The sequence below is a fragment of the Hemicordylus capensis genome, chromosome 3, assembly GCF_027244095.1.
Source record: "Hemicordylus capensis ecotype Gifberg chromosome 3, rHemCap1.1.pri, whole genome shotgun sequence".
In the NCBI taxonomy this organism is placed as follows: domain Eukaryota; kingdom Metazoa; phylum Chordata; class Lepidosauria; order Squamata; family Cordylidae; genus Hemicordylus; species Hemicordylus capensis.
In genome coordinates this window covers 352,305,810-352,878,785 of record NC_069659.1, presented here as the reverse complement: position 1 = coordinate 352,878,785, position 572,976 = coordinate 352,305,810, and the positions used below count along the sequence as shown (strand labels likewise).

Sequence of the window (572,976 nt, the reverse complement as noted above, 5' to 3'; positions counted from 1 at the left end):
CAGACACATTCACAAGGTAATGTCTGACCACTTTCCAAGCCTCTGGGGCGTAAATGTTTTGTGAATGGATTCATCAAAGCGAGGGTGAAGAAGTGTGTAATTTCAGAAAATGCCTGCATGTGTACATTTTATGTTATGAATGTATCTCCTTCCTTTCCACTAAAAATAGCATACTTGTGCAATCCAATGAGAGCCCTTAAGAAGTCAAGCCTTACCTCGGTGCTGGGAGGATAAGCTGATTAGCTGGTGGTGAGAAGACAACCCCTGCAGGCCCCCTCCCCAAGTCAACCCCAGCACTTTTGAACTTGACTCAGTCGATGGAAGGAAGCGAGCTTTCCATATTTTTGCTCTGTTGCAGCTTGGACCCATTAGAGCCTCTGCACTTCAAGGGTAGCCCTCAGCACAGTGGGTTATGGTAGTCCAGCTCAGAGGTTACCTGTGCATGCATGATTAGGGAGGCAGGTCCTGAAACTCCAGGAAAGGTGTCTGGCCACGGCATGATGCTGCAAGCACTTCTCCCTGGGAGAGAGCCCTCAGCTGCATATCTAGGGCAGGTAGCCAGCGACTCAAGGATGCTGTAGCAGTTGCCTGCTCTGAGCAGTGGGTTGGACTAAAGGAGGACCTTCAGGGCCCCTTCCTATGCTGTACTATGAATCCAGAAGTGTCTTCTGGCAGCTCGGAGCAAGTGCTGTGGACACTTGCAGGTTATTGACACAGGAATAGACAAGGCCAGCATTTTCATGTTAAAGTCCAGACGTCTCTTTATGCGGATCCTAGGAGGTAAATCAGACCTCGGCCTCCTGCACCTCGCTGGCCTGTCCTTTGTGAGCAAAGGCCCTTTTCTACCTGGGCTGTTGGAAGAGCGCGGACGTGCCTGTCTTTCGAGGAATCCACCCAAGGCTGGCTTCGGGAAGGAGCGCACTGACCTTTTCACAGCCTCGCTGGCTGCCGGCTCATGAATCTTTCATGGGCGATGCTGGGTTACCTGGGGTAGGAGTCGCTGAGAGAAGGCAAGGGCTGCGGAGGAAAGGCAGAGCGGCTGGGCCAGGGCGGAGGCAGCCCGCTTCCCTGGGGAAGGCTTCTCCTGTTCTGCAGTAGGCTTTAGGGCTGCTGGGGTCTGTCAGGGGCCTTTTCTCATCACCGGTGGCCTCTGCCTTTTAACGGAAGAGGTCCAGTAGTGACCCTGGGACCCTCTGCATGCCAACTAGGTGTTCTAGGCTGAGCTTTGGGGCATCTGCTATTGCTCAGCTCACATAACAGTGTGCCAAGATGGGGAGTTTTGGGGGGGGGAGGTGTGCGCGCACGCACAAACTGCTAGAACTGGAAACTCTGTCTACACACCACTAGACAAAGAGGCACCTTTAAACTGGTGTTATATTCACCGGGGAAGAGCAACGGACCCTATCCAACCCCAGCACAGCGTCCTTCCAGTGGCTGTTGTTGCTGGTGTGAAGCACCTTTTAATGTGTTGGTTATGGAAGGAAGGGTTAGGACTTAGAGCCAGCGTGGTGTAGTGGTTAGAGTGCTGGACTAGGACTGGGGAGACCCGAGTTCAAATCCCTATTCAGCCATGATACTAGCTGGGTGACTCTGGGCCAGTCACTTCTCTCTCAGCCTAACCTACTTCACAGGGTTGTTGTGAGGAGAGCCTCAAGTATGTAGTACACCGCTCTGGGCTCCTCGGAGGAAGAGCGGGATATAAATGTAAATAATAATAATAATCACTGTGGCCCATAGAGAAGGTGGGGCCATTCAATAGATTAAACGGAGTATAGACCTTTTGCTTGATGATGTTTATGTCAGAGAGAACTAGGGTGTAGGTCTTTGAAAGCTATTCGGGGTCATGGGGGGAGACCTCTGTTATGAAAATGTACCCTAGAAGCTCTGTCAAGATTATCTGTGACATCTAAGAAAAGCGCACACAGGTTTTCAATTTTGTTTTTTCCACCACGATGAGAAATATCAAGTTAAAAGAACTTAAAAGTTAAAAGAAGTTAAAAGCCTCAAATCAAGCCTCAGATTATGCACATTTAGCAATTACAGTCAGATTTGGTATCCAGTGCTGACTTCTAATCAAAACCACCCACAATGTTTTATTTTTCACCATGCATCAAAGAGGACTAGCAACTTGATCTTAAAAATTAGTTCATAACATCAAATCAAAGCTCAGGATCTCTGGGGTGCTGTTTGATAGATGTTCAGTTTGACGTCAGAGGTGCATTGGCTTCTTCATGTTTCTCTTAGGGTTCTGCTTGAATCCAGGACATTCCAGATTTTTAGACTTTTCTGTTTTTCCGTCTTTGGTAGCTTTGGTGAGCAAAGAGACTGCCTGACTCTGCCTCAACAGGCCCTGTGATTTCTGCCTGAAAGAGGCATTGGTGGTGTGTGGATTTCTCACTGGGAATCGGAGTCTGGCTTCTGCAATCACGTCCCACGCGCTCAGATCTCCTTCACCTCAGCCTGTGCTATTCCCTGCCACTGCCCGCCACCCCTCCTCAAGGGGCTTTGGCAGCGAAGAATAGCAAGCAGCTTTGAGCACCTGCTGGAAGGCAGGCAGAGGGAGTTCACCGCACCAGCCGGCTCTCTTGGCCCAGGTGGCTTTTCGGAACTGTCCTTCTTCAGCAGCCAGCTGAATGCCGTAGCAGATAAGGCTGCTTTGGGTGAGGCCTCAGCAGCACTGGGACCTGTTCAGAATGCGGGGCCTTTGCTTTGGAGCACGTACAGAGTGCCTGCCGGTGGCATACTGCCCCTCTCCTCCTCCACTCTGGAAGAAGGGCTTCCTTGGCGAAAGAGGCGACTTCAGACAGGCTTCAGCTTCCATCCACTTCAATTAATAAATGTGAAGAGGTTTGGGTGGGAGTTCAAACATGGCACAGCGGACGGTGTGTGTGTGTGTCTTTCAAGCTTCTTGTTCCCCTTCTGCTTACATTTTAGCCCTCATTAGGTTTGTACCCACCTGAAGCCTTGAGGATAGGAGTGGCAAAGAACAAACTTTTAAACTTTGAGAGGGAGTGGTTTGCCCTCAACGTGGCACCTGGGCTGAATTTTGAACCCAGGGCTGGGCTCATGGAGCAGGTGGGCACAAAGAAGTCTCTGCTGCTTTTAATGTTTGACCAATCTGGGTGACTAGATACCTTGCCCTTGGGATATGCAGCAGTTTTTAAAACATATTACCTTTGCCGGCGTTGCCAATGGTGGGTCCCCAAATGTTGTTGGAATACAACTCCCATCATCCCCAGCCACACTGGCCTGGGGATGATGAAAGTGTAGTCCAAAATCACATGGGGACCAACACTGGAAACCCAATATAAAAGTAAGGGGTCCTTCCTGAAATCCACAAACCCCACCCCCAGCCCTGCCCAACTATGCTCTGCCTTCTCATCTTCCATAGCATGGGTGCACAACTCTGGCCCTCCGTCAGATGTTGTACTACAACGCCCATCACCCCCTGCTAATGGAGCAAAGAGGCACAATTTTAAAGTGGTGGTTACCTTCATTTAGTAGGGGGAGAGCAACTGGCCCTATCCATCCCTAGCACAGTATCCCTCCAGTGTCTGTTGCCAGTGTCTTATGTTTCTTTTTTTAAGATTGTGAGTCCTTTGGGGTCAGGGAGCCATCTTTATTTATTTATATCTCTGTGAACCGCTTTGGGAACTATTGTTGAAAAGTGGTATATAAACATTAGTACCACCCTGACTCTTGGCCACTGTGGCTGGGGATGATGGGAGTTGTAGTCCAACAACAGCTGGAGGGCCGAGGTTCTGCAACCCTGTTCTAAACCCAAAATGGGCTGTTCTTCTCTGCCCCACGACTGAGAGGCGCACAAAATTATGGCCAACCTCACGTGGTTGGTGCACTTATAAACAGAGGGTGTTCTCTCCTTGACTCCAGCTCCACCCACTGAACTGACAGCCCCATTCCAGGACAAATTGTCCGGGGAGGTGGGGAGGCCGGACAAGGCATTCTTCTGCCATGCAGGCTGGCAACTCCTTGCCTGCAAAAGGGAGCTGGTGTTGCACATGGAAATGGAGAACGATGTGCGTGTTGTTTTTAACGGGGATGGGAGTGCCTTCCTCCCTTTCATGCTCCGGTTTTCAAGTAGATGGGAGCGCACTTCAAAGGCCTGCAGTGATGTCTATGCATGTGTGTCAGGTGGGTGGCACAAGGAAGCAGCAAGAATACAGGCCTGAGCTGCTGCAGCTGAAATTATCAAGCGGTGTGTTGAGAAGTGGGTGCAACAGAAGATGGGGGTGTGCAAACAGGCTCGAAACTGAGCCGGTTCGATGTTGAGCCAGTTTGGTTCAAAGGTTCGAGGTCGAACCGAACCCCCCCCCCCAGTTTGGCTCAACCCCGAACCAAAACACACACACACCAGTTTGGGGGTTCAATGAGCCTTTTAAAATATATATATATTTTTAGTCTTATTCCCTCTGGGAGGCTTCTCTAAGTTGGCGGGGTGGGTGGGCCTGCAGAGGTTCCCCCGGGTCATGACCCAGGCCACACAGGGTCCCACTGTGCAGGCGTGGTGGCTTCCAACATGCCCACCGTGCCAGGGAATAGGCCCGGAAAGGGCCGAAGGTGCCCGAACCAGGTGAATTTTAAAGGAAGGAAGGCCCGTGTGGGGAGGGCGAACCTCCGCGGACACCCCTGCCGGCCACCTTGGAGAAGCCCCCCGGAAGGAATAAGTTTTGGGGGAGAGTTTTAAAGGCTCGTTGAACTCCCCACCCGCCACCATACCAAACCGGGTGTGGGGTTTTGAATGGGGCCAAAACCAAACTGGCCTGGTGCGGTTGGAGTTTGGCTCGAACTCAAACTGAGTCGGGCCAAGTGGTTTTGTGCACATCCCTAGCAGAAGGGCCATTCTGGCCACTTCAGCTGCAGCGGTGAGCAGAAGTGGAGCATTCATAGGGAGCTGGCTGACTCCAAGTCAGACCGCTGATCCACCTAGCTATGGGTTGTCTGCACTGCCTGGCAGCAGCTCTCCAAAGTTTCAGGCAGGCGTCTTTTGCTGCCCTGCCAGGGATGGAACCTGGGACCTTCTGCATGCAATTTGCAGATGATCTCCCACGGAGCTACGGCCTCAGGTCCCTGCCCCCTCCCCTTCCACTGTCCTTCCTTGCAGCTGCTAAGGTTGCCAACTTTTCCTCCAGCCAGGCACTTTTGCCGTTAACAGCTGTGTGCAGCAAGCAGGATGAAACGTTTCTGGGATGCAGCCATTGTGATGAGAAAACGTGCTGAAAGCCACAGGAGCCTGGCCAGAAAGGACATTGGCAGCCCTGGCAGGATGGGAGAAGAAGGTGCAGAGAGGAGGCGGCTGGGCTCGGCTCAGCTCTGTGTCAGAGCACATGCTTTGCCATTGGAGGATCCCAGGGTTTTCTGGGGCAAATAGGAGGCCCTAATGTATAATAATAACAACAACAACATCAAGAACCTGGAAGAGAAAGAACATTACAAATACTTGGGCATTCTCCAGGCTGATAACATTGCACACACTGAAGTTAAAAGAAAAATGTGAAGTGTATACATCAGGAGAGTTAGAAAAATCCTCAAGTCCAAACTCAATGGCGGGAACACCATACAAGCCATCAACACCTGGGCTATACCTGTTATCAGATACACTGCAGGAATAATAGACTGGACCCAGGCAGAGCTAGAGACGCTAGATCGTAAGACCAGGAAAATCATGACCATCAATCATGCTCTGCACCCCCCGCAGTGATGTAGATAGGCTCTACCTCCCTTGCAGCTCAGGTGGAAGAGGAATGCTGCAAGTCCATCAAACAGTAGAGGAGGAGAAAAGAGGCCGTGAAGAATATATCAAGGACAGTGAAGAAGATGCACTTCAAATGGTCAATAATGAGAAACTATTCAACACCAATGAAACAAAGCAGGCCTACAAGAAAGAACAAGTCAAGAACTGAGCAGAAAAATGGAAAAATAAGCCACTGCATGGTCCATATTTGCACAATATAAGTGGAAAATCAGACATCACAAAGACCTGGCAATTCATTAAGAATGGCAACTTGAAGAAAGAAACAGAGGGTTTAATACTGGCTGCACAAGAGCAGGCACTAAGAACAAATACAATAAGAGCAAAAGTCGAAAAATCCACAACAAACAGCAAGTGCCGCCTTTGTAAAGAAGCAGATGAAACAGTGGACCACCTGATCAGCTGTTGTAAGAAGATTGCACAGACTCACTACAAACAAAGGCATGACAAGGGAAAAGGGATGATACACTGGAACATCTGCAAAAAATACAAGCTACCTGTAGCCAAGAATTGGTGGAACCATAAAATTGAAAAAGTTGAAGTAAAAATATTATGGGACTTCCGACTACAAACAGACAAACATCTGCCACACAATACACCAGATATAACTGTAGTCGAGAAGAAAGAAAAACAAGTCAAAATAATCGACATAGCAATACCAGAGGATAGCAGAATAGAAGGAAAAGAAATGGAAAAAACAACAAAATACAAAGATCTACAGACTGAAATTGAAAGGCTGTGGCAGAAAAAGACCCAAATAATCCCAGTGGTAATTGGCGTCCTGGGTGCAGTCCCAAAAGACCTTGAAGAGCACCTCAACACCAGAGGGGCCACAGAAATCACCATCAGCCAATTACAAAAAGCAGCTTTACTGGGAACAGCCTATATTCTGCGACGATATCTATAACAGCAGCAACAACATTGATGATAAAATTCAGCCATCCCAGGTCCTTGGGAAGGACTCGATGTCTGGATAAAACAAACCAGTCAATAACACCTGTCTGACTGTGTAAACAAGAAATAATAATGTCATGCACATTATTTAAAATTATACAGTAAAATAAAAGTCAAGCCTTTCCTCAGAAATCTAGGGCAGGAGAGCTAGTCTTATGGTAACTGTCCCTTTTGCTAAGCAATGCCTGGCTTGGTTTGCATTTGGATGAGTGACTACACGTGAATGCTGTGTAAGATATTCTCCTTAGGGCAGGGCTGCTTGATTTCGGCCTCCTGCAGATGTTGGAACATAAGAACAGCCCTGCTGGAATCAAGCCCAAGGAGGCCCATCTAGTCCAGCATCCTGTTTCCCACAGTGGCCCACCAGATGCCTCCGAGAAACCCATAGGCAAGAGGGGAGGGCCTGCCCTTTCTCCTGCTGTTACTCCCCCGCAACTGGTATTGAGAGGTATCGTGCCTCTGAGGCTGGAGATGGCCCACAGCCACCAGACTAGTAGCCATTGATAGACCTGTCCTCCATGAATCTGTCTCACGTTGGCCAGCAGCTCCCATAATCCCTGGCTATTGGCCACTATGGCTGGGGATTATGGGAGTTGTAGTCCAGAAACAGCTGGGGGGGGGCTAAGTTGAGCAGGCTTGCCTTTGTGGAGAAAGGCATCTTCTTGAATTGGAATGCAAGTTTCCCCAGGCCTACATTCTGTCCAATTCAGTTCCCCTGCTAACTGAGCGAAGAGGCACCTTTTTAAAAGTGGTGGTTCTCTTGATCAAGCAGTGGGGGGAGCAACTGGCCTTCTCCATCCCCAGCACAGCATCCCTCCAGTGGCTGTTGCTGGTGTCTGTCTTAACGTTTCTTTTTTTAGATGGTGAGCCCTTTGGGGACAGGGAGCCAGAGGTGTAGCTATAATTGAGCCGATGAGTTGAAAGAACCCAGGCCCCCCCCCCAGCTCCGGAGGGGCCCCCCAGCTCCACCCCTCCCCATTTTCTTCATTATCTCCCTCACTCCAAGGGGCCACCAGGGAGAGGGGTGAACATGGGCCCCCTCTCCCCTAACTGCACCACTGCAGGAAGCCATCTTGATGTGTTTTTCTTTCTCTGTGTAAACTGCTTTGGGAACTTTTGTTGACAAGCGGTATATAAATATTTGTAGTAGTGGTTTACTACTTGACTCCCAGCCATTACAGTCTTCCCTGCCTGTATTCTGCCCTCATGAACACATGTAGACAAACCTGTTGGGAAATAGTGCAGACCCCATGTTCTCTTTAATTTGCTTATTAAAACAATTATTTTATTTTTTACTTCTAAACCAACATTTGGAGCTCAGATTAAGACTCCATGATTTCGGGCAACCGATCGACAGAGAGCAAACTGCTCCATCACAGGGTCTCTATTCTGCCCTCCTCCTTCTGGACCTCTCTGCTGCTTTCGATTTCGTGGATCACTCTCTCTTGCTTGACTCCCTCTGTGCCACTCAGAGACCCTGTCCTCAAATGACCCCTTGCTTGTCTAGTGGCTCCTTCAAGGTTTCCACGGAGAGGGAAGGGATGGGGGCCGTTAGCTCCATGGTAAAGTATCTGCTTTGCATGCAGATGGGTCCCAGGCTGAATCCCTGGCAGCATCTCGAGGTTGGAAATGCCAGGGATTGAACCTAGGCCCTGAGAGCAGGGAGAGATTCCTGCCTGCAACCTTGGAGAACCGCTGCCAGTCAGTGTACACAATACTGAGCTAGATGGACCAATGCTCTCACTTGGAATAAGGCAGCTTCCTATGTTCCTATGCAGCAATCATGCCATGGTGCTTCTAGGGCAGACTGTAGGAGCAACCAGAGAAGGAAAGGAATCAAGGTTCTAGGTCTCGTGGTGGTTTAGACTGAAAGCAGAAATTCATAGGAACATAGCAAGCTGCAATAGCAACATAGCAAGGAACATAGCAAGCTGAGTCAGACCATTGGTCCATCTAGCTCAGTATTGTCTTCACAGACTGGCAGCGGCTTCTCCAAGGTGGCAGGCAGGAATCTCTCCCAGCCCTCTCTTGGAGATGCTGCCAGGGAGGGAACTTGGAACCTTCTGCTCTTCCCAGAGCGGCTCCATCCCCTAAAGGGAATCTCTTCCAGTGCTCACACTTCTAGTCTCCCATTCATATGCAGCCAGGGCGGACCCTGCTTACCTAAGGGGACAAGTCATGCTTGCAGCTCTCCTCTCTCCTCTTGCCACCCTGTGGCGAAGAAACTGGAATTCCATGCTTAAACAAAAACCAAGCGGTTATGCATGCTGATTAAGTGAGCCTGTGACATGTTTCCAGTCTGCTTCGCTTGTCCTAATCGGAGAATTGAGGATATTTTGTTTTAAATGCAGAACCACAGCCCTTAAACACAGAGTAATGCTGGCAGCATGTAGATCTAACTGCTGGTTGATGTTGGGCCTCACCTGTGAGCTATGAGTGTAATGTGTTAGTTGGAAAGAGATGGCTTGTGCGGGGAGAGGTTTCTCGTAACCCAGGGGTCCTCAGACTTGGGTACCCAGAGTTGGTAGTCTACAGCTCCCATCACCCAAAGGGCCATCTTGGCTGGGGGTGATGGGAGCTGTAGTTCAACAACAGCTGGGGACCCCAGCCTGAGCATCCCTGTTGTAATCCAAGGGATAGATTATCTGCCTAGGTCCAAGATCTGCTCTGGCCGAAGGAAACCAGGGCTGAAGCACAGCAAGCAGAATCCGTGGACTTGGTCCAAGGGGGCTGCTTGGGTTGGGGTGCAAGAGGGGAAACGAGGCTAAATTGTTGCTCACACTTGAGCATGTAAACATTAGACATGGAAAAGCATATGCTCCTGCAGTGTTTAGGAGGAGAGACTATTTCAGGGGATGATTCTTCCCATTCTGTTAAATGCATTTGGAGAATATTCTTCTGCAAGTCCAGACCAGGTCTTCTAAGATCTGCTGTGTGAAACAGAATCAGTGTTGGAAAAGAAGAACAAGCAACGTTGGGAGGAACTCTGAGGTGTTAGACATACGCAGCTTATGGCCTTGTCTGGTTATACATACAAACCAGGCAGGCAGCAATGTAAGGAATATAAACAAAGGGACTTAAAGATTCCAAATGTTGTCCTCTAACTTCTCTTCAGGCCCTTTCTCAGGGGAGCCGGTCTGTATTTAGGGGCAAAATCAGGGGTCAGCCAGCTCTGGCACCAGCCAAGGCACACACCCATCATAGGCAACTGCCTGACCGAGTCAGCCCCTTGGTCCATCTAGCTCAGTATAATTGTCCACTCTGACTGGCAGCCGCTCTCCAGGATTCAGACAGGAATCTCTCCTAGTCCTGCTTGGAGCAGCTGCTGCCGCCAGAGACTGAACCTGGGACCTTCTGCATGGAAAGCAGATGCTAGTCCACTGAGCTTTGGCCCCAGATTGCGCAGCCAGGCCAACCCCTGAAAGTACTAGTTGCTGGGAATTCTCTCTGGTAAGAGATGCCCTTCTATTACAGCAGAGTGCGCAGAGGCAAAACACAGGGGAGTCTGCCTAGGCATGCGTGAAGGCTGAGAGCAAAATAACTTGGAGCCAGTTCATAGTTTCCAATCAATATAAGGAGTCTTTATTGGAGAACTCCATTCTAGATAGGAACGGGGAGAGATAGTATATCTAATCTAGCTAGCTAGCTGGATGCAGACAGATGATGTCGGCATCTCTGTGCACATGGTGCAGGGAGAGAGGAGTGTGGGTGACAGTGTTGCAAGGGAGAAGAAAGGGGAAAAGGAAGTGGCGCAGGCAGGCAGGCAGGAAGTCAGTCCCTAAGAGTAGCAATCTACATATCAAAGCAGGATGCTGTCAGAGCAGTAAAGAAGGGATGACCCATGTCTTGACCCCTCTAGCCCTCTGACTCACTAATCTGTCCCCCCCTGTCACTGAGACATGAGACAGTGCAGAGTCCTTCACTTCCAACACTAGTAACCCCTGAATGTAGTGTCAGTGCTGGTGGTGACAGCTGCAGTGCAAGTCTCTGCTGCTACACCCAACAATGCCATCTACACATGAGTAGGAGACCCTCCCATCACTGTGGGGCCTCTACATCATTGTGCTCCATTTTGCAAATGAGGGGGTCAGGGGGGAGGATTAAATTCAAAACAAGGCATTGGAAATGTGAACAACACCCTGCTGTCCGCTTAGGGACTGCAGTGTCACAATACGGGAAGTGTGGAAGCAGACTTCCGAGATACGACGTGGCCCCATTGCAGGGTCAAATCTGGAAAGTGCCCTGATGAACTGTTGGCATCCAAAGACAGACCCCTCCTGATGATGATGAGTGGAGGGGATCTTCTAGAGCAGTGTTTCTCAAACTTTTTGGAGTCAAGGACCGCTAAATTCTTCGTGCAGAGTTTCAAGGACCGCTACATTCTTCATGCGCAGTTTCCCGGACCAGCAGTTAGTAAAGGGGTTTCAAGTCTGTCTGTCTGTCTGTCTATCTATCTATCTATCTATCTATCTATCTATCTATCTATCAGACTTCTGTACTGCCCAAAACTTGCATCTCTGGGCAGTTTAGAATGAAAATAATATAAGCATTAAAATAATTAAATTTGGAATCTTTTGCAAACATGGAATATTAGGGGTTCTTAACCTTGGGTCCCTCAGTTAAACTCCCATAACCCCCAACAACAATGGCATTTGGCCATTATGGCTGGGGATTATGGGAGTAGAAGTCCACCAACGTCTGGGTACCCAAGGTTGAGAACCCCTGAATCTAAAAGCCTGGGTGAACAAATTTGTCTCCAGTATGTCTGGAGTGGAGGTGCTTGTGATTACTCAATGGAGAGGGGATGTTGGGCCATTAGAAAAATTCAAAAGCTACATGGGGCCAATGAAAACAACATACAAGCAAGCCCCACTGATGCAAGAGGGAAACAGCGTTCCCTCTCAAGGCGCCTCGACCACAACAGGCAGCTGGGTTTCAATCAACCAACCTTTGGCTGCAAACAATGAGCATGCAAGAACCAGCAGCCCTTCAAGTGGCGCCCACTGCCATACTTTTTCCTCCATGCCCCCGCACCGCATACAGTTTGAAGCTGTAAAGATAGGGAATAAGATAGCTATAGGAAGATCTCAGCAGCACGTGGAGGCAAGGCACAAGAAGGGTCCCATGCCTCCGTGATACTCTTCCTCTTCCGTGCCATGTGCAAAACTGAGGAAGTGAGTGCCTTGATTTCAGTTGGGGGGGGTTGACTCCCAGTCAGGGACCGGCACTCAACCCTTCGGGGACCGGCAGCGGTCCAGGGACCGGTGGTTGAGAAACACTGTTCTAGAGAAAGGTGCTCCCTTAGGTAACCTGGACCTAAGCGATTCCGGGCTTTAAAGGTAATAACCAGTACTCTTTACTTTGCCTGGAAACAGATCCACAGCCAGTGCAACTGTTTAAGAAATAGGCAATTGTTTAAGAACAGTTTCCAATGAAGCCATTTGCTCTAAGACTTACACCTTATGATCCTTTGCAACCTTCACAGCAGGGCACACTTTCAAAGCAAGCTGCTTTATACCGAGTCAGACCATTGGTCTATTTAGCTCAGTATTGTCTACACTGACTGGGAGCAGGTATCCAAAGGTTCAGGTAGCAATCTTTCCCAGCCCTACCTGGAGATGCCAGGAATTGAGCTTGGGACCTTCTGTGTGGAAGCAGATGCTGTCCTCATTCCCTAAGGCAAGGGTTCTCAAACTTGGGCACCTAGAGGTTGCCGGACTACAACTTCCATCATGCCCAGCCACAGGCTGTTGTGGCTGGGGATGATGTGAGTTGTAGACCCATAACCTCTGGGGGCCCAAGTTTGAGAACCCTTTCCCTAAGAAAGAGAGATATCTTCCAGCAGACAGCGGTATGTCATCACCCATCCAGCTACGAACCAGAGTGGGCCCTGCAGAGCAAAAGGGACAGTTCATGCTTGCTACTGCAAGACTGGCTCTCAGTTCACCCCATGCTGCTGGCTGGGATGACACAATGACCTGAGGCCAAGACACGGTGCAGAGCACTGAAAGCCCATCACGACTCAGAAACCGTACACCGGCCGAACTTCTGAAATATAACTTGGCATTGCTCAACTGTTTTCAGGTGTAGCTTCGCTGGCACGGGAGATTTTTAGAGCAGGGTTTCTTAACCTTGGGCCCCCGGATGTTTTTGGACTACAACTCCCATCATCCTCAGCCATAAAGGCCATGTCTGGGGGTGACGGGAGTTGTAGTCCACTCCGACAACATCTGGGGGGCCCAGGTTAAGAAACCCTGTTTTAGAGCGAAGGCAGCTGATCTCACCAAGATGCTTCATTTGGGGCTTGATACCTGATCCCGCTCTGGTGTGTGGAGCAGTGTGCCTTGTTTGACATGATCTTCCCTGTTTGTAAGCAAGACCTCCAGCGCCGGCAGTTGCCACAAAGCAGGATCCTCTCTGGGCACACAGAGCGGAAAGCTGAAGCAACCCTGCTTATCGCCAGTGCTGTGGGTTCGCAACACCAAGACGGGGAGGCTTTTAAACAGCTAATGGCTGGAGATGTTCCTCTAATGGGCATCGGTCTCTAGACTATGCAGGCCTTAATGAGTACTGATGGCTTCTGACGGCTGGTGAATACGCCCGACGTGCTTGGCCGGGGCCTGGAGAGACTGCCGGCAGGGCGATCGGAACATACTTCGAGGAGGAGAAAGAAGTCTGGATTCGCAGGTGGCTGGCAAGAAGTGTGTGTGACGGGGAGGGGGGGGGTTCCCAGAGCATGCTGTTTGCTTTGGGGTTCCCACTGGAGAGTCAGAGAGGCTGTGCATACGACCTCCGCCAGGCAGGGCAGGTGGGCTGCGGGAAGGAAGGTGCACCCATACGAGCAACAGCACGGCGGCCAAGGGAAACAGGGACGGGAGGGCTCCCTACATTCCGCAACCCAGGGTGTCCTGGGGCACAAGCGTGGGGGCTGCTCTCATTAGAACAGTTTCCGTGTTAGGTTCAGCTGTCCCTTCCCCTTGGCTTGCTACTGGAAAGAGCAGCAGGCGGGGCGGAGCCATTGCACCTGGCAGTGGTCGATCACCCAGAGGATCGCCAGCCGAGGTTACGCGAACCACAGTTTTGCTTAACCTCGGCTAAACACCCGGTTTAAAAGTCGGGCCTGGTGTGGGTGCAGTGTTGGGATCGACCCTGCTCCCGGTGCTTCAAACACACAGCCTAAGATTCTCTTTATTTAGCAGGGGGAGAGCAACTGGCCCTGTCCATCCCCAGCACAGCATCCCTCCAGTGACTGATGCTGGTGTCTATCGTGTTTCTTTTCTTTTCTTTAATTGTGAGCCCTTTAGGGACAGGGAGCCATTTTATCTATCTGTCTATCTATCTATCTACCCCACTTTGGGGACTTTTGTTGAAAAGCGGTATATAATTATTCACCCTATTTGTAGTCATATTTGTACTATCACCCACATCCAAAAAACTGGAAAGTTTTTATACAGTCCAAGTGCAAGATAATCAGTTCCTACAAAGACACCCTTCACCAAACTCTAAACCCTACACCATAGTAGAAGCAGTCCAGTCTAGATTTATTTATTTATTTTTAGGATCCTCTTGATCCTGGCTGACAGAGAAGGGAGGAAAATGGATTCCCTTGGGGGAAGAATCTATTCCATATCCACACTCCACCTCAAAACAGCAAATTATCAGGCTTGCCTGGCCGGCTACAACTTGTTTCTATGGGAAAAGACGGTTCCTTTCCTGAAGAGAAATATGCCCCAAGAACAGAAAGAGACTGAAGATATTCTCACGATCCGTGAGAAGAGCTTCTGTCGGGTCTGCTGGGAGAGCAGGCTTAGCCGCTTTGGGAGTACCGGGCTCATCTGTGTGCCCTGTGGTTCCCACGATCACTGGGAAGTGGGCTAAGATCGTGGGGATCGCCTCACTGTGTTAGCTGATCACAAAGAAGCTTGTCGACTCTCTAAGGAACCGCTGCACCCTTCTCGAAAGGCCATAGACTGTATGGTGTGTTCCACGTCGGCAGCGGTGACACTGTGTCGTCACACCTGGATGCGTTCCTCTAACCTCGCTCCTGGAACGAGAACGTGGATAGAAAACTTACCTTTTGAAGGCCAGGCTCTTGATGGTGAAAAGACAGATGAGGCAATGGGATGCATTCAAAAAACTGAGCACACTGCAAAGTCTATGATAGCACCGCAATCCTCTTACAAGGTGGCTAAGGGCAATGAATCTCTGCGATCCTCTTCTTTCTGCCCCTCAGTCCACTCATAATCCACAGGCCACTCCTTTCGTCAGTCTTGAACATCTCAGTACCGCAAGTGACAGGACCCCTTCAGAAAAACACAGCACTCTACGCCCAAGTCCTCTGCATATACCAAGTGGTCTTGACTCTTTCGAATTTTGAACACGCTTGAGATGGGTGTGTGTGTGTGTGCTCCCAGTTTTCAAATGTGTGGAAGCAAGGTGGGAGGGAAATCTGGGTAGAAGTGATTGTGTGGAAGCAAGGTAGGAGGAAAACCTGGGTAGCCGTTCCTCCTACCTTGTTACCACACAATCACTTCTACCCAGGTTTTCCTCCCATCTTGCTTCTATACACCTGAAAACTGGGAGCACACACACACCTGAGCACAAACCCAATGGTGTGGTGTTTGATTGTGTGAATGACCTCACGGTCTCTCTTTGTTAGCACTTCAGTGGATGCTTCCTGGGATTCTGTGCTTTCTCCCTTCAATAATCCGCTGTCTGAGGCGGCTTCCTTACTTTGCCTCATGAAAGGGCCGCCCTTGTACTTGAGAGCCCCCTTGTAGATGGGGCTGTGCAGGGCAGAGGGTTTGATAGGCAGCTACCGCTCTATTTGCTGCTAACCCTCACCTCACCAGCACAGTGCCCTCCAACTGAGCTGGCCAGCCAAGCAGCCAGCCCATCGTGAGCACTGGAGGCTCTACATGGAAATCTCCTTTTTCTCTCCTGGGAGGACGCATGCTCCAGTTCTCAGCACAGGCCATCCTGTTCAAAGCCTACTGTATCGGCGGTGTTGCAAATCATGCGCTCCCCACTGAGCTCTGCCCATGCTTGCTGGAAAACGAGAGACCAACACAGCGATGACGAGCATGCAGAGCTGGAGCTGCCTGGGAGATTGTAACTGGGGCAAACCCCCAGCTGAGGCCTGCGAGGGAAATATAGGCCATGTGCGGGCAGGAGCTGCAGAAGGAGTTCGGATTGCAACGGGGAAGTGGTGGCAGCTGGAACAGCAGAGACCTCCAAAGAGACGCCGTTGCTTCTGTTTGTGCAGGCCATGCACGGCGCATCAGGGCGGTTGTGTCTTGAGCAGAGCGGCAGCGGAGTGAGTACGAGTGCAAGTCAAGAAGTGCCCAGAGTGCCAGTCTCACCTTAGCCACAAGCTCACCAGGCACAGAGGCAGTTGGAGGCCTTTGGGCAGAAAACCCAAAGAGTGGCTTGCATGCCACACAACACGCCACGACCTCAGCCGCAAGAGCGCGGCCCGGGCTGCTGGGCATGTGCCCACAGTGCCAAGAGGTCCACCCCAGCGCAAAAGTGTGCAAATGCAATTGTCAGGGCCTGTAGTCGCCCCTCTCCCCAGCAGGCCCTCAGAGTGAGGGAGATAAGGAGGAAGATAGGGAGGGGTGGAGCTGGGGGGACCCCCTCAGGAGCTGGGGTCCCCCCCAGGTTCTTTGGACCCATCCGCTCAATTATAACTACACCCCTGGCAATTGTGTGAGAAAACATCCATTGGAAATAATGTCCGTTCTGTCGCATCATTGTGTTTACACTTGTGGCCAAATTCTGTGCAGTGGCTAATAGAACTGGACAGACGTTAAAGTAGAGTGTGCTGTTGAGTTGGTGTCAACTCCTGATGCCCACAGACCCCTTTGTGGTTGTCTTTGGTAGAATGCAGGAGGGGTTGACCATTGCCATCTCCCGCACAGTATGAGATGATGCCTTTTCAGCATCTTCCTATATCGCTGCAGCTGCCAGATAAAGGTGTTCCCCATAGTCTGGGAAACATACCCATGGGGATTCGAACCGGCAACCCCTGGCTTGCTAGTCAAGTCATTTCCCTGCTGCGCCATGAGGTACATGTTAGCACCTAACTTGAAAGGTATAGTTTAGGATGGATGTTAAATGGCCTTTTATCTGTCTACTTTGGTTTTGCTGGTCAGAGACTGAAATAAAGTTTGAACATTACACCCAAGCAGAGCTGCCCTGGGGTGCAACACCATTTACGAGGTTTACGAGGTAGTGTGGGTTGGCAGGTGAGACTCCAACTGCCCAGCTGGCATTGCATGGTATGCAAGCCAGCGTGGTGTAGTGGTTAGAGTGCTGGACTAGGACCGGGGATACCTGAGTTCAAATCCCCGTTCAGCCATGAGACTAGCTGGGTGACTCTGGGACAGTCACTTCTCTCTCAGCCTAACCTACTTCACAGGGTTGTTGTGAGAAACTTAAGTATGTGGTACACAGCTCTGGGCTCCTTGGAGGAAGAGCGGGATATAAAATGTTAATAATAATAATAATAATAATAATAATAATAATAATAATAATGGCAAAGGTATACGAAGAAATACAATAGTTGAAAACGTGTCCCCCACCACCACCACCACAAAAATTTACTGTCTGCTGTGAACTTTAGGGCCTCAGACCTTCCATCTCCTACCTGTAATATGGGAATTATAAGGCTGGCCAACCTCTCAAGGATGTTGTAAGACAGCACGCAGTTTATAGAGGGGATGGTGGAGGTCTGAAATTAAACTCTTTTGCGTTATAGTGCTACAATGTTGTAGGTCTGTTGCAAAAATAAAGCTGCATTTCCCCGTTGTTGGAGTTCGAGATTCTGGGGGTCGTTTTCAATACGACCCTGCCAAGCCGAATTTCACCCCTGTTGCCGCGGGTCATCTGGAAAGGGCCCTGGCCTCCTGGGACCTGAGCAGTGCTGGATGCCCTGCAGGGGTTCTGCCACTTGGGTCTCTGATACCCTTGAACGACAACGGCCAGGGCGAATGGCTAATGGTAAGAGAGGAAGGCCGTTCCTTCAAGCCCCCTCCTGTGGAAATTCAAACGGTCATCAGGCCAGCATGGCTTTCCACAGAAGATATCAAGTGAAGGGAGGTTCCTCTGTCCCAGAGTGGAAGATTACATGTGGAAACCCAACCGTGATGACCTGGAAATCATCATCGGTCGAATGGTCAAAAGTTGGAATACAAAGCGCAGAGGGAGAGGAGAGGGAGAGAGGGGGGCTATTCACACGATTGTAGAAAATCGGGCTAGCCTCTGCTAGCCTGATTTTCTATAATCGTGAGAACCACCGGGCTCGGCTGCAAGTCCGGTGGTTCTTGAGCAGGTAACCCGCTGAAGTAGTCCGCCCCTTAAACCAGGTTTGCGGAGGTAGCGCTCCGCAAACCCGGTTTTCGGGATCGTGAGTAGTTGCGGCGCAGCTCTGTGCCGTGGTTACTCACGAGTAGACCCCCCGGCGGGAGGCTGAAAAGCAGCCTCCTGGCTTGGGGGTCTCCCCAGTATGCCCTGATCACTCACACAGGGCATAGTGGAGCTTCCAGGGGCCACGCGGTCCCCAGCTCCCACCAGCTCCATCACAGAGCCGGCAGTCGTGTGGGCGGCCAATCCAGCCGCCCAGGGCTCCTGCTCGTGTGCAGGGAGAGTGGGCTTAGCCCGCTCTCCCCGCTTCCCTTCCCAAACCGGGTCTCACTGATCATGAGACCCAGCTCAGAGAGTTTGAACTATCTGTCTTCCAGGTATAGGCCTAACTTACAGTGCTATAACAAGAGGGCAGCCAAGACGATAACCAAGATGATCAGGGGCCTAAAGCACCTTCCGTATGAGATAAGGCTAGGAGCTTTCTAGTTTATAAAACAGGCAACTGAAGGGTGACATGATAAGGGTCTATAAACATTATGCATGGTGTGGAGCAGACAGAGAGACATTTTTCTCCCTCTCTCGTAACACTAGAACCAGGGGTCATCCCATGAAGCCGGCTGCCCTTTAGGACTGACGAAAGGAAGTACTTTTTCACACAATGCGTAATTAACCTATGGAATTCTCTGCCACAAGATGCGGTGACAGCCACTAGCCACTAGGATGGTTTTCAGACAGGCTTAGATAAATTCATGGAGGACAAGTATCGGTGGCTACTAGACTGAGGGCTATAAGGCACCTCCAGCCTTAGAGGCAAAATGCCTCTAAATACAAGTGGCAGGGGAGGCACAGCAAGAGACAAGGGCAGGCCCTCAGCTCTTGCCTGTGGGCTCCCCAGAGGCATCTGCTTGAGCGAAACAGGATGCTGGACTGAATGGGCCCCGGGCCTGATCCAGCAGGGCTGTTCTTATGGCCTTATGTTCTCATACCAAGCATGGCCAACCTGTGGCTCTCCAGCTACTTTGGACTACAACTCCCATCAATTCTGTCCAGGGATGAGGGGAGTTGCAGTTCAAATATAGCCAGAGAGCCTCAGGCTGGTGGCCATCCCTGCACTACACGAATGACTATGTACTATGCACCTCCTTGGGTGCAACGGGCAACATGATGTTGTTGCACCGAACGCGCCTCCCGTCACTGGTTGGCAGCGAGAGCCATTGCTTGAGGCCCTCACTGTGCGCTGTGTGGCTGATGTGTGCATCCTGAAGAAGAGGGGACCGAGTTGAGAGGGAGGCCTGCAGGAGGCAGCTCTGGTTCATCTGCAGTGTCTCATTGCCTTGCCCCAGAGACTCTGATCGGATGAGAACAACAAGGCTGCCCAGGGGGGAGATCCCAGGGAAATGCAGATGGTAGAGAACAAAGGAGCTAGCAAGACCACCCATCGCCTTGCAGGAGGGCCGAAGAAGAATGATCCCAATTAGAGCTGGCGGGGCTGAGCTTCAGCTGGTGTGCATCATGCCAGATCCTCCAGCGTTGGTGGCCCTGAACTGACATGAGAGACCTGCTGGAAACATGTGCATGATATGCACTGGCCCATGATATGCACTGGCCCAAAGTCTCGCAAGAACACACATACACACACACACTGTTTTTTGCAGCCCTGGACAAGCAGCACAAGCAAGAGTCTCAGTGACATCAAGCTAGTAATTTATCCCTGCTGCAGAATTCTCTGGGCACAGAAGTTCGAATTTCATCCACGTTTTCTAGCAGATGGAAAGGTGAGGATCAGGGCTCCTACAGCTTAAACGAGCGGTTCTCAGAGGAGGGGTTCTCCGAGGAGTCCCCTGATGCTGTTGTTGGACGATAACTCACATTTCCGCAGCTTTTGGCCATTGGGGATATTTCAACAACAGAGGTAGCTGCTTTCTACCCAGTCACACCCTTGGTCAGTTCAGTATTGTCTTCACAGACTGGCAGCGGTTTCTCCAAGGTTGCAGGCAGGAATCTCTCTCAGCCCTAACATGGAGATTCTGCCAGGGAGGGAACTGGGAATCTTCTGCTCTTCCCAGAGTGGCTCCCAAAGTCTCCCAAGGGGAAGTATCCCCTTATTCCCCTAAGGGGAATATCTTGCAGTGCTCAAACACTTCTAGTCTCCCATTCATACGCAACCAGAGTAGACCCTGCTTAGCAAAGGAGACAGTTCATGCTTGCTACCACAAGACCAGAAGCCACCTAATGGCACAGCAGGGAATTGACTAGATTCTCAAGCCAGAGGTTGCTGGTTCGTATCCCCGCCAGCATCTTTCCCAGACTATGGGAGACACCTCTATTGGGCAGCAGCGATATAGGAAGATGCTGAAAGGCATATTCTCACACTGCACAGGAGGAGGCAAAGGCAAACCCCTCCTGTATTCTACTGACGACAACCACTAGGGCTCTGTGGTCGCCAGGAGTCGACACACTTGACCTTTACCACAAGACCAGCCCTCTTCCCTGTCTAAAGGTAAAGTGTGCCGTCAAGTCGATTCCAACTCCTGGCGCCCACAGAGCACCAAAACCTAATCAAGGGTCTACTAAATTTCAATAGAACTTCCTTCAGTAAAAAAGTCTGCCCTGGTTGCATATGAATGGGAGACTTGAAGTGTGAGCACTGTAAGATATTCCCCGGATGGAGCCGCTCTGGGAAGAGCAGAAGGTTCCAAGTTCCCTCCCTGGCAGCATTTCCAAGATAGGGCTGAGAGAGATTCCTGCCTGCAGCCTTGGAGAAGCCGCTGCCAGTCTGTGAAGACAACACTGAGCTAGATGGACCAATGGTCTGACTCAGTATATGGCAGCTTCCTATGTTCCTATGTCCAAAGATAGTGACTAACCACTAGACCACACTGGCTCTCTCTTCTCTCTTCTGCAGTTGTAAAATTGGAAACAAGTAGGCCAAATAGAACCTATTTCCTGTTCTTTCCCCTCAACATACAAGTCACATACAAGTCACATTAAGGGTTTAGAGTGTAATCCATTCAATAGCTGGTCTTACAGTATCAATTGTCCCCTTTGCCAAGCAGGGTCTGCCCTGGTTTCCATTTGAATGGGAGACTACATGTATGAGCACTGCAAGATATTTATTTATTTGTTTGTATATTTATTTATTTATTACATTTGTACACCGCCCCAAACTTTCGTCTCTGGGTGGTTAACAATAGTATAAAACAAGTTAAAATATATACAAAAATTTAAAACAATTTAACAATTTAAAAATCACCACAAATTAAAACCTTAAAATTTTAAAGAACAGAAAAAGCTTGGGTGAAGAGGTGGGTTTTCAAATGCTTTCTAAAAATTGCCAGAGATATTCCTCTCAGGGGATGGGGCCGCTCTGGGAAGAGCATCTGCATTCAGAAACTTCCCAGTTCCCTCCCTGGCAGCATCTCCAGACAGGGCTGAGAGAGACTCCTGTCTGCAACTTTGGAGAAGCTGCTGCCAGTCTGTGTAGACAATACTGAGCTAGATGGACCAAGGGTCTGACTCAGTATATGGCAGCTTCCTATGTTCCTATGTATTTGATTGCCATTCTTGAGAAACTGGACTAGTTTCTCTGCTATGTTTTTTTACATACAAATTTGAAGAGGAGGTGCTTTTAATGTGCATGCTGGCCATCTGTTTTCAAGGGGCAGACTGTAATGAAAAGCCCCTCACCAGGATACCCTAGGACCTCTTCCCATGTGCTGTGAATCTGACTTGGACTGGACTATAAACACATGAGTTCTCAAGGGGCAGTGCTCGTAAGCGAAATGGCTGCCCCCGTCTCTTCCCGAGTACTGTGAATTTTGTTTGTTTCATTCTGGTTTCTATCGGATTGGTTTGCATTTTTGTATTTTTTGGATATTTGTATTTTTTGGATACTGATTTGCATCAGAGTGGTTCATATTTTGGTTGTATTTAGACTGGTTTCTATCGAAATGGTTTACATAGGACTAGTTTACATTGGACTATAAACAAATAAGTACAAACAAATACGTTCTAAAGGGATGGTGCTTACACTTTGAGTGCCCACCATCTTGAAACAAGATGGAGGGTCAAAGTAAAAATTCTCCTGTCAGAATCCCTTTGGACCCCTTCTCATATCCTGTAAATTTGGTTTGTATTGGACACGAAAGTTACTAGGGACATGGACACACACACAGATCTCATACGCCTTCTTTTGTTCAGAAAGTGAGCTAAAAGTTTGATGCAACTTCCCATATGCACGACTGGATAAATGCACATCTCCTTCCCATCTTCTGCACCAAGGTGTAAGAGGCTTCTCCCCTTTTGCGTCTGGTCAGCCGACATCTGGCCTGCTGCCCAACATGGCGGAATTCTCTCCACCTGCCATGAATTGGGGCCAGCCAGCTACACAAACAGATTTCTCCAGCCCCTGGTGAGTTGCATGCATTTAGTTTAGTGCTGGGGTTCACCAGCTTAGTTCGCCACATGTTGTTGGACCACAACTGCCAACATAAATTGCAGCAGGGGATGATGGGAATTATAACCCAACAACAGTTGCTGAGCCTCCGGTTGGTCAGCTCTGGGTTAAGGATACAATCCAGCCACCTCAAGCCCACCGACAGCTGACTGGAGAGTGAAGTGCCTCCTGACACAGATATTTCTCACACGGAGTCCCCAGATATTGTTGGACTACAACTCCCATCACCAAGATCCCCAGTGATCAAAGGCTGGGGATGATGGGAGTTGTAGTCCAACAACATCTGTGGACCCAAGGTTGGGAATCTCATCTAGGGGTGTGCACGAGTCAGTTTGGCATTTCCAAAAGGAAGCACCAAGCTGGACTAACCAGTCCAAACAGACCAGCTCGACTGGTGGGGGTGCCTTTAAAAGAGCAGGTAAGGAGCTCCCTACCTGCTCTTTTAAAGGCACCCCACCACCACCCCAGGGAATGCGTGAACTGTTTGTGCACACCCCTAACTCCGTCCTAACATTTGTTTAGTACAGCCAGTGAGTGAAATAATGTACAGTGTACAAAACCAACACAGTAACACAGTCCTTGTCCAGAGCACTTACAATCTTCCCTTTCTTGGAAAATATGCGGTGCTCTGTATTTATTCCAGGTAATTTGTGGCACAAGGTTCCATCCAGTATCAATAAATGACAGAATCCTGCACAATTATGTTAACAAAAAAATCCTAAAAAATTTGGAAAGGAAGGTTCCAGCACTTGTGGGGGCTCAGAAACATCATTAGAAAGCGGAGATTATTTATTTATTTGTTTAATTATTTATTTATTACAAGACCCACTCCCTCTGCACAATGAAAAACCTCCCCTGGTGCCAAGTGGAGGCCCTTGTTGACCTGGGCGATGACCAATCCGGTATAGAATTCGTTTTTCTTGTTCTCACCATGGTTATGGGATTAGGCACATTTAGTCTGGCTTCTCACTCAGCAGAGGCCTGTCTGGTTTGGGTGACCCTCCAGCATAGCCCTCTGCATCCTCGAAGCTCGCAAGCCCCTCCACTTCATCAAGGTAGTGCCCATCAAATTCAGCACACATGCAGGGAGAGAATCAGCAAGGAAGTCTAACACAGACACTTTGAATTTCAGAAGAGGAAACTTCTCCAAAATGAGGGGTATGGTGAAAAGAAAGCTGAAAGGGAAAATCAGGAGAGTCACTTCCCTCCAGAATGCATGGAGTTTACTCAAAACCACAGTACTAGAAGCCCAGTTAGGATGTATACCAAAAAGGAGGAAAGGTACCACTAAGTCCAGGAGGATGCCAGCATGGCTAACAGGTACCGTCAAGGAAGCCATAAAAGGGAAGAAGACTTCCTTCCTAAATTGGAAGGCCTGTCCACATGAGGAGAACAGAAAGGAACACAAACTCTGGCAAAAGAAATGCAAGGTGACAATAAGGGAGGCAAAAAGCGAGTCTGAGGAACATCTAGCTAAAAGTATCAAGGGGGATAACAAAAACTTCTTTAAATACTTCAGAAGCAGGAAACCTGCCAGGGAGGTGGTTGGACCATTAGACAATGAGGGAGTGAAAGAGATTCTTAAGGAGGATATGGAGGTTGCAGAGAAGCTAAATGAGTTCTTTGCATCCGTCTTCACAGCAGAGAATACTGAGCATATACCTGTTCCTGAACCAGCGTTTTTGGGGATGGAGGCTAAAGAACTGAGTCAGATAGAAGTGACAAGAGATGATGTACTAAACTGTCTGGAAAAACTGAAAACTAACAAATTGCCAGGGCAGGATGACATCCATTCAAGAGTCCTCAAAGAACTCAAATGTGAAATTGATGGCCTCCTTGCAAAAATATATACTTTAACGCTACAATCATGCTCTGTACCGGAGGACTGGAAAGAAGCAAATGTAACACTGATTTTCAAAAGGGATCCAGGACGATCCGGGAAATTACAGGCCAGTTAGCTTAATGTCCATTCCAGGCAAATTGATGGAAATCATCCTCAAGGATAAAATTGTAAAGCACATAGAAGAACAGGCCATGCTGGGAGAGAACCAACATGGCTTCTGCAAAGGAAAATCTTGCCTCACAAACCTTTTGGAGTTCTTTGAGTGTGTCAACAAGTGTGTGGATCAAGGTGATCCAGTTGACATAGTCTACCTGGACTTCCAAAAAGCTTTCAACAAAGTTCCTCATCAAAAACTCCTGAGGAAACTTAGCGGTCACCGGATAAGGAGACAAGTACATGTGTGGATTGCTAACTGGTTGAAAGACAGGAAACAGAGGGTAGGTCTAAATGGAGAGTTTTCACAATGGCGGGAAGTAAGAAGTGGGGTCCCCAAGGGATCTATACAGGGACCAGTGATTTTTAATTTATTCATAAATGATTTAGAAGTTGGGGTAAACAGTGAGGTGGCCAAATTTGCAGATGATACCAAACTCTTTCAGGTAGCGAAATCCCGAACAGTTTGTGAGGAGCTCCAAAAGGATCTCTCCAAACTGGGTGAGTGGGCGACAAAATGGCAAATGCGGTTTAGTGTAAGCAATTGTAAAGTGATGCACATTGGGATGAAAACCCCCAACATCAAGTATACGCTGATGGGATCTGAGCTGTCGGTGACTGACCAGGAGAGGGATCTTGGGGTCATGGTAGACAGCTCGTTGATGTCAAGGTCTCGCCAGCTGCTAGGGAAATTCACGAGGCAAGCGGAGCTGCTGAAATCGGATATGGCTTGGCTGAATGCTGTCGACAAGGATGTATGACGAACGTTGATTCTCAGCAGTGAGTAGGAGGCTGGTGATGTGATTTATAGAGCAAGCCGAGAGCTCCCAGCTGGTAGGAATTCAAGGCTGGTCAGCCCTCAGCAAGAGGCGTTTGCTCCTCCTAACAGCCTCTAATTGCGTTCTACATCTCGTGAGCCTGCGCTGTTGTGGAGTCAGTGGTGTCTCATCGCATAGCTCTTCTTCGGATTGGTCCCTCACGCTTTCTGCTGACTCAGGTTGTTGTGCCTGCTCTAAATCATTAGTTGGATCTACCACAGCCGTTTCATGAACGCTGACAGCCGGGCTCTGCCCCTCAGACAGTCCTGAATCGGCTGGAAAGTTGACAGCTTCCCCTTCCTCCTCGCTGTCGGAGATCGAGGGCGTGACAGTTGAAAGTGTCAATTCAATGTGTGGCAGCTGTAAAAAAGGCCAATTCCATGCTAGGGATCATTAGGAGGGGGATTGGAAATAAAACTGCTAATATTAGAAGGGCAACCAAGATGATCAGGGACCTAGAGCACCTTCCTTATGAGGTAAGGCTACAACACCTGGGGCTCTTTAGTTTAGAAAGAAGACGACTGTGGGGAGACATGATAGAGGTCTATAAAATCATGAATGGTGTGGAGAAAGTGGAGAGAGAGAAATTCTTTTCCCTCTCACACAACACTAGAACCAGGGCCCATCCCATGAAATTGATTGCCAGGAAATCTGTAGGACCAACAAACGGAAGGACTTTTTCAAACAACGCATAATGAACTTGTGGAATTCTCTGCCACCAGATGTGCTGACAGCCAACAACCTCGATGGCTTTAAGAGGGGTTTGGATAACTTCATGGAGGAGAGGTCTATCAAGGTCTACTAGTCAAAGGGCTATAGGCCGCCTCCAGCCTCAAAGGCAGGATATCTTTGAGTACCAGTTGCAGGCTAGAGGCTGGGGTTGATGGGAGTTGTAGTCCAATGACATCTGGGGACTCTTGCTTTAATGTTTCCTTCCTTTCAAGCAGCACTTCTGGCTTCTGCATAAGTTGAGAACATAGCAGCCGATCGTCAACTGGAATTAATCCAGATCCTCTGCTGTAAAACTTCAAAGGAAACATAATTCCGTTTGGAAAGAAAAACAAACACCATCCTGATTCCTGTGCACCACAGCAAGAGTTCGCAACCGTGGGTCTCCAGCTTTTGTTGGACTATAATTCCCATCATCCATTGCCACAGTGGCAGTGGATGATGGGAGTTGTAGTCCAACGAAAGCTGGAGACCCAAGATTATAAAACTTCTCCGTGTGCTTTAGAGCAGCACAGATTGCATCAGAGGTTCATACATCCCCCTCTTAAAACAAAGTGAAGAGACAGCCGAAGCTAGCTCAGTACAGTACTATGTAGCCTCTCACTGGAGTAACACAGAGGGTGCCTGCTGTGTGATCTGGGATGGGAGTTGCAGTACTTCAGGCACGTCTTTCTGTGCCTTATTGGCGTGGATTATTTATATTTACAGCTTCACTGGGAATTGAGTTGAATGGAAACGGCAACCAGATTAATGGATAAAGGGAGACCTCTGGTGGCTGAAGGGAGAACTGTTTCAGGACAAGCTCCCATGCAAGATTAAGGTGGCTGCCACTTTAGCTGTTTCCCTTACTATTGATTGATTGGTTGATTAAGTGCCCTCAAGTCAGTGTCGACTCTTAGTGACCACATAGATAGATTTTCTCCAGGATGATCCATCTTCAACTTGGCCTTTCAGGTCTCTCAGTGGTGCATTCATTGCTGTCATCATTGAGTCCATCCACCTTGCTGCTGGTCATCCTCTTCTTCTCTTTCCCTCCACTTTCCCCAACATTGTGGTCTTCTCAAGGGAGCTGGATCTTCGCATAATGTGTCCAAAGTATGACAGTTTGAGCCTGGTCATTTGTGTGTTTTCCTGGCTGTCCACGGTCTCCTCAAAAGTCTTCTCCAGCACCAAAGTTCAAAAGCATCAATACTTTTCATTTCCATTTATTTCTGAGAGTCCATTGCTCTCAGAAAAAAACATTGCTCCAAAAGGGTTGCAATCCTGTTTTTGCTCATGTTCTCCAGCAACATGAGCAAAAATACTTGTCTATGAAATAACTGCATCGCCTTCCTGCCCCACTCCTCATTTTAACTGTCTCCCTGCGTCTAGAAACAGAAATAATCACTTTACTACCCATGGATATGGCACTTTTGAACAGATAACAGCAGGGGGGACCAACCTTGGTTCCCCTGATGTTGTTGGATTACAACTCCCATCATCCCTTGCTACAGTGGCATGGCCAGCATAGCATAGCGGTTAGAGTGCTGGACAAGGACTGGGAAGATCTGAGTTCAAATCCCATTCAACCATGAAACTCACTGGGTGACTCTGGGCCAGGCATGTATCTCTCAGCCTAACCTACCTCACAGGGTTGTTGTGGTGAGAATAAAAATAACCACGTACACCGCTCTGAGCTTCTTGGAGGAAGAGTGGGATATAAGTGTAAAAATAAATAAAATAAATAAACCTTGGAAGTTCTGAATTAATGTTGTGTTGTTTCATAGAGACATGGGAAGTTGCCTTACACTGAGTCAGACCATTGGTCCAGCTAGCTCAGTATTGACTTCACTGACTGGCAGCAGCTCTCCAAGGTTTCAGGTTGGAGAGTCTCTCTCAAGCCCTACTTGGAGATGCAGCCAGGGATCGAACCTGGGACCTCCTGCATGCAAGCAGATGCTCTATCACTGCTCTACCATAATGGGAATATCTTAGAGCAGACAGCGCTCACACGTAGTCACCCATCCAAACACAAACCAGGGCATAGCCTGCTTAGCAAAGGGGGACAATATTGTGTTGCATGATGTTGAGTCCCCCCTTTCCCCAGTGGGGTTCTCGAGCCAGAAGTGGCTTGGGGGAGGTTTGATTGGAAACAGGGTAGAAAAGCCTGGGAACACCAAGATCCAACCCTCCCGGACCACCCCAGTTTTATTTTAAATGGCTCCCTCCAATTGTATAAGGAATCAGCCAGGCCAGAGTTGGGTCCGGCCACTATCATCTTTGGCTGTGCTCCTAGTGACACCTTGCTTGCTCTGGATTGTGGCCACTGGATCCTCTCCCAGCATCAATGGGCCGTTGAGGCAACCCCACCTGGATAGTTTTGCATTAGTTGATAGTTGGGAGAGCAATGGGGGGAAAGGTGTTAACAGATGTCCAACAGGTGCACTTAAAAAATTGTGTTCCAAGGTTGCTTCCACCCTGAAGTCCTTTAGCGATGCTGAGACATTGCAGTTTGTTGTATTCAGCTGTAAGTGGAATTTAGAAGAAAGCTTCAGCCCAACACTTCAAGCAGCATGGAGGAGAGGTCTATCAACGGCTACTAGTCGGAGGGCTACAAGCCACCTCCAGCCTCAAAGGCAGGATGCCTCTCAGTACCAGTTGCAGGGGAGTCACAGCAGGATACATGAGGGCATGTCCTCAACTCATGCCTGTGGGCTCCCCAGCGGCATCTGGTGGGCCACTGTGCCAAACAGGATGCTGGACTAGGTGGGCCTGCTTGGGCCCGATCCAGCAGGGCTGTTCTTATGCACTCTGCCAGCCACACTGGCCTGGGGACGATGAGAGTGTAGTCCAAAATCACCTGGGGACCCACCATTGGAAACCCAATATAAGAGGAAAGTAAGGGGTCCTTCCTGAAATCCACAAACCCCACCCCCAGCTCTGCCCAACTATGCTCTGCCTTCCCATCTTCCATAGCAGGGGTGCACAACTCCGGCCCTCCGTCAGACTGTGGACTACAATTCCCATCATCCCCTGCTAATGGAGCAAAGAGACATCTTTTTGAAGTGGTGATTCACTTTATTTAGCAGGGGGAGAGCAACTGGCCCTATCTAGCCCCAGCACAGCATCCCTCCAGTGGCTGATGCTGGAGTCAGCCGTATGTTTTATTTTAGATTGTGAGCCCTTTGGGGACAGGGGACCATCTTATTTATGTATTATTTATTTGTCTATGTAAACCGCTTTGAGAACTTTGCTTGAAGAGTAGTATATAAATATCCTTAGTAACAGTAGTGGTGTAATAACCAGCAGTGTTCTTCTCCAAGGTCAATATCATTAAAAAGGAAACTGCCGTACAGTAAGTCAGACCCTTGGTCCATCTAGCTCAGTATTGCCTTCACAGACTGGCAGCAGCTTCTCCAAGGTTGCAGGCAGGAATCTCTCTTGGCCCTATCTTGGAGATGCGGCCAAGGAGGGAACTTGAAACCTTCTGTTCTTCCCAGAGCGGCTTCATCCCCTGAGGGGAATATCTTGCAGTGCTCACAGATCAAGTCTTTCATTCATATACCCTGTAAGTGTAATATCCGGCAGGTTCTTTAGTTTTTAATTTTTATTATTCTCAGTTTTTAGCGTTAAGATTTTAATTTGGAATTTTAAAAGCTAATTTTGATTGTGGTTTTAGCTTGGATTTTTAGCTTGTTTAGTTTGGTTAATTCTATTAGTCTGATTTTATATTGTAACTGTTTTATAAATGTTTTGAGCCGCCCTGAGCAGTAATGCACTGGAGGGGCAGGGTATAAACATTCTAAATGAATAAATGAATAAATAAAGAAAATAAGATAAGATACTTACTTATTTATCGTATTTCTATGCTGCCTGATATGTACATCTCTAGGTGGTGTACAAAATTTAAAACATTTAAAAGTCACAGATTAAAATACATGACAATGAAAACAATAGAATAAAATAGTTATTAAAACAAGTTTTTAACATTATTAAAAATCAATTCTAATTAAAAGCCTGCAAAAACAGGAGACTCTTGAGGTCCTTCCTGAAAACAAAGAGAGAAGGAGATGCTCTTATTTCAGCAGGGAGCATATTCCAAAGCCCTGGGGCCACCACAGAGAAAGCCCGGTCCTGAGTCACCACCAGACGAGCTGGTGGTAACCGCAACTGGACCTCTCCAGAAGATCGTAACAGGCGGGCAGGTTCAAGTCAGAGGAGGCGCTCTCTTAAATAGCCTGGTCCCAAGCCGTTAAGGTCTTTATAGGTAAGAACCAGCACTTTGTATTTCACCCGGAAACACATCGGCAAGTAGTGCAGTTCCCATCCAACGCTGGTGACGCTCTCACAGTGCGGAAGTGTTAGGCACCGGCCGCTCACTGAGAGGTGATATGGAGGAAAACAGCAGCACTTTTCAAAGACGTAAGTTTGGGCGGGGTATAAATTTAATAAATAAATAAATAAATAAATGGTCATTGGAACCAACTGAAAAGTCATGATGTAGAGAGCAAGCTTTTGAGTTCATCAGGTCTCTTCTTCAGGACTCTTCTTCTGCTAACTTGGCAAAGAGGCACCTTTTAACGTGGTGATTCTCTTGATTTAGCAGGGGGAGAGTAACTGGCCCTATCCACCCCCAGCACAGTACTTCCAGTGACTGTTGCTGGTGTCTATCTTGTGTTTCTTTTTAGACTGTGAGCCCTTTGGGGACAGGGAGCCATCTTATTTATTTCTTATTTCTCTGTGTAAACTGCCCTGAGCCATTTTTGGAAGGGCGGTATAGAAATTGAATTCATCATCATCATCATCATCATCATCATCATGGTTATGATAACAAAACTGTAGAGAGAGAAATATCTTCTCCGGCCACGATGGCAGTGGAAAAGCACCCAAGTTTGTAACAGTAGTAAAATGGAACAGTGGGTGGCAGGCTTCCCCGCAGCTCAAGGGGCTCCTCTTTCACCCACCCCTCTCCAGAGTTGTGCTGATGCAGGCTGGTCATTCGTCAGGTAGAGTTGTGTGGTTAACCGCTCAGCTCTATCTGAAGAATGACCAGCCTGCGGGCAGCATGGGAAGAGAGCGAGGAGCATCAACCTGAGTGGTCTCCTTTGGTGCCCTCCCCCCCCCGCTCATTAGGCTGAGCCACTAATGAGTTGTGGTGCTAATGGAAGAGACGCCACTTGCATGGATATTGCGCAAAGAGTTCCCTGCTTGCCTATCTATGCGTTTGTGCAAGACGCTGCACGAGAGGCTGCACTAGTGCAAGAACTTGTCTGCCACAGAGATCCTTTTCTTTGTGCAATGAGCTGAGCTATGACCTTATGTGCAAAAGCACGTACACCAGCATAACGATAGTCTGGAATCGAGATGTGAAGGCCCAGGAAAAAAACAGGAAAATCGGGGAAATTTTATGTTTGTTTGTTTATTTGTTTTTCTTGCCCCCCCTCTGCAAAAAAAAATTCCAAGATTTTTTAATGAAAATAAAAAAGGGTGGGGGCAAATAATTTCCCCAATTGGGGGGGGGCCTTCACATCTCTAGTTTGGATGCCACCCATTGATTGGAAGGCATGTGGCTTCCCCTTTGTGGGTGGTGGTGGTGGGGAGCTAACCTAGCCATAACAGTTTGGGGCCTGGATATCTGAAGGACAGCCTGCTCCCAAGGGTTTCTGCCCGCTTGACAAGATCATTGGAGGGGAGGGGCTCTGCTCCACGTGCCAACAGTGAGAGACACATGGGACAGGGCAGGGCCTTCTCAGTCATGGCCCCCAGGCTTTGGAATACTCTCCCAGCTCACCCACTCCTCAGCCTCCATCACAGTTTTTAGAAAACAAGCTAAAGTGTGACTCCTTGCCCTATATGAGAGTACAATTTTTACTGCTGCTGCTTTGTCTTTTTTGTGTGTTACTGTTTTCTATAGGTTTTAAAACTTTTACAGAAATAAATTATATTTATGTTATCTGTACTTTTGTACTCCAATTATGTATTGTTTTAATTATACTGTAGACGGCTTTGAGATCATCTGTAGCTTCGTGTTTCAATTGTGCATTGTCTTAATTATAGTGTAAACCGTTTTTTGAATGAAACGAGAGATATAAATGGAACAATAACTAACTAACTAACTAACTGGGGAGGCCGGTGATTAAAACAGCCAAAGACTTTTTATTTATTCAGAAAGGCAGCCACGTGGAGACCCTGCTATGGATCGGGGCCCTAGTGTGGGAGGGGCTTCCAACTCTCTCCTCCACCACCAGGGCACTGCCTCCCCTGATCCAAACCATCGCCCGCTAGCCATGGAGGGCGAAACCTGCTGGGTTTCCCTTGGAGCCCCGTCAGGAGGGAAGAAAGCAGGCCTGGCGTCTGGCCAGCAGCCACTGGGGGCCCAAGGCGGCCCTCTTCTTCTTCTTCTTCTTCTTCTCGCCCCGTCCTGGGTTCTCTTCCTCCCGGCAGCCGCGCGCATTGATGGAGCTGCCGCAGGATCTCTGCGTTCGGGGGACGGAGGAGGAATTGTGGTGCTGCTGCGCCATCTCGTGGCCATAGAGGGGCGCGGGAGAGAGCTGCTCGCCGCTGGTCCCCTTTGCTAAGCAGCTCTGCCTCGGCTGGCATCTGGGTGGGTGCCTCCAGGGGAGCGTTTGACCACTGAGCGCCACCCCCAATGCCAATCACCCCCCACAGATCCCACACACATCAATGGGGGTCTTCAGTCTGCAGTGGGAGGGGGACATTCGAGGCTCGGGTGGCCCACGGTCCTGCTCCGCCTGAGGCCAGGTGCCAAACGCTGCCTCGCCCCCATGCCCGGGGGCAGGCCAGCCTGCTCTCAGAGCGGACCCTTGCAAGCTTTAGAAGTGGGGCAGAGGGGCGTGGGGGGGGGAGGGTGGCCAGCAGCAGCTTTGCCAGGAGTGTGAGGAGAGGCACTCTGGGCCAAGTTGGCAAAGGTCGGATCCATTCGCAAAGAGCTGATCGGGTGGCATGCTGCCCCTGCTGGGGGCCAGCCCCTTTTCAATGTGATGCCGGAAACAAGCAGAAGGGAAGGTGGACAGCAGCCTCCTCTCCTCTCCCGCATGCATCTTGCATGCTGCTGCTGCTGCTTCCTCTTTTTCTTCTTCTTCCTCTCCTCCTCCTCCTCCTCTTCCTCCTCCTCTCCTCCTCCCCTCCCCCTCCCCCCTCCTCCTCTTCTCCTCCTCCCCCTCCCCCTCCCCCCTCCTCCTCCTCCTCCCAAACTCCTCATGCTTCTCTTGCAAGCTCCTCTTTCTTCTTTTTGCAGAGCTTACCAGGGTCAGATCTGTCCCAAAGGGCTCTTTGGATGGCAGCAGTAGGTGGCATCTTTCCAGCCTCCTAATGCCCCTATAATCTGCCGCCGGAGTTAGCCATCTCGCCTAGCCTCATGAAAGGGCCACCCATGGTGGGGAGAGGAGGAAGGGATCCTATTCCTCCACAAATCTTTGTGGCTGCCAAAGGTCCCCACCCAGTTTGAGATTGACTGGCCTGCTCTAACTGGATGGAGCTCTCTGAGACCTGCAGCAGGAGATGGTGTCCCTAACTCTGTTCCTCTTTGACTGGAGGAGCCAAGGTGTGACCCTCTGGACCTGCGTCGCACATGCCATGCATATATGAGCCCCCCTGCTCCCTCATTGCTAAGGGTGGCATGCCCCACTTTCCCTTGGTATCAGGAGAGCCCCAGAGATCCAAAAGACTGGCTCTGTATCACCACAAGCAATTGCCTGGCCTTGCAAGGGAAGCATCTGGGGGCAGCTGTAGATCAGGGGTTCCCAACCTGGGTTCCCAGATGTTGTACTACAACTCCCACCATCCCCGGTCACCATCGCCTCCCACAATGAAAGTTATAGTCCAAACACATCTGGTTACCCAAGCTTAGGAACCTCTTTCTAGACTGATCGAGATTGGCCATATGTTTTCTTAGGGGGACGTCTTGTGTGACGTCCGTATTATGTATCACTCTGCCTGAGAGAGAGAGAGAGAGAGAGAGAGAGAGAGAGAGAGAGAGAGAGAGAGAGAGAGAGAAGCCTTTCATCCACTTTCATCATACTCAAACTCGGAGTCACCCAGCGGAATGGAGCAGCCACTGATTCAGGACAAGCAGAAGCCTTTCTTCACCCAAGATGCGATATGGTGAGGATCACCTGTTTGGGTGGCTTTTAAAAGGGCCTAGACAAATTCATGGAGCCAGACTGAGCCTCCATGTCCAGATGCAGTCTGCCTTGCAGAGCACTTGCTGTGGAATGGACTGTTGCCTCCAAGCGCAATTTGAGGGGCTTGTGGTAGTAGTGATAGCAAGCATGAACTGTTCCCTTTGCTAACTAGGGATTCCTTCCATGGTGATTTGGAAGGAACCAGAGCTTTTCAGTGGGCGTTCCCTGCCATACATTTTAGTACGTTCCCTAGAGCATCTGCCTGCTTGTATTCAGAAGGTCCCAGATTCCCTCCATGGCATCTCCAGATAGGGCTGAGAGAGACTCCTGTGCCGTGCCCGCAAGCTTGGAGAAGCTGCTGCCAGTCTGTGCAGACAAGACTGAGCTAGATGGACCAGTGGTCTGACTCAGTAGACGGCAGCCTCCTCTGTCCCTCGGTATGTATGTATGTATGTATGTATGTATGTATGTATGTATGTATGTATTTAACATACTTTTATACCGCCCAAAACTTACGTCTCTGGGCTGTTTACAACAGAACAAAATAAATGACAACAAAAAATGAAAACATTAGCTAACACAATAAATGGCAACAAAAATTAAAATGTTCGTTAAAACAAATGACAGCAGAAAATTAAAACATTAGAACAATTTAAAAAAATTAAACAGTTTTTTAAAACAATGTTAAAACCATTAAAACAGTATTTAATTAAAAGCCTGGGTGAACAGATGCATCTTTAAAGATTTTTTTTTAATTGTCAGAGACGGGGAGGCTCTTATTTCACTAGGGAGTGCATTCCCAAGCCTCGGGGCAGCAGCGGAGAAGGCCCGTCCCTGAGTAGCCGCCAGACGAGCCGGTGGCAGCTGCAGATGGACCTCTCCTGATGATCCCAATGGGTGGTGGGGCTCATGACGAAGACGGCGCTCTCCCCAACACCCAGGGGCCAAGCCGCCCAGGGCTTCCGAGGGGTCCTTCGGCTGGCCATGGAGGGATGGTAGGCGATGGATTAGAGGACTCCCCTTTGTCTGGATCCAGCAGGGAAATTCTGACCTTCCACTGGGCCGAATCCTGGGACTGATGGCAGGTTCTGGGGCTGGGTGTGGGTCAGCCTCCGGGTCCAGCCATTTGCCACCCCAGAGGTGCTGGGGCCACTGCCTACCCTTCCCTCCAGTGGCGGCTGCTGCTGCCGCCTCTCCCGGCCAGGGCACCCCGCCGCCTCCCGCGTGCCGCCAAAGGGGCAAGAGTGGCAGGGCAGGGAGGCGGCTGTGCTGTGCCCGCAGGCGGCATTCTTGCCTTTTGTTCAGCACAGCCCTTTGCCTCGTGGATCATTAAATCCATTAGGAGGCACCATTGAGCAGAGATGAGGCGGATCAGGTAGGACAGGCCTGGGCAGGTAGCCAGGCAGCCAGGCAGCTCCTTCCCTGGGCTTTGACCTCTTTTTTAGCTTTTTAAATTTTTTATTGGTTTTTACAATATCTTACATAAGAACATAAGAACAGCCCTGCTGGATCAGGCCCAAGAATGCCCATCTAGTCCAGCATCCCATTTCGCACAGTGGCCCACCAGATGTTGCTGGAAGCCACAGGCAGGAGTTGAAAGGGGCATGCCCTCTTGTATCCTGCTGTGACTCCCCCCGCAACTGGTACCCAGAGGCACCCTGCCCCCAAGGCTGGAGGTGGCCTAGAGCCCTCCAACTAGTAGATCTTAACAATCCTGTTACATCTAATTAAGTAAATATAGACTTCCCGCTCATCAATCTGCGCGATTCATTAACCATACAAGTCAACCATTGCTATAGTAGTTCAAAACATATATCCTACCCACTGCAAACTCGATTTTACTCTACCCAACCTGCTATTATTACTAAATTTCAAACCCTGCTGAAAGGTCCATGTTAGAAAAATAGTTCTTTAAGTATAGTAAGAATGGTTTCCAATCTTCTTTAAAAGATTCCCAGTTTTCATCCCTTATCAGTACTGTAAGTTTTGCCATCTCAGCATATTCCAAAATTTTTTATCAACCCATCTTCTTTTGAGGGCATTTCATTGTCCTTCCATTTCTGCGCATATACTATTCTGGCCGCCGTGGTTGCATACATACAAAATGTTCCGTTTCTTCTGGCCTGAGCTTTGACTTCTGGGAAAGTAGAAAGGAGAGGTTGCTTCTGTGGGCATTGCTTGGAGCGCTCTTCCTGCCAGATGCCAAAGAAAACGAAAACCGCACCAGGAGACGAGGATGCTCGGAGCAGGCAGCAGAGACAGGAGCTCCCGGCGCGGTGGCCCGAGGGACCAAACACAGAGAGAGGGAGGCCCACAGCAAGACACGGGGAAAGCAAGCACAGAGAGCAAGAGCGAGGAGGCCTCAAAGCCGCGCGCCCCCGAGATGGTTTATTGGTACCTGTGGATTGTATCCTATTGAGTCTGTTTGTTTAATCCACACCTTGGTTTGTGAATAAAGAAAATCTCTTTCGTAGAGAAAACAAATATGTCAATGGCCCTGTGCAGTCGGAATCTGCCAGACTCCCCAACCCGCGCTCAGCCCTCCATGCCAGGTGGAGGCAGGTGCGTCCAGCATGATCAGTGGCAAGCAGGCGGCTGTTGCTGTTTCTGGGGCAGGGGCGGGGTGGCGGGGGGGTGGGCTTCTGTACCAGGGCTGGCAGCTGCGCAGGGGCTGCTAGGAGGCTTCGTGAGGGAGCACACAGGATGTGGGGAAGGAGGGTGTCGCTCAGGGGAAGAGTATCTACTGGGCAGCATGCAGAAGGCCCCACGTTCAGTCCCTGGCAGCATCTCCAGATAGGGGTGGGGAAGACTCCTGCCTGAAACCCTGCAGAAGCTGCTGCCAGTCAGAGTAGACGACACTGAGCCAGAGGGACCAGTGATCTGACTCAGTAGAAGGCAGCTTCCTGTTGGGGGATGGGGCCGCCGTAGCTTGGTGGTGGAGCATCTGCAGTGATGGATGCAGAAGGTCCCCGGTTCAACCCCTGCTGCCATCGCCAGGCAGGGCCAGGAAAGGGTTTATCAACCTTTTAAGTAGGGAGCCCCTCAACTTCTGAAAAACTTCAGATGTGCCTTAAGCTTCCAGGGGACTTTGTATTTACAATAATGTGTGCAGAGTATACATTACTTGTCCCCTCAGCTAAGCAGAGGGTTGCCAATGCCAGCTGTCCCTCATTATGCAGGATGTCCCTTATTTGAGGGATGACATGTTGGTCCCTATAGGGATAGCATTTGTCCCTCATTTATTCAATAGCATATAATTCAGTTACATTGAATTATTATAAGCTGGTCTTGTGGTAGCAAGCAGGACTTGTCCCCTTAGCTATGCAGGGTGCACCCTGGTTGCATATAAAAGGGAGACCAGAAGTGTGAGCACCGTCAGATATTCCCCTCAGGGGATGGAGCCACTCAGGGAACAGCAAAAGGTTCCAAGTTCCCCTGCTGGCAGCATCTCCAAGGCAGAGCTGAGAGAGACTCCTGCCTGTAGCCTTGGAGAAGCCGCTGCCAGTCTGTGAAGACAATGCTGAGCTAGATAGACCAAGGGTCTGACTCAGTATATGGCAGCTTCCTATGTTCCTAAGGGCTGTGGATATACAGTCATGAATGACAGATGTCTGATCGAGTGTGGGTAGGGTCAGAGGTGCCCTTAGGTAATTTTGGAGCCTAGACCTAAAGGCCTTTGGAGCCCCTCACCACCACTGGTGGCCCCCTTCCCGCTGCAAGTTAAGTATCATGTCCCTATACACACACACACTCTCTCTCTCTCTCTCTCTCTCTCTCTGTGTGTGGCAAACACAGTGTTTTTTAACACATGGGGTGTGTTTATGCAAATATGTAGTAGCAGAAACATTTCAACATGCAACTTAACATATTCCCATCCCACATCCCACCCCCCTTCTCCCCTCTGTCTCTAAAGCACCCGGCACAGGTCAGAATCAAACTTGGCCACCTGGCACAATGCAGGCCAGAAGCGGCTGCACCGCCCGGGACAGTCTAAAGGGGATTTGGGGGTGCCCAGGTGTATGGAGGGCCTGGACTTTGGCCCCGAAATCCAGGGGTAAAAGCGGACTGGGTAGATTAGCCCTCTTTTACATCAGGGATGCAGAACTCTAGTACATACGGGCTCTAGTACGTGCAAACGGGCTTTCAAAAAGCTTTAGACAAAGTTCATCATCAAAGAAACTTAGCAGTCATGGGATAAGGGGACAAGTAGGTAGGATGCCTCTGAGTACCAGTTGCAGGGGAGTAACAGCAGGAGGGAGGGCATGCCCCTTTCAGCTCCTGCCTGTGGGCTTCCAGCGGCATCTGGTGGGCCACTGTGCGAAACAGGATGCTGGGCTAGATGGGCATTCTTGGGCCTGATCCAGCAGGGCTCTTCTTATGTTCTTAAGTACATGTGTGGATTGCTAACTGATTGAAAGACAGGAAACAGAGGGTAGGTCTAATTGGCGAGTTCTCACAATGGAGGGAAGTAAGAAGTGGGGTCCCCCAGAGATCTGTACTGGGACTGGTGTTTTTTTATTTATTCATAAATTATCTAGAAGCAGGGGTAAGCAGTGAGATGGCCAAATTTGCAATTGATACCAAACTCTTCCGGGTAGTGAAATCCAAAACAGATTGTGAGCAGCTCCAAAAGGATCTCTCCAGACTGGGGGAGTGGGCGACAAAATGGCAAATGTGGTTCAGTGTTAGCAAGTGTAAAGTGATGCACATTGGGATGAAGAACCCCAACTTCAAGTATATGCTGATGGGATCTGGGCTGTCGGTGACGGACCAGGAGAGGGATCTTGGGGTTGTGGTGGAGAGCTCGTTGAAAGTGTCAACTCAATGTGCGGCAGCTGTGAAAAAGGCCAATTCCATGCTAGGGATCATTAGGAAGGGGATTGAAAATAAAATGGCTAACATTATAATGCCCTTATACAAAACTATGGTGAGGCCACACTTGGAGTACTGCGTACAATTCTGGTCACCACATCTTAAAAAGGACATTGTTGAACTAGAAAAGCTACAGAAGAGGGCAACCAAGATGATCAGAGGCTTAGAGCACCTTCCTTATGAGGCAAGGCTACAACACCTGGGGCTTTTTAGTTTAGAAAAAAGACAACTGCGGGGAGACATGACAGAGGTCTGTAAAATCATGCATGGTGTGGAGAAAGTGGAGAGAGAGAAATTCTTCTCCCTTTTACATAACTCTAGAACCAGGGGCCATCCCATGAAATTGATTGCCAGGAATTTTAGGACCAGCAAATGGAGGTACTTTTTCACACAACACATATTCAGCTTGTGGAACTCTCTGCCACAAGATGTGGTGACAGCCAGCAACCTGGATGGCTTTAAGAGGGTTTTGGATAACCATGGAGGAGAGGTCTATCATCGGCTACTAGTCAGAGGGCTACAGGCCATCTCCAGCCTCAAAGGTAGGATGCCTCTGAGTACCAGGTGCAGGGGAGTCACAGCAGGATACAAGAGGGCACACCCTCAACTCCTGCCTGTAGGCTTCCAGTGGCATCTGGTGTCCCACTGTGCGAAACAGGATGCTGGACTAGATGGGCATTCTTGGGCCTGATCCAGCAGGGCTTTAATTAATGCTTTAATTAAATCTTTAATTAATGCTAGTTACTGGAGTTTGTAGCAACAATAGTCGCACTAAAGACTGTGGTTGCCTCCAAAGCCCGGGCAAATAAGCCCTGTTGGCGGAGTGTCTTTCCCCCCCGGTTGCCACAAGGGGGCAGCAGAAACACACCACAGGACCCAGCAACTGGGATCACTGTTGAATGAAGGGGACCCAGGGTTCATCATCATTTTATTGCAGAGTCCAAGGTGAAGCAGTGCCAAGGGAGCAGCAGAGTGGAGTGCGGGTTCATTCGAAGGGCACAGCCACTTCTCTGCAAACGGTTTCAGGGAGGGAGGCAACTGTGGAGGGTAGCTTTAGCAGCCAGGTCCACCACTGACCCTGCCGTCTTTGGAAGGATCGGGAGGAGTGTGCATTCCCCAGACACTGTTGGACTACAACTCCCACCATCCGCAGCTGCACTGGCCTTTGTGGCTGAGGATGATGGGAGTTGTAGTCCAACAGCATGTGAGGAGAGCAGGTCTTGTGGTAGCCAGCAGGAATTGTCCCCTCTGCTAAGCAGGGTCCACCCTGGTTTGCATTTGGATGGGAGACTACATGTGTGAGCACGGCAAGATGTTCCCCTTAAGGGATAGGGCCATAGCTCAGTGGAAGAGCACCTGCAGTCTTGCATGCAGAAGGGTCCAAGTTCCCTCCCTGGCAGCATCTCTGAGATAGGGCTGAGAAAGACTCCTGCCTGCAGCTTTGGAGAAGTCGCTGCCAGTCTGTGAAGACAATACTAAGCTAGATAGACCAAGGGTCTGACTCAGTATATGGCAGCTTCCTATGTTCCTAACCCCTGGTGTAAGGGCACCTTCATGCTTTAGCCTCTGTGAAAGCCAAGAAAAGCTTGCCACCATCATGCAAAACTCCAAAGCATGGGGGAGGAAAGTGTTGGGCAGTGGGGAAATGATGCTTCATCAAATAATAATTTACAGAAAAAGAACGAGAGCAGAGCAGGGAACAGCCTCAATCTACCTAAGCAATACATCCAAATGCTCTCTTTATTATTTCTTATTTTGTCCTGCTTTTCTGCAGAAAGCTATCAAAGTGCTTACACAGAAAAAGCTACCATCAAATATAACGTTGCACAGAATCAAAGCAAGGCAAAACACTATCAAGTAGCAGCACGAGAAATGAACGACAAGGACCCATTTAAAAGCGGTAGACCAGGATATTTCTTAAAACAGCAGATCAATCGGATACACTTGTCAAAATAATAAGAAACTTCAGCAACTGTCTAGAAACAGAAGTGGGGTGTGTATGCATTGCTGATGGAGTATCCAAACATTTCAGTTAGTACAGAATGCATGGCTGGACTGATTTCCAGGGCTGCTCAGAGCTACCAGACCACTCCCAATTTTAGAAGGCTCTACACTGCCTGCGGATTGGTTTATGGGTTTAACTCAAGCTGCTGGTTATTGCATTTAAGATCTACCTATCTTAAGGACTGCCTACTCCAAATATTTCTGTCTACTCAGCAAGATCTGCTGGGGATGGTATATAGGAAGCTGCCATATACTGAGTCAGACCATTGGTCTATCTAGCTCAGTATTGTCTTCACAGACTGGCAGCGGCTTCTCCAAGGTTGCAGGCAGGAATCTCTCTTAGTCCTGTCTTGGAGCTGCCAGGGAGGGAACTTGGAGAGTAGATGCTCTTCCCAAAGCAGCTCCATCCCCTAAGGGGAAGATCTTACAGTGCTCACACTTCTAGTCTCCCATTTATATGCAACCAGGGTGAACCCTGCTTAGCTAATGGGACAAGTCATGCTTGCAACCACCAGACCAGCTCTCCTCTCCTCTCCTCTCCTCTCCTTTGTGCCACAATGCCAGTGGAAACCCCATGGCCATGCACACAAGACAGGGTCTTTTCTGTGCTTGCCCCAAGCAATGGAATCCCCTCTGGGGAAAGATCTGTTCCATCACCTCCCTCTTGGCTTTCTGTAGGCAATGGAAGCCTGAATCATTGAGGCGTGCTTTTGGGGAATGGAGGGAAACATAATGCACGACTTTACGGCCTTCTGGGCTTGTTCATGGGGTTTTAAACGCCATTTTAATTCTCTCTATGTCTTTTAAAGTTAATGTTACTGTTTCTGGTATATGTTGTTTTTAATATAAACCGTTAAATATAAAATTTAGCAAAGATATATATTTACAGTATAAACTCTCTTGAGACTGCATTTGCAAAAACTGAATAGCAAATAATATATTTCACAAACTTGGTGCCATCACAGAGGAGGCCCTGAAGGTGCAGGAGTGGGGACAGAATGGTGTAAGGCATGCTACGTCAACCACTTTGCATTGTCCTGGCAGATAGACAATGTGCCTCTCAGGGGACATGGTGTGGCTTATTCCTTCATGCTTTTTGAGCACCGACCACACATGCACACATCCCGAGCGATTCGAAGGGTGTCCGCATTTTCCCATCCTTGCATTGCATGCTCAAGGGAAGAAGTGGAGAGCCTAGTTTATGGCTGTGCAAATCTGAGAAATCACTTTCAAATGGAACACTGGCCAGCATCCAGACGAAATTACTCCTCCTGAGTGGTGCTATTGAGATTAAGGAGCCCTTTAGAGTAACTCCTGAGTTACACTATCCAGTAAGTTAGTCTTGGTTGATGGAGCCACCATGCAGGGGAAGCGGGGTCCTTTCACATGCAGCATTTTAAAAACACGTCTGAGTGTCCAAAGCATCTTCGTCATCCGTATGACTTTCGGTAAGTCAGCCTTGGTTTCTCCACTGGCAGCACATCTTTGCTGTCCTTCCGGTGACAGGTCAAGGCCCATCTCTTCTTGCAAACTTTCCCAGTGGTGAGTTAATTGAATTTTTATCACCATCTGGATTGATCTGCAGGCAATATCACTTAGTGTTTTAATACATTTAACTTTTTATTGCTTTGACTCCTTTTAGAGTGTTTTTAAAAGTGGGCATGCATGGCCTGGCACAAATCAGCCAGTGTGGGGGCCCCTTCCAGTTAATTCTAATGGAGGTTAAAAGAACAGGGCCCGGGGCGGTCGCCCTGCTTGCCCTGCCCTAAGGACTGAGTGAGTGAGTGCTTGATGGTGTTAAAAGCAAATCAGACTATCAGTGACTCATAGTGGCTAAATCGAGCCTCCAGATTCAGGAGCAGTATGCCTCTGAATACCAGTTGCTGGGAGGCAAAGAGCAGGGCTGGGGAGGGAGCTATTGTCTGCATTCCTGTTTTGGGAGCTTCCCAGAAGAATCGGCTAGCTAATGCTATTGCTTGAAACAGAATCTGGGATTAGAAGCCCTCTGGCTTGATGCAGCAGGGTCATTCTTATGTAATATTCAGTTCTCATCATTGCAAATAGGGGACTGAGGCTGACATAATAAGGGTTCAACCTAAATTTATGGCACAGGCGGGATTTGAACCTGGGACTCCCCAGCTTGTGCTTGCACATCTCCACAATACCAGTTCTTTAACTGGCTGGGTGTGGAAACAGCTCACCAGGGGAGAGCAGAAGGCCAGAGGGCTCCAGCCATGAGGAGGATGGTTGTGAGGCCTTTACTTAAACGTCAATTAACCAACCAGTCAATAGCCAAGTGTCAATTCTCTAGCCCAGAGGCTTCCAACCTTGGATCCCCAGATGTCTTAGGACCGGGATTCCCAACCAGTGGTATTCCAGATGATGCTAAACTACAACTCCCACCATCCCCAGTTTATTGTGGCTGGGGATGATGGGAGTTGTAGTCCCAAAACATCTGGGGACCCAAAGTTACAAACCTCTGTTCTGTTTATTTATTTGATTTATATAGCACCCTTCCAAAATGGCTCAGGGTGGTTTACAACAGAATAAGAACAATTAAAACCAGTCAACAATTAAAATCAAAACTATAAAAAAGCAGAATAAAAACCAATTAAACATTCAAACAGTTAAAAATGCTGGAAAACCAAGGCAAACATTTAAAACAGTTTGCAACAGTTTAAAAACCGTGGAAGGCCAGGCCAAACAGATCGGTTTTAAGGGCTCTCCTGATGGTTCTAGTCCGTTATAATCATGTTTATGCAACATGGGTCTCTGATGGTTTACTTTAAAATCGCACACTAAGCATACCAGGACCCACCTGGGCACCCACTTCCCTACTATTGCTTTCTAATTCTTCTCTGGCATGGCTGTGAGGGCAGCAGCCTCTTTTTAGATTTTGTTTTTACATCTTCCTCTTCCTCCAAGGAGCCCAGAGTGGCAGACTTACAGACGTTTATCCTCACAACAGCCCTGTGAGGTAGGTTAGGCTGAGAGATAAGTGACTGGCCCAGAGACACCCAGTGAGCTTCAGGGCTGAATGGGGATTTGAACTCGGGTCCAGCACCCTAACCACTACACCACACTGGCTCTCTTGGCAAGGTGTTAGCCATGTTCTTTAACAGAAGGTTCTCCTAATGGCGCAGCGGGGAAATGACTTGACTAGCAAACCAGAGGGTGCCGGTTCGAATCCCCGCTGGTATGTTTCCCAGATATCCCTCTGTGACATCAGAGCAGCTAAGCTAATAGCAGCCAATGTGATTCTCAGCGCGCTGTGACATCAGGGCAGACCAGCCAATGCCATCAAGTGGGACAAGGTCGAAGGAAGGGGAAACGGTGCAGGACAGTCTGCTTTCTCTCAATAAAGAGCCAACACAAACCCTACTTGCATGTGCAGAGAGGATGCGTGCGCATGAACAAAGTGGATGTCTGCTCCCGAACCGGGAGAACCACAGAACAGTAGCCACATGGCAGAGCATAAAGTTGCCCTTGGTGGCTGCAGATACAAAACCAGAAGGCTGGTCAGTCTAGACCAGGGTTTCTGAACCTTGGGGCCCCAGATGTTGTTGGACTACAACTCCCAGAATCCCCAGACATGGCCTTTGTGGCTGGGGATTCTGGGAGTTGTAGTCCAACATCATCTGGGGCCCCAAGATTAAGAAACTCTAGTCTAGATAAATTAAACTGCACTAAAAGGGCGTATCCTCAGTCCTAGTCATACATTATATCCAACACTCATATGAGTGTACCGTGTGCACAAGTGCCATTCTGTTCTCTGGTGCAGTTACTCATGTTACGTTACACTCTGGTCTAGGTGTAGGACCCTTCCTTTCTGTTTAGGAACATAGGAAGCTGCCATATACTGAGTCAGACCAGGGGTCTATCTAGCTCAATATTGTCTACACAAACTGGCAGCGGCTTCTCCAAGGTTGCAGGAAGGAATCTCTCTCAGCCCTATCTTGGAGATGCTGCCAGGGAGGGAACTTGGAACCTAGATGCTCTTTCCAGAGCATCTCCATCCCCTGAGGGGAATATTTTACAGTTTCCTGAGTAGGTTCTTAAGTTTGCAACATGCATTATTGGGCGGAGGGGGGCAGTGGCTTTGGGGAGGCCCATCCAAGTAGCCCTCCAGATCCACATTCCCTTCTGCTGCATCGCCCACCCACCTGACAGAAAGGACCGGCCCCTTGGGTCCAAGGGCATCTTTCTCGGAATGGCCAGCCAGACTCCCCAGGGAAGTTCACCAGGAGGGCACACCAGAGACAGCCCTCCTCTCTGTCCCCCCAAGACTTGCTATTTCTGCTGCTTGCCCACAAGCCCAGGCCCACAAGCAGCTGCTCCTGCCCGAACCCCTTATGGGGCTGCTTAGGTGGCAACGGCATGGCAACCAGGCGGGAAGAACGCAGCCCTCGGTGGATGCAAATCCCAAGGGAGGCAGTTTCTATAGGAACCGCCGAGAGCATGAGCATGGCAGAGGGGCAGAGCCAGTCACAGGAAGAAGCCACAGTGGAGGCCATTATCTGGGGCACAGCTGCAGATCGGCCAGGCAAGAGCCGGAGTCCTTTGGGCACAACCCACCACACACAATTGCTGCTAAGCAACACCCCCATTTGCCCCCCCCACACACACACACTTCCTCATTTCAGGCAGGGGTCTTTGAGGAGCAGGCTGCGTCCTGTGAGCATGTCTAAGGCATGGTGCCTCCCCCTTGGCGCCACTGTACATTCCGAGAGCCGCACAAAATTCATGTCTCATTCATCACTCTTAAGGAGAGACCAGAACTGCCTTCGGCACCATCTCAAGAGAAAACTCTTCCTTTTCTTGAACGGGCAGCAGTGACCGATGGCCCTTTAGGTTTCCCATAGAGTGATGCAGAATGCAAGTCACCTTGGTGAGAGGTCCATAGGTTTTCAGTAAGACAGCTTTGGTATCTTCTGGGAAGAGTTGAATTCAAATCACCCCCTACCCAAGTACGATCATGCTCAAAACATGTTGGGCAATGAACGACCGACCGCCTCTTGAGTCATCCTTCTCCTTTGCTCCCATTTTAGTTTAGGCAAAACATGCCTCAGAAACGTGGAGGACAGAGAGAGCCGTTTAGCCCATGTGGGAGTGGGCCAGGGGTGGTGACGGCAGCAGCAGCTGTGCAAACTCTTTGGCAAGGGAGTCAAGACTCCAAAGGCAGGCAGAAGCCAGAGCTGGCCCAAGTGGGCTCCATGCAACGCATGCCCCATTCTTTAGAAGGAGAGAGGAGTCGTTTCCATCATACTTGGATGTTCCCCCAGTGGGGCAGAGCACACCAGTCTTCGAGTGGCAAGGTCTGGTTTCCAGGGCCTGTGTCCGATGGTCCTTCCAGCTGGCCTCAGTTCCCATCCGAGAGATCGAATGTATCTCCCTCACAGACAGAGGTGCACTTAGGTAATTTTGGAGCCGGGGCCTAAAGGGCTTTGGAGGCCTGCCTCCTCACTGCTTGGAGGGCCCCCGCCCCACTGCAAGTTAAGCATCATCCCCCTGCACATGCACACACACACACCCTGTGACACACACAGTATTTTTAACACATGCGCCCTTGAGAGCACAAAGAGCAACTGAACTCACAAGAATGTAATCCTGTAAAACAGGTATGTTTATGCAGATATGCATTAGAAGAAACATTTCAACACACAACTTAACATACTCCCATCCCACATTTTTCTTTCCCCACTCCCCCCTCTGGCTGTAAAGCACCCGGCACAGGTCATAATCACACCCGGCCACCGGGCGCAGGGCAGGCTAGCAGTGACTACACCACCTGGGACAGACGAAAGAGGATTTGGGGGCCCCCAGGGGGTGTGGAGGCCCTGGACCTCTGCCCCGAAGTCCAGGGGTAAGAGCACCACTGCTCACAGAGTTGGGGTCAAAGCAAACAGAAACTGCAGCAGCTCCTGTGTCCTCCCGTCCACCCAAAAAGGACTAGTGAGACCACGTCTGGGGACCCAACCCAGTAGCCGATGGCCAGGGATTCTGCTCCGAGGGTCACCCCACCAACTCCCACCTCCCTACTGCATCTCTCACATTCTCAAAACTATTCTGGGGAAGCAAGAGAGAGCCCCTCTCCCACCCCAAGCAGTGCCTTGGTCTGCAGGTCTAGCTGGCTAACAAGCCCACCCTGCTGTGAAGATTCTGCCAGTGCCCACGGACCAGGGAGGAAAGGAGGAGTTTGGACAAAAAGCGGCTACTTGGATGGTAAGGCTGTTGATGGGTTGAACATGAGCACCTGCCCATCTTCCTGTGAGGCATACATGGAAGCCCATGTGTATTCTGACACGGAGGAATGGCCGTACCAATGTATTTTTTAACCCAATACGTCCTCTGTAAAAGCAGATGTGCACACTGAGTTTCCAATGCATGAACTGGGGCAATGAAGAGGTCACGGAAATGTTACAAGGCAACGTGTCGCTGTACACATGTGGTCCACCTGCCTGAAATCGCAGAATCACAGGGCCAGTTCTCACGTGCAAAATCAAGCCTGTCCCCCCCCAGCACAGAGTGGCACATGAAGGACGTTCAACATGTGATGCTTCGTGACACCAGATGCAAAACGGGAAGTACTTGAGTCCAACTGGGTGGCTTGAAGTCAACTGCAGTTTGATTTATTCATATTAATTATTTCCATATATTTTTCCTACTGTTTCTTTTGAATAACTTCTGTCGTACAGGAGGACCTCGATATCCACAGGTTCGTTATCCGCAGTCAGGTAACAGACATCTGACTGCAGCATATGGGGGAAATGCATTGACCTTGTGTATCCACAGGTCGGGGTGGCCAGAAATGACCCGGGAGGTCATTTCCGGCCGCCATTTTCTGTTACGGAGCTTCAAAATGGCTCCATTTTGGTTTTTTAAAGGAAAAAAATGGTGATTTTTGGCCAATTTGGGGAAATTCTGGGGCACAGCGCGACTCAGGGAAAGCAGCTAAGTGCTGAAGGCGGCTTCCCTCTGCATCCCCCCCCCCCCGTGAAATTCAACATTTCATTCATGCTTTTCCCCAACAGGGACCCTAACCCCCAATTCCCCATCACCACAATGACTCGATATTCGCTGTTTCTGTATCCATGGTTGTACCGTGGAATGGAACCCCCGCGAATATTGAGGTCCTCCTGTATTTGACATACATTGGTTTGACACCTTACTTATTTGAAGGGGCTCATCATCCCCCATGTCCCAACCTCCTCCAAGTAGAGAAAACCCACCTCCTTCATTCGTAGCCTGCATCTCACGTTCGCCACTTTAATGGCTATGGGGCTGCTCCTCTTGGGGTGTGATGCAGGAATCAGCCCTGGGGCCTTCCAATGAAAAGGACAAGCTTCAGATCATAAAATCTCACTTAGATCTTGGATGGTAGGAATGTTTGCTTTTTAATTCAGAAATTTATTTTAATTACATTATGTAATAATATCACAGTCTATTTTACAAGTTAAGAAGTGAAGGTGGGAGGGGATGATGTTTGGGCCAATTACACAGAAATCAGCGATGAAATGAATTCTTTTTTAAATGAGAAAGAAAAAAAGAAAGGAATGGTGATGGGAAGGAGAGAGTTAACTCAACTCATGAAGAACTGAGACAACATACTGCCTGCCAAGAAGGAGAGGCTGGGGTCTAAGATTCAAAAACATACATACAAAGGATTAAAAAAACCTAAACATAATTTACAGTCTTGATCCCTCATGACCATTTGCTTGCAAGAGGCTCCAAGTCCCTCAGCCCGCCCTCCCCCCAGTTCTGAGCAGATGGGGGCCCATCTCACGACTCGGCCTTGTCCAGCCAGGAGGAGGAAACAGAGGACTGGCCAAGGTCACAAGATGCACCGAGCTGGTCCTGGGGTCACAGCCTACAAGGAAGAGTCTTCCGCTGGACAGTTGGTTGGGCGAGGTGGGGATTCTGCACCAGGAACCAGATGAGGGGAAAGAGACTAAACCACACCCCCTGCCCCACCCTGGCCTTCTCTCAAACGTAGAACAGTCTTACTCTGGAAGTGCTTACGAGGAGGTCGTCGTCATAAAACTTGGTTTCTATGATAACGTTGCCGCTGTGGAGGGGAAAAGAGGAAAGCAAAGAGTAAGAGGCCTGCTGCTGGTCTTGACTGCTACATGCTGCTTCCAGGATCGCAGGCAGGATGCCTCTGAATAGCTCACCTAAGTTGACTACAACTCCCAGCATCCTCATCTGCAATGGCTTTTGACTGGGAATTCTGGGAGTTGTAGTCAACAGCATCTGGGAGTCCCTGTTACAGGGAACGCTGCCTCTGAACAGCAGTCCAAGGGCGGCCACAGCGGGAAAGGCCTTGTCTGCACCTCCGGTTTCAGGGCTTCCAGCTGGCCACCATGGGAAATGGGACGCGAGACTCGACAGTCTTGCCGGACCCAGCAGGGCTCTTCTGAAGTGAAAACTGCCACAAAACTTCCCACTCACTGAAGGAGACGCAGCCACGACCAGGCTTCCTGCTGGGGCCACTGCTGCGGTGGGTCTCTCCGAGTTAGGCTCTTCCAGTGGCAGTGGTGGTAGGCAGGACCCACTCAGGAGGAACCAATGAAGTACCTCCTGCCACTTCAGACCAGCAGCCCATTGAGTCCCCTATCGTCTGACTGGATGGGGCTCTCCAGAATCTCAGGCCTGCTAGGTAGAAATGCCAGCGACTAAACCGGGGATTTCCTCCACGTGCAGCATATCCCCTCTATCTAGTACCATCTCCTAGTCTCGCTCTACCTAGTATCTCCGCTGGCTCTCCACAGTTCCAGGCAGTGGTCTGGAGATGCCAGGGACTGAAGCTGGGACCTTCTAGACACAACTGTCCTCTACCACCAAGCTATTCCCCCCTCTCTTCACTACTCACTGAAGTGCTTTCTGAGGCACTACAGTGAGTCCGGGAGAGGAGGAAATAGCTCGGTGGTAGAGGACAGGTGTGTCTAGAATGTCCCAGCTTCAGTCCTTCTGAGGGAGATGCTCAGGTCTGACAGTGGTGTTTCTAAGGGCCAAACTAGATGTGATAGTGGCTGCCTCATTCATATCTAACACAGGGGCAGGGGGCCTGCTGTTTGCTGTAAAGTGGGGAAGATGTGTGAGGGGAGCTGACCCCTCATCTCTCTGTATTCTGTGGCTTCCAGCACTTTTCTCCCCTCATCTCTTCTCCTGTTCCTTGCTGGCTGTATCAAAACTGGCCTGAGAGAAAAGTGTCTGCAGCAATGGAGTATAGCGAGAAGACAGCCCCCCCCCCCACTTTGTTGACAAAAGTGGGTCCTCCACCCACCAAGTTCAGACAGGAATGGGACAGACAATTGAATCTACTAACATGGCTGCCTCCATATCATCATTTAATTTGGCTCTAAGAGGCCCACAGAAGTTTGAATGTGGAGGACATTTTGCTCTCATTGGGCTGTGGATTTCCAGTTACTGTCTTACAAACACACAATGACAGCACACTTGGAATTGGGTTGCCAGATCAGCGACCCACTAAGCAGGAGCTGGTTCCTCCAACTTGATAAACTTTATGGACACTGAAAAAATACTGGTGGGCTTCAGCCAATTTGGAAGTCACTGCAAGTTTATATTTTCTTCCACGTATTTTTAGACTGACACACAGTGCTATAAACTGTGTAATGTGTCACTCTGCTACAGATGATCCGCTTGCTTGTTCAATTAACGTCTCTGCTCCAGTGCAATGCCTGTTTTCTCTCCGTCTGGGGCAATTCCTTAATATTCTGAGTAGACAGGCTGTTCTGATATGAGGGCTCCGAGGAACAACACTGAGCTTCCCGCAAGCGGGATCCATTTCACATGCCTCCATGTGCTTACCAGGCACTGAATTTACCCAACCCCAGGATAATTCAGACCTGCGTGACCCGAGGGAAAGGCAGAAGAGACGATGCCCCGGTGATGGAGCTCTTGCCATCAGACCCAGAGCAGCAACAGCCCAAGATGAGTCTGATTTCTTAAAGAAGCATTTTATCTTTTGTAACTTTTGCTTTGGCATCGACTCATAAGCTGCCTCGAACACAGGGAAGAGGTGTACCTCAGTAGCAGATGTCTCCTGAAGATGCTGCCTGGGAATCAGACTGAAAACTCAGTCTGTTTGAAACTCTGGAGAGGCACTGCCAGTCAGTGTAGACAATACCGACCTCGACTGACCAGTGGTCAAACTCAGAAGTGCATATGTTCACATGCCTTGGCAAAAAGGCGGCATGTAAATGCAGCAAATGAACAGAACAGAGTCACTGATCACTTCCTCACAACACCCCCACCAGAACAAGGTGCAAATGCAGCACAGGGTACTGAGCGCTGAATCCAGCATCCCAAGAAGCTAAGCTGTCCTTTTGCATTCTCAAAAACCGGTGCTGCAGAACGATCCACAGGGTGAGTTATGAAGCACTTGGCTTAAGTTTCATCTGATGAGTGTGAACTCAGCAGGTGGTCTTTAAAAAGCCCCTCCCCTCTCAGCCTCCACTTCTGAGATGGAACAGCTACTTTACTAAATTTACTGTCCGGATTACTGAGATAGTGTATGTGAAGTGGTCTGGACACTCGAAGATGCACTCTGTCAATGCTCTGTATTATTTTTAAAGACACGTTTCTAGACCTTAAGACTGAAGGGGGGGACCCCACACACATCAAGCCTGGAAGTGGGTGAGGAATAAGGGTTGGGCCAGCCAAACGCTGAGCCCCACAGGCAGCCATGCAGAATTTCCGGCAGGCAGAGGAGAGGAGAGACCTGGTGCTCCATCTTCCCCCTCCCTATTATTAGCAGAAGCGTCCAGAACGACTACCTCACCCAAGCCACAGAACTCAGCTGTTCCGAGTCTAATCTTGGCCCTTTAAACCAGAAAATGAATGTGGCCCCAGCACAGGCAGACCTAATAATGCTGACACAGGAGGCAGGGCCCTGCCTCCCACCCCCATCCAGGCCACCCTCAGGCCCACCTCTGTGAGCGATTTCAGATGCGGCAGCAACAACTCACGTTAGAACATTAGCGGGCATCATCTGCGATTCTGGAGCTGCTTCTATCAAGGACTGCCAGGTGTTTGTGGAGTTGGGGATCACGAAGCCAAACTCAAAGAACCACTCTGTGGAGAGAGCAAAGGGGGATATATATTGGGATATATTTAGTTATTTCTTGTTAGGTCCTGTAGAGGTTGTTGTAGATTCTTTCAATCTCGTTGTTCTGTACGGGACAATGACAATAAAGACATCGTATCGGGAGAGGGGGTCAGGTGGCCTGCGCTTCCTTTCCTGCCATTAGCACCCACCTAAGCCATGGGCCAGCCAGCAAGCCTCCTTCAGCATTTAAACACAACACCCTGTGTACAGGCCAGATGGTGCTGAGCAGTTTCCAGGCCCGCACGGCAAGAACCGAGCCCAAGTGAGATATGGTGCTGTGTGCATGCATGCACGGAGGCACTACCCAGGAAAGCTTGTGCTCTACTGCTGAACCATGCCTCCTCCAAACGATGGCCATCACAAAGCAACCAGGGTGCGGGGGCCATTTGTCAATATGGAGACAGTTCCAGCCACCTGTGTGTCACCAACAGCTAACACAGTGGATAAGTAGGATGGGTGGTGGTGGTGGGGGGGGACTCTTTATGGGCTGGGGGCCACAACCCAGTTGCCAGAAGGTCAGTGTCGATCATATCTTTTCATCCGGCAAGCGCCTGCCCTGGGACGACGTCTTGCTGCTTCTTAAGTTCAGTGCGACATCCAAGACCAGGGGTTTGGAGGCTCCCTCTTGCCTCCTCTCCGTCACTGCTTCCCCTCGTGGCTGAAATTGCAACTGCACACTCCTTGAACTCAGGAGAGTTCTGCATTTCCCTTATGTTATTCTGTCAAGTGTCCTGTCCTGTGCAGGACACTGATGGACCTATCCCAGGGGGCCATCTCCTGTCAGAGTGGTCCTTCCTATGGCTCAGTTTCTGAATGCAGAGCCAGTTGTGCGAAGACACTGAAAAGCTCACCTAGACAAAGACAAACGGCTATTTCGACCTAAAGCGTCCCAATGACAGCTCAGACGGGCAGAAACCATCAAACCCATCCGCCCCCACCCCACTCCATTTGCTAGCACTCCCTGCAGTGGAACAGTACCTTCTAGACACTGCCCTTTGAAATACACTTTCTGTTCGAGACGGAATTTCTCCATCTGCTCCGATGAGGAGAAGTTCAGCTCCCGAGACACGGCCTTGCATTTCAGGATTTTCTTAGGAACGCGAGCTGGCAGGGGAAGACCACAGGTTATTACTCCAAGTGCTGCTGTTGCCGAGTATGGGCAAAAACACGCTCCCCGGATTCATGATGAGCAAACACAGACCAAGCTGTAACGCCAAGAACGTGCAGGCAGGTGCCTCAATGGCCAGGCAAGGACTTGGGAAGGGTGGATTGGTGAGGGAGAAGGAAGCGGGCTGATCTTGCAAGTGGTGCTGAGCTGCCTGCTCTTTGCTGAACCAGCAGTAGGTCGCCTTGGCTCTCCAGCGACATCTCCCATCATTCGCAGCCCCAATGCAGCTGGGGAGGTTGGGAGCCAGAGTCCAGCAACAGCAGCGCTACCTGATGAATGGCCAGCCTGCATGCTGCATGGCTCTCATGAATGCCGGGGCAGGAGGGGAGAGAGAGGGGCCAACGGAGCTCCAGGAAGGAGAGGCACTGTAGCTCCTCCGGCACCCGCATCTGCTCCCCCCCACTCCCTGGCTCGCTATGAGGAGCTGCTCCTGCCGCTGCCATAGGCTTTAATGGCATGTTTAGCCTTTCAAGTGAGACATGATTCAGGAGGAATCAAAGCCATTTATGTTCCTAAGTAGGTTAGCACAGCAATTTTCTGCAAAAAGCATGGCATGGGCAAGGCCAAGCGATCTGCAGGCTAAAATGGATCGGGGGTGGGGGGGAGTGCAAAAAAGACAGATTAATGGCTTGTCGGCGCATTTCCTCCATCTGGCTTTGCGATCTCAGCCGTACCCACAGACGTTCCGATGAGGGCATGGAAGGCTAACATGTGCAGCATCACCGGTGGTGCAGAGAGCCCCTGGAGAGCAACGGGCAAATGTGACATCTCTCCAGCATGGAGGAGTGGAGGATGGGCCAAGGAGTTTTGCCTAGTCTGTTACTCTTTTTTAAAAGGTACAAAGCAAAGGGGTAGACTCAAAGTCCCTGAGCAGTTGAGACAGAACTGGTCTTTCTTGTGGTCCTGGGTCCGTAGCTCTTGCCCAAGAACTGAAGAACCGCAGGGCGGAATCAGCTCAGGCCTGCAGCCCAGTTTAGCCAAAGCAGGAGGATGGGAATGGTTTGGATTCAACTCGGTTGTGAATAGGGCTAAGAGCTTTAAAAGTCTAGGCCTAGACAAGAGGCGTGTTCACTACACCTGTAACCTCCTGAGGGCTTGTTTCCTGGTCATGCCCTGCTTGTGGGCTTCCCAGAGCCATCTGGTTGGCCGCCATGGGAAACTTGGTGCTGGCCTAGATGGACATGTGGGGCTGACCTAGCTGGGGTTTTCTTCTGTGTTCTCCAACTCTACCAATCTCAGACATCCCGGTGTCCCCCACTCCCTTCTACACCTCCAGCCTCCCATCCTTGGAACTGTCTCCCAAAACCTCTCTGGGATGGGTGCCAGTGCATTCTCTTCCTTTCCTCTTCTACCCCACCTCTTTCACAAAACCTTGGACTTAACCCTTATTCCTCACCCAAACTTCAGCCTGTGTGAGTCCTCCAAAGTCAAAATTTGGATGGGAACCTGCTTGAGGCCAGGGACCTCTCTCTTTGGGTGGTGTTTTTGTTCATTGCTTATTTTCCTCCATGGGACATCATGCACATTGATGGTGCTGAATAAATTCTGCCACCATGATAGGAAGCAGCTCTGAACCTGGCTAGGATTTCACTTCTCCCACCACCGATTCTTCACCCACCCACCCCGGCCACAGGCCCAGTATTACCTTCATGTTCTACTCCAGGGACAGAGAGGTCTTCTGTTCCTTGCCAGAGAATTTTCCCTGTTTCTGCATCCCGGAGATTCATCCAGTTTCTGTTTGCAAAGCAATTAAGGAAGAGGAGCTGCATCTTTGAGCACCAGCTGCCACACCCTTATTCTAGGGACCAAGATCTCCCAACACCAAGCAGCAACAGCAGATTGGGCCAGATTAAAAATACACCACAATATTCAGCTCATATGGGGTTTTTGGGTTTGTTTGTTTTTAACTTCAAGAGGCCAACTCACCCATAATTGCTGAGTAAAGAAGGCATCACAAAAATAAAGTGGACAGTTACATTCCTTCTTGACTCACATAGTTTTCTTGCAACAGAATTAATCCAGCCAGCCAAATACAGTTCTACTCCGACTTCCTTACTGCCCCTTAGACTTTTTCAAACCGAGATCCTTTCTAACTGGGGATGCCAGGGACCAACTTTGGACCTTTTTCATGCAAACCACTGAGCTACCTCCCTTCCCTTCCTCCAAAGCATTTACAGGAGAGGGAGAAAAAACTTCACGGAATCATCGTATTGTCTCTGAAGAGGATTTATTTATTTAAGCATATTTGTATAGCGCCCACTACCAAAGTCTCTAGGTGGTCTACAACATTAAAACAAGCTGTGATTTACATCACAGAGCTGACTAGAAAGAGCTACTCTTCCTTTAGATAGTAGAAACTTCTACTATATACAATTCTCTTTAGAAGAAGTTTGGCCCCCAAGATGAGAATGGGCAACAGCTACGGCAGGTATTTGCTTTCTGTCGCTGTGGAAGGATACCATATGATACGTTAAGTGTCCTGGAGACAGGAACATGATGTGCAGTTAAGAGTCAACATGCCACGGGCATTACAAGATCTAGAATCCCAACTTCACAGTGAGTCATTATGATACAGTGGAAAGCTCTGGCCACCGTTATCTTTACAAAATTATCTTACTTCGGAGATAAGCCCATGCCCAGAACATCCGAGAAGGCAAAGATTCTCTGGTCTGCAAGACTATACAGATCAGAACTTCCTACAAAAAAGAGAAGCTAGCATAGCAACAACTGTAAAGGGACACCAAGAGATTTGCTAAAGAGGCCCCCAGTCACTCACTGCACCCCACCAGCTGGGGAGCCAACACATGGATCTGAACCAGCCCCAGAAATCTGCAAGGCTCTGTCACCTGGAGACTTGTTATCTCACAGAACCCATGATTATTTTATGATCTCAGATAATGCACTATTATTAAGCGAACAGTATATTATTCTTATCCTCTGGGAGACAGAGAGCAAGTAAGTGATTCCTCTTTCCAGGTTGAGGACTGTTTTCCAAGCAAGGCATGGGAACATGGGGGGGGGGGGCGCACAGAAGTACACTTTAGATGGGGGTAAAGGGGGTAGCCTAAGGGGCAGCCTAAAGCCATGTAGTTATTCCATGCTTGTGGAAGTGGAAATATTGAGACGGTTGGCCATGTGCTTCTGTATTGTTCTTTTTATCGTGAGCTGCGTTCCAAATATATTGCTCCTCTCATTCTTAGATACCCTGACAATTCATATGAACTGTATATAAACTCATTTCTTTCTGATAAACATACTTATGTCTCGCAGTCAGTAGCCAAATTCTGTATGGCTGCGATTAAATTTCACTCATGGTGTGTCAGAAACGGTCCATTTTAATTGTCCCTCTTTCTTTTTAATTTTGTTTTATCCTTTTAAAAAATCCCAATCTTCTATGTAACTGATTCTACATATGTATATGCATGTATGTGTTTATATTGCTATCTACCCTCGGGGTTGGCTTATTTGACCTGGATCATGTATTTGACCAAAGATCGCAATAAACTGAACCGAACCATGCTTGTGGAAGGGTTTCTGTTAGTTCTTTCAAGATGCCAACAACTAATTGGAAGAAGCCCACGTTGCCTCACTGGTGCCGTGAGCTGCTGCAGTGGCACAAAGTTGAAGACAAAAAAGTGTAGGCCAGGTCAGGAGGAGCTCTTCATTCTGAGGTTCTCAGCAAGCAGGGCAGGTCTAGCAGGACTCCGGCCCTCATGCCGCTGGCTGGAGAGCAAACCAGGAGTGCCCCTCTGGTCCTGGAGAGCGGCCTATCTAGGGATGCTGCAAGAGCAAGACAAGCGAGGCAGGTAGCAAGGCGAGTGGTAGATAAACGAAGGACTTCCCCCACACTGAGCCCCTGCTCACGGCTGGTGAGGAAGGGCTACAGAGCGAGCGGGCAGGAAGCCTTGAAATGCTGACCTCCCCGCAGACGATCCGGGCTGCTGGTCTGGGCACAGAGATTGTGCGCCCAGACATGCAGCTTCCCCCTTGGGCAGCGTGGGGAGCTAGAGTGCCTCGCCCTGCCTCCCGGAACTCCCATTACACAATGCACAAGTGTGCGGTACATTACGGGGATCCCTCCGATGCCAGTCGGGAGCCCCACAGTCTCCCAGCCCTGGCCAAGACTATCCTAAAATCGAGGCTAAAGGATTGTTTGCTCCCTTAACCTCATTCTGGAGGCACCGAGTGGTTCTCGCGCACAGGGGAAACCAGGCTGGGCTTTCTTAGCCTCATTCTCTCACTAATAGTGCCTGCTTAGAGATGCCAAGCACCTCTAGGAAGAACATGCGCAAGCTGCCATATACTGAGTCAGACCATTGGTCTATCTAGCTCAGTATTGTCTCTGCACAGACTGGCAGCGGCTTCTCCAAGGTTGCAGGCAGGAGCCTCTCTCAGCCCTATCTTGGAGATGCTGCCAGGGAGGGAACTTGAAACCTTCTGCACTTCCCAGAGCAGCTCCATCCCTTGAAGGGAATAGCTTACAGAGCAACAAATGTTTATATGCTGCTTTTCAACAAACGTTTCCAAAGCAGTTTACGGAGAAAATTAGTTTAAAAAGGGGCCTCTTTGCCCAGTTAGCCAGATTATTGGTTACGCACCCTTAAATCAGCTAAGCCAGGGGTTCTCAAACTAGGGTGCCCAGATGCTGCTGGACCTCATCCCCAGCCACAGAGGCCATGATGGGAGTGGTCTTCCAACCACATCTGCAGACCCACATCTGGGAACCCATGGCCTAGGTGGTTGGATCCTCCAGGAACATTCAGGGTTATAAAGTGGCATGGAGCTTTGTAGATCAGCATCTGAAACTGCCTTATACAAATTCATCTCGCCTAGCATTGTCCATGCTGACTGCCAGCAGCTCTCCAAGGTCTCAAGCAGAGGCATTTCGTAGCTTCGGTACTTGAGGTCTTTTTCACAAGAGAAGCCAGGGATTGAACCAGGGACTTTCCATAAGCAAAACATGGGTGCTACCAGACAGAAAGCATCTGTAAAACTTTGAAGTTCTAGTTCACTTCTAGATCAACCTAATTTACTTTAACAGAGAACCAAAATGTGTATCTCCCCCCACACTTGACAATGCAGAGAACTTTACAGAGATTAGCCTGGTTAGGGATGTGCAAAACATTTCCACAGTGAAATGTTTCGGATTAAATAGGGCCATTGAGAGTGTTTCGGGCTTGAAAGAAAACAACCCCGTTTCAATTGAAACGTTTTGAGCACCATTTTGGAGGCCTGTTTTCCCCTTGCGGATTGGTTTTCTAGCCCTGACTTGAGATCTCTTTGCTTCTTGGTTGGCTTGTTAGAACACAAGTCAAGTGTTGTCATGGGTAACTGTACCCCCATTGGTGGGGGGGGGGCCCACAAACGGAGGGAATTTCAAAATGTATTCAAAAGGGACCGGGAGGCAGAGAGCCCTTATGCCACTCTTGAAGAGAATATATCAGAGAGGAGGCTAGATTTTGTGGTTTTCTTTTCTCAGCACCAAGTATAATGTGCTATCACTGCTGTAACTATCTGGTTTTTCTGGTTCTTAGATTGACAAAGGCAGAACTTGGGTGCCTGCCTTCCCTGAGTTGTGGTTTGTTGTTTGTGAGATAGTGTTGTGGCGAGAAATAGAGAGTGGCAGCTCTCTCCGTTTGTATGTAATATTTCTTGGTGACTGCTGTGATGAGCTCCATGTTCGGCCCTGAGACTAACTTGTGCTTCACTCACTGCTCTGGTCTGCTCTGCAATCTGCATTGCAAGGTATACTTAGTCAGAATGTGGCTGAAATTGCTCTAATTGAGCGTATGACTATGCTTGCTGCTAAATGTGCTGCTGTTGCAATGCTAGGAATGTAAGAAGTCATAATTGTGTGAGAGAGAGCAACTTGTGCCAATGATATAACTGTAGCACAGGCACTGTGGCTGGCAATGGATTCTGGGTCAGTTATTCTTTTTTGGCCATTTTTGGACTGTTTTAGAAATGTGTGTTCTGCGTTGGGAGGGACAGATTCCCTTTTACTGTGTGCTTATCTTCAGTGTTTTTCAAGGCAGGGTTGCACAATGCACTGCAAGTTGTGTGCACTCTAAGAGTGCACTCTTGTTCTAGCCATAGGGAACAATGGGGAAACTCCAAACACCCCCATTACTCTCCATGGGTACCTCCTAGATAAAGTGTGCTGTCAAGTTGATTTAGACTCCTGGCGCCCACAGAGCCCTGTGGTTTTCTTTGGTAGAATACAGGAGGGGTTTGCCATTACCTCGTCCCGTGCAGTATGAGATGATGCCTTTCAGCATCTTCCTATATCACTGCTGCTCGATATAGTAGCAGCAGGGATTAGAACTGGCAACCTTCTGCTTGTTAGTCAAACATTTCCCTGTTACACCACTTTTTAAACAAAATTTTTAACTTTCCCCAGGGGCGTAGCAAGGTTGGAGAGGCCCAGAGACAAGATTTTAAAATGGGCCCCTCGCTGATATACACACACAAACACACTTCACAATATATAGTGCACTCACACTCACATCCCCATTATGAATACGGTGAAAATCTAGTTCACACTGAATCTAGTTTTTTTTACTCTCTGCTCCTGCCGATCTCCAAGAGACTCAACATAATTCATAGGGGGTGCAACATGGGCGGGTGGGGAGTCATGTGATGTGCCTCTGGAGGGGCCCTCAAGGCGGGGGGCCCCAAGACGACTGCCTCCCCTTGCCTAATGGTAGTTACGCCTCTGCTTTCCCCCCAAACCCCCATAGAATCCAAACTTCGCCCGCTTGCCCATTTCTTTTGTGGGCTGGGTGGGAGGTAGTACTAATCATGCCCTACAACACAACCCACTTTGGTATCCTTTGGAGCTACCCATGGGGAACAGTGGGATATTTGGAGTTTCCCCATTGTTCCCTAGGGCTAAAACACTCAAAGTATTTTGAGTTGTTTCACTGAAACAGCCAGCTCGACTGCTGTTTTGACGAAACATTTGACTGTCTTGCGTTGCATTTTGAGCTTGAAACAAAATGCAAAATCCATTTCGTGAACATCTCTAAGCCTGGTCTGGCTGAAGGCTTCAACATCAGCTTCCCAACTTAAAGGATTCCAAAACATGGATAATATCCCAGTTCAGAAATGGGACAATAGAGGCACATGCCACTTGGAGAGTGAAGACAGAGAAGCCTTGAGAGACGGTAGCTACGGAACAGCTTACAAAAGCAGCTGCCACCTAGCAGATCTGGTTAACAGCTTAACTAGGAAGCAGGTCTAGCACTCAAAACATGCCACGTAATTCAGACACTAAGGAGATCTCGAACCAGATCCACATGCAGGGTTACCTCCTAATGTGTTTAATTGGTTTAATGAGGAGGAGAACGGGTTGGTGCTAAAAATAAAATGGTTCTTATCTCTAGAAGAGCAGCAGGGGCCTGTGGGCAGAATGCAGAGGGCATTAAGTCACAGTAGCGATGCTAATATTGGCTTAAACAGGAGTGCGTTATTTGGAAGAAGTCTGTTGCTCAGGTTTGGAGGGGGAGGACAGGACTCAGAAGGGACATGGAGGCAGCCTAGGCCTCTGTGGCCTTCCAGGGAGGAAGAAGCCACAACTGCTCAGCGGGTGGGTGGGTGTCTCTGAGAATAGATATCAGAAAGTCAACTCAACTCCAATCCCTCCACCAGCACAAAGAAGACTGAAACAAAGAGCACAAGGATGGAGGCTGCTCTTGGACCAGTCTGAATTCTCCTTGCTCCTCGGTTAGCAGAGACTTCATCGCAATGCCTTCAGGAGGTGGAGATTTAACTTGTTCAAGAATCCTGTGCACAAAGCAAGTTTCTTCACACACAAACCTACGGATTACTGACAAGTACTACCTTACATTCCAGCCCTCAACCATAAGGATTCATGGGGCAGCCCACACCACAAGTCATCAATAAAACACACAGCAGGTTCCTACGGTAGCCGGTGTGATCCCTCAGGATGTCGAGAGAGTATCCATTAATTGGAGATACTAGGACTGAACCTGGGACCTTCTTCCATGCAAAGCTTGTGTTCTACTCCTGTTAATCATGGCCAGTGTGAATATTTTTCAGCTACAGACACAGTTCCCTAACACAACAGGCTAACGAACTGAGGAACATTTAGAAGTTTCAGCAGAGAGGTTAACAGAATTCCTCCCCCTTCATTCCACCCTACTTGCTATTTCAAGTTTTTAATTCAAGTCAAAAATTAATGTTTAATTTCCTTAAAAGAAAAAGTCACTGGTGTAGAAGTACAGCAAAGGAAGAGCGACTGAAATGGTTTGGCCCAAGGCTTGTTCAATGAAACTGCTGTTCAGAACAATGAGGTGACTGAAGTTCTCAGGAGGCTGGATGTTGCTTCCGAGAGCCCACTACTCCTGTGGAAATCACGGGGTGGGGGGCACACAAAAGCCTAGAGCACAGCTGCAGAGGACAAGTCAAAGTGCCTTTCTAGTGGGCTCAGATCCAGTTTGCATCTTTCTGTGGAGGGTGCGGGGAAAATCCAAAATCACACGTGTCTTCTTCCATTTAAATCTGAAGCATTACATTTTTCCGAAGACCCAGGGCACAGAACTGGGTGGAGGAAGGAGAAAATGTGCTTCTAGCCCATAACCATTTGTATCAAGTTCCCATCCTGAGAAGCAATGTTTGCAGTTGTTATGGGACCACTAACCAAGTATTATTAGACTGCAAGAGGCAGCTGAGCTATCAGTCAGAGCAACCATAAGTGTCGCAACCATCTAGTTGCAGTGGGGAATCTGAACAGCAGCAAATATTTCATATGTCCTTTAAATTACCCATTTTATTCCACTGTGCACGCTGGGACAAAGATCTCCTGCGATAAAGCCACCAAGCACTCTAGCTTGTGGCATACGCCTCCACCACTTTGCATAAAGGCTTCCCTGGCGCTTGGTTTATAAACCCAGGAAAAAGGCACACATCCAACAGGATTCTCACATAGTGCAATTCACCTGGGTTCTGCAAAACATTAGTATTCCAGGTCTCTGCACAAGGGGTACAAAACGCGCCCACAGAATTGCCTTCTACGAGCCTCCTCTCATGTCACTGGGGCTCATTAAAGGGAACAGAGGGGCAGTGCCTGTGAGCTTTTGCCAAGATCATTAGGGGAAATAATATAGCAGTGAACAGGGTGCAAGTACAAAATGGGGCCATTATGCTCTTTCTGAGCAGCCTTCCTCTCGGCACTGCCCATAAGAACCCACAGAGCTGAATCAGGCAGACCACATGAGCCAATTTTCCATATTCTAGATTTATCATCTTTCTTTTTTAAAACTAGCTCCTCATTGTATTTCATTATAATCACTACATCTGCCGCTGCCATTTCCCCAAAGAGCTCAGGGTTGAATACAGAGGGGCAGGGACACAGCAAGGTTGGAGTGGGCCCTGGGACAAAAACTGAAGATGGACCCTCTGCTCCCTGTCCAGTCCTTTTAAGAGAGCTGCTGGGAGACAGCAAAGAGCCTGCTGTTACTGAGCCCGGGGGGGGGGGAGATGTCCCTCTCTCAGGGGCCTAGGGACATTTACTTCCCCCCACTTTTGTTCAATAATAACTATGCCCCTGTTGGGGGTGAGGTCTGTCCCCTTTTGTTCTTGCAGACAACAAAAGAAGAAACAGCAACGTGCCCAAAGCCACTGATCAGCTTTACAGCTGAGCAAAGATTTGAACCCAGGTCTCCTGGGTAGGTCCAAGTCCAAGGTTCTATCAACTATACAAAGGGTCCCCAGAGATTGTTGGACACCTGGCAGGGGATAACAGAAGTTGTAGAGCAACAACATCTGGGGAGACCCAAAGCTGGGAACCCCTGGACTATATCATACTGGCTTGATTTAAACAGATCTGCCAGTTACAAAAAACTTGAAAATAAGTGTCTCTGAGATACAGCAGCAAGCACGAGTTTTCAAACTGAAAACACAAGTTGGCACTTATTAGAAAGCAAAAGACATCTTACTACGTGTAAGAAGCCGGGATGCGAAAAGCTACTTAGGCTCACACAAGCCCAGTGGAAATATATATTTTTAAGCTTTCCCCTTTCCTTCCCCTGAAAATACAACTTTCATGCTATATCAAACTTCTAAAGTGCCCTTGGGTTTCAAAAGCAGTTTTCACAAATCATAGGCAAGGCGGGGGAACTGTTGCGGGGGGAGGAAGAAAAAGAAACCTCCAGGCCCCTTGAGCTCATGGAAATGGCTTCATGGTTCTTGGGATCCTGGCCAGAAGGGTGCCTTTTACACTCAACCAGGTCAAAGTGCCAGCTTCCCAGCCTCACAGCAGCCAGCCTCCTGCTCAGGCACTTTGGAAGCCAACCCAGAGAACCTTGGCACGACTCAAGCAAGATGAATGCAAGGAAAACACAACATTTGTATTAGTGGAAATGGAAAAAATTACATTTCAGATTCCTAAGCAATAGTACAATGCTGTTCTGAACCCAGGTGACCATCTGCTGAGATATATATATTTTAGCCTTGCATATTAGACAGAGCAAAGAGAACATGACATAAGAGGACTAGGGGGGAAAGGTTTCCAATCCTTAGACAGCAGCCTCCATTTTCTGAGCATCAGATTTTTAGACAGAGGTGGAATAAAACACTCAGAAGATTCTGGTTTCTCAGAGCCTGAGAAATTTTTTCCAGCTCTGGCAATGCTTCAAGATCAGCTAAGTCATCATCCTCATTTCCCCGCTAAGAGAGTTCAGCACCATCTCCCAAATAATTCCTTCCATCGTGTATCCACAGACGTGCTCCTCCTATGCCTCTTCAAGAACATGAACTGCAAGGCAGTCAGGCCCAGGCCCAGCTTGCTTTAAGTCCCTCAGCATTTCCTCCCGACAGCGCCAGAGACTTTTTCCAAGACTGCCTCCAAGCCATTTCAAAACTTCCAAGGCTCCTGGCACAGAAGGGCAGACTGAGAGACTTTGGCAGAACTGGGAAGCGGAAAGAGCTGGCTGCAACCAAGAAGAGACAGTTACTCCAGGAAGCTGCAGCAGTTCAGCTGCAAAAATCCAGCTCGATCTCCTCCAGGAGAGCTCAGAGGCCAGAGCAGGTGCAGACTGTTGCCAGAGAGGAAGACACAGGAGGTGCATAGCCGCTTTACAGCATCAGCGCAGAACAAGGAGTGTGATGCTCTTGCCAGGTATGATTCATCTAGATCACGGGTTCTAAGGAGAACCCACGACCTAGATGAACAGATGATGGGTAAGCACAGAGCGCCACACTCCTTGTCCTAGTCCAATGACATCTGGCGATCCGAGATGGAAAAGCTCTGCATCCATCTCTCCTGTTCCGCCCCTCTGACACCACCGGCAGCCAGCAGTTCTGCCGCTTAGCACAGGGAGAGGGAAGGTGAGAAAGCAAAGCCCTTTCCCTCAGCCTGCCTGGCTCAGCTGCACTCTTCCTTCTTGGGACTCTAGCGGTAGCCAGGGTCCGAACTCTCCAGGGGAGAAAGAGGCTCTTCAGCCCGACTTCCCCCAATTCTCCTTCCTCTCTAATGTGCAACACTGTATATTGTAACAAATTAGACCGTTTCTGATTTTTGCACTGGGCATACCAACTACGGGTACTTTATACACAGTCCTATTCAGGGCAGGGACACTATTTTCCAGGCAAGTTGGACATGTACTTTGCCGCCTCCTCCAACCACTTCACAGACAACCCAGTTTTACAGTGGAAGTGGTCACCACCGACAGCTTCAGCGAGGGCTTGAGGCGAAGGTCTGTAACTCAGCAGCAGAGCACCTGCTTTGGATGCAAAAGGTCCCAGGTGCTGTCCCTGGCAGCACCTCCAGGTAGGTTTTTTTTTTGGGGGGGGGGGGAACCCGGCCTGAAACTCTGCAGGGCTGCTGCTGCCACCAGTCAGTGCCGATAATACTGACCTAAATGGACCGAGGGTTTGACGCAACAGAAAGCAGATCCAGAGGTTCTTGGGCTCTGGGCACAACACCCAGAGAGTGACTGAATATCTTCCGATTTGAGAAGGTTTCCCTTGCAAGCTATGGGCCAACTTTTCACCACATGTTAAATCAAGGAATGGCAAGTCCACCAGGGGGCAGATAAAGCTGCCCCAGGTGAGGTACTCGTTGGTCAACCTTGGCCTAAAGAGGCCAGAACAAGAGAGGCCAGTTCCAGGAGTAGCCAAGGCTGTTGCAGCCAACACAGAGGGTCCTGTGGCAACCTCATTCACGATTTAAGATGGCAGAAGGTTTTGTGGACTTGAGTCCTGTTTGCCAGATGTGTGAAGAGCTGCTTCCAGTCTGCAAATCGACATAATAATCTGTACAGTAATCTTTCAGACCCAGTAATCAGTGGGTCTGAAAGGCCACAAAATGTCAGGGGTCACAGCGGGTCTGCGGAGCCCAAATGTATACAGAGTAAGAAGAGAGCGACTCATGCACAACTGCAGCAATAATCAGTAATGCTACGGTGATTAGTAACACTATCAGTAAACATGGTTTATTCCATTCAGGTTTTATCAGGACCATGGGTTTCTTTTGCATGATAGGTGCTGTGCTAGTACAGCAAGGCTACAAAGCCAGTATTATCACCAATTACTTCTGCTGTGAATGGGCAAGTGAGCTTATCTTGTATGCATTTCAACTCTACCAGCTCTTAACAGTTTGTGAACATGCCAAGAAATATCCCGATTGTGTGCCATTTCTTGGTCTGTCTTATATCTGTTCAGGAGGACTCTTGGAGCATCTGCCACAGTGGGCCCTGGTCCCACAAAAGGATATGCCACAATAAGCCTATTGATTCTATCGGAAGTGCCACAAGACGGCACACAAGGGTTTTCCTGTGCCGAATTGTGTTATCTCATAGAGGCACACAAACCGGCCCTGTGCCAAATAAGAGACCAAGTCCCTATCTCCCCCAGAAAGGGCAGATCACCACAAACCAAGCCTGCTCCTCTTGTCTGGCACACATCCACAACTTCGGGGCTCGCAGCAAGTACTCATTAAAAAAACCACAACTCCTCCCCCTACTCCTGATCATCAAAGCAAGTATACAACCCCTGCCCAGCATCCTCCGTCAGCTCACCTGGGAGAGACCGCAAGACAGCAAGCCTGGCTCACCAGGGAGAGCTGCTTGTCGCACTTCACAGTGGCATGTTGCTGCCATGGCAATTGGAGCCAGAGGGTGATCTATGTCATACAACAACAACAAAATCATCCGAGTAAAGACGGGCCACATTTCCAAGTCAAGACTGGTCTTCTCTTGCAAGGCCTGGAAATTCAGCCAAATACTGAAGTAAGTGGTTTTAAGACACCCTGTGAGATCTTGACATCTGGAACTGCTTTCCCCCCTGGAAGTGCCAGAAGAGCCTTCTGGGAGCACAACCAAGGAGCAGCAGGGCTGTGGCAGGAATGCTAATTAGCCCGCAAGGATCCACACGGCGGGAGCCGAGCCTGAGCTACTGCAGCAGGGACAAGGGGAGATCGCAGTGCCTTCCCCCAGCTTGGATGTCTGCCCACAGGTACGGGGCCCTTCCGTTGATGTAATGCAGAGAAGTGGGTCAAGGCGGGGACTCTTCACCATGCTAAGCCAGCGCGTGAAAGAGACAGCTCCAAGGGGCTGGAACTCACATGCATTTAACAAGCACCGCCAGTCAACTCCTCACATAATGCTCGATTCCAGAATTACGGGTTTAATCTTGACGAAATTTCACAGTGGACTCACACCGAGACCTGGCAGTCATGCCGCTGCTGCATCTAATGAGCAAAATAAAAATTCAGATCAGCTAGCAGACTGACGGAGGCAAGCACTCCCTGGAAACGTGTGCCAACAAAGGAAGCGGCTTCTATTCGCTGACAAAGCACCCAGGCAGGACAGGCTGCTTCTCTCAGCATAAGCATCCCTAGCTGAACGGCAACATGGGCAGTTCAGGCAAGCGTCTGTGTCCTTTGCACTTAGACATTCTTAATGCTATCCTGGGGGTAGGCAACCTCAGCTCTCCAGCTGCTGCAGAGCTACAATTCCATTCATCCCCAGCTGCAATTTATTGAGTTGCCATTCAGCAACAGCTGGAGTGCCAAGGTTGCCTGCCGCTCCTCGATGCCAACGTCACTCAAGCTCTGCAGCTTGTAGTAATGAAAGCCTAACACTTCTTCGCTTCTCTTGTACAATGGTTTCTGCTGCTGTTCGTCTGGGGGCAAGAGCTTCGCCCTGGCCACTAAAAACCCAACCCAGCCCCTCCTTCGGCTCCTGGAAAAGTCAAGAGCCCAGTCCACATACTTAAAGCCATCAGTTTTATGCATTTGCTTCTCCCACCAACCACACACCTTTGGGCAGATGCCCAGATTACACAGGATGCCCAGTTCTGTGCCTAGTCACGCCAAACACTGCCGCTGTGCCCAAGCTGCCACAAGATCTCAGAATACACAACACTCCATGGAAAACTCACGGGTAACAACATGCAGGGAGCGGACTCTCAGAACGGAAAGGCTCTCTGGGAAGCTACTCCGAGGCACAGCAGTACAAAGGCCAGAGGAACCTCCTTCCCAACAGTCCCTCTCTCTCCAGTTTAAACCAGCGTATGGATAGCCGAAGCTCCACATTGCCCCGGAAACACTTGCCCCTGTATGAAGATCAACCGAGGCCTTGTTCAGGGTGCCCCAAGCACCACAGGTTTGGTGGAAGTTCACCAGTGACAGGGCCAGGAGCAGAGGAAGCCCCTCATGGCCGTGGGATACGCCCCTACCCCCTTGCCAACTGGGGGGGGGGCACATGCATGCCCTAACTACGCCCTCTGCGTCAACATCAGGCATGGGGGCGTGGCCAGTGGTGGGAAAGGGCACTTAGCCTCTTTCCCCGCCAGTCAGTGCTGCGTTCCAGCCTGACTGAGAGCTCTTTCCTCTTTCCCTTGCAAAGCAGAGGAAAGAGCTCCCAGCCAGGCTGAACACAGCACTGGAACACAGACCGGCATCCGAGGTCTGCTGACTAGCAGGCAATTCCTTTCTCTGCCCCACCTCCTCGGGATCAGATGTCACAGCAGGCCTGGGTTACTCTTGCCAAACCAAGATGCTGGTATCCTTGCATCAGGCCCACTGATGTCACAGCCCCACTAGCTGCCACTGGCAGGAATATAGACCTTCCTTATCAAAAGGAACTAAAAAAAAAAAAGAAGAAGAAGAAGTCAGTTTCCTGCAAACACTGCTGCAATACAGCAGACAAAAGGCAAGCCCAAAGGGAGGCATTGCAACACGCACCTCCCGCCCCCTGAAGGCAACAGACACCCCAGTATAAAATACAGTACACAGCATGCAAATCCATCACCACTATTGCTGCACTTGACTAAAGACACAGAGTCACATAATCCACAGCCAAGGAAGGGAAAGAAACAAGCATGGTGAGACCGATACCTCTCCCATCCCACATTCTATCAGTTGCGGGCTGCAGAACCCCAAATATCCGGGCGAGGAGGCTCAGCAGTCCTGGGACTATGTATTCACGCCCAATTACCAACAGCTGGCACACCTCCCCACATCCCCAGCCCCCATATCTAGATGATCAGAGATGTCATCACTGCCCAGATACAAGTTCTGCTACTGAGATGGATTTCAGTTGTCACAGATCTCTCCACAAAATAGCTTATCTCCCCGCAAAATGGCCACTTTCTGCATACAATAGCGGCACTCAAGCCTTCACCGACCACTGTAGGGAGTCCAATCAATGGTACTTCCTTTCCAGTAGGGAGCTCAGACCTTCAGCAACAGCAAAGAGTAAATCTTTGTCAGTTCAGTTCAAGGTTTATTGCAGTCTATGACCAGCACAACAAGGAAATAGAATAGAACACATAACACCGTTATAAAAACATAATACCACTTATATCACAATACCCTAGGGTATACTACTGAAACCACCAAAAGCCTCCCAATCTTAAGGAGAGAGTGTAAATCTTTGTCCAGCAAGGCATAACAACTTCTTCACCCAGTCAACAGAAGCTCTAGGTGTTTTAAGCAGACTTCTCTTTTCTTTATATCTGCAGTTTACTTCTGGAAAAACATACACTAGGATAGATGGAACAAATGGCACAGAAAAAACTTGAGGAAAGATTATGGCACCTAGAGCCCGATGGCAGCAGCAACCCACTGAAGCCATTTAGACACCCACTTGCAGAAGGGAACTGGTGGTTTTGGACTGTGGGCCCCCCACCCCACCCCCCTTGCTGCCCACAAAGTGCTACGAAGGCCTGCCTCTCTTGACCCCATTTCTCGATCTGCTCCCATGTCTCAGTGGCCTCTGTTTCCCATGCCAGCTAGCCGCTTGGCTCACAGCGGAGTGCCTCTGCTCAGTTCTTTGGAGGAAAGGCAGGGGAGGGAGGCAGGGGCTTATCACCTCACCACCACCACCACCTCCTCCTCTAGCTCTGGTGATGCTGAACTGCAGGCTGGCTCAGGGGGGTTTCTCCAGCAGAGCAGTAATGCTGGGCCATCTCAACAGCCTCTTCCGGCTTTAATGGACCAGGGACGAGGCATTTCAAATGGGTGCCTTGCAGCCTGGAGTTGGTGGGAGGGGAAGAGAGAGGCCAGGCAAAGAGAGAATGGGAGGATGATAACAGATGAGCAGAGAAGCGACAACTGTCAGAACCCCCAGTACCAAAAAAAGGCTCACAAACTCCTTGCTATTCAAACAGCAAAGTGCAGTTGTCAACCCATTTGCCGAACAGACACTTCATAACAGTCGGTCAAGATGATATATGTCGGCTCTCAAACTGTACGTGGCACTAGCCTTGCAGATAACCTTCGTTGGCTTCATACCGTTTCCTTGGTATCCCAGGAGGCCTTTGCAAGATGTCAATGCAGCCCTCTTTTCGCAATCAAGGAAGCCAGCTTATCTTGTCCCTAAACTAATGAGGCGCAGAGACCTGTAGCACTTGCAAATTTAATGCTGCAGGTGTAAGCATTTGTGTGGGGGGGAAACGATACAGCAGCAGCTAGACTGAGCTTCCAAAAGGTGACAGAGCTCGCTAAAGTAATTAACCAGCCGCTGTCAGCTGTTTCTGGTGCCAGGCCAACCCTGCCGCCTTACACATTCCCGAACAGCGAGGCCTTTTGTTCCGTGTACCAGAAGCAGAGAGTTGTGAAGGAAACTAGAGCACTCCAGACAGTCCCCACTGCATTTCCCTGGAGGCAGAAAACCCCCACTTTGCATGATGGAAACTCAGGCCACTTGCCCTAGAGAGGAGTGGTTAAGTCTCAACCCCCCCCCCCCGCCACCCAGCACTCACTGGTTTGCTCCAAGCCCCACCACACAAAGCAAGCTTTGGCATGTAGGAATCACAGCCACAAGTGAGAAGGCAGGTGTGGGCATCATCATCATGATGAACTATATTTATATGCTGCTTTTCCACAGAAAAAGTTCTCAAACCATCTTATTTCTTTTTCATAGGAGGAGGAGGAAGATAGTTGCTAAAAGGCTCATAATCCAGGCAGACACTTGAAAGACACTGTGCTGGGGTAGAACAGAAGAACTGCTCTTCTCCTGCTCAACAGAAGAGAGTCGCCACGCAAAAAGGTGCCTCTTGGCCCAGTTAACTGCATGCAAGAGGGACAGCAGCGCTCACCTGAATGGGCTCACAGGCGCTGTTCTGCTTGCCCCGCGTCCCACAGAGAACCACAAAGGACTCCAATTTGAGCAAGCATTCTTCAGCACGGCCCTCAGCATCATTCATTCTCTCTATGCTGCTTCAGCAGGGATCTTGTTGACAGTATTAGTAACACAGACCGCAAGCATGCCCACTGCAAAGCAGCTTTGAGAAAGGGCATCTACATTTTTACTGCACCACAAGCTTGATCCAATTTGATACTCCTTTGGGAAGTTAGCTCTATATAGCCTACAGCAGTGATCTACACTATTGGGGGGGGGCACTTTGGCAAATAAATCTTCAACATGAGAGCCAGTTCCCACGGTGCTGACCTCCACATAGTGCTGCACTTCTCAGTGCTGCGAGGGCCCTTTAAGAGATATGGCACCCTCTCTGAAGAGCTCGAGGAGGAAAGTCCTGGCAAGGGCTCCATCTCCCAGCCCTCTCTGTAGGCCTTCCATCTCCCTTAAAGGAGCTATCCAGCACTGGGCAAAGCACAGCACAGCGAGAATGGTCAACCAGATGGGACCACACAAAGAGCATAAGAGGATCTGAAACAAAGAATCCAGAACATTACCCAACAGATCCAATGATACAATTGGGGGGAAAGGAGTGAATATATAAATGTAGACTTTTATAGGAGATGCTGCCAGGGAGGGAACCTGGAACCTTCTGCTCTTCCCAGAGCAGCTCCATCCCCTACAAAGGGGAATATCTTACAGTGCTCACACTTCTAGTCTCCCTTTCATATGCAACCAGGGCAGACCTTGCTTAGCTAAGGGGATAGGTCATGCTTGTGACCACAAGACCAGCTCTCCTCTTCAGCACTCGGTGATAAGCTGTTCTGAACTACTTTGTCAAGTGTCCATATGAGTTCATCTTGTCTCCCATGAACGGTGTTCCCTCTAGCAGGGATTTCCAGATGAAGTTGACTTCAGCTCCCAACATCCACAGTGGCATTGGCCTTTGGCTTGGGACAATGGGGGTTGTAGTCAACCACATCAGGGAATCCCTTTTAGAGGGAACACTGCCCATAAATATCAATCAAATCTTCACTGAAACTTAAAGGTCATGTTGGAAAAGACATTTGAAGAAATGAAATAAATCTTCACAAGGAACCTCAAATCTTCTCCTATGATGCAACACACATTTTTCGACAACTTTACTCTTCAAAAGTCTGAGTATCTTATCAATGGGGTGCTGTTGTAACATCTCTTATGGACTACATTGTTCTTTTTTTAATCAAAGGTCATTTAATGCATTTTATGTTTTGTTAGCATTTCTGCCTCGCATAATCCATCATTATCACTATGTTTATATGACTTTATAATTTACAATATAGTTTACATTTATATATTCCTTCCTTATGTCCTTTCCCCCAATTGTATCACTGTATCTGTTGGGTTGTGTTTTGGATTTTCAACTCTGGATGGTGCCAGGGGACTGGAGCTTCACACAGACCCAACATGCAATTAGTCAGGAAGCCACTCAGGGTTGATGGGGGCCTCCACTGCCCCGCCCCCCCCCCCCCGTCTACTGGCCTACAGGATCCACAAGTCAAGTCAAGTGCTAGCCTGTGCACCTCTCTCCCCTTCACCTCGACTCTACACAAGGCAGATTGTACACAAAGCAACCTGAAGCAGATTGCAGGTAAGCAGTGATAGCAGCAAAAGTGTGTTGAAAAAAAGCTAATCCAGCCTTGCAAGTAATCCTTGGAGGGTGGCTGCCCACTGCCCTGCGGCTCTCTACATGTGCTGGAGAAGCACAGGGTGGTGGGTTCTCTGCCATGCCTTGACACCTTCATTTCTGCAACTCAGGGTTAAAGGATCAGAGAAAGGGACGGAGCGGGAGCCAATTATGATGATTATGAGGGAAGGAAGGATCAAATAAAGAACACAGGAAGCTGCCATATACCAAGTCAGACCATTGGTCTATCTAGTTCAGTATTGTCTTCACAGACTGGCAGCGGCTTCTCCAAGGTTGCAGGCAGGAATCTCTCTCAGCCCTCTCTTGGAGATGCTTCCAGGGAGGGAACTTGGAACCTTCTGCTCTTCCCAGAGCGGCTCCATCCCCTGAGGGGGAGATCTTCCAGTGCTCACACTTCTAGTCTCCCATTCAAATGCAGCCAGGGCGGACCCTGCTTAGCTAAGGGGACAGGTCATGCTTTCTACCACAAGACCAGCTCTCCTCTCCTGGCAACAGCAGGAGATGAAGCCCACACTGGGCCCAAATGAAAGGAAGAGGGACTAAGAGAAGCCTACCAAGAGGCAAAGCTCAGAAGCCCCCCAAGTGCTACCCACCCCCACCCCACTCCGGTCACGGAGCCTTTTCTGAAGCCTCCCTGCAGCACTGCACAGAGCACCTCGACTGTGTGGCCTCAGATCTCCTCTTTAGCAGAGCAACTCAAGGGAGCAACTCTGTGCTCAGTCCCAAGGGCAAAGAATCGGCTTAATCCAGTTTTTGCTAATATTTTGGGAAACAGCATTATCTACTTTATTTACCAAGCGTGCACTCATAGCAATCATCAGAAACCTTTCGGCCAGGCACTTTAGTGGACGACTTATGTCAGATTAAAGGCTCAGCTTTGCTGTGAGCTGCTCTTTCGGATGGGCTTGTCTTGAATTCAGCTGCAGAGTGGATCCTCTTCCTCTCAAAAGGAAAAAAAAACACCAATTTGTTCATTTAAAGGGCACAACCCTGCAGAGGTCTGCAAGTCCCCTTGAGCAGTTAGCATAGGAAGCTGCCTTATACTGAGTCAAACCGTCAGTCTATCTAGCTCTGTGTTGTCTTCACAGACTGGCAGCGGCTTCTCCAAGGTAGCAGTCTCTCTCAGCCTTATCTTGGAGATGCTACCCATGGCTCCCTGGAGCCCAGGACTGGTCACTGCTCCACAGTGTCGCGCAAGTTTCGCAAACGTCTGAGAGCTCAGAGATAACCAACACTCTCTGCTGTATCACACTTAGGTGATTGTCAACATTTCCCCATCCACATCCAAAAAGGGAAGGAAACATACATCTGTTCTGGAGATACAACAGACTATTGCAGATATTCACAGAATCCATTCTGAGCCAGTGTCCTAGTGGCCAAGGGCCAAAACAAGCTGGACAGTAGCACAACCCAAACAAGTCCTATCCGGGCTCAGGGAGGATTTAAAGCATATTAAGGATGGGCAGAATGGTGGCCACAAGCCCCTCTCCCCAAAGCCACTCTTCTCTAGCCAGTTTCACCTGCCAGGAGTTACTTCCAGTCTCGGCACACCACCCACCAAGAAAAGCACAGCTGGGGAGAGGGATTTCCAGAGAGAGAGAGCGCAGAGGTGGGCAAAGAGTCATACCCCTTTCCTGCCCACCCATCCTGTGCTTTAAATCCCACCCTCTATCCTTGACTTTGTAGAGATTCAGCAGCAACACGCTGGTCTGCTGCTGTCACATATCCTTTTGCCCTGATGCAGGGATTGGCAAAGTCGCTGGGTCAGGCATTCAGCAAGCCACTCTTGCTGCCTTAGCACTCCCACCCACTCGGCACTGGGAGAGCAGCAGCAGGCCATAGTAGTGACCTACTTTTAAGGGATTGTTGTAAGGATCACAAGATAATGTATGGGCAGTGCTCTGGGCACTCTAAGGCACTCTGTCAATGACAAGCACAAGCAAGTGGTTTTCAAATTTGGGTCCCCAGATGTGGCTGGACTACAACGCCCATCATGGCCTTTGGCCATTGTGGCTGGGGATGATGGGAGTTGAAGTCCAACCACATCTGGGGACCCAAATTTGAAAACCACTGTAGAAGGGACCAGTGTTCCCTCTAACAGGGCTTCGCAGATGTTGTTGACTACAACTCCAGTAATTCCCAGCCAAAGGCCATTGCAGCTGGGAATGCTGGGAGCTGTAGTCAACATCTGGGAAGCCCTGTTAGAGGGAACACTGGAAGTAACGGACGTCCAAAGCGTTCCTCAGTCAAGTCAAAGGGGCTCTGGTGACTTGCAAAGTTAAACTCAAGCATAAGCGGCTGCCTGCCTGGGGCTGCTGGCTGAGCAGCTCCCATTCAACTGCCAGCCTTGCTTATCATCAGTAGCTCACACAGTTTACGACGGCTATATTTCAAAATTACAGACAAGAGTTTCACTTAGGATGGAGCAGAAGCCTTCAGGATGACACGTTTGCAAGCCGACTATGGGCGGACTCCCATCCCATATCCAGGCAACCATCATGGAATACCAGACAGGGTGGGCATCTGTCTGGAAAGGGTTATGCTAGAATGCAAAATCCACCCAGATTTCACAAGGAAGATCTAGAGTAGGAAGAAGCGTAAGGGGCCTAGAGGCCGTTTTATCACACATGGAACCAGGGGTGCAGTAATCTTTTTCTTACCACTTGGGATACAAGTGACTGAGTTTTCCCAGGTGAGAGCACACTCCCCAGGGTAGCAACAAGGCCATCAGTAAGGACTTCTAATAACCTGGTGATGGATTATGCATTCCAATGCAACCTCCTTCATGTGGATTCCTCTAAAAAAGGAGGGGTTCTCAACCTTGGAACTCCAGATGTTGTTGGACTCTTCCTCACGTCATTCCCAGCCACAGGAAGAGATGATGGGAGCCATGTTCCCTCTAACAGGGATTCCTAGATGTTGTTCACTACAACTCCCAGCATCCCCAGGTGCAATGGCCTTTGGCTGGGGATTATGAGAGTTGTAGTCCACAACACTTGCGAATTCCTGTTAGAGGGAACACTGGATCCAAAGGAGAACCCCTGCTCTAAGGAGCCCATAAGCTGCTCTGCTGCAATGCGAAATGCCTTCAGGCTTCATTCTTACAAGGACACATTTCTAGTCCTGAGGGATGTGGGCGATAAGAGAAGATGTGGACAATTCCTACAGAAGCCAGATGGGATTTTGAGGAGCCTCTCACTCATAGGGATGGTGCTGCCATTGTATTTTAGAGAGCTCTTGCTCTCCCTTCTTCTGCTATCATTCTAAGTCAGGCCTTGGCAGATTTGGATTATTATACTCAGTGACAAACATGGTGATGGGGGAAAGAGGGTAAATGGGTTTCTCTTTGTCCTGTTTACAAGCAACATACTTAGAAAAGAAGAAGGGCTGCCTGGGACAAACTGAGTTTTTTAGTAAAATATTCACCTCTGAATATCCTCCTAGTCTAGGAGGAACCACATTTAAATTTCTAGATGCCATGGCTCTCTCGCGCCTGGGATTTGTCAAGCCCTATTTTACATACCTACAGTTTCTATGCCTTTCACTCTATGCTCTCTGTAACGTTAGTCTTTGCCAAAATAATATCAAGCCCCTTAAAAACCTGAATCTATCATTACATTCTAAAATGTATAATTTATTCCAAGAGCCAAATCAAACTTTTCTTAGCAGAGAGCTCATGAGGCTCAGAATATCAAGCTACACCTGTCAGCAATTTAGAAGATTTTAAAAAAAAATCAGGAATCAACAACTTGGTCCATAATTAGGAGGACAATGCTGGATAGAGATCATGACCTGGAGGCCGACTGCTAAAATTATTAATATAAACTAGCTGGGCCAGGCTACCTAGCTATGCCCAACTCTCCTTAAGAGTTCTCTCCAAAGCAAATCCCAACACGTACACACACACACTCACACCCCACTAAAAAAACCAAAACAAAACAAACACCCCAAGAAGTAGATCAGCAGCATCCAGAGCAAACTTGATTGCACACAACTCCTCCAAGAAAACATAGCCAAGGCAGTTGAGTCAAAGGGTGGATGCCCATAGCTATGGCTACATCAAATGTGCCATGAAAGAAATCTTAATGAGCAACATAGAGGGAAACAGAAGCAGTTTAGAGAACATGAGAAGAACTGGTGACTGTGCCGTTCTCTGGCGTTCTCTATACAAACAAGAATTCTGATCATGGTGGAATTCCATAGGAGGCAGGCAAAGCACAGAGATGGGCTCTCTCTGCTGCCACTATCCCATCTTTCCCGAAGCCACTGCCCCCCTCCCTTTGAAAGAGACTCCATTGTTGGAAGAGAGAACAAGCAAGCAGGAATTCTCCTTCGCCCAGCTGAATTGTAAAACAGATTTCCCACATGGAAGCTGGAGGAGAAAGGACAAAACCAAGGCCTGCCAGCACCACTTAATTTCTGGAAAGAAAGATGCCGGGGTCATGCCCATTTGCACCCTGTTATCTGGAAGTGCTTATCACAGATGTGCGACATATGCTTACTTGGTGGGAAAGAAAGTGTACTTTGCTTATGCTCTTCTTAGAGCTTCATATTTCCCAGAAAGGAAATCTGGGAAATGAAAAGGAGAAAAGAAAGCAGGCCCTGTATAAAGACCTAAGTCAAGAAACGAAGGGCAACACACTGTGTGAAGATGCATCTGGCTCCATCCCCACTATGGAACACGGACAGACCCCTGGAATAACCCCAGAGTAGTGGGGGAAATGGTAACCAAAAAAGCAACACAGCACAGAAGTGGAATAAGTGGTGAGCAGCCAGCCCCGGAGGGAATATTTTCAAGGCTGAATTGTTATATCTAATGGGGTATTTCACAGCAGCTTGAGCAGAGCTCCTAATCACTGTTTTAGATGTGCAGTTTGTAAAAATGACCCATCCCATTTTCTAACTAGCCCAGGATGTGTGCATGCATGAAACATTCACACTGTGGGAGGCAGGACTTCCTTTTGCCAAAGAAAGGCATGCTGATTATGTTTCAGCAAGGCTTGTTCTTCTATACGTTGGGCATCATTTACTTCCTCTGTACAACTCTAGCAATATTTCATAGCTCTGCTAAACTACTAATTTTGTCAGAGGGTAATTTTGGGAAGGGGCTGGCACACTGATAGCGCCATTCCACCCCCAAGTTCTTTTGGCACAACTGCCCACCTTCTCAGCCTCTGGGCTGCCATCCAGGGGGTCATGGAATTCTTCAGTGGGGACTGGGTCTGGGCTGGGAGCTGCCAACTGCTGTCCCCTGCTTTACAATATAGTTTGAGTGTAGGAATCAACTGTACAGAACCCAACAGTCAGGTGCTTGACAGATAGTGGAGTAGATGTTTTTTGCAACTCTTCGATGTTCTAATCTGCGATTTGCTCTTTTATTGTTTTTATCTTTGTCTGCCAGTGAGAAAAGGTGGTTTTTCACAACCAGCCTATAAAAGCATATTAAATAACCAATTAAATGTTGGAAGTGAGCAGGGAGGAGATTCAAGAAGTAATGGAACCAACACAAGAGGTTTACTTGATATAAGGTAGGCTAACAAGCACACGCCATGATCTCGTCACCGGAGGTTTAAAAGCTTAAGTATTATTTTTTCCAGTCTTGGCTACCCTATTTGTACAGCAGTAAGTACATGGGGGGTGGGGAGGAGAAACACAGACCATGAAGATGTAAGGAAAAAAGTCTAGAGAAGAGAAAGGTCCCCAACGCATGGAAGAGGCCAACTCCTTTTCTTTGTCAAAAGCCCTATTCTCTCAAGGTAAACCGTGAGAGTATTCAGAATTCACAGCCAAACAGCACAGCTACCTCTAGGCTTTCAGTGATCAAGTTTCCTATCAGAAACAGCTTTGCTGGACAGTTCCATCCAAGCAAGGAGGAGTGAGATGAGCTCACAGCAACAACCAAAACCAGAAACCCCTCAAAGCCCTTCGTCAACAGAGATGGATCTACACCTGGAAACAAGTTGGTATTTGTAGGGCTTTGACCTTAGTGACTCTTCCTACCAGAAGAGGGTGGGGAATGCGTCTTCCAGCCCCCCAAAGGCAGGATGTTTCCTTGCAGCTGCTTACAGTATTCCTGACAAGTTGGCAATGCTATGCACATATTAAACTCTAATCAATTCTTCCACAACAAGACCTCTTTATTACACAAAGATTACACAGACACCAGACGTTACAAATTAAAACAAAACTTGTCAATACACCAAGCAACTGAGGTAAGCAAATGAGGGTGGTGTATTGACACTGAAACCAGTTTTGTTTTAACTTGTAACATCTGGTGGATGGTACTTTATCTTTGTGTAATAAAGAGGTCTTGTTGGTGGAAGAATTGCTTACAGTATTTGCAATCCACACCTTGCTGGCAAAGCCCCCACCGCATCCAAACCCTCAATTCTTGCTTGCACTTAATCAGCTTGATCTATTGCACTTCCCCTTCTCAACCCGGATCTCAAGGCTGTAATCCCCTTTATGGCAGGGAACACCTGAATAGTATCTACAACTCTGCAGGTACTGTCAAAGAAGAGCTGGAAAAATCTGCAGCACCACCACCTCTCACATAAAATCCAGGGCCTTGCAGAATGCATGACTACTGTGTTTGCTTTAAAAAGCGTGTTTCTAGTCCTCATGCTTGGAGGAGAAAACTGATCAGTAATTTCTGCTAAAAGCAAAGGCCAGCTTTACAAATAAATCCAAAGACAATCACATCCAAATATTACTAGTCTACTTGCCCACATATACCCATGTCAATCGCTGAGGGAACATATTCTGTGATGCTTTCCTGCTTCGTTGTCTAGAAGCAATATTAACTCACTACCAGCGAGTGGCTATTAAGAAGCCTGGCTCAAGCCATAATTCAGAAAGTCAGACAGCTGCCTTCATGTGCCCAGCTGACCTTTAACACATCTGCAACTCCCCACACCACAAAAGGAGTCACTTTTGAAATTCGGGGCAATTTCAAGAGCAGTTTGCAATGCAGACATGCTATCACTCCAACAAAATAATGTTAAAATTTTGACCAAGAGCACTCAACACCTGGGTGTGCCTAAAAGAATTATCTGAGTTGTGGTTTCACAGTTTCTGAGCTTCTCACATAGGAAACTGCCATATACCGAGTCAGACCTCTGGTCTATCTAGCTCAGTATTATCTACACCAGTGTTTCTCAACGTTTTTGGAGTCATAGACCGGTACATTATTCATGCACAGTTTCCTGGATCAGCAGTTAGTAAGGGGGTTGCTCCCCTCACAACCACGCCCACCCCCAGGCACCTCCCAAAAAACAGTTTCGGGCAGTTTTCCAGAGTTCATTTCCAGGCAGCCTTCTCCTGGATAATGTTCATTTCAAGGAAGTGAAATGAATGTTATCCAGCAGCAAGGGCTGCCTGGAAATGAGCTCTGGATAGCTCCTGGTGGCCCCCGCCCACCCAAAATTGTTATTTGGGGGGGGGGTTGATTTTTATTATTGATGCCTAACGGACTGGTACACAATGCCTTGTGGGTTGAGAATCCCTGGTCTACACAGACTGGCAGCGGCTTCTCCAAGGTTGCAGGCAGGAATCTCTCTCAGCCCTATCTTGGAGATGATGCCAGGGAGGGAACTTGAAACCTAGATGCTCTTCCCAGAGTGGCCCCATGCCCTCATCCCCTGAGGGGAATATCTTACAGTGCTCACACCTCTAGTCACCCTTTCATATGCAACCAGGGCAGACCCTGCTTAGCTAAGGGAACAAGTCATGCTTGCTATCACAAGACCAGCTCTCCCTACTCACATAATATCTTCATTCAGTAAAGTTGAGAAATAGAAGTATTCCTGTTCCCGCCCTCCTTTTTTCAATCCAGAATATCAAACACAAAGTTTCCAAATGCTAAAAGAAAAAAAAGAGAAAGAGAGGAACTGAACTGTGCAAAAGATCAAGTTGTGCAAAGCATACAGATTATGTCCATTTATACAGCTCATTCCAGGAGCTGTCAAACTGGGCCATCGCAGGCTTTGCCTCAGACAGAAAGAGTGCATTTGTACCTTTCCCCAGTTTAATAAGATAAAATCAAGTTTACTTGTACGAGACGCCCCAGGCTGTCCTAATGTGCATACTCCAAATCAGAAGAGAGAGGCATCTAGCCGATCTCCCCGATTCCTGGCAACAAGCTAGACAGACCAAGGCTTCCATTTGTGTCAGGGGATCCAGAGGTCTCTACTTATAGATGTCCTAATTCTACTCCACAGCACATCCTTCAGCCAGAAATACTCGATTTAAACCACACAGAATACAGTATGTTGTGGCAGTTTTCTGGATTTTTCTTTTGCTTGCTCATTTCAACAAACGATGAGAGGAAGGAAGGGAAAGAAAACAACAGTACTACTAACAGCCCTATCCTACATATGCTTACCCAGAAGTAAAGTTACACTAAGTTTAAGGGGGGTTACTCCCAAGTAAGCATGCCTAGAATTGCAGCCTCAGCCTACCACTGGTCTAGGCCTGCAAGTTTTGGCACTCACTAAGCATCCTCGCTCAGGTAAGAAAAGAGTCCCTCCTGCCCTGGTCAGGCTGGTTACCAATTCCCCCTCCCCAGCGCTCCATTTGCAGCTTGGCCTGTTTGCTCCAGTGGACTGAGGCAGCCAGCAATGCAGGTCTTGCACTGCAATGCACCGATTCCTGCTCTTGGCAGAGGATAGCCTTATTTCTGTGCACTAGTCCAACTGAGGCTCCCACCTGGAGAATCCTGCCACGGGTTTGAGAGGGGGCTGGGCTAGATGACCTCCTGGTTCTTCCCTTCTCCACATTTCTTCCAGCAAACTTGCCAATGTGCACAAGGCACAGAGTCCTTAGAAGGAAGATGCTAGCACATTTCTTGTGCTTGCTGCACACACCTTCTCGCCAAACTAAAGCCAAAGATTGTTTGCCAGAGAGGACACGTCTGCAGGTCCCGAATGCTGCCTGGCACTCACACTGGACACAATAAACAGACACCAGTGGGGCTAGTGTGCAAGCAAAGCACGAGATCTCCCCAGAAAGCTTTCGCACCACTCCAGGATCCCTCTCTGGCCTCACTAACGGAGGAACTTTAAGGATGGGCCCAGCCATTCAATGCATCCAGGGAAGCCAACCGACCACTCCCTGCACAAACAGCACTGCACCGTATTTACTCCAACACACCACACCACTGTTCCCTGTACGAGGGATTCCCAGATGCTGTTGACTACAACTCCCATAATCCACAGCTGCAATGGCCTTCGGCTGGGGACTATGGGAGTTGTAGTCAACAACATCTGGGAATCCCTCTTACAGAGAACACTGCACCGCGCGCGCACCCCATTGATTTGATCTCCCCGCCACGCGCCGACCTCCAACTTGGACCCACCCCATCGCACTGCTGCCTCCCCTGGAAAGATCTGGCCAACCAAGCCTGCCCATACAGCCCTGCCCGCGGTACCCTGCTCCTCCAGCAGCCAGGAGTACCGTATTTCCCCGGGTCGCGCCTCTCCTCCCTTACCGTAGTTCCCCCTCCCAAGGCCGAAGCCATTACCGTATTGCCCCCCGGCTACCGCATTTCCACGCTGATTACCGTATTGCACCCCCCCCCTCCTGGGCTCCCCCCCCCTTCCCCGGCCGGATACAGCTTGAATCCTCTCAGGATCTCCTTGGCCCGCTCCTGTTGGCCCGCCATGGTCCCGCTCCGACGGTCTTGGCTGGGCGGCGGCACCCCCGGCCCGGGCCGGGCTGGCAGGCCTGAGCGGGGCGGGGGGGAGGAGGAGGCGAGAGGGCGCCGGCTCGGACCCCGCTGCGCCCGCCACACTACCCGCCTCAGCGAACCACCCGGGGAGGTCCCAGCGAGCTCGTCCGAGCCAACCAATCAGCATCCCCCGCTCCCGCCTCCGCACGCTAGAGTAGCAGCGACGGCGGCCAATCAGCGGGCGAGGACGACCGCGGCTGGTCGCTAAGGAAGGGACGCCTTCTCTCGCCAACCCAGGAGGCGCGGGATGGGTGTCGCTACAGGACAATCTTCGCCGAAAGCGGAAAGGGTGCGAGGGAGGGGCTTCAGGTTTGCCCGGAGCGGCCGCCGGGGGCGCCGTCAGATCAAAGCAGTGGCGCTTGCGGCTAAGGGCTCCCCCTGGCGGACAGAGAGAGGAAGGTGAAACGGAACTCTTCACTCCGAATTCCCACGATGCGGACAGTAGACACGCGGGATCTCGTCGTTCACACGCGACGCCGAGAACCCCTGTGAAATTTGTGCAAACCTGTGGGACTGACCTTGCTTGCATCCCCTTCGTGAGATGTATAGGGGCTAACCCATGGCAGAGGTCCCTAGATGTTGTTGGACTACTACAATTCCCCTACTGCTACTAAAACGCAGTGTACAACCCCATTGACTGGGGATGATGGGAGTTGTAGTCCAAGAACAATATAAAACAGGTGTATTGATGCAAATATGTGTTCTCAGAAACATTTCAACATGCAGCTTCCCACATATTCCCATCTGACACATTTCTTTCCCCCCTCTGTTTCTAAAGCTGTGGTCACGCTCATGCTCAGTCGCCCGGCGAGCACACCACTCAGGACAGACTAAAGAGGATGGGGTGGGGGATGCAGGTGTGGAGGCCTTGGACTTCGGCCCAGAAGTCCAGGGTAAGATGAGCACCTCTGTTTGAGAGAGCTTCTTCAGAACTCTGCACTTATTTAATAGATGCACATCCTTCCCGTCTGCAACACAGAAGTGCTCCTACAACAGTTCACATTTCAGAGACAAAATGCAAAACACTAAAAGCACCATAAAAACAAAACATACTAGAAGCTGCAACTACACCAAATAAGACCACCAAAAGCCTGGGGAGATAAAAAGACCCTGGCCTGGCACCAGAAGGGCATCAAAATAGGTTCCAGATGAAGAGCCTCTCTAGGAAGAGTCCTCTACAGTTGAGACACCACTACCAAGAAGGCCCTGCTCTCCTCACTCCAGTGGTGGGGGCACCCAGATGAGAGTTTTCGACAATGACCAGAGTGTGAGCAGATGAGGGAGGAGGCCAATTTGCTGAGCAGCCAGCCCCCTTGGGGTTCTCCAGCAGCCAGTATTTAATTACTGCTCCTGAACACAGAGATTCTACTTAGCCATCATGATGGATCAATCTACCAGTCTCCATGGATTTGTCTTGCCTCCCACTTACCCCGAAAGCTAGTGGTCGCCATCACATTTTACGGTGATGGATTTCATACACTAATCTGCATTGCATCAAGAACTCCTTTCTCTTCTCTGTTCTGAATCGGTTGCCTATCCAGTTCATTAGGTGCTAGGGATGTGCACGAACCTGTTCGGAGGCCTCCGAACAGGTTCGAGCACCAGGTTGTTCAAAGTTTGGGGGGGGCGCACTTACCCCTCCCTTCGCTCTTCCCCTGCTGGCGCCCGGTATTTCCCAAGTCATAGGAACATAGGAAGCTGCCATATATAGACCATTGGTCTATCTAGCTCAATATTGTCTTCACAGACTGGCAGCAGCTTCTCCAAGGTTGCAGGCAAGAATCTCTCTAGCCCTGTCTTGGAGATGCTGCCAGGGAGGGGACTTGGAACCTTCTGCTCTTCCCAGAGCAGCTGCATCCCCTGCTGAGGGGAATATCTTGCAGTGCTCACACATCAAGTCTCCCATTCATATGCAACCAGGGCAGACCCTGCTTAGCTAAGGGGACAAGTCATGCTTGCGACTACAAGACCAGCCCTCCTCAGTCCTATGGGGCGGCAGCATACTTCCCTTCCACCCCATTTGCACTTTGGCCGGAAGCAGCTGACACACGCATTGTAATAAATAACATAACATAACATAACATAACATAACATAACATAACATAACATAACATAACATAACATAACACACAAGCAAATCTGACTCAAAAATCCTAGCTGCAGCTTCCAGCAAACACACTCTCACGCAGTGATGTAGTTGCCAATTCAGAAGCTGCACCTCCATGACAGACCCCATGGCCATGTCCAGCCCAACAGCCAGAGAAGCCAAGGAGTACTGTACCGGCGCTCTGTCCCTGCGCGCCCCCCCTATACACCTGCTCGCTCTTGCGCTCGCTCTCGCTCTCGCTCTCGTTCTCTCTCTCTCACACACACACACACACACACACACACAGATCATTCTTGCTCAGTGCTGTAAGAAGTTCCCCATAAGGCTTGTGCACCCCAAACTCCTGAAATGACTCCACATCTGGAGAGTCCCCCAAGGATTTGTCTGGGTCTGGCAGCTCTCACGGGGTCAAGCCTTGGCTGCCTGTCAGCTTCCATCTCAGGGTCACATCCATTTCCCCACATCCCCAAGAGACGCGCCTTCCTCATGTCATGGGGGAGCGCAGACCCCTGGCTTCTCAGCAGTTCCCACATAGCTAAACTCCAGACGTTCCCTCGTTCTTCATTCCCTCACACACTCAGCCAAAAGCTGCGGTAGTTAAACATTCACTTGTTATTGATTGAGACCAAGCAAACATCACTTGCTTTGACATTTTGCTGCTGTTTGTACACAGTCAAGCCAATACTGTGAGAAATGTGTCTTGCCACTTAGCAAAAATGGGCCTTTAGGCTTTTGAGGCCTAGCATGAGATTTCACTAGGCAGCACACATCACCGTTCTATCACGATTGTCACCCCCAAAATAATCATTTATTTATTTACATTTTATATCCCGCTCTTCCTCCAAGGAGACCAGAGCTCCTTCCTTTAATTATTCCTTTATTCAGCACATAACAGATTATGGTTTTATTTTTTATTGGTAGACTGCCATGAGACTTTTGTATGAGGCGGTTTATACATGTAATGAATAAATAATAATGAAGAAATTGTCCTACACACACACACACACACACCACACACACACACACACACACACACACACACACCTTCCCTGAGGGGAGCAAGAAACATGCAGAGAATATAACCTTGAAGGTTTCATTGCAAACTACAAACTTTGGCTTGGATCCAAAGAACTATGAGAGGAAGGAGAAAATGACGTAGTAGCGTTCCATGGATTCTTGCACAAGCGCTATGGGGAACCTTGTGCAGTGCTGAGCCAGAATGTGTCAGGGGATGCATTGCAGTACAAGAAATGTGGCAAACGATACGCGATAGCGCGTAAGAACACAAGTGGGCCCTGAAAAGATGTTGAAAAGAGCTTGTGTGAGAATGTGTGCAAACGAAGGCCAGCTTTATCACACAACACTCCTCTGCTAAATGGGGAGCAGCCCTTCCATGGGTGGAAGGAAGAGGTTCCCAACCTCAGGTCCCCAGCTAGGATTGCCAACCCTGACTGAAGGCAGATCCCGGAGACGTCCCCGTTCCTCCCTCCCCACCCCGGACAGCAATCACCAGCTCTTAGCATCTCCAGAATGGTTTTCCAGCATCTCCTGGAAGGTTGGCATCATTATGCCCAGGAGCCCACCTGGAGATGCTGCCTGGGACAGAACTGGGGACCTTCTGCATACAAAGCAGGTACTCTGCTATCACTGGGTTATGGGCCCTGCCCTTACAGAATAAGGGTAAGCAGTTCGAGAGGTGGTCAAATTTGCAGATGACACCAAACTATTTAGGGTAGGGAAAATCCACAACGGATTGTGAGGAGCTCCAAAAGGATCTCTCCAAACTGGGGGAGTGGGCAACAAAATGGCAAATGCGGTTCAGTGTTGGCAAGTGTACAGTGATGCACATTGGGGCGAAGAACCCCAACTTCAAGTATATGCTGATGGGATCTGAGCTCTCGGTGTCTGATCAAGAGAGGGATCTTGGGTTGTGGTGGACAGCTTGTTGAAAGTGCCGACCCAATGTGCGGCCGCTGCGAAAAAGGCCAATTCCATGCTAAGGATAATTAGGAAGGGGTTGAAAAAAAACTGCTAATATTATAATGCCCTTATACAAAACTATGGTGTGGCCACACTTGGAGTATTGCATACAATACTGGTCACCACATCTAAAGAAGCACATTGTAGAACTGGGAAAGGTTCAGAAAAGGGCAACCAAGATGATCAGGGGCCTAGAGCCCCTTTCTTATGAGGCAAGGCTACAACACCTGGGGCTTTTTAGTTTAGAAAAAATATGTCTGTGGGGAGACATGATAGAGGTCTGTAAAATCATGCATGGAGTGGAGAAAGTGGATAGAGAGAAATTCTTCTCCTTCTCACATTCCACTAGAACCAGGGGTCATCCCATGAAATTGACTGCCAGGAAATTTAGGACCAGCAAACGGAAGTCCTTTTTCACACAATGCATAATCCACTTGTGGAATTCTCTGCCACAAGATGTGGTGACAGCCAACAACCTGGATGGCTTTAAGAGGAGTTTGGATAACTTCATGGAGGAGAGGTCTATCAAAGGCTACTAGTCGGAGGGCGATAGGCCACCTCCAGCCATAAAGGCAGGATGCCTCTGAGTACCAGTTGCAGGGAAGTAACAGCAAGAGAGAGGGCATGCCCTCAACTCCTGCCTGTAGGCTTCCAGCGGCATCTGGTGGGCCACTGTGTGAAACAGGACGCTGGACTAGATGGGCCTTGAGCCTGATCCAGCAGGGCTGTTCTTATGTTCTTAGAGTAGGCTGAGGAGAAGAGTCCTGTTGAGGTGCCAAGGATTCCCATAAATAATACTAATACGATTGCACATGACATGTTTGATCAGGAAACAAGCATTTTGGTAAAATTAGACAGCTACCTTGACAAAGAAGGATGTACCATACAGAAAGCGGCAGTGGTGGAGGAGGTGGAGGCCAGAAGAAAAGAGGTAAACCCTCCCCCACAAAAAAAAACTAGTGGGAAAATTGAGCTTATTTTATTCTATTCCATTCTATATATATAAAACACACAAAACTCACGTCTCTGGGAGGTTCACAATAAAACAAATTAAAACATTAACATAATATAAAAACAATGATTGTTTATTTCTTCATTCATTCATTCAGCATATTTTTATTTAGCGAAATATTTTTATTTGTTTTTTATTTATTTTAGTTAGTTAGGAAGGAGCTAGAAGTTTTAAGAGTATGCCTGCGAGTAGGGGTGTGCATGGAACCGGCTCCCTTCGAGCTGATGGTGGGGTGGGGGTGGCTTTAAGGACAGGGGAGGGTGCACTTATCCCCCCCCCGTGCTTCCCCCTCCGGCCCTCTATGCATAAATAGCCCGGAGGCGCAGCAGTGTACCTCCTTGCCACCCCGTTGTTTCGCTGACCAGAAGTGCCATGTGCGCATGTGTGCGTTGCGGGCGCACACGCAGCACTTCCGGTCACTTCTGGTCAGGGAAAGAACGAGGCGGCAAGGAGGTACACTGCTGACCCGCCGGACTATTTATACACAGAGCCCAGAGAGGGAAGCGTGGCGGAGCGGGGGAGTGCGCCCTCCACCTTCCTTAAAGCCGCCCCCGCCCCCGTGTTTGAACCGGTTCAAACGCGGAGGTTCCAAACCTGTTTGGCGTTCTAAGCACAGAGCACTGAACAGGTTCGTGCGCATCCCTACCAGCGAGTACGTGCTCCTGGCGTGAGCAGCGGCAACATCTTCCACACATTTCCATGTCATTCGGCTCATCAGTTTCCGGTTCTCGAGCAGCACTGCCCTCCTATATTTGAAGTTGGGTGTCGATGCAGGTGGCGGAAGGAAGTGAGGCCTGGGAACCCGGCATTGGCAAGCTCAGACAGCATGGAAACACTGAAGATAATGATCCCTAAACTATGCTGCACTCACTGGTAACCTGTAGTTCAGAAACTTCAGTTAGTTCAAAATGCAGCAGTCAGATTACTCTCCGGGATTTCTCAGAGAGAACATATTATGCCTGTTTTAAAAGAGTTGCACTGGCCGCTGGTATGTTTCTGAGCAAAATACAAAGTGCTGGTGATTACCTTCAAAGCCCTAAAGGGCCTAGGACAGGCCTGCACAACATGAGGCCCGGGGGCTGAACCCAACCCACAGGGACTATCTTACTGGACACCAGGTATCATCCTGCAGCAACACAGGAGCTGGAAACTGCTTACAGCATCATCCTGTGCATGCTTTCTCAGAAATATGTTCCAAGGTGTACCCAGAGAGGCTTACTCCCATGTAAGCATGCCTAGGATTGCAGCCTGAAAGCAACAGTAGTTTAGGGAGAGGAGAGGACTTGGCATTTGTTTGGGGCTGACATGCCCCACTGATTGAGTAGCTACAGGACCTATTTTCTGGCAGCTATACTTGGTTGAAACTATGGTTCCCTTGGCAGGGGGAATAGATCCACAAATAACTTGTAATATTTTTAATTTTAATGTAATGCACTAAAAATTGACCTCGGCCCCTGCACACCAAGTTGGGGATGGTTCCAGCCCACCAGGGCATTTGAGTTCTGCAGCCCTAGCCTAGGACCTGAGAGAGCGCCTTCTTCAGCATGATCCCCACCACACATTAAGGTCATTGAGCGAGGTCCGTCTCTGGCTGCCGCCAGCTGCAACTCAGGGACGGACTTTCTCTGTAGCTGCTCCTGGGCTGTGGAATGCACTCCCGATGGATATTTGAGGCTTAAGCTCTCTACCAGGCCTCAAAAGGATCCTAAAAACACACTTTTTAGACTGGTCTTTTAGTGATGTTTAAATGTTTAAACTTTAATAGTTTTTAATAGGTTATTAATTTTGTTATCATCTGTTTTGTTTATGTGCACCACCTAGAGTAATCTGGGTGAGGTGCAGTGTTCCCTCTAACAGGGATTCCCACATGTTGTTGACTACAACTCCCTGAATCCCCAGCTGCAATGGCTTTTGTTTGGGGGTTATGGGAGTTGTAGTCCACAACATCTGGGATTCCCTGTTAGAGGGAACACTGGTGAGCTGGTATAAAAATGTCATTAAATGATGATGATGATGATGATGATGATGATGATGATGATGATTGATGATGGATGATGATAAATGAGAAGAAGTAGCAGTGAACCACGTTCACTGGAACCTGGCAATGCCAACCACCTTACTTGTGGCTAGTCCTGTGAAGACACCCATTACTCATGTGTGGAAGTTGGATCCCGAGCCAGGACTTGTGGGCCCTGGATTTTTTCACTACCTGGCACACATACACCCCTGCCCAAGCAAGAAAGTGGTTGTAGTACACAGAAACATTTGAGTAAAAACTCAGTATTACAGGATTAAGCCCTGCTAACCCCTGCTAACTGGGCAAAGAGGCACCTTTTTTAAGATGGTGATTCTCTTTATTTAGCAGGTGGAGAGTAACTGGCCCTCTCCACCCCCAGCACAGCATCCCTCCAGTGACTGTTGCTAGTATCTATCTTATGTTCCTTTATAGATTATGAGCCCTTTGGGGACAGGGAGCCATCTTATTTGTTTCCTCATTATTTCTCCATGTAAACATCCTTTGGAAATGTTTGTTGAAGAGCGGTATATAAATATTTGTTGTTGTTAAGCATCTCAGTTTTCAGAGCTTTGAAAAAACCATGCCCTCCTTTCTGTTATAACTGTGTTTTCAGGTTCATCCAAGGAGCAATATAATTCTCTTTCTTTCTTTCTTTCTTTCTTTCTTTCTTTCTTTCTTTCTTTCTTTCTTTCTTTCTTTTTCCCTCCAGAAAACAGTGGTGTGATTAGGCTGTTGGTGAGAATGAAAGGGAGCAGACAGTGGAGAAGTTAAAAGCTGACATTCTGCATATGGGTTTAATTTGTTTGTAAAGGGCTTTGAAATGCACAAACACATATGGCAACAGCATTTGTCAGCAGCTCCTGCTTGGCCTTTCTCTTGATTCATTGTGAATTTGGAAATAAGATACAGTGAGTTGACTTGAACTGTCTCTCTGCCCTTTGTAGCTGTTTGATTGTCTGCATCTCAGACAAGATAACAGATATTTACTGGGCAGTAGTACAGCTGATACCTCACACGACAGCTGTGATGCACCAATAAAAGGTAAGTAACTGACACCTTTGAAAGCCTGCTGGTTTTGGCCCCAAGGTAATTTCTTTTTTTTCCTGGACACATTAGCAGTTATAGCATACTAGTAAGCACTGCATAACTTTATATGCAATATAAAGTTGCACTTTACAAATGCAGGTATTCAAAGGGACTTTTTGCTAATTTCCCACACATACAGCACCTTGTTTCTTAGGTAATGAAGAAATAATAAAATTATTCTAGACATACTAACTGTTATTTTGATCAAAAGGCAGGGCATAGATCTTCTAAATGAATAAAATAAATAATTAAATCAAATGAAAAGACAACAGCATCAAGATAGCGGCTGACATAGATGAAAGAAGCACTGGTGCTACGGGAGAATCACCCATGTAAGACCAGTGCTTTTGAATTTCCAGAATAACATTGCACAGGTGCTGGTTGGCTGGGAAGGGGCCGAATTTCAACAACCTCTCCTCCACCTAGAAGCAATCTGTGCCAACCAGAAATATGTCCCTGAGGGCTGTGCAGCCATCAGGGAAATAATTTTGGGTGTTGCAGAATACTATCGGGGGGAAGGGGAGGTTGTCATAATTTGACCACCTGCTCAAGAGTGGATGTTGTAAACCTGTCAGGCTAATCTAGAGCTATATATCAGCAGACAGAGCGTGAAGTAGGCAAAGGGTCAAAAGAAGAATGTCAGAGCCAAGCAGTAAGCAATTTCCAAACCAAAGCCAGTCTGAGTTGTTACAATATCCAGTCGGTCAAATTAAGTCCAAGTCGAATTCCACAAGCAGAGTCCAAACGGTCTGGAGTCAAAGCACAGTCAAAACAAGCAGGAACACAGCTGGGTAGCTCACCAAAGCATGACGTTGCTACCAGCAATGCGGCTGTGGTGAAGCCATCTTAAATAGGCTGAAGCCATGTGCTCTCAGTCATGGGTCCCTGACTCAGCAGCTCTTCTTGTTAGTTGAGCCATTCTGCGCGTGGGTCTCCTTATCTCCTCCTGTCTCTTTGACTGACGCCTCTCTACAGCTGAGATCGGCTGCGCCTCCTCCACAGAAACTGTCGTACTAGGCTCTATTTCTTTTTCAACATCCCATGAGTCGGTCCCGCTTGCCTCTGCAATTTCTTGCCTTTGAGCAGATCTGATCCACCAACCTAACCAGTGGCAGCCTGGGTTCTGCCAGCCGCAGCGGCCCCCCAGCCCTACCCGCTGGGTCAGACATCAGCATCTGACATCAGACGCAGGGGCCCAAGGTTAGCCATGCCCCCTGCATCTGGATGTCAGGAGTAGTTTAGCTCACAAACAAGGCCATGGGGCCCCATTTGAGAGCAAAATTGGCTAATGCCATGTTCACGGTGGATGCGGCGCTGGCTGGATTAAGCTCACAAATGAGACCATGCAGCTCTGTTTGCAAGCATGACCGGCCAGAATTCACAGCGTTCACAGTGTGGCTGGACGTGGCTCTCGCTGCCTTTTAAAGGCAGAGAGAGCCACTCTGGCTGTGCTGTGAGTGTAGCGCTGGCCAGTTTTTTCCGCAAATGGGGCTGCGGCCCTTTTTGTGAGCTAAGCCACGGACCCCGTGTCTGGCGTCAGACACAAGGGGCATGGCTGGTAGTGATGTGCGGTTCGGTCCGGATCCGGATCGGTTCGTCCCGAACCGGTCCGGATCCGGCGGTTCGATCCCGGACCGAATCGGGCCCTTCTGGGACCGATCCGGACCGAATCCGAGTCGGTTCGGCTCCGAACCGGCTCGGGTTTCCCGAACCGGTTCGGGAGTTCAATTGAGTCTCTGGAGTGTCCCTTTAAAGTTTGAAGTGTGTCCTCCATTTTGTGGCTCATTCCTGAAACTTTTGCTCCTAGCATCCATTTTGTGATGCTATTTTCAGGCATTGTATTGGCTGCGCTATTGATCCTTTGATTGGCCAGAATGAGTCCTTTGGTCTGGTAGGCTGCTTGGCTGTTGCACTGTTGAGAGCTGGCACCCTGTTGGCCGTGGGGGAGTGCAAAGGTGGGGGCTCCCAAAGGAGGGAATTTCAAACCTATATAAACCCAAGCCTCTTCTCTGGAAACTTCTCTTGGCTGCAGTTGTGGGATCATCTCTGAGACCTTGCTTGCTCTTTTGCTGCTGGTGTCTGCTGTGAGTCCCTGCTGACTGTGTGTCACATTAGTGTGTGTCTGTCTCTCTGCTCTCTGTGTGTGTTGTTGTGTGCCACCTTGTCCATCTGCCCTCTGTCTGTCTCTGTCCAAACCTCTTTAATACTTTCCCCTCAACTTTTTCCAACTTTTCCTGTTGTGTGTTTTCTGTTCTCTTCACCCTTTCTCTCTCAACCCTTCTTCCAAAGTTTTGGCTTTCCCTCCTTCCCCCCCCCCCACCCCCCTCTTCTGCATTGCTTTCCTGTTTTTGTGCCTTGCCTGACTTTTGTTCCACTTTTTGAGTTGCATTCAATTATTGCTTCTGTGTAAATTTATATATTTGCTGATTTTGGTTTTTAATTAATAGCTATTGTTATTGCTGGCTGCCTGTCTGAGTTGTGTTTCTGAGGATTTAGTTTATATTATTGCTGCAATTTGATTCCTTGTGTTCTGATTTTGATTGTTAATTTGTTCCCCTCTGGCCCTGCTCCTAGCTTCCCCCCTCCCTCCCTCCCTCCCACCCAGATAAGATTGTTTCCCTCCTGTGCTGCTGCCTGTTGAGCCTTGCATTCTTTGGATTTCTTTGTGGAATTAGGTTCTGGTTTTGGTTTTGCTCCCTGTGTGTGTCACCCACTCCCCCAGTCCCTCCCCCTGGTAGTTGTAAACCCCCCCCCCCCGCCCTGAGACTTTCTGGCTGCCCTTTGGTTTCCTTTTTTTTACTTTGTGTATAGATTGTTTGGATTCAAATTTGATTGTTCCCCTGTGGTCCTGCTCCTAGCTTCCCCCCTCCCTCCCCTCCAGAAACCCACTCCCCCCACTGCCACCTCCTCCTCCACTCCTGCCCTGCCTGCCCCCTCCCACCCAGACTGAGTGTTGTTCCCCATCCTCCCTGGTGCTGCTGCTGCTGCCTGTTGAGTCCTGTCTTAGTTACTTTGGTTTTTTGTGTGAAATCAATTAGCTTCTTTTGGTTCTGGTTTTGCTGTGTGTGTGTCCCATTCCTCCCTGCTGGTTGTTGTTGGTTCCTCTCCCCCCCCCCCAGACTTTCTGCCCATTGTTCCCAGGTGTTGTTTTTTTTTTTTACCCCAGGCCCCCTGCCACAGACTAGCCCCCAACCACACACACCCTCTCTGCTCCCCCCACCCCACCTCTTTTCCTCCTTGCCCCCGACTCTCTCCACTCACCCCAGGCCCCCTGCCACACACTAGCCCCAACCACACACACCCTCTCTGCTCCCCCACCCCACCTCTTTTCCTCCTTGCCCCCGACTCTCTCCACTTACCCCAGGCCCCCTGCCACACACTAGCCCCCAACCACACACACCCTCTCTGCTCCCCCCACCCCACCTCTTTTCCTCCTTGCCCCCGACTCTCTCCACTTACCCCAGGCCCCCTGCCACACACTAGCCCCCAACCACACACACCCTCTCTGCTCCCCCCACCCCACCTCTTTTCCTCCTTGCCCCTGACTCTCTCCACTTACCCCAGGCCCCCTACCACACACTAGCCCCCAACCACACACACCCTCTCTGCTCCCCCCACCCCACCTCTTTTTCTCCTTGCCCCCGACTCTCTCCACTTACCCCAGGCCCCCTGCCACACACTAGCCCCAACCACACACACCCTCTCTGCTCCCCCCACCCCACCTCTTTTCCTCCTTGCCCCCGACTCTCTCCACTTACCCCAGGCCCCCTGCCACACACTAGCCCCAACCACACACACCCTCTCTGCTCCCCCCACCCCACCTCTTTTCCTCCTTGCCCCCGACTCTCTCCACTTACCCCAGGCCCCCTGCCACACACTAGCCCCAACCACACACACCCTCTCTGCTCCCCCCACCTCTTTGGACCGCTGCTACTGCTGTGTCCTCCCCCCACACCTGAATCCCCCCTCCCTGCTGCGCTGCGCTTCTCCTCTCTCCTCTTTCTCTCTATCATCTCTCTTTCTCCTCTCTCTCTCTTTCTTTTCTCTCTCTCTCCTCTCTTTCTCTTTGTCCCTGCCCCCCCTCTCTTTTCTCTCTCTCTTAGTCTTTTCTCTCTCTGCTCCCCTTCACTTTCCACCTCCTCTCCCACAGCTGCAGCCACACACAGTAGCCTACCCACCTGGCGGCTGCCATCGGTTTTTTTTTCTTTTTATAGTTTTTGGTTGATTTTGTCTCTGCTTGGGGGTGAGTTGAGCGACACAAACAGTGTTGTCTCCTCACTTCTGCCCCTCCATCGTTGTTGAACTACCCCGGTTGCCTGTGTGCCTCGTGCGGCCGCCCTGCTGTGTCTCAGCCCAGGGTGGCTGGCTGGCGGCGGCGAATCCGTGACCAGCAGTGAGCAGCAGGAGAAGGACCGGAAGAAGAGGGGTTAGTGCGTGTGCGATTGTGCACCTTTTGTTGCCCCTTTCTCTCCCTAGCTGGCGGTTTTAAATAGGGACACCCCTATTCTGAAATGCATTTGGGTGTGGGGAGGAGGGAGGGAACCTTGGAGAGGAGATGTACTGTTGTAAAACTTGTGTCTTCATGCCCATGCCCAGTAAAGAAATTGCTGCTGTGTGTTGCGTTGCATTGCATGCGTCTTGCAGGTGGTTTTTGAACAGGTGCCTTCCAGAGTGCTTCCTTGCCTCTGGGGCAGTCTGAGTGGGGTCCAGGGTTCTGATGCGATGCTGCCACTGCTGGGCCCATGCCATGCCAGAGTGCTTCCTTGCCTCTGGGGCAGTCTGAGTGGGGTCCTGGCTGGTCTCTGATGCTGCCACTACATGCTGGGCCCATGCCATGCCAGAGTGCTTCCTTGCCTCTGGGGCAGTCTGAGTGGGGTCCTGGCTGGGCTCTGATGCTGCCACTACATGCTGGGCCAATACACACGCATGATGATGATCATGATGTTCAATCCATGAGGCTGCCATCAAGTGTTTGCTGCTGCTTGCTTGCCATGGCATTGGGCAGGCAGAGTCACAGAGTGGGTGGGTTCAACCTCTGTGTTGGTGTGACTGGGTTCTGGTTTTGGTTGTGTGCAATTTAGAGTCACTAAATAGGCTGCATTGAGTTTGAACCACCCCCCAGAACCCACACTTTGTGTTCCAGTTCACTAAATAAGGGTTTCCTCCTTTGATCTGCAGGTTCCCAAGCGTTGACTGCATCCCTCCCCCACCCCCGGTAGGTGCTGTGCCCTCCCCCCATCCACTCCCCCCCCCAAAAAAGCTAAAAACTTGCCACCCACACCACAACTACTCCACCCAACTGCCCGTGCCACCCTCCCACACCGGGGTTCCACCCTTTAACCCCCTATTTTTCTAAAAAAAAACCCTCCCAGACCCATCTCCCCAATTGGCTTGGTGGTTGACTCCCAAATTCAAAAAGGACACCCTCCCCCTCACTTCGATTGGCTTCCCCCCCCCATATCAAAAAGTCTTCCTTTCCCCCCCCATTGGCTTCCTTTTTTCAAAACAAACTTCCCCCCCGCCGCCTCCAAATCAGCTGCCTTTTTTTTGGCCCCTAAGCCCCTCCAAATTATTTTTTTGACCCTGTCTGGCCTTCCTCCTAAAGTCTCCCTCCTTCTGACCTAGCAGCATGTCTGAGCGCCGTGTGGCGGGCAGGGCTCGCTCAAGGCTGGCAGGCAGAGGTGGGAGAGGCCAGGTGCGGGGTGCGCCTGCGGCACGGGGAGGGAGAGGACGCGGGGAGCCTGAGGACACCCCAGTTCTCCCCATTGGAGAATTCTTTGCTCCGGCCCCATCTTTGGTGCGCAGGATTCAGTTCCCCACGCCTGCTGCCGCCAATCGCGGCAGAGGCAGAGGCACTGTTAGGGCTGTGGCGGGTCCCTCCTCGCCGGTGGCACCAGGTGCTGCTGAGCTACCGCCAGTTGTTGAGGTGGAGGAGACTGTGGAGTTGGAAGAGCAGGTAGAGGGCGGTGAGGACCGTGCGGCTGGCAGCGATGCAGCCAGGTTCTCCCTCCCTCTGGGGCCCCTTCCCCCTATCCTTTCGCCGCTCAGTGGGGCCCCCCCTCGTGAAGCCCGACACTCTGGTGGGGAGCGGTCTGGCGAGGTGGTGGAGGAGAGGCCTGCCTCTCCGATGCCAGTTCAGCCGGGCCCTTCCTCCGCTGTGGAGGGCGGAAGGGGCGGGTTGGGTGGCAGCAGTGGGCAGGCAGCGGCGGCCGCCCCCCCCCTAGGACTGCAGCCACCCTGCGAGAAACGGCCTAGGACGGCGCCCAGGGCGCAGGAGGCCAAGGGCAGTGGTGCATGGGTGCATTTTGAGGTTCCTCAAGATGACCCATTCCACGCCCGCTGTGTCCACTGCAGGATGCTTGTCAGCCGTGGAAGGGACCCTGCGCACCTGGGTACGACGCCTATGTGGAGACACCTAGAGCGTCACCACCCAGGTCTCAGGGGACAGGCTGGCAGCGCTAGTGCGCCTTGTGCATCTGCCACTAGGGCGGGCAGCGGCAGTGTGCCAGCCAGCAGGCAGGCTACACTGCCCGTCCAGCGGTGGACGCAGTCCTCGGGCAGCCAGCGTATTGTTCGCGTGGACCATCATCACCTCACCCGCCTCATAGGGGAGATGATTTCCACCGATGACCAGCCGTTTCAGGTGGTCGAGAACAACGGCTTCCGCCGTATTCTCCAATACCTGGCTCCCGAATACGTCATCCCCTCAAGGACGACGTTCAGCCGGAACGTGGTCCCCTCCCTGTACCGCCGGTGCAGGGAGCTCGTGTCGGCCGAGCTGCGTGCAGCTCCGGCCGGGACAAGCGTGCATTTCACGACTGACCTCTGGACCAGTGTCAGTGGGATGCACGCTTCTTTCCTGGCCCTCACTGCCCACTGGTGGGGACCGGAGAGTGAGGGGACCTCCGCGGGCGATGCTTCCGGGTCCGGCGCGGCTCCCGATGCACTACGGCACAGGTGGGCCGTCCTGCACGTGGAGACGATGGACACGAGGCACACCGCGGAGGAGGTGGCGGCCGTACTCGACCGCCAGATAGAGGAGTGGATTGGCGGGTGTCCACACCTCTCCCGCGGCTTCATTGTCACCGACAATGGAGCCAACGTTACCGCCGCTGTCGAGACAGTCATGGACTGTGTGAACATACGGTGTATGGCACACACGCTCCATCTGACCGTCAGGGACGCCCTTGGCCTTAAGGAGCTGAGGGCGTCCCAGGAGAAGGGGGCCCGCCCCATCGCAGGTGCTGTTGCTGCCACGGCCACGCTTGTGGATAAGTCCCGCAAGCTGGCCGCCCACTTCCACCGCAGCGAGAAGTCCAGGAGACTGCTTCGCCAGAAGCAGGATGACCTTGGCCTTCCTCGCCATCTCATCCCTACGGATGTGGAGACGCGGTGGAACTCCACCTTCCTCCTGTTCCAGCGCCTGTTGGAGCAGGAGAGAGCCCTTGTCGCCCTGGCGAGGGACGAGTCCTTGGATGTCTGCGACTTCTCGAACGCAGAGTGGAAGCAGATGTCCGAGGCGGTGTCGGCACTCGAGCCCTTCCAGCTTGCCACGAAGGGCTTGTGTGGCGACACCACTCCCTTGAGCCAGGCGCTGCCCACAGCTGTTGGTCTCGAGAAGCTGATGGGTGGACTCCATATCTCTCTGACCACGCCAGAGGGTCGTGCTCTGGCTGGGAGGCTGAGGTCTGGGGTTGACAAGCGGCTCGTTGATGTGCTGGGAGACAGGGAGGAGTATGTCCTCGCTTGTCTCTGTCACCCAGCCCTCAAGGGCAATGCCGTGAGTGCCGACGACTTGCCCAGGTGGAAGGGCATCCTGGTCGAGAAGGTTAGGGAGGAGGAGGCCGCTAGGGCCCGCAGAGACCAGGGTGTTGGTAGTGGTGCGGGGGCAGCCCTCGCGGCCCAACCCGCACCCAGCAGCAGCATGGGCGGCCAGCCGGCGTCAGCTTCCCCTTCCCCTCCCTCTTCCCAGTCCAGCAGCGCGGCATCCCAGGCGGCGCCATCGCAGCAGCCATTTGCTACCGACTCGAGATCCGCCCAGTGGTTTCAGCGGTTCTGCTATGGCGCCATGCCTGGTATGCGGGAGGCTCGACCTGCCAGGCCCCCCTCCAGTGCTGAGCAATGCGTTGCGCAGTACTTGGAGGAGCCTGTGGAGGGAGACGGCGTGGACTGCGCACAGTTCTGGGCGAGCCGCCGCCAAGTCTGGCCGGACCTGGCGGTGGTGGCTGTGCGCCTCCTCTCCTGCCCCCCAACCAGTGTCCAGAGCGAGCGGGTGTTTTCACGTGCCGGGGACGTGGTGACACCCTCTCGCTCCCGCTTGGACCCTGGTCTGGTGGAGCAGCTGGTCTTCCTTAAGGTGAACCTCCCCTTGTTGGGCTACCCCAAGCTTGAGTTTGAGACGGGCGAGTGATTACCGTGGGTTGCCCCATGGTTGGTCACCTGCCTGGCTCGACCTCTGCTTATCCCTACCCTCCCCCCTTCCACCTCTAGCTGAGCTGACGTGACAGATGCTGAGCCGTGCCAGCCAGTCGCAGCGTGTAGTGTGCCCACACAGAGATGCAGTTGTAGTAGTAGTTGTAGTGCTGCGACTGGCCAGATGTTTACAATGCCCACGCCCACCTAAAAAGAAACCCAATGCTGACCAGCACAGGCCCTTTATCTATCCACCTGTCAGCATTTGGGGACCTGGCGTGGGCACGGCACACCCCCCCAAAGTAGCACAGCCCACGGAGTACTAGACTTAGCGGCAGCGGCGGGTATACGTTCAAAAATGCAGTGTAGATATGTAAATACTGTATGTAAATAAACATGTAAATAATTTTTTCTTTAAAAACCCCATGTCAAAATCAAGCCTCAAAATTATGCAAAAGAAAGAAAAAAAGGTGACAAAGGGAGAACAAAATGATGAATGCCAAATGAATTGATTTTATTGAAAATGTCACCAGAAATCATGTGTGGGGGGCTTGGTTTACATGGAGAAAATGATTGGGTGATTTTTTGAAATGAAACGAATGAATTATTATCATCTTATGTTCATCTTGATTGTGGTCACTGTTGATGTTGGCTGATGGCAAAAAACCCAAAACCATCAGAATAGCAATGAACTGGCTGCCAACACAACATATTGATTGATAACTGTGCAGGGGGGGAATTGGGTCTGTGTGTGTGTGTGTGTGTGGTGCAGGCTCAGTCTGTCTCTTCCTGTTGTGTGTCTGTCTGTCTGTCTGTCTGTGTGAATGGATGCCTAGCACTGTCTCTGTGTGTGGATGCTTTCTGTGTGTAGTGTGGTGTGTGTCTGTCTACATGTTTTTTTCCTCCCCCCTCCAACTCCCTCCATCCTTCCCCTCTCATCCTCTCCCCTTCCTCTTCACCACCTTCCATCCTCCCTCCCTTCCAGCCCACCACCGCCTCAACTGCCCCCAACCCCGGTCTGGCAGATGATGAGAGTCTGGTCTCTCCCACCGAAGCACACACGTGAGCACGTGTGTGCACAAATATGTGGCTGACCAACTCTGAGCCGGACCCTCCCCCCTTCAATCCCCTCTACATCCCTCTCCCCCTCCCCTTTCCTCCCCCCTGCCTCCCAGCCTCCCTCCCTGCCTCCCTCCCCCCTCCTAGCTAGCAGCGCACACATACACACACAAAACACCTGTGGTGGCAAACACCACCAGCACACATGCACTCACACTGGTGCCACCACCTCTGCCTTGGGCCTCTGTGTCCTTGAGCAGATATGTGGTGGTGGACCAGAGAAGCATTTCTTTCCAGCAAGGCAAAAGGCATGCACTCACTGCACACACACACACACACACACACACGAAGAGGTGAAGACGAGAAGAGGCAACTTCTAGAACCAGCAGCAGCAGGTGAGTGTCGTGTAATTGTGTTGCTTCCCAAGGCCACTGCCCATGCTCAATGCTCAGTCTGCTGAAACTAAAGAACTAGCTACAGTCACCCTTCCTCACATGCAGCTCAGCTCAGCTCAGCTCAGCTGCACAGCACACTGACTAACTAGACACTACAGCTGGTGGTAGAAAAAACAGAAGTCTAGATTCTAGAAGATGTCCTGGTGGATTTTAAACTTTCAAATCTGTGCTAGGATTGCCTCGCCCGCCTCCTCCTCCTCCTCCTCCTCCTCCTGCCTGTAATTGTGCCCTCTCCCCTTGCAGTTGCGCCGTCGTGATGGGTTGGTGATGTGCGTGCGCCGTCTACTTGTTAGCTCTCTCCTCCTCATGTTGGCTGGGCTTGCCAGGCACTGGCTGGCAGCAGCTGTTGGCTGTGTGCTAGGCTCAGGCTGTGGCGCGCGTGACTGGACTGGGAATGTTATTGTAGCGGCAACACTGGCTGTGGTGGTAGCAGTAGTAGCTGTTGTTGTTGCTGGGCTGGTGGCTGCTGGCCTGTGCTGACTCTGCGCACTTGGTCTGGTCTGGTCTGGTCATTGGGATGCAGATGTAGGGTGTGTGTGCATCATCCATGGGGAGCATCAGAGCAGAGCAGAGCAGGTTGGCTGGCTTCTGTCTGTCGGGCCTAGTCAGTGGCAGGCACTGAGTGAGGCGGTGGTTCCTTTGGGCATCACGTCACCCATCATGCGGAGCAGCAGGTCTGCTGCTCTGCTGCTCCGCCTCCTGCTTCTTCTCTGTGTGTGCTGCTCTTGTGCTTAGTGTGCTGCTCCGCTGCTGCTGCTGTGCTGGCAGGCAGCACAGCTGTGGCCTTTTTGTTAGATCAGAGAGTGGGTGTTGTCTCTCTGAGTGTCCTCCTCTTACTTGCTTGGATAGGAGTGGTGGTAGTAGGTAGGCATTAAGATGGACTGACTAGGTGTTACGTGTTAGGGCGCCCAGAGAGAGGCGCCAAAAAGATGGGGTGGCAATTGTTGGGTTGCTCCTAGTATTATTGGTGAATTTCTGAAGAAAAATTTTTTTTCCATTGGCTAGAATGGGGGTTCGGGGCTGCCCCAGACCCGCCTCTGTGGGGTGGCAGCACCCCCAAAGTGGGTCCGGGGCCATGGCAAAAATGCCCTCAGTCCCTCCCAGCAATCCCCGTAGAGATAGGAGTGATGGTTCTGTTGTTTTTCTGAGGTGTTCTGAGTGAGTGTGGATTCTGTGATAGCAAATGAGAGTGGATTCATGGTGTCTCATTGGAAATCTCATTAGCTATCATAGAATCTACACTCAGAACACCTCAGAAAAACAACAGAACCATCACTCCTATCTCTACGGGGATTGCTGGGAGGGACTGAGGGCATTTTTGCCATGGCCCCGGACCCACTTTGGGGGTGCTGCCACCCCACAGAGGTGGGTCTGGGGCAGACCCGAACCCCCATTCTAGCCAATGGAAAAAAAATTTTTCTTCAGAAATTCACCAATAATACTAGGAGCCACCAATTGCCTTGGGATTTTTGGGGTGGAGGACACCCATGGGTGGCTACCACCCACCCCAGCTTTTTTGCCCCTAAGGGCTCCACATTGTGAGTTATGGGCAAAAATTTATTTTTTGAAAAAAATTTGTAAAAAATCAGAGGAAGGTCCAATCGACTTGAAATTTGGGTGGCAGGTAGAACACAATGTCCCCTTCAAAACCAGCCACTTTTTGTGATCCGAACCGGTTCGGTTCGGATCCGAACCGGTTCGAAACCGAACCGGACCGGGGGGGTGGTCTGGCAAAACCAAAACCGAACCACCCCGGTCCGGTCCGGACCCGGTTCGGACCCGAACCGAACCGGGAGAACCGGTTTTATGCACATCCCTAATGGCTGGGGCGCGAGGCGTGGCCCCTGAGGGTAGGGGCGGCCTGGGTTCTTTGAACCCGTTCGCGCAATGGTGGCTCCGCTCCTGAACCTAACCTTGGATGGAGGTGGGATCTCACTGCAAGAACAATGGGTGTCCTATAGAAAAATATTCTAAACCTATACCTATTGCACATTGAGTGCTAGGAAAAAGCAGTTGCTGCACATCAGAAGTATGGATGTGCAGGAACGACTACATTTTTGTTGTGCTGCAAGCCAACCTTGCAGTGAAATCTACATTTCCCCAAGAGAGCCCAGTGTAATCCAGCTGGATCACTTGCCTGATGAAGATGTAGGCTCAGCAATGCTGGATGAAGTCAAAAAGGGCGCGCAATACTATAGGGGAAGCCATATGTTGATGTGTGTGTGTGGCAGGGGAGAGGGAGAGGGAGAGATTGAAACTGAGAGAGAGAGAGAGAGAGAGAGAGAGAGAGAGGTGTAAAAGCACATCCATCTGTTGTGCTTTCTTTTTATGGCGCCTTTGCCTCCACTGTCTCTCTGCCTCCCCTCCAGATCTCCAACTACTGTTGGCAAAACCAGCAAGCATTTTTGCTCCCTTAATCCCTTTTTTTATCTTTTAATGGCCCCATTATCCTTTAGCTCACATTATCTCATTGCTTCCTGATGCTCCTATCAGAGTCTAAACGTAAAGGAAATGTAAAGTGTGCTGTGATGAGAGAGCATTTCAAAAACAGAATGAGGGACACATGCCTGTGCCTTTCCTCCATGGTGTTTGTGCATACAAAGGAACAACACACATGTGATAGCCACACACATGACACATCAGTCTATGAGTGGGTTACATGCCAGTTCCTTCAAGGGAAAGATTCTTGTCCTTGTTCTTGTTGGGTGGTTTGGTGGAGAAATTTGGTAAGATTTGAAATGGCTTTATGCAGTGATGTGGTTTTTCCAATAAATGTGGAATTGGAAAATTTCTACAAAAATAGCCAATGTCCCAAATTGACTGGTGGCTAAATTAGCATCTTAATCTGATTTATATTAAACCATTTAAAAACTTTTAAAAACTATACCATGTTAATTTTACAGACTGTATAAAAGTTCAACAGTTTTTCCAAATGTCCACAGCCATAGAACTGAAATTCTTGATTAGGAAAAATAAATTTTGTATGCTTTTCATTTTATATTCAGACAAATCCAAAGTTCTGCTTGGAAATTCTTTTTGTTGGGTTATACTAAATAGTTTAAGACAATTCAGTAACATACACTTTCTCACATTTTTTTATATTTCTGAAAAAAACAAGAAGGCACAGAATTTGGTGGGTGTTGTATCTATTATGCTACATAATAAGATAAGAACATCAGTCCTGCTGGATCAGGCCCAAGAATACCCATCAGGTTAAGAATGCCCATGATCAGGTTAAGAATGCCCATCTAGTCCAGCATCCTGTTTCACACAGAAGCCCACCAGATGCCCCTGGGAAATCTCAGGCAAGAGTTGAGGCATGCCCTTTCTCCTGCTGTTGCTCCCATGAAGACTCAAGGTTGGGAACCCCTGATTTAATTTATAGAGGGTTGCAACAACAGGAGTAATATGGACACCACTGGATTTATCTATTTATCTATTTATTTATTGAATTTCTATACCACCTAGTATAGAAATCTCTAGGCAGTATACAAATTAAAACATAATATAAAAACATTTAAAATTCATAAAAACAAATAAAAATCACAGTAGATAAAAACACACATTAAAATTTAAAATTTCAGTTAAAAGCCTGGAAAAACAGGTACGTCTTCAGGGTCCTCCTAAAAGCTCTTGAGATGAATAAAGACTAGGACAGTAACTTTTGAACCATACGTTTGAAATAGCTGCCTTTTCAACCCTGCCTATGCACTAAAATCCCCATTTACACTATAACACAACATTTCTCAAACTTGGGTCCCCAGATGTTGTTGGTGTTGGAGATCGAGTTCCAGTGCATCGACCTTTTGCATCATCTGTCCTAATGAACACTAGCGGTATTGGGCATTGGGAGCCGAGGTAGCTAGTGAGGGTCTCCTTACCTGTCCCTGCTTGCCTCTGCTCTATAACCCCTGCCTTGACTCCTCAGGTACTCCCTGTAGTGAGTGAGTCCTAGAGAGGAGATGGAAATATCCTCCTAGAAAGAAGATGGAAACATCTCTCTCTCCCTATTCATTATGTAGCTGATAGATAGGATATCTACAGTGATCTCCATGTGTGTTACTGCAACACACTGCATTAGCTGCAACAACTAAACTGTGCACTCTGTAACTGGAGTGGTAGCTTCCTTGGTGCTTTGCTAAATAATCACAAGCCCCAGCAGCTGGACTACAACTCCCATCATCCACAGCCACTGACGATGGTGGGAGTTGTAGTCCAGCCACATTGGGGGACCCAAGTTTGAAAAACTCTGCTATAATAACCCCTGCTAACTTGGCAAAGAGGCACCTTTTAACGTGGTGATTCTCTTTATTTAGCAGACGGAGAGTAACTGGCCCTATCCACCCCCAGCACAGTACCCTCCAGTGACTGTTGCTGGTGTCTAAATTGTGTTTCTTTTTAGAATGTGAGCCCTTTGGGGACAGGGATCCGTCTTATTTCTGTATTATTTCTCTGTGTAAACTGCCCTGAGCCATTTTTGGAATGGCGGTATAGAAATTGAATGAATGAATGAATGAATGAATGAATAATATATTCTGGGTACTTATTCGCTAAAGGTCCTGTTGCAGACATACATTCTAGCCATATGAATCCATCATAATATTAAAAACTGAGTGGAGTATACGTTTTTATTACTAGGAAGTGAAAACAATCCTCCACCCCAGACCTAATTGGCCCATTGTCATCTGTTTGCCTTCTTTCAGGCTGAGGAGGGTCCTCAGCCCACGAACTGATCTGCCTTTATTTGCACCTCTAACCATGGCAACAACTGAACATCACATCCATTGGTTAAATCCTGATTTCTAAAGGTTCGTTAGGAATAAAATCAAAAGGCGATTCATCTCATGTGCAGCCTAACCCAGGCTAAGGCAGTCCAGCATTGCTTAGGCTCTGTGTGTGAGGTCCCTCCCAGTGCTGTCCCCATCCCAAGCCCCACTTCTTCACCTGGCCAAGGTTAATTGGGCCGAGATTCAGCGAACCTCAGGTTCAGAACTGGTGGTTAAACAGCCTCCCCCCGGCCCTTCCGCCATTTCCGGCAGCAAGTTGCGAGGAAGGAGTGTCCATGCTGAGCGCAGCACTTGCTCAAATAGGGTTGCCAACATTTCATCGCCAGAATGAGGGACACAGGTTTGTGGGGGCCGGCTGGGGGTGGGGTGGCTGGGAGGTGTATGTAGTCGTAAAATTGACGCATATGGAATTGAATTATATACTGTTGAATCGATGAGGGACAGATGAGGGACAAATGCTGTCCCTATAAAGCACTACTCAAATGCCCTGGTGGGCCAGAACCATCCACAACTTGGCGTGCAGGGGCCAAAGTCAATTTTAGCATGTTAAATTAAAATTTAAAAAATTATTAGTGCTTGTGGATCTATTCCCCCTGTCAATGGACCCATAGTTTCAACCAGGTATAGTGGCCAGAAAATAGGTCCTGTCCCTGCTCAATCAGTGGGGCCCCTGGAATGCATGTCAGGCCCAAACAGATGCCAAGTCCTCTCCTCTCCCTAAATTGACATTGCTTTCAGGCAATGAGGGATGAGTAATGAGGGACAGTTGGCAACCCTAGGCTCTAATGAGAGCAACCACCATGTTTGTGCCCTGGGGCACCCTGGGATGTGGGGAGACCTCCCACTCCCAGCATGTCCCTTCACCGTGCCACCACCCATGTGAGCACATGGTGTGGCAGAGGGGAGGATGGCAGCCACTTGTCAGGGAAGGCAGGCAAGCCCCTTCCCTCCCCGCAGCCCACCCACGCACCCGCCCTCCCTGGCGAGGTTGTGTGCATGACCTCTCTGTCTCAATGTGTTGGAAATAAAACTTGGTTTACCTTTAGAGCAGTGAGTTAACAAAAGGAAGACTTTCGGTCCCCAGGAGTACAGAAACCTGAACCAAATTGGGTCCGAACCCTGCTGTCCAAAGGTCCTCGCACTAAGACACTATGAGACTGTTTCATAAGTTGTTCTGTTGATTTAATGTCAGAAAACAGCTTCTGTGCCGATGAGTGTTATAGCAAATGGCTGTCCATTTCCTTTTGTTAGGCGTGATATTTCCTCAGTAGGAGCTATTGGGACATATCTGGAAATCAGAGTGTTTGGAATGGGAGAGACATCAGAGCTTGGGGGAGGTGTTTTTCCCCCATCACAAAACTAAAGGCAGGTGTGAGAGTGCATAGAAGCAGCATTCGAATAGCTGGAGAACAGAAAGAAGCCCTGTTCAGACATTATGCTGTACAAGTGTACAGATGTCTGTACACAGATACATGCTTCTGTGTGAATGAGTCTACTTGCATTCATTTACAAAGAGAAGCTGGGTACAAGCCCCTCCAGTGCATGCTGCAGATAGGAAGTGCATGCTGCATGCTGCAGATAGGAGAGCCAGCATGGTGTAGTGGTTAGAGTGCTGGACTTGGACCGGGGAGACCCGAGTTCAAATCCCCGTTCAGCCATGAGACTTGCTGGCTGACTCTGGGCCAGTCACTTCTCTCTCAGCCTAACCTACTTCACAGGGTTGTTGTGAAAGAGAAACTCAAGTATGTAGTACACCGCTCTGGGCTCCTTGGAGGAAGAGCGGGATATAAATGTAAAATAATAATAATAAAATAATAATAAGTGTACTGCTGCACCTGCATTCAACATAACATGTGAATAACTGTACCTGTGTACACTGCACACAGACAGTATGGGTGTTGAACAGCGTAGGGCTAGAGTCAGGGACAGAAGCAGAGAGAGAGCGAGAGCTGTGTGCCGAAAGTGCCTCACGCGGCACAGGGTTCCTCAAGGATCTGAAGTGAGGTAACAGACATTATGAGGTACATATAGAAGTATACAAAGAGGTGTTCTTACCCCTGGACTTCTGGGCCAAAGTCCAGGGCCTCCATTATACTCCCTGGGGGCCCCAAATCCTTTTTTTAGTCTATCCTGGGTAGTGTGGCTGCATTAAAAATGTGTTTAAAATACTGGCGGAGGGACTCCAAAAGCCTTTATGTCCAGGCTCCCAAATTACCTAGGTGCACCTCTCCATTCCTGTTCCTAGGCTAGGGCTTCTAGAGTAAACAGGTTTGGGCTCACCTTGCTCAATAAAAGATGAATGCTTGTTGACCATTGAAATGTCCAAACAAAGGGCATTGATCAGTAAGTCAGAGAAGGGCAAAAAGGGAAACTCAGAACTGCATAATGGTATGTGAGTGCCCACATAACCTGTGCTGCTACACACACCTGTGCACCTGTGCATTGTGCACAGAGCTGCACTGGCTACCAGTTTGTTTCCAGGTCCAATTCAAGGTGCTGGTTTTGACCTTTAAATCCCTTAACGGTTTGGGCCCCGGATACCTGAGGGACTGCCTGCTCCCAAGGGTTGCTGCCCGCTTGACGAGGTCATCTGAGGGGCCTCTGCTCTGGGTGCCGACCATGAGGGAGGCTCGGTTGTCGTGCACGCGGGACAGGGCCTTCTCTGTGGCTGCCCCCAGACTCTGGAATGTTCTCCCGGTGGCTATTCGCTTCTCAGTCTCCATCACAGCTTTTAGGAAGCATGTTAAATCGTGGCTTTTTACCAGGGCTTTTATATTAATGTCTCTGCTGCTGCTCTTTGCACTTTGTATTGCTTTTATGCTTGTGTTTTAAATTTTTAATCAGATTTGTTTTATATTTTTAGCTTAATATTTTAATTGTGTGTTTTTTACAATCTTGTTTTTAAATTTTGCTGTAAACCACCTTGGGATTGTTTTAATGAAAGGTGGTATATAAATTTAACAATAAATAAATAAATATTGTCCCGATCTGGGCACACACACAATGCTGCCTAGAGTCACATTCCATAATGTTTAGAAGCCTACATAAAGTGAACGAAAATCCTCAGAACTGGGAATTTGACAGTAAAAGGGTGCTATGTCCCTTGGTGAAGACTTTGTGGGGAATAACAGTGGAGTCTGCTGCCGGAACCATTTTTGGCAGGGGGCGGAGGAAATGGTGACACCTTGATCAGGGTCTGGGTTCCAGAGGAGCCTGGACTACCCGTTTGACTTTTCTCATCGTTATCAGTCACTTTTTACATCACCTTTTCATGACTTGAATTTTTGAACTGCAATAATGTTATTTTAGAACTGCACTTTTGTTGGTTGGGGCGGGCAGCGGGGGGGGGGACTGCACATTTTGTGACTGATTGCACATTCTTAAAAGCCATGTTTCAGAGACAGAATCGGGTGAAGGACCTATTAGGATGGTCTGCCCAAGAAGGTCATTGGATCCAATAGGATTCCAAGAATTCTTGGAGGGTTTTAAGGTTGGTTCTGCCAGTGATCCTGTTGACTCCCTGGTTCAGACATGGAATAATGAACTATCTGGGGCGGAAGACACAATTGCTCCTAAGTGACCCTCCTGACCAGCTTCTAAATTAGCCCCTTGGTATACAGAAGAACTATGGGGGCTGAAGCAGCGAGGCAGGCGATTAGAGAGCAGGTGGAGAAAGACTCCACTTGAATCCGACAGACTACAGCACAGAACGCAACTGAAGATCTATGCTCAGGCAATGCATGCAGCAACGAAACAGTTCCTTCCTGCATGCATTGCATCCGCAAGCTCTCACGTCCTGCAGAGTTGTCCACTTGCCATCGGTTGAATCAAGCCTCCCTTGAATCAGAATGAAGAGCCACCATTACTCGTGGTGATACCTTTAATACATTTTTTGTGGATAAAATATCTCAGATTCAAGCCAAACTGGATTCCATTCGGGATTCAATTATGGAGGTGTCCAGCAACTCCTCTTGTATAGTTAGGTTGGATCAGTTTCAGTTTGTGACTCCTGAGGACCAGTGGCACACCTAAGTAATTTCGGCACCTGGGCGGCTCCCGCCACAAGCTCTCCCTCCCCCGAAAACTGCTTTTGGGGGTCTCTTGGTGCCACACCGCACCTGCCCCTGCTGCACTGAACCTCCAATTCTTTTACATAATTTTAGCCGCCATGTGTGCAGCCGAGGGGTGGCGGTCAGGGAGTGAGCTGAGCTGGCCTCCCACCCCCGCAGCGGTTCTGGGCAGCAGCTCTTGAGAAATGCAAGGCACTCCAGCGCGCCGGCACAGTTGAAATAGATTGTCTCAAGCCCATGACATCATGGGCATGCGACGCTCTATTTCAACTGTGCAAGCATGCTGGAGAGTTCTCAAGAGCTGTTGGGCCGGACAGACAGACCCAGCGGTCACTCTGTCCGCCACCCCCCCTGCAGTGTAGGCTGCCTCCCCAGCGAACAGCGCCAGTGGGGGAAACACGGGGGTGGGGGGAGAAGAGAACCCTCCCCATGTCACGAGCTCACTCAACGGAAGACACTGGCCAGAAATATATGGCACAATAGCCAGTAGCTCCAGTTTTACTGCTAAATAATCAGGTTTAACAGTCTCACCAAGAATACAGGAGTGAGAAGCCCAAATTCCAAAGTCACCATCTCTCCGACAAAAGCTCCAAGAAGATTTGACGTGTTGTTTCCAGAAGCTTGTTCAAGGCACGGGCTGCCCGATTTATAGTCTGCAGCCACGTGCACTTAATCAACGCTTCTCCACCCCCTCCAGCTGCCATAGATTCAATCCGGCTTCTGTCTTCTCACCAGCCGACTACTCCGTCATAATTCCCTCACCTGCTGCTGATGTTTTTCCTGCCTGCATCCTCGAGGAGATAGTGGCCGTTCAACCTCTGGCTCAGATCCTGACCCTTCTCTCCCAAGATCACCCGGCCCTGCTGGCCCCTCCTGTGTCATGCCCTCACCCATGGAGAGTGAAGACGAGGGGGAAGCTGACAACCCTCCAGCAGAGGAGGCAGCACCCGAAGGGGAGAGCTCCACGGTCAGGCTGCAGGAAGCAGCGGATACAGGCCAAGACGAAGCTTCAGCTCTAGAGGGGTCGTCGGAAGCAGAAGAGATAGGGGGTGAAAAGCCAGACCCTGAGCTGGAAGAGGAACAACCAGTTACCCCTCAAGAGCGAAGGCGTGCCAGACACCGGCACGAAGTCAGCGTCTTTTTAACAGACAAGATAAACACTGAATCTCCCACAGCTGGCTGGAGGAGGAGAGTAATTAGCCAAGCACCATAAATTAGCCAGCAGAAAATGTCCAAGTTGCTGGAAAGCAACGCGTCGCTTGACTCTTGAAATCTGGTGAGCGACCTAGGTACAGGGGAAACAGAGTGAACTTGCTATTCAATAGTGATTTGTTTTTCTTGTGCTTTGTTTCAGACACAGGAGGATCCCTGAGCTACCAGCTTCTCCGACGGTTACCTTGGATCAAGCCTCAGATGGACAAGCTTGTGACATCCTGTGCCAAACACTCATCCTGGCCTGTCTCAATTACCTCCCAATACACATTACCGGCCTGCTCCTCCTCAGGCGCCTCCCCACTCTCTAGTAAATCATCTGCCTCCCACTCCTCTTCAATGTCCTCAAGTGGGAGCATGATACTCCAGTCCTTAAAGTTATCCCCTCTGCCACCTTCGAACTGGCAGTTGCCAGTTCCGTGCACATCCCTACTATCAATATAATAATGACACCCAAATCTATTTTTACATATCAACTTCATCAGGAGATAGCTTAACTTCTCTAAATGCCTGCTTGGAATTGGTAATGGGCTAGATGAGAAAGAACTAACTGAAACGGAATCCAAACAAGATGGAGATACTTGTTGTGGGAGGCTCGAGCTTAGGAAGTGGTTTAGATCTGCCTGTTCTGGATGGGGTTACATTCCCCCTGAAAGATCAGGTATGTAGCGTGGGAGTGCTCCTGGAACCTAAACTCTCTCTGTTTTCTCAGGTTGAGGCAGTGGCCACAAGTACTTTTTATCATCTTTGGCTGATACGCCAGTTACGTCCAATTCTGGGGATTAAAACAGTGGTGCATATGTTGGTAACATCCAGGCTTGACTACTGCAACATGCTCTATGTTGGGCTGCCTTTGTATGTAGTTCAGAATTAAACCTCAACTGGTGCAGAATACGGCAGCCAGGTTGGTCTCCAGGGCCACCCTTAGAGACCACATTACTCATATTTTGAAAGAACTACACTGGCTGCCAATTAGTTTCTGGGCAAAATATAAAGTTCTGGTTATTACCTATACAGTCCTGAATGGCTTGGGCCCTGGATATTTAAGAGTGCCTTCTTCTTCATGAACCCCGCAGCCTATTAAGATAATTGGGGAAGTCCAGTTGTGGTTGCCACCGGCTTGTTTAGTGGTGACCTGAAACTGGGCCTTCTCTAGGGTTGCCCCGAGGCTCTGGAACACACTCCCAAATGAAATCAGAATCTCCCCATCTTTGCTAGTTTTTAAACGATTTTTAAAAACACACTTGTTTTATCAGGCTTTATGATTTATAGTAATTCTAATCAGTTTATGATTTTCAGGTTTTGGTTGTCTGATTAGAGTGTAAACCGCCCTGAGGTTTTATATAGGGCAGAATATAAATGTTACAAACAAACAAGTATTATATATAAGTCTCTCTGCCAATGCTCCCTCAGCTTTTGAAGGCAATCTCCTGTTCACTCATAAGGTGAGTAGGCAAAGACATCAGAGATCAACAGACTGATTTCCTACGAGAGCAGCACAATCCTAACTAGGAAGAAAAAGCTCATCATCTCATTCACTTCGAACTGATCTGAATGGAACCTAATTTATGTATTTTTTTTAAGTTAACATTTTTTATTTGATTTTTTGTTTCAAGTACAAAGCATGGAAATGTTGAGTAATAAGGAAGAGAAAAAATAACGCTGAAGAAAAAGGGAAAAAAAGCACAAATAAAATAGCAATAGAGGAGAGCTGGTCTTGTGGTAGCAAGCATAAATTGTCCCCTTTGCTAAGCAGAGTCTACCTTGGTTTGCATTTGGATGGGAGACTACTTGCATGAGCATGGTAAGATATCCTTTTTAGGGGATGGGGCCACTCTGGGAAGAACAGAAGGGTTCAAGTTCCCTCCCTGGCAGCATCTCCAAGACAGGGATGAGAAAGACTCCTGCCTTGGAGAAGCCGCTGTGTAGTCTGTGTAGACAATCTGAGCTAGATCGACCAATGGATTGACTCAGTATAAGGCAGCTTCCTTTGTTCCTAAAGCGGGAATTCTTATAGGAACATAGGCAGCTGCCATATACTGAGTCAGACCACAGGTCCATCTCACTCAGTATTGTCTACCCAGGCTGGCAGCAGCTTCCTCCCATTCAGATGCAACCAGGGTGGACCCTGCTTAGCTAAGGGGACACATCATGCTTGCTGCCACAAGACCAGCTCTCTTCCTCTCAGATCTGGCTCCCCAGATGTTGATGGACCACAACTCCCATCACCACCACCCCAGTCACAATGACTGAAGTGTGATGGGGGGTGATGGTGGTTGTCGTCCATCAACATCTGGGGACCCCTGTCCTACAATTCATACGTTGCCTAGGGAAGGAAGAAATGACGTTTTCTAGAGGGCCTAATGCAGATCCCCGCAGACGTCTGCTGCAGCAGGCGGTGCAGAACCAGAAAGGACGCCGCCGTGCTGGATATTGGCAGCTGTGTGGGGTGGAGACGGGCTGGCAACCCAGGCTTGGCTGGCTGGCTGGCTGGCTGCTCCAAGGGCGCCTCCCTTCGTCGGGCGCGCGCAGGGGCTCCGTGCCTGCCTCGCTGGAGTCCCCAGACACGGCTGGACTACAACTCCCATCACCCCCCAGGCACAGCGCGGCCTTCAGCGGGGGCTGCAGTCCTCCAGCACGAGCTGGGGCGCCTCAGGGAGCCACAACACGAGCCGCCTTGGCCTGCGGCCTCTGCTGAAGCGGGAGAGCCGTGCGGCGGACTCCCTCCGGTGAGTCTGCCTGCCAGCCAGGCAGAGGCCGCTCCATACACACACGCCCCCCCCTCTAGTCCGCGCTTCTGCGGCAGACGGAACCTTCGCGCGAGGGTCGCAGTTTCCCGCCGGACCAGGCGCGAGGAGGAGCAGCCGGGGTGGTTGTCCGGGCTCCCGCGGTCGCTGTCATGGCGGCCTGAGCAGAGAGGGAGGGAGCGGGCGGCGGTGGCGGCCACCACCGTCAGGTAAGGGCTGGGGTGGGCTCGTGGCTGGGCAGGCAGGGTGGGATGAGATGAGATGGGAGGGAGGGAGGGAGGTGGCTCGACACCCCCCCCCCCGTGGCATCCAAGCGCCCCCCATCATCAGTGGGGTGGAGGCAGGCAGACGACGCCCAGAGATTCGCCCGTCCCCTCCCGGGTCTCGCAGAAGGGGCACTGCCTTTCCTCCTCCCCGCCCCAGACAGGCCCATCCACGCCAAACGCTTAGGAAACAGACACCTTATTTATATGTGTGTGTGTGTGTATAAAATAGGATTTTTATTTATTCGATTTTTATTTATTATCTTCTCTTTCCCCGAGAATGTGCTTCCACTCACCCCAAAGAATGGACCCCTTGGAGCATTTCGCTCTCCCCCCCCCCCCACGCCCCGTTTCCTGCCTTACTTCTCTGGGAGTATCTTCTTTGGGGGGCCTAGGGACGCCCACCCACCCTCAGCCTACCACATGGGATTGATCCCCCCCGCCAAATGTTATTTAGATTTCTCAGAGAACAAAAGCTTGAAAATAATAAATAAATAAATCCTTGGTCTGTTCACATCATTACCGTTTGCATCTCCGGGAAGAAGAGGTGGCTGGCCTGAGGCAATTTATGCAGTGTATTGCAGCCTAAAGGCAATGTATTGCAGCGAGGGATAATGGGAGTTGTAGTCCAAGAACCGCTGGACAGCCTGAGGTTGGCCACCCAGTCCCACCTTTAAATTATAAAAGAAAGGAAGCTGTTCATGTTGTTTGCTTGATTCTGTTTTTTTAACCACCTTTAAGAACATAAGAACAGCCCTGCTGGATCAGGCCCAAGAAGGCCCATATAGTCCAGCATCCTGTTTTGCACAGTGGCCCAACAGATGCCGCTGGAAGCCCACAGGCAGGAGCTTAAAGGGGCATGCCCTTCCTCCTGCTGTTACTCCCCTGCAACTGGTACTCAGAGGCATCCTGCCTTTGAGGCTGGAGGTGGCCTATAGCCCTCCGACTAGTAGCCGTTGATAGACCATGAAGTTATCCAAATCCCTCTTAAAGCCATCCAGGTTGTTGGCTGTCACCACATCTTGTGGCAGAGAATTCCACAAGTGGTTTATGTGTTGTGTGAAAAAGTACTTCCGTTTGTTGGTCCTAGATTTCCCGGCGAAAATAAAGGAGATTTGCCCTTATCCCTTATCTTTTAACAGGTTCGTTAAATACTGTTCGTTAAATTCCTGTCATACTGTGAAGTGGAGTAGTTCTCCTGCTAAGTAAAGAGACACCTTTTAAAAGTGGTGATTCTCTTTATTGAGCAGGGGGAGAGCAACTGGCCCTATCCAGCTCCAGCACAGCATCCCCAGAGTGGCAGCTGTTGTTGTCTATATTATGGTGTGTGTTTTTAGACTGTGAGCCCTTTGGGGACAGCAATCCATCTTTATTTATTTTTATGAATATATGTAAACCTCTTTGGGAACTTTTGTTGAAAAGCAGTATATAAGTATTCTTTGGCGTCCCCAGGTACAATGTATTGTGGATGGGGATGATGTGATTTCAGCAACATCTGGAGGACCACAGGTTGGGAACCTCTGGTTTAGATTATTGTCTGAACTAGACCATAGTCTTGCCAGAGTAATGCAAGCAGTGGCCCTGAATAAACCATGTGCTTCTCTCCAGCCTCCTACAGATGTGTGCAAGGCTGCTGTTTAATGTCAATGTTGTGCTGCCTAGTGGATCAAGAGGCTTTTTATCTCTCCTCTGGGTTACACTTTTCTAAACAAGAGACAAAGCTGAGAGGTTTTGAGCTGAGGTTAGTTTTCCATGCTAACCACCTTCCCCTACTGCTTATAGACAGTGCTTTGAATAGCAATGGAAGGATTAATAATTATTTTCTCTTTCTCTCTGATAGGTTAAATTATCTAGAATGGCAGGGGAACAGAAACCATCATGTAATCTTCTGGAGCAGTTTATTTTATTAGCCAAAAGTACCAGTGGATCAGCTCTGGCTGCTCTCATCAATCAAGTGCTGGAAGCTCCTGGGGTTTATGTTTTCGGAGAGCTGCTGGAATTAACAAATGTGCAAGAGGTGAGTGGAAGGGCTGTCTGAGTTGTCAACTTCCAGCTCTTGCCTTCCAAACAGGGTCTCCCAGGGATGAACGATATGCCAGATGGATTCTCCACTTCAGGGTGAAATGGAGAAATATTTGCTCCTTCTCAGCTTTGCTTTACTTCCCTACTCTTGTCTTGACCTTGATAGCTTAACCAAGCCTGCAAAGGCAGGGCTGGAAGATTCCTGGTGCTCAAAATTGACAGTTTTGTTTCCATCCCTGAGGAGCTGGTGGCCAGCAGGCTGATTTCTCAGAACCTAAAACATGGCCCTCTTTGTGTACTGAGTGTGTTGCCTTGTGGGCAAGTGTGTCATAATGATATGGTGCCATTCTCTAGTGCACACTGCAGCATCTATATAGATGGTTTGTGCTAAGGCAGCGCTGAAGTGGAACAATTAGCACTCTCACATCAATTCTGTGCAGACTGCAGAGGCAACTGCTCACATCACTGGGGGTTTCTCTGTGAAGAAAGTGCCCATGCACACATCCAGCCACACTTTGCCCCAGCCATTGCTGGTCCAGGATGGGGCTCTGCTTCCTGCAAAGGAGGCTCCCTTGTCACAGAAGTGTGCAGTACTGTGCGGCGTGAGCTATCGACATGCTGCTGCTGATGTGCTTCAGGCACTACAGAAGCACAGGCCTAGTATACAGTCTGTCTGTTTCTAGTCTCTCTTGTGTTGGAAAGCAGGCTGCAGCATAAGGTTGGCAAATCAGGCAGGTATCTAGGCCTGATTCTGTGCTGGGTAGCCACGCCCAGCCACAGGTGTTTCTGCCAGATTTATGGTTAAACTCATAAGAACAGCCCTGCCTGGCCCGAGGCCTATCTAGTCCAGCATCCTGTTTCCCACAATGGCTCACCAGATGCCTCTGAGAAGTGTACAGGCAAGAATTAAAAGCGTGCCCTGTCTCTCCTGCTGTTGCTTCTCCGTAACTCGCTTGCTCCCGGAGTCACTTGTAGCCTTCAGCTGTGCTGCTGTTGTGTCCAGTGATGTAGGAAATAAAGCCTCCTGAGCAGGCCTGCACCCATAGGCAGACACCAGAAGTCCAGGTGGGCCCAAATTGAGCCACCTTTTCACTTCTTTCTTCTTCTTTCCTGGTGTTCCTCTCAGCACCAGCGTGGCTGGAGCCACTATTTTAATTTCCCCACAATGCCCTGAGTGACTCTTTGTTGAGAGCACTGTGAGAATAAATGGTGGCTCTAGTTGCCTGGTGCTGAGGGGAGCACTGCTGCTGTTATGTGGGGTTGGGGTCCCCACCCCACTGTTACCAGAGCATTAGAGGGAGGAAGACACTGGAGGCCTGATCTAATTTTGACCTTAATTTATAGAACTTTTATTAGGGCAAGGACTGCACAAAGACAGATGTATTCAGCATTCACAGCAGTGACAAATTATAATGGTAATGGCAAAAATCATAGTAGCAGCAACAAAGATAAAAATCCATACTTCAGTAACAAGACTCAATAATGTATCTCATTCACTCACACATGCATACTTACTCTAACTTTGGAGTTGGCTGGACTCCAAGAATCAGTTTTTGCTTGGGCTTGGTCAGGATGGAGAAGTGTGGTGTGTGCCCATCCTGGTTCCAGATGGAGACTTCTTAGCTGTAGCTTTCCCAAGGGGTCTCCTTGGGGTCTGACTATAGTCAGACTGCAAAGGAGGTGTCTTCCTGGCATCATCTTCTCCTGATCACCCCACTTCTGGAGGTTGAGGCAAAAAGGCATGCTTATTTGGTGTGTTGGAAAGTCCCCCAAGGTTTCCCCTGGGTCAGGTTGGTCCCATGAAGTCAGGCTTTGGCTGCCTGCCAGCTGAGGAGTCTCCTGGGACACACATCGTTCCAGGAGACGAGTTCTCTTGCTTCTTTGGGGTGCAGATCTATGTTGTTCTGCCTTCAGCCAGTAACTTGCTCTTTCCCTGACTATGTCATCTGTACTCTTTCCACACACTCTATTGATCAAGAGTAAAAGTAAACATCGCGCTATTATGGACATCCAAGTTGAACTGTGCCCTGCTTGAGCAAACGGTTGAGGTGGCGTCTGGAAGTCAGCAGAACTCATACTTCTGATTCTTGAGGCCTTAAGCAAATCCTTTCCATGACTGGGGTACAGATTTTCTAACCCCCTCTTTGCACAACAGGGCTTGCCATCATTGATGCCACGTGGCAAGCCCTCCAAGGCCCACCCATGGTGCTTAAAGGAGCGTGGTGGCTGCTGCTGCCTGCCACTGCCTGCTAAGCTCACCAGGGCTCATCCATACAGGGCTCTCCAATGTTGGAGGAGCCCACTAAAGGGCATCCTCCCCGCTCTACTCAAGTCTGGAGCCAGCAGTACTCTTGAATTTCCCTTTGCATGTGGCCAGAGTTGCCACTTGCAACTTTATTGCAGTACTTTTGAGGTCAGTCTGTGGGCGGAGGGAGAGAAGTCTGCAGGGTGGCCTCTTTCCTTGCCCTGGCAATGGTGCCTTGTTTGAACACTCGCTGTTCATCTTGAATCTGGGACAAAATGTTCCATTTCCTCACCCTGGGGTTGCCCTCCTTCTGTGGGAGGCCTCCCCTGCCCTCGCATGGGTCCCATTGAGACTGATGTGCTCCTGTAGGATAATAGCCTTCCCTTCAATAAATCCTGCAGGCAGCGGCTTTTTTGCTTCAGTGCAACGTGGGTTGCTTGGGAGGGTGATCACTTGCAGCAGCAGATGCTGATGACTGCTCTGTGGTCGTCCTCTGCGTGGCATTTTTATAGGGCAAGGAAGGGCTTCCAGTTCTAAACAGCATTGTCCCTCAGCCTCCTGCCATTGATCTCCAGCCACCTGCACTGTCATCTGACTGTTCTTCATGAACGAAGACAGCAGGCCCTGGTGGGTTGCAGCTGAATTTCAGTGGGGACAGTAGCTTTGTTTGATCTCTTAAGGTGCTGCACCAGGGAGGTGCCTCTTGAAAGCAACTCTGGACTTCTGGATGAAAAAGGGCTCTCCCTGTTCAGAGGCTGCTGGCTCCGCAGTTTGGAGGGATCCAGCTGGAAGTAGCCTTGGTAGTATGCTGAGTCTGGAAACACCAGCGTTTAAGCGTGTGCTGGGCCCCTCTAGGGGATTGGAGACCGTTCTTGTCGAAAGCAAAAGTTCTCCCTATGTATATAGCTTGGATCATAGGACAGAGTGCTGAGCTCCCACCTTCCAGGCAAACAGGATGATGTTTGGGAGTGCTTGAGATTATGGGTCCAGTCTAGGGTTTTGTTGTTGTTGATTGCTTTTTTAAAAGCCATCGATAATCACAATGAGTCTCCCCTGCTGGCCCACAAAGCCTTGCTTCTTGTCTTGCCTATTGGCCCTTCTCTCTGGCCAGGGCAACAGAGAAAAGCAGCATCTGCAGCTACCTTTCTTCAGTCTTGGGAAACAGGAACATAGGAAACTGCCATATAGTGAGTCAGACCCTTGGTCCATCTAGCTCAGTATTGCCTTCACAGACTGGCAGCGGCTTCTCCAAGGTTGCAGGCAGGAATCTCTCTCAGCCCTTTCTTGGAGATGCTGCCAGGGAGGGAACTTGGAACCTTCTGCTCTTCCCAGAGCGGCTCCATCCCCTACGAAGGGGAATATCTTGCAGTGCTCACACATCAAGTCTCCCATTCAGATGCAGCCAGGGCAGACCTTGCTTAGCTAAAGGACAAGTCATGCTTGCTACCACCAGACCAGCTCTCCTCTCCCTGAGGACTTGTCTGCAGTGGGGCTGGGGCAGGGCTGGGGACTGCTGCCTCTCTTAAGAGTGCCTGCTTCCCACCAGGGGCACACAGGCAGTCCTTGCTGGCTCCACCCCAGCCTGTACAGCTAGGGAGCGCTTCCCTTAAGGAGCCAGTAAGCAGTTCTTACCTGCTCTGCTACCACCCTGCCATTTTTCCAGGTGTGGCGTGTGCAGCTGCACGGGGCTGTGGCTCTGTTCCCCGCAGCCTGCCTGCACGGTGTTGACACACACATGGTGCCCACGCATGCACTGATGTTGTGCACACAGGCTGCAGGGAACAGTGCCACAGCCCCTTGTAGCCCTTGTTAGGGCCACACCCAGAAAAGCAGCAGGGCAGCTAAGGACCTGCTTACTGGCTCTTCGGGAACCGCTCCTACCCCCACCAAACCGGTTCGTCTGTGGCCATTTGAGCTGGTTTGGCACTTCCCAGAGGAGGTGCCGAACCTGCTTGTGCACAGACCATATGCAGGAATGCACAAAACACAGTACAGCATGGTACCTCTGTTCTTCAAGGGTAATACTTTTCACACTTACAGTTTGGGGCTGAACCTGAAATGCAGGAAGCTCTGGTGCTGAAACAGAACCTTGTGGAAGGTCTGGGGCTGTTTCCTTGACTTAAGCAAGCTTGCCATAATGTGACTTGATAGCCCCCTGGAATAGTCTAATGCTTGATCAGCTGTGGATCAGTGCCACTCTGATGGGTCTCTTCTCTTCTCTTTCCTTTTATCCAGCTTGCCGAAGGCCCTAATGCTGCTTATTTTCAGTTGCTGAATCTCTTTGCCTATGGAACATACCCGGATTATGTCGGTAAGAGGCAACTGAAATTCTGGAGAATGTGTTTAGCCTGCCTAGGAGGATGTACTGGCCCAATTCACTAGGGATGTGCACAGAACCAGGTGGGCCTCCGAACAGGTTCGAACACTGGGGGTTTCAACGTACAAAGGTGGGGGCGTCGCACTTTAAGGGTGGGAAGGGTGCACTTACCCCTCTCTCCGCTTGCCCCCCACCAGCTCTCAGTATTTGCAAAGTCCTATGGGATGGCAGCATACCTCCGGATGTGACCGGAAGCAGCTGGCGCGCATGCCCACCTTCGAACATCAAACCTCCCAGTGTTAGAACCTGTTCAGAGGCCTGTAAAAGGGCCTCTGGACAGGTTTGTACACATCCCTACAGTTCACTACTAAACTGTCATTTAGAGCTATGTGATTGAACCTAAAGGAGTTGTGTACTTGTATGCTCCTCCCTCATGTACATGTGAGGGAGGAAAAGCTTCCACATTTTCAACATGTGAGAGGAACATAGGAAACTGCCATATACTGAGTCAGACCATTGGTCTATCTAGCTCAGTATTGTCTTCACAGACTTGGCTTCTCCAAGGTTACAGGCAGGAATCTCTCTCAGCCCTATCTTGGAGATGCTGCCAGGGAGGGAACTTGGAACCTTCTGGTCTTCCCAGAGCAGCTTCATCCTCTGGGGGAATATCTTGCAGTGCTCACACATCAAGGGCAGGGCAGACCCTGCTTAGCTATGGGGACAAGTCATGTTTGCTACCACAAGACCAGCTCTCCTCTCCTATCAGCTCTCCTCTCCTAGGAAAAGCTTCCACACTCATTTTAAGAACAAACCACAGTTCCTTGTAACATACACGGTTGGGGAACTGTGTTTTGTTAACATAATAGAGTTTGAACAAACCAAGATATCAAACCAATAAGATCCTGGATCAATATTTTAGTTTATTCTAACTCTAGTTTGTTAACAAAGCACAGTTCCCCATGTTCATCCATAACACACGGAACTGAGATTTGTTCTTAAAGTGAAAGTGGAAGCTTCCACTCTCCTCCTCTTGCACACAGAGGAGAAGAGAGGGAGTGCTCCAGGAACCCATGGCAGCTGGAGGCTCATTTTTGTAGCAGGAAACCAGGGTTTAGTCTGCTCCAGTCCGTTGTTGTCCCTAACATCTTGTCCATTTCTTCCTTGGCCAAGGTAGTCGGTTTGTGTGAGACTACAAGTTCAGCAGTGATCACAAAGTATTCCTGTAATTTCCTATTGGTGAAAATTGAACTGTTGGGGTGCAGCTTGCCCCTAAAACACAGAATAGTCTAGCAAAACCAGCACCCCAAGTTGGCTCTGAAGTATTTCATTGTATGTTGCCTGACTTTTCAGGTGCTGTGATGGTGGTGGTGGTTCTCTGCTCTATGGCTTGTACTCAGTAATGTTCAAAATGTGAATTGATGACGCTGCTATATACAGTAGCAACAGGCAAAAGAGAAAGGGTGACACCCAAAGCAGCAGCAAAAGAAAAGGGAGATGAAGTTGCAAGAACAGTGTAGGATGCATTATAAGATTTTCTCTATGTCCACTCTGTGGGGTATAAATCTTGTAATTAATCTGGCACCTTTTTGGTGTTCATCTCCCTTTTTCTTTTTGCTTTATGCAGAGTCAGACTATTGGTTCATCTAGCCTAGTACTGTCTACTCTGACTGGCAGCAACTCTCCGTGGTGTCAGGCAGGGGAACTCTTTTCCATCACTCACTACTTGATCCTTTTTACTGGGAGATGCCAGGAACTGAACCGGAGGTCCTCTGCATGCAAAATATGTGCAGTAGCCCTGGGCTACAGCTCTCTCAGTGTTTAGTTGCAGGTGACTTGTCAATCCAGCTGAGCTACTTTGCTGTGGCATCAACTGGATTCTGGGGCCTGGTGTTACCTGTGCCTTTCAGGTCTCCAGCTCCGTTTCAGGACATTGTAAGGAAGTGGCAATAATGAGGATTTCCGTTGTTCCTATTATAAAATATGTCTTGTTAATAGCTGGTGCGTAAACCCAATCCTGATCTGTGTGAGATTTCTGTGTGAGATCTTTAAAGTCTCCTTATGAAATCTTTTTAAATTCACATTTTATTTTTACTTTTTAAAAAATGTGAATAAAGGAAATCGACCTGCTTGAAATCCTTTGTGGGGTTACTAGTTCTGTAGTCTTCACATGCTGGGACTGAATTCAAGCCATCCACGCCATGTAAGAGGGCGCAACATTTCAGGGCTACCTGACTCGTTGGGCTTCCTGACCAGCAGAGGGTACCACCCTAATGCTGTTTAGTGAGGAAAATGCTTGAACTCTGTGAATGTTGGGTGTTATTGTATGGTCCAAATGGATTTATTGGCAAAGCACAATGCAGAAACCTTGTGATTTATTGGTGAAAGATTGTTACATTCTTTAAATGGCTCCAGCCATTGTGGCTGGGGTTAATGGGAGTTGTAGTCCAACGACATCTGGGGACCCAGGTTTGAGAATCCCTTGCTTTTGGAGAGTGAAAGCCTCTGCCCTCTGTCTCCCCTTTTCATGTACACAGCCATTACATTCTATTCCTTTCCTTTCAGAGGATGCTAACTGTGAACTGTCCCATACTTTCCCCCCTTGTGAATATCTCTGGGGAGATGGATGAGCTCCTCAGTTTGGCAGAGAATAAAACATATGCATGCTGAAATAAACTGAATTGCCCTGCACAATTTGTTTAAGACCATGATCTGAAGATTTTGTTTTAATTCATTCTCTTGGACAGCAAACAAGAATAACCTGCCAGAATTAACAGGGGCCCAGAAGAACAAGTTGAAGCACTTAACAATTGTCAGCTTAGCTTCCAGGATGAAGGTAAAGTGTGAACACTTTGAGCTAAGTAAGACAGCCGTCTTTGCAAGAGGTCCCTTAGAAGAAGGGGGTATGTGGGGATGGGTGAGAGAGTGTACGTGCATGCGCTTGGGAAAGTTGTGCTGGAGGTATACTGCAGGCTTCCGTGGAGAGAAGTTTTGGTACCTTCAAGGAGGCTTTCAGCCATGGAGGGAGTAGATTGAGCAATTGGTTAATTGGATCTTGTGTATTTTAATCCAGGGATTCTCAAATGTGGGTGCCCTGATGTTGGACTACAACTCCCATAATCCTCAGTCACAATGGACAGAGGATGATGGAAGTTGTAGTCCAACGTAATCTGGGCACTCCGGTTTGAGAACCCCTGCCTCAATCATTTTGCCTCTCTTTGTCACTTGGGTTGGGAGTAAATTGCATGCCCTTGTTGCTCACTCCCTACCACTTCTCTCACACCCTAACTCGTTGGCTTCAGAGCCTGCCTCAGCTATGGATTTACTAACTTGCCATGGGCAAACCCTGTATCATCCTCAATCCCTGCAAAATGGGTATAATGATCTTATTCCATTAGGTGGTTCTGTATGAAATAGGGTGGATTTATCTCACTGTAATTTAAATCCTGATTTCAGTCACTAAAAAAGGCTAAATAAATAATCAGTTTGGCCAATGTTTTCCATTTAAATAATTCCTAAATCAAAGTGCATATGAATTAGTTGACTGCTGTTTATGCCATCTGTGTATTTGGCATGCGAATGGCGCAGCAGGGAAATGACTTGACTAGCAAGCCAGAGGTTGCCGGTTCAGATCCCCTCTAGTATGTTTCCCAGACTATGGGAAACATTTATACGGGCAGCAGCGATGTAGGAACATGCTGAAAGGCATCATCTCATACTGCGCAGGAGGAGACAATGGTAAACTCCTCCTGGTTTCTACCACAGACAACCACAGGGCTCTGTGGTTGCCAGGAGTCAACACCGACTTGATGGCACACTTTACTTTTACTTTAGGGAAGGAGAGGGTGGGGTCCTGCCCTGTTGGGATTTGCTGGGTTCCCATATAGCTGTCTGCTGCCGTGTCCAGTGTTTCTCAAGTGTTTTGAACTTGGGTCCTTGTCTGAAAATTTGTCTGTCTGCAAGGAATTGCCCACCCCTTGCTAGATATCCATTGGAGGGAATGAAGATTTTCACACACATGGAGCGTGTGTCCTGCAACACGCAAATGTTTGTGGCTTGGTACAAAATGGTGTTAAGATTATTTTAGTTGGAGGGTTATTGCTTTCCTCTCACCCTGGCCACAGCCCAAATTTCCTTATTATTTTTCTTCTTTATATACTGCTCTTCAACAGAGCAGTTTTCAGACCAGACAAATTAAGATGATCCCCAGTTCCCAAAGGAGTCACAGTCTAAAAAGAAACATAAGGTAGATTCCAGCAATAGCCACTGGAGGGATGCTGGGGTTGGATAGGGCCAGTTGCTCTCCCCCTGCTAAATATAAGAGAATCGCCACTCTTTGCTCAGTTAGCCGGGAACTCTTGCTCGGCAATGGGGCCAATGCTTATCCAAGCATTGACTTGAAGCAAAGCTGCTGAGCATCTCTTTCCTCCAGTTACTGCTTGCAGATTTCCCTCTGAGAGCAAGCAGGTGGTCCTGAAGACTCTGCTGGTCTTTCAGCAGCCGTGGATCGGTCCCAGCAGCAGCAGTGGAGGCATGCATGCACGCACACACACTGTGACATGTGCACAGACCACTGTAGTCCTGAATCAGAAACTGAAATACTTGGTTTTCACATTCCAGTTGTGTGGTATCTTAAGGACTAACAGATTTTAGGAAGCTGACTTACACTGAGTCAGGCCCTTGGTCCATCTAGCTCAGTATTGTCTTCACAGACCGGCAGCGGCTTCTCCAAGGTTGCAGGCAGGAGTCTCTCCCAGCCCTATCCTGGAGATGCTGCCAGGGAGGGAACTTGGAATCTCAGATGCTCTAAGGTATCACTTCATACTGTGCAGGAGATACCAACGGTATACCCCTCCTGTATTCTACCCAAGACAATCACAGGGCTCTGTGGGCGCCAGGAGTCGACACCGATTCAATGGGACAACGTTACTTTACCCAAGGTGGCGCCCTCCCCTAAGGGGAAGATCTTGCAGGGCTCACACATGTAGGCCCCCCATTCAAATGCAAACCAGGGCAGACTCTGCTTGGCAAAGGGGACCGTTCATGCTTGCTACCACCAGGCCAGCTCTCCTCCTCCATATTAGGCAGTTTGTACACGAGTGTGATGGGAGTTTTCATGGATTGGAGTCCACTTCACTGGATGTACATAGACACAATGAAGTGGACTCTCATCCACAAAAGCTTCTGCTGCAATGAACGGGTTAGTCTTCAGCGTGCTGCTCCAAGACCCGCTGTTGTGCTTTCCCTGCAAGCTCTTCATTAGCCGTGGAAGCCGGCCCATCTTCTCCAAAGCAGTGTCCCCGACTGCGTGTTTTTGTTCCAGCAAGGTGACCCTGAGTGAGGGCTTCTCTCCTGCTGTCTCCCTAGTGCATTCCTTACTCGGTGTTACTAAAAGACCTGGACATGCGGAACTTGCGGGAGCTGGAAGATCTGATCATTGAAGCTGTTTACACAGACATCATCCAGGGGAAGCTGGATCAGCGTAACCACGTGCTAGAAGTGGATTTCTGTATCGGCAGGGATATCCAAAGGAAGGACATCAGTACCATTATTAAAACGCTTCAGGAATGGTAAGCTGCCTGGGTCTGGCTGGCCCGTGGATGAGAAGGCTTCTCCCGTGATGCCGGCTTAGACAAAACCACACTTTCCCCACTTCATGGCATCATTCGGGTATTGACTGCACAACTGTTGTGTTCACAGGTGTGACGGGTGTGAAGCCGTTCTGTTAGGAATTGAACAGCAGGTGCTTAGAGCCAACCAGTATAAAGAGAACCACAACCGAACTCAGCAGCAAGTCGAGACCGAGGTGGGTACCCAGGCCCGCTGGACGGCCATGCTTGTTAGAGCAAAACGCAAGCGTCAGTCTTGAGCAAGTCTCTTGGGGCTCCCCCTTGCCCACTTCAGCCAGTTGCCCGGCACCCTGCTCCCCGAAGCCGCCCACTCAGCAGTGGCTCGTCCTAAAGAGGCGGGGCGGGGGACAAATGAGGTGCAGCTGCCCCTGGTTCCCGTTTCTCCCATCCCGTCCGTCCTTGTTAACGAGAGCCAAGCTGCCTGAAGGTCGCGTTCCTGAACGCAGGGTAGGACGAGAGCAATGGGTGCAATAGAGCTGCCAGGAATTGGAGGCAGCTGCACCTAACACCTACCCCCACTCCCGGCTTGTTAGGAGCCAAGGAGTAATTCTTCCTAACATCTTAGCTTGGTATCTGAAATCAGTCTTGAAGTTGGAAGGGGATGCCTTGGTAGACTCGTGGCCTCTAGGGGGCAGCAGCAGGATGTGATTCCAGCCTGGGCTGACTCGACTGGCCCAAGAGATCCAGCTGAGACCCCTGTGAGAGGAGGGGATGGGACTCTTCTCAAGGCTGCTTCTCACAACCATTTGTGCAGCTTTCTCTGTGTTCTATTTTTCATTGTTATGGAAAACAGTCTGTCTCGCTGCTTGCTTAGGGGCTAGTATTGACACTTTATATGCAGAGATTTGTCATTTGAAGCCTTCTCACTGGCCTTCTCCCCTCTGGGAAGACCAGTTCAGGGAGAGGGCCCTTTGGAGGGGAGAAGCCAGGGACCTGGAAAGGATTCGGATCCTCCTCTGCCCTCCGGATTTCCCCTCTTCTTGTGGTTCTTTTGGGGGGGTGAGGGAAATTCACAAATGCCTTCTCAGTTTGACTGTGCGCCTTGCTTGGGAGGTGTGCTGAGGTGCTTTGTGTCCCCTGGCATGGGGTTCTCATTCCCCTTGGTGGCTGGCTAGTTTCCCTCTGAGTTAGGGGAGAAGCTCGTTTGAGGGAGGAGATGCAGGAAGGGGCTGCCAGGGCAAGGACCACCCAGGTCTCGTGCCTTTTCTCAGTCATGCCCAGAGCCGTCCACTGACGGAATCCAAGACCTCCGTCACTGCTGTCCTCGCACGCTGGCTCTGCCCTGTCCTCCTTGCTGAGGAGCCCCCGGTGACCAGCCAGCATTCGGACTTCCACTTCTTTGCGCCCTGTGTTTTCCAGCCCTGGCTGGTGCGAGTCCCCTGCTGGGGTTGCCATTTCCCCCAAGTGGCATATAAACTGCCCCGTGGCTCCTGGCTGTGTGCTTTCAGACTGCTGGCTCCCAGTTCCTCCAGCATCCCAGGACACAATGTGTGCAGCCTGGCCAGATGAAAAGACGCTTCCTGGGCTCGTCCAGCCGGGTTGATGGACCAGGAAGGAGGGGCTGGGGGCAGCTGTTGTGGGGCCACCAAAAACAGCCACTCTGCCCCATGTGGTCACCGTCCTGTCCCTTGCGGCGTGCTGCACAACAAAAGCAGCTCCCCAGAGGATATGGTCGCATTAGGTGAGGGCGCGCTCCTGTCCTCCCCGATGCCCTTGCAAGCCAGAAGCCCGTTCACACTGTATGGGGCTGGAGCTGTTCCCCTGCTGTAACTGAGCAGAGAGGCCCCTTTTCAAAGTGGCGATTCTCTTTATGGAGCAGGGGGAGAGCAACTGGCCTTCTCCATCCCCAGCACAGCATCCCTCCAGTGGCTGTGGCTGGTCTCTGCCTTATGTTTCTTTTTTAGATTGTGAGCCCTCTGGGGGCAGGGAGCCGTCTTCATTGATTCACTTTTATTTCTCTCTGTACTCCGCTTGGGAAGCTTTTCTTGAAAAGCGGTACAGGAGTAGCCGTAGCTGCTGTAGACAAGGAGTCTCTGAGCACCCAGAGGTGCCCTGCCTGCCAGGGATGTCTTCCCAGGTGGCCTCGTCATCAGCGAGGGGGCTGAAAAGGAGGCGGCCAAAGCGCGTGAGCTTTGCAGAGCCTGCCATGCTGGCCCTGGGCAGGCAGCCTCCGTTCTCTGGGCAGCATCTCTGCCTTTGAAGGCTGCCCCTGACGGCAGGAGGTGAGGAGAGGGAGGCCTCAAGCGGGGTTCCTATTTGGTATTGCCCTTGTGGCTGGGGATGCTGGGAGTTGGAGTCCAAAGACATCAAGCTTGGCCACCCCAAGCCAGGACGGGACTGCTTGTGGCCTCCTCCCTCCCAGCAGGGGCTGCCGCCGGGGGGGGCCGGGCATGGGTCCAGACTCCACAGGGCTGCTTCAGAGAGCAGCGTGCTTCACCCATGGGACTTGCTGCCCCATTTTCACAGAGGCTCTCCCTTCTGCCCCTGCCCCCTTCCTTTGCAGGTCACGAATATCAAGAAGACGCTGAAAGCCACGGCTTCCTCCTCGGCACAGGAAATGGAGCAGCAGCTGGCGGAGCGGGAGTGCCCCCCCCACGCAGAGCAGAGGCAGCCCGCCAAGAAGATGTCCAAGGTCAAAGGGCTGGTCTCCAGTCGCCACTAGCGCCCCCGGCAGGAGGAGGAGGCCGCTCAGGCCCCGGAGCCCTCCCAGAAGGAGCCTCCGGCCGCCCCCCCGTCTCCTCCCAGCAGCCAGCCAGCCAGCCAGGGGCAGCACCAGCCTCACCGACACCCCGGATGGCCCTTGTGCAGCCGGCTTTTGATGAGGGGCTGGAGGGCACCGTTCCTTCCCAAGTGGAGGGTGGGGCCCCGCCTCCTCCCTCCCCGCCACCTGCAGGCTCGGCCCCAGGGCCCCAGGCTCAGCAGTGGGCTGGGGGAGGGTCTCCTCAGGGGTCCCCCCTCCGCCCCCTCCCAAAGGGCACGCGACACTCCCGGCCCCGGAGTGGCCCCTCACTGCCATCTCCTTCCCCCCTTCCCCGGCCCCCCCTCGGCGCGGCTCTGAAGGCGCAACTCTCTACCTCATCCTGGGAACACCAGCACTGGGGCCGGGCTGTGTTGACTCAGCACCGCTTTGCCGCTGCCGCCGCCCTCTAAGCCCCGGGACCCACTGCTGGTTTTTGAAGCTCATGTCTTGCAGCTTGGAAGCGGAGGAGGCGCCAGGCGAGGGGTCGGAGCTGGGGGGGCCAAGCTGCTATTTCAGTCCCCTCCTGCTGCTGCTGCTGCTGCTGCTCCTCCCGCCCCCCAGTTATTAAAAGAGGCCGGGTGTGCGGAAGTTGTGTGTTCTCCCTGTGTTCCACGGCGACTCTTCCCCCCGCCTCTAAAACCTGGAAGTGTCGCGTGTTAGAACCTCCCTGGATGAAAGTCTGCGCACGGTGTGGAAGCGATCCGCCTCCCCCCCCCCCCCGGCCCGGCAGCCCAGAACCCGCTGACGGGAACAGCAGAGGTGCCCACGCCTGGCGCCAGCCGGCCTGTCGGAACTTGAACTCCTTTCTGATTGTATTTGGCAACCACACACACACTCACGCCCTTTGATTTTTTGTATATTTGTTGGGAGACTTGAATATTTCAGCCTCTGTGGTTTTTGGTTTTTTCGTTGTTTCTTACAGATACCTTGAAAGTGACATGCGCCTTGGTCAGAAGGGTTGTTTTCTTTTCTGTTAGAACAAAAAGCCGGGCGGGGGGGGGGCGGAGAGGTCTGTACTGATCTTGACAGTGGGTGGGTGGAAAGCCTGCATGTTTAGTGGGATCCAGACCGTGCTCAGACACCAGTGGGTAGCAGGGTGCCTGTGAGGCAGGACCCCTGGGGCTGGGGGTGGGGCCCATGGCACTGGGGCAGGTGTGCTCTCCCCCCAGGAGTGGAATGGCCCGCCCCCAGGCAGTCTGGGTATTAGGAATCCATCGCCCCTTGCCCGTCTCCTAGAAAGGTGCCCTGCTGACAGCATGCCGTCAAGTCTAGAAGAATTACTAGCCCACCAAACGTTTGTTCCAGTCCTGCTTGCATCGAGCTCGTTCTTTGAGGCAGAGTGGTTGCCAAGCTGCCGATCACAGCTGCCGCAGTCACAGCCTGTGCATTTTCACCCAAATGCCACTCCGACTGTGAGGGGCGAGGTCCAGGAGGGGAATGACGGCTCTGGGGCGCGACTAGCGACCTGCTTTTGGCTCTGTAGCCGTAAGCGCTGCTTCGGGCACTAACTTCTGAAGAGTTGAGTCCTGGCCTGGAGAGCGGAAGGCTCAGTGGCTTGCCCATGCAGCCCCATGCCCCTCGGCCGGTTCAGTCCTTGAGGGGGAATTATTAGCAAGTGTGAGCTCTGAGAACAACACTGGAAGCGGATCCTTGGGTCCTCTGCTGGCTGCCCATGAGGTGCTATTCCTCCTCCCCTGGCATCCTGGGAAAAGAGCACCTGCTTTTCTGGCTGGCTGGATTGTCCCCTTTGCTAAGCAGAGTCTGCCCTGGTTGCATTCGAATGGGAGACTACTGTAAGGCAATACTGTGAGCACTGTAAGGTACTCCCCTGAGGGGATAATGGAGCTCTTTTGGGGAAGAGCACCTGCCTGCTTGCATGCAGAAGGGTCCAGGTTCCCTCTTGGCATCTCCAGATAGGGCTGGGAAAGACTCCTGCCTGCAACATAAGAACAGCCCTGCTGGATCAGGCCCAAGGAGGCCCATCTAGTCCAGCATCCTGTTTCACACAGTGGCCCACAAGATGCTGCTGGAAGCCTACAGGTAGGAGTTGAGGGCATGCCTGCTCTCTTGCTGTTACTCCCCTGCAACTGTTACCACTCAGAGGCATCCTGCCTTTAAGGATGGAGGTGGCCTATAGCCCTCCGACTAGTTGCCATTAATAGACCTCTCCTCCATAAAGTTATCTAAACCCCTCTTAAAGCCATTCAGGTTGTTGGCTGTCACCACATCCTGTGGCAGAGAGTTCCACAAGTGGATCATGCGTTGTGTGAAACAATACTTCTGTTTGTTGGTCCTAGACCTCCTGGCAATCAATTTCATGGAGTGACCCCTGGTTCTAGTGTTATGTGAGAGGGAAAAGAATTTCTCTCCACTTTCTCAACTCCATGCATGATTTTATAGACCTCTGTCATGTCTCCCCACAATCTCCTTTTTTTCTAAACTAAAAAGCCCCAGCAGGTGTTGTAGACATGCCTCATAAGAAAAGTGCTCCAGGCCCCAGATCATCTTGGTTGCCCTCTTCTGTACCTTCTCCAGTTCCACAATGTCCTTTTTAAGATGTGGTCGCCAGAATTGTACGCGGTACTCCAAGTGTGGTCGCACCATAGTTTTGTATAAGGGCATTATAGTATTAGGCATTTTATTTTCAATCCCCTTCCTAATGATTCCTAGCATGGAATTTTTCTTTTAACAGCTGCCGCACATTGAGTCGACACTTTCAACAAGCTGTCCACCATGACCCCAAGATCCCTCTCCTGGTCCGTCACCGACAGCTCAGATCCCATCAGTGCATACTTGAAGTTGGGGTTTTTCGTCCCAATGTGCATCACTTTACACTTGCTAACACTGAACCGCATTTGCCATTTTGTTTCTCACTTCCCTAGTCTGGAGAGATCCTTTTGGAGCTCCTCACAATCAGTTTTGGATTTCACTACCCGGAAGAGTTTGGTATCATCTGCAAATTTGGCCACATCGCTGCTTACCCCTGCTTCTAGATCATTTATGAATAAATTAAAAGGCACCAGTCCCAGTACAGATCCCTGGGGGACCCCACTTCTTACTTCCCTCCATTGTGAAAACTCTCCATTTATACCTACCCTCTGTTTCCTGTCTTTCAACCAGTTAGCAATCCACACATGTACTTGTCCCCTTATCCCATGACCACTAAGTTTCCTCAGGAGTCTTTGATGAGGAACTTTGTCAAAAGCTTTTTGGAAATCCAGGTATACTATGTCAACTGGATCACCTTGATCAACACACTTGTTGACACTCTCAAAGAACTCCAAAAGGTTAGTGAGGCAAGATTTACCTTTGCGGAAGCCATGCTGGCTTACTCCCAGGAGAGCCTGTTCTTCTAGGTGCTTTACAATTTTATCCTTGAGGATGCTTTCCATCAATTTGCCTGGAACAGATGTTAAGCTAACCGGCCTGTAATTTCCCAGATCATCCATGGATCCCTTTTGAAAATCAGTGTTACATTTGCTACTTTCCAGTCCTCCGGTACAGAGCATGATTGTAGGGTTAAAGTATATATTTTTGCAAGGAGATCAGCAATTTCACATTTGAGTTCTTTGAGGACTCTTGGATGGATGCCATCCGGCCCTGGTGATTTGCTAGTGTTCAGTTTTTCCAGGCAGTTTAGAACATCATCTCTTGTCACTTCTATCTGACTCAGTTCTTTAGCCTCCATTCCCGAAAAGCCTGGTTCAGGAACAGGTATATGCTCAGTATCCTCTGCTGTGAAGATGGACGCAAATAACTCATTTAGCTTCTCTGCAACCTCCATATCCTCCTTAAGAATCTCTTTCACTCCCTCATTATCTAATGGTCCAACCCACCTCCCTGGCAGGCTTTCTGCTTCTGATGTATTTAAAGAAGTTTTTGTTATTCCCCTTGACGCTGTTAGCTAAATATTCCTCAAACTCTTTTTGCCTCCCTTGTTGTCTCCTTGCATTTCTTTTGCCAGAGTTTGTGTTCTTTTCTGTTCTCTTCATTTGGACAGGCCTTCCAATTTCAGAAGGAAATCTTCCCTTTTATGGCTTCCTTGACGCTACCTGTTAGCCATGCTGGCATCCTCCTGGACTTAGTGGTACCTTTCCTCCTTTTGGGTATACAATTTAACTGGGCTTCTAGTATTGTGGTTTTGAGTAAACTCCATGCACTCTGGAGCAAAGTGACTCTCCTGATTTTTCCTTTCAACTTTCTTTTTCCCATGCTCCTCGTTTTGGAGAAGTTTCCTCTTCTGAAATTCAAAATGTCTGTGTTAGACTTCCTTGGTGATTCTCTCCCCACATGAATGCTGAATTTGATTGTCCTATGGTCACTGTTCGCGAAAGGATGTCAGATGCCACGGACATCACGCACCAGGTCCTGGGTGTCACTCAGGATTAGGTCCAAGGTCGCCTTCTCTCTGGTTGGTTCCAAGACCAACTGTTCTAGGGCACAGTTATTTAGCGTATCTAGAAATCTTACCTCTTTGTCATGACCTGACTGTGAATTTACCCAGTCTATGTGTGGGTAATTGAAGTCATCTGTTATTACAGCCCTGCCTCTCCTTGACACCTCCCTGATTTCCTGCTGCAACTCCCAGTCACTGTCAGTGTTTTGATCCGGAGGGCGATAGCATGTCCCCAGTAGCATGTTTCCTTTCAGGCCCTGTATTTTCACCTACAGGGTTTTTGTGGAGAACTCCAGTCCACCTAAGTTTTGTAGCTTGTTAGATTCTATCCCTTCTTTAACATACAGTGCTACCCCTCCTCCAAGGCGCCCCTCCCTGTCCTTTCTATAGAGTTTATACCCAGGGATGACTGTGTCCCACTGGTTCTCACTATTTCACCAAGTTTCTGTTATGCCCACTAAATCTATTTCTGTGTTAGCAACCAAGCACTCCAGCTCACCCATCTTGGCTCGGAGGCTTCTGGCGTTGGCATATAAGCACCTATACGCTGAATCTCTCCCCTGATGTATGCTATTCTTTTGACTCTTTGACCAGCTGGCAGAGGCTCCCATCTGCTCCTTATGCGGTTCTGCTCTGTCTCCTTCTGTCTTATCTGAATCCTTTGCACCCTCTCACTTTAAAGGATGGCTTTTGCCAAATCGAATACTGCCCAGCTTCTATTGGCTATTCCCCAAGCGTCGGCTGGGGAATCCCAGCCAACCTATCCCCCAACCGTCGGCTATTCCCCAAGCGTTGGCTTTGCAGCTGTTCTGCAGAGTTTTTGATTTTAAGCAGCAGCAGTCTGGTTCCATCTTGGTTCAAGTGCAGCCTGTCCCTTTTGTACAGGCCTTGCTTGCTCCAAAATGTGTCCCAGTGCCTAACAAATCTCAACCCCTCCTCCCAGCACCAACATCTCATCCATGCATTGAAACCCCTCAGCTCTGCCTGTCTCACTGTACCTGCATGTGGAACAGGTAGCATTTCTGAGAATGCTACCTTGGGAGTCCTGGACTTCAATACACTAACTGTCCAGCCTTTCTCAGGAATATGAAGGAGGGATTTGTACTTAACCTTCTCTTCTCCACTGGGCTCCTTGTGATCACAGGGGTTTGTTCCAGGCTCCCCCACAGAGTTCCCGCTAAACTCCTGCAAAACCCTAACGTCCTGTTTGCTATGCTCTGTTCACTGTTCTCTTGGGCCTTCACCTCTTATCTAGAGAGTAGGCTTCAAACTGAGACACAGGATGTGGGTCAAAGGAATGTGGGGCCTCTCACAGCCCTACCTGACTCTATCCCCTCCAGCAAACCTGGGAGAAGCTGCTGCCAATCTGTGAAGACAATACTGAGCTAGATAGACCAATAGTCTGACTCAGGCCCTCCTCTCTATCCTGAGCTGCTTTCCTTTAGAAAACAGAGATGACATTATTAGCTAAATGCTTGGCATGACTGTTCTGCAGTAAAAGGGGAGAAATCAATAGCTAGTCAAACTTTGCATGGCGAAGTTTGCTGCATCAATCATGCAATTAAGCCATTATCTAAATATTGCTGAGTTTCTGTTTCTGAAAGTCATGGGAGTGGGCAAAGGACTAACGTGCTGGCCCCTGTGGCCGCGGGATCTTCTGCTGGCCCATCCCACTTTTAAGCCCCTCTCTGCCATCTTATGGACTGGGAGTGTGCTTGCCTTAAAATAGAAGCTTGGGTTCTCAAGATGCTGAATCGGGTACAAAGTGCATGGTGCAGGCATGGATTTGTGGTGCCGTACATTTGAGCCCAAGATCACAGATAAGCTGGAGTTGACATCTGGAGTGGCAGCAGATGCTTCAATGTGTCTTGATCACCACCGCTGAGAGGGATTCGTGCCGGCAACCTTGGAGAAGCCACTGCCAGTCTGTGAAGACAATACTGAGCTAGATGGACCAATGATCTGACTCAGCAAAAGGCAGCTTCCTATGTTCCTAAGCAAGGCGTGAAGGACATAATGGTATGTTCTCTAGCAGGCATGCCCAATCTGGGGTCTCCAGATGTTGTTGGACTACAGTTTCCACTATCTCCAGCCACAATGGTCATTTAGCCTCTTGTTTAGGAAGCTGGCATCCAACCAGGGAGGGAGGGAGGGAGGTCTTTCCTCCACAAGGCTGCCGAAAGCAGCAGCACTTTGGACCCCTTTCAGGGGTGGCCCCTCACATAGAGCTCCTTGCAGGAGTCTTGCTGGGATGGGACTGGGACACCATTTATTTATTTGTTTTATTCTCTTTCTATCCTGCCTTTCATAAGGCACCCCATGGCTTGATTTGTAACAATGGGAGTGGGGGGCTTTGGCAATTCTCCACCCATGGGGCTGTGTCCATGGCCAAGGAGCAGAGGGCCCCAACCAAGGGACACACACTTGAATACGGTGGCACCAAATGGCCTCTCTTGTGGAAACAAAAAGGGTCCAGCGTGAGGTTACATCACCTCCCTTGGGGGCCTCCGGAGAGGAGCCTTCTCTTGGGAGCCAGGGTTCCTTCTCCCTCTCCTGCCTTGTTGTTCTGCCCTCTCCTGGTGCTGAGGTTCTCTGGTTGGGTTGTCCACCACCTTCGGGACTGGGAGTCTCTTCCCTCCTGCTGGACCACCAACTAGAGATTCTCCCCTTGTTCCACTCCTTGCTGCTCATCCCTCCGTCTTAAAATGCTGTCCAGGTGGCCCCATCCTTCTCCACAGCTGAGGCTGACCTCTTAACTCCTCGCCTCCTTCCCCGTAAAAGCCCACCTGAACGTCCCTCCCTTTCTCTCCCAGCTGGGACTTGAAGGTGGCCCTGTGGCCAGTTTCCATCTGTCTTCCCCTGAGCTTTGTCCCTGGGATTGTGAGCCAGGACTAGAGTCACAGGAGAAAGAGCAGCCACACTGATGGCAGAGGCCCCGACCAGAGCATTCTAGCTCTTTTATTGTGTGCATCACGTCCGACGTCACCATTCCTTTTCCGCGTTCTTGCACGGGGGGAGCTGGCCATTTCTCATCCACCTTTCTACTCGTGAGTTCTGCAAGACCGGTGCCCTGCAGAAGCAAGCATGAGTGGTCTCCCTTGTTAAGCAGGGTTTGCCTTAGTTTGCATTTGGATGGGTGACTGCATGTGAGCATTGGCTGCTGTAAGACATTCCCCTTAAGGGATGGGGCCACAGCTCAGTGGAAGAGTGTCTGCTTGCATGAAGAAGGTCCCAGGCTGAAACCCCGGCAGCATTTCCAAATGCGGCTGAGAGAGACTTCTGCCTGGAACCTTGGAGAGCCGCTGCCAGTCTGTGCAGACAATCCTGAGCTAGAGGGACCAAAGGTCTGACTCAGTATATGGCAGCTTCCTGTGTGCCTATGCATCATGCCATTAGAGTGGCTGCCCTTCCAAATATAAAGCACCTAATTCCTCTTTTATTAGCTTCCCCCATCGCCATCTCGGAAACTAGAAGGCTCCTCTGGGAATCGTCCTTTTGTTCCATACGGCCCACTTCCCTAGGTTGTGGGACAGGGATAGCCAATCGGAGGTCGCTGGGCTACCCGAGTCCACACCTGGGGACCCAAGTTTGTGAACCCCTGCAATAGGGTAGGGGCCCAGAATTAAAGGGGGTAGATTTTGTCTGGGCTTTAAAGACCCATCCTGGGTGGGAGAGACAAAGCACCAGAGGCGGGAGAAGACCAAGGGAATCCCCAGTCCATTGGGAGCCTTTCTCCAGCTGCCGTTCGTTTGGCTTTTGCCACCCACTAGGTCGCTGTGCTGTCAGGGTTGGAGGGCGAGGAGGCCCAGCTGTGCTAATGAGCAGCTGCCCTCCACTTCTAACCCGCATGCTTGGTCTCTCCTCCTTTGCTTCCTGTCGTAGGGACATAGGAAGCTGCCATATACTGAGTCAGACCCTTGGTCCATCAAGCTCAGGATTGTCTTCACAGACTGGCAGCGACTTCTCCAAGGTTGCAGGCAGGAGTCTCTCTCAGCCCTCTCTTGGAGATGCTGCCAGGGAGGGAACCTAGATGCTCTTCCCCGCGTGGCTCCATCCCCTGAGGATCCATCTCCATCTCCCATTCCTATACAACTGGGGAGGACCCTGCTGAGCTAAGGGGACAAGTCATGCTTGCCCCACAGCACAGCATCTCCACGGAGGCAGCTGAGGGAACTGCTCCCAGCCGAAGCCCTCCTCACCCTCACCAGATCACACAGGTGAGGCCACCCCTTGCTCTCTGCTCCCTTAGCAAGGAGGCAGGCGATATCCTTCCCGAGAGCAGAAAGCAGATCAAGCAGGGGAGATGCTTCGTGGCGCTTCTGCCATGCAAGCATTTTGCTTCCGGCCCCATCGGGGCAGCAGGAGGGCAATTTCAATGTGCTGACTTCAACTCTCCTCATCTCACATGGACTGATGGCTGGCGTGATGCGCAGTGCGAGCAGTGAAGGGAGGGTTGTGCAACCGCCGTGCCCATCCATTCTCCCCATGTGGCAGATGGGAGAAACTACAGTCATAGGAAGCTGCCACATACTGAGCCAGACCCCTGGTCCATCTAGCTCAGGATTGTCTACACAGACTGGCAGCAGCTTCTTCAAGGTTGCAGGCAGGAATCTCTCTCAGCTCTATCTTGGAGATGCGGCCAGGGAGGGGACTGGGAACCTAGATGCTCTTCCCCGAGTGGCTCCATCCCCTGAGGGGAATATCTTGCAGTGCTCACACACCAAGTCTCCCTTTCATATGCAACCAGGGAGGGCCCTGCTTAGCTAAGGGGACAAGGCATGCTTGTGACCACCAGACCAGCCCTCCTCTCCAGTCATGCCAATTGTGCAACTGGTGTCCTCCCTAGCGGCACTGCTGCTTCTGAGTCCACAGCAGTGACGCCACAGGACCCTCCCGTCACTGTTAGCACCGGGAACCCTGTCAGCCCGTATTCCATGTGAGAACTGGCCAGTGAAGAAAAGAGCGGGATGGTTATTTTGTGTGATCTGGACAGGATGCCTCTGTTAGCGCAGCCCCAAATTGCATTCGCTTTTTTAGCCGCTACCTCACACGGCTGGCTCATCTGCTCTTGGTGTCCCACGACCGTGTCAGCCCCTGTGTCCAATTCTGGGCACTGCATCTTAAGGAGGACATGGAGAAACCAGAACAGGTTCAGAAGGTGCCGACAATGAGGAACCGTGGGAGGAGCTGCATATTTTTGACCTGGAGAAGACAAGGCTGGGGGGAGATAGGAGAGCTGTCTTCAAATTTCAGAAGGGTGGCTGCATTGGAGGAGGGGGAGCCGGTTGGTCCTCTGTTGCTCCACCGGGCAGGACTGGAACCCCTGGGTTCAAGTGACAAGGAAGCCGATTCAGGCTAGCCCTTAGGAGGACCTCCCTAGCCAAGAGCTGGTCAAATACAGAAGGGTCTGCTTTGGGCACTGGGGGCTCTCCTTTGCTGGATGTTTTGAAACAGAAGCTGGCTGGCCATCTCTCAGAGATGCTATAGCAGTTTCCTTCCCCAAGTGGGAGATGTTGTGATTTCCCCCAGCTGTGGGAACAGCAGAGCTCTGACTTAGATGAGAGTTGCCACCTGCTTTGCAGAGTGGAGGTCCCAAATCTCTAACCAAAATAATCAGGGCTGGAAAAGCCCTTCGCCCGAGACCCAGGAGAGGAGGTGCTGCTGCTGCTGCTGCCTGTCAGAGCAGACAAGACGACGGGGCTATGCTGAGCAATGGCCTGACTCCGCATGAAGCTGCCGCTGCACGAGATTTAGATAGAGGCAGTCGGGAAGGGTCCCTTTGAAAGAAGTGACTGCGGTGCCCCAAGGAATGCATCCGATAAAAGAAAGACAGGTTACACATCACACATGGGATGGTGGTTGGTTGGTTCTTTTTTTCTTCTTCAACATTTTCCAACTATTTAGGATGAAAGAAACGTTACAATGCTAGACTCCTTTTTCATTTAGTTACATAAATAAAATTTTTATAAATATCTCTTTATAAACATATAAATAGCTTTACAACATAAATACATTGATGCGTGACATGAATGTACAAACAACCACCTTCGGGTATACAGCTGGCCTCCTCAGTCTCTGGGAATGGAATGGTCCCTTGTCACGAGGCATTTATTGTGTTTATAGATATAGATATACGTATGTATGTAGGCATATACTGGGTATGATAGAAAGAGAGCTTTGGGGTTTCCGAAGCAAACCCCCCCTCGAAAACAAAAACCCCTCCCCCCTGCAAATCACTGGTTCCGCCTCAAAGTCCTCGTACCAGTCCAATAAACCCAGCAAGACCTCCTGTCTGCTGTGGGCAGCCGGTCACAAGTGATCCTGGATTTCTGTGGGGAGATGTCGGCAAACGTCCATGGGGTGGGGCAGAAGGATGCAGAACGACTGTCAGTTCAAGGACCTGGCAGGAAGGGAGACAGACAACATGTTAGGCTCTTCCCAGTTTGCAAGGTCGGCCATAACATCCTAGAGCATTCGAGTGGGGAGGAAGGGGTCTCGGCAGTCCTGTACTCCAGCCCCTGCTAGATTTGTTGCAGCGGGAGGAGTCCCCAAACCTAGATCCCCAGACCTGGTTGGACGACAACTCCCATCTTCCCCAGTGGCTGCACTAACCCCTGCACATGTGTGGATGATTATTCATTTTAAAAGCAACATGGAGACTGGGCCATCTGACACGCAGTGTGTGTAGGGCTGGATATGGGATATTCTGTAAATAACGAGGCATGTGCCGATCAACAGCCGTGCATATGCTTGCGGAAGAGGGCACGCACTGTCCGGGGATGGCATGTGCGTGGGACTACGCAATTGACAGACATGACTTTTCAGAACTTGGTGCAGGGGTGTCCGTTCACGCGTCCAGGGGCATGGCATGGCGTCTGCGTTGCATGCAGAAGGTCCCCGCTTCACTCCCTGGCAGCATCTCCAGGTAGAGGCTCCTACCTGTCATGCTGGAGAGCCACTGCCAGCCGGTGCAGACAGTACTGAGCCAGATGGACCAAGGGCCTGACTTGGTAGGAGGCAGCTTCCTATGGTCTGGAGCCCGGTCTGCACAGTTTTGTGATCCATGTTTTGTGATCCATCCATGTATGGTCGCTGTTTTACATTTCAGAATTGTATGTAAACTGCCTGAAGATGCTTACATAGGCAGCTGCCATAGACTGAGTCAGGCCCTTGGTCCATCTAGCTCAGTATTGTCTACACTGACTGGCAGCAGCTACTCCAAGGTGCAGGCAGGAGTCTCTCACAGCCCTACCTGGAGATGCTGCCAGGGAGGGGACTTGGAACCTTCTGCTCTTCCCAAAGCAGCCCCATCCCCTAAGGGGGGGGGGATATCTTACAGTGCTCACACATGTAATCCCCCATTCAAATGCAAACCAGGGCAGACCCTGCTTGGCAAAGGGGACCATTCACGCTTACGACCAGCAGACCAGCTCTCCTCCTCCATATTAGGCAGTTTATACACTCCAAATGAACTAAATGAAACTAACATGTGGGGACCCACGTTTCAGCACTCCTGGATTAACCCTTTGCCTGCTAACCAGAGGCCAGTGCTGGTCATGGCCACCACCGCCCACATTACAAAATGCACACAGAGCAAATGTAAAAACACAAGAAGGGAATCTCTCCTATCAGGAGCAATGACAGCTGAGGAGGGGGAGAGGGAGGGAGGGAGGTGGGAGGGGGGATGCAATGGCACCAGCTGCTGTGTTTCTCCTCCTGCCAACGGAGAGCCTTTTGGCCTTCCATCTGCAGCCTTCTAATGAGGCTGTGCCTGGGTGCTTTTCATGGTTTCCTAGTAATCCGGCTGCAAGGCCTGGGAATGCCACGGCAGAAGCGACCTGGCAGCGAAAGGAGCAACTCTGGGAAAGAATCAATGGGACGTTGTTTGCAAGTGATGCTACCCAGCAGAGGTGGCGGGGGGAGGGGGGATTTGGCCCTGCCCTGGGGTTCAAAGAGGTCATGTGAACGGTCCTAGTTGGGAGGGAAATGGCCACTCTTCTGCAAACACGTGGTGGCTTGCTGGCTGTGAAGCACAAAGCAGTGGGTGCTGCTTCTCCCAGGGTGTGTCTGGCCAGCCGCTTCCCATGAGTCTGGTTTATTCTTTCCTAGCAAAAAGCCCGTGGCGATGAGGGGTGGAGTGTGCACAGATGGAGCCCGTACGTGACGAGGAGGACCCCCTGCGAAGAGGGACGTGTGTGGCACCATGGGGAGCTTCTCCCGCAGAGGTACTAGCAGCTGCAAGAGCTGCAATCCAGCTCAAGATCAGGGGAAGAGGATAGAGCCCGTCCCCCCCCGCCCACCTCAAAGTTTCAGCCCTGATTGCAACAACAACACCCCCCTCCGGCTGCTATTGAAGTCTGAAAAGCACTCTGTTCGTCACAATGTTCCGTTTGGTTCCAAGATCTTTCCGGGGTTTTCAGTCTCGGGTACCTAGATATGGCGCAGCTGAGCTGGGGGTGATGGGAGTTTGTCATTCAAGCACATCTGGGGAGCCAGTTGGAAATCGAACTCGGGGCAGAGTGAACACCGCTCCTGTGAGCCGTAGATCCCCCTCAGTGATCTATTGCTCTTTGATCGGGAAGCTTCCGGCAGATTCCGCTGGATCTTCGCCAGGCACTGTTCAGGCAATGCCTGCTGAGCTTTAACAATGGAATGGCACCGTGTGCCTCTGGCCCATTCTCTGGGAGCACAGGATGTGTCCCCAGGAAAAAAACAGGGATGCTTCCCCCTAAATCTCTCCACCCTCACTGTGGGGAGCCACTCCGTTCTGGGCCCAGCCAGCCAACCATGGCTAGGAGACCAGGGTGATAGGCCACCTCCAGCCTCTGAGGCAGGATGCCTCTGGGTCCCAGTTGCAGGGGAGCAATGGCAGGAGAGAGGGCATGCCCTCAACTCCTGCCTGTGGCTTCCAGCAGCATCTGGTGGGCCACTGTGCAAAACAGGATGCTGGACTAGATGGGCCTCCTTGGGCCTGATCCAGCCAAGCTGTTCCTATGTTCTTATGTTAGAGGGGAGGGCACCTGTTCTCAGGGCACTTGAAAGCACTTGGCAGCCACAGCTTGGGAACTCTGCACGTGCTGCCAACTCCCGGCACGTGGCCAGCTGGTCTCAGGCATGCACAGTGTCGGCCATGCGGCTGTAAAGATCCCAGCCTGGCCTGCCAAAAGCTGACTCTAAGAGGCACGACGGGCAAGCCCCAAGCCCTGACTCTCCATACCCACAGGATCCGTCGTTGGAGCAGGGAACTGTGGGTAATTCTGGCCAGGGAATCAGAGTTGTCCAAGGATTAGGAGTCAGGTGATCGGGAAGAGCCAATCCCACTCCAGGGCAGCCATGCAGACAGACTGCCCGCTTTGCTACCAGATTCTTATGCTGTCCATCTGTTACCAGCCATTCCTGCCTCCAAGCTGGTTTCCTGGCCAGGAGCGGCCCTTTCGTGAGGCAAGGCAAGGCAGTTGCCTCAAGCAGCAGATGATTGGGGTGCGGGCAGGACAGCACGTTTCCCTCTGCTGCCGCCACCGCCACCGAAGCAGCTCTTGGGACTGATCTGATCCTTGCAGGCTTTGCAAAGCGCGCAGGGAGAAGAGAGAAGGCTGCCCTCGCCTCCTCACACGCCATGCAAAGCTTGCAAGAAGCATGAGGAGAGGCGAGGAGGCTGCTGGCAACCTCCCTCCTTCCCTGCTCTCCGCGCCAATTTCAAAGCCTTGCAAAGGCTGGTTTTGAAAGGAGGCTGGGGCCCCCAGGGGTGTGGGGCAAGACAGCATTTGGGGCCTTTCCTCAGGCATCCAAGGATCCAGCACTACAAGCACATGCACGCAGTCAACTGACTCCGGGTCAGGCGCTGGCATGTGCAGGAGTGTGCATAGCAACCACACACACACACTTAGGCAGCCTGCATTAATTTTGGTAGGGCTCACGCCAGAGGACTTTATGGCAGACTCTAGTGCCCAAAGTCCGTTCTCTATTCTGCTGAGCATAACGGCAACCAAGGCCCACTGCCTCACGGGGCTCCTTCTGCAAAGAACTGACATTCACTTGCTAACTGGCTTTCTGTCCCCTGCATAAACAACATCCAGGCACTTGCAGGGGGTGCGGCCCACTCCAGGGAGTGGGGGGCCCTGAGACAAAAAGTGGCGATGGGCCTCTAGCCCCGACTCTCCCTCCCTCCAGGGCTCAGGGGCCTTTGTCTCCCCCCCCCCCCGGTGACAGGCTCAAAATGTCACGTGTGAAAAATGTCTTCGGGACGTGCTTCCATCTGTCACTGCTGAGGGTGACTTTTGACACACGCTTCCCATGCTGAAGTCCGTGGGTTATGGCAGGGATGGTGTCCCGCCCCCCCCCCTCTGCCGGTCACACACACCCCCTGAAACATTTCTTTCGGGTAACGTGCTTCAAGCGACATGCCTGTATCCCCTTGAAGCACGCCTGGAAAGCAACACTCCTAGGTGCGGTGGGGAGTGCCCTGCAGCTCCAGCGCCACAGCCATTCAACATGTCACCTGCCCATCCAAAGCCTTTTTGAGTTCTAACACCACTCACTGTTCAGCATGGGCAAAGTTTAGCCATTCCAGCCCCAAACTCTCCTTTCAGACCTTTGTGCTGAGACTGGGCAAACATAAAAGAAAAGAAAAACCACCTGATCCATGTGGCGAACCTTTTGTGCATGATTTTTTTTAAAAAATCATGCAGTAACACAGGAGTTGTCAACCTTGGCTCCCCCCTGATGCATTTGGACTACAACTCCTATCATCCCCTGCCACAATAACCAAAGGCCATTGATCCTTTAGAACAAGCCCAAGATGTTTCATTATATCTCAACTGGGTTCGTCTTGGCTCATTTTAGCCCAGGGGTTCTCACTCTTGGGTCCCCAGATGGACTACAGCTCCCATCATCCCCAGCCAATAACCCCTAGAGTCAAGAGAAGGCCAAGTGTGCCTCCGGGAGAAGGGACTTCTACAGCCTGGGAGCCACAACTGAAAAGGCCCTGTCTTCCATCACTAATCAAGCACATGTCTGAAGGGCATTGTGACTGGGGATGATGGGAGTTGTAGTACAACATTTGGGGACCCAAGTTTGAGTATCTCTGCAGCAACAGTGGCCACAAAGAGCAGTGACCTTGACCTGCTGGCTGTAACAAGTTCATGCAATGTGACCGGCTAACAACATCGGCACAGTAGTCTGGCATGCATATTGGCCTCCCGTCCCCATCTCTGCCCAGCGGACCCTTTCCTGGGGAGCAGGCTGCACGCATGGTGACATAACCTTGACCCGCAAACTGCCAGGGGTCAGGCCTCCGCTCTCCCCTTTTAGCTGTCAGCTCCAAGCAGGTGCCTTCGCTATCTTTGCCAAGGAGCAGAGACGCAGTGGGCGCTCCCGAGACAGAAGCAAACATGCAGGCAGGGGGAAGTCTAAATAAGACCACCAAAACAGCCTTTGCAGTCGGGTCGTTCGAAAGCCAGCCTTGCAAACGATCATTATTAGCACGCGCACATTGAGGAGCAAACAGGTGTGAGCCAAATCTGGGGGCCTTTTTCAGGAAAAACACCACCCTGCCCCCTACACACATGGGCTGGGACAGTTTTGCATGTGCAGCATTTCTCACTGCATGCCCCCCATTCTGGCCCCCAAACAAAAGAGTTATCTGGGGGTGGGGAGCCTGCCTGTCAAATTCCATAAATCTCAGGGAGAAGTTGCCAAAAAAGCACAGCGTTTAAAACAAACAAACAAAAAACTCCCAGATATTCTTCTCCAAATTGCCAATGGTCCAATTCACACCAACCCTCATGCTTCTTACAAATGGAAGTCACAGAAACATTGGACACGGCCATATCCCGAGTCAACCGATTGGCCTACCACTGAGGTACATCCCTAACCCTAATGTCACTCTCTAGGTGGCCTTAAGACAAAGGACTTTTTCTCTCTCAGCCTCCATCTGGAAGATGGGGAGAATAATACCGGCCTACCCTACAAGGTTGTTGTAAACAGAAATCAGGCTTGGGAAGCTCTAAAGCACTATATATATCAATGCCCAGCTGTATTCTTCCCCCTTGATTTATGGTTTCATTGTCTGCAGCAGCTGCTACTAAATTTAACAAAGCATTTCTGGATTTTGAGCTAGTCGACCGTCATGAAGATGTTGACATCTTGTTCACAAGCTGTTAACAGCCTGTCTAGAAAGGCTTGCTGCAGACTAGAAGAGCCTTCTTGTCTGTGGAGGTTAGTCTTTCCTTCTTTATTTGATTGTGTTATCTACAGTACAATATGGTTGTTGTTGTTGTTGTTTGGATCATAGGAAAATAGGGAGATGCCATATACTGAATCAGACTCATGGTCCCTCTAGCTCAGAACTGTCTACACAGACTGGCAGCGGTTGTCAGTCACGGCAGGCAGGAGTGTCTCTCAGCCCTAACTTGGAGATGCTGCCAGGGAGGGAACTTGGACCCTTCTGCATGCAAGCACAGAGGTGCTCTTCCAGTGAGCTTTGGCCTCAAGAGAATATCTTCCAGGGCTCACACATGGAGTCTCCCATTCAAATAAAACCAGGGTGGACCCTGCTTAGCAAAGAGGACCATTCATGTTTGCTACCACAAAGCCGGCTCTCCTGTCTCCAGCCAAAGTTCAGGATCACCTTCAGGACACCCCCCCCCTTTTTTTTTTTGCAGCAGGACGAGAAGAAGGCGCCTGCTTTTAAATCTCTCCGATTGAAATCCGTGGGAAAGTTCTTAATTCTGGCTGGATCCTAATAACAGAGCCCTGCGGTTGTCTTTGGTAGAATACAGGAGGAGTTTATCATTGCCTCCTCCTGTGCAGTGTGAGATGATGCCTTTCAGCATCTTCCTGTATCGCTGCTGCCTGATAGAGGTGTTTCCCATAGTTTGGGAAACATACCAGCAGGGATTTGAACTGGCAACCTCTTGCTCTCAAGTTACTTCCCTGCTGCACTATTTAAAAGACAGTTTCAGGTAGCCAAAACAAACTGGAACACTGGGGTTCCCAACCTGTGCTCCTCTGGATGTTGCCAGACTACAACTCCCATCATCCCCAGTCACAATAAATTGTAACTGGGGATGATGGGAGTTGTAGTTCAGCAACATCCAGAGGAGCACAGGTTGGGCACCCCTGCCAGTAATAATAATAATAATAATTATTATTATTATTATTATTTATACATTTATATCCCGCTCTTCCTACAAGGAGCCCAGAGCGGTGTACTACATACTTGAGTTTCTCCTCACAACAACCCTGTGAAGTAGGTTAGGCTGAGAGAGAAGTGACTGGCCAAGAGTCACCCAGCAAGTCTCATGGCTGAATGGGGATTTGAACTCGGGTCTCCCCGGTTCAAAGTCCAGCACTCTAACCACTACACCATGCTGGCTCTCTCAGTAATGCCACTGCAGTGCTCATGTGCAGAGGATCAAGCCAGCCCTGCTCAAGCAATAGCATCACACAGCTCTCAGGTTCAGGGCTGGCTGGCTGTACTAATACAACAGCACCTCTGCTTGGGGTTTGCTGGAGCCCGGAAAAGGAGTGCTCTAGTCGGCAGCAGCGACATAGGAAGATGATGAAAGGCATCATCTCATACTGCGTGGGAGGAGGCAATGGTAAACCCCTCCTGTATTCTACCAAAAGAAAACCACAGGCAGAAATTCATCAGGGGCATCTCTAGGAAGTGATTAGAGAAGCTGCACCTGTTAAATGTCTGCCTGGATGCATCCCTCCCCAGCCCAATGTCCAACTGAAAGACCAAGGCAAAGCGTGTGAGTGCATGGAGCCTCATTTCTAAAGCCATCATCATATACCAGACTGTACAAGGTCTTCACAGCTTACATGGCGTGGAAGTTAAGACGGGCATCTTAACCTGCATTTCCAGTCTTTTTAGAGTTCGAGTGAAAACGTAAAGCATCTCGACTCTCCTCTTAAACCAAAGGTTTTTGGATTACTGAATACAGTTCAGGGCTGAATCAGTAGCACAACCTCCATGTTGTTGCGGCTTCTCTTATTGTTTTTAAGAAAACTTCTATTAACGCTTTCCAACAAAATTCACATACCTTACATAGCCAAAGGAATGTTTAAAAATGAGAAAAAGATTCTCTCTCCCAAGAGGGCTCACAGCCGCAAAGAACACCAGCAACATCCACTGGGACAGGAGCTGTGCTGGGGCCGGAGAGGGACAGTTGCTCTCCTTCTGCTAAATTATAAGTGAAGCATCACTTCGAAGCAAGAATGCTGAAGTGCTACAGAGTTCAGACCAGGGAACCCCCTACAACTTCTTGTTGTTATTGAGAGCTGGTCTTGTGGTGGTGGGCACGAATTGCCCCCGTTGCTAAGCAGGGTCTGCCCTGGTTTGCATTTGAATGGGAGACACATGTGAGCACTCTAAGATATTCCCCTTAGGGGATGGGTCCACAGCTCAGGGGTAGACCATCTTCAAGCTTGCATGCAGAAGGTTCCAAATTCCCTTCCTGGCATCTCCAGATAGGGCTGGGAGAGATTCTTAACCCCATGAGCTTAGGCTGAGTTACAGCATATCACATTTTCTCTTCACAACAACCCTGCCAGGTAGGTTAAGCTGAGAGAGAATGCCTTGCCAAAGTCTCCCAAAGCCCCGAGTGATCTGCTAAGTGGGGATCTGAACCAGAGCTCCCTCTAGCCAGTTCAGCCCTGGCCATGACATGGCACCTGGGCCCAGACTAGGATTTGCCCTGGCTGGCTTCTACCCACTCATCAGAGCTTTTGCAGAGCTTTTGTGCTGAAGCTTTTGCAAGACAGACCCTACTGGGGGGAAAGTGAATCCGAGCTGAATCCGAGTAAACCCTGAATGAATGAATGAATGAATGAAGCCTGACTGAATAAACAGGCGGTGAAAACCTGTCCCATCCGTAAGGAACTTGCAATGAAAACTGGGACAATGGGATCGAACAACACAAAGGACAGACAGAAAGTTGGATTACTAAGAGAGGGTGACGATGAGCAAATGCACGGACCCCTGCTTCATCTCAAAGACTCGGTGACACTGAAACGATGGGCACTTTGCTACTTTTTAGGGGTGCCACAAATCCATTGCCTGAGGCCATTGTGCCTCCCTGGGCAGCCTGGCCTGGCCTCGCAGCGGGAATATAGCTACATGTTTCCAGCCCAGCAACTAACACGTTTTCTCTCGACATACTGCTGGAGTCTCAGGTGCCAGGTTATGTCTCCCTGCTCACTTGATTGAAATGCAAGCAGGAAAGCGGCTCCCGTTTCTCAGGAGACCAAAGGGCTGGTTCACAAATGCAGCAGCCTTGCTCGATTCCTCTGCGTTGGGTAAGTGGCAATCGAATGTCTGGAACGGAAACCAACCTCACCGAAAAGCAGGTGGTGGAAGTCATAGGAAGGTTCTTCTTCCCATGATGTTAGACCCTGGGATGTCTCATACAACACACACACGCAAGCCGCACCAGGCGGGACAGTCTCACGTGATGGATGGGTGAACTAGCCGAGGACACCTTTCACGGCAATAACCCTCAGCTGATGGCCTTTTCGGGGACCAAGGCAGAGAGGAAGAAGTTTGTTCAAGGCCCCCTCGGGTTCACGCCTGAGCAAAGATTTTAGAAATCAAGCATTGCTGTAGGAAAGGCACTTTGTATGTGGCCAGAGAAAGGCTTTCGCTTTTTAAAAAGGAAAAAGCGAACGGTCAGATCATGAAAGTACTAAGCAATGTCCGCTTCAGAAGCCACTGACTGCAAGAGAGTCGGCTGCAGAGCAAACTGGAGCCCCGAGCCAAGAGGAGCCAGCCCTTCAGTCCTATGCTGCAGTTACTGTGGTAGAAAGGAGCGGGGGGGGGGATCCACGGCACCACAAGGAGAAAAACAAACACAAACCGCGAACGGAATGATCTAGTGGGCAATTAAATAGAAATAAGGTGGAAATACGATTTAATTAATAAAGATACTAAACATGATATAGAATATACCCCAAACCAGTATATATGCAAAAAGTATATGACTGAAATATGCTATACACAAAACCAGCCAGGTAGTAGGCTTACTGTGGTAGCAAGTATGAATTGTCCCCTTTGCTAAGCAGGGTCTGCCCTGGTTGGCATTTGAATGGGAGACTACAGGAGCGGAGCACAGTGGTTAGAGTGTTGGACTAGGACCGGGAAGACCCGAGTTCGAATCCCCATTCAACCATGAAACTCACTGGGTGACTCTGGGCCAGTCATGTATCTCTCAGCCTAACCTACCTCACAGGGTTGTTGTGAGGATAAAAATAACCAAGTACACTCCATGTATGGAGAAAGAGCAGGATATAAATGTAATAAATAAATAAAAATACATGTGAGCACTGTAAGATATTCCCCTTAGGAGATGGGGCCACTCTGGGAAGAGCATGTGCTTGCCTGCAGAAAGTTCCAAGTTCCCTCCCTGGCAGCATCTCCAAGACAGAACTGGGAGAGACTCCTGCCCATAACCTGGAAGAAGCCGCTGCCAGTCTGTGAAGACAATACTGAGCTAGATGGAGCAAGGGTCTGACTCAGTATATGGCAGCTTCCTGTGTTCCTATGTAGTGACTAGAAAGTGGAGGCTGGGTGTGTGCTAAACCAGGATTATTGTTAAACAATAATATTGTCATATAATCTGCCACTTTTCAACAAAAACATTCTCATACGGGGTGGGGGGAGAAAAGAATAAGATGGTTCACTGCCCCCCCCATCTAACAAGAAACATGGGGGAGACACCACTGGGAGGGGCGCTCTTCTGAGCTGAATGAGGACAGTTGCTCTGGGCAGCCAGAGACAGAGGGAGCCGCCAGGTGAAAGGGGGCAGGTGCAAGAAGACCAGGAGTGTCCCGGAGAGAGTGTCGCCCGGTCCCTAGTTTAACTGGAAACCGTCCTAAAGAAGAACCAGTTTGTTGCAGCAGGAGGCCAGCCCCTTTCGTCAGATGCAGCGGCGGCGTCGTATATACACCCAGACCCCGGTAAAGAAGCCAAAAGCCGGGCTGGCCGTGCCATGCAGGCGATACGGACGCCAGTGCGACTCTCCCCCTCGGCCCGTCCCCGGCTGGTCTCCCCCATCCCGCACCGGTGGTGCCAGGTGCGCGCGCACGGGGCTCCCTGCACCTGCCGAAGGGGGCTCTAGTCTACGGAAGCTTCTGCGGCAAGAAATCTGCGAAGAGCCGCCGCCGGGGACACCTCGGAGGGGCCGGGATTCGGGCAGGGGCCGCTGCGCTAGCTACTCACCGCCGCTGGGTGTCGCCCGCTGGCCGCCCTCGACGGCTCAGCAGCCCAGGCCGCTCATGGAGCCGATGCGGTCGAGCTTGAGGCCGAAGCAGCCCTTGGAGAGGCCCTTCTTGGAGAGGCCCTTCAAGCGCCGAGACCCTCCTCCGCCGCCGCCTCCGCCGCCGCCGCCGCCGTGGTGCTCCGGGTGCATCACACGCGACCAGGCTGCCCGCGTTTGCTTGGCGTCGGTGCGCAGGTCCCGCATCAGCCTCGACGACGATGACGAAGAGCCTTTGCCCCGCTGCTGCGACGAGGAGCTGCTGCCGCCCGAGCCCTGCTTGGAGCCGCCGCTACGCGCACCACCCGCCGCGGGCCCCGACGACGCCTCCAGCAGCTCCGCCAGTTCGCGTCCCAGCGCCGCCGCCGCCGCGCTCCCGGAGGGGCTCTGCGGGAAGGAAGCACAGAGGGAGGGGGAGAGACGTCCATCATGCCGGAGGGGGCCAGTGGGACCCCCTCCTCCCCTCTCCTGGCTGGCAGGACTTCCTCGCCGTCCCTCCACTCAACCTGGGCATCACCTCCAGGAACGCCTAAAGCGCAGGGGCGAAGATTGGGGGGGGGGGGCTAGTGGAAATGCAGGCAGAGGGTGTTTACATGGGGGCTTGCATCAGGACGCCCCCCCCCGCCCGCCACCGCTTGCTATCTCCCTGCTCTTGGGAGAGTCTGGAGAAAACACCTGGTGGGCGGGGGTGCAAATGGGGGCTCCCAGCCAGCGCCTTGCTACCCGCCCCTCCTCCCGGGCGACAAATGGGGGTCGAACGTGGGGGAGATACTAGGAAAGAGGAGCAGCCTTTTGTCGGGACCAGACCTCCCCAGAGTAGACCGCAATCAGCCTGAGTCTCGGCAAGGGCGGCTTCAGAGTGGGGCATGGCGGCGGGGGGGGCGGGGGCGGGGGTCGCCTCCCCGGAAAGTGGCTTCCCTGCCTCTCCCCCCCTTCTCTTTCGAGATTCTAATATGTGGGACATACAACTAGCTCGCCCAATGAACGGTGCCTCTCGCCGCTCAGATTTCTTTTGGGGCGCTGCCTCTGGGGGTCTCGCGAGTCACCTCGAGGGAAAGGCGCCCGCTCCTCGCCTTGTCCTCTCTCTTCACCCGCGCACACCCCAAAGCTGCTCGGCAGAGACACCCGGGGCACTCTCCGGGGCAGCCCCTGCAGAAGACCCGGGCTTTGGAGCCGGCCCGCGGAGGACTCGTGGGAAGCCCGCCGGACCGGATCTCCCCGCCGTCTTCTTCCTCCTCCGCTTCTGGGGTCCGAGCGAGCTCCCCGATCCCCTGCTGACGACCCCGCAAGTTTATTCCCCGGGCGCCTAGTGGAGGGTAGAGGAGCCGCTCTAAGCGGCCCTGGAGCCCCGAAGCCGCCCCGTCGTCGGCCCTTCCTTCGCCCTCTCAGCACCACGGGGGGATGGAGAGCAGCCGGCATGAGCAGCTCGTTCCTGGCCCTGGGCTGGAGGAGGCTGGTGGAGACGAGAGGGCCACAGCCAGCGCCACCAGAAGATGCCCAGATGGGGCCGCCGCCGCGTCGGGGCTGGAGTAGGCCGGGCGAGGCTCAGGCGGGAGAAGCGCCCCACCTCTGCATCTACCCAGGCGAGATCGCCCCCCTCGACTGTGATGCATCCGGATTGACGGCCACCTGGGACTCCCTTCTCACAATCGCTAACCCGGAGGAGAATCCCCAACTCTGCCCCTAAACCAACGTACACTCGAGAGGAGCTACAATATCCTTTCAGTAAACTGCCCCGCGCAGTCTGCTCAAAGCGGGGTATTGAATCGGGGTTCAGTGGTGATCTCCGGAGGGTATGTAGGCAAACCTGGCGGCGGCGGCACTGAGTGCCGGTCTCTCCCCCAGCAGCTGCCTCCCTCCTGCCTCTCCCATCCCCTCCGCACCACCCTCCGTCCATCTTTCCCCTCCGGGTCCTGCAGACCCCGACGGGGAGGAGAACAACTCCAGGGAGGGACCCTGCGCGGGGCGTCCGCCCGTCGAGTCTGTCTCCCGACTTACCTTCTGCAGGTTCTGGGGAGCCGGCATCGCCTCCAGCCCCAGGGCGAGCAGGGCGAGGAAGAGTCCGCAAGCCACGACCTGCCAGATGTACATCCTGCGGTGGGGTGCGCCGGGCTGCCCGCGCAAGCGCTGCCTGGGAAAGGAGGGGGAAGACGAGCGCGGCGGCCGCGGCGGCGTCCCGGAGCAGAGCAGTAGGAGAAGCAGCAGCCGCAGACGGCGAGACCCGCTGGGGGCGGGCGGCAGTGCGCCTCGACGGTCGGGACCGGGGACCGAGACTGGAGAGGAGCGCGGCGAGAGGCCCGCGGGCAGACGGGAGGCCAAGAGCGGCGCGGTCTCGCGTCTCCTCCAACCCGAGCTTCGCTTGCTCTCCTCCTTCGACGGCATCGCCCTCGGCTCTTTATAAGCAACCTGCTGGGTGATGTCATCCTCCGTCTCACGGCGGGGCGGGGGGCGGGGGGGGGAAGGAGCCCTGATCCAACACTTGGACTTCGCGCCCCTTGTGACGGGGAGCCCGAGGGCGCGCGCACGCCCCGGTCTCTGTCTGGTCAGTGCCTCGATGGAGACGCGTGTTTGCCCCCTTTGGGGATGGGGCCTTCGCTCAGGGGCAGAGCATCTGCTTTGCATGCAGGAGGCCCCGGGTTCAACCGCTGGGGCAGCATCTCCAGGTTGGGCCGGGAAAGGCTTCTGCCTGCCACCTTGGAGAGCCGCTGCCAGTCAGTGTCGGCAGTACTGAGGGGCAGCTGGCTCAAGGATCTGACTCGGTAGAAGGCATGTTTTTACGTACGTGTGTGTGCGCGCGCGGGCGGGCGCGTATACCTGGTGGACTAGCTGTGCTCGCCGGCCAATGGAAGGCAGAGGCGCCTGGGCAGGCGGTGTGGGACGCGCCTTCTCTTCCGAGGCACCTGTGCGCGCGGGTGCAGGGCGTGTGAGCGGCCAGGAGGCGGCAAGCGCCAACAGCGGCCAGGGGGCTGGGGTCGCCCGGGCTGCTCTGGAATGCCGCCGCGGACTCATGCAAGCCTCCTGGGGGGAAAGGGAGCCAGGTTGCTCCCCGCGGCTTCCGCTCGGTCTGCAGACGGCCTCGCCGCCTCGCTCGCCGCCAGCTGCCCAGATCGCCCGGAGCCGCCTTCTCTCTCCTGCCACCTCGTCCCGGGAGCTGGCACGGGGACGGGGTCTGCGCCCAGGAACCCGCGCAAGAGGGACGGTTGCATCGCCACCACGGGGCACCCGGAGGGTCAGCCAGAAGAGCAACGTCCAGACTTCGGGGGGGGGGAATGGTGCTTCCAGTACTGGGGGGGGGCAAGTACCTCCCCGGACATGAAGTTCCCCCCCTCTTTGTTTCAGAAATCTAGCATCTGGGGCGCAGCTCGCCCACCTAGAAGGCACCCTGCCCCTCCTATGCCCCCTCATCTCAGCCACTGACAGGCTGGGGGGGGGGAGATTGCTTGGGGGAGAGATGGGGCATTTGGCCCGGGGAGGCGTTCCGAGCCACGAGAGGCGAGCGGAGCTCCTCAGCGCGCGAGCCCGCCCTGCCAGCCCCTGGCTGCTGCTGCCCCCACCCCAAGCCCAAGAGCGCTGCGCGTCCAGCAGGATCGTGCCTGTCCGCGGGGCCGCTGACTGGCCGACTTAGCTGCGCTCTTGGTTGTGGGAAGAGCCGCCTCTGGGCCAAACGAAGAGCTGGGCTGACGGCAGCCCGAGGCTCTTCACTCCTCCAAGCAGCCCCACGCTGGCCTCGTGCCAAGGATGGAGGGGGCGGGCGGGAGGCACGAGTTGGCCCTTTTCATCTCAGTGGGACTCCTTGGAGTAGCAGCTTTCCTCCTCCTGTGCAGGCCATGAGAGGGATGTGGCGGAACCTGGCCCTTTGGGAACCTCTTGACACACAACACACAACACCCCCCCCCCCAGTGGGTCTGTCGCCTGTCGGGCTTGAACGCAGAGACTGCTGCGCACCAGCGGGAAGGAAGATGCTGGTTGGCATTTTCCCCTCCGCCCTTTCGCCGCCGAGAATGACCACTTGCCCGGGTTGTCTGGGGGGGGGCGGACTTTCTGCCCCTTATCTGCTTTGGGGAGGGGGCTGCAGGGTGAATGGGTGGGACCTTGCCCTCTCCGCAGGTCAATAACGCCCCCCCCCCCGCCCTTCGCCTCCACGTGCAGCACGCGGTCCTTCTGGCGAAGCGAGGGGGACCCTCAAGGATGCGGCTGGCAGCCTGGCACCCCCTCGCCCCCGCTCCTCGCAGCGATTCCCGAAATCGAGAGCCCTTGAACTGGCTTGCAAGTGGCAGAGGGGCAGAGCAGGCTTTCCTCGAGTGGAAAGAAGCGTGTGTGTGTGTGTGGGGGGGATAAATGTATCTCACCTACCCCAAGGAGTCCCGCTCAGGGCAAGCAGGCCCACGCCCAGGTGAGTGTGCTTCTCGGGCACCCCCTGAGTTGTCCAGGACCTGCCGGATCTCTCGAGGCACACAGCCCCACCACCCCTGCCTAACTCTGCTTATTCCACTTTTCAGGTGGGTCACTTCTTCAGCAAAAAACCTCTCTGGATCCCTTCCCCGTTTGCCTCCACTCTCAGTGTCGCCCAATTCTCTGCCCTGTACCCAGTTCCCCCTTCGCATCATCATCTCCCCACGCCAACCCTGCCTGGCCTAACAGAGACAATTCTCCGGACACGGTTGCTTCCGTGCCCTGAAGTAAAAGGAAGGTGCACCTTCGAGTCGGTGTCGACCCCTGGCGACCACAGAGCCCTGTGCTTGTCTTTGGCAGAATACAGGAGGGTGGACCATTGCCTCCTCCCACGCAGTCTGAGAGGATGCCTTTCAGCACCTTCCCCGAGGTACAGATATGCAAAAATGCTGCATCCTCACTGCCTGATGCAGGGATACAAACTGCTATTCATTGCCTATGAGCTACAGAGACCTGAAATGTGGCCCAGGACACCTTGATTGCCCGGGAAATGTTAAAATGATGTCTCTGCTTCCTTCCCTTAAAATGAGGGCTCAGAGCACTTCCCAAAATGGGGAAGGCACTCAGAAATTCAGTAAGCATGTACTAGCCCAAGACAGCCCAGTGACTTAGAAACGCTTTAAAAGAGGAGACATTTCTACACCTCTCTCTCAAAATGGGGGGCTCAAAGTGAACCCCCACAAGAGTTGAGCTACTCCCAAGTTAGCCAGGAAGCTGAAAATTTATATCCACATAACCCAAGGCATGTTGGTTCCTACAAAAGCTTTTTCTAGAAGCTGGGTCTAATCCTGTGAGGAGACTATAGATGTAAGAATGCCTTCTCGTCTGGAATAAATTTTTGAAAGAGCCGGTATCAGCTGGTGGGTAAGAGGCTGAGTTATGAATCAGACTTGCCTGGTTCAGAACTTGCTTCTGCCATGAGCCCACTGTGTGGCTTTGGACAAGCTGCCCCCTCCCTCTCCGTCTCAGCTGCAATATGGGGGATAATAACCTTCACTTACCTTACAGGGCTGAGAATTACAGTACTGTGACCGTCCGAAAGTGCGGTGCAAATGCTCAGTATTGCAGAAGTATCCCTTGCAAGCCCATTTAATGCAAGACAGGACAGCCAATTGTAAACTGAATCCATTTTTCTAGTGCGTGAGTTTGTCCATTGCAGCAAAAAGCAATGAAGGGTTTTGTGGCACCTTAAAGACAGACAGAATGTTGGTGGCATCAGCTGTCGCAGACTAGAGTCTTCTTTCTCCGCCACATAACCCAGTGCTCATTAGGTTGATAATGCATGTCTTCCATCATCTATCTTTCTGTCTTTGCAGTGCCACAAGGTTCTTTGTATTCTCGAATATGGTGATTCCCAAATGTTTGCCAGGGCATGATGGTATGACTGGAGAGATAATTCCTAGAGTGGCTTAATAAATAAATACACCTAGCAATTAAAGGCATTTGGAAATGCACAGATTTACAGTATGGAGCTCATTCTCCCACACCTTTGGCCTTTGGTGATCTTTCCCAAGATACAAGCTTAAGTATACTTTCTTAGCACTATATCCCCTCGGGACCAATGGATCTTCCTTTTGTGTAAACACAGCAAGGATCAGAAATTTCAGTGCCATTTGATCATGTTTGGGACGCATAGAAAAGAAAAATATCTCCCCGTTTCCTCCCCAACCGGAAAGCAAGGGAATTCCCCCCATGGAGAAAGACAAGCATCACTAAGATCTCTTAAGGGTAAAGGAAAGATCCTAACAAAACAAGAACTGCAGGAAATTCATGAGGGCACCTCGCTGCCTTGATAACAATGCTTACACGATGCCTTTGGCAATCTCTTAAATACCATCCTGTCCCCAAGCAGCAGCTAACATAATTTGAAAAACGAATAACACCACGTTCAGCTGGTCCCAAACATCTCTCTCATTGGTTTTATGGGGTCTCTCACTGAGACTTGACATTGGGGGAAATTTTGAAAGCATGTGCTCAGAGTTTCCAGCCTTAGGTCTCCAGATGTTCTTGGACTACAGCTTTCGTCTTCGTCTCCTTCCCCTTCCCCTTCTCCTTCTTCTGTCATTTCTGGCCGGCCTTTTGCACTGTTCACATATGTGGGATTCTGCCAGTTCAGGATTATTTGGACTAGCAGCCATCAGCATGGAGACTAGCACATCTTTCTCCACCCCATGGCTTGCAGACATCTCAAACACTGCATGCATATACCAGATATGCAACAAACAAACAAACAAACAAACAAACAAACAAACAAACAAAACCCTGCCATTTTTCCCAGCAGTGCCCTTTGAACAAACACAGGGGTTCTTAAAGTTGAGTCCCCAGATGCTGTTGAACTACAGCTCCCAAGGAACATAAACTCTGGCAAAAGAAATGCAAGGAGACAATAAGGGATGGAAAAAGAGAGTTTGAAAAACATATAGCTAAGAGTGTCAAGGGAAATAACAAACATTTCTTTAAAAATATCAGAAGCAGAAAACTTGCCAGGGAGGTGGTTGGACCCTTAAATGATGGGTGTGTGAAAGGGATTATTAAGGAGGATAAGGAAATTGCAGAGAAGCTGAATGAATTCCTTGCATCTTTCTTCACAACGGAGGATACTGACCATATACCCGCTCCGGAACTGAGCTTCTGAGGCTTAGAGGATGAAGAAGTGGGCCAATTTGAGGTGACGAGGGAGGATGTTCTAAACTGTCTTGAAAAACTAAAAATTAACAAATTGCCAGGGTCAGATGGCATCCACCCAAGAGTTCTGAAGGAACTCAAGTGTGAAATTGCTGGTTTCCTAGCAAAAATATGTAACTAGTTCCTACAGTCAGGCTCTATACCAGAGGACTGGAAAGTAGCTAATGTAATAAGGATGTGCATGAACCCAGATTTGAGCACTGATTTGGCACCACGGGGAAGGGAGTGGCGAGTGGGAGCTTTAAGAAAGAGAGCAGGTCCTTTCCTGCTCAAAGCTGCCCCATGCAGCTTTCTGCCGGGGTTGTGCTTGTCCTAAGTACCCATATATGGTGCCAGCACATACATGGCATCCATGCATGCACGGGCACCATTTGTGTGGTCAGCAACATGATACTGACCATGCAAATGGCATCCACACTTGCGCAGATGCCATGTGCGTGCTGGCACCATGCATAGGTATTTGGGACAAGCACTGACCCCGCAGGAAACTGCTCCTCTTAAAGCTCCAGCTGGCTGCTCCCCTCCCCACAGTGCCAAACTGGTTCGGAGTCAAACCAGTGCTCGAACCTCGGTTTGTGCACATTCTTATAATGTAACTCCAATTTTCAAAAAGTTATTCAGGGGGGATCTGGTAAACTAGAGCTTTTGTGCTGGGTAAATTGATGGAAAGCATACTTAAGGTTACATTGTTCAACATTTAGAAGAACAGGCCTTGCTGAAGGAGAACCAGCATGGCTTCTCCAAGGGCAAGTCTTGCCTCACTAACTTTTTGGAGTTCTTTGAGATTGTCAACAGGCATGTGGACAACGGTGATCCAGCTGACATAGTATACTTGGGACTTCCAAAAAGCTTTTGATAAAGTTCCCCACCTAAGGCTCTTGTATAAACTTAGCAGTCATGGGATATGGGGACAGGTCCATGTGTGGATTAGTAACTGGTTGAAGGATAGGAAACGGAAGGTAGGAATAAATGGACAGTTTTCACAATGGAGGGAAGTAAGATGTGTGGTACCCCAGGGATCTGTACTGGGGCCAATGCTTTTTAATTTATTCATAAATTAAATTTAGAAGTTGGGATAAGCAGTTAAGTGGCCAAATGTGCATATGACACAAAACTCTTTCGGGTAGTGAAATCCAAAACAGATTGTGAGGAGCTGCAAAAAGATCTCTCCAAACTGGGTGAGTGGGTGACAAAATGGCAAATGGGGTTCAATGTACCAAGTGTACAATGATGCATACTGGGGCAAAAAATCTCAACTTCACATATACACGAATGGAGTCTGAGCTTTCAGTGAGCTTGTTGTCATGGTAGACAGCTCATTGAAACTGTTAACTCAGTGCACGGCAGCTGTGAAAAAGGCAAATTCCATGCTAGGCAAATTCCATGCTAATCCCCTTAGGAAGGGGATTGAAAATAAAAATGCTAATATTATAATGCCCTTGTTCAAATCTATGGAGCGGCCACATCTGGGGTACTGCATACAGTATTGGTCACCGTATCTTAAGAAGAATACTGTAGAACTGGAAAAGGTGCAGAAGAAGGCAGCCAAGATGATCAGGGGCCTGGAGCACCTTCCTTATGAGGCTAGGCTACAAAACTTGGGACTGTTTAGTTTAGAAACAAGATGACTGTGGGGAGGCATGAGCGAGTTCTATAAAATCATGCATGGTGTGGAGAAAGTGGATAGAGAGAAATTCTTCTCCCTTTCACATAACACTAGAACCCATGAACCCATGGTCATCCCATGAAATTGATTGCTGGGAAATCTAGGACCAACAAACGGAGGTACTTTTTCACATAACGCATAATCCACTTCTGGAATTCTCTGCCATGAGATGTGGTGACAGCCAACAACCTGGATGGCTTTAAGAAGGTTTTGGATAACTTCATGGAGGAGAGGTCTATCAGTGGCTACTAGTTGGTGGCTACTGGCCACCTCCAGCCTCAGAGGCAGGATGCCTCTGAATCCCATTTGCAGGGGTGCAACAGCAGGAGGGAGAGAGGGCATGCCCTCACCTCTTGCCTGTGGGCTTCTCAGAGGCAACTGGTGGGCCACTGTGTGAAACAGGATGCTGGACTAGATAGGCATAGGCCTTGGGCCTGATCTAGCAGGGCTGTTCTTATGTTCTTAACACTCGTCATATGGCAAGGAGGGAGGAGAGGGACAAAGTCTGCTGTTGAAAACAAAAATGTAGAAAGTCCGACTGTGAGGCCCATTATAGAGCTTTGGATCCCAGCCAGAGCTGCAAGCTCAGTTGGAAGAAGGACAAATCCCTCTTTCTGTCTTTGAGTAATTGTTTCTTCTATTTTTGATTGTGTATTTGTAACCTCTCCAGGTAGTGTGTGTTTGTAATACTGTCCAGTTTCTAATACTGTCTGGTATCTCAGCTGGTGGGTTGGAAGGAGAAAAATCTGGCAGACCAAATTCAATTCCTTATCTCATCTCTGCTGTAAACTTAAATCACACAGACCTCCTTTGCAAGATTGTATAAGAATGTATCAAATTCATTCACCAACACAGCGTTGATTAAGATTTCTGTTTCTTAACTCATGCAGATGAATCTTGTGAAACAATAACCAACAAAGAAACATGTGGAATTAGACATACAGGGCAGGCAAAAGAGATTTCTTAAAATCTTTCACTGGTGTCCAATAAATGACATCATCTAATACACTTTGTAACCATTTTTGAGGTCATTTGCAGATTCTGGTAAGCAGAATATGTTGTCAACCTTTCAGGCATATTGAAACACCCAAACAAACCAACAGACAGCCATTAACATTGAAAAGGCTCAGTCTGGGGATTTATACGGCCATATTATTAATTCTGATTAGGACTCAGGCAGACATATTAAACCACCTAGATGAGCTTATTCCCTTCTCAATTTACATGTGTTGGGTAATGTTTTGATCTGATGTGTTAGGCCTTGGCACTTTTGTTGATTTTACTACTACATTTTAAACATGGACATTGCTGTCAGACCCAATTCCTACAGTACTCTGCTAAAGGTAAAGTAAAGTGTGCCGTCGAGTCAATTTCAACTCCTGGCGCCCACAGAGCCCTGTGGTTTTCTTTGGTAGAATACAGGAGGGGCTTTACCATTGCTTCCTCCCACACAGTCTGAGATGATGCCTTTCAGCATTTTCCTATATCGCTGCTGCCCGATATAGTACCAGTGGGGATTTGAACTGGCAACCTTCTGCTTGCTAGTCAAGGATTTCTCCACTGCGCCACTTAAGGTGGTTCTGCTAAAGGACCAACCACCAAACAAGCCCAACATTAAATTTCATATAGAGGGAAGGGAATATCACCTGACGTCCATCTGGCCTACTACCAGTTCCAGGAGGCCTACTTACCTTGGCAGGTGAGGCTTGTAGCAGGAGTGCTCTGCTTTGACATCTCCTGGTGTTGGCACCCTACCTGATACTTCCCAGATCACCAGTTCAAAGTCTACTCAGGGGTCAGGTCTTGATAGTACTACCCACCCATCTTGGGTCTGATATGTTGAAGAACTCTCAAGACCTTAGTCGTTCTCACAGGCGAGAAGGGTGGGCCGGGTTGGGGGGAGACAGGGTTGAACCTACCTTCAACCCATGAGCTCCTCTATTTCACACCATCACACACCCACACGATCTGTGCTGCTCCTGGCAGCATAGATCGCTGGAGGCCGGAAAAATGGCTCCCAGACTCCAGGAAACTCATCATGCACTGCGTGGTGAGCACGGTGCATTGGCGGATTCCCCTGTGAGCCGGGCGCTCTAGGCATCTGACTCTATGTGCACTCATACAGCCTGCTGCCCAAGCACACACACAGGCAGGGGCGTAACTATAATAGGGCAAGGGGAGACAGTTGTCTGGGGGCCCACTGCCTTGGGGCCTCCCCCCCAGAGGCAAGTCACATGACTGACTCCCCCAGCCGCGCACCCACCCGGGCTTCCTTCAGTTGTCTTCATCCTCCGAAATTGATGGGAGTGTTAAGACCTGGATCTACCAGAACAGCAGGTCTTTCTCTAGTCCCATTCAATGACTTGCATGCACACAGGATTCCAAACCTGGGGTTGACAGCACGCGCACACCCTCTAACTCTGGCTAAGGGCCAGGGTTAAGAGTCAGGCTAGCGGGGGCAGATCCACTGGGATTGGGAGCAGTCCTGGTGCTCCTCATGAGCAGCCCAACCTAGGCTGGGCTGCCCTTGTCTGGGTTGGGCTGCTCATGTGAATAGCCTTTGTATGTAGTGTAACCTGGCCCCACATTCTGTGCAAGGTCCATGAAAATGTTCTAGAGTCGGCTGACAAGGCTAGAAGCTTCTTCTAGAGCATCTTCAGGTAAGTGTGTTTTGATCATCCCATCTTCCTTTGAGCTGCACCTGGGAATCCATTGGACCCCGACCCCCACCTGCAAGGAAAATACTGAATTTATCTGACTAGGTTTTTTCCAAGCTCTTTGATGTTAGAAATCAAGGGGTTGTCTTAAATTCAGAGTCCCTTTCGGATAAATGCAGGTATATATTGTATTTAACCTGTATTTTTAAGGGTCATCTTAAATTTAGAGTCATCTTCAATTTGGGTAAATATGGAAGTTGTGGCTTTCCCTTACTCTACCTTGTAACAAACAAAATCATGTAGGGATTAGGAATGCTACGTTTGTTTTAAAAGCACACAATCTATCAGTGTTCAGGAGGAGTGAAGAAGTAAACCTGATTCCCTGGATTAATGATTAAATTGGAGAGTATACCAACCATGCCACTGACCAGCATTTCCCGCCTTCATGAGAAGCTGCAGTGATTACTCCATGACTAAATATGTATGAAAAACAGAATAAATCCAACTCCTTTTAGCTCTTCACCTACCCATTCTGGGTGCAGAAAGGTGAGCGAGGTAGAGGTTCTCAACCTTGGGTCCCCAGATGTTGTTGGACTACAACTCCCATCATCCGCCTTTGACCATTGTTGCTGGGGATGATGGGGGTTGTAGTCCAACAATATCTGGGAACCCAGGGTTGAGAATTCCTGGAGTAAGGGATTGGAAATAGGGCTTTTTTTACTTCTGTCCGTGCTTTGAGCCTCAAATCTCTTTTGCACACACCTGCCTATGGTTATCCTGTCTTTCTCCTCTTCCCACAGGCCCACTCCTATCTCTGCTGCTTCTGCCGTGCCTGGAACCGCCTCCACTCAGCATTCAATGGCTCACTCCGTAAGCAAAATCTTGGCCAAAATACCCTTAGGAACATAGGAAGCTGCCGTTTACTGAGTCAGACCATTGGCCCATCTAGCTCAGTATTGTCTGCACAGACTGGCAGCGGCTTCACCAAGGTGGCAGGCAGGCAGGCAGGAGGCTCTCTCAGCCGGATCTTGCTCTATGCTCCTGTTCCTCCCTGGTGTCACTGCTATGTTTTGTATAGCACCCAGCACATTCTTGGTCTTCAGGAAACATTGTGCAGTCAAGCAAACATTAAAAAGTAGCAATAGCTGTAGCAAGCACAATATGAGTGTGCTGGCAAAAAGGCAGGACATAATTATAATAATTATAAGCAAAGTAAGTAAATATAGTACTGTGGGGCCAGTATTCTCATGGACTCAGCCTCTCCTTCTGGAATGTAGGGATAATAGTACTTGCCTGCCGTATTGTTGTAATTATTAAAATAAGGTAAATGAAAGCTTTGGCCACTCTGAACAAACTCAGTGTTGTTATTGTTATTACATAGGAACACAGGAAGCTGCCATATACTGAGTCAGACCATTGGTCTATCTAGCTCAGTATTGTCTTCACAGACTGGCAGCGGCTTCTCCAAGGTTGCAGGCAGGAATCTCTCTCAGCCCTATCTTGGAAATGATGCCAGGGAGGGAACTTGGAACTTAGGTGCTCTTCCCAGAGTGGATCCATCCCCTGAGGGGAATATCTTGTAGTGCTCACACATCAAGTCTCCTATTTATATGCAACCAGGGCAGACCCTGCTTAGCTAAGGAGACAAGTCATGCTTGCTACCACCAGACCAGCACTTGTGGTTATTATTGACTGACGTGAGGGAAATTACTCAACGTATTCCCATTGATACTGATTTTAATAACAACTGGATTTACTTTGAGTAATTTTTAAAATGTTATTATTCCACTCTTCCTCCAAGGAGTCTAGAGCTGTCTACATGGTTGTGTTTATCCCCACAACAACCCTGCAAGACAGGTTAGGATGAGAGATAAGCGACTGGCCCAGAGTCACCCAGTGAGTTTCATGGCTGAATGGGGATTTGAACTTGGGTCTCCCTGCTCCTAGTCCAGCACTAATGCTTCCTCATTATGTCAGCCATTTTTATTCCTAGTAGTAACAACTTATCATAGTAAAGTAAGTAGTAGCAGCAGCAGTGGTAATGAACAAGTTTAATGAATGAGTCATTTTAATGAGTTTGAAGAGGCTTATTAGCATTTTAAAATTATTTCAGATACCATATTTGCATTCTTTGTAATACCGCTCAACCTATTGCTAATTACGTTTTCTTTTCCGCCTTCCTTGAGTTTCAAAATTCATTACATGCTGGGCAAGAGCGTGAGATGGTAGATTTCCCACATATTGGGCACAAAATCTGCACATATCAACAGCTGGTACACACAGTGAGGGGAGGCAAAATAGATAATCAGGGCTTGTTCTTTGCTGGCATCAGACAAGAGGGAGGAGAGCTGGTTTTATTCAAGTGGAAGTTCCCAACTTTGGGTTCCCAGATGTTGGGGGACTACAGCTCCCATCATCCCCAGCCAAAATGGCCTTGACCATTGTGGCTGGGGATCATAGGAACATAGGAAGCTGCCTTATACTGAGTCAGACCATCGGTCCATCTCGCTCAGTATTGTCTACACTGACTGGCAGGGGCTTCTCCAAGGTTACAGGCAGGAGTCTCTCTCAGCCCTATCTCAGAGATGCTGCCAGGAAGGAACTTGGAACCTTCTTGCTTTTCCCAGAGTGGCCCTATCCCCTAAGGGGAATATCTTACAGTGCTCACATGTTGTCTCCCATTTAATTGCAAACCAAGGCAGGCCCTGCTTAGCAAGCAATTCATGCTTGCTTCCACAAGACCAGAGTTCTACAAGATCCACAAGACTAGAGCTGTAGTCCGTCAACATCTGGGGGTGCGCGCGCTCAGAGTAGGAAATTCCTGTGTTACAGGGATAAGGGTCTACTATAGGCACCGCTCAAATGGAACCTCATTGTACTGCAGCATATGCAAAACAATGGTTTGAGTCCTGAGAATCACCATTAAGCAAGTGGTGAGGGAGGAGAGCTGGTCTTGTGACAGCAAGTGTGAATTCTCCTTGCTAAGCAGGGTCCACCCTGGTTTGCATTTGAATGGGGGACTACCTGGGTGAGCACTGTAAGATATTCCCCTGAGGGGATGGAGCCTCTCTGAGAAGAGCAGAAGGTTCCAAGTTCCCTCCCTGGCAGCATCTCCAAGGGAGGGCTGAGAGAGACTCCTGCCTGCAACCTTGGAGAAGCCGCTGCCAGTCTGTGAAGACAATACTGAGCTAGATGGACCAATGGTCTGACTCAGTATATGGCAGCTCCTTATGTTCCTAAAATGGTTTTAGTCCTGACAATCACAGGCAGATGCCTTCTGCATATAAGCAACCTTGGGCAGTAAGACCCGCTCTGGCTCTTTATTGTAGATGCTAGGCTTTCCTCAACAGGGACAGGGATTTTTCTTTTTTTCTGTTGAATATTCTTATAGAACAAAGCACAATTAACTGAAAGCAACGACTGTTGCAAGGAATTTATAGTCTATATTTCAACTAAAGGCCAAGGAGTGGGCAGGAAGCAGCCCGCAGAGGGGCCCCATTCACACATTACGTTCCACACAGGTAGAGCAGTGCACCTCCTCTCTGTACTCTGCATTTGGCCTGTACTCAGGTTCACTTTCCAAGTGAATGCACAATCAGTCATTCACACAGAGATACACACCTGTGCACAGATATCTGGATGCAGGTACAATGTAATGTCTGAACAGGGCTAGGGAATTGATCTTGTGATTCTTCTTTAGTGGCAGCACCCATCCATATATGGCAAGGTTATTACTTTTTCTAAGCTTCCCCCATCTCTATCTGGGGAGATAAGAGGGGTGTGGGTGTCTCTCCCTAATTATTTTCCCTGCAGTCCAGGAGGCCTGACCATTCTTTGCCCCTTTCGTGATTTTTTTAAGGGCAAACTAGTCAGGCTGCGAGACAAATAACTTATCCTAGGCTACAGCAAAGTTCCAGCTGGTAGTCTGTATCATTTGGCCAAGTGGTATCCTGCCAAGTGATTTCATCGGACATCTGAGGCAGATGTGAGATAAAGTGGTTGTCTGAATCCACACTTAGTCATCTGACTAATCCAATGGAAATCCGTGGATCTAAAGGTCACAGAAGGGCGGGCTGGACTACATGTTACATCAAAGCAGAGCTCCAGATCGCTTTATAAAAAAGCAGCCAGGTGGGGGCCTCGCAGAGAACTGGGGGGCATGACACACTTTCCTCCTGCACCATTTCCCCACTCATATTTGGAACCTCAAGGGGAGGGGAAACAAGGGGCTTTGGAGTAGACATTAAAAAAAACACAACCCCCCCCACACACACAGAGTGGTGGGCATGATGAAGAAAATTGCTCAAAGTAGTCCCACTGAAATTATTCATTCATTCATTCATTCGATTTCTATACCGCCCTTCCAAAAATGGCTCAGGGCGGTTAACACAGAGAAATAATAAATAAATAAGATGGCTCTCTGTCCTCAAAGGGCTCACAATCTAAAAAAAAAAATGAGACCAGCAACAGTCACTGCAGGGATGCTGTGCTGGGGGTGGATAGGGCCAGTTGCTCTCCCCCTGCTAAATAAAGAGAATCACCACGGTAAAAGGTGCCTCTTTGCCAAGTGAGCAGAGGTGGTTAAATGGGTTTACTTGGAGTAATTCCCCTCATCATGCCAGCCAGGATCATTAGGGATCCATTAAATGTGTAATAGAGAAGTTCGTGTCTAACATGAAGTCAGTCCTTTGGCTGCATAGTTAAATGCAGGGACCAGAGTAGGAGCGGGTGGGGGGGATTTAGCTATACCTCCTGCTGGGGTGTTCATTTGTCCCCACCCCCACCCCATCCAACTGCTAGTTAGCCCTACTTATGCTAATGATTTTAAAAGTCCCCATGGGTGCCAATAGCCCCTTTCCAGGCTTTTATAGGGTTGTCTCTACTGCTGCTGCTTTGTATTTTGTATGGTTATGTTGCGCTTGTATTTTAAATCTATTTAGTGGGATCTATGTTTTTTATACTCTAGCATAATATTTTAATGGTGTAATTTTTGTGTTCTTGTTGCCCTCCGCTGTAGCAAGAACGTTTGAGAGCCACCCTTTCTGGAGGCTCTGGATGAAGCCATCAGACTGGCAAGGGGGAATGGGCTCCCACAGAGTTCAGCGTTGGCTGGAAGAGGGAACACCCAGGAGCGGCAACTTCTCTCCTAAGAGGAGAAGAGAGGAGAGCTGGCCTGGTGGTAGCAAGCATGACTTGTCCCCATAGCTAAGCAGGGTCTGCCCTGGTTGCATAGGAATGAGAGACTTGATGTGTGAGCACTGCAAGATATTCCCCTCAGGGGATGAAGCAGCTCTGGGAAGAGCAGAAGGTTTCAAATTCCCTCCCTGGCTTCTCCAAGATAGAGCTGAGAGAGATTCCTGCCTGCAACCTTGGAGAAGCCGCTGCCAGTCTGTGAAAACAATACTGAGCTAGATAGACCAAGGGCCTGACTCAGTATATGGCAGTTTCCTATGTTAGGAGAGGAGAGCTGGTCTTGTGGTAGCAAGCATGACTTGTCCCCATAGCTAAGCAGGGTCTGCCCTGGTTGCATCTGAATGGGAGACTAGAAGGGTGAGCACTGCAAGATATTCCCCTCAGGGGATGAAGCCGCTCTGGGAAGAGCAGAAGGTTCCAAGTTCCCTCCCTGGCAGCATCTCCAAGAGAGGGCTGAGAGAGATTCCTGCCTGCAACCTTGGAGAAGCCGCTGCCAGTTTGTGAAGACAATACTGAGCTAGATAGACCAATGGTCTGACTCAGTATATGGCAGTTTCCTAGGTTCCTATGTTCCTAAGAGGAGGACAACAGCAGGACAAGCTCGGTGTGCCTTGAGTAGGAGGCTGGTGTCCTCCCTCGGTCTTCACCAAGAGCCTGTTTGCACCCACGTTGATTTGCTTGCAGCCCCGTGCAGCTGGCCTTTCCGATGCACGCCTTGTGCGACCCTCCCCAGACCACAACAAGGAACGCACTGCCAAGCAGGCAGGGTGCTGTGCCTTTTGTGGACGGTTGTCCCCAAGGGGGGAAGGGCCCCTGTTGCAGCTCGCCATGCAGAAGGGAAAAGCTGCTCCGTCCCTCCCCAAGTCCCTCTTTTGCATGGCTGTGCAAGGGAAACAGCCCTGCCTTCCTTTCCACCCAGTGGCCGCCTTACAGTCTGGCCCAGCCTGGCCAGAGGCCTCTAAAGCTGACCAAACGGCCCAGGAGTGCCAGGAAGAAGGTGAGAGCCCGGGACGGAGTTATCGGCTCCAGATGCGGCAGCGGCTGCCTGAGCAGCCCCTGGGCGCACTTCCCTCCCGATAAGAGAGATTTGCTCCTTTGGGCTTTGGACGTGCCTGGGAAATGGAGCCGCTGGGATTCCCACCCTTCCAAAGAGCCCTGCGTTGGGGGGACGGCTCAGCGGGGCAGGGGGCTCCGCCTGCCTCTTTGCAGCCCAGGCCTCGGACGTGCTGCATGCCACAGACTTCGGTTTTTGCAGCCAGACGGGACAACAATGGGAAGGAGCCCAGCACGGCACGAGGACAGTGCTTTTCTGAGAAACCTGGTGCATGAACTAACACTGATAAGTGGGACTCGTGCTCCTGGCTTCCCGGAAAGCACACGGCACGACCCAAGCCCTTCCAACTGCAAGTCTGAAGTGATCTGCCTCACGGAGGGTGGCCCACCGGCCCTACAATCCCCGCCGTCTTATTTTCCCTGGCTGCAGGTGCCTGGGCCATGTGGCTCATGCGATGCTCTGAGGAGCCAGATTGCGGAGGTCAGTCTCGGTGCACCAGGCCTCGTGCTGCCAAGTCTGTGTGTTCCCCTGTGCAACGACACGTTGCCAAGTCTGTGTGCTCCCCCTGCAACTTGTCCGTACAGTCTCTGCTGAGCTGAGGGAGGCAGGCAGGCAGGCATGGGGTGGTGGTGGTGGTGGTGGTGGCAGCAGTAGGGTGGCTTGGAAGAGGAAAAGTGCAGGGAAAGGCAACCAAAATGGGAGCCTTTAGTTTAGTTTAGTTTAGTTTAGTGTAGTTTAGTTTAGAACAATTGGGGGAACATGACTGAGGCTTATACACTTTATGGATGGTGTGGATAGAAAGTAGTTTTTCAAGCTCTCTCACAACACTACCAGGGGGTCATCCGATGAAATGGATTCATAGGACGACAAGAAGAAGGACTTCTTCACACAGTGCATTATCTGCGGAATTCACTGCCACAAGATGTGATAACGGCACTTGCTTAAAAGGCTTTAAACGGAGATTACAATCAGCCTGTTAGGATGGCTCTGTGGAACAGGGGGAGACTAGTGACTAGGAAGCCACAGAGGAGAAGGGTCTTGCCTTCACCTCCTACTTGGGGCCTTCCAGGGGCATCTGGTCAGCCACTGTGAGAAGCACGATGGTGGACTAGGCAGGCCTTGGCTCCTCTTAGGTTCTCACCACCTTCTTGCACCACTCCCGGGTTCCATGCTAGACTGGCTAGTTGCTCAGATGCAGCCTGCCCTCCCTTCAGCCTGAATAACAGGCTCAACATCGTATCTCTAGCTTTCTCCCGCCTCTCCCTCATTCTCTTCTCATGACTGGCTGCCTGTTTTTGAGGTGCAGCCCACAATTCCACAAGTCTAACCAAAAGGCTCCACAGCAGATCCCCGGTCTGACCCCTCCCCAACCCCCTCTTTGCGAGAGGCTAGCGAGGTGGTCAGACCACCCCTCCCTTAGCCCGACTGATAGGCACAACAGCCAGACAAGTGCCATCCATAGTCCTTTATTGACACTGATGCCAGGATTCGTTTAGGGCAGGGCCGCTCAACTTTGGCCCTCCTGCAGATGTTGGCCTGATTGATTGATTAAGTGCCGTCAAGTTGGTGTCGACTCTTAGCGACCACATAGATAGATTGTCTCCAGGATGATCCATCTTCAACTTGGCCTTTAAGGTCTCTCAGTGGTGCATTCATTGCTGTCGTCATTGAGTCCATCCACCTTGCTGCTGGTCATCCTCTTCTTCTCTTTCCTTCAACTTTTCCCAGCATTATGGACTTCTCAAGGGAGCTGGGTCTTCACAAAATGTGTCCAAAATATAATCGTTTTGAGCCCTGGCCATTTGTACCTTGAATGAAAATTCTGGATTGATTTGTTCTATGATCCTTTGGTTTGTTTTCCTGGCTGTCCATGGTATCCTCAAAAGTCTTCTCCAGCACCCGAGTTCAAAAGCATCAAGGCTTTTCCTATCTTGCTTCTTCAAAGTCCAGCTTTCACATCCATAGAGTGTCACGGGGAAAACTATTGTCCAAACGATTCTAATCTTTGTAGGTATAGGCACATCACGACATCTAAGTATCCTTTCCAAGGCCTTCATTGCAACCCTTTTATTGTTGACGGTTGATCCTAAAAGGCAGAAGCTATCTACCACTTCAATTTATTTATTTATTTGTTTATTTGTTTGTTTGTTTATTGTTGCATTTCTATACCGCCTTTCGTTAAAAGACAACCCCAAGGCGGTTTACAAAAGTTAAAAACATACAATAAAAAGACAATAAAAACATCAAGCTAAAAATATAAAAACATATTTAAAACATACATAAAAACAATACAAGTAAAAACACATAGAAGCAGCAATAAAACAATTATGTAAAAGCCTGGGTAAAAAGCCAAGTTTTAACAAGCTTTCTAAAAGCCGTGATGGAGTCCGAGGAGTGAATGGCCACTGGGAGAGCATTCCAAAGTCTGGGAGCAGCAGCAGAGAAGGCCCTGTCCTGACAGCCGGGCCTCTCTCATTGTCGGCACCCGGAGCAGGGCCCCCTCAGATGTCCTCGTCAAGCGGGCAGCAACCCTTGGGAGCAGGCGGTCCCTCAAATACCCCGGGCCCAAACCATTAAAGGCTTTAAAGGTCAAAACCAGCACCTTGAATTGGACCCGGAAACGAACCGGCAGCCAGTGCAACTCTTTCAGAATGGGGGTGATGTGCTCCCAACGGGCAGCTTCGGATAACACCCTCACTGCCGCGTTTTGCACTAGCTGCAGTTTCCGGATATTCTTCAAGGGCAGCCCCACGTAGAGCACGTTACAGTAATCCAGCCGCGACGTGACTAAGGCGTGGATAACCGTGGCCAGATCTGCCTTCTTGAGAAAGGGATGCAGCTGGCGCACCAGTTGAAGCCGTGCAAAGGCACCCCTGGCCACCGCCTCCACCTGAGCTTCCAAAAGCAGAGCCGGGTCCAGTAGTACCCCCAAGCTGCGTACTTGCTCCTTCAAGGGGAGTGCAACCCCATCCAGAACTGGTAAAATCTCCTCATCCCGATTGGCTCTCCTACTGACCAACATTACCTCCATCTTATCCAGATTCAACTTCAGTTTGTTAGCCCACATCCAACCCATCACGGCCTCCAGCCCCCGATTCAGGACATCCACTGCCTCCCTAGGATCAGATGACAAGGAGAGATAGAGCTGAGAGTCATCCACATATTGCTGACTACTTAGTCCAAGTCCCCGGATGACCTCTCCCAGCGGCTTCATGTAGATATTAAACAGCATGGGGGACAAGACCAATCCCTGCAGGACCCCACAGGCCAACGGCCACGGGGCTGAGCAGTAGTCCCCCAGCACCACCTTCTGGACCCTCCCCTCAAGAAAGGACCGGAACCACTGCAACACAGTGCCTCCGATTCCCATACTCGAGAGGCGGCCCAGAAGGATACCGTGGTCGATGGTATCGAACGCCGCCGAGAGGTCCAGCAGAACCAACAGGGACGCACTCCCCCTGTCTAGTTCCCGGCGTAGGTCATCCACTAGAGCGACCAAGGCAGTCTCAGTCCCATACCCGGGGCGGAAGCCAGATTGAAAAGGGTCCAGATAATCCGTATCATCCAAGACCCTCTGCAGCTGGGACGCCACCACACGCTCTATCACCTTGCCCAAAAAGGGAAGGTTAGATACAGGTCTATAGTTGTCCAATTTGGAGGGATCAAGGGAGGGCTTTTTTAATAGTGGTCTTACCACCGCCTCCTTGAGGCACGATGGCATCCTGCCCTCCCTTAATGAAGCATTAATGATCACCTCCAACCATCTGCCTGTCCCCTCCCTGGCAGCTTTTATTAGCCATGAAGGGCAAGGGTCAAGAGCGCACGAAGTCGCCCGCACACTGCCCAGGATCTTGTCCACATCCTCAGGCCGCACCAACTGAAAAGAATCCAACACAAAGGGACCAGATGGTACCAGAGGCACGTCTGCCGGAACTGCCAAAACTCTGGAGTCCAGGTCAGCACGAATGCAAGCGACTTTATCTGCAAAGCGACAGGCAAACTGATCACAAAGAGCTGTAGATGACTCCTCCCCCATTGTCCGGGGGGATGTGTGGAGCAAAGTTTTCACCACACGAAACAGCTCTGTTTGTCTGCACTGAGCAGACGCAATGGAGGCGGAGAAAAAGCATTTCTTCGCCGCCCCCACCGCCACGGCGTAGACCCTAAAATGGGCTCTAGCCCGTGTTCGATCGGATTCGAGACGACTGTTCCTCCAGCGTCGTTCCAGCCGTCGCCCGAATTGCTTCATCGCCCTAAGCTCCGAGGAAAACCAAGGAGCAGATCGGGCTCCACCAAGCCAGAGAGAGTGTTTAGGAGCAACTGTGTCAACAGCCCGGGCCATCTCCCTGTTCCAGAGATCAAGCAGGGCCTCGATAGGGTCACCAGCTCTGGACACTGGAAACTCCCCATGGGCCGTCTGGAATCCAAGCGGATCCATAAGCCTCCGGGGGCGGACCATCTTAATCGGCCCACCACCACCATCAATGTCTTCATTATCCATTCTGAGGCTGGTTGTTGTACCCGTTGTCATTAGTTTAGTCTTCTTTACATTTAGTCATAGTCCCATTTTTTCACTGTGCTCCTTGACTTTCACTACTAGAGCTTGCAGATCATCCGCATTCTCAGCTCTCAGAGTGGTGTCATCAGCGTAGCGCAGGTTATTGAGGTTTCTTCCTCCAGCTTTAAAGCCACGCTCATCTTCTTCCAATCCAGCTTCTCTCAGTATATTTTCAGCATATAAATTGGCCTACAGTTCCCATAATCCCTGGCTATTGGTCACTGTTGCTGGGGATTGTGGGAGTTGTAGTTCAAAAACAGCTGGGGAGCCTAAATTTATTTATTTATTTATTTATTTATTTATTCAGAGATTTAATATACCACTCAATCCACACTCAGGGCAGTGTACAGACAAGAACAGCATCCGAGATTTAAAATAAAAAATAAAAAGGAGAGAGAGAGAGAGAGAGAGAGATCTCTAAAGGGCAAATACCTGGCAGAAAAGAAACATCTTCAATAAGATCTTAAAGGCTGAAAGGGAGGAGGCAGAAAGAATCTGGGGGGGGGAGAGAATTCCAAAGTGAAGGGGCAGCAACAGAGAAAGACTTTCCACGGGCCCTAGTACTATGGACCTCTCTGAGACCAGGGACCGAAAGAAGGGAAACCTGAGAAGACCTCACAGGATGGGCAGAACTGGCCGGGAGAGGCAGTCCTGAAGGTAAGCAGGTGCTAAGCCCCGAGGGGTTTTAAAGAGAGAAGAATTCACCAACTCCTGAATGATCTTACATTCCCGCCGGCTACTCTAATCAGCCGGGGGGGGGGATGGTCCAGGCTACAGGTCACAGCACCCATACCAGAGAGAATACTGTCCATGTCCTCGGCCTCAGCAGGCGCAAAGGTATCCCAGATCTCATCACAAGATGATGTCTCCATCATCTCATCGGATCCTGTGCACTTGGAGTCCAATTCCCGCTGAAGGTGAGCGACTTTATCAGCGAAGAATCTAGCAAACACGTCACAGCATCCAGATGGAACCTCCATTGGATCTGCATTCCCAAGCAGGGAATGGGTAATCCGGAATAAGGCTGCTGGACGAGAGTCACCTGATACAATAAGAGCAGAGAAGTGAGCAGACTTCCCTGCCCTTATCACCACGGAATACTCTCAAAGATAAGGGAGTAACCGTGCTCGGTCAGTTTCAGCATTAGTTTTCTTCCAGTGCTGTTCCAGGCATCTCTTAAGGTGTTTCATCTCCCTAAGCTCCTGAGTAAACCAAGCAAGCCAGGATCCACGAATCCTGAGAAGCCGCTTAGGGGCAATCTCACCCAGAGCCCTTGTGGCTTCGATGATCCAGGCCTCAACGAGCTGTGCCCACCAGATTCCTGGGAATATCCCCAAGAGCCCTCTGAAAACCATCAGGATCCATAAGGAGCCTGGGGTGGACCATCAAAGTAGGTCCACTGCCCCTGTGGAGGCAAGGAGCAGCGGTAATCTGCATACAGATCAGGGAGTGATCTGACCATGGCAAGGGAGAGATGGCTATACCCCACCCCCTATTCAAATCACGTCGTCACTGCTCCAAGACAAAGACCAGGTCTAAAATGTATCCGCCCACAAGAGACGGGCCCAAGACCATCTGCGACAAGCCTGTGGTTGCCAGGGAGGCCATGAACTCCTGAGCACACACCGAGGCCCCGCCAAGGGCCAGAAGGTTCAAGTCCCCCAAGACCATAAGTCTAGGGGTCTCAACCATCAGCCCCGCCGCGAGGTCAAGGAGTTCGGAGAGGGCAGAGGCTGAGAAGCAAGGCGGCCAGTACACCAGCAGAAGTCCAATCTTGTCGCGTAGGCCCAGCATCACGAGAAGGCATTCACAAGCAGTCGTCTGCAGGGCAGGACCCCTGATCCATGCAAGATCTTCTTTGAAAATCACCGCCATCCTGCCACCCTGGCCCTGGCCTCGGGACTGATGAAGCACACGGAAACCTGGTGGGCACATCTCAGATAGGGCAACATCCCCATCTGGATCATTAGAAAGGGGGTTGAAAATAAAACGGCTAATATTATAATGCCCTTATACAAAACTACGGTGCGACCACACTTGGAGTACTGCGTACAATTCTGGTCACCACATCTCAAAAAGGACATTGTTGAACTGGAGAAGGTACAGAAGAGGGCAACCAAGATGGTCAGGGGCCTAGAGTACCTTTCCTATGAGGCAAGACTATAACACCTGGGGCTACTTAGTTTAGAAAAAAGACGACTGCGGGGAGACATGATAGAGGTCTATAAAATCATGCATGGTGCGGAGAAAGTGGAGAGAGATAAATTCTTTTTCCTCTCACACAACACTAGAACCAGGGGTCACTCCATGAAATTGATTGCCAGGAGGTCTAGGACCAACAAACGGAAGTACTTTTTCACACAACGCGTGATCCACTTGTGGAACTCTCTGCCACAGGATGTGGTGACAGCCAACAACCTGGATGGCTTGAAGAGGGGTTTGGATGACTTCATGGAGGAGAGGTCTATCAATGGCTACTAGTCGGAGGGCTGTGGGCCACCTCCAGCCTCCAAGGCAGGATGCCTCTGAGTACCAGTTGCAGGGGAGTAACGGCAGGAGAGAGGGCACGCCCTCAACTCCTGCCTGTGGCTTCCAGCGGCATCTGGTGGGCCACTGTGTGAAACAGGATGCTGGACTAGATAGGCCGTGGGCCTGATCCAGCAGGGCTGTTCTTATGTTATGTTCTTATGGGCCCAACCAGGTCTCAGTAATGCAAGCCAGTTCGGCCTGTTCCTCCAATAAATGACTGAAGATGGAGGAGGTCTTCTTGCAGACCAGCCTGGCATTAAACATCAGCATCCTAAGGCCATGATCACCCGCAGTCTGAACACCTGGGCCCAGGAAGGAGGGAGGGGGGAACCCGTTTGCCCAATGGTGGCTCTGCCCCGCCTGTAAATTCTACTCTCCCTACTTTGTATGGTCAGAGACGCTCTCCGTGTCTCATGCACATCTTTAAATTGGACAGAGAATCGTTTTCTCATTCCTTTTGCTATGTTTTGAGACCTTTTTTTGTTGTCAAAACATATAATATAGGAAAGCACAAAGAGTTTTAAAGCCAATGGAACCCACCTTCCCAAATTAAAAAACAACCACAACCTACCAGAGAAGAAACTCCGGGAGCACCCACATATTTATAAAAAAAGAACCCCAGCGACAGGCCTCTCTCCCACTGAGTAATTAGTCTCTTTCCTCCTCCTTACAGCAAGCCTCAACGAACTTCACTTTCCTTGCTGCTCAAGAACAAACTGTGAGAAAATCTTAGCACTGTGGCATATGGGGGAACAAAGGTGGAAACGATTCCAGGAGATACTGGTTGCTCCTTTTGTGAAGAAACGTCAACAGCCGTTCCTGTTAATGAGCCTGAACAAAAGACCTCGAGGAGTTGCTTGATCGGGAATGTCCTGAAACATTCCCAGATATTGATTCAGGGGCCAACCAGACATTTGATGCAGATATATATATTTTAAAGTTTATGTATTCAAATGCTGAGCAGGAAGGAACCTGAGGAGAGCAGGTGGAAGTCACTTGCCTGCCTCTTTTCTCTCTCTCTCTCTCTCTTCTGCTGCTGCTGTCTCTGCTGCGGGGTCGTTGCCCAGTCCTGCCCTCAGCCCCAGATGCCTGGCCCGGTCTCACCTTGCCTTTCCCTTGGCCCCTGCTTCTTCTGTCCCTCTGGCTGAGAGACTCCTCTTGACTCACTCCTTGGCACGGCTTCCTTCTCCTCTGGCACTTGTCTTTCCTTCATACTCCCATGTCCTGTTGTAACATCACAAGCAGGCAGCAGGCAAGGCAGGCTTCTGAGGCAACTGGGGCAATTGGCCCCTGGCCCCTACAAATCACCTCCGCCCCCCCCAAAGACCACCACAACAAAAACACACCTCCTATGTGTACCATTGTTCAACAGAATTCTTGGTACTGTCTTTTGTTTAAAGTTTTCATTTAACCAGAAAAAAGGAAAAAATGGATTATTGAGTATAAGATGATATTGAATTGCAAAATGTAGACCATGACCTGATCATGATAAAGGAAATCTTATACTGTTAGAAGTTGGCGGATTGATCTGAATCAGCTCCTGGAGTTTTGTCCAGCTCAGAGATTCCACTGCAGACGGTTCCTTTCTCTCATAAGGTTAATTAGTAAATATAATCAAGATTTGAATTGCCACATTATTATTATTATTATTACATTTATATCCCGCTCTTCCTCCAAGGAGCCCGGAGCGGTGTACTACATACTTGAGTTTCTCTTTCACAACAACCCTGTGAAGTAGGTTAGGCTGAGAGAGAAGTGGCTGGCCCAGAGTCACCCAGCTAGTCTCATGGCTGAACGGGGATTTGAACTCAGGTCTCCCCGGTCCTAGTCCAGCACTCTAACCACTACACCACGCTGGATCATTGAATGACTGTGGAGAGAATGGAAACACAGGACATGTCCTGGGCACAGTCAGAATGAGTATTTGGAAGCATGTAATTGTAAACCGCCCTGAGCCATTTCGGAAGGGCAGTATAGAAATCAAATAAATAAATGAATGAATGAATGAATGAATGAATGAATGAATGAATGAATGTGCCAAGAAAGTACTACATACGATTCTTGAGGTGAGAAATGCTCACTAGTATTAAATCATCATCAGTTGAATATCTGATGTCTCCCATACTGAGCACTTGGTTTTTATCATTAGATCAGCTCATGAAAAACATGGAATATGGGATGCAGAGGAACAATTTCTGAAAGTGGTGACCCACTTGTCCACCACTTATATAGGATATAGGAAGATGCTGAATAAAGGAGTACGTGTTGTAGAGCAGATAAAGGAAGTACTAGCATAGTGCAAGATAGAGTTACAGAACTGATGAGGCCAAGGATACGATGATGCTTCAAATATGTCTGGAAAATATCAGGGCATGAAAACTAGGATGAAAATCCCCAGGCATTGTTTTCACTCTGCAGTGCATACTCTTTGAGCCTACAGTTGGTGGTGTCCATGCCACGGAGAAGAGCCCTGAAGCAAAACCTATTCCAGAAATGCACAGAAGCTGTACACGGCATTTTGATGCAGCAATGCAAGGTGAAGCAACTTGGGAGATGGGGAATAGCTTGACTTGGTGAAAAATATTTGGGGCGGGGTGGGTGGGAACCCTCCAGGATTAGTTTCAGTAGGAGCTGGCAATCCTTTCCTCCCAGAATGGACCCCACCCGACCCTAAAACCATCCAAACAAGACAGGTGACCTTCCTCCCAGTGGTTTTTAGTGCCTGCTGCAATGCAGTGATATAGGAAGATGCTGAAAGGCATCATCTCATACTATGTGGGAGGAGGCAATGGTACACCCCTCCTGTATTCTACCAAAGAGAACCACAGGGCTCTGTGGGCGGCAGGAGTCGACACCAACTTGACGGCACACGTCGCTTTACTTTGCAACACTGAACCCTACACGCAGGGCCCACCTTACCTTAGAGACTGACTATACCACTTGTTAGAGCCTTTTCTTGTAGTCATAAAGAAGGAAATTAAATTCAGGATTCCTCTTCTTTAGTTTGAAGGTAAAGCCTAACCTGAATCAGATGGTGCAGAGCTTCTTCTCTGGGGGGATCAGGTTGGATGACACACTGGATCTCTGGACACCAGGAAACAACCTCCTGCATCCTCCAAGGAGAACCCTTTCGCCTTCTCCTTGGATTAACTATTGTTTCCTCCTCCAACTGACAGTCTTTTCTCCCCTTTTTTATTGGCTGATCCTGGAAAGTGGGTTCTACTGCAGCCATTTTAAAACTTCTTTTCTCGCCATCCAGATGAAGTCAATCCCTGATCCCCACATGAGGCAATATTTTGTGTTGTAATTTGTTTGTTGTCTGTTATGTGTTTTTGTTGGATTTTTTTTAATGTTGTGTTGTTGTGAGCCACCCAGAGAACAATTTGTTATAGGGAGGCTAACAAATAAAGTTGTTAGTTGTTGTTGTTGTTGTTGTTGTTGTTATCGTCCTCATCACCATCATCAACATTATCATTATCCTCATAAGAGTTTTCATTAAATCACAGTAGGGCAAGACATACTTCTTATTAAACTTCTTAGCATGGAACTGACGCTCTATCTATCTATCTATCTATCTATCTATCTATCTATCTATCTATCTATCTATCATATTTCTATACCACCCAAAATGCAAGTTCTCTGGGCGGTTCACAAGACAATAAAAACAACCAATAAAAAGATCAACACACCTCAACAATTAAAATTTAAAAAGTTAAAACTATTAAAACACCAATTAAAACAATATCTAATTAAAAGCCTGGGTGAACAAATGCTTTAATTTAATGATTTAAGAGAACATAAACATGTTAATTAGCAAGGGACCCCGTGACTAATATCCTGGGATCCAGAACTGGGTCCTCGCAACCCATACTTCAAAAATGGTTGTTCTACACCATTCATACATCTGGCTGCTGCCACCTCCTCCTTCTGTTCTAATCCAGTCCAGTAGAACCACAATTTTTATCACTTTGGTTGTGGTCCCCTCCCTCTTCTGTTTTACACCAGACACCCTGGCTACGTGAATTTTTACACCCCCAAACTTGGCTTTCCTTCTCATAGGCAGTGATGTAGTTGCAAATTCAGAAGCTCAGGGACTCTCCATGACAGACCCATGGCCATGCCCACCCCAACCGCCAGAGAAGCCAAGATGTAGCTTGCACAGCACTCTGTCTCTGCCCCCCCCCCCGCAACTATACCCCTGCTCATAAGTGAGGCTGTGGGTGCTTTCTGTGTTGTCCATAGGACTGCCAAATTTTTAATCTGCCCAGGTTCTTGTGCTGTTAAAAGCAGCTTGATCCGCAGACGTAAGCAAGCAGATAACGATTCTTTCCCGTTTAAGGGGCTGTTAAAGGCAGAAGAACAGGCAGGGCTGTTTTTCTTCTGCTCATGTGGCAACCTGACCAGTTCTTCATATAGATACTGTTATGCTGCCTCAGCCCCCTGCTTCCCTGAACAGGGAGATGTCCCAGTGGTTCGCCTTGGATTCTGGCTTCCCTCGGGAGGAGGGTCACTGCAGGAGGCTGATGGTGCCATGGTAGCATTTGGTTTATTGACACAGATATACAGGCCGGTGGATCTCAGAAGCTTGCAAATGGGGCAGTGAGCAGCCACTGCAAGCAGGCCTGTAACCAGAATCAATAATATTTGGGCAGGGGCATTGCAGAAGTCAGGGGAGGCAGGTTATAAAATGTTCAATTAAAACAGTGAGTGAGGCTGGGGAGGAAAGAGAATTTTTTGGTGTGGTAGGTACACACCATGCCACTAGCTGGCAACGGGCCTGATGATTGCATGCAGTGGCAAACCCGCTACCAGGGACAATGGAGGGGGCAGCAGCAACCAGCCCTCCACGTGTCCAATGCCAACCTAGATGCTGGGCTTGGAGGGTCAGCAGGTGGCTTTGAGCCCAATGGCAGCCCAGCTGTTGAGCTTGTTGAAGGGGCTGTGGGCTGTTGGAGAGGAGAGCTGGTCTTGTGATGGCAAGCATGACTTGTTCCCTTAGCTAAGCAGGGTCCGCCCTGGTTGTATTCAAATGGGAGACTAGAAGTGTGAGCACTGCAAGAGCTTCCCCGCAGGGGATGGAGCCGCCAATCTGGGAAGAGCATCTCGGTTCCAAGTTCCCTCCCTGGCAGCATCTCCAAGATAGGGCTGAGAGAGACTCCTGCCTGCCAGTCTGTGAAGACAGTACTGAGCTAGATAGACCAAGAGTCTGACTCAGTATATGGCAGCTTCCTATGGGTGGGAAATGAACAAACAAACCCCTCCCAGATCTCCCACGTGGCAAGAAGTGATTGCAAAAGGGAGGAAAATTTTAAAACAAAACAAGAACTGTGGGTCATAACATGCCAGCTATAAGAAGGATGTTCTGGTGATTGATGGCTTCAAAAATGGAAGAGAATTTTGATTTGCTCGCATGAAAAGGGTTAATTATCAAAATAGGAGTGGGCAGGGGAGGCTGTGGGCCTGAGTCAAACCCCACAGGCCCCACCCCAGATCTTTTAAGTACCTTGCGATGTCTCTGTTTCTGAGAGCCCGCCCCCCACCAGTGTTCCCTCTAACAGAGATTCCCAGATGTTGTGGACGACAACCCCCATAATCCACAAGCAAAAACCATTGTGGCTGGGGATTCTGCGAGTTGTTGTCAAGAACGTCTGGGAATCCTTGTTAGAGGGAGCACTGGTCCCCACCTCTGCTTTCTTGCCCCACCCAAACATGATAATGTTTGAAATCATAGGTGGGCAATCATAGCCCCATGGGGTACTGATAAAATTGATAAGCACTACACATTGCAAACAAAAAGTGCACCACATTCCGCCCCGTTAGGAGGCCATTTTTACTTCAGGGTACAACCCATCCCCATATCTGGCTGGCAGTGCTCACAAGAAGCTAGCTAACCTGCAAAATCTCTGCCATTATAATGTAAGGTATTTGGCCATTGCAGCTGGGGATGATGGGCTGTAGTTCCACAGCATCTGGGGACCCAATGTTGGGAACTCCTGGTGCAAAGCTAAGGCCAAGTGGGCCTTTTGGGGAAAGGAGTTCCGCAGCCTGGGTGCCACAGCTGAAAAGGCCCTGTCGTGCATCACTAGCAAGCAACTTTCTGAGGGCCAAGAGACATAAAGCTGTCCCCTGCTGATGACCTCAACGGGTGAGCAGGATCATAAGCGAGAAGGTGGTGCTGGAAAGATCCTCATCATGTGCTCTGAAATCTGGGCTCCGGCCCGAAACCTGAGTGCAGGAAGTTTCCCAACATCTTTCAGCATGTTGCAGTAATCCAGCCTGCACAACCAGGTAGGGATGGGAATGACTTTTTCTGCCTGGAACCCCAGAAAGTCACTGCCAGTCTGTGTAGACAATGCTGAGCTAGATGGACCAAGGGTCTGGATCAGAAACACCATTGCTGGTGGTGCCAAGTTTTAGGAGAAGGGTTCTATAGCTCAGTGGAACAGCATCTGTTTTGTGTACCAAAGGCCCCAGGTTCAATCTCAGGCAGCATCTCCAGGTACCCCTGAGAAAGACTCCTGTCCCCTCAGGAGCAGTCCAGCAGCAGTCGATCAGTGTGTCCTGGGAGGGAAACACTGGTCTGAGGGAGGAGAGCTGGTCTTGTGGTAGCAAGCATGACCCCTTAGCTAAGCAGGGTCCGCCCTGGTTGTATATGAATGGAAGACTTGAAGTGTGAACACTGTAAGAGGTTCCCCTTAAGGGATGGAGCCGCTCTGGGAAGAGCAGAAGGTTTCAAGTTCCCTCCCTGGCAGCATCTCCAAGATAGAGCTGAGAGAGATTCCTGCCTGCAACCTTGGAGAAGCTGCTGTCAGTCTGTGAAGACAATACTGAGCTAGATAGGCCAATGGTCTGACTCAGTATTTGGCAGCTTTCTGTGTTCCTCAAATGGTGTCATTGAAGATCTGTCCAAGCTTCCTCCCCCTCACCTAAACACCGGGGATCCCTTTCCTCTGACCGAGCAAACACTTCTTGAAACACACCGGGGAAGAACCAGTTTTGCCCTTGGAGCAGCTGTTGGGGCCACCTGGCAGATATTGCCCTGCCAGAAGCAGGAAAGGGTTCAAACAAGAGAGAAGGGTTTCAGGGGGTGACGTATCCTCTGCACACTTCAGGATGAAGTCCTGGCTCAGGGGGCAGAGCAGGAGTGTGTCTAACGGATGATTGTTGTGATTCTACTGTCCGACAAGCTTAGGCTTGCCATATTCAAGCGTCTCGGATCCGGGTGGCCTGATTTGCAAATTATGCAAATCACATGGCAACTAATTTGCATATTTATTTATTTATTTATTTGACAGATGTGTATACTGCCTGCCACTACCCAAGTCTCTAAGTGGTTTAGAACAATAAAACAAACCAATGATTGCGGAGAAAGTGCGGAGCCCATGGCAGGAGGCAAATCCGCAGAGCCTTCCTGTCTTTCCTCTCCTTCTCTTCCTTCGCACGGGATCCAGAGTAAAATCCAGGCAAACCGGGTGGCGCATCTGAAATCTGGGTAAATCCGGGTGGAATTTAGCAGCCGGGTGGAGGAGCCAAAATCCGGGGGCTACCCTAAATTCTGGGGGACATGGCAAGGCTAGACAAGTGGGAAGTTTCTGTGCCTCCTCCTGTGGAAAGCTCATCCACTTTCTCCGCAATAAGAGAGGGAGCAGTGCCCAGCCAGCAAACATGTGGGAACCAGCTCAGTCCAGCTGTGTACATCCACACAGCCCCTCTCAAAACCACAAGCCAATCACCTTACCATCACTTAACCCTTGCATCAGCAAGGGAGGAGATGAGACCACCACCACCCCACCCCACCCCCGCAGCCAAAAGGGCATATTTGTACAAACAAGGTGCAAGAATCCTTCTAGCGTTGCGGGATGCCAGAATGTCTATGCAGGATCCTGATGGATGAAATCTTGGGCTTGGCAGCAAAGATGACGTTTGCCCCAGCATCTGCCAAGTCCTTGTCAGCTGCAGGGCCTGGGAAGAGGGAGATCCCGGGAACTTTCTCTCCTCCTGGCTTTGTCCCCCTGGAGGCTTTGTCACTGGCAGAGTTCTCTGAAATGATGCAACGGACAGCTTGTGTCCCCAGCTGTGGAGATGGCCAAGCAAAAACTTTTGTTACTCGCCAGCTCAGTTTTGATGAACTGCTGACATTGATATGTATCACGTGCTCTTGGCACTCAAGAGGCCCTCAGCTACAGCATGAATATCCGAGAGAACAGGGATTGTTGCAGTGGGGAAGCAGCGCAGGGAACAAAGGGGCTTGTGGCACCTTCAAGACTGACCTTCCCGGTCCGAGTGATTAGAAAGGGGATGTGTGCGCCTACTGGGACGCTTTGCAGGGAAAATGTTCCGATGGCCTCCTGGAACACCCCTTTATTGCTCTGCACCTATTGGGATGAATAGCAATAGCCCACCCCTATGCAATAAAAGGACGTGCTGGAAAGGCATCGGATCATCTTCCAAGCAAGATGCCTTAACAGGTATGTGTGTCCCCTTTCTAATCACACGGACCAGTAAGGTATCATCCAAACCAGCCCAGAAGCATTTGTGGGCCAGTGTCTGCTTTATCAGAAGTGCTCACCTAGGTTCAGGGCTGGCTCCAGGTACCAGGGGTGGGTGGGAGGGTGGGCTCGGTCAAGTGCCTTTGTGGCCCCAAGTCCTAGTGGGGGCTTATCTGGGGTGGATGTGGGGCAGCCACAGAGCCAACATCACAATTACAGTCCAGAAAAAGTGTCAGAAACAAAAACAAGAATTACTGAGATTGAAAAAGGATCACCCCCCCCAATGTCAATATTTTGTTGAACCACCTTTTGCTTTAATAACAGCCTTGAGTCTGTTGGGATACTTCTCTATCAACCTTGCACATCTAGACGGAGCAATATTTGCCCACTCCTCCATACAGAAATGTTCAGGTTCGGTCACATTGGATGGTAGATGTTGGTGGACTGCTATCTTCAAATCTCCCCACAGATTTTCTATGGGATTTAGGTCTGGGCTCTGACTGGGCCACATGAGGACGTTCACTTTTTTCCCCTTCAGCCACTGTGTGGTCAATTTTGCTGTGTGCTTCGGATCGTTGTCATGTTGAAAGGTGAATCTTCTGCCCATCCTCAACTGTCTGGCAGAGGGTAGCAGGTTTTCTTCCAGAATCTGATGGTATTTTGCCACATCCATTTTTCCTTCTACCCTAACGAGAACCCCAGTCCCTGAGGCAGAGAAACATCCCCACAACAGGATGCTGCCACCTCCATGCTTCACTGTAGGTATGGTGTGTTGTGGAAAAAATGTGGCTTGTTCGGGAGGGTTGCAAGGAGAAAGCCACTTCTCAAGAAAGGCCACATTAAAGCTCGTTTGAGCTTTGCCAGAAGGCACCTTGAAGATTCTGATGCCAAAAGGAAAAAGGTCTTATGGTCAGATGAGACCAAGATTGAACTATTTGGCCTCAACACCAAACAGTACACCTGGCGTAAATCCAACGCAGCTCACCATCCACAACACACCATCCACAACACACTACAGTGAAGCATGGAGGTGGCAGCATCCTGTTGTGGGGGTGTTTCTCTGCCTCAGGGACTGGGGCTCTCGTTAGAGTAGAAGGAAAAATGGATGGGGCAAAATACCGTCAGATTCTGGAAGAAAACCTGCTACCCTCTGCCAGACAGTTGAGGATGGGCAGAAGATTCACCTTTCAACATGACAACGATCCAAAGCACACAGCAAAATTGACCACGCAGTGGCTGAAAGATGAAAAAGTGAACGTCCTCATGTGGCCCAGTCAGAGCCCAGACCTAAATCTCATAGAAAATCTGTGGGGAGATTTGAAGATAGCAGTCCACCAATACCTACCATCCAATGTGACCGAACTTGAACAGTTCTGTATGGAGGAGTGGGCAAATATTGCTCCGTCTAGATGTGCAAGGTTGATAGAGAAGTATCCCAACAGACTCAAGGCTGTTATTAAAGCAAAAGGTGGTTCAACAAAATATTGACATTGGGGAGGTGATCCTTTTTCAATCTCAATAATTCTTGTTTTTTATTTCTGACACTTTTTCTGGACTGTAATTGTGATGTTTTTCAGTTGGGTGTTATAGGTTGCATTGGATAAGTACAGCTGGTGAAGGGAATTTTCTTTGTGTTTTCATTTCAGGATGTAAGGGAACCAGAATTTAAGGTCTATCAAAGGGGGTGATTCTTTTCAATACCCACTCTGTGTGTGTGTGTGTGTGTGTGTGTGTGTGTATTTATATTTTAAGAGTGCCATGCTGCTGTCCTGATGGGTCATCACGGAGGCCATGGGAAAAATCTCCCAAATCTAGATAAGGAGGTGGGCAGCAACAAAGTGACTCTCTCATCCAAGATAATTGTGGTGTTGATGCTCAGAGCACTAGGCAGGTGGGGCAACTGGCTGTAGGCCGTTTGATGGTCCCAGGCCCCAGGCTAGCTCTCAGCTTGATCAACCATTGACTCCACCCCTGCCCAGGTAAGTGGGCACATCTACCATTCAGTACAGAAAAACTCTTTCCCCACAATGCATTTGTTCATCTTTTAGATGCCCCTAGACTCTTGGGCTCAAATCGTAAATACATTTAGAGACAAAGCCTCATACAAAGCCTCTTGCTAACAGAAGCCATCTATTTTGATAAAACTTAACTCAGGGATTCTTTCTTTCTTCCCTGTTATTGGGCAACATTTTATCTTGGATTTGAAATTAATCTGTTGTTTGGGAAATGACTTGATTAGCAAGCCAGAGGTTGCCGGTTTGAATATGGGAAACACATATATCAGGCAGCAGAGATATAGGAAGATGCTGAAAAGGCATCACGCCATACTGCGTGGGAGGAGGCAATGGTCAACCCCTCCTGTATTCTACTAAGACAGCCACAGGGCTCTGTGGGCGCCAGGAGTCGACACCAACTCGACGGCACACTTTACCTTTACCTTTTAGGGTGACTATGTGTGTTTTTAAGAATGTGTTCCTTGCTAAAACTATGTTGCCAGTCTTATTTAGCAGCAGCCATAGGGAAAATCTATTTATTTATTTTTACATTTATATCCCGCTCTTCCTCCAAGGAGCTCAGAGTACATGGAAGTACTCTTGAAGTACATGGTTATTTTTATCCTCATAACAGCCCTGCGAGGTAGGTTAGGCTGAGAGGTACATGACTGGCTCAGAGTCACCCAGTGAGTTTCATGGTTGAATGAGGATTCGAACTCAGGTCTTCCCGGTCCTAGTCCAACACTCTAACCACTATGCTCAAACCGAATGAGGAGCTCCTATTGCTGGACTTGGAGCTTCTTGGTGTTGGTGGGAAGAATTGTTTGGCTTCTGGCAGGCTTTCTATCCTAGCTACTGTATCTGCCCTGCAAATCCTTTGGGAAGATGCTGCCAGCAGCACAGCCAAGTGCTCATCCTTTTGCATTGCTAACTAACCTGCTTCAATGAGCCAGCTGGACAAAGGAGGCTTGGAACCCCTCTGAGCACCAGTTGGGCTGACGGTCCTGGCCTCCTCCAGTCTCAGTATGGCTGGGTTCCTACTGCTTCAGCAGCTGGTGGAAACCTTTAATGGAGATAGACGTTGAGAAGGGGTTCAAGTGCCTCTGGAAGTAAGGCTGGCAGCTAGAATCCAAGTGCCTCGAGGGAGAGAAGACTTGCCCTCAAGACCCCCAACTCTTCTGTATATACAAGGAAATAGGGCTGAGGAGCCCCGCTGAGAAACCTACAGCAGCCTTGCAAGGATCTTTGCAAAGTTCGTAGCCCACAGACATGTGTGCATAGCCTGCTGCTTGCCTATGTATCCTTATATCAATTTCATCTGTGGCCTCAAAGGAAGAGAGGACAGCCCTGAGACCTTGGGTTAGGGCGGTATAAAAATGTGCTAAATAAATAAAATAAATAAATTTTGTTAGTTCCCCATGCTAATTACCTGGAGGCAGCTATTGCTGCCTACTGCCCTTGAGTAAAGCAAGCCTCTACATTTTTGCAGAACTCCTTAACATGCTTCCAAATGTGAGATGATGAATATACTTCTCATTTTTTTTAAAAAAATGTGCTAATTTAAAGGAAATTGCTCAACGCAAAAGCAAACTTGGGGGTGCGGGATCACATTGGAAAGTGGAGGCAGGAGGGCAGATTAAAAAATAAAGAGAAGGATAGTGGTACTGGTGGGGTACTGGTGGGGAACATAGGAAGCTGCCATATACTGTGTGAGACCATTGGTCTATCTAGCCCAGTATTGTCTTCACAGACTGGCAGCGGCTTCTCCAGCGTTGCAGGCAGGAGTCTCTCTCAGCCCTATAGGGAGGGAAGACGCGACCAAGAGGTTCACGTAGATGATACAGTAAATTTCTTCTGGAAAAGTTTGTATGGTTATGTGCAAAAAGACAAGTGTATCTCTTCGAAACAGCAATGGGACAAATTGTGGAAATGTGCCTTGTAATCCCCCCCCCCCGAGTTACAGTACTTCCTACATATACTTTATAACCCTGTGGGTTACCAAATCCTTGTTTGTAAATCTTTGTAGATATATGATGAACAAACAACCACTTTGTATACAATTGTGTTTTGGTAACGTACTGTATGCTTTGGTAGTTTGTTGGTTCAATACAAAAATCTTGTCCTATTTAAAAAAAAATAATAATCTTGTCCTATTTTGGAGAAGCCAGGGAGGGAACTTGAAACCTTCTGCTCTTCCCAGAGCAGCTCCATCCCCCGAGGGGAATCTCTTACAGGGCTCACACATCAAGTCTCCCATTCATCTGCAACCGGGGTGGACCCTGCTTAGCTAAGGGGACAAGTCACGCTTGCTACCACCAGCTCTCCTCCATAGACCAACTCTCCTCCATCTAGGGCTGCCTGGCACCCTATTTGAATTTCTCTTAGAAGTAAAACCCATGTTGATGGCTCTTGCTACTGAGTCAACATGCATAGGATCAGGCTGCAAGGCTGTAATGCCAGGGAGTTCCTATGGACTTAAGCTCCAGTGGCAAATTGGCGGGGGGGGGGGCTTTCACAAGCATGTTTGTCCATTGCTTGATGGCTTAAACATCAAGTGTATTTAGACAAACATCTTCAGCATTGTAACTACTCTGATTTTACTAATAGTCTTATTCTCTGGCAGGGGTTCACAACCTTGGCTCTCCAGACATTGTGGGACTACAACTTCTATCATCCCCTGCCACAGAGGCCAACATCTGGGGACCCTGGTTTGAGAAGCCCTGCTCTTTTCATCTCTGTATGGAATGAGTTTTGTTCTGGGTGGTAGTATCAAGGCAGTGTGTGCGCACCTGCATTCAGAGTGGGGCCTTCCTGATTCGACCCGAGCGGGATCTAAAATGAACTGAGCGGACATCCAAAAACTTGTGAGCGCACACACGTGTGCACGCCTTAGAGGGAATAAGCTGAAATAAAGATGCTACTGCTACTCATTCAACACAAACATGTGCCCATCCATACGGACCCATCTTCATGTGTACAATATAACGTGTGAATAATCTGCCCGTAACTGGGAACCCTGCGTATTGCACTGGAACATGTATTCACTCCATCACTGGTGGCTCAAGACCTCTGTGCACCTGAGGCAGGTGCTAAATGATACACAACCGATTCAGAATACAGGTGTGGAGCCAGCCGAGTGGCAGCCCCACCCGGTGGCACCTCCGACGATGTCCCATGCGTGTGATGTCACATATACAGGGTGTGCCTGGCCCCGAGAGAAATCCCCTCCCCGCCCGCGAGCGAGTGCTTCCCTGTCATTTCAGGCAGCGTTTCAGGCACGTGCAAAGGGAGCATGGCCTCAGGCTCCGAAGAGGGGAATAGATGCTTTCAGGCAGGGTGGGCAAGTGCTGGCTTGGGGCCATTAGCAGCCCAGGTGTGGATGAGGGGAGTTCTTTCGGGGCTCTTCTGGAGCCCAAGCCATCCCCCCCCCCCCGGGCTTCAGCGGCCCCTACCATTGGTGGCCCGGGTTCTTTGAACCTGTTTGCACAATGGTGGCTGCACCCCTGTCAGAACAGCAACTCAGAAAGGAAACAAAACCCAAATTTTTATATTAGCTAATATATATTGAGGTTGTGCACATGAATCCGCCAAGAAGGGAGGGCAGACTGTGGGAGTGGCCGCCATCCTCCCTTCTGTGGCATACGCCTACGAGTGGCGGTGTGGCGAAGGGACATGCTGGGAGTGCAAGGACTTCCGCATCCCAGGGTGCCCTGGGGCATGAGTGTGGCATTAGAGCAGCCATCATGCTCGGCCTGGGTGCTCCTTCCCCGCAGCTAGCTGCTGGAAATGGTGGGGGGCCGCTGGCGATTGCCCGCCAAGGGTAAGCAAACCATAGGTTCACTTAACTGCAGCTAAACACCAGGTTTGAAAGCTGGGTTTGGTACAGGTGCAGCGGTGGGAGCAAACTCACTCCCTGGTGCTTCACAAGCGCAGCCTAACCCAGGCTGGGCTGCCCTAACCTGCACATATGAATGCCCTTATTAATCGATATCTTAACCAAGTTAAGATATCAAGTACACATTCGCTTGAGATCAGTGGCGGCTGATGAGGGTGCTGCTGTGGGGCGGGCGGCAGGAGATCCCTTCAAAACTCAATTAGATAGTGCTTACTGGTGTTACCGCCACACTGTGCAATCCGCACAGAGGCAGCGCTGCTCCGAAACTCACCTGGCCTCTGCACATGTATGGAAGCCATTTGCGTGGTCAACAGGGTGTTGCAGCATGTGCGTCACATGTAACGGGTGGACAACCATATGCGTGTCCGGATCAACAATTGGCGGTATTGGAAGGAGGCTTGGGGAAGGTGCCCTATGATCAAAGATTATGCCTCTGCCAGAACAGTGGAGACTACGGAACATCTGATGCTGAAATGTAGATTTTATATGGAATTAAGGGGAAAGCTTCTCTCCCCTCTATTAATTCATTACAATTCTAATTGCCCTTCTGATGGGGACAAGGCCCTTTTCCTGCTTACTGCTAAGTCAGAGTACGCTTACAGGAGGGTAGCAAAAATTTTTTTCATAGCAAGCAAGATTCGGTTTAGAGTGATTGAGGCACGAGATGCCGGGCTGTGCATTTCAGATTAACCGGTTTCATTTGAATGAAATTAGTCATGTATACGGTATTTGAAGGTATTAATGTTTTATGTATTTTATGTATTTTGTTGTTGTTGTTTCTTTTTCTTGTATTTATGCTGGCCTTGGGCTGAAATAAACAAATACATACATACAGATCAACAATTGGGCACACATGCGAACGCAATGTGTGAAAGAGGCTACTGAGAGAGATTCGACTGAGAGAGGCGCTGCTGTGCGCTCACTCCCCCTACACAAGTCAATCAAGACCTTGTTACAGTCACTAACCAGAACAAAAAAATAATACATACAAATAGCAGCTCACAGAATCGCCACTGGGATCATCTGGAGACATTCACCTGCAGTTGCCACTGGACCCTCTGGTGGCTACACAGGGACCGGCCTTCTCCCGCTCCCTGCTGAAATAAAAGGGGATTCCCCCCCCCATCTCTGACAGCTTTTAAGAAGGCAGTTAGGACACATTTGTTCACCCAGGCTTTTAATTAGATATACAGTTCTTAACAGTTTTTAACATTGTGTTACATTTTAAACCATTTTAAAGTTTTAACTTTTTAATTTTGTTTTACTTTGTATTATTTTATTGGAAACTGCCCAGAGACACAAGTTTTGGGCAGTATATAAAGATGAGCTTGCTTCCCATGACTTGTGCAGGGCTGGGAGTTTAATATAATTTGAATTAGATGTTTCATTTAACGTAATTTGATGTGAACTAGTTCCCCGCTGCTCAAGAAGTTTACAGATTAACTTCTGTTAAATACTATATATTATTATTCTTTTAAAAATTTATTTAACCTATTTAGTCCAGAATGCGGCAGCCAGATTGGTCTCTGGGTAATCTTGGAGAGACCATATCACCTCCATCTTAAAAGATCTACACTGGCTGCCGATAAGTTTCTGGGCAAAGTACAAGGTTTTGGTTATAACCTATAAAGCCCTAAACAGTTTGGGCCCTGGGTATTTAAGAGAACGCCTTCTTTGCTATGAACCACACTGCCCATTGAGATCATCTGGAGAGGTCCGTCTGCAGCTGCCACTAGCTCGTCTGGTGGCCACTCAGGGACAGGCCTTCTCCGTTGCTGCCCGGAGGCTTTAGAACACACTTCCTGCTGAAATAAGAGCCTCTCCATCTCTTACAACTTTCAAAAGGGCAGTCAAGACACATTTGTTCACCCAGACTTTTAATTAGATACTGTTTTAACTGTGTTTTAATAGTTTTAACATTTTAAATTTTAATGTGTTAATCTTTTTATTGGTTTTTATTGTCTTGTAAAACGCCCAGAGAACTCGCGTTTTGGGCGGTATAAAAATGTGATAAATAAAATAAATAAACAAACAAACAAAATAATAATAATAATAATAATAATATACAGTAGATAACAGAAGTTAATCAACACTAACCAAGGGGGGGGGGAACCCTAGACCAAATCAAATTATGTTAAATGAAACGCCTAATTCAAATTATACTAAACTCCTATAGCCCTGCACCACTCGTGGGAAGCGGCCACCACGGCCAGCGTCCAGATGCCTGGCGGGCACGCGCCCAACAGCCCTTGCTTGCAAGCTGCGGGCAGCAGAAGAACAGCCGGCTCATCCGGGCCAAGAGCAGCGCCGGAGAAGCGCGTTGGGCTTCGCGCTCCGAGGCTTTCTGAGACCTGTCGAGGTCCGTAGTAGGCTTACCGCCTGACCCGGATGTAGAGGGCAAGGCGGAAGTGGGGAGTCCGAAGCAGCTCTTGAGGCCGGCAGCAGGGCGTTTGGGCAGGTGAGTGTCCCGGTGGGGTCTGCATTCAGTGGGTTCGCGCTCCCTCCTCCATCCCGGACGGGCCCTCCCCTTTCCACGCCGGCCCCGAGTCCAGATTTCTGGCTCCCACTTCCTCCTTTCCCCTGGCAAATCGGATTCTTTGTTGTGGGGCTCCTTTTTAAAGGGCGCCTTTTTAAATGGGGGGAAGGGTTTGGGGGTTCCTGCTTTTTTTAAAAAAATATTGTTATTGTTCTTTAATTGTTAGTCTGTTTAGTGCATTTTTATGTCGCCCCACATAGACAAATCTCTGGGCGGTTTTCAGTTCCAAAGCACACACACACACTCAAAACATCCCATCAATTAAAACAGCTTAAAGTATTAATTAAAAATAACTTTGGAGCTTTAAAACTTATGGACTAACAGCCTGATTAAACAGGTGTGTGTGTGCAGCTTCTTTTTAATTCACAGACTGTAAGCTGGCCAAGAGACCCACTGCGGGCCAAGAGGCTGCAATAATGGGTGACTTCAGTTACCCTCACATAGACTGGGCAAATGCACAGGAGGGTATTGACAGGCAACGTTTCTAGACATATAAATGACTGTTCCTTAGAAAAGTTGGTCATGGGACCAACCACCTAATGGTGCAGCGAGGAAGTAACTTGCCTAGGGAGCAAGAGGTTGCTGGTTCGAAACCCCATGGGTATGACTATGTTTCCCAGATGATGGGAAACACCTATATCTGGCAGCTGCAGCGATATAGGAAGATGCTGAGAGGCATTCTCTCCTACTGTGCGGGAGGAGGCAATGGTCAACCCCTCCTGTATTCTACCAAAGGCAACCTCTGTGGGTGCCAGGAGTCGACACTGACTCGATGGCACAGCTTTACATTTATATACTGCCCCCTACCAAAAAAAAAGTCCCTGGGTGGTTTGCAATATAAAACCATTAAAACCCAGGGAGGCTCTAAACCCAGGGAGGCTCTAACTTGTTGTGGAAGCGTGTTCCAAAGTCTGTCCCCTGCTTAACCCTCCTCCGTTTCTCTCCCCTTCCTCCATTGTTTCCCTTGTGTTCAGTTAGGGTTTGTAAGCCCCTTGGGGCAGGGACTTTGTAAAGTGCCATGCACATTGATGGCACGAAATACAAAGTAAATAAATATCAAGTCAAGTTAATCTAAAGTTTCTTGCAGCTTGCTAGCACTGTTTCAGGCCCCTGGTGTAGAAGCTCTTCCCAGCAGAAGCAGGAGCCGACCTACATGCAGATCAAGTGTTTATAATAAGAATGCTTTTGTGTTTTGTTTACCAAGACAGGCCTGTGCCAGATAGGCTGTTGCAGAGTAAATGAATGCACCAAGATAAGGAGAATTTCTGTCATACGGGGAAAGTGTGGGGCTAAGTTAGGGCTTCTCATGGAGTTAGGGTAGGGGTGTTAGAAGATCATAAGTGTCTCTAATTTCATCTGTGATAGATTGGAGGATATGTAGCATTGGGGCTTCCCTGCCACCTTAATTACTCCAACTCACCTTATTATGGGCCAGTATGGGGTAGATTGTTGGACTAGACACAGTTCAAGTCCCCACTCAGGCATAAAGTTTACCGGGTGATGTTAGGCCAGTCATGGTCCCTCAGCCTAACCTACTTCACAGGATTGTTGTGAGGATATAAGGGAGGGGGGAGAATACTAGTGGTGTGCATGGAACTGGGCCTGCCAGTTTGAAGGCGGTGGGTGAGGGGATAACTTTAAGAACTGGGGAGAGTGCACTTCACCCCTCCCCCTGTGTTCTCCCCCACTGGTGCTCTCTTTAAAAACGGATGTGCGCTGGGCTCTTGCAGTCCCTTCCGGTCCGAGGGGGCAACGAGGCAGCAGGGAGGTACGCTGCTGCCCCGCCAGACCATTTTAAAAGACAGCGCTGGTGAGGGAAACGTGTTGGTGGTGGTGGGGTTGTAAGTGTCCCCTCCCCAGTCCTTAAAGTTATCCCCCCACCACCTTCGAACCGGCCGAACCATCAGTCTTTCAAACCTGTTCCGAGGCCCGTAAAAGGGCCTTCAAATGGGTTCGTGCACATCCCTAGAGAATACTATATGCCACTTTGAGGTCCTTCAGGTATGGGTGGGATAGAAATTGAATAAATACATTCTATCCTCTTTAATATTATTGGTTGTCCCTTCCCCAATCTTGCTAAAATATTATAATTATGCCCAAGGACATCATTTTGTGTTCCTTCATCTTAAGTTTTGGAGTGGGCAAGTAAATCGTTATTCCCACCAGTGCAGGGATTCAGAGCCCACCCATTCGCACCTTGGCTTCTCTCCATAAATGGCTTATCAGTGTTTTGTGTTTTATTTTGAAAGGGCAAAGTTAATAATGAAGAGTACAGTTGCACATGTGCAGAATGCCTTTCCCTCCCCCACTGAGCAGCCTCACTCCCTTGTACATATCAGAAATTAGGTGTCAGGGCTTTCAGGTCAGAGGGTGCTACTTCTAGGGAAGTTTGTGTTCTTGCATCCTTAGTTTTAGAAATTAAAGCAGCCTCCCATTCCCCCAATTAACTCCCTTTCTATACAGGAATATGGAATGCCTCCACCATTCTCTAGGGATGTCCACGGAGGTGCGGTCTGGCGCTGGCAGGGGTCTCCCTTTTAGGGGTGGGTGGGGTTGCACTTACCCCTCCCGCCGCTTTCCCCCTGCCGGCGCTCCATTTTTTGGAAATTATTTTGGGGCAGCAGCGTTCCTCCCTGCCTCCCCTGCCCCCGTTGTTTGCCGGAAATACTGGAAGTAGCAATTGCGCGTGTGCTCGTTGCCGTGTGTTCACGCCTGCCACACACATCGCACATTGCATGCACACGACACGCACGCAACGTGTGACGTGCGTTGTGCGTGCGCGATTGCTACTTCCAGTATTTTCGGCAAACAACGGGGGCAGGGGCAGCAGGGAGGAATGCTGCCGCCTCAAAATCATTTCCAAAAAACGGAGCGCCGGTGGGGGGAAAGTGGTGGGAGGGGTAAGTGCTACCCCCCCACCCTTAAAAAACTACCCCCCGCTGATGCTGGGCCTCCGGACCGGGCCACATTTGAGCTGGTTCAGAGGCCTCCATCATGGCCTCCGGACCGGTTTGTGCACATCCCTACCAGTCTCTGCCTAGGCGACAGCATCTGCTGGAGGCTCTTTTCTTCCATCTCTGTGTTGGTGTTGCCTGTTCAGTGGCTCCCTTTTAGCAAGTTTTGAGATTTGTTGCAGAAGGCAAGGTAGCTGCACTTTGCTCCAAGTTGTCCTACGTTCTTCCTTCCCCGTTGTTTCTCAGAAAGCGATTTGGGAAGGCAGAATTGATGGGAGTTAGTAGCACAGGCCCTGTCTCCAGTAAGCTCCCTCTGGGCCACAGTAGGTGTGCTGCCGTTGCCCTCCCTCACCTGTGTCCTGTTCTCCGTGGTTGCTGGCCGCCTGGTTCTGGTTGCAGTACTGTACTTCTAGAAGGGTGGCCAGAACTGGGGTGCTAGTCTACTGGGAGTAGAGGACAGCTGACGGCTGTGAGACATTCTGTTCCCATATTCTGTTAGTAATTGATGATAAAATGAGTTTGTGTGTGTGAATGAGAGGTGAATCCAGTTTATTAATAATAAATAACCGTGTACTGCTCTTCATCTTAGGATCCCAGGGCAATGAGCAACACATTAAATGGAGTAGTCATAAAATTTCATTTAAAACATGCTCAGAATTGACAAATACAGCTAAACCAACTAAAAGGAAACTGGAGAAGGATGTATTAATTGGCAAAAGGCCTGAATTTAAAAGGGCAGTCTTCCGTTTCTTCCAAAATATTGGGAGTGAGGTGTCACGTTTTATTTAGCAAGACAGGGGAAGGGAGCCAGAGAGGAGTCTTGTGTCCTAGCTTAAGCACACATTCCCTACACACACACACACACACACACACACACACACACACACACACACCCCTACTGCATTAGTTGGAGTCATGCTTTGGGTGGACAGCTGTACTTGTGAAGCAGAGAGTTGTGTCAGCATGCTGAAGCAGTGGTCCCTCTAATTTTTTTCATCTCTGTGCAGAATGAGTTTTGTTCTGGGCGGCAGTATCAAGGCACTGTGTGTGCACATACATTCAGAGTGGGGCCTTCTTAATTTAACCTGAGTGGGATCTAAAATTAACTGAGCGGACATCAGAAAACTTGTGAGCTTTCACACATGTGCATGCCTTAGAGGGAACAGTGTTCTGAAGCTTTTTTTCCTGCAGAGTTGGAATCTCTCTCAAAATCTTCATGTTACCCTGCTAACTGAACAAAGAGGCAACTTTTAAGTGGTGATTCTCTTATATTTAGCAGAGGGAGAGCAACTTGCCCTATCCAACCCCAGCACAGCATCCCTCCAGTAGCTGTTGCTGGTGTCTTACCTTATGTTTCTTTTTAGACTGTGAGCCCTTTGACAGTTCTTGATATATTATTTATTTTTCTATGTAAACCGCTTTGAGGATTTTGTTGAAGAGCAGTAATTAAATATTAATAGTAGTAGTTACTGAGATGTTTTTATAGCCAATGGCCATTGCTGGTGGGTCTCCAGCTTCCTTTCATGTTTGAAAACTGTCTTCTTGGATGTTATCTCACTCTCTCTTCTAGAAAAGGAAACAACCTGGTTGATTCTCAGAAATTGTCTCATTGTGCTTCACCACTTTTGGGTCACAAGACCTCTTCTTCTTTTCCTTCCACCTTGTCTGTTGTTTGGGGCCTCCTCCTAGTAACTTTCACTCACCTATCCACTCACTCCACACACAGACATTCTAGTTATACATGCAAATGGCCTTTACAGAAACACAGCAAGAATAGAACATTGGTACATTGATTCTGTTGGTTACATATAAATGCTATTGTAGAACTATAAGGCTACAGACGATAGAACTGCAAGCAAGATGACAGAATATACGCAAGGTAGAATGGCAAAATGGCTCAGCATATGGCAGAGGTATTGTTTATTTTTATTTATATTTTGCTACTTTGGTGGCACTCATGTTTTCATTTCAAGGGTTTTCAAAGGGTTGAGGTGAGTCCCAAAGGGAGGAGGGAGCAGTCGTCTGGGAAGATGTGTGTTCCTTTCTGACCCCTTCCAGTGTGCTTCTTGGTGGGGTCAGAAGTTTGAATGCCAGCCAGCCTTTTTCCAATCTGGGCACTTTTTGTGCTCCTCATGATTCATGGATGAATCGGACATCTTAAAAGAATTGAGGGGCGTTAAGAACTACTATTGTGGATCAGGCCAAAAGGTTCCTCTGGTCTAGTACTCTGCTTCCAGCAGAGGTCAGCCAGATGCTCATTAGTAGAGCACAAGGGTGAAGGCCTTCGCTTATTGTCTATCCCCCAGCATCTGGTATTTAGAGGTACACTGCCTCTGTACATAGGAGTTCTATTGTGGGAAGCAAGGAAGCTCTTTTGGTTCAAAACAAATCTACCGAGAAGCCTTGCAGCTTCTGTTCTGAAGCTTCAGTTGTGGTGGCTGTGTCCAGAAGGACTTGCCTTGCCTGGCACGTGTGCTTACCCCACCCATTCTCCAGAACATCAGGGGCTGCCACAACTTGAAGAAGGATGTTGGGTGGGGTGGCGTTACATCCTATATAATTTTATTTCAGGATGACTTTATTAATGCTCTCGGCATGACTCTTAACCATATTCAAGGTTAGAGGGAATTCCGTGCTCACAAGCCAGACCAGTTAGAGACCCCAGAGTGGAAGTTGAGTGGGTGGGTTGCCTGCTCTGGTAGCATGTAGCTCATCACACTCCCTTGAGGCATCTAGAGCAGTTTGCCCTGCAAGGTGGTACCTGTTCAAGTTTTGTACTCAGGTTGCAGGCTATTTGGGGGGCTGTGTCGTGTAGGTTGGTGAGTCGGTGGACTTTGGTTTGGGTAGTGGGGGCAGAGTGGCTGCCGGCCCCCTTTGCCCTTCCATGATGGCTTCCTGGAACTAGGACGCCCACCCACGTGTTGCTGAGTGCAAGTCATAGTGATCACCGGATGGTTTTAGTGGTGTGGGGCTCTCGACTTGGGAAGATGCTCCCATTAATCAGAGGAGAGCTGGTCTTGTGCTAGCAAGCATGACTTGTCCCCTAAGCTAAGCAGGGTCTGCCCTGGTTGCAGATGAATGGGAGACTTGATGTGTGAGCACAGAAGATCTTCCCCTCAGGTGATGGGGCCACTCTGGGAAGAGCATCTAGGTCCCAAGTTCCCTCCCTGGCAGCATCTCCACGATAGGGCTGCCTGCAACCTTGGAGAAGCTGCTGCCAGTCTGTGTAGATAATACTGAGCTAGATAGACCAGTGGTCTGACTCAGTATATGGCAGCTTCCTATATGCCTATGTAATCTTTGCTGAGGTCCTCCTGACTGCCACATGTCTCCAAAACAAATTAACCACATCAAGCTCCACTGGGTGTTGCTTATGTTTGGCAGAAAACTGCTGCCACTGAAACATGTTTGTTTGCCTCCAGCAGTGAGCCAGGTGAGATACAGAACTTAGAAGTGAATCCTGGGAATGCTTACAGTCTGCAGTAGATGATCAAAACAAGGGATGCAATGAGCAGTGGAGAACTGGCTGATAGTAGAGCTGGGCTGATAGTAGAGCTGTACTTCAGTCCAGAGTTGTCTCTTTTAAAAATTAGAATCCCTGTAGTTCAGCATTGTGTGTGTAACATATGTGTACAAAGCAAAGTGTGTCTGTATACTTGGGATCCCTTAGCAGCGAAGGCAAAGCTCATAGTGGCTTAGAGACTGAGCTTTGAATGAAGAAGACTCATTTCAGAACTTGCCTCCACCACAAACTTGCTTGACCTTAAGCATGCCAGCCTCTCACTCTCTTTTGGCCTTAGCCCCCTAGGTACAAATAGGGGGTAATACTACTGAGGGGGTAATACTGCTTGGACCAGTTGGGCACAAGCAGGTAGGGATGTGCACAGAACTGGTTCGAGGAACCGGCAGTTCTGCCGGTTCGAAGGCGGCGGAGGTCTCCCTTTAAGAGCGGGGTGAGGGCGTACTTACCCCTCCTGCCGCTTCCCCCCCGTCAGTTCTTTAAAAAGCCCATCGGGGCGGCAGCGTACCTCCCTGCCGCCCCGTTGCCCTCATCTTCCGGATATGACCGGAAGTCGCTGATGCGCCTGTGCGCACCGGCACAGGTGCATAAACATCATGCACACGTGCGCGCCCCTGCCAGTGTGTCAGCGACTTCCGGTCATATCCAGAAGACGAGGGCAATGGGGTGGCAGGGAGGTACGCCCCAATTGGCTTTTTGAAGAACTGATGCCGGCGGGGGAAAATTGGCGGGAGGGGTAAGTGCACCCTCCCCCACTCTTAAAGGGAGACACCCGCCTCCTTCGAACTGCCCCACCGTGATTCTGTGCACATCCCTGCAAGCAGGTAGAGGAACGTGCAAGTAAGGAGGGGTAAGTGAGGCAGGGGATCCATCTCCCCATGGAGCGAAGGGTGTTGCTGGGGGTCAGCAGTGAGTCTGCCCCGTCCCCCGGAGTGGAGGGCAGTCTAGCTTCCAAGCTTTTGGGCTGGGTGCTAGAGCCAGATAAAATTGGTTGAGGCTGATATGTTACCCTTATAGTATGGTGCTGTGGATGCAGAGAAAGTTTCAAGGGGTTTGCAGTTAACATGTGGATGCTCTGCTTCCTTTCATTGCTCTCTGGGCCAAACCAGGCAGGATGGTGTGGTTTGGGGTGTCTGCCTGATCAGGTATAAAGTGGTGTACAGATAGGTAGGGGTCTGAACTTAACATCAAGAAAGGTGTATGGATGAGGGGAGCTGAGCCCTGCTGTCATCTTGGCTCTCTGTGGTCCATCACCTGAACTCCTTTCTTGCCATCCTGGCTCATTGCTGGGTTGGGGGGAAAAGATGTTCACTATTGGGAGGCAAGGAGGAGGGTCCTGCTCTCCTCACTTATATGCCCTTTCTGATGATTCAATTGGACACCCCCCCCCGGCTTAATGTGATTAAAGAAACATGGGAAGCTGCCATATCTTGAGTCAGACCATGGGCCCAACTACTGACTGGCAGCAGCAGCAGCAGCAGCTCTCTTAAGGTTTTATGCAGGCGTCTTTTCCCGCCCTGTCTGGAGATACCAGGAACTGGACCTGAGACCTTCTGCATGCAAAGCAAATGCTCTTCCACTGAGCTATGGCACTGTGGCATGTAGCTTAATCTTCAGTTTGTTTGTACTAGAAGTGCACCCACCTTTTATTTTTCTTAATTTTGCTTTCGCTTTGTGTGCCCTGAGGCTAGTTGGTGTGCACCTGCTGCAGTGACTTATGCCTTCTGTGTTAATGATTATTGTGTTTGACTGGTTTGAATTGCTGATGGAATATTGTATATTTATTGCCTTTGTGGTGAGCTGCCTGAGGGTGGAAAGGCAGGATGCACCTTTAAAAGCAAATAGTAGACATCAACCTACTGGCAGCCCGGTTATTATTATTATTTAAATTTTCATATCCCGTTCTTCTTCCAAGGAGACCAGAGCGGTGTACTACATACTTAAGTTTCTCCTCACAACAACCCTGTGAAGTAGGTTAGGCTGAGAGAGAAGTGATTGGCCCAGAGTCACCTAGCAAGTATCGTGGCTGAATGGGGATTTGAACTCGGGTCTCCCGGTCCTAGTCCAGCACTCTAACCACTACACCACGCTGGCTCTTTAGTTGGCCCCGGCTGGGGAACTGCCCAGGGGTCTCTGGGGCCTGCTCCAAAGTGGTGTGGGGGGCACTAGTCGGACACGCTTGCACTTGCTGGTGGGAAACGCGTGGAGATGTGGTGACAGCCAACAACCTGGATGGCTTTAAGAGGGGTTTGGAGAACTTCATGGTCTATCAACGGCTACTAGTCGGAGGGCTATAAGCCACCTCCAGCCTCAAAGGCAGGATGCCTCTGAGTACCAGTTGCAGGGGAGTCACAGCAGGAGAGAGAGGATGCCCCTTTCAGCTCCTGCCTGTGGGCTTCCAGCAGCATCTGTTGGGCCACTGTGCAAAACAGGATGCTGGACTAGATGGGCCTGATCCGGCAGGGCTCTTCTTGTGTTCTCATGTCATCTATTGTTATCCTTGCCTCCCCTTTGGAGTCTAAATTTAGACTGTAAGGGTAATAAGGCTTTGCCTTTGTTACTCGTTCACTGCTCCGGCATTCAGTCATCACTGTGGTCCTTCATACAGGAACAAGAACCTGTGACTGTGCTGTCCTTTTATTGGGGAGGCTGCTGTGGGAGTTTGCTCCTTCTGAGGGTGTCTCGGCCCTTCCTGATGAAACCATTTCAAGTGATTCAGGAGTTTGAAAGTGCCTAAGAGTGGACATGGCCAGGGCTTTGTATGATGGCTGCTCTTTTAGTTTGGCAAAGTTGTCTGACTTGTGCATGGCTGGAAATGCTTGGATGAAATGCATCTCTCCTTCTCAGCAATATGTCCATATGTTCAGGTCGCAAGCTGGTCACTCCTGGATTCCTTCTCCTCCACTTGGAGGAGAGAGCTGGTCTTGTGGTAACAAGCATGAATTGACCCCCTTGCTAAGCAGGGTCGACCTTGGCTTGCATTAGCACCTGCCTGCTTGCATGCAGAAGGTTCCAAATTCCCTCCCTGGCTTCTCCAAGATAGGGCTGAGAGAGACTCCTGTTTGCAAGATTGGAGAAGCCGCTGCCAGTCTGTGTAGACAACACTGAGCTAGGTGGACCAATGGTCTGACTCGGTATATGGCAGTGTCCCAAGTTCCTGTGTTCACTTAATATTGTGGGTCATCTGATACTACAGAAAGAAATAGAAATTCTTCCAGGTCCCTTCCCCACCCCCACCCAGAAGACTAACAGGGGAGGGTTTGAGTGGTCTGGAAAAGCTCACATTTGACTGATGTGGCCCAAATTCAGTCTCTCGCTGCATTCCAACTGAAGGATTTCTGCAAGCAGGGCTGGTAAGCACTCCGACTGAGATCTTGTTTCTTGACTCGGTTTCAGCAGTCTTTCACCTGTATGAGAGCCATTCCTCAAGCCTTGAGCAAGAGCATAACTATTGCATAAATATCCTCCTAACCAATGAGAGGGACTGGTTTGGCATGCCATGTGGAAAACAGGCATAGCTGCTGTGTAGGAAGGTGGCAAGTCAGTGTGCTGGGGTGGGGGACCCACTTCGATGGAGCCTCTTGGCACAGAACGTATGTTGGTGTCTGCAAGGGATGCAGAGAGATGAGACTTTCAGGGCTGGGGAGTCAGCCTCACGTGTGACCTAGACAGGAATGGCTGTGTGCATTGGTGGGAGGAGGTCTAGAAGAGAGAGGGGCTCTCGAACGCAAGCAGTGACTTCCCTTCTCCAGAATCTTAATACTTCCTTGGCTTCCTTGCTTCTATTAGTACTCTGGTTGCTTTGAAATAAATCGGTGAAACCACACTTCTGTACCACATACGCCTTATTTTTACACTCCTTTGATGGCAGGTGATATTCCTGGAATATGGAACCCCAAGGATGTGCCCGAGGCGCTCCTGTTCATGCCACCAAAGATGGCCCAAACAAGCCCTCCATCCCTCAGAAGAATGCCTACGCCAGGCTCGTGCAGAAACACCACAGCGGGAGGTTCCGGTCCTATTTAAACCACATTGCTCAGAAGCTGCAGCTGGAAGAGGCTACCCTCAATGACTCCGGTTCGGATGCAGAGCCATCCTTGAAGAGGGGCCTCATGAGAGAAGCTCTGTCGAAAAATGGGGTGAAAGCATCCAGCAGCTCACCAGTCAAAATGCAGCCGGAACTGGTGGGATCTGAGAAGCGGAGTGAGAATAAAGAAGAAGGGTTTGCCAGGGGGCAGCGCCATCGGAGAGATCCCAGCACTGGCAAAGGAGATGAGGATGATGTAGTCGAAGACGAAGATGTCTCTTTTAATTGGCATGGCGATGCAGCTGGCTTGTTCAGTGCGAGCCAGGTAGTGGGCAGCCAAGGGATTTCGCCCAGACCGGCCGCCTTTCAGCAGAAAATCTCCGGCTTTGGAGAGAGAGAAAGAGAGGAGTTCCCGAGGAGCAAACGTAGCGGCAGTGAATGTTCTGCCATCTTGGACAGAGCAGAGGGCTGCGTGCCTGCCAGACAGTTTGGCCTGGATTTGTCTACGATGAATGCCAGGAAGGCCAGCCACTTGTCGCCCAGCCAGACGCATGGTGAGCTGCAAGTCTCTTAAATGGTTAAAACAGCGGGTGGGTCTAGCGGCCCGTGGCTGGTGAATCGCTTGGGTGGGATTATCACAGGACAAATTGCCGTGTTGCTGTGGGTGTCCAAGGGACTGGCATCTTTTGCTTGTCTTAATGCTAGTGCAGTGGTATCACTGACTTCGCTACTGTCCTAGACTGGGGCCGGTGGGGAACGTCCAGTATTTTGGAACCACTTCCAACCAGATTCTTAGATGTCTTGTGTCAAGCGTTTAGGTGGCTTGAATTTTTTCAGCTCTGTCAGTGCCCGTCTCCATCCATCCCTGTGCTGCATTGCAATCCTTATGCATCAGTAGTATCCCACAGCAAACCTGTAGTTTTCTGCTTGGGCTTGCCACCACTGGAGCAAACTTGTCTGTACTTGTTTATTATTACAGGGCACAGAACAACACCTTGTAAACAACGACACACCTTGGCTCACCTGACTTGCCCAGAAAGCACGTGGGTCATGTTTCCCAGGCATCAGTTCTATGGGAGACACTGGGGTTGGCTATGCACCTATAGGATATTCTGCCACTGCTGTCTGTGATCTCTCTCCCTCTCCCACGCTTCGTCCTAAGACTCAGGATGGTTAACCACGAGATAAAAAACAGTTCATTAGAAACATACAAACAGAACAAATGCAGCTAAAAGATTTAAAATAGCAAAGGGCTGCTCATTGGCCAAAAGTCTGAACAAAAAGGGCAGTCTTCACTTTCCTCCTAAAGACTGGGAGAGAGGGAGCCATCCATGTGGGCCTCAGCTGAGAGCAAGTTCCACAGCCTGGGGGCAGCCACTGAGAAGGCCCTGTTCTGTGTGCTTGACAGATGGGCTTCAGCAAGTGTCGGCAGGCAGAGCAGAGCTCTCCCAGCCGTTCTAATCAGGTGGGTCGATTCAGCTGGAAGCAGATGGTTCTTAAGGTACCCAGGGCCCAAGCCACTGAGGGCTTTGTGAACTCTTCCTACTGCAAGCCCCTGTGCTTCTTCCCACCATTGCTGCTAGCATGCTGTAGGCCCAACTGGGGTCTGTTTTGCAGGGACACAGTGGCACGGGTGCAGCACGTGTTGGTGAAGTGTAGTGTCTTGCTTGGATGTTGAGCTACACATCAGGAAGCCTTCAGTTTAATCTTGCCTTTGCCACGGACTCACTAGGTGGCCTCCTTAGTCACGCTGTCCACCTTGGCTTCCACAGTGCAAATGTGGCTATGTCAGTGATAAGTAGTATACTTTCTGAGCAACTGTTGTTGGTGCTCCCCTGCACCCCTTCCCCTTCTGTCTGCGGCTGGAGGTGTGGGAGGCTTTGCGGATAGCAATGGCGACTTGAGAATGGCAAGAGGTCACCCAAATAATTGTTGTGGGATAGTGGGGATCGACCTCCTCTTCCTCTCTGGCCCTTCTACACCCTTTAAGTGGTATTCAGGTCCATGGGGCATCCTGAAGTCCAATTAAGAGGGAAGTCCTGGAGAGAGAGCAAATTGATGGAAAGCATCCTCAAGGATAAACTTCTTTGAGGGTGTCAACGAGTGTGTGGATCAAGGTGATCCAGTTGACATAGTCTACCTGGACTTCCAAAAAGCTTTTGACAAAGTTCCTCATCAAAGACTCCTGAGGAAACTTAGCTGTCATGGGATAAAGGGACAAGTACATGTGTGGATTGCTAACTGGTTGAAAGACAGGAAACAGAGGGTAGGTATAAATGGAGAGTTTTCACAATGGAGGGAAGTAAGAAGTGGGGTCCCCCAGGGATCTGTACTGGGACCGGTGCTTTTTACTTTATTCATAAATGATCTAGAAGCAGGGGTAAGCAGCGATGTGGCCAAATTTGCAGATGATACCAGACTCTTCTGGGTAGTGAAATCCAAAACGGTTTGTGAGCAGCTCCAAAAGGATCTCTCCAAACTGGGGGAGTGGGCGACAATATGGCAAATGCGGTTCAATGTTAGCAAGTGTAAAGTGATGCACATTGGGATGAAAAACCCCAACTTCAGGTATATGCTGATGGGATCTGAGCTGTCAGTGATGGACCAGGAGAGGGATCTTGGGGTTGTGGTGGACAGCTCGTTGAAAGTGTCGACTCAATGTGCGGCAGCTGTGAAATTCCAGGCTGATTCCATGCTAGGGATCATTAGAAAGGGGATTGAAAATAAAATGTCTAACATTATAATGCCCTTATACAAAACTATGGTACGACCACACTTGGAGTACTGCATACAATTCTGGTCACCACATCTTAAAAAGGATATTGTTGAACTGGAGAAGGTACAGAAGAGGGCAACCAAGATGATCAGGGGCCTAGAGCACCTTTCTTATGAGGCAAGACTACAACACCTGAGGCTTTTTAGTTTAGAAAAAAGATGACTGCGGGGAGACATGATAGAGGTCTATAAAATAATGCATGGTGTGGAGAAAGTGAAGAGAGAGAGATTCTTTTCCCTCTCACACAGCACTAGAACCAGGGGTCACTCCATGAAATTGATTGCCAGGAGGTCTAGGACCAACAAACGGAAGTACTTTTTCACACAACGCGTGATCCACTTGTGGAACTCTCTGCCACAGGATGTGGTGACAGCCAACAACCTGGATGGCTTTAAGAGGGGTTTGGATGACTTCATGGAGGAGAGGTCTATCAACGGCTACTAGTCGGATGGCTGTGGGCCACCCCAGCCTCAAAGGCAGGGTGCTTCTGAGTACCAGTTGCAGGGGAGTAATGGCAGGTGAGAGGGCACGCCCAACTCCTGTCTGTGGCTTCCAGCGGCATCTGGTGGGCCACTGTGTGAAACAGGATGCTGGACTAGATGGGCTTTGGGCCTGATCCAGAAGGCTGTTCTTATGTTGTTATGTTCTGAGAGAGAGAGAGAGAGAGAGTGAGTGTCCTGAAGTCCATGGGGCGTCCTGATTCCAGTTAAACCTCTTTGGTCTTGAGATGAAAGCATTCCTTCCAGGGTTCCATGGACAACCCTAGGGGCACTTATGCACACTTTTTTCTAATATCCAAGGGTCGCTCTGGTACCCCCCCCCCATCTTTAATGTTCTAGGCTGCTGTATTTATTTGCTCTTTTGTAGCTCATTCTGCTCTGACTTCTGAAAGGCATGTTAATTAATCCCAAATAGTTCTCTTTTGGGTTGTGTTTAAATTTAATAAGTTTTTTGCCAGCTTTTCACCTCTTCAAGAGTTTTAAATGTTTGAAAAGGTCAACTTTAGTGTTCTCACGGTGGAGCTTGGTTGTCCCTGTAAGATATTCTTTGTAGGGGGATGGTCCATAGCTCAGTGGTAGGGTATCCGCTCTGCATGCAGAAGGTCCCAGGCTCAATCCCAGGCTGCATCTCCGTAGGGTTGGGGGAAATCCCTGCCTGAAACCTTAGAGAACTGCTGGCAATCAGCATAGACAATACTGAACTAGATGGACCAACAGTTGGACCACAGCTTCCTCCGTTCCTGTGTTCCTGCAGCATGAGAACTGGGTTCCCTTCAGCAATAGCCACTATCTGGATGGGTCCGTTGGCAGGTGCAAGGAAGAGAAGGCAATGCACTCTGTGGCAAGCATGTTCGTACTAACAACACTTTTGCGAAACTACTTCCCCAAATGGGGCAATATAGGGATAGTTCTTACCAGGGACAGGAGCTAGAAACTGGGGACTGCCCCCATAGTGGCAGCTGATTTGTGCGACAGTCTCACTCAGGAATAGGTCAGATTGGTTGGTGTGATTTGGTTGGGACTTTCAGTTTCCACTGGAGGAGGCAGTTTGTATCAGGCTTGCTAGAATGATGATGAGCTAATGGCAGCCTCCTTTGATCCTGCTGGTTGCTAATGGATGTATGGATTGAATGGGTCAATTGTGGCAGGCTGGTGGGTGGATGGGCAGATGAGATGCTGCGGTTCCTACTTTGGAGATAGTGAGCGATGTTTGGAACTGATGCTATGAAATTGGCGGCTTGGCAGCTGCAGAGGAAAAGAGTTCTGGCTTGTTTTGGTCAAGGGAACTAAAAAAGTAAATGGCAAAAGAGAAGGTGGTTGGTACACCTGATTCTGATGTCAGAGAGGGACTGAGTGAGAGGGCTCTGAAACGCTATTTCATGTGTGTGTTTGTTTCCAGCCCATCTCGTTTTTAGGTCTTGGCTCATAATTCAAAATGAACGTGTTGGATTGAAACGGGCCATGCAGATTTGCCTATTAAAAGCTTAGCTGTGGTTCTGGGTAGCTATCTCAAAGAACAATACTAAAATATAGTATTGGAAATGTGTTGTGAAAATGCTCAGATTTGGACTTAGGTATGTTTCAGGGAAGGAAATTTCTCATCGGTGGGTCTGCTATGGAAGAGACCACTTGATGTGGCTGCATTGTCCAATGTGGATAGGATACCTAAGACAGCGATCTTGGCTTACTTGAGAGGTTAGGGTGGGCTGCAGGAGAGAAAAATGTGCAGCACCTAAGCCATCTTGTGCCTACATATTCAGATTCGTTTGGCTCTGGGTGTCACAGTTGTCATTCTGCCCTTTCTCATCTCCTTGGCATACTTAGGATCTATCCAGGGAAAATATTATTTACGAAGCTTGAGACTCTGGTTTAGTTTGATTTATATCTTGCCTTCTGCACAGAAGTGCACTCAGAAAGTGCATATTCAAGTAAGAGGGCACATTAAACAAGACATCTTGTTTAGTGACAACGTCATTAAAAAAGACAAAGACATAACAAAAACACAGCAGAATAAAGGCACATTTCTGTGAGGCCACTTTAAGAAGTCAAAGAAGTCTAAAAAGCTCCCCTGAGCAATATAGTATTCACTATCCATTTGAAGTCAGGCAGCTAAGGGGCCTGACATAACTTCTGTAGGGATGCCAGTCCACAGTTTGAGCTCCACAACTGAGACGGCCCCATTCCTTGCAAGTACCTGCCACAGCTCCAAGGTGAAGGAGCTCTAAGGAGGACCTCAGTAGGGGAGTGAAGATCATGGACAGGTTTGGATGGAGGAGGCAGTTCTTGCGATACTTCAGCCCTAGACTGTTTAGGACTTTAAAAGTGAAAAACAGTACTTCAGATTCAGCCTGGAAGCAAATTGGTAGCCAGCCATTGGTACAGGACTGACATGACGTGAAACCTGAATGGCTGTGTTCTGGACAAACTGAAGTTTCTCCACTGTCTCCAAGGGCCACTCAATGTAAAGCACATTACAGTTGTCCAATCTGATTGGTCTAGAGCCACTTTTATCCAGTCCAAAACCACCCCCATATTTCAGGAAAGAGGGGCAGAATATATTTCTTTCTACTGGCTAAGCTGGGTTTTAGCAGCTGCATAATAAACGTGGTGAATTTTTTAAAAATCAACATTTTTTAAAAACGTCAGTTATAGTAAGCATCCTTAAAAAAAACACCCCAACAACCTTGTTTAAAATGTTATGTGTAATACAAACATATTAAAGTCTATCAAATACATTGGGTCAGTTGGGATGTAACATTCCCAGTCCTCCAAACCACTCCTGTGGGAATTTGCCACAGGCTCACATGGTTCAGTCAGTTCCCTCGCTCATTTCCTGGTTTGATCAAGCCACAGTTTGCTGTAACATCTGAACTGGGCAAACAATGGTTTGATCAAACTTTGGAGGGAAGCAAACCACAGATAGAGGCATGGATGCCCAAATCATGATTTGGCTGTTATGTGTGAACTGATTCATTCAAGTAGAGCCTACATTACTATGTAAAAGATCACATTCTGGGGCAGAAATATGTGGCTATTCTGCACACGTTTGGTAAATATGAACAATAGATTGTATATTACATAAATCTTTCAGCTGAAGCAATAGAGATGGTTGTTTATTGTTTATTAAATATTACTATTTTTTTTGTTGAAATAGTTAGGCCCTCTCTTTTGCTCTGTGGATCCGCAAGGTGCCAAATGACATATTTAAAGTTATAACACGCGAGAAAAACAAAATCGGTAAAAACCAATAAGCATAGCAGCAAACCCCAGCAGAACTAAAGCAGATATGAACCAAGCCACCCAGAGAATAAATTGCTTGTTCCTGTGGGTAAATGAAAACTTTACTCATGCTAAAGGTTTGTTTCCTTCAGGTGGCTTAACCAATGTGCTGCAATCTCTGGCTGTTTCAGTCTGGCACAATGAAAGTGCTCCCTGTTGCCGTTTGCAGTACAGAAATGTAATAAACACTGGACACAACTGGGTCTTGCAAAATTGTGCCCTGATCCATTGGTGTGAGTAATGTGTCAGTTTACGCAAAGTTTGCATTTGCTGTGGAAGCTGTGCCAGCAGGATCTTGTGCACCCGGGATGTGAGTTTTCCCAGCTCTGACTGGGAGATTGTGCAAAATGTGTTGAACAGATCCAGGCTTTTAACAGCCAGGCCTTTATAAATTACAACTCCTGCTGTTTTTAAGCAATGTTTTGGCATGAGTGATGAAAATCGGTTTTGTCTTTGTTTGCACCCGCTCTGATGTTGCTTTATCCTGGTTCTCCATCAACTGGAAACACTTGGGAAAGCTGCCTGATTGAATCAAGTTGTGATTCATGTGGGTGAGGGTTGGGATCCGTGATGTCTTACCTGGGCTGCGTGCATGATGGTGCTGACAAGTCTCTAGGCCCCTGTCTCACCAAGTGACCCTCGGAGCTTCTGCTCTTCTCCTTGCCAACTTCTGTGGTCCTCCTACCTTTCTTGTGCCCTATCCACCCCCAGCACAGGACCTCCAGTGACTGTTGCTGGTGTCTCTCATATTTCTTTGTAGATTGTGAGCCCTTTGGGGATAGGGATCCATCTTATTTATTTATTATTTCTCTGTGTAAACTGCCCTGAGCCATTTTTGGAAGGGTGGTATAGAAATCAAATACATACATACATACATACATACTTGCAGTACCCATCCCATTCACCTTACTGGGGAACCAAATAGCCCCCCATGAAGAGGAGATGTATAGCGCAGATGACTATAAGATATTCCCCTCAGCGGATGGAGCTGCTCTGGGAAGAGCAGAAGGTTCCAAGTTCCCTTCCTGGCAGCATCTCCAAGGGAGGGCTGAGAGAGACTCCTGCCTGCAACCTCGGAGAAGCCGCTGCCAGTCTGGGTAGACAATACTGAGCTAGATAGACCAATGGTCTGACTCAGTATATGGCAGCTTCCTATGATCCTATGACTGCCCCAGGCATGGGATTTCAGAGGGTGGGCATCAGGGACAAATTTTGCTTCTCCTTTATTGAGAAAGACTTATTGGTAAGGCAGGTCAGAGGTTTGCTCCCAGGTTCAACCCTGGTTATTTTCTGCTTTAAAAACCTAGGTAGCAAAGCTGGAAAAGGCCCATTCTTGAGACCCTGGAGAGCTGTTGCTCGCCATGGGGTGATGAAGCCCTTACTTAGTACTCTTCATCTCTGCAAAGATGAATGGGTCTCCCCTCCACCCTCCTGCAATTTATGGGTATTCACACTGACAAGAACTGAGAATATCTGCCTTGAGAACTATTCTTAAGGACTACTTTGGATGTTGGCCTAGGACACTGAAGTATCTATGAAGCAGGATTAATTGAGGGGTCAGGTTCCTTAATATAGTCCATCATGCCATCTAATAGTAAGGGTTTCCCAGTTATGAAACATATATACTCAAACATCACATTGCATGCCATATGTAAACTTTGCTGTGGCCTGGCTCAGATGCAGTGGCAAACCCTGGTTTATCATGGTTGCAGGCATGAGCAGGTGTGAAGCTTGGGCCCACATGAACTCCAACCCTGCCCCCCTTTCATGCCTGTGGTGAGGAAGTTTCAAGCTTCTGTTTGTGATGTGTAATGAACCATAGTTTTCTTCTCTGAATTTCAGCATGCAATGTAATTGATCTTGAAGGCTGTCTCCCTCTTCTCCAAGAAGCCCTGTACTTTGTGTCTTGCATTTTTGCCCCTTCGGGAACATTGCCTCTTCTTCACCTGATGAGGATCAACACAGGAGCCTGCAATATGCCTGAGTCCTGTGAGTCTCAGTGCGTGGGAAGATGCTGAAAGGCATCATCACAAACTGCATGGGAGGAGGCCATGGTAAACCCCTCCTGTATTCTACCAAAAGAAAACCACAGGGCTCTGTGGGCGCCAGGAGTCGAAATTGACTTGATGGCACACTTTAGCTTTAGAATGCCAGTTGGTGTGGAAATCTTCAAGGAACAAAAAAGGGTTTTTTCTTTAAATCCAGTTCAATATTCTGCACATGATGTTCATCAGAATAACGGGGTACAGAAAACAGGGGAAGATGGATTTGTAGTGCAGCTCTGCTTGGGAAACTAGGAAACTTGCTCTTTCATGGTTTCAGAGTGTCTTTGCAAACTTCTGATTTTTTTTCCTGATTTTTTTGGTAGGAAAGTGCTGCATTCTTGAGCCTTGTGCAGTTGTAATGTGATTTTTTTGGCTTGCAGCAAGAACAGGGTTGGCGTAACAGCGAACACATCATCTATTGGGAGATTGGTTCCTGCTCTCTTACAGGCTACTCTTTTTAATTCCTTTTCAAAACCCAGCATAAGCAGTCAGTGCCCTGTGAAATTCTGAAAAAGGGATCCCAGTTTCCATGACCAGAATATACAGAGCAAAAGGAGGTGGTGCCAGTTTTGTTCATCTTATGTTATTCTGGCTACAGAACTTGCTGTATTGTTTCTGTAGAGCATACCCAGACCTTCTACAAAGCATGCAGAAGTTCTTGTTTATCCTCCTAACACAGGGTTTGTTTATTTATTTCTCTATGTAAACCACCTTGGAAACGTTTGTTGAAAAGTGGTGTGTGTGTGTGTGTGTGTGTGTATATGTATGTGTATGTATATGTATATGTATATGTATAAGTATATGTATATATTTGTTGTTGTTGTTTGACAAATCCCAGGTGCCATGGCTCCCTGGCGCCTACACCAGAATATTCAGAGGTGGAGTTATTTAATAAAACCTTGATTCATCCCAGGCAGCTCTGTTCTTGTTCTACGGATGCAATTTGTAAAAGAGAGAAAGAGAAGCCCATTGACCCTCCCCCTCCACAATGCCTGTCACTAAGTCCGGTAATTTTGTCAAGTGTCCACTGGCTGGCTCCTAAATGTTTGGACTGCCTCCTAGTTCCAACAAAAATGTCTCAAGGCCTGTCCTCACAACCTTGTGAGATGGAGAGAGACGGTCTTCACCCAGTTGGTATGGTGGCTGAGCAGAGATGTGTTCCCATTGTTTGCTGTTCTGTGTTGCACTGCAGTGCCCCCCGCCCCGCAATGTGTAAGATGCCTGCCATTGTGAGAGGTGGGGTGTGTTTTTTGGGGGGGACAATTAGCCCTAGTTCTCACTGAGGGGATAAGCCAGTGCTGGGGCTGTACTGCTCCAAATGTGTGCACCCATGGTGGGAAACTGTTCAATTTCCCCCTCTTTTTAATGCCAGAGTACCTCCCTACACACAGAAAACAAGCACATCAGGGATAAGGTTTTTAACCTAGCTAGCTTCCTGACATGCTGATTTTCCATATGCAGGGATTTCCCCCCCTCTGAGGGAACATTTCATCATGTTATATATTTGGAGTGGTCAAACTTGGGCCCCCAAATGTTGCTGGACTACAATTCCCATCACTCCCAGCCACAGTGGTCAAAGGCTGTTGTGGGTGGGGATGATGGGAGTTGTAGTCTGACAAGATTTGCGGATCCAAGTTTGATGACTCCTGTTGTATGTCATTCATTTATATCCCACATTCCTTCCATGGAACTGAAGACAGTGTCCATGGCATTCCCAAGCAGTCTCTTGCCCTGGCACTGACCAGATCCAGATGGGCTTAGTCTCAAGCAGTGTTGCTGCATCATGTGCCTTTGGGCTGTATCATGGGAGCCTCCTCCTGAAGTCTGCAGTCAGTGGTAAAACTCAGACACAGTGTTGACACTAGATGCCACTTGGATCATGCCCGTGGAGGAACGATATAGCTTCCTGCTACAAATCAGGAGTATGTTATATGATGTATGCTTTCTTCACAAATTTATTTGCTTGCACTTTTTTCTTTTTCCCCATCCTTTCACTCTCTCTCTCTCTCGCTTACAATTTGTATATATATGCTTATAAGCTTACATCAGAAGAGTGGGATGGGGGGGGGAGGTACAAAATAAAAAATATTTCAATGAAACGTTAGCAACGGAGCTGCAGATGTCACAATCTTCCCCCCACCTGGTATATTTGTCATTCTAGCTGCCAGTTCTGCCTGCTTTATCTGGAGATCTTTCAGAGCTGCTTCTAGGCTTTTTTTGTCCACAGAAAACACAGGCACCTCTCCCATGATGTGACCCTCCTCCCCTTTTTGGGGTGGTATCTGTTGTGAAGAGTGTCTGAGGCTTTTTGCAGTCCAGTGAGCCTGCTTTCAGCTGAAGAAGAAAAGGGAAAACTTTCGATAGCGTCTTGGGGGCAAGTAGAGGTGGGGAATGTGCAGCGGCAGGAAGGAAGGAGGGACCCTTTGTCTCTTTGGAGTTGTCGAGAGCCTAGCACTGGTGGAGGGAAACCAGCAGCCCAAGGAGGTGGCCAGGGGGTCAGAAGCAGGGTGGAGCCGGTTCACGGAGAGTCCTGCGAAGCCATGAGCGTGCTGCGGCCCCTCCCTGACAAGGCAGATGTTGCTCTTGCGCTCAGCTGGTGTGCGGGAACTGTTTTGATAAACTTTCGGCTCCCTGCTACTAAATGGCTTTCACCGCCAAGCCTCAGCGAAGCTGCCAGAAGAGCGTATCTTTGGGTCTCTCGGCACTCCGACTTTCCTGTGCTTGACTCGCTGGAGTTCCGTTTGCTTATAGCTTTGGTTTGTGCGTGCCCTCAGGCTTGCCCAAGTGTGCTGCTGAAGCTTCAGGCTTGCTCGGAGCCCTGTGGAGACTCAAGAGAACGTTCTGTTTTTAAAAAAGCGGTCTGTGGCTATGCAGTTTTATTGGATTGGCAAATACATCGTTGCCAATTAATTGTATGAGGGATAGATAGATAGGTAGAAGGGATGGGCTTGTTCTCTTGCATTTGAGCGGGGTGTGTGGGTCTAGAAGTAGTGGGTGGAAATTACAAGGCAGCAGATTCAGGCTCGATGTACACGTATTAAAGAGAACTAGCTGACTTGGCCTGACTTGGTCTGCGCCCCTAGTTCTCCCTGTCTCCCCCCACACCCTTCAGCCGTTCTTCCCCACTCCCTTCTGCCCCAGCTGCCACTTCCTCTTGGCAGCTGGCCGGTCGGCCCTAGCCGCTGCTGCTTCTCACTGGACGGTGCTTCCTTCCGCCGCCCAGCGGTCGCCTCTTCTTCTCGCCGGGTGGCACTTTCCCCAGCACTTCCTCTCGCTGCCCGGCGCTTTCTCCCAGTGGCTGGCGGTGCCGTTTCCTTTCACTGGCCAGTGGCCGCTCGCCTTCCTCTCCCCCTCCCCTTGCTTGCGAAATCTTGCGAGAGCTGCCATGCATGGGATGAGCCACAGGTATGTCTTAACGAATTCAATATTTAGACATATATTTAAAAACCTGCTTCATTATTGACTGATGATGGCATTCTGCAAAATGTGTTTTAATTGATTTATCTAATTGGTTGAAGGTTGCACACATTATTTTTTTTCTTTTTTTAAAAAACCCACTATACAAATTTTCCTGATACTCTAAATAGATTGTGATCTGATTTGGCATGTTATGTGACCTATTTATACAGTGAAAGAATTCCTCTGCCAGTTACTTCCCCTCACTGTATCTCCAGAGTTTTTCAAGTAGCCAAGTAGACTGTTTAGAAATGGAAAATTTTCTTTAGAAAAATAAAGTATGGGAAAAATTTCCACCTCACATCTCTGTCCCCAGATGATGTTGGACTACAATTCCCATAATCCCCAGGCAAATGGCCTTCAGTCATTGTTGCTGGGCATGATGGGTGTTGTAGTCCAACAGTATCTGGGGAGCTACCGGCATAACCAATAACTGCATCTGATTTCTTGCAAAAATGTATTTGGCCAGGTTTTAAAAGCAGGACGTTTGATTCCTCAAATCAGTTTGATAACATAGTTGAAGATCATGTTACCAGTGTGCTTGCGTGCTGTTTTTCTGCAGTCAGTGGTGTAAGAGGTCACCCATCATGGTTTAACCTTACCCACATGCTCCAGAAGGCAGGGCTTATGCTAATGAAGAAACCACTATAGGCCCGCAGGACGGTTTCTTCCAGTCTACGTCCTGCCTTCGCTCCAGCAAGGCACAGATCACTTGCAGCTCTTCTTTCTCTTTCTTTCCCCTCTAATTCCTGCTTTCCTCAGGTCTCTTTCCATCTTTTGGTTATGGAGTTAAAAAACTCCTCACTGTTTTTTGTTTATCTCTGCTCTCCTTAAAAAGAACACCCCCTTTAAAAATGAACAACATCTTAGATTATTTCTTTATTGTTTTCCTGATTCTCTGATACCGCTTATAAGAACAGCCCTGCTGGATCAGGACCAAGGCCCATCTAGTCTAGCATCCTGTTTCACATAGTGGCCCACCAGATGCCGCTGGAAGCCTACAGCAATAGCAATAGCACTTACATTTATATACCGCTTTATAGCCGGAGCTCTCTAAGCGGTTTACAATGATTTTAGCATATTGCCCCCAACATTCTGGGTACTCATTTTACCGACCTCGGAAGGATGGAAGGCTGAGTCAACCTTGAGCCCCTGGTCAGGATCGAACTTGTAACCTTCTGGTTAGAGGGCGGCAGTTTTACCACTGCGCCACCAGGGGCCATCCACTGCGCCACCAGGGGCCACTCCAACAGGCAGGAGTTAAGGGCATGCCTTCTCTCCTGCTGTTACTCCCCTGCAACTGGGACTCATAATGCATTTAAGGCTGGAGGTGGCCTGTAGCCCTCCTCTGGTAGCCGTTGATAGACCTCTCCTCCATGAAGTTATCCAAACCCCTCTTAAAGCCATCCATGTTGCTGGCTGTCACCACATCTTGCAGCAGAGAATTCCACAAGTTGATTATGCGTTTTGTGAAAAAGTACTTCTGTTGGTTGGTCCTAAATTTCCTGGCAATCAATTTCATGGGATGATTCCTGGTTCTAGTGTTATGTGAGAGGAGAAACATTTCTCTCTATCCACCTTCTCCACACCATGCATGATTATCATATTTCCACACAGTCATCTTTTTTCTAAACTAAATAGCCCCAGGTGTTGTAGCCTTGCATCATAAGGAAGGTGCTCCAGGCCCCTGATCATCTTGGTTGCCCTCTTCTGCACCTTTTCCAGTTCTACAATGTCCTTTTTAGATGTGGTGACCAGAATTGTATGCAGTACTCCAGGTGTGGCCGCACCATAATTTTGTATAAGGGCATTATAATATTAGCAGTTTTATTTCCAATACCCTTCCTAATGATCCCTAGCATGGAATTTGCCTTTTTCACAGTTGCCGCACATTGAGTCGACACTTTCAACGAGCTGTCCACCACAACCCACAGATCCCTCTCCTGGTCCATCACCGACAGCTCAGATCCCATCAACGTATACTTGAAGTTGGGGTTTTTGATCCCAATGTGCATCACTTTACATTTGCCAACACTGAACCGCATTTGCCATTTTGTCGCCCACTCACCCAGTTTGGAGAGATCCTTTTGGAGCTCCTCACAATTTGTTGTGGATTTCACTACTTGAAAGAGTTTGGTATCATCTGCAAATTTGGCCACCTAGCTGCTTACCCCTACTTCTAGATCATTTATGAATAAATTTTATGAATAAAGATCATTTGTGAATAAAGAGCCAGCGTGGTGTAGTGGTTAGAGTGCTGGACTAGGACGGGGGAGATCCGAGTTCAAATCCCCATTCAGCCATGATACTTGCTGGCTGATTCTGGGCCAGTCATGTCTGTCTCAGCTTAACCTACTGCACAAGGTTGTTGTGAGGAGAAACATAAGTATGTAGTATACCGCTATGGGTTCCTTGGAGGAAGAGTGGGATATAAATGTAAAAATAAATAAATAAATAAATAAAATTAAAAAGCACCAGTCCCAGTACAGATCCCTGGGGGACCCCATTTCTTACTTCTCTCCATTGTGAAAACTCAATTTATCCCTACCCTCTGTTTCCTGTCCTTCAACCAGTTACCAATCCACACATGTACTTGTCCCCTTAGCCCATGACAGCTAAGTTTCCTCAGGAGTCTTTGATGAGGAACTTTGTCGAAAGCTTTTTGGAAGTCCAGGTAGACTATGTCAATCGGATCACCTTGATCCACACACTTGTTGACACTCTCAAAGAACTCCAAAAGTTTTGTGAGGCAAGATTTACCTTTGCAGAAACCATGCTGGTTCTCTCCCAGCAGGGCCTGTTGTTCTATGTGCTTTACAATTTTATCCTTGAGGATGCTTTCCATCAATTTGCCTGGAATGGACGTTAAGTTAACTGGCCTGTAATTTCCTAGATTGCCCCGGATCCCTTTTTGAAAATCGGTGTGCTCCCCACCTCTCTAATCCTCCCTGATGGAGGGCAAGCAATGGAAGAACCCTGTCCTGGCCTTTCGGGCCAAGAACACCAAGCACCAGCTTTTCTCGCCCAAACTGTAGGAGGCATCCTTACTAGGGGACACCAGAGATAGCTTTGCTGCTGCCCTCAGGCTGCAGCTGCTCCTCTTTCCACCAGCAAGTCCCTGGATGGACAAAGAAACAATACTGCACATAGCCCTCTCCCTGAGGTCCGCAGGCTGGTCGGAAGCACAAGTGGAACAGCTCCTCTCCCAGCCAAGGGAAGTGAGACTCTCCGCTTGAGAAGGGTACAAGTATGGCTGGATCTCGCACCTTATGACTGGTGACCCTGCATTCTCCTCCACCTCTGAATTTGTCCCCAGCCAAGAGCGTGCGGAGCCCAGCCTGTGTGTCAGTGGCGATGGCGGGCAGTGTGTGGAGCAGCCCTCCACCACCCCCCAGCGAGAGGACGACCTCAGAATCTTGCTGCTTCAGGATGCCCTCCCCTCCAATAGAGGCGGCTCTGGAGAAATGACCGCCACTTTGGGAGGTGCAGATGAACAGGACAGCGGAGGAGTGTCAGAGAAGGAACAAACTCCTGCCCAAGACCTGGCGAGCTCTTTCCTTTCTCCAGGAGAGTCTGTCTCGCATGGCTGTCCTTCCCGATGGGCCTTCCATGCCAAGGGACCCCCCCCTTCTAAACGTACCAGGGGCATTCAGTCCGCCTTCAGACTGACAGTCCTGGGTGGCTAGTACTATTAAATTGTCCATTGAGGCAGCCTCACAGCTTATAAGGGCCATGACAAATCTAGGAGCTGGAGGCACAGTTCCTCTTCATCATCCAGTGCTTCTGGACCTGTAAAGGGGAGAAAGGGAAGTGGGCTGAAGCCTCTTCCACCCGCTTTTCATCTGCCTCATCTGGGGAGGATTCCCCAGATGTATTCCAAGCCCTGGGACCCATGAAGCTTCTAGAACAGCCTGATTCAGGCCAGGACTATTTGCCTAAGAGGGAGACCTGCCAGACGATTCAGTAGCAATGTCTAGTCAGAGACTTTTATTACAGGAGGAACTTAGCCCTTTGATGTCCCAGACGACTGCTGCATTGGGACTGAGGCCCTTGACACCTGAATCTCAGTCTAAAGGGTCATTGGTCCTTCCAGCCCCGCCACACACTCATGCCAGAACTATTATGCCAGAGGGGTTCATTAGTGCCATTAAAAAGGAATGGGAAAAGCCTTCTTCCTTGAAGCGCATGCACACCGTGGCCAACAAATGCTATAATTTTCAGAATTCTGTAATTGATTTGCTGCAAGTTCCTCCCACTGATGCACCAATAGTAGCTCTTCTCAGTGGAGCGGTGGTACCTAAAGATAGGGATCCCACCTTAAAAGAGCCCATGGGCAAAATAGCTGAGTCTGTTATGTGCAGGTCACATGAGTCCTCAGCCATGGTTCTCAGGGCAGATGCTGCAGTGTCTAATCTATATAGTTTCTAGAGCCTCTATACTGTGGTTAGATGAGTTACTGAATGACTACTCTTCAGACCCTAATAAACTGAGATGTAAGCTCCTTCGCTTGTAGAGAGCAGCTGCTTTCACTTCTGATGCAACCTTTGATAGCATAAAGTACTCTTCTAGAGCCATAAGCTCCAACATCTTAGCCAGATACAATATATGACTCAGGCACTGGGAGGTTGCTAACACTTCCAAAGCTAATCTTACTGCAGTCCCATACATGGGAACCAAACTGTTTGGGGACGAAGCCCTTAAGGACATTTTGGTTGACTCTTGAGACAAACGCAAAGCACTCCCTTTGTCTTCTAGATGTGAGGATAAGAACATAAGAACAGCCCTGCTGGATCAGGCTCAAGGCCCATCTAGTCCAGCATGCTGTTTTGCACAGTGGCCCACCAGATGCCGCTGGAAGCCACAGGCAGGAGTTGAGGGCGTGCCCTCTCTCCTGCCATTACTCCCCTGCAACTGGTACTCAGAGGCACCCTGCCCTTGAGGCTAGAGGTGGCCCACAGCCCTCTGACTAGTAGCCATTGATAGACCTCTCCTCCATGAAGTCATCCAAACCCCTCTTAAAGCCATCCAGGTTGTTGGCTGTCACCACATCCTGTGGCAGAGAGTTCCACAAGTGGATCACGCATTGTGTGAAAAAGTACTTCCGTTTGTTGGTCCTAGACTGGTGTGAGGCCTATACACAGATTTAACCAGTCCTTCAGAGCATTTCGCCCCTCCTTTCACTACAGAGACTCCCAAAGGTTTGGTAGGTCCTCTTGGAACAGGCCTAGATGTCAGGGCCATCACTCATTCCATGCATAAGCAAGGCCTGGTTTTTCCTCCCAAGCCAAAGGCCCCAAGCAGCAATCCTGATACCACAACCCCTCCAGTGGGGGGGATGCCTCATGGACTTTTGTCACGTCTGGGAGGAATCTACCACATACCAGTGTGTGCTGTCTGTCGTGTTGCACAGATACAAAATAGTTAGATTTCTGAGGAACTAGTTCACCCCAACCCCATGATCCAGAAAGCCCATAAAGGATCTCGGTCTGATTCAGTCCATTTAACACTTGCTTCATATCGGGGCAAAAGAATCTGTGCCCTTGACCCAGGCGGGGCAGGGGGCTTACTCCATCATTTTCACGGTGCTAAAGAAGGAAGGAACATTGAGGGCGGTCTTGGATCTAAAGGCAGTCAACACATTTGTAGTAAAGAGATGTTTCCAAATGGAAACCCTCAGGTCTATTGCGGAGGTCCTTCAGGAGAGTGATTTCTTAGTTTCCATCGACCTGAAGGAGGCCTACCTTCATATTCTCATACATCCAGACAGCAGACACCTTCTTTGTTTCTGTTACAGGGCAAAGCACTACCAGTACTGGGCTCTTCCGTTTTGACTTTCTTTGGCTCCCCGGGTTTTCATGAAGGTCCTGGTCCCAGTTGTAGCATACCTGAGACTCCAGGGGACCCACCTTTATTATTGTTTAGACAACCTCCTGATCAGAGCTCATTCAGTGGAAGAGGCAGAGAAGGCCCTGTGGCTGACTCTCACTTGTCTCGAGCAGCATAGTTTTCTCATAAACAAGGAAAAAATTCACTTTACTCTGTCCCAGAGACTTCAACTTTACCACATCCCAGCAGCTCGATACAACTACGTCCAGGTTCTTTATACCTCCAGACAGAATTGCAACCGTGGTGAATTTAACTATGGACGTTTTGCGCAGCAAGTTGGTGGAACTTCTTCAGTTGGCACAGTTGCTGGGACTGATGGTGGCCTCCATGGAAGTAGTAGTTTGAGCCGACCAAGACTTTAAGTTGATTATAGATGGGTTGGGAAATACAAGTAGGATAGAATGTGTTGGATTAATGGGTTTGGATGACACTCCCAGTATTGACTTCCTGACACTGGAAGTTGGACACACTCTGGGAGCCAGCGATTGGTTTTTCTCTGTGTTGTGTGAACCTACTCTGTGTATAATGCAGGGCTGGGTGGTCTGATTTTGAGAGCCAAAGGGGCATGCAGGTGAAGATGCTGAACTCTTCCCACTTCTAGTGCTTTTCTCCCAACTGAGCTTGCTTCCGGTGCTGGAACAGTTGAGGAAGAAAGCACTAGGGGTACAGATTGCAGGAAGGTAATCTGTGAATGAGGGGAGGGTTTTAGCAACTTCTACTCTCATGCCCCTTCACTGCCAAAATCACCGTTCCCCCCACTCGCCCAATTTTAAATACAATTGGGGCAGATCCGGGTGTAACCTAAGGACCTGCCGCCATCATGTCTGGTTGGGACCTTTAAACTTGCCATATCTGCAGGAAATAGAGGGAAACAATGCAGGAGCCTTATTATCTAGTGACAATGTGTTGAAAGTGTTTCATTAGCCGATAGAAATTGTTTTATCAGTACTTTGGTGTTGCTCCTGTTTCCTCCCATGCTTCTGCTAGCAAAGTGTGCACTCTCTCTCCCCCCCCCCCGTCCCCCCACCTTTTGCCGGCCTTCTTTTTATATCATTAGAATATGATCTAATGCTGGAACAATGAAAATGCATTTGATTTTTGGTGGAAGAAATCAAAAGGGTCTGACACCTACTTATGGACTGACCTCCTTTGGTGGAGAGAAAGTTCCCGAACAATGGAAGACTTTGTCTCTCTTTATTTTGAGCACTTCTACGCCAAATTGTTTAAAAATCAAAAGGAACAATTTAGTGCTTCGAGCCGACAGTCAGAATACATTGCTCCACTTGGTTAGGGTGTCACCTGGGAACCATACAGCCCTTTAATGATGCTCCTGCATGGTTCCTCTCACCCTGGGAGAACTGGGTTAAAGACATAAATAACCAAAATGTAAACAAAGCTGAAAGTTCATCGGCAGGCGAAAACGCCCAGCGATTCAGTTGCAAGACTGTGAACGGGCACAGAACGTCTCTCTTCCCCCCTCTCAGGCTTGGGTTGACTTTTTGTCTCTCATGATTGAAGTTGTGTTGAGGCTGCGTGCCGGGTGAAAGGTTTTCCACCAACGTGAGATTGGCTGTCTTGAAAGGAAGGCACCCCAAACTCTACACTGGCAGTCCAAGGAAAGAGCCAGAACTCTGGGTCAGAGCATGTGCTTTGCATGTTGAATGCTCAAGGTTGGATTCATGGCATCTTCACTTCAAATCTCAGGTGGCAAGGCAGGGAAAGATCTCAACTCGCATCCAGGATGAAACCTTTTGGAGAAAACTTACCCCGAGATTCACTCCAATACTTTTAAAAAATTAACCTTAAGGCTTATCATGTAGCCCCCCCCCCCAAAAAAAAAAAGATTTAGGGATCAAACTCCATATCACTCTGGTGGATTCTCAAAGTTTGTTTTATCATGGGTAGCTTTCAAGACTAAAAATAGTTTAATACTCTCTAACTTCAGCTAAAGCAGTTGGATTGCTTTTCAAAGTTGGATTGGCTGACACAATTGATGGTTTGCTCCCCCATCTCAAGTCTGTTGCTGGGGAGGCAGGAGCAGTAAAGCCAAATGGGGTCCTGGTTTGATTTAAGGTCCCCTTGAGGCAGATTCCCAGCAAGTTAAAAAGGCCCCCTCTCCTATATTGAGAACTGCCATATATCTGGAATCTTCTTTCTGGAGATGGGGGCAGATTGAGGGGAAAAAGAAATTAAGGACGGGCCATGTTCACTCTTACTGTCGATACCAAACTTGGCTATATCCTTTGGGCTTATACCCGATATATAATTTCATAAGATATACCTACCAGGACATGATCACAAATGTACAAAAGAAACCCATTTTTAAAGAGAAGCACTTGCAGGAAATGTAGGTTTTCATTGTAACAGAATTTCATGGAATATTTTTTTCCTGTTTCCCCAAACGTTCTCCCTGCCTCCCACAAAACTACCAGCTTTCAGGGAAAACCTGAATTTCCCCCTTGTATGTTTGTAGGTCCTGCCCTCTTCTCCTCCCCCTCCCCACAAGTTTCCACTGCACGGAGTAGTGGGGAGAAAAGGGGATACTCTAAGCTGTTTGGTCTTGGACTGCTTCAACCCTGATGGAGTCTTTTCTGTGTTGAGATAGTATGCAATAGTGTGTGTAGGTAGTCAAGTGGAAGTACACATGTTTGGAAGCCACTACGATTGGTGCCTTCCCAGAAAAGCTCATGGTATACTTGCATTGTGAAATGCATAATTACTTGATCATCGCTCATGATAATCTGTTGCATAGGTTGCAGGCTGTTTCTTATACAGAAGTGCTTTCCACATGGGCATTCTTTGCACTTATATCAGCCCGAGGAGGTACTAGTTAGGACTAATAGTTTCCTTTTGTGAAGGTTGAAGAATGAACCAAACAACTATGTGGGAAGCTAGTACAGAGAGGAACCTGGTGGATAGGCCCCTTTGGCATGCAAAATACAGCTGCCCACAATTCCTTAGTGCAGGAGTTCACAAACTGGCCTTTGGCTATCGGGGCTGAGGATTATGGGACACCAGGGGTCTAGCTGTTTGGAGTGGGCCCTAGAACAGAAAGTAGACCCCTGGCCCACCTCTCTGGCATCTTCTTCAGGAGAAGGAACGGTCACTCAGCTGTAGGGCCCCTTCTCCCTCAAGGGCCCAGGGACATTTATCCCCCACTCTTTTCTGATTAAAGCTATGATCCTGATAGGGAACCAAGTTGGAGAACCCTGCTCTAATGGTAATTGTGTGACCTACTGAAGTGAAGGTAGGGGTCAAGCCAGTAGAGTGGGCTACAGTTTCTAAAACCCAAAGAAGTTTACTCTCTCAGGCGTGATGGTGAAGATCTGTGACTGGATCCTCCTAACACTTGCTTCCTTGTGCTGGTGAGGAGCAGGTCCCTCCAGTTTTGATTAGAGCAGCAGCCGAAGAAAAAGGCAGTTAGGATATGGGTACCTCTCTTTTCCCGCTAGTAGGGCTAATAGCAGCCCCTGTGGGAGCAGGATGGATCTCAGTTAGGAAATTGTGCGGGAGGGAAGGATTAAACACCCCCCCCCCGCCGTGTCATTGGAGGCTCTCCCCAACCAGGGAAATACAGATGTCAAGAGATCCAATCATGGGTCTCCTCCATCACATCTGTTCTGGCCCTCAATTAACACCCTCCCTTCCTTATTATATCCAATACAGTTGAAAGTGGCTATTAAAATCTTACGGCAGGTTCCTGAGAATATCGATAATGGCAAACAGTCTTCCCTGGAAGATGGCTTGTTCGCTAGGACTGGTATTGCTTCTCCAAACTGGGGGAGTGGGCAACAAAATGGCATATGTGGTTCATTGTTAACAAGTGCAAAGTGATGCATATTGGGGCAGAAAACCCCAACTTCACATATATGCTGATGGGGTCTGAGCTGTCAGTGACTGACCAGGAGAGGGATCTTGGGGCCGTGGCGGACAGCGCGTTGAAAGTGTCGGCAGCTGTGAAAAAGGCTAGTTCCATGATTGGAATCATTAAGAAGCGGTTTGAAAAGAAAACTGCTAATATTATAACGCCCTTATACAAAACTATGGTGCGGCCACATTTGCAGTATTGTGTGCAGTTCTGGTCATCACTGTTCCCTCTAAGGCATGCACACGCTCACAGGTTTTTGGATGTCCACTCAGTTCATTTTAGAACCCGCTCAGGTTAAATCAGGAATGCCCCTCTCTGAATGCACCTGTACACACACACTGCCTTGATACTGCTGCCCAGAACAAAACTCATTCTGCACAGAGATGAAAAAAATTAGAGGGACCACTGCTGGTCACCATAGCTTAAGGAGGACATTGTAGAACTGGAAAAGGTGCAGAAGAGGGCAACCAAGATGATCAGGGGCCTCGAGCACCTTCCTTATGAGGCAAGGCTACAGCATCTGGGACTTTTTAATTTAGAAAAAAGACGATTGAGTGGGGACATGATAGAGGTCTATAAAATCATGCATGGTGTGGAGAAGTTGATAGAAATTTTTCTTCAGTATATATTTTTTCTCCAGTATATTTTCTCCAGTATATATATTTTCTCCCTCCAGTATAATTTTTCTCCAGTATATAACACTACAACCAGGGGTCATCGCATGAAACTGATTGCCAATAAATTTAGGACTGAGAAAAGGAAGTACTTTTTCATACCACGCAAAATCAACCTATGGAATTCTCTGCCACAAGATGTGGTGAGAGTGAACAGCCTGGCTGGCTTCAAGAGGGGTTTAGATAAATTCACAGAGGACACGTCTATCAGTGGCTACTAGTCTGGTGGCTATAGGCTGTCCAGCCTCAGAGGCGAGATGCCTCTAAATACCAGATGTAGGGGAACTGAAGGCAGCGCATGCCCTCAGATCTTGCCTGTGGGCTTCACAGAGACATCTTGTGGGCCACTGTGTGAAGCACGACGCTGGGCTAGATGAGCTTCCTTGGGCTTGATCCAGCAGGGCTGTTCTTATGTTCTTACACAGAGCCAGAGGGGTGTGCTAGGCATGCTGTGGGACTCGCTTCTCAGTTCATATAGGACAACAGTTAATTCACCTCCAGCCTGGTCAGTCCCTCTTGTGAGTTGAGGATGTGTTCTCTAACAGGTGGACCGGTTTCAGGCTTGTGGAACTTCATGAATCCTTCATTGAATGCGGATTAAACTGCATATTGAGACCTCTGTAGCCAAACTACTAACAAATAAGAATTACAAACGCTTCCATCCATTAGGAAAACAACTATTTAAACAACTCATTATTTATCATCATACTGAAATCTCCATATACATACTAGTAGAAACACCAAATCAGTCACTAAGAAGAATACAAGCATGTTTGCATTTCCCCCTTCCGTTCTGTTTCTAGAAACATGCTCAGTGTGCAGCATTTGCAAGGAGGCTGGTTGCTCTCAGAATATGCCAGGATTTCCAGACCTGGCCCGCAAAGAGAGCAGGGGTTGGAGGCCTCCATGGAGTTTGCTTTTTACAGCTCTTCTTTCTCTACTCTCAGCTGTGTGCTTGGACTCTTAATTAGGAATCCACCCAAAAGGAAAGTAGATAGAGTTATTTCTTCTACGCATGATTAAATGTTGAGTTCTTTTAATTATGTTTTGTATATAATGGACCTTGATAGGGCATGCTATCAATATGTTGTAAAAAAGAATTAAAGCTATTGATTGTTTATACTCTGAAAGTTGCTGTATTTTTTAATCTAGACATCGCCCCTGTAAATCCAAATGTAATAAATAAAATAAATGTAGGGAAGAGAGCTGGTCGTCTTGTAGTAACAAGCATGACTTGTCCCCTTAAGCTAAGCAGGGTCCACCCTGGTTGCATATGAATGGGAGACTAGAAGTGTGAGCACTGTAAGGGGATGGATCCCTTAGGGGATGGAGCTGCTCTGGGAAGAGCATCTAGGTTCCAAGTTCCTTCCCTGGCATCTCCAAGATAGGGCTGAGAGAGATTCCTGCCTGCAACCTTGGAGAAGCAGCTGCCAGTCTGTGAAGACAATACTAAGCGAGATAGACCAATAGTCTGACTCAGTATATGTCAGCTTCCTATTTTCCTATGTTTATATCTGTTCTCTGAACCACCTGGGATTGTCACTATTGTCTATGGATAATCACAACTGATTCACTGTCTCAGGAAAATCACAAATTTCAAACTGCCCACTGTGCATGCATTAGAATGTACTTGTGTATTGTGGCTGAGCTTCCTGCCTTTCCTGCCCTGTGCCAAGTTATTGGTTTGGAAGGTGTAGGCTGGGGCATTAGTCCCACTAGGAGACCTCAGTAGCGAAAGCATTCTTCATGGGAGACCGACACTGGCGGATTAGGTGAGGTGCTTCCTCCCTCCACTGTTAGCTGCCCTGTGTAGTATTGGCGTTGCTTCCAGACTTCTAGAATGCATTTTTTTTTAAAAAGGAGATGCCATCTCTCTGATCTCGCTCAGGTTCCATCCTCTTCCTAGAAAGGATGCAGTGTATTATAGGCATCACAAGCATGCTCAGGGACACTATTGTTTTTACTGTTTCACAGTCCGTGCTAGTGTCCTGGTGAAAGTGAGACCATTGAGGTGAGCCTGGTGCTAATTTGCACCAGGCTCACCTCAGTGGTCTCACTATTGCCAGCTTTTCTTCATCTTCTTGTTGTGTAATCTTTAATCTCTAATCCTAGTCGTTTGAGAACTGATTGCAGTTACTTAATTGTACAGTAATGGTACTCTGCGTATGCTCTTTATAATCGTTCTTTATTCCTGGAACTTGTAAAAAATCATAGCTTCTGAAAACAAGGGATCTGGGACTCAGGTTTACCTGAATACCATGCTCTCTTCTCTGGCAGCTGTTAGCCTTCATCATTTTCATCATTTATTATGTACTTCACAGAGTCTATCACTGTGCTAAGGCAGTAGACCTGTGCAAATATTCATCTCCAAATAGTCAAAGCCAAATAATCCACATAGCCCTGCTTGCAACATGCGGAGGCGGGCATTCACAACACACACACCTCTGCAGGACTTGGATCCCTAAGCAGCTTCCTGCCAGTTCCGAGGGCCCCTTAAAGGGCATCTTGCCTGATTGCATTCCAGTGTCGTTTTGGAAGGTGTGTGGGGAGTGCTGGGGAGTGGAGTCCTTTCCAGTGCTTTCCCTGTAGAGCTTGATTGGTTGGAATTGGAAAGGACTCAACTTCCCAGTGCTCCCCACACCCTCTGCAGGCTTTGAATGCAAACCAGAGTTCTTTCTCCATGCATCTGGGAGAAGATGGGTAGAAGATTGGGTAACTTGAGAATCTATGTTCATCCGTTCTTTTGATTTCCCCAGCCAATCAACACATTGGTAGCCATCATGTTTGTAGAGCAAACACGTGGGCAGTCTCTTGGAGAGATTTAGAGAAAAGCTATCTCCAATAGGTTTAATTTTGTCATCTTTGGCACAAAAGTAAAGTGTGTGCATATGGGAAATCTTGAGACAGGATAGCAAAGTAGCCAGGTTTTGCCATTGAATTCAATGACTTGTGTGCCTAAGTGCCAACTTCATGCAATATTTTATAAGCAGAGGCTCCCAATAATTGATGAGCGGAGCAGGATAATGGTCAGGGGGAGGCTGGTTCTCCTCCCCCCCCACACCAGGCTTCCTCTTGTCTATATCACAGCCTTGTGTTTTGCTTCATTTAGGTGGAGAAAAGAGAGGCTTGGTGAGGACCAGAAACAACTCTGAATCGGCCAGAGCTCCCTCAAATGTGGACAGGAGGCGACCACTCTCCGAATCCCAAGCAGATACCATGAACAACTCTGACTGTAGAATAAACCTCAGACAACTGGGAGCTGCCAGAGGTATGAACTGGGAGGCTGCTGAAGTACAGTCTGCTCTGATACTAGAAATGGGATCGTGTTGGATGATCCACTAAACTGCCATTCTAACGCTGATTATTATGATTTTCATTCAAGTGCGTGAGGTCAGAATTATGAGTCTTCATGCATCTACATGAATATGGTAGAAAATCAGGTGTTATGAAAATATAGATTCTTCTTTCTCTTTCCCCAGCCAGCCAACAAGTGTGTGGTACTCATGGCTGTAGAAGAAACATGTGGTTAACATTCAGACCAAAAGTGGAGAAAACACTGGGAAAACGTTCAGACCAAATGGAGCTGAGTAGAACATTTGTCCTGTACATCTCTATTCACCTAAAATAGGTCTAGATCACCACTGTGAAACAAACATGTAGTTTAGCTGATGTATGTCACTTTGATCAGTGATGGAAAAGTGACATCCAGATTCAGTAGATCTCAGCCTTGGGAAGAGGTGTCTTCAAATATTATTGACCCAACAATCCTCTGGGTAGATAGAGTGATGAGATCCATTAAGAAGGAATATTCATAGCTAGACAAAAAAAGAACATAAGAACATCCCTGCTGGATCAGGCCCAGGGCCCATCAGCATCCTGTTTCACACCATGGCCCACCAGATGCTGTTGGAAGCCCACAGGCATTTGCTGAGGTCATTCTGCCTCTGTAGCTGGAGGTGGCCTATAGTCCTCACACTAGTAGCTGTTGACAGCCCTCTCCTCCATGAAGTTATCCAAACCCCTCTTAAAGCTATCCAGACTGTTGGCTGTCACCACATCTTGTGGCAGAGAATTCTACAAGTTGATTATGCATGGTGTGAAGAAGTACTTTCTTTGGTTAGTCCTAAATTTCTTGGCAAAATTTCATGGGATGACGCCTGCTTCTAGTGTTATGTGTGAGAAAGAAAGATTTCTCTCTATCCACTTTCTCCACACCATGCATGATTTTATGGACCTCTATCACGTCTCCCCACAATCATCTTTTTTCTAAACTAAAAAGCCCCAGGTGTTGTAGCCTCATTCATTCATTCATTCCATTTATACATCGCCCAAAACCTGCCTCATAAGAAAGGTGCTCTAGGCCCCTGATCATCTTGGTTGCCCTCTTCTGCACCTTTTCCAGTCCTCCTTAAGATGTGGTGACCAGAATTGTATGCAGTACTCCCAAGTGTGGCTGCATCATAGTTTTGTATAAGGGCATTATAATATTAATAGTTCTATTTTTCAATTCCCTTCCTAACGATCCCTATCATGGAATTGGCCTTTTTCACAGCTGCCAACACTTTCAACGAGCTGTCCACCACAACCCACAGATCCCTCTCCTGGTCAGTAACCGACAGCTCAGATACCGTGTGAAGTTGGTTTTTGTTTTGCTAAAATATGCACCACTTAACACTTGCCAACACTGAACCGCATTTGCCATTTTGTTGTGCACTCTCTGTTTGGAGAGATCCTTTTGGAGCTCCCACAATCTGTTCTGGATTTTACTATCCTAAATAGTTTGGTGTCATCTGCAAATTTGGCCACCTAGCTTCTTACCCCAATTTCTAGATGAGTAAATAATAAATTAAAAAGCACCGGTCCCAGCACATATCCCTGTGGGGAACCCACTTCTTACTTCCCTCCATTGTGAAAACTCTCCATTTATCCCTCCCCTCTGTTTCCTGTCCTTCAACCAGTTGCCAATCCACACATGTGCCTGTCTTCTTATCATGTGACTGCCAAGTTTTCTCAAGAGTCTCTGGTGAGGAACTTTGTCGAAAGCTTTTTGAAAAAGTATACTGTGTCAATCGGATCACCTTTATTCACACACCTGTTAACACTCTCAAAGAACTTCAAAAGGTTGGTGAGGCAAGATCTACCTTTGCAGAAGCCATGTTGGTTATTCCCCAGCCTGGCCTGTTCTTTGATGTGCTTTACAATTTTATATCCTTGAAGACGCTTTCCATCGATTTGCGTGGAACAGACGTTAAGTTAACCAGCCTGTAATTTCCTGGATCGCCCCTGGATCCTTTTTTGAAATTTGGTGTTACATTTGCTATTTTCCAGTCCTTCAGTACAGAGCCTGATTGTAGGGATAAGTTATATTTTTTAGCAAGGAAGTCAGCAATTTTACATTTGAGTTCTTTAAAGACTCCTGGATGGATGCCATCTGACTCTGGCAATTTGATAGATTTTAATTTTTCCAGAGAGTTTAGAACATCATCTCTTGTCACCTCTATCTGGCTCAGTTCTTTAGCCTCAATCCCTGAGAAGTCTGGTTAAGAAACAGGTATACACTCATATCCTCTGCCGTGAAGACAGATGCAAAGAACTCATTTAGCTTCTCTGTAACCTCCATATCCTCCTTAATAATCCTTTTCACTCCCTCATTGTTTAACTGTCCAACCGCCTCCCTGGCAGGTTTCCTGCTTCTGATGTATTTTAAGATATATCTTAATTTCGGAAGAAAGTCTTCTTCCCTTTTATGGCTTCCTTGACTTTTAGTCATGCTGACATCCTCACGGTCTTGGTGGTACCTTTCCTTCTTTTTGATATACATTCTAACTGGGCTTCTAGTATTGTGGTTTTAAATAAACTCCATACATTCTGGAGCAAAGTGACCCTCCTGATTTTCCCTTTCAGCTTTCTTTTTACCAAACTCCTCATTTTGGAGAAGTTTCCTCTTCTGAAATTCAAAGTGACTGTGTTAGGGTTTTTTTGTTATTCTCTCCCCGCATATATGCTGAATTTGATTTCACTATGGTCACTGTTCCCTTAAGGGTCGATGATTCTGACATCATGCACCAGGATCCTGGGTGCCATACAGGATTAAGTCCAAGGGTTAGGGTTAGAGTCCAAGGTCGCCTTCTCTCTGGTCATGACCAACTGTTCTAGGGCACAGTCATTCAACGTATCTAGAAATTTTACCTCTTTGTCATTACCTGACTGTGAATTTACCCAGATTATGTGTGGGTAATTGAAGTCACCCATTATTACTGCTCTGCCTCTCTGATTTCCTCCTGCAACTCCCAGTCACTGTCAGCATTTTGATCCGGAGGGCGATAGCACGTCTGCAGTAGCACATTTTCTTTCAGGCCTTGTATTGTCATCCACAGGGTTTCTGTGGGGACTCTGGTCCTTTTAGGTTTTCTAGCTTGTTAGATTAGTTATAAGTTTATTCGGTCATTGACCAGCAAATTGTTAGATTCTATCCCTTCTTTCACATACAGTTCTACTCCACCTCCAATGCCCCACTCTCTGTCATTCCATAGAGTTTATATCCAAGGTTAACAGTGTCTCACTGGTTCTCATTATTCTACCATGTTCCTGTTATTTTAAAAGCTGCTCTAGATGCCACATGATGTCTGCAACCTTTCCACCAGGCAGGCGAGTCACCGTGCAGTCTACACGGGGGTTACAGACCCATCTCTCCATACCTCTAATGATCGAATTGCCCACTACAACGAGGTCCCCATGCCCCGGAGGAGTATCCCCTGTACGAGAGGATATGGGCTCTTCTTCCATGGAAGGGGTCCCTTCTAAAGGACCATTTCCCTTTTCCTCAGACCTTCATTCTCACTTACAGCAGAGGAGCTATCAGCCTTGGAGTGGGATGCCTCTACCACGTCCCTGAAGGTCTCGTCCACATGCCTCTCTGTCTCTCTGAGCTTCTCCACATCTGCCACCTTGGTCTTGAGGGAACGAACCTGTTCTCTTGAGGGAGCTCCTTGCACCAAGCACACACCCATGACTTCTGCCCATGGAGCAAATAGTAATACACATGACACTCTGTGCAATACACTTGGAAGTGTTCCCTCCCTTGCTGGCTTTCTATCTTCATAACTGGTTTTGTTGTCTGAAGGAGGGAGTAGTACTTACCTTCACACGGGGCTTCTTGTGATCAAGGGAACTCCCCTGTACACTTCCCCGCTAAACTCCACGCAAAACACCATTGCCCTGTTTTCTACCCCTGTTGGCTAAGCTCTCTGGCCTTTGCCTCTTATATAGAGAGTAGGCTTCAAACTGAGACACAGGAATGTGGCTGACAGAAATGTGGCCTCTCCCACCAGGTGTGACTCACTACAGCCCTAGCTGACTCCTCCCTCTGTCCCCCTCCAGGCAGAGAAAAAAGCCACTAAATGCCACAGAGCCCCTAATGCAAGCCCTGGCAAAAAAACAAACACAGACACACACACAGGGACTTCTCCTTTAAAAAGAAACCAACCACTCAAAGTCTTCCCTCCTCCTGTTAGTTTGTTTCAAGGAAAAAGGGTCATTGTTTTGTGTAGAAAAGCTTGCTTACCTCCCTGAATCTGCTTCTGCTCTTCCCTGAGTAGGCTTCAAACTGGACTTCAAATCTATAAAGAAATAGATTTATTTATTTATGGAATGTATATCCCGCCTTTTAATCAAAGGAATAGTTAAGATGTCTCGTGTAACAAAACAAAAATTTGTAATGTCAGCAACATGAAATAGCTGAACAATAACATTAAAGAGTAGCAAAAGCCCCAAACAACAGTCAGTCAACACAAGAACCGCAAGTGAAATCTTGCCAAAAGGGTCCAGTTTTCAGAGACATCACAAAGCAGCCAAGTGGATCTGCTAGGGCAGGGAGTTCCCCATCCTAGGGGCCACCATGGAGAAAGCCCACTTAATGTCACTCTGAAGATGGCAAGATATGTAGAAGGCCTCTCTGGCCAATCTTGATGCTTGGACAGACTCCTGTGTATGAGTTTGAGTTGCACCCATGATCCATCCAGCTTAATGCTATCACCCTGGATTAGCAATTGGTCTCCATGAGTCTGGCAGATACTTTTTTCTGCCATGTTACCTGCGAATTAATGGAGGATCCTATACCTGGTAGGCATATATATTTTTACTACTGAACTATCCCCTCCCACATGGAAAGAATAATTTGTAATTTTTATCTCATGACGCTAATTTTGCATTAGTATGATGTGGGGTGTGTGTGTGTGTGTGTGTGTGGCAGAGTGCATGTAGCATCATAACTTTTTAAAAAAGAACCCTGCTAATTTGTAGATTGTGGTCCTCTGATTAGTTCACTGGGCTTCTTAATTTCCAGCACCAGGTGTCCCTGTCCCTCACTGGCTCAGTTCAGTCATTTACCAAGCTATGGTTTGTGCTAGCCCTAGTTTAGAATCCAAGCCATGGTTAGAGCATTGAGATGTACAGACAATCTATTGCTTAGCATTCTTGCTTTTGCTTTTGCTTTCTGTTATCTCAAATTTCATTTCATTTCCGTTGTACACCTGCTTCTGGAGGCAGAGCAATGGCCATAACAGTGACTTGTCAATTCAAATATCACACTGAGCCATAGGAAGTAGTACTGCATGCTTTCCAAACCAACTTCAGACCATGTTTCTCATTCTGGTTTCCTGGTTGATGGTCAAACCAGACATCTTTCATGCTGGTTTGGTGTGAATTGAGCCACTGGCTTCTAAATCTTTTTAAAATTTGTAACCGGTTAAAACAGATCTATTGTGTAAGGCAGTGATTGTGACTTTGCTTTCAGGAGGTTCCCATGCTGCTTGCTCGAAAAATCGGAGCAAGCCGACTCGAGGGCGGAAAAGGGTTTTTGAAGCCTACATGTCACAGGAGGATGTCTCTGCGGGACTGAAAAGGAAAACGCTCATCCAGGTACTTAAAGTTTAGAATATAGATTTGTCTGTGAAAGCAGGAGGCATTCCTATTGTTGCAGTGGGATGATATTTCGGATGCTGCCATGGAGGCGGTTCTTTTTCTGCAGTTGTCTGATTTTATCCATGAAGATGGGTTGTGTCCCTATATCATGCCTCAGGAAGACAGGAATGTAGTTAGATTTGCATGTGACCTCTGGTAGGCTGGTAGGCGGAGCTCACTCTAGACCCCAGTTCTGTTCCTGTCTTGCCTCAGGCAAACACACACTTCGGACACCTCTTCAGTCTTCTACTTCAGGCTTGTTCTTATCTACCATATTTCCCCTTTTTTCCTTTGTGCAAGGGTGGGAAGGGAGTCTTTGTGTATTTCTGCAAATTCCAGACGCCTTTTTTAGTTTTTGATTTGGCTAATTGACTGCTTCTTTTTTACTTTTGGTTTTGCCTTAGTTGTCTCTGACTCCCGCCTCCCCCGTTTCCCCCTCTATTATGGGTCCCACTGTGGCAGGGGATCTCTTAACCGCCTCTATGTCTGAAGGTGTACCCTCCGAAGGGGGCTGGGACGGCTCCGAGACTTAAAGCCCGCGAAAAAGCTTCCCGCAGCTTGAAGCGCTCCTCACCCCCGCTCTCCGCTGATCAGCTGGGCGCACCGGCAGATGCCTCTAAGGCACAAACGGCCACTTCTCTTGTCGCCCCAAGTGAGCTCCCCAGCGGGAAAGCAGCAAAAAAGACCAAGCATGGCAAACCGGAGGGCGGCAGGTCTTTGAAAAAGCTTTAAAACGCTTCCGATAAACACAAGCGCCATAAGCGCAAAGTGAAACCGCCAGTAGCTCGCCTCAGTGAACGGCTACTTTTACAAGCCGTCTGCCAACAGCGCCTGCCTAAACGGCTTCCTCAGGCGCTCATTTTGAATCAAGAGGACTCTATTACTGCGCATATCGGGACGGGCGCCTCTCTCACGCCCGCGATGAATGATGCAAAATCCTTGCTGGGGGAGGGGGACCCCGGCTTGCTGGTTAATCCCCCCCGTATCCCAGTCACCATTTTCCAACTCTACCAGCCCTATTGCTGCACAAGCTGGAGCTGCATTGGAAGCCACTAGACAACTGACTCCAACCGTGAGTAATCCTTCTACAGTACCTGAAGGGCAGTTTAAACAGCCCGCACCTGAATCTGAAGCCTGGCTTCGATCCTTTATCAGATCAGAGATGAGGTCTGCCTCACTTGTTCCTTCCAGGGCTGCGCCTCAAACTACTAAGCCCATTTTTCTCTCATCTTCACCGGGCTCCAGCCCCACTCGTGGGGTCATTCTATCCAATGAGAGGGGTCAATTCTTACCCAGACCTCCTAGATCACCCAAGTCCAAATGTCCAGCGGACCCATTGCCACTGTCGTCGTCTGATGAAGGGCATATGCCACATCCTACAAAGAAAAAATTGTTACCTACAGCTCCACAAGAGCCCACTCTACCTTCGGCCCCTCCTCCTCCCATCCCTACTCTACCACCCCCGCCTCAACCACAATCAGGGGATTCCTCTTCTTCTTCCTCCTCTACGGAGGAAGGCGAACTATCGCAAGAGGATGAACAACCTAACCAGGTTAATTCAATTAGACTATTTCAACAATCAGACTTTGATGTGCTTTTAGCCAAAGCACACAGAGTCATTAAAGATACATCTCCGGATGCTATCCCCCCCCTCCTTTCCATCCCTCCGTCAAGCTGTCTTCCCTTCCACATCCTCCTCCTCCTCCTCTGTTCCTTTCCCCCCTCTCTTTAAAGATACTATGGTGGCAGAATGGAAGATGCCCTTTGCATCTCGACCATATCCTAAGAAACTGTACAATCCACCTGGTGATATTATGTCTCTCTTAGTCTCTCCTGTAGTAGATGGCCCAGTGGCACAACTGGTGTCTGGAACGTTGATAAACAAAGATGGAGACGAACAACTGAGGATACCGAGGACAAGAAATGTGACTTCCTCCTTAGGAAAGTTCATGACTGTGCTGCTACCATAATCAGGGCAACATCAGCAAACTCAATTTTCTCTAGGGCCACAGTTCTCTGGGCAAAGCAACTTATCCAGCTCATTCCTCCAGATAGTAAAGAACTCAGACTAGGCATCAACAAATTAGCCAAAGCAGCTGTCTTTGCAGCCAATTCCAGTCTCGACTGCATCCAGCACGCTTCCAGATCCATGGCGGCAGGAGTAGCAGTTCGGAGGTGCTTATGGTTAAAAAACTGGAAAGTGGACCATAAGTCCAAGCTTAACTTGGCATCCTCCCCATTCTCAGGAGCCAAATTATTTGGGGACTCCTTAGATCAAGTCCTGGTGGACACCAAAGATAAAAAGAAGACCATGCCTACTACTCGTAAAGATTTTCAATGTCCGGGTTGCATGGCCCAGCCTTATTTTTGTCCCTACAGGTCTGGGCTTTGACCCTATTCCAGTCCCTCCAAGGACCACTGCTCTCTCAACACCTCTTACAGAGGCAACTGGCAACAACAGAGACAGCATTGATTCCATGGAAATAACAGGTTCCAACCTGCCCGTCAGTCTTTCAGGTCAAGTTTCCAGCAGAACCGGAAACAATGACTCCTGGCCTGTCGGAGGCAGGCTCCGCTTCTTTGCACCAATCTGGAGCCAGTCTTCCTCTGGTGCCTGGGTGCAAAATACCATCACAGACAGTCTCCAACTAGACTTTATGGCTTATCCACCTGATTTCTCCATCATCATTCCCACCCCCAAGAACCTGGAGAAGAAGAAGCGGATGTCTCAAGCTCTGAGTCATCTGCTCCAGATACATGCCATAGAACCCATTCCCACAGCCGAACAATCTCAAGGCGTCTACTCTCTCCTTTTCCTGGTGCCAAAGAAGGACAGGTCTTGGAGGGCCGTTCTTGATCTCAAGCACCTAAACCACTTTATAGAGAAACGCCATTTCCAAATGGAATCTCTTCATACCATCAAAGAAGTGATACGCAAAGGGGAATACCTAGCATCAATAGATCTTTCAGAGGCGTATCTACATGTTCTCATTCCCCCCCCCCCCCCGCATCACAAGTTTCTTCGCTTTCGGGTCCTCGACAACCACTTCCAATTAGAGATGGGCCCGGACCGGAGGCCATTTAAAAAGCCTCCGGACTGGTCGGGACCTGGGCGGTTCGGTTCGGGTGGGGGGGCTTCTTTAAGAGTGGTGGGAGGGCTTACTTACCCCTCCCGCCGCTTTCCCGCTCTATCGCCGTAATCTATAGATTAATTGGGGCGGCAGGACACCAGCCGCCCCCGCCGCCCCCCCGCGACTGGATTAGGGGCCAAATCGGCCCAAACTACTGCCGCCGCTGCTGCCAACCACCCACCCAACCGCCCAACACAAGGCCCGATTTTGGGCCAAGGTAGCCATGGGGGGCGACCTGATTAGGGGCCAAATCGGCCCAAACTATAGCCGCCGCGACCACCCACCCACCCTCCCAGCCACCCGAGTCCTCACCATAAGAAGGCCCGCGTCAGTCGGGCTGATCAGGGCCCCACAATTCTAAAAGGAGAGGAGTTCGCAAACAGAGCTCCTCTCTCTGCAAAGTCTCGGCCCGAACTGGGGCTTTAGGCGCAAAGGACACCTGGGAGTTCCGACGCTCCCAGCATCCCTTGCACGGCGTTGGCATGTCTATGCCATTTGTGTGCTGATGTCACGCGAGAGATGCTGGGAGCAGCATCCCATTGCCGCAGCGAGTGCCTTAAAGGAGACAGCAGCATGGGCTGCTGCTTTCACGGTGGACCTTTACAAAGTACAGTGTCGCAGTGGGGTGGCGGAGGCTCGTAGGAGGGGCAGGTAGGACCTGCCTTCTTCCTCTTAAGGGATCCCCTCCCTGCCGCCTGGGATGTGCTTGAAGTATTTTGTGCACTTCCCTATTATGAACAGGGATGGAGATGAGCAGCGTAGGGCTCCAGAGGATAGAAAGAAAGACACCCTCCTTCGTAAGGCCCACGAGGCAGAGGCCATAGCTATCTGGGCCTCGGCCTCCACTCCCATTTTCACAAGGGCTTCTGTCCTGTGGGTCAAGGACCTATTGTCACAGGTTGAACCAGGCCAAACCTCCCTGCATCAGGGTTTGAACAAATTGGCTGAGGCAGCCGCCTTCATGGCAGATTCTAGCTTGAACTCTATTCAGGCAGCCTCCAGAGCAATGGCGGCAAGTGTCGCTATCCACAGGGCCTTATGGTTCAAGAACTGGTAGGTAGATGCTAAGTCCAAATTCAATTTGGCTTCCACACCATTCCAAGGGGAATCAATTGAACCTGTCCTGGTAGAGACCCAGGACAAGAAACAAGCCCTGCCCTCTGGGCACAGGGATATCTGTAGACTGTTCTGCACTAGCCACCATCCTTTTCACCCCTCCAAGCAGTCCTCTAGGTTTAGAGACAACCAGGCATTTCAGTCCTCTGGCTGCTCCCAGTGGGGAGCCAGTAACCAATGGGGAGCCAGAAACAGGACAGGCTTCCGACAGATGTCTCAGCACCACACCCCTCCGGCCAAAGCAAGACCCAACCACATGCAAAACTGACTATCTTTCCGTAGGAGGCAGGTTGCAGCATTTCATCTCAAGGTGGGCCTTCTCCATGAAGGACAACTAGGTACACAACATTCTTAGAAAAGGCTACTGCCTAGATTTCGTCGCCTTTCCTCGTGATCAGTTCATCGTCTCTCCCGGCTCCAGGAACCGAACCAAATATTGGCTTATGAAGCCAGTGATTCTTCACCTGATTCAGATCCAGGCCATAGAGCCAGTGCCATCAACAGAATTACGTTGAGACGTTTACTCTGTTTTATTCTTGGTACCCAAGAGAGATGGATCATGGCATGCCATTCTAAACTTCAGGCATCACAACTGCTTCATTCACAATAGGTGGTTCTGCATGGAGTCCCTACGGTCCATCAATTATTTAGCTTCCATATACCTGACAGAGGCCTACCTCCATGTACTGATCTTGCCCGCCCACAGGAGGTTTCTGAGATTCTGCTACAACCAGAAACACTTTGAATACAAAGCCCTGCCTTTTGGTCTCTCCTCTTCTCTACGAGTATTTCATCAAAATCCTGGTGGCGCTTGTGGCCCGTATGATGGTGTATAAGAATCTGGACAATATTCTAATTTGTGCCCCAACCCAAGTGGGGAGTGATGTTCACCAGGCTGTACAGCACTCCAGTCACACAATTTCTTGGTAAACAAAACCAAGAGCCATCTGACTTCATCTCAGATGCTGCAGCATCTGGGAGCCAAGTTCAGTACCATCACAGCAACCATCTCCCTTCTCCCAGACAGTAGAGAGAAGATCTGCAAACAAATTCAGCCGCTTCTATGGCACTCCCAGGCAGATCTCATGGTATTGGCTCAGGTGCTAGGTTCCAAGATTGCGTGCATAGACTACATGCCCAGGGCATGCATGGCCTCTTCAGTGGGCTTCCCTTCCCTTTCAGAACCAAATTGCAAAGAGCACCAACATGCTGGTGTCCTTACCTTACTGTTCATCAGTCCCTACACTGGTGGGTTTCCTCAATGATGATAAAGGACATCCCCTTCAGTGAGCCCACCAGGGCCATCATTACTATGTATGCCAGTCTGTTAGGATGGGGAGCTCACTGCAGCAACCAAATGGCACAGGGGCGGTGGACTCCTGCAGATTGTCAACACAGCATCAGTTGGCTGGAACTGCGGACCATCAGACTGGCTCTGATGCACTTCCTGCCCCTGGGAGCAATTCTGATTTGGAAAGACAAATCAGAAACTTTGGAACCAGTGTGCTGGGAGCACGTTCTGATTTGGAAAGACAACACTACAGCGAAATCTCACATGAACCATGAGGGAGGGACCAGGTCCATATCCCTGATGGAGGAAGCCAACTTACTGTTTCATTGGGCCAAGATTCACCAGCTCCTGGCCTCAATCAAGGCGGCACACCTCAGTGGCTCCACCAATATTCAAGTGGACTGGCTCAGCCCCCAGATGGTGAACCCATCAGAGCGGACACTCCATCCTGAGATTTTCCAGAAGGTTCAGCACCTTCTAGTCAGCCCTCTGGTAGATCTGTTTGCATCCCCGACCAACCACAAATTGCCATGCTTCTTCGTGCATTTTCAACATCCCCCGGCGGAAAGCATGGATGCAGTCACATCGCCTTGTCCTTTGGGCCTACTGTTTGCTTTCCTGCCCATAGCTTTCATTCCAAAGATGTTGGCAAAACTAAGTGTGGAAAGGGCAGTTATCTTAATCTCCCCTTTCTGGCCTGCTTGGTTCACCGACCTGCTGGCTCTCTCCACGACCCCTCAATGGCATTTTCCTCAGTGGTTGGACCTGCTGTCTCAGGGTCCTGTATTTCACCCAGACACAGACTGGTTACAACTCCATGACTGGAGGTTGAGCGTGCAATCTTAGGGTCAGAAGGGTACTCCAGAGTGGTACAAGATACCATTTTGGCTTCATGCTGCCTGACCATTAATTGCATTTATCAGGCTACGTGTGCTGCCTTCCTTAAATGGGCAAGGAGAAAGCAGATAAATTCCATCATAGCTTCTTTTCCACAGGTACTGGCCTTTCTCCACGTTGGCCTGGATCAGGGCCTTTGGCCCAGCACCCTCAGGCATTGGCACTGTTTTCGGTGCTTAAGCTCAAAGGGCCTTATGGCTCCTTTCTGCTCTCACACATATCCCATTTTTTGCATGGGGCCATCAATATCACTCCACCTCCTGTCTACCGTTTCCCCTCCTGGAACCTTAATAAGATCCTCAATGCACTAACCCAGTCTCCGTTTGAACCTCTGGCCTCAATGCCCCTCAAGCATCTTTCCTACAAGGTCCTTTTTGTTGCTGCCATCACAGCTGCCTGCATAATTTCAGAATCAGGGCCACTCTTGGTCCATAAGGAGCTCTGTGTATTGCAGGCAGAGGTGGAGGTTCTGAAGACTGACCCTAGTTCCATTCCGAAGGCCAACTCTGCCTTTCATTGTGCTCAGGAGATTGTGCTTCTCTCCTTTTGCCCGGACCCTAAGCATCCGGAGGAAAGTCTTTGGCACAACCTTGATGTGTGCAGGACTCAGTGCATATATGTTCGCAGAACAAAAGCGCTATGAGGGTCTGTTGCGCACTTTGTTTCCTTTCACTCTACATCCTTGGGGTCCAGGGTCACGAAGGCCACCCTTGCATGCTGGATTGGGGCATGCATTGCCACAGCTTGTCAGACTTTATCCCTTCCTGTACCACAGGGCATCACTGCACACTCGCAGCATAGGCTCCATTGGCAGAGATCTGCCGGGAGGCTATGTGATCCTCCATCTCACTTTTCATCATGCATTACAAGATAAACTCCTTTGTCTTTGATGGAGTTTGGATGGACAGTGCTCCAGTAAGTGGTCAATGCCTGATCCACTCCTGCCCACATTTTATCACTCTGGTTTGTCCCTTTGTGGATGATGACTTCCTACTCTGAGGAAGAAAGAAATATTGGTCTTACCATGAAGGGTTCTTTCTCCTCAGAGTGCCGAGGTCATCTGACCCATCAGTCAGGTGGTTCACCGGCGGGTCAGGTTTCCTCCGCCTGCATCTCTACCGGACTAACCTGTCTAGTATTCTTCCTGAATACTTACTTCTTTCATTTTTCTTATATATATTCTCTACTCTCTATCCCTCTATGGACTTCCATGGAGTATAACAATTTCAGAACTGGGGATCCAGTTCCAAGGGCCTGCTGGGAGGAGGGCCAGTCTTCTTGTTACCTTAGAATCTACCTGAAACTATCCTTTCTACTGGAGCAAGTGGTGGAAGTTAACCCTTTGTGGACAATGACTTCCGTCCTCTGAGGAGAAAGAACCCTTCATGGTAAGACCGACGGTTATTTTTGGCATCTGTGATGATGACTTGACTTAGAATCACCTTCACTGAAGCCTTTCCCTTCTTAAACTACCATCCCTTCCTACATATTTTTTAAAAACAACCCACACCAACAAATATAGCAGCTATTGTTTGTGAGGGTTTGTAAAGCAATATGGGTTGAGGATGACATCATGAGATTCTGCAGCCAGAGCCCCGGCCCCTGACACATGTGAGAACAGTTGTTCTTTGCAGATGGGGAGAGCGGCTGGTTCCAGATATGATATCACAGCGTGAAATGCACAACATTGTAAATAGGATTTTCATAGGCACAGATAACAAGGCCCATCTGCTTTTGACGAGAAACTCGGGGAGTTCCTCTCTCTTTCAGAGGAAGAGCACTGGAGGCCAAAGTGTGGTGTGTTGTGTATGGATTTGCAGGCCAGTTGTAATGATGTGAGCTGTATTAACCTGTTGACTTTTGATGTGTTGACCTTTTGGTGATAATGCACCAAGGGGGTTTCTGAACCTTGCTGGCCACATATGAAATGCTGGCGATTCCCACATGGATGGGCTGTAGTCACAAGACTGCTTTCGAACAAACTAGGCCTTGTTTTTTGGAGGTGAATTTACTCAAGATCTTCTGCCTGCACCCTTCTCAGATGCTGACAGGAGAGAGTGAATGACACACTGGAAGGAAAGTTCTTTTCAAATGTTCTCTCTCCCCCCACCGTTCAGTCACTAATTATCTCTGTTGGTGACTTAATGTTCAGTCCAGTAGGAACGTCCCTTGCGCAAGTCCCTGTCAGCCATGGCTCCTGCATGGTTGGGTGGATGGTGGAGCAAGGCAAAGGTGGTCTGCAGCCAGCAAGAGCAGCTCCCTGAGGAAGCCTGACCCAGATGCTGCAGAAAGGATGGCCTGACCTGATGGTGTCAGGAGACTTCCTTGGTTGCTTTCCCTGCAGTTGTTGCCTTTTTGGGTGGTGACACACAGGCTGATTTTTCACCTGGCATCCCTCAGGTCACCAGTTCAAGGTCCACAGCCCGACAGACCCATGGAAGCGAAAGGGAGTTAGTTGCCCATCTGTGCTCTTGTGCAATTCTCATTCCTTTCAATAGGGCTTGTGCAAGAGTTGTTCCCGATGCTTGGTGCCTTAAGCTTGTCTCAAGGAAGAAACAAATTGCTTAGGGGGAAATAGCATGAAAATAGCTTTCTGTCTGTTCATGCCTTCAATTCGTAGATAGCTTTCCTTATTCGAAGCTCCTGTGCCACATATGTATTCTGAATGCACAAGGAATCTTAGAGGTGATTTCAGTTGGGTGGGTTGCCAGGCTGTAGATTGCAAGACCCCTTTCCCCCAAAATAGTTTGGAACGTGCCTGCTAAGTAACTTTTGTAATGTATTGTAATATAATATAAAACACAGCATCTTTTCTACAAATATATAGTCTGAAGGATGAGTAATGTGTCCTTTTTGCTAGTGGTGGTCTCTTGTGTGAAGAAAAACTCTCAGAATTGGCCACTTTTCTCCATAAATTTTTCAAGTATTATTTTTCAAGCATATTTTTCAAGTATTATGGTCACCTATATTCGGAGCTCTTCCAAAATACCCCCAACCCCCCCCAAACAAACAACTATTACACTGAATTTATATGGGAATAAAATTTTAGAAAGAGCCTCATGATTAAGTATGTTAGTTACAGATGGAAAAATTTTTCCAAATCTAAATAAAACATCCACTTCAATGAGAGTTTATTTCAGAAGGTGTTAGTTTAGACACTAATTTAAATGGCATCATATATGTAAAAGTAGTGTTTTACTACATTTAATGACTGAAGGCACTTGAATTACATTTCCTGGAATGCTTTTCATTTGACCTTTGATCTCAATGTTGCCAGTAATTCTAGAGAAGTCACCACTGTATGTATGTATTTGTTTATTTCGGCCCAAGGCCAGCATAGAGAAGTCATCACTGGCCATACATTTATTAGGACAACTAAAATTTCACAGAGTAATGAGCAAGCTTCTGAACTTTTTAGAAGTTGTCTTCAGGCTGGTGGCAGGGAAGAGGAAGAGCTAGGCATGAAGATGGAGCCAAAAACTCTTTAGTTGGTGACAAGATGGAGTGCAGAAGTAATTCACAGTTCATTTGATTTGCCTCTGCCAGGTAGAAAACCAATTTTGGGGTGCATTAAGAAAAGGACAAAGAAATATGAGTGGCTGTTCTCCCATGTTTAAAAAATAGGAAATGTGTGAATGATAAAAGTATTAGTTACTCAGATCTGTAATGAATTAGCTACAGACAGGTTTCCTCTCATGCAACTATAGGTATAACAATCCAAGCAAGGAAATAAATTTTATTTTATTTATAGGTTTTTATGAATAATAAAGTGAACTGTTGGCTTCATTTCGACTCCCTTGTTCAAACCTGAATACCAAAAACAATCCTATGATTTTGCCAGTTCACTCTGCCATTTAATGGCTACACACCAATCTTGGATGGTTTGCAGTGGTTACTACTTTGAGACTTTGGGTCCTTTGTGGCTGGGGATGATGGGAGTTGTAGTCCAACAACATCTGGGGACCCAAGTTTGGGAACCCCTGGTCTAGACAGTGCCCTCGCTGCCCTCCGTATAAGACTGGTGACACAACCCCACTCTCAACTATGTTTTGATGTTTCCAGATAAACAATTGACAAGAAAAAACCAAATCACTGTTTGGCTTTGGAGTTGTTAAGGCAAGCTGTTCAAAATAAACCAGCAAATTATTGATTCTTATCACAACTAGATGTTGTAATACACCTAGGTAAATGTATGTTAAAACATTTTTTTAATTGAAGAGAACAATACTTCACCTTTTGAAAAAGTGATCTCTCTGGGAACTTAAGAAATACTTTTGAGAGTACAGAACAAGCTCCCCAGTAACTCTGGTTCCACAGCCCGCGGTAGAGGCCTGAGTGTCATCCTTCCCATGTCTATTGCTCCAGAACCATGGACGAAGAGTTATTTCTGGTAGGGAGAGGGGAAATAGACTCCCTGTGGAGACTGCTTCTCTGGCTCATGGCTGGGGTCAAACTGGTCATGCTCTGGCTGTGACGTTCTTCCTGGAGGACAAGTGAGACATCTTTCCCGTTGCTCTTGGACCTCTGTCCAGTGGCAGAGGCCAGAGAATCTTTCCCTTCACATCAGGATCTGAGTAATGTACCGAGATGTCCTGTCTTTGGCCAGGCAACCCTTCCTTTAACCTGCCATTAAAGATATATGGTCAACTGAATGCCCCCCCCCGCATATTCTGAGTGGGGAAGAACAGACACTTGTGTCCGGTCCGGTCCTCTTTTCCTGTCTTAACTACAGATCCTGGTTCAGGTCTCTGTATGCCCCAGGTGCCTTCTCTAGCCTTTATGTGACCATTGCTTTGATGTGACCATGAAACTCCTCCTGGTTCGCCTCAAATGAAACTACTTGAAAGCTCCTAGCCCTTCTGAGGCTGAGTCCCCATTTCTGCTGTGAGGGTGAGACTTGCTACCTAGTTCTACTGAAACTTGTCCTTGTTTGCTGTCATGAAGTACAGGCCCTGCCCCTATTCCAGCTGTGTTTTGTGCGGGTTCAGCTTTTGATTGGAGTCTTTGGTGCTTTTGCTGTTGCAATACCTTCATAATTCAGCATTCTTCACTACCCCCTAGATCAGAACCTTAATAAGGGGGGCACCTTTCTAATGAAGGGCAAGAGTCAGAGGATATTCTCGCAAGAAGTAAGAAGCAGAAAATTGTCACTAGTAGTCTTACTGGCATTACATTAAAGTGATTCTTCCTCCTGCCCCCAGTCCTAATTCCAGCTCTCTTCTTTCTTTTTCTTTTTAAAGGGACCCCTGAGAATAAACCCCAAGAAGTACCACGAGGCCTTCATTCCATCTCCAGTAAGTAGCACATATTTCTTGAAGGTATCGATAGAGTAATACCCCATTGAGCAAATTGCTACGCTAGTCTCTGAACTGTCATTGTATCAATGAAGCAGTTAAAAATTACTTCCCAAGATTATTTATTTATTTTATTTATTTATTTTTGCATTTATATACCACCTTTCGTTAAAAAGATAACCCCAAGGCGGTTTACAAAAGTTAAAAACATACAATAAAAAGACAATAAAAACATCATGTTTTTCAAGATATGCACAGAGCATTATAAACTGTTGGGCGCAATCCACCGAGCATTGCTCCTACTCGGCTCCTGATCTGTGGAGACCTCACTGAAACAAGTGCCAGCTGTCCAGGAGTGGGAGTTGGTAGTTCTAGCGCACAGTGACCAGGACTTCTTGGTATCGGAGGTGGTGTTCGTTTTGAGTCTGCCGAAGCCAGCTGAGCCCAGGTTGGAGACCACCGGTTAGCTGTAAAGCAAGAGTTTATGATTACGTTCACAGATGGCTTACAGATTTCTTCCTGACTTTAAGTTAAGCTCCCCAAAACAAATGTGCTTCTCTGCTGCTGGTCCGCTGCATGAGCTAATTTGTAAACCTGATCTCAAAGCAATGAGGCATGCCGTATTTCAAGATGCTCACTCTTGAACACCAGACCACGTGCGGGGTTTGTGCAACTTGTGTTGAGTGGGGCTGTGTGTGCCTCCACTTAACCCTTTTCTCACCTTGCAAATCCATTAGACGAGAGTACTTAATTCTGCTGGTTTGGGGAGGTGGGTGTCTGCAGTTTGCTGTCCCTTTTTTCCTGTATGGAGAGTTGACTGCTTCATTTGCTTGCTTCTGGCAGGCCATAAAGTTATTCCTAAGCAGTGCCTGTTTATTTGTTTTACATTTTAATCCCACTTTCCTTCAAGGAGCTTGAGGTAGTATACATGATCCCTCTGCCCTTTGTAGCCTCACGACAACCCTTTGATGTAGGTTAGGGACTGGTCCAAGATCACCCAGTATGTTTTTTGTGGCTGAGCGGAGGTTTTGAGCCTGGGTCTCTCTGGTAGAAGTCCAGCAGTACAACCACTGCCCCACAACGGCTTGAAGTAACTCATTAGAGGCAGGAGGGCACCAACGGCAGGGTAGTTCCAGTCTACCACTAGCACACGTCTTTAGACGGTTAGCATTCGTGCGATAGTTTGTACCTCTCTGGACCACCAAGGATCTTTGCCCATTGCACCCCTCTCTTCCCCCATGTGGCTGTGATCATTTATTAGCCGGGCCTTCCTTGTAAATGCCCAATTGTGCCAGGGCCCCATTTGTGAAATTAAAAAAAGGTATGCACGTATATGTGGGTGTGTGAACGTGGCCCCCTTGCCTTTGGGCCTTTGTAGGGAGTGCCTGGTTCATAACTTGCTTGTTGCTGGCCCAGGTATGTAGGAACCAGATTCATATCGGAAGGCATGTTTGATTCTTTTGACTGGTTAATGCACAATGATTATGCTGACGCATAAAAAGTTGTATATTTGGATTTTGTAGGGAGAAAAACAATCATTTCCCAAAGAGATGAAAGAAGCCAGCATAACCCTGTTGATAGCAGTGGCCGATCAAACCCCTTTGGGCCAGCCTATCCGTTCCGTGCGTTCATGGTTCCCCAGCAGAGATGCTGACAGAGCCAGGTTGACATTCCCATGGCCTGGGGAGCAGTCTGAAGTCACATGGGCTAGTTCTACTGCCGAAGCTGTGCAGCTCTGGCACTATCAGCTGCCTGGGGGCGGGGTAGACTGACTGGAAGCCATATGTAAGCCACTCTTTCTGCGGAAGAGCCAGTTGAAGTGTGACTTGATAAATCAACTTGGAATTTTCTTTATTATCTACATCTTTTTGTCTGAGGGCCAGTCATCAATTTTAGTCGTCTGCATTTTTTTTTAAAGATAGCAACTGCAGGGGGCCCCCAGTCTGATCGAGATGCAGTTCTCCCCCATGATGTTTACTGACAAAATCTTCCCCTTCCATAGCTGCTGTTTGCATCCATATGCAGACTGCTCCAAGCATCCATTGGAGCAATAACGCTCTCTCATTGCTAGACTCAACTCTTGTGGGTTATTGCTCTGAGCCAGCTGAGGTCCCAACCCTTTCCTCTGAGGTCTGCGTCCTTCCTTGATCCCTGCCTCAGCAGAGACCCTTGCTCAGCCTGCAGTATGACAGTTTGCGTGCTTTAAAAACCCGTTATGTTGGGGGCTTATTTATCCCCCTTTTTGCAATATAAATGCATGGATATCTGTTGGTGCGTGAGTTGTTTGCCATGATTGCCTTAATAGCTTTGGGTGGCCAATGCTCCAAACTCAGAAATGTTTTCAAATCAGCAAAGGCCATGGCCCTATGATTGAAATAGCAGCCGGTAGCAATGTCTAGAAAAGGCAGTTAACTACTCTTACATCCCACTGTATTCTGCAAAGCTTGTTCCAGGTACAGGATTGCCGGGTGAATTACCACTAAAGGTAAGCTACAATGGTTCCTGCTCCTTCATTTTCCAAGGAGCTGTTCTAGGCCATCAGAGAGAATTTGGAAGAGAAAAGAAGCACAATTGGGAAAACCCAGACATGCTGGGGGAGTCATGTGTGTAAATTAACCTGTTAAAACCCTGTTCATTTATGTAGAAAACATTGTTTATGATAAGCTTAAAAAGGAGAGGTGATTTCTTGTTTCCTTTGCTGGTGTAGTGTGTCTGGCATAGCAACTGGCAGATGCAAAACTCTCTTTTATTTGGCTCTGTGATAAGTAAATCCACAAAACGATGGGACAGACAAGCTGCCGGGCATCACCTCCTGTCATGGTTAACTTCTGAAGAGGGGCTGTAGCAGCACTGGATGATGACTGGAATAAGAAGGCTCTTCTCCTGAATGATGTAAAACATTTCTAAGTCTGTAGTGGGATTACTTCGGGAGTTCAAGCGGGGTGGGGGGTGGGGAGGAGAAAATCTGGCCTCTTCAGAAGAACAGCTTTCAGGCTGAATTATGTTAGTCCAAGAAACTTTGCAATTTTTCTGCATCTTGTCATGGGAGGCAGCCTTTGCACAGCTGTTGAGCTGCTGTGGAGTGTAGCTTGCCCTGCTGTGGGATGGCCTGGGCTTCGCACCAGGGCAGCAGCCACCTGCCTCGTGGGAAAAGATTCCAATAGAAGGCACAGTCAAGACACGATGGGCTTGCTAGGTCATCCTAGGCACAGTTATTGTGGGGTATGCAAGGTGCACAGTAGTGAGTGGGGAAATTGCGTTTCCCCGAGTTGTTTCAATGGTGCGGAAATGCAATTGGCTATGACAACAACAAATATATAACCTCTCTCTCTCTCTCTCCCTCCCTCCCTCCCTCCCTCTCTCCCCTAAATCCCCATCTAGCGCATCCATTCCAGTTTGGAATATAATATATTGTGGTCATATGAGTGTCAAAGGGAGAGGAAGAGGGAAGACACTCAGGAGAGGAGAGCTGGTCTTGTGGTAGCAAGCATGACTTGTCCCCATAGCTAAGCAGGGTCTGCCCTGGTTGCAACTGAATGGGACACTTGATGTGTGAGCACTGCAAGATCTTCCCCTCAGGGGATGAAGCCGCTCTTGGAAGAGCAGAAGGTCCCAAGTTCCCTCCCTGGAGGCATCTCCAAGATAGGGCTGAGAGAGATTCCTGCCTGCAACCTTGGAGAAGCCGCTGCCAGTCTGTGAAGACAATACTGAGCTAGATAGACCAATGGTCTGACTCAGTATATGGCAGTTTCCTATGTTCCTATGACACAATAGAATATCTAAGATTCACTAGAAATATGTGGACTATTAGGCCCAATGAGTTTTGGGAAAAGACCTTTCTCCAAAGCATAGTGTTCTGTGTGGCAAAACTACAGGGTATGATTAGAACACAGTGGCTGACATGATGTGCATTCCAGTATTGGCGTTTCCAACCCCCTGGGGCTGCTGTATCCCAGGAGTGCTGCAGAGGCGGGCCGGGCAGCTGCTCATCTACTTAAAACAGCGCACAAGCAATTGAGGTGCACTACTTCCATTGTTTCCAATGAAACAAGCATGATGCAAGTGCCTTGTGCACTGTTTTATGTGGTTGGGCAACTGCCTACCTCTGCAGCACCCCTGGGGCTGCCTTCACATGTGCAGCAGCCCCAACATTGGAGTGCAGGTCACGTCAGCCAGTCCCCCACCCCCCCGCACACCGACAGAACTTTTTTTCAAAATATGCTGAGCCCAATCAACAGCACATTACTAGAACACCTTAGAGCTTCCCACTTCTACTGTTTCTGAATGGGTGCCATGGGCACTGGTTGACCTAATGGCTATGTACGACACATGGCATCACTGGTGTTGAACAGCTTACATCTTCCAGTGTCCTTGGAGGATACCATGAGTATATTAGAGGTTCTACCAGTTACTTTGAAGGTGTGCTACAAGTCTGTATATTAAATGTATTTACTGTCCACTTTTCATTACCAGAAACAAAGTGGCTGTATATTCACTGTAGCATGCATTCTAAAGGTGTCTGCTCACACTGGCTGGTTTGCCTTGAAAGAGGGGATACGTTTGCCAGTTTTGAGGCCACGCAGTGCCTTTGGGTTAGCACTTCAGCCCTTGAATCTCCATTGTTTTTCGTTGCTGTGGCAGGTCTGTGACAAGTAGAACTCTACCTTTCCTGGCTCTGCTTCTTACTGTGCTGGGCTAGGACCGGGAAGACCTGAGTTCAAATCCCCATTCAGCCATGAGACTTGCTGGGTGACTCTGGGCCAGTCACTTCTCTCTCAGCCTAACCTACTTCACAGGGTTGTTGTGAAAGAGAAACTCAAGTATGTAGTACACCGCTCTGGGCTCCTTGGAGGAAGAGTGGGATATAAATGTAATAATAATAGTAGTAGTAATAATAATAATAATACTCTCCTATGAACATATGAGGCTGTCTTGTACTGAGTTAGACCACATTATGTACGTATGTATTAGATCTATACCCTGCCTTTTGATAAAAAAAGGTCCTCAAGGCAGCTTGCAGTAGATTGTGATAATACAACAGTAATTCAAAACACACGTGTGCACGTAACCCAGCAACCTGTGGCTGATGGCAGAGACAAGAGAGTGTGTGCTTCCCTTCAAGTCTGCAGCCCCCAGGCCACTGGCAGTTGGAGCCCATCCGCATTCTTCCTGGCAGAGAAGGAAAGCCAGCTCCCTGCAGCTGCTCCTTCTCTAGCTGATGGCGAGATCCAAGCTGATTCTCCCTTTGCCAAGATGTTCTTGCTGGGAGGCAGGTTGTGCAGCCCCCTGGGGCTCGTAGTCCTATGGCCGATGGCAGAGGGCACTTCTCTTCATGTCAGTAGACCTCTGGGCAACCAATTCGCACTCCAGCATTTTAGACGTACATCCCATATTTTGAGTTCTGAATAAAGGAAACGACAGTTCCTTTCCCCAACATTGTTATAAGATGCAGAATTTCTTCTTCTCGGAGTTGCGGTTGAGTGCCAGGAGCAAGGCACTGAATGGCTGGGATCAGTGGTCCCTCTGGTTATTTCCTTCGCTGTGTGGAATGAGTTTTGTTCTGGGCAGCAGCATCAAGCCAGTGTGTGCACATGTGCATTCAGAATGGGGCCTTCCTGATTCAACCTGAGCGTGATCGAAAATGGACTGAGTGTACATCCAAAAACTTGTGAGTGTGCACGCATGTGAGCATGCCATAGAGGGAACAGTGGCTGGGATCCAGAGAAAGTCCTGAAAAAGCAGTCCCTTTGGGGACCAAGCCAGATACAGCAACCAAGATGCATAAATTTATTCTTCTCCTTACACATTTTGCAAATAACCATGCACTCTCGCCCACATTTCAGATTCTCTCCCGCCCCCTCAAAACCTTCCCCCCAGGTTTGTGTTTTCTACAGGGGCAAATAGCGGCTATAGGTGAGGGAGCCTCAGTTTATATCAGCAAACCATCTCCAAGAGAAAGGATTCGCTTCCGTCCCCTGTACACGCTGTGGTCCCAAGCAGGATCACACACCCATCTCATAGCTGTTGTTTGCTAAGGGTTTAAAGCCTGACTGAACAATTTTGGCCTCCAGCTGTTATTGGACTACAACTCCTATCATCGCTGACTATTGGCCACTGGCTGGGCATGATGGGAGTTGTAGTCCAACCACATCTGGAGATCCAGAATTGAAAGCACTTGGTTTAAAGAGGTGGAGAGGCATTGATGCATCTTTGTTGTCACATCTACTTTGACCCATTGTGCTTCATCCTTTCCTAGGCTACAGAGCCGTGGCATGACTCTGTATACTACCTAGTCGAGAAGAACTGAGTGTTTGGAATTTAAGCAGTCTTAAAGCCTCATCTTTCAGCTGCACAGCATATTGTTCTTGTGGGGAAAATACAGTGGTTTTAGGAAACAGAACTGAATGTAACAAGTGTGTACCTCAGAAGGGGTTGACAGTCCCCTGCTGTAACTATTCACAATGCGTCTTCTGCCAAGTTCAAGAATCTGTGTGGATTGAACCAGTTTGAAGCAAAGAGGAGTTTTATTGCCAGCGAGGGAAGATGATACATTTCTACCTAGCAATAATGAGCAGATAATTAAGACAGTAGCTGAGCTTGTCTTAGGAAACATCTATGACACCCATAGCCCTAGTATTCAAGATTGCTTGGTTCATTAGTAAACTCCTGTCTTGGATATTGTGTTTTCTGGTGGTGGAAAGGAACTGATGGGAATGCTTAATTCGGAATTTGAAGTGCTGGAGTGGTGTGATGATGGAACTTGATGACTATCTTTGTTTTTATCGCCCTAGAATATAAATACTGCCTATCTCTCTCCCTTCAGGCCCCCCCCCCCGTCCAAGCCCTACCTTTTCTATGAAGTCTTTGGCGAAGTCCTTAGTGCAGGGTGTCTCAAACTGCAATCCTCTAGCTGTAATTGGCCTACAACTCCCATCATCTCCAGTCACAATGGCCTGTAGCCAGGCATGATAGGAGTTGTAGGCCAACGTCTGCTGGAGGGCCGAAATCTGAGACCCTTGCCTTACTTAGTACTTAGCCTTCTGCACATGCAGCTGAAGCATATTCTTTCCCCATCACCCTCTCCTCCCTCTGTAGCAGGGCTGCTCAACTTCAGACCTTTTGCAGATGTTGGCCTACAATACCCACAATCCCTGGCTATTGACTGCTATGGCTGGGGATAATGGAAGTTGTAGTCAAGAAATAGCTGGAGGGCCGAAGTTGAGCTGTCCTGTGAGCCTGTAGCCTCCCTCTGTGTCGTGTTTGAGATTAGAAGCTCTTTGGAGCTCTGTTGTCTTGTCTCCAAGTATGAACAGCACCATGCACATTGACTGTGCTGTCTAAATAACAATGTTGCAGTGATTCTAGTGGAACTTGCATCGATCCCAGCTGTAGACTGGGACTACAAATGTTACTGCAGTTTCACAAGCCCGTCATGCCTTGGATGCATGTTCTGTTTTCACTGAGAGCACGAGTGAAGAGGGAGCAGGAGGAATACATGCACCTATTCTTGAACTGCCCCCAGAATAGTGCCCTCTTCTCCCCATCTGAATGCCCCTCCACCACAGCACAGAGGCAGTTGAAGACTTTCTCTCTTGGAAGTAGCATCACCAGCTACCTGATATGCCAGGTATTGAAGCCGGGGCCTTCTGCAGGCACAATGTATATCATGGTAGCTGCGGCCCTCCCCCAGTTCCTGTGGTTGCTGTTAGTGGTCCAGCACTAACTGTGCTGGACCACAGTTAGTGGTCCAGAAATATGTCCCTCCAGCCTCTTAGGTCTTATTTATAGTTCAAAGATCTATTTGGGTAGGATGCCTCCATGTTTGAAGGAGGCAATTGTTAGACTTCTTCTTCAGAAGCCTTCCTTGGACCCCTTAGCGGTGGATAGTTATAGGCTGATCTCCAATCTTACATGGTTGGGCAAGGTGATTGAGAGGGTGGTGGGCAAACAGTTCCAGGCGTTTTTGGAGGAAACTGTTTATCTAGACCCATTTCAAACTGGCTTTAGAGCTGGCTATGGGGTGGAGACATCCTTGGTCGGACTGATGGATGACGTCTACCGGGAAATCAACAGAGGGAGTGTGACTCTGTTGGTTCTTTTGGATCTCTCAGCAGTGTTCTATACTATCGACCATGGTATCCTTCTGGATCGCCTGGGGGAGTTGTGAATAGGAGGCAGTGCTTTGCAGTGGTTCTGCTCCTATCTCTCAGGTAGATTCCAGATGGTGGAGCTTGGTGATAGTTGCTTCTCAAAACGGGGGCTGTTATATTGAGTCCCTCAGGTCTCCATTCTGTCACCAATGCTTTTTAATATCTACATGAAACCGCTGGGTGAGGTCATCAGAAGGTTTGGTGCTGGGTGTTGTCAGTATGCTGATGACACCCAAATCTACTTCTCCTTTTCATCTGCATGATCAAGAAATGGTGTTCATTCCCTAAATGCCTGCCTACAGGCAGTAATGGGCTGGATGAAGGATAACAAATTGAAACTGAATCCAAGCAAGACAGAGGTGCTTGTTGTAGGAGCTCAGAATCTGAGGGATGAATAAGATATTCCTGTGGTGGATGGGGTTACACTCCCCTGGAAGGAGCAGGTACGCCGCTTGGGAGTACTCCTAGATCCAGGTCTCAACGTGGTATCCCAGGTGGAGGCTATGGCCAGCAGTGCTTTCTATCAGCTTCGGCCGAATCGACAGCTGCGGCCATTCCTTTAAGAGGACGATCGCAGAATAGTGGTGCACCAGCTGCTGACCTCCAGGCTTGACTACTGCAATGCCCTGTATGTGGGGCTGCCTTTGTACATAGTTCGGAAACTTCAGTTAGTTCAAAATGTGGCAGCCAGATTGGTCTCTGGGGCAACCTGGAGAGATCATATTATGCCTGTTTTGAAATAGTTACACTGGCTGCCGATATGTTTCCAGGCAAAATACAAAGTGCTGGTTTATTACCTTTAAAGCCCTGAATGGCTTAGGTCTGAGTTATCTTAGAGAGCGCCTTCTTCTGCATGATCCCCACCATACGTTAAGGTCATCTGAGGAGGTCCGGCTCCAGCTACCACCGGTAAACTTAGGGGTCTAGCAAGGTTGGAGTGGGCCTTGTAGCAAGATGTGAAGATGGGCCCCTGCCCCTTAGGACCCCATCTTCTCTGTCTGCCACCATGTCTTTGCTGCAGAAGAATTGTAAGCACACACTGAAGGACAAAACACTCTTAGCAACCTTTTCTCTTGCTCCTATGGAAACAATATCGCATATTGCCCATGCGTGAAAGCAAGGAGAAAGCCAGTAGCCAGTAGCCCCCCTCTCTCAGGGCTCGGGGTCATTCATCCCATCTGGTTTCAGTTAGAGCGATACCCCTGGTTAAAGCCAATACTAAGATAATGCAGCAGACCAAAGCCTTGCAGCCCTAATTGGGAAACCCCTAGTGGTGGAGGGGGAATCTTAAAAACCCATCAGTTAGAAAGAGAGTTCAGTTGTTGACGTGGGCAATTGGAACCGAAGGCTCACGGCATAAAAGTGTCTGCTGTACAGCCTAGTAAAAAGGCTGACGAGCAAAGGGCACAAAGTATTGGCCCGAGTAACACCACCTTAAGTGGTGCAGCAGGGAAATGCATCCTAGCGAGCAGGAGGTTGCTGGTTCGAATCGCCGCTGTTATGTTTCCCAGACTATGGGAAAGACCTATATCAGGCAGCAGCGATATAGGAAGATGTTGAAAGGCATCATCTCCTACTGCGCAGGAGGAGGCAATGGTGTAGTGGTTAGAGTGCTGGACTAGGACCGGGGAGACCTGAGTTCAAATCCCCATTCAGCCATGATACTTGCTGGGTGATGTAATTAATACAATCAATCAATCAATCAATTAAAATAAAATAAACCCTTCCTGTATTCTGCCAAAGAAAACCACAGGGCTCTGTGGGCGCCAGGAGTCGAAATCAACTCAATGACACACTTTACTTAACATAGGTTTAAAGTGGACCCTCTGGGAGAACTGTGGAGTGAAACAGTATTAAAAAAAAGCTTTTTATAAGGGCCATATAAGCCCAAAGTGTGTGAAAAGATACTGTAATGTTCATTACAGCAGCCTTGTAACTAAGCAAGTGAACTGTCCTATTTTCTAAGTGGAGAACAAAGCTAGGATCAGAACTTGTAAATAAAAATAAATACACTTATATTTTGTTCATCTTTAAGGAACCTGTGAGTACCTTGTTCTGTATCCCCACACCCGCAACACCGTGTTACGCCATCAGAAGACAATTCTATTCACCAGTTCTCAAACCTGGGTCTCCAGACGCTCTTGGATTACAACTGCAGGAGAGTGGGCATGCCTTCAGCTCTTGCCGGTGGGCCACTGGGTGAAACAGGGTGCTCTTACTGGACGGGCCTTCTTGGGCCTGATCCAGCAGGGCTGTTATTATGTCCTTATCATCCCCAGCCCCAATGCTCCCCCTATATATAGCCTGAGCACCTATAAAATCATACAGGGACTCTAAATGGTGACAATGAAAATAAAAGTGGAGAGAAATAAAATCATATAAATGAGCACAAGCAAGCATACTTTCCTAGAACCTCCAGCCATACCCCGTCCTTCTGGATGCGTCTGCTATTCCTTCAGCCCTACCCTGTCGCTTAGCTGAGGTCCCTGTAAGTGGGAGCCCTGAAGCACATTGCACAGTATAGTTAGTTGGTTTTTAAAAACATTATATCTGACTTTATCTTTGTTAGAAGGTGGCTAACAACCCCTCCCCCCAGCAAAAGCCAGCATAATTATCAGAATAAATAATTAAAAGCATAAGCTCAGTGAATAAAAAGCAACCCAAATAAAGCATCAAGTCAGCCCAAAGGCCTTCTAGAAGTGGAGATTTTCACTTGGCACCTGAAGGTGTACCGTGTGGGCATCTCCTGGGCCTCCATGGACAGGCCATTCCACAAAAGTGCCCCCACTGGTGCAAAATCCCTGTGCCTCCTGGGTGTCTGCCGAACCTTGTTCATCAGAGGCACTCTCAGCCGAGCCTCTGAAGTGGAATGAGGCGCAGGAGGAAAAGGTGGCCCTGAAGGGACCCAAGTTCCAAGCGATTTAGGGCTTTAAACCTGCACCTCGAATTGAGCCTGTCAGTGAACTGGCAGCCAGTGCAGATCTAACAAAACAGGAGGGATATGCTCAGCAGTCTTGTGGTTATATTCTGTATCAGTTGTGGTTTCCTGGTGCTTTTCAAGGGCAGCCCCATGTAGAGCATCTTACACGGCTTCAGTAGTACAGTGGTCCCTCGACTTATGAACTACTCGACATCCGAAGTTTTCGACTTACGAACGACAAAAATGACCGGAAGTCGTTGCCGGTTTAGATGCGGCTTCCTCGACTTACGAATTTTTAGATGCGGTTTCCTCGACTTACGAATGTTTCCAGACCTCCGTGGGTGCGCTTTTCGACTTACGAAATTTTCGACCTACGAATGTACGTTCGGAACGGATTAACTTCGTAAGTCGAGGGACCACTGTATACGGGTTGGGGATTATTAAGGCATGGGTGACTGGGGCTCAGCCTAGCTTTTCCAGACAAGAGCATAGCATAACCGAAGCTGGCAAAAGGCACTCCTGAGTCTCCGCTGCCACCTGTGCATCCAAAAGCAGCTGCAGGTCAATCAGCACTCGCAAGCTTCAGATGTCATCTTTCTGGGGAGTGTAATCCCATCCAGAGCAGGCTGCATGCCCAATCCCATATCAGCAGGATCACCCACTTAGCAGTACATGTATCTTGTCTTGATTTAAGTTTTTCTTTTTCCTCTTGAGTCCCTGACAAGGGTTGGGCCAACATTTCTGCTGGAGGAGGAGCTGGTCTTGTGGTAGCAAGCATGACTTGTCCCCTTAGCTAAGCAGGGTCTGCCCTGGTTGTATTCAAATGGGAGACTAGATGTGTGAGCACTGGAAGAGAATTCCCCTCAGGGGATAGAGCCGCTCTGGGATGAGCATCTGAGGTTCCAAGTTCCCTCCCTGGCATCATCTCCAAGATAGGGCTGAGACAGACTCCTGCCTGCAACCTTGGAGAAGCCGCTGCCAGTCTGGGTAGACAATACTGAGCTAGATAGACCAAGGGTCTGACTCAGTAATTGGCAGCTTCCTATGTTATTTGGATCTGATGAAAATGAGAGAAGGAGGGAGGGAGGAGTGTCATCAGCTGAAATCTCTGGATGACCTCACCCAGGGGCTTCATGTAGACTTTGAAAACACAGGACGCAGGATGGAACTCCACAGGGCAAAAGGCCAGGGGCTGAGTGCTAGCTCCCTAACTCTGCTTTCTGGGATACACCCACAGGTATGAATGGAGCCCCCCCCATTCTGCTCTCAGACCCATTTCCTTAAAGCGGTCCGGAAGGATTCAGTGGTATCCAGTGCTGCTGAGAGGTTGTGGAGAATTAACAGGATCACTCTCCCCTGTCCATATGCTTGCATGTCATCCACCTGTTGGGGGGGGGGTATGTATTTCACTGGGGTCACTCAGTTAAACTGACTGGCAACAGCAGTCAGGGTTGACCAAAGGAGCTGCTCTTTTACAGAGTGATGGCTTTCCTAACAGATGGTATGCATTAATGAAGGATGGGACTTGCAATGGCTCTTGGCCATAATAACCAAATGGGACGTCCCTGTGCGGTGACAATGTATTTTTGGATATTGGAACTCTGGGGGCAAACAAGCGAAGCCTGTAATCTGCTTGCTGCATTTGTGAGTGTCTGGCCATCTGGAAAAAGAACAGCTACAATTCACAAAGGTAAAATAACATTACAAACATGCTATACACTGCCAGAGTCCCATTGTCCTTAAAAGCAAATCAGGAACAAAGTTACAGTCTATATAAAAGAAAAGTTGAGTGCATTGCAGTCAGTTTGGCAATGAAAAATTGAGTGTAGTAAAGCCACCTAATAGCACAGCAGGTAATGACTTGCCTAGCAAGCATGAGGTTGCCGGTTCGAATCCCCGCTGGTATGTTTTGCAGACTATGGGAAACACCTATATCGGGCAGCAGCGATCTAGGAAGATGCTGAAAGACATCATCTTATACTGTGTGGGAGGAGGCAATGGTAAAACGCCTTCTGTATTCTACCAAAGAAAAACCACAGAGCTTTGTGGTTGCCTGGAGTCAACACCAACTCGATGGCACGCTTTACCTTTAAAAGTGATCAAAAATTGAGTATGTTGCAATGGATGAATCTTAGGTTGATCTATCGAGGCTCTTACATTCCTAGGCCTTTTACTGCTTTTCAGGAAAAAGAAAGGCGGATAAGGTCGGAAACGTGATCTTCCTGGTAGATCTGACAAGGTCTGCATTAGATGGTGATAGCATTAACAGTGGTTTTGTTGCCAGCCAAGAGCACACCTCATAGCTTGAAGAGACATTTCCTCTAGCAACAGTTGGTGTCCTTCCTTTAAATATTCCTAGATATCTTAAGTCCACCTCTCTCTTAGTCATGTGACATTTCCCAGCGTTGCCCAAGGGTTGCTTTGTGCATTATGTTTCTGTTCTAGGGTTTTGACACTTATGTTTGCAGTTCCACAGGGACTGATCCTTCCTAGAGATGTGCATGAATAGTTTTGGGCAGCCGGGGGCAGAGAGCGGTAGCTTTAAGAATGAGGCATGCAGGTCCTTCCCTGCTCTTCCGCTGTCCCCACTGCTCATCCAGTCACTGCGCTGTCCTTCCCAAAAGGCCGCATGTGGCTGCATCATAGTGGTGGCACATGTGCAACGCCATATGTATGCTGCCACCAAAAATGCAGCTGTGTGTGGCCTTTTGGGAAGGACAGTGCTGCAGCTGGAACAGTGATGGGGCCAGCAGAGGAGCAGGTAAGGACCTGTGTGCCCTGTTCGTGATGCTACCGCTCACCCCCCACCCCGAAACATTTTGGATGCGGCCGCCACTCTTTTGGCGGCTCGTTAATGAGGTGCCGGAATGATTCAGGCACATCCCCAATCCTGCTTGGCTGCCTCTCTTCTCTGGTGCAAGCTCTGAACAAGGCCTTCCTTGCATCTTGTTTTGATGTTTTGCAGCTGCGGTGCTTTTTGAAATCAACTTGTAACCATTCCAAATAACACTTCCTCTCGCTGAGCTTATGAGAGCTGTTTCTTTTCTAGGACAGCACCCGGGATATCTTCATTGATGGAGTCGTGGCTCGCAACAGAGCTCTGAATGGTGACATTGTGGTTGTGAAGCTGCTTCCAAAGGACCAGTGGAAGGTCAGTGCTTTCATGCTTTTTGTTTTTTGGTGAGGTTTGTTTCACTGTAAGGGGAAGGCTCTGACCTGTAAAAAGCGCTTCTGTCAACTTTCCCCAGAACTCTTTAGCTGACCTCTCTCTCGCTCAGAGTCTGCAGCGGTTGGGAACAGTTGTTCATCTTTCAGATTCTACACCTGAAGAACCACCCGTCACTTTCCAAATTCTCTAACCTTGCCCTCATCCCCTGCCCCCCAACCTCCCTGCCATCACTTTTCTTTCTGTTTATGTCCTCATATTTCCCTTCTCGGTTCCCAACACTGTCACTTTCATTTATTTTACTATGCAAGTTCAGAAATATGGACATAGACTCTTCCTGTGTTCTGATGTTATCTCTTTCCCCCAGTTAAAAAACAAAAACAAAACAGCAAACCTTTTAGCTACATATGAAGGAACCATGTAACATTCCTCCATCTTGCTCACTATTCTCTCCCTTGACTGTCAATAGCATCCCAGAATCTCTGGCAGATATCTTTTGCATCCTTGCTGCCCAAGATCCTTTAACTGGGTACGCTGCCAGGAATTTGAATTTAGGGCCAGCTCTATGCAAAGCTTGCAATCCATCACTGAGCTTCACAAGGACTGGGCCGGCTCAGAAGAGAGAAGTTGCCTTCGGAACAAGTAAATGCAGTGGAAGAGGAAAGACAGCCCAGAGAATATTCTGTAAAGATTTACCATGTACTTCATTAAAGTGCTACACAACAGTTCCTGAACTGCACGATCATGAGCTCCCAGTGTATAGAAATACTGTTGTTTATCTCCCAGGCAAGGAAGATCAGTGCTGGGGATCCATCCAGTCAACACTGTGATCTATTATCCTATCTGTTCTTTCATTCATTCAGAATGGATCTCTAATGCACAGAACGGAGTGAATTTGGATAAACAAAAGTTGAAAAGATGTTAAAATCAAAAGAATGTTGCATTTAATTTATAGAGCTATAAAAGGTCGTGGTGGTGGTTGGCATGAAGCAAAATACAAACTTCTAACATTTTTATGGGCCTGTTCTTGTTGGTGATGCACTCCACCCTAGGGGATTTATTATGTTAATATCGAAGGGGGTTGTGTTCCTGGTCCACTCTTTCCAGTTTTAGGTTGGTTAGACTGCAGAATAGTGACTGACTCAGGATCACCCAGTGAGCTTTTTGTCTGAATGGAGATTTGAATCCAGATCACCCCAGGCCTGATCTAACATGGTGACTGTGACACCATGCCTGCCTGTCAGTGACCAAGTGCTTTCCCTTGCTTTTTTGTTACTCTAGGGCTCTCGCAGTCCTGCTTTCCCAAGCTCTCTCATTTATTTAAATCAAGAAATGAAACTTGGGCTATAGTGGAATTTCTTGGGCGTGTTATATAGGCAACCCTACAGTGTGGTATCCGTAGGCTCAAGTAAAGCTTGCTTGCTGTTGCTGGCATAACTGGTTTAAATCTCAGCTGAGTCCAGGAAGAAACGTTTGTCATGCAAAACACGAGTGTGCTAGGTTTCTCTCTGGGGAGCTGCTACAACACAGACCTGGTGATATAAATGCATCTACATTTGGTGTTAAACTTAGAATATATTATTTTCTTGAGTAAATATTTGTCAGAGATTCCTGGACTTGGACAGGGCTCCCCAGGCACAGCAGCCCTCCTCTTAACTGCCCCAGCTCTGGTCTTTGCCTGAATCTTTGACCTTCTAGTTTCCCAGCAGCCAAGCGCAGCTGCAGCATCACTGACTGGCAGACAGTAACCCTCGCCAGGATTGGCTGGCCCTTTCTTAAATGCCACAAGTGGGTTAGTTGGGTGGTGCTGGGTTTTCCAGGCTTTCCTCCTCAAGCTTCTGCTTCCCCTAGTCTCTTCCTTGCTTCCCCCTTCTTGATTGCCTGTCTTCCCGTCATCCATACCTACCCACCCACTTGAACTGGACTTCTTGGCAGTTGACCTTACTTTTTCTCAGTAATTTGTCTAGGGGCACAGTTTCCTCCGAATTTTGACTACAGTGCGCAAGGTTTTGGGACTGACTTCCTGCCAGGCAAAGTGACTCAGTATTTCTTAGCACCCAATGGGTTTGCAGCTGCTCACATGCCAACTGCCCCCTGACCATTGTCTTGCAGTTGTCTGCGTTTCTCCCTAAATTGTTCTGTGTGTGGTTTTGTGTATGTCTCCATTTTTCAACAACAACAACAATTCTCAAATCGGTTTGTGTGGCAAAAGGAGTCAGAATGCCGTGCCCCACATTTAGTCCCCCGCCTGTCTCTGAGTCTAAAACTTCACATTCTTCCATATCAGTGGATGGCTGACGCTCCTGTGGTGGGGGTTCTCAAACCTGGGTCCCCAGATGTCGTCAAAATACAGCTCCCAAATTGGCAGGGATGGTGAGAGCTGTAGTCCAAGAACAGCTGAGGGCCCAAGTTTGAGAGCCCCTGTCCTGTGGGGAAGAAGTACACATTTGGGGACTGTTAGGATGGGAGGGAAACTTGCCTCCTGTTCCTCATTTTGAGAGATACAGCATCTGAATGAGACCCCAGAGGGGTCACAGTGTATGCCCCCCCCACCTCGTTCCACATCCACATCCATCGCAATCTCAGGAGTTTTGCATGTATGTACCAAATACGAATTACTTTAGGGTAGTGTTCCACCTGGATGGAACATCTCTGGGGATGCCAGTTGGCAAAGGCCTACTTAGTTATCCAGTTCTTGTGTGTGTGCTGTGATTCCTCAGGAAAGCAGAACATGGTACTGGTTGCAGAATTCTCTTTAGACTTTGTTATAGTTATAGCAAGGAACATTGCTTCCTAATGGGTGAACCAGACTTATCTACATAAGTGAGAATCTGTCAACAGACACTCATGGCTGCCACCCACCCACTCCGCTGCAAAGTAAGCATCATCATGCTCGGCTGGGAGGCCACACCACATGGGGACAGACTAAAGAGGATTTGGGGGCCCCAGGGGCTGTGGAGGCCCTGGACTTCGGCCCAGAAGTCCAGGGGTAAGAGTGCCTCTGCTCTGGCTTACCTGTTAGCCTAAAACACTAGCCTCTGTCTCAGTTTCTCTATGTACCCCAGATTCTGCTTTTTGGCGATCTCAGCTTTCTTTTCCTTCTTTTTAAAAGCATTTATCTAACCCACGTGGCTGCAAAGATCAGCTTGGAAGTACGTGGGCAGTGCTTACTGAAATATCAGCAATTGGGCGTGGAGTTCAGCGCCCTATGTAGCTCTCCCTTGTGATTAGCCGAATCAGAATAAATTATGCAAAACACTAAACATTGCAAAATGAATTAAGCAAAATAGAAATAATGCACGTGCCCATCATTATACAGGTTGCAGAATCCTGCTTTTCTTGATGTGTAATGTATCCTAAAACAACAGCAACAATAAGCAGAGTGCACAGGACCTTGGCTGTCTCGCTCTCTCTTCTTTGGTGCTTTGGCATTGGCCTTTGCAGGCAGGAATTTCTCTGTTATGTTTTCTCTGCTCCGGAGCATTTGAAGTTGTCTCAATGTTACACCCTGATTCTGCACTTAATGGGAGTTTGTTGCCATTGCATATGCCGAAGGATCCACTTGAGAGAGTCTTTGTCGGAGTCTCTTGGCCTTTTGCGTTCACCCTGTCTGCTGCTCGCTTACCCCCACGTCTTGTCTCCCAGACCATAATTGCTTAGAGACACTTGTTTGGGTGCTTGCATGCGCTCCTATTGCAGCACACCTCCTATTGAGGTTAGCAACCAAACATTAGGTAATTGGTAAACCCGAGAGGGAAGTGGGATTTGCGTTCCTAAACAGTCCCATGTGTGGAGGTGTTAATTCCACCGGGCAAAAATGTTGGACGAGCTTGCGGCAATGGGTTTGTTCAGACAGAATTGGATATTATTAGGCATGGGTTGATTTAACGGAAAGGTCTTCCTCTTTTGAAGGATGAAGGGAAGTGCAGATGGGTGTGACTGATCTGAAAACAAGGGGCAAGCCAACACTGAATCCTTCATCCTCTGTTGTGGTTTCTTTCCCCCACCTCCACCCCCACCCCAGGCACAGATGGATGAAGCCTGAAGTGCAACAGATTGTTTGTTTCTTTTAACAACCAGCTTTTCTTGAAGCAAGTGTCTTAAAGCCTTCCCGTCCAAGCCTTTTTCTAAACATGGACACATTACGCTAGATTATTGTTAATCCAATTTCTTATATAACCACTATCATTCTGGGCCTATCTGCATCTTGGGTTCCTGTGGAACTAACTGTTCTTAGAATTGTTATTCTTTTGTCAGTTTGGAGGTTTGGGAAAGACTTGTTTGTAAAATAATTGTATTATTATGAGTGTTCTGGAAGCCATGCCTCATAGAAGGAAGTCAGGCTACCTGTTATACCAATGTTTCACATTGATTCATCCTGATTGTATTTGCAGTAGTTTTTTGTTTTGGTTTCCTCCCGGATCTGCCAGAGAAGAATCTGTTTGCAAAGCTAACTACTTTGATGATAAACTTGTAGAGACAGAGCAGTGTGGAAGAAGAGTTTTTAGGGAAGCATATCCTCTACACATGCCCTTCTCAAGACGGATTACCTAATTTGACAGTGCAGTTCTCTTTCATGATGCTTGGTTAGCCCTAGACGGCATCGGTTTTATGTATCCAAGGCACGTCCATCTCCAGTACTCTGTTACAATATCCAAGATCAGTTGCCTTAAATATACCATCTGTGTGCCAAATCTGAACACATGAAACTGCCTTACCTTATTCCAAGTCAGATCAGTGGTTTATCTATCCCAGTACTGTCTACACTGACTAACAGTAGCAATACCAGGACACAGGCAGAGAGAGGTCTTTCTTATCCCTGGTAGGCAAGGATCCACGCATTTAGGCTTAACTCACTAGCCAGCCATGATTTGTGGTCACCACCAACCCCTTCTCTTCCTTCAGATCCTTGTCTGGCACACAGGCAGAGGGCTTAGGAAAGAAATGGATCTTCTTTCAATTCCATTATGATATTTGTTTGTTTATTTGATGTATTTATTACAATCCTGCCCCAAAATTATGTCTCTGGGTGGTTTACAAGAACATAAAACAAATTAAAACAAAGATTAAAACAATTTAAAACCACAATTCTAGTTAAAAAGCTTGGGTGATTAAATGCACCTTTAGAGACTTTTAAAAAGCTGTCAGAGATGGGGTTGCTCTTACTTCAGCAGGGAGTGCATTCCAAAGCCTCGGGGTGGCAATGGAGAAGGCCCGTCCCTGAGTAGCCACCAGACGAACTGGTGGCAACTGCAGACAGATGTCTCTGGATGATCTCAATGGATGATGGGGCTCATGGCGAAAAAGATGTTCTCTTAAATACCCTGGGCCTAAGCTGTTAAAGCGCTTTATAGGTTTTAACCAGCACCTTGTGTTTTGCCTGGAAACACATTGGTAGCCAGTGTTGTTCTTTTAATATAGGAGTAATATTATCTCTTCGAGATGACCTGGAGACCAGCCTCGTCAGTTCTGTACAACTGCATTGGTATGGATAGGGTAAGAAATAGTGGGAGCTCTCTCCTCCTACTCAGAAAGGATTCCTGCTGACTCTTACCTATTCAGAAATGGCAGATCTCAGTGAGGAGATTTGTGTGGTTCTGTATGTCCTGCTCACCAGGTGAGTGGCTGGGGAGACTCACCACTGGTGAGCAGGTGAGTGGATTTGTAGATGCCTGCTGCTAGCTGGTTTTTAAAAGGGGCTTGCCAGGGATTGTATCTGGGGCCTTCTCTAAGCAAAGCATATAGAAAAGCTATTTGGAGATTACTCCCCAACTCTGGGACTCCTTTTCATTGAGGGTTCTCACAGCTCGCACTTGAGCATCTTTTGGAGGAGATCTAGCACTTTCTAGTTTGGACTCTGATGTGGTGTCCAGTGAGAAGTAAAAAAATAAACTTTAATTAACCAAGCAAGTGAAGGCCTTTGCTCAAACTTGCCTGTTTGTACTTCCATTTGTTTATAAGCTAGCTTGTTTGATGCAGTAACTCAAGTGAACGTTGACAGTGAAATCTGCTACCTGTGCTTAGGGCTCAATTCTTCATTTCAGGTTCAAATAACTGAAGCCTTACACTCGTTTTTAAAAGGGAGAGGAGAAGTGTAAAATGCAATGTGATGTATGTCCAGAAGACTTAGAGCCAAATGCATGCAGGACAGAACACTGTTTCATGTTCAAACCTGAACTCAGTCTTTGCATCTGTTTACAGGTGGTTCAGGAAAGATGTGGCAATGTGCTGTGTGCATTCAGCATGAAGGTGTCACCGTTAGGTTTGTTAGGTACATTGGGACACCATTCTACATTTGAAGTTCAGCTTGACACCTGCAGCAGTTTTACAGATGCAAGGGAGAGGGGGGGAAAGATACAAAAGACCCCTCCCCCCCTCCCCCCACGACAGGTGCTCCTGTTCTCTGACTCTGGGCTTGTAATGTTTTAACTCCTTTCCCCTAAATAAATTCAAAGGGCAGCTGGAGTGAGAAGTGGGCCTGGAATTCACTCTGAATACCTTGGGGTTTAGGATGGATTGTGTCTGCTTCTCTCACAGCTAACAGATATTACCTCCTGCTTGGGGTGGAACTAAATGTAGCTTTCATCACGTCATTTCCCCTGGCATGCTTGCTTCCCCCTGCGTAGATGTGCCTTGATCTAGATCAGGACCTTGGAGGGGAGACAGAAGGCTTTAACTCAACTCTCGATGTGGTTCCGATCTATTATTATTATTACTTTATTTTTACGTTTATATCCTGCTCTTCCACCAAGGAGCCCAGAGCGGTGTATGTTTCTCCTCATAACAACCCTGTGAAGTAGGTTAGGCTGAGAGATAAATGGCTGTCCCAGAGTCACACAGTGAGCTTTATGGCTGAATGGGAATTTGAACTTGGGTCTTCCCGGTCCTAGTCCAGCACTCTAACCACTACGCCATGCTGGCTCTCTCCCCACCCTGTGAGTGCTGTTGCCCTGGAAAAAATGCTGCTGTTGGAGCCAATGGTCAAGTATTTTGTTTTTCAGTGCTGCAATATTGCTCAGGGTTGGGAAAAGCAACCAGAGTTCATTGCATATGCCTCAGCCCTGCCCAGTCGACCCCCACCCCTAGTATGACTAAAGTCAGTGTGGGTGGAACTGCAGCCTGTTATCGATGGTCACATCCATTTTATTTTAATGGAGGCTCTCACCTCTGTGGCCCAAATGACTTAGGCCGCTTTTCTGTGCGGGCAGTTCTTCCTCTGACTGTTTTTCTTCCTCCTCCTCCTCCTCCTTCTGTAGTTTATGCCCCCCCCCCCCATCCCAGCTTTATTTTGAAGCTATTGCTACTGCTTTTTGGAAATGCTCTTAACTGGAGAAGTGTCCTAAGAATTGTCCTGGAATCCACAACTGTAGCAGGATTTCTGATTTCTCTCATTTTGCAACATCCTGAAGAATAGCGTCCAGTGCTTTTAAAGCTGGATCCAAGTTCAAAAAGCTCCATTACAAATACTGAGAGGTAAACTTGAGTTCTTCCCAGTCCCTCCTTCCAGCAAATTTCACTTGATGTTAGTTATTACTTTACGTGGCTTCCCAACTTCTTCCTAGTGTATTGAGAGCTCTGCATGCACATTGTGTGTTACAGTGTAAGCAAGAGATAGGTCCCTGCTCTAGGGAGCCTGAAATCTCAATTTTATTTAATTATTTATTGCATATCTCTCTCTCTCTCTCTCTCTCTCTCTCTCTCTCTCTCTCTCTCTCTCTCTCTCTCTCTCTCACACACACACACACACACACACACACACACACACACACACACACACTCTCTCTCTCTCTCTCTCTCTCTCTCTCTCTCTCTCTCTCTCTCTCACTCACTCACTCTCACGGCAGTTTACAACAAAATAATATAATTAAGACAGTTAAAAGCAAGATAAAACCATTTGCAGCTTCAGCTAAAAGCCTGATGACAAAGGTGTCTTTCGAGGACTTCTTAAAGGCCACCCAAGACGCTGAGCCTCCCATTGCAGCGGGGAGCAGGTTTCAATGATTAGGGGTGGCTGTAGATCAGGCCCCACCCTGAGTTGGCAACTGCAAGCAGACCTCTTCACGTGACCCCAGTCAGAGGTGAGGAAACCCCAGAGGGGAGGAGTGGGGCTGACCAGGCTAAGACTGGCAAATGGTCATGGGCTGTACCTTTGGTATTGTATGCCGTTTGGCCGCCTCACTGTTTACATTTCCCCCCTCTATACCCCCCCCGTGTGTGTCCAGCTGGAGATAACATTTAATAGATTGTAGCTCATTACAGTTTACGCTGCCATAGATCTGCTAGTCTTTTAAGGTGCCCCAAGACTCCTTGCTGTTTTAGTCCATGAAAGTCGCTTGCCCGCTTGCTCGCACATCCTCTATAATAAAGCCCTTGAGTGTAATCCTGTGTCCCTGCCCGTGTCTTTCTCGGCCGTTCTGGGCATGCGCGGAGCACATGCCCAGAACGTCCGAGAAAGATACAGCCGCAGGGACACGGCGGCCATGTTGGCCCCCAGAGGGAGCAGGGAAAGACGGGGCAGGGAAAGTCGCGGGGCGGGGAAAGACGGCGGCAGCAGGACCGGCCTGACCGCGGGGGGGGGGGAGAGGGGAGTGGTGGAAAAAGGCGGCGGCAGCAGAACCGGCCTGACCAGAGAGCGGGCGGCCATGTTGGCTCCCGGACCGGGAGAAGGGAGCAGGAAAGACGGGGCAGGGAAAGATGCGGGGCAGGGAAAGACTCCGGCGGCGGCAGGACCGGCCTGACCGCGGGGGGGGGCAGATAAAGGCGGCGGCAGCGGGACCGGCCCGACCGGAACAAGCGCAGGGAAGGAGGACAGAAGCGGCCGACTGATGAGGAGGGCAGAGGCGGCCGAGGAACGGCTACGAGGAGGGCAGAAGTGGCAGCTGGGGGGCCGGGAGGCAGAGGCGGCTACAAGAGGACCCGGAGGGCAGAGGGGGCTGTGGAGATAAAGGAGGAAGCAACGGCCATAGAAAGAGGGGACCAGGAAGGCAGATGCAGCAGCGGAGGAACCGGCCCTGCCGCTAAAACAAAAAAAAGCACCGGGAGGAAGAGATGAGGGCGGGGGCGCGGAGGCGGACGGAAACGGACGGAGAAGACGGCGGGGGCGGACGGCACTCTTGGCGGCAGCGGCGGAACTCCCCCCTACTAGCGCCCGTTATTTTAACGGGCTTGAAAACACTAGTTCCCATATAAGCAATTTGTATCCAAACAGGAAGAAAGGAGCACCCTTTGTTGTTCTTCCCTGTAAATATCCTGGAGGAGGTTTTTACTTGCGAACAGACGAATAACACATTCATACCTATACATGTACGTGCTTCTGCATCCCCCCCCCCAACCCCCGGCCGCAAATGGCTGGCAGCCGTGGCTGGCCTTCATTTCTCATCCTTTCAGGACTGTTTAGCCATTTCCTTTCATCCTTCCAGTTTAGGAAGTAATTGCTGAAAAATAACAGGCAGATGTTTGAGCAGTCTAGGAAATCACAGTACCAATTTCCTCAGTACTTAAAAAATAAAAATCCAAATCCTGGCTAAATAGCTCCTGAATCCTGTGGTAGGTTTTTAGAAGCTCAGTTGTGTACATTGGGTGTTTTTGGTGGAATTGGTGGCTTGCTGCTTGTTGTGATTGGTTGAGAACCCCAATTTTTTCCTGCTGGTTATTTACTAATCCCTTTAGCAACTTTCCCTTTAAAAAAACCCCTCTGCTCTCTTGTCTGACTTCAGAGTCAGTGTTGTGATAAGTTAGGGCTATCCCCGCCACTGCTTTCCTTCTCTCTCATCACACCACTCGCTTGTCCCCTTCTAGTCCTATGTGCCCACCAAGTCTAACTTTAGAGAGGGCATGGGAATACGGCTAGCTGAGTCAGTTTGCACTGAGATTTGCTAGTCTTTTCATTTCTTTACATTGCCCACTTCCTCGGAGCTTCCAGTGAGTGGATGGGCGACTAGGACTTGCTTAGCTGCTCCAGTCAGGGGCTGGGGAAGGAGCCACCCAGCTCCATAGTTCCCTCAGGCTATCCTCCGTTCCCCTGGGCCCCTCCAGGTATCTCTCCCTTGAGACTGCTCCATGGCTGAGGTCTTGAAGACCACCTGAGTTCTGCTGACTGTACTTGGGATGCTGCAGTGTTTGGCTGGCTGCCGCTAAACACTTCCCCAGTATTTATCCTGTGCAGGATTTATCCTGTGCATCAGCTGAAGTAGGCTGCTGATTGCAAGGGCTCCTGTTGCAAGCGGCCAGTTGGTCTCGCTTGCTGCTCCTCTGCGATGGGCTCTTTTGAAGGCACAGTGGATGTTGAGTACTTTCCCAGGCTGAAGGGTGCGGTGCAGCAACATCACCACATGCTTCCTTTCCATCACTTATTAACTAGGAAGTGGGCTGGGTCACCATCCGAGCCTGAGGTTGACTGGAGGAGATATTCCCCAGCTGGGAGGTTAGCAAGGAGATAACCTGAGCTGACGTGGTTAATTGAATCATTCCGGTTCATTTCTGGAGCCAGACTTGGGTGTTCTGTCCAGAGCTGCCTTCACAGAGAGCTGCTTCTTAAGATGCTTGAAATTCTCTCTTGTGCTTGCACTTGTGCGCACACGTGCAGATGACTGAGAGGAGATGCACATGTTTGCTTTTGGCAAGTGGGGGAGGAAGACCCATCAACCCATTACATGTCAACACTGTGGTTTGTTCCCATGTCTTCTGCAAGTAATATCCAAAGCATCCCTGAATCGTGAGCTAGGCATGTAACTTAGGGTGATACGATGCAGCAGTAAAAATGCAGAGCTGCCACTTAAAATGGCAGTCTCGTGTCCACTTCTCTTCTTCATAGCATGTAATAATCTTGTGTCCTGATGCTTTCATGCTGTGGGTTGCCTCTCCTCCACATCTCATCACAGGCTGCCACTGGTAGGCTCTGCAAACTCACAACATGATGAAATCAGAACCCAGGATAAGTTTTATGAGGGAGAGAATGTGATGGTCAGCTGCTGATTTAGGTGCCAACTCTGAGCTTATGATAATACCCTGGCCTTCAGGAGAGCAAGACCCATCTTTTTAGTCTGTCTTTCAATGCTATCTAATTTAAATTTTAATCGGGTTTAAATATTTTTTAAATTTTTTAAAATTGTTTTGTTATGTATTTTTGATTTTAATCATTTTAATCAACCATCCTGAGCCACTTTAGGAAGGGCATTATATAAACTGAATAATTACAAAATAATAATATTTCACCTTTTCACACGCTTCATCATGTTCTCTAACCCTCTTTTGCTGATCTTCAGGATGTGGTCTTGGTTTCTGCCACAGATGAAGATAATCTCTTGCTGTGGCCTGTGAAATACTTATTATAAGGGTTTTGAACCAGGATATAGTGTGTGACATGGTGTGCATGTGTTGTGGAGAATAAAGCATCCTGAAAATATCATGTTCAGTAGATTCAGAAAGCTACTCTGTGAGTAGTTGCTTTGTGGTAACTTCATATGGAGTCAGAAAAGGCTTTCTTATCCACACCCCTTCCACCAGCTTGATGTGGTGTGTGTGTGTGGGGGGGGGGGTTTGCAGTCACCAAGTAAGGTGATAGTTGAACCAGTGATATTGATTGATTGATTGATTGATTGTTAAATTTATATACCGCCTTTCATTAAAACAATCCCAAGGAGGTTTGTTGAACTCACCAAGCACGGCTAGTTGGACAGGCCAGGTTTTTTTTTAGCTTCTTGATTAACAGTGACTGCAGAATCCCTTGCTTCTGGCATCCCTAAGACTATCCTAGTTTTATCTGCTTATCCCCACTTGGAATATTATACTGCGGGTGGGGGGGAAACAAACATAATGAGTGGGTGGCAAAACTGGTTTTCTGCATCTGCCCTTTCCCCCTTTCATAATAATGAAATGGATTCGCCCTTGGTCGGTCTATAAATTGCAGCTCTTCATCTTTGTGTCGTTCCCAATCAGAGCAGAACATCTGTTGGGAGATGCCACATTAGTAGTGAAATTTCCAAAGAAGCGGGAAAGCGGATAGTTCAAAGATTTGTAGGGCCCAGATGGGAAAAACACTCTTGACTAGTTCCTGAGGTCACCCTTCCAAGGGATTGTATCTCATTGGCCACGGAGTTATGGCCGTGTTCCAACCTAGGTGTGGTGCCAACTGTAACTGTTAAATAAAGGAAAGGCAGGGACAGCGGAAGTGGCCCTTGTCAGGATTAGATCATGCTTTCTTTGCAGTAATTTCCTTTGGCCTGTTCGGTCCTTGGGCAAACATTGCTTTTGGTAACGGTTGCAAAATTATTTCGCATCTCCTATTGTTTCCTCCTTATCTCTGAAGTGGCCTTGATTGGCCAACAGGGAGTCTTTCCATCAAATCTCTTGACCTTGGATTTAGCCTTAGCATCTGGCTGAACTGGCCCTTCCCGCAGCAGATGATGACGTGGCAGGCTGAGGAGCACTTCAGAGGATGGCATGCAGAAGCTGCTAATTTGCTCTGAGCCCTACGTTTATTTATTTGCTTCAAGGACTTATATTCTGCTTTTAAAATTTAAAAAGTTCCCATATACAAAAGCAATTGAAAATCTAACCTTAATTTAAAATACACCAACCAATACAATGAAATATTACCAACATTTAAACAGCTGTTGATAATTATATGCAATTAAAAAATAATGTGATGATCGAAACCACAATAAAATATCCCCACCTAGCAGATAAAACAAAAGCTTCTCTGCTTCTCGCCTCCTACATCTGATGTGAAGCTGGGGCACTTGATAGAACCTCTGAAGATTTCAGTACCTGGGCAGGTTTTGCAGGTTGCCAGCCCATATGACCTTGCTTTTCTGAACAGGTGCAGATCAGACAGAAATTGACACTAAGGAAAATTTGGGTATGGTTCCGCCCCCCCATCAAATTCTTTTTCTTTTCATTGGTCTATTGCACTCTAATGAACTCACTGCAAAACCAGATTAAAACTGTAGCAATTTAATAGCTGAGTATTCTCTCTCAAATGATGATCTCTTAGCCTTAGTTTCCCAATCTTGAAATAGATGTTAGTATGTTAGGATGTTAGTTAGGTCAAAGTGGTCCTAGAAACTGTGGAGTTCTGTTGAAGTTGATTGAGGTCCCACTACTTGAGCTCTGCTTAATCTCAGATACCAGACATTGAACCTGGGACCTCTTCCATGAAAAATGTATGTTTGACCAGTGAGCAATGGTCCCTCCATATAATCCAGTTGTTTGCGGTGCATTCTTTCCTTTTCCTCCCCATGGCAGGAAGTCTTGTGCCGGGGAATAAGTCCCTCCACTCTTGGAATGCTCTTTATGACTGCCTGCTAAAATGAGCCAAAGTACAGGATGGTGCATAGAATGATGCTGTGGTTTCTTCTGCTTGTGGTTATTGATTTTCAAGTAGACTGATTTTCACCAGTCCTTGCACCTTGCCACTTGCTCCTCAGGTAGACAGACAATTTAAAAAAGCCACAGGGAGCTGCTGAAACTCTTGCCTCCTAAATTCTTCCATCCTAGCAGGGCAAGGGCTACTTTTCAGTGATTCACCCAACTGTGTAACCCTACAAGATCCAGGGATCGCTATATGGACGTTACCCTCATTAGACGTTGACCTGGTGCAGCCGTATGTTGCGATGTTCTCATAGTGGCAGCAGCAGCAGCCTTCTGTAGATGTGGCAGAGAGGTTAGGCCCCAAGTCATTAAAGCAGTAGATATGGGGCTTGGATATGGCCAGCATCAACATCTAGCAAAAGTTGAATAGCTGCCCAAAGCCTACTGAGATGAGCTGTGGACCCGGCAAGAATCTACAAAGTACCCTGCCCCTCAGTACTTGGCAGAATGAGTGCATCTGATGAATTAGGGACCATTGAAGTGATTGAAATTTCCTCTTGCACCATTTTAAAATGAGGCTGTAGCTGTAGAGCATCTGCTTTGCATGCAGAAGGTCCCAGGTTCAATTTCTGGCAGCATCTCCAGGTAGGGACAGGAAAAACTGCTGCCTGAAACCTTGGAGAGCTGCTGCCAGTCAGTGTAGACAATAATGAGCTAGATGGACCAATGGTTGGACTCGATAGAAGGCAGCTTCCTATGTTCCTAGGTGACATTTGAACACATTTTTGTTCCATAAGGCTTTAAAAATCTGGTTGCCTTGTGAAGTTCTGCTCTGTTTTAGCTGCTGATTTTAGCATTCTTTTCTGGTATTTTATCTTACAATCTTGTATTTTTAAAAATCTTCTTGCTATCCTTCAAGTACTGGCCACTTACTGAGAGAGGTGGGATATCATCATCATCATCATCATCATCATCATCATCATCATATTTTATTTCGCTTTTCAATCCTATAAAAGCCTGGAAAGGGGCTATTGGCACCCATGGGGACTTTTTAAATCATTAGCATAAGTAGGGATAACTAGCAGTTGGATGGGGTAGGGTGGGGTGGGGGCGACAAATGAACACCGCAGCAGGAGGTATAGCTAAATCCCCCCCACCCGCTCCTACTCTGGTCCCTGCATTTAACTATGCAGCCAAAGGACTGACTTCACGCTAGACCCAAACTTCTCTATTACACATTTAATGGATCCCTAATGATCCTGGCTGGCATGATGAGGGGAATTACTCCAAGTAAACCCATTTAACCACCCCTGCTCACTTGGCAAAGAGGCACCTTTTACCGTGGTGATTCTCTTTATTTAGCAGGGGGAGAGTAACTGGCCCTATCCACCCCCAGCACAGTACCCCTCCAGTGACTGCTGCAGTTGTCTATCATATGTTTCTTTTTAGAATGTGAGTCCTTTGGGGACAGGGAGCCATCTTATTTGTTTGTTATCTCTCTGTGTAAACCGACCTGAGCCATTTTTGGAAGGGCAGTATAGAAAGCGAATTAATAACAACAACAACAACAACAACAACAACTGCCCAAGGGAAGCAAGATCAAGAACCTGGAAGAGAAAGAACCTTACAAATACTTGGGCATTCTCCTGGCTGATATCATCGCACACACTGAAGTTAAAAGAAAAATTGGAAGTGAATACATCAGGAGAGTCAGAAAAATCCTCAAGTCCAAACTCAATGGCAGGAACATCATACAAGCCATAAACACCTGGGCTATACCTGTTATTAGATACACTGCAGGAATAATAGACTGGACCCAGGCAGAGCTAGAGACGCTAGATCGTAAGACCAGGAAAATCATGACCATCAATCATGCTCTGCACCCCCGCAGTGATGTAGATAGGCTCTACCTCCCTTGCAGCTCAGGTGGAAGAGGAATGCTGCAAGTCCATCAAACAGTAGAGGAGGAGAAAAGAGGCCTTGAAGAATATATAAGGGACAGTGAAGAAGATGCACTTCAAATGGTCAAGAACGCGAAACTATTCAACACCAATGAAACAAAACAGGCCTACAAGAAAGAACAAGTCAAGAACTGAGCAGAAAAATGGAGAAATAAGCCCCTGCATGGTCAATATTTACACAATATAAGTGGGAAATCAGACATCACCAAGACCTGGCAATGGCTTAAGAATGGCAACTTGAAGAAAGAAACAGAGGGTTTAATACTGGCTGCACAAGAATAGGCACTAAGAACAAATGCAATAAGAGCAAAAGTAGAAAAATCCACAACAAACAGCAAGTGCCGCCTTTGTAAAGAAGCAGATGAAACAGTGGACCACCTTATCAGCTGTTATAAGAAGATCCCACAGACTGACTACAAACAAAGGCATGACAAGGTAGCAGGGATGATACACTGGAACATCTGCAAAAAATACAAGCTACCTGTAGCCAAAAGTTGGTGGGACCATAAAATTGAAAAAGTTGAAGTAAAAATATTATGGGACTTCCGACTACAAACAGACAAACATCTGCCACACAATACACCAGATATCACTGTAGTCGAGAAGGAAGAAAAACAAGTCAAAATAATCAACACAGCAATACCAGGGGATAGCAGAATAGAAGAAAAAGAAATAGAAAAAATCACCAAATACAAAGATCTACAAATTGAAATTGAAAGGCTGTGGCAGAAAAAGACCCAAATAATCCCAGTGGTCATTGGCGCCCTGGGTGCAGTCCCAAAAGACCTTGAAGAGCACCTCAACACCATAGGGGCCACAGAAATCACCATCAGCCAATTACAAAAAGCAGCTTTACTGGGAACAGCCTATATTCTGCGACGATATCTATAACCATTGACAATAAAATTCTGGCATCCCAGGTCCTTGGGAAGGACTCGATGTCTGGATAAAACAAACCAGTCAATAACACCTGTCTGACTGTGTAAACAAGAAATAATAATATAACAACAACAACAACAACAAGAAGTTCTCCAAGCGGTTTACATAAGAGTTATAAGAAAATAATCCCCTATCCCCCAAAGGGCTCACAATCTAGAAATAAACCCAAGGGAGACACCAACAGCAGCCCTTGGAAGCATCTGCTGCCCTGGGGTTGGATAGGGCCAGCTGCTCTCCCACTGCTAACCCTAAGACAACACCACCTTAAAAGACATCCCTTTGCCCACTTACTGTAGCAGGGACAAATTATTAACATAAAATATGTTAGCACTTGCAAATGTAGCCCTTCTTAAGGGAATTAGCCCTAATTAAAGGAGCCCCCAAGCTCTTTATTCTTCTGTTGGGGCAGGGGGGATATTTCCACTTATAATTTCCCAGGTATCTATAATTCAAAACCAATTAATATAATATTTATTTATTTTATTGTATTTCTATACCGCCTGATATAGAAATCTCCAGGCGGTGTGCAAATTAAAACATAACGCAATATAAAATAGTCAAAATTCATAAAATAGATAAAACCTCAGTAAATAAAAATACATTAAAATAGAACAGAATTCAAAAACAAACTGAATGCAAACAGTATAAAAACCAACCAGATTTATAGTCAAATTATTATACTAAAAGAAACCTTATAGGATAATAATAGCCAGAATAAATGGGAGATAGTAAGGAAATGTCCATTAAAATGATAAACATTCCATAGTTTCCAAAGACACTCAGATTATAAGCACATGAACAGAGATATGATGACTCTTATCTCCTTTAAAGGCGTACACTGTAAGATATGTTGTTGTGACTGAGCCCCAAGTCCTCAGTAATAGACAGGAAGAACAACTCACTGCTTTTCTGTTATTTCTTCTGCTTTTCCCTTGTCTTTCTCTTTCTGTCTTCTTTTCCCTTCTCTTATCTTTTCCTTGCTTTCTCTCCTTTTATTTCCCCCCTTCCTCCCCACCCCCTTCCCTTCTTCCTTTATCTCCCTGGAGCATTCCACCATTTATTTGTTTAATTGCAATCCCTTTTGTTTTTTCAAGCCAGGTACCCTGGCTAAAGTCAAGCACTCTGGCTACACAAAAGTCATGTCTGGGAGGCATCCTCTAGGAAGAGGCGTCTCCGCTTCTCTCCTGCACAGGGCAAGATGCTCCTTGCAGAATGATGCCTGCTGCAACACACACCTGTGCCTAAATTTGAAAACAAAGAGTACATTCCTTTTTATACAGAACTATTGCTTTATTCATATGCAGATTTAGACAGATTTAAATGACCAATAACATTGTATGATTAATTGAATGACAGCCCAGTTGACAAGCCTCTCTCCACAAACTCTGTTGTAAGGCCTGCAGTCTGCATAAGTTAAGCAACCGTTCCTGTGTACCTCTGGTACCCAGTTTCTTCCATTGATGCTGGGCGGGGTCCTTTGAACCTGCCCGTGAGCATGCCCTCCTCCTCATGTAAGATTTTGAAGCCCAGTTTTCCTTCATAAATGGTGGCAACTCCGTCTGTTTTAGGCTTCAGTACTCAGTCTGCTGAGGCAGGCATAAAAAAGCTGCACTCCACATGTCCTGCTCCAAGAAATTGGAGTTCTGCTGCCCCCCACATTCAGCGTGTGTTTATGGGAGGACAAGTCATTAGTTCTCTTGGGAAATGGGTATTAAAATCTGCAGGATCAAGTTCATATTTTGTAAGGACCACCTGTTATCGGAAGTCACAGTCTTAGCTAACTTCTCTAAGAAATGTGTCTTTTTCCTTGCTTGCCAAAGCTGATAAGAGCATCAGCCTTTCCACCTTTGGAGACCTGGAATTAACTCCCCCTGCAGTTATGTTTGATCGGAACTGGTAGGGCTGTGCATTTTTGTAAATGACGCAATCTTTATTTGAGCTTTAAAAAACTGTAAATCATGTCAAGCCGGTCTGAGCTTCTGCAAGCAAACTGTTTTTGTGTGTGCTCATGAGCTATTGAGACAAATATGCTACTTGGATAACTCAGGGGTAGCTTACTGTGATGTGAGCATTTTTATACTTGAAGGCATATCCAGATGTCTGCAAGTAGTGATTTTTTTTATTATTGTTGTTATTGCTGTCATATTTGCATGGATTCCGGGCTGGTAGTGTGATAGTCTACCTCAGCATCCACCATGAGGTTGAAGCCTTGCTGCAGGGTGGTGTAGCTGAACTACCACTGCTTGCTGGTTTGGGTAAATGCTACACTTGTGCTCTAATATTAGAGAGGCAGAGTGCAAAGCTTGGAATTTGGGTAGAGGGGATTTGGCAGGGGGTGGGAGGAGCCACTTGCCAAATGGTGTGTCATTGCTGGAGGGAGGGAGGGAGAGAGCGCGCGAGAAAGTGTGTGTGTGTGAGAGAGAGAGAGGGGGAGTGAGGGAGTGAGGGAGAGCAAGCACATACTCTGCTTGGTGTTGCCAGCTATTAAGCTATTAAAACCAACCACCTTAAGGCCGAATGACACTTTGGCTGGAATGGTCAAGCAAGGTGTTTTAAGGAGTTAAAAGCTTTTACTTTAAAATGTGTTTTAAAATGGGGCATGCAGTGTGGAGGTGTATGATGTCCCAGAAACCTACTCGTATCTGAGATTTATGCATTCCCCAAAGCCTTGCTTGCTGGGGTGGGGAGAATAGCTTCTCATCAGAAATTCCAATTTGCAATTTTGGGAGCGCGGAAGTTTTGATTCCTTCACAGTGGATGACCACAGGTGGGAGAAAGTACTCTGGACCGTGCTCAGTATCTGCATCATTGCTGTGCAGTTCTGATGCAAATGCACCCTTGCATGGACAAGTCCCTGAGCTGGACCGTTGATCCATCTAGCCTAATACTGACTACCCTTGTGAGGAGAAATTCTCCAGGGTCTTGGACAATTCTCCCAACTATCTCCTACTTGAGATTCTTTCCTTCATTTTTAAAAGGTTGGAAACCACTGTGGGCAACTTTTCAGTATGGTGGTCATAACAGCCTTCAAAATAAATAACTGTGGAGGTAGTGCCAGGGATCGTACTTGGGTTCTCATTCATGCACTCCTGCCACTGCCCTCTTTTGCCGCCTCTCAAACCTTTACTAGGTCCCCAGTCAAGCCTGCAGGTAAGGGATAGGAGTTTCGAGAGCTTGGGCCGTTGGCTCCTGAAGAAGTAGCTGCTTGTCTGAGATGAGATTCAGGAGTGGGAAGGTGAGCATGCAATTTCCTCAAGCCAAGGCATTCCTCCTTTTCCTCCGGAGAGGATTTAAATGCAATTCTGTATCTGTTGTGAAATATATTGCACATCCCTCCTTGCATAAACATTCGGGTTATAGCTGAGGTTAGTCAGTCTTTCCGTGCTACAATCTTCTGAGAAAATGGCGTGCAACTACTGTAAAACTTGTTCTGGGCAGAAAGCTGGCGCACACAACCTGTCTCGGGAGCCAACTCGTTTTATGGGCAGAGCTTGATAAATGTGTTTGAATGGTTTTTGAGTTAAAATAAACCCGGCATGTGGAGTAACTTCAACGTCTCTTCAAATATTATTAGAAATGGCACCTTTTGAGCACTGCTACATTTATGGGGTGGAAATTTTGCTGATCCGTATGAGAGAGTGGAGAGAATGGGGGGAACAGCGGGGTAGAGACTGAAAATATTGTTGAATCAGTTCTTCCCCAGTGTCTTTGGGGAATAAATCTTTTTATTCTAGTGTTGTGATTAATGCTGGTATGATACAGGGAGCTGAAAGACTGAGCTACAAGTGAGGAAGTCTCCAGTTTGAGACTTGCTTCTGCCATGGACTCACAAGGGCTCCTTAATACTGACCTATACTACAGGGTTGTAGTGAGGGTTACAACAAGATCAAGAATGTGAATCACTTTGCACACTCAAATAGGGCCATATAAATGCTAAGAAATGGTTCACACCTCACAGGTAAGCAGAGTTTGTTGCTACAAGAACAAGACCCTGCAATCACCAGACACATGCATGCATTTCCCCTTGAGGAAATGTAAAATTTTTGTTCACAATTTCTAGCAAACCACTGTTGCCTGTTTGGTTCAAATACAGGAAACTGTGGATTGTGCATATCATTGTGTGTTAACGAACTAAGGTATATCATCAGGGTATATGGCTGGACAGATAACAAACCAGGATATCAGACCATATATATCCTAATGTTTAAGAGAACGCCTTTTTCATTATGAGCCTCACCGCACATTGAGGTAATCTGGAGAAGTCCGCTCCAGTTGCCACCAGCTCGTCTGGTGGCCACACGGGGACAGGCCTTCTCTGTTGCTGCCCCGAGACTGTGGAATGTGCTCCCTACTGAAATATGAGCCTCCCCATCTCTGACAACTTCAAAAAAGCACGTGAAGACTTACCTCTTCATCCAAGCTTTTACATCTGACTCCAGTTTTAAATTGTTTTAAAGTTTTTGTTTTCTGTGTTTTAACCTGTTTTATGTCACTGTAAACTAAAGTTTGGGGTGATGTACAACTCCGATAGATAAATAAATAATGATATCCTGGCATATTAACACCCAATGGTATGCAGTTTCCATACCATACTGTAGACCAGAACTTCCTGCTATGGGCTGTTACAAACAGTGAACAGAAGTCCTGCTGTGGCATGTGACGAACGGAAGAAAAGGGAGTTTTGTTGTATGCCATTCTGAGACTTACTTTTGCTTGTACACATAATGGCAAACCATGGTTGGTTGTTATGTCCGAACTAGGCTGTGGTAGTGGCGGTTATATTGTGTCCGACTGTCTCTTTACACTTTTTAATAGAGAGATTAATTTTCTTGTATGGAAAAAGAACAAGGTTCTTTTAGGTCATGACTTCACTTATTGTTAGCCACTAGAAAAATCCTGATCAGCAAGATACTAGAAAATGAGTGGCTGGCACTTGGGACTTGGATTTCCTCCCTCCAGCTCTGGTAGGCTGTAGTTTCAAAATATGTAGGTAGGAATATCCAGGTTGTATGTCCAGGGCCATACCCACGAACAGAGCTGATGGCAAATGTGTGAGGGCAGACAGAAAGTAGCAACTTTTCATGAGAACATTTGCAGAATAAATGAGAATTGGGTATAAATACACATTAAATGCTTTAATTATATTATGATCAGGTAGCATGACTGAGATCTTATAGTATATACCACAATATCACAATACTGTGTAGTGTGTTGTGCAGATGGTGCATTGTTGAGAGAATTGGAGTTAATAGTATAAATTTATTTTTTAGCAGATAGAGTTGTCTATATTGACTTCTTAAAAACATTATTTATTTAAAATATTTCTATCCTGCCCCTCCAACACACTGCTGCTTGGAGTAGGTTACAAGAAAAGCATAGTAAAACAACAATAGTAATAATGTATATGTGTTCCTACTGTGTTGTGTTGCTTATAATACATTGTGAGTTGTGTATTTCAATAAAAAAGATAAGAAGAAAGCAATTTCCAGTGGGTAAAAGCAGTGGTTATTGATCAGCTCAAGTGCACTGCACCATAAGGGGATAGTTGTTTTATTCAGTTGGTGCTTCCCTGCCTGTAGAACCATGTAGAAAGTACCACAATGTCCAGTGAGAATTATACAAGTAGTTGCACCTTTGGGGGCTGTGGTTGGGGCCCTCCTGGTTAGAATTGCTGGTGCAAGAGGGGTCTTGGTAGAATTGTCTCTTTGTAGGTGGGTGGGTCTGAACCTCTGAAACAACGTGGAGTTATTAGAATTAAATCAGCTGTAAGCTATGTTATGTTACTGGGCCAGTTTCCTAATGCTGCAACTGACTACACCTTCCATAGGTGTGGAAGCTGCCGCGGAGGTAAAAGCTTGCAGATTGCAGGAGGTAATGGTGGGTGGTGGTTGTGCAGGCTTCCAATCCAGTGAGCGTAAACGTGCTTGGAAGACACCGAGGAAGACATGGCTACCTGGCCTGTCTGCAGTGTATCTGTGCTTGGTGGAATGCTCATGTGCAATCATCAGTTTTACAAACTGCACATGGAAATGTGTGGGGAACCCATAACACTTGAAGCGTCTTGCAGCGCCCCTTGTCTACCCATGGGGGCAGCTGTATATCATAGGGCCTCAGGACCTTCATTGAAAGAGCTTGGAATTGGGGGCAGATGTAACACAGTCATTCTTCATTTGCTTGTTTCATCCACAGTGACTATAACTCCTGCCACCTCATGCCCTTGATGTTCTCTTTCCCCTAGTTGGCTCATTCTAATCATGACCATCGATCAAGGCCCCATATGGAGGTTCACTGATTTGTGGAGCAGAGAGCACCTGACCTTCCACGCTCCGTCAGCTGCCAGGCAATTTCCCTTTCGAGAGTGACCAACCCTTGCCTCCACTTTGGGCCTCTACCTGGCCACTCTAAAGGGGATTGGGTGCCTAACCCTGACCCCATCTTCCACTGGAGCCAGGTGTGGTCGGGCTCCAGCCTGGACTGCTGCTTACCCCAGTGCCCTACCACCCTCCGGGCACTCAGGGCATTCTCCTCCTGCTCACCTTTGCCACAGGCTCCCTCCCTTGGGACCGCTCTTTCCCCCCCTCAGTGAGCAGGGGGCGCACATAACCACATGCCATGGGTTTCAGTGGAATGAGTGTCAGGTAAGGTGCTTAGAGATGACGCCTTTAGAAAAGGACATTCACCTGCACCAGTGAATCCCTTTGAGTTCACTGAAGCGGTGTGGCAGCCCTCTTATGGTAGCACACCTGGCCTTGCATTCATTTTTTTTTTAAAAAGAGGAAAATAAGGTAAACTAGCTGACCAGGCACAGAGCATCTGTGCCCTAGTTCTCCCTGTCTCCCCCACCTTCAGCCCCATTTCATTCTTCCCCCACCCCAGTTCATTCTCTCCCCCCCCACCGCCCAGCTCGCCTCGGTGGCCAGCCTATCTGGCCACCACTTCTCCTCTGTGCCAGGCAGCTGGCTGGCCTGGTCGCCGCTTCCCCTCCATGGCCAGCCTGGCTGGCTGCTGCTTCTCCGCAGCCTCTGCCTCCTCCTTCCACCCGCCTGCATCCTTGCCGCAGCCTCCTTCCACCTGCCTGTTGCTGTTTTCTCTGTTGCCCGGCCTCCGCCACCGTTTTCCCATTTTCTTCCCTCCCACCCGTTACTATCCGGCAGCGCTAAAAGATTGTGTTTGTTGCTATGATTCATCTGATCAAACTAGGTTGCTCAAAGAATTGTAGAGCTGGGGGATTACAAAGAGGGCCTGTTTTATTCAGGCACTTTGCTGTCACTCCTTTTCTTGCAGATCTCTTTCTCTTTCTGCTGTACCCTAAATAATGTTTAGCTCTGAATTTGCTGGATGATGCTTATTTTATGATGCCATCAGATGCTCCTGAAGTGTTCTTTAATCTCTCATCCTTCTGTGTTGCAGTCATTGCTGTGGTCACTGACACTTCCTTACCCACAAAGCTGTTTCTTTTTGAATCAAGTGCTTATTTTTTTTAATCTCAGTTCTCCCGCTCTATTCTCGCGAATATTGCATTTTAACCCATGTATCTTCCTCCTCTTAGGTTATTTCACCCTAATTTTCTTCCATGCTGTATTAACCGGTTTTTGATGTCTTTCTGGGGGTGGGGTGGGGGGCATCCTGTTCTCTGATTATGAGCCCCTGTTAGTCCTGCCTTCTGACCCGTTGTTAATTGCTGAGCTTGATATTTCCTTATTTACAGTCAAGGTGTGTGACTGTTTGTTATAGCACAAAGGGAAGTGGTAGGCCTGGGCAGCTGTGGCTCTTCTCACAAGCCGGCTCTTCTCAAGCAGGGAGAAGGAGGACAGCACAAGGCAGGCAGCTTGGCTCACTGATAACCTTTTGTCTGCTGTGATACACACACCTCTCTGCTCCATTGTTTCCTTGTCAGCCAGTGCCAGTCACCGGATGTGTGTGTCTGATGCAGAGCCACCTCAATTTGCTTTGCATCAGGTGGCCCAGAAATGTTTGTTTAAACATCTGTGGCATAAAACCTGGGCATTTGTTCCAGCAAAAGGCTCTTAAATAAATGGCACGTGTTTTATTAGCAATGTTACATTTGCAAAGGCTCTCCTCCAACCCAAAGGTGGTACAGAAGGGGGTGTGTATTGCTTAAGGGGTAATGGGCAGGTATTTCAAAACTGCTCCATAGACCTGCTGCATCAGCGATTTGTGTTTGCTACATTAATGCTACTTCTGGCTTGGCTTGGCTTTTTGTGTGGGGGTTTTTTGCGTGAGAAGTGGCATGTAGCACCATGCCAAACATTTCCAGGTGCTTGCCATGGAAAGGGGCAAGGAAAGTGAACTTCACTTGATGCCTAATTAATTGAATTCCCTGCCACAAGATAAGGGGAGGGGCATTGGCTTAATAAGAAGAGGGTTAGAGGAATGTGACCTAGATCAGTCCCATGAGTCTGCAGCCCCTTCTGCCCCCGCCACCTCTGGAGGAGCTGCTCAGGCTGAAAAGTGAGGCGTAAAGGTAATAAATAATCCATCCCTAGAGGATTGGTCTACCAACAACGGTTCGCCTTGGAATACCTGATGCTGGGGAACAACCGCGGGAGATGGCAGTTGCTTCCATGGTCGGCTTCCCGGAAGCCTTTGTCTTGCCACTGTTGGAAGCGGATGCTGGACTAGAGTAGACCTGCTTGGTCTGATCAAGCTGGTATCTTCTTTTTTTGTGAGGAACTTCTGTCAGGGATGCTGTAGCTGTCTCCTGCACTGAGCAGGGGGTTGAAGGCCTTCAAGGTCCCTTCTAACCTGATGATTCTACGAAGGCCCACGTTGTTCCAGTTTTTCCTTAGCAGCCATAAGGGTTTGAAACTTGTAATTAATTTTGAGATGAAAACTCTGAGTCTTTGGCTTACCTGCAAAAGCAACAAACAACAGCAGAAGGCACAGTGTTGAAACCAATGCTAGATTCCTTCTTGCCCAGGTTCCTATGGATTCAAAGTGAATGCCGTGGGAATTTTCTTACCTTGGCCATGGTCTGGCTTATGGGGATCAGAAGTATATGTCGGTCCTCATTATGTTCCTTTGGCGTCTCAGACCTTTCCTCTGGATCCTTTTGGAATGTGAAAAGTATTCACACCCTTCAGGCACTCCCAAAAGTACAAATTGCTTCCCCACCGCCCCACCCACACTCCAATTCCGGCATTCCCAAACACAACCTGTGAACTATTGATTCTTCCGCTGCTTCTGTGACACACAACGTTACCTAGGAAGGGAGATAATTCATTAGGTGAATGAGTGCTGACTTTTATCCTGTTGAGGGGGCAGGTGCTGTTTGGGAAACAAGCTATTCTTTTATAGACTGGAACCGTTCAGTAAATATTAGTGTAGCTGAGCAGTTTATCAGAGGAAGGCAAGAAATGGAACTGACAGGGCTAATTATAGAGGACTGTGTTAATCATTTATATATAAGAGGATAGGTGATTAAAAACCTGGAGCAGATTGTTTTATTTGCCATTAATCCTACTTGCTTATTTGCAAAATGTTTCTGTGTGTGGGTGTGTGGAGTCGAGGGAGGAACTGGATAAAGGGCCCTATAGCAGGAGTTTTCAAACATAGGTCCCCAGATGTTGGACTGCAACTCCCATCTTCCCCAGCCCCAATGGCATTTGGCTGAATGCTGGGAGTTGTCCAGCAACATCTGGGGATCTTTGTTTGAGAACCCTTGCCCTGCAGTGCTTTCACCTTTTGGAGTTACAATCTGAGGCTGAAAGATTTGAACAATGTTCACACACTACCATTACTGATTTTAAATATGATTCCCTTCCCCTCTCCATGGCTTTCACCTGTTCTTGCGGCTCTGTAACTTTCTTTGTGACTTGTAGCACTCTCATGCAGGACTAATAGTTCTTTTGGATGAGGTGGGAAATACCTCTTACAACAGAATGTGTATGGCTCAGGGTCTGGTCACTGTTTCCATAATAAACTGCTGTTTTTTGAAAGGGATTTATAACTCCTCTGTAAAAATTTGTTCTTGGATGAAATGGTGTATACAAAAGCTCTGTTTGAATCAAACCTGCTTAAAAAAAAATCAATTTTGAAAGTGTAACCCTGGACTGTGAACTGAGCAAAGTTGAGAAGCAGCTTGTGTTTGAAGTAGAATAGAAGTCAGTTGTGAAGCTTTGCGTTGCAAGAAGCTTTGCGTTGCAAGGATCGTGCCTGGTGGATTCTCTTGGACAAACACATGAGACTGTGAATCTGGGCCGCCAGCAGACGGCTCCATTTGTTCTGGTCTGCTTCTGAGTTGTGGACAGAAGGCCACTTTTGTAAGGTGCTGGGGTGTGTGTGTGTCTCAAACCTGTGCTCCCAGCAACCAGTCTTCAGTGCTCGTTCCACTGCAGGCATGGCAGACTGGTCTCTCTGCATTAAGGGCACCATCTTGGCAGCAGAACTGGCTTATCTGAGCACACAGTCAGCTGACCCCAAGGGCCAATCCTTGTCCAGCAGGCCCTGTAAAGCCCTAGCCTCAGAGCTTGCTTCTCAGTCCAAACAATTTGCCTCTGCTCTGAGGACACTACCTAAGCACCTGTTCTCTTTCTGTGCTTTGGATCTGGACCCCTGTTGGGTTTTGACTATGCAGTTGGCTTGGATCCCTCTGAGCCCTTGTTTGCTTCTCTGGAACTTGACACTTTCCTACTTTGGACCATGCAGCTGCTTCTGGTCCATGTGGATTGGGACCCAGACCCCTGCTGAGAGTAGACTTTATTTTTGTATTTCCACAAGATCAGCTCCTGTTTGTTGCTCCCTTCTAGGATTGGGCCAACTGCTGTAGCAACCCAAGCAATACTGATAATGGCATTCCTGAAGAGCGTTAGTAATAGTGGCCCACCAGAGACCCAAGCCACCTCCTGGTTTTGCTGCCTGTTGGGACTGCAAAGACATGGGTTCCTGGCAGGGGTGAAGTTGCAGGGCTGATTGCATGAATGAATGAATGGTGGGTGTGTGGTCTACTGGACTTGCTACATGTCTGGAGAGACATGGGGAAACTCTTGGCACGTGTTTGGTTAAAAGGGAAAAGGAGCAAGGAAAAGGTAAATCAGCCCTGTGCTGTGAATGAGCTGGTCTTGTGGCAGCAAGCATGACTTGTCCCCTTTACTAAGCAGTGTCTGCCCTGGCTGCATATGAATGGGAGACTACATGTGTGAGCACAGTGAGATATTCCCCTGAGGGGATGGAGCCGCTCTGGGAAGAGCATCCAAGTTCCCTCCTGGCATCTCCAAGATAGGGCTGAGAGAGACTCCTGCCTGAAATGCTGGAGAAGCCGCTGCCAGTCTGTGTAGACAATACTGAGCTAGATGGACCAAGGGTCTGACTTGGTATATAGCAGCTTCCTGTGTTCCTGTGAATAATTGGGAATGAGGGCTGCAACAGTGTGGAGGGGAAATAGCGTGGCTTCACTCTCATTATGTGAAACTTAGGGTATCTTCTAAAACTGATAAGCAGCAAACTGAAAGAAGTACTTCTACATCTACTGCAGTTTAACCTCTCAGCCTCTTTGCTACAGGATGTTATAATGGCTACGTACACAACTGATTTTAAGAGGTCGTGGTCCATATAGACACACAGCAGAAGTGTAGGGCTTTATACAGAAAGTAAAAACAAAGATTAGAAAAATGCCACAGATGTTGTGGCAAGAAAACCAAATGTGCATCCAGAGCTATGTAATGGAACCTCTAGGAATAACTCTGCTCCATCTCCATTTGCCTTAGGGCAGCAACAGTGGAGAAGGAGAACATTTTCTCCAGAGGAACAAGGGCCACTGGGTAGTTCCTGTTACGTTATAATATTTTGCAAGCTGTCTTGGAAACCATTTGGTCATAAGGTGTGTGATAAATCTATCAGCCAGCCCTATCTTTCCACACTGTATTTTGCTTCTCCTAGTTATCGGGGAGTTGCAGAGAGCTCTGTAGGCCATGGAAGCCCACCAGCCATTGGGAAATTTGCTCCAACCACACTGTCAGTTTTGCCAGGCATGGGCCACCCACTTTCAAGCCCGCCCTCTAGCTTTTAGGAGCTAGAAATGTGCTCTCTATTAAAAAGTGAATGATGCTCTTTTCAGGATGCCGCACACCAATCTCTACACTTGTTTAGTGCAATCATGGAGGACGGATGCACTGATCTGTGTTCAGAAGCAAGTTGCCTCCAATAACCATGTGCTGCCCCACATCATCCCTAGACAAGTAGGGACCCAGAGCTGCTGTCTGTCTTCCATCCTTCTGATTCACAGAGGTGCATTTCGGACTACTGTTGGAACTTGATGCTGGGGTAGGCAGATTGACAGAATTGATTGACAGAATGCTGAATTTGATGGACCATTGCCCTAGCCTAGTATTTCTTGTGCTCTTCCATCCTTTATGAAATGTGGGGCTTGAAGCCAGCCCATGCGTTGCATTCAGAAGGTCCCAGGTTCAGTCCCTTGCAGCATCTCCAAGTAGCATGATTTGGAAAGTCCATTGTCTGAAACCCTGGAGAACTACTGCCACTCAGTGAAGATCATACTGAGCTAGATGAACTAAGGGTCTGAATCTGTATAAAGCAGCTTCCTGGGTTCATATGTTGGTGTTTGTGGCCTTACTTTGTGGTAGAGACTATGAAACAAGCTCTGCATCTGTGCTTCATTTTCCACCCTCATTGCAGATGGCCAAGGCAGGCTGAAGTGGAATCAGGAGTGTGTTTTCTTTGGGTTAAAATAATTTGTATAGTGACATCAAGAAACCAAACCCAGAAGGCCTGGTGGAGTAAGCTGATGCACTGCCTAATAAGCCCTGCTTTAAAGTTTGATGGGACCTGCCTTGTTTGGTTAACACAGACGTCAGCCAGTTGGGCAGGTGACGTCCTCTTCCAGGTAACATACTCTACGCTCATTAAGAGCACTTGTGAAGTGAAAGGATCAGGTCATTGATGATATACATGCCTGTACTTGTTTCCACCTCATCACCTCAAAAGGATGGGGTGGGGGTGAGGGTGGGGGAATGTCCTACGCATGTGGCTACGGATTTAGGGAAAGTATTCTGATGGCGGAGTTACAAAGTGCTTCCTTCTCCGTTTCCTTCTTGCTCAACTGTTCCAGGAACCTCCACATGTGTGCTCAAACACTCCCTGTGTCAAATCCAGGGGGCATGCCTATGCAGACACACTTTTTTGGCTCAGGGCTCTTTTAAAGATTTTTCAGTTCAAACCATTTGTCTTATTTTGCCATTGGAACCCAAGTCATGCCGGATCAGAGCAAAGGTGCATTTGATTAGCAGTTTGTTGCTCAGAGAAGGCCACTGGAAGACATGCAGAGCAGGAAGGTGGTGGCCACCCCCTGGGGGTTAGTTTGCTGCCTTTTTATCCCTTGGCAAGACGGAGTGTGCTCTTCACGTTCATAGGATGGCCACACAAGCCAGGAGGACAGTATCATCATCAGAATGCAAAATGTGGACTCTTTTGTGCTTTTTATTTTTAACTGCAGGTTTCCAGTTGGAAGGGACTCTTCAGTCTAGTCACCCTGCCTTAATCCAGGACATCATGCCCCTAAAAGCATTTCTGACCCTTGTCCAGTCTTTTTCTTGAAAGCCTCCAAGGAGGGAAACAAACGCCACACGATTCCTGAGCAGCTCATTCTCGCTTCTCTTGCCCTGCTCATGTTTAAGAATCTTCTTGTGTTTCTGTGAGTTAAGGCAAGAACCTATGAGTTGCTTGAAGAAAGATGGCTTCCCCCTTCTTTGAGATCCTTTTAAATAATCTGAAAACCAACAGATCCCCCTTTGAATCTTGGCTAGATGTAGACCGTTTTTCAAGCCTGCCTTTGTCTTATTTTGTCTTCTGTACCCTTAATCACTCTCTGGGCTTTCCAATATTCTTCTTTATTTGGCTTCCCAAACTTCATGCTGCTCTGCAGAAGAGCTCTTAGCCAGTCGCAAAGTTGCCTTATCCAGAGACCAATTGTGTCTGCCCTTCCTAATAGTAACTCTCCAAGACCTTAGAGAGAGCTCCCTTTTGCAGCGCTGCTGCTTGAGATGCCAGGGACAGAAGCTGATTTGGTGTGTGCAAAGCATGTGTTTGATCACGGCGCTATAGCTGCTTCCCCCTACAGTACTTCTCCTTTTGTTGTTCTGGAAAGAGCGCTTTGGCCAATAACCTGAAATGGCCCTTTAGGCACGATATCACATTGGTGACTCACGATGCGTGTATTGCACTCTGTAGGCTTGAATTGTTTTAACAACCATTTCGGTTTCCCATGAAACACTGAGAATTGTAGTTCTTTAAAATTGGATTGGGTGGGTTTAGGACTCCCCTGGATTTCTGAGCATATTTCCAAACTGCAGTTCCCAGGATTGTGTGAAGAAGCCCTGACAGTTGAACTGGCCGTAACGCCTGCTAACTGAGCAAAGAGGCACCTTTTAGCTGGGGGAGAGCAACTGTTCCTATCCATCCCCAGCACAGGGTCTTTGCCGTGGCTGTTGCTGGTGTCTACCTTGTGTTTCTTTTTAAATTGTGAACCCTTCTGGGACAGGGAATCATTTTATTTACTCTTTCTAAATAGTACTTACTATTACTTAGCAGTTACCAAACTGCTTTGTGAACTTGCTTGGAAAGAGATATTATTATTATTATTATTATTATTATTATTATTATTATTATTATTATTATTATTATTATTATTTCTTGTTTACCCAGTCAGACAGGTGTTATTGGCTGGTTTGTTTTATCCAGACATTGAGACCTTCCCAAGGACCTCAGATGGCTGAATTGTATTATCAATATTGTTGTTGTTATAGATATTGTCACAAAATATAGGCTGTTCCCACTAAAGTTGTTTTTTGTAGTTGGCTGATGGTGATTTCTGTGGCCCCTATGGTGCTGAGTTGCTCTTCAAGTTGTTTTGAAATTTCACCTAGGGTGCCAATTACTACTGGGATTATTTTGGTCTTCTTCTGCCACAGCCTTTCAATTTCAATTTGTAGTTATTACTACTACTACTACTACTACTACTACTACTACTACTACGACAACTACAACTACCAATGCATGTTTAGTACTAATAGTGCAGATAAGACTGTTGAAGCTATCTGCTATGGCTCCTAAATCTTTCTTGGAAGTGCTGAAGGTAGAGACCATTCTCTCTCAATCTATCCCTTTGTTTGGTCCTTCTTTCTGCACATTACTATGTCTGTGTTGCATAATGTTGCAGTCTGCACTGCTATCTTGTTTTATGGGGAAATAGCCTTTTCTCCTTTCCCTGGGACATCCCAGGGAACTTGGGAAATATTTAGTCTGCACTCCCTGCTACCTATTGTTTAGCTTTTGTGCATTTTTCACATGGGTTGCTAATTTCAACCAGCAGTTGTCAATAAACTGACAGTGACCTCTGTGTCTTACAAAGGCGGAGGCTATAAATATCACCTGTCTACAGCTGTAAAAACCAAAATGTGTTGCAGAACTGCACACTGCTTCCCACTAGCGAGAAAGAGACTTGAGTTCCTAGAAAGCAGGAATGTCATTGGCCTCAGAAATACAAGAGTGCTTAGATCAGGTGTTCACCTTTCTTTGCGAACTGATTTCCCAGATGGCCTTCCTCCAGTGCTTCAAATGCTGCTTCAGTGATTGGCCTGTTTTTCAAAGCAGCTCCCTAGCAAAGCAACAGAGAGATGTCCCCATTGCCTTGCCAGGGGGTGGCTTTTTAGAACTGCCCTTGGAAAATCTAGAGGAGGGAGGCCAGGGGTGCTCTTACCCCTGGACTTCTGGGCTGAAGACCAGAGCCTCCACAGCCCCTGCCCCCCCCCTTTCGTCTTTGCTGGGTGGTGTGGGTTGTCCAGCTGACCATGATGAGGCTTAATTTACAGGAGAGGGGCCCCCTCCAAAGGCCTTTAGGTGCAGGCTCCAAAATTACCTAGGTGCACCCCTGAGGGAGGTAAAATCCCATCCCCATGAGGGGGACCCTTGGTAAGAGGGTCCTTCATGAAAGTGCTTTTATTCCCTCCCTCCATTTTCCTGGCAGCTGCTCTATAAAACAGACCCCAGCAATGCAAAGAAGAATGTTTTTGTTTCCCTGCTAAGGGGCTGCTCTCTTTGAACCTCGGATTGTCTCAGAAAATGAACCAAATGAGTTTTGGATACTTCTCCAAATTGATCAGAGGCAAAGAACAAGTCTGCCCATCTCTACTGATAACTAGTGTACCTGCTCTCTACAATTGGCTCAGGTGGAGTATTCTGAATGTAAACACGTATGACTCTGCCTACCGCTCAAAACACATATAGCTTTGCCTTCTGCCTCATGGAGAAGACTGATCTACCCAGTGGGGCAGGGCAGTGGTATGGCACCGGAGAAAGGGCAGGCAAGCAGAATGGAACATCGCGGGGGCAGGCAGGGGGGGAAGAAAGACCTTCTAGTGTTGATTCCCACCTGCATCTGTATTAAACAAACACAGTCTTGATTGCAGGCCATAAAAGAGACCATCTTTGACATAATCCCTTCACTGGTCAAAAAAAGAGAAGGTGGGAGATGTAAACACTGCAACAACGAGATGCAAGGCCTGACCATGTGAATGAAGTAGTGCTAAATTTGTTTCAATGATTATAGCAATCAATTAGTTTGCATTTTTATTTTGGGAGACTCTAAATAGCAAGGGGAAGTGTTTGATTTAGCTCAGTGATTTAAATTGGTTGCCTGGGCAGGCAGCAGATTTTGTCCCCAGTGATTTGCCCCCTTACGTTCACCTGCATGGGGGAATGGTTGCCATTCATTCCTAGTGGGGTACAAGGAAGTGGGAATCGACCTTTGTGCCCCGGTGATAATATTTAAATGGTTTTAATGGTTTTTAAATGAGTTTTATGTTCATAATTTAATGGGTTTTATTTTTGATTATGAACTGCCCTGAGCCATTTTAGGATGGGTGGTATACAGATGAAATAAATAAAATCCAGATTATGAGTAATTCTGCCTCCTGTATCAAGCACGCAGACACAGCAAATCTGCACACCACCTCTAATTTTGCACAATTTTGTATTATTTTCCTACTTTCCATAATTTAATTCTTGTTTTTTTGGTCATTGTAGGTGGGGGGAGGGATGCCGAAGCCACCAGGCCAATGAAAATCCTACTGAGACATTTCTCTGGATTCTGATTTCAGCAGATGTTGGCTCAAACTTAACTTTTGCAGTCATGAGGACTAGACACTTTTTATTAAAAAAGATAGCTGAGATTTTGAGCCAGCTGGATTTTGTAATCACTTCCACATCTTTTCTGCACTCTTGTAGAATTGTGGTGTATGCACGGTCTTGAAACATCCTCCCTCTGTTTCTGTTACCAGAACTGCCCTGAGGTGCTGGCTAGATACCTCAACTATGCCTGTTGGCTTAAAATGGGGAAATTAGCTTGGCTTGAGGGAGCAGTTCATTCCCAGTATCAATTTGAGCAAGTTTTGACATATTGGAAAAATGAGGAAACAGGAATACAGTTCAGAGGTTTTATTAAGAGTAAAATGGGGGTACAGAAAGCAAACATTTGGTTAAGCAATGCAACCAACCTTGGCTGATATTTTATCTTACTGGAAATGATTTAGCTGAGGTCCTAATTAGGAGTAACATAGGTTGGCTAAGGCTCTTAGACCAGAGCCTGTCTTAAGGCATGCTCTGGAAAGTGCTTGAGAAGTGGAGAAGGAGGCAGAGAAACGGTGAGGAGATTTTAGAAAGGCAAGAGGTTAGTTTTACCTATTCTTCTCAAGTAAGTTGGTGTGTTCGTTGCATGTTGACAGAGAGGCCTCCTCACGGGGAACAGGCAGGAAAGTGGAGAAGAGGAGTGAAAGACTACAACTCGTGTGTATGAGAGTCGGTTGGATAGTGATCCAAACAGATTCTGAGGCCATGTGCAGTGGCCAGAGCCAGCAAGGTGTAGTGGTTAGAGTGCTGGATTCGGACCGGGGAGACCCGAGTTCAAATCCCCATTCAGCCATGAGACTTGCTGGGTGACTCTGGGCCAGTCACTTCTCTCTCAGCCTAACCTACTTCACAGGGTTGTTGTGAGGAGAAACTCAAGTATGTAGTACACCGCTCTGGGCTCCTTGGAGGAAGAGCGGGATATAAATGTAAATAAAATAAAATAAATATACCTCAAAATGTGCCCTGAGGCAGTTTCCAAGCCATTCTGCCTATCCAGGGGGTGTAAGATTCCATGCAAGACAAAAAAAATCCATTGCTACTCAGATTTAATCATCCTGAGTGTAGTTTGCCTAACAAAAGCAAGAGGAAGCTATGCAAATGTGGTGTACATGGTCAACAGAGTTGTGCTTGGTTGGCTATCTTAAGACCAGGATATCTTTTAGGATTACACATAAGGTTTTTATGAGCCTCTCCAGTGGGTCCTTGCAAGCCAATTTGTTAATTCATGATGAGTTTGGGAAATGTGCTGCTTATCTGTATTCCTCCCAAATAATGCTTTACTTCAATCCCTCTTGGAGGAGGACTCTCCTCCCATCTGTGGGTTACCATTGAAGTAGGGTCTGAATAGCCAGGCATACCTCAATATCAAAGGGGTTGGAGTGTCCTTCCTCTTCAGTCTCCTTCCCTGCTTAACCTGAAGGCATGCATCCAGCGCAGACTGTGCTTATTGACCCGTTTGGAGCCAAGTCCCTTGACTAGGCAGGGTGAAGTGGGTACTAAGGTCAAGAGCCCATGATCCGGCATGTTTGAGACACTGGAGTAGAGGGCTCCTCCCCCCTGTGCTACCCTGAAATATGGTTTGCTGGCAACATTTATTTGTTGCTTTTATACACTGCCTGACAAGGCACCCAGGACAGTTCACAATATTAAAAACAAATGAAGGTGCTACAGAAGATTTGAAAAGCAGTATTAATTCAGGCCATTGGTGGTCTCTTCAGGAACTGAGGACAGGTGCTGCCTGGCCTGGAGGCCTCCTTTCTTGCCTTCCCTTCAGGGCACACATGCCTTTCAGAACCCCTGGGAAAGGGGAAGGGCTTTCCCCACGGTCCTCACAAACCACTGCTGGTCCCTGTGGGAGCCAATCACAAGAGCTCTCTGGCCTGGGTGCTCCTCTGCGGCCTTCCCCTCAGGTCTTTCAATACCCACGCATGCACAAATAATTTGCAAGGTGAAAAGAACTGCTTATCTCGGATGTTTACTGTGTATATCCCGTAGGCTAGGAGGAGTTAGGGTGGTTCATGGAGATAGCTGCAGTTCAGCTTGGGGACCTGGGGTCTCCCCCCCCCCCCAATTGTAGAAGCACACAGGTGTTGAATGGCAAGCAGCAGTTGGGGGAATTTCCCACGGATGTCTGCAAACCTTTGAGAACATCCATACATTGCTTCTGAATGTGACAGATTTCAGTTATGGGTTTTCAGTCTCTGCCTTGTTAATAACAAGTTGGCAGCAAGCAGCACAAGTTAAGTGTGGAAATTTATATTGCTTTCCTCGGTGTGTTTCTGGGGCAATGTTCTCTCCCAGGTGTCCTGTTTGCAGCTTTGAAAGCACATCAGGGCATGTGCAGTGTCCGGATCCCTAGGAACTGGCACTTCAAGCCCACATGCCACAACAGCACAAGCGTCTGGGCAAGCACTCTGGCCCTGGAGTTGTATGTGTGAACACAGATGACCATTTGCCAAGGATAGTGGACTATGGGGTGCCTGTAACCACTTGTTAAGCTGGTTGTCACTCTCATTCTGCCGAGGAGGATTTTGGCAGACTTCTGCACCTGGTCAGAGGTCCATGGGAGTGCCAAGATTCTCCTCCCTGCTTGGCAGGATAATACAGATGTCCAGCATACTGAGTGGTTTTGCATATCTTGTGGTTAGTTATTCAACATCATTTATTCAAAATAATGATAATAATTAATTAAAAAACAAACAAAACAGCTTCATTTGTTAGCCACCCCATAACAAATTGTTCTCTGGGCAGCTTACAACACAGCATTAAAATATCGAATAAAAACATACAAAACACATGAAATCACAGCAACCCCCCCCTCCCCAAGTACAAAATGCAAAACAGAGTACAAAACAGCTAAGTCAGTTTTAAGTCGTACTCCTTTTTGCTCGGTGTGCCTGTGTGTGGGCAAAAAGGAACACTACTTGATGGTACCAGTTATATCTCCAAACGGCAATGTAGCAGTTCTGAACACATCCTTCCCATTTGTACTTTCTGCCCTTAGGAAGTAGCTTTATGCAAACATCTTGGAGAGATACCCCACCATTAGGCCAAGTTGGCCTTGGCAGTTTTCTTTCCTCCCTTGGGGCACAAGCTGGTGCAGGCTTGCTCATTTTTATAAGTATTAAATAAGTTGTGAGTTAAGAACTTGATGTGTGGGGCGGGGAAGCAGAGGCAAGCTTGGGGGAAGTGCCTTTTCCTCCATCAACACACTTGTAAAATGGATAGCAATATATGTAACTCTCAAGTTTATGTAAGCCCGTCTCGTGGGCTTGCTTGGCATTTAAGGGCTCAGCTGAGATGACGACCTTGGGGCTTGTTCAAGACTTGGGGTTGTTTGGACATCCCTTACTTGCCCAGAGAACACCTGTTGGGACATCAGAGTCCCAATGCCCTCTTGGCATGTCTCTTTATCAAGTGGAGCTGGGCTGTTCCTCTAAATGACCAGTCTCCCGGCATGTGGGTCCCTTAATCCCCTACGTGATAAAGGGACATCCCTGGGTTGGGTGGATGTTGGAACATCTTCTGGACAAGATGTCCTCATGGACATCTTGACTGCCACCACACAAAAAGCTCTGGTCCTTTTTGCCACCAACCTGTATTTAGATATCTTTGGCTCTCTGAGCAGGGTCTGTTCCTGAAGTAGGTAGAGTGTGTAGCGAGAACATACATCCCATCTACTTTTGAAGCCTTAATAGACCCTGCTCAGAGCCACAGATTCAGGATGAGGTGCTCCTTAAAGTGTCCTGGATCCAGGCTGTTTAGGTCTTGGATTCTTTCCTTTCTTTACATTCCAGGTATAGACTCTCAAGGCTGATAATCTGGAGATGGTGAATCATAAAGTCTTAGAGCTGGAAGGGACCTCGAAGGCCTTCTAGTCCACATGCCTGTTCAGCATAGACCACAGCTGCAGCCTCCCAGACAAATCTGTTTGAAAGCCTCATGTGAGGGAGAGCCTGCCCCGGTGAGATGCCGACTGCTGCACTGCCAAACAGCTCTTACACTTTGGAAATTCCTCCTAATGTCTAACCTGCATCTGCTTCCTTGTCATTTCAACCCATGGTTTCCAGTCCTGTCTGCAGCAGGAGCAGAGAACAAGCTGACTGAAGCTTTTGTGTGACAGCCCTTTGGATATTTGAAGTGAGCTGATGAGCAGTCAGGCTGGAAATCAGGGAAGCCGGTGAACAGAGAAGCGGGCCGGGCCACTTGGAGGATGGCAATTCCACCTTTGCCCAGGAGAAGAGTTGTTGCTCGGACTGAAGAACCAGGCCCTGGTCAAAAGCTTTTGTCAGGTTCTGCCTAGGCTGGAGCTCTGTGTGCTGTGCTTCTCTTGGCAAGTGACTGCACTGTAGTTTCCCTGGAGTCCTTGGAGCCCCATCCCGGCCCTGCCCAGTGAGACTAGTCATTGGCTCTCTTCCCAAGCAGGCCGAGAACAAGAACTTCCTGCCTTGGAACCAGCCTTGCCTATTGAGTTCTCCTTGTTCTGGTGCATTTGTTTCCTGCTTGCTTCCCCGAACTATCTGTTCAGCTTGGCCATTGGCACATTTCTGCCCTTCAGCTCTTGGCATGGCCCTGATTCCTGACAGCCGACTCGGCTTGACCACTGCCCTGACTGGTTTTCTGGCTCTCCCAGTTGCGGCTTCAAGCCTTATGCCAATGACTGCTGCCTGCTGTTTAGCCTCGGCCGCTTGATGGAACTAGGTGGAACCCCAGTTCATCAAGGGCCGCCTACCCCTTGATGGACTCATAGCTGCTGTACCACCCCTTGCAGAGCCTGCCCAGCACTCCAGCAGAGTGGTTGGCAGTTCCCTCCCCTGGAGACGCAGAGCCTGGTTGCCACAGTCCCCATGTCGAGACTCCAGTGCCTCCCGTGCCTCAACATGCACACTCCCTCCCTCTCCACGGCAGTGGTATTCTGCTGCTGCTCCCCTCTGGCCTAAGGAAAGGGAACAGAGGACAGGTGGTTTTCCCTTTAGTGGAACAGCTGTGCTTTCGTTAGCCAAGTGGGAAGTAGCAAGAGCCCGGCCGCCTTGTTCTTTCAGGAAAGCAGCAGCCCTTCCTTCCAAGGTACTAATGCTTAACTGTGCTTGGCCTGGGCGTGCACGCACCAAGCGCAGGGCCTCTTCTCCCAGCTCTCAGCCAGGCTCCGCTGCACATTTCCCACTTGGTGGGCATTTGGGACATGGTGGCCAATTCCGGGAGAAGATGGCAAAACCGGTTGGGTTGATTGATGCAGGTGCTTGGCCGGAGTGGTGTGTTGTATTTGCGTTGTGGTAGCAACACTCAGTTGAATGCTGAGGTGGCATTTTTAGCCAGAGTATGCTCCCCCCCCCCATAAGAAGCCCTTATGGTCAGGCTGGTGTGTTTCTGATTTGAGCCACCCCCACCCCCACCCACACACACATTCCAACTCTGGGGTTTTATGTTAGCTTTCTTTGTGCACTCTTGTTTTGCTTCCTTGTTTGAAATGAGCCTGCTGCAAACAGGCTGTAATCCAAACTTGGGATATAGCCCTGATTTAGCTTGTTCGGGTTGCCGAAGAAGCTTTAGGCAGGTAACAGGGGAATGCCATTGTGATTCTGCTCTCTCCAACAGTTTTCTAAGGCACCCTTCCTTCAGGGAGCCCTTTCCACAGGCACGTCTGCTGCAGGACCCTTCCTCACTGCAGATGATTTGGGGGTATGGTATGGTGCACAGTTCACGTGGGGTGCAACAACAGCAAATATTTATATAATGCTCTTCAACCAAATTTCCCAAAGCAGTTAATTTATAAAATAAATAATGCATAAATAAGATGGTCCCCTGTCCCCAAAGGGCTCACAGTCTAAAAGAAACATCAGATAGACACCAGCAACAGTCACTGGAGGGGTACTGTGCTGGGGGTGGAGAGGGCCAGTTACTCTCCCCCTGCTAAATAAAAGAGAATCACCACGTTAAAGGTGCCTCTTTGCCAAGTTAGCAGGGGTTGGTTTGATGCTTGGGAAGATGCTGCGGACTCATGCCCTTCGTCCTTCCCTCTCTCATTCTGGGCTTCCTGTACCAGGTGGTCTAACCTGAGTAGTGTTATCCCAGGAAGTGCCTTCAAACTGATTCTGAATAGCAGTCACCAAAGCCTACTGGTCAGAGCAAATCATGGTTGGAACCAAGCAGGACACGTGGAGGGGGTCCATGCATTCCGATTTCTAAATTATGGCTTGAGAAATTGGGTTTTGAAATTGACACTCTTTCTTATCCTCATGGGCGTGAAGACCCTGCAACACTGATGCTTTTGAACTGCCCCATCTTAAGAAAATGACTCTGAAGCCACTTAGTCCCAATCCTGATGGTGTAAATGTTTGCCTCTCCCCACACCACAGTCTAGATACTAAAAGCTGTAAGTCTGCAGCAGATCTAGAAAAGTCACATTCTTCCAAAATTTAGGTGAGTGTGAGAACTGGACATGTTAAAACTGGGAAGATGGCTCTCCAGTTGGAGGACTTAACAGACTGTGTTGCTACGATTCTAAACAAACAGCTTCTTGGTGATATGCCTGATATGCTTTGTTATTAGCAAAGGTTTGTCCTTGTGCTAAAATGAGTTCTTCCCCACAGAGGACTAAGTGCTCTTTTGAGTCACTAGAGCGAGTATAATGCCGAGTGATACCTGGAGCGATGTGGGTTGTGTTTGTTCTTACAAGAGTTCCTCTCTGTACTCCGTGTAATTAATTATGGCTGTGAGTTGGCTTATTGCTCCCAATCCCATCTTGCAGTGGCTTACAGTCTGTTCAAAATGTTCCCCCTGAACTGGAAACTTGGAGGGTGATATTTGTCTTAAACTGGAAGGGGACATGTTTGCCCCCACTGTCTTGAGTATCGGTGGCCAACCTGCTGGATTCTCAGGGGCCGCTCTGGAAGGAGCTGTATTTTGCTGGCTAACCTGGCCCTGTAATGGATAGCTGGCTTCTATGATACGGCCAGCGCCATCTAACAGTCCCACAATTATATATGCAGCACATGGGTGCAGATCGTATGAGTCATCAGTTGGCGTGGGGACTGGGACATGAATGTGCTTCTCTTCCCCACCCCCTGCAGGTTGGCAGTGGTCCTTTGGCTTTCTGGAATGTAACTGAGATAGCAATTCAATAACGTGTATGAGATACATCCAGGGTCTTGTTGCTTCTCCACGCTGCTCTTAGCCAGGACACTAAGTACAAAACCCAGAGAGAGGTTTCAAGGCGTGGATCATCCATGCCTAGCAGAGCTCTTGAAAGCAAGATAAGTGAGACCTGTGAGTGACATGGTGGGTCAGTATTCAGTAGTCACCAGGGCCTGGATAAAATGGCTGGATCTGGCTTGAGGTCTGCTTATTTGGCTGTCCCTGGTCTTGAGGAATTTGGCATTCTTGCAAGAAATGGATAGAGACATCCAAAGATTTCTTGCAGGATTTCTTTCATTATTAGCTTGCTCTTCTGCTGAGTAGTTTACGACAGGCTCCGTTCCAGGTCATTTCAGAGCTGCTTAGCTTCATCAGCAGAGCTGCGTAAAGTGCCTTCAGGTCACTTTCTGGTCTGTGAAATAAATTGTCTGTGGTCCAGATTATTTCCTGATCAAATCCAGTGGCCTTCCCTTAACTAAACCTGCTGCTTCTTTAATAAGCTTTGAGAAGGGATTGCGCCACAGCACATAAACCTGGAAAGTGGGTTGGACAACGGTCCACCAAAGTGCAATAACCAGCGGTGTGGGAAGAGCATTTGAGCTTACTAATTGCTTGCATGGCGGCCGTTTCCTACTGAATACCTTCCGCCTTCCACTGAAAAGCTGGTAACTTCAGAGCAAGTGTGAAACTGCTTTATAGGAAACGTTTGACGCAGTTAGAGCTGATAATGGGCAGAAGCTGTGCTCTCTTTTCTACAGTGTCCGTCGAGAAGGGCAGCGGATTGCCTGAGTTAACAGCCTGAAATGGCGTCTCCATAATTACAGTTGTGTTGCTTTTTATTACTGCATGTACATGTTGCAGTAATAGAGAAATGAAGTGTAATTAAATTTGAGTTTCATAAACGCGTGACACCCCCAGAGGCTTTACATATAAAAACCGGAATCTGTGGTGCTGTTCCAGTGTAATTGCGGCAGAATCCGCCTCCCACACTGATTTGGTGTTGGTGACTTTTGAGTCAAATTGCAGGCTGTTCTGGGTTATGTTCAACCTGTGCTGCTTTCATGCACAGATCCTGCTTTTGGCAGGCGGGGGGGGGGGAGGGGGGATTTAGGGAAGATCCAGTAGGGGTGCTAAATTAGGGTTCATCCACTTAGCTTTCCACTTAATTTTCAGCTGCTTTGCTTGTTTGTTTGTTTAAGCAAGTCATTCTACTTGTGGAGATCTAAAGAAAAACATGCAGGCAGAATTCTGCTCATTTACTAAATGGTAATGCAAGTAAATAACGTAGAAATGTATTTGGTGGTTCATATTTATGTTCTGGCTTTTCTGCAGTAGTCTGCTGACAAAAAACAGTTCTGGCTGTTTGCCTGAATAAAAGTAGAAAATTCTGTACCAAGGCAACCAACTTGTGCCACTGTTATACGTCATGTTTAGTTGGGGTTTTTTGTATGTGCACCTTCACTTATTTCATATAATTTAGCCTGTTTTCACAGACATGAGTACTAGAAACTTGCATTTCATTTCCCCCCAAGGCTCACATTTTTGGATTGCTGAATTCTGCACTAAATACCAAAATTCAGTTCTTGTGCAGAACTGTGCAGGATCACCTCCCCTGCTCATACCCTACCAAACACTGAGAAATGTATGCAGCATTTTGGAAATGCCTCTTCTTTGGCACTTTCCCCCATTTACAGCTGTCTCAGGGCTGCTGTTAATTAATTACCTGACTCTTCTTTGTCTCAGTCTCTCTCTGTCTCAGTGAGGACTGTTCTGAGTGGTTCAAGCTTCAGCAGACCAGGGATGTTTCCTTCAGAGGTTTTGCACAGGGGTGATTCTTCAGATCTCCCCCCCTCGCCATAGTTTGGAAGGAGAATGTCCTATTAAAACTATCTTCTTTGAGGTACTGGTGGGGTCCATTTGGTCACAATTTTTATTGGGGTATATGAGAATATTAGTCTGATAAATGTTTTGTTTAAAATAAAACCTGTTCTACAGATTCTCAAATTATTATTAGCTTCCATCTCTCTGGCTCTTCTGGCTTCAGCCCATCACAAGAAATCAGATTTCAAATGTTTACGATTTCTCCATTATATTTGAACCCTTGGCTTTATCCGTTACATTCATTCAAAGACGGATTTCCAGTACCTCTGTACCTTTGAATTTGACTCTTAAAAGAACAGGATGCATCTCACCATGGAAATAAAGTAAAAAGAGAGGAACGAATCGACTGACTTTGGTTTAGCTAGGTATATGAAATGAGTGGTCACCGATTGAACTTACCAGACAATAAATCATTCTGACCAGTGGCTCTGGGGGAGGGTCTGCACCTGGTTCCCCCCCCCAACTCAGCCCTCTTCATAAGCAGCACCTGACTAGAAGCTGACACTTCATTTCTTACATTTTATACTGCCCCATACAAACAGGTCCCTGGGCGGTTCAGAAACACTTCAGTGCTTCAAACCATGTAACCTGTTTGTTCCCTTCCATTCTAAAATGCTTTGCCTTCTGTGTGAGTCCCATGGAGGTTGCCAGTTGTGAGTGTGGGGTGATGTATAGCTGAACACTAGGGAGTGTCGCTTTTCCTTGCCTCAAGGGCCACATGGAAGGAAGGTAATCCAGGTGTAGACTTCATGGTCCGAGGAGGATGTGTTGGGGCTCCTTGCACCCTTGCTCAGCCTGAAGATAGGAGGAGGAGTGGGGTCTGGGATTCCCAACTTGCTCCGGATTTGTGATGAGAATAAATGTAGCAAACTTCAACACGTTGCAAAGAGAGGTTTCACAAAAGTAAGGACAAGGGCTGTGATTCTTTCAGGAGAGAGAATGGCCAGTATACAAAAAGCCACACACATAAAAGCCCCTTTGAAGAACATGATGTAGCCACAGTTGGGAGTGGCGGATGCAAGGATGCAGAAAGGGTATTTCCCTTGAAGAGTAGATGGGGAGGCTGGGACTGGCAGGAGGTGCTTTGTCTCATTACTTCTAGAAAGAGACTATATGCAGCTGACCTTTTCAACTGCACTTAAACTGAAGGATTAGGCTTTCCATGAATCTTCCCAAATTTGTCACTCATTTACTATATGAAAGGAAAGTGACAGCTATCTCCAGCAAAAAGTGTAAACAATTTACACTGTGTCTGAATTAAGGGGCAAAAAGCAGACCCAGATTTAGTAAACTGAAACGCAAACACTTGCAGCATACAATGAATGGAACAGAACATGAAATAGTAATACCTGAGTTATGGATTGGCTTCAGTAACTTGTAAAAATAACAGGGCAAATGAAACCAGCTCATGCAACTTCCTGAATTCCCTTGCACAAAGGAAGACTTTTAAAAACACAACTACAAAAGAATTCGAATGCTGCAAATGGACACTGTAGCATCAATAATAGAAAATATTATTTCTTTTAAGAGTGGTTAACGAAATATTTCAAAATCAGCTAGACCCTGAACTAAACCTTATCCCAAAGACCAAATATACTGGATAACAAGTCTACACACATTCAGTCAAAAATCTTCAATACCAGTCTAGGCAGTGCTCACTCAGAGGCAATTCTGCTCTTCTGAAAAACTGACATTCTTTCTGGGGAAACATTCAAAGTAACGTAAGTAGTAAGTAGAAGAAGCAAGATCGAAAAAGTATTGACGCTTTTGAACTTTGGTGTTGGAGAAGACTTTTGAGGATACCGTGGACAGCCAGGAAAACGAACAAATGGATTATAGAACAAATCAATCCAGAAATTTCACTCGAGGCTCGAATGACCAGGCTCAAACTATCATACTTCAGACACATTATGCGAAGACCCAGCTCCCTTGAGAAGTCCATAATGCTGGGGAAAGTTGAAGGAAAGAGAAGAGGATGACCAGCAGCAAGGTGGATAGACTCTTATCACGACAGCCATGAATGCACCACTGAGAGACCTTAAAGGCCGAGTTGAAGACGGATCATCCTGAAGAGAATCTATCTATGTGGTCGCTAAGAGTCGAAACCGACTCTTAATCAATCTTAATCAATCAAGTGCTTAATCAATCAATCAAAGTAGAAAGTTGCTTTATGGAACAAAGGACATAAGTGGCACGGAGTAGTTGTCTAAATTATGCCCTAGAACAGCACACTGAGAACTTCCATTTTTTAAAACACTGCCACTGTCCTTACGAAATGAAGCAGAATCTGTAAATGGGAATGAGGAAACGTTTGTACATGATAAGTGTATTGAAAGATTATGCTTAACGTGCGATCACCTTGAAAATCCCTATTATTAAACAATTTTCCAGTTAATGTTTTTGCAAAACTAAAATCACCGCAAAGGGATTCATTGTATATAAAATGTACATAACACGATTCATTTTTAAAACGAATCGAGCAAGCAGCTGCAAAGGGTTCTTGTAGAGAGGACCAGTCATTCACACAATCACCCTCAAAACATGAGTCAAAAAGGTTTTTCATGGCCAAAATAATCTTTGATACCCTGGCATTGGCAACTGATTTTAACCTCCCTTAACAATTACTTGCTGCAGACAGAACAAACTGCTTACTTTCTGAACCTCCACTCCCACAACACACCTAAACATTTAACAGAAACTTACAACACCACAAACAGAAAAAGATTAACTTCCACCATTCAACACAACACAGCACAACACGGGGCTAGGAGGAAGTGGGCAGCTTTACTTTGTAAAAAGGTCAGCCCCCTCTGATTGTGTCTTTATAACGCTGGTGGTTTCAGTCCATATTTCTTTGCAGCTTCTGTCTGGGCACAGGCAGCAGCACCACAGTGCGATCTACATCTCAGACCCTTCCTGGTTAATAGCTTTGTTGAACATGTTAATGGCTTTATCTAGATTGTCTCTCTGAACCACAATTGTCCCCATAGTTTCATATGCAAAGTCACCTTTATGATCAATTTCAGTGGCCTTGCTTATTAGTGCCAAACTTTTATCTAAATCCTGCTTCCACTGAAGTTGCAATGTGATTCTCAGTTTATTGAGTATTTGTTTTATGTTTTCCCAATTATTTGCCAAGTGTGCTTGTTTACAAGTGTGCCTTCTTTCACAGGAACTGAATGTACCCAACCCCGTCTTTATCCTCGTTCCTTTCCCCCCATTTTTTGTATCTGGTGTTTTTGAGGTTGTAAGCATTTTGGCAAGGATAGGCGATTCTTCTCCATTTATGTACGGTGCTTAGTTCATGTTAAATGCCTTACGCATAAATGAGGAGAACGTTGAATGCCACCCATAGAAGGGAGCAGTCCTGTTTTTGTACACAGGCCTGTTTATCTCAAGATGGTCCAAAAGGGTTACTGAGAAACCTCAATCGTTTCTGTATTGATCTCACTTTGGACTCACGGTAGACACCCTGGCTCAGTTTAGAGTTCAAGCCAAACTGTGGTTTGTGCTGTTATCTATCTATCTATCTATCTATCTATCTATCTATCTATCTATCTATCTATCTATCTATCCTGCTCTTCCTCAGAGGAGCTCAGAGCAGTGTATATGGTTATTTTTATCTTCACAACAACCCTGTGGGGTAGATTAGGCTGAGAGATACCTGACTGGCCCAGAGTCACCCAGTGAGTTTCATGGCTGAATGGGGATTTTTGAACTTGGGAGCTTCCAGGCATAAAACAACTTATTGAAAGTGTTGACACAATGTGCGGCAGCTGTGAAAAAGGCCAATTCCATGCTTGGAATCATTAGGATTGAAAAATAAAACTGCTATTATTATAATGCCTTTATACAAAACTACAGTGTGGCCACATTTGGAGTACTGCATAGTGTTTTAGTCACCCTATCTTAAGAATGACATTGTAGAAGTGGAAAAGATGCAGAAAAGGGCAACCAAAATCATCAGGGGCCCAGAGCACCTTCCTTAAAAGTCAAGGCTATAACACCTGGGGCGTTTCAGTTAAGAAAAAAGACGACTGCAGGGAGACATTATAGAGGTCTATAAAATCATGCATGGTGTGGAGAAAGTGGATAGAAAGATTTTTTTTCTCCCTCCCACATACCACTAGAACCAGGGGTCATCCCATGAAACGATTACCAAAATGTTTAGAACTGACAAAAGGACATACTTGTCACACAACACATAATTAACCTATGGAATTCTCTGCCCCCAGATGTGGTGCTAGCCAGCAGTCTGGATGGCTTTAAGAGGGGTTTAGATAAATTCATGGAGGACAGGCCTATCAATGGCTACTAGTCGGAGGGCGATAGGCCACCTCCAGCCTCAAAGGCAGGATGCCTCTGAGTCCCAGTTGCAGAGGAGTAACAGCAGGAGAGAGGGCAAGCCCTCACACCCTGCCTGTATGCTTTCCAGAGGCATCCGGTGTGCTAGTGTGTAAAACAGGATGCTGAACTAGATAGGCCTTGGGCCTGATGCAGCAAGGCTGTTCTTGCGTTCTTATGTAACAGCAAAACATGATTTAGAGCTGTTTATTTACTTTAGGGCCAGTTCAAACAGTGTGGCCAGCAGAACATATGAAGAAGAAGGCTTTGCTCTGATAGTGTGCCTGTTGGGACGTCGTCCATAGTATGTTACTTGATTGTTTGTGGAGGCCTTCAAGTACTTATCAGTAAGTCCATGCAGGATGCCCTGATGGGTGCACTCTTGGCATGCCCCCTTCTCCTTCACATGTGCAGCCAGCCCTATCGTTTGAACTGGCCCTTAGTTTTCCATCCTCTCAGTCCTTGGCTTCATCCTTCTGGCCTCCATGGTGCTACAATGGAGCAAAGGCTAAAACAGTAGATTGTCAATGGTGTGTGAATTCAGATTTCTCTGGTCTGGTCAGTGTGTCAATTGTATGTGTAAAAGTCGACATGTAAATATGTACCCCCCCACTATGTTTTTTTATGATTGTACATTTGCTTTCCCTAATGAATCTTTGGAATGGCCATTGGCCAGAGCAAGATTCCCAACCTTGGGTCCCCAGCTGTTGTCGGACTAAAACTAACAACTTGGTTGCTAACGGAGAAATAGACATAGTGGGCATAACAGAAACATGGTGGAACAGTGAGAACCGGTGGGACACTGTTATCCCTGGGTATAAACTCTATAGAAAGGACAGGGAGGGGCGCCTTGGAGGAGGGGTAGCACTGTATGTTAGAGAAGGGATAGAATCTAACAAGCTAGAAAACCAAGGTGGATTGGAGTCCTCCACAGAAACCCTGTGGGTGACTATACAAGGCCGGAAAGGGAACATGCTACTGGGGACGTGCTATCGCCTTCCGGATCAAAATGCCGACAGTGACTGGGAGTTGCAGGAGGAAATCAGGGAGGCGTCAAGGAGAGGCAGGGCTGTAATTATGGGTGATTTCAATTACCCACACATAGACTGGGTAAATTCACATTCAAGTCAGGACAAAGAAGTCAGATTTCTAGATACGCTAAATGACTGTGCCCTAGAACAGTTGGTCATGGAACCGACCAAAGAGAAGGCAACCTTGGATCTAATTCTGAGTGACACCCAGGACCTGGTGCATGATGTCAGGGTCATTGACCCTTTAGGGAACAATGACCACAGTGCCATCAAATTCAGCATACATGCGGGGAGAGAATCACCAAGGATGTCTAACACAAACATTTTAAATTTCAGAAGAGGAAACTTCTCCAAAATGAGGAGTATGATGATGATAAAGCTGAGGGGGAAAATCAGGAGAGTCACTTTGCTCCAGAGTGCATGGAGTTTATTCAAAACCACAATACTAGAAGCCCAGTTAGATTGTATACCCAAAAGGAGGAAAGGTACCACTAAGTCCAGGAGGATGCCAGCATGGCTAACGGGTACCGTCAAGGAAGCCATAAAAGGGAAGAGGACTTCCTTCCAAAATTGGAAGGCCTGTCCAAACGAAGAGAACAAAAAGGAACACAAACTCTGGCAAAAGAAATGCAAAGTGACAATAAGGGAGGCAAAAAGAGTTTGAGGAATATTTAGCTAACAGCGTCAAGGGGAATAACAAAAACTTCTTTAAATACATCAGAAGCAGAAAGCCTGCCAGGGAGGCAGTTGGACCATTAGACAATGAGGGAGTGAAAGGGATTATTAGGGAGCATATGGAGGTTGTAGAGAAGCTGAATGAGTTCTTTGCATCTGTCTTCACGGCAGAGGATACTGAGCATATAGCTGTTCCTGAACCAGGCTTTCTAGGGATGAAGGCTAAAGAGCTGAGTCAGATAGAAGTGACAAGGGATGATGTTCTAAACTGTCTGGAAAAACTGAAAGCTAACAAATCACCAGGGCCAGATGGCATCCATCCAAGAGTCCTCAAAGAACTCAAATGTGAAATTGCTGACCTCCTTGCTAAAATATTTAACTTATCCCTGAAATCGGGCTCTGTACCAGAGGACTGGAGAGTAGCAAATGTAACACCGATTTTCAAAAGGGATCCAGGGGCGATCTGGGAAATTACAGGCTGGTTAGCCTAACGTCTGTTCCAGGCAAATTGATGGAAAGCATCCTCAAGGATAAAATTGTAAAGCACCTAGAAGAACAGGCCCTGCTGGGAGTGAGCCAGGATGGCTTCCACAAAGGTAAATCTTGCCTCACCAACCTTTTGGACTTCTTTGAGAGTGTCAACGAGTGTGTGGATCAAGGTGATCCAGTTGACATAGTCTACCTGGACTTCCAAAAAGCTTTTGACAAAGTTCCTCATCAAAGACTCCTGAGGAAACTTAGTGGTCATGGGATAAGGGGATAAGTACATGTGTGGATTGCTAATTTGTTGAAAGACAGGAAACAGAGGGTAGGTATAAATGGAGAGTTTTCACAATGGAGGGAAGTAAGAAGTGGGGTCCCCCAGGGATCTGTAATGGGACCGGTGCTTTTAAAATTGATTCATTAATGATCTAGAAGAAGGGGTAAGCAGCGATGTGGCCAGATTTGCAGATGATACCAAACTCTTCCGGGTAGTGAAATCCAAAACGGATTTTGAGCAGCTCCAAAAGGATCTCTCCAAACTGGGGGAGTGGGTGACAAAATGGCAAATGCGGTTCAATGTTAGCAAGTATAAAGTGATGCACATTGGGACGAAAAACCCCAACTTCAGGTATATGCTGATGGGATCCGAGCTGTCGGTGACTGACCAGGAGAGGGATCTTGGGGTTGTGGTGGACAGCTTGTTGAAAGTGTCAGCTCAATGTGCGGCAGCTGTGAAAAAGGCCAATCCCATACTCGGGATCATTAGAAAGGGGGTTGAAAATAAAATGCCTAATACTATAATGCCCTTATACAAAACTATGGTGCGACTACACTTGGAGTACTGTGTACAATTCTGGCGACCACATCTTAAAAAGGACATTGTAGAACTCGAAAAGGTACATACAGAAGAGGTCAACCAAGATGATCAGGGGCCTAGAGCACCTTTCTTATGAGGCAAGACTACAACACCTGAGGCTTTTTAGTTTAGAAAAAAGACGACTGCGGGGAGACATGATAGAGGTCTATAAAATCATGCATGGTGTGGAGAAAGTGGAGAGAGAGAAATTCTTTTCCCACTCACACAACACTAGAACCAGGGGTCACTCCATGAAATTGATTGCCAGGAGGTCTAGGACCAACATACGGAAGTACTTTTTCACACAACACGTGATCCACTTGTGGAACTCTCTGCCACAGGATGTGGTGACAGCCAACAACCTGGATGGCTTGAAGAGGGGTTTGGATGACTTCATGGAGGAGAGGTCTATCAGTGGCTACTAGTCGGAGGGCTGTGGGCCACCTCCAGCCTCAAAGGCAGGATGCCTCTGAGTACTAGTTGCAGGGGAGTAATGGCAGGAGAGAGGGCACGCCCTCAAGCCACACCCTGTGGCTTCCAGTGGCATCTGGTGGGCCACTGTGCGAAACAGGATGCTGGACTAGATGGGCCTTGGGCCTGATCCAGCAGGGCTGTTCTTATGTTCTTAACTCCTATAATTCCCAGCCACAATGCAACTGAGAATGATGGTCGTCCAGCAACATGGAGAAGAGAGCTGGTCTTGTGGTAGCAAGTATGACTTGTCCCCTTAGCTAAGCATGGTCCACCCTGGTTGCATTTGAATGGGAGGCTTGATGCACTGTAAGATATTCCCCACAGGGGATGGAGCCACTCTGGGAATTGCATCTAGGTTTCAAGTTCCCCTCCTGGCAGCATCTCCAAGACAGGGCTGAGAGAGACTCCTGGCCGCAACCTTGGAGAAGCCGCTGCCAGTCTGTGAAGACAACACTGAGCTAGATGGACCTATGGTCTGACTGACTCAGTATATGGCAACTTCCTATGTTCCTAACATCTGGGGATGCAAGGTTGGGAACGTCTGGACTAGAGGATCTGTGGAACTGAGTTGGAATCCAGGACCCTTGTTGTCGTGTGGCAGCAGCAAGATGCTTAGCAGGTGGCTCTCTTGGGCCAGTTGCCTGAACATGTTCTGTATTCTGTGGCATCTAGTCCTTAGTATGTTGCTTTTTTGGTAATCGAGTCAAAGGCAACAGCAAAGCAATCACCATCATTTTCACTAACATTGCTTGCTTTGAATTTTGGACCTAGGAATTTTGAATTTCTTTTGAATTTTGGACACAGGAATTTTATGGCACTGTGAATGGGATGTAACAATACAGGTTGAGTATCCCTAATCCGGATATCCGAAATCTACCATGGCGTGCTCTCGCAGCACCGATTCAACATTATTTTCACATGAAATCTGAATTTCATCACCACCTAAACTGCCATGTTTGAGTCTAATATGACCAGCAACATTATTGTGTTGAAAATTTTCTCGCAATTAGTTTTCATTACATTTACAGCTACCTGTAGTAATCGTAAATTCAATGCTTATCTGTTTTTATACTTTAAATAAAACCTAAAAATAATAAAATACAGTGTACAGTAACCTTTCGTATTTAGACTTGGATCCCATGCTCAAGATATCGCTCCCCTGCTAACTTGGCAAAGAGGCACCTTTTAATGTGGTGATTCTCTTTTATTTAGCAGGGGGAGAGTAACTGGCCCTATCCACCAGCAGCACAGTACCTCCAGTGACTGTTGCTGGTGTCTATCTGATGTTTCTTTTTAGATTGTGAGCCCTTTGCGGGACAGGGATCCATCTTATTTATTTATTATTTCTCTGTGTAAAACGCCCTGAGCCATTTTTGGAAGAGTGGTATAGAAATTGAATTAATAATAATAATATCTCATTACAGTATACAAATGTTCCAAAATCTGGAAAAGTCCAAAATCCGGAACACTTCTGGTCCCAAGCAGTTCGGATAAGGGATAGTCAACCTGTACTGTTTTCAGAGACTTCGTAAACAAAAAAATCTCATCATTCTGAAAGAGAACATATTTTTCTAGAGGGTTTCCCATTTCCCTCAGTTTTTCAGTTTTTCCCTTACAGGCTTTTGCAGTGGTGGGGGTGGTTTCTCCTGGCCACCAGAAGCCCTCATTTAACCAGGAGGAGCACCTGTTGGTTCATAAGTGGTGCATGTGTCTTTCAGTTGCTAAGTTAGGCTGGTCTGGTGCCGATTCCTGGGCAAAGTTGCTGTGGGAGCGGTTGGGGCCAGGTTGAAACCATCTGTACTGTTTATTCCTGGCAGGCATCCCTCCCCGAACAGAATGAGAGGATGGATCAGAGGCCCTATGGTGAGGGGTCTGAAAAGTCTAGGTGATATTTGTGCTTCCAACTTGCCCCACAGAAGACGCAGTACTGCCCTCAGGTCAGCAGCAGAGCCCATGCTTTGCATGCAGAACATTTGAGTTCAACCTCTGGCATCTCCAAATAAGGGTGACAAAGACTCCTGCGTTCTCCCTCTCCCTCTCTCCCTCAACTCCCTATGATTTTTATAGTTGTTATTTGGAATCTTAGTTACTGTAAGCTGCTCTGTGAACAGAAGAGTGGGATAGAAAAAGTATATCAATAGGGACTGCAAGGAATCCTGACAGGGATCAAATGCAGGTTGCGGGCTGCCATTTTGTTGTTTCTGGTCTTGCAACACATAGTTCAACTCTTCTCTTTTGTTGTTCTTCAGGTCATTAAGCCAGAAGGCTGTGACAATGAATCAGAAGCCGCTCAAGAAACGGATGCTCCTGGGAATTCACCGGCTACTTGCATACTTGATCGTTCAGGAAAAGGCGATTCTGACGTCGTAATAGAGGCTCAGTTTGATGATAACGATGTTGGGAGCGAACAAGAGAGCTTGAGAAAACTTGAGGATATCAAGCAGTTGTCCCTGGGGGCCGCTGAAAAGCGTAAGTTAAGTTCTGGCCCTAAATGGTTGACCCATCTGTCAGTTCTCTCCCCCACCGTCCCCTTCTTTTAGCTTTAAAATGCAGAATAGATACTTAAGGTTGTAACTCTGTGCATGCTTGCCTGGCAGTGGGCCCCACTAAATACTGTTAAACTTACTTCTGAGTAAATTTGCACAGTAAATTGCCTTGTTTCAGTAGAGTGGCTTTTGGTAACTGTGTGAGGTCCCTGCTTTGATATTTAGAACTTCCAAGGTGGTCTTTCTCTTCCTGTAAGTGCCAGCTTGCTGGAAGGGCCATATCCGAAACAGCTATGTATGAAAACTGTAGCAGCCCACAAAACCTATTACCTGCCCACATACAGTGTAACTAGGGGAAGAACATGCAAGGAATAACCCCTGCTAACTTGGCAAAGAGGCACCTTTTAACGTGGTTAATCAATCAATCAATTAATTAATTACATTTCTATACCGCCCAAAACGCAAGTTCTCTGGGCAGTTTACAAAATGATAAAAACAGCCAATAAAAGATTAAAACATTTCAATAATTAAAATTAAAAGTTGAAATGTTTAACTTTTAAACATTAAATTAAAACGTTTAACATTAATGTTAATTTAAAAGTTTATTTAGCAGGGGGAGAGTAACTGGCTCTATCCACCCCCAGCACAGTACCTCCAGTGACTGTTGCTGGTGTCTATCTCATGTTTCTTTTTAGATTGTGAGCCCTTTGGGGACAGGGATCCATCTTATTTATTTATTATTTCTCTGTGTAAACCGCCCTGAGCCATTTTTGGAAGGGCGGTATAGAAATCGAATGAATGAATGAATGAATGAATGAACTGTTTCAGGCACATGAACCAGGACTTAGTTATAGCAGGGAAAGTAAGAAAGGCTTCAAGGAAAGAGTGGGTTTTGAGGAAGGATCTGAAGGAGGAGAATTCATGCAGGTGTTCTGGGAGGCAGTTCTAGGCATAAGCAAGGGAGAAAGGGCGGGGACATCAGAGGGAGCCGGGTATCTTTGCATGGTTGAGAGCGGTGGAGCTGGAGAAAGGGAGGTCATGGGCAGCAGTGCAAGGGGGATATGAGAAGTAGGCAGAGGCTGGGCCAGGGAAAGCCTTGGAGGTGGACCTTGGACCTGGAGCATGTGCTGTCTCTGGGAGCAAACAGGAACCCCGTGTGAGGATCTAAGGAGGCCATGCAAGATGGGATCCGGGCATCAAGAAAGGTGAATGATTCTGGTAGCAGAGTGCAGGATGGAGGAGAGGGAACCAGGACGAGCCAATGGGAGACCAGAAAGGGGATGGCTGCAACAAGGCCCGAGAGAACCAGGACAGGAGTGAGAGGTTCTGCTGAGGAGGGGCATCGAGGAAGGGCTGTATTCTTGCAGTGACTTAAAGGACAAAGTGGCAGGATTTGGCAGCCATTTTATTTGTTTATCTATATCTATCAACCAATCAATCAATAAAGTATGTAAACCACTTTGGGAACTTTTGTTGAGAAGCAGTATATAAATATTCGTTGTATTCATATTTGGCAGAGTGCTGAATATAGGGGAGTCAAAGCCAACACTTTGCACCCAAGTGACAGGCTGGGTATTGTCAATGGCCAAGAAGATAATGAGGAGAGCAGGGCTGTGTTCCCCCTAGCAGGGATTCCCAGATGTTGACTACAATTCCCAGCATCCCCAGCTTCAATAGCCTTTGTTTGGGGATCATGGGAGTTGGAGTCAGCAATATCTGGGATTCCCTGTTAGAGGGAACACTGGAGCAGGGCTTGGGAGGAAGGGTGAATTCAGAAATGGATAGATTGTGCTTGAGACGATGATCCAAGCTGATATGTCAGACAGGCAGTTGGTGATGGGGAATTGGACAGAGGGGAGAATGATCCCCTCTAAAGATATCTAGCATATGTCAGGTAAGAGATTCAGCATATGGGTGCTTATATGCCAGTGCCAGAAGCTCTGAGCCAAGATGGCTGAGCTGGAGTGCTTGGTTGCTAATGAAAACATAGATACAGTGGGCATAACAGAAACATGGTGGAACAGTGAGAATCAGTGGGACACTGTTATTCCTGGATATAAGCTCTATAGAAAGGACAGGAAGGGGCAAATTGGGGGTGGAGTAGCACTGCATGTTAAAGAAGGGATAGCATCTAACAAGGTAGAAAACCTAGGAGGACTGGAGTCCTCGACAGAAACCCTGTGGGTGACAATACAAGGCCTGAAAGGAAATATGTTATTAGGGATGTGCTATCACTCTCCTGACCGAAACGCTGACAGTAACTGGGAGTTGCAGAAGGAAATCAGGGAGGCATCAAAAAGAGAGACAGAGCTGTAATAATGGGTGATTTCAATTACCCACATATGGACTGGGTAAATGCACAGTCAGGTAATGAGAATAATTCTAGTCAAATTTCTAGACACGCTGAATGACTGTGCCCTAGAACAGTTGCTCATGGAACCAACCAGAGAGAAGGCGACCTTGGACTTAATCCTGAGTGGTGCCCAGGATCTGGTGTGAGATGTCATTGTCATGGAACCTTTATAGAACAGTGACCATAATTTGATGAAATTCAGCATACATGCAGGGAGAGAATCACCAAGGAAGTCTAACATAGACACTTTGAATTTCAGAAGAGGAAACTTCTCCAAAATGAGGAGTTTGGTGAAAAGATAATTGTAAGGGAAAATCAGGAGAGTCACTTTGCTCCAGAATGCATGGAGTTTACTTAAAACCATAATACTAGAAGCTCAGTTAGAATGTACATCAAAAAGGAGGAAAGGTACCACCAAGACCGCAAGGATGACAACATGGTTAACAGGTGAAGCCAAGGAAGCCATAAAGGAGAAGAAGACTTCCTTCCGAAATTAGAACGCCTGCCCAAATGAAGAGGATAGAAAGGAACACAAACTCTGGCAAAAGAAATGCAAGGTGACAATAAGGAAGGCAAAAAGAGAGTTTGAGAACATTTAGCTAAAAGCATCAAGGGGAATAACAAAAACTTCTTTAAATACATCAGATGCAGGAAACCTGCCAGGGAGGTGGTTGGGCCATTAAAGGATGAGGGAGTGAAAAGAATTATTAGGGAGGATATGGAAGTTGTAGAGAAGCTAAACGAATTCTTTGTTTCTGTCTTCATGGCAGAAGATACTGATAGTATACCTGTTCCTGAACCGGGATTCTCAGGGACAGAGGCTAAAGAACTGAGTCAGATAGAGGTGATGCGAGACGACGTTCTAAACCATCGTTAAAAGTTAAAAGTTAACAAATTGCCAGGGCCAGATGGCATCCATCTGAGAAATTGCTGACCTCCTTGCTAAAATATATAATGTATCCTTACAATCAGGCTCCGTTCCAGAGGACTGGATAATAGCCAATGTACCACCAATTTTCAAAAAGGGATCCAGCGAGGTTCTGGGAAATTATAGGTGGATTAACTTACTGTCTGTTCCGGGCAAAATGATGGAAAGTATTCTCAAGGATAAAATTGTTAAGCATATAGAAGAACATGCCCTGCTGGAGGAGAACCAGCATGGCTTCTGCAAAGGTAAATATTGCCTCAACAATCTTTTTGGAGTTCTTTGAGATTACTGTGTGGATAAAGGTGATCCAGTTAACATAATATACCTAGACTTTCAAAAAACTTTCAACGAAGTTCCTCATCAAAAACTCTTGAGAAAACGTAGAAGTCATGGGCTAAGGGGACAGGTTCATGTGTGGATTGGTAACGGGTTGAAGGACAGGAAACAGAGGGTAGGTATAAATGGACAGTTCTCTAAATGGAGGAAAGTAAGAAGTGGGGTCCCCCAGAGATCTGTACTATTCATAAATGATCTAGAAGTTGGGGTAAGCAGCAAGGTGGCCAAATTTGCAGATGACACTAAACTATTTTGGGTAGTGAAATCCAAAACAGATTGCAAGGAGTTCCAGAAGGATATCTGTGACCTGGGGGAGTAAGCAACAAAATGGCAGATTTGGTTCACTGTAAGCAAATGTAAAGTGATGCATATTGGGGCAAAAAACCCCAACTTCACATATACGCTGATGGCGCCTGAACTGTAACGGATTGACCAGGAGAGGGATCATGGGGTTGTGGTGGACAGCTCGTTGAAAGTGTCGACTCAATGTGCTGCAGCTGTGAAAAAAAGCAAATTCTATGCTTGGAATCATTAGGAAGGGGGTTGAAAATAAAACTGCTAATATTATAATGCCTTTTTACAAAACTATGGTGTGGCCTCATTTGGAGTACCGTGTACAGTTCTGGTCACTATATCATAAGAAGGACATTGTAGAACTGGAGAAGGTGCAGAAGAGGGCAACCAAGATGATCAGGGGCCTGGAACACCTTCCGTATGAGGCAAGGCTACAGCACCTGGGGCTTTTTAGTTTAGAGCGGGGGAAACAACTGCAGGGAGACATGATAGAGGTCTATAAAATCATGCAAGGCGTGGAGAATGTTGATGAAGATAGATTTTCCCCTTTCTCTCATAATACTGGAACCAGGCATCATCCCATGAAACTGATGTCCAGGAAATTTAGGACCAACAAAAGGAAGTATTTTTTCATACAATGTATAATTAACCTATGGAATTCTCTGCCACCAGATGTGGTGACAGCCAACAGCTGGATGGCTTTAAGAGGGGTTTAGATAAATTCATGGAAGACAGGTCTATCAGTGGCTGAGGGCTATAGGCCACCTCCACCCTAAGAAGCAAGATGCCTCTAAATACCAGTTGCAATGCAGCAAGAGAGAGGACGTGCCCTCAACTCCTGCCTGTGGGCTTCTCAGAGGCATTTGGTGTGCCACTGTGTGAAACAGGATGTTGGACTGGATAGGCTTTGGGCTGATCCAGCAGGGCTGTTCTTATGTTCTTAAAGGTAGAGGTGGGGGTGGGGGTGGGGCGTTGTGAGTGTATATATGTTAACCATGGAGTGTGATGAAATCACCCAGGGATAGCATGTAGAGAGAGAATAGCCAGGGGCCAAAATAGAGCCCTGAGGTCCCCAGCAGACAGAGGGAAATAGGAGTAACATAGAAAGCTGCCTTACACTGAGTCAGACTATTGGACCATCTAGCTCAGTACTGTCGATTCTAACTGGCCACAGCTTTCCAAGGTTTCAGGTAGGAGACAGCTATCGAACCTGGGACCTTCTGCATGCAAAGCAGATGCTCTGCCACTGAGCTACAGCTCCATCCCTTCCCTCTCTGTGGAACCCTCGAAAGAGCCACTAGACAAGCAAAGGATCATTTGAGGACAGGGTCTCTGAGTGGCACAGAGGGAGTCAAGCAAGAGAGAGTGATCCGCGAAATCGAAAGCAGCAGAGAGGTCCAGAAGGAGGAGGGCAGAATAGAGACCTTGTGATGGAGCAGTTTGCTCTCTGTAGATCGGTTACTCGAAATCATGGAGTCTTAATCTGAACTCCAAATGTTGGTTTGGTCATACATAAAAATGAAATAATTGTTTTCATTCACAAGCTAAAGAGAACATGGTTTCATGAGGGCAGAATGCAGGCAAGGGAGATTGTAATGTCTGACAGCCAAGTAGCGAAGGGGACCGAACGCAGGCCTGGGGAGACCTGAGTTCGAATTCCTGCTCACTCATGAAGCCCAGAGGGTGGCTCTCTCTCAGGCTCTCTCGTTCAGCCTCAGTGACTCTGCAAGTTGCTTGTGAAAACAACCCCCTTGCACATGGTTCTAGAGCAGGCCTGCTCAACTTTGGCCCTCATGCAGATGTTGGCCTACAATTCCCATAATTCCTGGCTATTGGCTGCTGTGGCTGAGAATTATGGGAGTTGTAGTCCAAAAACAGCTGGGGGCCCTAAGTTGAGCAGGCCTGTTCTAGAGGAAGGGTGAGGTACAATTAAGAGTAGATTCTTTTAAAAATATTATTATTAGAAATAGGACTGGTTTACATTGTGAAAGGAAAGAGAAGATATCTCCTTGTCCCCCGAGGGCTCACCATCTGAAAAAGACACGCAAGGGAACACGCCTAGGGGGACAGTTGCTCTCCCCCTGCTCAATAGAACAGAACCACCACTTGAAAAGTTGCCCAGTTAGCAGATCTTAAGCAGGGCTGAGAGTGGTTAGAGCCTTGAGTTGCATCTAGAAGGTGCCTGGGGAATATAATACAGGAGGACCTTGCTATTCGCGGGTCCAGCACTCGCGGTTTTGTGTATCTGCAGTCGGGTAATTAGCATCCAACCTCAGTATAAGCGGGGGGAAAGGTGAACAAAAAAGGGTTAAACCCATGGGTCAGGGGTGGCCATAAATGACCTTGGAGGTCATTTCTGGCCACGATTTTGACTGCCTAAGAGATCTGGAGCCATTTTATGGCTCATAATGGAAGGTAAGAAATGTGATTTTCAGCCCCATAGGTGAGGGTGCAGCATGGGAGGGCCCCATGAGGGTCCATTTGGTGGGTGGGGGGAGAACTGGGCAAAACCTGCCATTTTTGGCTGATTTTCTGTGTCTGAGAACCTGCCCCGCCCCCCGCCGATTTCCATTGCCTTAATGCCCTGTTATTTGTGGATTCACTATCCGCGCGCCACCCACCCCCACAGAACAGAACCTAATGGGGTTCTCCTGTATACCTGTGGTCAATCACTCCTGCTGGATGCTCCAAGCAGCCTTCAAGGGCAGCTCTTACATGATGGTCATAAAGTCTGGGTTGAAAAGCTGCAAATAATGGGAAGTCCTGAAGCGATGCACCAGCAGCATCCAGAGGATGGTAGAAGGCTTCATTCTCAGTTCCCCCAACCCCCCTGCCCCGATCATTCCCAGAGCCTTTCCTTTCCAGGTTTTGAATATTTATTTATTTATTTATTTACTTACTTATTTTATTTAAGCGATCCAGACAAAGTGCTTAACATAGGATTTATCTCAAAAATGGTGTCCAGCATTTCTGTTGATGTCGGGTGTGGCTACGTGTCTCAGATAAAACTTATGTCATTGATGTAACACATGTAATATGTGGGTATATTTTGCAGTGTTTTGAACTTCTAATATGCAGTCAGCAAAGGAGACTTTTGCATTTGGGGGTGTCCAGTATTCTGTTTGTGAAGGAATCCCCTCTACCTGGCACAAGCCAGAGGAGTAAAGGAATCACTTCTGCGGTACCCTTGCAAGCATCCTCAGTCTAGACGGATGCAGCTCTGATAGCCGGGCTTTGATATAGATGTATTCTGTGCTTGGGCTCATGCTGCTGGAAAGAGGAGGTGGATGCTGCAGCTGGGTGATCCCTCTGCCCAAACTTGCATTGCAAGGAGAGAATTCCGTGAGCCTCAAGATTTCAGTCTGTTCAGGCTTTGTACACAGCAAGCCTCCTTGGGCTCAAATTCAGTCTAAACTTACACACAAGCTCTCTGGTTTCTGGAGCTCTTAAGGAAGCCTTAGCCGTGCAACTGGTAGCAGTTGTCCTATAGCCAAGAGTAGCGCTTTCTGCTTGGAAATGCTCTCCAGCCTCCTCCCTGTTTGAAGGTCTAAATAAAATTAATGGAATGCTTCCGCCTTGCCAGGATCTGCTCTTGCCAAATGAGTCTATTTGCTTTCTCCATGTCTCCTCAAAGAGCAATGCCCAGATGCTTTGGCTGGCTCTTGGGGACCTGACTTGGAGGAGGAGCAACCGTGGCTATACATGGAGGGGGTGCTGTGTCCTTTCTACTCTAAGTGGTTTGCCTTCCTGACTCTTGGAGGAGTTGGCACATTTTGAAGACTTGAAGCTCAGTCCCCCAGCAGTGAGATGGTGTCACTCCCACTTGTCCAGGAGAACTTCCTGCTAGATTGCTGGTGGTTCTCTGTATTAAAAGTCAGGCTACCTGAGCAGGGGTGGTGATGGGAGACCTGGTTATGTATATGCATGTTGATTGGGATGGGAGGCTAAGAGCCAGCATCTCCAGTTCATTGCAATACAATGAACTGGAATTCATTCAGTGCAATGCAGGCAGTTTAAACCAACTAACAATGCTACTAGATTGGGAATTCCCAACCTTGGGTCCCCAGATGTCGTCAGACTACAACTTCCACCAGCCCCCACTACAATGATCTCTGGCCATTGTGGCCTGGGATGATGGGAGTTGTAGTCCAACAACATCTGGGGACTCGAGGTTGGAAACCCCAGTCTTGGAGAACATCAGAAGAGTGTAGACTGCTGGTTTAGACCAAAAAGACCCATCAAATCCAGTACCCTGCTTCCCACAATAGCCAACCCAATGCGTTCAGGAAGCTCACAAGCTGGCATGGAGGCAGCGCTTAACATCTGGTATCCAGTGGCATACTGCCTCTGAATAAGGAAGTTCAATTCAGCCAGGTTATTTCTAACCCATGTGTATAATGAAGTTCCTCAAAGCAGTTTACAAAGATGTGAGGATAAAAACAGCAAAAATGGGTAAAAGCGAAGTCAGTCAATCAGCAGGACACACCAAGACAAAACAGCAGCTCCAATCCATTGTATGGCCCAGGTGAATAAAACAATCATGACCTGATGCTGAAAACATGATTAGGTGCCAGGTGAGCAGCCCGAGGGAGAGGAGAGCTGGTCTTGTGGTAGCAAGCATGACTTGTCCCCATAGCTAAGCAGGGTCTGCCCTGGTTGCATCTGGATGGGATACTTGATGTGTGAGCACTGCAAGAGATTCCCCTCAGGGGATGGAGCCACTCTGGGAAGAGCAGAAGGTTTCAAGTGTCCTCCCTGGCAGCATCTTCAATATAGGGCTGAGAGAGATTCCTGTCTGCAACCTTGGCGGTTTACAATGATTTAGCATATTGCCCCCCAACATTCTGGGTACTCATTTTACCGACCTCGGAAGGATGGAAGGCTGAGTCAACCTTGAGCCCCTGGTCAGGATCAAACTTGTAACCTTCTGGTTACAGGGCGGCAGTTTTACCACTGCGCCACCAGGGGCTTAATCCCCTAATTGGGAGCACCCATAGAAGGGCCCTTTCCTTCACTGCCACTTGCCCTCCCTTTTGATGTTGGAAGCATCCAGAGTCGGTCCTCTCATGCAGATGTTAAGATGCAGCGGATGGAGGAGCTCTTTCAGGCACTCTGGTCCTAAACTGTATTGGGCTTTAAACTTGAAAAGCAGCACTTTGCATTGTGCTTTTGCATTGCAACAATTTGTTTGGCGTTCAGCCAAAGCAATTCCTACCTTGCATATACCTCCAGTCCACCTGCAATATGCAGCTGGTAGCCCGGAGTGAAATACTGTGAGGGTCTTTGGGGCTGAGCTACTCCACGCAGCTTGCAGGGATGTTCCTCCCATGCCCTGCGCTGGGGCATCTCAGCCAGGGCACCATAGATTTGTCTTTTTTAGGGCATGTTTGCATACCACTGATGCAGTGCAAGGGTAACTGATGTTGCAGAGTCGGGTCCTGGGCGGATGTCTGCGCCTAGCCAGATTCCGGTCACTCCTGCGCTGATGGCAAGTTCTCCTTCTCTGCTGAAGTGCTTAGCCCCAGCCTTTTCTCTGTCCACTTTGAAACTATCCTGTACACCCCCTAGAGAAGGGAAGGAAATTCCTTTGCTTGAATTTGTTAAAGTTTTTAGTGTTGTTGTGTTTTAAATTGTAAGCTGCCCGGAGATTTATATATGGGGTGGTATAGAAATGTCCTAAATAAATGAAGTGAGACCAAAAGGGATGCCGAGGTCCATATTTTCCTCGTATTTGTACTTTTTAATTATTATTTGTATTAACATTTTATTGTGTGTGTGTGTGTAGGATTTTACATTGCTTACCCCGCAACCTCCCCCCGCCTTAACATGTTCAACTTTCCTTCTCATTTCAACTCTTTCCACCCTGCTCAGGCTCATATAAAAGAGAAAATGAAACTTCCAGATGATACAGGAAACTTGTATTACTGACATCAATTGGTACATGCTTGATTCGTATGGAATTGCCCTAGAGTGGCACTTACAGTTGTTCCCCATGGAGGAAACAATGCAAAACAGAGCAAGGAGAGGGGGAAGCCTGCATGTTTAATAACATGCAAAGGTGCAGATTTTAAATCATGGCCTGATTTTGTAGGTTGCCTGTACGTTTTAGAAGGCATTTTCTGTCTCCAGAGTAACATCAGCTTAGGTATAATTCCAGCAAGCTGCTATATTAAAATGTTTATTGTGCTTCAGAGCCCCAAAGCTCTTCCCAAACTGCAGTGAGTACATAGTCAAACCAGCACCGCTGCTACCATACTAAGCATATGTCAGGTCAGACACAAGTGAACTAAAAATCAATCCCTGAAGCATTCTTGGCAGTCTTGATTTTTCTCAGAAGCCAAGTTTTTACCTGCTTAAAAAAAAAAAAAGATTTTGGTGGCCTACTTTGAGAAATTCATTTCACATGATAAGGGTGGGTTGGGAGGTCACCACAGAGAAGGCCCTGCTTCTTGTTTCAGAAGATGGGGCACTTTTAAGCAAGGGCTCCACACATCATGACTGCAGTGCCATCTAACTGTCCTATTCTGCATCGTCCTGAAGCTTCTAAGAACACATGAATCCCTGTGCTAGAAGTTCCACTTCCTCTTTTCAGCAGCGACCACCCAGATGCCCCAGGGCAATTGCAAGCAAAGCATGATGCTTGTCTAGTCCAAACATACAAATAGCTTTTGAGAGGGTGCTGAGGATGTTCTACTCTTGGTGCACCCTTTGGCGTGGCCACCTCCTCCTCTTCCTGCCCCTGCTGGGTCCATTTCCTTTCCTCTGTGCTTGACAAATGGAGTACAGTGCTCCAGGGGGTGTTGAGGCCCCTTGGTCTGGAAATTGGGGCTTATGGGATGCCACCCTTGTGCTGTGCTCTGTCTTTCCCAGGCTAGAGAGAACACTGATGATATCAGTCGCAGTGGCTACTAATGGAAGCGTATGGTGTGGCATTATGGGGCGGACCTTGTGGTTGGGGAGGTAGGGAACAGAAGAGCTAGAGTCATTCCACTCTTGACTTTGTCTTGTGCCATTGAGAACATAAGAACAGCCCTGGTGGATCAGGCCCAAGAAGGCCCATCTAGTCCAGCATCCTGTTTCACACAATGGCCCACCAGATGCTTCTGGGAAGCCCACAGGCAAGAGCTGAGGGCATGCCCTCTCTCTTGCTGCACTGCAACTGGTATTGAGAGGCATCATGCTTCTTAGGCTGGAGGTGGCCCATAGCCCTCAGACTAGTAGCCACTGATAAACCTATCCTCCATGATTTATTTATTTATTTAGTGCACCAAGGTCTCAGGGCAGTGTTTATCTAAACACTTCTTAAAGCCATCCAGCTGTTGGCTGTCACCACATCTGGTGGCAGGGAATTCCATAGGTTAATCATGCATTGTATTAAAAATCACTTCCTTTTTATCAGTCCTAAATTTGTTGGCCATCAGTTTCATCGGATGATCCCTGGTTCTAGTGTTATATGAGAGGGAGAAAAATCTCTCTATCCACTTTCTCCAAGCCGTGCATGATTTTATAGACCTCTATCATATTGCCCCTCAGTCTTTCTTTTTTCTAAACTAAAAAGCCACAGGTGTTGTAGCCTTGCCTCGTAAGGAAGGTGCTCTGAGCCCCTTGGTTGCCCTCTTCTGCACCTTCTCCAGTTCTATAATGTCCTTTCTGAGGTATGGAGACTAGAACTGTACACAGTACTCCAAATATGGCCACATCATAGATTTGTATGAGGGCATTATAGTATTAGCAGTTTTATTTTCAACCCCCTTCCTAATGATCCCTAGCATGGAATTTGCCTTTTTCACAGCTGCCACACATTGAGTTGACACTTTCAAGGAGCTGTCCACCACGACCCCAAGATCCCTCTCCTCGTCATTCAGTGATAGCGCAGACCTAATCTGCGTATATGTGAAGTTAATAGCTTTTTGCCCCAATATGCATCACCTTACATTTGCTTACATTGAACCTTATTTGCCATTTTGTTGCTCACTCCCCCAGTTTGGAGAGATCCTTTTGGAGCTCCTCGAAATCTCTTTTGAATTTTACTACCCCAAATAGTTTGGTGTCATCTTCAAATTTGTCCATTTTGCTGCTTACTCCAACTTCTAGATCATTTATAAATAAATAAAAAAGCATGGGTCCCAGTACAGATCCCTGGGGGATCTTTTTGAAAAGTCCAAGTATAGTCCAAGACTTTTGGACTTGGACTTTTTGAAAGTCCAAGACTTTCAAAAAGTCCAAGCTTTTTGAAAGTCCAAGTATACTCTGTCAACTAGATCACCTTTATCCACACACTTGTTGACACTCTCAAAGAACTCCAAATGGTTGGTGAGGCAAGATTTATTTACCTTTCCAGAAGCCATGCTGGTTCTCCTTCAGCAGGGCCTGTTCTTCTATATGCTTAACAATTTTATCTTTGAGAATGCTTTCCATCAATTTACCCCAGCACAGGTGTTAAGCTAACCGGCCTTTAATTTACTGGATTCCCCCTGGATCCCTTTTTGGAAGTCGGTGTTACATTGGCTGTTAAGTTTTCAGTGTACATGTTTGGAAGTCAGTGTTACAACAGAGCCTGATTGTAGGGATATGTTAAATATTTTAGCAAGGAGGTTGGCAATTTTGCATTTGAGTTTTGCACTTGACTCTCGGGTGGATGCCATCTGGCCCTGGCGATTTGTTAATTTTTAATTTTTCGAGACAGTTTAGAACACCATCTCTTGACTCCTCTGTCTGACTCAGTTCTTTAGCCTCTGTCCCTGAGAAGCTTGGTTGATGGGCAGGGGCCAGGGTTCAGTGGTTGTTTGAGAAGGCTCCAGGTCTAATCCCTGGCCAAAAAGAAAATTGTTAAAAAGGACCGGGTAGCAGGTGATGGGAAAGGCATTGATCTCGGACCCTGAAAAGCCACTACCAGTCAGACTGGACTGGGTGGGCCAGAGAAGCTGACTGGGTCTAGGACAGCTTCCTGTGTCCATCTGACAGTGGAGCGTTTGTGGCAGTGCTGAGCACGCACAGCCTTGCTTTGAGTCCTCCTTTGGACCTGGATGAGTTTTTCTAGACCAGGGTTGTTCACAGCATCAAATCCAGCCTTAAAAAGCAGCTTGGGTCTTCTGCAAACAACCCTTGTTCTTATGAGACTTTTAGCAGTGGAATAATGAGAATTTGCTCACTCTGCTTCTTTCTGTTGTGGGAAATGTATTTTTCATCTGTTTGCTGTTCTCTCTCTCTCTCTCTCTCTCTCTCTCTGTCCCCCTCATCAGAAAAGACAATATATTTTCATTTTCAAGTGGGAACTTCTAACGTTAATTGTGCTCTTCTTGGAGAGAGTCACACGTTTCCACCGTGGCCGCAGCAAGCCTGGAAAAAATAACTTTGGATCTGTCACGGCTAATAAGTGTTTTAATCTGATGCCTTTAAGGGCCCGCTTTGGCCACCTCAGCTGTCCTGGTTAATCTAATTTGTGCAAGGAACTTTCAAGAACTGTCTTTTTTTCTTTTTTAAACCCTCTTAAGACCAGAAGGAGGGGCTGCTGGCATAACCACTCTGCATCTGAATGCCTCATGCTGCTCTCTCTGAGGGGTGCTAACTTTGCAATTGCTGCATCTAATTTGCTGGTAATAACAGAACTAATTGGAGAGGTTTCTTGCCATTAGTGCCTAATTCTCTTTTCAGCAAAGCTATAACCATTTTTGGTTTTGTCAGGTAATCACCCGGAAGGGAAACAAGGATTAAAGCACGGTTTTGCTGGGCCGGAGTTGCTGGAGGCTGTTTGCACTGTAAGATAAGCTCTACAAGCCCTGCCCAAGCTAACATAGTAAATCTCCCACTGAAAGCACAGGGCTGCCCAGGGTGGAAATATTGAATGGAAATATTGATAACCGCTACAGCAAAGGTTCGCATAGTTTATTTCTGGTTTGGCAAATTGCAGTGGGCTTCTTTTCCTGCCTCCCCACCACCACACCCCAGTTTGCCTCAGTTCCACTAAGAGTCCAGGATTTCCCTTATGGGCAATCTGCTTCCCCATCTCTCTGCGGCTCCACACACTTTTGAAGAGTGGCTCTCATTCACATGAGCATCCCCTGTCACTGTAGGAGCTCAGTAGTGTTGTGGAGAGCCGGGCTCCACTGAATTAGGGCCCTGATGCTTGCAGACTTGAGCGTCAATCCCTCTGTATGAGAACAAATCAGTGGTTCATCCAGCCCAGCTTTCTCTGTCCCTGCAGCACTGAAGCAGCTCACTAGCCCCAGGCAGCCATAATGGTGACACATACCCCCCTCCCTCCAGCAGTTTGACTGAAGATGACGTTGTCTTTGAGTATTTTATCTTGTAATAACCACTAACCAGGCTGTTTGGAGGGGGCAGCCACCTAATGGCGCAGCAGGGAAGTAACCTGCCTAGAAAGCAGGAGGCTGTTGGATCGAATCCCCAATGGTGTGTTTCTCAGAATATGGGAAACTCCTATATTGGGTAGCAGCGATATAGGAAGGTGCTGAAAGGCATCATCTCATACTGTGCGGGAGGAGGCAATGGTCAACCCCTCCTGTATTCTACCCAAGACAACCACAGGGCTCTTTGGGCGCCAGGAGTCGACACCAACTTGACAACACAACCTAACCTTGGGAGGGGGCAGTTGTCCTGGGCCTCACACATGAAGGGAGCCACATTACCATTGGAAATAGTATGTGTCATACGTGGTTCAGTTAGGTTTCTCAGGAAGGAGAGGGCCCAACAGAGATCATGTCGAAGGCCCCCTCAAACCTGGAGCTGACCCTGTGACCAATGGCAAGCAAAGGCCGTGCAGCTGAACTGGGGGGCAGGCCTCCCCACACTCTAGAAATACTAATTGAACCTTGGTTGGACCTTTTAAAAATAAATTACTTCAACATTAATTTAGTGGCAACAGTGTGCTAGATACTGTACTATGCAGCAAAGCAGGGTGGATAAAAATCAATGGGTTTTTTAAAAACACAATTTAAAAAATTTAAATCTGATTTTAAAAATTGCTTAAGATGGTTTCTAAAAAAGAAATCAACCTAGGTCAAAGATATAAACATGAATGGTAATCATAACTCTGAATTATATTTTACAAACATACTTGTTCACAGCAATATATGGAGATGAGAGACTGCAGACCTGATCAGTCCTATTCTGCAGGTGGTTTGCACACACACACAGTCAAGCCCTTACCTCTCTCTCTAAAAGTGCAAAGACAAAGAAGGTCAAGGAATAGAGGATTGTGGGTGGGGGATAAGGTAGATCTGAGCAAGGGGAGGATATGAACGCAAGGAGGGACAAAGACGAAGAACAGAAAGTGAAACGAAAAGGTAGCAGAACATCATATGCATGTAGTCCTGAGGAAAATCATTCTGAGTGTAAATTTCTGGGCTAAGGGTGGCAAATTCAAGAAATATATATTTGCTGATGAAGTTTTAGAAGCGGAGTATTCCTGAAGCATACTGAATGTCCTTGTGCATTTGTTAAGAATGGGAAATCTCATTTTTCGTGCCGCAGTCATGTCAAATATGCAAGATGTACATTCTGTCTAGGGATGTGCAAGCCGGCTTGCATTGAGCCAGGCTTGCCATCCAGCCGGCCTGGTTCGGGTTGTCTGAGGTCGAACGGGACCAGCCCCCAAAGGGTGGGGCGTCGGTTCAGGTTCAAACTGGGCTGCTCCCCCAGTTCACAGAACCGACTCGCAGGCCGTACTTGCTAAGAGGAATCTGGCTCTGAATCCCCTGTACAAGTGCAAGGATTTTCTAGCCTAAAAGGGCCTTTCTTTCACTTTAAAGGGGTGGGGTGTGTGTGAAATGTTAATGTTTACCTTAAAAATAAAGCCCTGCAAGCGGTGGGGGCAGGGGCTCTGGAGGCTTTTAACTGCCCTGCTGGCAGGCAAAATGCTTAACTTCCATCTTTAAAACGAAGCCCCTCCAGTGGCGAGGGTGGCTGACTGTTGTGGGGGCGGCTGCTGAGGCAGTGGGGATTCGGAAGGCAGCAGTGGGGCTCCTCCAACTGACCTGCTGCCCTCCCAAATTATAGTCCAGGGCGGCTGTGGAGAGGCCTCTGCTCAGCGGCCAGCAGCGGCGGGGCTTCATTTTAAAAATGATATTTAAGCATTTTGACTGCTGGCGGGGACCTCCTGAGTCCCTGCTGCCAGTGGGGCTTCATTTTTAAGGGAAGCATTAAGCATTTCACCCACACCCACCCCTTTAAAGTGAAAGAAAAGCCTTTTAAGGCTAGGAAATCCCTTGTGCTTGTAAAGGGGAATCCTAGCCAGATTGCCCTTTACAAGTATCCCCCGAACCCACCCACCCCCGAGCCGCCCAGGATGACTCGAATCGGGTTTGGATTCTGATTCTGTCCAGGATTATCCAGGACAATGCTAAGCTTTTGTCCTGGAAGTGTTTCCTTCCCTATGGCTCTGTCAACATAACCAGCAGGATAGAAAGCATACCAACCGTGTGATAACAAACATCAGTTACATATTCACATACTTATAAAAAAAATTGTAGTCTGAGAGCAGCGTGGACTTCTATGCATTTCTTGCTGCTGCAGCCCTTCCAGTTCCAGACTTTCTTCCATTAATCCATCAGCCTAGAGTTGGAGCCTGCTGATTCAGTGTCCTGGTCAATTGAGAGTTGCACATTCAAATCCCGCCATCAGTAGGTTGAAATGTTCCTGCCCCTCTTCTATCTATCTATCTATCTATCTATCTATCTATCTATCTATCTATCTATCTATCTATCTATCTATTTATTTTCTATACCGCCTAATATAGCAATCTCTAGGTGGTGTACAGATTAAAACATAATATAAAACATTTAACATTCATAAAAACAGATATAAAATCTCAATAGATAAAAACACATTTTAAAATTTAGATTTCAGTTAAAAGCCTGGGAAAACAGGTACTTCTTCAGGGTCCTCCTAAAAGCAAGCAGAGAAGGAGATGTTCTTATTTCAGCAGGGAAGGCATTCCAAAGCCCTGGGCCAGCCACAGAGAAGGCCCGGTCCCAAGTTGCCACCAGGCGAGTTTTGCTCTCAGAGAACAGCCTAAAGGCACACATTACAATGCAGTTCAACTGCTGAAGCCAAGAAGATATGGCCCACTGAACAGCCTGGATGGGACTTGGCTGGGGAATTATATCTAAGAGGAAGGGCAGGATCAGTGTATGAGAGAAATCTCATCACTGTCGGCTTCAGCAAGAGCGCTCATTGGTTGACAGATGGCAATGTGGGCTTTAGGGCTCCATCCCTGGTTTGCATATGAATATTTTTGGCAGCCCAGTTTGTATTCTTCAATAAAACATTTGTTTTATATCTTTCCCCCTGTTTTTAAGATATGCTTGACCAGCTACGTTTCCTTAAACTGGGGGCCAGGAAATCCGTTTGGAAATCACCCTTCTCAGAGATGACTTGGAGGTTCTGCTTTTCAAATCACTGGTTTGCACGTAGAGAGACTATTTGCCACTGCTAGAACTGGACACAGGATGGGGCACCCTTGGTTCCATGCGAAAGGATTTATTCTTAGATTAGTTAAAAATACCCTGTGTTGGAGAGTTTCACAGTTTCAACCCCATTTCCTACAAAATTAAAAGACTGCTCAGACAGCTTGTAGAAATAAGTTTCAGCTTAGTTTCCTTAGAACTTGGGAACTGGTCTATGCAAGGCAGCAGCAGAATGAGGTGGCAAAATGGATGGCACCATTTTAGACCACAGGTGGGGGGAATCACAATGCATCCCTGCCTTGAAAACTCACTCCAGGGGGTGGGGAACACACACACAAATATTATAGCTTGAATTCTCAACTAGAACCTTTCTCTCGTTATATGCTGGTTTCCTCTTTGCAGGGGCTTCTTTCCTTACATTTCGGGGTGGGGGGGATTCAAGTTTGTTTCCCCACCTGTAGTCTGAAGAGGTAGAGTCCATTCTGCCACCACATCCTGGTTCAGGATCATCAGTGAGTGGGACATTTGCTCTGTTGCCATCTCGTGGTGTGCATCTTGCTGGTATCTTGAAGAGGAATCTTTCCCCTCTTCTTAAAGAGGGGTGTGTGCTTTCAGCATATATAACTCCTCATAAGCCGTTTTTAATAATGGTTGGTCCATAGCCGAAGCCTATCTTCTTGCAAGGTGCGGTTTTGGTTCCTAGGCTAAATATGCATTTTATAACCTTGCATAACGTTCTTTAAAGGAAATTAAATATTTTAATGAACACGAGCACTTAAAGGGGACTATTTATGTAATGTGCAAAGTTAAGTGACCCCAACGTAAGAAATGCCAGGAAATTCAAACACTTTTATTTGCATTTTGTTTATTATGGCTGGTATTGATGTACTTGTAAATGTCGAGGTTTATTTTGATTTTAGCAGATGTGCACAATGGAAGTTGACCATATATCTGTTCTCCATTGCGGCCTGGAGGGATATTGAAACGCTGCTATTTATTCCATGGCTATTTTGACATAACATTTTGCTTCTTTCCATCTGGGCTAGCACTCGAAGCTGGCCCGTAGGACTGCCAAAAAGGGGGCATTAAAACGTTGAAGGAAGGAAGGAAATGACATGGAAGCAATCATAACGTTTTGCATTTTTGTGTGTTTTCTGTAGGGAGGGATCCGGAGAGTGGCAGTGTGCCCCATGCGAGGCAGGAAGACTCCTCCCCAGCGAACAATCCGGACCAGTTTCTTCAAAAGACCGCCAAGGTAGTGTCCCGTTGGAGCCATCCTCCTGTTGCCATCAGGGTGGCTTATTTTTGCTCCCTCAGAATCACGCCTGCTTAATGACATACCTCTTAGCCACCCCGCTTGCTTCCAGGCTTCCATGGGACTTGTGGCTACAAGTGCCTGTAGCTGTTTTAGGGGAACCGTAGAATGGAAGCGGGCCCTCCAGCCCAAGCTCCTCTTCCATGCAGGGAATCTGGAGCTAGAGCACCCCCAACAGCTGGCTGCCCACCCTGTGCTTGAAGACTCCAGGGAGGAAGAGTCCACCATGTCCTCAGTCGTGGGCAAACTGCTCTTCCCATTGAGGCGTTTCTCCTCATGGTCCACTGAACTCTCCCCTCCTGTAACTTGAGCCCATTAGATCTCGCTCTGCCTGCTGGGGGTGGGGGGCAGGTGTCCAGTCTTGGCCCTCTTCTGTTTAACAGTCTTTGGGGTATCTGACCAGAGCTCTCATCCCCCCCCCCCCGTTTTCTCTTCTCTTGGCTGAACACATTCAGTTCCTTCAAACTGTCCTCATGGGGCTTGTTTTCCAGACCCCTCACCGTCTTCACTGCCCTCCTCTGAACCCATTCCAGTTTGTCTACATCCTTTAAAAAGATTTGGACACAGTGCTCCAGATGGGGCGTACCTGGTGAGGAATAAAGTGGAACGTATCACTTCTCGTGAACTAGAAACTATGGTTCTGTTAATGCAGCTTAAAATGGTCTTTGCATTGTTTTTGCAGTTGTCTCATACTGCTGAATAAATGTTCACCTTGTGATCAACTGCAGTCCCGAGATCCTTCATATGCACTACTGCCAAGCCCCATCCTATTTCTGGGCATTTATTTATTTTTGCTAGTGTTCATTCATTCATTCATTCATTCATTCATTCATTCATTCATTCTTTATTACATTTATAGACCACCCCATCCAAACAGCACAACAATAAAAATAAAACCCACAAATCAATCCTTTTAAAAAACCAATCATTACACAGCAATTTAAAAACAGCACAAACCCATTAACAATTAAGAGCCCCTCGTGAACCCATTAACAAATAAGAGCCCCTGGTGGCGCAGTGGTAAAACTGCCTCCCTGTAACCAGAAGGTTACAAGTTCGATCCTGACCAGGGGCTCAAGGTTGACTCAGCCTTCCATCCTTCCGAGGTCGGTAAAATGAGTACCCAGAATGTTGTGGGGCAATATGCTAAATCATTGTAAACCGCTTAGAGAGCTTCGGCTATAGAGCAGTATATAAATGTAAGTGCTATTGCTAAAACATTTAAAACAGTTAAAAAGCCCCGGAAGACCAGGCCAAATAGATAGCAATAGCAATAGCACTTACATTTATATACCGCTTTATAGCTGGAGCTCTCTAAGCGGTTTACAATGATTTAGCATATTGCCCCCAACATTCTGGGTACTCATTTTACCGACCTCGGAAGGATGGAAGGCTGAGTCAACCTTGAGCCCCTGGTCAGGATTGAACTTGTAACCTTCTGGTTACAGGGCGGCAGTTTTACCACTGCGCCACCAGGGATAGGTTTTAAGGGCTCTCCTGAAAGCCAGCAATGAACTCAAACTACGGATTTGTCCTGCTGAATTTCATTATGTTAGTTTCAGCCCAGTTTTCCATACTATCAAGGTCATTTTGAATTTTATTCCTATCTTTTGAGATGCTAGTGCTCTCTCCAAGTTCAGTGTCATGTGCAAATCTGATGAAGATTCTCCATAGAAGTTTCGCCATATAAGATTCTCCACTCCTCAATGTAAATAGTTGATGAAAATGTTGAAGAGTCCGGGACCCAATACAAATCCCTGCAGCAGCAGCAGCATCCCACTCAAGACCCCCCTCCAATTTTATGAAGAATGATTAATGAGCACTTTTTGAGTGCAGTTTTCCAGCCAGTTGTGAGTCCACCTGATGACATTATCATTTAGCCTGCATTTGGCCAGTTTGCTCACTACAGTGTCGTGGAGAACTTTTGTTTTGATTCTTTACTGGAATAGAAATAAATTATATCCATAGTATTCTCACAATCTAAGCTAGTAACTTGAAAGAAGAAAGGATCAGATTAGTCTGGAGGATTTATTCTTGACAAATCCGTGTTGACTGCATTGTTATCAAGATGCTTACAAATTGAATACCTTATAATTTCTTCTATTATCTTCACTGATGTCAAAGTCAGACTGTCTGGGCTGTAGTTTCCCAGTTCCTGTTTGGACTTTGAGGGCAACTTTAGCTTGTCTCCAAGCACTGTTCCCTCTAACAAGGATTCCCAGATGTTGTTGACTACAACTCCCACAATTCCCAGCCCAAGGCCACTGCAGCTGGGGATGCTGGGAGTTGTGATTCCCAGTTGCATCTGGGAATCCCTGTTAGAGGGAACAGTGCCTCCAAGTGTTATGTCACCTCACCTGTTTGTTAGGACTTCTAAGATATGCTAGAGGTCCTGAGAGCACTTCAGCAAGTTCTTTTAGTACCCAAGAATATATTCATCCAGCCCTGAAGCTAGATGGGTGTTTCTTGGTCCTTCTCTTATCCATCTTGAGCTGCAGTCCTGACCGCTCACCATTTGTGCTGCTTGGGTGAGGTTGCTCCCTGTTCCCCTTTTGGGGGGAAGACAGTGGAAAGACAGGAGTTGAGCAGTTATACCTGTTAACCTTTCATTAACCTTCCTGAGCAGCAGGCCAACTGTTTCCTTCCAGCTCCTTGGAAAAGCCCTTTTTCTTGTTCTTCAAGGCCTTAGCTAGCCTCATAGGAACATAGGAAACTGCCATATGCTGAGTCAGACCCTTGGTCCATCTAGCTCAGTATTGTCTACCCAGACTGGCAGTGGCTTCTCCAAGGTTGCAGGCAGGAATCTCTCTCTGCCCTATGCTTTGGTAGTTTGTTGGTTCAATAAAAAAATCTTGTCCTATAAAAATCTTGTCCTATCTTGGAGAAGCCAGGGAGGGAACTTGAAACCTTCTGTTCTTCCCAGAGTGGCTTCATCCCCTGAGGGGAATATCTTGCAGTGCTCACACATCAAGTCTCCCATTCATATGCAACCAGGGCAGACCCTGCTTAGCTAAGGGGACAAGTCATGCTTGCTACCACAAAACCAGCTCTCCTCTCCTCAACTCATTCTGAGCTTTAGCTTTCTCAACAGTGTCCCTTTGATGTCCTTTGTCTGCACTGGTCCTTTTTGACCTTTCATTCCTTCCGTTTCTGATGTGTGTCATTTTTTTTTTAGTTTCAGCTCATCATTAAGATTTTTGTGCAGTCACATTGTCAGTTTCAGATGTTGTCTCCCATTATTCTTTCTCAATTGAATGGTTTGTGACTGTGCCTTTAGGAACTCCCGTCCATCTCGGGCACCTTCCCCTGTTGGGTTATCTAGCCATTAAAACCTACCTAGTGCTTCTCCGAGCGCATTAAAATCAGCTTTCCTGAAATCCAAAGTCGGTGTTTTGACTTTGCTCTGCTTTAGCTTTCCGTGAGTCCACCGAGAATTCCAGCAGTAGACAGTTACTTTCCCCACAATTTCCCACTACTTCAACCTCATTGACCCGAGTTCAAATCCCAGCTCAGCCCTGGGTTGGTCTGGGGCCAGTCACTGTGAGGATAAAATGGCTCACTTGAATAGGACCCAGAATTCAGTGTAGGGGCCTGTGCTGTGCCAGATTTTCTCCCCGGCATCTCCTCTGGTCAGAACCTAGGGACAGACTCTCTTAAGCTGAGAACTCAGGTGGCAACTCTGGGGAAGGCCCTCCTAGGATCTTGGAGGGCCGTTGTCGGACAGTACTGGGATAGACAGACCAAGGGCCTAATAAGGCAGATTCATGTGTTCAGCCCTGGGCTGCTTGGAGGCAGAGTGAGAAACAGCGTAAACCAAGCATGAGTTGGATCCTTGGACTACGGCATAGCTAAGTAGATAAAGAGTGTTAGTTTGCCTGTAGCAGGGTTTGAGTGTTGGCAAGTCACATGGTGGCCCACCGGTCTTTTCCATTGCACCACGCTGGCTTTCGTTACTCCCAGCTTCAGAGAAAGTGTTGGGACATGCCTGCCCCTCAGTGTTTGATGGACTCTGCTCATGATGGGGTGTGAACGGGGACTGTGCTTTTGGCCTGTTGTATGTGAGGAGGCCTGTGGCAACCACACCCTTGCAGAGGCAAGATTCCAGAAGAGTTCCATTTGGAACCAGATCTTCCTCAGTGAAGGCCTACTTCTGCTATTGCCCATGAATTAACATGGCTACTCTGTAAGCATCAGTAAGACCAAAGCAGTCTTCCAGTGGTTGTTGGACTACAACTCCCATCATCCCTGACTGTTGGCTACTGGGGTGGGAGTTGTAGTTAAACAGCACCTGGGAGTAGGGATGTGCATGAACCGGTCCAGAGGTCATTGTAGAGGCCTCCAAACCGGTTCGAATGTGGCACGGTTTGGCGCTGAGGGGTAGTTCTTTAAGGGGAGGTGCACTTACCCCTCCCCCCACTCCCCCCCACCAGCACTCCTTTTTAAAAGCAGTTTTGGGGGTGGCAGTGTACCTCCCTGCCCCTGTTTTTGGCCAGAAGTGCCCGGAAGTAGTGTGTGTGTGCACGGTACTTCCAGCCACTTCCGGCTGAAAATGGCAGCAGGGAAGTACGCTACTGCTCCAAAAACTGCTTTAAAAAAGGAGCGCCGGTGGGGGAAAAGCGGTGGGAGGGGTAAGTGCACCCCTCCGCCCTTAAAGACACCCCCCCCGGCGCCAAACCTTGGAGACCAAAGTTGTGTGCCCCTGAGTCAGACTAACCTTTTGCCTCAGTTGAACATTCTGTAAACACAAGGAGTTGTGGCCCTTCTGAATATGGAGGACATCCATTTGTGTTGTGAGTTGGTTGGGGACCTTGCTCTCTTGCCCTGGAACTTGGAAGTGAAAGCACCCCTTTGGGTATTAACTGGACAATACCTCTGACACTTCCAGGTGGTCTATATCTTGGAGAGGAAACACTCCAGGGCAGTGACTGGCTTCATCCGGCTCTTGACTGACCGAAACAGCGAACTGTTCAAGAAGTGCGCCATGTTCTCGCCTGTGGACCACAGAGTACCTCGAGCATACGTGCCCTTGGCCGACTGCCCAGCGGATTTTGCCACCAGGCCTGAGGACTACTCCAACACGCTCTTCATCTGCCGTATTGTGGACTGGATGGAAGACAGCAACTTTGCCATGGGGTACGCGGCCGGGGAAGGTCTTTCTTTGTAGCTAGGAAAGAGACCCCTGAGTTGTGGCGGAGCATGTGCCTGGCAGACAGAAGCTCCTAGGTTCTCAGTTCAAGGATCTCCTCTGGTGCTTCTTACCCCCCAAGAGTCTGGAGTGCTGCTGGCGGTCTGAGTAGGCAGAATTGGGCAAGATGAACCACGGGCTGGATTAGCTCATGGGGAAGAGCGCGAGCTGCTCACACAGAAGGTGGCAAGCTTAGAAGGGCCTCCTGCGGAAAGGATCCCCAGCAGAGGGGTCTGCACTTTCCAGCTGGCCTTGGTAGCCAAGGCAAACGTGGTGGTGGCCAGAATGCTGCTCCTGCTCTTGGCTCGGACTCCATCAGGGCCAGGACAATGCCCTGCCCTCCCCGCTGCCCCAGTCCCAAGTTTGGAAGTGGTGGGGCTGTTGGCTTGGCTCAGCTCGCCCAGGTGCTCCAGGCTGCTTGGCAGGGCAGAGGCCCAAGAAGCTGCTGCTGCTGCTGCCACCACTCTTTCCGGTAGTTCTACCACTGGCACGGCTGGGGGGGGGGGCTGCTGGCATGGCCCTGCTCTGCCTAGGCACTCCAAGCACCCTGACAACACAGGGGCCAAGCAGTCCCCAGCCTTCCTGCCAGCATCTTTGCTGGATCAGGCCCAAGGCCCATCTAGTCCTGCATCCTGTTTCATATGGAGGGGAGCCCACAGGCGAGAGCTGAGCGGGGCCTGCCCTCCCTCCCTCCTGCTGTGGCTCCCCCGCAACTGGGATTGGGACGCATCGTGCCCCTGAGCCTGGAGGGGGCCCCCAGCCACCCGACTGGAGGGGACGGGGTCACTGTGCGACTGTCTTGTGTGCGCGCAAGAGGCCCCCGCTTCCGTTTGTGGCATTTGCCTTGTAAAACCTCCCGGTAGCAAGGCAGGGAAAGGCCTCTGTTGGCGCCCCGGAGAGCCACTGCCAGATGGAGCAGACGGCACCAGGTAGAAGGCAGGGTAGGCCGGGTAGAAGGCAGCTTGCTGCATATGCACTTCAGTTGCAAAGAGATCTCGACCAGCCACTTAGTGTAACTGACTGAGTTGCTTACATAGTGTTTGTGGGGCTGACAGAGCAGACCCATCAGTTACAGTTGGGACAATGCGTAGCTAGAGATCCATTTGGTGGTCCAGGTCCCAACTTTCCAGTAAACTCTAGAGAAGTAGGGGAAGAGGCTGCTAACAAGATGACTGGCCAGGAGTCCTGTTCTGGAGCACCTTGGCTCTGGCTCCCTGCAGAGAGCTCTGTGTGGCTCAAATTGCAGCCTGCCTTCGTGCTTCTGCTTGTCGTTCTGCATCCTCAGGTGAGGTCCTTCTTCTTTCCTGGTCCCCTTGTGCATTGTTCTTTCCACTCGTGTCTCCTGACTTTGTTGGCTTTCTTGTCCCTCGGTCTCCCTGCTTTGCCTCTTCCTTGGCCCTGACCTCTAGGACCAGCTTTCCGAAGTCCATGGGCTGGGAGGAGAGCTGGTCTGGTGGTAGCAAGCATGACTTGTCCCCTTAGCTAAGCAGGGTCTGCCCTGGTTGCATATGAATGGGAGACTAGAAGTGTCAGCACTGCAAGAGATTCCCCTTAGGGGATGGAGCCCCCACTCTGGGAAGAGCAGAAGGTTCCAAGCTCGCTCCCTGGCAGCATCTCCAAGATAGGGCTGAGAGAGATTCCTGCCTGCAACCTTGGAGAAGCCGCTGCCAGTCTGTGAAGACAATACTGAGCGAGGTGGATCAGTGGTCTGACTCAGTATATGGCAGCTTCCTATGCTCCTGGGCATCCCATTCCTGCATCTGGCAGTCCTTCACCAGAACAAGGCATTGAGAAGACCCCACACAATGTATGCACTAAGGGTCATCACTGCAGTGGCCTCTGGGGTTTGTGCCAAGGTGTGTGATGATGCAGTGTTGTGTGTCTGTGTGCAATGCGTGATGCAAGCGTGTGGTGTCCTTGCTTCACATTCAGGTAGGTTTTAGGAACATAGGAAGCTGCCTTCTATTGAGTCAGACCCTTGGTCCATCTAGCTCAGTATTGTCTTCACAGTCTGGCAGCGGCTTCTCCAAGGTTGCAGGCAGGAGTCTCTCTCAGCCCTATCTTGGAGATGCTGCCAGGGAGGGAACTTAGAGCCTTCTGCTCTTCCCAGAGCAGCTCCATCCCCTGAGGGGAATCTCTTGCAGTGCTGACACTTCTAGTCTCCCATTCATATGCAACCAGGGCAGACCCTGCTTAGCTAAGGGGATAAGTCATGCTTGCTACCACAAGGCCAGCTCTCCTTTCATTTTGATGTGTCTGAGAAGATAAGTCAGTCCTGCAAATGATGAGGATCTCCTAAGGTGAGGGGAGGTTTCTCTCTTAGCTGGTGTGGAATCATCCCCTCCCCTTTCCCAACACACCTGGATCTTTGCACCTGGATATTTGTGGCCTTTCTCAAACAGTGCAAAGCTTCTGTGTCTCCTCCGCCACTGTGCTGCTGTCTCTTGCCTCAGGAAGTGTGAAGAACAACAACAGGCTTTCCTTGGGTGATGATCAGAGTCCACTTTGGAATGCCATTCTGTCCAGGTGTGGGCGAAACCCGAGTGTCTTGGAGGTATGTGTGTTGGGGAGGGGGCTGCTTCTGTGACTCTTGAGTGCCACCTGGTGGCCAACAGGAAGGTGCTTTCTCCTTTGGACAAGGCTGTGTTATCACCTCATCAGAGGTTTGGGAAGCTTTAACTTGGTTCGTTAAAGTAGCAGAGGATGACAGAGTGGTGCAGATGGTGCAGCTGTATGGAAGAATGCCATCCTAGGAGGAGTCTTGCCTTGCAGTTTCTGAGCTCATGATATCCCCTGCCCGAAAGAGATGGAGGCAGGTGAGAAACAGCTGTATGGGCTCTGCATTTAAACATGTCTGGAGAGCAGACTTGAGGGGTGTGATTTAGCTTGTTTGTCTGGAGTCTGTTAGGGTTGCTGGGATTATAGGGATGGGGGATCAAGGTGTCAGCCAAGCAGGGGCCAGTGGCAAGTGAATTGCTGAATGGCCGGCGAGTGCTCAGATTCCAGAGGTGGCAGCAGCAGCAGCAGCTCCTGTGAGGGAGGGTGGAGAGCAGGGGCTCAGAGCCTTCTCGCAGGTTGCTTACATGGAAAAGCAGACCCCCTGGGTTACTTGACCAGGTGTTGAGTTAGCACTTCTTTCAGGAGACCTTTTGCCTTGTTGGGACAGGAGGAAAGGTTTTGTAGCCTGGTGTGATGAGGCAGGAGTTAACCCGTGCTTCCCTGGGATCCAACCTCAGTCGAGAGATGGCTCTGATTCCAGTCTAGGAGCATACCACTCCTTGGAGGTAGGCTGCCACCAGTTGAAGACGGATCTAAAGCCACTGACCAGGCTCAGACGCAGCTTCGACAGCCTAGAACTGCTTGTCTTGGAAGAACTATCCGGCTTGCAGGCACTGTGAAGGCAGAGTTCTTGTCCTCTCTTGCCCCTGGCAGGAGTGTGGATCGTGCAGAACGGTCCCTTCCAAAGAGGCTTATACAGCCAACTGGAACTCCGAGATGTCTCGGTGCACATGCTCTGTAACCTGCACAGCTACCCTTCTCAGGGCTTGACTGGGCTGTGGAGGTGGAGCAGCAAGTGGAGCTGGGCCTGTGGCACAAGGGCACCCCAGGGACCTCTCCCGGGCATCTCAGCTAGGCTAGAGGTCAACTGCTGAAGCTGAGAGATGGAGCAGAGCATTTGGAAAGCTCAGTGTGTCACTGGATGGGCATCAGGTGGCTTGCTGGGCCTGGGTGAGTGGAAGAGCGTGACTGGCACCCACTCTTAAATAGTGCAGACAGAGTTTGACCTAGGAGGAGCCAGTTTTACTTCTTTTGTATGTTGCCTTGAGTATTGACTCAAAAAGGTGGATTAAGAAATGTCCAGAGTAAATGTTCAAGTGTGTGATGGTGGCAGTGGCGGCGGAATGGTGGATTTCCAGAGCACAGTAGAAGGGTCCTAGCAGAGCACACGATTGGCATGTATAGGGTCCCTCCCTGGTCTGAATCTCTGGCTTTCCCTCAGTAAACTGGTCTTGCAGAGCACAGTTGGGGAAGGCCTCTGACTGAGACCAGGAATTGCTGACCCTCAGCTGGAGCCGAGAGCCTTGGCTTAGATGGGCCAGTGGTCTGATTCTGTAGAAGACAGCTTCTTCTACATTGCTCTGACAGGTGAGTCTGCGGTGGTCTAAGGAAGGCTTTCTGGAAGAAAAGGACTTTTCAGGAAGGGTTTATTTGCCTTGAAGGGGAAGGTGAGTGGCACAGAAGAAAACCAGTGGGGAAGAAGAGTTCCGGTAGTGAGTTGGAAGAGGTGGGAATAAACGGAACCAGTCAGAGAAGAGCTTCAAGGGTCTCTGTGAGCAGGATGTCAGGCCAATGTGAGAGAGAGCCTTTGAGATGTAGGGAAAAGCTTGTTTGGAAGCTACATGGCATGCATGGATCTGACTTGAGGATCATTTTCCAGCCTTCTGGTCTCTTGCTTTTTGAGTTCCGGGATCTAACAGACAAATTCGACGTGAGCAGTCAGTGGTGGCCGCAAACCAGTGGCTCACCTGAGGCTCTTCAGCTGCTGTTGGACTACAACTCCCATCATCTCTAAACAGCTGGAGGGCCTCAGGTTGGCCATCCCTGACTCACACGGTCAGCTCCTGCTGGTGTTCACCAAACCATCTTCTCTTCAACAGTGTTTGTAAGCTTTTGAGGATGATAGAGTGTGTAGGTCAGGTTGAACTTGAGAAGGCTAGATCTATGCCAAATGTCCTCTAGTTTTGATTTTTGGGTCGGAGCCAGTAACTTCAGTAGGATAGATTTTTTTCCTGGGGGAAAAGGAAAACCCTAAACACTTCGATGGCATGCATATACAATTTTTTTTTATTATTTTAAAAAATCCAGCTTGGTGCCACTGCTGGCATAGCACTATTTCCCCGCTTGGCTGAATTTTTTCCTAATTTCTGAATCCGCCAAGCTATCTCCCACACCCACTGGGAAGACAGTGACCCATCACAATGCTAATTAGTCAGTGGGATTGGGCTGCATGAGATCATCAAGGCTGCTTGGAAGAGTGAGGAGCCATGCAAATGCCTCTGTGAACTTGGTCACAAGGAGTGCTGGGAAACCACCCCAAAGTGGGGGAGGCTGTGAACAAATCTGGGAGTCGGTCAGTCTCCGCTCTGAGTGAGTCGACACTTCAGTGCCATTGGCTGAGACCTGCTGGTTGTGGGCTGATGCTTGGTGGCTTTCTCCCCCCGTCCCTTTCCTCTTGAAACTGTTCTCTGTAGCAGGCTCTGTGACTAGCGCCTGGACACCAGCAGGAGGGTTTTTAGGAAGCTCTTGGGGGAGACGGGATGCCCAGGCCTTTGCATCACAGAAGGGGATGGCTAACGGTGGTGGAGCATGGCCTTTCTGTGTGCGTGCAAATGGTGCTAGAGCGGGGTGGGATTGGCCTCATTGGCCAGAGGCCCTGCATCGCCTCTGTGGCTGCTCGTGTCCCTTCTGAGGGCCACAGAAACCTCCTGAGAAAGATACAAGCTGGCGCACTGGCTTCTTCTCTTGGTGTCTGCAGCTTCCTCCTTTGCGGCTTATACAGCACCATCCATGGTCGGGGTGCTTTCCCAGAGTAACTTAAGCCAAAGAGGAGAGAGGTCTCTGTCCCAAGGAACTGGACTTCTAAAATGTGGCAACAGCAGAGGGTCACAAAGGAAGGGAGAGGTGAGGGTGATAAGTTTCCGTTTTGAGTCCTGCTTGGTGCCACTGCCTGTTGCAGGAGACTTGGGGCCAAATGAGATGTGATGTTAAATGCATCCCTGTTGAATTTGGGGCTTGCTTTGACTTTCAAGTAGCAGCTGTGCAGGGGCCTGATCCTGACTGGGACCATGGAGGCTGAAGGAGGTAGGACCCGTCTGTTGCCAGATTTGGCTTTTTTAAAGCCAAATTCTGGGTTACGGCCCATTTGACTCACGAGTATACCCCTTAGGTTCTGGCAACAAATAGCTAAGCAGTGCCTGTGCAAGGAAATGCAGTGTGCCATCTATAAGCATAGATGTGTTCCTGGCTGCTAACATGGACTTCGGGTGCTTCTATGTTCTGCTCAGCCTACCTAGTAATCAGGATGACATCAACTTCTGGGATGCTCAGATTCATACCTGTATATGTGCAAATACCCATACACGTAAATGCCCAGGGCCAAAAATTACATAATAAGTCACCAAGTGATTGAAATAAGTAGTGTTATTGTTCTAGTTGTGCTATTTGTTGTTATGGTTGATGCCTGACCATTCCTCTGTTAGGTGGATTGCTGGCTAATATTCCAGAAAGGTGATGTTCCATCTGTGGGAGCTAGTGACAAGAAGTAGCCTCTTGATAGCTGAGGAGCTCTCTTGAGTATTTGGAATGAAATACCAATCAGAACTCAGAGAAGATGACACTCTACAGTTGAGGGGAGGGGGCACTGGAGATAGCAAAAAGCACCTTTGAATGAGCGAACATGGAGTTTCTAGTTGGAGCTGCTTGGAACAGGCAGCTGTGTGTATTTGTGTGGAGTTACACAAACAGCTCTTTGGGGATCTGCTTGCCTGCTGAAGAGGTGCCTGTTGGCTTCCACTGTGTTCTGTCTGTGTGTTGATAAATAAAGCAAATAGTACAGAGATGTGATAAATTGGCTGTACTTTCCCAGCCAAAGGAAACCAAACCCAGTAGCACTGCCCCCAGAATTTCTCGTCCGTTTGGAAGAGTGGGGAGCACGTAACATGTCGGATGTACAACTCTAGGATCTGTGCTACTTCCTCCCCGCCCTCTTCTGACTCAGCTAGGTGTCACAGTCTTTCCAAGACAAGGTTGACGAGTTGCAGATCTCGATTGAGATGCCTTGCATAGAATTAGTCTGCTGGACTACTCATGCTTGCACTTGGGGACCTCCTTGTTTCCTGTAACTTGGCACTTGTCATTTGTCCCCGAGATTTTCCTAAACAAGTTAATGCCAGAACAATTTTCTTTTTAAATGACTCATAATTATTGTCAGCTTAGACTGCTCTGCATATACCATGTTCTCCAGGAATCAGTCATGTCTGTCTGCCTGCCTATCTGCCGGCCGTCTGGTTCTTGCAGCTCCAATTTCAGGCAGGAGAGGGGAGGTCCATTCTTGGATATATTCGAGGTTTTGAAGTGTATTTTAGCATTGTTTGCCCACTAGTGGATTGTGATCCCTGTCTGTTTGCAGCCCCCTGTGCGAATCCTAAATGTCATAGTTTGTGGCCCTTTCCCACCTATTTGTAGGTGTGCCCGATGCCTGCCAGGGTTCATCAGAAGAGGGTGTGAGGATGGCAGATGTCCTATGTCCCACTGTCTTCTCTTCCTCTTCTCCCTGGATTTGTGGCTGCATGTTGGGGCTGGTGCTGTTTCTTGGATTTTGTGTGTTAGCCATCTAGCCACACTGCACCGTAGATTCCTTCACTGGCGCAGATTGCTGGGAGAGTGAAAGCCTTGTGCGATTTGCTGCCAAATTCAACAAGGAGAAGAGATTTAGCCAGTGTGGCTAGGGATGATGGAAGCTGTACTCCAGCAGCATCTGGGGACCCAGGGCTAGGAATTCCTGCTGTATTCCTATAACTCTCTCTTGGAAAGTGGGGCCAGCCCAAGGACTGCACTGTCTGGTCCCAGAGGAGGTTCGCAGGTGTGTTGCTGAGGATGTTGGGGTGGGGGAGCATCTTTGGGATTGGCCATGTGACCCTGGCTTTGTACTTCAGTACCTTCATGGCAAAGGAAGCAGAGTTTAGCAGCACAGAGCTCCCCTTGGCTCCCCTGTTCAGTTGGACCGGCCCTGTTTGGAGGGTCCCCTGAGACCATCTAGCCCAGTGAGAGGACAATCCATCCTCTGCCTTCCCCATAAAGGTGCTTTCAAAATACTAGCTCTAAATGGCACATGTTGTAGGGGCTTGCTTAGGCATTTTATTTATTTATTTATTTACTTACTTACTTACTTACTTACTTACTTATTTGATCTACATATTTTTATACCGCCCAAAACTTATGTCTCTGAGCCATTTACAACAGATAAAAACAACATTAAAACATTAGTTAAAAACAAAACAAAAATTTAAAACACAACAATTAATTTAAAAAAAACCCAATGCTCTAAAACAACATTAAAAACAATCAAAACAGTATCAGTTAAAAGCTTAGGTGGACAGATGTGTCTTTAAAGACCTTTTAAAAGTGGTCAGAGATGGGGAGGCTCTTATTTCACTAGGGAGCGCATTCCAAAGCCTCGGGGCAGCAACGGAGAAGGCCCGTCCCTGAGTAGCCACCAAACGAGCTGGTGGCAAATGCAGACGGACCTCTCCTGATTATCTCAATGGGCGGTGGGGTTCATGACGAAGAAGTCGTTCTCTTAAATACCCAGGGCCCAAGCTGTTTAGGGCTTTATAGGTTATGACCAGCACCTTGTATTTTGCCCGGAAACATATCAGCAGCCAGTGTAACTCCTTCAATACAGGAGTAATATGGTCTCTCCAAGATGACCCAGAGACCAACCTGGCTGCTGCATTCTGGACCAACTGTAGTTTCCGAACTACGTACAAGGGCAGCCCCACATAGAGCACATTACAGTAATCCAGTCTGGAGGTTACCAGCAGTTGTACCACTGTTTTGAGGTCATCTATCTCAAGAAACAGACGCAGCTGGCGTATCAGCCATAGCTGATAAAAGGCACCTCTGGCCACTGCCTCGACCTGGGAGACCAGGGAGAGACTTGGATCCAGAAGCACCCCCAAACTGCGTACCTGTTCCTTCTGGGGAAGTGTGACCCCATCCAGAACAGGCAGATCAAAATTGTCTCCAGAGTTTCATCCCCGCACAATTAGTACCTCCATCTTATCTGGATTCAGTCTCAGTTTGTTATCCCTCATCCAGCCCATCACCGACTCCAGGCAGGCATTTAGGGAGGTTATGCCCTTTCCCGATGATGCTGACATGGAGAAATAGATTTGGGTGCATACTGATAACACCCTGCACCATATCTCCTGATGATCTCTCCGGTTTCATGTAGATGTTAAACAACATCGAAGACAATACGGAGCCCTGAGGGACACCATACAAAAGTTCAGATTTTGAAGAACAGTAGTCCCTGAGGGACACCATCTGGAACCTGTCCGAGAGGTAGGAGTGGAACCACTGCAGAGCAGTACCTCTCACCCCCAACGCCCTCCGACGCTCCAGAAGGATACTATGGTTGATCGTATCTGAAGCCGCCGAGAGATCCAAAAGGACCAACAGAGTCACACTTCCTCTGTCCATTCCCTGTTGGAGATCATCCATCAGGCCAACCAAGGCAGTCTCCACCCCATAGCCAGCCTGGAAGCCAGTTTGAAATAGGTCTAGATGATCAGTTTCCTCCAAGACTGTCTGGAGCTGGTGGGTCATCATCCCGTTTCCCCTTCAGACCCCACCTGATTGCTTGGCAGAAGCAACTCATTGGTTTAGCACACACATTCCTTTATTTAAAAAGTGCCATTAGTATTGCTGTAGTCATGACTGGATATTAAAAGTATCCATAGCAAATAATTCTGAAATACACTTAAAAATCTTGAATCTATCCAAGAATGGGCCTCCCCTCTCTTGCCTGAAATGGGCTTTGCAAACCAGCCAGATTTCTTAAGGCAGAGCTGTAGCAGGAGGCAACCCCAGCCTCACTCACTGCAATCTGCTCCCCACCCAGTTTGGGAGGGTTCCATGCTAGCCCCGAGTGGAAGGGAAATCCACTCTTAGATCTGTGGTGGCCGCTAAAGGAGGGAACCTCCCCCATCTTATTCAGTGGGGTGAGGGTGAGGAGATCCCTTTCTGAACGCTTTAGAAGGTCAGAGCATTTTTCCAGTGTCCAATATTTCATAGATGTGCTCCCACAGCAAATGTGTCAAGAAGCTTATGATGGGATGAAATATACCTTGTGAGATTTGATGGCTGAGCGAGGAATTAGAGTGTGGCTCTCCCGTGCCTCTACTCTCTGTCCACTCTCTGTGTTTGTTCTCTCTCACTCTCACTGAACGTAGAGAAAGTTCATGTTGAGCCCCTCTGTCGCTCTGAAAAGTCATCTGTGTGTGTGTGTGGCGGCTGGGTTTGTTTTTGGTGCAGGGTGCAATCTGATAAAATAGATTCTCTTACTTGATTTGTCTTTCTCTTCTTTGGCTCCGTAACCTCAGCCCTCCCACCCCAGCCCACCCCCACGTTCCTCCCAGGTCCTTTGGAGATTGGAATGTATCTTGTAACCCGATAAAAACAAGTGCCTCTTCTTTTCTGCTTTTCCTTTCTACAGGCAGTTGGCCCAAAGTCTTGGGCAGGCTGGAGAAATTGAGCCAGAGACAGAAGGCATCCTGACGGAATATGGTGTGGATTTCTCGGACTTCTCCCCAGAGGCCTTGCAGTGCCTCCCTCAGAGCCTTCCCTGGATTATCCCACCGGCAGAATTTGCCAAGAGAAGAGATTTAAGGTGATTGTCAGCCCTTTTCTTGATGGCCTGGGTTTCCCTTTGCAGAAGCATTGCCTTGGGATGCCCTTGGAACAGTACTGCTCCGAGGGGTTCTTTAGCTGGAGGAGACGAAAAGTGTAGGCCCGGGGGAAACTGTTTGTGCATTTGTGAGGTGAATCTTTGGAGGCATCCTTAAGTAACGATTCAGACTTGGAAACTGGAGTGCCTTTTTTGGGTCTGCAGCATATACAATATTCCAACTTTTTAGACTGACAGGTTGCAAAATACATTCAATGGTGCCTTTTATTGGATCTAATTGGGAGGAAGACAATAGCAGGCTTTTCAGGGGCATGGGACTCTATCATTAAGAACAAAAATGTCACATTCTTAACACCGATTGTGTGTGTGTGTGTGTGTGCGTGTTGGTATCTGTCTTGTTGTCCACTGAGAAAGAAACATGGCTAGAATTTTTCTGAAAGCTCAAAATCTTCACACCTACAGTCCATCTCAAGGGTCTGCAAATATTAGCCAGACGTGCTAGCCAGCCTCGATTTGTGCTTGCCGTAAACCGCCTCCCTTCGCCTAGGCCCTGTGCTGTGCCCAGGGGTCTTTTGGAAGAGGCAGCAATTTCTGTTCTTTGCATGGTGGTTGGGAGAAGGTGAGAGACGCAGGAGAGGCTTCTGTTCTTCCTTATCCGAACTCGGCACACGAGAGAAGCCCAGTCCCAAAGTGGGTTGGAGGGAGAGGACTTGGGTCTTGTTTGTGCTCGGCTTTGCAGAAGAAGCCGGGAGGAAGGGAGAGAGGCTGCTGCTGCTTTCCTTTTCCAAACTGTAGCTCAAGTGAGAGCTTGGAGAAAGGGACCTGAGTGGCTGGGTATCCTTCTTGCCAGAGGGCCAAGGGGGACACACAGGCAAGCTGGCCAGCCGTGGTCTGATCCAACTCCTGTGCTGAGCTGGGGGCAGGAAGCAGCATCACACCATGGGGGGTGGGGGGACAGGCGGGGTGCAGGCCTGGTTCTCTGCCAGTGGCCTCTTGTGCTCCTGCCCACAAAGCCCCGTTGCATGTGTTGCAGGGCTGGCCACCTGCGTGCCTTCCGGGGTCTGCTCCTTCCAGGACTTGACTTCCCACAACTTACATAGGATCTCTGGCTTTATTCTCACTGCGCTGCTGTGCAGCCCTTCAGACTGGATTGATAGGATTAGGCTGCCATCATCCTCATCCTCAACTTTATTTGTTAGCTGCCCCACAACAAATTGTCCTATGGGCAACTTACAACATAACATTAAAACATGAGATAAAAACACGCATTAAACCATAACAGACCAAAAAAAGGGGGGGGGGGAGGAAATACAATACAAAAGCAATTTCAAAAACATTTAAGAGACATGATTGAATTCTCCTCCATGCAAAAATCCCCCAAATGCACGGCATGTTTAGAACAATCAAACCCTAGCATGTCGGGGAGAGGGCTTCTAGCCTTCTTGATGGGCTGTTTTTGGGGTCATGAACATGGCCCAGGGCCATCTGCACCCACCATTTCTGCCCTTGCCCTTCTGCTCAGCTGTGGCATGGAGCGCTGGTATAAGCATCCTGGTTGAGTTAAGCTGCAGTTATGTGTATTGGCTGGACCCAGGAACTGTGGTGTAACTGTGATTTACAGATCGGGATATGAAACTGGGTTTGGGCAACAAGCAGAGCTTTGGGTTTTGTTTATTTAAAATATGTATGCCCCACCCCGCCAGAGCACTACTGCTTGGGGCGGCTCACAACATTAATAAAACTAGCCGACCCTGCACAGAGCATCTGTGTGCTCTTTTGGGCCGGTGGTTCCCCCCTCCCCCCACTTCCTGTCCCAGTCTCTCCTGCCCTACCCTGCCCCACTTCCTGCCCCAGGCTCTCCTGCCCTCCCCTGCCCCACCTGCCCCATTCTCCCACCCCCCTGCCTCACCTCCTGCCCCAGTCTCTCTTGCCCTCCCCCTGCCCCACCTGCCCTGGTCTCTCTTGCCCTCCCCCCACCTCCTGTCCCTGTCCCTCCTGCCCTCCCCCCACCTCTGCTGACCCCACACAGAGCTTCTCACCTCAATGGACGGTGGGCCGCCATTTTCATCTGGTGCTTGTCAGACGTCGGGCGGCCCAGCGGCTCCCAAAGGCGCCTCTCCTCCCTGCCGGTCAACCGTTCACCTCCCTCAACCGCGACCCCTATAGAGTCTCACCAACTGCCTTGTGGCACGCGCTCCTCCCTTGCACGTGTTGTCCTCTCTGGGCCCACCATTGGTCGTGGCTGCAGTGGGGGCGGAGCTTGCCACATCCCCACGCATCCCCCTGGTGTGTCTACAGGTCCATCTACAGAAGCTGTCTACAGGTCCATCTACAGGAATTAATAATATAGATAGAGGCAATAAACATTACAAAATAAAAAGCTAAAAATGAAGAGATCTACCAGATGTAAGCAGTGGATAAAACATTAAAAAGCCTCTCTAAAAAGATGCATCTTTAGTTCTTTAAAAACACTGAGGGCAGGAGCATGGCAAAGCTCTTCCGGGAGGATGTTTCAAAGTCAAGGGGCCACAACTGAAAAGGCCCTGTCTCTAGTCCTTGCCAACTGGATCTCCATCAGTGGCAGGGCTATGAGCAGGGCCTGGGATGCTGAAGGGAGGCTCCTGGCAGGTTCATATGGGTGAGTGTGGTCCGACAGACACCCCAGCCCCAAGTCATGAAGGGCTTTAAAGGTTGACTAAGCCAGGATTCCTGAACACAGGGGTGAGGGGGAAAGGGGAGGGGACAGGACATGGACTTGACAGGCATTGCATGTTGTGCTCAGAGTTAGGTCATTTGAACCAAGCTTCTCTCCTCTGGCATGCTAATTTTGTACGTGCAGGGAAAGTGTCTTGCATGGAGACACTTTCAGCCATGTGAACCTCAACCTGCATTTGGAAATGGGACAAAATTCAACTCCCCCCTCCCTCCCCCCTCTTTTTTTCATTCTCTCTCTCTCTCTCTCTCTCTCTCTCTCTCTCTCTCTCTCTCTCCCCATGTGCCTTCTCCTGTTGGGGGGTTGGCGGCCAGCCACCCCTTTATAGCTTGCCCCAAATTTACCATCTCAACTAAGATCCTAGTACTGATCAATTGGAGGGGTCCAATCGAAGGAGAAGGATCCAATTGAATGTCCTTAAGATGGACTTGTGGAGCTACCTTCTACTGAGCCAGACCATTCGTTCCTTTCGCTTTGGCAACGGCTCTCCAGGGACTTCGGTGGAGACCTCTCCCTGAGATTTTTTTAGTTGGAGATGCCGGGATCCAGTCTGGGTCCCTCCTGCATGCAAAGCAGGTGTCGTCTCATTGACTGTGACCGCACCCCCCTCCCCACCCCCCGCATCAAGGCACCCTTACAAAAAGCCTCTTCTAACTTCTGAGTTATTTTTCTTAAAGGAGATCTCCAGAGAAGGAGCTTTTATTGTGTCCCTGAGCAATTGGCCCTGCTTTGGCCAACAGGAAGTCCCACCCAATTGTCAACCCTGTAGAGTACTCTCCAGTTATTGGGGCCCATCCATTTCTGTTGTATCCTTTCTGCATAAGGTGGGTGGGGTGAATGTTTCCCTCTTCTCTTCTTGCTCTCCTCTCATGCCGAAGCCCCTTGAGGTTCAGATTAATTAGAGCCAGTATTTCACAATTCAATGGAGCAAGTGATCCCAAATGTACAATGTTTGTTTGCAGTTCTAAAAAAGCATTGATGGTTGAAGATGTGGTGTGCATGGCCACTTCCTCTCCCCCCACCTTCCTCCTCCTCTTCCTCCAATATTTTAGCATGTCCCTTTTGTTGTCCCTTGGCTTTTGGAATACCCCCCTCCCCCACCTCCCACCAAATAATGTCAGTTTCATAGCCTGGGGATTCAAGGGGGGAAAGCAAGAGATTTGGAGGCAAGTCTCCCACGAGTGCATGTTCGATGCTGGAGTAGGAAACATTAAGAGAACCTAAGAAACCCCAAAGCTATTTCTGTGGCTTGTTCCAAATGTTTTTAATTTCATTCATATCTTTTTGTTTCTCTTGCTACTAAACTGGGGCAAGTCACCCAGCCAGGAAAGTCCTCCCATAGTGGGAAGGAAAGAAAACCTCAGATCCTGGAGAGAGAGAGAAAAGGGTCATTCTGGGCTGAGGAGCAGTGCTGCCTTTTCCATCTCTCCCATTGTTTGGAAGGCTGCAGAAAAAGCGTCACGTCACTTTTCTTGAAAAGGGCAAGAGCCCGTGTTTGAAAGGAGATCGCTTTTGCTCTCTAACAAGGGGGAGTTTGTGCAGCTCGTTCTCTGATCCTTGCCTCTCTAGCGAGAGGGACTGGTGACCTCCGCTGGACCTGTGCAAAATGTGAAACTTGGCACCAAAATTTGCTAGCTCAAAATTTTCCAGTTGCTTTCTCTTTCTCTCTCTCTCTTTTCCTTTACACTCTCTCTCTCTCTCTCTCTCTCTCTCTCTCTCTCTCTCTCTCTCCAGCGAATGTCATCCTGCCAACTAGTGATTTTATTATTATAAACAGGATGTTGTATTCACTTTTAAGAAGGAATATGAAACTGGAGGTAGAATTACAAACGGGACTTTTCTCAGCTGCCAAAATAGAAAACAATGAACTAAAAATACCAAGTGCAGAAAAAGGGTGTTGCAGCGAAGAACTCTGTAGGATTGTCCCCGGGACAGATCGCCATTTGAAGGGGGATTGTGTTCTTCTGTCTGGGCACTGCTGAAAGCAGTTCTTGAGCCTTGTTGGCGGCTGTGCCTGAAACAGACGAGCAAACCTTGGAGCCTGAGCTCAAAAGAGAAGCTCGATTAAAATTGGCATTCAGTGGTTAATGAGCGTGCTGCGTCCCTGTAGGCAGAGTTAATTAAATGTTGCTTTTAGTGATGGGGATCTCCGAGGAGGCCCCGGGGGCTGAGATGAGTTTTCCTCATTTTGAGACACTTCCAGGCAGCAGGGGGCTTGATGAGAAGATGATGCTGGAGTCTGGTGGGACCCAGGCTGAGCTAGCGCAGCGACTCGACGTGGGAGCTGGTTCCAGTCTGGCCGCAGTCCTGCCCAGCCGCTGAGTCTCAGCCTCAACATCCAGATCAGGGGATCCTCCTGCTGACCATCTGGGCACGGCTGCTGATGCAGAAATGCTAAGAGTTGTTGGTAGTGTGTTCCATGGAAAGAAGCAGAAGGCTAGCGTTTGGCTTTTTAACTTTGAGCTTAAATTGGACTCTGCAATAATTGCTTTAATCTTGGGAGGTTGAATGCACATAGTCTTATAGTTACCTGTGCAAGGGAAATGCTTTCTGCGTGTCACACCTTGATGACTGTCTGGGAAAGCCCTTTGTCACTGAGGGTTGTGATCCAAAGTTCTCAGGCAGAACTCTGGTTAAAGCTTATGAGAAATCTTGGGGAGGGCACCGGCAGCATCTCTTCCTTCCCCACATGTCTGATTACACCCCACCCTCCCTCCGCAAACACCAAGCCAGCACCATGCACTCCAGTGTGCTTTCCTTCTAGCAGCCATGCTTGCTTCCCTGCTGCGGGGAACCAGTGTGCGGCCCCCAAAGCCTGCCCCTCCAGATTTTCCCATACCCTGGGAATTGGATTCTCCCAGGACCCAGACTGCACAATCCTGAGCTGTGCGCTGGATCCCTAATGGGGCTTTCCTTTTGAAAGCGGTTGCTCTGGTGGTTTGCATTTTTCCCTTGAGTTCCTTTCCTTGGGGATCTGAAGTGCAGTTGAAAGAAGTGCAGAGGACCTGAAGGAAAACAGCAGTCGCTGGAGGCAAAGGAATGGTAGTGGAACTTTGCAGGGGCGTTAAGATCGCCTGCCTTGGATAGAGCTTGGCCTGCAATGGGCACGGACAGTCGTGTGACAAGTATTGGAATAGTTTTAAACTATGCAACTTTTCCTTTCCAGCTCAGACTCATCCGGCATGTTTTTCAAGATAATAGCTGGGAAGCTTGATGGCAGGTTGTTCCGAGGCTTAGAGAGGGTAACAGGCCAAGCATAGCAGCAATCTTGGGACTTTTTATCGGCCTTGTACCCACAGCCAAATGTTATATCCAGCCTTTGGATACTTCTGGTGGAAGACATGGAAGCTGGAGATCTGAGGCTGGGGCAGGAGCAGCTAGCAGAGTTTCTGTGTGCTGGGGTTCCCAGGCTTTTTGAGACAGTGGCCCCCTGAAATTAGGGATTCTCAGACGGCGGGTTCTGGCGTCACAGGCTACTTTAAAGGGGGTAGGGAGCTGTCAGGAGGCAGGGGCTTGACCCAAATTCTCTGATGCGCAGAGACCGTTGGAGTGTTGGGAGGAGGCAGGAGCTGGCAGCAGTCTGGCCACAGGGATAGTTCTTTGGCCAATGGGCTCATCACTGCTGACTGTCCCTTGGAGACATCGGGTGAGGCCCCTGACTCCCTCTGGGCTCCTGATGCCCTTTAAAGTTCCTTGTGACCCCCTGCGGGATGGGTGGGTGTGGTGCTGTCCTGACCTCCTGTCTGAGAACCTCTGCAGCTTCTCAGCAGGGCAGGCGATGCAGGCGCTGGCATTTCAGGGGCAGTTCCTTTGCAGTGGTCCACAGCCATTCTTAATGGCTGCTACTTCTGGTTGCATCTGGTTGCATATCAGGTGCTACTTCTGATTGCATATGAGGGGGACAGGGGCACAGAACTGGAGCCTGCCATGGGCGTAGGGCAGGGTAGTGCTGTACAGCAGTGGTCAGAAGTGGGAAAGTGGCTGAGAATGGGTGGGGTGGGCGTTACTTCCAGTGTCTCAGCCGCCTGCTCTTCAAAATAACTGATATTTATTACTGGAAGCAGTGTAGTGCTGTGGTTACAGTGCTTGATTTTGGCTGGGAAATCAGAGTTCAAATTCAATCCAGCCACAAAACCTATTTGAGTGACCTTGAGCTGGTCATTAGTTCTCAACACAGCCTACTTCAGAGAATAGTTTACCCACATCCACGTGTGCCACCCTGAGTTGAATGGAGGAAGAGTGGGATATAAATGTAAATAATCGTAATGAAGAATCACAGTGGCCCATTGCGTAGCAGAAAAGACACATCAAAGACTTTATTTATCAGTTATATTTGTATACCACCCCAAGTGGGCGGTTTACAACAACATAAAACAAACAAAGCAAAAATTAAAATGTTGAAACAGTTTAAAACCACAATTCTAATTAAAAAGCTTGGGTGAATCAATGCATCTTTAAGGACTTTTAAAAACGTATCGGAGAAGGGGAGGCTCTTCTTATTTGAGCAGGGAGTGTGCCTTCCAAAGTCTTGGGACTTTGAGTTTTGCTCATTGGGGTGGTTTCCAGATAGTGAGCCTTACAATGCAGAACGTGGTGTAAACTGCAGTGTTTTGTGCACCGAATTTAAACCGCAGTTGAAATCTGTTGTAAGCTACAATGAAGAAATACAGCTATTTTTCTGCAACGCATATGCCACAATAACGGAAACAACGCAACAACAAAATCCAAAATAAGGTATCGGAAATGTGAACGGCATCTTGCTTATAGCACAGGGACACATTGAGACACTGTGGTAGTGTGCAATCTGGAAAGCGCTCTGGAGAGAGATGCAAGATGGCTGCCCCGAAGATCAAAGTGATCCAGTTGGAATCTTGGAGATCTGGCGTCTTAGATCAGAGATCTAGTGTTGGCCAGTTCTGTACCTCCCTAAAAGCATAAGCAGAATCTTCAGCAGAGCCTGTGGCAGTCTTGGCTTGGTAGGCCAGGCCAGTGGTGAGGCTTCTTGCTTTGCTTTTGTTCCATTCTAGACATGGAGGTGTTGTTCTTAGCACTGTTTGTAACTGGAAACCCTGGGCAACAGGATGGTCCCTGCATCACTGCACTGCCTGCCAACTATGTTTCTGCCGTTCTCGAGGAATGGTGTTGATTGCTGTGAGGATTAGCAGAGCTTGTACTGAAGGGTTGTTGGGGGACAATGTTAGAGTCTGGGGACAGCAGCAGGCACTTGGTGAGTTGGAATGGATGGGACACATCTCCCAGGGACAGGTGGTCCTCAGCAGATGGAAGGCACAAGTAGTTGTTGAATGTCTTGTTCCCTGGATTCCTTCCATGAGACAAACTGGTGCTGACTGCAGGAACAGGATGTGTTGAAATGTGCAGGGAGCTGATAAGGGGTGTGTGGGTGGGCAGCCACTTTAGCCCTCAGCCTCTTGTCCAGCTGAGGTGCACAAACCACCTATTGATGGGTCTTGTTCCAGTTGAGCAGTTCCTTGTCCAGCGATATTTGGAACCAGGGCTCTCAGGGCAGTGGGAATGGCTTTAAAAGAGGAGGACCCAGGAAAGAGCTCTGTTGGCAGTTCCTAGCCAAGATAGCCCCGAGTGCAACTTGAGCTTTTTGGGAGAACATCGCTCTGATGAGCACCATCCCTCTGGGCATCAGCAGGAGATTGTCCTCCCATGCTACAGTGTGGCAGTAGGCAGGAGTCCTGGCAAGGTGAATCCTTGGTTTGATCCAGCCTTGCACAGTCAACAGAGAGCTCAAGGAGGTGAGTGTATCTGCCTGGCTGTATTTGTATAAACCAGAGGTTCCCAAACTCAGGCCCCCAGTTATTGTTGTCCTGCATCTCCCACCACCCCCAGCCATGATGGCCAAAGGGAGTTGTAGACCCACAACAGCTGGGGCCCCAAGTTTGAGAACCCCTGCCTTGTAGTGCTTCCAGAAGACAGCTCAGGGTCAGGCTTTGGTAAGAGATTATCAAAGGGAAGAGAATTCCAAAATTCAGAGGGAGCACTTTAAACCCCTCTCTGGAGAGCTGTTCTCATGGTACAAAGCATGACTTGTCCCAGGGTCTGCCTTGGTTGCATAGGAATGGGAGACTACATGCATGAGCACTGTAAGATATTCCCCTGAGGGGATGGAGCCGCTCTGAGAAGAGCAGAAGGTTCCAAGTTCCCTCCCTGGCAGCATCTCCAAGAAAGGGCTGAGAGAGATTCCTGTCTGCAACCTTGGAGAAGCCACTGCCAGTCTGTGTAGACAATACTGAGCCAGATGGACCAAGCATCTGACTCAGTATATGGCTGCTTCCTATGTTCCTATGACTTTCCTGTGGTCTTGATTTGGCAAGGAGGTGATAAGCTTAGCAGAGCATCTCCTTTTGCTCTTAGCGTTGGAGATGGTCTCTTAGGTGTGCTAGGTGTTGCCCCATAGTTTTCCTGTATATGGTACCTGAGACCAGGCCTCGGTCGTTAATAGTATACAGGAGCCCTTTTTTGAAGCAGAACTCATTTCCCCCTTCTCAGAAGAAATGGATTAGCACAGGAGAAACTGCATTGGGTTTTCTGGGGCCAGAGGCATGAGACCAGAAAAGGACTCCATAACATGAGGAAATCTCTCCAGTACCAAGTTTTCAGACCCAGAACGTGCATAGATGGTTCCATGTCATAATCCCACGGTGTTCCATAATACCCAAACCAGAACATACCCAAATTGGGAAACAGGCTGTGAAACCATTCTGCCTAATATGATTGATTCGTTGCCATCACCGAAGGAAGGTCCAAGAGTGGTTGTACCTCCCTCCTGCCTACATCATACGTTGAAGGTGCTCCTCCCAGTTATTTTCTTCACCCATCTGATGCTTTGGGTTGTAAATACGTAAGAACAGCCCTGCTGGGTCAGGCACAAGGCCCATCTAGTTCAGCATCCTGTTTCACACAGTGGCCCACCAGATGCCTTTGGGGTCCACAGGCAAGAGTTATGTGCATGCCCTCTCTCCTGCTGTTGCTCCCCTGTAACTGGTATTGAGAGGCATCGTGCCTTTGAGGCTGGAGGTGGCCTACAGCCACCGACTAGTAGCCATTGGTAGACCTGTCCACCATGAATCTGTCTAAACCCCTTTTAAAGCTATCCAAGCTGGTGGCCATCACCACATCCCATGGCAGAGAATTCCATAGATTAATCATGTGCTGTGTGAAAAAGTCGGTCCTAAATTTCCTGACCTTCAGCTTCATGGGGTGCTAAAAAGTCGGTCCTAAATTTCTCTTGTCGGTCCTAAATTTCCTGACCTTCAGCTTCATGGGGTGCTAAAAAGTCGGTCCTAAATTTCTCTTGTCGGTCCTAAATTTCCTGACCTTCAGCTTCATGGGGTGACCTCTGGTTCTAGTGTTGTGAGAGAGGGAGGGAAATTTCTCTCTGTCCACCCTCTCCACTCCATGCATAATTTTATACACTTCGAACATGTCTCCTCTTAGTCGCCTCTTTTCCAAGGTAAAGAGCCCCAGATGCTGTAGCCTAGCCTCATAAAGAAGGTGTTCTAGGCCCTTGATCATCATGGTTTTCCTCTTCTGCACCTTTTCCAGTCCTACAATATCCTTCTTAAGATACGGTGACCAAAGCTGTACTCAGTACTCCAGAGGTGGACGCGCCATAGATTTGTATAAGGGCATGATAATATTAGCTTTTTAAATTTTCAGTCCCCTTCCTAATGCCTAAATACCTTCAGCCTGGTTACCGCCCTCTCCTTTGGATGCTTATATACCTGGGAACTGTTATCAATGCATTAACACACGGTCTAGCAATGTATGTGAGGGTGGGTGTGTAGGGGGGTGGACGGGGGGTGGTTTTTATTGCTAACAGTCTCTTGATAAGATGGGAGCAGACCTCGGCAGGAAGCTTCTGAACTTTAATGCAAGGTGGCAGCTTCCATGCTTCGTGTCATCTTCTTCTCAAAGTAGTTAAGTTGGAAGACTTGCAGACGCAGAGAACTGATCGAGGGAAGCCTGCATCCACCCAGGGAGATCAGATGAGCCAGCCCACCCCACCCACCCCCGCCCCATTGAGGCTTTCTAATTTGATGCAAGTAAGTTTCCTGTGCAGGAGTGCAGGTGGAGGCATAACTGGATCACCGTGTTCAGAAATCTCATTATTGCAACTAAAATAACAGGAGAGCCAGATTTTTATTACAGCACAGTGGATGTTTTAGAAGTATTGATGACGCTGAAACTTTGCTTCTGGGAGCTTCTCTGGCCTCTTTCCCTAGCCTTGTTGAGATTGGGAAATGTAACTTCTGTCTACTTGCAGCTTATGGGCCAGATTTGATCTGCAGTGAGTTGTCAGTTGCTTCCCCAACCGAAGAATTCGAGCAGGAGGATGTGGGTAGGGATTGATGCATCTCATAGGTAGGCCTTTATGGGCATGTCTAGATTGCAAACACAAACTGGTTTAATGATTGTGCTAACTGGATTTGAACCAGAAACCCCTTGGTGTGCAGCCGTGTTTCCTGTTTTGTTTTCCTGTAGAAGTAGTGATATCTGTCAGATGATGGGGGGTGGGGGTGGGGTGGGGGGTGGCGGTGACGGCTTCTGCAAAAAATGACATTGCAAGTTTGTTGATGCATCCGTATTGCAAATGCATTTGGGGGCAGAGGCCTGTTCATTCTTAGGTCGGAATAAGTGCTAACTTCCTTTCCTGTCCCCTGCTAACGGAGCAAAGAGGCACCTTTTAAAAGTGGTGATTCTCTTTTAGTTAGCAGGGGGAGAGCAACTGACCCTCTCCATCCCCAGCTCAGCATCTCTCCAGTGGCTGTGCTTGTGTCTATCTTATGTTTCTTTTTAAGACTGCGAGCCCTTTGGGCTCAGGGAGCCATTTTATTCATTCATTCATTCATTTTTGTAAATAACTTTGGGAACCTTTGTTGAAAAGCAGCATATAAATATTTGTCATATTCGTATTCATGGAATTAAGCAGGGGTCAAAGTTTTGCCTGCCTGCCTATGGAACCATTTGGAGGAGAACAGGCCTGCACAACCCTATACATTTATTCCAACCCATTTTTGCCACCTGAGCCTGCAGTCATCACCACATCTTGTGGCAGCAAATGCCATTAATTAATTCTGTCCTGTGTGAAGTAGTCCTTCTTTTTGTCCACCTGGACCCTTCTGTCAGTCAGCCTCACTGAATAATTCTGAGTTTTACTATTATGGAAGGGGGAATGAAACTCACTCTCCAATTTCTCTATGCCTTTTATAATAATATTATCAACTGCTATTGCTCCCTCTCCCTCTTCTTTGTTCTAGACTTCAAAAGCTCTCAACGCTTCAGTTGTTTCTTGCTGGGAAGATGTTCCAACCCCCTGTTCATTTTGGTTGCCCTTTTCTACATCTTTTCTATGAAACTCTCTTGAAGGTGCAGAGGTTCCGTTGGGCCATGTGTCTGCCTTGAGTCCTGATAGTGTTTTCTTAAGGTTGAGGACTTGGGCGTATTTTCACGGTTGCTACAATAGACAGTTTCATGCGCAAAGAGTTTTCTCTGAAGCGAGCTGACAGCAAAGGGACGTCTCTTCCCAAGTGGAAATGGCTGTTTCCCAGCCTCAAGATGTTTCCCAGACCTGAGATGTGTCTGGTTCACTTTCTTTCCAAGACAGACCTCAACAAGGTTCTCGACGTGATGTTGGAGAGTTGCAAGGATCTAAAAATACCCTTCCCACCTAATTTTAAAATGCCAGCCCTCTTGAGTTGCGTGAACAAGCGCAATGGAAGGCTGGGTGCTGGGTGAAATTCCACACGAGCCACGGCCACCTCTTGTATCTGTTCACAATGAGAAGCAAAACGAGAGCAGCTTAAAGATGTACATGTCTAGACATGTAGTCACCCTTTTTAGTTAAATGCCATGGCGATGCCTTATTAAAGTTTAAATAAAACCCACAAAATCTGAGTGCGGATAAACAAAAGGCAGTGATTGAGCTCTGTCTTCTGACAGCCAAATGCTGTTGCTTAAGGATGTAATGCTTTACATTTTAAATATCTAAAGTTTTCAGTTTGTGCTTTGTCTGCATGAAAAGATTGTTGGCAGAGTAGAGTGAGGCCTAACAGAGCATTGTTTATCTGTTCGTAACTCAGCATATCCCTTGAACACTGAAATATCAGAAGGGAAGTTGGTATGCACATTCAGGACACAATTCTGTGTTTTAAGTTCAAATACCACCTTAACCTTTACACCTTTTTTTGAAGATGCAGGAAGGGGAGGAAAATGCAAACTATACTATTATAGCCTATCTCCCTTGGAAACAGAAAGATCAGAAGAAGAACTGCATGTGCATGTTCAGGACACCATTCTGTGTTCCATATTGAAGCCCAAGCTTGATCCTGTTGCACCTATTTTCAGAGAAACAGGGGCTAGGAGAGATCTGAAACTCCCTGTGGCATTGTGTCCCTGAGATACCACAATAAGATTTGGTTTTCATGAATCAATAGAATATTAGTTGGTAGGATCTTGCCTGATTTCTGGTCCAGCCGTGCTCAGTGCAGCATTCTGCTGCAGCATCTGTGATGTATGGCCATCAGGCCTCTCTTGAAAACCTCCAGTAAAGCAGACCGTTTCATGGTCAAACAGCTCGTACAGTCAAGGGAATTCCTCCCAACGTCTAGCCTGAATTTGCTTTGTCATTTCAACCCATTGATTTCAGTCTCAACATACCTAGCTCCTTCAGCCATTCCTCATAGGACTTGGTTTCCAGCCTGCTCACCATCTTAGTTGCCCTCCTCTGAATCCCTTCCTGTTTTTCCAATGTCTTCCTTAAAATGTGGGGCCAATCTTGGAAACAGTATTCCAAATGAGGCCTGACAAGTGCCGAATAGAGTGGAACGATTACTTCCAGTGATCTGGGCATTTTGCTTGTGTTAATGTGGTCCCAAATGGCACTAGCATTTAGAAGTCTTTGTTTCAAGTCCCATCTCCATTCAACCTCCGCACCTGTTTTCCAGGATGTTGGGAAGGTGCGAAACGCTCATGCAATATCTTGGAATGAAAGTGCTTCCACACTTATATGACATAGTTTTGCATTTCAAGTTCAAACACTGCAGATCTGTGATGGGACCCCAAGCCACTCTAGGTGGAGCGCTCTCAAGCAGTGATGTCCGGTTGTTTTAACACTTAGGTGGATTTGAGCCTCTCCATCTCTGCAGCAACAGGAAAACAATAGTGGCCACTTTACGGGGCTGTTGTAAAGATTGAGGCAGTGTATGTTGAGTGTTTTGAGTGCTCTGAAATTCTGTGCTAATGCTTAATATTATTGTTCCAGTGGGAAGAATGCCATGCCGTGTGAGAGTGTGTGTGTGTGTGTGTGTGTGTGTGTGTGTGTGTGTGTGTGTGTGTTTAAAAAGCTGCTCTTCCTCCAAGAAGCTCAGGGCACCCCCCCCCCAATTTAATTTTATCTTCACAACAACCCCACAAGGTTGGTTACCAATTGTGAGTTGCTGTGAAAGCCACCTAGAGAATGGCAGGGCTGGGCAGGGATTTGAACCTGGGCCTCCCTGGTGTAAATCCAGCATTCTGTTTATCAGCCATGGGGCTGGCAGAGCCCCAATTCTAATCCAGTTTGTGCCAAGACTTTGCATCCAGACCAGATGAAACTGTGCACTCTGGGCTGGGGGAGTGAGTTGATATCAAGTGGGTTTCTGGGGCAGGCCATGCTCCTCCTGGGAGGCCCTGAGGTAGCCATACTGCAAGCAAGTGAACTGTCCTCTCCTGTCCTGGTTGCTCGTGAGGCTAGACGAGGCTGTCTTGCAGGACCTCGGAGAGATTCAAGGGAGCAAGTCGACTCCACACCAGCCAGAGGCAGACCGAGCTCTTGGGTCCCTTCATTCCTGGGTTCTGCCTCTCTGCCTGGGGAGTGGACGCCTTAAAGCAGCAGCCACCTGGAGCCTGGGGCTCCTTCTCTACTCTACTCTATCTGCTCCTGCTGAGCTTGTTGCCCATGCTTGTGGTGGTGGTGGTGGTGAGGGAGGGGCTGGCTCTGCCGTGGGCTTGGGTTTCAAGCGTGCAGCTGTCTCAGGCAGGTCAGGCCCTCGGGATCCTGGGGGTGATGTGCGAAGATGCACCAGGCGACTCAGTAGTTAGCCAGGAGGAGCCACACCTGAGCTGATGACCTGGAAGGGGTCAGGGAGTGGAGCCCTTGCCTATGTATTGAGCACAAAGTGTGTGTGTGTGTGTGTGTGTGTGTGTGTGTGTGTGTGTGTGTGTGTGTAACTTATGGTTAGCCCCCCCCCCCCCAATAGTTGTTAGGTGCCCATGACTCCTGGACTTTATCTCTAGCTAGATGGAGAGTCCTTAGTTCCTTCACCACCCAGGAGTCCCCTTCAGCCTCCACTGGGCACACGGCTCTGCTCTTAACCTTGGCCCACTCTCAGGACATTGCTCTGGGGAACTCCGCGTCTTTGCTCTTGGCTGTGCACCCCTTGTTTCCTGCCTTTTCCTATCAGCCAGCATATTAGTTGGGTAGATTCACACTGTGTTTAAATAGTTTAATGGAAATTTCATTGCGTTGTCACAACACAGTGTGTACCAACACTTGGTTTGCTACTTTTGGCAACGTACTTTGGTGAGACAGTTTCTCTGGCAGCCCCCAGCATGATACCGGAGATTTCCCAGGCACTGTACCTCTCAGGCCTCCAGGGGCTGGAGATCCCAAAAGCATGCCAAGGGGAATAACAAAAATGTTAAATTAAAGCAGAAAACCTGCCAGGGAGGCAGTTGGACCATTAGATGATGAGGGTGTGAAACGGATTATTAAGGAAGACGAGATTGCAGAGAAGCTGAATGAGTTCTTTGCATCTGTCTTCATGACAGAGGATGCTGAGCATCTGAGGCTTGGAGGCTGAAGAAATGGGCCAATTTGAGGTGGCAAGGGAGGATGTTCTAAACTGAAGGAGAACCAGCATGGCTTCTGCAAGGACAAATCTTGCCTCACAAACCATTTGTAGTTCTTTGAGAGTGTCAACAGGCATGTGGATCAAGGTTATCTGGTTGACGTAGTATACTTGGACTTCCAAAAAGCTTTTGACAAAGTTCCCCACCAAAGCCTTTGAGTAAACTTAGCATTCATGGGATAAGGGGACAGGTTCATCATGTGCAGATTGCTAACTGGTTGAAGGACAGGAAACAGAGAGTAGGAATAAATGGACAGTTTTCACAATGGAAGGAAGAAAGAAGTGGGGTCCACTAGGGATCTGTACTGAGACCAGGGATCTGTACTGGGACCAGTGTTTATAAATGATGTAGAAGTTGGGGGTAAGCAGCGAAGTGGCCAGATTTGCAGATGACACTAAACTGTTCACGGTAGTGAAATCCAAAACAGATTGGGCAGAGCTTCAAAAAGATCTCTCCAAACTGGGGGAGTGGGTGACAAAATGGCAAATGGGGGTCAATGTAAGCAAGTGTAAAGTGATGCATATTGGGGCAAAAAAACAACAACAACCAACTTCACATATACACTCACTGATGGGGTCTGTTAAACTGGTCGGTGACTGATCAGGAGAAAGATCTTGGGGTCGTGGTGGACTGTTCGTTAAAAATATTGACTTGGTGTGCAGCAGCTGTGGAAAAGGCAAATTCCATGCCATTAGGAAGGGGATTGAAGATAAAAATGCTAATATTATCATGCCCTTATAGAAATACATGGTGTTGCCACATTTGGAGTACTGCGTGCAGTTCTGGTCACCGTATCTTAAGAAGGATTATTGTAGAACTGGAAAAGGTGCAGAAGAGGGCAACCAAGATGATCAGGGGCTTGGAGCACCTTCCTTATGAGGCAAGGCTGTAACATCTGGGTTTTTTTAGTTTAGAAAGGAGGCGACTATGAGGAGACATGATAGATGTGTATAACATTATGCATAGGATAGAGTCAGTGCACAGAGAGAATTTTTCTTCTTCTTTAACAACACTAGAACCAGGGGGTCATCCCATGAAACTGATGGCCAGGAAATTTAGGACCGACAAAAGGGAGTACTTTTCCACACAGAGCATAATTAATCTATGGAATTCTCTGCCATGGGATGTGGAGATGGCCACTAGCTTGAATGGCTTTAAAAGGGGCTTGGACAAATTCACAGAGGACAGGTCTATCAATGGCTACTAGTCTGGTGGCTGTGGACCACCTCCAGCCTCAGACACACAATACCTGCAAATACCAGTTGCAGGGGAGCAACAGCGGGAGAGAGGTCATGCCTTCACTTCTTCCCTGTGGGCTTCTCAGAGGCTTCTGGTGGGCCACTGTGGGAAACAGGATGCTGGACTGGATGGGCCTTGTGCCTGATCCAGCAGGGCTGATCTTACATTCTTATAGCATCCCATCTTGGTCCAAGCAGCCTCCAAATCATATGCAAGCAATGGGCCATAAGTCAGTGGCAAAGTATAAAAATAAGGTAGGAGGTGGGGAGCTTGCTCATCTGTCAAGCCCCAGCGGGGTGGGATGAGCATGCCCTACCCAGTTTCCGTGACCAGCTTCAGAACCAGGTAGGTGGAAAAATTGTCCTAACCAGCTGGGGTTTGACAAACCATCAAGCTCCCCGCCTTCTCCCTGTAGAATAATCCAGAGGAAAGAGTTGTGGTGTGCAAGGACAAGAGTAATGAGATGGCTATTAGTTACGGAGAGGCAAGTGCAGTCTGCCTTCACTGCTCGTGCGGCTGGCTGTTTATTAGCCCCACCTCTGCTCCAGGACTGGATGCCAGCATTTCGAATAAAACAAGCCCAGATCCATTCCCTTTAAACACTCCCCTGACTTCTGTCTCTGTGCATAACACGACTCCTTTAATCTTTGAAAACCATAATTTCAGAAGAGCACCACAGCCAAATAGGTTCAGTACTTTCTGGCACAGAATCGTAGCATTTTCAAGTCGGAAGGACCGTGGAGGCCTTCTAGTCTCACCCCCCCCAACTGGTGAAGTTAGACTAGAACATGAGTAGCTGGCAAAGAGGCATTTTTAAAAGTGGTGGCTATGCCAGGAGGGGTGGGTGGGGAAAGCAACTGACCCCGCTATCTGTCCCAGCCTAGCATTTCTCGCACTGATTGTTGCTGGTGCCTCCCTTGTGTTTCCTTTTAGGTGGTGGGCCCTTTTGGGACAGGGGACCATCTCTCATTCTTTTGGCTTCATAAGGCACTTTGAGAATGAAGTAATAAAAATATTTTTTAGAAACTGATCCAACTATAGTTTGGCAGGGGTCAGGTTTATGGATGGGGTCCTGCCAGCCAATGACCATTGTGGCTGGAGATGATGGGAGTTGTAGCCCAACACCATCTGGGAAACCAGGTTTGGGTGCTCCTGCTCCAGATTGTGTGGGGAAGTGGAAGGATGGATGGATGGCCTTTCCTTGGGGGCAAGGGGGGTGGGTGGAGAGAGAGAGAGAGTTTGTTTGCATTGATTTGTGTGTCTCTTAATGGCTTTCAGATTCCTTCTAGCTCTAGTTCTACGAAGCCTTTTGTTTGGGACATGATCCCTGTGGAAGGGATCAGTGCTGAACAAGTGTCTTGCCCCTGGATAAAGGCTTCATTGTCTCCACCAGCTCACTGTTGTTTTCTGGGGGAAATTTGAGGTTCTGATTATTACCTATGTAGCTGAGGCTTAGTTCTCTCTGCATGTGGAGACTTGAGTGGCTGAATGCTTCTCCATAGGAACAGAAACAGAAATCCCTGCACATACAGAACTAACATACCATGACACATGGGGGCTGCTCTGTTTTGGGGAAACCTGGCAAATGTTCCCTCCTTTTTGGGGGGCAAGAAGTAGTCATGGGGGTGAGGGAGCTTGGCGGGAGGAGAAAGTGAAAAACCCTCCTTTCCCCCAACATCACTTCCGTGACTTTAAGGTTGTGCCCCAAAGATTTCCCTGCACGGTTACAAGCAGTGAGGGGGGATTTAGATTGTGGCCACAGCACAGGGAGGAGTGGGGGTAACCACCCCGCTTCTCCACGCTGCAATCCAAATTGTGCGCTTCCGTGACTGCTTTTGGGCCAAACCAAGAAAGCTGTCAGGATTGCCAAACTTGGAGTTTCCAGATCACCCCTCGTTCCATCCCCAAAACTAGGCCTTAATGATACTCTCTGGATGTCAGGTTCAGTCAACAAAGGCACAGACTTGGTAGCCACGCGCACGTGGACACACACACACACACACACACACACACACACACACACACACACACACACCCCGCGGGCCTCATTGTGTGATAAACTGTGTTTGTGTTCTACTGGAGGCGGGTGGCGGGTTTGCTTTAGTTACCCACCCTGATCCTTCATGAAGAAGCTGGCTATAAATATGAAGAGGCGAGCAAAGGGCCAATCTGGGGCACTCCAGGAAAGCCTCAAGCGGGTCCTGCAGGCCTGCTGGCTGCTGAGCAGTCCTGGTGCACAATGCTGGACGGGTTTTGGAGCCAGGAGTGCCGGGGCTGGGAATCCATCCGCGCGGCACTCCCTGCAGGCATGGACTCTGGTGAACCTCGGCCCCACTGCTGACCTCGCTAATGGATTTAATTGGCCCCGCGTCTCCACGCAGAGTGCCTCTGCTCCGTGCTACATTTCCCTCGATGTCTCTTTGGAGTCTTGGCACCGGCATATTTATGTTCCGTTTGCTTCCAGCACAGGCTCTTTGCTGCAGCCAGTCTATTAATGTTTCAACTGCCTGGAGCTACAGATCACGATGGGTGGCAGGCCTTTGCGGTCACAGCACCAAACAGCTGGAAGAAGCAACCTGTTCCACTGAAACAAAACCCCAGCGGCCTCTGGTTTCTCGAGGAGCCCTTAATCCTTTCTCTCCAGGCCCCTCGGCACCAGAGAGCCGTTATTTTCAGCTCCCCACGGCCTCCCGGGGCACACGATCTGCCTGGCAGGGCAGGGCGTCCCAGGGTTGCCTTCAGGGCCATTGCAAGAGCACCTGGTTGATAGCCCCGGCTGAGGGCGCCCGTGCAGTGTCACATGCACAGGGTGTTCCCTTGCCATTCGGACATGATTCTGTGGAGGACGGTAAATCGAGACGTTATGTAAGCAGTGTATCTTGGAATGCAATTGCTCTTTTGAAATTCCATTCATTAATGGGCTTTTAATTGAACGAATATGTATTTATGGAAGCAAGATACTTTTGCTGCAGTGGGATTGTGTTCGTGGATAGCCAGGCTGCATGCAGATGGAAGAATGTACTTCCCTCTCCGTATGTAGAAGTGCCTCACTCCAGACTATTTACTCATGGATATAAAAGAATACAGCATTAAAAACAAACTTAAAACAATTAGTAATAGTAAAAGCCTACTTGAGTAAGGATAAATATATGTGAATTACTATTTGTTCTAGAAATAACTGGTGTTGGTGCTTTTGAGTATTCAGAGGGCTTTACACATACTATCTTATTGTAGTCCTTACAACAGTCCTGTAAGGTAGGCCAGGATTATGATCTCCATATTGCAGAGTGGGTGGAGACTGAAGTGGAGAGAGTGGTTTGCCTAAGGCCTCCTGGTGAGTAAGCGACCAGTCCATAACAGATTTGAACTAGTGGCTTCACTTCATAGCCCCACGGCTACCCTGACTCTCAACTGGTGGGCAAGAGATTTTTTATTTTTTTTTAAATAAGGACTTGTGAATTTTCTTTTATGATTAGAGAAAAGGTCCATCTAATCCAGGGGTTCTCAACCTTAGGTCCCCAGATGGTGTTGGAGTACAACTCCCATAACCCACAACCGCAATGGATGATGGGAGTTCTTGTCGGAAACTATCTGGGGACCCAAGATCATGAACCCTTGATTTAATCCATTATCTTGCTTCCCACAGTGGCCTCTGGAAGCCCATGAACAGCATATAAAGGCACAGTCCCTCCCTTAACTTTTCCCAATCGCCTGCTGCTTAAAGGTATGCTGCCTTTGAACATGGAGGCTCCATTTAGCTATCATAGCTTTTGTTAGACCTAGCAGAAGCTTACATAAGAACAGCCCTGCTGGATCAGGCCCAAGAATGCTCATCTAGTCCAGCATCCTGTTTCACACAGTGGCCCACCAGATGCCTCTGGGAAGCCCACAGGCAGGAGTTGAGGGCATGCCCTCTCTCCTGCTGTCACTCCCCTGCAACTGGTACTCAGAGGCATCCTGCCTTTGAGGCTGGAGGTGGCCTATAGCCCTCCAACTAGTAGCCGATGATAGACCTCTCCTCCATGAAGTTATCCAAACCCTTCTTAAAGCCATCCAGGTTGTTGGCTGTCATCACATCTCGTGGCAGAGAATTCCACAGGTGGATTATGCGTTGTGTGAAAAAGTACTTCCGTTTGTTGATCCGAGATTTCCTGGCAATCAATTTCATGGGATGACCCCTGGTTCTAGTGTTATGGGAGAGGGAGAATTGGTTTCCTTGCTGAGGTTTCCTTGCTGAGGGCTCATACATTTCAGGGCCAGGGAGTACTGGATTCCAAGCCCCACTCATTCACCAAGTTCACTGTCAGTGGTCATCTCTCTGCCTAACTGCTCGGCCTATCTCACAGGGTTGTTGGAAGGCACAAAGGCCAGTGGGAGGCGGACCATAGACATAATGCTGAGCTCTTTTGGCGGAAGGAGCATCGGTCGGCTTGTGACGGTGGCCACCCTCTGAGCCATTCTGCTTCTGATGTCTAGGCAGGGGGCATGGGCAGCACTGGGTCCAGAAGCGCTGCTGGTTGGTGTCTCTAAGCCGACAAGGCAAGTGCTTTGTTTGCTGGCCGGGTGCTCTTTTCTCTTCTTGACTCAAGGGAGAGAGCGAGAGAAAAGAGCAACCCGGCCAATGCTGGCCACACCCCCTGCGGTGACATTTCTGACGTCGTCGACACGGGACATGCCTGGAACAGGGCCAGAAGCACCAGGCATCTCCCTCTTGCAGTCAGCTCATGCTTTGCTCGCCAGCTGGGTGTTGGGGTGGGAGGGCAAGTGGGTAGCCGGGGGAGTGAGGGGGCATCTGGAAGCCCCCTAACCACCATTGCCGTCTCCCGCGCAGTATGAGATGATGCCTTTCGGCATCTTCCTAGATCGCTGCTGCTGCCCGATATTGGTGTTTCCCATAGTCTGGGAAACATACCAGCGGGGATTCGAATGGGGAGCCTCTGGCTTGCTAGGCAAGTCATTTCCCTGCTGGGCCATGAGGTGGCTTTACATCACTGAAGGGCAGTTTAAAAAAGAGCCACAAAATGGCTCTGAGCTTCAAAATGGAGGCTGGAAACAACATCAGAAGTCATTTCTAGCCATTCTGGTCGGAAAAGTCATTTCTGGTCACTCAGGAATCGCGAATAGTTGAAAAGTAGCTCTATCTCATGCTGCAGATAAAGAAACTGGATCTCTAAGACCCATCCACAGACACATGAAACCGGGTCTCCTGCGTGTATGTTTATCACATTTATATACCTCCTCATACAGAATCATCTGTTAAAGACATTAACATAAAGCATTTCCCCCTCTGTGCTTTCTTATTGGGCAAAAAAACCCAACTTCACATGTGCACTAATTGTGCTGCCAGTAACTGACCAGGAGAGAGATCTTGGGGTTGTGGTGGACAGCTCATCGAAAGTGTTCACTCAGTGCATGGCAATTGTGAAAAAGGTAAATTCCATGCCACGGATCATTAGGAAGGGAATTGAAAATAAAAATGCTAATATTATCGTGTCCTTATACAAATCTATGGTGCAGCCACATTTGGAGTACTGTGTACTGTTCTGGTCACTGTATTTTAAGAAGGACATTGTAGAACTGGAAAAGGTGCAGAAGAGGGAAACCAAGATGATCAGGGGCCTAGAACACCTTCCTTAAGAGGCAAGGCATGAATGAGGTATATAAAATTATGCATGGAGTGGAGAGGGTAGACAGAGATAAATTTTTCTCCCTCTCTCACAACACTAGGACCAGGGGTCACCGCATGAAACTGAAGGTTGGGAAATTTAGGCCCAACAAGAGGAATCTATGGAATTCTTTGCCATGGTATATGGTGATGGTCACCAGTTTGGATGGCTTTAAACGGGGCTTAGACAAATTCATGGAGAACAGATCTATCGATGGCTACTAGTCTGGTGGCTAAATGCCACTTCCAGCCCCATGGTTAAGAGCTTGGCACTCATTTATTTAGAGATGGGTATTTTTATTTTATTTTATTTTATTACATTTCAATACTGCCACATACCAATGTCTCGTTGCGGTTTACAAAGCAAACGATAAAACCAGAATTAAAACTAAATTAAAACAGCTATACATTTTTTAAAAAATCAAACAGAACAACAATAAAAACCAACTTTACAGTTATTTTTAGCCTGCTTTCTGGTAGGCTTATGAGATCACCTGGCGTTCCATGTGTGCGTCCGTCTGTGTGTCTGTGTCCCTATCAATGTCGCAGTGCCTGGACCAATATGAACCAAATCAGGTACAGTTGTAGGGACTTATAGGGACACCTCTAACTTGTGGACTGTCTAATGGATTTGAACCAAATTTGGAACAGTTGTAGTGAACTACCTAACCAATTTGGACCAAATTGGAGGGATAGTGAAAGGAAAGTAGGCAGATTAGTTCTTACTAGAACAACATGTATTTTAAAAAATAATAATGGTAGCATTATGTATGTACTAGTCACTGGCTAGCACTGAGAAATGGAATTGTATATGTAGATACACTTAAGGCTAATGGTTGGATGATCTCGTCACTTCATTTGTTTTGAACCTAAGAACAGCTTAGTTCAGGGTTTCTCAACTTTGGGTCCCCAGATGTTGTTGGATTACAACTCTCCTCGCCCCCAACCCCAGTGGCCAAAAGGGGGATCCAAGTTTGAGGACCTCTGGCTTGACCGGATCACATCGTTGGTCTGTTTAGTCCATCGTCTTGTTCCCCTCAGTGGCTAAGTGAATGTATCTGGACAGTCCACAGGCAGGGCATGAAGTCAGGGGCCATCCTATTCTGTTCTGCCCCCCGCCTCGCCACTCGCATTCCAAAGTGAACTGCCTCTGAACATGAAGGTTTCAAATAGCCACCATGATGAATTGCCATTGATGGACTTCTCTTCCTACATTAATTTGTCTCTTTTGCTTGCAATTATTTCTGAAGGACTTTGAATGAGGTTTGCAGTCAAATAATAATCCAGGAAGACAAATTTCAATGCATCTTTTCATCAGACATCCCTGCTGGCTATTAACGGCACCTCCCCCATTTTTTGCATGTCTGGTAGCTAAGTTTTCCATTTTTTCCTCCTCCTTCCCCTTTCTGATAGGGAAGAATGCATCTTCACCATTGACCCATCCACTGCCAAGGACCTTGACGATGCTTTATCTTGCAAGCTGCTTCCTGATGGTATGATGCATTTCCTATGTAACATTTGTCTCTCTCTGTGTGTTCATGTATAGCTGCTGCCATGTTGTCTTTAAATAAGCAATTCATCAAGAAAAGTAAGATTTTGAATGGGGGCGCTCAGCTGGTGCATGTTAATTTCTTTCTCTGTTTATGGCATCATTCAGAAGATTCGAGGTTCAATCTCTGGTTAGAACAGGTATTTTCACACTTGGGTCACCTGATGTTGTTGGACGACAACTGCTACCATTTCTCTCCACAGTGGCTGAAGACTGTTGTCATTGGGTTAATGGGTATTGTAGTCTAACCACATCAGGGGAACCAAGTCTGAGAACCTCTAAATTAGAAGGTTTACAAAGAGCAGGACTGTTTCTCTCTTTGACCCTTGGAGAGCCAGAGTGGGATGGCACTGGACAGGTTAGATCTATAGCAGTGGTTTTCGAATCTTGTTTTGTTTGAAGAACCCCTGCATATCCTGTGGAATCCCAGCCTCGTTTCCCTGCCCCTCCACCAAAATAAATACTGGTCATAAGTAATTTATTGAACAGTTACAACATCCAAAGGCCAAATTTTGTGCTAATCTATAAAGATGGGAATGACTGGACACTGCAAGAGGGCCAAGTGAAGTGCCTGATGTGGGAGGTTATAAAATTTTGTAGAATCCCTGAGGGGTGCTTGCAGAATGCAACTGAAAAGCACTGACCTGTGGCCTCCCTCAGAATCAGGCAGATCTCTAGGCGGATGTGTTCATTGGCTCCAAGCTCCTTGCAGTGCTTCCTCATAACCTAGAGTTTAATTTCTGGCGAGGAGGTTAACAACCTTGGGTCCCCAACTTCCATCATCCTCAGCCACAACACTTTGGCCATTGGGCCTGGGGGTCATGGGAGTTGTAGTCCAGTGACATCTGGGGACCCAAGGTTGGGAACCCCTGTTCTAGTGGCCTCTGCTAGGCTCCTTCAGCAGTGTTGCATCCAGCAAGCTGGAAAAGATCTCCTCTTCTTTTCCACTGGAGCTGAGTCACTTTCCAGTGATGGGAACTTCTTGCAATGAGGTAAACGGTGACTGTTTCGGTAATAAACTAAAATGAGAGCCCATCATTTTGTTTCGCCGCCTCTGCATTGTTAGAGCCTTAATGAGGGGAACCGGCCTTAATTTAGTACAAATGGCACAGAGCTGCAGGAGAGGTGACAGGATGGCTTTCTCTGAACCAGGTTTAATGGAAAGATTGAGACAGTGGAGTGGCTTGGATGTGACCCCTGAGGCTGAGCCTCAGGCCTTGCCCTATCTCCCCACCGGCAGACCTGTTTGCACCAAAATAGAACCATGCATAAGGTAGGAAGTGCATCACTTGATTCCAGTTTGATTACATATACAGAATTGGAACAATGTCTGTCAAACAGATGGTAGGCAAAACAACCTCTGAAATTGTCACTGTGTTTTCACATGTTGTCCTGACTCACAGCTACTTTATGTTCATGGACAAACTGTATTTACAGATCCATGGCACTGCAATATGCCAGTTGGTTTGCGGCAGATTTAGATCAGCACTTTTTGAGCACCCAGATAGATGTCCCACTAATCTACCTAAGATATATTAACAATGTCTTCCTAATATGGACTCATGGAGCAGAGTCACTCAAACAATTCCATTGAAACTTTAACTTCCATCCCACCATATCCTTGAGCATTGCATTTCCCAACACAACTGTGGATTTCTTTGACACTACTGTCATTTTGAGTTGTGGCCAATTACAGACCACTCTTTACAGGAAGTCAACAGATGGCTACACATCCCTCCACATAGATGGTAGCTACCATCTGGACCATATAAATGGATCTATTGTATATAGCCAAGCGATGTATTACACCCATATTTGCACAGATCCACTTAAACAGACTTTCCTAAATCTCAGCCATGACCCTAAGACAGCTAATTCCAAGATTCCTAAAGCCAAATCAGTTCCTCAGACCCAGCAAAGCAATCACCATAAAAAACAGGACAGAGTCAGAGAGGACCCGTGCAGTTCTCAACTCAAGGCTCTCATTAGAGACTTACAAGCAGTTCCTGAGAATTACCCATCCCTCAGGAATGCAATGGGAAGGAAACCTTTACTTGCTCACCGACAACCCTCTAATCTGAAACTCATTAGGGATGATAGACCATCATCTAATTCTGAGACAGGAACAGACCATTCAACAGACCCAAATGCCAACTGGGTCCATTCATCAATAACATTTTTGTAATTATAGAGCCCTCCACATCTGTGGTACTCACACCTGCTCGCCAGCTAATGTGGTGCATTTAATATTATGCATTAAATGTCCTCTGGCAATATATCAGTCAAACAGGCCTGTGGTTGAGATGATGATCGAATGGACACAAATCAGATATCAAGACCAAAAATACAACAAGGCCTTTTGGTGAGCATTTTAACCTCCCTGGAATAAGGTCACAGACCTCAAGGTGAATGTCCTTAAGAAGGTAAGTTCAAAGGGCCGAGGGCAGTGTAGTAACAGATAAGTAATCATTGTATTATTCATATTTTTATCTTTGCCTTTGTGATGTGAGAGGGATAAGATTATTATCGGGGGAATGTGAAATTTTGGATTGTTATACAGTATGTAATATTCCATATGTAGCTGTTGGAAGCTCAAGAGTGCAGAATGTTTTTTTCTTCCTCTTTCTTTTTGTTCTATTTATAAATAAAAATCTTTAATTAAAAAGAAAAAAGGTAAGTTCAGGGGGATGTTTGGAATGTGACATCCCTGAACAAGAATTTATAGTAAAATCTGAATGTGTCAATCTCTCTTTGATTAAAGGTTATGGGTTTTATGCACATTATAGAGATACATAGTAATCTCTCTCCTCTGCTACCTAGTATATATTAAACCTTTGTCTCTTTAAATGTAGATTGAATGTTTTCCGCCACTCTATGTAACTGGCTATCTTTGCTTTCACTCTTCATCTGAAGGTTATAACCCATGAAAGCTTATGTGTTAAAACATCAGTTAGTCTAAAAGGTGCAACCTTGTGGGTTTTGGGGTGTGGGGTGGGTCTGTTTTTACTCCAAACAGTTGTTGGAGTAAAAGTGGATTTTTCAGTTGGTTTGAGAAGAGAAATGGAATCTCAGAATGTTTAACATTAAGCCTTGGCTGTGTCCTGTGTGAATCAAGAACCAAGCATCTCTCTCCTTAAGCACCTGAAGACTCTTGAGTCCTTTTCTCTCCCTTCTCAAATCTTTGGGGAAGCTGAATGTCATGATCTGCTAATTGGGAGGGCAAAGATGATGTTCTACAAGTATCAGTGGCGGGGGTCTTGTTCTACCCTCAGTGTCCGATTGCTTTAAGTATGAGGTCAAATTGACATATGATACATCTACATATAAATGAGTAAAATTAAGAATGTAAGCATCTTTTGCCAGGTTTTTCCTGTATTCTGATGCAAGTTTGGTCTTGGCACATCATTACTGGGTAGATTTGATGTTCCTGTAGTTTTGACTTAGACTGAGCTTTTATGAAACATGAGAAAAACTACTTTTAAACAACTGAAGTCTGTGTATTCCAAATGGGTGTTTTGGGATTTGATGTGATGAAATGTTTAATATATTATTCTGCTCAGTTACAGTATGTTTCTGTGATGAAATTGTAGTGTGTGTATATGTCTCTTTTCCCCCTCCTGCTTTTGTTAATCAAATATTAATGCTAGGTTGAGTTAGATCATGCTGGTGTTACAGTGCCATGTAGTTGGGCTGGCTGGCTTGAGCCATCCGGATTGTTCTAGCTTTCCCTTTTTGCAGTCCACTTTGGGACAGCATCTGGGCTATGGGAGGGTGGGAGGATTAATATGAAGAAGGAATGTTACTGTGTGGCCTGAATATCGGAGCAAAGGCATCTGCGAGTCCTATGATTTGGTAAGGTGGAAAGAAAATGAACAGCCCTGCGAGAGCTCATTGCAAAAGCGGGGAAAGGTTATACCTGGTGTTGGATTACTGGATGCAGCCATGATGTGAATGGAATTGGAAAGTGGAGGTGGGGTCTAGAAAAGCACCGCAGGTGACATCTGGCTTCCTCAGCGGGGTTCTGATGGCGAAATCGATGTCAGTGTTGCAAGATAGGCCAGCTCAATGGCTTCTTGTTCTGGAGACTGGCCTGTGTTTTGTCACTGGAAAAGGAGTGGTGGCAGCATATTATGAAGATTGAAAACAGCTTCCTCACTTACGTAGCTTATGAATTTGTCATGAATGACAGGTAGCCATCTGCCCGCTCCTGGATCATGCTTGCTGCATTGCGTAGCTGCTGTGGAATATTTCTGACATAGTTAATTTAAAATACCATTTACTCGCATATTTCGCATCCCGTTTATCAAAACAGCCACAGGTCATAACTGAGCAGAACCTCGGCCTGCAAGATTGATTCAATTCAAGGAGCCACCTACCCACGCTCTTGCTGCACACTCTGCCATTCGTTTGTTTCATTGAATGTCAAGCTGTGAGAGGCCAGTGGGTCTCTAGGCTGGGAGAGCTCTCAGCCCCGGCTCCCCGGCAGGAGGTTTCCCCCATCCCTGAAAGCTGGAGATGCCAGGGGTTGGATCGGAGACCTTAGAATTACAAGGCGTGAGAGGAAGTGCATGTTCCCCAGCAAGCTGAGTAGTAATTTACAAAAATATTACTTTGTGCGATTGTGTCTTCTCCTTCATCTTCTCGCTTTTAGTTCTTTGTACCCACTCCTCTTGTTCATAACCCTTGTTCTGGTTTTAAGAAGAAAGGAATACAGTATTATGAAGTTGTGCATACATTGATGGCTCTGTATAAGCAATAGCAAGGGGTTCTGCAACTCCTCAAGACTAACACATTTGCAGGGCCCTGATTATTAATAGGTGACAGTCCCCTTTGTCAGATCCACTGTGTATGGCTCAGGAAAAAGTACTTTTGCTTTGGTGAGAACAAATGCATGAACCATCTGTTTAGGGGCTGGCTACACTCTCCTCCTTAAAGAGGAGCCCATAGCAGTTGCCATACTGGCAATGGTCCAGCAAGTGGGAGCCACTTGTGGGCTTATCACAGGGGGGCTGCCAGAGGTGCATCTAGGTAATTTTGGAGCCTGGACCGAAAGGCCTTTTGAGACCCCCTCCTCTGCAAATTAAGCATCATCATGCTTGGCCGGGGGGCCACACCACCCAGGACAGACTAAAGAGGATTTGGGGGCCCCCAGGGGCTGCGGAGGTCCTGGACTTCAGCCCAGAAGTCCAGGGTAAAAATGCCCCTGGAGGCTGCATGCAGCGATATGCAGTTAGTTAGGGGGATTGGATAACCTTGCATTTACAACTGATTGCAGAGATGTGGTAAAATGTTCTGTGCTTCCTTGCTGTGAATGTATAGGTTGTGTTCACAGCTTAACACAGTACAAGGAGTTAAAAGTTCATCAGGGGTTAGAGGTTTCAAAAACCATTCAAGGTGCAGAGAAAGTGGATTGAGAGAGGTTTTTGCTTGCAGCACTAGAACTCACTGTTGCCCAACGAAACTGATTGACAGAAGATTTGGGCCAGACAGAAGGGAATACTTTCCCCATCGTGCACAATTAGGTGATGGGATTTGTAACCACAAGATGTGGGGATGGCCAGATAGCTTGAAAAAGGAATTGGACACATTCACGGTGGAGAGTAGGCCTGTCATTGCTATTAGACAAGCTGCCTAACTGGAACCTCCATATTCAGAGGCAGGCTACACTGAATACAGGTTACTGGAGAACAGCAGCAGGAGAGAGCTGTGGGCTTCCTTGAGGGCTCTGGTTGACCACTCTGAGAAATCGGGTTCTAGACTGGACGGGTTGTCCAGTAGGGCTCTTCTTAAATTTTGAGTTCTATCTGTTTAACACTCACTATATAGCAATAGCAATAGCAATAGCAATAGCAATAGCACTTACATTTATATACCGCTTTATAGCCGGAGCTCTCTAAGCGGTTTACAATGATTTCGCATATTGCCCCCAACATTCTGGGTACTCATTTTACCGACCTCGGAAGGATGGAAGGCTGAGTCAACCTTGAGCCCCTGGTCAGGATCGAACTTGTAACCTTCTGGTTACAGGGCGGCAGTTTTACCACTGCGCCACCAGGGGCTCAATGTCACGAAATGAAAACTATTGTTGCTGTTATGTGGTCTTTAGGTACCCCATGCATCCGTGATCTTCCTTGCATGGTCTTGGAACCAGTCGTGGCTCCCATCAACCCGAGCCCGTCACCCCCTGACTCTTTGAGAAGCAGAATACTCAGGGCAGCCCCTTGGCACAGGGCAGAGGCCATACCCATTGACCGGTGCTGTTCTTTTGCTTCATGTTGAGAGGCAACGGAGGCCTCTCAAGCCCCAGCACCATCTTGGAAGGTGCACATGGGATGCTGGGTAGTCCTTCCCAATGCTTTCCCCTTAGAGCTCTGTGGATCAAGCTCGGTTTCCCAGGACCCCTAGTGTGCCTTCCAAGATGGTGCTGGGGGTTGAGAAGACTCTGAGGGTTAAATGGGGCATCATTGTGACCTCATTTAACAGTTTCTTGATGGCTGTTTTGATGCTTGCCACCTTTCCAGAGGGGCAAAAACTGGGATGAGGTTATGATCATGGAGCATGGGAATATCACTTTTGGAAGTAGAAAGGCTTGCAGAGTCAGAGACAGTTTAATGAGGGCCTCCCTGCCAGCCCACATCTTGAAAGGTTATTTGAGAAGATACCTGCTTCACATCATCCTGAATCCTGGATCCTGAATGCTCTCTGAAGGCCAAGGAGCAGGCAACACGCATGACCTTCACAGTGTTTGGTGTGGATTCCTCCAAGAGAGCCTGCTTCCTGCCCTCCCAACGTCAAGCCTTCCTTCCAGGAACAGGGTGAGCATCCTCTACACTCAGAATGATTCTAATTTGTGAAGGCTGTTGGGTGCCACTTTCCTTCTCTCTAAATTCAATGAGACTCAATTTCCCGGTAGAATTAGCCTACTGAATGGATCTTGGAATAGTAATAAAAACAGCTTGTGGTGAGATTTGCCAGAAATTGTCCTTTCTCCCTTCATCTCTTTGGCTGAGAGCCTTCATGTTGGGTGGGGGCTCAGTGTGTTTGCCAAGTTCAGCAAGTTCTCCTCTTTTAAGTTCCATCCATTTGCAAGGAAGGCTGTTGTGTGCGTGTGTGTGTGTCTGTGTGCTCTTTCAAAGTAGCTCTTTCAAAAGGAAGAAACTAGTCCGTACCACCACCTTCTGGCTCAGTTGGACAGGTGCTATGTCATGATCCTGATTATGCCCCAGTTCTACTGTTAACCTGCCCTTGATCTTGCTAGGATGCTGCTTGGTCATCCCCTGTCTGTGCTGCATATATTTTGGTATCTAAAGCCACATTCAGACTTTATGTTTTACGACTGTACCTGTGTTCATTTAAAAAAGTGAACCTAGGTACAGCCCCCTCAAATGCATGGCACAGATAGGAAGTGTTACGTGCAAGGAACTATACCTGTGTGCAGATCTTTACCTGTGTGTGCTGGACATGCGTCGTACAAGTATGGAACGTAATGTGTGAATCGGGCTTAAGAGTCCTGCTCTTCTTAAATGTAAACATTGTTTTAGAATGTCCTTGTTTAGTTCTTCTTGTGTGCCACTTCATCTGCTTTTTAAAGTGAGAAAGCGTTCTCAAAACACTGGATTAAATGTAATAAATATATAGATAATTGGAAGCACATGGTGTTGATGAAGCAATCCATAACCCGAGGACCACACTGTCCCCTGCCTGCCTGCCTTGTAGGCTGACGAAGAATTTATAGCCGCTGAAATCTGGTTGAAGATGCACTTGCTTGGTTTCCTGTGAGGACTGGCTGTTCTCCGGACGAGGCCATGCACCTCACTTCCATGCACCTCACTTCCTTCTCATGCCTTGCACCTGATCTCTGGTCACTTCCTCAGCCTACTTCTGCCCTACCTATCTCACTTGGAGCTTGTGCTCTTGAGCTGGCCTGGGAGTGTGGAGTTTACTCCACGCAGAGGTTTCTGAGGCCAAGCCTGTCCCAAATGTGAATTATCGGTCAGGCTTGAGGTGCTGGCACACATTGCTGGGGCAAATGTATGCCTCTTGTTTTGTAATGGGAAGAGTGTTTCATTCCAAGCTGCTTCAAAATGGGATTTAGGAGTCTAGATGCGTAATTTATTAGCTGCTGCAGACAAAACACGCATGTAACTCTATCGGGCTCTTAATCAGGTAAATGCGTGGAGTTTGGGCTTCTTCTTCACAATGCAGCTGCTGCTGCTTGAGAAACTTCCAGTGCTTCATGGAAAACTTTGGAAATGCGTCTTTCAAAGGCTTGCTTTCAGCTCTTCTTTCATTTCTGTTTTGTATTGGTTTTTCATTTGGTCTGCTACTGGTCCTAGGCTGGTATCCAGGGATCCCATGCATGAATTGAAAGCACTTCCGTGTGTGCACCGAGTTCGTGGCAGTAGCCTCCGCCCCCCACAGAGCCCCAAAAGCAGCTCCAGCAAGTCAGGAAACCACCTGGAGCAGTGTTGGCCTAAGGGATGCAATGAAGGTGTGTGAGGAATTGGGTGGTCCCCTCCTCCAGGAGCAAGTGGAAGTGGCTTCTGCTTAGAGTTGCCACCCCCACCCCACCCGAAATTTTGGATTTCACCCAGATTTTAATCATCTCACCCAGATTGCTTAGCCCTCCCAGATTCGCCCGGATTTCAGCTTTCATTTAAAAAAAAAAAAAGCAAGCTAAGCTTTAGCCCTTGTAGAAACGGAGTTATGGAGCAAAAAGTCCAGTCACTATCCTGCTCAAGAATTATTTTCAAGCTAATTTATGTAATATGCAAATAAGGCACCCAGATTTGGAAAGCCAGAATAGGGCAACCCTGCTTGTGCTTGCACTTGGGGATCTTTGGATCCCAGTCAGTTACAGCAGGGCTCCACAGACTGATGGCTTCTGGGAGCTCCTTTGTCGTTTTTTTGCCAGAGCCTTTGGAGCTACCAGCATGGAACAGCAGCCAGGGAAGGTGGATCCAGTTGCAAAATGGTGGCTTGTACAAAAATCTACACTGACAGAATAAAGGGACTTTGGCATCAAAATCCCTGAATTCTAGGAGGATTTTGCTGCGGGACAAGAGAGGAACAAGAGGCTGCTGCTTTGTGGAGAAAGAAATTGGAGAGCAAGTAAAAGTAACCCTAAATGCTCTGTGGGGGGGGGGTACGCGGATTAAAATTGGTGTGGATATGACCCTTCTCAGCCTGCCAACCAGATGTACAGCATTGGCTGGAAGAAAAGAGAGGGAGAAGCAAGCCCAAAAGTTTAGTGAGCTACTTCAGATAAGCCTGGGCGTGCCAGTAGCTCCCGAGTGACCTAATGGCCACTTGGGTTGAAGCAAGGGCATAGCTACAATTGAACCAAGGAAAGGAAAGGAAAGCTTGTGCCGTCGAGTCAGTGTCGACTCCTGGCTCCCACAGAGCCCTGTGGTTTTCTTGGTAGAATACAGGAGGGGTTTGCCATTGCCTTCTCCCGCACAGTATGAGATGATGCTTTTCAGCATTTTCTTATATCGCTGCTGCCCGATATAGGAGTTTCCCCTATTTTGGGAAACACCAGCGGGGATTCGAACCAACAGACTCCTGCTCTCTAGGCAGGTTGTGGGGGTACAAATGCTTGAACCAGGGCAGTTCTTAGGCAGAAGGAGTGATTGGCCTGACCGTGCCACAGTGCCCCCCCAGATAATGGCAAGAGATGGTACTGCACCCTCCTCTACCCAGCCACCTGGGCCATGGGAACTGGGTAGTCAATTTTTGCTCCTCATTCTGAACGCTTTGTCAATGCAGACTCCAAGGCCTTTCCCAGCTGCCTCCTTTCCTGGACTCTACCTTGAGCTCAGCTCTGACCACATTCCTGCCTCTGACCCATTTGATTTTGAGGCATTTTTTGGAACCTGACCACATTCCTGCCTCTGATCTCTGGTTGCTGCTTTGGGCCTTGACCTTTGCCTGTCTGGACTCTACTGCCCCCGACCTCCCCGGAGTTTTGTGTACTGGTGTGGATCTCCACTTTGGCCCGACTTGGAGTATGAATGTGCTTTACGTGGGCCTGATCCTGCAAGGATCATCAGCTTTCCTCTCCCCCAAAGCTGTGGATCTTGGAGATGTGAGCTCTTGACTGTCAGGTGGGAGGAAAGCCCCGGGGAGCGATGCTGGTGGGGCCTGACCTTTTCTTCCCTCTGCCTGGACTTGGAAACTCACTGCAGGAGAGTTTGAGATTCCCTGCCCAGGAACATTGGGTTCTCTTCGGGTGTTTTGTTCTTGCCATGTGTTCTTCAGTGTTTCATGTCAAGGGCTGTGTGCTGGTAACGGGGGACTTTGGCGTGAGGGGGAAAAAGTGACTGTCTGGATGGGGCCTGCCTTGTTCTCTGTCCCTTGGCTGGAACGGCCTCGGATGACATTCAGTTTTACCGTTGCCTGGTAAACAAAGCAGCCGATTCATGCTTGGCGCGCCCAGAAACCAACATGCCCCTGGGGCGCCCAAGGAAGCTTTTTTGTAAGCCAAATAAGAGCGGGCCTGCTTCCCCGAACAATAGCTTGGCACCTTCTGGTGTGAAGAGTGACCATGGTGCTTGTGAAATGACTCTGAGTGAACATCCCAATGCTCGCCTTTCATTTTCCAAACACCAGCTTAGTTGGGAGGCCTGTTCCCTGAAAAATCCCCAGTATTCTCCGGAATGCCTTTAACGATAGAAGGTCTTAATATAGCCTGCCTTGGGTTCTTGTCGCTCTCTATGAGAACCCTACTGCTTCCCTGATGGTTGTCGGTAGAAATGCACAGACTGGATGATGCTTTGAAAGTAACCCCTTCCAAGCCCGATGATGCTTGAATGTAACTCCTGAGGCCTGGACCATGGCCACTTCCTATCACCGTCTCCCCAGAGCCTTCATCAGCCCACATTGCCATTGGGAAGGGCCAGGAACTGCAGACTGCCTGGGTGAAAAGAGGCCTGGCCCTCCAGGGTCAAAAGCATCTGGTGCTACCTGCCCTGGCCCAGGTCAGACATGACACTGAAATCTCTCTTAGCTTTACAAGAACACATTGCAGTGAGCCTTGGGCATGTGTGCTCACTTCTCCTTCCCAGCTCCTTTGTGCACAGTGGGAGGAACTTGAAAACCTGGTTTGTTGACTGGCGATGGTTCATAGAAATCAGTTCCTCATGTTCAGACCACCACGGGAAACTGGCTTGTTGCAGCCTGCAAATGGACACTAAACCTCCACCCAGCATGCATGATGGAGGAAGCAAGTGAAGAGGGGAGGACGTAAGGCCAAGAGTTGCCCTGGTGCATTTTGATGGTGCTAACCATGGCTGAGCATTGTCAGCACTGTGTTGGAAGCATCTTCCACTCTGTGCCTGTCAGAACGGGGAGGGCTTGGGTAGCATTGTTTCCCCCTCCCAATCCCAAGAGAGGGAGCAAGGTGGATACCCTGTAATCCCTTAATGCAGACTCCATTGCAGCAGGCCAGTGCGAGGGAAACCTAGATGCACTCAAGCTGCTTCTGAGTCACTGCAGCTTATAAGTGTGTTGGATATTGTGTAGTCCAGGTAGCAATACCTGTTTGCGCAGAATTAACTTGCTTTCATACCTTTCTCTGTTTGGGTGGTGAAAACAGCTGCTTGAGAAAATGAATTTGAATTTACCACCTGGGAATTTCTCTTCTTTGTGTGGTTCACACAAATATAAAAGCTGATTCCCAGTTCCTAGAGCAAAACACTGATTCAAATTGCTGTGTTGGCAGATTTTGCTGAGTACTTGCAGATTGAGAAAACCTCTCTCTCTCTCTCTCTCTCTCCCCCCCCCCCCTCTCCCCATCCTGTTTTATTATTATTATTTTTGGGGTAATAAAGGAAAATTTAGGTCTTCGGGCTGTTTTTGTTCAGGGAGGTGAGGTCATCAGTGGAGAAGTTGAAATCCCAGCTTGCTTTAAACTCTTCTCTTAGGTGTGTTTTATAAATCATTCTTTCTTCAATTGCCCCATTGGACTGGCGTTACACTCAAACCCATTAGGATTTTTTGCAGATCTCAATGAGCCCGTTGGAAAACCATGTGTAATACAGGGAGAAAGTGTTCCAACAGATGAATGCCATTTTAAACTCTCATCCTTGTGAATTTGCACATGAAATCAAAATTGATTAGGGCTGAGCAAGAACTATTCACTTTTGGGGAAAACATTTTCAGCAGTTTTGTGGACATTTTTTTCAGGAATTACTGCAAAAATATTTACCAATTCATTTACATTGCAATGCTCCCTCTGAGTTGCCTTTGTCCTCAGTGATTAGCATCATTTTCACCTAATTACCACTCCATTCTTAGTCCTGAACTGGTCACAAGGATCCTTGCAACTAATCAGGAATCACACAGTGAACACGATAAAATAAGGACTCTATGAAACCCATCAGATTTGACCACATCATGATATAGAGGGCAAAGCCAATTGAGAGTGAGAACAGTGCCTCCCAGATTAGTCACATGGGTGATTTCAACCAATCCAGGCCTAAGCAATGACCGGCTGGGCCATGGGAACTGGGTAGTCAATGTGAATCCCCACTCACATTGACAAAGCGTTTAGAACGAGGAGCAAAAATTTGACTACCCAGTTCCTATGGCCCATCTTGATCATTGCATAGGCCTGGATTGGTTGAAATCACCCTTGTGACTAATCTGGAAGGCACTACTCTCACTCTTGGTTGACTTTGCCCTCAATGTCATGATGTGGTCAAATCTGATGAGTTTCATAGAGTCATTATGTTATCGTGTTCACTGTTTGATCCCTGATTGGTTACAGTCATCCTTGTGACCAGTTCAGAACTAAGAATGGAGTGGTAATTAGATGAAAATGATGAAGAAGTAGCTGCAGATAGAGGAAATGACACAAAACACAGGTTGAAAAAAAGCAGGCGTTCTCAAAGGCACAGTACTTGCTGGGGGCATGGACTATTTCTGCCTTTTAAAAAATTTCAATTTTTGGCACAAAAACTGAAATGGGGGATTATTTGGTGCAGCCCTACATTAATGTTGTTTTGACCCAAATTAATGTATTTGCTCCTGTTTCTGATCTCTCACCCTGCAAACTAGACTACTGTATGGTGAACGAATGGATTCCACTAGGGTGCTGGGCAAAGCTAGAGGAAAGAACTGGTTGCAAATGTTAAGCCCGGTGGTCGACTATAGGATAAAGCGTAGGTGCTGCACTAATATCAGCGCATATTTCCCGCTTACCCCAAATGGGTCTTGAACTGACGACCTGAGAGCTGTCTGCAAGGTTGGGGCAAGGGGAATGGAGCCTGCTTCTCTGGCCAGCAATGGCCAGAGAAGGCAACTACAGGGAGGGCGGCCAAGGAAGTCCCCTTGACCCAACAGAACAGAGCAGGGAAGGTCTTTGAAAGCTTCAGGGCCATGATTGCTTTCTGGCCCAGCAGAGCCTCCCACCAGCGGTTGTTGCTGCTGGTGCCTAGCTCATGTTTCTTTTTAGATTGTGAGCCCAATGGGTACTGGGAGCCATCTTTAGTTGTTACTATTTTCTATGTAAATTGCTTTGAGAACTTTTGTTGAAAAGTGGCATGTAAGTAGTAGTAGTAGTGGTCTGCCAGTTGCTTTAGACACAAATCTGCAAGTTGATTGTTCCTTGACTTGAGCACAACAGCACAATCTGAGATGGGGTCCAAGCAGGCATCCGGTGTGATCATTGGTTGGGGTTGCATGCGCCATGCTTGGAATAATTAGGGAAAGGACTGAATATAAAATTGCTAATATTGACCATGTCCTTATACTAACCTACACCACATCTCAAAGAGAATGTTGTAGAGCTGGGAATTATGCAGACCAAATGGTCAGTGGTGTGGAGCACCTTCTAGGAAAAGCTGCAGCATATGGGGTGTTTTCGTTTAGAAAAAAGACAACTAAATGGGGGACGAGATTGAGGCTTGTAAAATTACACGAGGCATGGAGGTAGTGGATAAGGAGGTTTCTCTTTCACACACAACACTTGCACAAGGGTTCACTCAATGAAACTGATTAGTAGGAGATTCAGGATGGGCCAAAAGGAAGGGCTTCTTCACCCAGCATATAATTAACCCATGAAATGCTCTGCCACGGAATGTGGCGATAGCCTCTAGATTAGATGGCTTAGACAAATTCATGGAGGACAGGTCTATCAGTGGTTACTATTTTTGATGGCGATTGGCTACCTCCAGGTTCAGAGGCAAGAGGCCTGAAAGTGGCCTTGATTCCTGCTCTCATTTCTAGTCTGAGAGGAGACCTGGTCTTGTGGAAGCAAGCATGAATTGCCCCCTTTGTTAAGCAGGATCTGACCTGGTTTGCATTTGAATGAGAAACATGTATGCTCACTGTAAGACATTCCCCTTTGGGGATGGGCCACTCTAGAAGCGCACCTGCTTACTTGCATGTAGAAGGTTCCAGGTTTCCTCCCTAGCAGCATCTCCAAGATAGGGCTGAAAGAGACTTCTGCCTGCAACCTTGGAGAAGCCGCTGCCAGTCTGTGTAGACAATAGTGAGCTAGATGGACCAAGGGTCTGACTTTATATGGCCGCTGCCCATGTTCTTAAGTGTAGCAATTTCCTATGGTGCCCCAAAGGGAACATCTGCAGCCAAGGGAAGGGACACCAACAATTTTTAGATCCAGATGTCTGATGGGTTTCCATCAAGCAGAACCTGTCCCCTCTGCCAAGAAAGTGCTTTTTAATTTTCGTTTAGCAAAGGAAGCCGAAAGTTAGGAACAGGTAGGCACTTCTGTGAGGTGTTAGCTTGAAGGGATTAGTGTCACTGAACACACATTAAAAAGGGGAGAAGGACCCAGTGAGTTTTAGACCTCATTACAAAGACCTGTGCTCAAAATGTTAAAATCTCAAAATCCCCTTGGCTCGATGTTTAGTGTGTGTTTTGGTGGGAAGGGGTGTCTCTGTGGTTTGAATGTGAGCCCTACAACCTTAAGAGCTGCCATTTCACATGATGTCAGTATATGTGACCAAAGAGGGCTTCCTTTACTAGCTCACTTCTGGGGCTGGTGGGGAGCAGAGGAGGAGGTGCTCAGCAGCCTCTTGCTTTTAGAGCTTCTAGTGGGAATCCTGAGGAAAAGTGAACTCTGCTCACTGTGTTTTCATTGGCGGCAGTTGTGTTTTATTATCTCATGTAACAGGATCTCTCTTGGTTTGTCAACATTCTGCGGAGGACAGAAAGTTCACGTCTGTAAGAGCGTGCGTATCGGATTAGGCTGCGATTAACACCATGATGTAATGACCGTCTCCTTTTCCTTCCATCAATATTTGCCCTTTGGGGTCAGTATATTGGAATATAGACTTCAAAAGGAGTATCTATTTTCTTGCCTTCTGCAACTGTTTGGCTCCTGTTGCTCATAATATTAAAGCTGTTGGTCTAAGGCTTACTATCTAAGTAGTTGCAGGCTCAGCTTGGCATCCCCCCCGCCGAGAAGCTTTCAGAGCTTGTGGTCGTATCGTGACCGATCATAGGTAGCGTTCGGAGGTGGGCCCATTTGATCTGCAGCCGTTCCTCTGCAGTGTTCCAGAAAACTTGGAATGTATCCCCAGCTGTGGGATGGGGTTCTTTCTTTCCTCTCACACACTATATTTACTCTCTCAGCAGGCCAGTTCAGTGAGAGCGAGGTTTTGGAAGTTTCCTCCAAATGTCCACCACTCTCTTCTTCGGGCCCATTGAACGAAACAACTTAAACCGCCTTGGTCTTTTATGTGAATTGCTTTGTCATTTCAAGGGCTTTGTGGACACCCATACATCAAGTTAAGAGCTAGGCTTTTTCAGAGGGCTGTCAGGTGGGATAGGAATCTAAATAGAAAATAAAATACATGTTTGTGCTGTGGAAAGGAGGGGAGGGGATCCTTTCCCCCCTCCCCCATCACCTGTCCCAAGCATCTGCTCTTCCTGATGGCTTCTGAAGCACCAGAGCCAGCTCCCACGTTCTCCTGTGGTGTTGCACATGCCTCTGTAGTGTGGTGGGTTGATACCAAACTGCCGCTGGTGTAGGCTGGAGAGCCAGGCACTCGCATAGAGTTCAGTGGAGGTGTCAGGAGAAGGAGGCAATGGGAAGAATATGCATCCAGTGGCACTTGTTTAGTCCTCCTCTCCATCTGAAACAAAGCCTAAGGGATTGTGCCAAAGGTTTGATGGGGAAAGTGGACTTGAAGGAGGCAGCAGGTGTTCAGGGTTGCAGCAAAATGGCAAGAGGAGATTTGTACACTGAAGTCCAGTAGAAATTACTCATCAGCAGCAACAACTGCAGTTGCACTGGATTAACTTGGTAGAATGTGTTCATCCCCCTCCCTTTCCCGCCGTGTTTGCAAAAAATCTTTTGTGATCTTTACGCTGCAGGTTCCTGTTGTTTTTGTTTTACCCATGGGGGATTAAGTAAAGGTTAGTGGCCTGTTTAAGGCCCCATGTGTGAGTGCGTAACACGTTTGGAGATTGGCTTCTGGGCCTCCCACACTTCCCTTAGAATACAAAAATGGCTCCGACATAGTCGGGTCATATTCTGGATGCAAGGTTGGACAGTTCAAGTCTTTAGATGAGCTGTCAGGTCACTGTAATGAAGAGACGGCTGACCGAGAGGTTGGTTTTAAGAAATACAAAATTGCTGTCTGAGATTCTCCCCACCACCACCACCCAGGAAACACTTGGGCGTGTTGCCAGTTTCAGTGTGTGTTTGCTGAGTCATCCCTAGTAGGCCTCTTAACTGCTTTGCTAAATAAGCAACTGGTCAGTCTCCAGTTGCCGCCAGCTCGGCTGGTGGCCACACGGGGACAGGCTTTCTCGGTTGCTGCCCCAAGACTGTGGAATGCGCTTCCCACTGAGATAAGATCCTCCCCATCTCTGACAATTTTTAGAAAGCATTTGAAAACCCACCTCTTCACCCAAGCTTTTTCTGTTCTTAAAAATTTTAAGGTTTTAATTTGTGGTTGATTTTAAATTGTTTTAAGTTTTTGTATATATTTTAACTTGTTTTATACTATTGTTAACCACCTAGAGATGAATGTTTGGGGCGGTGTACAAATGAAATAAATAAATAAGAAAGAAAGAAAGATCTAGTAGGGGGCATTTCCAACTGCTGCTCATGTTCTCCTAGCCGGAACCCATCTGTGAACATCCCACTGCAGTGTCAGCCAGATCCTGAGATAATTCCTGTTGCATTTTTGACTGTCAATATGAAAGCCAGATGTGGATGGCTCAGCTGTCAACCTCACTTGCCCTACCCCAGTGGTTCCCACCTGGGGTCCTCCAGAAGTTGCTGGACTACAACTCCCAGCATCCCAGGCTTGTAGGTGGGAGTTGAAGTTCAGCAAGATCTGGAGGACCCCAGGTTGGGAACCACTGCCCTACCCCATAGCTGTCTGCTTCCCACCTGCAGCAAGTGGTCCCAGCACTCCATGCATGCTTTTGAAAGAATATGTTTGTTTATAGGCCACCATTTAGCATCAACTCTCAGGGTGGTCGATGATAAAAGAGCATACTGCACATTTGTGTTTCTGAAAGCATAAGCCCAGCAGCCCTAAAACCAATAAAATCCAAGAAAGTCATAAAAACAACACTAAAACCAGTAATAAAACAAGATGAAATGCCTGGACAATTTCTTTCTTTCTTTCTTTTAAGAACAAGTTCTGGTAAGAACTAATCTGCCTACTTTCCTTTCACTATAATCTTAATTGATAATTACAAGTTAAAAATCCTCACAACTCAGCCCAAGGGAGGGAACTTGAAACCTTCTGCTCTTCCCAGAGCAGCTCCATCCCCTCAGGGGAATGTCTTACGGTGCTCACACTTCTAGTCTCCCATTCAAATGCAACCAGGGCAGACCCTGCTTTGCTAAGGGGACAAGTCATGCTTGCTACCACAAGACCAGCACACACTCTCCCCACCCCCCGGGTGATCTCATAAGTTTGCTTTCCTTGGGGGAAGTAGGCTAAAAAAAGAAAGTCATTGCCTGGTGCTGGAAAGTCATCAGTGAGGAGGATATTCCATCTGGAGGCTGCTATGGCTGGAAAGACCCTCTCTCACTGGTCAGTCTCTGTTTGGCTTCAGATGCTGAGGCAGGGAGGATGGGACCCAGAGAAGGGCCTGGATGAAGAGTGAAGGGTTCAGGCAGGCTGGTGTGGATGAAGATGATCCTTAATGAGATATTTTAGGTGTGAGGTATTAAAAGTGGTCCTGGCGTTGGAGTCAAGAGCGGAGTCCTGCAGTTTTAGGTTGGTCCAACAGAGAAGGAAAAAACACAAAAGTGATTAGTTTTTTTAAAAAAAGCTGAGAAGGAAGAAGCAAACCAGCATTGATGCTTGCTGACCCCTTTCCCCGCCAGCTCCCAACTAAAGGTGAATAGGAATCTCTTGCAGTTTAGCGGCGCTTGGAGCAATAACTGGAGTGAACAGCTAACAGCTCAAAAAAGCGTCTTTAAAATGGGCACTCATATCAAGTGTTTAGCCCTGGGCCATGGATGCTCTTGTTCTCCATTTTGTAAGATCTCCGCCCTGAGAAGTGTTTGGGTTTTTTTTCCTCATTCTGTTTTCTTGTCTGTGAAGCCTCTGTTGTGGCTTTATTGGCCAAAAAGTGGTATACAAATCTTTTATAAATAAATACAGGGAATGTATTTGCTTTGTTTGCCCTTGTTTCCTGTTCTTGCCAGTTGCCTGACGATTCACCTTCCCTCTGTCATTTCAGGTAACTTTGAAGTGGGTGTGCACATTGCGGATGTGAGCTATTTTGTTGTGGAAGGAACAGCGTTGGATGAAGTGGCAAGCAAGAGGGCAACGAGCGTCTACTTAGTTCAGAAGGTGAGAGGAGAAAATTGGTGCTATGCAGCAAGACTCAACAGGTCATAACCATGTTCTGCCAAAAATCTGGGCAGGAACATAGGAAGCTGCCACATACTGAGCCAGACCATTGGTCCATCTAGCTCAGTATTGTCTTCACAGACTGGCAGCGGCTTCTCCAAGGGTGCAGGCAGGAATCTGTCTCAGCCCTGTCTTGGAGATGCTGCCAGGGAGGGAACTTGGAACCTTCTGCTCTTCCCAGAGCGGCTCCATCCCCTGAGGGGAATCGCTTCCAGTGCTCACACTTCTAGTCTCCCATGCATATGCAACCAGTGCGGACCCTGCTTAGCTAAGAGGACAAGTCCTGCTTTCTCCCTCAAGAGCAGCAGGACTGGGACAAGTACGCTCTGAGCTCTGCCTGCTCCATCATTCGCAGCGGAGGAAGCAGCAGGGTAGAATGCTGGGTGCTGCTTTTGCACAATAGTTCCACTTAGATGTCACGGTGCGTAACCTTGGACAGCCCTCTCTTCCATTCATTTCTCTCATCTGGTGGCTCACAAACTTAGGTCTTCAGATGCTGTTGGAATATAGCTCCCATCATATCCCCAGCCACAAGGGCCGAAGGCCTTCCCCCAATATCTGGGGACCCAAGTCTGAGACCCCTTGGTCATCTTTACTAAAGATGCTAGAGGCCATTGCCACCTCTTCTGGTAGTCAAAGTGACCAGTGTGAAGCAGCCCTTTCCTCCATCCTGAACCCAATACCCGTCCTATCGATTCAATGAGCCTGAGCTCTAGTATTGTGGAGGGGGGAGAGGAGGGAGGGGGACGTTTTCTGCTCACCTTCTGCAACATTTCTCTTGCTTCTCTCATGCTGCTCCCCCCCCCCGCTTTTCTTGTAATGATCCAAGTGCTTTAGCCTTTCCTTATAGGGAAGGAGTCGTGACCACAGAACCAGGACATCTGTTTTCCTGGAGAGGAATGCTGGTCTTGTGGTAGCAAGCATGACTTGTCTCCTTAGCTAAGCAGGGTCTGCCCTGGTTGCATATGAATGGGAGACTAGAAGTGTGAGCCCTGTAAGATATTCCCCTCAGGTGATGAGGCTGCTCTGGGAACAGCAGAAGGTTCCAAGTTCCCTCCCTGGCAGCATCTCCAAGATAGGGCAGAGAGATACTCCTGCCTGCACCCTTGGAGAAGCTGCTGCCAGTCTGTGTAGACACTACTGAGCTAGATAGACCAATGGTCTGACTCAGTATATGGCAGCTTCCTATGTTCCTATGCATCCACCCTGCCTTGGGGATGAGGTGGGACAGTAGAGGGAATGAGAGATGGTGGGGAGAATCTATGACACAGACCCTGAGTGACCCTTTGCAGCGCCCCCCGCCCCAGCATTGCTAGAGCCAGCGTTTCCAAAATCAAGCAGTGCCCTTTGAAGGAGCAAAGCCTTGATTTTGGAGGGGAGGGCGCTGAGCAGCTGCTGGAGCAACGTTCTGTTAATGTTGCCATGCCCAGCTCTTGTGACTCTGCTCAGCTCTAGCTGACGTGCTGACTGACTACTCCCTGCACTTGCTGCTGCCCAAGATCCTTGGCGCTCAGGCCTGCCTTCCTTGATAGAAACCGTACCTTAACCAGAACAGGATAGAAGGTTCTCTATCCCTTGAATCATTCTGGCTGCCTCTATCCTGTACACTCTCCAGATCTGGAATATCTATTTTAAGTTGGGGCAACCAGATCCGGGGAGGAGAGCTGGTCTTGCAGTAGCACGCATGAATGGTCTCCTTTGCTAAGCAGGGTCTGCCCTGGTTTGCATTTGCATGGGTGGCATTAGACATGTCAACACTGTCTGCTATAAAATATTATAGCATAACATTATAGGGCAGTAGTTCAGTAGCTTTGTATGAAGAAGGTCCCAGGTTCACTCCCTGAAATCGCCAGGCCAGACTTGGAGAGCTGCTGCCAGTCAGTGTAGACAGTACTGAGGCAGAAGGACCAATGGTCTGACTCCGTATAGGGCAGCTTCCTATGTTCCTAACTGTACATTGTATTCCAAATGTGACCCGTCTTATTCCAATAGTGCTTCGTGTGGAATTTGGGCTTGTTTCAGCCCTGCAGCAGACTTGAGTTGTTGTTTTTTGTGGTTGCTCTCTGGCGAACGTTCCCTGCTTTTTCTTGGTGAAATAAATGCACTCAGTGGCTGCCCGTGTGGAACGCAAGTCCCCTGTCTCTCCCTTAGGAGCTGGACCCTGGAAGCTGCCTGATATCAAGTCAGGCCATTGATCTGTCGTGTCTGTTCTGGCTGGCAGTGCCTCGGACAAAGGGCCTTCCCCAGTCCTGCTGTCTGAGATCACTTTGACTGGGGATTCTGGGTACTGGGCCCAGGGACTTCCGAATATAAAATACATACTCTGCCTCTGAGCTGTATCCTTTCCCCCTGATTGCTTCTGAACTATTCACCCTTTGAATGGCCCTGGAAAACCCACCCCTCCGGTTCATGACCATTGCTTCCGCCTTTTCAGTGGTGAGTGAAGTGTCTGGTTTATGCACTGGATGCTCGTGTTGCTTCTCTGACCCTGAATCATGATGGCAGAGGCCATTTCCTGCTCCTCTTCAGCAGCCTCCTCTTTGAGGCTGCTGCTCTAGCCAAAGGGGCACATGCCCTTGGTGCTGAGGCGCAAGTGACAGAAGAACATAAGAACAGCCCTGCTGGATCGGGCCCAAGGCCTACCCGGTCCAGCATCCTGTTTCGCACAGTGCCCCACCAGATGCCACTGGAAGCCTACAGGCAAGAGGGGAGGGCATGAGGCATCCTACCTTTGAGGCTGGAGGTGGCCAGAGAGGGGCGGTACAAAGAGGGCAGCATCAGGAGGGGGAGGGGGAGGAGGAAGAACATCACCAGCAAATATTTGTATACCACTTTTCAACAAATGTTTCCAAAGCGGTTTACATCGAGAAATAATAAACAAACAAACAAACAAACAAACAAATAAATAAATAAGATGGAGCCCTGTCCCCAAAGGGCTCACAATCTAAAAAGAAACATCAGATAGACACCAGCAACAGTCACTGCAGGGATGCTGTGCTGGGGGTGGAGAGGACCAGCTCCCCTTGCTAAATAAAGAGAATCACCATGTTAAAAAGGTGCCTCTTTGCCCAATTAGCAGGGGTAAGAACAATCAATGGGTGCAGACATGAGTATTTTATTCAGAGATCCCAATGCATTTTGAGCAACTGCTCTTCATCAGGGAGGACAGCCACTGTGTGTAAGGCACAAAAGCTCCCCCTTGCACCCTAGCTCATCTTCATTTCTGCAAATGACAAATCAGAACAGGGCCTGACAAGCAGCAGTGTTTTCTTAAGTAGGCACATTCTGCCCCTCGCTGATTTTATTTGGCAATTGTTATTGTCCATGCCATCAGTATATGTGGTGCTATGTAGAATAACATGAGCAAGATACAGGCCCTAGACCCAAGGAAGGCACAGCCTCATGGTTAGAGAGGGGCTGTAGCTCCGTGGTGAGTATGCAGAAGGTCCCAGGTTCAGTCTTTGCCGTCTCCAGCCAGGGCTGGAAAAGCCCCTGCCTGTTATCCTGGAGAGCTGCTGGGAGGAGAGACAACACAATGGAGTCCTTCCATCCAGAACTCCAGTATCAGTTCCTGTCCTTCCCCCAAACAGCCCGTGGGCATCAGCTGAACTGGTTGATCAGATCAAGAAACCTAATTCTGAATCCTGGTTCTGTGCCAGGGGAGGGTCACTTAAGTGGAGAGCCAAGCCCCAAGTGCAGAATTAAAAACAGAAGATCCTTTTGCCTGTTGAGTATTGGAGTGTTTCAGTGGGGGAGCATGTCTTTGTCAGTGTGCCGTTTGCTTTATTCATCCATCTCCACCATGTACATGGGAATAGCTCGTTGGAAGGAAGATGGGGAAACAGCCCTGGAGCAAATGAGGCTTGACATTGATAGCATTGCTACTCTGGCTTCTCCATGGTTGAGTGCTATGGGGTGGAGGGGAATCTCCCCACAAGGAAATTAAATAGATCTGCATAACTAATTCCCTTGAACTGCCTGTCTGGGAGAGAAGGGGTAGTTGTGCAAAAGGCTAATGGTTTGTTTTGAGAAAAGTGTAAGTCTTAGAAATGAGTGTATCAGGTTCTACAAAGCAGGCAAGCCTAAATAGTTTTCTCCCTTCTGGCACGTCCCTTTGTGTTGTTTTAGGTGTGAAGTAGTTGGAGTGGGGAAGGTCAGCCATAAAATCCCTGCGATCTTTTACTGGTCCTGTTTTATAATGGAGATCAAAGATTGGAACTGGAAGGCAGTCTTCCTGTGGAGTCCAAGGGCTCTGAGACGTTCACTTCTGACACCAGCAGGTTGTCAGGGTGTTGATATTTTGATAACGTCAAGCTGAATAATAAAGAGGTGATCGAAATTTGAATTCATGGAAGTGTTGATACAAAAAAGAAAGGGAACTCATGAGCAGGAACTCTTGGCTCACAAACAAATTGCCTGTTTCCTTTGAGTGTCTCTCAGTGTACGAGGCCACCCCGTGATTAAGTCTCCGAGGTCCCTCCCTGAATCGAGGGCGCAATGCCATAGAGGCCATCAGACTGTTCGCCTGGCTCCACCCTATTGACAGGCTACTGATGGAGGGGCCCGTTCTTGGAAGACTGAACGAGCCCCAAATTAAGCAGGAGTGGGCGGCTCGCCAGGTTGAGTGATGGGAACAAGATTGCTGGTGTGACTTGGTGGAAATGCTGTTTCTTATTTTCCATGAAAAGCATTTTGTTCTTTGGCCTTGCTGATTACTTCAGGCCTCCCCATCATGATTCCCACTGATGGTGGACCTTCCCTGGCTGCCCTGCGGTTGAACCTGGTGGCCACCAAACCCACTGCAGTTCAACTCCAGCAGGCCTGTCTTGAACTCTGCTGTCTCAGGACCACTCCAAGTCTGAATGCTCACAGGGAAATCAGGAGAAAGGGATGTTCAGGGAAGCTGGAGATCAAGGCTGGTGCGGTGCAGCAGATTTGGATGGGGAGGCGTTGTACAAGTCTCTGCTCAGCCATGAAGCGCATTGGCTGGCCTCGCGGAAATTGCTGTCCCTCACGTGGTGGTCGTGAGGATAACATGGAGGAGCAATAGACTGCAAGAGTTTCAAAGCTTTTGCGCCAGTTCCAAGCACAGTGTCACTCCGCATACACACACTGCTGCACATTTTCACCGCTACTTCATAGTGTGATCTTGCGCTCTGGACACACACTGGGCAATGACCTCACACAATTTTTGCAGCACAACCTGCTGGCCAGCTCTTGCATTCTGAGAAGACACCCCCGCCCCTTTTTCAGTCCCACTTTTGTGGCAGTTGGGGAAAAGGGCTGGTTCTTCTCAGAAGGCAAGAGCCGGCCAGTGCATGGCGCTGCACAAATTGTGCGAGGTCCCAGCTCCACAGACGTCAAGGGAGTAAGGTTGCTCTGAGATGGTGCACGGAGGCCTCCAGGAGTGTGTGTGTTCATGGAGTGAGATCGCACTTGGAACTTGCATGGAAGCTTTGAATATCCTGCAGTGTCTGTCTGTCTTTCTGCAAATGCCTTGGGTAGGGATGGATTCATTTGAGGTGGTTCCTGGTCCTTTGGAATGGGGGCAGGAAAGATAATGGAATGTGTGCTAGTGACCGGCAAGCAAAATAGTGGCTGGTTAGCTTACATCAGTATTTAAAATTCACTCACCTTGGCAATTCCTTGTCTTGTTTTCCTAAAGTCTTTCTACCTCCAAGGTGCCCTTGCATGCGCGCACACACACACACACACACACACACACACACACACACACACACACACACACACACACAAACACACACAGCATATAGCCTGTACTGTTGGATGGGATGTTCTTCTCCTTGCAAAATTGACCTTTCACTTCCCTCATGGAAGCTGTGTTGGCTACCACCATTGTATTGCTGAGGCTATGCTCCCCTTGACCCCCAAGCTGGAATGATAGTGAACATTCGGTGACATGACAGCAGCTCAGCCAGTGGTGAGTTGAACTTTCAGTTGCACCAGTTCTAGACTGTTTGTAGGAAGATAGGAAGCTGCCATATACTGAGTCAGACCATTGGTCTGTCTAGCTCAGTATTGTCTTTAGGAGAGGAGAGCTGGTCTGGTGGTAGCAAGCATGACTTGTCCCCATAGCTAAGCAGGGTCTGCCCTGGTTGCATATGAATGGGAGACTTGATGTGTGAGCACCAGAAGAGATTCCCCTCAGGGGATGGAGCCGCTCTGGGAAGAGCAGAAGGTTCCAATTTCCCTCCCTGGCAGCATCTCCAAGAGAGGGCTGAGAGAGATTCCTGCCTGCAACCTTGGAGAAGCTGCTGTCAGTCTGTGAAGACAATACTGAGCTAGATGGACCAATGGTCTGACTCAGTATATGGCAGTTTCCTATGTTTCCTATGTCTTCACAGACTGGCAGCGGCTTCTCCAAGGTTACAGGCAGGAATCTCTCTCAGCCCTATCTTGGAGATGCTGCCAGGGAGGGGACTTGGAACCTAGATGCTCTTCCCAGAGCGGCCCCATTATCCCCTAAGGGGAAGATCTTCCAGTGCTCACACTTCTAGTCTCCCATTCAAATGCATAGTCAAGGTGTCAATATTGGGACAATGAGTGATGTGATAATGAAATATAAGTGAGGCATCCACCTTCAATAAGTAAAAGCAAATGTTAAAAACAGTGGTGAGAATTCTGAGGGATGGATCAAACTCCCATGAACATGATCAGATAATAAGGGACATCCTTGGGAACAAGAAAGATTTGAACTGGGAGGCAAAGACAGTGCCAGTAGTATACGCCAAGTTGAGGTTTATGGGGTGTTGAGTGTTCTCAGTCTAGTTTAAAAGTTTTATTGCTGAAACTTTTAACTTGAAACATAGGAAGCTGCCTTATTCCGCGTCAGACCCTTGGTCCCTCTAGCTCAGGATTGTCTATATACTGACTGGCAGCTGCTCTCCAAGGTATCAGGCAGGAGTCTTTCCCAGCCCTACCTGGAGATGCTGCCAGGGAGTGAACCGGGGACCTTCTGGATGCATAGCTGATGCTCTACCATGGAGCTATGGCCCCATCCCCGAAAGGGGAATATCTTACAGCAGAAAGTGCTGACTTGTAGTCACCCATTCAAATGCAAACCAACTTTGCTTAGCAAAGGAAGACACTTCATGTTTACTGTCTCAAGACCAGCTCTCCTCTCTCATACTAAACTTGTATAGGGAAACTCACTATTCGTTCACTCGCCGTCTGCAGATTCGCGTATCCAGGGGTGTCTAATTGACACCCATGTTCATTACCCACGGATACAATTACCCACATATCCACAGTTCCTAGAGGGCCGGAAGTGACTGTGTGATCAACTGCACAGCTCTACCTGACAAATGGCCAGCCTGCAGGCAGTCCAGCTCTCAGCGGGGGGGCGGGGGTGGAGAGGGAGGAGAAACCCAAGCATAGCCTGTGCAGCTCTACCTAATATATGCCCACCCTATAGGCAGTGCGGCTCTTGGGCAGGCGGGGGGGGGGGGAGAGGGAGGAGCAACCCAAGGTGCCAGGAAGCAGAGTCAGGAGCGCTTCTTTTCCCTCCACCCCTCCTGCTCCTTAGGATGAGCTCCTCTGAGAGGAGAGCTGGTCTTGTGGTAGCAAGCATGACTTGTCCCCTTAGCTAAGCAGGGTCTGCCCTGGTTGCATCTGAATGGGAGACTTGATGTGTGAGCACTGCAAGATTTTCCCCTCAGCAGGGGATGGAGCTGCTCTGGGAAGAGCATCTAGGTTCCCAGTTCCCTCCCTGGCAGCATCTCCAAGATGGGGCTGAGAGAGATTCCTGCCTGCAACCTTGGAGAAGCCGCTGCCAGTCTGTGAAGACAATACCGAGCTAGATAGACCAGTGGTCTGACTCAGTATATGGCAGCTGCCTATGCTGTGCTAGGCTGGACATTTGTTGAAATTCTCACTTCAGACGCTTGACCTGTCCTCAGAATGGGGGGAATGAAGAGTTCCTGTAGCAGCCAGCCATGGCTCCCCATATCCTCAGCCGTTTCAGAATTCACCCGGCCACTCTGATGCAGACTCTTCCGTGCACATGTAGTTCTCTGCATGAAGAGCGCTCTGGAGAGTATTAAGATGGGGGCAGGATGGTGACACTATATAAATGCTCTGTCATTTATTTTATTTTTTTGAAAATATTTCAGGACAACCCCCCTCCCTTTTAGAGCAAAATTTCCAGGATGCCTCCCAGTGTGTAGTCCCAGCAAAGACGGGATGTTCAAAATAAGAACTAAAGCAGCAGAACAGCCTAGAAACATCAGCAGTGTCAAGCAGATCCTTAAAAGTGCATTACAACAAGGGTTCTCCACTTGGGTCTCCGGATATTGTTGGATTGCAGCTCCCCTCCTGCCCGGCCACAATGGCTTTTTGTCAAATAACGGGTCTTTGCCTGCAGAATGACACTTGTGCATTCGACGTACAGGGAGTCCCCACTGAGAAGGCCTGTTCCCCGCTTGCCACCCACTTTGCCTCCAGGACCCAGAGGAGAATCACTGGAGATGATTTCGGCCATTTGGGCAGGTTCACATGCGAGCCGGTGATCCAGCTGATGAGTAATAGAGCCCCTGGTGGCGCACTGGTAAAACTGCCGCCCTGTAACCAGAAGGTTACAAGTTCGATCCTGACCAGGGGCTCAAGGTTGACTCAGCCTTCCATCCTTCCGAGGTTGGTAAAATGAGTACCCAGAATGTTGGGGGGCAATATGCTAAATCATTGTAAACCGCTTAGAGAGCTCCGGCTATAGAGTGGTATATAAATGTAAGTGCTAAGTGCTAATAGGTTGGTGCCCCATCCTGGCAGCAGGATCTTCTTTGAGCAGGTGACTCTTTGATAGATGCTTCCCTCGGGCTGCCTTCTTGGCCTTGGCTGCAGCCGGTAGTGACCCGTCCTAAGGAGCCAAGGAGATGCCAAAGGTTGCTCCTGCCTTGGCTGAGAGCCACATGGCCTGCAGACTGGCCATTCAACAAGTAGAGCTGCATGGGCAACACTCAGGTTGCTCTTCTGCCTCGCTGCCTGCGGGCTGGCCATTCATCAGGTAGAGCTGCATGGTGAACCACACAGCTCTACCTGACAAATGTCCAGCTTGCAGGCAGCGCAGCTCACAAGCAAGGTGGGAGAGAGGAGCATCCTTTGATGTCTTCCTGGCTCCTTCGGACAAGTTGCTCCTGTCTGCAGCGTCATTATTCTCCTGCTGTGTGGCCACTGGGTTGTGATCCAGTCTTGCCGTAAGTATCCCACTGCTAGTGCCCCAGGTTGGATTGGCTGCCGGTCTTTCTGACAGCCCATGAAGGCTCTGCCCCTTGTGTGGCCAGGCCTTCCAGGAGGCATGGTCAGCCTCACGTAGGATATCTGTGAATTATGGGCCGGTCTCTCTTGTCAACGTGCTCTCTTGCCCTTGGAATAACACAGCTGGCGGCCTTTGTGTTGAGAGGAACGGCTTATCATCCCATTTGCCCTCCTGACCTTCCAGTTCAGCCGGCCCTGCTGATTCATATGGAAAGAGATTTCTTTCGTGGTCGGAGGCTCAGCAGCCAGCCCCTCTGTCCCCAGCTCTGCCAGACAATTAGAGAGGATTTATGAGCCGGGACCGGGTGCCAAGCCACAAACGTGATTAAATATTTTAAGAGCTTTCCCGTGAAGGCTCGGCATGCAGATAGAAAATGTTTGCTTTCTGAAACGAATCTGGGCCTCGGCATTCTCTCCGGGCTGCTTTCTGTAACCTGTGTGTTCATTGCGGTTGGAGATAGTCGTCCTGTCGTAGCAGATAACCGTGGCGAGATCAAAAGTTGCAACTCGGATGAGGTTTTGGTCTCTCTCGGCCTAAATGCAGCGACCCAGAATGGTGCGGAGATGCAGCTCTTGCCTATGCTGGGGGGCGGCGGTGCCTCAAAGTAGACTTAGGATCTCCTGGTCAGTCCGTGGGTGACTTGGCGTCGCATATCCGAAGCCATGGCATGAGAAGAGCCAAGACCGTCTAGACCGGCATCTTGTTTTCCACCCACAGTGGCAGGCAGAAACGTCTGGAAAGCCCAGGACCCTCTTTCTGGCCGTTGTTCCCCTGCGGCCTGCATTCAGTAGCATCCCAGCTCTGAGCCAGGAGGCAGCCTGGAGCCATCACGATTAGCAGCCATGGCAGACCTGGCCTCTATGGATTTGTCTAAGCCCCTTTTCAAGCTGCTCAAGCTAGTGGCCCTCACCACGTCTTGAGGCAGCAAATTCCATAGACTGATGATGTGCTGCTGTGAAAAAGTGCTTCCTTCCTTGTGCCCACCCGGAATCTCCTGCCAGTCCGTTGCCTTGGATGATCCCCGATTCTGGTGTTGTGAGAAGGGGAGAAAAACTCCCATCACCTTTCTCCACGCTGTGCATACTCTTGATAGAAGCCTCAATCTTTTCTCCCCTTAATTGCCTTTTTGCTAAACTGGGAAGCCCCAGATGCAGCAGTCTCGCCTCATTGGGAAGGTGCTCCAGCCTCCTGATCATTTTGGTTGCCCTCTTCGGCACCTTTCCCAGTTCTTCAGTGGCAAGCGTAGCTGACTTCCGGAAGCTTAGCAGTTAAAAAATAACAAAATAAATAAAATCTTAGCCCTTGCTGGCTTTGTGCTGATAGCTTCTGCCTCCGCCTCATTGTTCCTCACCTTTCAAACAGGGGTATTGGTTGGTTGCTTTTAATCAGGTCTTTGTGTAGCTCTGCTGGCTAGTTTTACGGTTTCATGTTAGAATCCCTGGTCCGTAGTAACTCGGATACAAATCTGAACGTGTATTTATTATTTATTTAGATAAGAATATTTATACCCCGCCCCTCCAGTACACTACTGCTTGGAACAGCTCACAACATTCATAAAATAGAGACAGTGTGAAAGTCCTGCTTGTGGGCTTCCTGGTGGCATCTGCTTGGCTACTGTGGGCAGGTAGGTGCTGGTCAAGAAGAACTTCTGCTCTGATCCAGCAGGCTGGTCTTGATGTTCTAGCAATAGCAATAGCACTTACATTTATATACCGCTCTATAGCTGGAAGCTCTCTAAGCGGTTTACAATGATTTAGCATATTGCCCCCCAACATTCTGGGTACTCATTTTACCGACCTCGGAAGGATGGAAGGCCGAGTCAACCTTGAGCCCCTGGTCAGGATCGAACTTGTAACCTTCTGGTTACAGGGCGGCAGTTTTACCACTGCGCCACCAGGGGCTCACCAGGGGTTCTAGTGGTCCTATAGTGTGTTGAATTTGGGAGATCTGGGTTCAGATTTCCACTCAGCCATGAACATAGGAAGCTGCCTTCCACTGAGTCAGACCCTTGGTCCATCTAGCTCAGTATTGTCTGCACTGGCTGGCAGTAGCATTCCGAGGTTTCGGGCAGGAGTCTCTCCCAGCCCTGTCTGGAGATGCCACCCGGGAGTGAACCTGGATCCTCTGGCATGCAAGGTGGATGCTCTATCACTGAGCGGTGGCCCCATCCCCTAAGGGGAATATCCTACAGCAGACAGTTCTCATACGTAGTCACCCATCCAAATGCAAACAAGGGCAGACTCTGTTTAGCAAAGGGAATAATTCACCCTTGCTACCACAAGACCAGCTCTCCTCCCTATGAAGCTTACTGGATGGCACTGGGCAAATCACTAACACTCCGCCTGCTTCCCAGGACTCAAATGGGAATGAGCCCAAGCAGTGAGCAAAGGGAGGAATACTAAGGGGTTTGATAAGAATGTCAGCCCCAAGATTCCTCTCGTCTAGCATCCCCAGGGGCCAATCAGATTCTCCAAGAAGCCGACACATGGAGCAAAGCAGTAGCCCTCCGCCATGGTGGCCCCTCGCAACTGGCACCGAACGTCATGTTGCTTCTAAATGGGCACATCCCAGGTAGCTGCCATAGCTGCTGTCTCTTGAGACACCTCTACTTTCTAAATGTGTCTCACCCCTATTCAAGCCATTGAAGCGAATGCTTTACCTTGTGGCATGGAATCCTGTGTGTCATGGAATGATGGACTGGACTCCCATTCTGACAGGCTGCAGCCAGGGAGTGGGGTGGCTCCCTCCTTTTCTTAGCGTGGTTTGAAAGAGCTCTGTCCAGGGCCTCTTTCAGACATGGAAAGGAGAGCTGAGTGGAGAGCCACCACCGTTTGCCTTGGAGGGTGGGGAAATTCCATGCCACGGAACATAATAAGCCTTGCTGGAACAGACAGAGTCCCATCTAGTACCATACGTTCTGTCTGTCTCCCAGCAAGATGCCTTTGGTTACTCACAAAGCAATGATGCTGGCACCTGTCTCGGTATGGGGCAGAACCATAGTTCCGTGGAACACAGGAAGCTGCCATATACTGAGTCAGACTCTTCGTCCATCTAGCTCAGTCTTGTCTTCACAGACTGGCAGCAGCTTCTCCAAGGTTGCAGGCAGGGATCTCTCTCAGCCCGATCTTGGAGATGCTGCAGGGAGGGAACTTGGAACCTTCTGCTCTTCCCAGAGCGGCTCCATCCCCTGAAGGGAATGTCTTACAGGGCTCACACTTCTAGTCTCCCATTCATATGCAACCAGGGCAGACCCTGCTTAGCTAAGGGGACAAGTCCCTGCTTGCTACCACCAGACTAGCTCTTGCAGGCAAAAGGCCTCCGATTCAGCTCCTGGCAACGTCTCCAGTTAGAGCTGGAAGATCCTCCTGCCTGAAACCTTGGAGAGCCTCTGCCAGTCAGTGTCGTCCGTATTAGGCAGCTGACTCAGCATAAGGCAGCTTCCAATGGAACCTCCGTAATCTCTTGTTCACCTCCATCATTTGGTAGTCAAGGGCTCCGTGGCTAATTGTTGTCTGACCATTGTGGCTAATGAGTGCTGATAAATCGCTGATATGTATATATCAGGTGGTATATAAATATGATGAACAAATAAATAATAAATAAATCTGTTGGCCACAGATTTAATCCTTAAAAAAACACCACAATCTAAACTAGTGACAAACAGAGCACACGGTGGCAATGAATGTCCTAAGTTAGGGGATCTCAAACCCGAGTCCTCAGATGTGGCTAGACTAAAACCCCTATCATTTGAGTTTGACAATAGGGGCTGGGGATGATGAGGTTGCTGTCCAACCTGATCTGGGGGCCCACGTTTGAGAACCCTTATCCTAAGTTAATTTTATGCATTATGCAAATGACTTCCTGTTTGCTGCTGCTGCTGCCTCAGCATCCACATACAAAAGATTGAGAGGACAGATCCATACCCCAAGAGGATTCATAGGGACATAGGAAGCAGCTGTATACTGAGTCAGCCCATTGGTCTATCTAGCTCAGTATTGTCTTCACAGACTGGCAGCGGCTTCTCCAAGGTTGCAGGCAGGAGTCTCTCTTAGCCCTGTCTTGGAGATGCTGCCAGGGAGGGAACTTGGAACCTAGATGCTCTTCCCAGAGTGGCTCCATCCCCTATGGCGAATATCTTCCAGTGCTCACACTTCTAATCTCCCATTTGAATACAACCAGGCTGGACCCTGCTTAGCTAAGGGAACAAGTCATGCTTGCTGTCACAAGACCAGCTCTCCAGTCTAGATAGTGACACAAGGGAAGCCGCAGAGGAAGGGGAAGGAATGGAGGGGAAGTCTGTGCAATGGTTTCAGTCACGATCAGGCTTAATGACAGTCGGGTCTCCCCTAGTTGTTCTTGCGTGGTCCCTTAGACCTGTGTTGCACATCAAAAGAGAGGTTATTTCTGATGCCGCCTGGTAGTCTTTTCCAGGGAAATCAGATGTATTTTTATTTAATTTTTATTTCCGTTTGTTTGTGCACTTATGTCTCTGAGCGGTTTACAACATTAAACAAATTAAAACCACAAGTCTAGTTAAAAAAACTTGGGTGAATAAATATGTCTTTAGAGACCTTTTAAAAGTTGTCAGAGCTGTACAGGCTCTTTTTTCAGGTTGGAGCATGTTCCAAAGTCTCAGGGTAGCAACAGAGAAGGCCTGTCCCTGATCCAGATGAGCTGGTGGCAACTGCCAATGATCTCGGAGGGGGTTGGGGCGCAGAGTGGAGAGGATGTTCTCTTTAACCTTGATGTGTCATCTCCCCTGCCTCCCAGGTGATTCCCATGCTTCCCAAGCTGCTCTGTGAGGAACTGTGCAGCCTCAATCCCCTGACGGACAGACTCACCTTCTCCGTCATATGGAAGCTGACACCTGAAGGCAAGGTAAGCCTGAGCCGCTGTGCAGGAGGCCTTCCTGGCGCAGTCCACTCCTCACGGTGGCGAGAGAGCATCGCTCCGTGACAGAGCACATCCTTGGCATGCCGACAGTCCTGGGTTCAATCCCTGCTTGAGGCCTCAGGGAGCTGCTGCCAGGTTGGAGGAGACAAGACCGGGCGAAACAGATCAGTGGCCTGACTCGGTATGGGGCAGCTTCACGTGTCCAAGACCGCCTGGATTAAAATGATCCCTCCGTGAGAAGGAAGGTGGGACACAAAGGCTTCACATACATAAATACAATTTGCACTGCGGGCAGGTCACATCCCTACAGCACACTTCAAATGGAAAGCAAAATTCCGTTTCTTAACATGGGGTGCAAAAGTATCCTGTTCTAGCTGAGCTGGGGTCTCCACCAAGGAAAGGACCCAGAGCGCCACCCGCCTTGGCTAGCTCCAAGAGCCAGGAGTCAGAAACGCAGGTAGCCACAAGCAGGAACTGGGCATGGCAGCTCCAGCAGTTCTCAGAGCAGACGGTTGGCTTTTAAGGCTGCCGCCCAGGCAGAGCAACTTGGCCCCTTCCCTAGGGAAGAGTCTGGTTCTTGAATGATCCCATGGGTTGGTGCACTGATCCGATAGGTTGAACACCCAAGTGCATCAGAATGGGGTGGTGTCTCGGAGGGGAGATTAGAATCGGGGACTTCCAGGTCCTACCAGCTAGGAAGCAGCAGACCCAGATTGGCCCGTTTCTCTGGCACTGTAGAGGAGTGGGGCCAATGGGCTTCTCTGTATCTCCTTTGTCAGTAACATACTTAGAAGAGCAACAGGGCTGCCTGGGACAAAGAAAGATTTGATGAAATAGTTCCACCTCTGAATATTCTAACAGAGGTGCCGCGGTTAAATTTCCCAATGCCCCACAGCTTCCTGGTGCCTGGGATTTACCTAAGCCCTGACATAAGGAGGGTCCTGCTGAATGTGACCAAAGGTCTATCCAGTCCAGCATCCTGCTTCCTATACGGGCCAACCAGAGGCCACTGAGGAGCCCACAGGCAGGGCTTGGAAGCAATCAGTCTTTGCTCTTGCTGGTATTGAACGGCCACTGAGCCCTGGGGCTTCCGTCTAGCAGGGGTCACTAAGCTGAGGCTCTCCGGCTGTGGTTGGATTACAACACCCATCATCTCTGACCACAGTTGTGGTTGGAAGTGATGGACATTGTAGTCCAATAACAACTGGAGAGCCTCAGGTTGGCCGCCCCAACCATGCAGCCTTCATGACGGCTGGCCGTAGAGAGATCTCCCCTCCTCTGTATAGCTTTGTTGTTCTCAGTCCCCTGTGCCATCACCATTGCTTTAGCTGGACCTGGCCTGAATGCTGATCACTGCGGCTTCCACTAGCTCACCCCTTTTAACCCTTCTCTTCTTGCCTCTTGCCCGGAGGCTGTGCTCTGGTTGCCCTTGGTGCCGGAAAGCGGCTTTTAACGGGAAATCCTCGCTCCTGACCAAGCAGTAACACTTCTCACTGAGTGTTGTGTGGATTTATGGAATTGATTTGCACACGGACCGGCAGTGCTAATGCTTGTAATCACTCCAAGGCGTTGCATGTCGAGCTCTAATGGCAGGAGCCAGGATGAACGAGGAGTTTGGGCTTCGTGCAGCTGTTGCTGCCAGCCAGGGGTTTGGAAGTAGAGAGGAAGATGGAGGGAATGGCTTGAGAGTGGTTGACTGTGTTGTGTTAAGAGGGACCTGCCTTCCTTCCCGGAGGGCTGTATGGATGTAGGCAATTAGGGGTCCTCTCCAGCAACATGATTCTTCATTTTTGCCTCAGATCAAACTTGCAGGAGGGGGTTGAAAATCTGCCTGACTCTGTCGAGCAAAATAGATGAGCTGTTTATTCCTCATTAGCTAGCTAATTATTTGCCTCCCGCTGCCTCGCTCTTCCTCTCTTTTTCTTTTTCTGATGGCTTCACATTAGGGAGACTGCAGAAAATTTCCATTGGAGAGTAGTCTCCTGCCTCTTCCTCCTTGACTGCTCTCCCCTCTTTTCAGCCATCTCCACCTTTATTTAATGGGGCTGTAGGGAATTCAAGCCTTTGTCGCAGAGCTAGCTCACGTGAGGGAGAAGAAATGCCGAGTCATCCCTGGTGAGCTGCCTGGCTGGGCTTCTCATAAAACTAGTCTATGTTTAAATCCGATAGATTTAAAATGCTGCCACCAAGCACCCTAAAACTTGCCGAGAACCGAACGAGTGGATTGGCTGCTTTAATCCAAGGTCCCTCTCTAACTGGGTATTGGGCAAATACACAAGTCTACTCCCCCTTGCTAATAGGCAAGAATAAAACCAATTGTTCTCCCAGGCCCACTGCCTGTACATGAAGTTAAATTGTTAATTTGGCCAAGCTCTCCTTGAGATGCGTTTGCTCCAGAGAAAAGCCCCCACTTCCTCCTGCTTGGTCAATAACCACCCTTGGAGGCTTGAAAAAGGTAAAGAACAAAGGGGGGGGGAACCTTTTATTCAAAAGGCTACAAAAATAGGTTGTCTTACGCTTCAGTTTTAGGTTGCATATAAGAATGCGTAAATGGTTACAGAGTCCTTTACAATTACTACAAACTGGTTCCATCTGAGGCTTTTGGTGAGTTAGGTAAACTTAAAAATAGTTGGTTACAAGAATACCTCAGCAGCACACCAAATGATACTGAGGTGGCATGCAGTAAAATCTTAGTTACTTAGTTGAAAATAATAACAAAGGCTTGAAAATGCAAAGCACACAGAAAGCAAAACAAATTCCTGATGCATCGTCTGATTAAACAGACTGTTCCCTATGCTGGGTTCCCGAAGCCAAAAGCCTTGGCTTCCCCTTTTCCCTTGAACTCACCAAACTCCTGATGAGATTCACGCCTCCTACAAGATCTGTCTTCCAAAAGCTGCAGTCATCCTGTTGCAGCAAACTCCATTGCCACATGTCCCCTTTCTCCCCCAGCACAGAACTTCCTCTCTTGTTCCCAGAATTCCCAGCAACCGCTCATTAAGCCCCACCCATCTGGTGTACTGATTAGTTGAGCCCTGGAGGTCACCAGCCTGTCAGTCAAGTCAAGAGTTCACTTCTTGTTAACTCTTTAGAGGGAGGGGAGACTGGTCACTACAGGGGCATAGTGCCTGTGCACTACACATGAGACCCCATGGTCCTGGGTAGCGGAGTTAGAAAGACTTCCTTGAGAGTTGCTGATAATTAGAGTCAACACAGTATTGAGCTCCATGGACCATTAGACTCAATGGTACAATTGAGTACATTAGACTCAATGATACAAAGCAGCTCCTGGTTACCTTATTAAAGTACCAACTGTTCATTTAGTGACACTCACCACCAGGCCCACAGCTTCTCTTGCATATTTCACCCTAACCCCTCAGATCCGCAGGGTAGGACTTGCATCAGATTTCTTCCCCCTCCACATAAGATGGGTTGGGAGGTGAGACAGGGCCTGGTCCTCATCGCGGCACTTGCCACTTTAGAGCTTCCAGCCCAAGGAGATCCACCTGATTACTTTCTATGCTCCCTTCTGTCAATGGGCAAATGCTGCTGCTCCTTTGTTGCTGCTGCTCCTCCTCCTTTGCACAAAAGCATTTCCAGGTTATTGATATTGAAGCTGCTGCCACTTGCTACATAGAAAGCGGCCTTCTACCAAGTCAACCCACTGGTCCACTTAACTCAGCATTGTCTACACTGAGTGGCAGCAGCTATCCAAGGTCACAGGTGGACGTCTCTCCCAGCCCTCCCTGGAGGTGTGAGGGATTGAACAGAGGCGTATCTAGGGAAAATAGTGCCTAGGGCAAGCACTGAAATTGTGCCCCCTGTCCAAACATCTGACACCCAACTTTCAGATAATTTTACCATAATATCAGCTGAAAAATACAAGTCAAGCTCGTTCATCTTTTAATATTTCATAAACTATTTAGCAGTGGACGTAGCCAGACCAAAATATGCTGGAAAACGACAAATTCCAGTATGCTGGGGCTCATGAAATACCCATATACTATGTGGAGGTGTACTTGGAAAACTAAACAGAAGTGCCTGTCTAATTCTCTACTATGAATTGTAGCATCACTATTACATAAGTTTTAAAAATAAATGGAGAATTTGACTTTTCCCAGATCGTCTGAAAATAATTAAAGGATATGCAGAGTAAACTGTGTCACTGCTTGGAACATATTCTAGTATTTCTTGCTCTCTTTCTCTCATTTTAACTGTCTTTCTGAAACTCCCAGTGGGCCTTAATACTAAGGATTTCACACTGATTCAAAGACAAACTCACCATTCCCCCTCCCCCTGCTGGCCTCTTAATTCACCGCCACAGCCCGTCCCGGGCTGATTTTCAGGCCTATTCGGGCCTGAAAAGATTGGCGTGATGGCCATTTTGGAGGCTGCAACGCATGCTCAAATGGCCTCTGTGAGGCCTGGCGAGGCCTAGGGCCTCGCAGGGACCATTTGAGCATGTGTAGTGGCTATATATATATATATATATATATATATATATATATATATATATGATGACCGCTGAAAACAAAATGGCCACCGCAATGCTCAAATGGCCTCGCAGAGGCCATTTGAGCATCCGTAGTGGCCATTTATTTATTTATTTTTATTTTAAGAAATGGCGCCCCCTTCAAGTGGCACCCAGGGCACGTGCCCTGCCTGCCCCACCCTAGATACACCCCTGGGAGTGAACTTGGGACCTTCTGCATGCAAAGCAGATTCACTTCCACTTCCAAAGGCCACTGGGGCTGGGGATTATGGGAGTGATGCTTTGGCACCTGGACCAGTCCTTCAACGGGCTCCCCCCCACACACACGCCTACTTTTGGGGGGCCTCCTGCTGTGGCTAACCTGCATGCCATTTTTAAAAAAACAAAGCTGCCATGCGGCTGAGGGGCGGATGTGGGGGAGCCGACCATCGGGCACATTCTCTCTGCCCAGCGGCTGCTGTGAACTGTGAGGCGCACCTGTGCAGTTCAGAAAAAGATCGCCTGTGGCATCACAGGTTGGTGACAATCTCTTTCTGAACTGCGCAGGTGCACCCCACAGTTCACAGCAGCCACTGGGCAGAGAGGACATGCCCCGTGGGAGTGGAGGAGGTCAGCTACTTGGCTTGCCCCCCACAGCCACCCCTTGGCTGTGTGGCAGCTTTAAAAAAACCAACCAACCCTGACACGTAGGTTAGCCGCAGCGGGCAGGCGTGGGATGGCTGTAGGAGCCCCCCCTCCAGACCTTGGAGACCATGGACTGGGGCCCCAGGGCCCGGGGGGGCCAGAGTGCCTCTGCTGACTGGCAGCGACCTTCCAAGGTTTCAGGCAGGAGTCTCTCCCAGCCCTAACTAGAGATGCTGCCAGGAGCTGAATCTGAGACCTTCTGCTTGCAAAGCAGATGCTCAGTCATTGCACTATGGTCTTGCCCCATACCAGGATGGGTGTCGGCTTCATTGCCTTGTGAGCATCCAAAGGCACCTTGTTGGGAGGCAGACAGAACGTGCCAGCCAGGGACTGAACCTGGGATCCCCTGCATGCAAGAATGCAGGTGCTTTCCCCAGAACAGCCTCATCCCCTAAGGGGAATAACTTACAGTGCAGACATGTAGTCTCCCATCCAAATACAAATCAAGGCAGACCCTGCTTAGCAAAGGGGGGCAATTCATGCTTGCTACCACAAGACTGCAGCCACCTCATGGCACAGTGGGAAATGACTTGCCTAGCAAGCATGAGGTGGCCAGTTCGAATCCCCACTGGTACTCTATTGGGCAGCAGCAATATAGGAGGAGGTTGAGAGGCATCACCTGATACTGTGTGGGAGATGGCAATGGTCAACCCCTCCTGCATTCTACCAAAGAGAAAATCACAGGTCACCAGGAGTCCACACTGCCTCGACGGCACACATTACCTTTTACCCCAAGACCAGCTCTCCTCTCCCACGTCTTTACTAGTGGAAGGCTGGCTGCTGTGGAAGTGCTAAACATTAACCATGCTAAGAAAGTGTTGGAGATGTTGTGCTCTGGTGTTTCTAGTCTAGATTCTATGCCCATGTGGGGCAGTGGGTTGCGCTTTGATGCTGAGAACCCAGACTCCACTGTAGGGATGTGCACGGAACCGCGGAGCTGCGGTCCGGCACTGGGGTGGGGGGTTCCAAATAACGGCGGGGGGGGGGGGGGCTTTACTCACCCTCCCAAGAACGACGCCGTATTTATGTGAGTAAGCGGGCGGCATGCCTCCCTGCCGCCCGCTTCATTCCCCCTCTCGGCGTTCCCTCCGTTCAAATTCTGAATCGGGCGGCAGGGTATCTCCCAGTCCCTGCCGCCCTCTTTAATGCCCCCGCTCGGCTGGCGGCCGCCCCATTCAAGCCTTCAAGACCCCTGCCAGGCCGGCCCGGCCCGGCCCTTCCCTTCCCTTCCCTTCCCTTCGCAAGGGGGACGAGCGGCAGAACTCCCTGCCTTCCCCCTTGCCGGCTGCGCTGCAAAAGGCTTCTTTTTCGCGCATGCGCGCAAAAGGCTTCTTAGAAGCCATTTGCAGCGCAGCCGGCAAGGGGGAAGGCAGGGAGTTCTGCCGCTCGTCCCCCTTGCGAAGGGAAGGGAAGGGAAGGGAAGGGAAGGGAAGGGCCGGGCCAGGCCGGGCCGGCCTGGCAGGGGTCTTGAAGGCTTGAATGGGGCGGCCGCCAGCCGAGCGGGGGCATTAAAGAGGGCGGCAGGGACTGGGAGATACCCTGCCGCCCGATTCAGAATTTGAACGGAGGGAACGCCGAGAGGGGGAATGAAGCGGGCGGCAGGGAGGCATGCCGCCCGCTTACTCACATAAATACGGCGTCGTTCTTGGGAGGGTGAGTAAAGCCCCCCCCCGTACTCCTGTGGAACCCCCCACCCGAACCAAAACCACCCCGTGTCCGGACCGGTCTGGAGGCCTTTAGAATGGCCTCCGAACCGGTCCGTGCACATGACTACTCCACTGCATGCACACTCATGAAGCTCCCAGGAGGCCACCTTCATGTGCAAAGTCCCATGGTGGCTTCCAGAAACCTATATCAAACACAGAACAGTAAAAAGTGCCACAAGTTACAAAATAAAGCCCCAGAGATGATCAGGAGAGCAAAAGCAATCTTTAGCAGGCAGTCCCCAGGAGTCGGGGCAGGGGGGAGGCTGCCGGAGGAGGTGAGTGGTGGTTCACGGCCCTCGGTTGTCCCCTTGGCGTTTCAGATTCTCGACGAGTGGTTTGGCCGGACCGTAATCTGCTCCTGCGCCAAGCTCAGCTACGACCACGCCCAGAGCATGATTGAGCAGCCGGAGAGGGCGTTTGCAGCCGAGGAGCTCCCCGCGCTCTCCCCCCGGCACTCGGTCGAGGAAGTGCGCCAGGCCGTCCTCCACCTCCACCAGATCGCCCAGCAGCTGCGCAAGCAACGCTTCATGGACGGTGCCCTCCGCTTGGACCAGGTCAGCCTCACCTGCCCCCGTGTGAGGATGGAACGGGATGCCCCCTGCCCCCAGCAGCGGCCTGAGCTCCTTGGAGGAAGGGAGGGGGGCATAAATGGGGAGGGGGCCGCCCCGGTGGGGCAAAGGCATGTGTTGAAAACAGCCGTGCGTGGAAATGAGCCCAAGAGTTTGATCGATGTGCCAGCTGTCAGGAAGTGAACCCACTGGGTGGTCCTGATAGCCAGGCAGTGGCACTCCCTCTCAGCCTCAGGCTTCCCCTTCTGCAAGATGGGAACAGTAATACTCAGACGGACCCAGCTTGCTGGATGATGCTTGTCAGGACCATGCTCGGAAGTGCTGTCAGCAGCAGCAGGTGGTGGTGGTGGGCTTCGTAAGTGCAAGCGAGCTATGTCTGGGGTATGTATGGTGGAGAGCGTCTCCCCTAGTGGGCAGAAGGAGCCGAAAGGGCGGCTGTCGTGCTGCCTGTGCGTGCAGTTCGGACCCAAAGAGAGGGATGCTTCACCCCTGCCGTCTGTGGGGCAGACCACTGTGTGCCGGAGACATGGCTGCAGGTGTGCTGAGCCGGCGAGGGAGTGGAGGTGGCAGCAAAAACCCAAGGGGGCTCGATTGTCTTCAGCATGGTGAGCTTGCCGCTCTTCTGCTTATGGTGGCTACAGATGGTGGCACCACCCCCTCTCCAGGCGCCTTCCTGTGGTGGCCTTGTCATCGTTCAGGGGGATGGAAACGGCCAACGGCCACAGAGGTCCGGAAGGCCAGAGCATGCCTTGCTCGGAATCTGCAGGTCCAGTTGCTTCAGGCCTGTCTTGCGGGGTGGGGGTGGGGGAGCTCGATTCAGCTTCTTTAGCGGTGCTGCTGTTGCAAGAGGAAGGAAGAGAGTCCCTGGGAAGGACTGGGGGGTGTCGATTGTCGTGAGGGTGGTGTGGTCAGGAGGGAGAGGGACAGAGGATGGCTTGGGGCAGGGAGGCTGCTGCTGCTGCTGCTGCTGCTCAGACCCACCAGCTAAGGAAGAGGCAGCAGGCCCTGCTATGGGGGTGGGCGGGTTCAGGCCCCATGGACGGTACTCTGCCAGCCCCAGGGATGGATTAAAGCAGCTTTTTTGCACCTCTCCCTTTGTGTCAGTGGACTCCAGAGCAGCAGTAGCAATGTGCTGTTTTGAAGAGACCCTTTCCCCGGCCTGCCCGCAGACCAATTCCTGGAGCAAAAGGCCCAGTCTGTGGCCATGCAAGTGAGGCTTGGTCCTCTCCCCTTCAGACAGCATCATATGCTTTGTACTGTCAGTGCAGGGCAAAACCTCAGGGCTCTTTTGGTCACAGTGATCGGGCAGATTGGGTGTCTCTTCCCCCTGCCCCACCCCCCAACACACTGTCTCCTCAGCAACTTGCCGTGTGAAAACAGAGCCTGGAGCAATTGCTCTTGAGAAGAGGGCGGTTTTTAGATTGGCAAGCGGGGCCAGCAGCCATCATTAATCTACGTGAACATTTTCTGTCGTCCTAATGTGGATAAAGATCTTATCCGGGCAAACCATCTCTCCTTCCCTTCCTTTTCACATTTCATGGACTGCCTCTCTGTCTGGGTGCATTCAGCGCTCCGTTTTTCTGCTCTCTGGGACTCTTTCCTCAGTTCTGCAAAAACGATTGTAACAACCGGGGTTGCGTTTAATCCCCAGCGGACACTTCTGTGGGGAAGGAAGACAACGGATTGGTTTTGTCAGCAGCAGGTTTCTCAGCCCGTGTGAAGTGAGCCTCTTTGCCCTGTCAAATAGGTGGATTATTTCCTTATACCAAGCTTTTCAGATGAATTAGTTGAGTGGATTTTGTAGACATTTTTAAGAACACCTTTTGGATCCTTCACTTTGGTGACTTGACAGGCTCTCGATGGGCAGGACATCAAGTTTGTTTGTTTAACAAATGTCTATACTGCCCAAAACTTGTGTCTCTGGGCAGTTTGCAATAAAATACATTAAAACAAAATCTAAACATTAAAACAATTTAAAATTTAAAACAAGGTTAAAAATATTAGAACAGTAAGTCTAATAGGAACATAAGAAGGAACACAGGAAGCTGCCATATACTGAGTCAGACCCTTGGTCCATCTAGCTCAGTATTGTCTACACAGACTGTCAGCGGCTTCTCCAAGGAGGCAGGCAGGAATCTCTCTCAGCCCTATCTTGGAGATGCCGGTGAGGGAACCTGGAACCTAGATGCTCTTCCCAGAGCGGCTCCGTCCTCTAAGGGGAATATCTTACAGTGCTCACACATGAAGTCTCCCATTCATATGCAACCAGGGCGGACCCTGCTTAGCTAAGGGGACAAGTCATGCTTGCCAAGACAGAGCTGGTCTTGTGTTGTTAAATTAAAAGCCTGGGTGAACAGATGTGTCTTAATTGACTTTTTAAAAGTTGTCAGATGGGGAGGCTCTTCTTTCAACAGGGAGAGCATTCCAAAGTCCAGGGGCAACAATGGAGAAAGCCTGTCCCTGAGTAACTACTAGACATGCTGGTGGCCACTGTAGATGAACCTCTCCAGATGATCTTAATGGGTGATGGGGCTCATGTTGAAGAAGATATAAATACCCTGGGCCTAAGCCATTTAGGGCTTTATAGGTAATAACCAGCACCTTGTATTTTGCCTGGAAACTTATTGATAGCCAGTGTAGTTCTTTCAACACAGGATTAATATGGTCTCTCCTAGATGACCCAGAGACCAACCTGGCTGCCGCATTCTGTACCAACTTCAGTTTCTGGACTATGTACAAAGACAGCCCTACATGGAGCACATTGCAGTAGTCCAGTCTGGAGGTTACCAGTATATGTACCACTATTTTGAGGTAATTTATCTCAAAAAACGGACGCAGCTGGTGTATCAGCCGAAATGGCTAGAAGGCACCTCTGGCCACCTCCTCAACTTGGGGCACTAGAGAGAGGTTTGGATCCAGAAGCACCCCCAGACTGTGTGCCTGTTCCTTCTGGGGACGTGTGGCCCCATCCAGAACAGGCAGATCAAAATCATTTCCTGAGTTCCAACCTCATATTATAAGTACTTCCATCTTATCTGGATTAAGCCTCAATTTGTCATCCCTCATCCATCCCATTACTGCCTCCATCAGGCATTTAGGGTGGTTATGCCTTCTCCTGATGATGTTGACATAGAGAAATAGATTTGGGTGTCATCAGCATGCTGATAACACCCTGCACCAAATCCCTTGATGTTCTCTCCCAGTGGTCTCATTAGATGTTAAATATAATTGGAGACAGTATGGAGTCCTGAGGGACACGATACGAAAGTTCAGATTTTAAAGAACAGTCTCCAAGGGACACCATCTGCAACCTTCATGAGAAGTAGCACTTCATGAGAAGTAGCACCACTGCAAAGCAGTGCCTCCCACCCCCAACCCCCTCAGACATTCCTGAAGGATACTGTGGTCAATAGTATCAAAAGCTGCCGATAGAGCCAAAAGGACCAATAGAGTTGGTCCATTTGGACTAAAGTTGTGTGCCTATATTTTGATACATCCTGATAAAGGCCCGTATGCTATTAAAGGATTTGTGGTTGTGCTCTCTCCCTCCTTCCTTCTGAAGACCGAAAATTATTTTTACTGGTGCACTGATTCTCCCAGCTCCCAATGCTTTGCTCTTGAATCTTTGCTTCCCGTCTTGACTCTAGCCTCTCTTCTCCCCATCCCCATCTCCAGATCTCAGCTTCTCCTCTTGGAGGAGGTGGAATGTCTGTGGGTGAGATCCAGTGGAGTCCCGAGCCCCCAGACACGTGTAAGCATTCCAGGAAGCGATGTCCTCTTGCTCCTCTAGGCCCTGGACCTCCCTTTCCACGACGCTGCTTAGATCTAGGCTGCAGCCCAGAGATGTGCTGCACAGGTGCAGATCTCCCTGGCCTCACTGAGCGCCATGAGCACCACTGGGCTGACGCTGTCTGCGCAGATTGGAGGGGCAGCTCCTTAGAGCTGTGTCAGTGGGTGCAGGAAGCATCATCAGCCTGGATGCAGGGATCATGGGCCTGCATGCCTGGTGGGTGGTGACCCTTTACTAGAACAGTCTTTATCACTTCAGTCCTCCAGGAGCAGGTTTCAGAGGAAATGTGAGTTTTGCTTCTGGTGCCACAGAAAGCAGCTGATCAGTTGCACAGATCCCTTGCACGTCTGACTGACACTCAGATGAGGCTCCATAGTTCAGCACCTGCTTTGCATACAGAGGGTCCAAGCCCTGGAATTCCAGTGGAGGGGATCAGGGAGGTGGGGAGTAACTCCCAGCCTGAGCCCCCCGAGAGCTACTGCCAGTGCAGAAGAGGGCAACCAAGATGATCAGGGGCCTAGAGCACCTTCCTTATGAGGCAAGGCTACAACACCTGGGGCTCTTTCGTTTAGAAAAAAAACGACTGCGGGGAGACATGGTAAGAGGTCTATAAAATCATGCACGGAGTGGAGAAAGTGGACAGAGAGAAATTCTTCTCCCTCTCCCATAACACTAGAACCAGGGGTCATCCCATGAAATTGATTGCCGGGAAATTTAAGACCAGAAAACGGAAGTACTTTTTCACACAACGCATAATCCACTTCTGGAATTCTCTGCCACAAGATGTGGTGACAGCCAACAACCTGGATGGCTTGAAGAGGGGTTTGGATAACTTCATGGAGGAGAGGTCTATCAATGGCTACTAGTCAGAGGGCTATAGGCCACCTCCAGCCTCCAAGGCAGGATGCCTCTGAGTACCAGTTGCAGGGGAGTAACAGCAGGAGAGAGGGCACGCCCTCCACTCCTGCCTGTGGACTTCCAGTGGCATCTGGTGGGCTACTGTGCGAAACAGGATGCTGGACTAGATGAGCCTCCTTGGGCCTGATCCAGCAGGGATGTTCTTATGTTCTTAACTAGGCAGTATGAGGCTAGGTGGGCCAGTGGTCTGACTCGGTAGAAGGCAACTCTGTATGCTTCTTGAATCATCAGAAGCCAAACTCTGAGCGTGAGCACACGGAGAAGCTGACTTTCCCCCTGCAGGTGAAGTTGTGAGGCAGAAAGAGATGCTTGGGGTGCCTGCAGAAGGAAGACTTTTCTCCACCCCCCTCTTCCTAGTTGTGCTTCCCAGTGCTGTTGCACACCCCGTGGGCCTCGGTGTCCCTGGGCCTCTGTTGTCTTCCTTTGGTTATGGTCCTGAAGCGGATGAAAGGCGCTTGCAGCCACCCCGTCTGCACAAGATTGATGTCCTGAAGACGCTTTTTGTGCTGCGGAGAGCGGATCCGAGTTCCTTTTTGAAGAGCTCTAAAGTGAAGAAAGAGTGCATATGGAGGGGAAGAAGACGGATGGCCACAGAAGCAGGCCTGTGAGTTCTCAGGACTGGTGCATTCTCCTTGGAGACCGGGCAGGGAGGGAGGCCCCGGCGGCTCTTTGAAATGCAGCGCTCTTGAACGGCACAGCGATTTGGAACGGAGCGTTATCCGCGGCCAGGCTTCCCTTTGGCCTTCCTGCCAAGCAAGGTGCATCTGGGTTCTGAGATTCCGGGATGCGCCGCCCTCTTGAGTGCTGCTTTAGAAAAAGCATCAGTGCAGCTGAGCTCTCTGCACCCGGATGCTGCTGTACAGCATCTTCGTGGGAATGAGAGGCCAGCAAACTGTTTTGCAGCCAGGCCTGGGAGAAAGCTGGGCGGGGAATGGGGCTGTGCGGTATTGACATGAGGAGGCACAGTGTGGTTTTCTGGGAAGCAATCTCCTCTCACTTAAAAGTTCTGACCCTTAGAATGAAGTTAAAGTTGAAATTCAGTTTGAGCAGTGAGTGGGTTTTCTGATGCGTGACTGAGCAGGGGAGGTGTGTGCTGAAGAAGCAGGAATGCTTTTGCATTCCCCTTAAAATGCAATCGGCGGTCGTTCACTCCGTGTATGCATGTATGTCTTCTGCAAGCCTTGCCCATGCTGTCCAGTGGAAAAATAAATGGAAAAGCAACCCAGGAATACTAGCTTAAAATGCAATTAAAACTGAACTAACCTTCCAGGTGTGCAGTCTTGCCACTCTCTACTGGCTCAATCCTGCCCTCCACCTCAGCTCATGTGAACATGGAAACCAGACGAAGCTCCCTTGTCCTGAATCAGACCGTTGGCCTCTCTCGCTCTGCATTGTCTGCTCTGACTAGGGCTTCACGTGCAGAAGGTTCCCGGTGCACTCCATGGCAGCATCTCCAGGTAGGGCTGGGAAACCCCCTCTCTGTCTGAGACCCTGGAGAGCTGCTGCCAGTCAGTGTAGGCATTGCTGAGCTAGATGGACCGAGGGTCTGATCCTGTACACGGCAGCTTCGGATGTCTCCAAGTCCACCTGAGCTGGAGATGTCCGGAACGGCGTCCAGGGCCCTCGTGCATGTGCTGCCATTGAGGGACCTTCCTCCCCAACCCCACCACTTTAATTGCATTGCCAGGTGGTGGCTAAGCAAGACCCCACATTGGAGAAGGGAAGGGGAGGTGCTCGGTGCTTTGGCTACCTTGGGTCAGAGCCACGCGCTCGCGCGGAATTCCAAGCCTTAGGCCCCCCGGTATTGTTGACTACAGCTCCCATCATCCCCAGCCATGGTGGCCTCCCCTCAGAAATGGATGATGCACAAATTATTTATATTCACTTGTTTTTACATTTTATATATCCCGCTCTTCCTCCAAGGAGCCCAGAGCGGTGGACTACATGCTTAGGTTTCTCCTCACAACAACCACCTTGTGAAGCAGGTTCGGCAGCTGCTCCTTTCCCCTCTGCCACATCCTGCTTCTCGGGAGCAGTGCATCTTCGTGCGCGCGCGCTCTCTCTCTCCATCCCACCCACCCCCACCTCCCAGTTCTCACTAGTGGTTGTGACTGTTTCCATTACCTTTCTCACACACACACACACAGACACACACAGACACACACCGCCCCCATATCACTCCCCCTTGCCGGGCTGCAGGCTCCTTGGTCCTGGCCCACCACCCAAAAGACCCAGCAGCCTGGTGACAACATTGCGGCACAAAACAAAGAATGGCAGGCGGGAGAGGGAGAATCCGGCGCGCGCAGCTCCTGTTTGGGGTGGCAGCTACCTTCTCCAGCCGACACGTAGCTCCAGCTTTGGAAACTGATTTGTCTTGTGGGAGGAGGGCTGTGCTGCCCCTTGAGTGACCCTCCCAGCAACAAGGGCAGTCTCTGCCTGGCTGTGGTGGTGGTGATGGTGGTGGTGGAGCAGGGTTGAGGAGTGAGTTCTTTTCCAAGGACGGCGTGGCGCTAGAGTGACATCACGGGCTGCTCACAGTTCCTCTATAACCGGGATCCTCAACGTTGGGCCCCCAGATGTTAGTGGACTTCAACTCCCATAATCCCAAATCCCAGTGGCCTTTGGTTGGGGATTATGGGAGTTGAAGTCCAATAACATCTGGGGGCCCAACGTTGAGGATCCCTGCTCTATAACAACAATTTTGAAGGCACTGCATTGGCTCCCATTTCCGAGTACAATGTAAGATGCCGTTTATTACCTTTCAAAGTCCTAAATGGCTTGGGCCCCAGGTATCCTAAGAACCACCCCCTCCTCGCTGAATCTACCCACCTGACTTGGTCAACTGGGAGGGGACTGGGAGGGCGCTGCTCTGCATGGCAACATCTGTCCTGCTCGTTCGTTAGCACTCAGGACAGGGCGTTCTCCGTGGTTGCCCCTAGACAATTTAACTTGCTTTCAGATGAGATCGTTGTGGTTTCCCCATCCTTTGGAGGATAGTGAAGACATCCTTTTTTACTCAGACCTTTGGATAATGAGTAGTTGCCCTCTGTTTCCTTGATAGTTGTAGCTGCTTGTTATTTTAGTGCACATTTAATGAATTTAGGAACATAGGAAGCTGCCATATGCGAGTCAGACAATTGATCCATCTAGCTCAGTATTGTCTACACAGACTGGCAGTGGCTTTTCCAAGGTTGCAGGCAGGTGTGTCTCTCAGCCCTATCTTGGAGATGCTGCCAGGGAGGGAACTTGGAACCTAGATGTTCTTCCCAGAGTGGCCCCATCCCTGAAGAGGAATATCTTGCAGTGCTCACACATCAAGTCTCCCATTCAAATGCAAACCAGGACAGACCCTGCTTAGCAAAGGGGACAATTCATGCTTGCTGCTGTTTAATTTATTCATCTTATTTATTTAACATACTGTATTCATATCACGCCCAAAACATACGTCTCTGGGCGGCTTACAAGTTTGTAATTTGTTGCTCACTGTCTTGGAGTCCTTGGATGAAGGGCACCATACACCTATGAATAAACCATGAAACAATGCAATCAACTTCAGAGAGCCCTTTGGCCTCCAGTCGGCTGCCAGTCTTTTCCTGGTCATGTTGGTCATGGACGTCACTTGAAAGCCTGTGGTTGCTTCTGTTTGCCACACAGATCTGGGCAAGGCTCTGAGGAGGCTGGTCTCATTTTCTTCTGAGGTTTCATTGCAGCTGGCTACGTGGCTGATCGAAAGGGGCTTCCTTAGGTGGCAACTTCACACTTGGGTGTCAAAGGCTGCATTGCTTCACCTGCCAGGAAGGGTGGGGTGAAAGTTCGGCATACTGTAATGAGACCGAGAGCTGGGAAAAAGAAGGCAGGGCTTTCGAGCTTTCTAATAGCATATCTCCAAAACCTTTTAAAGCTAACGTTCTGCTTGGTTAGTATGTAGGGCTATCGGGGTGCATGGTGCTTAGCAGAATAGGAAAGCAAGAGGTCACTGCCCCAAGGAACTTGCACTCTGCAAACCTGAGGGATTGGGTGGGAGAGAGAGGGGAGGGGGGGACAAGGGGAGAATGTGAGAAAATGCATTTGCTTCCACAAAGCATTTTATAAGCTGTTTATATGCATGGTGCTGCAGTGCAGCAGAAGGCAGGACTATAATTCCCTCTGTTTGGGAACCGCTGTGGTGATGCAAGGAGTAAGGTGCCGGAGCCCTCTTGCCCCGGGATCCTTGGCTCAAGACTCCTAGTATCTTACACATAGCGGGGTGTACATAGTGAGGCTTGGGTACCATATTAGGCCCTTCATGGATCACCCAAGGCATCTGTGCCTCCCTTACTACACTTTACACCAACTGAACCTGCTAACTGGGCAAAGAGGAACCTTTCAAAGGGGTGGTGCTGGTGCTCTTTATATTAAGCGGGGGGAGAGCAACTGGCCCGATCCGAGCCCAGCACAGCGCCCCTCCCTGGCTCTTGCTGGGGTCTACTTTGTGTTTCTTTTGGGACTGTCAGCCCTTTGGGAACCATTTCTTCTTTATTCCTTTTCTATGAAAACCACTTGGAGAACTTTTGTTGGAAAGTAGTATGTATGTAGATAGGTAGGCAGGTATTTAGCTAGCAAATTTATTGACCGCCTGACTTCCATAGACTCGAGGCGGTTTACATAAATTAAAACAACATCAATGAAAACAAGAACCAAAAGGAACACACACACACACACACACACACACACACACACACACACAAATAGCTAAAAGCCTGGCAAAATAAATAAGTTTTCAAAAGCTTCTTGAAGGACAGAAGGGAGGTGGCATCATGAATCTCAGGAGGCAGAGTGTTCCATAAGGAGGGGGCTGCCACAGAGATGGCCCTCCCAAGGGCCCAGGCCCCACGTACTTCCCCTGGGCCTGGAACTCTGAGAAGGCCCACCCGAGATGACCTCACAGGGCGGGTCAGAGTTGGACGGGAGAGGCGGTCCTGAAGGTACACAGGCGCCAAACCCTGAAGGGTTTTATAGGTGGTAACCAGCACTTTGAATGATAATAATAGTGACACAGTAGTGGCAAACCTTCTTCATGGCCAGAAAGCGAATGGATTGAGTCGTTGGTGCCTGCACCATGTCCCCCCAGCACCAGGGGGGTTGGTAGGAAAGAGCAATAGACTGGATCTCTGACCTGAAAGTAAGAGCTCTCGTTTGGTGGTGATGAATGTCATCTTGAAGTGGACATTTTTCCAGGTAAAAAATATGAGATCTGCTGGGCGGATGACTTGACCCTTCTGTTTGTGTTTTGAGTTTGATATCTTCTGCTCTATCCTCCCTCTTCCAAGAGGGAGAATTCTGAACGGAGTTAGGCAGCCAGGACCGAGCATGATCTCGACAGGCAGAGGCACCAGGCAGAGATGGATTGAACCCCACTCCAAGGCTTTCTTTGTGTGCATCCCTTTGTGTTCTTCTATTGTGATCGTCTGCCACTCATTCCTGTGGGGGGAAATAAACCACCCAACTTCAGGGCAATGTTGCAAAGCCTGCCCACCCCGAGAGCCATTGCGGAGTAGAGCAGTGTTGCCCCACTTTGGGCCCCCAGATTATGTTGGACAACAACTCCCATGTGATGTGAATTGTAGTCAACAACATTTGGGGACCAAGCTTGGGAACTCCTGGAGCAAGACGATGGCGTATCAGGCTGGAATGTGCATAAGGAGGAGATGGGTTGGGGTTTCCGTCTTGGGCACCAGAAAGTCCTAGGCTGACCTCTGGAGCTCTAGTCCTCACATGCAGGAGGTAAAACCTGTTTCTGGATTGCACCACTCCGAAGGGACTGTGGGGGGTTCACACAATGGAAACTTCTGTATTTAAACAAAAATCCCTGCTGGGGGCGGGGGGGATGTAGCATGTCAGGGGATGCGGCCTAATCTAGCTTTCTCCCTGGCATGATTGTTTTCTGTGTGCATAAAGTTTTTTGCAGGGGGAGGTATGAAGGAGCACTCCTCCATGTGACACCCCCCGCCTTCAACCTGCATCGGTATAGCCCAGACATGAGCCTGTCCTCTCCTTTTCTGTTTGTAAGAAATAGGCCATTGTCTTCATTTTTGTTAACTTTTGAAGTGAGCTAGGGCACTTTGGAAACCGCCCCCCCCCCCCCCGAGCCTTCTGCTGAACAACTCACCTGATTACCTTTAGCCTCATCATGTAATGTGCTCATTTATTGTTGTTTTAATTATTGCCCGCAGAGATAACTTGCTGGTCATTGCCCCTGGGTGAAGTGATGTGGGGTTTGCTTCCAAGAGCTAAAGTGCATCTCTGCAAGATGAAATCTGGGGCAGGAGGCACCCCCTAGTGATTGGCTAGCAGCATTGCCGCTTCACTCTCCCATCGCCCGCCAGCTGTTCCTTCCCCTCCCTTGTGCAAGGAACTGGAGCCGGTGACTACGAGCAGGAGCCTTTGCTCTCCTCCTGGGTTTTAATGACGCTGGATTTACCTTGTGGGAAGCCGCTCTGGGGCAGGCTCAGAAGGGGTTATCTGCATATCCCTTTTTAGCAAGAGTCTGTATTCCTTGCTGCAAGTGGTACTCTGATCAGAGTTGAGATTGATTCTACACTGTATTATTATTTGCTTGCATTCCTCTTCTTACCAATCAAATGGCTTGGTTCACACATGCAGTGGAATGGGGCAGGGATTAGGTGGCGCCATTCTGAGACGGTAGGATGGACATGTACCCGCCTCTCGGCAAGAGCATTTTTCCCCGTGGTGCTTGCTTTCTCTCACTAGGAGCAGCACGGACTCCTGCTAACAGGGCACAGAAGCAGCTTCCAAAGCAGTGGCTCTCTTCTATTTAGCAGGGGGAGAACAACAGCCCGGCCGGAGCAAAGGCTCCTGCTCCTGGTCACCGGCTCCGGTTCCTTGCACAACACAGCTTGTGCCCTGCAAGCGCAGTGGAAGCACAACAGCCAGTGGCTGTTACTGCTTAAAAATGTGCACCTTTTAAAAATGGTGAGCTCCCTTGGGACCATGTTAAGATCATAGGAACAGCCCTGCAGGAGTCCAGCAGCTTGTTTCCCACAGTGGCCCACCAGGCGCCTCTGGGGAGCCCACAGGCGGGAGGTATGTGCATGCCCTCTCCTCTGCTGTTGTTGTTCCCCTGCAACTGGCACTGCTCTAACTTCTTTTGTTTGAAAGTGGTGCATAAATATTTTATCAATATCCGTAAAACTGAAGAATGTCCCTCCCCCCACCCCCCGCCCGCCTGCAGGTCACACACACATCTGCACATGTGGGCCTGGCCATGCCTACCTGCTGGACTTGTCCCTGGGTTTCCACAGGCGTCTTCCCGAGAAGCGGAAAGTGAGCTCCATGCAGTGACATCTGCCAGAGTGCTTTCCTCAGCAGGTGGAACCTTCTGCTGAGCTTCTGCACTGGGCAGGATTGCGCCATCCAGTTGCACTTGGTTCAGGCAAGCAGCAGAATTGAAGGCTCCTGGGAAGGAGGCAGGTCCATAGCCATGACTCACGCCAGGACTCAGCAGGGCAGCAGCCTCTGTGGGCAGCGGCGACTCTGGGCTCACAGGAGCTGCTCTGTGTCTAATTAATCCCTCACATGGCACAAAGCTTGGGAATCGCTGCTCTAAAGCATAGGAATATAGGAAGCTGCCATATACTGAGTCAGACCATTGGTCCATCTTGCTCAGTATTGTCTACACAGACTGGCAGCAGCTTCTCCAAGGTTGCAGGCAGGAATCTCTCTCAGCCCTGTCTTGGAGATGCTGCCAGGAGGGAACTTGGAACCTAGATGCTCTCCCAGAGCGGCTCCATCCCCTGAGGGGAATCTCTTGCAGTGCTCGCACTTCTAGTCTCCCATTCATATGCAACCAGGGCAGACCCTGCTTAGCTAAGGGGACAAGTCCTGCTTGCTACCACAAGACCAGCTCTCCTCTCTAGGGCAGAATAAAGGTAAAGTGTGCTGTCAAGTCAATTTTGACTCCTGGTGCCCACAGAGCCCTGTAGTTTTCTTTTGGTAGAATACAGGAGGGATTTACTATTGCCTCCTCCCCTGCAGTCTGAGATGATGCCTTTCAGCATCTTCCTGTATCGCTGCTGCCCGATATTTGTGTTTCCAACTGATGAAATAGAACTAGCATCGATGAAGCACAATCAGATGATCATCAAAGGCTTTAAAAGCAGCACAATTGTCAAATGAGATCAGATGGCACCAAATTCCCTACACACACACACACACACACATAACAAACTTTTTTGTAGTTTTGCAAAAGGAGACCTGAGATTTGGGCAGTATGCTGTTGAGAGTTCAGCAGCAAGACCTCTCTTCAGCACCAGGACTTGGACAAGAGATGGCAACAAATATCAGAACTTTAAACAAGGGCCATGGGCTCTGGCCAGCTGACGTGTCAGGGCCATCTTCAACTAGTCTTGACTCCATATGGAGTCAGATATGGGTCACATATGACTCCATTTCAAGGCATGACACTGCACAAGCTGGGTTTAAAACAAACAAACAAACAAACAAACAAACAAACAAACAAACCCAAAAACATGCTAATAGGGAGATGCCTAATGAGTCCAGAAGTTACACACACAAAGCAGGGCTGATCCCTGTGGGGAGTATGAACTTTGGGGTGAGTTGAGTATGACTGTGGGGTTCCGCTGTGGAAATGTCAGGTGCTCACTATCCAGATAGATTGCTCCTGCTGAACTGGGTCTTGTCCTTGCCATTGCCTGGCAGTTCTGGAGGTGCTTCAAGCGCAGTGTGACACTGGTGTCCTCCTCGTGCCGTTGGAGCTGGAAAGGAGGGTGGGCCTTTGGCTCCCGCATCATGAGATGCTTTCATGAGAACAGCCCTGCCCAAGGAGGCCATCTAGTCCAGCATCCTGTTTCACACAGTGGCCCACCAGATGCCGCTGGGGAGCCCACAGGCAAGAGGTATGTGTATGCCCTGTCTCTCCTGCTGTTGCTCCCCTGCAGCTGGTATTGAGAGGCATTGTGCCTCTGAGGCTGGAGATGGCCCACAGCCAGCAGACTAGTAGCCATTGATTAGACCTCTCCTCCATGAATTTGTCCAAACCCTTCTTAAAGCCATCCAAGCTAGTGGCCATCACAACATCCCGTGGCAGAGAATTCCATAGATTAATTATGCTCTGTGTGGAAAAGTACTTCCTCTTATCGGTCCTATTTTAAGATTGTGAGTCCTTTGGGGAAAGGGACCCATTTTATTTATTTATTTATATCTATATCAACCGCTTTGAGAATTTTGGTTGAAATGCTGTATATACATATTCAAATATTTGTCATATTTGGCGTATTCGTAAATTCCCTGGCCTTCACTTTCATGGGATGAACCCTTGTTCCAGTGTTGTGAGGGAGGGAGAAAAAATTCTCTCTGTCCACTCTCTACTCCATGCATAATTTTTTACACCTCTGCCGTGTCTCCCCATATTTTCCACTTTTCCAAATTAAAAAGCCCGAGATGCTGTAGCCTTTCCTCTTAAGGAAGGCACTCCAGGTCCCTGATCATCTTGGTTGCTCTCTTCTGCACATTTTCCAATTCTGTGTCCTCAAGATACGGTGACTAGAACTCTACACCATACTCCAGATGTGGCCGCACCATAGATTTGTATAATGGTATGATACTATTTGCAATTTTATTTTCAGTCCTCTTCCTAATGATCCCTAGCATGGAATTGGCCTTTTTCACAGCTGCTGCACACTGAGTCGACACTTTCAACAAGCTGTCCACCACGGCCCTAAGATCTTTCTCCTGGTTAGTCACTGACAGCTTAGCTCCCATCAGCGTATATGCAAAGTTGGTTGGTTTGTTTTGCCCCAATATGTATCACTTTACACTTGCTTATATTGAACTGCATTTGCCATTTTGTTGCCCACTTGCCCAGTTTGGAGAGATCCTTTTAGAGCTCCTCACAATCCATTGCGGATTTCACTACCCTAAATAGTTTAGTGTCATCTGCAAATTTGGACACTTCACTGCTTACCCCAGCTTCAGGATCATTTATGAACGAGTTAAATAGCACTGGTCCCAGAACAGATCCCTGGGGGACCCCACTTCTTACTCCCCTCCATTGTGAAAACTGTCCATTTATTCCTACTCTCTGTTTCTTGTCCTTCAACCAGTTAGTAATCCACACATGAACCTGTCCCCTTATTCCATGACTGCCAACTTTACTCAAGAGCCTCTGGTGGGGAACTTTGTCAAAAGCTTTTTGGAAGTCCAAGTATACTATATCAACCAGACCACCTTTATCCACATGCCTGTTGACACTGTCAAAGAGCTTCAAAAGGTTAGTGAGGCAAGACTTGACCTTACAGAAGCCATGCTGGTTCTTCTTCAGCAAGGCCTGTTCTTCTGTGTTTAATAATTTTGTGCTTAAGTATGCTTTTCGTCAATTTACCAGGCACAGACGTTTAGCTAAGCAACCTGTAGTTTCCCAGATCCCTCCTCGATCCCTTTTTGAAAATAGGTGTCACATTGGCTACTTTCCAGTCCTCCAGGACCAACCCTGATTGTAGGGACAAATTACATATTTTTACTAGGACATCAGCAATTTCACATTTGAGCTCTTTCAAAACTCTTGGGTGGATGCCATCTGGCCCTGGCAGTTTGTTATGTTTTAGTTTTTCAAGACAGTTTAGAACATCCTCTCTCATCACCTCAAATTGGCCCAATTCTTCAGCCTCCAAGCCTGAGAAACTCAGTTCCGGAGCGGGTATTTGGTCAGTATGCTCTGCAGTGAAGACAAATGCAAAGAAATCATTCAGCCTATCTGCAATCTCCTTTTCATGTCCTCATCATCTAAGGGTCCAGCCACCTTCATGTCAAGTTTTCTGCTTCTGATGTTTTGAAAGAAGTTTTTGTTATTCCCCTTGACACTCTTAGTTTATATGCTCCTCAAGCTCTCTTTTTGCATCCCTTATTATCTCCTTGCATTTCTTTTGCTAGAGTTCATGCTCTTTCCTGTTCTCTTCATTTGGGCAGGACTTCCATTTTCTGAAGGAATTCTTCTTCCCTATATAGCTTCCCTGACTCTTATTTGTTAGCCATGCTGGTATCCTCCTGAACTTCTATTATTTTGGTTTTAAATAAGTTCAATGCTTTCTGGAGTGATTTGACCCTCATGACTTTCCCTTTCAGCTTCCTTCTAACCAGTCCCCTTATTTTCGAGAAGTTTCCTCTACTGAAGTCCAACACATCTGTCCACTGTTCCACTCACATATCAGCTGAATTGGATCACACTATGGTCACTGTTCCCCAGTGGTTCTACAAGTCTGACATCTCGCACCAGGTCCTGGATACCACTCAGGATTAAGTCCAAGGTCACTTTCTCTCTGGTTGGTTCCGCAGCCAACTGTTCTAAGTCATACATGTCTAGAAATTTGGTCTCTCTGTCAATACCTTCACGTGGATTTGCTCAGTCTATGTGACCAGCAGTTGTGTGCTCCCGTTTGCTCTGCCCCTAGTTCTGTTCTGATCCTCCTGGTTCATCTGAAACATTTGAATCCTCCTCACACCTTAGGAGATTTTACTTGCCGAACCAGATACCACCCAGTTCCTGTTGGCAGTTCCCCAGGTCAAAAGGGCAGTTCCCTTTTGTACAGCCTTCGCTTGCCCCCAAATGTATCCCGGTGCCTAACAAATCTAAGCCTCTCCTCCACGCATTGGGACCCCTCAGCTCCGCCTGTCTCGCTGGCCCTGCTCATGGAACAGGGAGCACTTCAGAGAACGGGGCACTCACTTTCACTTTGGGGGCATTCCCAGTGCCTCTGAAGTGTAGTGTGATGTCGAAGACAAGACCTTGCCCTCCCTAGCAACACAGCTATGGCCTGGCCGATCAGGCTGTGGATCCCAGCCCCACTTTCGTTATACTGCTGAAGGGCAGCCCCACGCCGAGAGCACCATGCAAGAGGTTACCTCCGCATGGATGCGAGTGCATGAAAATACTTCTCCTAGAACAGCTTGCTGCCACTGTGCCTCTAACAGGGATTTCCAAAGGCTGTTCACTACAGCTCCCAGCGTCCACAGCTGCAGTGGCCTTTGGCTGGGGGTTATGGGAGGTGTAGTCAACAACAGCTGGGAATCCCTGTTAGAGAGAACGCTGCTTGGTGTCCATCTAGCCCAGCCTCCTGCTGCCCACAGTGGCCCGCCAGATGCCTCTGGGGAGCCCACCAGCAGGACATTGAGGCAGATAGCCCTCTCCTCTCCTTGTCCCCCTGTCACTGGTATTCAGAGTCGTACTGCCTTTGAGTCTGCCTAGCCCTCATTGCTAGACTTGTCCTCCTGAGTTTCTCGGATGCAGCGACCCTATACCACACCAGAAGCAGGACTGAGGGGGAGCCCCCAAGCAAATCAGCACGTGCAAGAGAGTTCTTGGGAAGCTTTACACACATACACACACCCCAAGCCAGGCTTTCTACCCTGCGGGCCAGAGATGAGCGCCCCCCAGTCCTGGCTCCTGGCGGCTGGGAGTGCGGCTTGGCTCTCCTCCTCCTCCTCCTCCGTGTGGCCATGCCCTTTCTCACTGCAGAGGAGCGAGCCAGTTCCAACTCTTTTGAAACCTCCCTGTCAGTGATCGATGAGATGGCTTTCTGCGACTTCAAAGGCAGCAGCTCCCTTGGAGGAATGCATGCGGGAAAGTCTAAGTGGAAAGGGGGTGGGGAGGGCTGGAGGAGGACTCATGGTGTGCCCTGGCTGTCAGATTGGGCCCCCCCCCTGGGGACTCCCCCTGCTGGCCTTGCGGAGAGGTGGGAACAATGCCACGTGGTCAATGGGGGCTCCCCGGGTGCCTGCTTTCCTTTTTCTTTTTTGTCCTGTTTGTCAATGGCCTTGGGCACATCACTTAATCTCGAGCAGGCTTCTGTGCTCGATTTGCAGTGCGTCAAAGCCTCAAAGGGCCTTGCCTCCTCCCGGAATAATGGCGGCTTTAACGTGGTTGGCGCTTCAGCAGCCTCGTCTCCGAGCGCCCATGGCTAATCACGTTAGAGGTGACCTCTGAGGCTAGGCTGGGCATTGTTGCGGCAGGTTTTGTCCGGCACTTGAGTGACGATGCCCATTGGGACGTAGTCAGGCGTCCCCTAATTTAATCACCAGATCCGGGCCTCTGTCTCTGCCCCCGGGAGTCCCAGCCCCTGTGCAGCCCGCTAGCCCCCTGGCGTGTGTGCTGCCTGCTTGGAGAAAGGAGGAGAGGGGCTGGCATCGGGGCTTATTAATGGCAGGCATTATTTCCCTGCCCTCAATGCAGAATCACCCTGCTGCTTCCCCACACTCTGTGAATGAGATCTTGAGTGCTTTTCCAGGGCAAGAGCAGGGATTGAGGTTGGAGTCTTGAAAGAAAACACCAGGGATGGAAAATTTGCTGCGAGAGCCGTTCATCTCCTCCTCTTAAATTTTTTTTCTTTTTGTTAGATAAATAACTGGTTTTGAGAGCTTGAGTGTCCGTTAAATGTGGTATTAGCTTCTGTTCCTTAAAACCTACTTCTGTAAAGGAAGGCAGCCAAAGTGGAGGCTGGCTATACCCTCTGAAGTCCCCAGATGCCTGGAGACAGCCAGTAGAAAGAAAGGCACAGGCCTCTTGGGAACGGAGAGAACTCAAAGCCAAGCTTCTGAAAATAATCATATTTTTTTCCCCCAGGGAGGATTATTTTTAGAGTTCAGCTAGTGAATCATCTGATCATCTAATGCTTGACGTAACTCTTTAATTGAGCTCTTTCCATCCCATAATGGGTTAAGAGTTCAAAACTGCACTCCAGCGGTGAAATGCTGCTGTTAATCCCATGAACTTCATTTGTAGCTATGCAATTTAGTCATTAATCTGTTCATCCTCGCGACAACCCTGAGAGGTAGGCCACTAGCCAGTCCCAAGTAACCGATGGAGGGGCAGGAAGAGAGATGCAGCGACTTGCCTCTGAACCTCTGAGGGAGTATGGGGGCTAGGAAGGGGTCTCAGCCAGCAAGGCGCTTGCTTTGAGTGGCAGCATTTCTGGAAGTCCTGGAAAGGCCCTGAGCCAGCTGGTGGCGGGGAGTGCCCCAGGATTCCCTTGCCACGTCCCTGAGTGGGCTGCAGCGCAGCTCTTGGATGGTTCAGTGAAAGGTCTGGGGTAGCTCTGTCTGGAGCTTGAACCCGGGCCTCTGGAGTCCAGTGGGCAAACCGCTGCCCCAGGCTGGCTTTCTGAGTAGCCCTTCCTTCCTTCCTTTGGCTGAGGCTGGCGGTGCGGCTGCCGGTTTTCCATCTGAACTTCCCACCACTTGCCTTTGTTGTGGCTGGGATTGTGTAGGTGGGAGGAAGAGTGACGTCAAAGTTCCTCGATTTGCAAGTGGTTTGCAAAGCACCATTTATATTGGAGGCCTTTTGAGCGAGCGGGGGGGAGAGGAAGGCTGGCAGAGCACACGGTCCTGCCTGTGAACTGTGACCGCAGCCGCTGGACGGGGGACGGCGGGAGGCATGTGGAATCTCCCGCTCTGCAGCACCGTCCAAGGGAGAGTTCTCAACGGGGCTCTTTGTGCTCAGGGCTTCAGTGGGCCCCAGACCTACCCCGGGTGACCTCCAGTGCTGTGCTGTGGAAACACTGCGTTGGGGGGTCCCTCTGGGTCAGGCAAAGGAAGTGCATTTGCCAGACAGCCGATTTCTTTTTGCCCGGCGAGAGAGAGGAGCCGGGCAGGGCAGCCACCTCTTTCCCGGCTGAAATCCTGGGCCCCACCGCTCTGGGCCCACCTCCCCCAGTGTTTGAAGACTCTCTTCTCAGCCATAAGGGCTGGAACGAAAAACGAAAGCCGAGAAGGTCCAGAGGGATCTCTGTCTGGAACTGAGGAGCTGCTGCCGGTCAGTGTAGGTAGAACTGAGCGGGATAGATCCGTGGCCCAACTCAGCAGAAGGCAGCTTCAGGTCTTGGTCTGCTTTTGCCAGTATAAATGGCATCCAGACAGGTTGTTTCATTGCCCTTTCCTTCTCCCTCCCCCACCCACCAAACGGTGTTGATCCCCTTGTGCGATTGCAAGTGGGCCACGTTCTTGTTTTCCATCCATGCAGGAAAAGATGCTCCATTGTGTCCATCTTGGAATGTCTTTAGGAAAGATACACTTATATTTCTGTCAAGTGTGGGAGGCTCTTGTGGGTGCCAAAGCCAAGGTTACTGTGACAAAGCGCTTTAAGTTCATACATTCTTTACTGAAGGGACCTGGTCAAATGAAAAACAGCTTTGGGGCTGGCATGTTTTTAATTTAAAAATGTAGCTATTCAGCAACACAAAGAGAATCGTCATCCAGCGATGTGTGTGAGCAGCTGCCTTCTCCGGAGTCAGCCCATTGGTCCATTGAGCCGGCTAGCATCTCGTCCCTTAGCAGGAGGACCGTCGCTCCGTGGACGAGCATCTGCTTTGCAGGCAGAAGGTCCCAGGTTCAAGCCCTGGCATGTCCAGACTGGGCTGGGAAAGGGCCTCATCTGAAACTCGGGAGCACTGTTGCCAGCCGGAGGAGACAATCCGGAGCGAGATGGGCTGCTGGGCTGCTGTCCCAGTATATGGCAGCCGCTTCCTGTGATTTAGAGTGGCTGAGCATCTGCTTGGTGGGCAGGAGATCCCAGGCTCGAACCCTGGCAACATCTCCGAGGGAGACTCCTGCCTGGAACCGTGGAAAGCCATTGCCAGTCAGTGGCTGACATCCAGACTGGTGATACGAGAGAAGTGCTGGTGCTTCGGAAGAATCCGACTAATACTTGCTCTGCTGCTGGTGCAGCCGGGGGTGGGGGCTCCCCAAAGCCCACAGGGACCTATATTTGGATGGCACAGAGCACTTCTGGGGGAAGAGAAGTGTGTCGAAGCTGGTGCAGCATTATTCTGGAGCCCTTCAGGAGCTCCATCGTGTCTCCCACAGCAGCGGCATTTTGTTCAGCTGGATGTCAGCCAGTGTAGACCGTGCTGAGCAGAGGGATCCGTGATCTGACTTGGTGTAAGGCAGCTTGGTGTCACGCAAGCTCAGTGTTGGCCCCTGTGGTTGACAATGGTGCTCCGTCTGGTCCTGTGCGGAGAGAAGGTTTTCCCAGCCCTGTCCCAAGGTTCTCTTTTTAAACGGGAGATGCAGCAGACCGAACCTGTGCCTTTCTGAGTGCAAAGCAGGTGCTGAACCAGGGAATCCTCTCCCTCCAAAAGAAGAGGCACACCCAGCTTAGCAGCTGAGCTGGGCCTTTGCTTCCTAAGCCACCACTTTCCCCTTAATGATGGGAAAGTGACACTTTTGGCATCCTTTGCACAAGCTGTCTGAATCAGGGTGCTCCAAATTCAGGGCAAAGAGTGGCTTCTCCTTGGACTCCCTGGCAGGGTGTGCAAGCCAGTCCTGAGTGTGCACACATCCCAGCATGTGTGCAACATGGGGAGTAATCTGGAGATACGTGTGATCCATCTGGCCCCCACAAAGGGGTGGATGAATGAATCGAGCAGGCTGAGCACGTGTGCACTGCAGATCTGTCGGCCCGCCTTTCTTGTGCAGTGCCTCCCAAGGTGGTTTACAATAAGATCGTTCCGCTCCTAGCTATGGTGCCCACATCTCTTAAGGCAGGGATTCCCAACCTTGGGTCCCCAGATGCTGTGGGAGTACCCCTGCAGGTTGATGGGCATTGTGACATCTGGGGACCCAAGATGGTGGGGAGGGGGCTTCTGTCTTACAGCATGAGAATTGTCTGGGCAGACAGAACTATCCCTGACTATTTGTTCTTCTACTCAATCTAGCCTTGATGTTCAGAAGCAGTATGAAGGGGAAAGCCCTCTCCATCAAGTACTGTTGAGAGTTTCTCAGGGCTACCTGGCTGGAATGAAGGAGGAAATCCTCTAAGGTGCACAGATGCTGGCTTATTCTGGCCAATGCATTTGGACTAAAAATCCCTGCGCTTGTGAAGAAGACAGAGTTTTAATTCTGTAGTGCCTCGATGAAGACTTTTAATTGAAATTGCATCAGGCAGAATAAATCCATAATTTGTGTGTGCTTAGAAGTTACCCTCTTCTGTTCCTTTGTTGATGCCTCTTTCCTTCAGCATGGAAGCTGTTGGAAACTAGGTTGATCTTGGGCAATGCTTAAGGCGGCACCCAGAAGGGTTCTTTTGCTGATGAGCTGTCGAGTTGACACTGACGCTGCTTTACTTTATGAGCTGCTGTAGCAGAATGGCTATCGGATTGTGATACAAATCAGGTAGTGACCCTGATTGGAATCTCATCTCTGCTGTAAACCCAGCATATTCAGAAAGCCACCTCTATTAGTGCTGCCACCATCTCGGTTATGGGAATGAGACTGACTTCCATTATTGTTATTGTAAGGTTTACAACAAGAGAGTGCATATGAGTGTTAGGATCCGCACAGACTCAGGGCTGGAGGTGAGTGACTCCAAGGGGGAGGGAGAAGACCCCGCAGTAGGTGGATCTGTGGACCCACATCCTCCAGAACCCCCAGGGCAGGGTGTACCTAGGGCGACTCTGCTGCCCCACTCATCACTCCTTGAACCCTCCACTCTTGGAGCACCCTCCGTCTGCATCTATCGCCTCAGCAGAGGCTACCAGTCCTATGGGAGCGGGAGCAGAGGCCTAGGCATCTGAGCCCCAAGCAGAATCAACCCCAGCACCCCACCAGGGTCAACCTTCGCTTCCCCCTGAATTTCCAGCCTCACCCCCAAGCCCTCACGGAAGGAGACGGCATTGTGCTTGGAAAGAACTCCAGCAAAGAAACAGCAGCAGCAGGCAGTTAGCTTCTCAAGGCTTCTGGCAGCAGGTCTCCTCAAGAAGAGCAGTAAAGCCTTCTCAGTAGATTCCTCGTGAGTAGAGCATGCCTGAGCCAGGCCAAGAAAGGTGTGGCCCTTCCAAACGATATGTGCTGCCACTTGCTCTTTCCACTTTGCTGGTTCAGTAGCTCTCTCGGAGAGGCCTTGCCAGCGCCCAGGACTCAGCAGACCTGCCTTGCCTTTAGACCCGTTGCCTGTCCTTGACCCAGTCCCCTGTCTTCTGGAGAGAGTCCAGTCTTGACCTCTCTGTGCCTGATCTCCCATGGTTTCTGCTGCAACCCAGTTCCTGTTCCAGCCTGTGAGTGGGATGGGCGCCATCTCCAGAGTGGGACCCTGCAGCACTCTGAGCACTCGGAAGCACAGTACCAGTATGGTGTGACTGCTCTCACGCTGTGGTTGGCTTGTGGTGTGGCCCGGCTAGAAAAAGGCTGACAGAGTGGCCTGCCTGGACAGGTGGCTGGAAGGGAAGTGCTGCAGGGCCCCTTCCAGCTCTCTGGAAGTCCTGCAGTTCTCAGGGAACAGGCAAGGATGCTCTGCTCATACACATCCAGACAGTTAAGTGAGTCTTGCTCAATCCTGTTGTGAAAGCGGTATGTTTGAGAGAGACTTCCTGGCCGGCCTGCCAGAAGGCAAGAGGATCCCTTCTCTGTGGTTCAAGCTATCCAGGTTTGTGAATGAAAAAAGGAAGGAGAGTTTTGCAAACCAGGCTCTCTTGGGTCACCGTGCCCGACTTGGAGCACAGCCAAGAGTCTCGGCTTCAGGCACGACTTGCCACCTTCCAAGAGGCACCGCCCAAGTTCCACCCAGCGCCCGGCTTGTTCTAAAGTCCACGCTTCCGTTGCTTCGTTAGATCAGCCCCGTGGCTTCTCCTGGCCATCTCCCCGCCCCCCTCGCTTGGAATCTCCTCTTCCTCAGTAGGAGCTGCGTTGGCCTGGGCTGCCCTCCCCTTCCACCCACTCCCCTCTGCTGCCGGGTGCGTCTGTTTTTCCTGCGGGTCTCCCTTTCAGCGGGTTTCCAAGTTAGAACAGCACACATGCCATCTTGAGCCCTTGCAGCGAACGAAGGAGACCAGCTTGCAAGCAAGACCGTCTGAAACCTCAGCAGGATTTCTGTGGGGGCTGTCAATGCATTGCTAGCCCTCCTACCTGCTCCCCAGGGCTTCACAGAAGCAATATTGATTCTGCAGCATGAGCCGGTGTACAGTGAGTCCGCTTCAGCTGCTAAAGTGAAAACCAGTTGCAGGATTCTGCATTTGGGGCTCTTTGCCGCCGTTTATGTCCCGTTCTGAGACGGAGAGAGAAGCTAGTGCCTCCCTGTCTGCTCTGCATTGCAAGGATGAAAATTCTGCACCCAAATTTTATGCAGAGACTCAGTTCAGCAACTAGTGTACATTTTAGACATTTGAGCAAATGTTGTATGCTTGTTGTTATGCAGAAACTGTTATGCAGAACAATTCCACAGTTTTTGTCGGTTTGCATGATTTATTGTAGACGTGTGGCAGCCATGGGAGGGGTCATGGACACAGACGCCCCCCCTCCCTCTGCCCCATCCCTTTTCTGGCTGCTTTCAACAGGCATTGCTCAGATGCCTCCTGCCTCTCTGGGCAACAGATAAGGGCGAGCAGCTTGCTTTTTAAAAAGCTGAGACTTCCAGGAAGTTGAATTCTAGGCCCACTTTCTGTACTGGGTGTTTTTCTGCACCTTTGCAGAATCTGGATACCCACACGGTGTTTGGGGCTCAAGGTTTTTATCCAGTGTGTCCAGTTTTCCCCACTGGGAGTTTGGCCTTTCCTGCTTGGCTGCTTTTGCCCCTGGCCCTCTAATACCATCCTTCCACCAGTGCTGATCTTTCCCAAGAAGCTCCAGCCTTTCTTTTGCTGGCTACAAGAGAAGAGAATAGCTGGACACCATTGAAAAGGGAGCTGCGGGCCTCTAGCTGTACCTTCCCGTTCCCCACTGTGCTGGGTGCCTTCTGGAGCTGCCCGCATCCTATCAAGAACAGGCGGCCCTTTAAGTCAGGCCTGTTCTCACTGGCATGGGGCATTGCAGCCGGGTCAGTCCTGTGACGTCACAAGGCCATGCCAGTGTGGCTGACGCAGAGTTGGGGCCGAGTGCCAACAGGTGGTGGGGGCTGCAAAACCAGGCCGGTGGCAGGCAGGTGGTTGGGCCACTGGATTGCAAAGGCAGGCGTGGGGGCATCTTCTGGTTTTGCCACAGGGCCACTTCCATACACCTAGCCTGTCCGTTGAGGGAGAAGCCCACCGAGGAGGTGGAAGAGAAGCTTCTCTCAAGTGAAAGCCCAGCTGTGTGCAAAGTCTGCAGCGACCTTGAGCTTCTGTTCGGTCTAGTCCTGGCTGAGTCGTGTCAGGGCTTCAGGGCTTTTGCTGGCTGCTTTGAGGTCAAAGCTGGAGTCTGGGCAGGGCATCAAACAAATAGCCTTCCTTGCGTCGTCTGACATTTCTCACAGAGGAGCCAGACCTTTCTACCTTGCAGCATGGGTGGCAGGCATGTCATTTCAAGCGAGGCCGGACCAGCACAAAATAGAGTGGGACAAGTATTTCTCATGGTCTGGGCGTGATGCCCCTGTTCATGCAGCCCAAGATTGCTACATCCCGCTGCAGGGTCATGTTCTCCTTCTGCTCTGTTGAGAAACCTACATCCCTTTCTGTGCTGCTGCTGCTGCTGCTGCTGTGTCAGGTCCTTCCGATCCTCTACTTGTGCATGATTTTTCTCACCTAAATACAGGAATGTACAGGTGTCTCTGCTGAACTTCGTCTTGTTGGCTTTGTCACCATGTCTGAGCCTGTCCAGTTTGGTTTGAACCTTCATTCTGAGATGTTATCAATTCCCCCACCCTAAGTTGCACGACAACCTACAATTTGATAAGTATTCCTCTCTTCCTCATCCAAGTCATTATAAGAATATGGAGCAGCACAGGACAGAGCCCACTGCCTCTCCGCTTGATTCTTCCCTTCAGACTGTGGAGCCGTTAATGAGCACCTGTTGGGTACAGTTGTTCAACCAGCTGTGAATCCACCTGACAGTAGCCTCAACTAGTCATCTATCTATCTATCTATCTATCTATCTATCTATCTATCTATCTATCTATCTATCTATGTTTTTATACCACCTGATATGTACATCTCTAGGCGATGTACAAATTTTAATATTACAAATCACAGATTAAAGTACATAAAAAACAATAAAACAGTATAAAACAAAATTATTAAAATTAATTCTAACAAGTTGGCCCAGGCACAGAGCATCAGTGCCTCTAGTTCTCCCTTGTTCTCAGCCCTCCCCCCTGCTCTTCCCTCTTTCCCCCTCCAGTGTCTCTTCTCTCTGGCCAGCTGCTTTCTCTCCTCCCCACTGCCTCCACTGCTTTCTCTCCCCCGCCAGAGCTGCTTTCTCTCCCTGCCCACCTGCCTACCCATTCGCTGGCCTATCTGTTGGCCTTACATTTGCCGCCGCTGCCACTTTCCTCTCCCCTTCCCCATCACTCGTAAACTCTCGTGAGAGCAGCCATGCATGGGATTAGCGATGGGTGCGTCTAAGAGAATTATATATATAGATCAAAAGCTTGTGAGAACTGAGGAGTCTTGAGGGTCTACCTGAAAACAAACAGAGGAGATGCTCTTATTTCAGCAGTGAGTCACAGTGCTGACGTGCACACGCGTGCGGGTTACATCCGGTAACTTCTGGGCCAAGGAGAGGACAGGGCGGCAGGGAGATATGCTGCTGCCCCGCCGGACCAGTTTTACAGAGCACACCAGTGGGGGAAATGCAGGGGGGGAAATGCACCATCCCCCACCCTTAAGGTTATCCTCCCCCCGCCTTCAAACTGGCCCCCACTTGTACGTCCGTGCACATCACTAGCTTGTAGTTGTAGCAGATATAATTCATGTTCTCTTCAGATGCAAAAACAAACATAGTGCAGATGCAAAAACAAGCATAGGTTGTTGCAACACCTTCCCTTGTTGTCCAGGTGCCTTGAGCCTGCAGTCCTGCTGAACTCCCCTGTATGCTTCTCCGCTATATTCTCAGGCAAAACTTATTTGTTCCTGTTTTCAGGCTCTGGTTGCAAGCTCTAAGTTCTGTGTCTTCTAAGACAGCCTGTCTGAACACTCAGCGGAGACACGTGGCTCCACCCCCAAGATGGTCAGTGACTCACCTTAGCAACAGTGTTCCCTCTAAGACGTGTGCGCATGTGCATGCACTCACCCAATTTTTGACGTCCGCTCAGTTAAATTTAGATCCCGCTCAGGTTGAATCAGGAAGGCCCCATCCTGAATGCACCTGTGAACACACACTGCCTTGATACTGCTGCTCAGAACAAAACTCATTCTGCACACCGATGAAAATTAGAAAGGACACTGCTTAGCAACAGGTGCATCTTCTCCCAGGAAATGAGAGGCTACCCAGAGGCCTCTGGTGTCATTCTGCACTTTCTGATTTTACCTGGGGGCGGGGCGTGGGAGCTTTGTTCTCACCAGCCAAATTGCTCAGGGGCCAGGACACAGACACTTCCCTCTCCCGCAATCGGTTGGCTGGGGAGAGTCTGCCCCACCCCCAGACTGAAGGACCTGGAAGGTAGTACCCCGTTGGGAAATGAGTGTTCGCCCAGGATTCCTCTGAAGTGTCAGGGGTTGGATTCAGGGGTGAGTGTTAGGCATTTCACTTATTCTAAAATTAAAATGTTTCTGTGAGACTAGATCCAGGGTTCTCATCCTTGGATCCCCAGATGTGGTTGGACTACTACTCCCATCATCCCAAGCCACAGCAGCCAAAGGCCCTTGGGAGTTGCCATCCAACCATATCTGGGGGCCCACTGTTGAGAACCTCTGGACTCGGAGGAACTAACTTGTCCCTTGATAGTGCAGTCATGGAGTGATTAGCGTGTACATGTTTGTTTGTTTGTTTGTTTATTCGATTTCTATACCGCCCTTCCACAAATGGCTCAGGGCGGTTTACACTGAGAAATAATAAATAAATAAGATGGCTCCTTGTCCCCAAAGGGCTCGCAATCTAAAAAGAAACATAAGATAGACACCAGCAACAGTCACTGGAAGTACTGTGCTGGGGATGGAGAGGGCCAGTTACTCTCCCCCTGCTAAATAAAGAGAATCACCACGTTAAAAGGTGCCTCTTTGCCAAGTTAGCAGGGGTAAGCATGTGAATTCACCTGGTGTACTAAGGGACATAATGCTGATTCCACTGTGGATCAGATTCTCTTGGCATGCAATTGCCCAAGTACATGCTGTGTGTGCATTGTGTTCTGTGTCAATTGGCACTAAACAGCTGGGTGCTGACTGAAGGCTCAACAGTTCTTACAGCAGGCAGGTTACCCTTTTAAGACCCTTTTAATAGCCCAATTGGATTCTCAACTAGGTTGGTGATGTGGGTGAATTTTCCCCACCCTTTTTCCCACACATACTTACGTGTGAATTGGGGATTCCAACCTTTTCTGTTGCTTGGGATCATGAAACCAGGAGGTGGTAATAAATCAAGATTAATGTATGCAGCATATAAAAGGTTGTAGTCTTGGATACATGATGAATGACAGCTTTGGGTGAGAGCCTGCCTGTCACTGCAGCCATGTGTGGCTGTCCTTCTCCCTGATCAAACGGAGCTAATTCGCCTAGTCATCAGTGGTGTCTAGGAATTCCTTTCAGGCAACCAGGCAGCAAAGATGTAAGTTGGAAGGAAATTAGTTCTTTTTCCCCTCTTCATGACAGGATGCCGCAAATAAATTTTTTTCTGAAGTTTTAATTTGGTAAATAATGCAATTAAAGCAAAATAGACAATACAGCTTTAACATCAACATGAGAAATAATTTGATCTCTGACAGAAATACTTAAATAAAGACATCCCATATTTAAAAAAACAATTTAAAAAATATTAAATATTACAAATCAATTGCAATGTTAAGTACAAAGTTTAACTTTCAGTACCTTATAAGGTATCTGTAATAATCAAAAGGTGTGGGTGGGTGGGGGAATACAAAATCCCTCCTCTTGCTGTGAGGAGTCCGGGGTAGGTTGCCACCATCCACTTCTTTATATGAACAGATTTGCCCTCCCAAGGGAATGTTCTGGGAGAGTAAATGAAACCCCTCCCTACAAGAAAGGCATGAGCAGTCTGAGGCCTTCAGGAGCATGTGACAAGGGCAGAACCCAGTAAGGAGTGACACTCTTTAAGGAGAAGAAGGGTTTATTAAATAATTGGATGATCAGGGAAACTATAGTAGCATCAGTGATCGCTGCTTCCATTCAAGCAAAACCCTTCCCCAGGAACTATAAGAACCATGCCATCAGATCCATGCCCTTAAACAAAAATAAATCCCCTTACTAGGTAAGGAACTTCTAGTGGACTCCCAGCCCAAGGCTGTTAGTCTCCCTTTTTCCTAAGGTAGCTGCTGATTGGACCTCACTCCAAGGCCTCCGGGGAACTCCCCTCCCCTCCTCCTCTATAGGCTGTTGTCCAGTAAGCCCTGCCCCTCACTCTGGATTGGGCCGCAGGGATTTGATTCTTCCGGGCTCTCTCTCTTATTGGGAGAAGCCCACCCTCCAAGCAGTTCCTCTGCTTGAGGCCTAGTCCTCCCTCAAGCCTGACTGTCACTACAGTGTGATCGTATCATTGAAATATTACGATCTAAAAGTTACTTCCAATCTTTCTGGTTAGTAGAAATTTTCCTACCTTTATAGGGATACAATGAATATTTGTATACCACTTTTCAACCAGAGTTCCCAAAGCGGTTTACATACAGAAATTAATTAATTATTTAAATGTCTCCCTGTCCCCAAAGGGCTCACAGTCTAAAACAGAATCATAAGAAAGACACTAGCAACGGCCCCGGGAGGGATGCTGTGCTGGGGTTGGATAGGGCCAGTTGCTCTCCCCCTGCTAAATGATAAATGACATTTATCTATAGAATTTAAAAATGGCATCCAGTATTCCAAGAAACAGCTTAGGCCCAGGGTATGTAAAAGAATGTCTTGTTTTCCAAGAGCCCCACCGCCCGTTGAGATCATCCAGAGGTTCGTCTGCAGTTGCCACCGACTCATCTGGTGGCTACTCAGGGACGGGCCTTCTCTGCTGCTGGCCCAAGACCTTGGAATGTACTCCCTGCTGAAATGAGAGCCTCACATTTGTTCACCCAGGCTTTTAATTAGACTTACAGTTTTTAACATTGTGTTAAATTTTAAATTATTATAATGTTCTAATTTGTTCAGTTTTATTGTAAACTGCCCAGAGACATAAGTTTTGGGTGGCATATAAATATGTTAAATAAATATAAGAAACACCTGTATTTGGGGTGCATGGAAGCTCTTAATTTTTATTTATTGTTAAATTTATTGTTAAATTAATTGAGATGATAATCTATCCTGAATTACCAAATCCCATATTCTCTCAAACCAATCCCTTGACAGTGGGCCATTAAACACTGAGGCCTAGTAACTTAACTTGGCTGGCTGGCTTAACCTTTCGGAGTTGTGCCTCTTTGACGCAAATTCCTCCCCCAATGCCAGCCCCAGTGGCTGCCGGGCATGTTACAGCATTGACCGCTAACACAGGGCTGAAGACATAAATCACCCACCAGAAGTCCTGACGAGCCTTTTAGGCAGCTCTTATTCAAATGCTGCCACCCCTCTCCTAGCCCCTCTTCATGTGTTGATGAGCTTCCTTGGCTTGCTTCTCTTTCTCCCTCTGCGTGGAGAGCAGCCCTTTTGTGCTAAGAGCCAATGAGCTGGAAAGGACGATTTGTCAGTGAGGAGGGCTGCCCCGCAGTGCTGTGCTCCGCAGAAGAATGCAGCTGGGTGATGGATTTCCTCCGTGTCTCTCCTCCCGCTGCAAGTTGAACCGGGTGGCAAGCTAATGGGACAACCGGACGGCCGACATCGATCCCAGAAACGACTTCTTCTGATGGGATCCTGCAGGGTCTCCCCTCACTCGCTTTCCCGCAAGGGGTCGTTGGCAGTGAGCTTTGCCACTGTGTGCTGGGTATCCCCACCCGCTCTTCTTGGGGCTCACGCAGAATCCGGCCCTTGGCTGCAGGGGCCGGTGGGGCCGAGGCAGAATTCCTGCCTGAAGCCCTGGCAAGCCCTTGCCAGCCAAAGCAGACTAAACCGACCAAGATGGACCCATCGTCTGGCTCAGTCGCTGGCAGCTTCCTTTGAACGTGTGACCATGGGAAGATGCCCTTTCCGGAGTCAGACGATGGGTCCCCATCTGGCCAAAGCTTCAGGGAGACCAGCCAGGGAAGCCTCCATCAGTAATAAGCTGGAGCAGGTCAGGGGGGTATCCTCCTCCGGCTCCTCTACAAACTGCTAGGCCAGACCGGCAGGGCCTTCTTTGCGCTGACCTGGCCCAGTCAGGTGATCGGTGGGGCCTTGTGTGACTGAATGCATCTTTCCTGCACACCGGAAACTAACTTCTGTCAGGGAGAAGGCAGGGCTGGTACCCTTTCCCTTGAGATCTCGTCTTCTGTGCACTGGGAGTTTTGTTGTTGTTTCTAGAAGAGCATCCCATCCTGCAAGCCTCGCCGCCTGAAACAGTCTAGTCCAGAGATGGGCTGCCCATCTCAGAGAGACCAAGGCCAGGCCTCTGGGGGGCAGGCAGCCATGCAGGGATGGGGAGAGTCAGGCGAACAGAGCCTCGTCTCCTACGGAGGCCGCTCTGTCGTCCGATGCAAAGTCTGCCTGAATTCCCAGCATATACACACACCCCAGCGCTACGGCTGCTGGACAAGCAACATGTGAGGTGGAGGCACCTTCCTTCCTGGCTCTGTGTTCCCGCTGCAGCTGTTATGCAGGAACACGGCTCCTCCAGGCTGTCCATTTTTCCACCTCTGGGTTGCTCGGGGGGGGGGGGTTTCACAGCCTGATGTGCGCACACCCGGCCCATGGTCCGGTTGCTGTGGCCTGGGTTGCCTGAACCCGGGGACACAGGCAGCCCGTCACTGTGGAGAGATGCTCTTGCTGCTCTCCTCAGCCTCTGCCATGGCTGTGTGACTGGCCCTCTGAATTGGGGTCAGCGAGTTGGTGGGGTGTCAATTTCCATTAGTTGTCCAGCAGGAAAGCGAGAACTGGCACAGCGTCTAATGAGCAGGTGCGTCGGTTGTGTGATGGACCTTTCGGTGGAAATGCTGCTTAATAAAGCCTTTGCTCTTTTTAGGCCATTGATTTCAGCTTGCAGTTTGCCCTTCAGCTCAGGAACCAGAAATGCCTGCAGGCGCCACCGGGATCTGGGGGTTGGGCCCTTTGTTTCCAAAGGTCAGCTCCGTCATCCATCCTCCTAATGTCCGGAACGGAGAGGGCAACCACTGGCTCACTCCAGGAGTCCTCTTCATTAAGACATGCATCACCTCTTTGGGTTAGCTCAGCCGCACTCCCTCTTCATCTGGCCAGACTGCCGTGAGGCTGTCTTCCTCAGCAACTGCTGCGTCTCCGGTCCTTCAGAGCCCTCTCTCGAAGTCCTGGTTCTCGCTGAGGTGGTCAACTTCCGTCTCGGCTGGGCCACTTCAGACTGCAAGGGAAGACCCACGTGATGGGACCTGTGTGCAGGGGGGCGGAGGGAGGCCGGTGGCAGCCGGGGTTCTGCCGCTGCCGTGGGGCCCCTAGCCCCGCCCCCTGCATCTGACAGCAGACAGGGAGCGTTCAGCCACGCCCTGCACATCTGACATCAGAGGTGGGGGCGTGGCTTAGCTCTCAAATGTGGCCACGCAGCACTGTTGGGGAGTTAAACTGACGGGCGCTGCTTTTGCAGCACGGCCGGAGCAACTCTCCCTGCCTTTTAGGGGAGGCAACTCCCCCTACCGCGCAGCCCCATTTGGGGGTTAGAGCAGCCAGCGCTGCATCCGCAGAGTGGCTGGAGCGGCTCTCCCTGCCTTTGAAAGGCAGGGAGAGTTACTCTGGCCATGCTGCGAAGGCAGCGCTGGCCAATTGAGCTCAAAAACGGGGCTGGGCGGCCCCATTTGGGAGCGAAATTGTGCCCCTCCACATCTGACGTGTAGACCCCTTCATGTATATGATGTGTGCACTCCTTCCTGTATTTGTTTACTACATAAAGCCGCTAACTGGGCAAAGAGGCACCTTTTCAGGTCGTGGCAATCTACCCGAAAGAGAGCCACTGTCCTTTGCTGCTGCTGCTGCTTCTGCTGCTTTCCCACCCTCCACCAAAGCCTTCAACAACATTAAAGAGAACAGTATATATTCTAAGTGATGAGACTTCCACACGTAGGGCATGTTCTTTTACATGGGGGGCAACATTTTAAAGCATTGCACACGGGCCACCTTCGCGGTCTGAAACTGTGCCAGTGCGTTCTGCTCAGGGACTGGCGGAGCATCTTCCTTGGAGTGGAGAAGAATGAGCCGGTGGGTCTGGGCTCTTCCCCCTTTCCTGGCAGTGTGTGGCTTGGCTCAATTGCTTGAGTCCTCTGTTTCAGCGGTTTGCTCTGTGGATGTTCCCGGACTGCACCAGCTCTCTGCTTTTAGCGCAGCTGCAGTCTGGGGGTGGGAAATGAAGCCACGCCGGGTATCTGCGTCTCCCTTTGGGCCAGAGAGTTTGCCTGGATGGATGCCTCTTTACACTCACCCCTTTCCTATCTCTTTCCAGCTCTAGGATTGCAAATGGGACCCCTTGACATTATTAGTACCCTGTGAAAGGCAACATCTTCCAAAAAAAAAAAAAATAATAAAAATCATCCATTCAGCCGAATTAGTTTTCCCCTCCCTTAAACGAACTGGCCTTGGATAGCACAGGAATCGACACACACTTCCTTAATCCCTTCTTGGATTTCCAGCAAACAATCCATCTCCCAATCCGCAAACCCGCCCTCCCCTTCCACACTCCCCACGTTTTCCAGGTCATGCTGCAGCCCCCTGCTGGACACACGGCCAAACGACAAGCCCTCTTCGCGGGTTCCTCTCGGAGCTCTGTGCCAAAGGAAGAATTTGTCACCTTTCCCTTTGTGGTTTCCTCCTTTCCTCCGTGGCGGAGCCAGGCGGAGGTTTTCAGAGAAAGAGGCTCGTGGGAACTCCAGCTGCTGACAGCGAATCCTCCTTTTCGTTGGTGTTTTGAGGGGCCGTGGGGGCAGCTTTCTGGTGCTGGGGTGTGTGGGTGGGTGGTGGGTTTGGAGTGGGGGAGCTGTCCCGACCCACACAGTTTTGGAGGAACCGCAAACACTTTAGAGTAACAAAGGAGTGGAAAAAGCCGGTGCCTTTTCTGCAAGCATGTGACTCTTCCCTGAGGTTTGGAACCCAGCGTGATGTTCCAGGCCTCGGTGGTTGCGTGTCAGCCTTGGTGAGGCTGGTTTCTCCCAACAGCCTTTCATGAGGTTGCTGCCGCAGCTGAGAACATTGCCTAAATGTGTGTGTTTTTCTTTTCTTTCTCCCCTCTCCCCTCCTTCTGCAGCTGAAGCTCGCGTTTACTTTGGACAAGGAGAGCGCGATGCCACAAGGCTGCTACGTCTATCAGTACCGGGACAGCAACAAGTAAGGCCTGCAAAGTCGTGTGCTTGTGGTGGGGAGGGAGGAGAATTGGTGGCTGACCTCTGACCCTTTACTCTCACTCATTGGCCGGTGGGGGGGGGGGAATCAGAACCACTCAGGCACTAGGGCAGGGGGGTCCCGCAGCTTCTGGACTTCGCTCGTCTCCAGAGATTCCATCTTTCTCCAACTTTTTTGAATGCCGCCCTTCCTCTCAGAAGCCCAGGGTGGCAGTTTAGCCTTGCAGCAGCCCTGTGGGGTAGATTCAGAGAGGACCATGTACCCACCCCGTGATCTCGGTAGCTGAACAGGGTTTTGGAGCTCAGGCTGACGCATCCATGCCTGGTCCTGCACGGACCCATCAAGGCAAATGCAGGCATGCGTTGAAGGCCACCAGAGTCTTAATAAAAGATGAGAAAGTGAGCCAGCTTAGCCATCGACTGTCACAACTCAGTGAACCAACTCAGCTGCAGATTTCAAATAACTGGCCGAAAAAGGGAGCATCTGGAAAACGTTTGCCTGTTGCGCATGGCCACCAACACTTCCATGTGCCTTTCCATGCACACATATGTACGCTCGGTCCTCCTGCCCCCCGCTGTCACTCTCTTATACAACCGAAAAGCCATCCTCTGCAAGACGTTCTTGCACACCGGATGGCTGTGATGAGACACGCTCCTGTCTGTGGCCTGCCACCAGAGCAGCAGCAAGGAGCCCAAAGGCCAAGATCTAGCAGCAGGCTCAAGCAGCAGACATTGTCTTCCAGTGAGAGTGTGGTGACCCCTTCATTTCTTGGATTCCTCCGCCCAGATCATAAGCAGCTCCTTCTTCTCTGAACTCAAGTTGGTTTATCCTCATCCAGCCCTTTACTGACTCCAGACAGGTGGTCGAGGATCGTGATGGTTCTGCTGAAAAGGAAACACAGGATGGAGCATCCTCTGCCTCTTGATGCCAGGTGGTCTCTCTCTCAGCTGCTGCATGTAGGTGTTAGACAGCAGGGGAGACAAGAGGCCACCATGGTTTCCCAGTGAATCTAAGCTTAAGGTTTGCCGCACTTCCAAAAGAGGTTTGGTGACCCTTGGTGGGTCTCCTGAGCAGTGAAGGTCAGCCATTTTGGGGCAGCCATGGAGAAAAGGCATCCTTGTGTTCTGATGCCCAAGCGGAGGCCGGGAGAGAACATTCTGGATCTCTTCCGCTAGCCTTAGTGTGATGCCCATTAGGCAAAATATCCTTCCTGACACCTCACCCCCATTTCCTGGGTGGGTCAAAGGAGGCATCCTTTTTTGGTGGATGCAGCTTCTAAGGGAGATGCTGGTATTGATGACTGGACGAGGCCAAGAGACCAGATTTGGGAGTCCAGTCAAGGCAAATAGTGGACTTAAAGTTGCCTGCCTGGCTAGCACACTAGCCATTTCCAGATCCCTGCCTAGGCCAGACATGGCAGTTCCTGGACCCACATGAGAGATGCACATTCTTTAGGGAAGCAGGGCAAAAGAGGCCTTGTGGTGCAACCCAACATCTGTCATGCAGGGCAGGGATTCCATGGGCATATGGGATACCAAAGTAACACTTGACTCCTCGGTCATTTGTTCCTCCCACAGCATGGATTTGGGTCCTCCATTGAGTCCTGCCTTTGGTACCCGTCTTCCTCCCTGGCAGAGGGAGAGGGTTGTTGTTTTTTCCTCTTGGGGTGAGTTTGTAGACATATTTTATTTATGGTACCAGAACTGGCAGCTCTTTGACATGAAAAGAACTTGAGTTAAGTACTTTGTAGTTGCACTGATTTCCACAGGAGAGGTTTAAGCAGGTGCCATTGAGATCAGCGGAACTTGAACGTCCCTGGGTTTGACTGGATCATGCCCAGTTGTATTGCAAGTTCATCTTCTAAGAGACTACAACTTCCTTTATCCTTCTGTGAGATTTCCGCGACAATATTTTTGCCATTGAAAAACCCGTTCCACTCCCAAACCCTGAAAAGCAGGGGGCATCTGTTGGCATCAGACGTTGTCCACTGTGACCTTCTGCATCCTGATCAATTGTGGCCACACAGGTGGTTAATTTAACCTGCAGACTATCATAGATTTCAGTGCAGCTGCAAGTGGGTCTCTTCCAAATCGAAGCAGTTCTCAGTTGCAATAACGTATTGAACTTCTAATGACTTGCATTGATCATTGTCAAACTGTTGTGAATGTAGCATAAACAGCACTGCAAAAGCAGTATAAGTCTGAAACCTCAACAGAATAGAAAAGAATATGCATATGTGTGTGTATAATACATACAGTGTACATGTGTGCACATGCATACACCTACAAGTTCATACAGGAATTGTGCATGCCTGGATTTGTTTGTGTTGAACCCTGATTCAGATGCCTCCTCAGCTGTGAAGCTCAGTGAGTGGGCCAGAAAAAGGGGTGAAGCTCAGACCTTCCCTTTCCAAAGGTCAGCCTTTAGCAGCAATTTTTTAATCTGTAGAAACAGACCAGGTGCATGCGGTGTTTTTTTTCCTCATAGTCAACACTTGCATTCTAGCTTGGAGCAGGAAATAAAGGCTGCTTTTTAGCTTGCAACAATCTCAACTTAGGAAAGTGAACTTGCTCCAGATTCAGTCTCCAGCTGATGTGGGATTGGGAAGAGGTTTTCCCGTAAGCATGCATGTTTTTGTTTCCTCTGTAAAATGTGGCTTGGCTCCCTTGCTTGAGTCATCCGGAGTTGCTTGCACTGTGCTTCTCCTTGCCTGTCGAAGCCCAGTGGGTCTGGATTTTATGGGTTAATCTGTGGAAGGTGGGAGCACTGGTGTGTGGAGGGTCCTGTCTCCAGGGTCCAGGGGGATGTATGTAAACTCCTTTCCAGCACTCTGATTCAGTGGCCAATCTTCCAGCGGAGGGCCCCTTTGTCAGTTGGTAGGTCTGGCTCTGCCTTTTAGGGTGCTGATACTGCTGGCAATGCATTCTGTGCTCTGTTCCCATATTAAGATCCAGCAATGTTTGTACTGAATCCACTGGAAATCAAACCGCATGATAGATGGGGCCAAAGATCCCCTCGTGAAGAGAGTATAGCATCAGTAGTATCCTTCTGAAAAGAGATGGAGTGAATCTCTGCTAAGTCGTTAAGTTGGAGCAAGGTGTTGCCTCTGGGTCTCCAATGCCCCTCTGTGAAATGGGAATATTAACAAGTTTGTTTGCACAAAGGATGAGGAAGGTTTGGAATCTGCAAGTTTAGAGCACAGCCTACCACAAATATACAGCTTTAAAGCTGTTTCGAAGCACTTTTATCATCATGGCTTTCTCCCAAAGAGCTCCAGGACATGTAGTTTCAAGGGACGACCGATTATTCTTTGCAAGAGAGTTTCAAGGGACGACTGATAATTCTTTGCAAGAGATCAGTGGCCTCTCTGAACAACCCTCTCGTTCCTTTTTTCCTTGTAAACTGCTCTGAGAGCTTTTTGGTTGAAAAGCAGTATGAAAATATCCATCATCATCAGCAGCAGCATCATCATCATTATCATCATCACCATCATCACAGTCCCTTGATTGGGAATTTGTACCACTTAACAGGCTTGAAACTGTACTGCTGTGGGAGACGTGGCCTCAGCATGCTTAAGCCAGGGTTCACAGCCTTGAGTCTTGAAGGCCATTGTGGCTGGAGATGATGGGAGTTGTAGTCCAGTAACATCTGGGGACCCCAGGTTGAGAGAAATTTTTCTCACTCTCCCACAACACTAGAACCAGGGGTCACCCCATGAAACTGAAGGTCGGGAAATTTAGGACCGAGAAGAGGAAGTACTTTTTCACACTGTGCACAATTAATCTATGGAATTCTTTGCCATGGGATGTGGTGATGGCCACCAGCTTGGATGCCTTTGAAAGGGGTTTAGACAGATTCATGGAGGCCAGGTCTATCAATGGCTACTAGTCTGGTGGCTGTTGGCCACCTCCAGCCTCAGAGGCACAATGCCTCTCAATACCAAATGCAGGGGAGCAACAGCAGGAGAGAGGGCATGCACGTACCTCTTGCCCGTGGGCATCCCAGGGACATCTGGTGGGCCACTGTGTGAAACAGGATGCTGGACTAGATGGGCCTCCTTGGGCCTGATCCCGCAGGGCTGTTCTTATGGATATTTATATCCCGCTGTTCAACAAAAAAAAGTTCTTGAAGTGGTTAACATAGAATAAAGAATAAGATAAGATAACATAGAAGAATAGAATAACATAGAATAAGATAACATAGAATAAGATAAGATAACATAGAATAAGGAATAAGATGATGCCCTGCCCCGCCAAGGCTCACGATCCAAAAAGAGGCGCAAGGTAGAGACCAGCAACAGCCAGTGGAAGGATGCTGTGCTGGGGATGGAGAGGGGCTCTTATTCCTCCCCCGCTAAAACATAAAAAGAGGATTGCCGCTTGAGGATTGCCCCTCTGTTAGCAGGGGCTAAGGGTTGACAGGTATGTTTAAAAAAAATCTTCATCAGGGGGCCGCCTGCAGAAACTTAATGGCCCAAGTCGGGTTCTCAGGGGAGGGGGCAGGCCTGTGTCTGGGCTTTATCACTTTTGGACAGCAGGTGGGAGCTTGCATGGTGGGATCCCCCCTCCCCCCCCGCCCAAGAAAGTAAGCCTTTCCACATAGAAAGCTAGCATGTTTGGGGGGAGGTTCCGCTGTCATTCTTCTCCTCGTTTTCTGCGTGCGGGGAATGTTTTCTTTTCTTTTTGCCTTTTGAGAAGCATTCAGTCAAGTGAGCCTCCCTGAAGTGGTACGGTCCTGGCCGAGGTTTATCATCCCTCCGAGAACTAGGCCTGAGATGCCCTGCGTTTGGATGGGAGTGCCGGAAAGGGGCACAGTTGGGGGCTGCTGTCCCCCTGAGCTCTGTGTTTGGCAGGGACGGGCCGACTTGCATTTCTCCCAGCCTCCCCCAACGTGTGCTGTCTCAGGCCTTGTCCAAAGCGGTACCCGCAGCCCCAGCATCTGCCCCTTTGCCAACTGGGATCGAGGACACCGACCTGGGAGGCAGCGGGGCCAGGCCTTGGAGCGGTGCTCTGCTGCCCTCGCATTTGGTGCCGGGAAGAGAGGTGTTTGCAAGGTTGACAGTGCTGAAGAGTTGCAGGGAGGGATGCCTTGGAAAGAGAAGTGTGCCCTTAACAGCCCTGCAGACAGCAGTATCTCACCACTGGCCCTTCTTTCAAACAAAGCCAGGCCTGTTCCTTGAAGTCCCGGAAGAGAGGTGGATGACTCCCCCAAGACACCAGCGCAGCAGCATCCAGGAAGAATCACCGTTTCCCTGACAAGGCACTGCTGTCGCTGCAGGCTGGCGTAAAGAGGAAGTGGGGCAGGGAGGGGGAGCTGTGGGGCTGCCTGCAACCACTTGGTGCCTGCGCTTTGGGTCTGGAGGAGGGAGGCCTTGCAAGTCTCCCTTCCCTCGGCCGTCTTCTCCATCCTCGCTGCAGATGCAGCTGGGCCACTAGCCACCCTTGTTCTTCAGTGCCGAGGATTCCAGAGGCCCAGCACTTCCAGGCAGGGCTTGGTTGGTGCCCACACTGGCTGGGGCTTAGCCCCACACCCTGTTTTTTCACAGCCAGGGCTCCGCCTTATCAGCCAAGGTGGGCAGACTGCAGGCTTGTGGGCCTGCCTTCAGCCTGTTGCAGCAAGCATACCCCAGGAAAGAGTCTTGTGGTACTTTAAAAATGAACGGATTCTCACGGAAGCTTTCATGGACTAGAGTCTGCTTCAGAGGCGCAACATCTAGTTAGGTGATTTGTTTTTGACTGGCCGCTGCCTGGGACCCACTAGCCAGAGCCAGGCGTGAAATAGTGAAGGAACAGGTGGAACCAGAGGCAAAATATCGACTCGGGGGGGGGGGGGCTCCCCCCAATGGCCTCCTGTCCCCAACTAGGAAAACCTGTATATAAAAGTACCAATCTCCATCTGAGTTATTACAAGTCAGAAAATTTAACACACAACTCCAGAGCCTGGTCAGAGGCACTGATGAATACTCCAGTTGTACAGGTGAGGAACACGGAAGCCAAGAAGTAAACAAAACACAGGAACTTAGGTAGCAGCTTTCTGCTGAGTCAGATACCTTTGGTCCCTCTAGCTCAGTACTGTCTACTGACTGGCAGCAGCTCTCCAAGGTTTCAAGCAAGAGTTTTCTCCCTTCAAATGGATTGAACCTGGGACCTTCTGCATGCAAAGCAGATGCCCCACTGAGCTAAGGCCAGCCATGGAATTCAAATTATTAAGAGCACTTGCTGCTGATCTGTTGCAAATCATAATAGATCCGGACTATCCCCATTGTGAGAAATAAAGTAGTAGGGCATGAGTGTTCTTGAGCATGTGCAAAGTGCCTCTCATACTACCAGAGCCATACACAATAATAATCCTTAACATTTACATTGCCCTTTGGAGTCACTCTATAATAGACTGTTCAAATGACTAAATAAACATTACTGCAGTGATCCTTACAAGAGCTCTGTCAGTAGACAGGTATTATGCCCTCATTGCTGATATGGAACAAAGGAAGCTGCCATATACTGAGTCAGACCATTGGTCTATCTTGTTCAGTATTGTCTACACAGACTGGCAGCGGCTTCTCCAAGGTTGCAGGCAGGAGTCTCTCTCAGCCCTATCTTGGAGATGCTGCCAGGGAGGGAGCTTGGAACCTTCTGCTTTTCTCAGAGCAGCTCCATGCCCTGAGGGGAATCTCTTGCAGTGCTCACACTTCTAGTCTCCCATTCATATGCAACCAGGGAGGGCCCTGCTTAGCTAAGGGGACCAGTCATGCTTGCGACCACAAGACCAGCTCTCTGCTTGGAGGATAGCAGCTTGCTTAGTGTGGTTGTGTTTTTAAAGGATGAACTTCTTGCTTTTCATCAGGTTGAATGGGCTTTGCCCAGTTGGGCAGGGTGGGGTGCTTTCTCCACCTGCTAAAGTGCCAGCCTTTCATGGCGCTGGCTCCCGAAAGGGCCGTAGTTCATCCTGCCTGCCATACGCAGAGGCAAAACAGCCCTTCTGGCTTCTGCACGGGTTCGGGATATAGCAGCCAGTTGTCTTCTGGAATCCAGCCAGATCCACTGTTGTAAAGCTCCAAAGGAAACATAATCCCATTTGAGAAGAAGTAAAAGCAGCCCTCCTGTTTTCTGCTTGGAACAGCTGAAGGCCATGGGGGCTGGGGACGATGGGAATTGTAGTCCAACAACACCTGGGGACCCAGGGCTGGAAACCCCTGTGCTCAGCAACCAGCCTGGGGTTAGTTCTCGAAAACAAGGCCCACTATTTTTAAAGAAGAGTTTTTGAAAGATCCTTGTGACAGGCTCAGGCTCAAGACATGAGAGTTCGCAGCAGGGCTCCACTTGGTACTTGTGGCTGCAGATTCCAGTCTGTAGGTCAGGGTCTCTTCCCTAAAAGAGAACGGCACCTTTTGCAGTAAGCTGTGCTGGGCTGGATCAGACACAAGGCCTATCTCGTCCGGGCTCTCTGTGCTCACAAACAAAGCATGATGCTGCTGCCCGTTCTTTGTTGCCTTTCTCCAGTATCTGATACAGACTGCTTCTGTACATGGAAGTTCTAGATAACCGTTATGTCTGATCGCCACGGGCAGACCTTCTCCTCCATGAATTTGTCTGACCTTGAGTCACTGGATGCTGTTGGACTACAACTCTCATCATCCCCCGACACAGCCAAAAGCTGTTGAGGCTTGGGGTGATGGGAGTTGTAGTCCAACAGCATCTGGAAACCCAAGGTTGAGAACACCTGGAATCCTTTTTTATCAAGCCATCCCATGCCAGTGAGTTTCATTACTTATTTATGCATAGTTGAAAACGATGGATGGTAGTCAGATCTTGCTTGGAGTTGATGTGAGAGGGAGTGTGGTGTGTGTGTGTGTCTGTGTCTGTGTGTTTGATGTCAAGAAAGATTGAAGTCCTCCACAGGGGGCATACTGATTTTGTACAGACAGCATCGAGAACGCTGGTCAGCCCTGCTGAAATCACGAGGACTTGTGTGGCTGAGACGAGAGTTCTCCGACTTGGATCCCCAGATGTTGCTGAACTTCAGTTCCCATCAGCCATTGTGGCTGGGGATGATGTGGTTGAACAACATTGTGGTGGGAGGCAAGGTTGAGAACTCTTGGGCTTAAGAGCATTTTAGGAAGGGGAACCGGTTGTTGTTGGGTGGTGGTTTTTGTTTTTCTTAAAGGGAACTTACTTTGGTCATCTCTTGGGGATTCATTAGGGTTCAGGAGAAGTAAGTGAGACTCAGAGCATGAGCAGAGCAACCTGCTGGATCGGAGGACCAAAGGTCCTAGTCCTCTGGCACACTGCATCTCACAGCAGCCAAGCAGTTCCTCTGATCTCTTCTTCACAACTGGAAATTGGAGGCATACTGCCTCTGGACCTGGAGATTCCACATAATGGCTAATAGCCATGGATGGACCCCTCCTCCTCTGCCTCCTCCTCCTTGAAATTCACTATTGCCCCCTGAAGTGAATGGCCCAACAGGTTGAGACCTGCCTATGATTTTGCAGGATGGACTTGCATGCATTTTCTCAAACGTTGCTCCGAAAACTATAAAGACTAGAAAACATTCTCTTGAAAAGGAGAAAAGGATGAAAGTGGAGGTTCTGAGGAAAGTCTCTTTGTACCTGGCCTCCAAATCTGCCACTTCTCCACCAGCGGGCTGACAGGAGTTTGCGCACTCCTGGGGATGTCCGCTACAAAAGAGGCCACTTGGAAAAGGCATCTGTGCAGGAGAAAGAGCAGCCGGAAGGTGGCCAGGGGCAGATGTGTGACTCCAGAGGGACGTGGCTTCCCGCCCTCGGAGAGTTTAAATGTAAGTTGCATGAAGAAATTTGTTCTTTATAGAAATAGGAATGTGATCATCTCACATGCAAAACGTGACGGTGATGTTATGTTCTCAGAACGGCAACAGGATATGATTGCTCACTTGAGGCAGCCCCTCTTCTCCCCTTCTCCCCCACACACCCCCTTGCCACTCTGGCTGTATCTGACCTGACCCTTTGCCATCGGTTCTGGAGCCCTCTTGCGTCTCCCCCCTCTGCCTCTTCGGCACCGTGCCAGATGAGCAGGCGTCCCCTCTGCAGAACGGTCTGTTTAATCTGTCCGACAGTGTGGGGGAGACTCCCTTACAGAGGGAGCCAGGATCCAACCCACAGCAAGCCTCTGGCTCTCCCTCCCCAGGATGTAAAGGAACAACTGAGCTTTTGACATAATGCACACCTCTGGGCTCTCTCCCTTTTGCCTGCTGCTGGAGAGAACAACAACAACGGGCTTTCTTGCACAGATGACTGATTCAGTCCACTTTGTGCCATGAGAGCTGGCTGGGGCTCCTTTCCTAGGGGCACAAAAAGCCAAGCAGAGCCTCCCCCCCACCCCCGCTCCTGGTCACCATAGCATTTGCTTCTTGAAACTTCACTCTCTTCATGGGCCAGCAGCTCCGCCGCCTATTCGTAATCTTTCACCACAGTTGCTGGCTCGCATTCCCCTTGTATTCACCCACCCAGAGTTATCGCAGCTGTTCCTTTAGGACCGGAGATCCCAAGAGTGCCTCTTTTGATCTCCGGGTCATGTGCCAAAAGGCCCTGAATTCTGTAGCCTGAATGGACTGTGTGAATTAAACAACTTTGCTTAGTTTTGCATCATTTATCTGTGCGGAGTGGGGAGCCAGGGAGAAGGGGCTTTCTAAGCACCCCAAGTCCACCCTCTGATGGCTAGAATTCCTGTTTGGCTCTGCTTTGGGTTCTGAGAGTCCACCCCGTGCGGCCCACATTTTGACACTTAGCTTCACCTCCCTAAGGCTTGGAAACTTGATCTTTCCAAACAAAACTTAGATGATCAGGACAGAGGTGTGCACTGACCGGTTTTTGCAGACTGAATTCGAACCGAACCGGCAGTCCATGAACCGGTTCGGTCAAACTGGCTGTTCTGTTTGTTCCATTTGATCAGTAACAGATTCGACACAGTCCGATGTTCTGAGGGGCTATGCTTGTAAAGGGGAATCTGGTGAGGATTCCCCTTTACAAGCAAAGGGGACTCCTTTAAAAAGGCTTCCAAGGGCAACAGCGGGGGGGGGGGGGTGGCAGGTGGCTGGTGAAAGGGCACTTTTGAAAGTGGGTGCTTACCGATCCGGTGCCCGTGGCGATGGCTCCTGGAAACCCCGGCGCTTCCCGCAGCAGCCCGCCCATGTGGCAGCATGGTCCCGGTCTCACAGGAGTGCCAGGGCTTCCAGGAACCGCCGCCAGTGCTGGATCGGTAAGCACCTACTTTTAAAGGTGCCTTCTCACTGCCCTGCCCCCGGCTGCCCTGAGAAGCCTTTTAAAGGCCGGATTCCCCTGTGCTTGTCAAGGGGTAAAAATGCACGCACCTAGGTCAGCATGCTAAATGCCATGTGGAGAATTGGCAGAGGCCAAAGGAAGTATTTCAATACAAAATCAAAACCAGTCTCTGGAATTTGCTGCCATGTGGGATTTGCTAGTGGCAATGGCCACTAGCTTAGATTGCAAAAAGGGGATTCGACCCGTTCATGGAGGAAGTGAGGTCTAGGCAAGGCTGTTGGCCATGCTTTCCAAATGGACACTTTTTGTCCAGGGACCATCTGCTTTTGAAGGCCAGTTAGTTGCTGGGGGGAGGGGCAATCTACAGGGAAGGAGAGTAGCCTCCAAACCTTGCTTGTGGACTTCCCAGAGGCCTTTGGCTGGCCACCGTCAGAAATAAGATACTAGCCATGGCTGCGCGCTCCTACAGAGGCCCCAAAGGGCCAAAAATGTTCATTTACCCAGCTGCGGCGGTGATAAAGAAGGCCGGCGGGGGGAGAGGGAACCCGCGCAGACGCACACACCTGCAGCCTCAGGAAGCCCCCCGAAGGGGGTAAAGGTACTTTAAAAATAATAATTTTAAAAAACAAAAAAATTGCAGACTGGACCTGGCATTCCGGTTCCGATCCAATTGGTTTGACCCTGAACCCCCAGACCAGACCGCTGCACCGGTCCGCACATTCGTAGTGGAGGCAGGGAAGCTGTCTCCACGCCCTTCCTGAGACTCTCCTCTTGGAAATCTGTTTCCACTTGCTGTTGTGGTGGTGGACAGGAGGGAGCTTGGTTGGTCACAAGCCAAAGTTGATCTAGAACAGGGACGGCAGTCTGGATGCCACAGGGTAGGTGGGCTGGGGGGCAGAGCAAGTCCGGGGCTGAGCAGGCAGGCAGGTAGGTGCACAACTGAGGAGAGTGTGGGAACTGGCAGGTCCTTCCTCTCTGCTCAAGGCATGGGCTGCTCAGAGCCTGAGGTTGTACAGAGCCCAGGGGAACCCTTTGGGTCAGTTGATGACCACTAAGCTGCAGTCCCTCTTTCTGCCCTGATGGTGCCCAGGGGCAGTGGCTAGCTGGCCAGCTGGCACCTGGCAGTGCAGAGAACAAGACCTGAGTCCCTCGTTTGGGAGCCCTAGCCCCTTCCCTGGAGTCTGCCGGGCACTCTGAAGCGTCTCCAGTCCTCGTCGGTCTGTGTGTCTGCCTGGATGTGGCTTCCTCCGCACCCTGGCTGCTCAGAGTGCTGTGCTTCCATGTCGGCCTCATTAGGCTAGCACCAGGGGAGAGCTGCTATTGAGAGGCAACTGCGTGGCTGTTGTTGCAAATCTTGATTTAATAGCCTGGCTCAGCCGTACCATGCAAATGGGGATGCTGAGGGACCAGCCCCGGATTTCACAAAGATTAGCTGCTAAATTGGCCAGCAAGGGAACATTTAATAACTGGAGAACATAATGACTCATGCTCCCGCAGCTCCGAGAAGCGGCAGATTTGCAGCGAGCCGAACTGGCCTCCAGGAGGGGGTCGCAGAAATGCCACGCTGTGCGCCACACGCCGTGGCCTATATTCATTAGGCAGCTGGCACCTGGGTGTGTAATGAGGAGCTTGGGTGCCGGGCGTGATGGAGTGTCCTCTGTAAAGTGTGCTCCCAGTCTGGGTTGGTGGCGGCTTTGTTTGGGCCTGCTCAGAAGCAGCGTTTTTGGCAAGGCGCAGGAGCTGACTGCACACTTCCCTCCAGTCTCGCACAACCCCAGTGCTCCAGCGCCAGATCTGTGCATTGGCGCCCAAGAGCTTGCTTATTGCGTGGTAGCCTGGCTGCATCTGTGGTGATGAATGGCTGGGTAGCCTCGTGCCTGACACGGAAACTGCTTGCAGAGTCAGGAACCGGCTTGCCTGTGGCCGGCTGAAGCCACACCCAGGCAGGAACTGGAGGTCCGCTCAGGGCCTCAAGCCGAGGTGAGTAGCCAAGATGTGGAGCTGGCTGGCCCAAGCAAGTGCTTCTCCCACGGAGGTGCGCACTGCGTCTGAGCCAGTGTTCCCTCTAACCGGGATTCCCAGATGTTGTGGACTACAACTCCCATAATCCCCAAGCAAAAGCCGTTGCACCTGGGGATTCTGGGGGTTGTAATCAACCACATCTGGGGACCCCTGTTAGAGGGAACACTGGTCTGAACCCCAAGTCTTTGTGAGCCTCTGGTCCATTCCTGCCATTGAGGCCAGTGGCAATGAGGCCGCTGATGTAGGGAAAGCTTGCCAGCTGAAGGGCAGCCCAGGGCAGGTGGGGATAGTATCCAATGGGGCCTCACTGGGAGGCCTGGACAGGGGGTGCACCTGTGGCTCAGCTTGGCTACTTCCAACAAACCTAGATGGCTGCTTGTCTGCAGCAGCCGCTTGCGGTTCCCTCTGTCTCTCGGGCTAAGGGGAGCTCAGGCGGCTCCCCAGGATGTCTGAACCCACTCAATGATTAGGGACGGAGGTTTCTTGCTGCTTGAGCTTGATGCCTTCTTAGTGAGAGGCATCTCGGCTGCTTTGGTGGTCCGTCATTTAAATAAGACTCTTGGGTATTATTATTATTTGAGAGCTATTCTGGCATCATGGCTGAGACTGAGCTGTGAACTAAGAGGTCCCGAGTTCAAAACCTGAATCATGAACTCATTAGATGGCTCTGAGGCACACTTCTCGACTTCAGCTCCCCACCCCCTGCAGTAAGAGATTATAACTCTGGCCTACATGATGGGTTCTTGTAGGGGTTCCTGAGATGATGCATGTTATGTTATTGGTTAGCAGGGACCATCAGTGTATGTGTGCCTTGACAAAAGCAAAAGCTAAATAAGTCACTGTCAAGAGGAGCTTGCAATGTGCATTTCAATTCAGGGAGGTTCTGAGCAAACAGAATTACATTGAATTTGTAACTCTATACAAATTGAACTGCTATATAAAAAGTGCTTTTTTTTAGTTCTGGGAAGAGGTATGGTGGCTGGGGAGCTGGAAAATAACTTCCAGTGCTCTAAGGACCTAGGAAGCTACCTTATACCAAGTCAGACCATTGGTCCATCTAACTCAGATTTGTCCACTGAGACTGGTAGCTGCTTCTCCAAAGTTGCAGGCTGGATGGAGTCTTACCTGGAGATGCAGCCAGGGATTGAACCTGGGACCTTCTGCATCAAGCAGATGCTCTACCAGTGTGCTGTGGCCCCATCTAGAGATCCTGTATTTCAACTTCTGAAAAAAGGCCCCTTGCAGATGTAACACTTAAACAGGTTTTGTTTCCCATAACCACAGCTCAGTGTTGCATCTGAATGTTAATCAGAATGTTAAACCAAGATTAGAAATGGGTGTGCAAATCATGGTTAGCATTAACCATCTATCTATCTATATTACTCTCTAAGGTGTACCTGTGGCTAATCCTGTGAGTGGCAGCTCTTGCGAGAGTTCATGAGCAAAAGCACCATGGTGATTGGCCAGTGGAGATTCCATATGCAGATAGGGAGGAGGAGCCTGTGAGAGCAGAAGCACCATGGTGATTGGGCAATGGGGATTCCATATGCAGATTGGGAGGAGAAGTCTGTGATGGTTAATGTCAGTTGGAATGAAACTTTTACTGGTCGGAAGATGTCCTTGATTTTAGAGGAGAGGAATCTATAGAAAAAGGATAGTGGGCAGGGGTCTGCAAAGAGAGGAGTCGTGAGGGAGGAAAGAACCCCTTCAGGAGAAGAAGGCTGCCATTGTGTGAATTAGATGAAAAAACAAGATGAACAAGATCTGTTAACTCAGGAAGTGGGAGAGAGAGAGAGAGAAAGAAGTGTGTGTGGGGGGGAGAGAAACAGAAGGGAGGGCAGGGAACGGGCCTGAGCCTGTCAGCGGCCTGAGGGGAACGAGTGGCCATGGTGGCACCTATTGGATGAACAAGGAAGGGCCCAGTCAACCACTGCTGCTGTTTGGGGCTACTGAGGCCATTGGTGGAGAGAGGCAGGCAGGCAAGGGACGGGCCTGGGCCTGTCAGAGGCCTGAGAGGAATGAACGGCCATGGAGGTGGTGGCAGCGAGGAAGGGCCTGGTCAACCGCTGCTGCTGCTCCTCCTCCTATGGGGAGGAGCGGGGCTCGGGTGAGGGTGGGGAGGTCTCTGGTTTTGGGGGTCTGCAGCTTGGCCAATAGGCCCCAGCAACGCTGCAGCTGTGACCAAGAGGGGTGAGGGGGATGGAAGCAACGAGATGGAGGAGGAGGGGCAGGAGTGCGGCTCAGGTGAGGGTGGGGAGATCTCTGAGGTGAGGGGGGCTGTGGCAGGGGGTGAGGGGAGCAGTCAAGTACTAGCGCGCAGGTGCTCTGTGCAGGTTAAGCTAGTAGTTGAGTATTACATGTGCATGAAGCCAACCATGGTTGAGCCAGTTTTGTTGCCTCTGTGCTTGCAAGAGGTCAAGCCCGTCTCTCAAGTGTCTCTTTCTAAATATCCTCCAAGGGTAGAGCCTGTCTCAACATGCTAAACTGTGATTTCACGCACATCTGAGATCTTAACTAAGACAGAAGACCATGGCTGCTGCTAACCATCGTTAAGCATTGTGTCTACTCTGGGCCACACTCCTTATCAGAGTTGGGGTGAAAAGCTCTTCCCAAAAACCTTCCTTGCCCCCAGAAGGCTTCTCATTTACACCTGAGTGTCTCTTAAGCCCTCTTCAGGTGTTAACAGGATCTGACACTGTGTACAGCAGAGCTTCTCAAACTAGGGTCCCTGGATGTTGTTGGACTACAACTGCCATCATCCCCAGCCTTGGCCACTGTGGCTGGGGGTGATGGCACTTGTAGTCCAACAACATTTGGGGACCCAAGTTTGAGAACCCCTGCTGTACACAGTGACGAGGCTAACTAGAAGGCTGATTCACACAATGAATCTAATGCCAGTTAGATGGAAAACTAATATATCTGACCAGCAATATGGCAACTTGACATGAAACCATGATTGACAGGTTGACTTCAGAGTAAGCCAAGATCCGACCACAGACCTTGATTTAATGTTGAGTTGCCACATTGCCAACTGGAGATTGCCGAAAAATCCAGAATTCACACAACATGCCCTACGGGAGCGAGGGCACCTCCAGGCCCCCAGTTTCCCATCACGCTGACATTAGATTCATCGTGTGAACCAGCCCAGAGTGTGCAGGAAAACTCTGCCCTGGGCTGACATTTGATATAAATGTTTTTTTTTTTTAAACCCAGCTCCGGCTGCAGAACTCCAAGTGTTTCCATCCGTGTAGCGAAGGGCTGGAAACTGAGTGCATTTTCTGTACTCCTGTATGCATGTACAGTCTTTTATTATGTGAAACTCAGCTGATACCTGATTCTAGTGGATGACTGTGGTAGCCTTTTTAAGGATGAGGGTATATCAGAAATCTCTTGGGGAAACCCAACACATTTTCATAGAGGGGGGTGCGAGGGAGATGAATGCCTTAGAACACCTTTATCTCCTAGACTTCTGCTTGCCCACCCTTCCCCCCTCTTGTTTTGCTTGCTTGTATCAGGTGGGTGTGCTTTGAACAGACATAGGAAGCTGCCATATACTGAGTCGGGCCATTGGTCTATCTAGCTCAGTATTGTCTTCACAGACTGGCAGCAGCTTCTCCAAGGTTGCAGGCAGGAATCTCTCTCAGCCCTATCTCAGAGATGCTGCCAGGGAGGGAACTTGGAACCTTCTGCTCTTCCCGGAGCTGCTCTATCACCTGAGGGGAATATCTTGCAGTGCTCACACATCAAGTCTCCCATTCAGATGCAACCAGGGCAGACCCTGCTTAGCTAAGGGGACAAGTCATGCTTGCTACCACAGGCACTTGCTTGGATGCACAGGTTTCCAGGGCACAGGCTGCTGCAGGTGACTTTAAAAAGCAGCTCGGTCTATCAGCAACGCATACCTTTGGCTAAGTAGAAACATGTACAGGAAACCTGAGCATCCAAGCGAGTGTCTGTGTGCAGCTCTGTTCATTCTGATACAGGAGTTGGTACACCAGCACCAGAGCCTCACCCTGATATGGGCAGCATGTCTGTTCCAAGCACACCCACCTCCAGATTTGGAAGCAGTATTCTTCTGAACACTAGATCCTGAGAGATAAGCTGCTTTGTACCTTTTGTTTTGTTTTGATGTTATTGTTGGAAGCTGACTTGACCTTTTTTAATGGAAAGGTGGAATGTATAAATCACACACACACACACACACACACACACACACACACACACACACACACACACACTTTTCTTTGTGCCCTGGAAATGGGTTTCCCGGAAGTATCTGGTTGCTGCTTTGGGAAGCAGGTTGCTGGGCCAAAAGGGCCCCTGATCTAATCCAGTCAGGCTGCTCTGATGGTACAAATATTTTTCTCGGTATTCATCACCCACTTAAAAAAAATTGAATCCTGAGAAAATGGGCTAGCAAATCCTGCCTCTCGTGGTCTCTCTTGCTGCCTTCTAGAGTTGCAGACCAGTTGCTCCAGTGCTCCACTGAATAGTGCCTGACCCACTGACCTTGCTACAGCCAGTCCTGAATCGGGGTCCTCCCTGTCCACCCCTGTTCTGCAGACGTTGGAGGAGAAGCAGCCAAACCGAGACACTCAGCCTTCCAAGTGCTCTGAGTGTCAGGTTTTGACCGTAAAAAGGCAAGATCAGCGGAACATACGCTGAACAGCTATTAAGTTTTTACTGCAAAGCCTGACACTTTGCTGTGTTTCAAGGGCAGGAAGCTCTCCATGCTTAACAAGGTCAAGGCAAGGAGCCCTCCCTGGAAACCTCACATGCCTTGCTCCAAAGAAGCAAGAGCAACCCACACAGCCCTCAACTTCCGGCAACAAGTGGGAAAGGCCCCAGTACACACAGGGGGATGTTGCCCACGCCCTGTTGGCTTGGCCCTGGCGGTTTTGAGTGGTGACCAAGTTCATTTTGATACGGGGAATGCCAGTTAGACTGCACGGAGACTTGGGCCACGTTCTCCGCTTTCCCCTAGAGTGATGCTGAACGTCGTGACAGTATCACTGATTGAGTTATGGCTGCTCTGTATGATATCACTGCAGGGCCCAGAGCAGAGTGTAGCATGGGGGCACCTTCTCTTGGTGCACCCTACCATTGGCCGGAGGGGAGGACCGGCTGGGAACCTCGGCTGCTCTGAGCTTCTTGGAGGAGGAGCTGCCTGTGTGTTGGAACATCTCGACAGGACCAGCTGTCCAGATATGTGCAGCCTCCCTCCGGCATCTCGTGGCATGCCTGGCCCTTGTTCCATGCAAGTGAATGGAGCCACAGCAAGGGGCTGCCGTTAGGAACGCCATGGTGGAGGTAACACCCGCTTGCCCCTCAGTCTTTGGGGGCCATGGGGACGGAGTTCTCCCAATGGCAGCCCCTCCCCCCTGCTCCATCCAAGTGGAAACACCCTTTTGTTCCATGCATGTGTAGGGGGCAGGGGGAGGAAGGCTGCCATGAGGGAAACTGGGAGGGAGGGAGGGAGGGACGCACAAGGCTCGGGGTGGAAGGCAGGAGGGCACAATGCTCCCCCTAGAGGATTGTCCTAACTAGCTTGGAGCTCCTGGAATTCTGCAGTCCCAGGTAACCATCTGTGCAGCCTGCTAGGGTAGACGGGCCCCAGATTTTGTGCAAGGCCCACGTAACCCTGGCTGCATCAACCCGCTTTCTTTTATGCACCCAACCCGCCTGTGAAATGCTTTGCTATGAAGTGCAGTGGTGGCTCTGAAAAGCGGGGTTGGGCCAGATGGTGGCAGAGAAGGGGGTCTGCCAGGGACGGCTCGCCATGATCGTGAAATGGCAATTCGCTGGGGAGAGGCTGTACCACGTGCCATTCCTGTGAAATGGGGCAGAACTAGTGGCGAACGACTCCCTGCTTACAAGAGGAGGAGATCCTGATGAGACCGTTGTGTTCAGGGCTGGCCTGTACTCCCTTCTAAGACTGAGTCACATTCTTTGTCCAGGCAATTTGAATCAAGCGATGCTGGACTCTGTGGCTGATATACTTTATATAAATCTGTGATGTGTCCCACTACTTCCGTTTTGCATGGTTTTGTTTTTACTGCTTTGCATCCTTGATTCTGCTCCCGTGAGTCCATGAATGGCCCAAGGCACCAAAGCCTCCCCCCTGCCCCATAACCATGGAGAGTCTTCTCTGGCTTCTCCCAACACCAGCTTTTCCGGTGTTTCAGCCAACATTGTCCACATCCATCCAAGCATATCTTTACAGCCATAAGGACTAGAAACCTGGCCTCATTTTCAGTTTATTTCCTATGAAAACAGAGATTCTCAGGAAGTGGCGTTCCCTTCCCAAGTCCCTGGTCTGCATTTTTTTCTGTGCCTTGTGGAATTGTGGCATCACACACAGTCCTGGTCAGGAGGCCTGTCTGTTCTTCGTCCTGACTTCGTGCTGATCAGGAGCTAGAGCTCCTGTTAACAAACGGAAAAATCCCTTTTGGAGGTTCTGCTGATTATACCTGGCTCAAACAGACTCTCACCGTCACGGCCGTCTCAAACTCTGCAGCCTTGCTTTTGCATTTTATTTGGCTGGGTGTGTTTTAAAAGAGACATTTCTGATTGATCGTGCACTCACCAAACAAGCCATCTTGGCAGCCCAGCTGTTTGCCTTTTCATGCAGGGAAGGATCCGAATTCTTGAACCGCAATAGGTTGGGTTTCTCTCCCCTCCTTGTTTAAGATTTACTTGAAGGTTTTCTGGGCTTGGGCATACAACATCTTGGCCCACTTCAACCTGATGAAAGACTTGGTCTCCTCCAGGCTGCCCCATAACCTAGAGTTTGTCCAGAAATCCTGCATCGTCTTCATACAAACAAACTGAGTCTATTTCCGCCCCCTTGCCCTAGCCAACTGTGGCTCCACCTGTTTTAACCTCTTCCTGCTTCCCATGTTGTTCAAGTCAGTTCTCCCCTCTCCCCTCGTGTGCTCCTCCATGCTTGGAAATCTCCCTAACCTGGATGGTGTCCTCCCAAAACCAACAAAGCAGGGCCCAGCTCGATGGCTTGCTGCAATGGCTGGCTTGATCAAGCCATTCCTCTTCCCCTGCCCTCTTCAGGCTCCAGTTGTCAAGCAGAGTCTGAAGCACATGGTCCACTGTGGTCCTCCCAGGCACAAATCTGGAGCTATGAAGTTGGAACATGTTTCCTCTGGGCTGGGTGCAGAATACGGGCTCCAGACTGCCAACCCTCAAAGCTTGGCAACATCAGAACAGCCATGCTCTATACCAGAACAAAAGTCAATCTCCTCTAACATCTTGCTCCCCAAAGTGGTCGACCAGGTGACTCCAGTAAGCCCTCAAGCAAGGCTAGAAGGCTCTAGCCCTCTCCCCATGTTTACTCCCCAGCAACTGGTCTTCAGAGGCATACGATTTCTGCACATGGAGGTTACATTGAGCCATTGATGGGCTAGTACTCCTCCATGAATTGGTCTAACCTCCTTTGAAAGACATCGCAGCTAGTGGCCTACATCATGTGACAGTCTGCATGCATCTTCCTCCTCAATGACGTAGAGGGAAGAATCAGTCTGATTTCAACCAGTGGCCCTAGGACTATCTGAATCTTAGCTCTCTGAAGAACTCACTAGGTGATCATAGGCAAGACCCTCATCGGCGATATGGGTCTAAATCAGGGCTGCACAACTTCAACCCCCCGGTTGCTGTTGGACCACAGCTCCCATCATCTCCAGCCATAGTGGTCAGTAGTCAGGATGATGGAAGTTGTAGTCCAACAGCAGTCGGAGGTTCAAAGCTGAGAAGTCCTGGTCGAAATAACGCCAGCCTTGCTTTCAGAGTGGCTGCAGAGATGGCTGAAACCGGAAACAGTATGCGACCTGCTCTGAACACTCCAGAAGGCTAAGCGCCATCCACCTATGTATGCAGGTCACCTATGTGTACAGGCTCCAGCACATTTTCAGGCTCCAGTTTTCCATTTTGTTTCCTGTAGTAGCATTGAATTTACATGGTTGTGCTCATGTACTTCATGTCAGCTTCATTATGCCGAACAGTGTGTCTCTCACCCCCCAAAAGGTGTGTGTCGCGGGGGGGGGGCGGCGCAATCCTTAAACAGCATCATGAATCAGCTAGTTCCTGGGATCCCAAAGTGTCCAGCTTGGGCATCTGCTTCTCAGCCTTGGGTCCGCAGATGTGTGGTAGGACTACAACTCTCAACATCCCCAGCCACAATGACTGTTGACCCTTTTGGCTGGGGATGATGGGAGTTGTAGGTCTACATCATCTGGGGGACCCAAGGCTGAGAACTCCTGGCTTCAAGAGAAATGAGCAGGTGGCATCAATCTAGCGTCCGGTGGTTGGGCTGGCCCCTGGGTGCTTGACACAAATCCATATCCCCCCATTTCCTGGCCCTCCCAAGCCATAACAGGAAGTGAGGGCTCCCGGCAGCCTCGGATGGTAGCAACCAAAGCTCAAGCAGAAATGAGCAGGCAGCCGGTTCGGCATCACAGAAGAGGCGGTGGGCAGGCACACTGCCCTGCTCTCCTGTCACGAGGGCGGGACCTGCCACCCCCTCCGGTTTCTGTGGGGAAGCTTCGCCGCCACCACTTGCGTTGGCATGCTGCAGCACAAAGTTGGCGCGGCTGCCTCCTGTGAAGCCTGTTCCCAGTCTGGGAGTTGCTGCTCGCTGGCCGGCAGACGAGCTCCCGGAGCCAGGTTTTGGACACGCAAGAGTTGACTGCGAGATGCAGAGCAGTTTCTCTGGCTGACATTGGCCGTGCTGGGGCAGCACAGACCTCGTGCACAAAGCCAGCTTCCAGCCAGCCAGCCAGCCAGCCAGCCGTTGTGCCGGCTGTTTGACCGCTCTGCTTCTGCAGCCTCCATTCATCTCCGTTGAGGACTTAATCTGCAGCTCACCCCGGAGCCACCAGCTCCATCTTTGCAAGCTGCCTTTTGGTCTTCCTTGCTTGGCGTCCCTTCCAGCCATCCCTCCCTCCCCCAGACAGTCCCTTTCCATCTCTCGGGATCGTGGTGCAGCTTTTAGCCAGCCGCTTTGCTTAGCCAACGGGCCGAGGCTTGCCTGGAAGTGGGGGGTGGCCCTCTGGAGCTTCTGGGAGCCAGTCTCTGAGCGCGGTGACATTCCAGCGGCTCAGAAGGGGGCCTGCGTGGGATACTCCTGCTCTGAAATGAAAAGAGCGGGGCATTGCTTGGCACAGTGTCGGGAAACCTGCCGTTGGCCGAATGGACACCCAGTTTGCATTTGCCAGGTGTTGCGTCCATAGGAATGGGTTGCCTGCATTGCTAATAAACAACCTTTGCTGCTCAGAGTCATATTAATGAAGACCGTGGGAGGCGCGAGAAAAAGCAGCGTGCTAAAGGGTCAGGTGATGGTTCTCAAAGCCCGTTGGTGCGAATCCTTTTACCAGATCTGCACAGGATCAGGCCAGTGGGCTGGTTGTGGCCTCCTCCCTATTAGCACCCCCTCGCCCGGGGGAATTCCCCAAGCCCCTGCTCCCTGGCCCCTTCCTGCTTCTTTGTGCAAAGGAGGGGCCGTGGAGCTGGGAGCATCCCTGCTGGGTCCGTCCCCCCCCCCCCCCCCGCTGGGCATTGCGCCTCCTCTCCCTGGATTCCGAGGGATGCAATGGAGTTGGCCTCCCTGCCCCGCTCCGAGCCAGGCTGCCCAGCCCCCCTGCGTCTAGATTCCCACAGCGTGGGGAAATAAACTGCTGGGCGGATGGAAGCCCCCTGCACTCTTCCCACCCAATCCAAGCTGGAGGAGTCGTGGCATGTCAGGAGAGCAAAAGCAGAGGGAGAGGAGAGACGGAGGGGTGGGTGGGGCTCCCGAGAGGAGGAGGCGGGGAAAGGGGCCACAGGGCAGAGGGGGCAGTGCAGGTTGGCAGATGGCCCGGGGAGGGCCTCCGAGGGGGAAAAGCACGGAGAGGAGGGCTGCAGGGGTGCCTGGAGCCTGGCGGCGCCGGGAGAGGAGCGGGCGCTCGTGTGGCACAAAGAAGGGCAGAGGATGGGCTGGGAAGAGCAGCCTGGGCCCAAACGGTGCTCCAAGGGATCTTCTGGCGCTCCTGCCGCAGGGGGGCCCTGGGGAGTTCCTAGGGATGCCAAGGTGGCCCTGAGAGCAACTGGAGTGGTGCGCTCCTGCCTTGGACCCTGCCTGGGCTAGCTGGGCAAAGAGAGCCCTCTTCAAGGGGCGGTTCTCTTTTCGGTCGCAGGGGGAGAGCAGCTGGCCCGCTCCTCTCTTTTTCCCCTATGGAAACCGCTTTGAGAACTTTGGTTGAAGAGCGGTGGATCAATCCCCACAGTGGTAGCTGCGTGCACAGCTGGGACGGCTGTCGTGGGCCCCGTGGCACGGCTGACCTTCCTCCTCAGGCTTCCAAACAAGGCTCAGCTCTTCACTGGGCGGCTGTGCAGGGCAAGCTGCTGGCGATGGAAGCACTCTGCTCCCACTGCCGCCCCCCTCGCTAGAGCTCTGCCGGGGTTGTTGCGCTGCAAGGAGTCGTTGGGGCCCGGAAGCGAGTCCTGCGTCCCATCCCTGGCCCCTGGGCTGCCGGAGTCCGGCGCTGCCCCTCTTGCCTCCATCCACGAGGGATGCTCCTGACCCATGTGCTGGAGCACGGCCTGCCCTTTGAGTGCCACTGAAGGGACTCTTGCTGGCACCTCCCGGATCTGACCCCTTCCCTGACCAACCCCTGCAGGCAAGTGGGGAGCCTGCCCGCTCCTCCGCTACGTGGATGGGGATGGATCGTCTCCTTGCTTCTGCCCTGGGGGGTGGGGGCGCACTCCGAGGGATTTCCTTGACGCGGCGGTGCCTTGGGGTGGCGAGCCTGCAGCCCGTTAGGCGGTGCCTGTTTTCGTGTGTCCTCTGGCGAGTGTCGGTCTGAGAGTCCTGAGTGAAGACTCTCACCTGGACAGGATGCGTAGCGGTCTCGGGCTGGGTTTGTGCCACTCTGCCGGAGCCTTGCGGACGTCCCCGGAATGCGGCCTGTCTTTTTCTGCCGTGGTCTCCTCCTTTCCCGGGGCGCAGGGGAGGTGACCCCGTCATCCGAATCGGGTGCTCCAGGCGTCCTTTGCTGGGAAGCAGCTCCTGCTGACAGCCAGGATGTCACCCCCCCCCATGTCGGAGTCCCATTAGCCACAGAAGCCATCGAGCGTTGCCTTCCGCAATCAAGCTTCGGCATTCACGGCTTGAACTGAGATCTAATTGAGCAGTCTGGGGGAGCCGGGCGGGAGGGCAGGCGGCACGGCTTCCATTACTCGGCTCCACTTCGTTCAAGGCGATGGCCACTGCTGGCTGTGTCAGGAGCCCCAATGGCTTTTCAGCAGGCTGGCCAGCCAGCCATGGCCTCCCTTTGAAGGAAAGGCTGCCCGCGATGTAGCAAAGTCAGGCATCAGGCTGGGGTCTTCGTTTTCGGACCCAGCCCTGTAGTGGAGAGTGAAGTGGCCTCGTCGCTCAGCGAGTTGGGATTTTCTACAGGTTGGCTGTCTGCCTGCCAACCCAGTTTATTGTCCGCTGGGTCTGGCTCTGGGAATCCTCAGTGGATGGGAGGCTTGGAGTGGGGCTGGGCATCTGTTAGCCAGTTCACAGACAGTGTATTGAGGCAGACGTTTGTGTTTCTGGCACACACGCACACACTCCCCCCCCCAAAGGTAATGTGTGAATGAAAAATGAATGTGCATCGTACAGAGGAACTAATTGGGGAGCCAGGATCAGCTGCATCTCCCTGACGAATGCCTGTAGCCTGGCTTTGCTGTGACGTCATAGGTGGAAAGGCCCCAACAGGGGATCGTGGGCGAGTTGGAGTGAGCAATTTCAGTTGAGAGACTCTACTCCGGCACCATGTCCTGGGCTGACCACCACTGGACACACTTCATGAGTGTCACCTGCTAACGTCTCTTGAAGCCAGGGAGTCTCACACTTGGGTCCCTAGAGGATGTGAGACGACAACTCCCATTCCTCCCCAGCCCCAGCGGTCTTTGGCCATTGGGGCTGGGGATGATGGAAGTCGTAGTCCAGCAGCATCTGGGAGTTGAGACCCCCGGACCTAAACGGTGATGAAATTGGCTGAGGGTGATCAGAGCACAGGAACAGCAGCTAGTGCTTGGCCAGTGGGACAGGAGAGGAGAGCTGGTCTGGTGGCAGTAAGCATGACTTGCCCCCTTAGCTAAGCAGGGTCCACCCTGGTTGCATATGAATGGGAGACTTGATGTGTGATGTGAGCACTGCAAGAGATTCCCCTCAGGGGCTGCAGCCGCTCAGGAAGAGCATCTGAGGTTCCAAGTTCCCTCCCTGGCAGCATCTCCAAGATAGAGCTGAGAGAGATTCCTGCCTTCAACCCTGGAGAAGCTGCTGCCAGTCTGTGTAGACAATACTGAGCTGGATGGACCAATGGTGGTCTGACTCAGTAGAAGGCAGCTTCCTATGTTCCTATGAACACTGCTATAAGCTTTACTAGTTTTAAAGCAAGGATGCGGTCAGTGGTCAGTGGTTGAGCACCTGCTCTGCATGCAAAAGGTCCCAGGTTCGATCCCTGGCAGCAACTCCAGGTAGGGCGGAGAGAGACTCCTGCCTGAAGCACTGGAGAGCTGCTGCCAGTCAGTGTAGACAATACAGAGCTACATGGACTAAGGGTTACTCCATGGAAGTTCGATTTGCATGTTCAGACTCTTGGTGCATGTTGTCAAGTAAGGTTGGGACAGTGCTAAATTTGCACACGCCTGCACGCGCACACACACACACACTCACACTCCTCAGAAAAAGCACTAGCTAGTGCCAGGGTTCATACCTGGGAGGAAACTCGCTTCTCAATGTTAAGCACAAGGACAGGCTACAGTTGCTCATCAGTGGTGCAAGCAAGGCAGCTCAGGGCATTGGGGGGGCAGTTTTCCCCCTCCATAACCATTTCTGGCCACAGAGGGCGGTGGGGGTAGGGGCATGAAACAGGATGGATGCAGCTGAAGGAAGGTGGATGGGGCAACAGGACCAAGGCCATCAATATCTGCAAGTGTCTCTCCGCCCGTATTTTGCAAATCTCTTGCCGGCTGCTAGCAAAGAAAGCAGGAACCTGCCACTGGTTGTGTTTCACTGATCCCTGTTTTGTGACCATGGGCGATGCCACCCCCCGCCCCAGGGTCGGGAGGGCTGAGTGGCAAGCTGGATTCCGCAGAACCGGTTCTGTTCTCTGGGGCAGGTGGGATACGCACACTTCACGGGCAAGATCCCATGGGAGCAGGCAGCAGCCCTCTCGGCAATTTGGTCCTGAGCCATTTAGGGGTTTAAAGGTAACGGAAGAGTCCCACCGAAAGTGCCTGTCAGCCACTTTTCCTCCGTGGTGGATAAGTGGTTTTTCAAAGGGGCCCCATCTGTCGGATGTATAGCCTCGTATGAAGTCATTCCTTGATCATAATGACTGAGCCTAATCAATAATCAAAATCTAGAGGGATTGATCTCGTTTATTTTTTGTGAATGTGCAAGAGGGATGGAGAACCTCTGGCTCTGTTTTATTTATAAGAAACATTTTTTTTTTAATTGAACATATTTTTATACTGCCCAAAACGTACATCTCTACGCCACCTCCCAGAACTCTGCTTTTGCTCTACTCCATCTTCCAGAACTCTCAGCTTCTTACAAGGCAACCCATTCAAAACATTATCCGATGCTGAACCACCCAAACAGCCAAAAATAACCTGGTTTTTTTGTTTTTTGTTTTAAATCAAACCAAATCCCTGCAACAAGCCGTGACGACGGAGGTGTTCTGGGCACCTGCCAGGTTGCAACATTTGGTCGAATCCGGCACCTGCTGACCCAGCACCTCTCTGCAGCAGTGATGGAAACGTTGTGCGGCTGCCCCCAAGGGCAAAAGTTCAGGCCTCGCTGCTTGTGGGATCGGCTGCGGAGCTGAGAGCCAAGCCTGGCCGGCCTGGAGGAGAGGAAACCAGAGCGATGGCACCGGAGCGCGCTTCCCACATGGGATTCATTCCGCCCGATTTCAAGCGGCCTAGCCTTTCTGTCTCTGTGTTGCTGGGTTGTTGTTTTTTTGCTTCCCCCTGCCATGAAGTGTTTTTCTTCTCACTCCTTCCTGCCAGGCCTCCCCAAGCCAAGCTCTGAGCTCGGCTGCGTTCAGCAAAAATCCCTCCTGCCCTTGGAGCGGGCGGCAGGCAGCGGCGCTCTGGCCCTCGGCTCCTGTGAGCAGCTGCGCCAGCATCCAGCTTGGCCTTATGATCCATCTCTTTTTCCGAACCACAAAGCAGCATTTCCTGACTTAATCTCTCTTTCTCTGAACGAACCCAGTGGCAACGTTTCTCCAGTGGGCTCCTGGAAGGGCCCGAGCTGTTCCTGGGCCATCCTGCCTCCCCGGCACACACACCTCAAATGTCCCCAGCGATCCCGAGCATCCCTGAGAGGTGCCCCCGCCCAACAGGAAGGCACATCTAGGAGCATCAAGCGCTCCCCCCTCCCCACACCCTTTCTTAGAAATACTGGCTTGCTAGGAATTGATCCCCAGGGATTTCTCGGCATTCCAGATCCATAAAGCAGACACTTCTGGCTTGGTCAAGTCCGACAGACTCCCCCCACCTCATTCCCATGAGCTCCAAGCTCTTCCAAAAATAGCACTCCCCCCCCACCCCGTCTTGTACCCTTCTCTGCAAATGGTCGCTTTATTTATGTATTTAGAGAGCCTAGCAAGTCCTGTGTGCTAAGGTGTGCTGCTTCTGGTTGGCCCTGGTTTGTGTAGGGACTGGACACTTTGCCATGGCAAAGCGGGGGGAGGCGTCGGAGGGGGGGGATCAGTTTAGCCGCTTCCTGGCTGCAGCACTGCATCCCCCCCTCCTGCCTTATAAAACATCCCCCAGAATTGTGTGATGAGGGCAGAGGACTCCCTGCCTACATTTTCACTCCGCTGACCCACAGATTGAGCTTTTTGCCCCTCTGTTATCCTAAATGCTGGAAACAGGCCTGCCCAATGCATCTCTGAGTCATAGAGTGGGAAGGGACCTTAGAGGTCTTCTAGACCAACCCCTCCCCACTCAATGTAGGAAATGACTGCAGCATCCCGGACAGGTGGCTGCCTAGCCTGTGTTTGGAAACCTCCAGCCAAGGATGCAGGGGAGCAGCAGCCGGGGTGTGTGGGGTGGCGATGACATGCCTTCATCTTCTGCCTGAGGGCTTCCAGAGGCATCTGATGGGCCACGTTAAGAAGCAGGATATAGACTAGATGGGTCTGGGCCTGATCCAGCAGGCTGTTCTTATGTGAACCCACCACTGCATAGGGTAGCCTGCTCTGCGGTCAAACAGCTCATCCAGTTAGGAAGATAGGAAGCTACCCCATACTGAGTCAGACCCATGGTCCATCTTGCTCAGTACGGAAGTGTCTACACAGACTGGCAGCAGCTTCTCCAAGGCTGCAGGCAGGAATCTCTCTCAGCCCTATCTTGGAGATGCTGCCAGGAGGGAACTTGGAACCTTCTGCAATTCCCAGAGCGGCTCCATCCCTTAAGGGGAAGCTCTTACAGTGCTCACACATCAAGTCTCCCATTCAGATGCAACCAGGGTGGACCCTGCTTAGCTAAGGGGACAAGTCATGCTGGCGACCACCAGACCAGCTCTGCTTCTTCCTTGGCTCTAGTCCTGTCCTCAGGAGAAACAGAAGCAAATCCGCACCTCCTCCTGTATGAGTGCAGTTATTAGTGGATTAATAGTTCCGCTCCTTTCTGTGCTGGTCAGACCCCACCTGGGATTCTGTATCCTCTGCTCTGGGCCCCAGGTTGGCTGTCCCTGGATTAAGGTGTCGGAATGGGACTGACGGATGACGGTCCTTGCTTGGTCACAGGATGCCCTTGGGCCAGTTGCTGGCTCTCAGCCTGACCTACGTCACTCACCGGGTGGTGGTTGTAGGATAAAATGGGGTTGGGGGCAGCCAGGAGTAGAGCCTTGTAGAGCCTTCCATAGAGAAAAGATGGGGTCGAAATGTGAGATGCCAATCAAAACAAGGAAGAGACCAACTGGAGCAGGGGAAGTTACCTTAGATGGTCATCAGTGCTCCTTCATTGGGAATGACAAGGGACACTAGTCCTCAGTGAGGTGAAGAAGCTGTGTCTGGGGCCTTCAAGTGGGGCCTTCTGTGGTGGAAGGCTCCTTCGTACTCCGCCAAGTCCCGTTGGACAGAAGGTTAGACACCAGAGAGGAGGCATCTCGCTTTGCTGTAGCCCGGCCGCCTCCCTGCGATGCTCGCTTTCTGTGTGTAAGAATGACATGAAGCACTTTGAGAAACGGTAAAGAGCCATCCGGTAGATTGGCGCACGAGGCAGAGATGGCCGCTGTGGGGCCTACCTGTTGGAAAGGGGAAGCTGGCTGTGATGTCTGTCAGTAAGCAGAATCTGTATCCGGAGTTTTTGTGGCACAGTTTGGGTAGGGTTGCCAGTGGTTTTTCCTAGGAAGTTTGCTGTGCATCTCACAGATGCAGAAAAAAATCCAGCAGGCTTAATGGCTTTCCCCTGCATAGAGAGGTAATGAATGGGGATGCTTTGCCTGTTGGATTTCTGCCTGTCATTCAGCAGTGAAAGAAGCAGAATTGATCCAAATGTTGACCTCTGGTCGATTAAACATTATGACCGGTGGTGGGAAACCTCAAGGTACAGGACTGCATTTGGATCAGATTGTCATTTTTTTCTCTTTCACCCTTTCTGTTATTTACGTAATGCAATCCAATGCAGCACTTTTACAAAGTAACATGAGCAGAGTGGAAAGGTCCTTGCCCTAAGGAGCACTCTCTGGATGCTGCTCTTCTACAGTGCAGCTTGAAACTGGAGCAGGTTCACCTGCCAGATTTCCCCCCTTTTAAAATCCCTTAAAGGAGGCTACTAAGCATTCTTGGAGCACCGCTGCCCATAAAGGGAGTGATGCCGCCATCTGCTGGTGGCTTAATTGTGTAGCGTCACGGCTGCTTCTGCCTCAGAAATGTTCCTAGATCAGACTGAATTTTGTGTTGTCCAAGAAGAAAAGGCTCCGCCAAATTGTACTTGTTACGAGATGGGAGAGGCCTGGTTAGGCAGCAGCATCCTAAAGAGAAGCTTAGGGCTGGTTCAGACATCGCCTGTTGCCTGCACCCTCAAGTGACAACTTGCATTTATGAATGGGCCATTGCAGCCAGGGGAGAACACTCATATGACACTTCAGCTGCAGTGATGTTCAAGGGCGCCCATTCACACGTACAGTTGCCAACATATTTGTCCGATACATATTTGCACTTGTTTTTCTCCTTCGCATTGCTTGAATATTCATCGCTTGATAATAGGCAACTAAATATGTGAAGACCCCACTGAGTGTAATTGTGTTTGAGGTGTTATGTCTGAGCTGCCTGTGGCCAGAGACCTGGAACAGCCCTTTCACACATGCAAAACACCACTTGGCACAAGAGTCATCAAGCGACAACTGTGCATACGTGAACCAGGCCTGAGTAATAGAGTGCAGATCAGTCGAGCAGCTTACTCCAGGGGTACTCAGTCTTGGATCCTTAGATGTGGCCTTTGGTCATTGTGGCTGGGGATGATAGGAGTTTTAGTCCAACAACATCTGGGGACTCAAGGCTGAGAACCCTGGCTTAACAGACTGACTGTGTTTGCAGTACATTACCAAGAGGCAGTGACCAGGAGAGGAGAGCTGGTCTTGTGTTAGCATGATTTGTCCCCTTAGCTAAGCAGGATCTGCCCTGGTTGCATATGAATGGGAGACTAGAAGTGTGAGCACTGCAAGATATTCCCCTTTGTAGGGGATGGAGCCACTCTGGGAAGAGCAGAAGGTTCCAAGTTCCCTCCCTGGCAGCATCTCCAAGATAGGGCTGAGAGAGATTCCTGCCTGTAATCTTGGAGAAGCCGCTGCCAGTCTGTGAAGACAATACTGAGCTAGATAGACCAATGGTCTGACTCAGTATATGGCAGCTGTATGCTCCTATGACCACTTGGTTATGTGATGCGCCAGTTCATATAACCAAGTGGTTCATATAACCAAGCCCATTCGGGGAACTGCAGTTCAAGAAGCAACATTGGGAAGGATTTTGTTGAGTTTCTAAAAGGTGGTGGTGATATTTACATATATGGCTTTTCAACAAAACAACAAAAGTTTGCAACATGGTTTACATACAAGGAGGAGTGCAGATATGAGAATGAGAAGATAACTCACTGTCCCAAAGGGGCTTGCTACTTAAAAACGTTAAAAGCAGATCCTCAGATGGTGGGTTTGGGTTCTATAAGTGGGGTGAGGGGAATGTGGGAGTCAGATTTGACATTGCGGAGTATCATCTGCTGAGAAGATCTCCTCCACTGGTCACACTGAAATAAGCAGCAGAAGTGGGAGAGCAGGGGCCATGATGGAAAAGGCCCTGCTTGTATGCCAGCCAGTCTTGCATCTGGAGGGCTGCTGAGGAGAGGGAAGCCTCTCCTCCAGATCGCTGGGTTCTTGGGGCAGGCTGGGCGTTAACAGCCCTGCCTGGATCTAAAAGAGGAAGAAAGCTCTTGTGGTGTGGGACTCCGATGTATCGGAGTTGGGGTCAGACACACATCTGTGGAAGCTGCTAGCCATGTTTGGTCCGCGGATGTTGCTCACTGTGCTGTGTTGAAACTCACCTGCTGGGGGGGGGGGCTCCAGAGGAAAGGAGGAGGATTCGGGGTGGGGGTGGGGGTTGATGACACTTTTCCAGGGAGTAGCCCTGATAGATCAGCAGCAGCCCAGCGGCCTTGTGTTTCTGGCCACTGGGGACCGTCACTTCCATACAAAACGATGGTGTGCCCACACCTGGAGTACTGCGTACAATTCTGGTCACCCCATCTAAAGAAGAACATTGTAGAACTGGAAAAGGTGCAGAAGAGGGCCACCAAGATGATCAGGGGCCTGGAGCACCTTCCTTATGAGGCAAGGCTACAACACCTGGGGCTATTTAGTTTAGAAACAAGATTACTGTGGGGAGACATGACAGAGGTCTGTAGAATCATGCATGGTGTGGAGAAAGTGGATAGAGAGACATTCTTCTCCCTCTCACATAACACTAGAACCAGGGGTCATCCCATGAAACTGACTGCCAGGAAATCTAGGACCAACAAACGGAAGTACTTTTTCACACAATGCATAATCAACTTGTGGAATTCTCGGCCACAAGATGTGATGACAGCCAACAACCTGGATGGCTTTAAGAGGGATTTGGATAACTTCATGGAGGAGAGGTCTATCAACGGCTACTAGTCGGAGGGCTGTAAGCCACCTCCAGCTCAAAGGCAGGATGTCTCTGAGTCCCAGTTGCAGGGGAGTAACAGCAGGAGGGAGGGCCTGTCCCTTTCAACTCCTGCCTGTGGCTTCCAGCAGCATCTGTTGGGCCAGTGTACGAAACAGGATGCTGGACTAGATGGGCATTCCTGGGCCTGATCCAGCAGGGCTGTTCTTATGTTCTTGGGGGATATAATGAATGAGCAGCCTTCAAGGAGGCATGGCAGATCCAGCGGAACCAGCACAAGAGGTGACTGCACCAGGAGGGGTGGGGGTGGGGATATTCGAGGGCAGGGGTGACCAAGCTGGGGCTCTCCAGCTGCTGATGGACTACAGCACTCACCATCCCTGGCGTCAACGTACTGTTGCCGCTGGGGTTGATGCGAGTTGTCGTCTCAGCAGCTGGAGAGGCTCAGTTTCGGCCTCCCTCCTCCAAGTGCTTGAGCTCCTCCCGGGAAGCCTCCCGCCTCCTTGCCTGATCCTCTGTACATGTTTGCAAGCGGTGACCTTCTTGCCCTTCTCATGCCCCCCCACGCCCTCCTAATAGGCCTCCTCTTCTCTGTCTGCCTCCCGCAGGCTGGTGGAAGAGTTCATGCTGCTGGCAAACATGGCCGTTGCCCACCAGATCTACCGCGCCTTCCCAGCACAAGCCTTGCTGCGCCGGCACCCCCCGCCTCAGACCAAGATGCTCGACGACCTCATGGAGTTTTGCAGCCAGATGGGCCTGGAGGTTGACTGCAGCAACGCCGGGGCCTTGCATGTGAGCTTGGGGGGGCGGGGGCGGGGAGGGAACTGGGCAGGGAGAAGATGGGGGACGGGAGACGAGGACGGGCGGGGCGAGGTTGCCTCCCACAGCAGTCAGCCAAATATTTGCCCAGAAGGTTGCCTTTCCCAGGGGCTGCTGTATTTCCCAGGGGCTGTGTGCTCCTTCTATCTATCTATCTATCTATCTATCTATCTATCTATCTATCTATCTATCTATCTATCTATCTAACAGATTTTTATACCCCCCAAAACTTACGTCTCTGGGCGGTTTACAACAGGATTCTAGAGTCTCCCTCCTGCAAGATGGGCATGTGGGAGGGATTTTCGTAACAGACTGTCCTTTCCCCACCACCCTTGCCTTGTTGCTGCTCCTGGGCATGAAAATTCAGGCAAATCCTACCCTTGCTCTCTTTTCCCAAAGCAGTGGGGCTCCCTTGTTTCCCTTTTCTCAAACAAAAGATGGGTTTGTTTCCCTACGAACACATTTTAAAGTAGTATTATCCCCATGTTGCCAACTGGGTGAGGGATTAGGGCTGACCAAAAAAGAGAGAGTGTCTTGCCTAAGGCCACCTGGTGCGTTTGTGGCAGAGGCGAGATTTGAACACTGAACTTCCTGATCTGTAGCTCCTTTTCATAGGCATTCTGCTGCACCAGCTAGATCTGTCTTTGTCTCTTCTCTCCAGAAAAGCCTGACTGAGACCTGCGGAGAGGACAAATATGCCGAAGCCCGGAAGGAGGTGCTGACCAACATGTTCTCTCGACCCATGCAAGTAAGGAGTGCTGGCATCTCACACCCTAGTCCTACAACAGTCTGATGCTGGGGTGCTTGACTTTGGGTCCCCAGGTGGTGGAGAACTACAGCTCCCATCATCCAGTGGCCATTGTGCCTGAGGATTATGGGAGTTGCGGTCCAACACCGTCTGGAGACCCAAGGCTGAGAACCCCTGGTCTAATGTCTTCCAGCCCCAGTTGTGCTAGATACGGTGCAGAACTGGCACCAGAGGAGGCCCTCTCGTGAGGCGCGGTCAGGCGGTCACCTCAGGAAGTGGCTTCTTGATGTGCCAGGGGCGTGGCAGGATGCCCCCCATGGCCACCATCGGAGCTGCTCTCCAGGACCCATCTGGCCCTGGCGGGCTTTGCTGGGAGGGCCTCTCCTCGCACTCCAGGCCAAGCTTGCTTGCAAGAAGCACCAGGAGAGCAAGGGAGGCTGCTGGCCAGCTCCCCGCCACCCCACTTCCTAAGCTTGCAAGGGGTTGAGAGGAGGCTGGCCTCCCCCAGGGCACATTTGGCAACCTTGCGCTGCCCCGGGTGGCCCTGTCCCTGCCCATGCAGTGCTTGTAAGGAAGAAGCCAGGAGTTCCAGCGACTTCCCCAGGGCCAGCAGCGCCCAGGATGCTTTGCAAAAAAGACCCGCCCCTGCCCCATAGAGCCTGCAGCCTCAGTGAAGTGGGATGAGCCCGTGGAGGGAGAGGAGGCGAGGAGGAGGCAGCTGTCAGTGAATGTGGTGGCGCTTTTCGGGGTAGGGGAGGATTTGTCTGGCTTGGTGTGTGTTGTCCTGAGAGCTTGATTGTGTTGCCGGCTACCTTGAGCCGTTTGGGGGGAAGGGGTGAGGCCTCGGAGGCTCAGCTCCCACGTGCAGCAGATGACGACATTGCTTTGGAGCGCAGAGGGGGGCTCACATGATGAAATTGTCTGCTCGGTGGAAAAGTCCCTTGCATATAGAAAGCTCGCATGTCAGGGCAAAGACTCAGCGGGAACCTTTTTTCTCCCCGGGGCGCTGGCTTTCTATGGGGAAGGTTGTGGGTTTCCCCTCTTGGATGGAGGAGCGTCCCATGCTGTGCGCGCCTCGCCTGCAGTGGAGCCCCCAGACACAGGCTTAACTCTTCACCTGCTGTTGGTGAGAATGAGGCCTGAACTGCAGACAGAGGCGCAGAGTTGGGCGTGAGTTGCTTGCAGCTTCCATCCAAGCCAGAGCCAGCAGCTGGCCGCTTCGCAGAGCCTCAGATGAACAAGGGCTCCCAGCCCAGCCCCCCAGGAGTTCTCCCCTTCCCCTTGCTGCCTTGGACCCCTTTCGGCCCCGTGCAAGGGCTGCCTCCTCCCCATTAGCCACCCTTCTGGAGCACGGTGGGAGGTGGCGGGGGCCCCGTCCAAGGAGCTTTTCCCAGCAGCCGCCCTGGGCTCCTTCGACACGCTTGCAGCCTTTGCCTGCCCAACAGCATCAGGGAGTGATGAATGAGTCACACCGGCCAGGTGCCTCTCCTTAATCGAGACAAATGGCCCCCATTCCGGGTTCAGGCTCTCCATTGGCACCATGCATTGGGATCCACCCTACATGGCGCTGACTTTGGGGGTGGCGAGGGGACATGCTGGCTGCACATGGTGATCCTTGTCGTGGTGATCCTCACGAGCTCACCCTCTGCCCCGCCGTTTTGCTCTTGTCAGCCTTCCTACAGTGCTCAGCACTTCGTGCCTGTTCACGTTGAATCTACACTGCATGCAACAATCCCTCCCCCAACTCTGTGTGTGTGTGTGTGTGTGTATGTGTGTGTGTGTGTGTGTGTGTGTGAGAGAGAGAGAGAGAGAGAGAGAGAGAGAGAGAGAGAGAGAGAGAGAGATCTGCCATCAACTCTGACCATTTCATGCACCCAAAGAAGTGACCTCTTCTCTATGGAAGTTTGTGGCGACAGCTATTTGTTCTCCTTTAAGGGGTCTCTTGGCTCGAATAGAGCTGCTCTTTTCTATAATAGGTTTCTAGAGTTCCCTGACCCAAGGTATGCTGATGGCCACAGTTCGTTTATTCATAGTTAAAATCCTATGGTGCTTTTCATAAGCTTATCCCAAGGCAGTTTACAGGGTTGAAACAAAACAGTGAAACCCAGAAATCCACATTAAAACAGCCAGCAGTACCAACCGTGAAATGCAGAGGCAGAGCAGCAAGAGAACAGAACCAACATCAGCTCCCAGGGGGCAAAGGCCCGAACAAACAATAAGGCCTATATTTGCTTCTTAAAGTGAGGGAACGGACATCTGCTGGGAGAGCATTCTACAGCCTGGGGGCCACGGCTGAGAAGGCCCTGTCCCACATGCACCACAACTGAGCCTCCCCCAGGGTCAGCACGCAGAACAGAGCCCCCTCCGATGAACATCTTGTGAGGCAGGACCATTTGGGAGCAGGTGGGCCTTCAGAGGTCCAAACCAGCACCTTGAATTGGATCCAAAACCAAATTGGCAGCCAGGGCAGCTCTTTCGAGATGGGCGTAACTTGCTCCAAGCGAACAGCTCCCGACAGAGCCCTAGTCATCACATTTTGCAGCAGCTGCAGTTTCCAAATATTCTTCACGGACAGACACACGGAGCGCTGTTGCAGTAATCAAGCCATGATGTGCCTAAGACATGGATAGCCGTGGCCAGGCCTGCCTTCTCTCAAGCCGCTGGTAGGTGGCTTTAAAGGGAATTCAGTGAGTTCTTGAAGAGTAGGTCCACCCACTGGTACTAGCCATGATAGTTCATGGCGCCTCCATGTTCAGAGACCGGATACCAGAGCCAAACGGGATGCCTGCCACCTTCATGCCCGCCTGATCCAGTTGAGCCGTTCTCAGGCACAGAATGCTCCTCGGATCTCCAATGGACAGGCCTGGCCTGTGATTGCAAGCTTGGCTCCAAAGCTGTGCTGTAACCCTTCTCCATTTCGTGCTGCTCCGTCACCTGCAAAAAGAGAGTCTGGAGCACCCTCACAAGCTAAAGTCTCGCCCGCTCTCTTCTCTTGGCTCCTGCCTGCCCTCAGCCTGGCTTTCGGGGTACCCAGACGCCCAGCTCTTGCTAGTGACTCTGGCCAGGACGGAGACTTGTAGGATAAAAAACAAAAGCCTATCCAGCTGTCTTTGAGGCAGGGCCCCCTGCGTCTGTGTGGCTTGCACAATGACAGGCTCATTGAGAGATCCTGAGCCCGAAATGTGTGTTGTTCGCCCCACCCATCATTTGGCATTCAGCGTTTTGCCTCGTTGCACCACCTGTTAGTTGGCCCAAGCTTGCCACCCAGGTTTGGAAGACACGCTAGCAATGAAGAGCAGAAGCAGCTGCAAGATGCGGCAGAAGCAAAGGTGTCTGGGGAAAGCTTGGCCCTGTGTGCTTGGTGCTCATGAGCCCTTGCCTGATGGCTCGGGCCCTCCGTCATGGAGGCTGCAAACAAACAGAGGGGGATGCACAGCAGCCAGGACATTACTAGTGAGCAGAAAGGAGCCAAGGAGCTAATCAGAAGTGTCTGGAGGCCAGGAGATGCTGTTTCCCGCCCAGTGACACGTAGGTAGAAGCAGGGTGGGTTCCAGGGCTTCATCCCCTCCACCGGGTCAAGGTCCTCCCTTGGAAGCGCTGACAGCTAGAAGATAAACCAGGGCAGAGGATGTCAGTTTGGGGGAGTGCGGGCGCTGAACCAGGGTGCAGTGTTGGGCCTCTGTGTGTGGTCGGGCCTCAGAACAACCTTCAGGAACAGAAGGATTGCGGGGCGGGGGAGCAGGGTGTGAGTGTGAAATATCAGGCAGACAGTCTAAAGGCTCTGGATTGGCCAGGCCTAGTATCAGTCCAAGCAGCCGGCCCCCTTACCTGGCCCACAGAGCAGGGTTTGGCACCTGCTGCCCGCTCAGGCACCAGTGACAAACTCTCTCAGACTCTTGCTCTGCTTTCTCCTGAAGTACCCCCACGCACCAAGCCTGGACTCAGGCAAGGCCGCCCACAGCTCTGGCCCAGCGACAGTGAATGCTGCGGAGGCAGGAGCGCCAGAATTCTGTGCTCAGAATCCACACTCCCATTCCGCACCCAACCAACGTTCTGCAGCTGGAACACACACGGGTTGATTTTTGAAACATTTCTCTGCTGCCGTTCCACGGCTCAAAGTGGCTCAGATGAAGGGAGTCTTAGAAAATGAGCAAAACCAATAGAACTGAAGCAGCTGCCAAATCCAAGACGAGAACCGAGCCCGCCAAACACTTTCTGGAGGAGGAAGGGCCCAACGGTTTGAGGCTCGTATCAGGAGAGGTAGCACCTAAGAGATATCCGATACATTTTGGGGTGTGAGGTGCTGCCACGTCCTTTGCCCAGCCCAAGTAGTTCCTGTTTAGATGTTGCTGATATGTCACAAGATCCAGCCACACAGAAATGGCTCCTATGTCTCAACAGTAATGTGTGAATCTAAGCCAGAGGTCTATCTCATTAGCAACCAGATGCAAAATATGTTCTCTTGCACCCATATTAGGTGTTGGCATACCTTGGTTTTGTTCACAGAAAATGCTTCACATTTGACAGAGAGAGCGAGAGAGCGTGCCGGGGTTTAAGCAGTCATACTGATGAGACGGCAGCTCCTTCCCAGAAGAGGCCGATCTGTGTTGAGTCGGCTCTGATTTATTGAGGTGTTGATCTTTCGATCTAATGCCTTGGGAGGCGAGCCCAGAGCGTGGCGTACTCCCCTTAATCTTGGTAACTGATTGCATCAGGACAACTTCCATTTCCTAGTGCGAGGGAGGGGTGTGTGTGTGCGTGCACAGAAGGGAGCCTCCCAGAATCGGAGCCGTGCTTCACAGAGAGGTCAGGGAGACCTTGGACTGCTCCAGGGTGAATTGTGAGCTCGGGGGCGGGAGGCCGAGTCCCATGCTGACTCGCTCACTCCCAGGCAGGCCCCCGGCAGCCCTAATGGAAATCCTAAGTGATGTGCAAGTCCGTCTGCTAAACCTCTTGCCTGATTCAGCTGCCCATATATCACCTGTGCATGCCGAGGTCCCAGCCCAGCCTGCCTTTCCAGCCTCCCTCGTCTCGGATGAAGCTGGCTCCTGAAGGAGCACATTCTCCTGTCTTGGCAGCATGGTGGGAGAAGCCGGCTCCCTTCGCCTCCAGAGAAGGGTTTGGGTATTCTGTGCCTTCCATACGGGTTGTGCTTGGCATTTACTCTGTGTAGCATTTTGAGTGCTTTCATTCAAAGCATTTCACACACATGCGCCTAGTCCTCTGTACGACCTCTGTAATTATCGGAAGCAGGGTTGGGGGGAGCGACAAAACCCCTCTTCTAGCTGGGAAGAGGCCCGGGTAGGCTGCCACCATCCACTTTTAGATGAGCAGAGTAACCATTCCGGGGGGGGGGGGGTATTCCAGGAGAGTCAAGTGGAAAACCCCTCCCTAGAAGAAAGGCTTCAGCAGTCTGAGGCCTTCAGGAGCATGTGACCAGGGCAGGACCCAGTAAGGAGTGATACTCTGTAACAACAACAATAATAATAACAAGGCTTTATTGATAATGGGATGATCAGGAAAACTATAGAGGCATCAACAATCGCTGCTTCCATTCAAAAAACCCTTCCCCAGGAACTACAAGAATCATCCCATCAGATCCATGCCCTTGAACAAAAATAAATCCCCTTACTAGGTAAGGAACTTCTAGTGGATTCCCAGCCCAAGGCTGTTAGTCTCCCTTTTTCCTAAGGTAGCTGCTGATTGGACCTCACTCCAAGGCCTCCGGGGAACACCCCTCCCCTCCTCCTCTATAGGCTGTTGTCCAGTAAACCCTGCCCCTCTCTCTGGATTGGGCCGCAGGGATTCGATTCTTCCGGGCTCTCTCTCTTCGTAGCCGACCCTCCAAGCAGTTCCTCTGCTTGAGGCCTAGTCCTCCCTCAAGCCTGACTGTCACTACAACCCCCCTGCAAGGTAGGCCAGTCTTTCATTTGCATATTGGAGAAGAAATGAGGGCTTTGTCTAAAGCCATATGAGGCCTTAGTCACGGCCAGGCTCAAGGCAGTTGGGTTCTGGTGGGGCTGGCAGTCAGTCCAAGGGGGCCAGAAGCAAGTGTGTGGTCCAAAACAGGCAGAAATCAAGTCCCAGAGGAGCAAACGGGGCCAGAGGTAGACGCAGGGGCATGCTTACACAGGGGCAGGCTACAGAGGGCAGGCGCTTTGGCAGAGCCTTCACACCAAATAAGCCACCTGGCACCATCTGGATGGGGGGAAATATGCTTGTTGTGATTTTTTTGACAAGGTCTGCACACCTCATGGCGGAAAATAGGCGATAGCATTGCAAGACTTTCAACTTTCGGGTTGTTGTCATGCTTTTTTCCCTCCTGAGCATCAGGCCTGCAGTGGCCACACATGCAATGGTGTTTTAAAGGCTTTGAAACGTTTTGAAAATATGAAAACTACCATAAAATTTTACGAGTGTTGTCAGAGGAATGGAAATGAAAGTTGGCAGAAATGTTGTCCAAATACGACTCCATGGCGAGTGTATAACAATTTGTTCGTTGTTGCTCTAATCCAGGCCTGCACAACATAAGGCCCGGCGAGGGCTGGATTCGGCCTGCAGGGATTATTTTACTGGCCCCCAGGTATCCTGTAGCAACATAGGAGCTGGAAACTGCCTTATAGTGCCATTTATGCCTGTTTTCTCAGAAATATGTTCCATGGTGTACCCAGTGAGGCTCACTCCCATGTAAGCATGCCTGGGATTGCAGACTGAAAGCAACGACAATTTAGGGAGAGGAGGAGAAGAGTTGGCATTTACTTTGGGCTGGCTTGCACTCCAGGGGCCCTACTGACTGAGCAAGGACAGGACCTATTTTCTGGCCACTATTCTTGGTTAAAACTATGGGTTCATTGACAGGGAGAATAGATCCACAAGTTTTAATTTTAATGCAATGATGTGCTGAAAATTGACCTCAGCCCCTGCATACCAAGTTGTGGGTGGTTCTGGCCCACCAGAGCACTTGAGTTGTGCAGCCCTGCTTTCCTCTGTGCTAAAATGACTGCAGTTTTCCTTTGGGGGTAGTAATAAAGAAGGGGTGATAACCCAGTCCCAGAGAAAGTTGTGAGCGCAACAATGCTGTTGCCTAGTGAGGTGGACGTTGCCAAAAATACCTACAAGCATTTATCCCTTGAGATGGTGCCAGTGGCCAGAATATGTGGGCCTGACTTGTAGACTTAGAAAGAAGCTGTTTGGACTGAGGAGCAAGCTCTGAGGCCAGGGTTTTATAGGGCCTGGTGGGCTGGGATTGGCCCTTGGCGGGGTCACCTGACTGCATGCTCAGGCAGGCTGGTACTGCAGCCTAGAGGGCGCCCTTGAAGCACAGCGCTCGGGCTGCCAGGCTTGCAGTCAAAATAGGTTGCAAAAGACATGGCGGTGGGCGGGTCCCAGTCTGACCACTGGAAGCCCCCGTTGGAGGCTCCTCCTGGTGCCCGCCGGGCCACCTCATGAGTTCATGGCTAAGAAGAGATTTAGGCAGGAGACTTCCAGGTTCACAGTTCAGTCTCCCTGCCAGAGAAGATGTTTCATTTACATTTACATCCCAACTCTATCTAGCTAGCTAGCTAGCTAGCTATCTGTCCATCTATCATATTTTTATACTGCTTGATATGTACATCTCTAGGCAGTGTACAACATTTAAAATATTTAAAAATCAACACAGATTAAAATACTCAAGACACAACAAAAACAATAGTATAAAACAGTTATTAAAACAAACTATTAAAATTACTAAAATGAATTCTGATTAAAAGCTTGCGAGAACAGGAGAGTCTTGAGGGTCTTCTTGAAAACAAACAGAGAAGGAGGTGCTCTTCCCTTCAGCAGGGAGCTTATTCCAAATTCCGGGGGCAGCCGCAGAGAAAGCCCCGTCCTGGGTCGCCACCAAACCAGCTGGTGGCAGCTGTAACCGGACTGCTCCAGAAGATCGTAACAGGCGGCAGGGTTGATGACAAAGGAGGCGCTCTCTTAAATAGGCTGGACGCAAGCTGTGGAGTGCTTAGTCGGTAATAACCATATGAAGGTAGATGCACTCCTTGTGAGCTTCTTTTAAAAAGAATGATGATAATATTCCGAAACATCAGACTGTGTGTTGTGCTGTTTGACTTAAAATTGCCACTCCTTGCCTGGAGCTTGCAATCTCCCAAGACAAGATGTGCAGAGAAAAGCGACACGGGGAGGAGGGGCAGGCGAGGCGAGCGCCCGGGCGGCCACGCTTTCTTAATTGCTTGATGGCAGTTGTTGAGGTGAGCGAAAAGAGGCCCTTTTTTGAAAACCAGCCTTGTAAGAGAGTGAGGAGCACTCTCCGTTATGTTAACCCAGGGTGTGGTGTGGGAATACAACTCCCATCACCCCTGGCCACAACAGCCAAGGGGATGATGGGAGTTGTAGTCCCACAACATCAGGGGCCCCCAGCTTGAGAAGCCCTGCATTCACGCACAGGGAAGCTGAGGCAGTGCCAACCACACCTGCTCTGTTGATCCAAGTGTTTTGCCATGGGGCACCACTTACCTTCCTTTCTGGGCGTGCTCTCCCCAGCCCCTGCCGCCCAAGCCTGGCTTCCGCCGCCTGCCTTAGCCTCTTCTCCCCCACCTGGGCTCTGACGGGCTCCTTTCTCTTCCAGATGGCGCTGTATTTCTGCGCTGGGGTGCTGGAGGACGAGACTCTCTTCCGCCACTACGCTCTCAATGTGCCCCTCTACACGCACTTCACGTCCCCCATCCGCCGCTTCCCGGACATCGTGGTGCACCGGCTGCTCTCCGCTTCTCTGGGTAGGTGCCTGCGATGGCCGTTCTCTCCATGCCGTGGCGCTGTGTATGGCTGCTTGAGGAGGGGGAGGGGGATTTTGGGATGGAAGGGCTGAGCGCAAGGCCGGACCAAAGGGCCCCTGAGCTCCGCTCGCTTTCCACTGACAGCACTGCTGGTCTTGTGGTAGCAAGCATGACTTGTCCCCTCAGCTAAGCAGGGTCTGCCCTCGTTGCTTATGAATGGGAGACTTGATGTGTGAGCACTGCAAGAGATTCCCCTCAGGGGATGGAGCCGCTCTGGGAAGAGCAGAAGGTTCCAAGTTCCCTCCTTGGATTCTGCAGGGCTGAGAGAGACTCCTGCCTGCAACCTTGGAGAAGCCGCTGCCAGTCTGTGTAGACAATCCTGAGCTAGATAAACCAATGCTCTGACTCAGTATACAGCAGCTTCCTATGTTCCTGTGAGAAGTGCACAGCAATGTGGAGAGAGCAGCTAGTATTAGATTGCCAATGATCTAATGATCAATGCGATTAATCAGTGAAAATTAGTTTGTTCAGCTAAAAAGGTGCCCCTGATTATTTGGTCAGCAGATCTTAAAAAGATGCATTTTAAATGCAAAAACTAATTAAAAAGATCTTTTGAGAGACATTCCTTTCTCTGTGTGAGCGAATGAGGAAGGCCTCTTTTCACATGATGCTTTAAGCATGAATTGTCCCCTTTGCTAAGCAGAGTCTGCTCTTGTTTTCATTAGAATGGGAGGCTACATGTGAGCTCATTAAGATCTTCCTCATAGGGGACCGGGCCACTCTGGGAAGAGCACCTGCCTGCTTCCATGCAGAAGGTTCCAAGTCCCCTCCCTGGCATCTCCAGATAAGGCTTCCTGCCTGCAACCTCGGAGAAGCCGCTGCCAGTCTGTGTAGACAATACTGAGCTAGATGGACCAAGGGTCTGCCTTGGTATAAGTCAGCTTCTTAGGTTCCTTACCTATTTTTTCTTATATGCAGATTTTTCTAGATTTAAATGATTGACTTACCATTTTTTGGTAAGTCACTCTACAATTGAATAAAATCTACAATTTTGTGGATTTAAATTTAGATTTACAATTAATTAATCAATTAAGATGTATTTAGTAGAGTATCCAGTGTGTTGCTGATCCTCATTCTCCATGCCTGGAGGCTGGGCTTCTGGTGAGAATAGCAAGTCGCTTCCAATATGGGCCAATCTGTTTTCAAAAGCCATCTAACCATTTAGGATCTCTGTGTCGGTTGCAGCGCGATTTGGCAAGGGGCCCTATGTGATTGTGCACCCAGCAAACATGGCCACCCAGCATATCCTATGAATCCTGCTAACTAGGCCAAGAGGCCCCTTTCAGAGTTCTTTCTATTTAGCAGGGGGAGAGCAACCGGCCCCATCTAACCCCAGCACAGCATCCCTTCAGGGCTGTTCCTGGTCTCTACCATGTTTTTCTTTTTTAGACTGTGAGCTCTTTTGGGATAGGAAACCATCTTCTCCTTATTATTCTGATTCTTTTTCTGTGTAAACCCCCTTGAGAACTTTTTTTTTGTTGAAAAGCAGTATAGAAGCAAACATACAAGCAAAGCTGCCTTCTGCCGAATCGGTCCGTCTGGCACTCTGTACTCTGACTGGCAGCAGACTTCTCCCAAACTGCTGCTGCCTGAGATGGTTTTTCACGGCAGACGCCAGGGAGTGAGTCATGGTTCTTCTTCACGTCAGATGTCATATATAGGACTGTGGGTGCAAGCCCCACCCTTAGGATCTTCGTATGCCCCCCCCCCCCCGCTTTTTGGCTTTTTTGGGTGGCTCATGCATCCAGAGGCACATCGCACGGGCCCCAGTTCATGCCTGATGTTCTGCATTTACAGGGGTAGGAATTGGGGTGCACACCCCAGCCATGTCGGTTGCCCACGGGCCACAGCGAAGAGCATACCAGCCCTTGTGCTAGCGGCTGCTGCCACATGCACCTCTTGAGCAGGGGCTCTGTTGGTGAAGGTGCCACGTTCCGCGCAGGGCTTCCTTGGCTCTGGCCTTCCGCTGGCTGCCTCCCGCCCCGCTTCTTGCTGAATGGTTCCAAGTTTGTGCATTGTGATTGGGGTGGGATCATTCCCTTCAGCCCGCGCCTTCCATGATCCAGCCTGGTGTGGCCTCCCCTGCCTGCTCCGAAGCCCCTTCCCCCATCCCAAGCAGGCTCAGATGCTGGTGTGCTGCCAGGAGGAGCATTAACTCTTGGGGTTCTGGCATGCAGTACAGGGTGTGCAACCCTGAAGGTGGCGGTGGGCCTTAGGGACCTAAGCAGAGCCCTGATGCCATCTAGTCCTGCCTCCTGTTCCTCACAGTGGCCCACCTGGTGCCTCTGGGACATGTAGGCTGGCAAATCCGTGGAGAAGGAATAGTCCCATGAAGCTGCCTTGCGCTGAGTCAGACCATTTGCCCATCTAGCTCAGTACTGTCGATACTGACTGGCAGCAGAGGAGAGCTGGTCTTGTGGCAGCAAGCATGACTTGTCCCCTTAAGCTAAGCAGGGTCCGCCCTGATTGCCTATGAAAGGGAGACTTGATGGGTGAGCACTGCAAGATATTCGGTTGCTGCCCCACTTCTTTGGAACTCTCTTCCCCTTCAGATTCATTTAGCCCCTTCCTTACTGATTTTTAAATCTCCTTTGAAGACTTTTCTTTTTCGCCAGGCTTTTGCCCTGTAGTTTACTTCATTTGTTTTTTGTTAGTTACTTTAGTTTTTAATTTAGAACGTAATTTTAATGTTGTCTTGTTTTGTATGTTTTTGTGCACCGCCCAGAGTCTTCGGAGTAGGCGGTATATTAAATGTTTCTAATAAATAAATAAATTAAAATATTCCCCTCAGGGGATGGAGCTGCTCTGGAAAGAGCACCTAAGTTCCCAGTCCCCTCCCTGGCAGCATCTCCAAAGTAGGGCTCAGAGAGATTCCTGCCCGCAACCTTGGAGAAGCTGCTGCCAGCCTGGGTAGACAATACTGAGCGAGATGGACCTGTGGCCTGACTCAGTATCTGGCAGCTTGCTAGATTCCTATGCTCCAGGATTCCAAGCAGGGGTCTTTCCCAGCCCCACCTGGGATCAGTGGGTGGGCACATACCTGAAGCACAGTGTGTGCCTACCGCTGAGCTACAGCCCCATCTCTCGGCCCTTTCCCTGCCTGTGCTAGCAGCCTGTTGCTCTCTTGTCAGGCGCTGGCCCCGCCCTGAGGATGAGGATGGATGATCTCCAGAAGCAAGCCGATCACTGCAATGACCGGAAACTGGCATCCAAGCGAGTGCAGGAGCTCAGCGCCGATCTCTTCTTTGCGGTCTTTGTCAAGGTGAGGCCCGGCAGCCCTTGGCTAGCGGGGGGAGGTGCTGGGGGGGTGGCCGGGCCTGGGGTCCTGGCCCCCAAGAGCGCAGCAGGGCTGGGGGCGGGAGGGCTGTTGCTGCTGCTTCTCTGGCGGTGAGGGGACCCCGGCCTTCCTTTCTGGGCAGCCGATCCTGGCCGGGACTCGTTTTTAGGGTTGGTGACCTGCTTCCGTCTGCATCTGAGGGCTGGGGCGTCTCCAAGGGGCCACCGACTCCAGCCCCGAGTTCCAGCACAGAAGGCCGCACACCCCAGGGAGGGCCAGTCTGAGGCTCTCCCGTGGCTGCTGGATCACCACTCCCACCCCAGCTGGCATGATGGGCGGGGCTGACCACCCCGAGTTGGAGAGCCTCCGTCTGCCCCCCACCCCGCACACGGACAGGCGCCTGCCTGCCCTCCTCTGGCAGCCCCCCAAAGAGGCAGGAGATCCTGCAGCCGACTGAGCAGCGTCATTCCCTGCTTGGCTGCCCTTCTAGCCGAGAAATCCCTCCTGACTTGCACTCCTCCCTCCTGGGAATCGAAAGCCACCGTGACTTGTCCTCCTGTCTTCACAAGTGTCAGCGTATGGTGTCATGATCTCGAGCCATTTTTGGAAGGGCGGGATATAAATCCAACAAATAAACAAACATATCCCTCCCTGCCACACACACACACACACCGCCCCCCCCCCACTTGCTCTAGGGGCTGGCAGGCTAGGAATCACCTTCCCGCCTGGAAGGCAGCCAGTTTCTTCTACCCTTCCTCCCTCTCGTCCCTTTGCCATCCCCCTTTCTCCCCGGGAATCTTCCCCAAGCCTGCCAGTTTGTCAGCATGTCGGTCTGAGCCTTCGGCCTGGAGTTTAGGGTCTTCGGCTTTTTGGTGTTCCCGAAGCCAGGGTGGGCTCTTTGGGTGGCGGGCCATTTCTCTCTTGCTCCTCCGTGGCCGAAGACGGATGGGCTGGGAAGAGAAGCACTCCATGGCCCCCTTTGGAGTCTTCCCCCCTCCCCTTCCCCAAGACCGTGCTTGCCCTTTTGCATCCATTAACTGAGATTCAGGGTGGGCAACCGTGGGAGTGGCCATTGCAATAAGCCATCCCCATCCCAGGGACAACTGTGGGTTTGGGGTGGGGGGGTGCCTGCCCTGCTGATGGCACCCTGGTGTCTTTCCCAGGAGTGTGGCCCCCTGGAGTCAGAAGCCATGGTGATGGGCGTCCTCAACGAAGCCTTTGACGTCTTGGTCCTGAGGTTTGGCGTCCAGAAGCGCATCTACTGCAACGTAAGTCTCTCCTCCAGCCTCGCAGGCACCCCTCGGCCGAACTGTCAGATTGGCATGAGTGTTTTTACGGTGTATGGGTGCTGTTGTTTGTTTCACTGAGGTGCTTCCCAGCGAGGCATTTACTATGGAGTTGCCACTCTTCCCCCTCTCAGAGGGCACCTCCGGGGTGATGTCAGCAAACTGCTGCCCCCCTCTGCTTCCATTGCTTTTGGGAGCTCAAACATATCCGACATTGGTGGAAAGAACGGAACAGAGCAATTGCCTCTGGTGTGGGTCCCCTTACTGCTGCTCCTCTGACTTTCCGAAGAGATGTCATTTCAGTGGGTGTCGCATTGAGGGATCAGGAGCCGGAGCCTGGTCTCTGTGCCCCATCTTTTTCCGACTTGGGCACAACTTCGCCCAGGAGTGGCTGGTCTTAACAAGCCGGATGGGGGCACCCCAGGGGGCAGAGCAGACTCGGGTTCACGGAGCTCCATTTGCTCCTCTCTCTCCCGCCCTGCCCCAGCGTTAATGAGAGCCGCACTGCTTGCAGACTTGCCATTTGTCAGATAGAGCACAGCTCAACCTGATGAATGGCCAGTCTGCAGGCAGCATGGCTCTCATTAATGCTGGAGAAGGGGAAGAAAATGGAACTTCAGGAAACAGAGGCAGGTGTGCCTCCTTGGACAAGCCTTTCCTTCCTTCACCATTTTCTTCCACCTTTCCATCAGGCACCATTTTCGCAGGGTTGGTTTGTTTTTAGAAATTGATTTCAATTCATGCCTGATGTGACATTTTCACTTTTTAAAAAGGGCAGGGAGGTTAATCTCACAATAGCACTAAAGTACAATGGTGTGAATTTAAAAACATGCTAAAAAGACAACAGGAAATTAACAGGATTAAGGAAGCAAGCAGTTAAAAGGTGGAACATAGGAAGCTGCCATATACTGAGTCAGACCCTTGGTCCATCTAGCTCAGTATTGTCTACACAGACTGGCAGCGGCTTCTCCGAGGTTGCAGGCAGGAGTCTCTCTTAGCCCTATCTGGAGATGCTGCCAGGGAGAGAACTTGGAACCTTCTGCATGCAAGCAGGCAGGTGCTTTTCCCAGAGTGTCCCCAACCCCTCAGGGGAATATCTTGCAGTGCTTACATGTAGTTTCCCATTGGAATGCAGACCAGGGTGGACCCTGCTTATCAAAGGAGAGAATTCATGCTTGCCACCACAAGATAGCTGTGGGGAGACATGATGGAGGTCGATACAATTATGCATGGTGTGGATAAAGTGGATAGAGATCATTTTTCTCCCCCTTACATAACACTAGAACCAGGGGTCATCCCACACAATTGATTGCCAAACAATTTAGGACCAACAAAGGGAAGTACTTTTTCATACAACGCACAATCAACTTGTGGAATTCTCTGCCACAAGATGTGGTGACAGCCAGCAACCTGAATGGATTTAGGAGGAATTTGGAGGAGAGGTCTCTCAAGGGCTACTAGTCGGAGGGCTATAGGCCACCTCCAGCCTCAAAGGGGTGCCTCTGAGTACCAGTTGCAGGGGCGTGACAGCAGGAGAGAGGGCATGCCCTCAACTCCTGCCTGTGGGCTTCCAGCGGCATCTGGTGGGCCACTGTGAGAAACAGGATGCTGGACTAGATGGGCCTCCTTGGGCCTGATCCCGCAGGGGGGCTGTTCTATGACCAGCTCTCCTGGCCTGGGCATGAGGAAGCCTTTCCAGGACTTAAGGTATAATTGTTGCAGTGTTGGAAGAAGCAGGATCTGCCCCTTGAGACCGCACCAAGAGGCAAACCTTCTCTGACCAAAGGCGGCAAGCCTCCCGATTTTCAGCCCTTTTTCTGTGCATGAACCACTGGCCGGGGGTGGGGGCGATTTGTAGCCCTTCACTCCCCACCCACTGTGTCACACCGTCCAGTGTGGACAGGATATGGGGAGAGGGACTCACCAAAAAAAGTCCTGCACCCCGGAGGGTGGAAGGTCAGCTGCTGTTCCGAATGTCCCTGAAGGCCGAAAAACAGCCCCTAGGGAGTGCTCAGCCCTCCTGCAGTCCAGAAGCACCCTGAGCTGTGCCAGTTGGTGGCTCTTCATGGCCCAGAAACGGTTTCTGACTCAATCCCCACCCTCTCTGTAGGGCTGGCTCTGTGCCGGCGACCCCCATGGCTCCCTGCAGACCCTGAGGGGCACACTGGCCTCCAAGGAGCACAGACAGTGTCACCTCAGTCCCGTTTCTCCCAAGGGCACGTAGTTCCTTGTAGGTGCCGGAAAGGGGCAGAAGGGTGGAGTGCCTTTCAGTCGTCAAGGAAAAGCTCTCTGCACATGCTCAAGGGCCCGCTTCTTCATTGCTACTTTGCCCGTTCCCCGGCTCGGCCTCTGGCTCTCGACTCCGGCTCCAAGGCTGTGCCCTGGGTCAGGATAAACCTGAGGCAGAGGCAGGCACCTGTGACCCGGGCCCAGTCAGCTGCTGAGCTGAGGGCAAAGCTCCCCCTTGGCGAAGGAAGCCCCTTCTTGACAACTGCCGCCAAGCTAGGGTCAGAAGGCCCTTGTGAGGGGCAGGCATTCTGCTCATGCCCAGAAGCACTCTCTTCTTCATTGCTCCTTCCCCTGTCCCAAAGGGGCGCTCTGATGGCACAAACAAGCCTGCCTGGACCCTTTCTGTAGTAGTGCACAGCACAGGCAAGAAGGGGTGTGTGTGTGTGCCGAGAACTTAAGCACAGCCCTGCTGGATCAGGCCCAAGGAAGCCCATCTCGCCCACTATCCTGTTTCCCACAGTGGCCCACCAGGTGCCTCCGGGGAGCCCACGGGCAAGAATTAGAAGCGTGCCCTCTCTCCTGCTGTGGCTCCCCAGGACGGCAGCTCTTGTGCAAGCCCTGCTGCTTCCAAGGAAGGCGTGTGGGAGAGCCGCCTCAGCTCCCAAGCCAGCCCTCCTGCCCCCTCACACCTCTCGCTTTCTTGTGCGGCTTGAGGCAAACTCCCGTCTCCTGACCTTGGCCCCTCTGCGGCTCTGTCTGTCACATGGGGGCAGTCGTGACTCCCTGCTCGGGGCCGCTATGGATGTGCCTGCACACGGAGAGTAGCCCTGCTCCCCACCCACCAAGAGCAGCCCCAGAGGGAAGCCGGGGGGGGCGGCGGCATGAACCCCCCTCCCCTGCCAGCTCTGCCTGAGGTGCAGGCCACTTTCCACCCAGAGCGTTTCCCCTCCTCGCCCCTGCTGGTCCTGCCTTGTTTGCCTTCCCCGATTGCCCCTTTGGGGTTCTGGAGAACAAGCCATCCTGTGAAGAGCCAGCGATGGGGGGGCTCTGCCTCCCCCGCCCTCCATCTGCCCCTCGCCCGAGCCCTTCCAAAGGGGGTTGTTACCCACTCGTAGCAGTGCCATAAAAGCCAGGCAGAGGCGGCACAGCGAGTGCGTTTGCCTCTCGGAACGAGGAGACGGGGAGCCGTCGGTTTTAATTTCTCCTTCAGAAATGGCAGCTCAGAGACGGGGGGGAAGGCGAGGGCTGTTCCCCGGCCCCCACAGTGAGCGGCAGCTCCTGCCGGTTACAAGGTTCTGCGCTTCACTTTGCCTCGGTCACGTGGCCTGCAGTCGGGCCTGTCTCCATGCCCTCCTCCAGGCTTTGGAAAGAGCTCCTTGGGATACGGACTAGAATGGCATTGATTTGGTTCCTCGAAACACCTCTGCCTGTCTGTCCAATTCAGGGGTCTCAAACTTGGGCCCTCAGACGCTGGTGGACTACAGCTCCCATCATCCCCTGCCACGATGGCCGTGTGGCAGGGGTGGATGGGGGGTTGTAGTCCAACCTCGTCTGGGGGCCCAAGTTTGAGAACCCCTGACCTAGCCGACAGATCCGCCTGCTTGCCCAGAAGGAAGTGCTCGTCGTCCTGGGCAAGAGGCAGAATGCCCCACACCCTCCACTGGACGCAGGGTTTTAACCCGGCCCCCTTCACTCTGCTTTCCGACACTTCTGCCCCTGATTCCACCCCTTTGGAACCAGCAGCCAAGTGCCCCCCAGATCTTCTGAGCCCAAGCAGCATTTTGCTAGCCCATGACTCAGAGAACCAGGGCTGTCAGCAGAAGAAATGCGGGGAGGTCCGGGGAGCCTTGGCTTCTTCCCGGCGCTGCTGCTGCCCCCAGGATTGGAGCACGGCGGCCTCCCCACCCACAGTCTCCTCCAGACGACGGCTCCTCCTCCTCCTCCTCCTCGTGACCCACACATGTCTTGTGGATCCAGCACATTCCATTGACTTGAATCAGATAGATTGCCAGGGGTGGGAGGGTGGCCCGCAGGGGGTCGCCAGATGTTTTGCACTTGGTCAATTTTTGCAGTCGCCTTGGTTTTCAATCAGTAGTGAATAAATGCCAGATGAAATGCCAAGTAATTAAAGAGTTTTAAAAATCTCACCCCCACCCAGGACTGCCTAGTCACTAGGAATAGATACGGCGGGGATGAGAGCTGGTCTTGCGGTAGAGAGCATGAATCGCCCCCTTGTGCTAAGTAGGGTCTGTCTTGGTTTGCATGTGGATGGGTGACTACCTGTGAGCGCTGTCTGCTGTCGGACATTCCCCTTAGGAGATGAGGCCATCGCTCACTGATGGGGCATCTGTTTGCATGCTGGAGGTCCCAGGTTTCCTCCCTGGCAGCATCCCCAGGTAAGGCTGGGAGAGACTCCTGCCTGAAACTTTAGAGGGCTGCTGCCAGTCAGTGTACATGGACCAATAGTCTGACTCAGCATTAGGCAGCTTCCTATAGGCTGAATTGTCACCTTTGCTAAGCAAGGCCATAGCTCAGTGGTGGAGCATCTGTTTGCGTGCAGAAGGTCCCAGGTTCAATCCTAGCATCCCCCAGTCGGGCTGGGAGTGACTCCTGCCTGAAACCTTGGAGAGCCGATGCCAGTCAGTGTAGACAATATTGAGCTCGATGAGCCAGTGGTCTGACTTGGCAGACGGCAGCTTTCTGTGTCCCTAGGGAAAGTATGGATATGGAAGGCAAAAGATGTGAGAAGGTGGGTGAGAGGCAGCAATTGGAGAAGTGCATTGTCCAGTTCCCATAAGTTGGAACCATGAAATGTGGGGGCTGGGGTGCCTCGCAGTCCCGAAGCAGCTGCTGCTGGCTAAACTCAGCACATCTGGGCAAAGAACACCGTTTAGCCCTAAGAGTTTTGCATAACTTGGGAAGAAGCTGGGTTAGGAACATAGGAAGCTGACCAATGGGCCATTGGTCCATCTAGCTCAGTGTTGTCTTCACAGACTGGCAGCGGCTTCTCCAAGGTTGCAGGCAGGAGTCTCTCTCAGCCCTCCCTTGGAGATGCTGCCAGGGAGGGAACTTGGAACCTTCTGCTCTTCCCAGAGCAGCTCCATCCCCTAATGGGAATCTCTTCCAGTGCTCACACATGTAGTCACCCATTCATATGCAACCAGGGCAGACCCTGCTTAGCTAAGGGGACAAGTCATGCTTGCTGCCACAAGACCAGCTCTCCTCCCTTACTCTCGCACTGAAGACCGTTGAGTCAGTGGAAAGGACCCCCCTTCTGTTCTAGCCCTCCGAAATAGTCACACAGGCAGCCTTCCCTGAATCATGACCCCCCCTCCCCCCGGGTTGCCATTTTGCACACACAAAGGCGGCTCCAGTGCGACTCCTTCAGCCCCCCTCTCTTCTTTCTCTGGCAGGCTTTGCCACTGGTGGGATTCCAGTTCCAGAAGGTGGGCAAGAAGCCACAGCTGACGCTCATGTGGGAGCCAGAGGAATTTGAGGAGGCTGCTGTGCCACAGGTAAAGTTCACCCCCCTCCCACTCGGCAGTCCAACCCTGCCTAAGGAGGGCTCTAGGTGAATACAGAGAACTGAGGCCACTGATCCATTTAGCCCAGGAGCTGTCCAACTACAACTCCCATCATCCCAAAGGCTGCTGTGGCAGGGGATGTTGAGAGACCCATGCTTGGGACCCCGATCTAGCCCAGTATGGTCTCCTCTGACCGGCAGCAGCTCTCCGATGGGTATTTCCCAGCCCCGTCTGCAGATGCTCAGGATGGAATTGGGCCCTTCTGGATGCACACGACCTGCTGGACCCCTGAGCTGTGGCTCTTTCCTTGGGCGGCGTCATCCTGGGCTGTCTCTGGGCCGAAGCCGCCTTCCAGCCAGCCCTTTCCAAAAGCCTGGCTTGCCCTGGAGCACCAGCCAGGTCACGGGCTGCCTCTTCCCTCCCGGGGCCTTGTGGAAGATCCTCCCTCCAGATTCCCCAGCGTGGCTTCACCTGCATTCGTATTCTGCTGGCGGCTGCAGCTCCTGACCCCCCTCCGGCCGGCAGCGCCTTCCTGGTTGAAGCCTCCTCCTCCTCCTCCTCCTCCTCCTCCTCCTCCCAAGAACTTAATTACCGGGTGGCTTATTCCTCCCCCTTGCAGGCTGTTCATCTTGCTCTTCCATACGCTCAGGAGGCCTCTCCTCTCCTCTCCTCCTGGAGGGGGGCAAGGCATCCCCCCCCACCCGGTTTGCACTCTGCAGTGGGCCACACACCAGCCCTCCGTCGTCCCTGCAGCAGGGCTTGGATCCAGTGACGCTTGTGTCCCTCCTCCTCCTCCTCCTCCCTGCCCTTCCCAGGCAGATTTCCTGAGGCGCAGGATCCAGCGTTTGCATATGGAGTCCCGCATTTGCTCTTGCACGCAGTTCCCCTGCATCCATTAACTCCGTAACGCCGACACAGGGAGGCATTGGAGTTGGTTGGGCCTGATTAAGCTCCGTGCTGATGCCAAGTGCAAGCTGGCAACCCTGGCAGCCAGGCCCGGGCTAATGGCTTTGAAGTGCTGGCAAGGGAGCCCGGCCTCACCACCTGGTGTGGGCGAGAGGGATGCTGGGGTGTGTGTGCCTGATTGACAGCCCCAAACACATCCTTCCAAGGACACGCTGAGCACGGGGCTGCGCCGGAGCCTGCTTCTGCGTGGCAAGGTGAATCCGGAGTGCGGCACAGCAGGGAGTGGCCATTGCGAGAAGAGGGCATTCCAGGGGGCAGCAGAGGAGGGCATGAGTGGGTGGGGAGAACGATGTGTGGACTCCACGGGGGATGTGAAAAGAGCAAGGGTCAGGCAAAACGAAGGACGGCCAGCAACCCTTAGCCATGATGGCAGAATTTATGAGGCTCAAGACACTCTTGGAATCAAAAGAGCCCTGGTCTGCTCCAGCGAGGCAAGCCTTGTGGCCTCGAGAAGCTCATCCACCCCCCCACCCCCAGAGACATGCCCCTTGATTTCTAGAGGAGGAGATGGTGACGCTTAGGACTGGCTGGATGTGCCCCGTCGTCTGACCTGGGAGCCTCTTTACCTTCTCCTCAGAGTCGGGGGGGGGGGGGTGGCTTCCTGCCGTGACTCAGGGCTGAGGGCGGAAATGGGCCCTTGAAGCAGCCCTCCGTGTGTTGTGCGCGTTCTCTGCAGTCCCAGGCTGGCTTTGGCTTGGAAGGGCACGATCCGCCCAGGCCTGCTCGAGCCTCGGGCACGTCGGCGGGTCCCTCTTGGGCCGGGGGCTCCTCCCTGCCCCCCCCCGGCTGCTCGGCCAGGCTTTCATTCTGTGTGCTGCTCCCTGGGCCAGGAGGGGCCCCCTTGGCAACGCCCTCGGAGCAGCAGCCGCGGGACTGACCTCTCCCCTCCCAGAGAGCGGCTGGACAAGCGAGGAGGGCCCAGCCGGAGGCCCGGCCAGCCCCAGCCCAAGAATCATTTCTGCCAGACACACACCCTGCGGCGGGGGCAGCGGCCCAGGCCGGAGTTGTCCATCCGGCCTAAACAAACGGCAGCTGGCCTCCTCCACTCAGTGCGGGGGGGGGGGTGGCCCTGGGGGCAGGCTCCCTCCAGCTCACGGGCCGGGGAGCCCACCAATCTCCCCCCCGCCCCCAGCGGCCCGTGGGCAGCTCCTTGCGACCGGGATGCTCAGCTCAGCCAGCACAAGAGAGGCCATGGTGGGCTGCAAAGGGGTCCTCGGGGACTGGCTTCTCCCTCTGCCCGGGACCTGCTGGGAAGGGCCAGGCCTGGTGATCTGGACACTTGTTGTGGGCCCAGCCTGGCCGCTGCATTGCTTCCCGTGTTGGACAGCTGCCCACCTGAGGACACAGGGAGCTGGGCTTGGCCTCCCTCAGCAGAGCGGTGCTGCCTTCCCCATTGGGGGTTATTCTGGATCGTGCTGCCCTCCGTGTGTATCCGGCACGGCAACCTGTTTAGGCATCCACCAAGTCCAGCACCCTGCCTCCGGCAGTGGACAGCCAGCTGCGTCTCCAGAGCTCACAAGCAGGGCACGGAGGCGAGGGCCAGCCCTCCACTTGTTTGACCTGGGTGTCTGCTCTTTAGAGGTAGCCTGCCTCTAGATGTGCAGGCAGCAACCGCTCACCTCAATGAGCCCGGGGGTGGGGGGGGACCACAGGAGGCAGCTCCTATTGCTCCCCTCTCTCCTGCCCCACTGCCTGCAGGCTGGCCGTCTGTCAGGAAGAGCTGCGTGGTTAACCTGACAAATGGCCGGCCTGCAGGCAGCATGGCTCTCGGACAGGGCGGGCCAGAGAGCAGCCCCCCAAACTGCCCTCTGGCTCTTTCGGATAAGCCGCTTCTGCATGGAGGTTCTGGTTGCAGTCTTGGCCAGTAGCCTGGACAGGCCCGTCCTCCATGAATGTTCAGACCTGGAGGTGCGGCTTCCCGAAGACTCCCTGGTTTAGCAGTCGCCTCTTCTCAGCCAGCTGACACCCCCCCCCCCCCCGTTTCCTCTCCCTTGCCTCAGGTCATTGCCGTTTTCACTTTGGTGGAGGTGGTCCTGAAGTCGGACAACATCCCCTTGAAGTACAGCGCGGTGCTGAAGAGGCCCAGCGGAGGAGAGTGACCAGGTGGTGGCGGCCGCCGCTGCTGCTGCTGGAAACGGACCGCCAAAGCCGTGCTCCCTGCATGGGCCGCATCCTGCAATGACTCTTTCGTGAAAGTCAGACTGTGGAGCTCTTGCTTCATTTTGTGGATGGGTTTTGTTATCATCTCTGGGTTTCTCTTTCCCCCTTTTTAAAATCTGAGCTGGTGGCAGCTCCAGCCTCTTTTGCAGTCGACAGCAAGAGAAACGGCAGGGACATGAACTCTTTCAGCTCCCAGCTTCCAGACCCCGCCCTCCCCCTCCCGGTTTAAAGCGTGTCCGCAGCTGCTCCTCTCACAGCACCGTGTGCCAAGGGACTCGGAGCAGCCTGGCCTCCGCGCCTGCCTTGCCTTCGGCGGACCTTGCATCGTGCTCCTCCTGGAAGCAGCCACGTCTGCCCGCCAGGGGCCTCCAAGGCCAATTTTGCTGGGTTTATAATAAAAACTGGATTGGTGTTGGAGTGTGGAGACTTTCTTGTGTCGTTCCCATCTATGGGAAAGGTTTGACTGTATTTACCCGGATCAAAGAGGAGTTTCCCCCGCAAGTCTTTCCTGTTCAGTATAGGCGGATAGTCTTCAATTCAGAGTCCGCTTTCTTTTGGGTAAATACAGGTATGACCAGGGCTGCTCCACTTCAGCCCTCCTGCAGATGTTGGCCTACAACTCCCATAATTCCTGGCTGTTGGCCACTGTGGTTAAGGATTATGGGAGTTGTAGACCAAAATCAGCTGGGGGCCTAAGCTGAGCAGGCCTGATCTAACCTCTTTCTTTTAAAGCATCGTCTTAAATTCAGAATCACCTTCTATTTGGGGTAAATACGGTACATCTGCTGGTTTCACTGGTTTTTCGTGCAATCGCCGTCATTGTGGCATGGAAGGAAGTTCTGAAATAATTGCAAGGAAGATTCCTTCCTCTTTCGGTCTTCCAGGTTTTTCTTCCTCTTTCCATTCCTACCCTGCCCACCCCGCCAAAGGCAGCATGTGAGCTGCAGAGAGAAACTGCTATAAATAGGAATTTTAGCTAATATAGTATAGGCCAGAACTCAGAGCTAGGGAGTCAGGACACCTTGCAGGAGGGGCTAAAAGGGATCACACAAGTTCCTTGGACACCTGCAGTTGCCTTCTACTGAGTCAGAGACCATTGGTCCCTCTGGCTTGACAACACTGACAGGCAGCAGCTCCCCAGAGCTTCAGAGAGGGAAAGGTCTTCCCCAAACCTCCTTGGAGGTGTCAGGGACTGAACCCGGGGGACCCTTCTGCATGTACAGTCTGTGCTCTGCCACTGAACTCCAGTCCCTCCCCAATTCATGGAGGAGAGGTGGCTACTGCTCCCAAAGGCTATGTCGAGCCTCCATGTTCAGAGGCAGCCTGGCATTGAACACTAGCACTGGGAGGCGACAGTGGAAGAGAGGGCTGTTGGCGTTGCTGACCTGCCTCTGGACTTCCCAGAAACACCTGCTTGACAGTCCCCAGATGGTTTTGGACTGCAACTCCCATCACCTTTGGCCGTGGCACAGGGGTTCCCAAGCATGGGTTACCAGATGTTAGGAACCTAGGAAGCTGCCATATACTGAGTCAGGTCCTTGGTCTATCTAGCTCAGTATTGTCTGTACAGACTGGCAGCGGCTTCTCCAATGTTGCAGGCAGGAATCGCTCTCAGCCCTGTCTTGGAGATGCTGCCAGGGAGGGAACTTGGAACTTAAATGCTCTTCCCAGAGTGGCTCCATCCCCTGAGGGGAATATCTTGCAGTGCTCACACATCAGGTCTCCCATTCATATGCAACCAGGGCAGACCCTGCTTAGCTAAGGGGACAAGTCATTCTTGCTGGACTACAACTCCCATCATCCCGGGGGCACCTTCCAACAGTCTTGGAGTTGCAGCAGTTGGCTCTCCAGAGCCAAGCAAGATGCTGCCCAGGGTCTCCCTGGGAGGAACACTGCAGCCTGCTCCCTTTTGGTTCTGCTTTGAGTCCTACCCCACCCCACCACCGCCCCTCCCTGCTGGCTCAGGATGGCTCTTTAAATGGAAGGAGAGCATTGCAGCTGGGAATTCTGGGAGCTGCTGGGCAAAGAAGTCTGGAAGCCAGGGCTGGGCAAACCAGTGACAATGGAGTGAGGGACAGCGGCTAAGAGCAAGCTGCAAACTGGGACATCTCGGATTCCAATCCTGTCTCAGTCATGAAGGCAGCCTTGGGCAAGCCAGTCACAAGGCAGGCAAGCAAGTCACAAGGCAGCCTTGGGCAAGCTCTCAGCCTCAATGCCCGCTCTGCAATGGGGTTGGGGTGGCAATCCTGGCCTACTCTGCAGGGCTGTTGAGATTACTGACCACATGAATTCTGTACATGATGAGCCGGGGTGGCCATGTCCTTTCTGGCACCACCCTCCTGGAGGGGAAGGCCCTTCTTTTGCAGGCATTCCAAGGTGGACACCTTCCCACCATCTCCTTATTGAGGCAGAGGGCATGGGGGGGGGGGGTGCCCATTTCCATCAGGTTTGTGTTCCTCTTTCCTGGGCTTTCCATAGCAGCCTGACATGCTGCACTTAGTCCGGGGCCAGCCGGACTTCCCCTGCTAAATATCTGCGGCATCAGACGGTTGTTGAAAGCACTGCCCAGGATCTGGCCTGGCAGCCCAAATGGCCTCGAGAGGAGAAGAGGCCGAGAGCTCCTTCCTCCCTCCTCCTCCTCCTCCTCCTGTTCCCAGTGGCAGGAAGAGGGGCAAAAGGCACTCATGGAGGCATGAGCCCTGTCCCACATGTTAAGAGTTTTTAAACAGAATGTGGGTGGCGGGTGCGAGGACAGAAAAGTTTTTATGTGGAAAATTCCTTCTCAGCCAACGCCTCTGGCTCTTATTTATTTAAAACACTTATAGGCTGCCTTTTCAGCTAAAAAAAAAACCCCTTTAAAGTGACTGGACACACAAGTGGTGCCTATCAAGAGTACAGAGCAGCAAAAGCAAAGATTAGGGGTGACCATTCCCCTTCTGTTCCCTGCTACCACCCACCCGAGAACATAAGCATTTCCCTGCTGGATCAGACCGCAGCCCCCTGCTTCTCCACATGCCTCTGAGAAGCCCAGAAGTGGGACATGGAAAGAACAGCCCTCTCCTGCAACTCCCCCCCCACAGCATTGAGGCATGCTACCCCTGAGCATGGAGGTTCCGCTTTGTCAGCATGACTGACTGGTAAAAGTTGACAGACTCCTCCTCCTCCATGGATTTATCTCATACATCCCCTTCTAAAGCCTTGCCACATCCTGGGGCAATGAATTCCATAAGTGAATTATGTGGGGTGAAGGGATATTTCTTTTTGTCTGCCCTGAATTGCCTGCCCATTCATTCATTCATTCATTCAATTTCTATACTGCCCTTCCAAAAATGGCTCAGGGCGGTTTACACAGAAAAACAACAAATAAACAAGATGGACTCCTGTCCCCAAAGGGCTCACAATCTAAAAAAAAACCCATGAGACCAGCAACGGTCACTGGAGGTCCTGTGCTGGGGGTGGATAGGGCCAGTTGCTCTCCCCCTGCTAAATAAAAGAGAGCCACCACGTCAAAAGGTGCCTCTTTGCCAAGTGAGCAGGGGTTTGCCTGGATGAACCCAAGTTCCAGTATGATGAGACCAGGAGGGAAATTTCCTTTCTGTCCATTTGAGCTCTGCTGCCCCCCACGCCCGGGGTTTCTGGGAAGGGTGTCCTGGTTGCTATGGCAACCGCCCCGCCCTGTCTGTCACTTCCAGTGTATGTGTGGCTGATTCTGGGAAGTGTGCCTCTGGTTGCCCTGGTGGCCGGCCAGCTGCCGGCTTCCTCTGGGTCTCCGAGCCTCAGACTTCCCTGCCTGGGGGTGAGGAACAGGGTGCTGCCTTCTCATGCAAGGGGACACACACACACACGCCACCCCAAGCCTGCCCAGGAATAGGAATCAAGGGGCCAGTCCTCGCTGCATCCAAGGAGAGGCCACCCACCCCTCTGGGGATCGCCATGGTCTCGTGTCTCCCCTCCGCACACCCTCCCATCTCTCTCCACAAGGCCGCGTTCCCCCCCGCCCAGCTTTAATGTTTACAGTGTAAGGGTTTGCGATGCTTTCCTGCTTTATGGGTGTTGAGAACGGCTTTGAGGGTCCCGGTCAAAAAGTGGGATAGCACTCGAATGAGCAAACGAGAGGGAGACCCGTGGGCCCCTTTTCTGTTTGGCAGCCCCACCCGTTACCAAGAAAGCCCCACGTCTTTCTGCAGCCCCAAAGGACAAAATCCTCCCTGGCCCGTTACATAGGAAACGGCCTTCTACCACATTAGATCACTGGTCCATCTCGCTCAGTATTGTCTACACAGACCGGCAGTGGCTTCTCCAAGGTTGCAGGCAGGAATCTCTCTCTCAGCCCTGTCTGGCGATGCTGCCAGGGAGGGAACTTGGACCCTTCTGCATGCAAGCAGGCAGATGTTCTTCCCAGAGCAGCCCCACCCCCTGAGAGGCATATCTTACAATGCTCACTCATGTAGTAGTCTCCCATTCAAATGCAAACCAGGTCTGACCCTGCTTAGCAAAGGGGGCCATTCAATCCAGTTCTCCCCGCATACCAGCAAGATGGCCTTTATCTCAGTTCCACAGACAGGGCTGAGGTGCCTTTTGGAAAAGTGTGAAACAATCTGCCCGTGAGAGAGCGAACCCCTAACAAATCTTCCCTTCTACGACACGGACATCCTGTCTTTCTGCCAACACACTCAAGGCCGCTTGCTATATCAATGACTTCCTAATCAACTAGAACAGATATTCTCAGGCTCAGGGCCCCAGCTGATGTGGGGTTACAACTCCCATCATCCCCAACCACAATGGCCTCGGCAGTGGATAATGGGAGTTGTAGTCAAACCACATCTAGGAAGTCCCAAAGCTGGGACTGCCTGGCCTCGGCTGTTGTTGACTTGACTGCCATATTAAAGCCACTTTAAAAGCCGCATTACTATTTAGGGCAACTGAAACCATCGTGAGGTTAGCGTTGGTGTTCAAGGATTGGAATGTTCTCCTTGATTGGTACAAGGAATGTGCTGCGTGTTGGGTACAGACTAGATAAGGAAACAGTCAGTACGTACTGAAACATTCCAAAAACGCAGCTCCACTTCTCCTTTGGTTTGCACTTTTGGTTACAACCCTGCTGGGGAGGATTGACGAAATCTAAGGAGTGGCCCTCCTTGTATGCCTTGCATCCTCCAGTAGCCACTGCTCTGGGCTGCACCAGAAAGAGGTGAAAGGGGCCTGCTGGTTTGGCCTGGACAATATCCAGGGCTATTTGGTTCTCCCTGCCACATTCCCAGAACAGAGTCCTGTTGTGAACACCTGATCATTATGTAACACCATGAAACAGCTGGGGTAACGGAGTGGCTGGGTCCCGAACAACATCAGGCCTAGCCGCAATTTTTTATTTTACATTTTATATCCCATAGCTATATGGGATTACATTTTATATCTCCAAGGAGCCCAGAGCAGTGTGCTACATACTTAAGTTTCTCCTCACAACAACCCTGTGAGGTAGGTTAGGCTGAGAGAGAAGTGACTGGCCTAGAGTCACCCAGCAAGTATGGCTGAATAGAGATTTGAACTCGGGTCTCCCTGTTCCTAGTCCAGCACTCTAACCACTACACCACGCTGGTTCCCAGCCACAGTGGTCTTTGGTTCTGTAGGCAACTATCAACCATGTTGTTGGACTAACATGTTGTTGTATGGGAATTGTAGTCCTACAACATCTGGAGGCCCAAGGTTGGGAACCCAAGACATTAAGCATCCTGGTCTACCCTCAGGGCCCCCCCCCTGCACCTGACAGCTTTCTGTAAGCTGTGTGTGTGTGTGTGTGTGTGTGTTCACGCAAGCAAGTATTGGGAGTGGTGGCTACAGTATTCTGTGCTTTCATGTCTGCTTTTAGCAATCCTTATTTCTTGTTTGAATCCAGCTGGTGTGTCTTTCCCTTGTTAAAGGAACCAGTGTCTGTTTTCAGATATGACCATATCAAATGGCTTGGGGGCAGGGCTTCTGTGGAGTAAGAACATAGGAAGCTGCCATATACTGAGCCAGACCCTTGGTCTATCTGGCTCAGTATTGTCTTCACAGACTGGCAGCAGCTCTCCAAGGCTGCAGACAGGAATCTCTCTCAGCCCTATTTTGGAGATGTCAGAGAGGAAACTTGGAACCTTCTGCTCTTCCCCGAGTGGCTCCATCCCCAAAGGGGAATATCTTGCAGTGCTCACACATCAAGTCTCCCTTTTGTATGCAACCAGGGTGGACCCCGCTTAGCTAAGGGGACAAGTCATGCTTGCTACCACAAAACCAGCTCTCCTCTTAACTTTTCCTTGCAACAGGCTTCTGTTAAAAATAACACAGATTTAAAGAGCAGTTGTCTTAAAGCATTAGTCCATAAAAGATGGCAGAGAAACTCGGAAATTCTCCCTGCTTCCTTTAACACAGAGGCTCCCAACCCTGGGTCTCCAGATGCTGTAGGACTACAACTCCCATAATCCCCAGCCACAACAGTCTCTAGGCTGGGAATCCCTAAACTAAGCTACGAATCAGGATTTCCTTGGTTTGAATGAGCTCTCCAGCAGGGCTTTTTTTCTCCCCAAAGGAAAATTCGGAACTGCACAATGAAATGTGAGTGTAATTTCCGTGCATAGCATGTTCCTCGACAACACACAACTGTGCATTTTGTTTGTCTGTGCTCAGCTACTTTGTTGCTTGGAGTCACAGTTAGAAGCCTGCGTGGAGTGGGAGAAAATCCTCAGCACTGAGTCTTGACTTCACAGTTGCAGAAGCGCGTTCTGCTCATTGAGGGAAGGGAGTATCTTCCACCCTGCGGTTGTTATTTGAGGGGGCGGGTCTCAAACATGGGCTTCCAGATGTTGTTGGATCTCAACTTTGACATCCACTGCAATCCCACATCATCTGGAGACCCGAGTTTGAAAAGCCTTGACATTTATCCCAAAATACAGGGGCAAACTCTGCATTGGCCGTGATATATAAGACGGCTGCGCAACTCTGACCCTCCAGTTGTTTTTGGACTACCACTCCCATAATCCATGACTAATGGCCACCGTGGCTGGGGATGATGGGAGTTGTAGTACAAGAGCTGGAGGGCCAAAGTGGTGCAGAGCTAATGTATAGTTTGGCTTTTTGATCGATAGGATTTTTATATCATTTGCTTGATAGATGGAGTTCAAGAAGGGACATTCCCAGTTCCCCTAGAGGTCTTCCACCCAGCCAGGGCTGTTGCTACCATTAGGCCAGCTAGGCAGCTGCCTAGGGCGCAGACCTCAGAGGGGTGCAGAGTGTAGAGTGTCAATGTGTTAAGAGTGCCCTTCTAGTTCAAAATGCTTTGTGTGCCAAAATATTTTCTTTTGTATTTGGGAAAGATAATCAAAAATTGATGTATTACCTGTTCTTGCAATTTAAAATAAATTTGGCAGTTTCAAGTTTTATGTTTTTCATTTTTTCTACAAAACACCTGTTTTTGAAAATCGAAGTTGAAAATTTTTTTGCGGGGGTGCAAGTACTTAGCCTTGCCTAGGATGCAAAATAGTCTGGCACTGGCCCTGCACCCAGCCATCAATGTGCTGTTTTTTTTCAGCCAGGTTGCTGCACCATCTGCCTTCAAACCAGGCCCCGGTTCAGAGGGTAGCAACCTTTGTTGTTGCAGCATAAACATTTTGAAGCCAGGAAGGATATTCGGCATTTCCCCCTCACTTGTAAGCTGATGTTGCTTCTGCCTTCCTTCCTCTTTACACCAGGCCTTGACTGGGCTTCTTCTGAGTGGAAACGGAAAAGTAGTTGCCCATTCTTTCCAAGTGGCGTGTTCTGAAGTGCGGAGATAAAGTGTTGTGGGTTTAAACAAATAAACATTCCTTGGGACAGGAAAGGAAGAATTCTCCTGCACTGCAAAGGGAAATGTCGGTCCTTACATTTCCTTGTTCGTTGGCTATGTGGGTGTAATCTCCACTCATTTCAGGGGAAACGGCTCTGAAGGCTTCTCTGAGCTCGGAGCATCCCAGGTCTTTCCAGGCCCTGCAGACCAGGGCAAAGGCCAATTCCTCTCTTCCCCCACAATCCCACAGCTGATTGTGTCTCCCCCTGATAGGGCTCCGCTCTCGGATTCCCAGCTGAAGGTGCGGTGGTGGAGAAAACGTGTCTGTGAAGTCTACAGAAAGAGTTGATGACTCAGTGGAAAGCTCTCCCAACCACAGTCCGAAAAGCTGTGATGAAATGGTTGGTGCATAGAATCTTATCATCACTAAGACGTCCAAGACAGGAGGCAGGGCTTCTGGCTTCCTCCCCTGGCCCCCGCCTGCCGCCCTTCACTATCTTGGCCAGGAGCCAGCAGGTCCAAAGGTGAAAGGAGGAACATAAAAACTGGAAGCCTGTGAACCTCTGCCTCTTCTTCGGAGAGCTCCAACTTTGCTGAGAGCCTCCCGGGCTTGCCTGCAACATGAACCTGCTGTTCACCCTGGGGTTCCAGGGGCTCCTCCTGTGTGTCTGCATCATCCATCTCTCAGCTGCATCCTTAGGTGAGAAGCAAACCCATTCTCTAATGCAGTGGCAGGCAACACTGGCTCTCCAACTGCTGTTGAACTGCAACTCCCAGGGATGGTGGGAGTTATAGTTCAGCAACAGTTGGCCAGCCAAGGTTGCCTAGTCCTGCTCTTAATGGCTTGGGGAACCCTTTGGACCCAAATGGCCTCACAGGCTTGTGTTGTTTTTTCCTCTTGTTGCTCTGCTACAGCTCTCATCATCCCCAGCCACAAGGGCCTCGGTCACTGAGGCTGGGGATGATGCAAGTTGTAGTCCCACAACATCTGGGGAGCCCAGCTTCTTGCTTTAACAGAAATCTGGTCCCATAAGAGTTGCACCAAAGGGAGAATTTCCACCATGTGTGTTGTTATGGGCGTGCAGCCTCTTCTTCTGGCCCCAGAAGTTGAATTTCTAGCCAGGCTGGTCCAGAACTTGACTGGTTGGTGACCCCATGCTTTGCTACCGGCTCTGCTTTGCCTCCTTATGTTAGCAACAGCTGGTTCGTATGAGGACTCAAGTAGCACGCAGGTATTTATGTCATAGATTTATATTCTGCCTTTGCAATCCCTAGAAGAGCTCGAGGCAGCCTACAAGGGTCAAAACAATACATATTGTTGATTCTTTGCCAAGTCACCCCTGCTGACTTGGCAGAGAGGCAACTTTTAACGTGGTGATTCTCTTTAATTAGCAGGCGGAGAGTAACTGGCCCTCTCCACCCCCAGCACAGCATCCTTCCAGTGACTGTTGCTGGTGTCTAAATTGTGTTTCTTTTTTAGATGGTGAGCCCTTTGGGGACAGGGAGCCATCTTATTTATGTATTATTTCTCTGTGTAAACTGCCCTGAGCCATTTTTGGAAGGGCGGTATAGAAACTGAATGAATGAATGAATGAATGAATGAATGATATGGCCAATACAATGGGCTAGCCCAGAGCAGGATGAAACAGTGGGAAACCGGGAAAGTGAAAAAGAAGTCATCAGCCTACCGCAGAATGAGGGGTGTGTTATGCCTGTAGGTGGACCACTTACTGGGGTGTTAGGATCTTAAATCCAGATAATGCAGACGGGGGGGGCTTGCTAATGAGGCAAGGTGTGGTGGCCTATGCCCAGGTGGCCTATGCCCTTTGGGGTGGCACGGGGTGGGCATCCTGCCCTGCCTGCGTCACCTCACTTGCCCGCCTCATTGGCAGTGCTGCTTGCCGCCACCCCAGCATGCTGCCTCCCCCCCCCGGCCCTCACTGCTCGCCATTTTCTGGATGCGGAGGGAGCCCCATCCCTCTGTTCCCAGAAGCCAGTGAGTGGGGGGAGTGGGAGGGGGATGGAGCAGCTAGCCCAGTCCCTTGATGTTGGCACTGTAGGAAGCTGCCATATACTGAGTCCGACCCTTGGTCCATCTCGCTCAGAGCTGTCTACCCAGACTGGCAGCGGCTTCTCCAAGGCTGCAGGCAGGAGTCTCTCTCGGCCCTGTCTTGGAGATGCTGCCAGGGCCTTCTGCATGCAAGCAGGCAGGTGCTCTTCTCGGAGTGGCCCTGCAGTGCCCACATGCGTAGCCTCCCACCCAGATGCAGACCAGGGCAGCAGGCCCTGCTTGGCAAAGGGGTATTCATGCTTGCGACCACAAGAGCAGCTCTCTGTGTCAGGGGGCGTGGCCAGAATAAGGGGCGTGGCTGGCACCAGCACTTCAGCCGACACTCGATACAGACCTCCTTTCTTATAGCTGCCTGCCGGGCCCGTTCCATTCCAGCACTGGTTCTCTCTCTTTGCTGGTCCAGCGAAGGTTCTGGTTTCTACTTGCCTATTGCCATGTTAGGGGATTGAAACAAACATGTGTAAGCTGAGCTTCTTCAGCTCTTTGAATGGCTGCCATCCCTAGGGCTGCCACTCCCCCCCCCCCCAGCAGGCTTCCTGGACTTTTAATAGTTGTGCCACAGGCAGAACTTCAACAGGTGCAGTGTTATCTGTAAAGTAACTTCATGGGGGGCAAAGCTTCACCCAGTTAATTTCTGACTGTCATGCCATTGTTCACGACCTAGGAACCTAGATGGCATCCACAGCCCTAATCATTATAACCTCCACAGCAGTGGATACGTTGAGGCTGGCGAGGAGAGCCGCTCTCTAGGACAGAAAGGGGCAGGATGGCCACCTGTTTGATTTCCTGGCAGGGCTCCCTTGCTGTATACAAGGAAAGCTCATCAGGGCATTTTTCACACCTGGATTTTAGCTCACATCCCCACCAGAATGGAGGGTGTGCATTCACATATTGGCCAGATTTACCCTGAGGTCCCTGCGAGCTTTCGGAGAGCACTCCACACACGATTCGGGGTTTTCATGGTGCGTTAAGAGCGTAAAGGTAAAGGTAAAGTGTGCCGTCAAGATTTCGACTCCAAAGAGCCCTGTGGTTTTCTTTGGTAGAATACAGGAGGGGGTTACCATTGCTTCTTCCCACGCAGTATAAGATGATGCCTTTCAGCATCTTCCTATATCGCTGCTGCCCATATAGTTCCAGTGGGGATTCGAACAGGGTTTTTAAAAAATCCACTTTTCCCTTCTGGTTCTTTTCTTTCTTTCTTTCTTTTTTTGTAACTTTGAACTCACAGTAAAGCCTTACAGTAAAGCTTGCTGTGTGGAAAACGCCCCAGTGAAGCTGTCCCTGTCCCTGTCGCTCCGTGATGGGACACACTTCTCCTGTGTGCTGAGTCTCTGCCTCGGGTGCCATTGTTGGACCCAGATGCCCAGTTAGAAGGAAAGATGGAGCCCTTGGAGATGGCATCAGGGCCCGGGTCCAAGCTGGCCTTGAAAGAGGGGCCCGCATGTTTGGAATGCAAGGCAGAACTCACTGTGGCTCTTATTAGCGGAATGTTTTGTGTCCTGCTTTTCTCTATTACCAGCGCTTGCTAAACAGGGAGCGTGAAGACAGGTGGGTATTCTGAGCAGGCTGTGGGTCGATCTGGAAAGCCGGCTGCCTTCTTGAGAGCCAGTCCCTACTCGGTCCATCGAGCTCAGTACTGTCTACACTGACCGGCAGTGGCTCTCCCAAGATTTCAAGCAAGAGTCTTCGCCAGCGCTGTCTGGAGATGCTGCCAAGGAGGGAACCTGGGACCTCCTGCAAGCAAAGCAGACGTTCTTCCATTGAGCAATGGCCCCCATCCCCTACGGGGACAATCTTAGAGCTGACAGCACTCACATGTAATCACTTCTCCAAACGCAAACCAGCAAAGACCCTGCCTAGCAAAGGGCACAATTACTGCATGTTACTGCAAGGCCAGCTTTCCTCCCCATGAGGACCGTCTGTATCGCCCCTGCTTGCACTATCAACAGCTAGATGTTCACCTGGGTTTCAGCCAGAGGTCTCTCCCCGGCCACTTTGCCGTGAGAGCCTTCAGGGGTTTACAGAACTGGGTCCCCAGATGATGTTGGACTACAGCACCTATCATTCCCAGCCACAATGGCCAAAGTCCAGTATAGTCAGGGATGACGGGTGTTGTAGTCCAACAATATCTGGGGCCCCAAATTTGGGAACCTCTGAATCCAGCGGCTGAACCCTGGAGATTATCCAGGGACTGAATCTGAGACTTTCTGTGCACAAAGTGTGTGTTCACAGCCATGCGATCCGACTGGGCAGGGCTTGTCTGGGATTTGAACCTGAGACCTCTTTAAGTGAGAATCCTCTCCCTAGATCAGCAAGCCAGAATGTGTTCAAAGTTTAAACTCCCCCAGTAATCAAAGCTGGAAGGGGCCCTAAAGGTCTGCTAATCCATCCCCCAGCTCAGTGCAGGAGTCTCTTGATTGATTGATTGATTGATTGATTGATTAAGTGCTGTCAAGTCAGTGTCAACTCTTAGCAACCACATAGGAGTCTCTTACAGCATCCCTAGCAAGTGGCCATCCAGCCTCAATTTGAAAACTCTCACTGAATGAGAGCCGACCATAGCATGAGGCAGGCGGTTCCACTGGCAAACAGCACTTACAGTTAGGAAATTCTTCCTAATGCCTAGCCTCAATCTGTCTCCTTGCCAGCCAGCGTGGTGTAGTGGTTAGAGTGCTGGACTAGGACTGGGGAGACCCGAGTTCAAATCCCCATTCAGCCATGAAACTCACTGGGTGACTCTGGGCCAGTCACGTCTCTCTCAGCCTAACCTACTTCACAGGGTTGTTGTGAGGAGAAACTTAAGTATAGTACACCGCTCTGGGCTCCTTGGAGGAAAAGTGGGATATAAACTGTAAATAATAATTATTATTAATAATAATTAATAATTTCAATCTGCTGCTGCTAGTCCTCCCCTCAAATGCAACTGAGAACAGCTCCAGCCCTCCTCCTGTGTGACAGCCCTTCAGACATTTGGAGACGGTTATAATACCTCCCCTTAGTCGTCTCTTCTTCAGGTTAAACATACCCCCAGTGCTAACCATGTTATGGCCCTGTTAGTATTATTTATTCAATAAGTGTTACTTAGGCACCTAAAAGACAAAGTCTTGTTTGGTGTATAGAATTAACAATGATTAAACCCAGCCTGTAGGCTTACAATGTAAATAAACAGACACCTGAAGATAAGGAAGACAACTGAGGAAGAGAGACACTAAATCAAAATCCCAGCACATCAGAGGCGGCTGTGAAAACAGATATGCCTGGAGGCACTTCCTAAAGAGTGGTTTTTTGTGGTGGGGTGTTGGGGTTGGATCATGTGCCTGTCTGGAGGCCCCACAAGGTCCCATGATGCTGCCCAAGGAAACGGCAGGTGGCAGTAATATTTCTCCTGAATAAGAGATTGCTATCACAAGAACACAGAGCTCTTGGAGAAATTAAAGCAAACATATCGGTGTATGAAAGAATAATGACAAAGAGGGGCAATTTAAAATACAAACATTTTAAAATGAGCATAAGGGAAAAGACATTGGTGTGGAGCAGGACCGGAGAGGAACAACATGGCCGTGTTTGCATGTGCCCCCCGCCCCAAAGGTTGCTGAGTGATATCAGTGGTTGTAAATGGGATAAAGGACAACCCTAATAACCAAGCCTAGAGAAATGTAGAGAATGAACAAGCATTTTGGCAATATCTCCCTCTCTTCCCACAATAGACCTCAGGGTCACCTAATGAAACTGAGGGGTGGTAGGGTGAAGGACAGATGAAAGGAAAGACTTCTGAACACTTTCCATAATTAATCTGTGGAACTCACTGCCATAAAATGTGGCCCTGACCCCTGGCTTGGATAGCTTTAGAAATGGTGATTAGATAAATTCATGTTGACAATAATAATCCGTCAACAGTCATTTATCCATGATAGCTAAGAGACAGTTTGCCATACCAGTGGGAAAGGGCTATTTGCTTTCCCATCTGAATATTCATCGTATCCATATTCGTATTCGTTGTGGGCTCCCAGAGGTGCGTGCTTGGCCACTGCGGGACCAGAACACTGAACCAATTCTTTTGGACTAGGCAAAGAGGTGCCTTTTCAAGTGGGGACTTCCTTATAGTTAGCAGTGGGGGAGCCGCTGTCCGGCCTGGGATAGCGTCCCCCCCAGCGGCTGGTGCTGGTGCTGAACCCCTTTGAGGCAGGGAACCAGCTTCTCTTTTGTTCTGCTGTGTAAACCACTTTGAGAAGTGTGTCTCTTGTTCAAAGGCAGTATACAAAGGTTTCCAGTAATAATAAAATAACGAGCAGAGCCTTTGGGCTGTTCCGTCAGGGCATTATGTTCTTGCGGTTGCCACTCTGTCTCCGCCTTGCCTTGCTCTCGATCAGTTTCGCAGGATTGAAGTGCACAGTTCCTCCACGCATAAATCACCCTCTTCCAACCGTGAACGGAACCTGTTGACCTCCACACCACCACATCCACTCTGTTCCAAGCTGAATGTGTTCAGGTTAAGGGAGGACACGGTGTGTGCAACCCACCCACCCCGTCCCTGCTGCATTAAACCAGTGGCTCCCAGCTCCGGATCCCCAGAGGTGGTTGGACTACAACTCCCATCATCCCCAGCCACAGTGATCTTTGGGGACAGAGCTGGTCTTGTGGTCGCAAGCATGACTTGTCCCCTTAGCAAAGCAGGGTCCATCCTGGTTGCATATGAATGGGAGACTAGAAGTGTAAGCACTGCAAGATATTCCCCTTAGTAGGGGATGGAACCACTCTGGGAAGAGCATCTGGGTTCCAAGTTCCCTCCCTGGCAGTATCTCCAAGATAGTGCTGAGAGAGACTCCTGCCTGCAACCTTGCAGAAGCTGCTGCCAGTCTGTGTAGAGTAGACAATACTGAGCTAGATGGACCAAGGGTCTGACTCAGTATATGGCAGCTTCCTATGTTCCTATGACCGTGATTTGCAAGGTGCCGAAAATTGTGACTGTCCCCAGTGAAGACTGGCAATTGTAGAGCATGGTGGGTTGAAAATGGTTTGTTGTTGCCCAAGAATAGGTTGGTAGTTGGGTGTCCACAGTGACAGGCAGAGGGAGATAAGGGTCCCTTCATTTCTGGCTGCAGAAAGTGAATTTGGGCAGGTGCTGCTTCTCCTGGCTGCATACAGGGAAGCTGCCTCCGATGGGTTTCTCTTTAACAAGCTGGCTGTGGGGATATCAACAGATGAATTCAGAGAGATGCTGCTGAATTACTTGGATTTCTGTCTCATGGTGATAGGAAGCTGCCTTCTACTGAGTCAGACCATAGGTCCATCCAGCTCAGTATTGTCTACACAGACTGGCAGCGGCTTCTCCAAGGTTGCAGGCAGGAGTCTCTGTCAGCCCTATCGGGAGATGCTGCCAGGGAGGGAACTTGGACCCTTCTGCATGCAAGCAGGCAGGTGCTCTTCCCAGAACGGCCCCATCCCCTCAGGGGAAGATCTTAAAGTGCTCACATGTGTGGTCTCCCATCCAAATGAAAACCAGAGTGGACTCTGCTTAGCAAAGGGGACAATTCGCACTTGCTACCATGAGACCAGCCCTCTAGGTTGGGGTAGCAACTCTGAAACTTTTGGGAAGAGCTAAACGATTTGGGGTGGTTAGCAAAGCGGTCAACTCAGGACTGGTCCCCACAGTGACTCAGCTGTATATGTGAGCTGTCACCACTGGGAAGCACATCAGAGGTCCTGCACTGTCCAGGGGTTGGGCTAGCAGACCTCCGGGGTCCCTTCAACTCCTCCCAATCTCTCAGTCTGTGATTCCCCCTTTACTTGTGCGGCCGCGAAAGGTGCCGGAGAGCCCTGTCCTCCTTTGCAGCTGGACATCTCAGCCCCCACTCTGGCCAGCAAGCCAAAGCCCTGAGATGTGCTTGGACATTCCCAGGTGGCTCTGTGCCTCCCCTCAGCTGCCCGTCAAGGTCCAAGGATTTAGAGCTGGCAGCAAAGCCTCCATCGCAGCCAGGGCTCCTCCGGCTCTGTGGCTGATTTCTCCGCTTGGCAGCCCTGCTTAAGCTGACCTGCGCTGCTGGCCAAGTCCTTCTTCATTAAGCGAGCTGCACAGCTAGAAGGTGAGAGGTGCCGGCTGCTTCCCTGCCTCGCGTGGTCAGTTGCTGCCGGCCGTGAGTGGTGGGAGGCTGTGGGTTTGCTCTGAACATTGGAGCAGGGTGCCTGTGTGGGTGATGAGCAGGTGCTCAATCCAGGAGTCCTGAGCTGAGAAGCCGGAGCAGGCAAGACACAGAAGGGAAGGAGAAGCTGCAAGGAAGGCATCCCAGGAATCCACAGCTCTTGACACGTGGGTCCTTTCCACTGGAAGGTGCAGGCACTGCCATGGATCAGCTAGCCCCGGGGTTCTCAAGCTGGGATCCTCCTAGATCCATTCGGAATTCAACTGCAAAGAGGCAATGTCTATTTTGAGAGCAACTGTTGCGATTCTCTCTTTTAATGAACTTAACACTAATATTCATAAATTAATCATATAATATAAACAACTTTATTTGTTAGCCACCCCATAACAAATTGTTATCTGGGCGGCTTACAGCACAACATTAAAAAGTGTCCAATAAAAACACATAAAACACAACCCAAAAATGCAATACCAAAGAAAACATACAAAATACAATACAAACCCATAGCTGGAGCACCGTTGACCTTTCTCCAGCCAGTCTGCATTTGTTAGCTGTGTGGCGGCCCAGGACCACTCGACGTGCTTGTGCCTTTCCCCCTCCATGGCCAACAGCAACTCCATGGGAGTGGGATGTGATTAATCACCCCTCCACCACACACACACACACACCAGCACCATGGACAGCAGCACCACGAGGGCCTTACTCCGTTGAGGGAAATGGAAAGACATCTGGGAATCTGGTCATGGGTCTCGGTTTCCCTCCCTGCCTCTGCTGCTGCTGCTGCTGCTCAGGTGAGAGCCTTCACCTGCCTCCTCAAGTGCCCAGACCCAAGGCAGGAAGTACGGGGTGCGCATAACGGTTGGCTTGGAGGTGGTCAGGCGGGCTGGTCACAGAGGAAGCTTCTGCGGTGCCAGTACAAGCTGTCTTTCAGGGAGACAGAGAAGTTGGTTGGCCCTGAGGACCTCAGGGCCTGCACTGCTGAGGGGAAAGAAGTGGCGGTGGTAGCAATAGGGAAAGGATGAGCTTTTGGCTGGCTCCAAGATCCTCTGCTCTTTCCCCTCTCCCACTGTAGCCCCAAGCCAGCATGGGTTAGCCATTGACCCGGTGAATGACTGGGGAGGCTACCAGGGAGAAGGCCTTTTCGGTGGCTGCACCGTATTTATGGAATAGCCTCCCCAGTGAGGTTCTCCTGGCTTGATCACTTTGTTCTTTTAGATGTCCGGTGAAGGCCTTTTTGTTCATGCAGGCCTTTTAAATTGGGGGTTTTAAATTCGGGTTTTTAGATTTGTTCTGATTTTTAAACTAGTTTTAAAATGAGTTTTAAAGCTGCTCTGTATTGTATTTTGTATTTCCTTTCCTCCTTTTTGTTTGTTTGCTATGATTTTATGTGTTATGTGTTTTTTAGTCCTCTGTTGTGAGCCACCCAGAGAAGAATTCGTTATAGGGTGGCTAAAAAATAAAGGTGATGATTGATGAGTGATGAGCAGCCTGTGCAGCTCAAGTTAAAGCCGGCACTCCACATTTCTCAGCTGGGGGCAGGGAAGCTGGACTTTGTCTAGGGCACCAAAAGCCCTGATGCCCACCCTGGTCCTCCTGTGCAATAATTGCATGCAGTCTGGATATGGGGGTGTGTGGGAGGGGAGGAGGGGATGGGCAATAGAGATTACTGTCCCACTCCAGTCCTGCTTGGGCAGTTTTGACTAGTCGCAAGGACCCAGAAGGGATCTCTGAACATTGCCCTCTGTGACTCTCTTCAGCCTGTTGATGTGTGATCCAGTAATCCATGTTCTCCATCCTGCTTGGTCTTGCTGAGATCGACTCTGCCATAGACTTTGGAGAGAAGGCTTATTCCAGTTTCATGAGGCTAGCATGAGGGGTATAAATTTGCATGGGCAAATATATACTGGTGAGGAAAAAATTCATGCAGCAAATGCTGCACATCTGCCAATAGTCCATTTAGCAGCATTTACGGTGGATGATGGATGAGCCAGACTCATCATATTCCTGCTGGCTGATCCATTCCTGCTGGCTGATCCACTGATCCTGCTGGAAGGTAGAGAGAGATGCAAAGATAGAGCCACCATTCCAAACTGAGTATTTGCACTCAGGAGGAGCAATGGTCTTGATCTTCATTCTACTGGGACCCAAATTCGTAACTAGAGGAAAATTACTTTTATTTGTGCACAGCAGAGTACAGCAGGCAGAGGGATCTTATCACTAACAGAATTTGCCTAAAGCTTCAAAGTAGAAGCGGCACTAAGAGAAAGCAAGAGATTTAACAAAACATTCTGATTTTAGTCAATATTCAACATTCACAATAGGTTTGGTATGTTTAAAAATCCAGAACTTAAGCAGGTTTTAGATACAGTAGAAACAGTTCTGAAGAAAGTTGGGTGTAAAAACAGAAAACAAAAAAGGGTCTCAGCTGGTCTGCCTGTCATACAGGAGACCCTCTGTCACGCTACACCTTCTATTGAGATCAGGAGTCCTCAGCCTTGGGTCCCCAGAGGTTGTTGAACTACAACTCCCATCATCCCCAGCATTTGGTCACTGTGCCTGGGGGTGATGGGAATTGTAGTCTGACAATCTCTGGGGGCCTAAAGTTGATTACACCTGGTCTAGCTTTTCATGTAGCAAATGTCCATCCAGATCAGCTTTTTGTTAGCTGGATGCCCGCAGGAGGCACACAGACAGGTGCATGAAAGGAATTGCCTTCCTCCAGAGCAGGCCTGCTCAACTTCGACCCTCCTGCAGATGTGGTCCTACAATTCCCATAATCCTTGGCTATTGGCCACTGTGACTAGGGATTATGGGAGTTGCAGTCCAAGAACAGCTGGGGGGCCTAAGTTGAGCAGGCCTGCTCCAGAGGTTCTGTTTGGCATGCCTTTGCCCTCTGAGGTTAGGTGGGTGACAAAGAGAGTGGGCTTTTTCTGTGGCAGCGCCCCGACAATGAAATGCTGTCCACAAAGAGGTGGGCACCTGATGCCAACGTTGTCGTCTTTCCGGTGCCAAGTGAAAACTTCCTTTTATTTTCCCAGGCCTCTTGCTTTAATGTGAATGCCTTTATTTATAATGTGTGGTTTTAATCCCTGCTTGAGATCCTGTTGTGGTCGTTTTTGGTGAAATAATTTTAGCTGACATCGCCAGTTAATGGTTTTCAGGTAGATTCTGTTTTGAGAATATTAATGGATACCTGGAAGCCACCTTAAAGGCTTTTTGGAGTCCTGGGAGATGGGAGACATAACTCTCAAAAGACACTTAACTAGCCACACAGCTGGCTCCCTGGGTGGAATTGCTGCCTATTGCCCGGCACTCAACTGTGCAGAGGCGAGGAATGCTGGTGGGCGCACCCTTTAAAGAGTCCGTTTCCTTTGGATCAAAGACCACTGGGAGCTCACAGTGTCCTTGTCAAATGATCTGCTGCTTCACAGATGGACACAGGCTGCTGGTTTCGAGTTAGCAGGGGAGGAATATCAATGGGGAGCAGATGCAAAGGAGGTGAAGTTTCCTTAACCTTGGAATGGTTTTGCTGCCAAATGCTTAGGCTTCCCAGAAGTTGTTAGACTGCAATCCCCATCATCTCCATCATCCCCAATGGCCTTCAATCATTGCAGCAGGGGATGATGAGCATTGTAGTCCAACACCAGCAGGGGTTTGAGAACCCCTGGCCTAGGCAGAACTGAATCTCAACTCAGTCCCACTTACAAGTCCAGACAGGGTTCTGCTTTAATCTAACAATAGACCTGCTTGGTTGATGCTCCCTTACAGAGTCAGACCATTGGTCCATCTAGTCCAGTATTGTCTACACTGTCCGGCAGCAGTTCTCTAAGGATTCAGGCAGGAGTCTTTCCCTTCCCTACCTGGAGATGCTTTCTCTGGGACTGAACCTGGGACCATCTGCATGCGAAACAGATACTCTACCCTTGAGCTATAGACCTTCTCTTCAAGGAGGGATAAAGGTGATGTCCTCCCTTTTTTCTTCCTAGTACCTGACCTTCAGAGATATACTGCCTGTGAATATGGAGGTTCAATTTGGCTGTCACTGCTAGCAGTGTCCAATAGACCTGTCCTTCAGGGTCAACTTCTCCCCCCACTGTCTGCTACTACATCTTCTAGTGATGCTGAATACCATAACTGAAAGATGTTTGTGCAAATCAATGACTCCCTCCTCTCCTGGTACTCCTAGAGCAAGAAAAGAACCCGGACTATTGGAATAAGAGAGCCCAGCAGACCCTGGAATCAGCACTCAAGCAGAACCCCATGAACCACCGGGCCAAGAACATCATTCTCTTCCTGGGTGATGGTGAGCATATGCACAGACACACAGACACAGTCAGGGCAGGGCTGGATTCACTGGGACACTTGTGCCTAATTGGCCATAGTTGCTCATCCTCACGCACGGTGGGGGGGGTGTGCCCAAGAAGGCACAGCTGCCCCCCGCTTCCTGGCAGCAGCCTGGGTCACTCCTGCCCCACCCGAGAGCCATCCTGGCTGCAGGCTGCCCATTCATCAGGTCGCGCTAACCATCAACTTGTTAGGATGAGCCACTCCTGCTAGGAGGGCCTCATATTTCCAGAGGCTCCAACGTTTGTGAAGCAAAAGAAGCAGGCTCTGTGCAAAACTTGGCTGAGGCTTGGATGAACTTGTCAATCCACAGACTCAGACTCTGGTGTCCAAATAACCCAAGCGAAACACTGAGAAGCAGACTAGTTTTGCAGCCTATCCAAACAAGGGAGACCAACTTTTGTTGAAACATACTTATGTGAAATGCACATAAACACACACTCACACACATGAACACAGGAAGCTGCCTTCTGCCGAGTCAGACTGTTGGTCCAACTCACCCGGTATTGTCTACCTAGACTGGCAGCAGCTCTCCAAGGTTGCAGGCAGGAATCTCTCCCAGCCCCACCTGGAGATGTTGTCAGGGAGGGAACCTGGGACCTTCTGCATGCAAAGCAGATGCTCTGCCACTGAGTTATGCTGGCTCCATCACTTACAAATCAGACCCCTTTAATCAAGTTGGCATGATGAGCAGGCATGGTATGAGTTGATAACCAGATAAAGTATTAGGACCTCCGTTGGTAATGTGACTAGAAAGAAAAACATGGGCATTTGTGGATATTTACTTACTTACTTACTTAATGTACTTTATTTAACATATTTGTATTCTGCCCAAAATGCAAGTCTATGGGCAGTTTAAAACAAAACAATAGAAACAAGTAAAAAGGTTAAAACATTACAACAATTTAAAACAACTTTAAAACTATTAAAAGCTATTGAATGATTAAAACAGTCTCTAATTAAAAGCCTGGGTGAACAAATGTGTCTTGACTGCCTTTTAAGAAGTTGTCAGAGAGGGTACAGGTAAAGTGTGCTATCAAGTCGATTTTGACTCCTGGTGCCCACAGAGCCCCGTGGAGGTTCTTATTTCAGCAGGAAGTGTGTTCCAAAGCCTCGGGGCAGCAATGCAGAAGACCCATCCCCGAATAGCCACCAGATGAGCTGGTGGCAACTGCAGGCGAACCTCTCCTGATTATCTCAATGGGCGGTGGGGCTCATAGCGAAGAAGATATGTCTGGCACCTCTATTCTCTAACAATTGAATTAACTTTGGGGAGGGCAGAGGGGGCTCAGCCCCCTTACCTTTGGTGGTGCTCTCCTTAGCGAATGCTTCTGGAAGATGATGGGCGTGGTGGTGGATTGCACTTAGGGACCCTCCCTATTGGATATGTGAGAAGAGCCACACACAGAGACCGTTTAAAATAATTCAGCCATTTGTTGCTAACATCCTCCTGTGCATAAAGCGGAGATTGCTGAAAAACCAAATAAGCACAGGATAACTGAGGACTATCTATGTGGTCGCTAAGCGTCGTCACCGACTTGACGGCACTTAATCAATCAATCAACTGAGGCCTCTCCCTCATCTGAGCCTAAGACTCTTCAGACCTCTTGGGAGATCATAAAGGCCTAACCACTCACACAGGCTTCTGCTGTACAGCTGAAATGGTTCTGCCCCCTGCACTGGTCCCCTCACGTGGCCTTTCTCATCCTGGAGTCTTCTGATTTTGCCTCTTCAAGAGGCAGTACACAGCAGCCTCTCTCTCTCTCTCTCTCTCTCTCTCTCTCTCTCTCTCTCTCTCTCTCATTTGAGCATTGTGATTCTCATGTCAAGGATTCTTGCCTGAATGGCCCCTTCTCCCCAACACTATTACATATTGCTGAAGACTTTTCTCCACCTGCTTTATTCATTTGCTCAGCGAGAGTTTTTTAAAATCAAAATGACATTTCATTCCTTTTAGTAAGTCTTTGGAATGCTTTAATAGAATGTTTAATCTCACAATGTAGCCGATTGTATTTATAAATAGCTACTGAAAGTCTGAAGGCACCCAGTAGGTTTAGATACAGTGGTCCCTCGACTTACGAACTACTCAACATAAGTATTTTTCGAGTTACAAACGGCAGTTTTAGATCCGGTTTTAGATGCGGTTTTTTCGACTTACAAATTTTTAGATGGGGTTTCCTCGACTTACGAATTTTACATGCGGTTTCCTTGACTTGCCTGCCTGTTTACTGCCTGTTTATTCTTGAAAAGAAATGTTCCTGTGCAGTTTGCAAGCCTTACTGGGGGTCTGGGTCTTTTTTCTAGGCTCCGGAACGCATTAATCCGTTCCCAATGCATTCCTATGGGAAACCGCTTTTCGACTTACGAACTTTTCGACTTACAAATGTGCATTCGGAACGGATTAATTTCGTAAGTAGAGGGACCACTGTATTTGGGGTAGGCTTTGACATGGGCTGGGGGGGAGGATTGAAAGTGAGGGGCGTAGAATGAGCCCCAGCCAAGGGAAGGGCAGGTCTGACTGAAAGGCTTTCCAGCACGGCCCACACTTCTGTCCTTCTGTGCTCTGTTCTCTCCCCCAATCTGCCTGTGGGTTGCCTTCCTGCTTTCTCCCAAGGGTTTCCTTCTATAGCAGGGTGCTTCCAGCTTTGGGTCCTCCTCAGATGTTCTTGGACTGCTGCAACTCCCAGCCACAGAAGAAAGACAACTTTAGAAACCCAGAAAAGGCAAAAATAGGGACATGTAATTTACCTGAGGGGGGACCCAAAGCAAAGGCTGTCCCTCCCTGGTTTGTAAGGATGTTTGTGGCATCCTGTATCTCCTGCAAAGAAAGGTGATATGCTTGCATTTATTAGTACAGAAACAAAATCGATTTGAGCTACTACACTGTTAAAACAGATACAATTAACTCAGGGGTTCTGAAGCTTGGGTTGTCAGATGTTGTTGGACTACAGCTCCCATCATCCATAGCCACCATGGCCAAAGTCATGGTGGCTGTGGGTGATGGGTGTTGTAGTCCAACAACATCTGGCCACGCAAGCTTGAGAACTCCTGAAGTAACCAATGCAGGTGTCTTTGATCAGGTTACATCTCCAAGACCCAGTGTGTGGGCTAGTGGTTAGAGTCTTGGACTAGGACTAGGGTAGGGAGACCCAAATCCAAGTTCACATTTCTGGCCATGAAACTCACTGGATGACTCTGACTCAGTCAGCCGTACCTACCTCACAAAGTCATTGTGGGGATAAAACAGAACCATACAGAACACACTGGGTTCCTTGGAGGAAGAGCAGGAAATCAATGTAGAAGCAATACATTCTGAGCACCCCCCCGCCCCCCAAAAGGGTGAGAACAGGCCGAGGTGCCATGCACGTTCCCTCCCCTCCCACGTCTCTGCTCCCACTGGCCCCACACTTCCCGCAGAGATCTGCAGAGCAGCCCAGCTCAGTCCCGGCTCTTCTGGGAGGTCAGCCTCAGCCTCCCGCCCTGGCCGTGCCCTCCGCTTCTCTCCAACTCTCCTTCACAGCCTGATTTACACTCGCTGGCTACTGGCTCTGGCACTGTCTGCTCGATGTCCCTATAACTCAGCCCAAAGTTTGCACAGAGTGGATTTTGGCAGCCGGCAAAGAGCTGCTGCTGGCCGGTTCGAAGCTTCCCATCTGTCACAGGGGGACAACTCAGGGCACCTCTTGCCAGATTGCTCTGCCCCCCTCGGGCCGGGCTGCTTATTGTGGGGGACAGGAAAGGGAAGACCTTCTCCGCATCCAAGAACCGCTGAGGACTGGGGAAGCCAAGGGCTACAGAGAGCAAAGCTCCCAGCATGCAAAGAGCCAGCACATCACGCTGCCAAAGCAAATGCGGCAGGGAGGGGCCAACTGCTTGTGGCTTTCAGGTCAGGAAACTGAGGCACCCCTGCCCCCTCCCCCAGCTCCGAGTTGCCTTGACCGGTCATCATCAGGGTCCTGCAAGAGGGCCGCCATGTAATCTGCTCGGGATGCACAAAAGGCAGCGTTGCACCACGTGCAGCTTTTCTCACCACAATATTGCAACACAGCAGAAACTGGCAAAAGTTTAGTAGGCAGTTTATTTGCCTTAAGATATGCTCCCCACTGCCCCATGACAAAAGAGTCACATTTTAAAGTGGTGATTCTCTTATGTTTAGCAGGAGGCGAGCAATACTACCTTAGAGAGAGCCTTCTTCTGCATGACCCCCACCGCACGTTAAGGCCATCTGAGGAGGTCCGTCTCCAGTTACCCCCAGCACATCTGGCGGAGACTCTCTGTGGCTGCTCCTGGGCTGTAGGATGTGCTCCTCGCAGAAATCCGTTATTTGAATTCATTATTGGTTTTCAGGAGAGCCCTTAAAACCTCTCTGTTTGGCCTGGCCTTCCAGGGTTTTTAAACTGTTGTAAATGTTCGGCCTGGTCCTCCAGGGTTTTTGAACTGTTTAAAATGTTTTAACTGTTAATTGATTTTATGTTGTTTCATAGTTTTTATTTTTAACTGTTAATTGATTTTAATTGTTTTTATTTTAATGTCAATCACCCTGAGCCATTTTTGGGGAAGGGCAATCAATCAATCAATCAATCAATAACTGGCTCTATCCAACCCCAGCACAACATCCTTCCAGTGGCTGTTGCTGGTCTTTACCTTATGTTTCTTTTTAAATTGTGAGCCATTTGGGGACAGCAAATAATCTTAGTTATTTATTATTTAGTTTCTATGAATTGCGTTGAGAACTTGAGAACTTCCATTGAAAAGCGGTGTAGAAATATTCCTAGTAGTAATAGCAGCAGCACTGCAAAACCTAGACATTCAATAAGACATTCAGCAAAAGAAATATGCCAATAATAATCCTTAAGGCTCAAAGTTCTTCACATATATCATATTAGGCCCATCCACACGTTATGTTCAACACCATGCGACGTGTGTACAGTGTATGCAGGTACAGTCATTCACATGTTATGCTGAACACAGGTACGGAAGTATGGGCTTCCCAGTCATGGTTTTGAGTATCCGCGACCAGGAAATTGCAGTAGATCGCACCAACCACAACCTAAGTATTTGTGGTTTGGCAAGATTTTTTTTGCAATTGGGAGTGTTTCGTGATTTGGGGGGTCAGGGGGTCATTTTCGGGGGCCAGGGGGTCATTTTCAAGGGTCCCCTTCACTCCTCTTACTCACTCCTGGTGATTTGGGGATATTTTTTTCTTCTGTTTTTCACTGTATTTTGCAGTCCTTTTGCCACCGCGATTCCCCTAGCCCCCGAATCCACCAATCGCAAGGTTTTCCCAGAATGGAACCCTCATGGTTGGTGAGGGATGGCTGTACACTTCCTCTCTGTATCCTTCATTTGAAGGGCCTCTGCCCAGGTTGACTTTTAATATGAACCCAGGTACAGTCATTCACACAAACACACGTACAAGTGTTCGTACAGACATCTGTACACGTGTACAGCATAATGTCTGAATCGTGCTGTTGTCGTAACCTTTGGTGTAAGGCCCCTGAGAGAGGCTGGATTCAAACTAGGGACAAAGCTTGGTCTCTTCGTCCCTGTGCCACAGCAGCCCTGTGAGGGAGGCCAGAATCCTTATTCTCCTATTGCAGGGTGCAGAGAGAGAGAGGTGTGTGTGTGTGGCTGGGTGTGGGGGCGGGCAGCTTGCCTAAGTGAATTCATGGAGGAAAGAAATAGAAATAGCACAGGTGGAGAGAAAGTGAAAAATGCTATATGTCTTCAATAGAAATGTAACCTCGTTTGCCTGGCATGATGGCCCGCTGCCCTCCAAAAAGTCCTGGGAATTATAGTTGGGTGTGAGTATTAACCATTCTCCACTGGAGAATTAAGGCTCTGGTGAAATCCATGCGCAGTCAGAGTGCCCTACCTGAGCGCTGCAAAGGCAGATGATAATTAATCTACTAAGGCAGCTCCTTTAACGGGATGACAGCACAGCGCCTCTAAGAGTCCTTCTCTAACGCTCTGCTTGCAGGGATGGGCGTACCCACCATCACAGCAGCCCGCATCTACAAGGGGCAGCTGGCAGGAGGCTCTGGCGAGGAGAACGTGCTGGCGATGGAGAGATTCCCCTACGTTGCCTTGTCCAAGGTGGGAGTCCTGACTGCTTCCCTGGAGTCTGCCCCAGGGAAGAGGGTGTCTCTGCATGCTGCTATGTTCATCCTGAGCTAGATCAGGGACAGACATTCCTGAGGTGGGACCAGCCGGCAGACACAGATCCTTCCTCAAAACAAAGGAAGAGCCCTGCTGGATCAGACTGAGGCATGAATGTCACTGTCCTCCTCCATTGTTGCCCCTCAGCAACTGATATGCAGTGGTATACAGCCTCTGAGCATGGAGGTTCTATATAACCATCATGGCTAATAATACTGCCTGATATGTACATCTCTAGGCGGCGACTGATGTCTTCTGAACTAGTGCCTATCACATCTTGCAGCAGCAGGGAGTGGATGATACGGGTCTCTCCTGGAAGAGAATGTCTCCATGAAACGCTTCTGATAAAATGGAAGCTAGATTAATGCACATTGACTACCACTTCATTTTGTCCATTCTGAATCAACAGCCAAACAGATTTATTGGGGGACCCTGATGTCGAGTGTTTGGGTATCTGGGACAGTGTCGCAAGGCACTCAAGAACTGAGCTGAGTGGCTTCCGGGCAAGCCCTCCCAAATTAGGGCCACTTCCAGTTACTGCGCCCAGTTGCCAAAAACCTCTTCCACACTGACACTGGCTGCATGTGGGGAGCTGTCAGCTGTTGAGGATGTGGAGAAGCTGTGCACCAGCAACAGCAGCCGACAAGAATATGTGATGCTGGCATGGGAAACCACTTCAGCCTGTGGAAATTGAGGAAACCCCCTCATTAGGATGGCCAGTAAAGTTGCCAGTTGAGCAGGGAAACCCCATCTGCCTCCTCCTATGTCTTCAACGGCTGCTTGATCTGCAGAAATCAGCAGGCAAAGTTTTTTTACTGCATGGAAGTTAAAAAATTGCCTGCTAACTCTTGCGATCAAACTGTTGTTAAAGGTATAGGAGCCAGGACCAATTCTAAAGTTGGCAACTAGAGTGGCCAGGTGTTAAGCAGAACAGGGATTGAACCATCTCTATTTGATTTTTAAATCTGATTTTTAAAACTGACTTGAAATCTTTTAAAAATTGTTTTGTATTGTATCCTCTGTGTGTGTGTATTTGGTGTGTTGTGATTTCATATGTTATGTGTTTTCACTCGATGTTTTAATGCTGTGTTGTGAGCTGCCCGGAGAAAAATTTGTTATGGGGTGGCTATCAAATAGAATTTATTATTATTATTATTATTATTATTATTATTATTATTATTATTATTATTAATTATTTGCTGAAGTTTCCTCCTAAACTATTATTAAAAGAATGTCTATATAATTTCTCTTTTCAACAAATTATGGTGCATTGGGCAGCCCACCACAAATCTGTCCTCCTATCCTGATTATTCCAGGGAAGATCTCCTCTTGCTGGAGTCTGTTTCCCTCACACTTGAGAACGTCCAGCAAGACCCTCCTCCAATTTCTATTTTATCGGTGGCTAGATTAACCTTCACTTGAAGCAGGGCCTTCTCAACGCCAACTCCAAGACCCCTGGAGTTCTCTTCCCAGAAAGACCTGTGATGTCTCCACCCTTCTGTCTTTCCAGAGGCAGGGAAAAACCTTTCTCTTTCAGAACGCCTCCAGAGGAGCTGAGAATTGTCTTATTTTCAAAGCTCCATATTGTTTGCTTGTCTTGCCTGCTGCTGTTGTATTGTCTTTAGTTTTGTTAGTATTTTATTGACTAATTTTGTTAATGCTGATTTGAACTCCTTAAATTGCTGTGAGATGCTGCAGGGAAATATTTTATAACTGATGCAAATAAAATGCATCCTTGTATCCAGCTGCAGTGACACATACAAGCTCTTTCTTTCCTTTGGCAGACCTACAACGTTGACCGGCAGGTACCAGACAGTGCTGGGACGGCAACAGCCTACTTGTGCGGAGTGAAGGCCAATGCCAAAACGCTGGGTGTGAGCGCAAAGGCGCTTTATGGCAAATGCAACACCACCTTTGGCAATGAAGTATACTCCATCCTGCATCGGGCAAAACTATCAGGTAGGATCGGCAGGGAAGAGAAAGTCACCACCTTTTGGATCGCATACGTCCATATGAACCTGTCAGGGCCCTCTGCGCGTCATCTCAGGCTCTACTCATGGCCCTGCCACTAACAGAGATCCAGTTGGCGGGGACCAGAGACAGGGCCTTTTCGGTTGTGGCCCCTCAAATGCCCTCCCTGAAGAGCTCGACCATGCTCCCTCTCTCAGTGTTTTCAAATAACAATGAAAGACACATCTTTTAAAAGAGGCTTTTAAATGTTTTATCTGCAGCTTATATCTGGTAGGTTCTTTCGTTTCTATAGTTCTCAGTTTTTAGCTTTTTAAATAACTTTTAATTTCAGAAGTTATTTTAAATGTGGTTTTAGCCAGGTATTTTAACTTAACTTGTTTAACTTTATTAGTCTTTCCCCCTATTGTATCTGTTTTATTAATGTTGTGAGCCACCCCGAGCAGTAGTGTACTGGAGGGGCGGAGTAGAAATATTCTAAAGAAATAAATATAATTAATTAATAAATGATGGGAGTCACGGTGGGGAGTAAGGGCCAGAATTTCCCCGCCATTTGTTTTCCTTAGGGTTGCCGGTATCTTTATGCTTCTTATCTCCTTCTGTGGAGCAACAGAAAGGTACCATGATGCAAATCCTCCCAGATAAGGCCTATCTATGAGACCATATTATCGGTGCGTAGCTGCTGGAAGGACCTCGGCTGTTCCCAGCACCTGTGCCAGTCTGGATTTGTGCACTATCACAGGGGTAGCCAACCTGAGGCTCTCTAGCTGTGCTTGGACTACAACCCCTATCATCCTCCGCCACTATTACATCAGGACACAAATCCAGACATTCTGCTATGAGTGTCATGATTCATCTTGGTCCACCAGTGGCTCCATCTTCCCTTTTGGCTAAACGCTGCCTTTTGAAATTAAATGTCGGAGTTGCTGGTCCAGGACAAGTTCTCTTCCCACCTAAAAGCCTCTGCCCTATCCCAGCTATAAGTGTTTTCTTTTTTAAATTTCTTAATACTCTACCCAAAAATGTGCATATACAAGACCTGAAAGGTGGGAAATGATTCTTATTTTATAATTTTATTTCAAAATATTGTAAATTGATTAAGTGAAGTAAACATTTTTAATGAAGTGATATATTTGTTCCTGAACTGAATTATGTCTATTGTTTTTTGTATTTTTTTTCTTTTGTATTTTTCTGCTAAAGTTAAAAATAACATATACCCTGTACAGAACCAATTTGTCCTTGCCCATTGGGAGCAGTTGAAACTGGATTATGTTATATTATACTGGCAAATTTATAGAGATATCTGCCGCCTTTTTATAACTCCCAGTTTTAATTAAATTTCCAGGTAGATCAGATAATTTTTACACCTCCCTTCTTCTTTCAGATTCAATATTGACATTGCTTTCAATGTGGCAAAATTTCCCACCAGGATTTGCTTTATTAGGAAAAAGATGGTTAAATCAGTAACTTAAATTCCTAAGAGGTGTGCCAGTCTCTGAATCTGATTGTGAAGGTTTATTGTAAGAAGTAATCTTAAAAAAAAATAAATTCTGTATTTTTGTTGGTTGTTTTATGTTGTTGTTCTCTGGTCTTGGACCATCGTAATAGTAAACTTCGAACTTCAGAGACAGAGAGTACAGGAAAAAAGGTTCTGCCCTGCCTCTCAGTGTTTGACCTCTCAGGGTTTGACCCAAGAGATCTTTTGACTAGTCCTTCCAAAGAAGAGCTGCCGTCAGCCAGAACTTGCTCCATCCTTTCAACGGGTGGTTATTCTTTCTCACTGGCCTGCTCCCCACATTTTCTCAGCCCATACCTCTGTTCCCTTTCTCCTTGTCACAGGTAAGTCTGTGGGGATTGTGACAACCACCCGTGTTCAGCATGCCTCCCCAGGAGCATCTTACGCCCATTCGGTCAGCCGGGAATGGTATGGGGACACTGACTTGCCCAAAGATGGCGTCAAGCAGGGCTGCAAGGACATTGCCTACCAGCTGGTGCACAACACTGACATCGACGTGAGTGTGGACTGTGTTGATGTGCTTGGCGGTGTTGGGATGGCTTGCGTACATGTGGGGATCTGAGGAATTGGACCCTTGGAGATAGATTGACCAACGGGCTAGCTTTGGTATAAGATAACTCTCTGTATCTTCTTTGTGTGATATCCAGGCTGAAGTAGAATTGAGAGGCAATGTCCTCTAGCATGCCTTTGTTGATTTCTATCTTTTTTGCTTGATGGCCAGATCCAGAAAGCGCCAAGGGAGACAGATGTGAAGTCTCCGAGGAGGTCAACTGAGGATGAAATTGGATAAGATGGAGGAGAGCTGGTCTTACTGGAGGAGAGCTGGTCTTGTGGTAGCAAGCATGACTTGTCCCCTTAGCTAAGCAGGGTCCACCTGGTTATATTTGAATGGGAGACTAGAAGTGTGAGCAGAGGCATATCTAGGAAAAATAGCGCCTAGGGCAAGCACTGAAATTGCGCCCCCTGTCCAAACATCTGACACTCATCTTTCAGATAACTTTACCATAATATCAGCGGAAAAATACAAGTCTGAAGGTCACATACGTCACATATCTGAATATGTGTACAGTGACTTATATTATATTATTTTTTTTTAAAAAAAATTACCTGTAGCCTCTTTGGGGGGCTTCCTAAAGGCCATGGGGGGGTCTGAAAAGGTTCCCTCTCCCCCGCACTGGCCTCTAGGGCCTCACAGGGACCATTTGAGCATGTGCAATGGAAATTTTTAATTTTTTTTTTTTAAAATGGCTGTTGAAAACAAAATGGCCACCGTGCATGCTCAAATGGCCTCTGTGAGGCCTGGCATGGCCTAGGGCCTCATGGAGGCCATTTGAGCATGCACAGTGGCCATTTTGTTTTCAGCAGCCATTTTTTAAAAATTAATTTTAAAAAATGGTGCCCCCCCTTCAAGTGGTGCCCAGGGCACGTGCCCTGCCTGCCCCACCCTAGATACACCTCTGAGTGTGAGCACTGTAAGATATTCCCCTCAGTGGATGGAGCCGCTCTGGGAAGAGCAGAAGGTTCCAAGTTCCCTCCCTGGCTTCTCCAAGATAGGGCTGAAAGAGATTCCTGCCTGCAACCTTGGAGAAGCCACTGCCAGTCTGTGAAGACAATACTGAGCTAGAAAGACCAATGGTCTGACTCAGATAATGGCAGCTTCCTATGTTCCTAAGATATGGCAGCCATGTTTGTTTGTGCATAAGTCTGCTCCATTCACACACAAAATGGCAGGAGAGGGAAGGCCTGATTTTTACATTAAGAAAACACTTGGGTAAGGACAGCAAAAACCTTCCTTCAGGGCTGTCTGAAGGGGGACTAGGGGGCAGTTGCCCATGGCCCAGCAACCAGCAGAGACCCTTCCAGTTCTGTCAGGGACATAAAACTATTGATTCTGTAAGAGAGCTTGGAGGGGAGATTTCTATATCTATCCCAGATGCAGCAGAAGTGGACAGGTGAGGAGAACACTGCTAATTCATATTGTCTGGAGACATGGAGTTAGAGTTCTGAACAAAGTTGTTTATTTAGGAAATTCATCAGGGAGATTCATTCATTGCCTCTTTGCTAGCTGTATACAGGAAGTGGGGAAAGGAGAAGAAGGAAGTCTCCCTCTCCAGGTGAGAGAATGAAACCTGAGACTATCCATCCAACAAATGGCAAGTAGAGTTGAGAAAGCATGGTCAGAGGGAGAATGCCCTTACTGGCTGTCTCCACCCCTAATGTCCCAGTGGTCAATAGGGGTGCTGATGCTAAGTGTCGATGCCCTCAGGAACTGCATCTCCAACAAATTCAACAAGGGGTGGGGGCACTAACTATTTTCAGCTGGGGCCCCACAAAAGCTAGAGATGGCCCTGCCTCTCCCTTCCCTACTTCCTCTGCTCCATTGCTTCAACCACTTTCTGCCCAGCCCAGTTAATTCCCTATATCAATAAAGCTGGGCCAAAATGGCCTTCCCCAGTTTCACAGTCCCATTGGCAAGCTATGAAATTGGAGGTCATTTTGGTGGTATTTTGGGTGGGATAACAATTTTCATGGGATTGGGATCAAAACTAACAAAAATTGGATATCAGTCACACACAAAATGGCAGCTGCTGGGGGGGAGGTCGCTCTCCGCCCCCCCGCACAGGATGCCCACTGGGATGATTCTGTGTCATGATGTAACACTGTTCTGAGGAGAAATAAAATGGCGGCCACTAATGGCGCTGAGGGGAAGTAACTTGACTAGGGAGCAAGAGTTGGCTGGTTCGAATCCCCGCGGGTATGTTTCCCAGACTATGGGAAACAAACACCTATATTGGGCAGCAGCGATATAAGAAGATGCTGAAAGGCATCATCTCATACTGTACAGGAGATGGCAGTGGTAAACCCCTCCTGCATTCTACCAAAGAAAACCACATGGCTCTGTGGTCACCAAGAGTCGACACCGACTCAATGGCACACTTTACCTTTATGTGTTGATGGGACCTGTTCATCTCCCTCTACCCATTTTCCCTCCATAGTATAATTAGGCCACCACCCCTTGCTTTATGAATGAACAGGCTGGAATCACGACCAAACAGACATGGCAGCGCCCAGGTTGTATCTCTTGGCTCTGAGGAGATTGGAGAAATTTGAACAAAGAGACTTCGGAGGGACTTTTCTTTTTCCTGGGCCTTAAGTACATTGGTGGTTGCCCTAAATGGAAAGGTGCCAGCTGTTCAGTTTAGGCATAAGCTCCCGAACAATCGTCTGTTCAAAGTGTGAGTGGACCTGTACAATTATTGGATAATTCCATTAGGAAAGGACAAGAATTTGTGGAATCACTGTATACAATGGTCTGTTTTAGAAGATACCCTAAACTGACTGTTGTGAAGGCATGCGGGAGAAGCGTGGGCATGCCTATTAGCAATGTGGTGTCCTGCCAATAGTGCAGGGGACCATTAATCCAAACTGTCATTAAATATGTGAATTAAATACAGCAGGGGTTCCCAACCTTGGGTGATCCCGAGGTTGTTGTACTACAACTCCCATCATTCCTAGCCACAGTGGCCTTTGGCTGGAGATGACAGGAGTTGTAGTCCAAAAACATCTGGGGATCAGTGTTCCTTGTAGGAGGGATTCCCAGATGTTGATGCCTACAACTCCCATTATCCCTAGCTGCAATGGCCTTTAGCTGAGGAATGTGGGCATTGTAATCAACAACACCTGGGAATCCCTCTTACAGGGAACACTGCTGGGAACCCCAGAAATGCAGTGTGCTTGTTCACATGACCATCAGCAGGGAAGGAAAAGTGCCTGGCCTGGGCCAGAAAGCAGGGCGTGATCCCGGTTTGGGGGTCACGTGTTTGCAAACGTTAAGACAGGAGCTGGGGAGTGTAGAATCCAAGGGAAAGAGCTGTGGTGTGCAAGGACAAGGCAGTGGGGTGCAATCAGGAATGTTAACGTTTTAATGAGACAGATATGAATGAAATATCTATCATTAATGAGATCTTATATTAGTGATGATCTTATAAATATCTTATAATATAATATATTAATATGTTAAAATACATTAATGGAACCCTCCAGAGCCTTTTTTGGAAGGGCGGTATATAAATAAAATAAAATAAAATAAAATAAAATAAAATAAAATAAAATATGATGTACAGAGAGGCAAGTGCAGCCTGCCTTCAGTGCTCTTGCTGCTGGCTGTTTTTTTTAGCCCCGCCTCCACTCCAGCACTGGAATACAAGTAAACAAAGCCCCATTCAAAAGCTGGTCTGGATCAAGGAATGGGTTAACCAAAAGCACCACAGGGAGAATGATTGTGTGCACAGTAGAACACCCAGCCCAGTTTCTGTCCCCAGCTTTTTACCAAGACAGGAGGAAAAGCTGTCCTATTCTGCTGCCAGCTCACGCACAATAGGAAACTGCCTTATACTGAATCTGGCTATCGGTCCATCTGGCTCAGTATTGTCTACCCAGACTGGCAGTGGCTTCTCCAAGGCTATGGGCAGGAGCCTCTCTCAGCCCTATCTGGAGATGCCAGGGAGGGACCTTGGGATCTTCTGCATGCAAACACGCAGATGCTCTTCCCAGAGCGGCCCCATCCCTGAGCCATTTTTGGAAGGGCGGTATAGAAACCAATCAATCAATCAATCAATCAATCAATCAAATCAATCAATCCCCTGAGGGGAATATCTTACAGTGCTCAGACATGTCCTCTCCCATTGATATGCAACCAGGGCAGAACTCTGCTTAGCAAAGGGGATAATTCATGCTACCACAAGACTCAAGATCATTCTCCCTGCTTACGTAAGAACAGCCCAGCTGGATCAGGCCCAAGGAGGCCCATCTAGCCCAGCATCCTGCTTCACACAGTGGCCCACCAGAGGCCTTTTGGGAAGCCCACAGGCAAGAGGTGAGGGCATGCCCACTCTCCTAGTGCCCTCATTCCTACCATAATGTTTGCAGGCACACAATCAAAAATTGGGAGCGTGCCCAGGCTTTCCTGCCCAGGCAAGGTGCTTCTCCTACTCTGCCAGAGATCATGTGCACAAGCCTAGTATTTAACTTGCACATTGAGGGGTGGGGATGGCTTGGATGAGCCATGCTTTGTGCTATGAAGCACTGGTGGGGACAGGACTGTGCCCACCCGTGCTCTGTCTCCCTCTGTTTATGATGGCCAGTTCTGAGTGTTGTCTGAACTGGCTGATAAATATTTGAACAATGCATAATTGTTCAAATGCAAAATGGAGCATTGCATATGAGTATTGCAACCCCTCAGGGCTCCATATTGTCTCCGATGTTGTTTAACATCTGCATGAATCCACTGGGAGAGATCATCAGGAGATTTGGCGCTGGGTGCTATCAGTATGCTGATGACACCCAAATCTATTTCTCCATGTCAGCATCATCAGGAGAAGGCATAACCTCCCTAAATGCCTGCCTGGAGGCAGTGATGGGCAGGATGAGAGGTAACAGGCTGAGGCTGGATCCAGATAAGGCGGAGGTACTTATTGTGCGGGGTCGGAACTTGGGTGATGAGTTTGAGTTGTGTGTTCTGGATGGGGCCACACTTCCCCACAAGGAACAAGTATGCAGTCTGGGGGTGCTTCTGGATCCAAGGCTCTCCCTGGTGTCCCAGGTTGAAGCAGTGGCCAGAAGTGCCTTTTATCAGCTATGGCTGATAACGCCAGCTGTGTCCGTTTCTTGAGATAAATAACCTCAGAACAGTGGTACATATGCTGGTAACCTCCAGGCTGGATTACTGCAATGCGCTCTATGTGGGGCTGCCCTTGTATGTAGTCCAGAAACTGAAGTTGGTCCAGAATGCGGCAGCCAGGTTGGTCTCTGGGTCATCTCGGAGAGACCATGTTACTCCTGTACTGAAAGAGCTACACTGGCTGCCGATAAGTTTCCAGACAAAATACAAGGTGCTGGTTGTTACCTAAAAAGCCCTAAATGGCTTGGGCCCTGGGTATTTAAGAGAAGTCATGAACTTCACTGCCCATTGAGATCATCAGGAGGGATCCATCTGCAGTTGCCACCGGTGGTGGCTACTCAGGGACAGACCTTCTCCGTTGCTGCCCCAAGGCTTTGGAACACACTTCCTGCTGAAATAAGAGCCTTCCCATCTCTAACAACTTTTAAAAAGTCTTTAAAGATGCATCTGTTCACCCAGGCTTTTAATTCTATATTGTTTGAATAGTTTTAACATTGTTTTAAAATATTGTTTTAAAATTTTAAATTGTTGTAATGTTTTAAATTTTTCTTTTGTCATTTATTTTGTTTTAACTAATGTTTTAACTTTTCTGTTGCCATTTATTTTGTTTTAACTAATGTTTTAACCTTTTCTGTTGTCATTCATTTTGCTTTGTTGTAAACCGCCCAGAGATGTACATTTTGGGCGGTATAAAAATATGCTAAATAAAGTAATAGATAGGTTATCTTGAAAAACCATTGCTGGGTCCCCGTCCCCCCCAAATAAACTTTCTTCTCAGAAGTCTTAGTACTAATTTGCATTTTCCTACTGACCCTTTCTTTTCTTTCTCTTTCTCTTTCTTCTTTTCTCTCCCCTATTTAGATTTTACTGAATTTTTCATTAGTTTCAAGAGCAGTGAAGAACTGACCACCGCACCCACCCCAGGTCTCTCCTCCTAGGTCTTTTTTGCAGGGCCCACTCCCTCTGCAGCTTATAGACCCCACTGCTGTCTCTTGTCCAAAGAGCCCATCAAATATTGATGCTGGCCTCAATTTGTTATCAACTCTGGGAGTGAAGATCTCCTTGGTCTTCTCATTGTGAGAATCATCTTGATGTTCCGCTGCTAACCACTAGAGGCACTGTTGTCACACTCCTTTACATCTATAACGTCTGGATTCTTTTGGAGTGCTGGGTCCCAACCTTGGGTCTCCAGATGTTGTTGGACCACTTCTGGTTGGCCACCAGGCTGGCTACCCGTGTCCTAAGCCATCCTATCTATGCCTGCTCCTTAGGGCCTTCTCCGTATCCCATCACTTTCAGAGGTCCAGTTAGTGGGGATAGACGAGTGGGTCCTTTCCATGGTGGCAAACTAGATGGACAAACTCCACCCGTATAGCATATTCTACTTATTTTGCTCCCAAAATATGAACAGCCCAGAAAAGTTATGAAGCATATGCTAGCTAAATCGTCATGGTGTGTGTGCCTCTTGGCAGGTGATCCTGGGAGGGGGCCGGACGTACATGATGCCTCGAGAGACCTGGGACCCGGAATATCCGAAGGAGAAAGGGTCCAGGAAGGACGGTCTGAACCTCATAGAAAAGTGGCTGCACAACAAGGAGGTACTGGAAACAGGGCAGAGCTACGGGTGAGGTTGGAGGGCAAGGAGAGAAAGCCCAGCTTTTGGCTTGCTTCGGGGTCTTTACTGGGGAGGCAAGGGGGTGCAGAAAGAGCAGCCGGCACCTGCTCCTGCAGAGAACCTGAATCGAAGCATGTCTCAGCCAAGATGGGGAGATATCACTAGAGTGACCACAGCTCTGTGTGATGATGGTGTGTGTGTGTACATGTGTATGCATGGTCTCCTAGTCATGGACGAGAATATTCTGCAGCCATGATTTCTGCCCCCTCCCCCTGCCCCCAATATTCTTCACCTGCAGTGGAGGAGAATGCTTAGGAGAATTATTCTGCCATTCACAACTTTCCACTTCTCAAATTTCTTGACACAGGAATAATTCACACATCTATATATAGTTAACAAGAGGAAGCAGACCTCCAAAATACTTTAAGGGGCATACTCAGGGAAGGAAAAACCCCAATGAATCGAGACTTTTTGTTTTTATTTTTTAAGGGTGCACAAGCAACTGATAGAATCTATTTAATTTTATAACCAATTAATTTAATCTTATAACCAATTTTAATGACACCTGAGCAGTTGAAAGTTATTTTGCAAGCCAAAGAGAAGAATCATTAACTGATATTCAGTCCACCTTCCACCCATCTTGTTTCTCTCCCTTCATTCAGTGAGGCCTTTTCCTGAATTGTGCATACTGTTCACTAGGAGCATGTGCAAAGTGTAACACCCCAATCCACTTCGTATGAATCTAAGTATGTCCAAAGTTCCTGAGCAAGAACAGAGTCATAAATTTGTTCATAAACTTGCTTATAAAATTAAATGGATTGTATTAGCCATTTGTGGGGTGATGGTCTTGCCCTTATATAGAAAGCAAGCAGCAATACAAGAAGACTCAGTTGTTTCTGTCCCTCAGTGGTGGCTGACCTGTATTGTTTTTCTTTATTTTCTTCTCCTGGATGAGGATCATGCTGGGGTCGGGGTGGGAATGTCATTTCTGGAATGAACTCAACTGCTGTGTTGAAGAAAAAGATCCTCATGAGAATTTTGGAGAATATTCTAAAATTCAGTAGAAATCCCTCATATTCTCCCCCTGAGAATTTTCGGAGAATACTTTGGAGGTACATTTCCTCGCAATCTAGCTCCCATTATAATCACCACCTGTTTTGTGTCTACAATGCATGTGCTTCAAGGCTGGGCATTTACACCCATATTTGTTTCCAGGGGGCCCAGTACGTCTGGAACAAAACTGCCCTGGATGCTGTGGATGAAAATTCTACAAACTACCTCATGGGTAAGAGTATCATGTGCCATGCCTTGCTTTCACATCTGCTGGAGAAACTTTGTCTCTGCTTCTGGTGTGTTGTATTGGAGATCACAAGGGTCTCCTTCTGAGTCACAATGGAACTCACAACTTGCTTAAGAACATACGTTGACTTTGTGGCACAAAACAAGGTCCATCTAATCCAGCATGGAAGATCTGAAGAGTAGAAAGCAGATGAAGGCATCAGCTCAGGCAAATGTTGAAGGCCAGTGTGCAGGGATCTGGGGTTGAGGGGAGAGGCAGGTAGATAGTCAAAGTCAGGCCAACAGTTAGGTCCCCAAAAGTGGCAGTCCGGAGGGTACGGAAGAGAGATGAGGCAAGGGAGGCATGGGATTCTGTGTGGCTACTCATAGAGACAAGGTGCATAGGCTGAGTCTCTGAGCCTGAGGCAACAGTTATATGGAACCAATCAGGCCTGTATTGACCCTCAAATTGCCTGGTCTGGCTGTGTTGAAGAGCCGCAGTACCATCTCTGGCCACTTTCTGGGTGGCACTGCTGTGCATCATCAATTTTATTACGGCCGTTGGCAAGTAGAAATAGAAGTAACAAATATACTCAATACAATAATCAATAAAACAGTGCTAAAACACAAAACAGAATACAATAAAACAGAATACAATCACTCATAATAAATTACTTAAAAACAATAGACAGCTCTCGCAATTAAGCACTTAATAGGGATCTTAGCCTGATTGCAATGTAAAAAAATTTAGCTACAGTTGTTGTAATCCTGGGACTTGAATCCGCGAGGCAGTAATATGTATAAAAGAGCTCACACCTTCCAGGAAATTTGAGTAACAGAGGGGAAATAAGTTCTTCTCTAGCAGCACTGCTGTGCAGTCAAACCTTCTGCCTGAAAGCTGTCCTGGTGGCATGGGGGGAAGGCCCCTAGATTTGGCTGCTGGAGGCCCTAGTTCAAGACACACCCACCCCCGGCACTCTTATCCTGAGGAATGAAACACCGAATGGCCATCATACCCCACTGCCCTGACCTGCCTTGCCCTGCCCTCAAAGGGAGGGAAGAAATCAAATCTTCTCTTTAATATAAGAAGCTGCTGGTGATCCAGTTGACATAGTCTACCTGGACTTCCAAAAAGCTTTTGACAAAGTTCCTCATCAAAGACTCCTGAGGAAACTTAGCGGTCATGGGATAAGGGGACAATAAGGGAACAATAAGGGGACAAGTACATGTGTGGATTGCTAACTGGTTGAAAGACAGGAAACAGAGGGTAGGTATAAATGGAGAGTTTTCACAATGGAGGGAAGTAAGAAGTGGGGTCCCCCAGGGATCTGTACTGGGACTGGTGCTTTTTAATTTATTCATAAATGATCTAGAAGCAGGGGTAAGCAGCGATGTGGCCAAATTTGCAGATGATACCAAACTCTTCTGGGTAGTGAAATCCAAAACAGTTTGTGAGCAGCTCCAAAAGGATCTCTCCAAACTGGGGGAGTGGGCGACAAAATGGCAAATTCAGTTCAATGTTAGCAAGTGTACAGTGATGCACATTGGGACGAAAAACCCCAACTTCAAGTATACGCTGATGAGATCCGAGCTGTCGGTGACGGACCAGGAGAGGGATCTTGGGGTTGTGGTGGAAAGCTCATTGAAAGTGTCGACTCAATGTGCGGCAGCTGTGAAAAAGGCCAATTCCATGCTAGGGATCATTAGAAAGGGGATTGAAAATAAAATGGCTAACATTATAATGCCCTTATACAAAACTATGGTGCGACCACACTTGGAGTACTGCGTACAGTTCTGGTCACCACATCTTAAAAAGGACATTGTTGAACTGGAGAAGGTACAGAAGAGAGCAACCAAGATGATCAGGGGCCTAGAGCACCTTTCTTATGAGGCAAGACTACAACACCTGGGGCTTTTTAGTTTAGAAAAAAGACGTCTGCGGGGAGACATGATAGAGGTCTATAAAATCATGCATGGCATGGAGAAAGTCTAGAGAGAGAGATTCTTTTCCCTCTCTCACAACACTAGAATCAGGGGTCACTCCATGAAATTGATTGCCAGGAGGTCTAGGACCAACAAACAGAAGTACTTTTTCACACAACGTGTGATCCACTTGTGGAACGCTCTGCCACAGGATGTGGTGACAGCCAACAACCTGGATGGCTTTAAGAGGGGTTTGGATGACTTCATGGAGGAGAGGTCTATCAATGGCTACTAGTCGGAGGGCTGTGGGCCACCTCCAGCCTCAAGGGCAGGGTGCCTCTGAGTACCAGTTGCAGGGGAGTAATGGCAGGAGAGACAGGGCACGCCCTCAACTCCTGCCTGTGACTTCCAGCAGCATCTGGTGGGCCACTGTGTGAAATAGGATGCTGGACTAGGTCGGCCCTGGGCCTGATCCAGCAGGGCTGTTCTTATCGTCTATAATAAAAGCCCTGTGTGTGTGGCCGTGCTGCCCGTGTCTTTTTTGGCAGTTCTGGGCATGCGCGGAGCGCATGCTCAGAACTGCCGAAAAAGATACGGCCGCCCAGACACGGGTGGCCATGTTGTCAAAGATTAAGGGCCAAATCGGCCCCTGTATTTGCCCTACTTGGGAAGAGGCGGTGGGGAAAATTTGGGAAGAGGCGGCGGGGGAAACTGGCCGTGGCGGCGGCGGAGCCATGGCTGAAGCCTGGCCGCACCGCCGAAGCCAGGCGGCGGCGGGGGGGGGGGGAGACTTTGGGGCCCGGCATGCAGGCTGGCGGTGGCGGGAGGGGGAATGGCGGCGGGGGGCCCGAAGCGCCGTGATGACAAGTTTTCCAGCCATAAAGGGCAGGCATTTCTCCCCCGCTCCTTTAAAAGGTGGGCGGGATGTAGATGAATTTGTATACGTCAGCCCACGTGGGTGCCTATGAACACGGAAGTTGCCGTCTCAATGTTGATTGTTTAAAACAACAATCAACGCAGAATATGAGAATCAGGCTGAAGTACCTTAGCTTTCTAAGTGCAGACAGTTTTTTACAGGACCATTTAGTCTCTGGCTCTGTCACTGTGTGACAGACTCCCAGATAGCTTTGTGCAAGCCGTTACGTTTTTGTCTCAGCTTCAACCTGTCAGCAATATGGATTCTATGTGCACAACAAAGCCCTTTAAAGGACCCATTTAGGACATCAGGGTGGGCGTCTTTTCGCTGAGTCTCTACCCTCAACACATGAGCCTCTGGATGCTCATCCAAACTGACTCTTTGTTTTTACAGTGGAAAAACTTCATAGGTCAGTGATCTTAGGAAGGAATAAGAGAGAAGAGAGAGAAGGGGAAAAAACCAAAATAAACAAAGAGGGAGGAAGGGAAAACAGGAGAGAAATAAATAAATAACAAAGTGGGGGGGGGGGGAACGGCCCCACAGAGCACGCCCATTAGAGAAAGAAAAGAGGAAAAGAGAAAGAAAAAATAATTTTAAAATAAGGAATAGAGAGAGAGGGAAAAGAAGAGCGAGAAAAGGAAGAAAAGGAGAGACAGGAAGACAAACAAAAAGAAAAAAGAAACAAAAAAAAAGGGCAAGAGATAGGAAGAAGGAATAAAGGGGGGGGGGACCTAGCGGCCGTTATTATAACGGGCTTAAAATTACTAGTGTTTCTTATGTTTCTTATGGATGCAGCCAGCCCACTACTGTGGTAAGCAGGGTCCACCCTGGTTGCATATGGATGGGAGACTTGATGTGTGAGCACTGGAAGAGATTCCCCTTATTGAGATGGAGCCATTTGGGGAAGAGCAGAAGGCTCCAAGTTCCCTCCCTGGCAGCATCTCCAAGAGAGGGCTGAGAGAGATTCCTGCCTGAAACCTGGGAGAAGCTGCTGCCAGTCTGTGTAGACAATACTGAGCAAGATGGGCCAAGGGTCTGACTCAGTATATGGCAGCTTCCTATGTCCCTGTTCCAGAATGACACCTTCCTTCCCTGCCTCTTGCTTAGGCCTCTTTGAGCGGAAGGACATGGCGTACGAGTTGAACCGAAACAGCAGCACAGACCCCTCCATTGTGGAGATGACTGAGAAGGCAATTCGCATCCTGCGCAGGAACCCCAACGGCTTCTTCCTCTTTGTGGAAGATAAGTACCACCATCTGCTGCTGAGGGGAAACTTCCCAACCCAGGCATCTCTGGAAGGTGCAAGCCTGGGACACAATAGCCCCCATTTTGCTATGGGGCTGTGTCTGCACTGATATGGCTCTCGGCCAGCTCCTCCACTCTGGAAGGAGGGACGAGTAGGCCTCATGCTCACTTCTCCGAAAGGCGAAAGGCAGACCTGTGTCTGGGCTGCAACTCTTCTGCCTGCAGGTAGAGGATCACATAACAGGATGTTCCTCCATACCCCCCAAAAAGTCCCCGTCAGGGGCGTATCTAGGGTAGGGCAGGCAGGGCACGTGCCCCGGGCGCCACTTGAAGGGGGGCGCCATTTTCTAAAATTAAAAAAACCCTAAGAAATGGCTGCTGAAAACAAAATGGCCACCGCACATGCTCAAATGGCCTTTGCATGTCCTGGCATGGCCTGGCACTGCCTTTTTAAAAAAAAAATTAAAAATGGCCAGTGCACATGCTCAAATGGTCCCTGTGAGGCCAGCAGGGGGGACCTTTGCAGACTCCCCCCCCCCACAGCCTTTAGGAAGCCCCCTGAAGGGGCTACAGGTAAAAAATTTTAATATAAAATAAGTCACTGTACACATATTTAGTTTGGCACCATGTACAGAGAATCAGGGCTTGTGAATACTGAGCTGAAACATATGAGCTAGGATTGTATCTAGGAGCTAGGATTTGCTCTTACTTTGCTTCTTATGATAAGTGAGTTACATGTGATGTCTTAATAATATGGCTATTAATGGTGAGTTTGTCTTTAAATCAGTGTGAAATCCTTAGTATTAAGGTCCACTGGGAGTTTCTTGCTCTCTTTCTCTCATTTTAACTGTCTTTCTGAAATACCAGAATATATTCCAAGCAGTGGCGCAGTTTACTCTGCATATCCTTTAATTATTTTCAGAGTATCTGGGAAAAGTCAAATTCTCCATTTATTTTTAAAACTTATGTAACAGTGATGCTACAATGCATAGTAGAGAATTAGACAGACACTTCTGTTTAGTTTTCTAAGTACACCTCCACATAGTTTTTGGGTATTTCATGAGCCCCAGCATACTGAAATTTGTAGTTTTCCAGCATTTTTTGGTCTGGCTATGTCCACTGCTAAATAGTTTTTGAAAGATTAAAAGATTAACGAGCTTGACTTGTATTTTTCAGCTGTTATTATGGTAAAGAGCCCCTGGTGGCGCAGTGGTAAAACTGCCGCCCTGTAACCAGAAGGTTACAAGTTCGATCCTGACCAGGGGCTCAAGGTTGACTCAGCCTTCCATCCTTCCGAGGTCGGTAAAATGAGTACCCAGAATGTTGGGGGGCAATATGCTAAATCATTGTAAACCGCTTAGAGAGCTTCAGCTATAGAGCGGTATATAAATGTAAGTGCTATTGCTATTGCTATTGCTAAAGTTATCTGAAAGATGGGTTTCAGATGTTTGGACAGGGGGCGCAATTTCAGTGTTTGCCCTAGGCGCTATTTTCCCTAGATACGCCTCTGGTCCCCGTGCATAGAAAACAAGCATTTCAGGGAGAAGGCTAGGCTACATACCCCTGCTAACTGAGCAAAGAGACACATTTAAAGTGGCGATTCTCTTGTATTTAGCAGGGGGAGAGCAACTGGCCCTATTCAGCCCCAGCACAGCATCCCTCCAGTAGCTGTTGCTGGTTTCTGCCTTATGTTTCTTTTTAGATTGTGAGCCCTCTGGGGACAGAAGACTGTTTTATTTATGTAATATTTATTTTTCTTTGTAAACCACTTTGTGAACTTTGATTGAAGTGCAGTATATAAATCTTTGTAGTAGTAGTAGTAGTAGTAGTAGTACGACCCTCCTTCTTGAGATGCGACATTTCTGTGTGGAGGGGATTTTTTTTAATGGAGCAGCATTCGGTCATGGAAATGTGAGGAATGCCATGTTTCTCTCCTCCACGAGGTCGGATCGACCACGGACACCACAGTGGCACAGCCAAGCAGGCCCTGACCGAGACGGTGATGATGGACCGAGCCATAGAACGAGCCGGTGAGCTGACCAATGCTTCGGAGACCCTCACCGTGGTAACAGCCGACCACTCACATGTCTTCACCTTTGGGGGCAGCACGCCGCGTGGCAACAACATTTTCGGTGAGTGGCTAAGCCTTGGTGTTTCCAAAGCTCTTACTAAAGAGTGACTCTTCTATAGAATCAGCTGTTTTTTCTTTGAGTATGCCCTAGGAAATGACTGCAGGCATTGTTTCTTATGTTGCTGTGCCATGTACACTACTTATGTGGACTAACTTGGAGAAATTTACTCAAAAAATTTGCAATGTGCAATCAATCACTCACTCACTCACTCACTCAATCAATCAAATAATAAATAAGTGGCTCTGAGAACCAGTTGCAGGGGAGTAATGGCAGGAGAGAGGGCACGCCCTCAACCCCTGCCTGTGGCTTCCAGTGGCATTTGTGGGAAACAGGATGCTGGACTAGATGGGCCTCCTTGGGCCTGATCCAGCGGGGCTGTTCTTAAGTGCAAATAGCAAATGGAACAGAGGCAAGAAAATGTCAGGGTACCACAGAGGAGTACCAGATTCAGAGGCAAGGCAAGAACTGAAATCTGTTTCTATAAAGCAGGGGTACAATGTAAAATGTTGTAGATGGCAACCTTAGTACAGTCTTGGTTGCATGGATAGTGAAGGTGGCTTCCAGGAAGTGACAGCAGAGAGATAGAGAGAAGGACGGTCTTATTAACCTGGTAGTTGCTCAAATGCAAACCAAGGTGGACCCTGCATAGCAAAGGGGAGACTTCATCCTTGTTACCACAAAACCAGGTCTGGACTGTTATTGACTGGGGTGTGTCTGTGTGTTGACAGGTCTAGCACCCAAAAAGGCGATGGACAAGTACTCCTACACCAGCATCCTCTATGGGAATGGGCCAGGCTACACCCTGAAGAACGGCAGTCGGCCAGATGCAAGCTCTGTGCCCTTTGGTGAGGACTCCCTCCTTTGCCTTTATTCAGAGCCCTTCCCTGTGTGGATAATGAGCTTCCCTGGTTGGAGACCGATGGTAGGATTCCCTTTTCAGAGGGCTGAAGCAGGACCCCTGCCTTTGATATCTGCATTCACCACACTTTTGTCTCTGATAAGCAGGTTCTGCAGGTTTTTAATCTTGTTTCAAAACCATGCATGGCCTGTTTTACAATATGACGGATATGACGACGACGACGAATACAACAAATATTTCTATACCGCTTTTCGAAAGAAGTTCCCAAAGCGGTTTACATAGATATAAATAAATACATAAAATGGCTCCCTGTCCCCAAGGGGCTCGCAATCTAAAAAGAAGTCACAGAGTGGAGTAAAAGGGGTGTGTGTGTGTGTGTGTGTATGCACAGCCTTCCCTCTTGCCCCACATAAGACCTGGAGTTCAGAGGTGAACTGCCTTGCATTTCACAAGCTCGCAGGTCTGGCTGGCCCATGGCCGCCTCCATACCCCTTTGTAGGGAGCCGTCCACTAACACCACTTTCCCCCTCCTCTTCCTGAAGGTGGTGGCTGAGTCACCTTTGTCCTTAAAAGCTTGAGAGTTTCCCCCCACTTCACCACCACCACCACAACATAGCCTGCTGCAGCTGTCCTCCACTGGGATACTCAGAGCCGTTTCCATTGGAAAGATACTACTGAAACCGATTCCTTATTTCCAGTGCTTTCAAATGCCTTCTGATTCTCCTGCTCTTGACGGTCGTTAGAACTGTTCACCCGGCCCAAAACTGGGTAGGACAAGCTTCCTACCCTGCTTCAGGAGCTACACACCCCACTGATTTCTGATTAGTCGAGAGCAAACTAGGCCAAAGGAAGGGGGAGTGATGGTGTGTGAGAAAGCAGCTGGGTAGGACAGCTTTTCCTCCGGCCTTGTTAAAATGCTGGGTGCGAGAGCTGAGGAGGACGGCTCTGTCCCACCCAGCTCCTCTCATGGACCATCACTTCCTTCCTCCTCCTCTCTAGTTGTTTGCTCACACGTGATCAAGAGAGGGAGAGTGCACAGCTCCCCAAGCTGTGTGTTGAATGCATGCACTACCTAGTTTCCGGTTATGTGAACGGCCCTATTGCATTCTTTGCAGATTCCTCCCGCTTACAGATCTCATCTGTCTCCTCCTGCAGTTGTCTGTGCTGCACTGGCTCCTGTGTCTCTTGTCCAAGAACTCCTCACTCACCGTGTCTAAAGAGACGGTGGATGCAGAGACATGCTCCTCCGGGCCTCTTTCTTTCTCTTCCAGCAGAGCAACTGGCTCACACTTGCTTCAGGTGTCGCCTAGGATGCTTTCAGGCCAACAAGCATACATAGCACATGCATTTCAGATCACCACTATCCATCTCCTTACCTCTTGCTCACATCGTAGCCTCTGCGATTGCTGATGGAACGGCCTTTGCTTCATTCTTGCTCCTTTCCTTCTGGCTTGACGGTTGCCTGAGATCCTGTGATGTGGGGCCAATTTTGGAGATGTTTGGGTACCTGTACCTTTTGGCCTACTGGTGAGACCCCCAGGACTGCAAGAAGTCCAGGCTCTGGAGAACTCACAGCAATCTCAGTGTTTTCAGCAGAGGCTGCTGTGAGAATACATAGATGAGCTGCCTCTTCCACAGACCACCCCAGATTAACCTGTGTACAATGCCTTTAAAGTCCAGTGCTGCCACTGACCACAGTCAATTTCTTTGGGAGGAATTATTTCTTAACTCTGTCAGAGAAGCAGACCTGGTAAAAATTCTTTCTGGGCACATCGATTAAATTGTATTTAGTATTCTATATTGCAGTTTCTGCAGGAGTCAAGGTTGGCAGCTATTTCCTTTGGCAGAGATATGACATAGGCCCCATTCACATGTAATGGGAAACCGGAGTTGGAGGGGCCTGAGGTTGAATTTTTTGTACGCCCGAATGCATACAACCATGATTCAGACACAAAACCAACCTGAGGTTTCCCTCCCCAAACTCCAATTTGAACCTTAGATTTGTAGTGAGTTTTGCCGTTCTTACCTGAGGTTCAATTCAAGGATCGTTATGTCTGAATGCTACACGCGGGAGTAACCAGAGCTGAGGGAGGAAGTTCCTCCCTCACTCCAGCTGTGATTGGCTGCTGGGGCTGTCCTTCATTCCAGAAGGAAGCCCGCACAGCCACTTCCCCCTCCTCTCTGCTGTCTCCCTGACTGCAGTTAGGGTCCTGCATTACGTCCGAATGTGGACAGGTAACCGCATGGGGAGCAGGGGGCAGAAGCACAGGTCCATTGGACTCTCGGTTCTGCATTATGTGTGAATGCGACAATAGTGTTGCCAATTTCCCCCTAAAAGGGGACATGTCCGCCAACCCAGGGTTATCAAAGCATGGCCAGCTTTAGGTTTGGCAAACTGTCTTCCATGGACCATCCCTTACCTGGGTGGGTCTGTCACTCCACTGCCACCACACAACAGCTATGGGTGCAAAGGGCTCCCCGAGGTCAGCAGTGGGCCCTTCCCAGGAACCTGGGCCTTTGGTAGCTGCCCAGCCATGCTGTCCTCTGATGCCAGCCCTACATGAAACAAGGGCCTGATCTGGTCAGGAAAAGCCATCTTACCTGGCCTGCAATGGCTCTACCAATTTTTACAAATCTGGGGCAAAACAGGCCCCTGACCATGAACCATGATCTGGAGGGTAGAGTGGGTTAAATAGGAGTTGGCCAACCTGGCCCTGAAGCAAGAAAATTCTCAGGAACAAGAATGGGCCTGAAGCTGAAATTTGGTTGCCACCTTTATTTTTATTGCCCTTGGTTCTGCTTGCTTTACGGAGCTAAGCAGAGAGGTCATCTTATGTTTTTGCTATGGAGCCTCCATGTCCCGAGTTGCTTCTCAGAGTTCCTTGGCGCTCAGCTAACTTTCTCCTCCTTGTTTGGACAGAGGACAAGAACTACCAACAGCAGGCTGCTGTTCCTCTGGGCTCTGAGACCCACGGCGGTGAGGACGTTGCCATCATGGCCCAGGGCCCCATGGCCCACCTCTTCCATGGCATCCAGGAACAGAACTACATTGCCCACGTCATGGCCTATGCGGGCTGCATCACGCCTTATCATGAACACCCCGAGTGCCCAGAAGCGACAAGCCATTTCCGATCGGGAGGTCCTGGCCTCTACCAGCACTTCTTGCTCCTTCCCCTTGCTCTTTGGGCATGCCTCTTCTGGCTACAGATGTGACAGTGAAAGACCCCCTCTCTGGACTTGGGACATTTGTCTTCCCAGGGTATCATCTGTGGGACGGCAAGGACATTCTTTGAAGGGGTGTGCAAAGGCTTGTTCATGGTCAGATCGGTCCTACACAAACTGGGCGGTTCGAGCGGTTTGACTGCAAACCGCTCCAGACCGGTTCAAGCTGGTTCGTTGATTCGACCAGCCCAGCTAGTTGGTCCAATGAAGCAGTTCACAAAGTGGCGATTTGGTCCAAATTCGGACCAAACCACCACATGTGATTGGTAAACACCCCTAATTCTTGGCTGTCCCAGACTCTCCCAAAGGGCCCAGTCAATCAGGATGTTTTTATTTTTCTCCCATGTATATAATTGTATAAAATATTTCTCTCTCTCTCTCTCTCTCTCTCTTACCCACACCACCAATAAATAATTGTTTTAATTTTCTTTATACCTGTAAGGTTGCAGACTTTTGATTTTCAAAACTCTGGCTCCTGCATAGGTCCAAGGCAGAGGAGGCAAAGCTGCTGAAAGCAGGACCTATTTATTTGGGAGGATGTGTTTTGCTGGCAGAACATCTCAGTTTCAGTCCCTGGCATCTCCAATTACAGGATCGTGTAGTTCTTGGTGGGTAAGGCCTTTGCCAGACAGAGTCAAACATATTGGGCCAGGTGGACCAAGGTTCTGACTCAGTTAACAGCAGCTTCATACAGGGGTGCAGCTAGGTAATTCCAGACTCTGGATCTAATGGCTTTATGAGGCCCCCCCATCAATAAATGTTCTCAAAGCAGTTTACATAGGAAAATAAATAAGATGAGAGTGAAGAGGGGGTTGTCTGGCCAGCTAAACTCAAGGTCAGCTAAATGCAAGGTTGTGGCTTAGTGTGAACCTTCCATCTCCTTCAACGATGACCACCCCACCCTGGACACGTACCCAAACCCGTATCTTGCAGGTTTGCAGCCACAGATATAAGCAAGTTCTGCAGCAGCTTTTGGGGAGCCCAGGCCTTTGAGCAGGGGTGCACAACCCAAATGACCCAGTGGGCCAGAACCACCCATGGACTTCGTGTGTGGGGGCCAAGGTCAATGTTCAGCACATTAATGATTATATTAACGTTAATTCTTAAATATAAAGGAAAGCATTGAAAATACTAATGAATGGAATTATTGGTGACCCACAGCATGAGAGGAGAGGATGCTGCTCGCAACCCTCCTTCCTTTCTTCCAGCCTTTCATGCACTTTCAAAGCTTGCAAAGGTTGACTTTGGAAGGGGGCTCACCCCCACTAGGACCATGGGGCAAAGGAGCATTTTGCACCTCACCTCGGCTACCACAAAACTTTGGGCTACCCCTGGGGCCAGAAAAAAGTCCATATGGGCCAGATGTGCCCCCCCCGGCCTTATGTTGTGCAGACCTGCCTTTGAGGCACCAGAAGGGAGCCTAGAAGTTGTAGTTCAGCCTGGCAGAGGGAACCTGGCACAGCCTCCGGCCTGCAGATCATCCAGTGAACCACTGGCTACTGCCCTTCAGCCAGAACAGATTCTCCAGCAGGGAACGGTGGGTGGGTCAGGAGAAAGAAGTCGGCTCTGTGTCTCAGGGGGAAGAGTTTATCAGGTGCTCTTCGTGCTCCTCCAGGGACAAACCAGGGGCTTCCCCACACACTAGGGATGGGGCCGGGGGCTCTGGACTTGCTCCTGGAAGTCCGGCCTTAATGGCACCACTGGCATCTTAGAGGTGGAAAATGCCAGAAGCTGGAATGTACTTTTCAGGTTACCTGACCACATATGGTCTCACTGGATGGACCAGTTAAAATACCAGCTCATTGGCAACCTTGTTTATCTTTTGCCTTCTGGGCTGCTGGTTGGAGCTCATCTAGAAATCATCACTGCCTGGCTCCTGAATGGGGCTTCCACAGGTCCATGTCTGAATAAGTCATCCAGATGAATGGGTGGCACTGATTAGCCATGGTACAAAATATTTTAAAAAGACAGCTGACCCAGCTCTGAACAGAGGCTGCTGCAATGTAAAAAGGGACTGGAAAAACCCTGGTCTGTATTATCATTCCAGCAGTGCCTACTTTGATTCAAAGTTGTCAGGAGCATAAAGTGTACATCACGGGAGGGCCGGCTCCACAGTGCCGTAGGGTTCAGATTGTGGGACAGTTCTCGGCAGGTAGTACGGCAGCCCACCCAACACCTCTGCTGATGGCCACCTTCTCTGGAGGTTTTCAAACAGAGGCTGGACAGCCATCATGAGAACAGCCCTGCTGGATGAGGCCCAAGAATGCCTCTCTAGTCCAGCACCCTGTTTCCCACAGTGGCCCACCAGATGCCTCTGAGAAGCCCACGGGCAAAAGGTGAGGAGGGCATGCCTTCTCTCCTGCTGTTGCTTCTCCGCAACTGGTCCTTAGAAGCATCTTGCCTCTGAGGCTGGAGGTGGCCTTTAGCCACCAGACTGGTAGTCATTACTCCATGAATTGGTCCTCCATGAATTTACTCCACCTGTCCTCCAGGAATTTGTCTAAGCACTGACAGGGCGTCCTCCATCTGCTTCTGTACAGCTTGAGATGCAATCCTGAGAGCAGATCACCTTCCATAGCTGGAGCATTGTACAGGTTGCTCAGCACCAGTGATACTGGACGTCTCCTGATTCTCCTCCTCTTCTGTGTTGTGTGCTTCACCCTTTCCCATGGGATTGCATCATCATCTGTGGGAAAACACCTCCTCCTGTGCCTGTTCTCTGAGAGCTCTTGCCAGGAACTCTTCCTTGATACGCTACAGGATAGAACGTCTTCTTTGATAAGTTACAGGATAGAAAGTCCTGCCTTAAGCCCCGCTGGCTTCTCTTCCAGCAGGCTTACAAGTTTGCACTTGAAGCAGGCATAGGTCACATAACCTTCAGGCAGAAAAGCAAGCATGGGCATGTCCCCTGCTGGTCACCACAGTCATGTGGCTGCCCATGTTCCTTGGAGCTTCTAAGTGTTTGGTCTTCCTCCACAGCACTCTCTCTCAAATCCCATGCAAAGTTCCCTTATTCCTGTTAGCAATCTCCTGGTTACAAGCTCCCAGACCTCTGCCTCCTAAGAATGAGACAATCCAGGCTGAATCTCCCACTAGTAGCTCAGAGACTCACCTCTGCAGCAAGCTCTATCCATTCTCACCAGGGCTCTTTCCAGACTGGACACTACAACAGTGTCTCTATGTGTCCATTAAGTGTGCTTCCATACTGCCTGTGTTTCAACATCGCAGTCCCTGCTCTCTCAGCAAGGTGCCGTTCACATTTCCAATGCCTTCTGTCGGGTTTTATCTTTGCAATCCAGTGCTACAACGTTGAACTAAAGAAGCAGTATTTTCCCATTGTATGAGGTTTCTAAAGACTGCTCCCCCTGCTGATGGATTTGCGCAACACGCTTTACTTATGTTTTCAACTCAGTCCTGGCAAGCCAAAGCGTTTTATGGTGGTTGTAGCCTGTAATCTGGAAAGCGCCCAGGCAGAAACTGAAACTGAACTGGGTCTGCCAGAAACTACACAATCTCACACCACAAGCCCAACACAAAACACACCTGCAATGCCCCACCACAAAGCAGAACAGCCCACAAACTCACCCTTACTTACTTTATCAAGCCAGTGCTGCTTTTTGCATGAACAGCTGTTTCTGTCAAGTGAAGCTCACCAGCTGAGCTATCCCCAATTTGACTGGTTCATACATGCATGCACATCCCTGGATTTCTCTACAGTTGTGGACTGGCAGCTGATGTGTGAATTGATGCCATGGGAAAGTGTTGAACTTCTGGGGATGATGGTGAATGCGGTTCCATCTTCTTGCTGCAATATACAACGAATATTTATAGACCACATTTCAACAAAAGTTCCCAAAGTGGTTTACACAGATAAAAATGAATTAGGTAAGTAAAATGGCTCCCTGTCTCCAAAGGGCTCACAACTTTTAAAAAGAAAGAAAGAAAAGATAGACACCAGCAACAGCCACTGGAGGGATGCTGTACTGGAGATGGAGAGGGCCAATTGCTTTCCCCCTGCTAAATACAAGAGATTTGCCACTTTAAAAGGTGCCTCTTAGTTCAGTTAGCATATTAAATCCATTGCCAGCAGAGGCCATGGCTCAGAGTTGCATAATTGTGTGACATATGAGACTGTGTCATGCGCTCCCTACTGAAATACGAGCCTTCCTTTCTTTGACACCTTTTAAAAAGCACTTGAAGACTTGCCTCTTCATCCATGCTTTTTAATCTGACTCTGGTTTTAAATTGTTTTAATGTTTTTATTTTCTGTGTTTTGGCCTGTTTTATGTTGCTGCAAACAGCCCAGAGGTGAGAGTTTGGGGCAGGGTACAAATTTGACTAATAAATAAATAATTGAGAAACCCGGGGCGGAGCCATCATTGTGCGAACGGGTTCAAACAACCCAGGCCACCAATGGAAAGGGCCGCTGAAGCCCACAAGTGTGTGTGGCTCGGGCTATGGATGAGCCTCGCGTGAACTCCCCCCACCCACCCATGCCTGGGCTCTGGAGAGCCCTGAGTGAGCCCTCCTCTGTCATTTCAGGCAGCGCTTGCTGCCTGACATCTTGCTGCCTGACATCCCTCGCTGGAGCGAGAGAAAGGGAAATATAAGGCTGTCAGGCAGCAAGGGCGGGGAGAGCTCGGTACTCGCCAGAGCCCGGGAGTGGGCAGGGGGAGATCTCTCAGGGCTCTTCCGGAGCTCAAGCAACATCCTGTGCACATGATGTCATGCACACAGGACGTTGCTAGAGGGGCCGCCAGGCAGGGCTCGACCCAGGCTGTCATTCGCACCTGTAATGCAGGGGTTCTCAAAGTTGGCTCTCCAGGTGTTGCTGGACTACAATGCCCATCATTGCCAAGGGCCATTGTGGCTGGGGGTGGTGGGAGTTGTAGTCCAATTATGTCTGGGGACCCAATTTGAGGAGTCCTAGAGTGACGGATGCATTTGCGTGAACCGTCAGCCAAAGCTCTGAACCAAGCAAGCATGATCACACCATTGACCAGGGGGAGACAAGCCCAGTTTGCAAAAGGTGTTTGGGGCTCATTCTCAGCCCACAGGCCTCCTACTGAGTCAGGCCATTGGTCCATCTAGCTCAGTACTGTCTACTCTGACTGGCAGCGTCCCTCCCACGGGGTCTATTCTATCCCTTCCTGGTGATGCCGGGGATTGAACCGAGGGCTTTCCGCATGCAGAACAAATGCTCTACCATCTTGATTATTAACAGGTGAGCTTGGGCAGAGCAAAGGGTGTAAGAAGACATGGTGGAGGAGACTCTGTGGGCTTGGAGAGTGAAGAGTAGAAACCTGAAGCTGGAAACGGCCCATAGAAGTGAACAGAAGCACTGTTAATTTTGCAGTGCATGCTTCCTTGTACCAGCAGTTGTAAAACTCCCAGGGATGGGCCTGGAAAGGAGGGAATCAGGAGCTACTGATGGGCAAATGTTATTTGGCGTCCAAAGGTCCCTGGGGGTTCAGGCTTATAAACTGCAGCGCTTTGCAGTTCCTCCTCTCCTCCTGAAACGGCTCCATCCATTGGCAGCGATGTTGCTTCCTGTGCTGGGTCTCTGGCTAGGACTGGCATTCTCTAGCGCCATCATCCCAGGTAACAGCCGATTGTCAGAGCTGCTTGACAGCGGAACAGCCAGCCTCATGCGGCAGTGAGTTTTCCTTCGCTGAAGGCTTTTCAAGCAGAAGCTGGGGCTGCCCTCTGTCAGGGATGCTGTCGCAGTTTCCTGCACTGGGCAAGGGGGGTGGACTAGAAGATCTCCCAGGTCCCTTCCCACTCCAAGAGTCTATGGTTCTTAGTATGGGCTTTGTGTTCCTTTGTGCCTACACTCCTGCTATCCATCCAACTGGGCTGGCACCTGAAATGTTGGGGCACAGGTGTGCCCAATAGAATCGCTTCCAGGAACTTTCTGGATCTTCAGCATGGGCAGGTAGAATGAATTGGAAGGGATCCAACATTTATTTATTTATTTATTGATTGATTGATTGATTGATTGATTGATTTGATTTGATTTGATTTGATTTGATTTGATTTGATTTGATTTGATTTTTATACCGCCCTTCCAAAGTGGCTCAGGGCACTGATCACCCAGCTGATCCTCAGTCATGTCTGGACCTTTTCTGCCAGGGTTGCCACCTCTTTTCCCTCCTGATAGAGGCTGCCCCTTGAACAGCAGCATGACAGGCAAGCATCCAACAAGTATGAAGTCATGGGAAAGCTGCCCCGGTTGGATTATAGCCTGTCATGTGCTATGCCAGCCAGGAGCATGGAAACTGAACTGTTGCCTCTCAAGCTCTGCCAAGCAATAGGACAAGAGATGTGAGAAACATGCCTTTCTGGGATATACAGAATGCAAAGTTAGTGTGCTCATTTTAGAGGAGAGAACACCATATTTTGGGGTGGATCTGTTCCCCTTCCTTCTATTTTCTGGTCAGCTCACCAGCCAGATCCTCTGGTAAGTTCTACCTTCTCCGGAGCATTATAAATGATGATATGGACAGATAAGATAAGGTTTCTGAGAAGTAATTTTCCTAGGTTCACACAACGGCAAGCATTGTGCAAGAGTGCTGAGCTCCGCTGAAAGATAAGGCGGGGGGGCGGGGTGGGAATTATGATAAATTATAGTTTCACTTTACTTCACACTAATCAGATTCAGACCTCATCTGAAATACCATGTCCAGTTCCAGATGCCAGACTTTTAAAAAGAGGTGGGAAAATTGGAACAAGTTCAGAGGAGGGCATCAAAGATGGTCAGGGGCTCTGAGAAACGAGCACTGCGTGAGGAAAGGCTGAAGCAAGTGGCAAACACACAGAGCAAGGCTGCATCGGTCCAGTGAAAACTGACAGTCGCACAGAACTTCCCACTCACTGCACCTGTGCAGCGGGAAAGTGGTGGTTTTTGATGCCCACCCTGAGAGGTCTACTGTGCTACCTGCAAATATGGGTTGTACAGCATCATTTCAGAGGGCTTTCTGGGGAAGGGGAAGGCACCCAAAACTATCACTTCCAGTTGGTTCCATCAAGGTTAATGAAAAAAAACCACAGAAAACAGAAAACAGACCATTTTCAAAGAACATGGATTTGGTTGGTTGTTTGGTTGGTTGGTTGATGATTGATGATTGACTGAACTGATCACAACATATCAAAGTGAAAATGACATGCAATGGGTGACACACACACTCCATTGCAAAACATTGTTCCCTGCTTCAGGGCGCTTTCCAGACTGGACCCTACAACAGTGTCACCACGTGTCCACTAAGTGTCCTTCCGTACTTCCTGCGTTGTGACACCGCAGTCCCTACGCTGTCAGCAGGGTGCCATTCACATTTCGGATGCCTTGTTTCGGATTTTATCGCTGTGATTTAGTGCTATAACGTTGTAATTGCGCCGCAAAAAGGTTGTTGTTTCCCCCCGTTGTAGGGTTTTGTGATTAGATTGTGAGCCCTTTGGGGACAGGGAGCCATCTTTATTTATTTGTTATTTCTCTGTGTTATTTCTCTGTGTTCCCTGAGCCATTTTTGGAAGGGCGGTATAGAAATCGAATGAATAATAATAATAATAATTCTGGGGATCGTTGTGAATTCAGTCCTGCCAAGCCAAAGCATTTTACCGCAGTTGTAGCGGGTTATCTGGACAGCACCCAGGCTGACTTTTCCTCTTATATTACACTAGTAAAAGGATCTTGCAGTTTGCCAGCATTCCCCCTGTACGACAAAATGACCACGCACTCTCCCTTCAGGTGTTGGTAGTTGATGCCCAGTGGAGTTTATGTGTATAGAAAACTGTATTCATAGCTCCAGCACTTAAGCTTTTTTGTGTTTTTCGATTTCTTAAGTAGAAATCCGACATAGATTGACATGCTGTGAACTGGGTGGGGAAACACCTTGTTCATTGCTTCATAATTGAGTGAAAGTCTAGAGACCGTCTAACTTGAAAACTACCTGAGAAAACTTCCACAGTCTGTTGGAAGTGATCATCCCGCATGCATTTCCAATGGGAGAGTTTTCCTGCATTTTCCAGCAAATTAATCATATGTCCCTGGGATTTTTGATTTTTCTTGTATTCTGAACCTACTTGTAAAACAACACGTTTCTAACTTTTGTGCTTTGGTGGTTTGGGAGTTTCATGTCAGTCAGTGAGGCCCAAACAGCTTTATACTATAAATAATAATAATTTAGGTTTATAAAATTATGTATGGTGTGGAGAGAGTGGAGAGAGAGATTCCCCCCTCTCCTCGCTGCCTCAGAACAATAAAACTAGGGGGCATTCCATGAAACTGATTGCCAAGTAATGTAAGATGAAAACAAGTTGTTCTAGTAAGAACTAATCAGCCTACTTTCCTTTCAGTGTCTCTACATCTGGACTAAATTTGGTGCAAAGCGAGGCCCACAAGTTAGATCTCTTGCACCTCAAATGTTCATGTGCCCACCATCTTGGATCGGGGTGGATGTCATCATTACAAACTGCACCACTGAGGTGTCAATGTGTGTCACTCACTACAGCTGTCCCAAATTTGGTTCAAATCAGTTAGACAGTCCTCAAGTTAGTGCACTTGCTCCTCAAAAGTGTATGCATCCACCATCTTGGATTGGGGTGGTGGTGACATCATCACAAACTACACGGTTGAGGTGTCCTTGTGTGTCACTCCCTGCAACTGTACCTAATTTGGTTTAAATTGGTTAGACAGTCCACAAATTAGCCCACTTGCACCTCAGATGTTCACGCAGCCGCCATCTTGAACTGGAGTGGATGACATCATCACACACCACGTCAATTGGGCATCTCTGTGTCCCTACATCTGTAGCAAATTTGGTTCAAATTAGTTAGGGGGTTCACAAGATAGCCCACTTGCACCTCTAAAGTTTATGTGTCCACCATCATGGATTGAGGTGGATGACATCATCACAAACTACGCTGTTGAGGTGTCCCTATAACTGTACCCGATTTGGTTCATATTGGTCCAGGCCTTGTGAAGTTGATGGTCAGGGCAGGGGACACATGGACGGACTCACGGACACACACACACACAGAGAATGATGGGTGATCTCATAAGCCTGCTGGAAGGTTGGCTAAAAAGAAGTATTCTTTCACACAGTGTATAATTAATCTCTGGAATTCTCTGCCATGGGATGTGGTGATGGACACCAGCTTGGATAGCTTTAAAAGGGGCTTAGACAAATTCATGGAGGACATTCTGCCAATGGCTACTAGTCGTCATGGCTGTAAGGCTACTTCTTGCCTCAGAGGCAGGACGCCTCTGAATCCCAGTTGAGAGGAGCAACAGCAGGAGAGAGGGCATGCCCTCATCTCTTGCCTGTGGGCTTTCCAGAGGCATCTGGTGGGCCACTGTGGGAAACAGGATGCTGGAGTAGATGGGCATCCTTGGGCCTGATCCCGCAGGGCTGTTCTTATGTTAGCCTAGTCTAATAACGATTTGCAGCTTTGACAGAGACAGAGGGAGAGAGGGAGAGAGGAAAAGTGTCTAAAGGCACCCTGGAGACAGAGCATCTCTCCTTAGCAATCCAAGGTAGAGTTGCCAATCTGCTGCTGTTGTACAGGAAGGTTTCCTTGCTTCTGTGTAGTGTGTGTGTGTGTGTGTGTGTGTGTGTGTGTGTAATTACAAAGACATAACAAATTTCTAGTGCTCTCTCATCCAAAGAAAATTCAGCCCAGCAGCCTTGCCTCTGGAACTGCTTGCTACTTGGGGAAATGGGGAGCATATATTGACACATATGCACATGCGGGTCGCCTCTCAGCCAATATGGGTGAATTAGAGTACCTGGTACTAGACTTACCACTCCGTGCCAGCTGGTGGTACTACATGTATCACTTCCTGCTAATGGGGACAAGAGGTATCTTTTAAAGTGGCAGGACACAAAATTTGTCCACCCGGCCTAGTGTAGCTCCAGTGGCTGTTGTCAGTGTTTCCTTTGTGTGTGTGTTTTTAGATTGTGAACCCTTTTGGGACAAGGAAATATTTTCTCATGCCTTTCGCTGCTGACAGGTGGTGTATAAATATTTTAATGATGATGATGATATCCAAAATATATCCAAGGTTTGATGAAAGTCTGTGGAAGAGTTATTGCTGGTAGCAGACCTGTAGACAAGATAAAGGAAGTTGAACTGGCTGGCGAAAAGGTGCATATAATTGGGCAAAGGGGCACCTTCGAAAGTGGAGATTCCCTTGTGTTCAGCAGGAGGAGAACAACTGGCCCTATCCAGCCCCAGCACAGCCTCCCTCCAGTGGCTGCTGCTGGTGTCTAGCTTGCGTTTCAATTTAGATTGTGAGTCCTTTGGGGTCAGGGAACCATCTTTATAGATTTATTATTTTTTCTATGCAAACTACTTTGTTGAAAAGCAGTATATAGATATTCATCAGCATCGTCGTCGTAGTAGCAGATTCCAAAATCTACTACACGGAGATCTTAAACAAGTTTATCCATGCAGTCACTGTGTGTAGAAGTACTAGACTTTAACCCCCACCCCCCAAAAATGATAGTGCCAGGGACATGTTATTGCCTCCTCCCACCTGGACGGAAAGTCTGATGGTGAATTTTAGATGCTCCCAGGGAGGCACCCAGGGGTTTTTGGTATGACTTTGGTGGTTCCACTGGTTCAATACAGCGAAAAAGGAGAAGTCTAATATTAACTTGTATTTGCTTGGCATTTGAAATGAACAATATAAAAATAAGAAAGACTTATTTTTATTGATTTTTATTTTTAAAATTCATTAATCCTAACACAACTATACTATATAGGGTAAACCCCTCAGTAGCTGACATTTAAGAAATGTTCTGCTGAAATGACACATTTTAAAATTACACTCCTGGAGCCCATTTGGCCTTCTGGGGCACCTGCTGTGTCACGTCACAGAAGCCCCTCTCACTCCCTCACGCCACAAACCAATAAACTGGAATCTCTGGTGCACCGTACTTGGGCTGAGTATACAGCTCTTATGTCATCGCATGTGCAATAGCTCACCAGGAAAGGTTCCAATCGGCAGAGAGCAAAATGCTCTGTTGTTCCAAGGCCAGCTGATGGAAAGCTCTCCCTTGCATGTAGGTATTTGGTGGGCATCCTACAAGCAGCAGGGAGGGAGCCAGTTTTGGTGGCTTCTCACTGCACAGATATGAGTGAACTGGTGGCTCTGGCACATGCATGAGAGGCCCCATCCCAGCCAGCTGATGGAGCTACAGAAACGGCTGATACTGGATGCCCTGCTAAAGCAAGCAGCAGGCATCCTGCTTCGGTGGGTTTTGCTGAGCAGCCAGCAGTTGACTGGTGGTCTCTCTCCCACATGCAAGAGCCCCTGCCCCCCCCCCACACACCCCACAGCCAGCATGGCAAGAGAACTCTCCATAAGACAATAGAGCATGTTGCTGTCTATTGAAACCTTTCCTGGAGTGTTACTGCGCATGCGGTGAAATCATCTCCGCTGAGAGCCCACATCAGTCTCTGTGTGTATGAGAGTGACTTCAAGCAATAAAGCTTGACAAAAGTATGACTTTTGCGGTGTTTCAGATAACAGAAAAGATATGTCTATTGTGTGCTTCTCGGCTTTTTGGCTAAGGTCAAGTGTGTTATCTGTAAGTACACTATGAAATGTTCCATCTGCAATTTTTATTTACCTAGAATATTGGCGGGGAAGTTAGATTATTAGATTATTAGATTATTAGATTATTTAGTGACCTTAAAGCTCGGCGCTCTAGGTGACTGCCACATTTGCCTATATGGTCGCGCTGACCCTGGAGGCAACCAAAGGAGAAAATGTTATCATGACAGGTAATCTCAGCTATCTTAAAACCGACTGTGTAAATGTACATTTGAGTCATTAGAAAAAAAGAACATGTATAGATATGATACATGATTGTGCCTTATAAAAACGATAAAAGGATATTTATCCTTTTACAAGGATAAAATTGTAAAGCACCTAGAAGAACAGGCCCTGCTGGGAGTGAGCCAGCATGGCTTCTGCAAAGGGAAATCTTGCCTCACCAACCTTTTGGACTTCTTTGAGAGTGTCAACGAGTGTGTGGATCAAGGTGATCCAGTTGACATAGTCTACCTGGACTTCCAAAAAGCTTTTGACAAAGTTCCTCATCAAAGACTCCTGAGGAAACTTAGTGGTCATGGGATCATCTGCAGACCATAGTTTTGTATAAGGGCATGATAATGTTAGCCGTTTTATTTTCAATCCCCTTCCTAATGATCCCTAGCATGGAATTAGCCTTTTTCACAGCTGCCGCACATTGAGTGGACACTTTCAACGAGCTGTCCATCATGACCACAAGATCCCTCTCCTGGTCCATCACCGACAACTCGGATCCGATCAGCATATACTTGAAGTTGGGGGTTTTCGTCCCAATGTGCATCACTTTACACTTGCTAACATTGAACCGCATTTGCCATTTTGCCGCCCACTCCCCCAGTTTGGAGAGATCCTTTTGGAGCTGCTCACAATCCGTTTTAGATTTCACTACCAGGAAGAGTTTGGTATCATCTGCTAATTTGGCCACATCGTTGCTAACCCCAACTTCTAGATCATTTATGAATAAATTAAAATGCACCGGTCCCAGTACAGATCCCTGGGGGACCCCACTTCTTACTTCCCTCCATTGTGAAAACTCTCCATTTAGACCTACCCTCTGTTTCCTGTCTTTCAACCAGTTAGCAATCCACACATGTACTTGTCCCCTTATCCCATGACTGCTAACTATGGCATAGCAAGGTTGGAGTGGGCCCAGAGACAAGATTTTAAAATGCCCCCCCTCACTGAAGCTCAGCTCATGAAGTAAAGAAACCTTAAATGAGGCTGAATAGTGGTAACAAAAAGCATAGTAAAATTTATATGTATATAGCCTATGTGCCACAACAGAACATCATCCTAAATTATTTTTAAAAAGGTTTTGTAAATTGTGGACAATGCAAGTCATTTAATGGTACTAGAGAAAGACGTGCTGTTCTGGTAGCTCCCGGTCTTAACACTCACATCAATTTTGGAGGATGAAAACAACTGAAGGAAGCCCAGGCGGGTGCACAGCTGGGGGAGTCAGTCATGTGACTTGCCTCTGGGGGGGCCCAAGGCACGGGGCCCCCAGACAACTGTCTCCCCTTGCCCTATTATAGTTACGCCCCTGACTGCTAAGTTTCCTCAGGAGTCTTTGATGAGGAACTTTGTCAAAAGCTTTTTGGAAGTCCAGGTAGACTATGTCAACTGGATCACCTTGATCCACACACTCGTTGACACTCTCAAAGAAGTCCAAAAGGTTGGTGAGGCAAGATTTCCCTTTGCAGAAGCCATGCTGGCTCTCTCCCAGCAGGGCCTGTTCTTCTATGTGCTTTAGAATTTTATCCTACAATTGTATCCTCCAACTGTCGTGTCGGAGCTGTCCTTCCAGCTTTGCGGCATCATTGAGCAATCAGAAACGCCCACCCCAAGTCAGTGTGTGGAGACTGCCTCCTGACCAGAAAGAGGTGAGCCCAGAGCAGGGACATGCAGAGACATAACAGCAGCCTCTTCTGGGTTTTATTAATGAAGAAGGGAAGATCTGCCTTGCTGACTCAGTCCAAAGGTCTAGCTACTGTCTGCAGTGGCGTTCAAAGTGCAAACCTGACCAATTCTAAGCCCGGATCAGGTCCACACCCCAGGCACTAGCACAATCCACATTTAAAAGTCCCATCTGTGCCATTTTAAATATTATTTTTAGCTGCTGTTATTGTATGGCACTAGATGTACTTTTTACATAGAGACATGATCTAAACTTTATATATAAACAAACCCAAACTTCTGGGGGATTTGATATATGACATAGGAACATATGAACACAGGAAGCTGCCATATAATGAGTCAGACCATTGGTCTATCTAGCTCAGCATTGTCTTCACAGACTGGCAGCAGCTTCTCCAAGGCTGCAGGCAGGAATCTCTCTCAGCCCTATCTTGGAGATGCTGCCAGGGAGGGAACTTGGAACCTAGATGCTCTTCCCAGAGCGGCTCCATCCCCTGAGGGGAAGATCTTACAGTGCTCACACGAAGTCTCCCATTCAAATATAACCAGGGCAGACCCTGCTTAGCTCAGGGGACAAGTCATGCTTGCTACCACAAGACCAGCTCCCCTCTCCGAGAGCTGGTTATGTTGCCTTCCATGCTGGAAAATTCCCTGCTTATGTAGCTGCTATCCCATAATGATATCATTTGCCAATCCTAATCCCAGTTACTGTATAAGGGGCAAGCCCAGAATGCCTCAGGATGCGGCCAGTCAAGTGAAAGAACCGAGGGAACCATTTTTTGCCACTGTGTGATCTCTTCAGGGACTTGAATGGTCCTAGACCCAGAAAGACAATCCACAGATAAGCTGGTGTATTTAACAGAACATTGGGAACAGATAAGCTTAATAATCATAGGAGGGGGCGTCTGAGAAGAAGAACCTCCTTGTTGTTGTTATTGTGTGTTAACTACAAGGTGACTAATGGTTTCATAAGGGAGCCAGCGTGGTGTAGTGGTTAGAGTGCTGGACTAGGACCGGGGAGACCCGAGTTCAAATCCCCCATTCAGCCACGAAACTAGCTGGGTGACTCCGGGCCAGTCACTTCTCTCTCCGCCTAACCTACTTCACAGGGTTGTTGTGAGGAGAAACTCAAGGATGTAGTACACCGCTCTGGGCTCCTTGGAGGAAGAGCGGGGTAGAAAAATGTAATGAATGAATAAATAAATAATAAAATAAAATAAGCTTCTCCTGAAGCTGTATTAATTTTTCAGTGTGTTAAACTCTGTTAACTTCATCTCAGAAATAAAGTTTGGTTCCGTTGTTAAGACTAGAGGGAGTTCAGTTGCAACACATTATTAGAAGCGGTGCGTGGGGTTGTGCTGTGCTCACATCTGCAGTCCCTGTCTCTGTTCTTCAAGTTCAAGAGCAGAACCCCCGATTCTGGAAGGAACAGGCATCCCAGGCCATCAAAGAAGCCCTGCAGCTTCGGCATCGGCACTACCAAGCTAAAAACCTCATCCTCTTCCTGGGAGATGGTGAGTATCCAGGGCATGGCTTGAGCTTCCTTGCCTGCTGAATTTAAGGAGCAAAAGTGTGTGCGTGTGTGTGCGTGTGTGTGTAGAATTAAGCATGCAGGCTGTGTTAGTCCCAATGCCCCACCAACCCAAGCCCAAGAATTTCAGAGCACACGCTTTTATTTTATTTTAAAATACATTCGTGCCACTCTTCTTCCCAAAGGCAACCCAAGGAGGTTCAGGAAAATAAACAACAATAAAATGACATCAATGCACGAGGTAGATGGATAGATCTTTATTACGGTCCTTGACAAGATACAAGTTAACAGCAATTACAGTTCGTAACAGCCCACAACCAGTACAACCAATCTATCACATTAAGCCCATTTAGATAAGAAAATGGGAGGTCGGAGGGAGGGAGCACAGTCTGTGTGGTAGCACATAATTGCACAAGAATGAAAGACCAGAACAATCAAAATGAATAAATATTCATTTAGTTCTTCCCACCTTCGCTCCTAGTCCTGTAGGACTTGCATGAAAACATGCCGGTTATCATGAAAACAGAGGGAAGGCCTGCAAAAGGTGTGCGACCAGAGGCAAAAGTGAGAAGCATGTGTGTGCCGTGAATGGCAGTTCTCCTTTCCACCCACCAGTTACCCTCTGCAAATCTGTTTCCGGCCTTAATGTGGACTGTTGGTACTCCGTGTTTGATAGTGGAGCACAGGGAGACAGGCATGTGACCATCCTTGCTCAGCATGTGTGTATTTGACCCATGGCAGAACCAGGGGCGGTCCTCCAATGAGGCATGTGGAGGCAGTTGCCTCAAGTGGTGGATTTCTGGGGTGCTGCTCAGGTGCCGCCAGCCACGACATCCTCTGCCCTCTGCCACCCATCTGCCCTCTGATCAGCCCTTTGCAAAATTAAGGCACAGCTGCCGCTCCAAAATGACTTCCCTCCCTCCCCACTCCTCCTCTTCCTCCTCCTCCTCCTCCTTGGCGATGGTAGCACTGACTACCATTCAGGGGCGTAGCAAGCTTGGCATGGGCCCAGAGACAAGATTTTAAAATGTCCCCCCTCACTGAAGCTCAGTTTATGAAGTAAAGAAATCCTAAATTATTTTTAAAAGGTATTGTAAATTGTGGACGATGCAAGTCATTTAATGGTACTAGAGAAAGACCTGCTGTTCTGGTAGCTCCAGGTCTTAACACTCACATCAGTTTCAGAGGATGAATACAACTGAAGGAAGCCCGGGCGGGTGTGTGGCTGGGGGAGTCAGTCATGTGACTTGCCACGGTGGGGGGGAGGCCTCAAGGCAGTGGGCCCCCAGACAACTGTCTCCCCTTGCCCTATTATGGTTATACCCCTGCTACCATTTCTCAGCAGGCACCCTCCTGCTCCTCCCTTGTGTGCTGCTGGGCTGGTTAAGAAAAGGGGGATGGAGCGGAAGAGGAAATGTCAGCAGGAAAGTAGGGAACTGGAGGGAGACACTCTGTGGAGCACCTTCAGTACTCTACTGCCTTTTTGACATTTCCTCTTCCACTTTACCCCACCCACCCCTTTTCCTAACCAGATCAGTGGCCCAGGAGGGCATGCATTATGTCAGGAGTCGGTGGCTATTGCTGCCAGAGAGGAGGAGGAGGAGGACACCTTTCCCATAAGCAGGTGAGGCAGCTTGTGATGGCCTGCCTCAGGTGTGCAAGGGGTCTTCAGCCTGCACTTTTCAGAACCTGATTTTATGCCCTGCAAGTCCACTCCTCTGGAGCACAGCCAATTGGAGAATGAGTCTGGAACTTCATTTTCTTGGGTGTTCAGGTTTCTGGCTGGGCCTGCCTCCACCCAAATCAGCAACGCCTCATCCTAATGAGCTGGTGAGTGTGTGTCAAATGAGGTGCAGCTGCCTCTAGTTACTGGCAGCTCTGGTTGCTCCTCTCTCTTCCATCCCACCCCATCCGACCCCACCCCACCCGGGTGTTAGCGAGAGCAGCCGTGCCTGCAGGCACATTTGTTATGGCAGGCTCAGCCTGCAAAGCTCTACCTAATGAATGGACAGCCTGCGAGCTGTGCTGCTCTCATTAGCAGTGGGATGGGAGAGACAGGAGCTTCCAGGAACCAGAGTTTGCTGCACCTCATTTGACCCTGACCCTGGCTTGTTAGGATGAGCCGCTATTGATCATGCAAATGTGTCAAATCTTAGAGTGACTGGGTGCAGTTTTTGACACCCAGGGATCACTATCACAAGCTATCAGCCTGTGCCAATGTGATTTCTGACAGAACAGAGGCCTTAAAATAAAATAGGTTTGCTTTGGCAGCAAGGATGTCCAGTAAGGAAACTGGGGCAGTTACATAGGAAGCGGCCATATACTGAGTCAGACCATAGGTCCGTCTAACTCAGTGTTGTCTTTGCAGACTGGCAACGGCTTCCCCAAGGTTGCAGGCAGGAATCTCTCTCAGCCCTACCTTGGAGAAGCCAGGGAGGGAGGGAACTTGGAACCCTCTCCTCCTCCCAGAAAGGCTCTATCCCCTAAGGGGAGTATCTTACAGTGCTTACACTTCTAGTCTCCCATTCATATGCAAGCAGGGTGGACCCTGCTTAGCTAAGGGGACAAGTCGTGTCTATGTGCATAGGGGAGGTCAAGGTCCGGATTACGCTGAGTCTGTTTCCCCTGGCAGGCATGGGCATCCCCACCATCACTGCCACCCGCATCCTGAAGGGACAGATGCAGAATAATCCAGGCCCTGAGACACCCCTGGCAATGGACGCCTTTCCATATGTGGCACTTTCCAAGGTAACCTGGCCAGCCTGCCTTCTCCTCTGGACTTTGAAGTTCTTAACTGTTTTTACTTCTCCCGATTCCACTCTAGGTTAGCCATGTTGTCCCTGTTTTCCTCGCAGGGATCCTGCTCTCTGATCACACAGGCAGTAAATCAACTGGTGAAGCCTGTTCTCAAACCCCACCCCACCCCCAACATTTGAGGGAGAGGCTTCGCTCTTTCCATGCATATGTCCAGGCCTCTCCTGCTAAAACAGGGTCTTGGCGAGCTGTCGAGGCGGGGGAGGAAGGTTGCCATGTTCTCCATCTGTGGCTCTCTAATAAAGGGCTTCTCCACTTTGGGTCCCCAGTTGTTTGACGGCAATTCCCAGCTTGAAGGGCATTGCGGCTGGGAATTTGTGAGCTGTTGTCCAATAACACCAGGGGCCCCAAAGTTGAGAACCTCTGATGTGGGGCCGCCCCTAACACCTAGAAATCCCAATCAGCAGCTGCCTCTCTGGGGTTTGGCTTCTGAGGCTTCAGCATTGCATGCTCATACCTTTGAAAAGCCTTCTTCATGAGCATGAGAGCTAGAAACTTTGATTTATTTATTTTTTTAAAAAAGCTGACATTTATAGGATGCTGAACTCAGGACATAGTACATATCACCTGCATGGTGTGATTCTGGGAGCCCTGAATGGGTACACACAGCCTTGTCCACCAGAGGTGAGAGTGGCATTTCCCTTTCACTTCTTGGCCCTTCACTTATCTAGCATTAGAGCTCAGCCCTGGTCCCCACCCACTCTCACTGCTTCTGGCTGGCAGCTTGCCTATCCTCAGACCTTCCAACCACATCTCCTATGATTTTGGCAGACCTACAATGTGGATCGGCAGGTCCCCGACAGTGCAGGCACTGGCACTGCCTACCTCTGTGGGGTGAAGGGCAACTATGAAACCATCGGGGTGAGTGCGGCTGCCCAGCATAGCCAATGCAACACGACGAAGGGCAACGAAGTCATCTCTGTGCTGCAGAGAGCTCGTTTGGCTGGTAAGCATCAGGAGGGCAGAGGCGGGAGGAAACTGAGCTAGCCTTGGACCTGACGTAGCTCACGGGGTGTGGGAGGGGTGTGTGGGATTGTGGACTGGCCGGTCTTGAAGTGAAAACCTTCTGGAATGGAGCCAAGCCATTCCTGGATAGGTCTATGGCAGAACACAGCAGGTTTTTGGTAGATCTAGGAGCAGAAACCAGTAATCTTCTAGGGCAGGGCAGGGGTGGAGCCCAATGCAAAACTGACTTTTCACCCAAGACATACAGAGAAAGAAAGGAGGGAGGGAGGGAGAAAAGATCTTGCACCTTTATTTTTCTGGCAGCTAAGCTCAAAGGAAAAAGAAAACCATGTTGAAAGAAGGCACTTTGTGTATAATTTGTTCCACAGGATATCAGAGAGAAATGGGCTCTTCCAGAGATGGATATATTCCAACATAAGCTCAGATTAGTATGAAAAATAAAATGGGGAATCCATACTAGGAAGGAGGATGCACTATATTCTTGGCGCCATCTGCTGGCAATCCGTGAAGCAACCATGAAGCAACCATCCTTTTCCAAGGTAGAATAAAAGGAATGTGAAAAAAGATGGTTGCTTCACTGATTGCTCCAGATGGCACTACGAATACACTGCAACGTTCTGCTTCATAGCATGGATTTCTCATTTTATTTTCTGGAGTAATTTGAGCTGATGTTGGACTATATCTGCCTCTAGAAGAGCCCTTTTGTCTCCAAAATTCTGTGGAACAAGTTCTCTGTTTTCAGTTCTCACAAGGCCCACCTCGTGGTAGAACTTTCTGTCTGTGCATGTGGCCTGGAGAGTCCCTTTCCTCAGGCTTCTCTCTCCGTTTTAGGCAAGTCTGTGGGAATTGTGACCACCACACGGGTTCAGCATGCTTCGCCAGCTGGGGCCTACGCCCATGTGGTGAACCGGAACTGGTATTCAGATGCCAACATGCCCCAGTCGGCAATTGACGAAGGCTGCAAAGACATCGCTGAGCAGCTCCTTAGAAATGTTGACATCACGGTATGCTATGGGGCAGGCACCCATCTTCCTTGGACTGCAGTCCTGCCCTACTAGCACCCCCCCCGACACACACACACACATCAGCCCTCTCGGGTTGGACTGTGGAGGTTGGGTGCTCCCTGGATGTGGGGCTGGCTCTGTTGAGCAGGGACGCTTCCTTCTCAGGTTCCAAACTTTTGAACTGACCCCTTTAGCCATGCCTTAATCAGCCGGTTCGTCTGCAAAAATGAGCAAGCGATAGTCCAATATTTCTGATATAATTATTTTGTATTTTCTATAGTAGTATGCTTTTTGCTTTATTAGTCCTTGAATAATTTTAGGAGAGGCAGACTATAAATAATGATAAATAAATAAAAAATAAGGTATAGCTCCAGGCCATGAAAAGGTTAAGAACATAAGAACATTAAAAAAGCCCTGCTGGATCAGGCCCAAGAATGCCCATCTAGTCCACCATTCTGCTTCACACAATGGCCCACCAGATGCCTCTGGGAAGCCCACAGGCAAGAGCAGGTGCCCTCTCTCCTGCTGCTATTCCCCTGCAGGGTTCCTTCCAACAGGGATTCCCAGATGTTGTTGACTACAACTCCCAGAATCCCCAGCTGCAATAGCTTTTGCTTAAGTCTTCTGGGAGTTGGCATCAACAACATCTGGGAATCCCTGTTAGAGGGAACACTGCTCCTCTGCAACTGGTATTGAGAGGCATCGTGCCTCTGAGGCTGGAGGTGGCCTATAGCCCTCAGACTAGTAGCCATTGATAGACATGTCTTCCAAAAATTTCTCTAAACTCGTTTGCTGATTTTTGCAAACCTCTGTTAATGGCACAGCAGCAGACCTTGCTAGTTTTTCTATGATCAGTTGGCAACTCTACTGCCTGGCTACCAGTGACTTCTCTTAAACTCCGCACTACTCCTGAATCTTACCATGTGAACAAATTAAACATATAAATTACCGGTTAGATTATTGTGAATCTTCAGAATCTGATAATAACAGAACCAGCCTATGAAATGCCACAGAGAGATTTTCTGTATTTCCGTTATGTCATTTTAAATGTAGGAAGCACCGTAATTATGCTTCAAACCCAAAAGTTTCAGATCCGTAATGTGGCACCATAGCTCCATGGCAGGCAGGGAAACACATGGACGATACAAGCCCAAGATCCAAACGCATATGTGGAGTTAGCATAATGCCTACTAGGAGAAACCCTACAATTCCCCATGTTCTGGGACTGCAGTCCTCCCAATCTAGGCTCGCATGACTGAGGCCTCTGACATTTTCTTTAAAAATAAAAAATAAAAAATTCTTGCGCATAGACAGCTAGCAAGGATTCTAGTTTTATCTTCTCTTTGATATGCTAATTTTCTATGTGCAGGGATTAGATAGATAGATAGATAGACAGACATGGTGCTTTCCCAGACAGCAGGCTTTACTGAAAGGCTTTACTGTGAGTAACCCCCCCCTCCAAACAAAAACAAAACAAAACCCGATGCAAAAAGTGAATTTTTTTTACCCCAGCTAGAAATTGTGCTATACTCTTAACGTGTGATGAAAAACCCAAATTGTGTGTGAATTGCTCCTCGGTAGCTCACAGGGACTTTGGAGTACATCTGACCTATTTGTGCACACATATCTCCATACTGGAGGAGATACGAACTAAAAGCTGGGTGTGAAAAACTTCATGGAGAATCCTTCAGTCATGTCAACCCAGATCTGCAGAGTTAACAGTGCAGAGAGAGGAAGAGCCCTTCTGTGGGAATTGGGCTCGAATCTCTTCCAGCTGATAAATTAAGGATTGTGGGAATCATTGAGCGAGTTTCACTTCCCCTTTTATGTTGGACATGTGGAAATAGCAGCACTCTCTCTGCAGACCTCTTTTGATAACCCAACTATTTATTGCTAATAACTCAGTGGAAATGTCTAGTGCACAAAACCTACATTGGTAAAAAATAAATGCGGCTGGGGATGATGGGAGTTGTAGTCCAATGACTGCTAGAGAGCCTCAGGTTGCTCACCCCGATTCAAAGCAATTGATGCAAAGCAATGGACTGCCCAGAGACGTAAGTTTTGGGTGGTATAGAAATATGTTAAATTAAATAAGTAAGTAAATAAATAAATTTTATGCTTATAATCATTTTCTGCAACCAAAGATTGCATTTTATTTTATATTCAGTTTCTTTATTGAATGCGGCTTACATGCAGTTTATTATGACCTAACGCTTTTCTCACAGGTCATCCTAGGAGGCGGCAGGAAGTACATGACCCCTGCAGGCACCCCAGACCCCGAATATCCCTCCAACCCCCTGCACAACGGACTCCGCAGGGATGGCCTTAATCTCATCGACGAGTGGCTGAGCTCATCTCCACCGGTAAGCTCCTTGCACGGATATGCTTTTTAGATCCATTTTGCAAATATTGTGACTTGTGGTCTTGGTTTGATGCACACTCAAAGCATGTTGAATTCTGCACCATGGTAATGCAAATTCCACACCGTGAACAGCTCAATTCTGTGACACCACTAAATTGTGCCCATAAAGTACATTTGTATATGTTCTCTTTTGCATTGCTGATTCTTCCAGGTGTGTTGCTTGACAGGGGCGTAGCAAAGTTGGAGTGGGCCCAGAGACAAGATTTTAAAATGTCCACCCCCACTCACTGAAGCTCAGCTCATGAAGTAAAGAAATCTTAAATGAGGCTGAATAGTGGTAACAAAAAGCATAGTAAAATGTATAGGTTCTATATATCGCCCTGAGCCATTTTGGAAGGGCGTTCTATCGATCGATAGGTTTTATCTATCTGTCTATCTATGTGCCACAATGCAAGTCATTTAATGGCACTAGAGAAAGACATGCTGTTCTGAGGTCTTAACACTCCCATCAATTTCGGAGGATGAATACAACTGAAGGAAGCCCGGGCGGGTGTGTGGCTGGGGGAGTCAGTCATGTGACTTGCCTCTGGGGGGGAGGCCCCAAGGCAGTGGGCCCCCAGACAACTGTCTCGCCTTGCCCTATTATAGTTACGCCCGTTGCTAGACATAACTCAGTCTGGCTTTCTAGTCAACATGAAGGGCAAGGAGCCATGGAAGGCACTGGAAGCCCCGCCTCCCTGACCCTGGCCCCATCTCTTGTGCAGTCACAACCCCTTCTGGCTTCTGAGATTTCAGCAATCTGGTCTGCAAATGTGAATGCAGATCTCTGCCGCTTTCAGGGCTAGTTGTTCAGCCGAGGGTTGCCAGTTCAGATCGAAGGTCTTCCTGGAGAGTCCCATCCCACCCCCCACCCTGCCGAGGAAGGGGCTGTGCTGGTTGGGCAACAACCCACTCTCTGTTATGCTTCTGGTCTCCGTGTATATTTTAGAGGGGGCACAGCACTCAAAGGTGGCATAACCCAGGTTGAAAGCCTGTAACTTGGTGTTAGAATAGATAGAGGCACACAGACACTGCTGGTTTGAAGGAACCTTTGTTACTGAACTCATCCAACTCCCATCAGCCTACCTGCCTAGCATTTCTTCCTTCCCATGGAACCTGCATCTGTGTGGCATTCTGCATTTAGCCTGAGAAGTGTAAACAGTCCC

At 49.2% G+C, this 572,976-nt stretch overlaps 6 protein-coding genes across 10 annotated transcripts in view; 4 read left to right on the top strand and 2 right to left on the bottom strand.

Annotated features, from left to right (window-relative positions):
• Positions 1 to 48,461: 48,461 nt before the first annotated feature.
• PDE6D (phosphodiesterase 6D) lies at positions 48,462 to 82,548 on the bottom strand. 2 transcript variants are annotated; one of them, XM_053311782.1, is made up of 5 exons: positions 82,287 to 82,548; positions 55,028 to 55,116; positions 53,193 to 53,318; positions 52,075 to 52,180; positions 48,462 to 49,151 (listed from the first exon to the last, which is right to left on the bottom strand). In XM_053311782.1, exons 1-5 carry the CDS (start codon positions 82,334 to 82,336, stop codon positions 49,070 to 49,072), a joined length of 453 nt encoding a protein of 150 aa, XP_053167757.1. In that variant the 5' UTR covers positions 82,337 to 82,548; the 3' UTR covers positions 48,462 to 49,069. The 2 variants fall into 2 exon arrangements, with proteins under 2 accessions (XP_053167757.1, XP_053167758.1); XM_053311783.1 differs by lacking the exon at positions 82,287 to 82,548 and adding an exon at positions 66,968 to 67,093.
• Positions 82,549 to 113,059: 30,511 nt separating this feature from the next.
• COPS7B (COP9 signalosome subunit 7B) lies at positions 113,060 to 129,453 on the top strand. Of its 2 annotated transcripts, none has more exons than XM_053313195.1 (7): positions 113,060 to 113,328; positions 115,450 to 115,626; positions 120,112 to 120,187; positions 122,938 to 123,026; positions 125,558 to 125,760; positions 125,891 to 125,996; positions 128,324 to 129,453. In XM_053313195.1, the coding sequence occupies exons 2-7, from the start codon at positions 115,465 to 115,467 to the stop codon at positions 128,480 to 128,482; spliced, it is 795 nt and encodes a 264-aa protein (XP_053169170.1). In that variant the 5' UTR covers positions 113,060 to 113,328; positions 115,450 to 115,464; the 3' UTR covers positions 128,483 to 129,453. The 2 variants fall into 2 exon arrangements, with proteins under 2 accessions (XP_053169170.1, XP_053169169.1); XM_053313194.1 differs by lacking the exon at positions 113,060 to 113,328 and adding an exon at positions 113,399 to 113,555.
• A 9,349-nt stretch (positions 129,454 to 138,802) lies between these two features.
• NPPC (natriuretic peptide C) lies at positions 138,803 to 152,617 on the bottom strand. The gene is made up of 3 exons (XM_053305068.1): positions 152,213 to 152,617; positions 150,178 to 150,601; positions 138,803 to 139,356 (listed from the first exon to the last, which is right to left on the bottom strand). Exons 1-2 carry the CDS (start codon positions 152,594 to 152,596, stop codon positions 150,215 to 150,217), a joined length of 771 nt encoding a protein of 256 aa, XP_053161043.1. The 5' UTR covers positions 152,597 to 152,617; the 3' UTR covers positions 138,803 to 139,356; positions 150,178 to 150,214.
• A 39,103-nt stretch (positions 152,618 to 191,720) lies between these two features.
• DIS3L2 (DIS3 like 3'-5' exoribonuclease 2) lies at positions 191,721 to 501,135 on the top strand. Of its 2 annotated transcripts, XM_053311492.1 has the most exons (22): positions 191,761 to 191,844; positions 202,268 to 202,977; positions 228,017 to 228,175; positions 233,702 to 233,826; positions 245,544 to 245,597; positions 259,717 to 259,818; positions 312,332 to 312,551; positions 331,067 to 331,161; positions 336,107 to 336,354; positions 346,686 to 346,859; positions 370,829 to 370,908; positions 389,646 to 389,758; positions 403,863 to 403,970; positions 411,188 to 411,421; positions 445,317 to 445,396; positions 477,490 to 477,673; positions 478,362 to 478,448; positions 487,069 to 487,216; positions 490,408 to 490,538; positions 491,717 to 491,821; positions 497,482 to 497,583; positions 500,559 to 501,135. In XM_053311492.1, the coding sequence occupies exons 2-22, from the start codon at positions 202,284 to 202,286 to the stop codon at positions 500,655 to 500,657; spliced, it is 3,342 nt and encodes a 1,113-aa protein (XP_053167467.1). In that variant the 5' UTR covers positions 191,761 to 191,844; positions 202,268 to 202,283; the 3' UTR covers positions 500,658 to 501,135. The 2 variants fall into 2 exon arrangements, with proteins under 2 accessions (XP_053167468.1, XP_053167467.1); XM_053311493.1 differs by lacking the exon at positions 202,268 to 202,977 and having other exon boundaries at positions 191,721 to 191,844.
• Positions 501,136 to 509,053: 7,918 nt separating this feature from the next.
• LOC128352455 (intestinal-type alkaline phosphatase 1-like) lies at positions 509,054 to 550,013 on the top strand. Of its 2 annotated transcripts, XM_053313068.1 has the most exons (11): positions 509,054 to 509,213; positions 520,911 to 521,027; positions 527,049 to 527,164; positions 529,012 to 529,186; positions 531,035 to 531,207; positions 537,864 to 537,989; positions 539,222 to 539,291; positions 543,231 to 543,365; positions 545,309 to 545,500; positions 546,229 to 546,345; positions 549,280 to 550,013. In XM_053313068.1, the coding sequence occupies exons 1-11, from the start codon at positions 509,135 to 509,137 to the stop codon at positions 549,570 to 549,572; spliced, it is 1,593 nt and encodes a 530-aa protein (XP_053169043.1). In that variant the 5' UTR covers positions 509,054 to 509,134; the 3' UTR covers positions 549,573 to 550,013. The 2 variants fall into 2 exon arrangements, with proteins under 2 accessions (XP_053169043.1, XP_053169044.1); XM_053313069.1 differs by lacking the exons at positions 509,054 to 509,213; positions 527,049 to 527,164.
• Positions 550,014 to 561,316: 11,303 nt separating this feature from the next.
• The window catches only part of ALPI (alkaline phosphatase, intestinal), a 20,650-nt gene continuing 8,990 nt past the window's right edge, over positions 561,317 to 572,976 (top strand). The window contains exons 1-6 of the mRNA XM_053309024.1: positions 561,317 to 561,368; positions 564,471 to 564,608; positions 567,258 to 567,373; positions 568,211 to 568,385; positions 569,237 to 569,409; positions 571,635 to 571,772. Of these exons, the coding sequence (XP_053164999.1) occupies positions 561,317 to 561,368; positions 564,471 to 564,608; positions 567,258 to 567,373; positions 568,211 to 568,385; positions 569,237 to 569,409; positions 571,635 to 571,772 (792 nt within the window). The remainder of the gene's footprint in view (positions 561,369 to 564,470; positions 564,609 to 567,257; positions 567,374 to 568,210; positions 568,386 to 569,236; positions 569,410 to 571,634; positions 571,773 to 572,976) is intronic.

Excerpts from the sequence above, each read along its gene's own strand:
- PDE6D (XM_053311782.1), bottom strand. The coding sequence starts at position 82,336 with ATGGCGGGCCAACAGGAGCGGGCCAAGGAGATCCTGAGAGGATTCAAG. Across the intron at positions 52,181-53,192 it reads CAAAGGGCAGTGTCTAGAAG|AGTGGTTCTTTGAGTTTGGC; the intron begins GTACTGTTCCAC and ends CTCTCTCCACAG. Across the intron at positions 49,152-52,074 it reads ATGCCCGCTAATGTTCTAAC|CGGCAACGTTATCATAGAAA; the intron begins GTGAGTTGTTGC and ends TCCCCTCCACAG.
- COPS7B (XM_053313195.1), top strand. The coding sequence starts at position 115,465 with ATGGCAGGGGAACAGAAACCATCATGTAATCTTCTGGAGCAGTTTATT. Across the intron at positions 120,188-122,937 it reads AACATACCCGGATTATGTCG|CAAACAAGAATAACCTGCCA; the intron begins GTAAGAGGCAAC and ends TCTCTTGGACAG. Across the intron at positions 125,761-125,890 it reads ATTAAAACGCTTCAGGAATG|GTGTGACGGGTGTGAAGCCG; the intron begins GTAAGCTGCCTG and ends TTGTGTTCACAG.
- NPPC (XM_053305068.1), bottom strand. The coding sequence starts at position 152,596 with ATGCCGTCGAAGGAGGAGAGCAAGCGAAGCTCGGGTTGGAGGAGACGC. Across the intron at positions 150,602-152,212 it reads CTCCCCAGAACCTGCAGAAG|AGCCCCTCCGGGAGCGCGGC; the intron begins GTAAGTCGGGAG and ends TCCTTCCCGCAG.
- DIS3L2 (XM_053311492.1), top strand. The coding sequence starts at position 202,284 with ATGGAACCCCAAGGATGTGCCCGAGGCGCTCCTGTTCATGCCACCAAA. Across the intron at positions 233,827-245,543 it reads AAAGGAAAACGCTCATCCAG|GGACCCCTGAGAATAAACCC; the intron begins GTACTTAAAGTT and ends TTCTTTTTAAAG. Across the intron at positions 370,909-389,645 it reads TTGCAAGCTGCTTCCTGATG|GTAACTTTGAAGTGGGTGTG; the intron begins GTATGATGCATT and ends CTGTCATTTCAG.
- LOC128352455 (XM_053313068.1), top strand. The coding sequence starts at position 509,135 with ATGAACCTGCTGTTCACCCTGGGGTTCCAGGGGCTCCTCCTGTGTGTC. Across the intron at positions 539,292-543,230 it reads TTCTACAAACTACCTCATGG|GCCTCTTTGAGCGGAAGGAC; the intron begins GTAAGAGTATCA and ends CCTCTTGCTTAG. Across the intron at positions 543,366-545,308 it reads CTTCTTCCTCTTTGTGGAAG|GAGGTCGGATCGACCACGGA; the intron begins ATAAGTACCACC and ends TCTCTCCTCCAC.